The following is a 576,716-nucleotide window of genomic DNA, read 5'->3' as shown; positions in this document are numbered from 1 at the left end:
AGCCATTTATTTAATTCTTGCACTTTTATTTCAATCTGTACTAAAAAGTATTTTTTCTCACTTATCACTATTACGTTTTTTTTGCACTTTTGTTGTTTTGCACTGTTTTATGTATAATTGATTTTCAAGTAGATGGCAACTATGTTGCAACAATTTTTGTCACATTGATTTATGTACTGAATTTATCTTTTGTACATTCCTAATTGTAACACAAGTATTTGTTTTACCTTCCAGCTCCGGACGGCTCGCTCCAAAGCCCGCCCCTTCACAACGGGGCGATGACTGAGCGCCGGGAGGCGGCGCGGCAATGGACGCTGAGCTGCACTGAGACGGTATAAAGGTATGTGGTATGTCACTGTACATTTGTCTTACTGCACCTTGATAAAGAGGCTGCACCAGCCTTGAAACGTTGGGTCACCATCCAGTTGTCTGGTCCTTTTTTTGTATCGAGTGCCGCCGTCACTAAGAATCTATTTATCCCGGACACCTTCCGGGCCAAACCACGGGGGGCACCGCATTATTACTTCACTGCAGCTGCACAGACAAGCGGAGTGCCGCACCACCCAGTCTCTATATATATATATATAGATTTGTAGGGGCGGCACTCCAAGTAGCTGGTGGCTGTAGTCAGGGATAAATCAAATAAAGCTGTGCCCTCCTTTGTGTCAGGGAACTCCCGACACTGTCTACAACGGGTGGGGGGGACGGCGGCACTCGCAAATAAGAAGACTGGAGACAACTTCTTCCACTAACGTTTCGGAGCTCTCTGGCCCCTTTATCAAAGTGTTACACTTTGATAAAGGGGCCAGAGAGCTCCGAAACGTTAGTGGAAGAAGTTGTCTCCAGTCTTCTTATTTGCGAGTGCCGCCGTCCCCCCCACCCATTATATATATATACATACAACAGAAGGTGGATATATAGTGCTAATAAGTACTCAGTCCAGCTCAAAAAGCCTCTGATCACAGTGCTGAACAAGAACCAAGTCCCAATAAATTAAGACTGCCGCTCCCTCCAAAGATGACTCCCCGGATCCTCAGGAGTAGGAAAGATCTGTAGCAAATAGATAAAGAGAGGGGCGCTCCATAGTGCATAAAACAGTTTTATTCAAATGTACAGCAAACAGCAGCAGTAAAAATGGTCACAAGTTGCTCGTACCAAATAATTCAACAGTGTGGGCTGGATACCACATGGTCTAATCATAGATGTTACCAGGCCAAACCAGGTCCAACGGAAGTCTGGGGCACCGTCAGGAACACAGCCCACGCAGCTTTCCCCAAAGAGGATTCACAGCGCGCCGGGAACCTAGGCAGGAACAGACCGCCGGAGGACGGCCTGGAAGCAGGACAGCGAGCGTCACCGTAGCCACGCCTTAACGCGTTTCGTGGAACACTTCATCAGAGGGTGTGGCTAACGGGCGCTCGCTGACCTTTCAAATGGGTACATGTAGCCAATAGGCTCTCACCATTCTCGATAGGCAGAAAACCTGACCTATCACACAATAGCTACCTTGAATACTCCAGCTGTCACCTGAACTCCTGGAAAAACAATATTCCATTCTCGCAGTTTTTACGTTTAAGACGAAACTGTACCAGCCTGGAAGTCTTTGATAACCAGGCTGAGATTTATAAAACCAGGTTTCGGGAGTGGGGTTATCCTTGTAGTATTGTACAAACAGCCCTTACAAGAGCCAGATCTCAAGATCAGGAAGAGACTCTTAGGTATAAGGAGAGAACACCTGTCTCTTTTTTTTTTCCTTTTTTGTTTATTGTAAACACATATAATAATAATAGGAGGTTTGAACTATGACACAGACGTATACCAACGGATATAATCTATAAATATATAAATAATATCATTATATTATGAATTAAATCATTATAAATATATATAATTTTTCGCAAGTGTTGGAATGGATTCAGGCCGATTGCACTGGCTCGAAAGGTCCTGGAGAAGGACATGTTACCACATAGTCGAATTAGAACTAATATAAAGTATAAGAGTGAACATTATATAAAATGGTGACCTGTAATTGTAATTGTATTGTTTTTAAGTGTATTATGTTGTAAAAAGTAATTGTCTTTTGTATGAAATGGAAATTAAAATAAAGATTAATGAATTAAAAAAAAAAAAAGGAGAGAACACCTAAGGAGGATAATGATAAACTTAATTGTTTGTTTATTACTCAATATAACGATAAGCAGAGGGAAATTAAGAATATCATGGAAAAAAATTGGCATGTTCTTAAATTTGACCCTGTTCTAAGAGACTACATTGAAGACAGACCCAGAATTGTTTACAAAAGATCCACCACTGTTAAGTCGATGGTAGCTAAAAGTCAACTGCAGCTACCTGATAATAGTGGAATCCTCAAAAATATGCTATATCAAGGGTTGCTTCCCCTGTGGAAGATGTAAGGTCTTCCAACATATTGAAAAATTAAAGATAACATGCTAATTAAACAGTTCATTAACTGTAACTCTGCTTTTGTTGTATATATGCTTACATGTGGATGTGGTAAAGTATATGTGGGAAAGACAAAACGCAATCTAAAGATTCGGATGCTTGAACACATACGGAACATAAAGAATGGGGTGCTAAATCATAGTGTTCCAAGACATTTTAAAAACTTTCATAGCAGCGACCCTAGCAGATTAAAATGTAAAGGTATAGAAATTGTATATGCTAACAGGAGAGGTGGGGATAGGGATCAGGACCTGATAAAGAGAGAGTCATTCTGGATCCTGAATCTAAATACCCTGACGCCTGAAGGATTGAATGAGGGATATGAAATTACGCCCTTTTTAAGATGAATATACAGTTTATGAATACCTTCCAAATCTTTTAATATGTAATCACTTTGTGTATGAACCATTTTTACATTTTTTATATTTTTCACATGGATTTGTTTTATGGAATTGTCTGGCCTTATTGCACTTTATGACATGTTTATTCAATCAGGCCAATCTGTGTATTATGAATCTATGTTTGCATTATCTGTGTTTTTTTATGAATTGTCTATATATATATATGTATATTTTTTTATATGTAATGACAGTAAATGCAGTACGGCCGGGATATGCGATATGAATTACTGCACATACCCAGTGCCGAGTTTTACGTATTTTTAACTATTTCAAAATTGTTTTTTAAAACTATAATGTCTTTGAAAAAAATTATGTGTTTTTTAAACGTACTGAGTCACTTTAAACTAAAGGTGCTGCTCGTAAAATGTTGTACTGAAAGAGGCATGTGCAATAAGATTTGCTGCTTAACCAGTCAATCTGGGCTAAGTCATAACCCGATTGGTGATAGCGGGTGCAATGTGTGATAGGTCAGGTTTTCTGCCTATCGAAAATGGTGAAAGCCTATTGGTTACATGCACCCTTTTGAGAAGTCAGCGAGCGCCCGTTAGCTACGGTGACGCTCGCTGTCCTGCTTCCAGGCCGTCCTCCGGCGGTCTGTTCCTGCCTAGGTTTCCGGCACGCTGTGAATCCTCTTTGGGGAAAGCTGCATGGGCTGTGTTCCTGACGGTGCCCCGGACTTCCGTTGGACCTGCTTTGGCCTGGTAACATCTATGATTAGACCATGTGGTATCCAGCCCACACTGTTGAATTATTTGGTACGAGCAACTTGTGACCATTTTTACTGCTGCTGTTTGCTGCACATTTGAATAAAACTGTTTTATGCACTATGGAGCGCCCCTCTCTTTATCTATTTGCTACATATATATATATATATACACATATATATATATATATACACACTTTGTAGGTAGACCGCACTCACACTGAAGGAACAGAAGGCAACGGTGGGGTGTATGCGAAGGGGTCCAGATGTTACTCTGTACTCCAATTTATAACTGTTTTCTCATATAGAGATGCAAGCACTCGCCACTTTATCAAAATACAAGATTTTTGATAAAAAACTTCAAAAGTTTATTTTCAACTGTGTCATAGGTTTTACATCAAACGTCACCATGCTCCGACGTTTCGGCCCTTGCAATATTGGACCTTTATCAAGGAGCCTAGATTTGTACAAAACAATGCAAAATGCCCATCAGTACATCACAGGTGGTGTAAAGGAAGTCAAACTTACGTTTTAGGTGAGTCAAAAAAAGTCAGCAAAGGTACTGGTGCACCGCATGCAAACCAGCCAGGTGTGTCTTCATCCGTGCACCAGTACCTTTGCTGACTTTTTTTGACTCACTTAAAACGTAAGTTTGACTTTCTTTACACCACCTGTGATGTACTAGGCTTTGTATATGCACTGATGGGCATTTTGCATTGTTTTGTACACATCTAGGCTTCTTGATAAAGGTCCAATATTGCAAGGACCGAAACGTCAGAGCATGGTGACGTTGGATGTAGAACCTATGACACAGTTGAAAATAAAATTTTGAAGTTTTTTATCAAAAATCTTGTCTTTTGATAAAGTGGCGAGTGCTTGCATCTCTATATAAGAAAACAGTATATATATATATATATATATATATATATATATATATATATATATATATATATATATATACGCAATTCAATTGATTGGCACTCCGGATGATAAAGTCACCTGCCGCGGTGCCTCCATAAAGAGTCTGTATGCTTCCAATTTTCTTATGCCCCAATGGGGTAGAAAGAAGTTCCGCTCAGTGGGCTTACTTGAATGGTCAATTTAATCCATATTAGGATGATATACAATAAAGTGCAATGGTCGTCATGTCAACGTTTCAAAACCGCATGGTCTTTTCAGAAGGACGTGTACAGTAAAGGTGCATAAAGTGTTTTTGCACCTTACAGCACAGCACGTTATGCACCTTAAGTGTACACGTCCTGATGAAAAGACCATGCGGTCTTGAAACGTCGACATTAAGACCATTGCACTTCATTGTATATCATCCTAATATGGATTAAATTGACCATTCAAGTAAGCCCGCTGAGTGCCACTTCTTTCTACCCCATTGGGGGATAAGGAAATTGGATTTCAAATGCAAAAAATGTGCAAACTGTTATTCAATCCAACATGTTTCGGCTATTGCCCGTCCTCAGGGAGAGTGCCGTAGGCACTACTGCACCAGCCACCCTATACTTGTCACCCATCGACCAATTCAGGATCCAGACCAGCCACCACCGGAGTGTTACATCTCTATAAGGAAACCGCTTCCATGGAACATTGGAGTTAATCTCTCTAATACCAACTGTTGGACACTGCTGATATGCAACCTTAAAAAGGAACAATCCACTTTTGGACTACTCTGCGGTAAATATATTTCCACCTTAATTACAAGGAGACTTTCCTTTCCGGACAATAGGCGGCATACTAGGAACGGACCCTGGTGTAGACAGTATTGTTTGAGGTGCTGGTGCAATTATTTTAACAACATTCTTAATCTATGTGTGCATTATATGTAATAAATTTGTTTAATTTTTTAACTGTTCAGCGCTACTATTTTTGTGTGTTTTATTGTGCATAACGTGTGCATAATATCACAGACATACAGTGGGAGCCACTGCCATCTATCTCTATAATAGGATGAAGTGAGTAATTGGATTACTATGCTAATCCCTAACTCTATTGTTCTATGTATTGTATTACAACTGAGAACACTAGGATAGCCATGGTGAGCCATGGGCTAAGGAAGAAGGATGAGATGGGCTCCTACTTTATATATATAATTTGACAATCAAACATCAGATCGTACTCCAATAAAGTGTGTAGGTTAAATTTGTGCAAAATATAGCAAAAACAAAATGGTTGAATTGCAGTGCTAAAAAAGGGAGAATGACTGATGTTTACTAGAAAAGTGCTTAATGTGTACAGGTAAAGTGCTGGGTGCTCTTGGGTGTTAAGTACAATAAAAAGCATTACAAAGCAGGGTTAGGGTGATTATTTCTCTACCATGGAACTTATAATAATCCTTTTTTTTTATTGCATTTTTATTGAAGTGGTGCGGAATACATGTAAAGTAATACGCCTGCGCTCGCCAGGCTTCGGGCTCAAATATATAAACTCAACTCATCGCCGACATGGATAGTGGGGGTATGAAAAGGTTAGAAGACGCATATTGCCGCCCCACGCGGGCTCGCTGCGCTGGCCACGATTCGGGTTGGCGTTGATAGTGGGGGTGGCGTTGGGGTGCATTTAACATTGTAAGCACCCATTAGGGTGCTTATACAATTAAAAATCGTATAGGGGGCCATATAACATTGAAAAAAAAGGTACTCTTTACCTAGAAGGGCGCCAGCGATTGAAATCGCGGGCGTCGGGGGTAAAATCGCGGTCATCGCGGGTACATAAAAATCTGCTGCCCGCGATGACCGCGATTTTCCCATAGGGAACAATGTTAAAAAGGCTGATTGACCGCGATTTTCATGTAAAATGCCTCAATGCCCGCGATTTTGCCATAGGAATCAATGTTAAATGGGCTACAGAGCCCAAATAGGCACAATTAACCCTTAAATGTCCCCCCAAATTTTTAACGCCACCCCACGATCCACGCCAACCCGAAGCGTGGCGAGCGCAGCGGTACGCGTCCTCCGACCTTTTCATGCCCTACTATCCACGTCGGCGTGGAGTTGAGAATAGAATAGTGTGGCGAGCGCAGCGAGCCACCGAGCCCGAAGCGTGGCGAGCGCAGCGAGCCCCGCGAGGGGACGCGGATACCTTCACAGGTAAACGCGTCCCTTCGCGGACTTCACAGGTGTCCGCGTGGCCACGGACACCTGTGAAGCCCGCGAGGGGACGCGTATAACTGTGAAGGTATCCGCGTCCCCTCGCGGGGCTCGCTGCGCTCGCCACGCTTCGGGCTCGGTGGCTCGCTGCGCTCGCCACACTATTCTATTCTCAACTCCACGCCGACGTGGATAGTAGGGCATGAAAAGGTCGGAGGACGCGTACCGCCGCCCCTCGCGGGCTCGCTGCGCTCGCCACGCTTCGGGTTGGCGTGGATTGTGGGGTGGCGTTAAAAATTTGGGGGGACATTTAAGGGTTAATTGTGCCTATTTGGGCTCTGTAGCCCATTTAACATTGATTCCTATGGCCAAATCCGGTCCATTGAGGCATTTAACAGTAAAATCGCGTCGGTCGGGCCATTTAACATTGATTCCTATGGGAAATCGGGTGCATCGCGTCGCGGGCATCGCGGGTACATTTATGGCCGGCCGCGACGCGACCGACGCGATTTCCATGTTTAACATGGGTTTCAATGGGAAATCGCGGGCATCGCGTCGGTCGCGTCGCGGCCAGACATAAATGTACCCGCGATCACCACGACGGGCGCCCTTCTAGGTAAAGAGTACCAAAAAAAACATTAGGGTGCTTATACAATTTAAAATCGCATTGCATCGCATCGCTTGCGGGTATATGGCATGCGATGCGATACAATGCATAAGATGCCATACGACTAAATATCCTGGGCGCCGTGCTAGGAAACAAGTATCACCAATCCTTAGTAAACATATTGAAAGCAGGTAGCAGATGGTCATAATTGTCATCTAGGATATCACAGTCCCTAGCTAAGTTAATACCTAGGCATTTAATTGACTTAGCTTTCCAAGTATATTATTATTCCTCTTTCAAACAGGCTAACGTAGCATCTGACAAGTATAATGGGAGAGCTTCCGTGTTAGTGGTATTCAACTTGTAGTACGAAATTTTAAAATAAGCATCCAGAATCTTATGTAGGTGGAGAAGGGAAGATAACGGATCCTCGAGACACAATAGGACATCATCCGCGAATAGACTAATCTTATGTGATATACCCCCTATGACCGGTCCATGGATGAGTGTCTGAGTAAGGATAGTCTCAGCCAGGGGCTCAATTGCGAGAGCAAAAATCAAAGGGGAAAGCAGGCAACCCTGTCCCATGACGTTTGTGATATCAAAGTGTGAAGAAGAGCAACCATTCATAAACACTCTTGCGCCTGAGGAGGAATACAGAGCCAAAATGGAACTGAGCATCCTTCCGCAGAAACCAAAGCGCTGTAAGGTGGAGCGCAGGTAAACCCAGTATAGTACAGTATGTCAAATGCTTTTTCAGCATCAAGTGACAAGACCAAAAGGGGACGCCTACGTGTCTGGCAGTATTCTATAATGTCAATAATTCTGAGAGTGTTATCAGAAGCTTGTCTACCCAATACGAAACCGACTTGGTCAGGGTTAATTAGTTTAGGTAATAGGGGAGATAGCCTATTGGCTATCATTTTGGCATATAATTTAATATCAACAATAAGAAGGGCAATGGGACGATAGTTTTGTACACTAGTAGGGGGTTTAACGGGTTTAGGGATGGTAATTATGCGGGCCTCGAGCATTTCTTTGGGGAAGGTAGTAGTTGTGGAAGCTTCATTCAAAACCAAAACTAATATAGGGGCCACCTTGGCTTTAAAGTGCTTATAAAAATTGGATGGATAACCATCAGGGCCAGGGGCCTTATCCAAAGGCATGCAATCGATAGCCGACTCATCGTCACCCAGTGACCATGGTCTGTTCAGACGGTTGCAGGCAGCCGGATCAAGAGAGGGAAGGGATTGTGCTTGCAGGAAATCATTAATGTCAGTCAGAGAGGGCTGAGGCATGTTGGAGTCAATTTTTAAGTTATAAAGGTGGAAGTAGTACTCAGCGAAGGCCTCAGCTATTTCTGTGGGATCAGTGACCTTGACTCCTCTAGAGGTATGGATGGCATGAATGCGTTCAGCCGCTCTACACCCTCGAAGTTTACGAGCCAGGAGATGACCCGCCATATTTCCAAGCAGATAGTATCTCTGATTGAGTTGGTGCAAGTTGCGATGTACCTCAGCCAGAGAGAAAGAGTTAACCCTGTCCCTGGCGGCTAACAGTTTGCTAAATAGAGCTTTATTTGAGGGATCAGCCTTATGGGAATATCTAATGTGGTCGCCTCAATTTCTGCATTGGCAAACCGCTGTTTATATTGTTTTTTTTTAGCCTAGCTGCTATTTGTATCGATGAGCCACGCAGGACAGCCTTCAAGGCACACCAGTATGCAAAAACAGACGTATCTTCAGCGCGGTTGGTGTCAACATAAAGATCTAGGGAAGTTTGCCTTTTGTGCCTCTGGCTGAGCCAACAGAAAGGCCCCCATCTTACATGGACCGGGGTGACCCTGCACTTATCTATGTCCCATAGAATCACCAGAGGGGAATGGTCAGACCAGGTAATTGGTAGGATGTCCACTCTATGAACTGTGGATAGAGTCCTTTTGTCAACCAAAGCTAAATCTATACAGAGAGTATGAGCGATGGATGTGCGAGTAAAAGGAATAATTCCTCTCGGAGGGGTGTTTTGTTCACCACAAGTCAAAAAGATCATACTCTGCAAGAACATTACAGAAGCTGGTTCAGCAGTCTTGCTGTCTAACGTAACTAGAAGAGTGTAAAGGTTTTGACTTATCTAAGGTGGGTTCGAGAACCATATTAAAATCTCCTAAGATTGGGAGGGCCCCTTTAGCTTGTTTCTGTAGAGTAAAAAGGAACTTCCTACAGAAGGGCACATGTTTAGTATTAGGGATGTAGCAGGATGCCAAAGTCACTTCAACATTGTCCAATTGGCCCGTCTGAATGAGAAATCTCCCATCGGGGTCTACGTATTGAGAGGACAGAACAAAAGGACAATGCCGAGCAAAGAGATGAGCCACTCCAGCTTTTTTGTTTGGTCCATTGGTGGTAAAACAATGTGGGTATCTATGGTCTGTAAAAAGGGGAGGATTGTTTTTTTGGAGTTGAGTCTCCTGAAGTGCGACTATTTGCGCTTTAAGTTTATGAATATAATTCAGTGCCAATTTCCGCTTCTGGGGGGGAGTTTAACCCCTTAACATTTAAGGAAATAACTTTAACCATATTCTAGCACAGAAGGGCAATTAGTATAGGATAAGTTAATGCGAGAGTAGTAGAGACCTGACATAGGAATGGGGATTAAATACCAGGACATAGAAGAGAAAACAAAATGTATAATTAAAAACAAAACAATATAGTAAAAGGAAAAGTGATCCCACATGGGTACAAGTCCAGCCAGCACTAACAGGCGGCTGGGTACAATATGAGTAAGGGGGGTAGCGGCCAATCTCCTACTTCCCATAAGAGGGTAAAGGTAGATTTCCATCCGTGGTAGGCAAACCGTCCCTGACCAATATACCAGGGGTTTAAATCCAACTACAATAACCTATAGGTGGGCCCAAAGTGGTAAGCGGGATTAGCATATATAACTCTAACATTTATATGGCAGAGGGCAGAAACTAGACCTCATGTTGATAATCATAAAGAATAAACACTATAGGTGAGTTATTAATAACACGTTAGACACACAACATGCGCACTGTATAAAGTATCACAAACTAAATTAAGCAGGTCCATCCAGTATCCAACGCTGTGCCGTGATAACCAAATGCATAAGACAGGAACTATTAGCACTTATAAACAGCAGGGATCTTGGATAGACTGCAGAAGTAATAAAGAATTAAGGACACATTTTGTTACCCAGCCAGGCCTCACCCCATCGTAGACCAGTCCTGCTGAAGTCGATGTGGAGAAGGGGAGCCGGACCCGGGTTTGGGAATGTTCCATGAGGCCATAAGTTTCAGGCCATCCTCTGGCTTTAGGACAACAACAGTTGAACCCTCTAGGGAAACCAGCAACTTTGTGGGAAAGCCCCAACGATATGGGACATTCGCCTTTCTTATTGATTTCTTTTTTTATTGAGAAAGATAAAATGGTACAATAACAACCATATACAGTAAACAAGTAATAGGCAGTTGCATGGTGGAGTAACACAATGGCATATTCAACCAGGAACAAAGAAGTGGCATTTCTTGATACATTAAAGTGTATAACACAACAAATGACCGTACAAAAAGAACACATAAAGAGACAATTGTAATATGACCTCCAAATTGACAAGTGTTGTGTAAGTGTAATCAAAATCCAAATAAAAAAACTAAATCAAAAAGGGGGGGGGGGGGGGTGATGGAGAGTTTAACATATTTTCAGGTTTTCAAGGTCAGTAAGGGAAAGGACATATGGTATCCAGACATTAAAAAACTTTGTGCTCCTTGTTTCCATGTCAACTGAACATGCGATCCAGTCCATTTGAAATAGAAACTGCAGTCGTGGGAGCATGAGCTGTAGTGGCAATATATCAGTATGGATCCATTTGGAAATTGTGTTTTTTTTGGCAACCGCTGCAATTTTAGCCAAATGGCCTCTAGTACCTTGAGGTGGGGTGGTGGAGGTGTCAGAGGGATAAATATTCCAAAATGCCCATGAATCCGTTACAGTGAAAGGAATGTGTAACGTGTGGTTGATGTAGTGCTGTATTTCCAACCAAAAGGATTGTACCACACTATAGGACCACAAACAATGACACATGTCGGCCTCTGGGAGAGAGCATTTGAAGCAATTGGCATTGTCAGATATACCTATTATATAGCGAAGTTTGGGCGTATAGTAGGCTCTGTGCAGTATTTAAAATTGCAGCTCAATGAATGATGCGGAGATTAGTTACTTATTTAGTGAGACTGACACCTTGATAATAGAGTTTGTCGTGAGGTCTGGGAAGGTCTCAGACCAGCGAGTCAACTCTGTAGTAACTCGGGAGAGATCAATTTTTGTATGGCCTCCTTTGCGGTCAATCACCATAGTATGGAATGTTTTATCAGATTCTGCTGTTGAGAGTTTGGGAATGAGTTTTACAATAGGACTTCGGGATTGGAAGTACGCAAAAAGAGGTATGGTAATTTGAGGGTGTTGTTCCCTCAGTCGGGCCAGGTCAAGAACCATAGTGTGGTCCTCTTCCAAAAAGTGGTGAATCGAACAGAATCCCTGAAGGTACAACTAGTAAATATATTGTCAGGTTTCCCTCCCTGGAAGCCATTATTATGGACCAGTGGAAGAAACGGAGATACAGTAGTAGGAAGGTGAAGCCTTTTTCGGGTGAATCGCCATGCTAGATAGGGTGAGTATATTAGGGGATTATCTTTCAAGCGTATTGGGAAAGAGGATATTGGAGTATGTATTAATGCATCTAGTGTGGTATCTTGGAGGAAAGATTGATCAAAAGTACATATAGTTATTTACACCTCCCACCCAGTCCAGAGCATACCGCAAATTTGATGCCAATGCATAATCTTGTATGCACGGCAGATTAATGCCACCAAGTAATGGCGGTTGTAATTTCAGCTGAAATATCCTAGGACGTTTGCCAGCCCATATGAATTTGTCAAGTGCCCTATTAATACATGAGATATAGTTTTTGTTTAGTAGAAAGGGGAGCATCTGTACTGGGTAAAGAAGTCTCGGGAAGGAGACCATCTTGAATAAGTGACAGTGACCAATATAGGAGAGTGGCAGATGTTTCAAAATCAGCAATCATTTTAGAGATAAAATATGAAACATTTGTTGAATATAAATCAGCGATATCTTTAGAGAAGCATAGGCCTAAATACACCAGGTACACCGAAGTCCATTGAAAGGGGAAGGTGGACCCCCAACCTAGCTGGGCTTCCGGGTGTAGTGCCAACGACTCAGTCTTCTGGAAATTGATCAAAAATCCAGAGATGTCTCTGAATGTCCCCAAAATGTTCTGTAAACTAGGTAGGGCTTCTTTGGGATTACTAATGTGCAGCAAAAGATCATAGGCAAAAGCCGATACCTTCACCTCTCAGTCCCCCCTAGGGCCACCCCCTGCCAAGAGACCTCATGAGAGAATGTGCGAATTAAGGGGTCTAAGGTCAAATTAAACAGTTGCGGGGAGAGTGGGAAACCCTGTCTTGTCCCCCTAGACAACTGGAAAAGTAGGGAGTTCAGGCCATTTGCAGTAATACAAGCCTCCGGTAAAGAATAAAGCATACTAAAGATTTTTATGAAGTCTGGGCCAAATTGTTGTATTTGGAATACTCTTTGCAGGTGGGACCAGGAAACGCGGTCAAAGGCCTTATCGGCATCACAACTAACAATAATAGCCTCTCTATTGTCTAGGTGTCGTAGACGTAGCATGGCGGCCACCAGCATGCGGACATTGTGCATGGAGGTGCGGCCTCTCACAAATCCATTTTGAGCCAGATGTATGATTCTATGTAAAATCGGTTGCAACCTCTGGGCTATCAGTTTGGTAAAGATCTTTAGATCTTGGCTTAAGAGGGAGATGGCACGATATGATTGCACCATTCATTCCGTCCACTATATATATATATATATATATATATATATATATATATATATATATATATATCCACAAGTGCTTAATAAAAAGCCAGGGCACTCACCATTGCAGTCACAGTCAGCTCTTGTTTAATTATACATAAGTATTGTCGACGTTTCGACCCTCTAGGGGCCTTTGTCAAGACAGCTCATTTGCATCAACAGGCAAAATACAGGCAGGCAGAGTAATACTGACACATGTATGCTGCAGCCCTTAAATACCTCCCTGATCACCTCACCTTCATACACCTGTAAAGGAATGGCCGCCATTGGCCACAATCAATCTTTCACAGGAAAATGCTGTCAGATACAGTCATATCTCTTTTTATTATCTCTTTTTATTAAATACTAAACTTGCGCTTACCTTAAGGAACATAGCGGCTTTTAGGTGCTAAAGGCACTGTCCTATCTGCCGGGGCAGTGCGCACTTGGAACGCATACTTCCGGGTATGCGTTCCACACGTTGGCCCGGATGCAGGGTGCGCGCTCAGCTTGCGCGTCACACCAGTAGTTTTACAGAGCCTATCATAGACGGCTTTTACCCGTCTATGTCATCCGGCTTTGTGGAAAAGATGGCTGTGCGTTCCAGCCTTCCACACTATTGGAACGCATAACAGCGTTATGTCTGGATGTTAGAAATAAGACAGGTGTTAGGTGATTGATCTGGGGGCATTCACTGACCGCTATTTTGTTAAAAAACATAAAGACAAAAACAACCTTTTTTATACAAGACAAACCTGCATAAAAATGTGTGAATTAAAGGAAACTTACACCAATAAGAAAAGAAAAGAAAAAAGGAAACTTATAAACAACAAAAATAATTCATAATTCATTAATCAATGATTTATAAATGACCAGTGGCTATTGTAAGATGACATACGATGGCATTGCCCATAGTGGCATAGCCATCAGATGTCACCAGACAAAAATATTCTATTCTTCATCTTTGAAGAAATATATTCAAAGGATTGTGTTCATTCAGTCCTTTCGGATCGATAGTGTTTAATCGAGCAATCCATCTTGCCTCAAGTTTCTTAAGCTGTAGTTCCCGGTTCCCACCTCTGGGATTTCTTGGTACATGGTCTATTAACATGCAGCGTAGGGTAGATACCTGATGTCCATGTTGCAAAAAGTGTCTGGCAACCGGTTTGTCCGTGCTGCCCGTAGTCAGTGCAGCCTTGATAGATGTCCTATGGTTTGCCATACGTTCACGGAAGCACCTCGTCGTGAGCCCAGTGTAATAAAGTCCACAAGGGCAAATTAAGATATAGATAACAAAATCCATGGTGCAAACCAACTTTTTCGTAATCCGAATTTTTTGGCCTCCATGTGGGTGTGGAAATGTGGCCCCAGTATTCATTGATCTGCAGGTGATACAGGTTGGGCACTTGAAGCATCCAAGTTTTCCACTGGTTAGCCAGGTGTTGGTTTTTAAGGATGGATTCATAGTTGGCCTCATCAGCATCTGACGAATATTTGGGCCTCGTTTATATGCATTCATTGGCGGTAGCCTCGGGTCCAATGATAGAGCTGGGTCAGTACCTATTATTGGCCACAGTTTTTTGTATGTGGCCTTAGTAGATCCAGATGTATGGTCATACGTAGTGACATGGACCATTCTGTTTTGTTTTGTCCTTACTGACTGTGACTGTGTGGTGCCTTCAAATTTTTTGATTGCCTTTTTTAGACAGCGATCAACATTATGTGGTGAGTGTCCTCGCTCCAGAAATCGTATGCGCATTTCTTCAAGTTGTGCTGTTGCTTTCTCCCTTGACGAATTAATTCGTAACACCTGCAGGAACTGGGATATCGGCAAGTTCTCTTTTAAGGGTGCTGGATGTTGGCTGTGCGCATGTAAAAAAGTGTTACGATCAGTCTCCTTTTTAAAGAGAGTGGAGCCCAGTTTGTGTCCATCCTTGTAGAGTTTAACATCAAGGAACTCTATTGTATCTTTATTAATGTTATGGGTGAACTTCACCGGCTCATCAAGATCATTAAGTTGTAAAACCATTTGGAGAAATAAAGCCTCAGTGCCGGACCATAAAATAAAGATATCATCAATATATCTGTAGTAACGGAGCAGGTACAATGCACATTGGACACAGAGGAGCACACTACTACTGGTGATAACCAGGGATTACTACTACTTTGAAAAATTGAAGTTCAATCCCAAAGAGATTGTTCTATTGTATGCTCATTGGAGAATAAAGCTGGAATTTCTGTTCAGATCTAAAATAGAATGGTTCTATTGATTATATGGTCATCCGGCCAATATTAAGCCCTCAATTTTTGAGATCTTAAACCTTTGAGTCCTGAACCGTTTTGGTAAAGATCTTAAACCTTTAAGTCCTGAACAGTTTGGTATTCCTATAGGCTGCTGCCTAAAAGAAAAGCACCTTAAGATCTCGCTAAAATACTCTTTATAAAAGTAGGAAAAATCCACACATTTGGTACTACAAATAATCGACATAGAGAACTATAAATCTTTGAAATAAAGGGAAAATTCTCATTCAGACCAATTAAGATGTTTGTAAAGCACCCCTGATGAAGTCTCCTAGTGAGACGAAACGCGTCGGGCTATTACTCTCATCCATTGTCTAAAAAAAGAAAATCCTCTGACAAGAATTTACTGCTACTGTTTTATATATAAAAAAATGTATTTTTAATAAATGTTTTATATATTTGCAAAATTTGTTGGTTAATGGGTGATTTAAATTAAGGAAAGACAAAAGAGATATTGGGCGCTGTTTAACACTATTGTGGTGATAGATATATATATATATATATATATATATATATATATATATATATATATATATATATATATATATATATATATATATATAGATACTGTAATCCCAAGGTTACCCTCCGGAAAGATGAGCGGCACTCGCTGGACTTGATAAACGTTTTTAAATAGTGCAGAAAAAGTTGTCACATATAGTCAACGTTTCAAGGCATACAAGCCTTTTTCTCAAGACGGACAAGAATAAAGTGCAAAGTGATTGTGCAAAAAGATTGCACAATCACTTTGCACTTTATTCTTGTCCGTCTTGAGAAAAAGGCTTGTATGCCTTGAAACGTTGACTATATGTGACAACTTTTTCTGCACTATTTAAAAACGTTTATCAAGTCCAGCGAGTGCCGCTCATCTTTCCGGAGGGTAACCTTGGGATTACAGTATCTATATCCATATATAGTGAAGGCACCCTGGCAAGCTGACCTTTTTTCCGAGAGTGCCAAACTACAAGTTCTCTCTCTCTCTATATATATATATATATATATATATATATATATATATATATATATATATACACACAGGTTGAGTATCCAGTATCCGAATTATTCCGAAAACCATACATTCCAGAAAGTGAAAAAAAAAATTTTTTTTTTGCTAAAAACTCACTGGGGACATTTGTAACAGCATCACTGGGGACATGATATGTAACTGGCACTATATATGTGCAAGACAATGATTGCTTGGCATTCAAATTCATAATCTGAGATAGTACACACATTGTGTTTCATGTTTTGAAACCTTGTTTTTTGAACAAATAAAATATATTTGTGTTTATTTTATGTGGTAATAAAATATATTTGTGTGTATATTATGTGTTTATACAGCATAAACGCAAAATACTTCAAAATACATCATTGAAATATTAAAATATTCCGAAATACGGAATAATCCGTTATCCAAAATTCTCCTGGTCCCGAGCATTTTGGATACGGGATACTCAACCTGTATATATATATATATATATATATATATATATATATATATATATATATATATATATAGTAGCTGTCTGTGGGGTGCTGCAGCACCAACGGAGACTGACACACGGTGTAATCAAGCCAGTTTAATGTGCAACATCTCTATGTCCAACGTTTCGGGGTCCCGTGTGCCCCGTTTTCAAGGAAGGAGAATAAATATATATATATATATACTTTATTTACCTCAAGACTCCGAGTGACGCCTGTTGCCTGATTTACCTGTGTTGGACCTGCGTGGTTCTGGGAAGGCACCGGAGCAAGCTGCCTTTTTACTTCTTTAGTGGAGTGCCGGAACATTATATATATATATATATATATATATATATATATATATATATATACAGATCCAGGATCCGGCACTCAGAAGAAAATATGCAAGAAAGCACTTACTGAAATGAAGAAGCACAGTCAAATGCTGCGGTGCCATCCAAATTTGAGAGTCCACGTGGGGCCAACAAACAGACAGGAGGAGGAAGGAGGCGGCACTCGTCAGGCTGAATAATAGGAGTCCTTTTATTCCTACAGTATCGGGGTTACCCCCCGTCGTCAGGGATGGACAACATACACAAAGTGAAATCAAACCAAAATGACCTTATATACACACCTACACACACCCCCCGCCCACCAACCCCATTAAAAACAAATAGCGCTCACCTGCCGGACAAGGGAGCGTCCCACCACGCCAGGTAACACAGGATGTGTGCACCCGGCGGTAGGCGTCCCTCCGGTCCAGCTGACTGCTCCGTGCAACTTTCCCTCATCGCGTATCTGCCAGCTGGATATGCGCACTACAGCGGTGGACAGGGATGGACGAACAAACGGAAGCAGCAGTACACACCACACGCTTCCGCCAACCAGCCCCAAAACACCGCTTTGTGCCAATCACAAGATGGCGCCCGCGATAAAGGACGTTACTGGAGTACAGTCGGAGCACTATTTGTCACCTAGACAACGTAAACAAATAAATGTATACATGGTTAAATTTGATTGTAACACTAACTCTGACATATGTTAGTGCTTAATTAAGACTTCCCTGCAAGCCTCAATGTGATTTAACATATATAGCAATGCGACCATAATAAATACAGGACAATGTTAGAACAGCTTAAAGAACACAGACCCTGCACAAGAGCAAACTACAAAGCTATAAAAAGGATGTATGTAACCCCCATAACATTTTAAATATATGGGAGCTTATCCACTAACAAAACAACACAAATATGAAAGGCCTGTTATTAACACTAAGCATATGAAGCCCAAAAGGGGGACTGAACACTGTTAATGAAATAGTCAAAACTAACCGGGAAAACATATAAATGGGGCATCAATGCAAATAATTTAATGTATTAATGATAACCAGCAAGTGACATGATTTTCACAAAAAGCACTGTAGCCCCAGGGTTTCATTTAAACCTCCAGGGGCCAAAGTGCCCAACATAAAAATCCACCTGCTTTCCCGCTGTAAAAGGATTTTATTTCTATTGCCCCCCCTGATATTTTTGGGGACGTGGTCTATAATAATAGAACGTATCTGATTTACAGTGTGCTGGTAAGACAAACAATGACGGGAAAAAGGTTGGTCACTGTATCCTGCCTGAAATGCCTGATTAATGGCTGTCCTATGTAGGGCCATGCGCTCCTTAAATTGGCGCTGGGTTTTCCCCACATAGGACAGTCCACAGGGACATGTGAGTAAATAAATTACGTAAGTAGAACTACATGTAAGTGGATACCTGATGGTAAGTGACTTGTTGGAATGAGGATGCCCAAATTTATCCCCAGTGTCCATAGTTTTGCAAGTGGTGCATCCCAGACACCTAAAGCACCCATTTTTTCTAGTCAAGAAATGTGTGGGGACCTTTTTGTCCCAGCCCGTGATATCCAATTTCACCAGACTGTCTTTCAAGTTCGACTGTCTGGAGTAGCTGGGCATCAACCGGGTATTGCGCAAAAGAGGGAGATCGGGATCAGAAGACACTATGGGCCACCATTGTTTTGCTTTGGCAGTAGTATGCTGGCTGTCCCATGAAAATTGATTAACCCAGGGGATCTTACATTTAGTAGGGCTACTAAAATTCTTGGATTTAACTTCCAGTGTCTTGTCCCTAGGTGTCTCCAACACTTTTTTCTTAATGGGCAAAAGAGTGGATTTGGGGTATCCACGCTGAACAAATTTGTCCACCATGGAGTCCAATGCTGAGGGTACCTGGGACTCATCAGACGTGATCCGCCGCACACGCAAAAGTTGCGAGTATGGAAGTCCACGCCTCAATGAGACAGGATGAGAACTGTTGTACCTTAAAAGGGTGTTTCTATCGGTACTCTTGGTGTAAAGGGCCGTACTTAACCGCCCTTCAGTCAGTTTTATATCAACGTCCAAATACTGGACACTCGTGGCGTCCACATGAAAAGTAAATTGAATAACACTGCCACTATTATTGTGTTGAGTGAGAAGAGATTTTAACTCAGAGGGATGTCTAGACCAGAAAATAAGGAGATCGTCTATATAACGATAATACAGTGAAACTCCCTCTCTGTGCTCAATTCCATCAAAAAACAAACCCTGTTCCACCCCATACATATATGTGTTGGCGTAGGCCGGGGCCACCGCCGACCCCATGGCCACGCCCAGCTGCTGAATATAGAACTTTCCGTTATATAAAAAATAATTTCTGGTTAATACCAATATCAATAACGAAATAAACAGCTCTATGGGGGGACCCTTGTATAAAGGGTTGTTTGTTAGCAGTAATCTGACCGCCTCCACACCTGTATCATGGGGGATGCAGGTGTAGAGACTGGTCACATCCGCTGTACAGAGACAAGTGATCTTGGTCAAGTCTTGGACCTGATGTAAGTCCCTTAAGATAACCAACAATGAAGTCGTGTCCTTTAAATAGGCCGGGAGTGCTTGAACACAAGGGTTAAGCCAGCTGTCCAGGAATACCGATATAGGGTGGTATAGGGATCCCCTGGCTGACACAATGGGCCGACCAGGGGGATCCGTAAGACCCTTATGGATTTTCGGTATGCAATAAAACAGGGGAGTCACTGGAAAATCCACTGTAAGCGCCTGTCTAAGTTCTGGCAATATCAGACCCTCCCGTACAGCTTTGTTGAGAATAGAGTCAAGTTCCACTTTGAAGCCCCAAGTGGGATCTTTATCGAGGTGTCCATAAGTATTTGAATCACTTAGCAAGCGATTGCATTCCTTGCGATAATTGTCCACATCCATTATTACAACTCCACCGCCTTTGTCTGCTCCGCGTATTATTATATCCTGGCGTGCTGCCAAGGATTCCAATGCTGACTTCTCATCTTTGGTGAGGTTGTAATGTATTTTAGCCACTGGATTCTGGAGATGTTCTATTTGTTGTTCCATCAGGCGCGTGAAAGTTTTAATGGTGGGACTGGTGGAAATGGGGTCAAATTTGGACTTAGGAGCGAGCTTCATAAGTTTGGGAGGAATAGTTGAAGTGGAAGAAGCTGATGTTGAACTAACAGGCTGTCTGCCAAAGTGATCCTTCAACCGTAATGCGCGGTTTAGTCTGAAGGTATCCACCTTCCACTGGAATGGATCACCCCGTCTAGTTGGAATAAATGAGAGTCCTTTGGCAAGCACTTGTATTTCCACTTCAGTTAACGTAGCGGATGACAGGTTAAAAACTAATTCCCTTTGCGCTTCTGTGTGTTGGCGCCTCTCCTGCCTGAGGTTTTGGCCCGCACGTCTAGTCCTCCTTCCAACTCTGCTGTTGGGTCTTTTGAATACATGGCCCGTGTTTGGGTCCCTAAAGGGAACTGTCTCCTGCCGGTTTCAGAAGGACCAGAATCAGTTTCACTCTGGGAGGTACTTGATGCTCCCGATACTGTAGGAATAAAAGGACTCCTATTATTCAGCCTGACGAGTGCCGCCTCCTTCCTCCTCCTATATATATATATATATATATATATATATATATATATATATATATATATATATATAGTCCCAGCGTGTGTGCGGCACTCCAAAATCCAAAATGCATGTCTTGGCCGGTTTAAAAAAACTGTTTTTTAATGAGCAACGTTTCAATTTCTACTTTTTACTGCTTTATATGTGTGGGTATATACAGTTTTGGTGAAAATGCCATCAGCGCACCTCTACACTTCTCTCTCTCTCTCACACTAGTACACTCGTACCATAAAAGTCCTCAGTGGTGTATTACAATTATTCACACTGGCAAATTCAGGAGGCGGTGTAGCAAGGGTCCACTTGCCCCACCTATGATGCTGGTTATAATATCGCTTACAATATGGTTTATAATGTCGCCGTATTAACATCACCTGTGTATGTCCACGCACTCTCTTTACAAAATCGTTTATAATACTGCTCTGCTATGATGAGTGTCTTTTCCATATTATATATAGATTTGCTATAGATGTTCGTGTATATTCCTATATGTCTAATCTCTTATGCTTATATCTAGATGCCCGTCCCCCTATTGATAATTTAGTTGCTAAGTTGTAACATGTAAGATTCTAAATTGTATGGTGTGTGGTGCTCTCGGTGAGCTAAGATATTGTGAAGTACCTCCCATTTTCATTACGCAATGATTGGATAATTAACTATCCCGCACGACAAAGGTTGATACAATAATTTTCAACAGCAGTTTTCTCTTGTGTAATTTGAAACAATTATTGACACAGATTTTTTTTTTTTTTTTATTATTATTTTGTTGATATACTTTATCCATGTTTCTTTCCCAATCCGACAAACTATGTCCGTTTAATAGCATAATGAAATATGAATGGTCAAACAAAATATAAGAACCAACACTCTGATCTCTAAAATTATCAAATGCTGAAACTGCGTATAGATATAGGTGGGAGCTACTATGATAATTCTGACGATGTAATAATATACTTTATGAAAATGTTTGCCCTCCATTGTATGGAGCGGCAGATAAAAATCCGGCCTTGCGCCAGTCAGGCCACCCCACTGACAAAGTCCTTGACGAAATGCGTAGGGGCGTGGCCTGACTGACGCTCTTTCCAAGCAGGAGACGCAAGCTGCTAGCAGCCGCCGAGCAGTCTGCCGGTGATAGAAACTCCAAGTGCCGCAAGCCGGGGATCCCTCAATGTGGTGTCCGTGAGTGATCAGCTATTTATGCAGCAAACGTTCCTGAATTTGCCAGTGTGGATAATTGTAATACACCATGTGGTTTTAAGTCCACCACTGAGGACTTTTATGGTACGAGCAATGTACTAGTGATCATGGTCACTTTTTACTAAATAAACTTTTATGTGTTTTGACAATATTACACTATTGGGCGCCCCTTCTCATTCTTTGTTTGTAGATTGCTTTGGCGGTGTCTCTTGGGACAGAGACAGAAGAAGGGTGCTGCAGTTCCTAACTCTTTTGGAACAAGCGTTATTTTTAAAAGGATTGTGGACTTCCTAAATATATATATATATATATATATATATATATATATATATATATATATATATATATATATATATATATATCAGAAGCTGCAGGCACTCCCGGGAGCCTTCAGCCAGGCTTTGGTGCCCAGGTGCCACGAAAAGACGTGTAGAATGACCAGTATATGGAAGCAAAGAAGCTGGCACTCAGGGTCTTGCACAAATAAAGGAAGCGGAGACACAGCAGTCTATCGACGTTTCGGTTTACTAAACCGTTTTCAAGATAACACATCATGTACAAAAACAGTAACATAAATACCTTCTATGAGAGTCCCACGCTGCCGCCGCTGCCACCGCCGTGCCCCTGGTCCGTCACCAATGTAATGCAGGACCGTCCACTGTCCAGTGCCGGCGATGACGTCACGAGCCCGCGACGAGTGCGCTCCCGCACTCCCACGGAGACGGGGGGGGGGGTGCTTGTCTCATAGCAACCACCTAAACAAAACAAAGCAAACATGTGTAAATGAAATCAGAGGAACAAAACTCAGCGGCAGATTGTCTGCATATAAGATTATCAAGATTATCAAAATATAGAACAATACAGTAACTCAGTTACATTATACATGAGCATGGGTAATATATGATATAACAATACCTAAGTTGAGAGAAATAGCCTGAGACCAGGTGTTAACCTGGTTTTCAGTGGAGGTCGACATGAAGGTATAAACTGAAAGAAGACACACAGTGTAAAGACACTGTGCGTCTGGGGCGCTGGTCTGTGGATCATCTGTGCAAAGACAGACTGAGCCCAGAACATGCTGCAGGGAACTATGTTTATGTTGGTCACAAAAAACACCCCAAGTATACATTTTCATTTAATCCCCTTGGGGCCACAGTTCTAAGTATGTGTATCCATTTTGTTTTACACTGGAGGAGGAGTTTGTCCCTGTCACCACCCCGTTGATTTTTGGGTATACAATCAATTATTTTGTATTTGAGGGTGGCTAAGCCGTGTCTCGACTCCCTAAAGTGTCGAGCAACCGGTTGTTCAGAGGTACTCTCCATCCCTTCAATGGCATGTCATATGGATGACCGGTGCATGGCCATCCTTTCACGGAATTGTCTTGTAGTTTTGCCCACGTACATCAATCCGCAGGGACATCTTATAAAATATATAACATGTGTGCTGGTACAGGACAATACGTGGCGAATGGAGATTTTTTTGCCTGTATGGGGATGATTGAAAAATTGACCAGTCTCCATATAGCTACAGGTGGTGCACCCTGTGCATTTGTAACACCCATATTTCTTGGTTAGAAAGTTAGTCGGTTGGAGTTTAGAAAAAGAGGAAATATCGTTTCGGACTAACCAGTCCTTCAAATTCCGATTCCTCGAAAAACTGTCCATGAGGGTACTGTTATGCAGCGTTTTTACTGCTGTATCAGTAGCTATAATTGGCCATAATTCCCTGCTCTTACATACTAGTTCCTTGCTGGAATTGTGAAATCTTTGTACGAAAGGAATTATTTTCCTCAAAGACTGAGGACTCTGACTTTTAGGAGTCAGAGTTGCTTCCCTAGGGATTTTAAGAGCCTTCTCTTTGGCCTTCAACAGTTCAGCTAGATTGTACCCCTGGACACAAAGTTGGTAATCATGTTGTCTATTTCAATTTCTGTTTGAGCTACATCATCAGTGATCCGATGAGCTCTCAGGAATTGGGAAAAGGGGAGACACTTTATGGTGGCAATGGGGTGCTGGCTGTTGGCATGGAGCATGGCATTCCGATCTGTCGATTTTTTGAATAAACGGGTGCTAATCCTACTTTCAACTATGGAAATAGACACATCTAGATACTGGACTGTGGTATTCGTCAAATTATAAGTAAATTTGATCGTGCCCCCCTGATTGTTGATGTTAAGCATCAGGTTATGAAAAGTAGACTCATCTCCTGTCCAGATTAACAGGAGATCGTCGATGTAGCGTGTGAAGAACAGGATCTTGCTGGCAACCTCTGGATGACTGAAAAAGGCATCAACTTCAAAGCTGTAACATCACATTTCATAGAAGGCCACCAATATGATCTTTTAATGAACTCAAGAGTCTTTTTAATCCCAGAATGACCTGAAAAGTGAGAGGTGTGAGCGTCTCCCTGGAGGTATAGATATCAACTTGATCTTCGCAAACCTGGTAGGAGGGAGTACAGAACTGGCAGATTGATCTTCCACAGAAGAAAAAAAAGACAGAGACAAGGCATCAGCTTTGCCATTTTGAGATCCTGGCCGGAAAGTTAAGGAAAAGTCGAACCTAGTAAAGAATAGAGCCAACCGGGCCAGTCTAGGATTCAGACACTGAGCTTTGCGAAGGTAGAGAAGATTTTTGTGATCCGTGATAATGGATACTGGGAATTTAGCTCCCTCCAGCAGATAACGCCATTCTTCCAAGGTGAGCTTGATGGCGAGCAACTCCTGTACTCCATTAGGATAGTTCCTTTTGGCTGGCAAAAATTTCTTGGAGAAAAACCCACAGGGGTGGATCTTACCATCAACCGCTTTCTGGGAGAGTAACGCCCCCACTCCCACTGAAGAGTATAAATGGTCGAGAGGAGTCAGGCTGACGGTGTATAGGAGCTGAGGTGAAAACTTGTTTGAGCTGATGGAATGCTGAAATTGCTTCTGGAGACCACAAGGAGGGTGAGAGCAGTGATGGGACTAATGATAGAAGAGAAATTCCTGATAAATCTTCTATAATAATTGGAGAATCCAATAAATCATTGAATGGCTCTTAACGTAGTAGGGCGGGACCAGTTGACAACAGCTTGTACCTTGGAAGGGTCCATCTGTAAATCAGAACCAGAGATTATGTATCCAAGGAAGACGACTGAGGGCTTTTCAAATTCGCACATTTCCAACTTACAATATAATTGGTTATCTCGCAAGCGTTAAAGAACCACGTTGACGTGTGATCGATGTTCCTGAAGATTTCGAGAAAAAATTAAGATGTCATCGATATAAACCACGACAGAATAGTATAACAAATCACGGAATATCTCATTCATAAATTCTTGAAAAACAGCGGGGGCATTACTCAAGCCAAATGGCATTACCAGGTATTCATAATGACCGTCCCTAGTATAAAATGCAGTCTTCCACTCGTCACCCGCCCGGATACGAATCAGGTTATAAGCCCCTCTGAGGTCTAGTTTAGTGAAGACCGTGGCCCCCTTAATCCGGTCGAACAGTTCCGTGACCAAAGGAAGGGGGTAGTGGTTTTTAATGGTAATATCATTCAAAGCTCTATAGTCTAAGCAGGGCCTAAGACCGCCATCTTTTTTCTTAACAAAAAAAAAAACTGCCCCTGCTGGAGAAGAAGAGCGCTGAATGAACCCTTTCTCGAGGTTCTCTTTGATATACAGAGCCATGGCTTCTGTTTCAGGAAGAGAAAGGGGATAAGTCCTACCTCTCGGCTGCGTTTTGTCTGGGACCAGATCCAATGGACAATCCCATCGGCGGTGTGGTGGCACTGTAGCAGGAAACTGGAGGTGCACAGGTGTTGGCAACGGAGGGTGCACTGGAGCAGGAAACTGGAGGTGCACAGGTGTTGGCAACGGAGGGTGCACTGTAGCAGGAAACTGGAGGTGCACAGGCGTTGGCAACGGATGATGCACTGTCGCAGGAAACTGGAGGTGCACAGTTGTTGGCAACGGAGGATGCACTGTCGCAGAAGACTGGAGGTGCACAGGTGTTGGCAACGGAGGGTGCACTGGAGCAGGAAACACAGTTACTGTGGTAACCAGGTTGGGTAGCACAGAACGTTGATCCTTCCAACGGAATGACAAACAAAGCTCTGGCACCAGCCTGCTGCAGGCTGAAGCCTTTTATCCCCCTGGGAGAACTGCAATTGGCTGCAGCTCCTGGATTGGTAATTCCATTGGTGGGCTCCGGAAAGATGGCTGCCATTTGAGGACATTGCAGCCCTCTCAGCTCAGCTCCTGACCCGGTGCCTGTTGGTGATCCTCCCACAGGCTGCCGGAGGTGCTGCTGGGTTAACCCACTCTCCCCCACTGCCAAGCATGCAGCAGCGTGACCCGGCTCCTGGCCCAACATTCCCCCGCAAGTCACAGCCCGCCGGAGGAACTGAACGCCGCCGCTTGAGCAGTAAGGCGGCGGCGCCGATCCCCCCCTCAGCTTGACCCGCTGCCAGGACCCCGTGACCCGGACCAGGCCCTGCCGCACCGCACCCACAGGTAGGCGGTGAGAACGGGCAGTGACACTTCCTTTTTAGTCTATTTAATTTGTTATAGACCTCACTGGGAGTTAATTGGGGCAAGGAATCAAATTCCAACTGATCAAACAAAATTGTATCAGCCTCATCTTGTGTCAGCGACAATTGTACATTCTCTGCATCACTTAACAATGTGTCACTGAGAAAACCTTGATTTGTTGACATAATGAATTCATTATTGCCCCATAGATTAGTGCTATGTAGAGGAACCGGCCCACGTCTAGCAACACCATGGCAACGCAGGTGATTGCGTGCCATCATGCATTCCATAGCGGTGACTTCCGCTTCCGGTCAAGATAGACATCCCGGAGGTTAAGTGGCACCGCGACCACTTCAACACACACGTCCCCGCTAGCAGACCCAGACCCTTCTACTTGCGTCACCATACAGGAAGCCACCAACATTCCACATACACGTGGGAATGGCATGCGTTCCATATGTGGGTCACTGACGTCTCAGTGACCCGGGTGACACAGATATCCACCCACTTAAGTAAGTTAAGAAGCCCACTACTGCTTATTTATGCCTGATACATAGTGCACATATACACAGATTATATATGTGCAATTGTACCACCTCAAGTGTTATATATGCATTTATTTTAGGGATTATTGGCTTATTAGCCACTGATTGACAGGTAGCATTTCCGGGTCATGTGTGCCATAAATAGTGAGACACTGATGCTCAGATTTTATCTTGACAAAGGTCCCAGAGGAGGCCCGAAACGTAGATACTTTCCTTTCTATTGCCATGCTGTCTGAATAAACTAATTTGACTGAGACTACAAGACTGGTGAGTGACCCCATCATTTGGATTGTATATTAGCCATATGGTATGGAACAAAACCTATGGCCTTGGATGGTCACCCCAGCAAAATAATTTAGACCAGATGTGAGTGCCAACCTCATGGATCTTATGTGACAAGATTGAGGACCATTACCCCCCAACCTTGAATGCCATGCACCCAGGAAATATTGCCCCAAGAGAGACTTTGGGGGACATTTACCAAAATGGATTCGTAGAAAAAAGGTGTATTCGTAGGGAGAAATACACCTTTTTTTTACGAATTTGTATTTTCGGGATTTACAATCCCGAAAATACAACAATTCATATTCCTAAAGATGGAACATTCGTATTTGTATTTACAAATACGAATGTCTACACCATCGATAGGATACGACAGAAATCACCATTCAAAAGAATGGTGGTTCCTGATGTACTAAGCAGCCGTACTGATAATACGGCTGCTAAGTGGTGTGAAACACCCACGCAAATACGACAGGAAAATACACCTTGCTTTCCCTGTCGTATTTGCTTTAAGCCTGCACGGATCAGTCAGATCCGTGCAGGCTTCAGTGTAAAAAAATAGAATAAAAAAATAAATATTAAAAAAAAAAACAGCGTGGGGTCCTCCCCCACAGCTGTAACCAGCACCAGGCTGAAAGAGCCGGGGGCCGTTAATTAAAAATCAGGGAACCCGACAAATAGGGGTTCCCCGATTTTTAACAACCAGCCCCAGGCTCCAGGTCCGGGGCTGGTTCCCAAAATACGGGGGACAAAATGACTAGGGGTCCCCCGTATTTTAAGAACCAGCCCCAGGCCAAACCAGCCAGCAGGGTAATGCCACAGCCGGGGGTAGACTTTTTATACAAGTCCCCCCGGCCAAAGCATTAACCCCCTGACCAGTCAGCCTGGCCAGGGGCCCTGGGGGAGTGGGAACCCCCCCAATAAAGGGGTCCCCCCCCTTCAGGACTTACCTGACCAGGCTGAAGCCTGGTGCTGTCCTCGATGCCCCTGGGCGGTGGGCATCGAGCTGATAGTGGTGTAAAAAATATAATAATCTAATATGAGTCCCAGCAAGCCTCCCCCGCAAGCTGGGACTTGGAGAACCACAAGTCCCAGCTTGCGGGGCATTAAAGGGCCCGCTGGATCTTGTAGTGCCACAGTATAAAAAATAGTAAAATAAAACACACTGACACACACTTAAAATAAAACTTTAATACATACAAAGCCCTTACATACTGATACTTACCTATCTTCTTCCCGTAGGTAGCCCTGGTCCTGTGTCGTCTTCTGGTCCTGTGTCGTCTTCTGGCTCCATGTCGACGTCGCTGTCCATGTCGTCCTCGCTGTCGGCGGTCCGGAGTCTGACGAAATCCATGTGGGAAGCTGTGGAAGGAAACCATACTTACCTGTCCCGGGGCGACGTAGTCCAGGTAAGGGGTCTTTGCAAAAAAAACAAACCGACACGCGAAACCAGCCGGACAGCAGGGAGCCGCACGGTGTTTGTGTACATCGTGCGGCTCCGCCTCCCGAATGCCACTATTGGCCGCCTTGCGGCCTAGCGGCTCCTGATTGGCCGCTAGGCCGCAAGGCGGCCAATAGCAGCATTTGGGAGGCGGAGCCGCACGATGTACACAAACACCGTGCGGCTCCCTGCTGTCCGGCTGGTTTCACGTTCTCGTTTTTTTTTTTTTTTTGCAAAGACCCTTACCTGGACTACGTCGCCCTGGGACAGGTGAGTATGGTTTCCTTCCACAGCTTCCCACATGGATTTCGTCGGACTCCGGACCACCGACAGCGAGGACGACATGGACACAGAAGACGACACAGGACCAGAAGACGACACAGGACCAGAAGACGACACAGGACCAGGGCTACCTACGGGAAGAAGATAGGTAAGTATCAGTATGTAAGGGCTTTGTATGTATTAAAGTTTTATTTTAAGTGTGTGTCAGTGTGTTTTATTTTACTATTTTTAATACTGTGGCACTACAAGACCCAGCGGGCCCTTTAATGCCCCGCAGGCTGGGACTTGTGGTTCTCCAAGTCCCAGCTTGCGGGGGAGGCTTGCTGGGACTCATAGTGCCCCAGTATTAGACAATAGATTATTCTATTTTTTACACCACTATCAGCTCGATGCCCACCGCCCAGGGGCATCGAGGACAGCACCAGGCTTCAGCCTGGTCAGGTAAGTCCTGGAGGGGGGGGACCCCTTTATTGGGGGGGTCCCCACTCCCCCAGGGCCCCTGGCCAGGCTGACTGGTCAGGGGGTTAATGCTTTGGCCGGGGGGACTTGTATAAAAAGTCTCCCCCCGGCTGTGGCATTACCCTGCTGGCTGGTTTGGCGTGGGGCTGGTTCTTAAAATACGGGGGACCCCTAGTCATTTTGTCCCCCGTATTTTGGGAACCAGCCCCGGACCTGGAGCCTGGGGCTGGTTGTTAAAAATCGGGGAACCCCTATTTTGTCGGGTTCCCTGATTTTTAATTAACGGCCCCGGCTCCTTCAGCCTGGTGCTGGTTACAGCTGTGGGGGGGACCCCACGCCGTTTTTTTATTTATTTAATTTTTCTATTTTTTTTTACACACTGCAGCCTGCACGGATCTAACTGATCCGTGCAGACTGCCAGAAACATTCGTATTAGCGGCCGTATATATGTGCCGCTAATACGAATCATTACACCATCGGAGGGTTACAAAGCAGTCGTATCTGACTGCTTTGTAATTTCCCTTCCGGAACACGACTTTGCATATGACTGAAACAGTCGTATGCAGTTGTAGGGGAAATACCATATTTGTAAATTTTCCCCTTTGTGTCCATTAGTATTTTAATATCCATGAATATAACATCAGGACTTCTTTGTCATAATTCCACATGAGAACAAGGATTGTTTGGACTGATGACAACATTTGTGTGTGTTGTCGTCATATGACTCTTGTTTGAATACCATCGGTTGAGACCCCTCTCCCTTTGGAAACTGTGATCCAAGAGCACTACATTTTAACGAATATACCGCCGTCGGCTGTTAAACTTGTGCAGCATTGTGTCCTTTAATGAATATATGATGTGGTAATTTTTTTGTATATTTTTGTGTTTAGCTGGTAATACATTATCTTGTTGGCCTTTCACCCCCTGTACCCTCCGTTTTTCACCATATTGTCACCATATGGAAAACTTAGTAACCACAGATCTACTATTTAGAGCTGAGCATGATCAGTTGGTGCTTACTGATGAGGACGCTGATCGTGTCCTATTTGATACATTAGAATTCGGAACACTACCAGCTGAAAACCCTATTGACACGTATCATAAATTACTCCAACTAGAAAGAAATAGATCTGATTTTACACGGTCAGTTTCTGTTGGATTATCACCAACAGAAACAGATACCCAGGGGATTTTGCCTTAAAAACACACCAACTATAGGTAGGAACAATCCGGTATTCTGTAGTCGCTGGTGTTCCGTCCTTAATAAATGCTCCCTCAACCTACTATTGTTAGTGGTCGAGGAGGTAGATACAGAACTTAGGAACATGAGAACTGAGATACAAACAATTAAACCTGAGGCTATCAAATTCCTAGCAACAGATACATCTGAGCCCTGGATTGATAAACTCAAAAACCAATTGGATAAGTACCGTAAATAACTTATCTCTTTCAAACGTACCAAGCTTGAAAAGTAAGAAAGGATTATCAAGAACACTGTGTCTATAGGTGGCTCGTAGGAGGTGATACACCCCAATATAGACCAGAGCCACATAGACAATACCGACAAAATAAATACGATAGTGCCACGTCAGCGTCCTCTTCAGATTTTGAACCAGGTGACATAACCACTACTCGCCCCCCTTTGCCACGTTTTACCCGATCTCAACTTAACCCTCCCCCTTTAGGAGGAGGTGGCCCCACCCGAGGCGGGGCCGAAGCCAGAGCAAACAAACGGGGGGTCCAGGTCCAACAATACACGGTAATTAACCTTTCCCAGACACATTTAACTCAGAGACAAATCTCTTAAGTAAGGGCTTAACATTTATACCTACGGTACCGTTTGATCACTTCCAGTGGACAGTGGATAAGTACAAAATGAGTCGCAAACTTCGGCTCACAGAAATGTTCAATATCTCTACTACCACTGTACCCACTGTGAAATTCAAACGCAAGAGTACCTATGACCCCCAATCCACCAATGCCAGCATTAGAACTTTTAATAGATTGTTGGACCGTGATGTCCCTGGCCCCACAGCCCACCCCACGACGGCCAGATCCAATTTTACACCAGCAGAAAAAAATGCCTTAATAGATCTACAAAACAATAATACAATAACTATTAGACCTGCCGACAAGGGGGGAGCTGTGGTGGTCATGGACACCACGGCATACCATAAAGAAGTCTTGCGTCAACTCGAAGATATCAAGACTTACAGATTGCTTGCTGGAGATCCCACATAAATTTTTCAAAGGAAAACCAATACATTATTATCTGAGGCCCTCTTGAACCAGTGGATAGACCAAGATACTAGTCAGTATTTACTAACTGAACATCCAATTTGTCCAATCTTGTATCTAACACCAAAGATACATAAAACACTTGTAGATCCCCCTGGCCGACCTATCATCTCGGCCAGGGGGTCTCTATTCTCTAATATAGCAATCTACTTAGACAGTTTCCTCCAGCCACTGGTTCAGAGGACCACAAGTTACCTTAAGGATACGACAGACTTTATTGATAAATTATCGAAAGTCCAATTCAATGACCAGTATTTGCTGGTCACAATGGTCTTTGTATACTGTCATCTCCCAACCATCTGGGATTACAGACGGTTAGGGAACAACTGTGTCTAAACCATCAGGTTCAACCACCGGTAGAATTCCTGATTGCCCTGTTGGAATTAACCCTGACCTGTAATTATTTCAAATACGATGGCCAGTTCTACCTCCAGACTGCGGGTACAGCAATGGGTAGTAACATCGCACCCTCATACGCTAAATGAAAAAGAATTTCTAACATTTTGCGCTACTGAGTAAATTATATAGTGACCTCCGCTGAATAAAAGAACACTGGACACACTTCATTATATATTCACAATTTTATAAAAAGAAGCATGTTAATAATACACATAGATAAAATAAAATAAAATACAATACAATCAATATTAGCTGGTATGCATTTTGAAAGATATATATTGTATATAAAGATTTTTATAGTAAAATATATTGGTAATTGTGGAGAATGGTGGTATCGTTCTGATTTAACAGAGAGTTAGTATAGGGTTAATTTCGGTACTGCCAGCAATAATAGGGTTAGTCTGTTAGTACAGACAGGGTCCGTTAGACCAGATTAGTTGTGCAAGTTTGTAATTTTTCCGGAACATGTATATGTCACAGTAGTTGTTAGTAAACTGTGATTAAGTCCTTTAGACCATACATGCAGTTTGCAGCTGATAAGTGCACCGTAATAATATGCTCACCCACTTCTATTTTGTAGAAGAATCCGGAGGGGTCGGGGAGCCGGATAATTCGACGGCTCTACCCGGTGTAGATGGTGGTAGGTGACTTGGGGTGAAGTGAGGCGGGGGGGCTATGTGCCGGCCAATGATGATTTGTCCGATAGAGTGGGAGTATACGGCATATGATTGCGCCAAACAGGCTCTCTCCCAGTGTTATTCCTATTATAAAGGAGGGATGAATTAGAATACATATACGCATATTGATAACATTCTATTTGTGTCAACAACTATTGAATTGCAATATAATAACATTGCATGAGAGAGATATAGCATTTTATTTATTTATTTCATAAAATATTTTTATAATAAAAATAGAAATAAAAATAAAAAAATTTAATAGAAAATTTATTTAAAAAAATAAGCATTTTTTAATGTAAATAGAGAGATTAATAGCATCCATACTGTTATATATACTAAAGTTTTTATTTTATTGTTCTATATTCCTTTTGGATAATACATACTGATATATTAGTAATTGCAATCGATATCTATATATCTCAAGCATCTATATTTTAATATGGACAAATAGTTAGAATTCAAAATTCATTCATTCCAAGCGGTCATAGGTATATATTTAATCCTTATTAATAGATTGTATAGCATTAGTATAGATTCTTCTGCCCAAGTCTGTATGGGATAGGGGGAGCGGCAACTGCAAACTCATGACGTTGTGGAATTCCATGCGCCATGAGTAGAAGCCGGTCACCTTAGCCCATACGGAGTAGTATCCGGCTAATTTATAATTATAAATCTAAAAATTTTACTGTTTTTGGGTTTCTAGTCAACATGGTATGTATACGGTTAGATGTCTCTATCGTCCTATTTGCCTCATTTTACACAGTGAAAATAAACAATTGTGATGGTAAACAATACATTAGAAAATATTGTACCTATATACCTCAATATATAAACACATACAAGATGTAACAGCATATCCACATATATCAAATAATGATGTATCATAGGTGAATAAATGTATAGTCACCTAATGACATTATAAATAACTAATTTGGATACATGTTAAGTCTAGGGCTTCGTTGAGTCCTTGCAGACTTAAAGTTTCTAGTTTAAAGATCCAGGATGATTCTGCTATACATAGTTTTCTAAATCGATTGCCACCTCTTTTTGTGTTGTTAATGTGATCAATACCCATAATGGTGAGTCCACTGGGTGTCACCGTCATGGTACTCAGAGAAGTGACGTGGAATACTGTGATTAATGCTTTTTTAAGAATATTGTTGCGATGTTCCTGGAATCTTGTTTTTATGCTTCAAGTTGTTCTTCCTACATATTGTAGCCTGCAGGGGCATTCGAGAACAGACACACAATATTCCGTATCACAGTTCATAAATTGTTTGATGGCAAATATTTTCTTATTAGAAGAGGATGTTATCTTGTTTTCCCTATTTAACATGTGTTTACAAGTTAGACATATATTTTTGTTACATCTATAGTTTCCTAATGGTTTATTTAGGAGCCAAGAGGACTTAGGGTCTTGTATGAGTGGGGTAGAAGGCTGGGTGCTATGTAGTCTCTGATATTCTTATTTCTTCTGAATATTATTTTGGGTTTAGCAGATTGTGCTGGTAACACTTTGTCATATTTTAGGATCTCTGAATTTCTCAATATGATCTTTTTTATATTCTTGGATTGAGTGTTATATTTGGATATAAATATGGGAGAGTCTGAAATAGAATTTGAAGATTCATTATAACTTGTCCTAGATTTAAGTAGGTTTATTGTCTCCGTATTCTCGACAGACTTAGAGGCTTTTTGTAATAATGAATCAGGATAGCCATGCCTCCTGAAGTTACCTAATATTAGATCAGACTGAGATTTGAAGTCACTATCTAGTGTACAATTTCGACGGAGTCTTAATAATTGTTTTTTAGGGATGTTGGAAATCCACTGTTTGTGGTGTCCACTCTCAAAATGAAGATAATTATTTGTGTCAACCGGTTTCATATAATTATTGGAAATTAAAATATTATTCTGGATTGAGAACGCAATATCCAGGAAGTTAACTGGGGTATAACTGAATTCGTGAGCAAAGGTGAGATTGAAGGTGTTATGATTAAGAAAATTGACAAATTCCAGTGCCAATTCATGACCACCTCTCCATATAATGAAGAGGTCGTCAATGAAACGACCATAGAGGACCAGATTCTCTCTATATGGGCCACCCCATATTAGTTTTTCTTCGAGGCGACCCATATAGAGGTTTGCAAAACTGGGTGCAAATCTGTTCCCCATGGCCATTCCAAGCTGTTGTAGAAAGTGCTCGTCTTCAAAAATAAAGTGATTGTGTGTGAGAATGAACAAAATGGATTGAAGAATAAACTGCTTTCTGGCTAAAGCAATATTAACATCAGAATCCAGATAATGCTTAATTGCTTTTATACAGTGTTCATGAGGGATATTTGAGTAGAGTGCCTGAATGTCCAGGGTTAGGAAAGCCCACCCATCCGTCCATGGCATCCCATGAGTTTTATTTAAAATGTGCGTAGTGTCTTTTATGTGAGAAGTGAGTGAAGTGATAACATTTTGAAGATGAAAATCAACAAAGTGTGATAAATTAGACGTGATGGACCCTACACCAGAAATAATTGGTCTCCCTGGGGGTGTAGTTAGGTTTTTGTGTATTTTGGGGAGAAAATAAAAGGTCGGTGTGATGATTCCTCCCTGGATATTGCGTTCTCTAATTCAGCTTTGTCCAGAATTTCTTTGAATTGAGATTGGTATAGGGAGGCGGGGTTAGACGGTAGGCGTATATAGTATTGTGTTTCATTGAACTGTTTGTGTGCTTCAAAAAGATACGCTTCTCTATCCATCACTACTACCCCACCTCCCTTGTCTAACTACGACTGACAAATCTTTTTTCAAGATTTTTAAAGCTTGGTGTTCGGCCTTGCTGAGATTATCTTTTTTTGTAAAATGTATTATGTTTGGATTTGTTATTAGATTTGGCACATAATAATTTAAAATCTAATGTTTTATTGTAAAATATGTTTATGGCTGGACTTTTGTGTTCAAGTGGAAAGAAATTAGATTTCTTTTTAAATAAAGGTTGTCTAAGTTTGGTATTCGATGTGATATTAATATTGAATAACTCTACCTCGGGCCCCGTGTTCTCTCTCAGGAGGGACTCAAGGTCCTGAAGAGAAGATTGATTATCTGTATCTAGGACTATTGGTATGCTATTACTGTCATGATGAGTTTTTTAAGTTGTTTCGCGGCAAAATAGCGTTTCCTACAGAGGTCTCTTGTAAATTTGTTCAGATCTACAAATAGATCAAAGATATTTGGATCTTGTTGAGGAGCATAATTAAGACTTTTACAGAGGAGGGATTTTTGGGCATCTGTTTGGGCACCACAGAAAACCGAGATTAAAATAGATACCTCTGGTCTCTTTAACCTCACTAAACATGAATTTAGTGAGGTTAAAGAGATCAGAGGTATCTATTTTAATCTCGGTTTTCTGTGGTTTCTTTCTACCTCCTCTTCTGCCTCTCCTTCTCTGGACCTTCTCGTATGGGATGTAAGCTTGCCAGGTTCTGGTTTGAAAAACCTGGTCCCTGTTGTTTCTGTAATTAGGCCGATTATAAGACAGGTCTAGTGTCTCTCACAGGTGGATTAGTATATCTAGATCTGCGTTGAAAATTATTCTGATATGGTCTTTCATTATAATTAGTTTGTCTCTCTCTTTGGGTTGAATTGGAAGGTTTTCTATATCTATAGGTAGGGCGTGACACAAAGTCTGTTGGGGTCTCTAATTTGATCGTTAGTGGTTTCTTTATGATAAGTTCTTACTTGACCTTTTTGGTAATCGTTTTGATCTCTGGCCCATTTACGTTTTTTGTTTTATATTAATTCTCTCTCAAATCTTTCTACTCATTTACTTGTTCATCTCTCTCTTTAAATGTTGGATTATCTTTAAAGAGCATTAATTCATCCTTGGTTTTTTCAATCTTAATAATGGTTTTATTCACCATCTCCTCTCTATATTGAATGAGGGTTCTCATAAGAGCGAATGAACAACTGTCCAGTGTTTCGTTCCATTTTTTAAGTAGTTCTGGATGGTCTATAATTGAAAGGTGTTTAAAAACCCTTAAACCCCTGAGGATGATTTTAGCATCTAGATATTTCTGTAGGGAAATACTGTCCCACCAATTACACATTTCATCCATCAGGAGATCCACCAAATTAAAAAATAATTTGTTCATGTCTGGATTTAAACTGGACTGTGGTTCATTGCTTCTTTGGTTCATATGAAATGAGGATAAATAACACTCTCTTCTAGTTTTTCGATTGTTATACCACTTAAAATCAGTCATTGTTTTTATTCAGCAGATGGTTCAAAAGTAATATATAATTAAATAATTAAATTATTATTAAATAAGCTGCACGGGACGAGCAAAAAATGAGGACAAAAAGACCAAAGTAGTGGGTATTTGGAGGGTTTTAAAGCTCCTCCCCTAACCACAAATCCCGGCGCTTTAAAGGATGAATTAGATCCTCAGTGGGAATGAATTTAGATTAAATAATACTCAGCTGCTGCAGGTGCTAAGTGAGTTTGCTAGAATCTCACAAAAGAATAGAGAAATGAAAAAGAATTTATAAAACTTTGCGCTATTGAGTAAATTAATTAGTGACCTCCGCTGAATAAAAGAACACTGGACACACTGTATTATATGTTCACAATTTTATAAAAAGAAGCATATTAATAATACACCTACTGTAGATAAAATAAAATACAATCAATATTAGCTGGTATGCACTTGGAAAGATATATATTGTATATAAAGATTTTTATAGCAAAATATATTGGTAATTGTGGAGAATGGTGTTATCGTTCTGATTTAATGCAGAGTTAGTATAGGGTTAATTCCAGTACTACCAGCAATAATAGGGTTATTTATGGACACGTATGAGAGGACCCATATATGCCCGCAGTTTGGAGGCAAGATGGCCTGTTATCATTGTTTCATCGATGATATTTTCCTAATTTGGAATGACACACATGCATCCCTACTCGAGATGTTCCACCATCTTAATGCAATTGATTCCCCCATTCGATTCACCATTAATGTACAAACCACATCTATAGGATTTCTTGATGTCACTATCTACACAGCTGACGGTGAATATGGTCCCAAGCTGTACCACAAACCTACTGACCGCAATACATTATTGCGGTCAGAAAGCTTTCATCCCATTGGTCTTAAAAGAAACTTGCCCATTTTGCAGTTTCTGCGAGTGTTACGTAATAATTCCGACCCCAACATTGCGGAAATCCAGATACGAGAGATGACAGCCCGCTTTCTATCAAGGGGATATACCAACACTACTATCGCACATTGTTTATCAAAGGCACGCAAGATTGCAACATCTGGTCACAACACCAATAAGAACAAAATCGATAATCCGTTTGTGATTTCCACGGCTTACTCCACTGCAATTCGACAAGTACAGCAGACAATTAGACAGCATTGGCATGTGGTATCCTCTGATCCTGCCCTTAAGGGAAAATTAACCAACAAATCCCTGATAAGCTACAGAAGAGGGAGAAATTTGAAAGATCTTCTAATGCGTCCACAAAAGACACCGATGCCAGCCTGTAACTCCTGGCTAACAACTCCCAAAATAGGATGCTTTAAATGCACCGGATGTGCCACGTGTCGGAGCATGTATACGGGATCATATTTCCATCACCCATATACTGGGAAAAAGATCAACATCCTACACCGCTTGTCATGCACGTCCGATTACGTCGTCTATATCCTAACCTGCCCTTGCTCACTCGTCTATGTGGGTAAAACAATATGCTCATTCAAACAAAGGATGGCACATCACAGATCATTGATATCAATAGCTCTTAAGCTCTTTATAATTATAGTTTAGCTTTATTTATTTTTTATCAGTTTAGTGCACTTTTTTCATATTTTTGTCATTATTTTTTATCACTTTTGTCACGATATGTTTGCATATAAAAATAGCTTAGTACAGATGCTATTATCACGTGTGTTATGGCTACATGACCCCAATGCTATCTGAAATACATTCACCATATTAGGATAGTCTGTGCATTATTCATTATTGCTGCATAGATTAGTGCTATGTAGTGGAACCGGCCCACATCTAGCAACACCATGGTAACGCAGGTGATTGCGTGCCATCATGCGTTCCATAGCGGTGACTTCCTCTTCCGGTCAAGATACCCATCCCGGAGGTTAAACGGCACCGCGATCACTTCAACACACACGTCCCCGCTAGCAGACCCGGCCCCTTCTACTTGTGTCACCATACAGGAAGCCGCCAACATTCCACATACACATGAAAATGGCGTGCATTCCATGTGCGGGTCACTGACGACCCAGTGACCCGGGTGCCACAGATATCCACCCACTTAAGTAAGTTAAGAAGCCCACTACTGCTTATTTATGCCCGATACATAGTGCACATATACACTGATTATATATGTGCAATTGTACCACCTCAAGTGTTGTATATGCATTTATTTTAGGGATTATTGGCTTATTAGCCACTGATTGACAGGAAACATTTCCGGGTCATGTGTGCCATAAACAGTGAGACACTGATGCTCAGATGTTATCTTGACAAAGGTCCCAGAGGAGGACCGAATATATATATATATATATATATATATATATATATAGAGAGAGAGAGAGAGAGAGAGAGAGAGAGAGAGAGAGAGAGAGAGAGAGAGAGAGAACCCTTTCTCTGCACTGAAGACGTGTCTATGGCAGCAACTCTGTTGCTGTTAGTGTGTTAGTGTGGGAAAATGACAAAATGCACAGAAAGAATATAGAGTGCGCCTCTTAGTGTATCACCACCACCTCAGGATTCAATGGTAAGTATTAATCACGCAATCAAATAAAACTATACAGACATTTTATTAAAATTAGAAAATCATTCAGAATTGCAGCATTATTTCATCCAATATTCCATGAAGAGTCATATAGCAGTCATCATAATAACTCAACGCGTTTCGTCAATCAGACTTCATCAGGTGTAAGAATAGACTCGATGGTAGAATGCATCTTATCGATAATTCAAATTAAAAACGGGTCCGGTTCCTCGAGGGTTCCCGAACAGCCTAAATGATAAATTCACTGGTCTCAACGTTTCAAAGCCACTTGGGCTTTTTCATCAGGATACACAATCAAAATACTTTTGATTGTGTATCCTGATGAAAAAGCCCAAGTGGCTTTGAAACATCGATAGCACCATGTCTGCACAATAAATGTTTTGCATCATTTGAAAAGTCCTTGGAGTGCCAGCCTGTGTTCCTGCTAGGAACCCTCTGCCAGCTATTTATCCATTTGGGTAGGCACCCAGGCCGTCGACATTCCCTTAAAGGGAACTGCAGAACGGAGTGCCGGTCTACACGCCGTATATATATATATATATATATATATATATATATATATATATATATATATATATATATATATATATATATATATATATTAGTTTCAAATATTGGAAAAATATTGCTACCATCACATAAAGGGTATTAGAAAATAACTGCAGCCATAGGACAGTGTCAGAAAAGCATGATAATAATGGAAACAAATATCAGGCCACCTAACTACTGCGGTTTGTTTTTTAATTTGTATGCATGGAGTAACATATAGAAAATAGGATTTTAATACCTACCGGTAAATCCTTTTCTCGGAGTTCTTATGGGATACAGGGAAGTCGTTCATAACGATGGGGAAAAGAGGATATCCGAAGGAGACAGGCACATATTAATCTTTATACTGGGTGTACTGGCTCCTCCCCTCTGCTCCCCTCCCTCTAGTCAGTTAATAGAAACTGTGCCGAAGGAGAAGAACAATATGAGAGGAATATGTGTAATATTTAACGTAGTGAGATTCATCCAGCACACCCAACATACTTTCAACATACATAGACCACTGTAGCGACCACAGAACATGGTAAGTCTCAGGGCCTTAGAACATGTCAACCATGACAACCTTTGTAACTGTGTTCCAACTGGAACAACTTGATAAGAAATATCACCTAAGTGATAACATACACTCGTGAACAGCTGAGGTACACGCTGTAAACAGTAAGGTTACCTTCGTAACCTACACCCTTATGGCCGCAAGGAACAAAGGGTAGCAGGAGGACCCAGCATTGGTCCATATCTCACCATAGTGAGTAAGGCAGAACTCTGCACAGAGGCGGGCGCCCTGTATCCCATAAGAACTCCGAGAAAAGGATTTACCGGTAGGTATTAAAATCCTATTTTCTCTTACATTCTTATGGGATACAGGGAAGTCGTTCATAACGATGGGGATATACCAAAGACATCAGAACGGGCGGGATTGTGCGGAGATTGCTGCAGCACCGCTTGCCCAAACTGAGTATCTTCAGAGGCCAAAGCATCGAATTTGTAAAACTTGACAAAAGTGTGTTGGCCTGACCATGTAGCGGCTCTACACAATTGTAAGGCCGACACTCCTCGGGCAGCCGCCCAGGAAGTCCCCACTGAACGAGTAGAGTGGGCTTTCACCCCAGCAGGCATAGGGAGCTTCGCCACCACATAAGCCTGTTTAATGGTTGCACAGATCCAGCATGCAATAGACTGTTTAGAAGCAGGACGCCCAATCTTTTGGGCATTATAAAGGACAAAAAGTCCATCAGTCTTACAAATCCTTGCTGTTCTCCTGATGTATACACGGAGAATCCTTACCACATCCAAAGATGTAGGCACCTCAGAATGAGGTCCACTAGCAGGAACCACAATTGGCTGGTTCACATGGAATGCAGACACTACTTTGGGAAGAAGACGCGGATTTGTGCGTAATTCTGCCCTGTCTTCATAGAAGATCAAATATGGGCTCTTGCATGTTAACGCCCCTAGCTCAGAGACCCGCCTAGCCGAAGCTAGGGCTAGTAAGACCACTGTCTTCCATGTAAGATATTTTAACTCAATTTCCTCCAATGGCTCAAACCAGGAGGATTTTAGGAACGTCAGAACGACATCCAAGTCCCATGGTGGAGTAGGGGCCACAAAAGGAGGCTGTATATGCAATACTCCTTGCAGAAATGTCTGCACTTCAGGTATATTAGCCAGCTTCTTTTGGAAAAAGACAGATAATGAAGATACCTGCACCTTCAAGGAGCCTAAACGTAGGCCCAGATCCAAACCAGATTGAAGAAATCTGAGAAATCTTTCAAGTTTAAACTCTGATGGAGTAAACTTTTCCTGTTCACACCATCCCACATATCTCTTCCAGATATGGTGGTAATGTGCAGCCGTTACTGGTTTCCTTGCACTTGTCATAGTTTTGATGACTGATGTGTGAAATCCCTTTTGTGTCAGGATCTGCCGCTCAACTTCCAGGCCGTCAAACGAAGCTGTTCCAAGGCCTGGAAGACGCACGGGCCTTGCATGAGCAGGTCTCTTTGCAGAGGTAGGCGCCACGAGTCCCTTTGAAGACTTAGTGGATCTGGGTACCACGCTCTTCGTGGCCAGTCTGGAGCCACAAGAATTACCTCGGCTCCGTCTCTTCTTATCTTCCTTAACACCCGAGCCACTAGGGTAATCGGTGGGAAGACATAAATCAGGTTGTTGAACGTCCACGGTATGGAGAGGGCGCCCACTCCTTCTGCCTGAGGGTCTCTCGCCCTGGAGAGGTACCTGGATACTTTCCAATTGTGTCTTGATGCCATCAAGTCTACTAGTGGGGTCCCCCACCGAGCCACTAGAGCACTGAACACCTGGTGGTGTAGACTTCATTCCCCGGAATGGAGCTCGTGGCGACTGAGGGAGTCGGCTTTCCAGTTGTCCACCCCAGGTATGAATATGGCAGATAGAGCCTGACAGTGACTCTCTGCCCAGGACAGGATCTTTGTTGCTTCCCACATGCAGGGCCTGCTCTTGGTCCCGCCCTGCCTGTTCAGAAATGCCACAGTAGTGGCATTGTCTGATTGGATGCGGACCGCCTGTCCGCTGAGGAGAGGGGCCGCCTTCAGAAGTGCATAATACACAGCACGTAACTCCAAATTGTTGATGTGGAGGCGTGTTTCCCATAGGGTCCATTTGCCCTGAAAAGACTGATCCATGGTCACTGCACCCCATCCCGGGAGGCTCGCATCCGTGGTGACTAAGACCCAATCCTGGATGCCAATCCGACGCCCTGCTTGTAGGTTGGGCGTGTGGAGCCACCACTGTAGCGACAGTCTGGTCCGAGATGACAACACAATCCGCCGATGCATTTGGCGATGTGAACCGGACCACTTGCTCAGGAGATCGAGCTGGAAAATCCTGCTGTGAAACCTCCCGAATTGGAGAGCCTCGAATGAGGCCACCATTTTTCCTAACAGGACAATGCACTGGTGCACTGTCACCTGGGGGGGCTTCAACAAGTCTGTGACCAGCTGTTGAATGTCTACAATCTTGTCCTGTGGCAGGGACACTCTCATGAGAGCCATGTCCAACACCATCCCCAGGAACTGGAGTCTCTGTGAAGGGATCAGAGAGGACTTTGCTAGGTTCAGGAGCCAACCATGACCCGACAGGGTCTGACTGGTAATTTGTAAGGCTGCCTGCAATTCCTCTGGTGACCGCGCCTTTACTAGCAGGTCGTCCAAGTATGGTATAACACAAATCCCTTGTTTCCTGAGAACCACCATCATCTCCGCCATCACCTTGGTGAATATGCGCGGGGCTGAGGACAGGCCAAACGGCAGTGCGCGGAACTGATAGTGATCGTTCAACAGCGCAAACCTCAGATATTTTTGATGAGGGGGCCAGATTGGGATGTGAAGGTAGGCGTCCTTCACATCCAAGGACGCCAAGAACTCCCCTTCCTCCAGTGCCGCTATCACGGCCCGCAAGGACTCCATCTTGAACTTGGTTACAGTCAAGAATGGGTTCAGGGATTTTAGGTTCAGTATCGGGCGTACTGACCCGTCCGGTTTTGGGACTACAAATAAATTTGAGTAATAACCCTGCCCCCTCTCCAGGGGAGGGACCGGGGTTATAACCTTGGCCTGTACCAGTTTTTGGATTGCTTGCTGCAAAACCATTTGGTCCCCTGGGGACACTGGAAGGCCTGATTTGAAAAACCTCTGAGGTGGCTGTACTGCAAACTCCAGCTTGTAGCCTTGCGTAATAAGAGCCTGTACCCAAGAATTGAGGCACGAGGCTTCCCAAACATGGCCGAAGAACGCCAGTCTGGCTCCCACCTCGGCGGGAGCTATTGGTGGAGCCCCACTGTCATGCTGCGGGTTTACCTGCAGCTGCCCCGGATGGCCGCTCTGTGGTGGCCGAAGCAGAAGGCTTCCTGAATTTACCTCGGGAGCCTCTAGCAGCATTTGAACCACCCCTGGCTTTTGGGCAGAATTTACTTGTCCGAAAGGACTGCTGAGTGTGAGAAGCAAAAGGACGCTTGGGCGCCTGTGGGGTTGATGGCAGGAATGTGGACTTCCCTGCTGTGGCTTTAGAGATTAACTCATCTAAATCACTCCCAAACAACCTGTCGCCAGTGAAGGGGAGGTTTTCAACACTTTGTTTGGAGTCAGCTATCCACTGCCGGAGCCAGAGGGATCTGCGCCCCGACACCGCCATGGCTGAGTTACGGCCGTTAATGGCTCCTAACTCTTTCTGCGCCTCACACAGAACTTTCGCTGTGTCCTGAATATGGTGTAATTTTTCAGACACCTGCGCCACTGTCATGTCACCCAGAAGGCCCTCCTGGATCTGGGAGGCCCATGTGTATATAGACTTAGCCATATAACAGATGGTTGGGACTAGACGCTGACACGCGCCACTAGCAGTAAAAATGGACTTAAGGGTATTTTCAACCTTCCTGTCCGTGGCGTCTTTCAATGAAGACGACCCTGGTACTGGAAGCACCATCTTTTTTGCTAAGCGAGACACAGAGGAATCTACCTCCAGTGGCTCCTCCCACACCTTGCGTCCCGCAGGATCAAATGGGAATGTGGCTTTAAATTTCTTAGCCACTTTAAACCTCATTTCTGGGTTTTTCCATGCTGACTTGAAAGTATGTTCCAGGTCAGATTGCTCAGGGAAAACAACCTGTTGCTTTTTCTGAGTGGCAAAGAAAGAATCCCCTTCAGAGGACTCAGCTAAGGGAAGGTCAAGCACCTCCCTGATTGCCATAATTAATGGCTCTGTACCCCGAAGCAGTGACTGTGAAGCATCAGGCTCCTCACCCCCCGCGTCTGCATCTCCAATATCATCATCATCATCCCCGTCATCTGCACCAGATTCAGGGGTTTGAGAGGGTGCACTTCTCTTACGAGTAGCCCCAGGGGTAGGAGTCATTATATCAACTCTGGCAGAAAGGGTAGTAAGCTCTCTCTCAGGGGCGTAACTATAGCACTGCAGCCCCCGCGACCGCGGGGGGGGGGAGCTGTGCATGTGCGTGCGCCGGGAGCTGCAGTGCTATAGTTACACCCCGCCGCCATCCCCCGCTGTCTTTACTAACCTGTCAGTGTCTTCAGTACGCTCTGGTCCCGGCTCCCTTCTTCTGCTATGAGGACCACAACAAAATGTCCGCCCCCATTTAGCAGACAGTTCTCTGAAACTGTCTGTTGCATGGGGGCGGACATTTTGTGGCGGTCCTCATAGCAGAAGAAGGGAGCCGGGACCAGCGTGTACTGAGTGTAGGTAAGACTGCGGGGGATGGGGGGGATTGCATGGGCGGCGAGGTGGGGGTTGGTGCGGCGGGGCGGGCGAGGGTTGGTGCGGCGGGGCGGGCGGAGGTTGGTGTGGCGGGGTGCGTGGGCGGGCGCCCAAAAGCTAGTTACGCCACTGCTCCCTCTGCACCCTTTGGGTCTGTGCTGCTGTAGCAGCTAACTGTGTAGTTACAGTTTCTAGCATGGATTTCATCCCTGCTGCCCAGGCAGGCTCCTGTGAGCTGTCCTGTGTGCTACTCTGCTGTCCAGTAAGCTGTGGGGGAACCCCACTACTTTGTGGGGACATACATGGCCCACAAGTAACTTGTGATGAAGATGCTGGCACAAACTTATCACTGCACACCATACATGTAAGTTTCCTCACCATTGTGACAAACAAACAGTCTCCCCTCACACACAGAGCAAACACAGTGGATATGCAGTGTGATTTAGACAGATAATTACTCTGTGTAGTACTATCTGAGTTGTTTATAGCTTAACAAGCTAGTGGGGTGGTGTACAGAGGGTAATGGAGGGGACCAATACACCAAACAACCTTAGCTCTCCAATTTTAAGAGCTGGTAACCAGTACAGTAATCTAACAGTACTTTACAGTGTATGCAGGCAAGTGTACAAGTACACAAGCGCTGAAAACCTGAAGCTGTCTCTGCAAGCAGATTCCCTCTGTTCCACACCACTGAGGAGTGTCTGGTGCAGTACAATGGCGTTTCCAGCAGCCAGGGAAGAAGCAGGAAGCAGGTTTTGGCGCCCTCACAGAGCTATGGTCCCACTCTGTGTAAGCTCCGCCCAGCTTAATGGTGCCGGAGCTTACCTGCGTTTTTATACTGAGACTGACATTGAAGAATGTCCAAACCCTTTGGTAAACTGCCCTGGACAATACAGGAGGCAGTACCCTGTCCCAGTGTAGGCAGGGGGTTGCGCGGTCCCTGTGCAGGGCACTGCCGATACCGCCGCACCGTTACCCGGGGACCCCAGGGCGGGGGACCTCGGGGTAATACTCACCACACGACGTCTTCAGACTGGACTAGGGGTGTGCGGCATGCCAGGGGTGTGCGCGCTGCAGCGCAATGCCTGCGGTAACATCACCCACGCAGGACAGTGGTCCTGTGGCAGGGACAGCTCGGTACCATGAAGTGGCCTGCAGCTGAACCCTTCCCCTAGTCTCCCACGACGCAGGACTGCTGTAAAGTCCAAAACAGCAATCCCAAAATAATAAAGAAATTAAACAGAAGACAAAACTCTCTGGAGCTCTTCCTGATGCGTGCTTCTCCTGAGGCATATTTCTAAAACTGACTAGAGGGAGGGGAGCAGAGGGGAGGAGCCAGTACACCCAGTATAAAGTTTTATATGTGCCTGTCTCCTTTGGATATCCTCTTTTCCCCATCGTTATGAACGACTTCCCTGTATCCCATAAGAATGTAAGAGAAAAGATTATTTGGAAACCTTGTCAGCACAATCATTTGTCACTTAATCACAACACTTTTTATTTGTCCTTCACTTTATAATCAAGAACCCATGGATTTCTTGGACATAAACCTGAGAACTCAGGACTCTGGTATGATTACCTCAAATTGTTGTAAAAGTGCGGACACTCAACAAAGGCATCACTAGGGTTAGTGTCACCCAGTGTAGTAACTCATGGTGTCACCCCCACCACCACCTTCATAGACCTCCTCCAATATTACATCAAAATCACACTAACAAATTATAATTCCAGTATATCATTGAATGTAGAGGCAATTGTAGGGATATAAACATAACAAATTTAATGTTATACCTTAAAATAACAATATCATATACACAGCCTTCTGCAGCCTAACTGATACCGCTTTCAGATTGCAAATGCCAGGCCGCTGATGTCATCTGTGGGGCGGAGCAGATTGGAGGTGCATCAGGCAGGGGAGAAGGCAGCACCAAGGTGACACTTCTGCCTCCTCCATAAAAGTTAACTGGTTACTGCCCAGCAACCTGGATCCGACCTGAGAAAAACCCTTCTTTTACCCCGGGGATTGCTGAGTTGCTGGACCTGGTAATTTTCAAAAGGTAATTTCACACTGCACAGAGACCCGGGCTGGACCCATATTATTAGTGCGGTGTGAAAGGGATGTAAGCCCTCTCGCCTTTTGACATTTTGGTAAAACAAACAGAGTAAGTTTTAGGCAATTGTCTCTCAGTGTGAATAGTTAAATATGCGCCCCCATCCCCATAGACATTTAAAAGTAATAAACTTCAAAAGGGGGAGTGTGGCCTCATTTCAAGGAACATGATCTTGCAGGAAAAAAAGCCTATAGCCCAGTTTTTCAACCTGCATACCCATACATTGGCCACCAAAGGGGAAAGAGAAAGTTCCTGATTCATGCCCCATACATTATTGAACATGTTTACTTTTTTACACATTATGCAGCACACTACATTACCAGAGAAAAAAATCCCAATATCTGCACTAATATTTCATGAGGTGCAATATGACTGAATCACTGCCTTACACAGATTAAATCAATTAATGTCAGCCTGACACACAGGCGCCCCGTAACAGCTGGAGGTGAGACCACCCACTGCTGCATGTGAGAGACGCGGCAGAACCGGACTGACAACATACTGCTGGATATAGGTTGGTCTTTTTCCCAGCATCTCACCTTGCACCATCATTCAAACGAGCAGGGAGTAGTCTACACGGAATAGCCCCTCAGTCTCCCTGCATTCCCCATTCCATCATACACCATACAATTGGAGTCTGTGAGTATTGCTCTAAGTCTAAGTGGAGCACCTTTTCCCCCCACTGAAAGACACTTGGATAACAGTATATTGGCACACTAAGTGGACATCTTTTCCCAGATAAAAAACTGAAAAGTATCATCCCGGGGTCTCCATATATACATATATATTTTTAAAATTAGTTACAAATCAGATATATTATTAAATGCATGCTATAATCAGTATATGAATGAGAAAAATAGGTGGCCACCTAAATTATATACGAGCAATAGCTTATAAATATTTTTATTGATTCAAGTTGTGAATCTCGTTTATTTTACTTTGATATTTTTTATATTTTATTAAAAACATTAATTGATTTAAACTGTGTAAGGCAGTGATTCAGTCATATTGCACCTCATGAAACATTAGTGCAGATATTGGGATTTTTCTCTGGTTGTCTTGTAGAAGGTGCCCTACATTTGTGTAGGTAAAAACCTCCTAATTAGGTGTGATTACACAGTCACACCACCCCACCTGCAGCTGAACGGTTTAATTTTTTATTTTTATATATTTTTTTCACATCTGTACTTTTTATTTTTAATTCTTTGGTTAGAGAATTACATATATATTTATAAATTTATACAGCGCCTAAAATTGGAGGGCAACCTCAAGAAAACACACCACATTAACCCACACAGTAATGCCCCTTACACATTATGACACACACCAAAAGGCCCATTACACATTATGCAACAACATTATGGGCATCACGGATGGAGTGCGGAGTTTGTATATTCTCCCCGTGTTTGCGTTGGTTTCATCCGGGTACTCCTGTTTCCTCCAACAATCCAAAAATATACTGGTAGGTCAGTTGGCTTTCAACAAAAAATTAACCCTAGAATGTCTGTGTGTGTGTACATGTGGTAGGGAATATAGATTTGAACAGGGAAAAGGGTAGGTGGGGGGATACCGATGCAATGAATTATATCATACACTCAAGAGTTAATTGCTCTCTATTGCTCAATCTTGCATGAGAGGTCACCAATCGTTCTGAATATTGGGTGACTTTTGAGCTACTGACAATTAGATACAGTTTTAAAGTTTTGCGAATAATATTATTAGAATTAACGTATTACTCCAATATTATTTAAATACCCTCCTGAGAATTCCTGACTGTGTATATAATAAACAGTCAGGGTTGCATAACAGACATAGATATTAGTATATGCAATATTGGTCAAAGCACAGTAGGAGATAGCGGAATATCTCTCCCTGTGTTCAAAAAACTCTACAACAGATATTGTAAGTGGTATTTAATACAATGTTTCAGGGGTATAGAGTATGGATAATAAATTAACTGTGTTGAAACCTGTCACTATTACAAGAATAACGGTATATTCAAATAGGATTCTGGGTAAATACCAGTATAAATATAGGGAAAATGGCGCTGGTTTAATGGATAGTAATTTCTTTGTAAGGATCCCAATGAGAAAGAACAGTCAAAAGAGTGACAAATGGTGGTAATGCAACCCCCACCGGTTTAGGGACTGCTACTTTTTGTATAGGGTAACCGAGGGTTTTTACAAGTGAGGAAAAGGGACAGAAGTAATACCTTCAATTTCTACCCCAATATTCAGGAAAAGGGTGCTCGCTCACTTGAAAAAACCCTCGGTTACCCTATACAAGAAGTAGCATCTCATCCCGCACGAGCGTCTCATCCCGCATGAGCGTCTCATACTGTAAGCGCGCTCCATACGGTGAATGGCGGGATTCCATTGGCACATTACAGTATATCACGCAGACTCTAGCTTGATGGAGCATTAGCCACCCAGTGGTGGCAGATTGTATTGCATGGCATGCACCCATGCCCCTTGGCGGACACCAGCGCAAGAAGAAAATCGAAGTGCCAGAACCTCCGCCATGGCGACAATATCGAGACCCGCTCCATCTGTAGTTTTAAATCCTCCACTTTTCTTTCCATTTAGTGGTTCTCCCTTTTTCCTTTACTTTTCTATCCAATATCTTCTCATATATCCATCTTCTCCAGGATACAGACTACTTACCTATATTAACCTAGATGCTTGTTTTTGTTTAATGACCATTCCCTATATGCCCTTTATGCTCCAATAATACTTACAACTGTATTTTTATGTATTTTCATGATTATATATATATATATATATATATATATATATATATATATATATATATATATATATATATATATAGGAAAAAGGGGGGGGGCTGCAAGGCGCCACTTGTGTCCTGAACAACTTAGTTCTACTGTATATAGTAAAAACAGGTATACCTTTAAGAAAAAAAGGGTGTCAGCTGACCTCTAAGTAATAAACACCTTGGTAAGGGGTGTAGTGTAAAAAATACAATGGATTGGATAGAGGTCTAAGCGACTACAAAATACCTAATAAGAAACGTATTTCTTTTTTAAAGCATATAAAAATTTTATTTTATACATATAAAAATGCACAATAGCATTGAATATAAGAACAAACAGTACAAGAGATTTAGTATAGAAAAAACAGCAGTGTAAAAAAATGCGAAGCGTGTATAAAAAATGCCTACACGTGTTATCGCTAAAAAATTGGAGATATACTAAGAAGTTTATAAAAAAAAGGGGTTATAAAAAATATAGAACTTATCTATTTGTGGAGGAGTCAGCAGGCAGTACCCAACGCGTTTCGTCGATTAAGACTTCATCAAGGGGTGAGAGGGAGATGTGCCTGGTGCTCTATTTATACTGTGTATGTCTGATACTCATAATTATGGTGTCACATCCTGTGGGTGTGGCTAACGTTTCTAAAAAACGATATGCTTAATTAAATCTTTTGTACACTCATATTGGTGTGAAGATCAGGATTCTATATAGCCTGCGCTGTAATGCATTAGTTAAAAAACATCATAAGGATAACAGAAAATACTTTTTTATATTTGCAGGGATACACGTCCCCATTTCCGGCGGGCGGACGTCATTTCCGCCCCGCTTCCTGTGTCCGTTGCTGTAACATAGTTCTGTGTCTTCCGCCTCTCTCAGGCGGACGTGCGGGTGCGCCCCCCTTCCGGTTGTTGCGGAGCTGTGTCTTACTGGTTGTAGTGGTCGTCAATCATTGCTTAGTGTTGTTTTTTGGAGTCGCTTGCGGTATTTGTCTCCAGTCAGCTGCCATTTTGTTAGGGACTTTTCATATCTTTCATATAGGGAATCTGCCACCTTTTTGGATACTGGTATGTCAGTTTAGAGTTCATATTTTCGTATGTGCCCATCTCTTAGTGGTGATTCCACATAGGACATAGGGATAGAGAATACAGTATGTTAATACTCTGTCTGTACATAGGACATAGGACATAGGGATAGAGAATACAGTATGTTAATATTCTATATGTATATAGATGTTCAGTACATCATAGTTGGGAACATTTGTTATAGCTCATATTAAATATATAAATATATGATACTCAGAGGAATAAATACTAATAAATATATATATATGTAAGAAAAATATATAAATATATAAAATACAAAATATGACAAAAAAGGTAATAAAATGATAATATTCTTAATGCTGGCAGCAGATTAATCATTTTTGGAAGGAATCTTATATTGGTGAGTCATTAGTGAAAAGACCGATATCTAGAAGACGTGATCAAGGACAATTTTTATAATAATTCGGGTGAACCACTGTGATATTGTAGCGGTAAAGTGCAAAGTGCTTGGCTAATAAATATACTATAAATAATTAGAGTGATTTATGTAGTGTTTAATAATTCATTTATTCATATAAATTACAGTGATTATCTCTATAAAAAAGAGAGAGAGGGGGGGGGAAGGGAAAAAAGAAAGGAAAATTGGTACAAAGGTAAGTCAGGTGATTGTTGGTAGGTTACTGAAGGGACAGTGTGGGGAAAATGAGCATTGGTATTTCTATTCTGTCCTTATCACGAGGTATTCTTTATATTTTCTGTACATTACAGAACCTTGCCAACCACATCCCTAATAACCTCCCTGCGACAACCATCCCTGCGACTAGGGTGGCCAATCCCGGGATCGGGATCGGCGGGATCCCGGGATTTGGCCCCTAAAACGCCGGGATTTCAATCCCGGGATTGGAGTTTCCAATCCCGGGATTTTCGGGATTAGACTGTGCATGCGCAGTCTAATGCCGGGCAGCATCTGAGCATGTGCTCAGACGCTGCCCGGCTTCTCCCTTACCCGGCAGTAATGCTCTGCGCAGCGTGACGAGGCCAGAGGTCACGCTGCACAGGCTCAAGCAGCTGCACAGAGCAGAAGCGTCCAGCATTACACGCACGCCCGCCTGACCGTCTCCTGCTGCAGACTGCTCACCCGCCCGCCTCCCGGCTGCTCACCGCCCGCCTCCCGGCTGCTCACCCGCCCGACTCCCGGCATCAATCAGCCGCCCACCCTCCCAGCTTCACCGACCACCCTCCCGGCCGCACCGCACATGTAAGTAAATATGCGGGGCGGCCGGGGCGGGTTTTTTAATCAGGGAAGCCAATCCCGGGATCAGGCATTTTTCAATACCGAATTCCGGGATTGAAAAAATGATCCGGGATTGGCAACCCTACCTGCGACAACCAAAATATGGCTAATGGCTGTGAAGAGATGTTTGCTTTTGCCAAACATAGGATATTTCTGCTGCCAACCACGGAAGTTACTTGGGACACTCTTCTGCCCCCCTCGGTCTGCTAGGTTTCCTGGTGATCACGTGTATACGACGGCCTGTGGAGATTTTTTTCATTTTCTGCACACCTGGGCCTCACTTGAGATGGGTTTAAATTCCAGTCTATGAAAACCCATATTTACACTGCTCCTGAGGAAGGTGTGAGTTGAAAACAATGAAACACTTTGAGCTCTTTCCATCATTGCTCCAATGTCACCGTTGTTGTGAACCCTGCCATCTCTGTTGTCCTGCCTTGTGAGTGTTACTTACCAACTACATGGATTATTCCAAATGGACTTGATCTAACATTCAGGGTAATTATCTCACCCCAAGCTGGGTATTATACCGGAACTTTTCACATATCAGCACTTATGCATATGCACAACATGTAAGGAGCACAATTGCACAATAGACTGAAAATGTCCATGCTCCAAGTGTGGAAGTGTGTTCCATACTTTCACTAAACAACACCCCAGGAACCCAATTTACTGTTCCATGACATATGTCTTCATTTTATGCATTTTATTTGCTAATTTGAGCTTGTATTGTTATTTTTTATTTCATTGTTATTAAACATTGTATATGTGTATATTTCATACTTTTCAGTTACTCCCAGTGCTGCACCTCTATTTTTACTTTACCTGTTTAATTTGCTTAGAGTATTCTCACACTCACCTCCAGAGAAGCAGCTGAGAGAGCTTCTCTTAAAAGACTCTGAGCATCTGCTGTCCTAGTCAGTGGACACGATGCGCTGAATATCTGGAGTCAGTGCAGTATTATCCTTATCCAGATGTCAAGATGAGAGTTTCCAGAAAAGAGGTGATATTAAAAAATAAAAATAGCATTCTAAGAGTGTCAGATCTGTGTGCTACTGTTCCACATGGGCATGTGCATTGGTGGGGAATAAGAGGGAGACACTTTATGATAGTGCAGCCAGCAGAGGTGTGGGCGGCCGTCCGAGAGGTAAGAAAGTTACTGCTGATTACCTAATCCCAGTGGTGTGGTGTGAACGAATCCGCCCTGGTGTCTGAAGTTGTGGGACATTTTGCTGCTGATTGCGTTTAGATGGCCATTGTTACGATCCAGGGTGTGAACCCCACAGCTGTGACCACTGTTTAGAACGGGCCCGACAAAACCCTACTCTATCTCTATTGCGTCTCCCTAGGGGCAGCCAGATCCTGTGGTGCTAGGCTCACCTATAACAGCCACGTTTGATGGGGTGAATTAGGTCCACCCCAACTCCGGTGCTGCCAGGTTTTATGGGTTACAAGGATCTGGAATTCCTAGGGAGAATGCAAGAGGAGATGTAACTAAACGGGTTTCCTATACAAAAGGAAACTAAACATAAAGCAACCTTGTTGCAAAACAGAATATACTGCGACCTCATTGCAAACAGAATAAACTGCGAACTCCTCACAAACAGAATATATCACAACCTCATCTCAAACTGAATATTTTTAGCAAACTCAATATATCGTGACCAGATCCTTGTACCACGTAAGACCTGGCAGCACCGGAGTTGGGGTGGACCGAATTCGCCTCATCAAACATGGTTGTTATGACACCACAGGATCTGGCTGCCCCTAGGGAGACGCAATAGAGATAGAGTAGGGTCTTGCCATGCCTGCTCTAAACAGCGGTCACAGCTACAGGGTTCACACCCTGGATCGTAATAATATATATATGATATATATATATATATATATATATATATATATATATATATATATATTCGGACAAACGACCGGCACATCCACAGCTCCAACTCTTATTCAGATATACTGGGTGCCTTCACTGGAACAATAGGATAGCATAGCAGGGAAGTGCGGCACTCGCAGCAAATAAAGTACACTTGACAAGAGGTAATTTTGCAACGTTTCAACGTCCTTTAATTGACATTTTCATCAGGCTTACCATATCAAAAACATTACATACCTTTATACACCTCCGTGAAAACTGACTGCTGACCACGCCGGCCCATTTCCGGGTCCCACGGGCATGACATCATCAGTACTCGACCAGTGCTCCCATCACCAAGACAACAAGACTAGACAACAATACATACAAAAAGGACAATAGATAATTGCATAATAAAGCCTAATACTTGGCATGCAATAAATATGCTTTCTATTAATCGGCAAACACATAGTTCGCTCCAATAATACGTTTTTTTAAGTATCAGAGTAAGATTTGTATAATTATAGTGTACAAGGATATTTTTTTTAAGAATAATTGAATTGATCTCACATGTGTGAACATCTAAGAGTGTGTTACAATACACCTGGTGTTTGGATAAATCCAATTAATTTGGCTGTTAGCACAACAATATTTTAAACGTGATACTAATGAGGTTATTCTGGTTGGTGCGGTTATGTCCGCGTGCGGTCGGTCCACCAATGTTTTGTGTTTGCGCATGTGCAGAGGCATATCTGCGCATGTGCGAACGGGACGTATGTCCAAATTCCGCATGAATTGTGTACACTACAAACAGGGGGAGGAGAGGGGTGTGAAGGGCTGTTTGGGCTCATTACCATATGTGTACACCCCGCGTTTCATGGGCGTTCCCATGAAAACGCTGGGCGTACGTATGGTAATGCGGTCGTGATGCACGTGTAGGGGGCGGACATATGACATTGCCGGATGTCAGCTGCCCGCCCAGATCCCTGCTTTTGCACTGAGAAATGCCCAAGTGGTCTGAGCACTCGGGTGCTGCCTGACCACTCGGTCCTGCGACCATCGAATGATGGGGGAGGTTCCCAGAGATGGATGAGGTGTATACATGAGAAATCCACTCCGTGCGGTCAGCGGCTTACCGCATTCGGACGCAGTGAGCGATCCATATGGAAGGTGGGGCTCAGGACGCTCGGTCCTGGCCGCATATTCGGATCCGACCGCACCGACCAGATTATTCCCTAAGTCATGTCATGATTATGGCCCTAAGTCATGTCAGACACTAACATGAAGGTGTGTGGCAAAGCATACATAGTATATATAATTTAAAGTACATTATGTACCACATTGTTGGGAAAAGGTCTTGTATAAATAAATATAATCAAACATGTTAAAATTGTTGGTTCCCAGGCCCCAAGGTTCCAAGTACAGCGTGTTAGTATACCAGTCCTTTCTGCTGCCTCCATCTTCAGTGAGCGGATGGGGTTGAGAGAAGGAGAGGGCACGCTGCTGGAGAATTAAACCAACTGCAGTGATATCACCAGTCTGTGGTGTTAGATCCACCCTGATGCTGCAAGTAGCATTGCAGGAGGTGGAAATTCACCATCTAATGATAAAACCTGCACTGGTGGAATGAGTAGGGAAAAGGAGAAGGACATTGGGATAAGAGGAGTGCAGGAGAAGAAAAACGTAAAAAGCATGAGAGGAAAAGGAGGCAGCAGGCGGGTCCCTGTATCTTCTGCTGCTGACTGTATTCTGCAAGAGTGGGGGGCTGGTGAGAGAGAGGCAGGGCACGCTGACATCAGGGACAGGAAAATGTAAGTGTGTAGGAGATTCTAACTATAGAAAGGAAATAAATGGGATAAAGCGCCCAACTGTTAGATACAGGGTAATATAGTCTTACTGTTTGTTGAAAATGTCCAAAGGTCTTACAATCCTAATAAACGGTTCAAAAACATCCAACGGTAATTCTCAGGCTTTTATCTCCGTATAGGACATGAAAAATAAAAATAAACAATGTATAGTATTGTCTGGTACAGTCTAGTAATATTGGTATTCCCCAGGGATGGAAAATCCTGTATATATTTTCTCCTTTTCCCACTAGTGCCTGTTCCAATGGATAACTTGTATAGGTTCACCACGTGTCCCCCAGTCAATAATGTTCTTACATGTATGCTTACATGTAATCTACACTGTCTACACACATCAAGGTTTCTTTCAATATAATTGTGCGTACTTGTATGCTTACTTTCACAGTGCTTGACTCCTCCTATCACGGTTTCTTTAGATGGACATCTTAGACACGATAATGGTCCAAAAATATTTTATTGATAAAAAAGTGTTTTCTTTTTCCTCATATAAAATACAACAGTCCACAAAATAAAATAGAAACCCGGACCACACCCACTGGTACTTTCACTGGGAGGTTCCCTGATGTTATTTGGAGGCCTCGAGAAGCTCACCTGTTCCAGTAGTCAGGGGGTAGAACCAGGGTCTAAATAAAAAGAGGTAGCAACACCGCACCAATGCGTTTCGACTCGAAAGTCTTTGTCAAGGTGGTGTTGTCCATGGTGGTGATTTATATACCTCTTAGTGATCCCTCCCATTGGGGGTGGGAGTAGGGGTGGTGTCAATACATGACATATTTCTGTGCAGCAAATCAATAAAAAACATGGTGCATAATAATACATATCTATACACTTATGTTAAACATCTTATACAGTAGCATTAATAAGTATAGGTAAGCTAAAAAACGATCATAATCCTTAATAGACCGGAAATTGAAACCGGAAGTCCTTATAAGGTAATGGACCCCTGTGCCATGAATATCTTAAGGCTTGCATGCATAAGAAAGTGGGGCTGTATACCTGAAGCTAGTTCAGGGTTATTTCCCCACTACGTCATTTCCCCAACCGGGGAGGATCTCCAGGTGGAAGGGAGGATCTCCAAAGCACTGCTGCGTGTAGTGACACACTAGGTGGAACGCACAGCCATTTTCTTTATTGGCGGGGTCTTGCCTTCAGAAGCGTGTCCTTTATTTCCTGATAGGTGGAAAGCATGGCTCGTGCGGTAGGACCGCTTTTTTTTTGTCTTATGTATTGTCATATCCATTGATAACAGAGCAGCAGGGTTAAAGATGTCAAAGTTGTTTGATTTTAGAGAGAGGAGAGCTAAACAGCACATAAATGCATTTGCAGACAATGAGGTTGACAATGTGCTAGTAATCGACACACCTGTAGATGACGGAGATCCATACTTAGACCTAGAGCATTTACTAATTAAGGAAATGTGCACATGGTGGGATATAGAAACACTTGATAATTTTGTGAAATGTGCACGTATACCTAGAGGTCTCCAGTTGGTTAAGGAACCCACACTTGGGCAAAAAAATGAGAAATTCTTAAAAGAATGGTACAGAATTCTCGATGAGAGTTCCCTGGAGTTAATGAAATTAATTATTATGGAGAAAAAATAAATCTTAAAGAGATGGAGAAAAATACATTATTGTGTTGGAAAAAAACTAGAACATAAAGATTTTGGTGAAATTTTAGAGTTTAAACAATATATGGGTGAAAAATTGCCAAAACTAGAGAATGATGTAAAACAACTTACAGTTAAAAAATGTAAAAGAGATAAAGATGATTATACTTCCAACTAAGTGAGAACATGGCATAAACATCGTAATGAAAATCGGTTTAATGCCAATGTAAGAAATAGATCAAACAGCTCGCAACAGCAAAAGGTATTTTCAAACTGGGAAGAGCGTAAAAACTTGCCAGTCTATCCCAGACAACAGCCAAACAAATATCAGACACCAAATCGGTGGACTGTAGTAAATCGTTCTACAGCTAGAAATAAAAATAAATATGACACCGTACAAGTAAAAACCCCACAAAGATCAAACCATTTTCAGCCCTTACAAAATGATACAAGTAGGGATACAACAACTAACCCCCATTTTTTAGATCAACGTCGTGGCCTGGGAACCCATCAGGTGCCAGAACCACTTACCCCACAGCGATGGGGAAAAAGAAATCGCGGCGACGGGGGAACAGAGGGGGAAAAAACTCCCACGTTCAAAAGGAGAACATTAAATCAATAACCCCAAAAAATGGTATTTTTAATTTATCGAATATAATATTGACATCTGAGCAGAAACAACTGTTAAAGAAAGGCTTGTCCTTTGCCCCTACAGCAAAAGTGAATAAATTTGAGCTATTGGTTGATCTAAATTTGTTCACATGTAGACTGACATTAAAACGACACTTCAAAAAGAATCTTGTAGTAAAATTTAAAATATACCAGCAATAGAGAATGAAACCAAATTGAAAAATAAATGCACATTTTATCCCATAGAGTCAAAGGGACCAAATATCAAACTATTTTCACAGCTGGTAAATAGAGATTTGGAGAAATTGCAGGATAGAATAGAACCTAACCAGTACAATTTGAGCAAAGAAGCAAATATTGCATTAAAATAACTTATTGCTAATGAAAATGTGGTGCTAAAACCTGCGGACAAGGGGGGAGGTCTGGTTTTGTTGAATAAGGAGGATTATACGAAATAAATGTATAGACTACTAGCAGACCCCGTCTCATATTGTATTTTACCAAAAGATCCCACCAAAGAATATCTTGAGGATTTAAGAGAACTTCTTATGGTTGGGCGGAACAATAAAATCTTATCCAGAGATGAATTTAATTATATATATAATGAACAACCAAGGATCGCTACGATCTATTACCTCCCAAAAATTCACAAGAGCCAGACCTCTCCCCCAGGACGCCTGATTGTGTCAGGTGTGGACTCACTGACCTCTAGGATATCTGAATATGTGGATTTACATTTGAACAAATATGTCTCCTTTTTGCCTTCTTTTGTTAAAGATTCTACCTCTGTCTTGCAGTTTGCTAAAGAGATCCAATGGGATTCTGATATGAGTTGGGGTACAGTTGATGTTAATTCGTTATACACTTCAATCCCCCATGATAAAGGATTGGAGTGTATCCGTGAGGTTCTATTGTGTGATACCAGTCTGGCAAAAGAAAAAATTACATTTATTTTACAGTGCCTACGTTTTGTATTGAAATACAACTATTTCACATTTTTAGGGGTGTACTTCATCCAGAGGTGCGGGACGGCGATGGGGACGGTGTGCGCCCCAGGGTTCACCAACCTGTACCTCAGTATATGGGAAAATATATATATATATATATATATATATATATATATATATATATATATATATAGGATAGTGAAGAGACAACAGCGGCACTCTGGGGATTTTTTGAAAAAATATATTTTCAGCAAAAAAAGCTTCCAACGTTTCGGGGGTATGTGACACCCCTTTGTCAAGGTTATACATGCAATGCACGTATAACCTTGACAAAGGGGTGTCACATACCCCGAAAAGTTGGAAGCTTTTTTTGCTGAAAATATATTTTTTCAAAAAATCCCCAGAGTGCCGCTGTTGTCTCTTCACTATCCTGTACTTCTGTTCCTGAAGGCACCTGGGTTACCTGTACTGCTGGAGGAGTGCCAGGCCTACACCTCTACCTCTATATATATATATATATATATATATATATATATATATATATATATATATATAGCGTGGTGGTGAGGGCGGCACTCGTCAGACTTGTTTAATGCAAGTAAAAGCCTTTATTTATCCGACGGCGTTTCGGGTAGAGACCCGTTTTCAAGGACATACAAAGTTACACTGAGCCACAGTTACATTTATACACATTGCAGAACCCGCCCCACAATAATCAGCTCACAGCTGAACTTACCCGGTCCTCCGGCGTGTAGGCGCCATGTCCAGCAGGCGGAAGTGTGCTCCCTTCCACTGCCGTCCCCCCGGCAACTGAGACCATTACTCACGTTCCTCGCCGCCCGGAAGTAGCATGTGTTCACAGTAGAACACCTCCGTCCGTCCGTCCTAAGGGCTGCCTTCACCCAAGTCCCGGGGCTTATGCTGTGTTGCTAAGCAACCACCATATACGTGAAAAGGAAAAATATAACTGTAACGAAACAAATAAATAACAAACAAATATGAGACATCACATTTAAAAATTGTTGCAATGAAAAATAAGCATTGCCTAATAGAAACATGAGTTAAAACATTTTTTATATATATATATATATATATATATATATATATATATATATATATATAGGTGGAGAATGGTGCGGCACTCACAATCTTTCATTCAAATAACTGGATACGACCACCGATGTATCATCAACGTTTCAAAACTTTTACTTTTACTTTTACTTTTATATATATTTTTTTAACCTATATTGTGGTAAAGAGGGGCGTTTAAATGCGGCAATTTGCATCTCTGACAATACAGATGGCATGAACATTATACATAGCTACAGGTCCTCAGACCCTTTTATTATATGCTGTAATTCAAATACATATATATATATATATATATATATATATATATATACAGTAACAACCCATTTGCAATGTAGTTCACATTATTTAAGAGGTACATAGACAATATTGTCCTTGTATGCTCTGGTACTGAGGATTTATTTAATGATTTTGTTAAACATCTGAATGTTAATACTTTCAACTTATCGTTTATGTCAAAATACGATAAATGCACTATTGAATTTTTAGATCTCATTCTAACTGCAAAAACAAATACTGGAGTTAGTGAACATCATATAGAAACGTGCACTTATTTAAAAAAAGTGGATTCTAATAATTACGTGGAGTACAACAGTTGCAATATGCAAAGATGGAAAAATAACCTGCCTTATTCGCAATTGTTAAGGCTGAGACGTAATTGTACCACCTTGGAATTATTCGATAAACAAACCGATATTTACAAAATGCGGTTTCATGAAAAAGGTTATCCCAAGGACTTGGTACAAGCTGCGATAGACAGATGTAGAAATCTGGAACAGAATTAATTAAATACAAACCGAAACCACAAATGAAAAATCGGGGATCATACTTTTGTCCATCCAGTTTAATGTTAAAAATGGGGAAATTCATAAAATATTGAACCAGCACTGGCCCATTATAAAAATGGACCCTTTTCTTAAAGACATAGTGGGTGACCGCCCAGAATTTGTTTTTAAGCGGGCCAGTACTCTGAAAAATCGTTTGGCTCCTAGTTTATTACTTGTAGTCCATCCTACTAAACAATCTACTCTGTATCAGATTCCACCCCCCCAAGGCTTCTTTGAGTGTGGGAAATGTAAGATGTGCACCCATTGCATTAAAGGTATGAAGAAAATAACGGATAAGAATGGTAGAGAGATAGTCATCAAAGGTTTAATTAACTGCCAAACTACCTATGTTGTTTACCTTTTAATGTGTCCTTGTGGGGTTAAATATATAGGAGAGACCAAATGCATGTTAAAAGTGTGAATATTGGAACACTACCGCAATATAAAAAACAAAGTAAAACATCATAGTGTACCACGGCACTTTGAATCATGTCAGGGGAGTGATCCTTCAGGTTTGAGATTTGTTGGTTTGGAGCACATAGTACTTGATATCAGAGGTGGTAATCGTGACATCTTATTAGCAAAAAAAGAGTCATGGTGGATGTACTATTTGAATACAAATATGGGTTAAATGATGGGTTAGAGATTACCCCTTTTTTTAAATAAATATGTTTGCGGGTGGACATTTATAAATAGATCTGTCAATGTGTAGCTATGATGGCAGATTTGTCTTAAGTATAATTGGTTGGTATTTGATCTCTATATAACCGCTTATTATCATCGGCGGTCAAACTATAAAGTTGCATTTCATGTTTATATATGTACATGAATGACAGGATTTGTTTTATATATGGATATGTGTTAAACAGCACTGAATGTATATTTTTTATGCATGTTTTTTTCTTTGAATGTTTTATGCGCACATTTAATGTGCAAAATTCCTTTATATATGCTTTTATGTTATAAGCAGAGTATATGTAATTCGAGGTAATTCAAGACAACGTAGAAAAGCACAATGTTGGCACATTCATTGTAATTAGTGCTAATGGAATTAACCTGTATTATGGCTATGTAAGAGGAGACTGAGCAACGCTAGGCCAGCCCTCTGACAAAGTCCAGGTGACGAAACGCGTAGTTTTTACACCATTTCTTATGTGATCATTTCTGCGGTGTGTTAGACCGCCACTCTTGGTACGTTACCCTGACCAGTTGTGGTGGATTGCTCTTAAAAATAAAAACCCCTTCAACTTGTGATAACTGCACTATGGACCGGGATTTTTTTTTTCTATTTAGAGTGCCATCCTGCAAACCAAAAGTCTATATATTATATATATATATATATATATATATATATATATATATAGAAACTTTGGGGGAGCAAGCACTCATTACAATTGATGATATATTGGGTGCAAATCGGCCTGAGGTATTTGTAGGAAAACAGAATATCCAGAGGATATGGATGGCAGCACTCCTGATGAAACTTGTAAAAAAGATTTTTATTTCATATGTCACCTGACATGAAGTTTAGCATATATTGTTGGGGTACAACTGCAACTGATGGAATAAGCAGGTACAACAAGACATGGGTCTCAATTCAATGAATAGAACATAGTCACCATTATGGCAGTCAACGGAGCCCGTTTCGGCTTATCCAGCCTTCATCCTGGACTGACCCAGTCCAGGATGAAGGCTGGATAAGCCGAAACGGGCTCCGTTGACTGCCATAATGGTGACTATGTTCTATTCATTGAATTGAGACCCATGTCTTGTTGTACCTGCTTATTCCATCAGTTGCAGTTGTACCCCAACAATATATGCTAAACTTCATGTCAGGTGACATATGAAATAAAAATCTTTTTTACAAGTTTCATCAGGAGTGCTGCCATCCATATCCTCTGGATATTCTGTATATATATATATATATATATATATATATATATATATATATATATATATATATATATATATATAGTTATCTCCCTTGGATTCAGGAAAGAAAAGAACCAGCACACGCATTAGCAAAAAAACGAAAGTGTATTTAAAGGTACATTACAGTTAGTTGAACGAGGGTATATAGCGGCTGACCCGACAGCCGTTTCAACTGGCAACCAGACAGTTTTCTTCAGGGGTGGACCCCTGAGGAAAACTGGCTGGTTGCCAGTTGAAACAGCTGTTGGGTCAGCCGCTGTATACCCTTGTTCAACTAACTGTAATGTACCTTTAAATACACTTTAGTTTTTTTGCTAATGCGTGTGCTGGTTCTTTTCTTTCCTGAATCCAAGGGAGATAACTGTTTGTATCAATTGCCTTATGAACCCTGCACCGCAACTTTGATAACCCTTTCAAACTGTGTGCCACCTTGCTCCAACTACTACATATATATATATATATATATATATATATATATATATGTCCAATAGGGAACCGGCACTCACTGCATACAGGTAAGAACAATCCTGGTGCCTTCCGTGCGGCGTCCTTGAAGCAGACCAAGAACACCAATACAGAGTGTGGATGCGGCTGCACTCAGTCAAATAAATCACAAGCAGACGCCTGTAGATGCCAACCTTTCAATACTTTTTATGGTATTTTCGTTGTTGCTGCCCTGACGAAAATACCATAAAGAGTATTGAAACGTTGGCGTCTACAGGCGTCTGCTTGTCATTTATTTCACTGAATGCCGCCGCATCCACACTCTATATATATATATATATATATATATATATATATATAAAACAATACAATATCACTAGGCATTTGCGCTAGGTAAGAGTGGTCGCTAATAAAACTAGATCCCCAACTAGAGGGATCCAAAATCCAATACACAACCCAATAGTGTTAAACAGCGCCCGTACACAATTCAGTCTTTCCCCTTGTTGCAAAATTATCAACCAAGACTTATTTTCAAATATAAAACATTTATTATAAAACATATAAAAAGTAGATACTCTTGGAGTAGAAGTATTCACTTGGATTTAGGATCGTACAAAGTACCTGATGCGTTTCGTCTCTTTATGAGACTTCATCATGGGTTAGATACATATAATAAGAATCTACAAAAGTAGAACGTAACTGTAAGTACATACATTGGGAAAGACATTGATAACATTTTAAGATCATTTTAACAGTTTAACAGATACAGTAATGGATAAGACAGAGATGGAGAACATGAGGTATTCAGAACAGATGGATGGAGGGAAAAAATGGCTAAGAGTCTGTCCCATTTGACTACCATTGGATTAATGGAATCTTCAAGAATATCAATAAAATTTAGCAAGGATGGTACATACGTATAGAATATATTGGCATACAGATGGAGCAAGCCTCGCTCTTACATGGGATGGCAAAAGATCTGCCATCCCCCGCCAGCCACCATCTGATCTGCGAAAGGGGAAGCGCGCGAACGAGATGCACGCGCGTCCCCTTCCTACGGCTCTTTCCCTGGGTCCCCGCCGGCGGTCACCCGGGGTCCCCACCGCCTCCCCGCTCTCCTACCTAACCCCGTTAACCCTGTCCGTCTCCCTGAAGCGGAGACAGACAGGGTTCCCGTCGCCCCGCCGCCCGGAAACTGAGACGCACGCGCGTCTCAGTCAGATGGAGCACCTCGCCGCTGGCGGATCGCCAGTGGAGACAATCTGGCGATTCGCCAGCAAGAGGGAGGATGGCTCGATCTGTACCTTCAAACGATTAAAGATGTTTTTTACTCGTAAGAAAGTTTGAATGGTTTATTTCCACTGGATGTTCAAATGGTACATTTACTGTAAATAAAGTATATGGGTTGTTAAGCCTCGTGTGTAATTATTTGTGGCTATTAATCGTTAATTGATTATTTATTTCTAGGTTTAAAATACCTGTTGTTGTCCTTTAATGAGGGAATTAAATTCTTTATTTCAATAATAGAATTGAACCTGTAGATTAAATGTAAGTGAGTACTTTATCCATTTATTTGGAATGAGTTTAATGGTTGCACTAGCTTATGCATCATAATATATACATACCATTTGTGAGTAAAAATATATATGATCCCATTTGTTAAGGGGCTTTCACAGGGAAGTGACTCCTAGAATGGTTTGGCTCAAGCCTAGCTGGATAAGGGTAGTCAATTGTGGCAAGGTCCCTCAGTCCTTAACCTATGGATAGATACATAATTTAACTTAAGGATTTTTAATTAATTAATTGAATAATCAATTTCAATTTATGATTTTATAGAGAATACATACCTCCAATAGATGGGCCCTTAATTGATTTTTAGGTTAAAGATAAGGGTACAATAGCAAGCAGCAGTGTTTAGCCTATAAGTAAATGTAAACATTATTTATCTATTTGAAACTAGTGGTAATAGTATTTCCAATTGGTATTCTAATGGGTACATACCTTCGGATTGGTGACGTAAGCACTTTTCAAATTTTTAGGGGCAAAATTAGAGATCCCCTAATGGAATAAAAAACGTTTAAAGTATTAAAATAGAAAAATGGTACTAATTAGTGGGAGTATTAGGTAACCTCACCTTCCTCTTACCTTAGTGTAGCCTGAGCATGTGAACTCTCCAATGTCCAAAGGGCAAGTGATGAATGTGAGCCCTGTGGGGGTATTTATTGTGAAAGTGCATGACATCACTTCCTGTGGTGTGCTTATTTTAATAATGGTTAATTTTAATCCCATAAATGTATTAATATGCTACAATGTGAGTCTATCATAGTGAATTATCTTTAAGTATATTTTTAGAATTTTATTTAGAATTTTTTGGAATTTAAAAAATAAAAAGAAATAAATCCTTAATATGGTCTGCTTTCCACCTAGCCGAAGAGGCGATCACACATAGCCGTATGGGATCTCCAAGATGGCCGTGCGTTCCACCGGCGGCTAGGTGGAACGCAGACCATAATAAGGATCTGGGAAACTCCAAAAAAAAATGGCCGTGCGTTCCACCATCTGACAGGTGGAGAGCAGGCCAGAGTGGGCAGACTCCATACAGCCTACCATTTATTATATTTCAGTACGGAGTGCACCGCCTCAGATGAGGAGATTTTACACAGCTGCTATGATTTCCAAAATGGACGTGCGTTCCACCAGCGGCTAGGTGGAACGCAGACCATACTAACGATTCAGGGACCTCCTGTAAAATGGCTGTGCATTCTACCAGTGGACAGGTGGAACACAAGCCATATAATTAAGCATTATTGCACGTTTTTAGGGGTGTCTATACCCCAATACTGGTTTAACACATCCCCACTCACTAGAACCAGCTATTAAGCCTTATACAATTCAAAAAAATTTGATTAAATTGACAAACTCACATCTTAGAACATTCCTATATTATTATCATTTATTTCTTTTTTTTTCAATTCCAAAAATTTCTAAAAAAAAAATCTAAAAATATACTTAAAGATAATTCATCATGATAGACTCACATTGTAGCATATTAATAATATTATGGGATTAATATTAACCATAATTAAAATTAAGCACACCACTTTTTTTTTCCACACAAGGACCTCACTGTTATAGATATAGCACTAGTAGTGGAATTCACTGGCCCTAAACAGAGTTCACAATCACAGCATAGAAAACACATACCCAAATCACATCGCACTGCCCCCCTCCGAAATGTACAACCAAGCCTCCGCAGAAAACGATAATCAGAATAAATTAAGAAAAGCTATGTACTTTACCCAATGGAAAATAGTATATATATATATATATATATATATATATATATATATATATATATATATATATATATATATATATATATATAAAGCCCTCCAGTGGTAGAACTAGCAGCCAAAAGAATATAATTCATCTCTTAATGGTTGTATTGGTAACAGATGTTGGTTACTGAGGGATTACCTGCATCAGGATATCTAAATATGCAAGGAAATGGGTATTCAAGCCTTAGATGTTATGTATGTTAATTGGTTACATGTTAAATCTTGTTTATGTTTTGTGAAATGAAAAACAACAATAAAAATTACTCAATAAAAAAAAAAAAAAAATAAGCACACCACAGGAAGTGATGTCATGCACTTTCACTATAAATACCCCCACGGGGCTCACATCCATCACTTGCCCTTTGGACATTGGAGAGTTCACATGCTCAGGCTACACTAAGGTAAGAAGAAGGTGAAGTTACTTATACTCCCACTAATTAACACCCTTTTTCTATTTGAATACTTTAAACGTTCCATTAGGGGATCTCTAATTTCACCCCTAAAAATTAGAAAAGTGATTACGTCACCAATCCGAAGGTATGTACCCATTACACTACCAATTGGAAATACTATTACCACTAGTTTCAAATAGACAAATATTTTTTACATTTACTTATAGGCTAAAAACTGCTGCTTGCTATTGTACCCTTATCTTGAACCTAAAAATCAATTAAGGGCCCATCTATTGCAGGTATGTATTCTCTATAAAATCATGATTGAAATTCATTATTCAATTAATTAATTAAAAAAACTTATGTTAAATGATGTATCTATCCATAGGTTAAGGACTGAGGGACCTTGCCACAATTGGCTACCCTTATCCAACTAGGCTTGAGCCAAACCATTGTAGGAGTCACTTCCCTGTGAAAGCCCCTTAACAAATGGGATCATATATATTTTTACTCACAAATGGTATGTATATATTATGATGCATAAGCTAGTGCAACCATTAAACTCATTCCAAATAAATGGATAAGTTACTCACTTACATATAATCTACAGGTTCAACTCTATTATTGAAATAAAGAATTTAATTCCCCCATTAAAGGACAACAACAGGTATATTGGGGCAGATGTATTAAGCCTAGCAAAGAGATAAACTAGAGATAAAGTGGAGAAAATGTGGAAGGAGATAATGCACCAGCCAATCAGCTGTGTTTGAAATATGACAGTTGGAAGTTGATTGGCTGGTGCTTTATCTCCTTCCACTTTTTCTCCAGTTTATCTCCAGTTTATCTCTTCGCCAGGCTTAATACATCTGCCCCATTAAACCTAGAAATAAGTAATCAATTAACGATTAATAGCCACAAATAATTACACATGAGGCTTAACAACCCATATACTATATTTACAGTAAATGTACCATTTGAACTTTCTTACGTGTAAAAAACATCTTTAATCCTTTGAAGGTATGCCAATATATTAATCTATACGTATGTACCATCCTTGCTAAATTTTATTGATATTCTTGAAGATTCCAATAATTCAATGACAGTCAAATGTGACAGACTCTTAGCCATTTTTTCCCTCCATTCATCTGTTCTAAATCCCTCCTGTTCGCCATCTCTGTCTTCTCCATTACTGAATTTATTATATAGATAAATTGTGTATGGGCGCTGTTTAACAATATTGGGTTGTATATATATATACACACATATATACACACACACACACACACACACACACACAACCCAATAGTGTTAAACAGCGCCCATATCTACCATCATGCTGTAGACCCAATAATCCCAACCCCAGGAGACTCGCATCCAGTGCCAGATTAATGTCTAAATGGGCCTGGAGCTGAAAATTATCAAGGGTCTATAATGCGCAATAACAGCGGTTGTGGCCAGCAAAAAAAAAAAAAATGCGTGTGTATATATATATATATATATATATATATATATATATATATATATATATATATATATATATATAATATATAGCAAAAGATGTAATAACAAACGGCGGCACTCAGTCAGGAATTTTCAAAGTGTATTAAAAAACACAATACAGTCCAACGTTTCGGGGACTAGCCCCCTTGTCAAGGTGTGGGTGATACAAACGAAACAATGCAGTGCTTACCTTAAATAGGGTGAAACAGGGTTGCCCGGCATTCAGCGTGCGCCTGCCGGCGTCGGAGGATCGTTGCAGGAAGTGCGCCGAACGGAAGTCAGTTTCCGTCCTAACGTATGTATCCGGGCTGTGGAGCGCAGGCTGACGCGCAAGCCGACTGGTTGTCTAGGTAACCGCAGCTGCCTTCCTGGCTTATATATACACACATTTGTGGGTAAATTAGTATGCTTAAACAGTTGCTATTAGAAAAAGGAGCCTTTGATTGTTGGAGCCAATTGTTTTAGCCAATAAGGGTAGAAAAACCACCAAAGAATTTGAAGGTAAAAATTGTAATTTTTGAAAAACTGCCACATACTGAAAACAATATAAATCAGTGTCTGCTGAGACACTATACATTCTATATATTTAAAAGGGATATTAATCATATTAGGTGCTAATATTATACTGGTCTTTTGGCATTTTTAGAATAAAACACTTAGGTTAGTATATGCCTCAGGAGGAATAAGTGAAAATTTACTTTGGAATGAGGTGACTGTTTAAGCACCAATCTGTTGTCTGGGAAAGTCTTATTATTGAGTTGGTAGCTATTTCTTAATAGCGGAGTAGGTAATTATGAACATGCAAGCTTGGATGCCTTCTGCTTGCGGGTTGTTAGAAATAAATGTAGGCATAAATGAGATTTTGCGCTGCATATGTATTGAGAAGTTAACCAAGTATTATTAGAACAAACATGAATATATGTGTTGATTGTAAAATATCCCTGATGAAATGAATACATGAGCAAAAAAAGGGGGTGGGGGGTAGGGGGGGGGGGGGGGAGAGATTGAGAGAAATTATATAGGTGTGGAATGGAGGAGATGTGTGAAAATTCTATAAAAACTTTTTTATTTATTATTATTATTTTGTTATGAGAATGTCATGAACCCCGGTTCTCGCACTGCTCGCATGCGCCCCTTACCGGCACGCTGGGGTAGTGTCCTCCGTAGGTCGGCTGCCGGCACAGTCGGCAATCCCTGGCGTGATGTCTTTTGCTTCCAAGTCACCCCTGCGTCACTGTAAGCTCCAGGTGTATTCCCTGATCAAGCTGCGGGTCACATGATCCAGGTAAGCTCCATCTTACTTCCTGGTCTGTGTGCTGCTGCTGCGGCTAATTCCATCACCTGCGTCTGATTCCCTAATCACCTGGAGGGATAAATACCCAGCTCACAGTCTCCTCCTTGTCTTGAACAACTCGTCAGTTACCTGTGAGTTCTCCAGCGTCAAGCTCCTGTCAAGACTCCCCACGTGCTCCAGAGGTCCGGTTTCCTGAGTCCGCTGTCACCTGTGTTACTCTCAGCGTCCTGGTCATTCCACTCCTGCCAGAAGTCTCCACGTGTTTCCACCTGCCGTGTGATCCTGTCTTCTCGTGCAGCCCAGGTTACTTGCTCAGTGTCCGGTTATCCGTGGGTTCCGTGCCCGTCTCCTCTCGGCTCTCAGGCCGCTCCAGTGGTCCCCAGTATCGGCTCCTTAGCCGCTCCAGTGATCCCCAGTGATCTCAAGTACCGGCTCCTTAGCCGCTCCAGCGATCCCCAGTGATCTCAAGTACCGGCTCCTTAGCCGCTCCAGCGATCCCCAGTGATCTCAAGTACCGGCTCCCTAGCCGCTCCAGCGATTCCCCGTTGATCTCAAGTATCGGCTCCCTAGCCGCTCCAGTATTTCTCATTGTCTCCAGTGTCCCCCTGTGTTACCTTCACGTCATCCCCGGCTTCCAGGCCGCATCCCACTACTTTCAAATACCCTCCGTGTTGCTGTATAGCATTCAGTGCCATCGATCACCATCGATGGTTTTCGTACCCCATTAAAGACTCTTGTTGTCCAAACACTGCCAAAGTCACAGGGGAACCTGGGCAGAGGGCCGCGACCTGGTCGGCAGTTGCAGCTAAGTCCATATCCCCTTGCGGGGGTCCCTGGTGAATACCACTGTCGGCTTAGACCCCGCGCCTCTGCTTTAGGTCTCAGCCAATCCTCTGTGTCCCCGGCAGTTCAGCTCTCTCCTGTCTCCGTGCATGAGCTCCAGCTATCTCAAGCCTCCTCGCTTCCAGTTCCCTGCGCCCTCCACTGGCGCACCCAGGTCAGTGCCGGGAACACAGACAGTCCAGGCCGTGACAGATTGTTCAAGACCGATGGACTCGGCACGCGACCATAGTGTGGGGCCAGCGGCGCTTCAAGATGTCACCTCGCGTATTGAGACGCAAGAAGCGACGCAGCAGCAGGTGATTACATACCTCCAGGATGTGTCCACTCGTCTGGATTCCCTCCAGCAGTCCCTCCGGCCACCTCCGCCACCAGTATCTAATCAGCCTGCCACTCATGCTTCCTCATATTTCCCTCGTCTTCAGCTGCCTACTCCTAATAAATATGATGGCAATCCCAAGGCCTGTAGAGGATTTCTAAACCAATGTGACATTCACTTTGAACTTTTACCACAGAACTTTCCGACTGCCAGAACCAAGATAGCATATATTGTCTCCTTGCTGTCAGGTTCTGCCCTAGATTGGATATCACCCCTCTGGGAAAGATCTGATCCAATTCTCACCGATTATGATAGATTCGTCTCTACCTTCCGACGGATATTCGATGAGCCAGGAAGGCCTGTGTCAGCCTCTACAGAAATTCTCCGTATCAAACAGGGCTCTCGTTCCATGGGTCAATTCGTGGTTCAGTTTCAGACCCTTGCCTCCGAGCTCAAATGGAACAATGAGGCGCTAACAGCCGCCTTCTGGTTGGGCGTCTCAGAACGCATCAAAGACGAACTTGCCACCCGAGATCTCCCCGAACAGCTGGAAGACTTAATCTCCTTGTGTGTCAAAATAGACCTGCGCCTAAGAGAGCGAGGTTTAGAAAAATTAAAGAAAGTAGTTCCCCGAGTCCCGCCTCCGTCTCAGCACCGTCCTGCGACAACCTCCACAGAAGAACCTATGCAAATAGGTAGATCTAGGTTATCTACAGACGAACGGTCCAGGAGACAAAAAGAAAAATTATGTATCTACTGTGCCGCCCCCGGTCACTTCATTGGGTCCTGTCCCGAGCGTCCGGGAAACGCCAAGTCCTAACCTGCAGTGGGGGAGTCAGGTTAGGTTGTCTCAGTAAAGCTCCTCCCACCACTGACTTAATTCTACCTGTTGCCCTTGTGTCCCCTGTGGGTACCCTGAAAGTCTCAGCCCTGGCAGACTCCGGGGCTGCAGGGAACTTTATCTCAGCCGAGCTGGTAAAGAAGTGCAAAATCCCAATTCTGCCTCTTCCCCAGCCTCACTACCTTACAGCGGTGGATGGAAGCAGGATCCGCGGAAGTGATATTGTGCATCGGACAGTCCCTGTCTCATTCCACGTAGGGGTACTTCATCAAGAATGTATGGACTTCCTGGTCATTCCTAAATCTTCTTATGATCTTGTGTTAGGATTACCATGGCTACAACTCCACAACCCCCGTATCGATTGGAGATCTCTCCAAATTGTGGAATGGAGCGAATATTGCCAGAAACATTGCTTGACTGAAGTAACTCCAGTCCGATCTTCCACAGTCAAAAGCCTTCCAGGTCTTCCATCAGCATATCATTCTTTAAGTGATGTCTTCAGTGAACAAGCCGCTGATGTTCTGCCTCCACACCGCCGATGGGATTGTCCCATCGATCTCCTCCCTGGGAAGTCCCCTCCTAAGGGGCGTACCTACCCCCTGTCAATCCCTGAGACCAAAGCGATGTCTGAATACATTCGAGAAAATCTCCAGAAAGGGTTCATCCGACCCTCTACCTCCCCTGCTGGTGCAGGATTCTTTTTTGTGAAAAAGAAAGATGGAGGGTTACGCCCATGCATAGATTATAGAGGCCTCAATGAGATAACCATCAAGAATAGTTATCCTCTTCCCTTGATCACTGAACTATTTGATCGTATCAAAGGGGCAAAAATTTTTACCAAGCTTGACCTCCGAGGGGCGTATAACCTAATCAGAATTCGCCAAGGCGACGAATGGAAGACTGCCTTCAACACTAGAGATGGGCATTACGAGTATCTAGTGATGCCCTTCGGTCTCAGTAATGCACCTGCCGTCTTTCAAGAATTCGTCAATGAAATTTTTAGAGATGTCCTATACAAATACCTTGTTGTATATCTCGATGATATTTTAATTTTTTCTTCAGATCTCCAGTCTCATCGGTCTCAAGTCAAAGAAGTGCTGTCCCGTTTACGTGCTAATAAATTGTACGGTAAACTCTCCAAGTGCACATTCGAAGTTCCCCAGATACCCTTCCTAGGGTATATCGTGTCCGGCTCAGAGTTGCGAATGGATCCCGCAAAACTTGAAGCCATCAACAGTTGGTCCCAACCAACCACTCTCAAAGCAGTCCAGCGTTTTATTGGCTTTGCCAACTACTACAGAAAATTTGTCAAAGGATTCTCCACCCTCATCGCCCCCATCACAGCCCTCACCCAAAAAGGTGCCAATCCAGCTGTCTGGTCCGAAGAAGCCTTGTCCGCATTCCACCTGCTAAAACAAGCCTTCATTTCTGCCCCCATTCTCCGGCAGCCAGATACAGACAAACCTTTCCTCTTGGAAGTCGACGCCTCAAATGTGGGTGTTGGGGCTGTGCTCTCTCAAGTCACAGACGATGGCAAACAGCACCCCTGTGGGTTTTTCTCCCGGAAATTCCTCCCTGCCGAGAAAAACTATTCCATTGGCGATCAGGAGTTGTTGGCAATTAAACTTGCACTGGAAGAATGGCGATATCTGTTAGAAGGGGCCAAGTTTCCCGTGTCCATCTTCACAGATCACAAGAACTTACTGTACGTCCAGACCGCCCAGTGTCTTAATTCCCGCCAAGCTCGCTGGTCCTTATTCTTCTCACGGTTTAGTTTTAAAATTTTCTATCGTCCTGGGTCCCAGAATGTAAAAGCCGATGCACTGTCCCGCTCTATGGAAGATGACACAGTGCTGCAAGAACAACGTCCCATCATCAGTCCTACGGCTTTTGCGGCCACCCATGTGTCACCTGTGCCACCTCGAGGAAAGATGCTAGTTTTACCTGAGCTCCAGCCCAAAATCTTGTCTTGGGCTCACGCCTCGCCCTTCTCCGGTCACCCAGGTGTTCACAAAACCCTGGAAATTCTTCGCTGGTCCTATTGGTGGCCTCACATGAAAAAGGATGTCCAGGATTTCGTGGCCTCATGTCCTATCTGTGCCCAACATAAAGTCCATCGTCAGTCCCCTGCAGGTACTCTCCTTCCATTGCCCATTCCCACGCGTCCCTGGACGCACATTTCCATGGACTTTATTTCTGAACTCCCAAAGTCTCAAGAATGTAATACCATCTGGGTGGTGGTAGACCGGTTCTCCAAAATGACACATTTCATTCCCTTGACTGGCCTGCCCTCTGCTCCCAAGCTCGCCCAGATCTTCATTCAACACATCTTTCGAATTCATGGACTTCCCGCAGATATTGTCTCCGATCGTGGAGTGCAATTTGTAGCCCGCTTTTGGAGAGCTCTCTGTTCTGCCCTGAAAGTAAAATTGAACTTTTCCACAGCGTACCATCCGCAGTCTAATGGGCAAACAGAGAGAGTTAACCAAGACCTGGAAGCATTCCTGCGCCTGTATGTGTCCTCGTCACAAGACAACTGGGTCAACTGGCTGCCTTGGGCTGAATTTGCCCACAACTTCAGATACCACACAGCTACTGGCTACTCTCCTTTCTACGTAGTCTACGGTCACCACCCTCGACCACCGATCTTTGAGCCTTTACCAGTTTTGGAAGTGCCTGCCGCCTCTTCCACCCTCAAGCATTTTTCACAAGTTTGGAAAAATGTACATGTTTCTCTCAAGAAAGCCTCAAAGAGATACAAATTCTTTGCTGACCGTAAAAGAAGAGCAGTTCCTCAGTTAAAGCCTGGCGACAAGGTATGGCTTTCCACTCGAAATCTCCGCCTCCGAGTCCCGTCCATGAAGTTCGCCCCCCGATTCATTGGGCCATTCCCTGTGATCCAAAGGATCAACCCCGTAGCTTATAAGCTGAAGCTACCACCATACCTGAAGATTCCAAATTCCTTCCACATATCCTTACTGCGACCTCTTGTTCTCAACCGGTTCCAAAGTACTACTCCTGAGCTCCCCAGAGTTTATACCCATCAAGGGGTTGAATTCGAGGTCGATAAGGTGGTGGATTCTCGCAAAAGATATGGAAACATCCAATACCTCATCGATTGGAAGGGCTATGGCCCGGAAGAAAGAAGCTGGATCAATGCTGCAGATGTGCATGCTCCCCGTTTGATTGCAGCTTTTCATAAAGACAATCCGAGTAAGCCCAAAGGGTGTTCGGTGCCCACCCTTAAAGGGGGGGGTACTGTCATGAACCCCGGTTCTCGCACTGCTCGCATGCGCCCCTTACCGGCACGCTGGGGTAGTGTCCTCCGTAGGTCGGCTGCCGGCACAGTCGGCAATCCCTGGCGTGATGTCTTTTGCTTCCAAGTCACCCCTGCGTCACTGTAAGCTCCAGGTGTATTCCCTGATCAAGCTGCGGGTCACATGATCCAGGTAAGCTCCATCTTACTTCCTGGTCTGTGTGCTGCTGCTGCGGCTAATTCCATCACCTGCGTCTGATTCCCTAATCACCTGGAGGGATAAATACCCAGCTCACAGTCTCCTCCTTGTCTTGAACAACTCGTCAGTTACCTGTGAGTTCTCCAGCGTCAAGCTCCTGTCAAGACTCCCCACGTGCTCCAGAGGTCCGGTTTCCTGAGTCCGCTGTCACCTGTGTTACTCTCAGCGTCCTGGTCATTCCACTCCTGCCAGAAGTCTCCACGTGTTTCCACCTGCCGTGTGATCCTGTCTTCTCGTGCAGCCCAGGTTACTTGCTCAGTGTCCGGTTATCCGTGGGTTCCGTGCCCGTCTCCTCTCGGCTCTCAGGCCGCTCCAGTGGTCCCCAGTATCGGCTCCTTAGCCGCTCCAGTGATCCCCAGTGATCTCAAGTACCGGCTCCTTAGCCGCTCCAGCGATCCCCAGTGATCTCAAGTACCGGCTCCTTAGCCGCTCCAGCGATCCCCAGTGATCTCAAGTACCGGCTCCCTAGCCGCTCCAGCGATCCCCAGTGATCTCAAGTATCGGCTCCCTAGCCGCTCCAGTATTTCTCATTGTCTCCAGTGTCCCCCTGTGTTACCTTCACGTCATCCCCGGCTTCCAGGCCGCATCCCACTACTTTCAAATACCCTCCGTGTTGCTGTATAGCATTCAGTGCCATCGATCACCATCGATGGTTTTCGTACCCCATTAAAGACTCTTGTTGTCCAAACACTGCCAAAGTCACAGGGGAACCTGGGCAGAGGGCCGCGACCTGGTCGGCAGTTGCAGCTAAGTCCATATCCCCTTGCGGGGGTCCCTGGTGAATACCACTGTCGGCTTAGACCCCGCGCCTCTGCTTTAGGTCTCAGCCAATCCTCTGTGTCCCCGGCAGTTCAGCTCTCTCCTGTCTCCGTGCATGAGCTTCAGCTATCTCAAGCCTCCTCGCTTCCAGTTCCCTGCGCCCTCCACTGGCGCACCCAGGTCAGTGCCGGGAACACAGACAGTCCAGGCCGTGACAGAGAAAAGGTAATGTTTAGGAAAAACTGTGTAAATGTGTGAAGAAATATATGAAAAACTTATATATGAGGAAAACCGCTTTCAGACCGCACTCTAGACCCGGGTTATTGCTGTGTCCTAGCGACCCCAACACAAGTCTAGGTGCGGTCTGAAAGAGCCACCACGGGTCGAGCAACACGGGAGTTCAACACTGGTAATGACCAGGGTTGAACACGGCTCTTACCCGTGTCAAGTGCAGTGTGAACGGGTGCCTGGGTCGAGCGACCCGGGTCCCGTTCACAGTATGGAGGAGGCAGCACTGTCAGCTCCAAGTGCTGCCTCCTCCCAAGCCCCGGGTGACGCGCCACCACTCAGCTCCGCCCCGGGTGATGTCACCGACACGGCAATAAGCCGGGTCGGTGTCGGAGCCGTTCAGACTGCATATGCCGTGTTGCTCTGAGGACGGGACCTGTGTCCTTATCCCGGGTGCGACACGGCATATGCGGTCTGAAAACAGTATAATATTTTATTTGTGTATATGTGTGTGTAGATTACATATGCTCTTTAGTGATGGAATACTATGGAAATTGATTATACTGTATGTGCAATGATGAGCATTATGAAGACAGGATGTGGTCGAAATCCCGACAGTCGAAATACCGACGCCGGAACCTGACCGCCGCAATGCTGGCACTTTGTCCCTCTATGGGTGTCCACGACACCTATAGAGGGAGAATAAATAGTGTGCCGAGAGTAGCAACGCACCGGGCCTGCAAGGGGGGGGGGGGAGCCATCCACTGCCCCCCTTGTCGGCATTTCATCGATCGGAATTCCAGCGTCAGTATTTCGACCGTTGGGATTCCTACCACTGGGATTTCATACTGATCCCATGAAGACAATGCAGATAAGAAAAAGAAGAGAGACAAGTATGGAAATTGATTATATGTCGATTGATGAGCATATAATGAAGACAATGTAGATAGGATGAAAAAAAAAGACAAAGAAGCACAAATAAAGAAAATGGGAACTGGAAGGAGGGTAGTTTGACATCTTAAGAGGTCATACACAGGGACACCAGGGAACAGCTGAACCAGAGGGTTGGCAGAGACCAGGAAATGGGGTGCGGAGTCTAACTTGTCATTGGTATTCACCAGGGAACCCCACAAGGAGCTTTGGACTTTGCTGCGTCTGATGAGCAGGTCACACCCCCTGCCTGGTCCTCTGGAAGCATTTGGCTGGTGCCGAGGATGCTGGACAGGAGACTAAGTGATGTCCTGAGATGACCTGTCGGCCTGGGAGCCGGGGATGACAGTAGGCGGCATGGGAGCTGTTAGGGGTAGTTGACAGCTTGGAAGCCGGAGATGACGGCCTGGGAGCTGGTAGAAGTTGTCAATGGCCCGAGAGCCAGAGATAACCGCGGAAAGCCCTGGAGCAGGTAGGAGTTGTGGATGGCCTGGAACCCGGAGATAATTAATGACAACCTAGGAGTTGTTAGGAGTAGTCACCGGCCTGGGAGTCAATGGCGATGGTCAGCCTGGGAGCCGGAGGAGTGTCGACGGCCTGGGAGCTGATGACGGTTGTCGACCTGGGAGCCGGAGGAGTGTCGATGGCCTGAGAGCCAATGACAGTTGTAGGCCTAGGAGCCAGAGGAGTGTCGATGGCCTGGGAGCCGGAGGTAGCTTGTTTGATGGCCTGGGAGCCGGGGATAGCTTGTTGATGGCCTGGGAGCCAGAGATAGCTTGTTGATGGCCTGGGAGTCGACAAGGACTGTATACAGCCTAGGAGCCGGAGGAGTGTTGATGACCTGTGAGTCAATATGGACTGTAGACAGCCTGAGAGACGGAGGAGTGTTGACGACCTGGGAGTCAACACAGGCTGTTTGATGACCTGGGAGTCGACACGGCAGTTGCCGGTCTGGGAGCTGACACAGGAGTTGACGGACTGGAAATGTCGACAGCCAGGACAGGAATGGTAAAAGTCTCTGGTGAACACAACAGATGGTGGTCGACCCGGGGTGTCGGCAGTCAGGACACAGATAGTAATAGTCTCTGGAGCAACACTGCAGATGATGGTTGACCTGAGGTGTCGACAGACACTGATACAATAACAACAGATTGGACTGGGAGCCAAGATGAGTAACTAGCCTGGGAGCTAGTAGGAATAGCTAGCCAAAACCAGCGGCGACCTCTGCTGGGGATGGCTGGGAACACTCTACCGCAGGGATGAAATATGTAGAAGTGGCTGGCAGGTGGAGAGATAGCCAGATAGCAGCAGCAGGACACTGGAGATGGATTTACTGGAAATGCTGGTTAGCTAGGAACCTGGGAACTCTCTGAGTCAGGAGCAGGAACTGTAGGGATAGATTGTGCAGTTGTTCAAGGAAGGGAGGCAAAGCCAGAACCCTGACTTATATCCCCCTTGCCTGTCTGTGTTTGGCTGCAAGCCGCAGCATCAATCAGAACCAGGAAGGACTTGAGAATACTTTGATTCTGGCACAGGTTTACAGGTCAGAGTTTGCAGATGAGCTATTGGAGCAAGGAAAAAACAAACAGAAAATGTGTGTAGAGCGCCAAGGTGTAATTTTAAAACACTAAATAATTTTTAATGAATAGCATGCTGTGGGTTTATATACCTGTAGCCGTATGGGGTCTGACCCCGTGCGGCTACAGGTATATAAACCCACAGCATGCTAAAAGTGGCATACCTTTGAGAAAGTTGCCAGAGCGCAACGAAACGCGTCAGGTTAACCCTTGTCTGCATCTTTGTGACTACCATTTGGATACCACACCTTCTACCCCTTGAACCAGCTACTAATCCTTACCCACGGACCCAGCATCCCCATGCCGGCACCCCCAACCTGGATGTACAAATTGGGAACTTTTACCTGCTAATCTCTGGAGCCCTTTCATCCCTGCAGTGAGGTATATACATCTTGCCCACCAGTGGAAACAGAGACCAAGGCCTCCAGCAGGACCAACTGGATCCCCACAAGTACAAGTCAATCCGGACTTCCATCCTTCCCCCCACCCCACCTTGCCCCACTTCAATTGGGGACCAAAAAAAACCCAAACAAGCAAGTAGCAGCATCTTGGAACAAGCGGGACTCACTTAAGTATCCAACATCAATTTCTTACCTATTGACAAGTGGTTTACTGTATGCCTCATATTACCTAAGCACAATACCAGTTTTTTAGGTACAAAATTAATGTGCATTATATTGAATGTTTTAATTGTTGTGATAATTAAATGTATTTTTATTTTGTGATACCCAATTAATCAAATCTATTCATTTAAAAATGATTTAGTGTTTTAAAATTACACCTTGGTGCTCTACACACATTTTCTGTTTGTTTTTTCCTGTATCCACCTCAGGGGATTGAACCCCCCCTACGTGTGAGCTGCCCAATAACAAACCACCCCATCTCCTCAGAGCCTTTATCACCTGGTGGTGATTCACTTTTTTTTCCGAGCTATTGGAGCAACCATGTCAGCTGATGGTCTCCAACATGGGGTAGCCTAGAATGCAGATAACCTGAAGTAGCCTGTAATTACTTCAGCAGACAGGAATCCTCACAGGTGATAATCATCTAGGAATGTGATGCTGCTGCAGCAGCAGAATGGACACAGGCAAGCCTAGAAACACTTGGAAATGGAGAAAACCATGTGAAACAAGTCAGGTTCGTGACAACTATAAGTATGTTTTTGGAATGTGGGAGGAAACCGGAGTACCCAGAGGAAACCAACGCAAGTACTGGAAGAATATACAAACTTTGCACAGTTAGGGCCATGGTGGGAATCAAACCTTGGACCTCAGCGCAGTGAGGCAGTAATGCTAACCATTACACCATCCATACGTCCTCATCATAATTGATCTCTGCAGGGGAAAACTTGTGTGAGTAATAGGCACCAGGATGGAGATGACCATCCCGTCTATTGACCTGAGAGTGTACGGTCCCAATGCCCACCTCTGAAGCATCCATCTCTAGGATAAAAAGCAGCTCAGGGTTAGGATGATGTAGCACCTGAGCAGAAACAAATACCTCCATCAGTGACTTAAAGGCATCCAGGGCCTGCGAGGACCACGAGGAGGGATGAACTACCTTCGGTACTTGTTTAGTTTCACGGTGGCAGCTTACGCTACATTTGAAGCTACGCTATTAGCATAGCCCAACGTCTCTCTTTGGAGAGGGGATCATGATGGTGCCGGTGGAGAGGTGCTCCATCTGTGTAACACGCAGGAGCGTCTCAGATGCTCCAGCAATGACATGCTCCTGAGTCTTAATGGCTATTACGGCAGGGTACAGCAACCCTACCTACAGGGATAGGGGTTCTGTAGCACCTTTTCAAACCCCCGCTATCCACGGCAGCCCGTGGGATGAATCTTCTGTAATAATTAGCAAAGCCCAGGAATCTTTGTATGAATTTCAGACTCAAGGGTTGCACCAAATCCAGAATAGCCTGAACCTTCGCTGGGTCTATCTGGAAACCATCAGGAGAAATTATATAACCCAAAAAGGATATAATCCTTACTTCAAACTCACACTTCTCAAGCTTGGTAAACAAATTATTTTCTCTGAGCTTTTGTCTATGTTGCTCAAGAGATGAAGAAACAATAAAAATATCATCAAGGTATACAACCACAAAGACCCCAAGGAAGTCTCTTAACACGTCATTAATTAGGTCTTGAAAAACAGCAGAGACATTTGCCAAGCCAAATGGCATAACAAGGTATTTATAATGCCCCGCGTGAGTATTAAATGCTGTTTTCCACTCATCGCCTTCTCGTATCCTTAAATTATATGCACCACACAGGTCAATCTTAGAAAAAATAGAGGCCTTATGAAGCTATTTATACAATATGGGTCGGGAGTGGCACTGGTGTGTGAAACTGAATTAATAATAACGTACAAAGTCTAAATTAATCAACGTAGTTACCACTAATAAACAAATGTGGAGTGGTGTTTGGTTGGCGGTGCTCCCACAAGTATTCAGCTTAACTTAGGGCCTTATTCTGATCGGTGCGGCCCGATCAGAATATGCGGCCACGACCGTGCAGGCGAATCCCCGCCTTCCATACGGATCGCCACCTCCGTCCGTACGCGGATATGTGGCGATCCGCATGAAATTGGACGGGGATACGCCTCCTCCATGGTGGGAGCAGCCCCTGCATTCGATGGTCGCCGAACATCGAATGCAGGGCCGCACGCTCCACCAGGTCCCGCCACACAAGACCACACGGACACTTGTCCGTGTGAAATCATGTATGGGGGCGGGCAGCTGACATCCGGCGATGTCAGATGCCCGCCCCCTACACACGCGTCACGGCCTCATTACCATGCATACGCCCCGCGTTTGCATGGGAACGCCCATGAAACGCGGGGCGTATGCATAGGGTAATGAGGCTAAGTAGCCCCTCACGCCCCTCTACGCCCCCTGTGCGGCGTGTCAAGAATACGTGCGGCGAAATCGCCTGCACATGCGCAGAGTGACCTCTGCACATGCGCAGACGATCACCATCGGCGGGGCGAACGCATGCGGAGAAATCCGCACCGATCAGAATAAGGCCCTTAGTGACAGAAGAAGGAAGAACAGCAGAGGCTTTTTGGGGCACACTTTAATGAAATTGATAAGGCAAATTAATACGTAACTTTTATTAGGTATTAGACGCTAAAACAAGGGTACGTAAGTGAATTAAATTTTAATAAATGATCACGAGAGATCTAATGTTGGTCATATGGATCATGGCGAAAATGGCAGAAACAAATTAAGTTGATGCTTCATTATTGGTGAGAAATAATCAAGTTACATCACATTATTCACAGTAAAAAAAAATCGCTGATATTGGATCAAAGGAGCAGGAATGAACAAGGACGCTTGACACCCGTCCCCTGCTATTGATGATAATTTTGTTCCCGGTAATAGATGGTGGTAGAAGAATAGAGGACTTCCTCTATCAGACAGAGGAATATCTGCTGTCCAGGTTTAGTTACAGCAACTGGTATTCCCAATTGGTCTCCCAAAAAGGTACTAGCCAGACCATTCACTGCTTAGCTGCTGAGTGCGGGATGGTATTCAGGCGGACCAGTGATGTATGGCCGTATTTAACCATGGATGAGAGTATCATAATGTCCTTAGTAGGAAGCCAAGGTGTGCTTCTGCTTTTTGACCAGAAAAAAACAAATGACCCTGTTACATTACGTATTGCAGGGAGATCTGGCATGCCGGGACAAATGAGAGAGTCACAGAAAATCAGAGTGGCATAAAAAGATGGGAGGTGCTGTCCACCATCAATCTCAGATCTCAAATGGCAAATGAGAGCGATAAGGGTCATGAATTAGGCCAACCACAAAGATGAGAAATTATCAGAGCTAAGTCTCAAAAAATGAGAGTTTGTACCCTGGTCTCCACTCCGGGAGCAGTATAGCTAGTGTCAGTATTGAATTTACTGATCACCACTCTGTACTGTAGGGATGGTTTAATGAGGGGTAGTATTTTATCCGTGCTGGGATAATTAAAGAGTAAGTAGTCAATTAACTGTAAATCCTTGGAAATAACAGTGCACAGCAATTGTTTAAATCACCAAACGTATCTGACTAAAGAGTAGACAGAGTTGTACAATGCATGGCTTACATACTAAGCAGTGTGCAAAAATTTATAATTTGTATAATTTGTGAAAAGAAAACTTATAGAAGATGTTAATCGCACAAGTATATCTTATTGAGAATAGACAATACAACTAGCTCCAGTAAATTGTGTCCTTTATAGACCAAACAATTTCATACCAGCTGTTGCTGGAGAGAAACAAAACACCTATATATACTGTAGGTATAGGCATGTAGTGAGTGCGGCATATATTGCTGCTAATAATTGCAGTGCAGCAATAGTTTTAAACAAAGCTTCCTAGGGTAAGGCACAATGGTGGCAAAATCACTATAGGTCAATATCTAAACAAGCAAAATGCTGCAGATGAATACAGCTGTAAGAAGCTTGATCTCTGTAACACAATCACAAAAAGTCGATATCTGAGGACATGGTATGTTGCAAATGGATGCGGCTGTAGATTACTGCTGGCAACGCCAGCCACCGCGACCGAGTCCACGCTACCTGTACCCGCATTCACTGAGTGAGAAGCGGGGGCAGACTGTGTTCTCCAGGTCGGGCTGGCCGGCGGTGAGTTACCTTACTCAGGCGGAGTCAGTTGTTTGTCAGTGTAACGCTGCGTTCACAGCGAAATCCAGGATGCGATGAGAAGTTGTGCCAGGATTTGGCAGGGGGAGGCGTGGCAGAGGCGTGTACCTTACACAAGTTACGTATTAATTTGCCTTATTAATTTCATTAAAGTGTGCCCCAAAAAGCCTTATGAAGCTAGTCAAACAGGACAGAAATAAGTGGTAAAGGATATGAGTTTTTAACCTTAATTTTGTTTAACTGCCAGTAATCTATACAAGGACATAGGTATCTGTCCAAATTGGCCACAAAAAAGAAACCCACACCCACAGGAGACTTAGAGGGCCTAATAAAATCTCTCTTTAAATTATCTGTTATATATTCCTCCATTGCCTTGACTTCAGGCAGGGATAAGGAATACAAATGACTCTTGGATAATTTGGCATTAGGGAAAAGGGTTATGGCGCAATCATATGGGCGATGGCGTGGTGATGAATCTACCTTTCTTTTAGAGAAGACGTCAGAAAATGCCACATAGTGTATGGGAAGAGTAGCGGCAGTTGACTTTATCATATGTACAGTAATTTTTAAGCAACCGGAAGTACACTCTTTGCCCCAGTGTAAAAATTCCCCTGTAATCCAGTCAAAGCCTGGGTTATGTTTCCTGAGCAACGGTAAGCCAAAAACAATGGGTGCTAAGGAGCTATGGACAACAAAAAAAAACATATTTCCTGAAGGTTGGTTATCCCCACATTCACACTAAGATGGATGGTACAAAGAGTATCTTGGGCAGCAACTTACCATCCAAAACACACACAGTAACCTCTGTGGGTAGAGGAATGAGAGACACTCCATGGTCTCTGGCAAATTGGGCAACCATAAAATTCCCCACAGCTCCGCTATCCACAAATGCCTGCACCTCAACCATAGTGACTCTAATACTTAGGTGTACTAAAAGCAATAGAGAGTTCTTGGGAGTAAGTAAAGATAGGCCTGGCAAGTTCATCTTGGGCTCTTTTACCTGAGCAGTACTGGGAGGTGGGACCTGCAATTTAAGGTCACATAATTGCTGGGTAATTATATATATCTGGTCAGCGTAAAGCTGGGTCGGATCCATGGGATTGGTATCCATTCTAGTTACCTGATATTGCAAGTGATAATGTTAGGCGACTGTGTATGGGAACCCAGTTGTGGTTGCCCAGCAGTCCTGGTTTCCTCCTGTAGGCTAAGGCTTCACCTTTAGCAGCCACATTTGTGGGGTCGAATTAGGTCCGGCCCCACTGTGGTGCCGCCAGGTCTTACAAGGCTGCTGCAGGAGGCTGAGAACCGCAAGGAAAGGGTGAAAAGTGGCCCACACACTAACTGTGGGAGAATGGCCACACAGGTGCAACAATGCACAGGACATATACTAACCTAAGTGTTTAATTCTAACAATGCCAAAAGACCAGCACCTAATATGATTAGTATGATCTCTTTTGATCATATAGAATGTCTCTTTCAGCAGACACTAATTTATCATTTTCAGTATTTGTGTCAATTTTTCAATAATCATAATTTTGAAAAAAGAAAACTTTGGTGGTTTTTCTACCCTAATTGGGTTAATTTCATTTGAGTAAGAATCAAAGTAAACAATTGGCTCCAACAATAAAATGGCTCCTTTTTCTAATATCAACCATTTAAGCACATTAATTTAACCAGAAGTGTGTCCAATAAGTCAATTAAGGTTGCTATTAATACTGGACAAGGCACACACCACGTCAGGCTTACAGGTGATCAAGCCCACTTGGTGAAACTTGTCCTTTAGCAGTATTCAGCTCCCGACACAGAGGGAACTGCTCACTGACCTTGCAGGCTGCAGTGCACGTTGCCTCCCAGGTATCCCATCCCTATTTCAGGTGTGCAGGAGACTTGTTGGTGGTGTATCTCAGCGCTGCAATGTGCGGACATCAGTACTGACCTAACACCGCAGACAGTTAGAATCTCCTGCACACTCATCGTTTTCTGTCCCTGGTACCAGGCTAATGTGGTGTAAAAGATAGAATAATCTAATGGATTTTACTGTGGAACTATGAGTCCCAGCAAACCTGGCCCGCATACTGGGACTTGGAGAACCACAATTCCCAGCATGTGGCCCATTAATGGGCTTGCTGTAACTTAGTTCCACAGCAAAACCAATAGTAATATAAAATCACACTGACACACAAGAAAACTAAAACTTTAATTCACACAGCGCCCATTCATTCATACTTACCTATCTTGATTGACAATCGGTCCACTTGTCTGTCCAGTAGAAATCCTTTAAGGGTACCTGTGGCGGCAAATCATACTTACATCTCATAGGCATGGATTGCGTCCTCTTCTGGCGTCCACCCTACTTGTCAAAAAAAGAAAATGCAGGGACCATCAGGAACAAGGAGGAGACGGAGGATGAGTTTGTTTACATCCTGCGGCTCCTCCCACCGTTTAGCGATATTGGCCGCCTAGCGGCCAATCAGGAGCCGCTTGGCTGCTAGGTGGCCAATAGCGCTATTCGGGTGCTAGTTATGGGTGTCAAATATGTCAAATACGACTGATTAGTAAATTTTCTTCCGGAATACGAATCCATAAATAATATACGACGGCGATGCCAGTCATATGCATTCGTATTAAGAATACGAATATGAATTTTCGTATTCGTATTCTTAGTAAATTTCCACCCAAGTGTATTGTAATACACTCTTATACATTTACAAAAATAACATTACAATCACACATGTGAGATCAATTTAATTATTCTTAAAAAATCTTTAATTATTTCCTTCTATGTCCATGTCTTTGTATTCGTATTTGTGTGATATTTGTTTCCTATTTGTGTCCTCCCCTCCCCCCTCCTTTTCTCTTGGAATGCCATGTATACAAATATTTCTTAGAGATAAAAGCCAGTTGTTATAGGCTCACCAAATATCTGGGGCATACATACACCAGCTAATAGGCGCAAATTGCTAACTTATCTCAATAAGCAAAACATAGATTTGATATGTTTGCAAGAAACGCACCTCTTGCCTGGTGAAGTAAAAAAGTTGCAGATGCTTGGCTGGGTAGTACTGGGATCAGCATCCTTAAACTCAAAGTCTTGTGGGGTAGTCACTTTAGCCAAACGCTCCCAAGGAGCTCAGGTCAAATCAACAAATGCAGAATCTATGGGAAGGTATATAATCACTGATATTGATATAAATGGTAACATCTATAACATATGTAATATTTACGCTCCAACCCTTTATAAGAAATCTTTTTACATAGACCTATTAGCTAAATTACACCCTCTAGACCCCACCACACTAATTATATGCAGTGATTTTAATTTGTTATCATCAAACTTTCTGGATAGGTCCCCTCCCCTAAAACACCGTATTTCATTAGCAAAAATTGGTGTCCCATATGTAGCAAAAATATTGAACCTCATAGATGCATGGCGCTCCCTATACCCAAAGGAAAAAGAGTTCACGTGCCTCTCCTTGACCCATAACACATGGTCAAGAATCAATTACATTTTAATAGCTGAACCTTTATTTCCTACCATTAAATCTGGCAATATGAACCTCATATACCATAACCCTATGAATTTTTGGCAAGCAGCTAAAGCTGTGATCCGAGGTGAGATGATAGCATAAGTATCAAGGCTTAAAAGACAGCAGAAGACTAAATATTTAGATCTCCAACAACAATTGTCAGAAACATTTCAGGCCTTTAAACTACACCCTAACCAGGAAACTAGATTGACCTACCAGACAGCCAAACTTCACTTTGAAGAATACCTTAAAATCCAGGGAGATAAATACCTCTTTAATGTCAACTCAAAATTTTACAGATTCGGTAAGATCTATGCTTACTAATTTGCTACAAGGATCCAGGCAGAAAACAGTAGTACACCCACTGACCAAAGAAGATGGTTCTGTTACAGACACAAGCGAGCAAATAGCAGAAGTCTTGAGAGACTATTATATGCAGTTGTATTCGCCTCCTCTGGCCACTCGGAATGAGTCGATGGATGTTAGTACTTCCAATTTACCGCACTCTCCACAATCCTGTATATCTTTATGGCACTCAGTACCCTTACCGCAAATTACAGATAATTTTGATCATCCCTGATGGCTCTGATTACTGCTGAGGAGGTGTCATGGGCAATTAAAAGGTTGAAGCTAGCTAAGGCTCCAGGCCCAGATGGCTACTCCAATGAGTTCTACAAATTAATGGAACCACATATTGTTAAACCTCTAACGGACTGTTTTAACTATATTATAGAACATGAAATTCTTCCTCAGTATTTTTCAGATGCCATAATAAGAGTCCTCCCTATGGCAGGCAGGAATTTGCCTAGCTGGATTTTATCGTCCAATCTCTCTGCTAAATACGGATTATAAATTAATAACAAAAATTTTGGCAGAGAGATTGAAACCTGTTTTACCGACGATAATCCACAGAGACCAAACAGGCTTTATATCTGGACGCCACTCTGTCACAAATGTTCGCAGGGTATTGGCAGCCATCCAGCATTCAAATGCCTTTTCGGATGCTCCTGATTATCCGCATATGGTTCTCACGGTGGATACTGAAAAGGCATTCGATTTAGTGCTTTGGCCACAAAACCCTAGCACAATTCGGATTCCCTTCCAAATTCATATGTTTCCAACTTGGAAGAGGCACCCTCCAAAGTTGCCCCTTATCGCCATTGCTCTTCGCAATCGCAATTGAACCATTGGCAGTAGCAATTAGAACTTCGCCTATCATACATGGCATAAAAATTACATTCAGAAGAACTTAAAATCCCACTTTTTGCGGATGATACCCTAATTTTCCTTTTGAAAACCATCTCACTCCATCCCTGCACTGTTGCATCTTATCGACTCATTCGGAGGGGTCTCTGGATACAAGGTGACTTATCTAAATCTGAAATATTACTCTTGGGCAGTGCAACTCCATCGTCTCTACAGCACCTAAAAATCCCATTCGCTTTACTAAAACACATTTTAAGTACCTTGGGATCCAGATTAGCACAGACCTGTCTACTGTAAATTATATTATATACTATGCAAATCTTCCAATAGCACGTACCCAACCTGACATCACTCGTCTTGAATAAATGTTCTCAAAATTTGTTTGGCAGGGTAAACGCCCTAGAATTGCTAAGCTTCAGACCCCAAGATCGGAGGGAGGATTTGGACTTCCGGATTTAAAAAGTTATAACTTGGCCATCTTTTTCAGATACATCTCTGACTGGATTCTAAATAAAGCTTCCTATACCGACCCTGTGTTGTTTCGAACTGCCTTTTTTCCTTATGCCCCCAGAGCATTGATTCAAACAAAAATTTCAGAAATCCCACCAAATATCAAAGCCAACATATTGTTCAGGGATACTTATGCCATGTGGATGATAATGAACAAAAGTTGCAATAGGAACCCCTATGTATCACAGTATATTTATATATGGGGTAACCCATCCTTTACACCTTCCATATCCAACCCATTATATAATCTGTGGAGAGACAGGGGACTGGATCTATCTTAACAAGGTCTTCAACATTTTCATATTTCTCTCAAAAACATGATCTACCCCACACACATTCATTTCTATACTTCCAAGTAAGACACTTTCTCACCTCTATAAAAGCACAAGGCTCAGCTAAAATACAACCTATGCTTATTTCACAAGTCACCTCTATAGATCTACTTCTCAATTATTTGGAAAATAAACAGTACAAAATAAAATATCTATACCAGCTCATTATGAAACAAAAATGTGTAGGAACCATACAATGGAAAGCATTGTTAGACAAACGGTCACGTGATATACCTTATATAGCTCAGATGGAAGATATTATAGGATTACACATTACATCAATAAAACTCTAAAGTTGGCATATTTGCAAGAAGTATATCTGCTCACTGTACATAGGGCATATATTACACCTCAATTTTAATTTATGTCTAAATTTTAATAAATTGTACAAATCTTTTTTCACCATACACCTGACCACTCAAAAATATTATTATAGTTTAAATTTACTTGTGTAGCGCAGTCGACCCCTTTCTTCTTTTGCTATTGTATTGGGGTTGACTCCCCCTTTTTTTAGACTGCTGCTCAATTAGCCAAACATACCCATACACCAGCGCCTTTTTGTGGATATTTTTTTTCCCTTTTCTTTTGTTTCACCAGCTGCTGGAAGGCTGATATCTCTGGTTCTTGGAACAGTAGAGACAAGCTTCTGCTGTCCCTCAAAGGACAGAGTCCCAGCTTTTGGAATATACCCTCAGAAAAACTCTGTCAGACAGAACCTGAAATATCTGACTGGGAAGAGCAATTAACAGGCTTGGATGGAGACGACTGCTTTGAAGTCAGATAACTCCGGTTCCCAAGGGCCAATTTTTAAATTTCCTGTACCCATGGAAAGAGGGGACCCTCAGCTTTCAGCCTAGGTCCCTTAGACTCCTGGGGGGGTTTCTGGGTACTCAGAACCCCCCCCCCCCCCACACCTGCATGCGCTACTGCATTCTAGATCAAAATATATATTTATTTTTCATTAAAAATGGAACAGTAGATGTCTTTTGTTCCTTACACACACCTGAAATGGAGTAGTGTTTCAATTTAATTTATTAATTGACGGTGATGCTAGTCCTCAGGGCACAAAGGCAGAGAGAACATTATTGAACCCCAGTTTCCCTTTCTGTTGTGTTATCATAAATCCATTATATTCTATAAAAGATTTTAAGTACACATATTTTATATATTTACAAAGTAAACACTAAATTCTTGCAAAGTTAAAATAACACCTGTTAATGATGTGCCTCATGTACTTTCATATTATGAATGCTATGGAATTTAGGGCCTGATTCAGACCTGTTTGCTAGGTTGCGTATGTTTTCAACCATCGATCTGTTCAAGGCCATCCCTACTTCTCCTGTAGCAACGTTACTAGCATAGCCAGGCACCTATTTCACAAGCGGTTTAAAAAAACAGATATTCAGAAAGGCATTCATGAATAAACTGATGACAATCAGGTGGTTGTTGAATATATATCTCTCCACAGTTACCAATACTGCATTGTATTAATATCAACATTAATCAACTGACAAATCAGCAGAGCCCTGCTTGTATATGTCACACTCCCAAATCATAATATGGGCCTAATCTTAGCCCCTCCTACTGTGTGGGATGCGCTTCCGGTGACCGCTGATGTCACCGTGTTATTGCACACCCACACCACTAAGATCCGGGATCATACTATTAGTAAACGCTGTGTCGTTGCCAAGGATACCCTGAGCGTCAGCACGGCGATGTCACATATCCATGTATGCTAATGTCACCAATTGCTGGGCACACCAGAGTGAGTCCCGGTGTCGCGTCACCATGGAGACCCGCATGTAGTTCAAGCGTCATCATGTGATCTATCTGGTTACACATGTAGAAGCTAGTGGTCAACATGGTTACCTGCCACATTTGATTCGTCTATCACATTTCAGCAGTCAATAAACCATAATTTAACACAGTACAGCAGGGGTTCCCAATCTTTTTCGAATCACGGCACCCTAGAGTATCAGATTTTTTTCACGGCACCCCTAGACCAAATTAACATAATTAGATTGGGTTTATATGCGATTCTTAGGGTCAGTTATGTGGTAAAGGGCAGGATTTGCTTCTGTTTGTACACATTTTATGATTGGCAGCCACCAGCACTGGTTTTGCTCATAAATAATTAACCATTAATAATTTGAGTTGGTCCTGGACCACCAACCAAGGGCACCCCTGCATGTATCCTGAGGCACCCCTGGGAGCCACGGCACACAGTTTGGGAACCACTGCAGTACAGGTTAAATTGGTGGGCCACATACAAAGACATATTATTATAGCAGGAAAAATTGACATAGCTGCTCCACTGATGTCTGAGTAGGATATCCGTTGCATGATATTTGGACTTCGTTTGTAACTAAAAAGCGGAAGCTCCTTGCAATCACCACCAATGGTCGGGTCAGTACTTATGATGTGCCAATGCTTCTGTACTGCATTTTTTATAGCTTTCAACATTGTAGAGTAAGTGCTTGGGAATACGACTTGGTTCAACGTTTATTGCTTTGATTCAGATGTAAGCAGAGTCTCTCGATCAAGCTCCATGCATTTCTCTACAGCTGCTTTTACTTCATTGGCATCATATCCCCAAGCAAGGAATCTTTGCGCCATTGTTTGCAAATCACTCAGCAAATCACTCTTTTCAGAGGTGATACGAACCACTTGAACCATTTGGGAAAGGGTAACCCTCTTTTCAAAGGTTGGGGGGTGAAAACTGGAGTAGGCCAACAATGTATTTTTGTCATTGGGTTTTTTAACCCCTTCATGACAGAGCCAGTTTGTGCCTTCATGACAGAGCCCTTTTTTTCAAATCTGACATGTCTCACTTAAGTGGGGATAACTTTTTTTTGCTTTTACTTATCCCAGTGATTTTGAGATTGTTTTCTCGTGACACATTGTACTTCAAGTTAGTGGTAAATTTTCGTCGATACAGTCTGTGTTTTTTTGTGAAAAATACCAAAATATCGTGAAAAAATGGAAAATTTAGCAATTTGCAAAATGTTAAATTTTCTGCTTGTGAGACAAATAATCATACCACTCAAAATAGTTAATAACTAACATAGACCATATGTCTACTTTATGTTTCCATCATTATTTCAACTTCCTTTTAATTTTTTTGGACACTAGGAGGCTTACAATATGAATAGCAAATTCTCAAATTTTCATGAAAATTTCAAACACTGATTTTTTTAGGGACCAGTTCAGTTCTGATGTGACTTTGAGGGACTTGTATGTGAGACACCCCCATAAATGATGCCATTTCAAAAACTGCACCCCTCACAGTATTCAAAACAGCATTTTGGAAGTTTGTTAACCCTTTAGGTGTTTCACAGGAATTAAAACAAAGTGTAGAGTTTCAATTTTAATACATTTTTCTAACGAATACAGTAGATTTTACTAGAGAAATGTGACTAAAAATTGATTCCCCCAATTCTTTTGTTTTCAAAAATATCCTATATGTGGCCCTAGTGTGCACGTTGACCAAACCACAGGCTTCATAATAGAAGGAGCACCTACTTGATTTTGGAGCCTCCTTTTTATGAGATTTTTTTTTAGGCACCATGTAGGTTTCTAGGCACCATAAGTGCTAAAAGTTAGGAACCTCCCCCACAAGTCACCCCATTTTGCAATCTACACCCCTCAGGGAATTCATCTAGGGGTATAGTGTACATTTCAAACCCCCAGGGGTTTCACCAATTTTGGTACAACTGGGATGTGAAAATGGAAAATTACATTTTTTTACACAAACATGCAGTTCTGGCTCAAAATTTTTCATTTTCACAAGGAATGAAGGAGACAAAGCACCCCAAAATCTGTGCCCCAATTTCTCCCGAGTACGGCAATGCCTCACATGTGACCAAAAAATACCAGTTGGGTGCATGGCAGGACTCAGAAGGGAAGGAGTGATTTTTGGATTTTGCCGCAAAGATTTTGGTGGAATGAATGGTGGGTGCTATGTTGCATTAGCAAGACTCCCAAAGCACCAATACAGTGGAACCCCCCCACAAGTCACCCCATTTTGCAAAGTACACCCCTCAGGGAATTCATCTAGGGGTATAGTGTACATTTCAAACCCCCAGGGGTTTCACCAATTTTGGTACAACTGGGATGTGAAAATGGAAAATTACATTTTTTTACACAAACATGCAGTTCTGGCTCAAAACTTTTCATTTTCACAAGGAATGAAGGAGACAAAGCACCCCAAAATCTGTGCCCCAATTTCTCCCGAGTACGGCAATGCCTCACATGTGACCAAAAAATACCAGTTGGGTGCATGGCAGGACTCAGAAGGGAAGGAGTGATTTTTGGATTTTGCAGCAAAGATTTTGGTGGAATGAATGGTGGGTGCTATGTTGCATTAGCAAGACTCCCAAAGCACCAATACAGTGGAACCCCCCCACAAGTCACCCCATTTTGCAAAGTACACCCCTCAGGGAATTCATCTAGGGGTATAGTGTACATTTCAAACCCCCAGGGGTTTCACCAATTTTGGTATAACTGGGATGTGAAAATGGAAAATTACATTTTTTTACACAAAAATGTACTTCTGGCTCAAAATTTTTCATTTTCACAAGGAATGAAGGAGACAAAGCACCCCAAAATCTGTGCCCCAATTTCTCCCGAGTACGGCAATGCCTCACATGTGACCAAAAAATACCAGTTGGGTGCATGGCAGGACTCAGAAGGGAAGGAGTGATTTTTGGATTTTGCAGCAAAGATTTTGGTGGAATGAATGGTGGGTGCTATGTTGCATTAGCAAGACTCCCAAAGCACCAATACAGTGGAACCCCCCCACAAGTCACCCCATTTTGCAAAGTACACCCCTCAGGGAATTCATCTAGGGGTATAGTGTACATTTCAAACCCCCAGGGGTTTCACCAATTTTGGTACAACTGGGATGTGAAAATGGAAAATTACATTTTTTTACACAAACATGCAGTTCTGGCTCAAAATTTTTCATTTTCACAAGGAATGAAGGAGACAAAGCACCCCAAAATCTGTGCCCCAATTTCTCCCGAGTACGGCAATGCCTCACATGTGACCAAAAAATACCAGTTGGGTGCATGGCAGGACTCAGAAGGGAAGGAGTGATTTTTGGATTTTGCAGCAAAGATTTTGGTGGAATGAATGGTGGGTGCTATGTTGCATTAGCAAGACTCCCAAAGCACCAATACAGTGGAACCCCCCCACAAGTCACCCCATTTTGCAAAGTACACCCCTCAGGGAATTCATCTAGGGGTATAGTGTACATTTCAAACCCCCAGGGGTTTCACCAATTTTGGTACAACTGGGATGTGAAAATGGAAAATTACATTTTTTTACACAAACATGCAGTTCTGGCTCAAAATTTTTCATTTTCACAAGGAATGAAGGAGACAAAGCACCCCAAAATCTGTGCCCCAATTTCTCCCGAGTACGGCAATGCCTCACATGTGACCAAAAAATACCAGTTGGGTGCATGGCAGGACTTAGAAGGGAAGGAGTGATTTTTGGATTTTGCAGCTCAGATTCTGGTGGAATTTTGGTGGGTGCTATGTCGCATTAGCAAGACCCCCCAAGCACCAAGACAGTGGAACCCCCCCACAAGTGACCCCATTTTGCAAACTACACCCCTTTAGGGAATTCATCTAGGGGTATAGTGTACATTTCAAACCCCCAGGGGTTTCACCAATTTTGGTATAACTGGGATGTGAAAATGGAAAATTACATTTTTTTACACAAAAATGTACTTCTGGCTCAAAATTTTTCATTTTCACAAGGAATGAATGAAGGAGACAAAGCACCCCAAAATCTGTGCCCCAATTTCTCCCGAGTACGGCAATGCCTCACATGTGACCAAAAAATACCAGTTGGGTGCATGGCAGGACTCAGAAGGGAAGGAGTGATTTTTGGATTTTGCAGCAAAGATTTTGGTGGAATGAATGGTGGGTGCTATGTTGCATTAGCAAGACTCCCAAAGCACCAATACAGTGGAACCCCCCCACAAGTCACCCCATTTTGCAAAGTACACCCCTCAGGGAATTCATCTAGGGGTATAGTGTACATTTCAAACCCCCAGGGGTTTCACCAATTTTGGTACAACTGGGATGTGAAAATGGAAAATTACATTTTTTTACACAAACATGCAGTTCTGGCTCAAAATTTTTCATTTTCACAAGGAATGAAGGAGACAAAGCACCCCAAAATCTGTGCCCCAATTTCTCCCGAGTACGGCAATGCCTCACGTGTGACCAAAAAATACCAGTTGGGTGCATGGCAGGACTCAGAAGGGAAGGAGTGATTTTTGGATTTTGCAGCACAGATTTTGGTGGAATGAATGGTGGGTGCTATGTTGCATTACCAATACAGTGGAACCCCCCCACAAGTGACCCCATTTTGCAAACTACACCCCTCAGGGAATTCATCTAGGGGTATAGTGTACATTTCAAACCCCCAGGGTTTTCATCAATTTTGGTACAACTGGGCAGTGAAAATGAAAAAAATACATTTTTTTACACAAAAATGTACTTCTGGCTCAAAATTTTTCATTTTCACAAGGAATGAAGGAGACAAAGCACCCCAAAATCTGTGCCCCCATTTCTCCAGAGTACGGCAATGCCTCACATGTGACCAAAAAATACCAGTTGGGTGCATGGCAGGACTCAGAAGGGAAGGAGTGATTTTTGGATTTTGCAGCACAGATTTTGGTGGAATGAATGGTGGGTGCTATGTTGCATTACCAATACAGTGGAACCCCCCCACAAGTGACCCCATTTTGCAAACTACACCCCTCAGGGAATTCATCTAGTGGTATAGTGTACATTTCAAACCCCCAGGGGTTTCATCAATTTTGGTACAACTGGGCAGTGAAAATGAAAAAAATACATTTTTTTACACAAAAATGTACTTCTGGCTCAAAATTTTTCATTTTCACAAGGAATGAAGGAGACAAAGCACCCCAAAATCTGTGCCCCCATTTCTCCAGAGTACGGCAATGCCTCACATGTGACCAAAAAATACCAGTTGGGTGCATGGCAGGACTCAGAAGGGAAGGAGTGATTTTTGGATTTTGCAGCACAGATTTTGGTGGAATGAATGGTGGGTGCTATGTTGCATTACCAATACAGTGGAACCCCCCCACAAGTGACCCCATTTTGCAAACTACACCCCTCAGGGAATTCATCTAGGGGTATAGTGTACATTTCAAACCCCCAGGGGTTTCATCAATTTTGGTACAACTGGGCAGTGAAAATGAAAAAAATACATTTTTTTACACAAAAATGTACTTCTGGCTCAAAATTTTTCATTTTCACAAGGAATGAAGGAGACAAAGCACCCCAAAATCTGTGCCCCCATTTCTCCAGAGTACGGCAATGCCTCACATGTGACCAAAAAATACCAGTTGGGTGCATGGCAGGACTCAGAAGGGAAGGAGTGATTTTTGGTTTTTGCAGCTCAGATTCTGGTGGAATGAATGGTGGGTGCTATGTGGCATTAGCAAGACCCCCGAAGCACGGTGAAATGATGAACCTAATAATCCATAGATGTGTGGTATATTTTGAAACACTCCTTTATACATAGGCCGGGTTTGTCGGGGCAAGTTTCACAGTGGAAAATAGTTTCCTTTCTTATTCCCTTTTTATAGCAAACTTTGCACCTTTTTTGTGTCCTGCCCTTTCTTGCAGTGGAGGGGATTTCGTTGGGAAAATGCTGCCCTGGTACAATACGGGGGCCAGTACTAGAAGTACTGGGGCCCTCTGCCTGCTGATTCCCAAATGTTAGGCTCTTTATGACTTCCTCTTGAAAGTGCATAAATGTCCCCCTCTGGCCGGTAGAACGGAATAGCACGTAAGCGTTATACAGTGCCATCTGGATGATATACACGGCCAGCTTCTTGTACCAGATATTTGTTTTCCGCAGGGCACTGTACGGCTTCAGTACCTGATCTGAAAGATCCACTCCGCCCATGTACTTATTGTAATCTAGGATACAATTTGGTTTTGAGGTGTGGGTACTGGTACCTCGTACAGGGATGGAGGTGGTACTGTCTCCATGAATTGTTGTCAGTATAAGGACATCCCTCTTGTCCTTATATTTGACCAACAACAAATTTTCGGTGCATATTCCCCTGCTTTCACCCCTTCTCATTACTTGGGCAATGTGCGTTTTTGGGAGGCCTCTTTGGTTCTTGCGCACAGTACCGCAAGCTGCTGTACCTCTTGAACCAAGGGCCTTAAACAGGGGGATGCTGGTGTAAAAGTTATCCACATAGAGGTGATAACCCTTATCCAGGAAGGGGTGCATTAAATCCCAGACAATTTTTCCACTAACACCTACGAGGGAGGGGGGGCATTCTGGTGGTTCAATTCTTGAATCCTTCCCTTCATATACCCTAAACTTGTGGGTGTACCCTGTGGTGCTTTCACACAGCTTATACATTTTTATGCCATACCTTGCCCTCTTACTGGGAAGGTACTGGCGGAATTTAACCCTTCCTTTAAAATGTATAAGGGACTCGTCGATACTAATACATTTATCAGGGATGTATAGCTCTGCAAATTTGGCACTGAAATGATCAATGACCGGCCTGACTTTGAATAGCCTGTCAAAGGTGGGATCATCTCTGGGTGGGCACTGTGCATTATCGGTGTAATGTATAAATTTATGGATTGCCTCAAAACGAGCCCGGGGCATGGCCATACGGTGAAATGGGGTGCTGTACAGAACATCTGTACTCCAATATTGCCTAATTTGTGGCTTTTTTACTATACCCATATGTAACACCAGACCCCAAAACGTCATCATCTCTACTGCATCTACAGGGGTCCACCTAGCAAATGATGACGTGGGGTTTTGAGCAATAAACTGCTGGGCATATAAATTAGTTTGGTCCACCATTAAATTTATAAAATCATCAGAGAAAAATAATTTAAAAATGTCAATTTCTCTGAGACCTGTTGAATCAAATTGGATTCCTGGGATGGCCAAAAACTCAGGAACCTGGGGCTCAAAATTGTCTGGTGGTGGGGTCCATACGAGATCAATTATTGGGGGGGGGTCTCAGCTGCTCTACGGGGGCGTCTTTGAGGGGGTCCCTCATCATCAGAGGAGGAAGAGGAGCTTAAGACAAATCCTTCAAATTCCCCGCTTGCCTCACTGGCTGTGTCAGAGTCAGAGGCAAGCATGGCATATGCCTCCTCCACCGAATACATTCTCCTGGATGACTGGGACGACATTTGGGATGACATTTGGGATGCCATTTATATTTTTGTGTTACTGGTAGTGAAATGTTTCAACACGTGTATAGTGTAGGGGGGGGTACAAACTTTATTTCAACCCGGGGGGTATGTAGTGTGTAGTGTGTATGTATGTAGTGCAGAAAAAAAAAATACAAAAATAAAAAAATTGAAGGGTTCAAAAAAAAAAATGGAAGGGGTTAAAAAAAAAAAATGGAAGGGGTTAAAAAAAAAAATGGAAGGGGTTAAAAAAAAAAATGGAAGGGGTTAAAAAAAAAAAAGGTCCTGCGCCAAAAATTGAGCACAGATGTTGGTCAGTAACGTCCGTCACTGAACAGCGCTCAAAGGCAACAGGAATTTGATCCAAAAAAAAAAAAAAATAGATCAACCCTGTGCCGAAAAAGCTGATCAGTGATGTACGTCACTGATCAGCGCACAGTGGCCACAGGACACACACAAAATCACAGTGTGTGTAAAAAAAAAATGTAAAAAAGACCCCACAGCACTCACAAAAAATAAAAAAAGGTGATCAGTGATGCGACACTGATTACCAGTGAGGGGCAGCAGGTGCACAACCTTTGGTGGTACTGACAGGTATATATAAAAAAAAAAACCTCTGCACCCCTAAAAAGTTGCTGATCACCTCAGATATAGTGATCAGCACAAAAGGCGGGGGCAGCAGACACAAAATTTAGCACTCTCTATCACTCTCTGTCACTATCTCTCTCTATCTCTCTATCTCTCACTATCTATCACTCTATGACACTGCAGCAGCAGCACTGACAGGTATATCTATATATAAAAAAAAACCTGCGCCCCCAAAAAGTTGCTGATCAGTTAATTTATACTGATCAGCACAAAAGGGGGGGCAGCAGTCAGTTATATAAAAAATATATAGCACAATCTGTCACTATCTCTCTATCTCTCTCTCTCTATCTCTCTCTATCTCTCTCTATCTATCTATAGCTCTATCACACTGCAGCAGCACAAAATATAGCACTAGGCCTCTCTATCTCTCTCTATCTCTCTCTATCTCTTTCAGTTATATAAAAAATATATAGCACAATCTGTCACTATCTCTCTCTCTATCTCTCTCTCTCTATCTCTCTCTATCTCTCGCTATCTCTCTATCTATAGCTCTATCACACTGCAGCAGCACAAAATATAGCACTAGGCCTCTCTATCTCTCTCTATCTCTCTCTCTATCTCTCTCTCTCTAACTAATAAATCGCAGCAGCACAAGATGTCACAGGATGTCACAAGATGTCACAAGCATAAGCAATATCAATGATCAGGTAAGTATTTTGGATGGGTTCTGGTCAGTATAGGCGGCAGCTGGGCACGGTGACCGCACTGCACGCTATTCCAGACCGGAATGGCGTCTGCAGTGCAGTCACCGTTAGTTTAAACCCCCCTCCATGGCTGTGATTGGTCCGTCGGTCCGACGAACCAATCACGGCCTTTGGGGGCGGGAGGGGTGAGGTGGGGTGACACCAGTGTCACCCTTACACCCCGCGGTGATTGGTGCTGTACTTTACAGCACCAATCACCTCCGATCCCGTGTCACCGGCGAACGTTATTCGCCGGTGACACAGAAAACGCTGTGAATGGCTGTTCACAATGAACAGCCAATCACAGCGATCGCCGACGGGGGGGCGGCATCGCCGCCCCCCCTGGGCATGCACGGACATGTCTGCTGTCAGGGACAGCAGACATCGTCCCTCTGTCACTGCGTCTCTAGACGCAGTGACAGTTTTAAGCCATGACGTATATATACGTCAATGGTCGGGAAGTACTTCCCGGCCATGACGTATATATACGTCAAATGTCGTGAAGGGGTTAAAGACCTTAATTATGCATCATTAATTACCGTGATTATCACATCCAAGAAGTCCAAGGTGACTGGGTGACTGTAGCATGTAAACCTAATAGTAGTTGATGAAACAGTCAAGTTACCTCTGATTCCCAGTCCATACAAGAAATAAGTAATCTATAAATTGCCTATAAACCTGGAAAACTCAGGGTTAGCCATAGTGAATGTTTTCTCATAGCAGTACATAGTTGGCATAAGATAGGCCCATATTTGACCCCATTGCGGTCCAAGACAGTTGCCGGAAAAATGCATTACTGAATAAGAAATAATTCTTATGTAAAATGATATTCATCAGTAATATCAAGTAATCAATAAGGGAACCTGAACATTCACTGCTTGTCGTCAGGATCTCTCTTACTGCAGGTGCACCCTCTTCATTAGATATATTTGTGTACAAACTACTAACATAGAGGGTTACCAGTAGACTGTTTGGGGGAGGTCTGCCAAATTTACGCAATTTGAGCAAAAAGTCAGGGGTGTCACGTGTGAAATACACCACCACTGGTTGTAAGTGAAAATCCACGAACTGTGACAATGGTTGGCCTAGTAGAAATTATTGGTCTGCCTGGGGGGGGGGGCCACTATGTTTTTATGAATGTTGGGGAGATCGTATATCAGCGCGATCTTAAGGTTATCCTGTTTCAGAAATTTGGATTTGTTGGTATCAATCCAACGATTTGACACACCTACATCAATCACTGCATCGATCTCAATCTTGAAGGCAGACGTAGGATCATATGTTGCACGCATATATATATATATATATATATATATATATATATATATATATATATATATACACACACACACACACACACACACATATATATATATATATATATATATATATATATATATATATAGATATATACACAGAATGATAGTACGCACAGCGCTGTTGGAGTCCAAAATGGTGTCCGTGCCTGGTATTTGAGGGGTTATAGAGTTGCCTTCCAAAAGCAGAAAGATGTATTCCTATTTAAGGAAGAACCAGCACAGGACCAGAAGCTTTACTTTAAACTTTTATGTAAGCAAACATTTGTTTAACAACATGTTCTTCTGTCAGCGGAAAGGGACGGAGATGGGGTCGAATATGGCCCAGTCGTACGCAAATATATTTATGTATGACTATGAGAGGTCCAAAATACTTGCCAATAACAAATTTCATGATTGTATATCCATGTATCTGCGATACATTGATGATATTTTTATGGTGTGGACAGGCACTTTGACTTTGTTACAGGAATTTGTTGATTATTTGAATGTACTGCCTGGGTCTATTAGATTCACTTTGAATTCCAGTTCCAGTAAAATTAATTACCTAGATGTGATGATACATATCAGAGAGAATTGCTTTGTCACAGCGCTCTTCAAAAAACCAACGGACAAAAACACTCTCCTGTTGGCGGAGAGTTTTCACCCGCAACCACTTAAAAATGGGTTGCCCTTCTCCCAGCTAATAAGAGCTGTACGAAACACCTCAGACCCGGACAACTTGAAGGGACACTTGATAAGATGTGCCAGGATTTCGTGTCGAGGGGTTATATGAGTAAGGATCTGGCCAATGCCAAGAAATGTGCCATGAACCTGAAGAGACAGGTTCTCCTGTCACCTAGTGCAAACAAAAGTTCAGACTCTAAAATTGTATTTTCCAGCACATACTCTATTGCTTCAAAAGAAAATACGCAGGGCGATTACAAAGCATTGGCACATCATCCAAACAGACCCAGTTTTGGGGGCCAGTTGTAGCTCCATGCCGTTATTCTGTTACAAACGCAGTCGAAACCTTAAACAAAGGATGCTGTACACAGATGTGAGTCCTAGAATAGGACCTAAACAAAATTGGCTGAGCAAGACTGTGGGATCCTTTCGTTGCACGGGATGTGCAAATTGCAATTTTATTAAGGTAACAGACAGCTTTGTACACCCTACAACAGGCAAAACATACAAGTTAAAAACAAGGATGAACTGTGAGACACGTTTTGTGGTTTACATGATTATGTGCCCCTGCAAGCAAATATATGTCGGAAAGACAATACGCATGCTTAAGGAAAGAATTTCCATGCACCGGAGCTCCATTAAAAAAGAGGGGATAAAGATGGAACCTGGTACCCCACCAGTGGCAAAGCACTTCATACAGTGTGGACATCGCATCAGTGATTTTACATTTATGCTACTTGAGCATGTAGCACCCATGAGAAGAGGAGGTGACCGACATGGCAAATTATTGCAGAGAGAGTGTTTCTGGATATATGAGCTGGACTGTATGAGCCCTAAATGACTCAATGAGGAGTTCTCATTTGTACTGTTTCTATAGAGTAGGAGAACCTTTCTACTGGTAATATTGTGATCAAGTAGTGTAACTATTGACCCAAGGCAAAGTACTATTTTTCATGTTTTGTTATTTTGATTTTTTCATGCTATTTTATGTATTTCTATGTATTTTTGTACATTAGGTTTGGTGGGTATTTTTTCTTAGGTAATCTTGTAACCTGTGCCCCACATGCTGCAATATATGTGGCGATTGATTTAGGAAGCTTGGTAGCGCTTTTTCAAAGGGAACGGATTTGTTGCTTTGAATCAATATAGGAACAACACAAGTTTGTGTATGTGCGTTACCATAGTAACGGAAGTGACATATCACTCTTGCACCTAGGAACCCTCGTGCACTCCCCGCTGCAGCATGCAGATGAACGGAGACCAGCGGCTGACGTCATTGGCGGGCGTGGACGCTGGCGTCTGACGTCGGTCATGGAAGCCGGAAACTGTGTACTCGCGGGAGAGGTGATGAGCAGACCAGGTGGAAAACACAGGTGAGTGATTACAATTTTTCCCCATTTAAGCACCGCAGGTTTGGACATCAGTGTCAGATCTTTTTCCCTTTGAGAAAGGTGCACAAGGCACTGAAACGGTCCGTCAGGGGACCTTCAGCTGACTACGGCCACAGATTGGACAGCTGCTCACAGTAAGAATTGTATTGCCTTAAGGGTGTTGGACGTGATTGGTCCTATACTTGCTGTCTACTGTTACCTCACTGTGATTGCCGGACATGTCTATGGAAACTTGATGTTGCTTACATAAAAGTTTAAAGTAAAGCTTCTGGTCCTGTGCTGGTTATTCCTTAAATAGGAATACATGTTTCTGCTTTTGGAAGGCAACTCTTTATATATATATATATATATATATATATATATATATATATATATATATATATATATATATATATGTTCTGTTCGGCACTCACCGAAGGGGTATACGTGAAGGAAAAAAATGCCTTGGTGCCCTGACTTGTGTTGGAAACACAAAATATAGATGCTGGAGTCGGGATCGGCACTCAAAGGATTTGTGAAATAATGCAATGCAGACACAATTGTCTTAAGCAACGCTTCGGTGTATTACGACCGTTTTTAAGCTCAATATGACAATGATAAGATACAAACATTTATAGACACTCACCAACACCATTGTGAACGGCCTCAGATCGCCTCCGTCAGTCTGGATCAAGTGCGCACCAGCCGGTGCGTCCGGACCTCCGATAGGGTTGCTAGGAGACCTGACAACGAAGTGACAGAAGAAATTTACATATAAAAACTGCCATGGTAACACCACAATGCAGAGATTCTAACAGTATGACCTCCTGCAAACATAGAAAATAAATGTATCAGCGTGGTCAGAACAGCTGGAACATAAGGATACAGTAATGATGCTATGAAATCAGCAGGGTCAATGTATATACATGAAGTAATGTGCAGTAATCAATCAGCATACAGCACATCGCATGCTGTGGCCTTAACCGCTAGGTCACAATTAATAGTACACTATAGGCCAGAGAGGGAGCCAGCAATGAAGGCAGCGGGGACCCGGGGGAGCTCCAGTTGAAGGTAATGCGGTTGCATCTCGTGCACGCGTATCCCCTTCCGGCGGCTGGTGAATCCACCACCAGCCCCTGCAAAGATTACAAGCGCTACATCTGTAATGTACTGTACAAATAAATAAAAGCATGAGAGAATGAGTGATATAATCCATGTGAATTTAAAGCAACCTGCCGCCGGGCTTCCATGTGTAAGGCAGAAGGTACGAAACTGTAGGTTTACATTTCTAGTTATGGTGCATGATTTGTATTCAGTGATCCTGTAGCCCAGTGCTATATATTCCATATACTGTATTTCTGCATTTAACATAAAGTAAAGTAGTTATCTGGTGGATGAACATAAGCATTTATGGTACTTGTGTAGTTTCACGGCGCCACCGCGCGCACACTCTGTCTCTGAAACTTGGCAGCCTGCCAGAGGCTCGCGTGCCGCTCTAGCTATAATGTAATGTAACGTAGCGCTGCACGTGCTACTCTAGCTGTAATGTAATGAAATGTAGCGTGTAAACAGGACACAAACGGGGCTTCTAAACTACACACCCCGGCACACCGCTACCAAAGGGTAGACGCTAACATTTTAGGCGCTTTTAGCGTCTGAATTCACACTCCCGGCACTTCGCGCGCACAGTCTGTTGCTTAGCCCCGTGCGGACAGTGTAACGTAGTCAGTCAGAGCGCTACGCAGTAAACATAGTCAGTCAGTAGTAGCACTGTGTGAGAGACGGAGGTGTATGATGGCAGTGGCTAACCTGACTATGGTGATGGAGCGTCTGACTCTGTTTAGTCTGCCGCAGACGGAAGAGGAGGTGGTGGCTTTCCTGCAGGCCCACCAGTTCCTGCCGCAGACCCAGACCTGCCCCAATGGCCACCCCATGAGGCTGAGCGTCAAAGAGCGCATGTGGTGCTGCCACATTCGCAGCTGCCGGAAGAAGGTGAGCGTGAGTTCCGCGCAGTAGTTCCGGGGGTCTCACCTCAGCTTCGTGACCCTGATCCGGTTCCTCTATTGCTGGGCGGAAGAGCTGACCAGCATCAAGTTTTGCGACCGCCAGCTCAACATCTCACAAAAAACTGCGGTCCAGTACAATAACCTCATGAGGGATGCCTGCACGGTGGACCTGCTGGCGCAGTCTCAGCAGCGGATCGGAGGCCCGGGTCACATCATGAAGGTGGACGAGAGCCTCTATGTGAAGAGGAAGAGCAATGTGGGATGGCTCCTGCCCCAGCAGTGGGTGTTCGGGGGCATCTCGAGGGGGCAGTGCTTCATGACTGCGGTGGAGCGGCGGGATGCGGCCAGCCATTGGCTGTCATGTTGAACCGGGCACCACCGTGTACACAGACTGTTGGAGGGCCTACAACACCCAGCAGCTCGAGCAGGCCGGTTAGCTGCATGGGAAGGTCAACCACAGGTATAATTTTGTGGACCCAGACACTGGGGTGCACACCCAAAACATTGAGCGCCTGTGGGGCAGCTGTAAGTGGCGCAATAAGCGCCAAAGGGGGACCGCGCACCATCACCTGGACTCGTACCTCCAGGAATTCATGTGGAGGCAGAGTTTAGGTGCCCAGGACTCCTTCAAATGCATCCTTCATGCTCTGATCCTGCTCCCCCTGATCGAGAAGGATGATGACAGTGCCGAGCCGGCCGACTCCTCTGCAAGTGGTGGCGGTGATGACGCAGCAGCTCCTTCCTGTTCCTCTCACCAATCATGACTTTTTCCCTAATATTGGTCTGTTCTTAACGTTGATTAGCTACTGTTCTTTGAATCGTTTTTATCCTCAGTTCTCACAGTTAAATTTTAAACTAAAAACCAGTTAACAGTTACCAAAAATGTCGCCATTACTGTCTCAGGTGTATGAGTGTGCAGGTGTGAATGTGTTCCTGAAACAGCACCACTATCCATGCCAACCCGAAGCGTGGCGAGCGTAGCAAACCCCCGCGAGGGGCGGCGGTACGCGTCCTACGACCTTTTGATACCCCCACTATCCACGTCGGCGTGGAGTTGATTCTATAAAGTGTGGCGAGCGCAGTGAGCCACCAAGCCCGAAGCGTGGCGAGCGCAGCAAGCCCCGCTAGGGGACGCGGATACCTGTGAAGCCCGCGAGGGGACGAGGATAGCTGTGAAGGTATCCGCATCCCCGCGCGGGGCTCACTGCGCTCGCCACACTTTATAAAATCAACTTCACGCTGTCGTGGATAGTGGGGGTATGAAAAGGTCGTAGGATGCGTACCGCTGTGCTCGCCACCCTTCGGGTTGGCGTGCATAGTGGAATTTACAAGGTCGACAGCTGTTGCGTCGACTAGTGTCATTGTGGACAGGTTTTAATAGTGTACCCCTAGACCCAACTAAATTTAGATGCTTTAGCGTCTAAATTTAGATGTACCCCTAGACCCAACTAAATTTATATGCTTTAGCATCTAAATTTAGATGCCCCACCACCATAGCGGCTTGCAGTTAGTCTGGTTTCAGCCGCTTAAGCATCTAAGTCCAGAAACCCCGGCTTCTTAGCGGCTAGCAGGTAGTCGGGTTTCAGACGCTTTAGCGCCTAAATCCAGAAACCCCAGCTTCTTAGCGGCTAGCAGGTAGTCCGGGTTTCAGACGCTTAAGCGTCTAAATTTTTGCATCTGCATGGGGGACACGACCCCTTCTTAGCGGCTAGCAGGTAGTCTGGTTTCAGACGCTTTATCGTCTAAATCCTGACTCCCCCTTCTTAGCGGCTTGCAGATAGTCCGGGTTTTAGGCGCTTTAGCGTCTAAATTTAGCGTCTGCATGGGGGACTCCCCCTTTGATAGCGGTGTGCCGGGGTGTGTAGTTTAGAAGCCCCGGCACGTGAGCGGTGTGCCTGGGGTGTCCACTTTTACATGCCCCCATTGTCATCGGTGCGCAGGGCTGCCTATTTCAATGTGGAACTACAAGTACCACAGTGACCTGTCAGCGCGCTGCTGCTGCTGCTGCTGCCGCCCGGCACTACGCTGATAACGTAAGCTGACAATACGCTTACAGCTAGAGCGGCACGCGCACAGGTAAACAGAGCCTCTGGCAGGCTGCCAAGTTTCAGAGACAGAGCGTGCGCACGGCGGTGGCGCCGTGAAACTAGACAAGTACCGCATTTATTATTTATTTATTAACAGTTTCTTATATAGTGCATACATATTACGCAGCGCTTTACAGAGCATAGTTATGAGCAAAAACACATAACGAATTACAGCACAAGACAGTTTAGGACAAGTACATGGTTATAAGCATTAAATTAATCTGCAACACAAAATGCTCAATGCTTCGTCATGCTGCAACATGCTGTAGTATGCCTCAATTGGCCTCCGGCCTCGCCGCCGTTTTTCGCCGCTCTGCGGTGCTGAATAGACGCTGTGCGCATGCGCACAGCATCTGTTCTTGTCAGGCTGGGGGGACTCCTAACTCCCCCCCCCCTTCACGCGGGACAATGGGGCCCCGGGCAGGATGTGGGAACGTCCCCGTATACCGGGACGTTCCCGCGGTAAGCATGACAGTTGGGAGGTATGCGCAATAGGTAGCATAGATTAGCATGGCTATATCTGTACCTAAGCACTTTAGGGGGCGATTCAGACCTAGGGGTCAATCAGATATAATTGCATGGCAGCAAATGCACAGCAGCCAGCGATCCTGTATGCCCAGAACCCAATGTGAAATCCCACCAATGTGCATGCCGTGCAAATGGCTGTGTATGCCTTGTGAAGACTTTGCAGCTGAGCGGATATGTCCAAAACCCATCATTATTGGATCACTATCGAATGATTTTTTTACTGGCCACCACTCATCACAAGCTAGTAGTAGCCAGAGAGTAACTCAGCGGCTGTGATTAATACCGGTATATCCGGCCTGTTGCTCATGTCACCTAAAATGCTTGGGGATGCTTGTGTTTTCCAGGACACTAGCAGTCATCTTTCTGTCGCACCCATGAAATGTCCAGTTACTGCTCCCAGCCGCCTTCTTCCTGTCAATTACCTTGTGAACAGCTTGTGATTAGAAAAAGTAGTAGCACTTCATCACTGACTAGCATTGTGTATGCGCAATATATGGAGCCCATATGCAACCTCAGTTCATCGATAATCGTTAGCTGTGCAAATTCACAGCCATGGTTAGGTCTGAATCTGTTCACACGGCTGCAAATTCACACAACGGATGGTGATTGATCAATTTCATAAGTAAACCTTTTCAAGTCGACTTTTTCCTTGTGTTCGACTTTTTGTCAATGTTGTTCTTTTAGTGATGACCTATTGACTTCCAAAACTTGGATTCTGCTAATATGATCTTGTGGTGATTATGATGATATTAACAGCAGCAAGAAGGATGAGGATGATGATTAATCTGAACTGTTCCAAATGTGCAAATGACAGTTATTAGGTTGACACCGTTGGGTCAACAGGGGGAAAGATCGACAGGTGTCTGGGTCGACATAGGACAAGGTCAACATGGGTTTAGGTCGACATAGGACAAGGTCCTATGGGTTTAGGTCGACATGTGTTGTGTTGACGGGTCGGAAGGTCGACATGTTTTTTTTCTATTTTTTTAACCAAATGTTGACACAGTCGACATGGACACAGTTGGAAGGCCACCGCAGCTCCTCGCATCGCTCGCAATGCTTCGGGCACAGTGCCTTGCTGCGTTTGGCACACTATTTTATTCTCCCACCACGCCCTAGTGGATGGTAGGGCATGAAATACCGCCTGTCGGCACATGTCGGCTCAAAAAAAACAGTAAAAGAAAACATGTCTACCTTCTGACCCTTTGACACAATCTATGTCGACCTTGACCTATGTCGACCCAGACACCTGTCAACCTTCCCACCTGTCAACCCAACGGTATCGACCTAATGACTGTCGACCTAAGTGTGGTCCATAATTCGACTGTATTCTGAGACAACAGAGGGGGTTTGTTTATGACCTGCCGTAGGACACATCTGCTGTCAGGCAGGGCATTTACACTGGGCAATATAATGAGCGGTATCGCTCATTACATCACCTAGGGGAAAATTGTATTTCACATGGGAGTTGTATTTCACGTGGGATGTTGCTATGGGCAACCTGTCAGATCATATCAATTATCTTCTAGAAGGTGCTAAATAAATAAGAATTATATTCTGATCCTATTTTAGTAAATTTCCCACCTAGTGTGTGTATGGGAGGCAGGGCTTAAAGTGGTCATGCAGAGGTGGGGGAACTCATTTCTCTATGCCACCTAATTACCCCCCCCCCCCCCCCCCCCCCCATTAGGCAGAGACAGGGCCAGTGGTAGGGTTTTTGGCATCCCCCTGCAAACTAGAATGCTTTTCTATGAGAATTACTGTGCAGGGCCAATGCGGAAGTTAAAATGTTCAACCTCACCATAAGAGGTGGTGGAACTCCGTTCCACCCCGTTCCCCCTCACTTTAACCCCTGGCTATACTAGTCTTCCAAATATTTTAATAATTTAATACAGCCTTAACCTGACATTTCTATTAAATTAAAAAGTCTACTGTATTTAGTTTACTGTAAAATGTTATCACTAGGGTGGCCAATCCCGGGATCGTCGGGATCCCGGGATTTGGCCCCTAAAACGTTGGTATTTCAATCCCAGGATTGGAGTTTCCAATCCTGGGATTTTGGGATTAGACTGCGCATGCGCAGTCTAATGCCAGGCAGCGTCTCCCTTCCCCGGCAGTGTGGCTCTGCGCAGCGTGACAAGGCCAAGTAGCTGCACAGACCCGTCCTGGGTGCGCAGAATGACTGCATCGCCTGCCAGCCCACCCACCCGGCTCCTGGCTTCACTAGTGGGCGCTCACATACCCGCCCGCCTCCCGGCTTCAGTGATCGGCCGCACCGCATATGTAAGCAAATATGCGGGGCGGCCGGGGCAGGTTTTTTTAATTAGGGAAGCCAATCCTGGGATTCCGGAAATCCCGGGATTGGGCATTTTTCAATCCGGAATTTCGGGATTGAAAAAATGCCCCGGGATTGGCAGCCCTAGTTATCACAAATAGTTTTTTTCGGTACTTATGTATTATCTGGACTCCCATGTTAAATGCACCCCATTTTTTCATACCCCTACTATCCAAATACGCATGGAGTTGATTTTATATAGTGTGGCGAGCGCAGAGAGCCACCGTGCCCGAAGCGTGGCGAGCGCAGCGAGGGGACACGGTCTCATAAGAAAAACGGGAGCCCAGATATTACATAAGTACCGTTTTTTTCTTGTATATTCTTTTTTTTTAAACAAATTATACACGATATTTCCTATACTGACACAAGCTAACTAAATACTAATGTCATTTACTTTATGCAGTCTTTAAGAACCATCATTTTGTAAGTTCCTCACACTGCCAGCTGCTTGATGTGTATTAACTACTAAGATTTCTATAGATTCTCATTTAAACATTTACATATATCTTTAAATATGCTGAGGATGCTGTCATACACTATATTTAAACTGCTTACTGTACCAATGTCAGATACTCCTACAGTACTCCTACCACCACCTGTTATTTCTTTTCTTTTTTTTCCATCAGTCTAATATATTTCTACCATGGTGCTGAACCACTTCCCAGGAACTAACATTATTTTGTTTTTGTTATCTGCTTTTTCCCCTGTCATTTAGGATGGCTTGTTCCGTGACCTGTCAAATCTCACCCAGCTTTTTCTGTATGGGAACCTCCTGCAGTCCCTTCCAGCCGGCATCTTTTTTGGCCTCACGAGTCTGGATCGTCTACTGCTCCACAGCAACCGCTTAGTGACAATCTCCCCTGTGGCATTTAGTGGTCTGAACAGTCTTACCATCCTATTCCTATTCAATAACAGTTTGCCTTCCCTCTCGGGGGACTGCTTGCGCTCCCTTCCCTCTTTGCAGTTTTTGCGTCTAAATGGGAACCCATGGCATTGTGACTGCAGCTGCCGATCACTGTGGGGCTGGTTCTATTCCTCCCCGGGAGTCTCCAGCTCTCCAGTGACCTGCTCCACACCCCCAGCTTTACGTGGAAGAGACCTACGATCACTAGAAGAGCGGAACCTGCGGTTCTGCAGCTCACATAAGCCTATTCCTACTGGAAACTTTTCAGGATTGTCTTTCCCACCTAAACCTTCCTCTTTCTATAAAGGTCAGCCGGGCACAAGTGAGAATGAGATCAGTGAATGGGAGGATACCATCGAGGAGGAGGGGGATGACACTGGTGGTAGTATAAACGGTGTTAATGACGGAGGGCATCTTGGCATTGCACTTCTGCTGACCATGCTTATTTGGAATGTAAAATTTCTCCTTTGACCTGTGCAGGGACTGCTTCCTTGACAATTGTTACTTAACCTCTGTAAACACTTTCTGATAAATAAACTCTTTCTAAGAAGCCCAGTGACTTCCTTGTGTTTCCCTCCTATATACCTAATAGATTGTAAGCTTGCAGCAGGGCCCTCTAACCACCAAGTCTGTCTGTTACCCAGTTTGTTTTATCACTGTCTACTATTGTAAAGCGCAACGGAATCTGCTGCGCTATATAAGAAACTGCAAATAAATAAATAACTGGGACTGAAAGCATTATACAATATTGTGCTATCAACATACCACTGTAAGCTGATGCAGGAAGACAACTTGTAACAACATGGGTCATGTTACACAAATAAAACCGCTCAGTTAGCATTAGCGATGTGAAGATAAGTTTCTCTGAACTCATTTTACATTTCAATACATCTACAGTTATACTAACTTTAACTACAGATTAGGGATGGCCATCGACCAACGATATTTCAGAATCATCGATAGTTTATGGCCGAAGTAGAATAATTACCATCGATGGTACAGCATAACCAAAAAAGTTTTTCTTTGCCCAAGGTGCTTGGGACACGGAGAATAGCTCTGCCCCCAATACCCGTGAAGCACCGCTCCCTGGTTTTGAATTGCCATTGACCAGTTAGTCAAAGAAAAGGGATGACAATCGACGGGTAAAACCATCAATGGTCATCCATTAGAATATGCTGCCATGGAGGCCACTTGCAATACCACAATTGATGTCAACCATCTCTTTCCACGCATATCATCCTTAGTTGCATCTAACGTAGGGATTAATAAATAGTGAGATAAATTAGTGAGAGGTAAAGGACCAACCAATCAGTCCCTGTCATTATTTAAAAGCAGCCTATAAAATGACAGGATCTGAAGGATTAGTATGATCTCTGAATAATCTTTTGCTACTTGAACTAGCTATGGTAAATTTTAATTTCTCATTAATTTTTAATTTCTCATTAGCTTATGACTTCATTATTATTTTATTTATTAACAGGTTTTTATATAGCGCATACATATTCCGCAGCGCTTTACAGAGCATAGTTATGAGCAAAAACACATACCGAATTACAGTACAAGACAGTTTAGGACAAGTACATGGTAAATATGGATAGTTGCATCAGGGGACAGGACACTGAAGCAATCATCAGGGTGGCAGAGGTTTATATATTCTAATGGTGCCCATACACGGCGCCGTTCGCCGGCATCCGTTCTGTACTATGCAATGCGCGCTTCCGCACATCACATAGTACGGTACAAAAAGTATGTACTGCACATACTTTTTGTACTAGGTACACATCATATCAGATCGCAGTGCATGCACAATGCATGCGATCCGATACGATGTGTGCTGTTTAAGCACAAAACGGATCCGATGAATGGACCGTGTATGGGGGGCTTAAGAAAGGCACATAAGGAGGGAGGCCCCTGCTCGTGAAAGCTTACCGCTGCCACTGCCGGGAGCTCACCTGTGGTCGGAGCCCGGGACCCGCAGAAGATTTGTCTGTGGTCCCGGATCCTCTGCCCGCTCCATCCTGACTTCAGCGTCTAATGAAAATGGACCATCACAAAATGTCTGCCCCCATATAGCAGACGGTTTTCTACTGTATGGGGGTGGACATTTTGCAATAGTCTGTTTAGATCACAAGCAGAATCCAGGAGGGGACAGGGGAGCGGGGACCACAGAAAAATTTTCTGCGGATCCCGGGCTCCAACCACAGGTCAGCTCCCGGCAGTGGAAGCGGGACTGGCTTTACAATAGCCACTGCAGGGTCTGCGGGGCTATTGTTATGCCACTGATGATCAGGTTTTATGGAGGAGGGTGGGAAGAGGTCAGCTTAGTCTTTGATATTTTAAGTCTAAAAAAGCGCTGGGTCATCCAAGAGTAGATAGCAGAGAGACAGTTGGAGATATGAGTGAGGATAGAGGGAGAGAGATCAGGAAAGGAGCGGTAGATTTCAGTATTATCAGCATAGATGTGATAGTGGAAGTCAAGTGAGCAGATAAGCTCACCCAGAGAGGATGTATAGAGATAGAGAAGAATAGAAGAGGGCCAAGAAAATAATGTTAGGGGACACCTACTATCAATCGAAGAGCAGGAGAGGTGAAGTCATTAGAGGTACAGCTGGGCATTTTCAAAAAAGACAGTGCAAATACAAGCATAAAGAGTGATACTCAAAGTTTTAGCAGTTGTAGAAATGGTGATATTACGGATGAATAGCCAGATTAAGCAGCCAGGAATAGTATGTTGTGAGTATGAAGTGAGCTCACTCAAACCTTTGGATTTCTGAGTTGCTGTTGTTTTCTGTCTTAATGTGTCACTTTGATACCAAGATACCAAGTTGGTTGTCTGTTTCTGCCCAGTTTAAGTCCAGGCTTAAGCTATGTAACTGTTTTCTCCCTACTTAAAAATCTGACAAAATATCAATAGTCAGCTTTCACTGGTCAGCAGACTGTGGTTAGCCTGTTATCCTCAATACATACTAAAAGCTGTTTCTAAGTTAATTGATTGAGAAACAACTAAATCATTAGTTGTAGTGCCTGTGTGTGCAACATGCAATGTGAAAAGCTGCTAGATTTATCTGATAAACCAACATGCATTAAATTCTGCCACACCCCACATATATGTGTTTTAACCTTTTTCTAAAAACAGAATGGTTCACTCAGATAGAAAACATTGATCACAGTATGTACCACAATGAGATCATTGAGTTTACTGTAAAGGGAAAATCTAACTAAATACAGAGCTTCGAAATTGTGGGGTACGCTTGGACTGACAAAATTGGCAGGGCCCCCCATCCCCTTCTCAGACCCAGGGAGTGAGTTACTGTACCTTGCATCAAAGGAAATGTGAACTTTATTTATGACAAATAATACTTAATATGGTGTGTACACATGCTTAGATTCAGGGTCATTTTCAATTTGATTTGGTCCTGCGGCATCGGCATCGAAAGCAGAAATAAACTTGTCTGGCAAGGTCTATTTCTGCTTCAATCTACAACTTGTGTAGTTTCATGGCGCCGCCGCGCTCAAAGTCTGTCTCAGAAACTTGGCAGCTTGTCAGAAGCTCTGTTTAACTGTGCGCGTGCCGCTCTAGCTCTGTTTGACTGTGCACGTGGCGCTCTAGCTGTAAGCTACATATTGTCAGCTACGTTATCAGTGTAGCGCCGGGCAGTAGCAGCAGCGCACTGCCCAGGCGCTGACAGGTCACTGTGGTACTTGTAGTTCCACAGTGAAATAGGCAGCCGTGCGCACCGCTGACAACGGGGGCATGTAAAAGTGGACGTGCCGGGGCTTCTAAACTACACACCCCGGCACACCACTATCAAAGGGGGTGTCCACCATGTAGACGCTAAATTTAGACGCTAAAGCGTCTGAAACCAGACTATCTGCAAGCCGCTAAGAAGGGGGAGTCTGAATTTAGACGATAAAGCATCTGAAACCCGACTACCTGCTAGCCGCTAAGAAGGGGTGGGGTCCCCGATGTAGACGCTAAAATTTAGACGCTTTAGCATCTGAAACCAGACTACCTGCAAGCCGTGAAGAAGCCGGGGTATATGGATTTAGACGCTAAAACGTCTGAAACCTGACTACATGCAAGTCGCTAAGAAGCCGGGGTTTCTAGATTTAGACGCTTAAGCGTATGAATCTAGGCTCCCTGCAAGCCGCTAAGGTGGTGGGGCATCTAAATTTAGACGCTAAAGCGTCTGAATTTAGTTGGGTCTAGGGGTACATCTAAATTTAGACGCTAAAGCATCTAAATTTAGTTGGGTCTAGGGGTACACTATTAAAACCTGTCCACAATGACACTACTCGACGCAACAGCTGTCGACCTTGTAAATTCCACTATACACACATCCCCGAAGCGTGGCGAGCTCAGCGAGCCCCGCGAGGGGCGGCGGTACGCGTCCTATGACCTTTTCATACCCCCACTATCCACGTAGGCGTGGAGTTGATTTTGTAAAGTGTGGCGAGCACAGCGAGCCACCGAGCCTGAAGCGTGGCGAGCCCCGCGAGGGGACGTGGATACCTGTGAAGCCCGCGAGGGGACGTGTATACCTGTGAAGGTATGCGGGGCTCGCCACACTTTATAAAGTCAACTCCACACCGACATTGATAGTGGGGGTATGAAAAGGTCGTAGGACACGTACCACCGCCGCTCGCCACGCTTCGGGTTGGCGTGGATAGTGGAATTAACAAGGTCGACAGCTGTTGCATCGACTAGTGTCATTGTGAACAGGTTTAAGAGTGTTTTGCACAGTGCACCCCTATGTACCCCTACACCCTACTAAATACAGACGCTTTAGTGTCTAAATCCAGATACCCCCCTTCTTAGCGGCTTGCAGGGAGTCTGGATTCAGACGCTAAAGCATCTAAATTGTAGCGTCTACATTTCGGACACCCCTTTGATAGCGGTGTGCCGGGGTGTAGCAGGGAGTCTGAGTTTAGACGGATTTAGACGCTGAGAACAGCTAGAGTGGCACACGCTACGCTGGTAACATAGCGCTGAGAACAGCTAGAGCGGCACGCGCACAGAGTCTGGCAAGCTGCCAAGTTTCAAACAGACCGTGCGCGCGGTGGCGCCGTGAAACTACACAAGTACCGGAACCACTGATCTAGAAGATCAAATGGAGTCCCATGCTGCTTAATGCACCCCCCCCCCTTAAGCTCACTGTGCTTAAGCCCGCCATCCCTTCCCCCCTCTTCAACATTGGCACCCGTTGGCCGCCAATGTCAAACACCTGTGGCAAAATCACAGGTGTTTTGACATCTGAATTGGGAGTCAGACCTGCAGCACAAGGGATAAATCTGAATTGGAGCCATCATCGTCACATCGCAGGTGCTGTTTAACACCTGCAATATAGCACATTCGGATTCCTTAAACTCCCTCTACAGCTCCCCGGGAGTCCTTTTACATGCCATAAATCGCATGCAAAAAATGGCATTTAAAAAATGGCACATAATGTGCCAACTCAGATTTTTCCCAGCAGCTCTGATTTTGTGTAATTCACAATCAAAGCAGCAAGGGAGCAAGCCCTTGCTTGAAGGCCCCTAGAATTGTGGGATTTGCTGGGGGAGTTCATAGGAAATCAGGTCCAACTTGTCCCTCAGACAGGGGTGGATTGGGAATTAAAACCAGCCCGGAAATATCTTGAAGCAGCCCTAATGGGGGGGGGGGGGGGGCTAGCATTATGGGTGTGTGGCCTATTTCAATGAGGCCACGCCCCATTTTCGCCACTGTGGAGGCATGGCTAGTTCCTCTCCGAGCTGCTGGCTATGTCCCCAGCCCCTCAGGCTGCAGAATAGGCTCATGGGAGGGGGGACGCAGGGTGGCGTAGAATGCTGGGAGGGGAAATGCAGGGTGGCTGAGGATGAAGGGAGGGAGGACGTACGCAGGTTGGCATAGGATGCAGATTGTGGGGGGGCATTGTGGCACAGGATGCAGTGTAGGAGGGGGAACGCAGAGTGACAGAGGATGCAGGGAGGGGAGTCGCAAAGTAGTGGAGGATGCAGGGAGGGGAGACGCAGAGTGGCATTGGTTGCATGGTGGCAGAGGATACAGGGAGGGGAGACACACAGTGGCATAGGATGTGGGTGTGCGGAGGATTCAGGTAGGGAGAGGAAAGCAGGGTGGCATATATGTATATATATATATATATATATATATATATCTTATATATTTGGCTACATCTGTCACTCAAAGTGTGTCTAAAGCTGTAACGCTGGGTGGAGCCTCTGACTCACATGACAGAGAACCAGCCCAGTGAGCCCACAGTGCAAGACACCCTCTGCCTCTCCATGTTACACAGCAAAGACACAGCTACTCACCAGACACACCAGGTGAGCGCCCCACACCTCCATACCTCCCAACATAACCCTCTCCAGGAGGGACAGAATGCTCTGTTTGTGGACTTCCATCTTAATATATGATTGTCATCACCTGTTTTAAACAGGGTAATTGATAAGAAAGGTGTTTAAGCACAGGTGATGGTAACCCATAAATTAAGAAGAAAGTCCAGAAACAGAGCAATGTATCCCTCCTGGAGAGGGTCATGTTGGGAGGTATGCACCTCCCCCCCCATTCACGGCAACCCCACGATTAAATGGCACATGTAAAACACTGACATGGCTATGGTCGACAATGAAAAAGGTTGACATGAGTTTTTGAAGATTTATTTTTCACTTTTTCAATGTTTTCATATTCATTCTCATGTGTCGACATGGACACCAATGAAGTGCCACACTTATGTCAACATTTACATGTGTTGACCTTTCTATGTTGATTTTTTTCTTGTGGCGATTCGCGGCACCCCCGGCGACCCCCCCTCCCGCGATTCGCAGCACACCCCCCGCAATTCGCGGCGACTCCCGCGATTTGCGGCTCCACCCCGTGACCCCCCCTCCCACGATTTGCGCCAACCCCCCGGCCCCCCCTCCCGCTGTTCGCGGTACCCCCCACCCCCCGCGCCCCCCCCCTACCACGATTCCCCCCCTGCCCCCCTTCCTGTCATTGCGGCAAACCCCCCGCCCACGCGACTCACCCTCCCACGATTCACTGCAACCCCCCCGCGTCCCCCCTCCCACGATTCGCGGCACCCACACCCCCCGCGATCCCCCCTCCCGCAATTCACGGCATCCACCCACGACCCCTCCTCCCGTGATTCGCGGACACCCCTCACCTCCTCCCTCCCCCCCACCCCCGCTCGCGATTCACGGCAACCCCAGGATTAAATGGCACATGCAAAACACTGACATGGCTATGGTCGACAATGAAAAAGGTTGACATGAGTTTTTGAAGATGTTTTTTTTTTTATGTTTTCATATTCATTCTCATGTGTTGACATGGACACTAATGAAGTGCCACACTTATGTCAACATTTACATGTGTTGACCTTTCTGTGTTGATTTTTTCAACCTACACATCATCAACCAATTCTTTGTATAATATATAACACCTGTTCACAAATTAAGGGGGCGCAGCCCCTTACGACGGTGTGAAGAGCGCCCGTAGGGCGCAATGAATCCCCTAGTACAGGGGTGGCCAAGCCGGTCCTCGAGATCTACCAACGGTCCACATTTTCCAAATCACCTAGCTGGTGCACAGCTGTAGTCATTACCAACTGTCACATTTTCAAACCTGCTGCATTCATTCCTACTCTAGATCCACAGGTTGCCTGAAAAACATGAACTGTTGGTAGATCTTGAGGACAGGTTTGGCCACCCCTGCCCTAGTATATATATATATGTTTGTTTATCCTGAGGAAAAAGCCCGGACGGGTTTTGAAACGTTGATGAGCAAATAAACATCACTGCTCTTTTGTCACAAGCCCGTGGAGTGCCGCCTGGTTCTTTCTGATAGGAACACCTGCACCTGTATTCTTCTGAGGGAAGGCACCCCGGCACTATTTGAACACCCCAACAAGTGGGGGCTGCAGAACGGAGTGCCAGACACACATGGTATATATATATATATATATATATATATATATATATATATATATAAATAAATATATATATGGGAAAATAGGGGGGTATCAGAGTGCGCTAAGATACAATTGATAACAATTTAGACATTTAGTATTTAATAAAATATAAAACGTACAGGTACAAGAATAAAAATGAGCCCCTTTTTTTAGGGTATCACAAATATACAATTGGTGAACATAAATGATTGCTGTTCAATTCAGGAGATCTTGATCACAGTTAGCCCAACGCGTTTCGTCATATCATGACTTCATCAGGGGCGGATATTGCAATCAGCATTGACCGTATGTGTCTTATATGCAGTTTGGTGCCTCAGAATCTATCCGGTGCAATTTCAGCAATCGTAAAGAAACAAGAAGTATCTATGTATGTCCTATATACAATTTGCAGCTTGGTGCCTCAGAAACAATCCAGTGCGATTTCAGCAATCGTAAAGATAAGATGATCCCAAATGCAATGCAAACTGTCAAGATTTTGCCAGATGTATAGAATTGGTAGGGAGATCAAGAACAACAACCTGCAGCAGGGGTTCACCAGTGCAGGTTGTTGTAACTCCCATTCTCTACGCCCTTCACTGGCTACCTGTAAAATGGCGAATCGTTTTCAAGATTGGCTTACTCACTTTCAAGGCCCTACATGACCAGGGCCCAAGGCACCTGCAGCAGCTTCTGATTCCTTACTGTCCTACTCGATTACCACGATCCACTGAAGAAGGACTACTAACAGTACCCAGAATCTCCCAGATATCATCTGGGAGTCCAGCTTTAAACTTTGCTGCTCCAACTCTATGGAACTCTCTTCCTCGCACAGTGCGAGAAGCCCCCACTGTAGAATCCTTTAAAAATAGACTAAAGACGTACTTATTTACTCAAGCATTTCACTGACATCCACTGATAAGATTGTTTTGTATTTTGAGCTGTAAAGACAATGGTAAAGCACTTTGAGTCCTATTGGGAGAAAAGCGCTATATAAATATCATTATTATTATTATTATTATTATTATTATTATTATTATTTCACTTGGACTAATTATATTGGGCCTAGAAATTAAAGTAGGGAGTTAATTATCCCATACAGTATATATAAGTAGCCTATGTCTTAATTAACCCTTTCTTAACCATAAGTAAAAACCTCTTACCTAAAAGTAATTGAGACTGACGCAAATAAATCACACAGACAAAATAAAGACTCAGACACCAGAATTACGTTTAAAAAAGGTTAAAGGAATTATTTATTGAAGACCTTGTTAAGCTAAACTAGAATTTAAATTTGGAATTTTGGGATCTTAAAGATCAGGTCCCTAACCGTTAAACTAAAAGATGGAGGATGGCAAAAAATTATAGTCGCTACCACACGCCAGCCCAGTCAACTTGAAACACGTGACTTAAACTTAAGGAGGGGTTCACCACCGCCTCCTAACTGGCACAACCTGCATCCTGAGGAGCCACCACCACCCCTTAACCTGGCAGAGCAAAAACGGGCAGTCCCGCAGGGGAACGCCCCTTGTCCACCCGCATGGCGAGGACCACCCGCCGTCCTACGAAAGGGGTGGTGTCCCACGATGACCGCTTATGCCCCCCTTTGACCGCTGGCTGGTAGCGACTTTCCGCCAATATGGTTGAAAAGCCACCAACAAAAATTGCTTAAAAAGAGCCACGCGTACCAGCACTCCGAGGGATAACCATCCCACCATTGAGTGCTAAAATAGGGAAGGCGGGAGGGCTTCCAAAAGGTAAGAAGGTGGAGGTCACATGATCCCAAGGCTTAAGTAGTACTGTAATGTACCCTCCCCCTTTACTCCTGAAAGGCTAACTAACTTCTGCCAGCCTTATCACTAGGCAGAAAAAACTGAACAGAGTTTTTCACTGCCTGAACTTTCTATGACCCTAAGCCAGGGCTCTTATAATGCCTCATGCTTAAGCAGCCTTCAGCCCCTCTAAGTTATCTAATGACTTTTTGTTGCCCCAAGCCTGACCTAATACATTTTATATACAATTTATTATAGTAGAGAAATTACTTACCACCTCAAACTGCTCTCTTCTTGTCACTCACTTTGTGGTAATCACTCATTTCAAGGTTCATTGCAACTCACTCACTGCACATGCGAACTGCAACTCAAACACAGTGCCGGTCCTAACAAACTTGGTGTCCTGGGGGAGAATGGTAACATAAACACTGGGACCTGGGGGACATATATACTGGGGGCAGGGGGGTACTGATATACATACTGGGGCCTGGGTGAGGAGGCATGGGCATACATCAGGGTTGCCTACCTGACCCCTCCTTCAGGGAGAAAATGCTCTGTTCCTGGACTTTCCTGGTAATGTATGATTGCCATCACCTGTGGTGAAACGCCTTTCTTATTAATTACCTACTGTAGCTGGAAATCATACATTACCAGGGAAGTCCAGGAACAGAGCATTTTCTCTCTGAAGGAGAGGGAAAGGTAGGAAACCATGGCATACATACTGGGACCTGGGGGAAGTGGCATGGGGACATACACACTGGGGCCGGTAGTATATGAGGATGCACAGATCAGTGGGAAATGGCTAAATTCATACTGGTCTATGAGAGGGGAGGGGATAAAGTGGCATATACACTGAGGCCTGGGTTGAATGACGATAGATATAGTGGGACTAAGGGGGATATGGGCATACATACAGATAACCGGCAGTGGGGATGGCAGCATTCTGAAAACTTACCTTCCCCTCTGCTCCCCCTCCCACATAACCCTATGCCTCATCTCCCACAACCTAACCCTCCCCTCTTGTGCCAAACCCTAACTCCCGAACCTCAGTAGCCTAAAGCTAACCTGGCGCGTGTCTCCTGTCAGTAGTTGGGAACGCATTAGAAAAGCTGTATAAGAGGCATCATAAAAGTGCCTCAGTGCCAGGGATTTACTTTCTGTCCAGTCACAGAGGCCTCAGCCACAGTACTCCACATCCTGCTCCTTTTCTGCCCCTGCTGCAGTTGCCTTCTCTGTCACTACATCGGGCTGGCTCCCTGTCTGCTCTTCACAGGAAGACACAAACAAGGTAGAGTGAGTGTACTGGGGGTGGCATTGGGGAGGCGGCCTGTGTATATTTGTAGGGTGCTCTGTTTACAGAGGGGGCTGCATATACTGTAGTGCAGTGTGCTGTATGTACAGGGGGCTTTGTATGGCGCTATGAGTACTGGGAGGCTGTGTATAGTGCATTTTGATGTACTATATGTAAGGGGGTTGCTGTGTTTAGAGCAGTTTTCTGTATGTACAGGGGGGCTGTGTATAGTGCTGTGTGTACTGGAGGGGCTGTGTTTATTGAAGTATGCTGTTTGTAGAGCAGTTGCTGTGTATAGTGCAGTATGTACAGGGTGGCTGTGTGTGGTGCTCTGTGTACTGGGGGGCTGTGTATAGGGCAGAGTACTGTGTGTGCGGACTGGCCTGCCAAATCGGCCAAGTTGCGCGTGTACACACACTGGGCATGTGTGTGCTTCTGATCCCAGCTTACAGAAGAGAGAGGAATAGCCACATGTGATGCCTCCCACACACTATCCTGGAACCAATCGGCGAGCAGAGAGCCGCCAGACCTGCCGAGAGTCCAGCTCCACCTTGGAGTGACAAATAGGCTCACCTGGCCATCGGCCCCTCTGGCATTTGTGTACAGGGGTTGCTGTGTAAAGTGCAGTGTGCTGTTTGTACAGAGGTTGCTGTGTATACTGGGGGGCTGTGTATATTGCTGTGCGCTGTGTGGACAGGGGGTACTGTGTATAGTGCTGTGTGTATTGGGGGGCTATGGATAGTGCTTTGTGTACTGGAGGAAATCATGTACAGTATAGTGTAGTGTGCTGTGTGGGGGGTAATATAGAACAGAGCCCCACAGCCTGGGCTCACAGTTCCCCTGGTGGTGCCTCACCAATCACTGTCCTCACAGCACACCACTGATAGATGCAGATGTACTGTATATCACTTCTGCTCTTCATAAATTACCTTTACCAAGATAGCAACTGATTATACTTACAATAATTCCTTTTCTTCGGAATACATCATGGCAGCCATATAATGGATTCATCCCTCTCTCCCTCATATAGTAGACAGGTAGTTTTCCCTAGGACACGCCCCTCCCCTCTCACTCTCCTATATCAGCCTGCTCCTCCCCCTTGACACTAGTCTTTGAATGTCTCCACCACCGATCCTAGGGAAAAACACAAATCGTAAGTATAATCCGTTGCTATCTTGGTAAAGATAATTTATGAAGAGCAGAAGTGATATACAGTAAATCTGCATCTATCAGTGGTGTGCTGTGAGGACAGTGGGAAATACCAAAGCAATAGGGAGGGCTACAATACATTAAATCAATGCTTGTCCCTCAGACACATTCAAAGCATAATTCTTGGAAAACGTGTGCACTGACGACCACGTTGCTGCTTGGCATAGGTCTTTAAGCGACACATTAGCGTCTCTCGCCCAGGAAACCGCCATACCTCTAGCGGAGTGTGCCTTTATACCCTCTGGGACTTGGTGACCCACTTTCTTGTAGGTAAAGCTGATTACCTCTTTAAGCCATCTTGAGATAGTTTGCTTGGATGGATTAAATCCCTTCTTTCCCCTTGCGGAATGACTAACAAAGACCTAGCCTTCCTAAAACTGGCGTTCCTGTCCAAATAAATTCTGATGGCCCTAACGTATCCAACGTATGGAGATCCTCCTATCTCCTGTTGGCCGGATTAGGAAAAAAACAAGGCAACATGATATCTTGATTGATGTGGAAAGACTAAACTACTTAAGGTAAAAATTAAGGCCGAGTTCTAAGGAGTACCTTGTCCGGAAATAACTTTAAATATGGTTCCTGCACCAAAAAAGCATGTAGCTCGCCCACTCTCCTGGCCGAAGTGATGACCACAAGAAAATTAATCTTCCATGTAGAAATTTAACTTGGTCCTGTCCAATGGCTCAAACGGAGAAGCCATAGGGTCATTCAAAACTAAATTAAGATCCCATTGGGTGATCACTTACCTAATAATCCTTGGTCGAATTCACTTTACTGCTTGGCAAAATCTTCTTGTATGTGTTCTCCCAGTCTTTTATCTAATAAAGCATCATCACAGAGATCTGTACCTTCAATGTTCCCATTCTCCAGGTAGAATACAATTCCAGCTCAGAAAATCAGCCGATTGTCCTCTCCTGGCACATGGACTGCAGAGATAGACAAAAGATGTTCCTCGGCCCACAGCATATTACCTCAAACTTTTTCTAACAGAGGCTGACTTCTTGTCCCTCCTTGCCTGTTGATATAAGAGACTGTCGTAGTGTTGTCCGAAAACACTCAAAGATTAGACCCCACGACGTCTGTACTGAAGACCTCTATTGCCAGATGGACTGCTTTCATTTCCATGTGATTTAAAGACAACTTCACTTCCAGAGGGTACCAGACACCTTAACTGGTTCTGCCGAGACAATGTGCCCCCCAACCTGCTTGCGGCCATTGTCAACACCACGTGCTGTGGACTTGATAAGAACAGTGTTCTGGATGCCAGACCGTCGTCCCCCCACCAATGTAGAGACTTTCTTACAGTCTAAGGTGATCTGATAGTTCAACGGCACTTGGCTCTTGGTATACCAGAGGAAATTTCACTGTGTATGAGCCACAATGCAGAGCCCTCATGTTCCATCTGGCCCAGGGAATGACATCCACCGTGGATGCCATCATCCCTAGCAGACTTACTGCCAACCTCAGTGGTACTCTTGTATCTTCTTGTGCCCAGCGAACCAGCTGCTGAATTTTCTCGCATCTCTGTTCGGACAGTGAAATCTAGAATTTTACTGTGTCGATGACTATACCTAGGAATTGGAGTCTCTGCATGGGGACCAAATGGATTTTCTCCCAATTCACCAAACAGCCATGGTCTTGGAGAAATTGAATGACGGTTTCTGCAGCCAAGATGGCTTCTGCGCTGATCTTGAAGAAATTAAATCGTCCAGATAGGCCCATATCGAAATTTTCCTTTTCCTGAGACATTCGATTAGAACTACCAGGACTTTTGTAAACACTCTTGGTGAGGACGTGAGGCCAAATGGAAGGCAAGTAAACTGAAAATGTCTTTCTCCCAAGCAAAACCTTAAATATTTCCTGTCTTGTACCCCAATAGGGACATGGAAATAAGTGTCTCTGAGGTATATTGAAATGAGGTAATTGCTTTCCCTTATACCCATCAGTATGGATTTGGCTGTTTTCATACTGTATGAAACTTTATTTTCCACATCCTGTCATTTAAGTTTCTTAAGTCTAGTATAGTTCTGAGACCTCCCAAACTTTTCCTTATAACGAACAGGCATGAGTAGCAGCCTAGGCACTTTTCTGCTTCTGGGACCACTTTGACTGCTCCTGAGTCTATTAGATCCTTTATACTTGACTTTAAAGCTTCCCTCTCTGCCCCTGGACAGGGGAACTTTGAAAGTAAAAATCTTTCCCGTCTGGGTTTTAAAAGAAACTCGGTACTTGTGTATTTTGGCGGCGCCCATCGCATCGCATACCAATAACTTATACGATGGTATGCGATGCGACGCGATATCGTACGATAGTGCACGATGGCATACAATTTTGAAATTGTATGCCATTGTACATGGCATACAATGCCATACGATGCGATGCAGTGCGATTAAACATTGTATAAGCACCCTAATGGGTGCTTATACAATGTTAAGCACCCAAATGGGTGCTTACAATGTTAAATGCACCCCCACGCCACCCCCCCACTATAAACGTGAACCCGAAGCGTGGCGAGCGCAGCGAGCCTGCGAGGGGCGGCGGTACGCGTCCTACGACCTTTTCATACCCCCACTATCCACGTCGGCGTGGAGTTGAGAATAGAATAGTGTGGCGAGCGCAGCGAGCCACCGAGCCCGAAGCGTGGCGAGCGCAGCGAGCACAGCGAGGGGACGCGGATACCTGTGAAGCCCGCGAAGGGACGCGTTTACCTGTGAAGGTATCCGCGTCCCCTCGCTGCGCTCGCCACACTATTCTATTCTCAACTCCACGCCAACGTGGATAGTGGGGGTATGAAAAGGTCGTAGGACGGGTACCGCCGCCCCTCGCGGGCTCGCTGCGCTCGCCACGCTTCGGGTTCACGTTTATAGTGGGGGGGTGGCGTCGGGGTGCATTTAACATTGTAAGCACCCATTTGGGTGCTCAAAAGCACCCTTTAGGGTGCTTATACGATTTTTGGTCGTATAGGGGGTCAAAATCGCGTTGCATCGCATCGTATGCCATCGGGTGCATGGCATGCGATGCGATCTGATCGTCGTACGACGGACATCGGGGGCGCCGCCAAAATACACAAGTACCAGAAACTCTAGCTGATATCCCGTGGAGATCAATTCTAGCACCCATTTGTTCCGAACATTCTCCTTCCACTTCTTAGCAAACTTTAGCAGTCTCACTGCTACTGGGACCTTTTCCACAGGACACGATCTGCCACTGTTTTTGGGTGCCTCTTTTAACTGTTTGGCGAAAAAATGCCCTGGATGTCCCTGATGCAAACCTGTCCTGAAATGGTCTACCAGGCCTATACGACCTAGCTTGTCTGAAGCTTTGTCTCAGGAAATAATTTTCCAACCTTCCTCTCTTATCCTGCGGCAATCTGATGGATTTGCCGCCAGACATACGCTGTATCATCTGGTCCAATTTACTCCCCCCAAAAAGTCACCTGCAAATGGGAGAGTTGCAAGTTTGTTTTTAGAGTGAGAGTCTGCAGCCCAGGACTTGAGCCACATGGCCCTTCTAGCCACCATGCCTGATATGATAGATTTAGCTGAGAAATCAAGCACATCTATCGAGGCCTTGCAGATATAGTCTACTGCTAACTGGATCGGAGCCAAACTCTTGCTAATTTGCCTTCTGGCCACCTTCTCCTGTAGATCTTCTTAAAGAGAGAGGCACACCAGATTCAGGAGGCTATGGCTTCTCCTGATTCCATGAATACGGAACTGGAGATATGCAATCTTTTCAACAAACTCTACATTTTCTTTTCCATGGCCTCCTTTAAGGAGGCATCATCCTCCAAGGGAATGGTTGTCCTTGTGGTGACCTCTGAAACTGCTGCATCAATTTTGGGTTTTTATAGATTACATTGAAAAATAAATTAAAGAATAACTTTTACTAGAGCTCTATAGACAGATTAAATTCAGGGCCTGATTGAATGCTAATACATGGAGATTATTTTGATTAGTCACAGCCTCACTAATATGAAAATGCTAGCTTCAGCCTTCCCCTTGTGAACTTGTATGTACGAGTCTGTGTGAGCCCCACCCCCTAATGCCGCCTTCCTGACAGTCTAGTTGCGAGGCTACTGCAAAAAAGTCATATGTGATTTTGCACTATGATCTGTAAGCATGTGTAGTCTTACAATAATCGATAGGCTTGCAAATTGGCGCAACATCGTTCATGTCTGAATTACTCCCACAGTTAGGAGAATGCATGTGCAGTAATGGTTTTCAAAACTTTTTGCACATGCACAGAAGCAAATGATTGCTCAACTGCGCAAACATCAGCATTGTGGCCATATTTGAATCGGGCACCCAAAATCTAAAGTTAAGTATAATAGAGAATAATAGTAAATAAAGACGGGATATGGTCGATAGTGAACAGTGAAAAACCCTGTTTCCACCTTTTGACTGTCGACCTAACACATGTGTCGACCTAGAAACCTGTCAACCATGTCCACCTAGACACCTGTTGACCTTGAGCAATGTTGACCTAGACACCTGCCGACCTTCCAGTATGTTGACACAACGGTGTCATCCTAATGACTGTCAACAATCATTAGGTTGACCCAATGATCCCATTCCATAAAGACAAAATATTTGAGGTTATGAGAGGACTGTTTAGAGGATATTTACTTGCGTAGAATAGATTATGAAGGATATGTGGGGAAAGTATGATGATAGATGCAGAATTCAGAGTCAAGAGGTCGGGTTGGATGAAATTTTGAGATCAGATAAGATAAGAGATGCAGAATGTTAGATTACCTTGTTTGGCACGGTACCTGAACCAATTAAAATTTTGAAGAGTTTTTTGAGATGTCATCTATGTAGGATGAGAACCAAAAAAGTGTTGTCTCCTGAAGACCTAGGGGTTGCAGTGTTTGTATGAGCAGAGTGTGGTCAACTGTGTCAATGCAGCATAGAGATCTAGAACACAGGTTCTCAAAGTCGGCCCTCAGGACCCCACACAGTGTATGTTTTGCAGGTCTCCGCACAGAACCAAGTGAAATGATTAGCTTCAACTGTGGAATTTTTAAAATGTGCCAGTCAGTAATGATTGCACCTGCGCACCTGCTGGGTGACCTAAAAAACGTGAACTGTCCTGAGGACCGAGTATAAAACCACTGATCTAGAAGAATGAGAATAGAATAGACTTAGTAGTGACCAGATAATTTACTACATACTAGGGCATTTTTCGCGTTTTGTGTTTTGGTTCTGATTGTATTGTCATGTATTGTCATGACAATACAATACATGTATCGTCATGTACTGGATCTGGATTGGTTTTGGCAAAACCAACCTTTCGTGTTTTGGTTATGGATCTGTATTTAAAAAAATCCCAGCTAAAATCACAATATTTAGGTGGTTTTTTATTTGTTCTACGCTATTATTAACCTCAATAACTCTCATTTTCAGTCTATTCTGAACACCTCACAATATTGTTTTTCAGACCAATAGGTTGCACCGAGGTAGCTGAAGGACTATGCAAAGCGATACAAGTGGATAGCACAAACACCTGGCACATCTAGGATTGGCACTGCAGTGGCAGACAGGATGGCATTTTTGAATACTAGGCCCAAAAGAGCACAAACAAAAATATAAGTGCTAAGTATGTCCTCGCACTAACCCTCTCCAGGCCCGGAGTGACAATGGTGCCGATATGCGGGATTTATATAGGATCCGGATCTCGCGAGAATCCGACAGCAGGATGAAGACTTTTTGCCTCATTCGGGGATCACAGTTTGGCAGGTAGACCCGAGACTTAAATCAGAATTATACTCAGATCGCAAAGTCCATTAGCGTTCTGATTACAGAAATCCGAACATGCTCATCCCTAAACACACTCATTCTAAAACAGATTTTACATGCAAGTCCCAATATATATATATATATGTTGTCAAAAGTCAGAATCATTATAAGAATTATCTTTATTTGGCCAGGTATACTTACATATACTAGGAATTAGATTTGGATTGCTGTGCAACAGCCAGATTGGTAACAAGTAAACAATGGCAGTATATATATATATATATATATATTTTTTTTTTTTTTTTTTTTTTTTTTATTTAGAGTCCTGCTGTGGGCATCCAGTCATGACAACATGTTCTATATGCCAAGATAGAAGGTACAGTTTATGATGACATGGACATCAGAGTTCAGATATATATAAGGAAAAAAACAATGTGTTAACATGAACAATGTTGCCATTATGATCATGTCCAAATTGTGTAAGTCAACATGACACGTCAACACAACATTCATGTCGACATTCAGAACATGCCAACAATCTGGCATCGACCTAACATAAAACAGCCCGGCACAGTTTTGCTGTTAAGGCATGCTCGGATGTTTAGTCACAGCATCAACTGAATGGCCACATGTTGAATACACCTGTACTAGAGATTCTGGAGATACATTTTCCACTGAATGAACTTGATTGCTGCTTTGTGACATCATACTAATAGGGGAAATCAATTGAGAGTGGGAATTAATAAAAAATAAATAAGAACCACAGCTGCTGGGTTTTGATATTCAATTAAAAAACAGAAAATGGTACATTTTGGTATGCAGATATATTGAGCTACATTGCAGCAACTGTTAGTAAAAGCAAAAATAGTTTATGTACTTGTTATAATTAAAAAAACAAACTTAATTTGCGATAAAAGACAGAAAATAAGATGTAGTAACCTTGTACTTCTACCCATACAGGAAAACTACATGTGTGTGCTCATATAGGCATGGTGCCTAAATAATGTACTTGAATTGGTCATGGGTGGCAAACAAATAACAATTTTATTTCTATTTAGGTGATCAATCAAAACATGGACACTGGGAGGAAGGGTACAAAAGAGCAGTGGACTCATTATGGCTGTTTTCTTATTGGTTACCCATAAAGACCTTTGTACAATTGCCAATTATTGTATTTTGGCTCAGGTAACACCTTTAGCACATTCTGGATAAACACGGAGTACAAGGGATCCTGTCTGAAGTTAAAATCACATTTAGAGGCAGAACTTGAGTAGGATTTAGAGAAGGATGTAAGAATTTGGCACCAAATCTGCATCAGAGAAATTGCTTTCTCTGCTAACAAGCAGCAGATGGCGTGAAGGATGATATGGCGCGGGGGATGTGGAACAAGTAGGAAAACAAGGCCAGATTCAAAGGGATAGAAAAATAAATGATTAATGGGGAGTAGGGAGAGACAGATAGTGAAAGGGAGAGAACAAGCAGTAATGGCCCAAAAAAGTATACAAATAGTTAACACAGGAATGAAAATAACAGGGACCAGTGGAGACATTTAAAAAAAATGCAAATGAAAGAAGAATAGCTAACATTCTTTGTTTTTAGTTAGCAAATCTCAGTAATTAAAAGTGATATGTTGTAATTAGGGGGAGTGCGTAATAAATCCCTTGCTCTTAAATAGCAATCTGGTTAAATTGACATCTAAGTCGTTTTCACTGAATATACTTAAAGTAGCAGTTATAATATGTTTGAGGTGTTTAAATGCCATTACTTTTGTGGTTTACAAAATGATGGATCAGGATTATCTGGTTTTAGCAGAAAGGGGATCATAAAATATCTGTTGTCAAATGTCAGAATCATTACAAGAATTATCTTTATTGGGCCAGGTATACTTACGTATACTAGGAATTAGATTTGGATTGCTAACAATTGGTAACAAGTAAACAATGGCAGTATATATATATATATATATATATATATATATATATATATATATATATAACAACAATACCAATCTGCGCAACACAGGATAATATTCTGGTCCGTCCAATTAGAATAGTGGTCGGTGCAGCTCACTCCAATAGAGGCTTGCTCGAGCCTCAGGAATTGCAAGACATGTAAAACAAGGAAGAAGGAGCGCACGAATGAGCAAGTATATCAGATTTTACTTAAAAAAGTGTATAAAGCTCACATACATCATAGAAATAAAAGATCAGCATATCCACCCAATCACCAGCACAACGTCTGAAGCCAGATGCATGGAACTCGAACGGGGAAGGATGTTCACAGTCAACCCGGCGGTATGGCGGCGTCAGCGGCACGATCAGGGAGAGAAGATACTGGACGGAGCAGCAAGGTGAACTCAGCACGTCAGGTAACCACGCCCCAACGCGTTTCGTCACTGGGGACTTCGTCACGCCTCCTGACGAAGTCCCCAGTGACGAAACGCGTTGGGGCGTGGTTACCTGACGTGCTGAGTTCACCTTGCTGCTCCGTCCAGTATCTTCTCTCCCTGATCGTGCCGCTGACGCCGCCATACCGCCGGGTTGACTGTGAACATCCTTCCCCGTTCGAGTTCCATGCATCTGGCTTCAGACGTTGTGCTGGTGATTGGGTGGATATGCTGATCTTTTATTTCTATGATGTATGTGAGCTTTATACACTTTTTTAAGTAAAATCTGATATACTTGCTCATTCGTGCGCTCCTTCCTTGTTTTACATATATATATATATATATATATCACGTACAGATACGCACTAGATGTGTCCTGATGAGGGACAAGGACATGGACAAGGACATGGGGAACATATATTTGCTGAGCTGCACAGCATCTAGTCGCCACTTGGTCATTGCAACAGCCAGGTCAGTAAACAAGTAAAAACAGTGCAGATATGGAAGACAACAGGGGAGACACGGGGGTACTTATTTTGGCTGCACAGATCCTAGGCAGCCATCAGCGGCACCATCTTGACATCATTACTCACAGGACAGCAGTGGAAGGGCTTTACAGGCCATATCCCCTTCAGCATTCCACAGCCAACATGGATGGATCCAGATGCTGTCCTGCTGTGTGGCTAGGCCAGCGTTTCAGGGGCCGTGGCTAGAGGGAGAGCTAGCATGTAATGATGTGTTACGGACAATAAACTATTAAATCTAAAACACACTGTAAAGGCCCATTAACACTGGGTGACTTTGAGCTGTAAGCCACCCAGTGTGTACAGGGCAGCGTTGAGCATTGAGCGTTGAGCAGTGAGCGCTGATGCATGCTCCTGCAGTACCAGCAGATGAGTGACGGAGTGAACAGCTTTCCACAGCATCCTGCAATGGAAAGTTGTCCGCCCCAAGGAAGATCGCTAAAACTGGCGAAAAATGTGTGTATGTACAGCCCAGCGATTTTCTCCATCATCGGTCAGCATATACGCTGGGTAAAATAACCCAGTGTTTATGTACCTTAAGTTGCATTACATAAAAGATCTGCTAAAGTCATATAAAACAATGTAAAAGTTCCCATGTTTTGACAGAATGGGGGAAATTGACTAAGATGTGAAATACACTTCACAGGTCATGTTGCGATGGGCAACCAATCAGAAGCTAAAACTTATTTCTTTTTCACCCTCTAGAAGATAGTAGACAGGATCTGATTGGTTGCCCATAGCAACATGACCTGTGAAGTGTATTTCACATCTTAGTAAATTTCCCCCAATATATCATAAAGGGTCAGATTATGAACAAGACACAAGTCCAAATATAAATGGATCTTGCGCAAATCTGCAAAGCTGCACTGTAGAAAATAACTGGTGACTGAATGCGCCATTCTATACAGACAGATACAGGAATGGAGATTTAGGGCTTGTTTCAGTACTGCTCGCTGAGCAGCAGTCGTTCCCGGCTTAACGACACCCACCCGAGCCATGTGAGGGAATGTGCGCGATTACATCTCCTCGCATAGGGCTGAAGGGCAGAGAAATCATTCTAAACTAATGGCAGGTGGCTGAATAAGCCATCCGCCCGAGCAGGGAACACCACACCTGCGTTCCCAGGGGATCACCCAGTGTTTTCATGGGAATGCCCATAAAACGCTGGGCATTCCCCTCCAGCCGCCCCCTACCTCTAGTACTCTTGCAAACGCCTCAGCGAGTGCGATACTGGGCGAAGGAGTTCACACAGGGGGTCTGAGCAAACCCAGACCCCCCCCACCATCGGAATGGGGACGAATTCTGGCCTGAGTCATACTGAATCATCACCTTAATGTGCAGAAAAAAAGGGATTTTTGTAAGAACTTACCGTTCGAATTCCTTTTTCTGATATGGTCCTGGTGACACAGCTCAACATTGGGATGTAGGAGGGTCCGTAGGAGCCAGGCACCTATCCTAAAGCTTTTGGAGGGTAGGCTCCTCCCTTCTGCATCCCAGACTCCTCAGTTCAATCTTTCAAAGCCACTGGAATACATTAACTCAGTACAAACGCCTGCACATATTATATGCACAATTTCAAAATAACTTTTAACCATATATAACATGAAACATCATGAACTTGGCATACTTACTGAGCGTAAGGGAGGGATCGCTGTGTCACCAGGACCATATCAGAGAAAGGGATTCGAACTGTAAGTTCTTACAAAAATCCCTTTTTCTCTTTCAATGGTCCTGGTGACACAGCTCAACATTGGGACGTTCCAGAGCCGGTCCTTTGGGTGGGTACGCTCAGGTCTGCAGCTCTCATCACTGCTCGCCCGAATGATGCGTCCTCCGACGCGAACTCATGGAACCTATAGAATTTGGCAAAAGTGTGAACAGATGACCAAGTGGCAGCCCTGCAAACCTGCTCAGCTGTTGCCCCATGTCGAACCGCCCAAGAGGTGGTGACTGACCTGGTGGTATGCGCATTAATCCTGGCCGGCACAGGCCTACCAACTTTAGTATATGCAAAAGCAATTACAGAACGCAACCACCTAGCAATGGTCTGCTTAGAAGCAGGCCAACCAATTTTGTGTACATCATACAAAACTAGCAAAGTATCAGTCTTCCTGACACTTTTTACTCTGTCCACATAAATGCGCAAACCGCGCACAACATTCAAATTCCTCAATTTGTCCCTTTTCCTTGAGCCCCCTGGGGGTTGAAACACAGGCAGAACTATCCTTTTCCTTGAACCCCCTGGGGGTTGAAACACAGGCAGAACTATCTCCTGATTTAGATGAAAAGCAGAGACTACTTTTGGTAAAAATTTGGGTACTGTCCGAAGAACAGCCCTATCATCATGAAATATAAGGAAAGGAGACTTGCAGGACAATGCTCCCAACTCCGATACTCTTTTTGCTGACGCCACCGCCAACAAAAATACCAGTTTCCATGTAAGGAATTTAAGGTCAGCCGACCTTAACGGCTCAAAAGGCGCCTTTTGAAGACACTCCAGAACCAGAGATAAATCCCATGGCGCTACTGGTTGCTTGTAGGGAGGTTTCAATCGAGAAACCCCCTGCAGGAAGGTCTGTACTTCCGGTAACAATGCTATCCTTCTTTGGAAATAAATTGACAAGGCTGAGATGTGCACTTTGAGTGACTGAAGGCTTAACCCAGATGAAAAGCCATCCTGCAAAAACTCCAGCAATTTAGCCAATCTAAATCGCGATGTGTGTGACTTCTGCCTTTCACACCACCTAATATAGGTCTTCCAGACCCTATAATAATTTGCAGAAGATACTGACTTTCTAGCTTTAATCATGGTGTTAACCACAGCCTCGGAGAACCCTTTGTTCTTCAAGATGGCGGTTTCAACAGCTTGCCACGGCTTGTCAAATTTAGCCGAGCTGAATCCAGATGGTTGAACGGTCCTTGGTTTAGAAGGTCTGACCTCAGAGGTAGACGCCACAAGTCCACAGACAATCTCTGAAGCCTCGAGTACCAGGACCTCCTTGGCCAATCTGGGGCCACTAAAATCACCGGAATTGCCTGGGCCTGGATCTTTTTCAAAACTCTTGCCAGCATTGGAACTGGCGGGAAGACATAAAGTAGATTCCCCTCCCAGGGGATGGTCATAGCATCCACTGCTTCTGCCAGTGGATCTCTCGTCCTGGCATAGAACCTGGGCACCTGATGGTTGAACCTTGATGCCATCAGGTCCACATCCGGAGTTCCCCATTTCAGTGTAATCTGAAGAAATATTTGTGGGTTCAGACTCCATTCTCCTTCCAGCAGCTCCTCCCTGCTCAGGAAGTCGGCCTCTATATTCTCCACGCCTGGGATGAATATCGCTGACTACGCTGGAACCTTCTGTTCCACCCACAAGAAGATCCGGGATACCTCCCACATAGCCAGCTTGCTGCGTGTGCCTCCCTGGTGATTCAGATACGCCACAGCTGTGGCGTTGTCGGTCTGAATCCTTAAAGGGAGCCCCTGTAATCTTTCTCCTGCCAGGAAAATCACCTTCCACACAGCCCTCAGTTCCAGGATGTTGATCGGCAAGGCAGACTCCTCCGAGGTATATAAGCCCTGCAGATGCAGGTCCAAGACTACTGCCCCCCAGCCCCTGAGACTGGCGTCGGTAGTGACTACCAGCCAGCTCCAGGACTGCAGAGACCGACCCCACTGAAGGGAATCCACCTCCATCCACCATTTCAGGGAAGACCGAGTTTCTGGAGACAACACTATGTGTCCTGACTTCATGGTCTGAGTATTCCCCGACCAGGCTGTCAGAATGTTACACTGGAACACTTGAGAGTGGAACCTGGCGAACTGTAACGTCTTGAAAGATGCCACCATCTTCCCCAGCAGCTTGAGACACCTCCAAACTGATGTGCTCTGAGACCCGAGGATCTCCTGAACCAAAGCAGCCAGGTCCCTGGCCTTTGCCTCTGGCAGGAATACCCGATGTAGATGGGTATCCAGAACAACTCCCAGGAACTGGAGTCTCTGTGACGGTACCAACTGAGACTTTTGTAAATTCAAAAGCCAACCGTGAGCCTGCAAAAACCCGATGGCTTCTGCCAAGTGACTCTTTAACTTTTCCGCTGTTTCTGCTTTGAACAGCAGGTCGCCCAAATATGGAATCACAGTGATTCCCCTCTGTCGAAGCACTGCCGCCATTACTGACATTATCTTGGTGAATACCCTTGGCGCTGTAGCCAGACCGAAGGTTAACGTCTGGAATTGCAAATGCAGGTCTCCTATCGCGAACCTCAACAGAGTCTGATGTTCCGGATGGATAGGAACAAGAATGTATGCGTCCTGGACATCCATGGACGCCAAAAATTCTCCCTGGTCCAGGCTTAGCAGCACTGACCGTAGAGACTCCATTTTGAAATGGTCTACCCACAAATGGATATTCAATGACTTTAAATTGAGAACCGGTCTGAAAGACCCGTCTGGTTTGGGCACCAGAAACAGAGTGGAATAAAAGCCTTTTTTCCACTCCGCTCTGGGGACCGGGATCACCACACCCTTCTCTAAAAGAGAGTGAGCCGCTCCCAAGAGAGCTGTACGGAGCCGAGCCTCCTTTGGTAGTGGTGTGGGAATGAATCTTCTCGGAGGAAGACCTTTGAAGGGAATTCTGTAACCCTGGGATATAATGTCTAATACCCAGGAATCCTGGTCTAACAATGCCCATGCGTCCCTGAACTGTGACAGACGCCTCCCCACCTTGACCACCGCCGGGCAAATCCCCTGGTAGTCATGCAGGGGGTTTGTCCTCTCCTTTGGTGTTTGGTTTCTTATGAAAGGAACCGAATTTAGACTTTGGGGCCTTGCCCCTGGAGGACTGAAACTTTCCCCTAAAGGACTGTCCTCGAAAGGACGCACCTCCTCTAGGGCCGAAAGGACGGCCTAAAAGCAGAAAACCTTGAGGTCTGCTTGGCTGCAGGGGCCGGCAGGAAGGTACTTTTGCCACCCGTGGCCTGCTTAATAATTTCTTCCAGTTCTGAACCAAACAACAGCTTTCCTTTAAAAGCTAATGCCTCTAAGGCCTTCTTAGACTCGTTATCCACCTCCCAAGCTTTAAGCACTCTCCTGGCATTGACGGACACTGTGGAAACTCTGGCAGCCATTTTGAGAGCTTCCTCCTCAGCCTCAAGCACATACTCTGCAGCTGCTTTAAGCTTCTCCGCAAGTAACAACACACAAGGATCAGCATGTAAAACAGTGCACAGGTCATTGGCCCACACAATCATGGCCTTAGAGACCCAGGCTGAAGCCATCAGAGGGCGGAGTGTGTAGCCCACCCCTTCAAAAATTGCCTTGAGATTACCCTCCAGATTTTTATCTACGGGGTCCTTAAAGGCTGCTCCCCCTTGCACTGGCAGCACAGTGGCTTTTGACAAACGTGCCACAGAAGCATCTACCACTGGAACTTTCTCCCAGAGGTCTGCATGAGCCTCAGGCATGGGATATAAACTTAAAAATCTCTTTGGCATCTGCAGCCTTTTATCGGGCGTTTTCCAAGCCCCTTCCAATAAATCCTGTAAACCTTCATCTGCAGGGAAGGTAACAGCTTCCTTACGCTGCCGTTTAAACACACCTTTTGCAGGAGTTTTATCTTCCACAGACAAATTTAAAGCCTGTTTTACAGCAGTAATCAAATCCTGCACCCCTGCGGCAGAGGAATCCTCAGAATCATCACCCTGCTCCCAGGGAATGTCTGCATATTCTCCTTCCTCTTCAGCAACAAGTAAAGGCACTGAATAAGACCTTTTAGGGGTTCCCCCAGCATCAACATCTATTTTGTCTAGTAATCCACTAAACCTGCTAATCCCTTTTGCAGTATCCTGCATGACCTGAAGGAAGCCAGGGTCTGCCTGGGTCAGAGGCAAGGAGCCAGAGGACTGCTGAGATGATGACATAGGTCTCTGTGAATCTACCAAGACATCACTCTGTCTGTCCAGCAATTGCACTAAAGCATTCACAGACCTGCCCAGGGCACTGGCCCACGCAGGTTCCAATTGCTCTACCCTCTGGGGTTCACTCCCCATGGGTCTCACAGCAGCGCAAGTAATACACAAGCCCCCCTTGGCCATCTGCTCAGGGACAAAATTCAGTGTACAAACACTGCAAGTGCTCAATGTATTAAGGGCTCCCTCCCCCAAAACCACAGACTGATGCTCAGACATGATGTAAAATAACACAGTCACAGCGCATTCACACCGAGCCAATGCACCCAGTCACTTATCTGTCTGATGGTTTCAGATGTGGGGCAAGCGATGCCCAGGAAATCCAAACTCTCTGCCAGGATCTGTCAGCCAGCTCAGCTCCGCTGCAAGCGTTCCGAATGGCGCCAAAACAGAGTGAGGGAAGGGACCAAGTCCCTGCTGCTGCGGGGTCCGTGACTTTTGGCGCCAACCACCCCCAGACAGACGCTCCCATTGCAGGATCTCCTAGTTCCAGTATCTCCCCCTCAGCTGGGGACCACTTGGAACATGCCTGTAACACACTGCTGTCCTCTCATACAGGGGCTCAGTGTGTAAGCTTCGCAGAAAATGGCCGCCGCCATCACGGAGCGCCTGTCCCCCATGATCCCCACCTAGCGTGGAGCCGGTTTCAGAGCGCTCCGGAGCCCAGGCAGCTTCTTAAAAGAAGCTGTAAGCGCTGCACAGGGAGGCCAGACAGCGTCTCCCCTGTGCACAGCGAGCTGACAGGACGCGCTTCTGTCAGCTCCTGCTGCGCTGTCAGTGTGAGGATTCAGTGAGAATCCTCACACTGTGCCTACCTAGCTAGTTGTAAAACTTAATAAAATAATAAAAACCCTAACTAACTCTAATCCTTCGGCTGCTCCGGCAGCCCTTTAGAATAGCACCCACTCCAGTGGGCACCTAACATGAACTGAGGAGTCTGGGATGCAGAAGGGAGGAGCCTACCCTCCAAAAGCTTTAGGATAGGTGCCTGGCTCCTACGGACCCTCCTACATCCCAATGTTGAGCTGTGTCACCAGGACCATTGAAAGAGAAATTACTAATTTCTTGGCAATGTTTCTAGGTGATGATCAATGGAATGACATAGAACTGTTCTGTTCCAGAGTGTCATTCCTTTTATACATAGCCCATTTTATCCATTGAGTACAGTTTCAGACACCACTGTTGAAAATGGCATGCTTTGGAATCAGGGGTATAAACCTCAAACAGAAGTACAGTGTCATAGAACCAATGAACTGAATAAAAAAAAAAAAAAAAAAAAGGTGTCTGTGGCCTGAGTTGGATGCAGGAGAGCACACATGTCTACACATGTTTGAGTTGCACGATGCATGCAGCTTCCTAAAACAAATTTGGCCACACGGTAGTAGAAATATAGGGGGAAATTTACTAAAGGAAATTTGTAAAAATATAGGTGTATTTGTATCCAGAAATACACTTATTTTTGACATTTACTATCCCGAAAATACGGCAATTCGTATTCGTATTGATGTGCTATCAATACGAATATGAATTGTGTATTTTCGGGATAGTAAATGTCAAAAATAAGTGTATTTCTAAATACAAATACACCTATTTTTTACAAATTTCCTTTAGTAAATTTCCCCCGTAATGTTCCTGGATGATGACTGGGAGGGTTACATGGCGGGGGCTAAAAAGCTGCAGAGAGGTTGGGCCAAATTTAAAAGCCTCCAAATTTGGCAACTGCGTGGGATGCCAGCCAAATGCAGACATTTTTAAAGGGGCAATAACTTACAGGGCAAAACCATGTATTGTAAGTACCTCCGAGGGTATATTTTAAAGGGGCTGTGAATTCTGTCCATTATACAGTATATATCAACATATTGTTGCTATGTGGAAATTAAATGCCATCATCCAGATAGAGTTAGTGTGGGGATGGATAAATGTGAACCATTGGGGCAGGCCCATATGGCCTATATACAAAGGCTTGTGGGTATAGTTGGTTTGCCCTACAGTGGGTTTAATTGCATTGTATTATAACTACTTATTGTGTCATTCAATGATTGCTTTGTTAATAGAACATTTTCACAGTGATTGAGTCACAGCTACATATGTTGTGCCCCTTGTCCTTGCTCGGCACCCGCCAGAATGCCCCCTCTGGCGAGCCCCGGCGGACAGGGATGCCATTAAACTGGGAAGTGAGTCTCTCGGCGGCTGGGCGCCGGGACCCTGCCCATCTCCGCTTCAGGGAGACTGGCAGGGTTGGAGGTAGCAGGGAACCCTAAGAACGGGGTGGCAAGGCGTCGGGGACCCGGGGGGAGCTCCGTCACCACGGGGCGCGCAAGCATCTCGTGCGCCCGCACCCCCTGGCGAGAGCTGGCGATAATTTCGCCAGCCCCTGCCTAAATGAGCCCAACTCCATCTGTATAACATCACAGATCAGCATTTTTCAACCCCTGTGCCATGGCACACTAGTGTGCCGTCAGCAATTCCCACGTGTGCTGCTAGAGATGCCCGAGCACAATCACAAGCAGATGAGCCTGGCACAGACCATGTACTGTTGTGTTCATTTTAGGGCAAAGTTGTGTGCCTTGGCAATTTTATAATCTTGCTTGGTTTGGCAGTGATTCCGAACATCTAGCGGCATGATGTTTATAGCTCCAAAGTTTGCAAGATCATCTATATAGATGTCTAGTGTCTGATTATGGGTCTCCAAAACACTGCCAGAAAGATTAGGAGTACTGTATATGTAGAGAAAGATTAGGAGTACTGTATATGTTTTTTTTTATATGTGATTTTATATGGTAGTTTTTTTTTTTTTATATGTGATTTTATATGGTAGTTTTAATGAATTCACCATTCTTGTACTGTATGTTAATTTTATAAATTTTAGATATCAGACATCGCATTATGTATCCTAAGTACTGTAGAACTCTTTGTATCACTTTATAATTTTTGCCTAGACTGTTTGGTAATGCTTGCGGTTAGTGAAAGTTGTGACACCAATGTATTATACAAGCCGGGCGATTCAGGTTCCGATTGGAGAATTGGCAATCATGTGATCCAGAGGCTACCTGTTAAAAGGATCAAAGAACCATCGATGGCTTATCTTGAAAAAGGAACTCCGGTTCCGAAACGCGTTGACGCCATCTTACCTGCTTCACACAGCAGTATCTATACAGAAGGGAACCAGGATCGTTCAGGAGCGCCAATCGCGGCTGCGTCTGCAGCGCTATTCCGCCGGACTATCTGCGCTTCCTGCCTTGGACCTGTGTCCCGCTATCTTTGTGTGTTTTATCGTGTGGAATAAAAGTGTGTTACCCCTTACCGAGTGACTACCTGGTCCCTTCAAGCACCTGCTACGTGCATGCGAGTTTGAACCAAAAAGTAAGTGTTGTTTCCACTTGTCACACAGACGCATATTTGAAGACTATTTCCCTGAGCAAGTACCTGCTATGTGAACACGAGACAGAACTTTAAAGTAAGTTCTTTGTCTGTTACATATACCCAGGGAGGTGATCAGGTTAACCGGTCAGACTCTTCAATTGAGTGAGGATCATATTGCAACGCTTATCTCCTGAGTCATACACACTAGGAGATCAGTGTTTGTTCTTACACCCAGCGCTAGTGACGGTCCAATCTTGGATTTTTTGTGTTGCTATATTGGGAGATTGTTGGTCTCCTGGACCCATTTAAGCGGCTCATCATTCATTTGATTCTGTGTACTTTTTTCACGCCAGGTTTCATATTTGTCCTATTACTGCCATCTATTGGCAGCCAGTGAAACTAAATCTTTCTTTCTCACACATGCACAAACAAAGAGGCAATCACAAGGTAGCAGACTAGCTTTCAAAGCATTTGCTTCGAGCAGGCTTACTAGTACAATAATATAGTGTCTATGTTTACTCAGTTGCAAAATTACATAGGTTTACATATGTATTATTATATATAAGAGACAGAAGGTTCATTTAAATGCTCATCTTGGCTCATTTACTTTACCTTGACTAGTGGACATCGAAAAAGGCCACTTGAGGTAAAATAATTTAGCAGAAATGAGCATATAAAATGGATCGGTTTCAAGTTTGTGTAGCCTTGAATTGAGAAAGATTGGGATACTTTCATATCTTTACCACATTATTACCAGATAAAAGTGAAATTGCTTTTCAATTATTTACACAAAAAAAAGATCTCAAATATGTGCCTGTCAAAAAAAGTGAGACGGACTAAAGATGCTAAACAATTTACAGTTCTACTGTATTCCTTTTACAGCCAATCTAGATCAAATCAGAAATTGTAAAAGCCTCAACAAATGTAATTTGATAATTTTAATGTAAAAAAAAAAAAAAAAAAAAAAAGACAACCATAATTTAGCAGAACATATATTTACATATAAAAATTTGAATTTGAGTGTTGCACAAGAGAAATTATTCTTATATTTATATCAGTATTAACATATTTCTGATAATTGTATTTGCATTATAACATAGAATAATTCATGCATCAATTGGTTAGCAAATATATATTTTTTTTTAATCTAAATTGTATTCAAACATATCTTAAATACAAAGGTCTCAAACAACTCTTATGGGTACAAAACATTATATCTGATTTAAAAAAAAAATAAAGTACCTAAAGTTACCAACAATAATAAAATAAGGACTAATAATTCTGTGGAAATATATATGAAATAGAACTTGTTTCATTTTGGTCGGTGAAATGAGAATTTTTTTTTCTAAGAGCCAGTCGTCAGCTAGTACAAAGCATGTGACATTATATCACAAGTGTAATTTAACAGATGCTTGCAACAGGAAGCAGTTGAAAGGCCTACCATGTCCAAATAGACAGTAAATGGGTTGACACAAAAAGTTCGACATACAAAACTTCAAGTTTTTCACAATGTTTAACTTTTTTTGTGGACTTTTACATACTTCACTAAACACGTGAACTACAATTAGGAAAGGTAAAGTGTGCTAAGTGAAGCGAGGCACCAGGTCTAAAGTGCTAGCCATGCAAGGGTACGTGTTACACTAATTGGAAGTCCATGTCAACGTTTTAGTGATAGCTATGCTTCAGCACAGGTGACTTAATTAGTACTTCAGCTATTTAAACATCTGTGCTGAAGCTGGATATTACTAAAATCTGCACTGTTAGTGTGCCTTCGGGGCCGAGGTTGGGAATGCCTGCTGTAGACATTTCAATCCACACCCTTTGCAACCCAAGAGATATATGTCCACTTTGCATACATTAGGTTGAAAATGTGTTATTTCCACAAACTAGGTCCCTCCAGCTGTTGGACCTGACAGTATCATGTAAACATTTCGGTACTTGTTTAGTTTCACTGCGGCAGATATTGCATGCGATATCGCATCCGATTTGATGGGATTTTGGACCTGTTCATAACCCAACTATCCACTACGCATGGAGTAGATTCTATATAGTGTGGCGAGCGCAGCGAGCCCGAAGCGCGGCGAGCGGAGTGAGCCCCGCGTGGGGACGCGGATTACTTTACATGTATTCCGTGGCGAGCGCAGCAATCCCCGCAAGGGGACGTGGAATACATGTAAAGTAATCCGCGTCTGCTCGCCACGCTTTGGGCTCGGTGTCTCGCTGCGCTCACCACACTATATAAAATCAACTCCATGCGTAGTGGATAGTGGGGTTATGAACAGGTCCAAAATCGCATCAAATCGGATGCGATATCGCATCGCTTGCGATATCGCATCAGCCACTGTGAAACTAAACAAGTACCCATTTCTGCTATTGTTCTATTAATCAGCAGGTTTGCCTCACTGCGTCTATAACCCTGACTGTATCTAGTTTTTTTCCTTTAAACAGTAAACTGGATCATATCAAGCTTGCTCCCTTATGTTCTCCAGCTGGTGAAATCTACCAGCAAGACGTCGGGTGGTCTTGCGTAGTGTAAACCATGACACAGGAATCTGAAAGAGCAAGATCGCAGTCAGTATCCCATGTGATGCCCATTCCAACGGTAAAGATTCCACACCAGGGTCGAATAAAAGGAAAAGTAGAAGTGGAAGCTGCAATAGGACGCTGAGCAGCCAAAACCCTGCCAGCTCTGGAACCTAACAAAGAGATACAAGATCACTGTATTAAAATATCCACTGTAGAATAAAGCAGGAGAATAAATTTTGGTTAAAAATAAACATGCATTAGTATGGACAATTCTGCACAAATGATAGATAATAAGGCAAAGTTTCTCTAACAAAGAAACTTTGAACAACAGTGTAGGACTAATAGTCCTGGATTTTACATCTTTGTTTGAGCCGTCAATACCACACATAATTTTCATTTCAAATAGAGTCATATGGTTGACCGGGTCCAAAGGTCGACATGGATTTTTCATGTTTTGTGTCTATGACGACATAGGCACTGTCGCATGGCTCACTACGCTTGCCATGCTTTGGGCTAGCTGCGCTCGGCACACTGTTATATTCCCCTCCACGCCGCAGTGGATGGTAGGGTTGGAAATAATGCCTTTCGGCACATGTCAGCTCAAACTTTTGTTAAAAAATGCACAGCGACCTTTTTCATGTCAACCTTTTGACCATGTCGACCTTTTGACTTTCGACCTTTGGATCCTGTCGATCATTGGACCCTGTCTTTGACCTTTTGACTGTCGACCAATAGTGGTTGACCTTATGACTATCAACCTAGAGTCAATCTACGATGAGTACCATTCAATATTGTCCAGTTGGCCTGCAGTATTGCTGACAGTGGTATGGATCAGAGTCGGCAGCATTAAAATTGGCATGCATTGGGTCGACCAATGAAGGTTGATATCTGAAAATGTTTACACAAGCATTAGGTCAACATGGACTAGGTCAGCAGTCAAAAGGTCTATATGGGGTTTTTCACTTTTTCCCCCCAAATGTCGACACAGTCAACATGGACCCCGTATCAGTGCACCGCATCCCCTTGCATGGCTTCCTAGGGCATGCAATACCGCCTGTAGGCTCAAGAAAAGGTGCAAAACCCCATGTCGACCTTTATGACTGTTGACCTAACCCGTGTCAATTTAATGACCCTGTCAACCTAAGCCCATGTCAACCTTCTCAGTTGTTGACCTTGACCCCTGTCGACCTTCAGTGATCGACCCAATGCACGCTGACTTAGTGCTGTCGACCTAACGACCGTATATCGTCGACAGGACAATATCATAGGCGACAGGGGTAGGGAGCAGATTGGAAGTACACACACACACACACACACACACAATGATATTGTCTTTTTGTCATTACAATTTGCCTGGAAACAACATTGTTGTAGTGTGTACCAAGCCTGTTTAAAAACATTTAATACAGGGAGACAAGAAGAATCAATGGGACAAGTTATTAACCATAAACTTTCCAAACAGCAGCATAATGAGCACCTTTTCTTGTAGATTTCCACTGTATCCGAGATATAGTCGAATCATTTCAATCACAGACATCAAGATAAGTATAGTCACAAGAATAAATTTGTAATGATCAGGAAGCAGAACATACTGTAGAACACACAAAATGAGACCATTAAAAACAGTTACAAAAATACAGGTTGAGTATCCCTTATCCAAATAATTCCGAAAACCATACGTTGCAGAAGGTGAAATGAAATGTTTTTGTTTTTTTTTCTAAAAACCTACTGGGGACATCTATAACAGCACTACTGGGGACATCTATAACAGCACTACTGGGGATATGCTATATAACTGGCACTATATATGTGCAAGAAAATGATTGCTTGACATTCAAATTCAGTACCTGAGATAGTACACAAACTTTGTTTCGTGTTTTGAAACCTTGTATGCACAAATAAAATATATTTGTGAGTATTTCATGCTTTTGATGTGTTTGTACAACACAAATGCAAGATATCAAAAGATACATCACTGAAATATAAAAATATCCTTAAATACGGAATAATCCATTATCCAAAATTCTTCTGGTCCCAAGCATTTTGGATAAGGGATACTCCACCTGTAGTAAAGTGTAATGGTGTGTACACACGTTAGATGTGCCTTAAGATCCTATCCACGATCTGATCAGATAGGATCGTGGATAGGATCTTAAGGCACATCCGATTTGCATCCTATCTTGACTATATAGTGCAGATCTGCACTATATAGACAAGGCAGCCAAGACTTTCTGGCTTCCGATACGTGAACGCACATCGGGATCGGATGGGGATCGCAAGGGTTAAAACCCTTGCGATCTGCATCCGATGTTGATCCGATGCCGATCCGATGTTGACTATATCGTCAACATCGGAAAGGAATTCGGACCGTGTGTACACAGCATTAGTTAGATGAGTTGATCCAAAACATGCCTCAATGACTGTGCAAAATATATCTTCAATTACCAATTGATAGATTAACAATCATGTTTTAATATTTCAAGTATCCAATGTGTTATATTTTTCAGCAATACTAATATAAGGAAAGGAGAGTAATTATGCCACTTACAAACACCCTATAAGCAAAAGCAAAAAGATCAATGTCTAATGTGGAAATAAACCTAACATCCATATTGGAAAATAACCACTATGGTTGAGGAAATCATGAGCAATACATTGTTTCCTCACACATGAAGACCATTAGAGGACAATCTGCTATTGTCATTTCCAATATGGCAAATACTGTAATGGATTTGAATGGCTTTTAGAATATTTCTTATTGCAATCATTTATTTTTATCCTTTTCCATTTAATATTTCTATTATTGCATACTGTAGTACCTTTAATTGAAGAGCTATAACAGCACAGATCCACCAGAAGGGAAAGTAAAATGTGTTGAAGAAGAGTGACATCTGCAGTGGCAAACTAGAGACAATATGAACCTCTACAAGAAAAAAAAAATGTTATAAAAATATACAGACACACACGCAAGTCCAATATGTCTGGCACTCCTAAATTGCAAAAAGTAGCTGGCTGGAGTGCCTTCTTAGGACTTTGCACAGTACAGCTATTGCAGAAAGCGGCATTCCTCAGTCTTCTAGTTTTAAAAGCCCAACAGCGTTTTGGGGATCAACCCCCATCTTCAGGGACAAGCATATACAAATAAAAGCAAACTGAGACACACGGTGGTGCTCACTCCAAGGATAACATATCCAAATAACAAAGAACAAAAAAGAGGGCACTCACCAATCGCTGAGTAAATGTGAAAAAAAAACGATTTATTGTTGCTTACGTGACAGGGCTAACGTTTCGGTCTTATCAAAGACCTTTGTCAAAGCCAAGCAGTATCCAGAACAGGTCCTTCCACCATGAACACCCATGGTGTATGTGTATATATGTGTATAATATATATATATATATATATATATATATATATATATATATATATATATATATATATATATATATATATACACGATATCCAAGACAATAAATGGCACTCCGGAGACACGTTTCAAATGAATAAACAAGATTGTATTGGAAAGGCTAAGCTTTCGGGGTTTGACCCCCTTCTTCAGAGCACACAATCCTACAGCGATTTATTGTCTTGGATATCGTATATGGTTTTCTCATTTGGGCACCGGGGCCAGCTGCAATTTATACACAAGAGTGCCGGCTGCATTGGAATATATATATATATATATATATATATATATATATATATATATATATATATATATAGTCAATTAGCAACCTAGGATGCATAAGTAATTTTGTTTAATAAACCAGAACGGAAAGTATGTCCACCAGAGGACATACCAACCCTAACAATAGCTGTCACATAGGCCCTTATTCTGATTGAGTCGGATGGCTCCGAATGCGGACGGACGGCCGATGGTTGTGCAAATGCCTCACACGTACGAACACAGCGTGAGTTCCATGCAGAAAATGATCGTACGGAACCATCCGAGCAGGGGGTGGAGAGGGGCGTGAAGGGCTGTTTGGGCTAATTAACATATACGTACGCCCAGCGTTTCATGGGCGTTTCGCCCACAAATCGCATGCAAAAATCGGATGCGATTTTGCGGCTTTTTCACTTTTTCCGGCCGATTTGCATGCTGTTCCATCATTGCACACCCCCGATTTCCATCGTAGTGCATCGCATGCAATATAGTGGCATGTGATGCATGTGAAGCGATTCGATTTGTAATTGTACGATCACCTTGATGGGTGCTTACAATGTTAAATGCACCCCCATTGTCAACACCACCCCCACTATCAACGTTAACCCGAAGCGTGGCGAGCGTAGCGAGCCCGCGAGGGGTGGCGGTACGCGTCCTTTCGACCTTTTCATACCCCCACTATCCACGTCGGCGTGGAGTTGATTTTAGATAGTGTGGCAAACGCAGCGAGCCCGAAGCGTGGCGAGCGGACGCGGAATACATGTAAAGTAATCCGCGTCCGCTCGCCACACTATCTAGAATCAACTCCACGCCAACGTGGATAGTGGGGGTATGAAAAGGTCGGAGGACGCTTACCGCCGACCCTCGCGGGCTCGCTGCGCTCGCCACGCTTCGGGTTGGCGTTGATAGTGGGGGTGGCATTAACAATGGGGGTGCATTTAACATTGCGAATCACATTGCATCGCATGCCAATTGCTGGCATGCGTTGCTATGCGATATTTAATTGTACAATATGGGGCATTTTCCCGAAAATCACATCGCATACCATCGCATAGTACCTGGGGGTGTGCAAGGATGGAATAACATGCAAATGGCCGAAAATCTGCAAAAAAATCGGCCGAAAATCTGACGCAAAATCGCATCGCAAATGAAATCGGCCAAAAAAAAAAAAAAAAAAAATCGGCCGATAAATCGGATGCGATCTAGATAAAATCGGGCGCCGTGATAATACACAAGTACCGAAAATGTAAACATTTTTTAAACTAAAAGGTTAGGATTTCTCACTGAATGGGATGTGTGACATGTAATTCTCTTAGCCCAGGCAAACGTTCAATCATCCAAATACCGGAGTAAAATGTAAAATCCATTATCGTGTACGAATATATATTGACCTAATCCTTCCCGCGACCAGGCTTGCTGACCCTTTCCTATTCGCTTCAGTACACCTTGAAAAAGTCCTCTGAGGAGGAAGAAACGCGTTGGTGACACTGTATATGGATTGATGAAAAGGACTAAAGTCCGGGAAAACAGCAGGACAACAAGCCCAGCGGATGTACCAGTGTGGGACTGCTCTAAAACCTTTGTGGAACTGTTCGCATATCAGTTCCTTCATATCCGGTAATTCTCAGTCTCTATTTCACCCAGGATATTCTTATGCACTTTAAATAGTGCTGTGTGTATTGTATTGTGGATATTTTTATGTCATTTTATCTGAAGTTTATTAAATGAAATTGTGTAAAAACATACTTCACTATTTTATGAATTAATCTCTCACTTTTATGTGAATACCACGGGAGGGATCCTGGTGGATTCAAGACTCCGAGCGGCTGATAAGTTGTATTCCTATTTTTGTTTTCTAACCTATAGGATTGCTTTTTGTGAGAAAGTTTGGAATGTACATTATTGTTTTTGTTAAATAGAGAAATGCACAATTAAGATGCTTTGTAATTATATGTATTTTTCAGGTTAACTAATTTACATCTTTGATGGCCGGGCTGCTTGATTGAATTGATTTTATTTTGTATACAAACTTACCATATATACTCGAGTATAAGTCGACCCGAATATAAGCCGAGGCACTTCATTTTACAACAAAAAAACCTGGGAAAACTTATTGACTCAAGTGGGACCCTCACTCGAGTATAAGCCGAGGGGGGCTTTTTCAGCATAAAAAATGTTCTGAAAAAGTAGGCTTATACTCGAGTATATATGGTAAGTGCCACAGCTATTGTTAGGGCTACACCCTCTGGTGGACACACTTTCCTGTTCTGGTTTCAGTTAACAAAATCACATATGCGTCCTAGGTAGCTAAGCAACCACATGCAGCTCTGTGACAATGTTATGATACTCACATGCTGATTCTTTTGGAGGCCAGTGTTTGAGCAGGGAATATGTATGTCTCTGTTTGCTTTCATTTGTATATGCTTGTCCCTGAATTGGGGGGGGGGGGGGTGTGATTCCCGAAATGCTGTTGGGCTTAATAACGACTATATTTTAAACTTTACAAGACTGAGGAGTGCTGCTTTCTGCAATCGCTTCAATACAAAAAGAACACAGAAAATAAAGTCAGACAATGAATGCAGGATACCCAACACACAGGTGTATTAGAATTATGGGCTAAAAGAATATATAGGTCTACCCCAAAATGGTGGAACAATAAAAAGGTCAACACTGGGAAGGTTGACATGAGTTTTCATGTTTTTGTGTCAATGTCGACACCGTAGAATGTGGACCCCCTAATCAGTGTACCACTTCCCTCTCTATGCTGATTTCCACTTTACCATCAGCATGAGGAAAACCATCAGCAGCAAAGGGGTTAATCTGTAATGGATTTAACAAATTTAATTAACTAACGATAAAAACATCTTGTGTATGGTATCAATTACAATTTGTGGAGCATTTACAGAACAAGATCATAACAACTATTTAATGAGGAATTAATCAAAATACTGTATTTTAATGAATGACTGTCATAATGCATGAGAATTGAAGTAAGGCTTGTGACAGCACAGCTGGAGTGTGCACAAAGCTTTATGGATAAGCAAGCTGGGATAGGTCAATCCGGCTCTCATGAAACAGTTCACAGATGACAGTGATCTAGTTCCTATTTCCAGCTACAGTACCCATTTACACTAGGCAAGCCGGGTCGCACCCGGGAGTTTGTACCCCAGTGCGACCAGGCTTGCTGACCCTTTCCTATTCGCTGCCCAACCCGGCATAAAGCTGGGTTGGTGACGTCATTGGGAGGCGGGGCCGGCATGGCGCTGGGGGATAAGCGCGTCTCCCAATGGTGCCTTTAGATTGCAGTGAATGGGACCTGGGTGCCATCGACCCGGGTTACCCATTTCCACTGCCCCTGACCAGGGAGCTCCCGGGACCAACCCAGCTATCAGGCTTGGCAATATTGCACGCTATAGCACACATACAGTATCACCTGTAATGAAAGATAGTGTACTTCACCATCAGGAAACAGATATTGTAAGATTAATAACTCTTTCACATCGCAAATGCCAGTCTCCAGGCTTTGGACCCGATTCCAGCCCAAGGGCAACCCGGCATTTGTGATAAAGCATGCCCTGTCAGCACTCGGCATATTGCCGGGCACTGATATCAGGTGGGGGGCGGGGCAGAGCAGTGGTACGTCGTGTCGGGCGGGGAGGACGCTGCTGCCTCCTCCATAGTAGTGAACGGGATCCAGGTCGCTTGACCCAAGGTTCCCGTTCAGGCTGCCAAGCAACCCGGTTTCGACCCCCGTAATACTGCTTTTACCCCTTGTCGGATTGCAGGGTTGCTGGACCCAGGGTATTAAAATGGCCTTTTTACACCGCATGCTCACCCGGGTGGACTCTGAAAAAACCCAGGGTCCACCCTGGATATTTGTGCGGTGTGAAAACGGTAGCAGGGGCAGGCTAGATGAGCTAAGTGGTTCTAAAGCAGAGGTTCTCAAACTTGGTCCTCAGGACCCCACGCAGTGCATGTTTTGCAGGTCTCCTCATTGAATCACAAGTGAAATAATTAGCGCCACCTGTGGATCATTTAAAATGTGTCAAGGAGTAATGAATGCACCGCGGTGCACTTGCCGGGCGACATGGAAAATGTGAACTGTGTGGGGTCCGAGGACCGAGTTTGAGAACCCCTGGCCTAAAGGATCAACCTCAAATGCTGGAAAGTAGTTTATTTTCAAAATTATTACATCATAAAGCACTTTTCATTTAAAGCTTCAGTGAAACTTAATGGTGGAGAATGTTGAACTACCTGTGAAGGCACACAGAGGGCGATATTCAGTCCCCACTGCCATGCCCTTTTATCGCCGATCGGCGGGCGGGGCATGAATCCTGCCTGCCGATATGCAGTTGAGGAAAACAAAAACAGGTCACGGCTGTCAGGACGGACCGACAGTCGAATACCCCCCATAGTAAGCGGGTGTTTATGAAAGATTACCTTTAGAATTGTTTAGCCCAGGGGTTCCATAATGCAGCCCCCAATGCACCCCAATGGTCCAGATTTAAGTAGATACATTTCTCAGGATAGATGGTTAAATAAAATTGACTGAAGTACTAATAAAATCACCTGTGGTTATGCATGGATATCCTCAAAATCCGAATGTTAGGGTGACTTGAGGACAATGGGCCTGATTCAGAGTTGAATGCTAATTAGAGAATTTTATCGAACTGCTCATTCACATCACATATATGCAATGGTAAAAAGCGACAGAATATGTGTATGGATTGCTAACTGAATCCCCTTGCAATATAACTGACAGGAACACTCTGTCTCAGTCACAGAATAGTGGAAGTCTCAGACCTATCAATTGCTCTCTTTGATGGTTCGGGAATTGGGTATGGATTTCAGAGTGGATAGCAATTAATTGCAATTCTCTCACAGTATACTGTAGCATGGGGCATTTTCTCTCTCTCTGTCTCAGTGGCAGCTTTCTCCTCCAAGTCCACTGAATTCTAAAATTAGCAGCCAGGTCTGAATCAGAACCAATGTTTGGGAACCTCTGTCTTAGTCAATAATGCTTAATGCCAATAAACAGTGTTTTGACAAGTGGGTACACACTTGATCGATATATTGTTGGAGCAATGAACAATACATCACTATTGATAACAGAAATGTAAGGCCGGCCATGCAGCACAGGCTATGCAAAAACAGAACAGAACATCTTGTTGTTTGTATGGCCGACCCTCTGACTGTCCCACATGTGGGCCACAGGAACCGCCGCCAATGACGCAGTTGGCCAGTTATGATGCCTGACCAGACATATCAAGTGGTCAATTAAGTGTGTACGCTTAGCAACTTGACCTATAGCATCTCTTGGATCTTGCCTCTATTAAAATGATGCTTCTCCCTAAAATCCTTTATTTATTCTGAGCAATTCCCTACCTAGTTCCCCATATTATACTCAATAAATTCTACTCTGTTACATTCACTTTCATTTGAAAAAAATAAAAGACCACGGATAGCCAGAGCACAGCTACACCGATCAAAATATTATGGTGGCCTTGCCTTCTCAAAACTTGAATTAAACCAATCTGCTTCTCTACTAGACCAATTAAAGGATTGGTTACTATTAGATCCTGTGAAACCTTGGGTTGACATAGAACGATATTTATGTAAGGGCTTCCCCTTATTTGGCTTAATCTTTCTAATAGACCACCCTCCGCCATATCTGCAAACCCTATTTCCCACACGCTCAGTGTATGGGACGAATTAATTGTTGCACTGGGTGAATTCTCCCTTCCCTCCTCTAAATAATCGCTTCTGGCGATCTGGAAATGACTACCTGATCTATCTATACAAGGCTGGATAGAGAGATTCTAACTATTGGTGAACTTTATGATCATTCAGGTCTCCTCGCTTTCCAACAACTCCAGTCGAAACATGATATCCTGACAATTGGACCATAGGGATTGATTGTAAAGACCATTTATCAGTAAGGAAAAGATCTATTCTCGAATAGGATTTATGCACTACAGAGAAATAGGTATAATCTTTAGAGCCAGGGTTTCTAATTCTCCAGGTGTCATAGGGGTCAAACTCAGCTAGTAATTGGGAGAAACAAGTGGCCAAGGAGTGAATGGTACTGTTATTGATTTAACCCGGGGTTGTAGATTTATCTAGGAGGGGGTCAGGTGCTAAATTAAAGTCTCCCATAATAAAAACCGCTCCCATCTTGACATCATGTAATTTTTGAAGAAATGTTTTCAGAAAACAGGGTTGTCTGGAGTTGGGGGCATATAGGGACACTAAGGTGCCCATACACTAGTAAGATTTATCTTCAGATCTGTCTGGTTGGAACAAAAACATGGTGAGTGACAGTTTGTCAGTTTTCCAGCATTTCCAATCAAATGGTCAACTGTCATTTGCTCTCATCCATAACCATGTTTTTGTTCCAACCAGCCAGATCTGAAGATAAATCTGCGTGTGTATGGCCACCTTAGTGACTGAGCGAGATCCTATCTACCATTATTGTCCACCCATTTATTTACCAGTTTAAAGGAGCAGGATTTATAGAATAAATCCTGCTCCTTTAAACTGGAACTCTATTTTTTTTAAAGGGGCCAGAGGAGGTATACAGACACGTTAGTTATGATTAGAGAACTGTGGAGGAGAATGTAATGGGAAGTTTGTTTCTTGGATTACTAGGACTGTGATCCGCAAAGTACTTTAAAGCTAAATGCCTCTTAGACCAATATCTACAAATAAGAACATGGGTTAGGTCAGGCATGTCCAAACTATGGCCCTCCAGCTGTTGTGAAACTACAAGTCCCATCATGCCTTGCCACAGGTTTGCTATTAGGGAATGCTAAAATTGTGGCAAGGCATGCTGGGATGTGTAGTTTCCCAACAGCTGGAGGGCCACAGTTTGGATGTGTCTGGGTTAGGTCAACAGGGTCATTAGGTCAACATGGGGTTTTCACGGTTTTGTGAGCCGACATGTGGTATTTCATGCCCTACTATCCACTTGAGCGTGATGGTAGAATAAAATACAGTTCTGAGCGTAGAAAGGCACCGAGCCTGAAGAATGGCGAGCGCAACAAAATTATTAAAACACAATAAAAATGTTACAGAAATACAGTGCACTTTAACCTGTGTCCATGTCGACTGTGTCGACATTCGGGTAAAAAACATGTCAACCTAGACACAAGTCGACCTAATGACGGTCTAACAACTTGATGGTAACCAGTGATAGAAACATGGCAAACCTGATAAACTGTAAATGCAATGGTGGCAATAAACATAGCCATCCTATGGGGGTCTATGGATTCTGAAGATCACTAGATATGCCGACGTGGCGTCCGGTAGCAGTTTCTGGTAGATATCAGTGCCAAATTGGTAGAGCTCAGAGTTTGTAACAGAATCAGAGATGCCTCTTATCTTTATGTTGTTTCTCATGGAGCGGTCCTCCAGATCCGTGAGCTTGTCACGGATGGAGATTACTTCTTCTTGAATAAAGTCATGGGCAGATATTTCTATAGATAGGCTGTTAGAATACAATGGATAGACCTCAGTGTGACTGGGCCATCTAGGGAATTGACTGGTTCCTAAAGGTTTTGGCCAATTGTAGTGGAGACCGGGGAATATGAAGGGATGTTGACATCAGACCAGGTGTAAAGAGGGAAGGACAAATCTTTTTTCGAGATGATGAAGCCCCAAAGAAATGTTCCTGTGTGGCAGACTTAGGCTCCTTGTTTTTTCCCCTGGTGCCACAGTGTTGTAAATCCTTATTTACCAGCGTGAGTTGAGTGAGGCACGGTGGCTACATCCAAAAAGCCTAAAGGGCCCCTTACACTTGTGAGATATTGTGAGATTTGACCCAATCCAGGTGGATTGAGCCAATTTATCTGACAAAATCTGATGTGCCTGACATGTAGGACACAATCCACAATCCTGTGCCATTGGGTATAACCAAGAGATTGTAAGAGATTGATCCTCCTGCACATAGGATAAATCTTGAGTCAATCAGGTTCAATTTGTTGAACAATAAGTTGAACAAGTGTAAGGGGGCCTTTAGACTGGAAGTGGCAGGACAGGGGACCTATAAGAGCATGGATTATTATTGTTATAATTTTAATTATAAGGCGCCACAAGTGTTTCGCAGTGCCGTACAAAGGAACAGTACAGGGAGACAAAACTTGGCATTACATTGAATAAATAACAAAAATAGAGTAAAAATAAAGAGCGCCACAGTTCAACACACATTACAGCTTAAATATAAAGTAGTGAGTACTCAATTAGAGGACTCAATACAACTAGAGGCCTGAGGCCAATGATGGAGATGAATATGCGGACAAAGATGGCCACTGAGTGTTTGAGTATGGGAAAGCTGTAAGTGAAATGTGAAGAGAAGGTGTTGACAACAGGAGGGAAGAGGACCCTGCTTTGAGGAGCTTACAATCTAGTAGGAAGGGGAAACAGACCGATTACAAGAGGTGCAAGAAAGTGGGTGGTGGCTAGATAGCAGGATGTAAACAGGCAGGGGGCCAGAGAACCAGCCTCAGGACTAGTTTATGCAGTGGAAGGGTACGCTTTGTTGAATAGTTGAGTTTCCAGTGCCCGTTTGAAGCTTTGCAAGGTCGGGGAGAGACTAATGGAGCGAGGGAGTGCGTTTCACTGAAGGGGTGCAGTACAGGCAAAGTCCAGTATTCTACCATGGGAAGCAGTGATCAGGGTGGAGATGAGACGACCGTCGTCTGCTGACCTTAGAGGGCAGGAGGGTGTATGAATGGAGATGAGGTTAGAGATATATGGAGCAATGGAATTAGAGATGGCCCTGTATGTGAGTGTATGTGAGTGTGATGTGTTTGAATAGGATTCTATAGGGGAATGGGAGCCAGTGCAGATTTTGTTGAAGGGGAGTGGCAGAAGTAGAGCGGCAGGAGAGGAAGATAAGCCTGGCTGCAGAGTTGAGGACAGATTGGAGAGGAGCCAGTTGGGATTGAGCAGAATGGAGGAGATGATGGTGTTGTTAACAGTGATAGATATTAGTAGGGGGCATAGCTCTGGGTGGGGGAAAGATAATAATTCAGTTTTGTCCATATTGAGCTTTAGAAATCGCTCAGACATCCAGGAGGAGAGTTGGAAACCTGAGAGAGAACAGTGGGGGACAGATCAGGAGAGGAGAAGTAGAGGTGATATTCGAAGCCATGAACGATTTAAAAAAAAAGATTGTTTGGCAAAGGACAGAGCCGCGCTGTAGGAGGTGAGAATAAACTTGAAATGGAGGAAGTCTGCCAGGTGTTCAGCAGAGCATGCACATTTTTGCAAGAATCGTGGTAGGTTTTGGTGCCAGGGTTGGGGTTTAGAGCGTCGGAGAGGGACAGTGTGGAGGGGGGCCACAGAGTCGAAAGCAGAGGTAAGAGAAGAGTAGTGTCAAGAGACCCGAGGTTGCGTCTGGTGAATCTGGGTCTGGGCAATGAGGGGAGGATGAGATGGTGAAAGAGAGCAGATTGTCAGAGTTGGAAGGAAGAATTAGAGAAATCAGAGAGATTACAATAGTGCGAGAAGACGAGGGCAAGGGAGTGTCCGAGATTATGAGTGGGGGTGGAGGTCCATTGAGGAAGTCCAAAGGAGGTGGAAAGGTCAAGAAGATTAGAGGAGGCAGCATTATTGATGTCAATACTAATCTTAAAGTCACCGAGGATGAGAGAGGGAGATTGGAGGCAAGAAAGTGTGGAAGCCACGCAGCAAAGTTGTCAAGGAAAGGGTAGAAGAGGCTGATAGTGTATCTCAAAGGTGGAGAATGTGAGGGAGGGCTCAGGTGGAATGACACGGAAGGTTCAGTTGGAAGGAGAGGATACCCACTCCTCCTCTCCCCCAACTCCTGAGGATCTGTGAGGCATAGAGGTGGAAAATACAGAGGAAAATAGCTTTGTTGAGGTCTGAATTGTAGATAATACTAGGGTGTTGCAGGGGGATGCAGTTAAAATCCCGGCGGTCGGGATCCCGGCATTCAGAATCCCGACCGCCAAAATCCCGACACTTTCTCCCTCCGTGGGTGTCCACGACACCCCTGGAGGGAGAATAAATTAGCGTGCCGAGCGTAGCGAGGCACCGGGCCCGCTGCGTGGCGAGCGCAGGGGGCCCGCTGCGTGGCGAGCGCAGCGAGCCCGCAAGGGGGGGGGGGGACGACGATCCACGTCCCCCCCTTGTCGGGATTTCGGCGGTCGGGATTCCGGCGACGGGATTTTGAACGCAGAGATCCCGACCGCCGGGATTTCATACTGAATCCGTTGCAGGGAACCACCAATGAGAGTCCTATCTGCGTCACATATCTTGGTGAGAATAACAGGGTGCGCATACAAATTTTATACAGGCTCACAACAGTATTTGTACATTATTCGTACTCTACACACAGCAGTGTCCCATTGATAAGCTATATAATTATATATATATATATATATATATATATATATTTATATATTACACACACACACACACACACACACACACACACACATATACATACATACATACACCTTCTCATCAGCGGACCCTGACCCCATTGACCAATACTAACCGGGCCCCTAGGTCAAACACTTCTACACTTTAAATTACTGACCAGCCAATGGATACAGTTTACAACTGGCATGTCACCCATTTTACCCCACTCCAAGATGGAATTCAAGACGCATCCTCCTCATTACGAGACACACATCTGAAGTGATAGATAAAATGTTGGATCCGGATGGACACTCTGCTCCAACATTCTCGTCTTCACCAGGCCCAGACTCTCCCGTATCGTTTCCACAGCCCAGTCCCTATACCTACCCACAACATGCTGGAACTCTTAGGACGTCTTCTTCCTGCACCTCCCCCCTCCCCCCGTGCATTCCATGCCTCTCAACGTAAACAATTATTTCTGTCTTATTCAACCCCCTCTGCAGCCCTGATGTGACATACCTGAACCCCCTGCATGTACTGGACACGAATATTGGTCACAGCCTTTATCCAGATGTCAACTCGACTGCAGAGACATTTTGGTATCCCTCCTATAGGCTCCCATAAAACTGCACGAGAGCAGGTTTGCAACAACTTTGCTTGGATTATAGGGTCAACCCTACACCCTTTCCCTCTGGTTTATCTTTGACCTGTTAAAAGGCGATACGTATTTTATTGTTTAAAAATATGCGTGAAAAAAAAAAAAGTTATTTGAAGGCTGGGACGAGCCTTGTGTTGCCGCGCTTATGCTGCTTTCCCCAGGGACCACAGTACCCAGAGGCCAATTCTGCCAATGGGAGACCGGAGGTCCTCTTGTATGTTTGTTTTTGTGTTGTTTGATTGGGGCGTCAGGGACCCCGGGTGCAATGCTCACTGCAATTATCCACACTTGTACAGCAATGCTACTGAATACTAAGATGGCCGATCCGGGCCCCTGGTTCCCCCATATGTACTAACCCTTCCCTCCTTTTCCTCCATGTTTTTATCTCCTATGTATTGTTTTGTCTCTGATGTCGAGGATAGCAAGCAGGATGTATTCTATAGATATACGATATATGGTCTCACATACAAAACTAGACTTGATGCTAACATTACTGTTCACTCGCCTTTCTTTATATTGTTAAATGTCTGATTTGAAAATAGTGACGCTGAATGTTGGTGGTTTCCACATCCCCTCCAAACAAAAGAAGACTCTGCTCTACCTGCATAAGTTGGGGGTGGAGATTGTTTTCTTACAGGAGACCCACCTGACCCTCCCGGAAACGCTTAAATTAAATTCTATGGGATGGACGGTGCTGGCATCGTCCCCCTATAACTCTAAATCTAGGGGAGTGGTGATTTTAGCCAGGAAGCAAACTCCTGTTACTATACACTCTCCCACTTGCGATCCGGAGGGCAGATTCGTACTTGTGGAGGCCACCATACACTCACTCCGGTACACGCTCTGTAATGTATATGCTCCTAATGTTTTTTACAAATTGTTTTTTCGCAGTTTAGTCACCCTCCTCACCCCCTACCTAGATTCCACAATCATTTTGGCAGGAGATTTTAATGTGGTCTCATCCAATGTGTTAGACAGGGAAACCTCATCAGTACGTAGGAGGGCCCCACCTAGACATGGTATACAATATTTAATGGCCAGTTTACACCTCACTGACATATGGCGGGCTTGCCACCCCACAGAGAGGGAATTCTCATGCCTGTCTGCTGCCCACAATATGCTCTCCCGCATAGATTACATTCTTGTTTCAACTAGAGCCTTCCCATCGGTGCATGACTCTGGAATAGAAACAATATCGGTCTCTGACCACGCTGCATGTTGGATATCATTGCTTCCCTCTCAAGATGGAGGCTCATATATTCACTGGTGCTTCCCCAGCCACCTGGCAAACTCTAACAAGTTTAAATCTCTACTGGAGACAACTTGGATGGATTACAAGTATAACAATGCATCCACAGAAAGTGATTCACCTATCCTCTTTTGGCAGGCATCTAAGCCGGTACTCCGTGGCACTATAATTTCATATAACTCCCACATACGCAGAGAAAAAGCAAAACTTTGGCCCTTATTCAGATTGAAGCGGTACGGCCCGCATGCGGCCGTACCGCCGATGTTTTCTCTCTGCACATGCGCAGAGGTCACTCTGCGCATGTGCAGGGGAAATCTCCGTTTAAAAAAATTAGACGCCGCAAAGGGGGCGTATAGGGGCGTGAGGGGCTTCAGTCCCTCATTTCCCTATGTATACGCCCCGCGTTTCATGGGCGTTCCCATGCAAACGCGGGGCGTACGCATGGTAATGAGGGCATGACGCCACTCATGGGGGCGGAAAGCTGACGTCGGCGGATGTCAGCTTTCAGCCCCCATACAAGCTACCACACGGACGATTGTCCGTGTGGTCTCAGCTTGCGGGAGCTGCCGCGGCGTGCGGCCCTGCCTTCGATGGTCGTCGACCATCGAATGCAGGGGGCAGCTCCCACCATGGTGGAGGCGTACGCCTCCACCATTTTCGTGCGGATCGCCAGCCGTCCGTGTACGGACGGCCGTGGCGATCCGTAGCGTGGGCGGGGATTCGTCTGGTGCGGTCGGAGCCGCATATGCGGCTCGACCGCACCAACCAGAATAAGGGCCTTTATCTAGAAGCCCAAACGACCCTAACCAATGCTTACCAAACCTTTAAAACCACACCCACCACAACCAACAAGACAGCATTTAATCAGGCCAAAACAGTGTTTGATGCCCTACTGTCAAAAATGGAAACACATATGACATTCCAGACACAAAGCAAGTACCACAAATTTGGAGGTAAATCTAATCAGTTAATGACCAATTTACTCAAAGGACAACACCCTCCCACCATTATCACAGCACTATCAGACGATAAAGGTACAGTGGTACATAAGGGCCAGGACATTTCTAATATACTGCATACGTTTTATTCACGATTATACACTCCTCCCCCTGTCGATGAATCTAGAAAGGCATCCTTCTGGGCATCGGTCTCCTTGCCAACCCTGACGTCGGATCAGACCAGCTCCTTAATGTCAGACTTTACTGAGGAGGACATATGGCGAGCTATAGGTCAACTTAAAACTGGAAAAGTCCCAGGCCCAGACGGTCTGACCAGTGAGTACTACAAATTGCTGGCGCCTAAACTGACAGCTCCACTAACAGCCTTCTTTAATGCCCTCCTAAAGGGTGCCCCGCAACCTGCCTATTTTAATTCTGCCCTGCTCAAAGTCATATTGAAACCGGGACGCGACCCCACACTGCCCTCCTCCTATCGACCGATATCTCTTCTCAAAACAGACTATAAACTTTATACCAAATTACTAGCAGACAGACTCAAATTTCTTTTACCCTCAGTAATCAACAAAGACCAAACTGGGTTTATCTGGGGTAGGCACTCTGGGGGAAATTTACTAAAGGAAATTTGTAAAAAAATAGGTGTATTTGTATCCAGAAATACACTTATTTTTGACATTTACTATCCCGAAAATACGGCAATTCGTATTCGTATTGATGTGCTAGCAATACAAATACGAATTGCCATATTTTCGGGATAGTAAATGTCAAAAATAAGTGTATTTCTGGATACAAATACACCTATTTTTTACAAATTTCCTTTAGTAAATTCCCCCCTCTGTATTAAACATTGAAATATGAAAACTCATTTCGGCTCTGCAGTGGTTACAGGCCTCGGGGACCAAGCAACCCCATGCTGTGCTGTCTCTGGATGCCGAAAAGGCCTTTGACATGATATCTTGGGATCACCTTTTCCCCACCTTACGAGAATTTGGAATCCCGGAGGCCTTTTCCGATGCAGTCAGATATTTGTATGCAGATGCCAGATCACAGGTTCTGGACAATAATTATTTATCCCCCCCTTCCGAATAGTTAGAGGCACCCGACAGGGCTGCCCCCTTTCCCCGCTGCTATTTGCCCTTGAACCCCTAGCGGTTAGACTACGCAACACACCCTCCTTTACAGGTATCAAAATAGAGACAGCAGAAGTCAAACTCAGCATGTTTGCTGACGACATGCTCTTATTCTTTTCAAACCCACATCTTGCTATCCCAGCAGCCATGTCCACTATAGACTCCTTTGGCACTTTTTCAGGCTTCAAGATTAATTACTCCAAGTCTCAACTGTTCCCCATAGCCTTGCCCTCTTCAGTAGTGGAGACATGTCCGTCCTTACAACAATTTAGCATATGTACACGACACCTCAAATATCTGGGGGTCCTGATACCACTACAGATAGATACGTTGTATGTGACTAATTTTAAACCGGCACTACAGGCAATGTCCAAACTGATAGACAGATGGATGAAACTCTCTCCCTATACGGCCGCGTTACAGTGGTAAAAAGTGTCTTATTCCCGAAATTATCTTACTTGCTACAAATGCTTCCTCTCTCTTTATCTAAAAAAGATATATCTCAATATAATTCCATGATATCAAAATTTATATGGGCATCTAAAAAAACCAGAATGTCAATGGCTAGGCTGCTGCTCCCAAAATCAGAAGGAGGTTTTGGTCTTCCCCAGGCTCAGGCGTTTTCACATGCAGCACTCTTAAGATACGCAACTGACTGGTTCTTTCAAAAATCGAACTACACTAATAATAACCTAGAAATAGCCCTCTTTCATCCCTACTCTCCGGCAGCTCTCCTACATTCACCATGGGGAAAAATCCCTGACCAGATAAAAGATAATGTCCTTTTTAAAGACACATATAGAATGTGGATAGCAATCAATAGGCAGTTTGGCAGAAATTTTGTGAGTTCACCTTTTCCCACCTTCTGGGGCAACCCTTGTTTCCCCCCGGGATTAGACAACAACATATACCTGGAGTGGAGACAGAAAGGCATCTCCTCTATACGTAACATATTTGATCCAGGTGGCTCCACCATCCACCCCTTCTCCCACTTGGCCTCGGAAAACAATATACCCCATTCCCAGTTCATGTACTTGCAGGCTCGACACTATGCGCAATCCCAGCCAAAACCGTTCACCACTCCCACAACCTCAGACCCGATCCTCTCCCTGTTAGCCCCACATAACATATTAGGGTATAGGATTAGAAATCTCTATCAACATCTGGTAATAACTCCACAAGAAAAAATAATGCACCAGCTAACCCTTAGATGGAAAATAGATATCCCTTCACTTCCAGCCTATAAAGCTCTTCTCAAAAAACTTCCATATTCATTGAAATACCTCCAGTCTGCTTCCCTTCAGGAAACCCACTTAAAATTCATCAACAGAGCCTATATCTCCCAACAGCAGAGAAGCCACTTCATACCTGGCGACCTAGGCCTATGCCCTAAGTGTAAGATGAGAGGCGCCATTTTTTTCCACAATTTTTGGTAATGTGGCCTGGTAAAAATATTCTGGAGAAGGCTACTGGGTTTCCTGAATGCACTGTTTAAATTGAAGCTGACATATAACCCGCTCCCCTTTCTGTTCTTTTATTACGCGGAATGGGATTTGGGTTCAAACAAGAAAGCTATTACTCCACTACTCACACTAATATTGGGTTTGGCGTAGAAGCTGATATTGACTCACTGGATACATAGAAACCCTCCCACTCTCACCGAACTGAAAAACTCTATCCTTAAAATCCTCTTCTTTGAACGGCAGTCTACATTGTCCGACATAGAAAAAGGGGTGGCTCGTTTTTACGCATATTTTTTGAGAATACGACCTGGTTCATGACACATCAACTGGCCCTTTCGTTAGCCACCACTTAATCTGGGGAAGTTCTGGATACTCAAGCAGTCTATGCAATGCATCATAGGCACAGTCACTTTTTTTTTAGGTTGTCTAGGTGAGGCCTTTTCTTTCTATCTGTAAAACTGTCCACGACAAAGTTTATTCGTCGTGTCTCCCCCACTTTTCCTCCCCTTCCTCCCCTCTCCTTTTCTTCTTCTTGTTTGAGTGATATATTGCCCAGATATTTTTCAACTCCTTGTCATATAATAATGCTAGTGTATTTTAGCCACTTTACTGTGATGGAGACAGACGGACAAAACAAGATCTGGGTGGTGTATTTACTTGTTGTATTGTATGATTTTTTTTCTTTTTCTGAGAAAAATACAATAAAAATGTATTTAAAAAACAAAAACCCATGTCGACCTTTTGACTGTCAACCTAGACCCATGTTGACCTAATGACTGTCGACCATCATGCTGTAGACCAAATGACCGCATCCCCACAGTGCTCAGGAGCATGAGCCAACAGTAATGGCTGCCACTGCAGCACAGAGGTCAGGGCAGTGTCTCTTACCTCCCGATCAGCAGGGCAGAGGAAGTAATGAGCCCCTGCTATGTTGGCCAGGGCACTTTCCCTGCAGGCAGCAGGTAGTGGTGAAGCGGGGGGGCCGGAGTGGCGGCACCGCTGTATTCTTACCGGTGTCAGCTAGAGCGCGGTCCAGAGGGCTGGGTCTTGTGGATGCGCTCCAGCCGGGTGAGCGATGCAGCCAAGTTTATGGTGAGGCGAGGAGTCCTTGGTCTCCTGCAGGGTCCCAGAGACATCCAGGGAAGTATCCCAGGGACCGAGGACCGGTCCAGTCCCGGCTGTGTGAGCACTGTAGGCCACAACCCGTGGCAGTCATTGAAGTGACCACTCGGCTCTTTGACACACACAGTCTCTCAGCCTGTGATGTGGTAGCTGCACACTTAAAAGTGGGGTTGCTGAGAGCCACAAAAATGGGTAAATATGGAGGTAAAAGGCTGGCTTCGTAAGGAGCTTCTCAGCCACACTTCCGGTCAGCTTTCTAGCCAAACCACGCCTCCATACCCTGTTTTTTTTTTTTTTTAAGTAATTGGGGAAGGTCAGTTTCGGCAGCGCCATCCCGTGCCCCCACCCCTGGCAATGTTCACCAATAAAGAAGGCGGTCCCACTGATCCTGCCTCCTTTCCCCACTTACCTGTCTGATGCTGTCACTGTGTGGGAGACCGAGCTGCGTGCAAAAGGCAATCTCTGGGAGACAGGCTGCAGCGACTGAGAGGATCAGTCGAGGTGAAGCCAGTCTCACCGCAGATTGTTGTTTTTTTTGCATGCAGCACCACCTGAGAGGAGTAGTCGAAGACCAGACACTGACAAGGATGCCCTCCCCATATGCTGGAGGGACATAATTATACTGGAGAAGGGGGACAGGGCAGCCTGTAATGTAGGTGGGAGGGCTGAGGGGACGTGTTCAGGAGGCATAAAGTGATGCAGGTGTCCACCCACAACCTCCCCTCTCCTTTTTCTTCCCTGTGCTCTCTCTCTTGCTCCACAGACCCGCTTTCAATCTTACCTCCATCTCATTCTCCCCCCCCCATGTCTCTTCTCTTTGTGGGTGGGATGCACTAACTAAAAAATGTGGTAAAAACCCTGTTAGAGGAGTTTTTACCGCAATTTGGAATACACTAAAACCCGAGCACCTATGGGCTTTTTATTGTGACCCACGCTGCCCCTGACTGACACCTTCAAAGATGTGAGCCACCCCTCACCAGAGTCCGGGCAACCTCCTACTGCTGCCCGGACCAGTGGCCTCCTAGCATCGCAAAGAGCAGTTCTCAACACAAGAGCTGTCCTTTGCGATAAAAATTGCATATGCAATTATTATTGGCGATGTGCAGTGGAGAGGGGCTGTGGATAATCGTGCATGTGTGTGTCTCTCTCTCCTGCTCCCTTCCCAACTGCCTTTCACCATCTGTCTAACCTCTCTCTCACCTCTTTTTCTATCTCCGATTTCTTTCCCTATTCCTCTTTCTCTCCTGCCCCCCCCCCCCCCCCCCACTTTCACCTCCTTCCCCTCCATCTAATTTTACTGTCTCTTCTCTGAGTGGCATTGTATTGATGATTGGGGGGGGGGAACTGTTAAGATTTTGCTATGGGACACAGAAGGTGCTAGTTACGCCCCTTCCTTTATCCCTAATCCTAAAGCCTAACCATTGGCTTACTTAGATAATTGAACTGTTATAGTACATGGTGAAGGTTCGAATGTCGAAATTGTGAACCTGTAGACATTATTACCATTACTGTAAAGTGAAGAGCTAAGATGCTGAGCCATGCATAAGAGCAATGATAACCGAAAATTAAATTTCTTCTTAAAGATCCCATGGCAGCCATAACACCAGGATAACCCACTCCTCTAGTATAGATAGAATGTTTTTCTAGGGACTGCCCACCGGGTGGCATATAACCTCACTCCTCCCTTTCCTCTTTGTCATTCAAGTGTCTCCATATTTAGGAACCTGGAAAAATGTCTACAATGGAAGGGCATTCTGATGGCTGCCATGGGATCTCTAAGAAGAAATTAAATTATCGGGGAGTATAATTAGCTGGTTCATCTTCAATCCCTATGGCAGCCATAACACTGGAACATACCAAAGCAGAATAAAGGATGGGAAACCACATAATAAATGCAGTATGATTTACTTGGCAAGTGTACCTTGCGAGACTTGATCCCCAAGTGGTTGGTAGCAACATTTAAAGCATAGTGTTTAGAGAATGTATGAATAGACAACCAAGTTGTTGCTTCACAAATATCTTTTATAGAAGTCAGATTTTTCTTAGCCCATGAAGTCACTACAGCTCTGGTTGAGTGTGCCTTGATTAAGACCTGAACCTCTCCACTCTCATTTTTTAATATGTATAGTAAAATAATATTAAATTGTTAGGCATCTAATCCATGTAGATATGGTCACTTGTCTTATTTCCATCTATGTTCACAAATAAATGTGTGTAATTTAGACAGTTTCAGTAAATGCCAATACTTCCACCCCTAAATGATAATAGCAATAATATTTTTATTATTATTTTGTCAGAGCACTCATAAGGGGAAGGGAGGGTATCGGTGTCTCCACTGGTGTACTCTACTTCTCTGCTGTCTCATCATCGTGGGTGCACCCAGCGGATGAGAGAGCAGGTGGTAGTGGGGTGAGAATGAATGGGGAGGAGAGGATAATGGATAAGGAATGGTGGGGAGGGGGGTCCTTCTGCTGCTAACATTAGGACATTGTATGCTCCCTGGTGTCAACATTGATGTGATCCACCAGTGAGAGAGGACACAAGGGGTGCCAGTACTTGTTTCCTGGCAGGGCGCCCAGTACACATTAAGCATACTGGGCTATTCTCCGTAGTGAACTCGCATCGCATCAGATCGCACAGCGTGTATAATGCTGTGCGATGTCCATATTGAGTGCACAGGAGTGCTTATACAATGAAATATTGCATGGGATCGGAATGCACCATAGACAGGGTGCGATGCGATGTGAAATGTCATTGTAGAAGCACCAATGCGATGAGATGTGATGGGTGCTTAGTATGACATGTGATGGGTGCTTACAATTGAAAGCACCTATGCCATTGTTTTGCGTCACCTCCAGTATTGACGCCACCCTGAAGCGTGGCGAGCGCAGCGATCCCCGCGAGGGGCGGAGGAATGTGTCCTCCAAACTTTTCATACCCCCACTATCCACGTCGGCGTGGAGTTGACTATATAAAGTGTGGCGAGTGCAGCGAGCCACCGAGCCCCGCGAGGGGATGCGGATTACTTTACATGTATTCTGCGGGACTCGCCACACTTTATAAGATCAACTCCACGCCGACGTGGGTAGTGGGGGTATGAAAAGGTCGGAGGACGCGTTCCGCAGCCACTCGCCACGCTTGGATAGTGGTGGTGTTTTTTTAGGAACACATTCACACTGGCGATCTACTGTGGGTTTTAGAGATTGCTTGCTGGGAGCTGGCTCCTCCCCCCTAATACCCCACAATCCCCAGTTAGGAAAATTGGTAACGAGAGGAGAAGACACCAGGTTACAATAACATACACACATAAATCATGTACACCAAACAATAACTGGCAGGCAAGGGAGTAGGGAGGGTGTCCAGTGTCCCCTGCGGATTCAGAGAAACGGAATTACCGGTAGGTACCAAATTCCTATTTTCTCATTCATCCGGCAGGGGACACTGGCGATCTACTGTGGGGAGGTTCCAAAGATATCCCCCTGGGCGGGAGAACTCATGGGAACCTGCAAAACCAAACGACCAAAGTCCGCCGAGGACGAGGCGAATGTGTCAAACTTATAGAACTTGATGAAAGTGTGGGCGGAAGACCAAGTAGCCGCCCTATACAACTGTGAAATGGAGGGCCCTCGCCTGGCCGCCCAAGAAGTTCCAACCGACCGGGTGGAATGGGCCGTAATGGAAACAGGAGGGATCCTTCCCTCTGCTAAATATGCCTGCTTAATGGTTAGCTTAATCCAGTGGGCGATAGTCTGCTTGGAAGCCGGCCATCCGCGTTTCAATGCGTCACAGAGAACAAAAAGATTGTCCGACTTCCTTAAAGATGAAGTTCTAGAGACATTAATACGCAAGGCCTGTACCACGTCCAGAGAGACTGAACCCTGGTCCGTCTCAGGGAATGACGGAATGACGATGGGTTGGTTAACATGGAAAGATGTAACCACCTTCGGCAAAAAGGAAGCTCGTGTACAAAGCTCGGCTCTGTCCGAATGAAAGACGAGAAAAGAAGACTTACACGAGAGGGCCCCAATTTCAGAGACCCGCCTAGAAGGGGCTAGGGCCAAAAGAATGACCGTCTTCCATGTTAGGAATTTCAATTACGCCGACTCTACAGGCTCAAACGTCTCAGACTGGAGAAAATGTAGTACAAGATTCAAGTCCCACGGAGGAGTAGGAGGTATAAAGGGAGGCTGAACCCTGGCCACCCTTTGAAAAAATGTTTTAATCTCAGACAGAAGGGCTAATTTTCTTTGAAATAGAACTGATAGGGCTGAAACTTGGACCCTTAGTGAACTCAAATGAAGACCTCCGTCTAAGCCTGACTGTAAAAAACTGAGCAGGCGAGGAAACCGAAAAGACCTGAAGGGATAACACCAGCGGCAGTATGACCGCCAAATGCGGTGATAGTGGGCGGCCGACACCGGATTGCGAGCCTTGAGCATGGTCGGAATGACTGAGGAAGGGATCCCCTTCTTCCTCAGGATATCAGTCTCAATAGCCACGCCGTCAAACGAAGAGGCCGGAGAGTGGGGTGTAAGAAGGGACCCTGCTGCAATAGATCCGGCCTGTCTGGAAGAGTCCAGGAATCGTCCCCCAGAAGGCAGTGGATGTCTGAGAACCACGTCCGTCTGGGCCAAAATGGACCTATCAATATTGCCTGAGTCTGTTCTCGCCTTAATTTCGTGAGAACCCTTCCGAGAAGTGGAATTGGAGGGAACAGGTAAACCAATTGGAATGTCCAAGGGATTTCTAACGCATCTACCGCCCAAGCCCCTGCTTCTCTTGTCCGAGAGACGTAGAGTGGGAGCTGATGGTTGTGGCGAGAAGCCATGAGGTCTACCTGGGGAAGGCCCCACCGGCTAACAATCTGTTGGAAGACCTCGGGATAAAGCGACCACTCTCCGGGATGCAACTCCGTTCTGCTGAGAAAGTCGGCTTCCCAAATGTCGACTCCTGGCAGGTAGACGGCTGTTAGAATCACGTTCTTTCTGCCCAACGAAGAATCCTGGAAACCTCCTTCATGGCGTTTCAGCTTTTTGTTCCCCCTGTCGCTTTACGTAAGCGACTGCCGTCGCGTCTGTATCTTCACTGGGTGACCTCTCAGAGTGTCCTGAACAGCCAGAAGGGCATTGAAAATTGCCCTTAGCTTCAAAACATTGACAGACGAGACTCCGCCTGAGTCCACAGCCCTTGCAGCCGATGCGTTAAGATGACCGCCCCCCCAACCTGTGAGGCTGTGTCGGAGGTGAGGACTATCCAATCCCAAACTGCGAAGCGACGCCCCTGAGTCAAAGTCGGTTTGTGTAGCCACCACATGAGTGACAACTTTGTGAGTCTGGAAAGCTGCACCCTTAGTGAATGTAGAGGTGCGAACCTGACCACTGACTTAACAGATCAAGCTGCAGGGTCCGCGAATGGAACCTGCCGAACTGGAGGGCTGGAAAGCCACAACCATCTTGCCTAGGAGACGAATGCAAAGAAGGATCTGAACTCGTCTGTGTTGAAGCACCAGTAGCTGGATAGCTTCTACCTTGTCCTCTGGAAGGATCACTCTCCGATTCTTTGTGTCCAGAATCAGACCCAAGAATTGAAGACACTGCGTTGGAGAGAGTGCGGACTTCTGATAATTGATTATCCAGCCATGCTGGATCAAGAACTGAATCGTCAAGCGCAAATGTTCCTGCAGGAGATGGGGCTTTTATCAGCAGGTCGTCTAGGTAGGGTACTATATTGAGACCCTGGAGCCTCAAGTGAGCTATGAGTACCGACAACAGTTTTGTGAACACTCGAGGGGCTGATAAGAAAAACGGGAAAGCCCGAAAGGGTTCGTGACCCACTGCAAATCTGAGAAATGACTGATGATGAATCCAAATGGGAACATGAAGGTAAGCATCCTTTATGTTGAGGGATACTAAAAACTCTTGCGACTCCAGGGAGGCTATCACAGAGTGAATAGACTCCATCTTGAACCGCTGATACTGTACGAACAAGTTGAGGGACTTGAGATTGAGGATAGGCCTGACCGAACAGTCTAGCTTGGGCACTACAAAAAGATTTGAATAGAATCCTAGTCCTCTTTCCTCGTATGGTACTGGAGTAATCACCTGAGACCGCAAGAGCTTCTGGATCGCCTGCTGAAGATGCATCCTTTTCTCTGGAGCATGCGGAAGTCCGGTCCTGAAGAACCTGGAAGGATGTCGGCCCGAAAACTGGAGCTTGTAACTGTCCGAAATGAGAAGTCGAGTCCAGGGATTCGAAGTCGTGGACAGCCACGGTTCTCGGAAATCCAGTAAACGGGCCCTGACCTGAGAACTTCCCAGCATCGTTGGTGGATAGTCATGCTGCTGGTTTATCCTGAGGCTTAGGCTGCTGGGGTCTTGCGGCGGCCTGACCTCTTGCTCTGCCTCTGCCACCTCAAAAGGAGAAGTCCGAGCCTCTACCACGGCCACGAAAGGACTGCTGTGGATGAAAGGATTGACATCTGGCTGGAGGGGGTGCTGACACCAAAAAGGTCGACATCGAAAGCGATGTCAGAGTGCAGAGACGCGCTCACAGACTCGCTCAAAATGCCGCGCTGGATGGAGACAAGGTACTCACCAGCGGTGACACAGGCAGGCTGAAAGTGTATAACGAGCCCTTTGGTGGGGGTCCGCAGGCACACTGAAGGTCTGGGCAGGCGCCTTTGACGGAGGCCCTGACATACAAGCTGGATAGGAACCAGCGGCGCCCAGCTCCACAGACTATAGGAAATAGCTATGAGGAGCTGACAACACTAGTAAAATCTTTAGCTAGATTTTTTTTTTATTGTTTTAACACAATTTTTCTAACTGGGGATTGTGGGGTATTAGAGGGGAGGAGCCAGCTTCTTAAAGTTATAGTGTGCCAGCTCCCAGCAAGCCAGCTCTAAAACCCACAGTAGATCGCCAGTGTCCCCTGCCAGATGAATGAGAAATGTCCAGCTGTTGCTGACAGTAGTCAATGAATGTCAGCTCCTGGGCCCATGAATAGATAAAGCGCAAGCCATGCGAGGGGACACGGTACTACGTTTCAGTGTCCATGTCGACATTCGGGTAAAAAAAAAGGTGAAAACCCCCATGTCAACCTTTTGACTGTTGACATTGCCCATGTTGACCTAATGCTTGTGTCAACCTAATGACCTGTCGACCTAGACCCACGTTGACCTTCTGCATGTCGACCAACTTCTTGTAGACCTAATGATTAATTCCCATTTGTACAAGTTTAGCATGTCTCCCCTTAAACTCTTTTCTGGTGTAAATAATCCCAATTTGTTCAATAGGTCTTCATAGCTCAAATTCTCCAACCCCTTTATTAACATTGTTGCTCTTCTTTGGACTTTTTCTAGTTCTAGCATTTCCTTATAGTGCAGGGCCCAGAATTGTACTCCGTATTCTAGATGCGGTTTAACCAATGCTTTGTAGAGTGGCATAATTACATTTGTTGGTCTTATTTGTTGCTACAGTACATGACACTGAGCACTACACCCCAGTTTGCTATCAATTTTCTCCTAGATCCTTTTCCAGTTATTAAAATACCCAAAGCAACCCCGCTTAGGTTATAATTAGCGCACTGGTTAGGTCAAATATGGTGTAATGACTACCATTACTGCCTCACAGCACGGAGGTCATGGGTTTGATTCCCACCATGGCCCTAACAGTGCGGAGTTTGTACATTCTCCCCATGCTTGCGTGGGTTTACATCGGGTACTCTCCAATTTCCTCCCACCTCCAATCCAAAAATATACTGGTAGGTCAATTGGCTTCCAACAAAATTAACACTAGAATGTCTGTGTGTGCATGTACATGTGGTAGGGAATATAGATTGTAAGCTCCACTGGGGCAGGGACTGATGTGAATCTTCAACTGTACTCTGTAATGCGCTGCAGAATATGTGTGCGCTTTATATGAAACTGTTAATAAATAATAATAATAATAATATTGCATTTATCCACATTGAATCTCATTCTCCAATTTTTTGCCCACTCTTCTAGGGAATGGGATCATTCGTCAGACTGCATTTAAGTCTACAAGCATTAGGTCTACACCATTAGGTCGACTTGCATTTAGGTCAACCTGACTGAAGGTCGACAGGGTAGTTAGGTCAACAGTGAAAAATGTCGACATGGGTTTTTTTTAATTTATTTTTATTTGGTACTTGTGTACTAGCACGGCGCCCATCGCATCGCAGACCATATCGCATGCGATGCGACGCGATATCGGCCGATGCTCTACAATGGCATACAATTTTAAAATTGTATGCCATTGTATATGGCATACAATGCCATACAATGCGATTAAAAATTGTATAAGCACCCTAATGGGTGCTTACAATGCTTAAATGCACCCCCACGCCACCCCCCAAATATAAACGTGAACCCGAAGCGTGGCGAGCGCAGGGGCCTGTTTAAAAGGAGCACTGGGGCCTGTTTAAAAGGAGCACAGGGAAATGTTTAAAAGGAAGACATTTGCTGTCAATGTCTACCGTATTAAAATAAGACCTCCTCTGAAAATAAGGCCTATGGCAGTGGTTCCCAAACTGTGTGCCGTGGCTCCCTGGGGTGCCTCAGGACACTTGCAGGGGTGCCCTGGGTTGGGGGTCCAGGACCAACAAAAAATATTAATGGTGCATTATTTATTAGAAAAAACGGTGCTGGTGGCTGCCAATCATAAAATGTGTACAAACAGAAGCAAACCCTGCCATTTACCACATAATGCTGCTTTCCCACTGCAGACCCGTTTTAAGTTACAGGTAATCTTAAACGGTATTTAGCATTCCCACTGCAGCAGATTACAGTTTTAAATGCCATTTAAGTACCATTCCCATTGCAGGTAAAAGGTTTTAGCTCTTCAAAACGTTTTTACAGCACAAATGAGTGCCTGTGACTTTAATGGGCTTTTCAGGGTTAAAAAGGTGCACACCCACAGTTGTTTTCACATAATAAAAGGAGGGGGAGGGGCCAGTGGTGCGTACAAATCCCGCAGCCGTCAACATTTGTGCTATGTGTCGGCTCAATTTAACCCATGGTGGACAGTAATATATACATTGCTGGCCAGTGCCAGCTATGTATATATTACTGCCTAATAACTAAATCATTGGTGCCCAGTGGTGCCTGTAATAAATAGATTGCTGGCATGTGCCAGCAATCTATATATTACTGGCTTATGACTGTCATTGGTGCCTGCAATATATAGATTGCTGGCATGTGCCAGCAATCTATATATTACTGGCTTAGGATTGTCATTGGTGCCCAGTGGTTCCAGAAATATATAGATTGCTGCCATGTGCCAGCAATCTATATATTACTGGCTTAGGATTGTCATTGGTGCCCAGTGGTTCCAGAAATATATAGATTGCTGGCATGTGCCAGCAATCTATATATTACTGGCTTACAAAATAAAACATTGGTGGCCAGTGCTGCTCCGTGTGGAGCAGGACGGAGGGAGGCGGGGCATGTGGCCGGACCCAGGAGGACAAGAAAAAGAGGACCTGCGGGGCGGACCGGACCAGCGTCGCTAACGGCATCCAGCCGCAGCAGCAGCCAGCCGGACACAGCGGGGCAGCTTGGACAAGTGAGTATAACAGGAGGGGGAGGGGGGGGGGGGCAGCGGGGCGTACCGCCGGGCTGAAAGTGGTTAATCTTTCAGCCCGGCAGTGTACACACACAGAGATGATGGCTGAAAAAATCAGCAATCATCTCTACCGTTTGAGATGCATTCCCATTGTCTCTTAAACGGTAGATTACCGTGTAAAACTCTGCTTTGGAAACAGGTTGAAATACCGTTTAACTTTAAACGGTATTTCAACTCTGGCGCTTCCCCACTGCAGCCTTAAACGGTATTTTGCCCTCAAAAATCGGCAATATACCGTTTTAAGGCTGCAGTGGGAAAGGGGCAAAACTGACATGAAGAATCGCATATAAACACAATCTAATAAAATAAATTTTGGCCTAGGGGTGCCGTGAAAAAATTCTGATACTCTAGGGGTGCCTTGATTAAAAAAAGATTGGGAACCCCTGGCCTATGGTGTTTTTTGTTGGTTGAAAAAAAATAAGACAGTCTTATTATCAGGGAAACACGGTAGCAAGTTTGTCCAAGATGGATAGTCACTAAAGGCATAGATACCTTATTAGACTATCACGCAACAAAATTATTAAAACACAACCAAAAATGTTACAGAAATACAGTGCACTTTAACCTGTGTCCATGTCGACTGAGTCGACATTCGGGTCAAAGAACAGTGAAAAACCCCATGTGGACCTTCTGACTGTCAACCTAACCCATGCTGACCTTATGACTGTAACAACTTGCACCTGTAATCTATAATTTTTTTAGTCACCTTTTAAAAAACTATTATAGTCTTTAAATTATATCAAGGAATGATTAATGTATACATATATATGTATTTATATCATAAAAAGGATATGGTCAACATGCATTTAGGTTGACAGGGTCATTAGGTCGACCTGGAGTTTTTCACAGTTTTTTAGCCGACACGCGGTATTTCATGCCCTACCATCCACTAGGGCGTTGTGGGAGAAAAAAATAGTGCCACCGAGCCCGAAGCATGGCAAGCCATGCAAGGGGGCGCAGTGCACTTTAACCTGTGTCCATGTTGACTGTGTCAACATTCGGGTAAAAAAAAAAACAGTAAAAAAAAAACCATGTTGACCTAGACACATGTCCACCTAATGACTGTAACAACTTGCTCTGTGACCAGCTGATCCACACCCAGTAAAAAACACTCCCTATACAAAGGGCGTCAGGTATCCCCTAAGTATAAAAGTAATGGTAAGTTACATAAACAATAAAATTGTGCTTTTTTTTTATTTTTTTTATACACTTCTGATTGTTGAACCCTATCCTTTTTAATTTTCCCAGGGTTGCCTACATGACCCTCTCCTTCAGGGAGAAAATGCTCTGTACCTGGACTTCCCTGGTAATGTATGATTACTGTCACCTGTGGGGAGCTAGGTAATTGATAAGAAAGGAGTTTAACCACAGGTGATGGCTGTCTCATACATTACCAGGGAAGTCCAGGAACAGAGCATTTTCTCCCTGAAGGCGAGGCTCGGGTGGGCAACCCTGGTTTCATACCTCCCAACAGTCCCGATTATGGCGAGATTGTCCCGGTTTTCGGGGACATTCCCGCATCCCTCCTGTGGCCGGCAGTGTCCCGCGGCGAAGGGGGGGGGGGTGGGCTGTTGGGAGTCCCCCCTGTCGGCTGCTGAGCAGCAGTGAATAAACGCTGTGCACACGCAGGGGGCATCGCTAGAGGCTCATGGAGCCTCTGGGTCATACCCCCATAGTGTCAAAATGGGGGGTTGCCTCATTGGAGGTATAGGCCACGCCCCCAAAATTTCTGCTATCCCTCCGCCATCTCCCTAGAAGTTGGAAGGTATGTGGTTTTTCCCTTATATTTTATATAGAGATTGTGGTTTTCTGCACATGCATGAATTTACAGCAGTTTTCTCTCTTGTAAATTTCTATATTTGTATAGGTTAATATAATATCCACAGTGAGGGGGTGACAAAATGTCCGGACCCGGACAAGACCCTGGTATTCCAGACCAGACTTCAAACGCTGCATTCCGAGGCTTGTAGTTGTGGTCCGGGGGTGTCGTGTCCAGGGGTGGGGGAGAATAAAGTAGGGTCCGGGCATGAAGCAAAAACCAGACCACACGGGAAGGCTTCAATCTCCCCTTCCCCATATCACTGGAGAAAGCAATTACAGTAATCCCCCCTGACAAGACACCCCCTGGATGGGACACTACAAGCTCCGGAATGCATTTTGAGGTGCGGTCCGGTGTTCTGGGGTCTTGTCCGGGTCCGGTTTTTACTTAGTCCCAGTGAATACATGCACAGGTTGGGACAGCTCCAGAATGACACAGTTTGATGAATAGAACCTGTCTGGATCGGCGTCCGGGGTGTGGTCCAATTCCACTTTTCACCTAGTCCCTAAAACAGGGAGGTAGGCAAAGGAAGGTACTCCAGCTGCTGTGGAATCAGATAGTCACCTCTCAGCACCCAATGCCACAGGTTTAAAATGCACTAACATACATGAATCAGGGATATTGTTTTTATCACATCAATATTAAATGTGTAAGATCCTGGATTTAATATCATACTTTATAAAGCATTCCTGCTGCTATGGAACTACATCTCCCAGCATGTCCGGTGGTTTTCATGTTGGGAGGTGTACTTGCAAGCAATAAGAGTCCCACAAGGTGGCCTATCCCTGCTCTGAAAAATCTCCATTAACAGCACAATCCTTACTGAACGCTCACTCACCCTCCGCTTCAATCTTTTTGGACGCTGTCCGCCGCACATCGCTAAATATGCTGCGTGTTATAGAGTCCAGTTGCAGTCGGACAGTCGCGGGCGGCGCCATTTTGCCCCCCCCCCCCCCCCCCCCCAAGCGTCAACGTGCGTCTCCATGGTTCCCGAAACTTCCGGGTGCAGGAGGAGCTCTAATGGTCATGCGCGACCTCTACAGAGTAAATGACAAACGTGCAGCCCTGTCTGTATACTCTGTACTGCACTGTGTGAGACATTGGACGAGTGCTAGCTAACGTGTCTCCAGAGTCCCAACTTTAGTGAGCAACATACTATAGGTGAAACTTTATGAGAAGAATGAACAGTAAGTAAATAGGTAGTTTCAGTCAAAAATGAATGCCAATTACGTTGCTGATGCAATTTTGTACACAAGCAGTTTTGCAAAAAAAATATGTAACTGTCGCAACTGCAGGATTTGGATTGAGCATACCTCCCAACATGACCCTCTCCAGAAGGGACACAATACCTTATTAGGGTTGCCACCTCACACATCATAGATTCCTGGAGATCCCCACCCCCATCTTCCCACCCTCATGTGTGCACTCCCAGAAAAGTGGGTGTGGTATCACAAATAGTGGGCTTGTCCTCATCTGGAAAAGGGGGCGTGAACATGTATTCATGTGTCTATTATTTCATTTATAATGCATATTATATTCATGACATGCATGAATATAATAAATGTAATAATAGGCACATAAATACAATTAATAGTTTTACTTGTGGACAAGACAGGTGGTGGTTGCCTTAAGGTGCCCATACACGTTACAATTATTGTATACAATATCACATCTCATCACATCTCGGTTTTGCGATGAGATCTAGTACAAAAAGTATGTGCAACAGATACTTTTTGTACTAGATCTCATCGCAAAACCAAGATGCGATGAGATTCGATATTGTATACAATATTGTATACAATAATTGTAACGTGTATGGGCACCTTTAGACTTAGGCAGGTATTCAATGCTGTGGGAGAGTGGGGACAGCGAGCAGAGCTTCCTGCTCACTGTCACCACTCACCATGTCAGTATTCAAAGCAGACCCCTCATACGCCAATTTCCCCTCGCTCCATTTTTTGAGCGAGGGGGAATTGGCGTATGAGGCTCCAGAAGCAGCGAGACTCGCGGCTAAATACAGCGAGTTTTCTGCATTAGCCGCGGGTCTCACTGTTTTGGGTAATTCTCGCCGTCCTGTGACAGCGAGAATCTCCCCAGAACATTGAATAGAGCGAGTGGCCGGCGCGGGGGTTAAACAGCGAGGTTTGCTGGTTTTCTGCAATCCTCACTGTTTAACCCCCTCGCCGGCCGCATTGAATACCTGCCTTAGAGTGTGAGCGGCCATGCAGGCAAGCTGCCTCCTGCTTGCTCCTATGTTTCACCCACGTGGCCACCCCGTCCCACCCATCACGCTCATGCTGCCGACTCCTGGACATGATGAGTTGACACTGTGCTGCACATTGATGATGTGGCTGGTGCGCACAGCATGTAGGCGGAGTGTGCAAGGCAGAATCATGATGCACGCACACAATGTCATGCACCCAATCCAGACCCAGACCTGGCCGGACCCCGACAGCACCAGCTCAGGCCGCAATCAGCACGCAGCCACAGCAGTCAGCGAGAAAGGGAGCGAGGCTGTCCAGGCTTTTCTCCTAGAGGGTTGACACGAAAAACGGGAGAATCCGGGAAATACGGCGGTGGAATTTGTGTGGAAACACCTTTCTTATCCATTAACCTGTTTAAAACAGGTGATGGCAGACATAAATTAAGTCCATAAACAGAACATTGTGTCCCTCCTGGAGAGGGTCATGTTGGGAGGTATGGATTGAGATACATTATGATATAATCATGCGCAGAACTCTAAAAAATGTTGCCATTTTTGGGGTGTTTCCGGCAGTGCTGCTGCCCTGCACTCTAGATTGGTAAGTATTAATCAATTGGTGCAGTGTGGGCCCTCCTGGGACTAAGGGGCCCATGTGCATGGCGCACATTTCCCCCATTATAAATATGCTACTGGGAGACTGTGAAATGCATCCTGAAGTAAGATGAGACTAACGTCCTGATTCAGAGGTAGACGCAGATACAGCAGTATCTATTGGTGGTAGCCTGTCTCCAAATGAATGTACATCTCTGCATATGATTGCAAGGAATAAGTCACCCACTCTGTAGATGCTGTTATACCTCTGTTATATGCTGCGATCAATGATGGTTCACTCTATGGCAGGTGCAGATTTAGTGTCTGATTGTGGCCTTCAAAGTAAATGATGGAGCATCTCCGTATAAAAACACTTCACCAAAACTCTTCCATAACATGGCCGGAAAATAAGCCATCCCAACATGTCTGTTTAGGCACTGCCCAGGAACACCAATGACTTTTCCAACACATCTGTGATACTAAGACAATTGACAGGTGACACTGTGCCGTAGGCAGCAACTATGGTGGAGATACAGGATATGTCGCCAATCACATCCAAAAGATAGAGATTGCAATAAAGTAAAACCACCTGTGGTTGCTCCAACTACGTGCATTCGATACTGGTAGACTTTTCAGATGGGGGAAAGCTTATTCCTCGTACATGAAATAAAACAGATATAGACAAAGGACCCTTATTGTAGTATTGGTTTGATAAGAGGATTTTGGGTACTTACCGATAAATCCATTTCTCTGAATCAGCAGGTGACACTGGAACTCACATTGGGGTTTAGAGCTGGGACAGCTGGGAGCTAGGCACTACTAATTTGATTAGGGAAGGCTACTCCTCCCCTCTAAGCCCCATCAGCCCCCAGTTAGGAAATTGTCCTACTAGAGGAGATGGTAATAGTAAATCGTTCATTGAGACCACAACATTCATCAAATCATACTATAAAAGTAACCGAACTTGCACGAAAGAACACAAAAGGCAGGAAAAACTCCAGAGCTGGGAGGGCGTCCAGTGTCACCTGCTGATTCAGAGAAATGGATTTATCGGTAAGTACCCCAAATCCTCTTTTCTCTATCATGCAGCAGGTGACACTGGAACTCACATTGGGGAGGTTCCAAAGACCATGCCCCGGGTGGGAGAGCTCTGTGGATCCTGCAACACCAGACTGGATCTCAGGAATGAGTGCTACCTTTCTCTGAAAAAGAATGGATAGCGCTGAGATCTGCACCTTCAGAGATCCCAAACGCAGACCAGCGTCCAAGCCCCTCTGGAGGAACAACAACATCCTGGACAACTTAAAAGTTCTGAAAGGCCAACCCTGAGATCTGCACCAGTCCGCATAGGCACGCCAGATGCGATGATAGTGAGCCGCCGAGGATGGCTTACGAGCCCTCAACATAGTCGGAATGACTGAACTTGGAATTCCCTTCACCCTTAACACTTCGGTCTCAAGAGCCACGCCGTCAAATGGAGGGACAACAACTTCTGATGGTGGAACGGACCCTGTTGAAGAAGGTCGTGCCGCTGGGGAAGAGGAAATGGTTCGTCCGCCAGAAGCTGCTGAATGTCGGAGAACCAACTTCTGCGCAGCCAACATGGGGCAATGAGAATTGCCTGGACGGATTCTCTTTTCAACCTCTTTAGAACCTGACCCAGAAGTGGAAGAGGAGGAAACAGGTACACGAACCTGAATGTCCACGGCATTGCTAGGGCGTCGGTCCCTATGGCGTAAGGATCTCTTGTCCTTGCCACATATCTTGGAAGCTGATGGATTTTTCGGGATGCCATCAGATCCACCTCGGGAGTCCCCCAACGATCCGTGAGCTCCCGAAACACCTCGGGATGTAGAGTCTACTCTCCTGGATGGAGATCCTCTCTGCCGAGAAAGTCTGCCTCCACGTTCTCTACTCCCGGAATGAACACGGCAGTAAGAATCACCTGCCTGCTTTCTGCCCATTGCAGAATCCTGGATACCTCTGCCATGGCCATCCTGCTTCTCGTGCCCCCCTGTCGGTTCACATAGGCAACCGCTGTGGCGTTGTCTGCTTGAATCTTTATTGGTCTTCCCTGAAGATAATCCTATGCTGCTAGCAAGGCATTGTAAATTGCCCTTAGCTCCAACACGTTGATGGATAACTGACTCTCTCTGAAGTCCCATCTCCCCTGCAGACGAAGACCGAGCACCACTGCTCCCCAACCCCTCAGACTTGCGTCTGAGGTTAGGAGAATCCAGTCCCAGATGGCAAATCTTCGCCCCTGTCTGAGGTGCTCTGAGTGAAGCCACCAGAGTAAGGCCTGACGAGCCCGGGCTGAAAGCCGAACCAGTCTGTGTAGAGACAGATGCAACCCCGCTCCCTTCCTTAGGAGATCCAGCTGGAAAGGTCTGGAATGGAACCTTACCCACGTTACCGCTGGGAAGGAAGCCACCATCTTTTCCAAGAGCTGAACACACAAGTGAAGCTGAACTCGACGCGGTTGCAGAACCCTGCGGGTCATCGCTGTTATGGAACTGATCTTGCCCTCCGGTAGGAACACTCTCTGAACCGAAGTGTCCAACCAGAGTCCCAAAAAAAGAATCCTCTTGGAAGAAGTCAGAGTGGACTTCTTGAAATTTAAGAACCAACCCAGGCTGACGAGGGTCCGAACCGTCAGATGCGCGTGTTCCTCCAGTAATTCCACCGACGACGCCTTGATGAGCAGATCGTCCAGATATGGAATTATGGTCACCCCCTGATGTCGTAGAGAGGCGATAATGACTGACAAAGACTTTGTGAAAACTCTGGGAGCCGATGATAACATAAAAGGCAGGGCCCTGAATTGAAAGTGATCCTTCCCTAAGGCAAACCTTAGGTAAGCCTGGTGAGGCTTCCAAATGGGAACATGAAGGTAGGCATCCTTGATGTCCAATGATAGCATGAACTCGTTCGGTTCCAAGGATGCAATGACAGAGTGAATCGACTCCATCTTGAAAGGTTGGTATGATACCAATAGATTCAGGGACTTGAGATTTAGGATGGGTCTGACTGACCCGTCTGGCTTGGGCACTGCAAAAAGATTTGAGTAGTACCCCTTGCCTCTCTGTGTCGACGGAACCGGGATGATAACCTGAGACTTCAGCAAGATATCTATCGCCCCCCTGAAGAGCCGACCTCTTGTCCTGAGACACGGGAAGAGCCGTGGTGAAGAAACGTGTGGGGGGAGGAAGGTCGAACTGGATTCGATAACCATCCGAAATGAGCCTGCGAACCCAAGGGTCCTCCGAAAGGGAGAACCACTGGGTTCTGAAGTCCAACAGGCGAGCTCCCACCACCGGATCCCCCACAAAAGCTGGCAAACCGTCATGCCACCGGCTTCTGAGGTGGCTTAGACTCCTGTAGTCGAGCGTTGGATTGAGGGCGGGCTCTAGCCCGAGAGCCTCTGGAGGCCTGAAATCCACGTCCTCTACCACGAAAGGACTGCTGCGGACGAAAGGACTGAAAAGACGGTCCCGTATAGTGACGCCGTGCAGGTGGAGCTGCTGAGGGAAGGAATGCTGACTTCCCCCCAGTGGCCTGCGAAATCCACTTATCAAGCTCCGGTCCAAACAGGATGTCTCCTGTGAACGGAAGCCCTTCTACTGCTCTCTTGGACTCGGCATCTGCCTGCCAAGAACGCAGCCACAATGCTCTCCTTGCGGAAATGGCGTTGGCCGAAATACGAGCAGATATAAGCGAAATATCCTTCGCCGCGTCACCCAAAAAGGCTGCAGACTCCTTTATGTGCTCTGCTAATTGACCAATCTCATCCCGAGACATCCCTGAATCCAAACCCTCTAGGATAATTTCTGCCCATCTAGCATTTGCCTTGTTTACCCAGGCCGATACTATGGCAGGTCTAAGCTGGTCACCCGCCGCCGTGTAAATGGTCTTTAGGGTGGCCTCTAGCTTGCGGTCCGATGGATCCTTCAAAGAAGAAGCTCCCGGAACCGGCAATGTCGTCTTCTTGGATAACCTGGACACAGACGCGTCCACTGGAGGCGGAGTCTTCCACTTGCCTAAAGCAGCTGGATCAAAGGGATATAACGATGGAAAACGTCTAGGCACCTGAAAACGCTTATCCGGGTTCCTCCAGGCTGCTAAAAGTTGATCCTGGTTTGGACAAGGAAAAACAATAGCAGACCTCTTCGTCAGACCAAACAGGTCCAATTCCTGCGGTTGAGGAGCAGGGTCCTCAGGTAAATTAAGAACCTGCTTCACTGCAATAATAAGGGCCTCAACGCCCCCAGGGGTAGGCTCCGGTTCAACAGGATCATCCTGCACCTCCTCCCACTCTCCTTCCTCCATTACTTTAAACGGAGGCTCCTCGTCAGAATCATCCGACTGAAACGCAGCCTGTAAAGGCCGCTTCTGGCTAACAGAAGCCTGTTTCTGGGTCCTATTCATTGAAGAAGCTAAGAACTCCACAGACTTAGCCAGGGTTGAGGCCCACGCTGGTTCAGCCCTGCGTGACTCTGCCAATTCCGCCGATAATTTGGACATATTCCCTGCTAGCAGGGAAGCCCAGTTAGGAGCAGTGGGCTCGTCTATCAAAGACCCCGTAGGGGAGGCAGAACAGACCTGACAAAGCGTTGGTTTGCCATCTGCAGAGTATTGAGCAAATTTGATGTTACAAGAATTGCAAATGAATGCCTTCTTGGAAGCCTTGGTGCCTGACCTGCCCGTCATGCTCCCCGCGCAAGTCCGGTCCACACAACCTCTTGCGTCCTCCACACACACACACACACCACACTAAAGACACCAGGGGCTGCGGGACCTGGAGGGAAACAAGCTTCGCCCACAAGGGGTTAACAGGAGTCGCTGGCTGCAGTAGTCCTATGGAATAGGAAAAGAGCAGCCTTTTACACATAGCAACAATTGTCTGTGTGTGTGTGTGTAGCGCATAGCAAAGGGCCGCGCCGTGCCCGCCTCAGGCTTAAAGCCTAAACATTACATCACCCCCTCCCCAGCAGCGTCTGTAACAGCGCCGCAGCGCGCACCTCTCACTCGCGCCCAGCGCTCCGCTGACCGCCCGCTCCACTCCCGCACACCCCTGCCCCTACAAACACTAGGACAGGGGAACCAGAGCAGGAGAGCCGGCAGAGAACAGCGCTGCAGCGGCGGCGCGAATTCCAAGATGGCGGCGCCGCGATGCTGCACGTGAAAACGGCAGCAGTTAGGAGGCTGACAAAAAAGCATAGTACTTACCCTGAGGCTGCTACCACTTGAGTGGCTGGCAGACCCTTTGTAGCATAGGGCTGGCAGGAGCACAAAACGTCTGGGCAGGCGCCTTTAGAGAGGCCCTGACCGACAACCTGGTTCAGAACCAGGGGCGCAGGAGACCCGGACCCAAGCTTTTAAAATAAGCAGGGAAGGGCTCTGTATTCACAGTGTAGATAGTAGAAAAACGAACAACCTGCAGGAGCAGGTAGAATGGTGACCAGCTCCCTGAGCACAATTTTCTAACTGGGGGCTGATGGGGCTTAGAGGGGAGGAGTAGCCTTCCCTAATCAAATTAGTAGTGCCTAGCTCCCAGCTGTCCCAGCTCTAAACCCCAATGTGAGTTCCAGTGTCACCTGCTGCATGATAGAGAAATCATATTATCACATCACCCTCTTTGGTAAATGTGAAGTATTTATAAGTGATGAAATAAAGGTTATGTTTTGAACGCAAAAACCTACTTTGTTCATCCTCTGTCTTCCTCTTTAGACATCTCTTGAGTATACGTACTTGTTGAACCTTTGGGAGCACCACCAACCTAGCACCACAATAGCTTATCTTAAAACTATTGGTCTCATGTTGGTTTCTACTAAATTAAATCAAATTCTATTACCACTTAACCTGTGACAACCCAACTCTACTCCCTAGCAGAGTAGTAGGTCAAACCAAATAAAAGTTCAATAAAAGTTCATAAAGGGTGGAGTGGGGTCCCCTAAGAAATATGGGTCTGTGTTGTTTCTCTTCTATGGTACGACCTTCAGTGTTCTATTCATACAATGGAAGCTTACTTAGAAAGGATGTTAGTAACACATATAAAAGGTATCTTGCATGCAGAGGAATATGTTCGGATGCTTACATAAAAGCTTACTTTCACATGCAGGGGATCCTCAAATCAGGGTATCTTTTTCATTGTCCTTGATCCGTAATATTAAAATATATATAGGCTCGAGTGGTAAAAAAATTATTTATTGGTAAAAATATGTAAAGATATAAAATGTACAAAACAATACATATGGCTATGGAGTAAGTTAATGGAAAAATTCACCGGGAGTGATGGAATACACAAAAAAAAGCCCGGGTGATGTGCTCAACAGTGAGATCCAATGCAGTAGTGGTGGCAGCTCCAATATTGGCCAATAAAATGCACCAACACGTTTCAACACAGAGGGTGAGATTTAATAGGATGAGAGAATCAGAAAGTGAGAGATTTGGTAAGAAATCTCCAGTTTTTTTTAAAGCGGCAATCATTTACACTGCAAAACCTGTTTGATTTTGAAGTGTAAATTATTGCCGCTTTAAAAAAACTGGAGATTTCTTACCAAATCTCTCACTTTCTGAATCTCTCATCCCATTAAATCTCACCCAGAGGGCGAAATGTAATGGGAGGCGTTTTGTTTTTTTTTGCGATTTTTCCCGCAAAATATGCCGTTTTCGGGCATTTTTAAAAGGTGCGATTTTTAGTTAGACTAAAAATCGCATCCAGATGTTTTCCCATTAAAAAGGATAGAACTCGCATAGTTAACGGGTTGCGATTTTTAGTAAAGGTTACTAAAAATCCCAAAAAAAATAGACCAGGTTCTGCCTGGCGATTTTATCAGAAACATGCACAGATCATTGAGATCTGTGCATGGTTCTGTTGTAAAAAAAATAGTTAAAACCAAAAAAAAGAAAAAAAAACGGCGTGCGGTCCCCCTCCTAAGCATAACCAGCCCCGGGCTCAAAAAGCCGGTGCTGGTATCATAAAATCACAGGAACAAACAAGTTGGGGTTCCCTTGATTTAATGAAACCAGCACCAGGCTCAAGGTCCAGCGCTGGTTCCCAAAATACGGGGGACAAAATGACTAGGGGTCCCCCGTATTTTAAGAACCAGCACCAGACCCAACCAGCCAGCAGGGTAATGCCACAGCCGGGGGACACTTATTATATAAGGTCCCGCGGCCAAAGCATTATCCCCGTGGCTGGTCAGCATGGGCAGGGGTCCTGGGGAAGTGGGGACCCCCTCAATGAAGGGGTCCCCCCCCTCCAGGACTTACCAGCCCATGCTAAAAGTCCGGGGCTGTCCCTGATGCCCCTGGGCGGTGGGCATCGGGCTGATGAAAAGTATAAAAAAAAGAATCAAAACTATTGTCTTCTACTGAAGAACTATGAGTCCCAGCAAGCCTACCCTGCTTGCTGGGACTTGGAGAACCTCAAGTCCCAGCATGCGGGGCATTAAAGGGCCCGCTGGCACTTGTAGTTCCACAGTACAAAAAATAGTTAAACACACACATACTGATACTTACCTACCTTGAGCCCGTAGGTCGGTCCCTGGGTCCGGGGCTCCAGGGCAGAAGAGTCCGGTTCCGGGGCATTGGTCCTGGTTCCGGGGCTGGTCCGGGGCTCCAGGGCTGATGTCTCCGGGGTCCAGGATCCGAAGAAGTCCAAAAGGGGTTCCTAAGGAAGGAAATCCTACTCACCTGGTCCCCGGCGACGACCTCGGCATCTTCTCCGGTAGACGCGCTGCTCCCGGCTGGTACCCGCTCACGGACTGGAGAGGCGCAGAGATGTTTCATCTTCCGCGCCTCTCCTCAGAATGATTCCATTGGCCGCCTAGCGGCCAATCAGGAGCCGAGAAAGTCGGCTTCTGATTGGCCGCTAGGCGGCCAATAGAAACATCCGGAGGAAAGGCGCGGAAGATGAAAATCTCTGCGCCTCTCCAGTCCGTGAGCGGGTACCAGCCGGGAGCAGCGCGTCTGCCGGAGAAGATGCCGAGGTCGTCGCCGGGGACCAGGTGAGTAGGATTTCCTCCCGGAACCGGACTTTTCTGCCCTGGAGCCCCGGACCCAGGACCAGCCCCGGAACCAGGACCAAGGCCCCTGAACCGGACTCTTCTGCCCTGGAGCCCCGGACCCAGGATCCAGGGACCGACCTACGGGCTCAAGGTAGGTAAGTATCAGTATGTGTGTGTTATGTATGAATTAAACTTTTATTTTTCTGGGTGTCAGTGTATTTTATTTAACTATTTTTTGTACTGTGGAACTACAAGTGCCAGCGGGCCCATTAATGCCCTGCATGCTGGGACTTGTGGTTCTCCAAGTCCCAGCATGCGGGGTAGGCTTGCTGGGACTCATAGTTCTTCAGTAGAAGACAATAGTTTTGATTCTTTTTTTTACACTTTTCATCAGCCCGATGCCCACCGCCCAGGGGCATCGGGGATAGCCCCGGACTTTCAGCATGGGCTGGTAAGTCCTGGAGGGGGGGGGGGACACCTTCATTGGGGGGATCCCCACTTCCCCAGGACCCCTGCCCATGCTGACCAGCCACGGGGATAATGCTTTGGCCGCGGGACCTTATATAATAAGTGTCCCCCGGCTGTGGCATTACCCTGCTGGCTGGTTGGGTCTGGTGCTGGTTCTTAAAATACGGGGAACCCCTAGTCATTTTGTCCCCCGTATTTTGGGAACCAGCGCTGGACCTTGAGCCTGGTGCTGGTTTCATTAAATCAAGGGAACCCCAACTTGTTTGTTCCTGTGATTTTATGATACCAGCACTGGCTTTTTGAGCCCGGGGCTGGTTATGCTTAGGAGGGGGACCGCACGCCGCTTTATTTATTTTTTTTCCACACACCGCACAGTACTGAAAATGTGCCGATTTTCATGACTGAAAATCGCACATTTTCAGGACTTAAAAAGCGCCCGTTATCGCACCATATCGCACTTTTTTGCCGCAAATTCGCAACACATTACATATGCGAATTCGCGGCAAAAAACGCGATTTTAAAAGGTGCGATTTGGTGCGTTTTTTTTCTTACGAAAAAAATCGCACCCTATTACATTTCGCCCAGAGTGTCTTTTTCAAGGTGATATATAAACATGACATGGTGTAGGAAATTTACCAATATGAAAAACCTAGTTTTTCGTATTGGTATTTCCCCTCTGACTGCATACGACTGTTTCAGTCGTATGCAAAATCGTGTTCCGGAGGGGAAATTACAAAGCAGTCAGATACGACTGCTTTGTAACCCTCCGATGGTGTAATGATTCGTATTAGCGGCACATATATACGGCCGCTAATACGAATTTGTGCAGGCAGTCTGCACGGATCAGTCAGATCCGTGCAGGCTGCAGAGTGTAAAAAAAAATAGAAAATTAAATAAATAATAAAAAAAACGGCGTGGGGTCCCCCCCACAGCTGTAACCAGCACAAGGCTGAAGGAGCCGGGGCCGGTAATTAAAAATCAGGGAACCCGACAAATAGGGGTTCCCCGATTTTTAACAACCAGGCTCCAGGTCCGGGGCTGGTTCCCAAAATACGGGGGACAAAATGACTAGGGGTCCCCCGTATTTTAAGAACCAGCCCCAGGCACAACCAGCCAGCAGGGTAATGTCACAGCCGGGGGACACTTATGATATAAGGTTCCGCGGCCAAAACATTAACCCCCTGACCGGTCAGCCTGGCCAGGGGCCCTGGGGGAGTGGGGACCCCCCCAATGAAGGGGTCCCCCCCTCCAGGACTTACCTGACCAGGCTGAAGCCTGGTACTGTCCCCGATGCCCCTGGGCGGTGGGCATCGGGCTGATAGTGGTGTAAAAAATAGATTCAACTATTGTCTTTTACTGTGGCACTACAAGTGCCAGCAAGCCTCCCCAGCAAGCTGGGACTTGGAGAACCACAAGTCCTAGCCTGCTGGGCATTAATGGGCCCACTGGCTCTTGTAGTTCCACAGTTAAAAAAATAGTACACAAAACAATTCAATGAGTCTGATTCGCCATGTTTTTATGGCGAATTTGTGCTGTTTGGCGAATTTTTGACAAAAACGGTGAATCACCCTATTCAATGACCACATGGCGAATACATTTGAAGGTTTTTTTCGCCATGATTCACCGAGTAGCAATCGCTATCTTTTTATGGAGAAGTGGAATGTGAACTTTTAAAATAAAGTGTTTTTTTTTTTTACACAGCAGCCAACAGGGGGCGCCGGTGCCGAGCCGCTCATTACATATTCATATATTCACTGCACCCGATCGTTACGATCGGGTGTAGTGAATATACGGTCCCCTGCTGGCACCCCCGGGGGGCAGCCTGTGCTGCCTGGCACCCGGGGAGCCCACCTCCCCCCCACAAACGTTCTGGGGCAGGCAGAGAGACTTCAGTGTTCTATTCATACAATGGAAGCTTACTTAGAAAGGATGTTGGTAACACATATAAAAGGTATCTTGCATGCAGAGGAATATGTTCGGATGCTCACATAAAAGCTTACTTTCACATGCAGGGGATCCTCATATTAGGTTATCTTTTTCATTGTCCTTGATCCATAATATTATAATATATATAGGCTCGAGTGGTAAAAAAATGATTTATTGGTAAAAATATGTAAAGATATAAAATGTACAAAACAATACATATGGCTATGGAGTAAAAATTCACTGGGAGTGATGGAATACACAAAAAAAAAGCCCGGGTGATGTGCTCAACAGTGAGATCCAATGCAGTAGTGGTGGCAGCTCCAATATTGGCCAATAAAATGCACCAACACGTTTCAACACAGAGGGTGAGATTTAATAGGATGAGAGAATCAGAAAGTAAGAGATTTGGTAAGAAATCTCCAGTTTTTTTTAAAGCGGCAATCATTTACACTGCAAAACCAGTTTGATTTTGAAGTGTAAATTATTGCCGCTTTAAAAAAACTGGAGATTTCTTACCAAATCTCTCACTTTCTGAATCTCTCATCCCATTAAATCTCACCCAGAGGGCGAAATGTAATGGGAGGCGTTTTTTCCCCGACAATCGCATATTTTATAGGGTGCGATTTGCGGGAAAAATTGCATTTTTTAAAGGTGCGATTTTTAGTTAGACTAAAAATCGCATCCAGATGTTTTCCCATTAAAAAGGATAGAACTCGCATAGTTAACGGGTTGCGATTTTTAGTAAAGGTTACTAAAAATCGCAAAAAAAATAGACCAGGTTCTGCCTGGCGATTTTATCAGAAACATGCACAGATCATTGAGATCTGTGCATGGTTCTGTTGTAAAAAAAATAGTTAAAACCAAAAAAAAGAAAAAAAACGGCGTGCGGTCTCCCTCCTAAGCATAACCAGCCTCGGGCTCAAAAAGCCGGTGCTGGTATCATAAAATCACAGGAACAAACAAGTTGGGGTTCCCTTGATTTAATGAAACCAGCACCAGGCTCAAGGTCCAGCGCTGGTTCCCAAAATACGGGGGACAAAATGACTAGGGGTCCCCCGTATTTTAATAACCAGCACCAGATCCAACCAGCCAGCAGGGTAATGCCACAGCCGGGGGACACTTATTATATAAGGTCCCGCGGCCAAAGCATTATCCCCGTGGCTGGTCAGCATGGGCAGGGGTCCTGGGGAAGTGGGGACCCCCCCAATGAAGGGGTCCCCCCCCTCCAGGACTTACCAGCCCATGCTAAAAGTCCGGGGCTGTCCCTGATGCCCCTGGGCGGTGGGCATCGGGCTGATGAAAAGTATAAAAAAAAGAATCAAAACTATTGTCTTCTACTGAAGAACTATGAGTCCCAGCAAGCCTACCCCGCATGCTGGGACTTGGAGAACCACAAGTCCCAGCATGCGGGGCATTAAAGGGCCCGCTGGCACTTGTAGTTCCACAGTACAAAAAATAGTTAAATAAAACACACTGACACCCAGAAAAATAAAAGTTTAATTCATACATAACACACACATACTGATACTTACCTACCTTGAGCCCGTAGGTCGGTCCCTGGATCCGGGGCTCCAGGGCAGTAGAGTCTGGTTCCGGGGCTTTGGTCCTGGTTCCGGGGCAGGTCCGGGGCTCCAGGGCAGAAGAGTCCGGTTCCAGGGCCTTGGTCCTGGTTCCGGGGCTGGTCCGGGGCTCCAGGGCTGATGTCTCCGGGGTCCAGGATCCGAAGAAGTCCAAAAGGGGTTCCTAAGGAAGGAAATCCTACTCACCTGGTCCCCGGCGACGACCTCGGCATCTTCTCCGGTAGACGCGCAGCTCCCGGCTGGTACCCGCTCACGGACTGGAGAGGCGCAGAGATGTTTCATCTTCCACGCCTCTCCTCAGAATGATTCCATTGGCCGCCTAGCGGCCAATCAGGAGCCGAGAAAGTCGGCTCCTGATTGGCCGCTAGGCGGACAATAGAATCATCCGGAGGAAAGGCGCGGAAGATGAAAATCTCTGCGCCTCTCCAGTCCGTGAGCGGGTACCAGCCGGGAGCAGCGCGTCTGCCGGAGAAGATGCCGAGGTCGTCGCCGGGGACCAGGTGAGTAGGATTTCCTCCCGGAACCGGACTTTTCTGCCCTGGAGCCCCGGACCCAGGACCAGCCCCGGAACCAGGACCAAGGCCCCGGAACCGGACTCTTCTGCCCTGGAGCCCCGGACCCAGGATCCAGGGACCGACCTACGGGCTCAAGGTAGGTAAGTATCAGTACGTGTGTGTTATGTATGAATGAAACTTTTATTTTTCAGGGTGTCAGTGTGTGTTTTATTTAACTATTTTTGTACTGTGGAACTACAAGTGCCAGCGGGCCCATTAATGCCCTGCATGCTGGGACTTGTGGTTCTCCAAGTCCCAGCATGCGGGGTAGGCTTGCTGGGACTCATAGTTCTTCAGTAGAAGACAATAGTTTTGATTCTTTTTTTTACACTTTTCATCAGCCCGATGCCCACCGCCCAGGGGCATCGGGGACAGCCCTGGACTTTCAGCATGGGCTGGTAAGTCCTGGAGGGGGGGGGACACCTTCATTGGGGGGATCCCCACTTCCCCAGGACCCCTGCCCATGCTGACCAGCCACGGGGATAATGCTTTGGCCGCGGGACCTTATATAATAAGTGTCCCCCGGCTGTGGCATTACCCTGCTGGCTGGTTGGGTCTGGTGCTGGTTCTTAAAATACGGGGGACCCCTAGTCATTTTGTCCCCCCGTATTTTGGGAACCAGCACTGGACCTTGAGCCTGGTGCTGGTTTTATTAAATCAAGGGAACCCCAACTTGTTTGTTCCTGTGATTTTATGATACCAGCACCGGCTTTTTGAGCCCGGGGCTGGTTATGCTAAGGAGGGGGACCGCACGCCGTTTTTTATTTTATTTTTTATTTTTTTCACACACCGCACAGTACTGAAAATGTGCCGATTTTCATGACTGAAAATCGCACATTTTCAGGACTTAAAAAGCGCCCGAAATCGCACCATATCGCACTTTTTTGCCGCAAATTCGCATCTCATTACATATGCGAATTTGCGGCAAAAAACTCGATTTTAAAAGGTGCGATTTGGAGCGTTTTTTTTCTTACGAAAAAAATCGCACCCTATTACATTTCGCCCAGAGTGTCTTTTTCAAGGTGATATATAAACATGACATGGTGGGGGAAATTTACCAATATGAAAAACCTAGTTTTTCGTATTGGTATTTCCCCTCTGACTGCATACGACTGTTTCAGTCGTATGCAAAGTCGTGTTCCGGAGGGGAAATTACAAAGCAGTCAGATACGACTGCTTTGTAACCCTCCGATGGTGTAATGATTCGTATTAGCGGCACATATATACGGCCGCTAATACGAATTTGTGCTTTGTAACCCTCCGATGGTGTAATGATTCGTATTAGCGGCACATATATACGGCCGCTAATACGAATTGGGGCCGGTAATTTAAAATCAAGGAACCCGACAAATAGGGGTTCCCCGATTTTTAACAACCAGCCCCAGGCTCCAGGTCCGGGGCTGGTTCCCAAAATACGGGGGGACAAAATGACTAGGGGTCCCCCGTATTTTAAGAACCAGCCCCAGGCACAACCAGCCAGCAGGGTAATGTCACAGACGGGGGACACTTATGATATAAGGTCCCGCGGCCAAAACATTAACCCCCTGACCGGTCAGCCTGGCCAGGGGCCCTGGGGGAGTGGGGACCCCCCCAATGAAGGGGTCCCCCCCTCCAGGACTTACCTGACCAGGCTGAAGCCTGGTACTGTCCCCGATGCCCCTGGGCGGTGGGCATCGGGCTGATAGTGGTGTAAAAAATAGATTAAACTATTGTCTTTTACTGTGGCACTACAAGTGCCAGCAAGCCTCCCCAGCAAGCTGGAACTTGGAGAACCACAAGTCCCAGCCTGCTGGGCATTAAAAGGCCCGCTGGCACTTGTAGTTCCACAGTTAAAAAAATAGTACACAAAACACACTGACACACGTTTAAAATAAAACTTTAATACATACAAAGCCCACACATACTAATACTTACCTATCTTCTTTCCGTAGGTAGCCCTGGTCCTGTGTCGTCTTCTGGTCCTGTGTCGTCTTCTGCCTCCATGTCGACGTCGCTGTCCATGTCGGCGATGGCGTCCCCGTCCGGATCCGACGAAATCCATGGAGGAAGCTGTGGAAGGAAACCATACTCACCTGTCCCAGCGCGACATAGTCCAGGTAAGGGTCTTGGCAAAAAAACAAACCGACACCCGAAATCAGACCGGACAGCAGGAGCCGCACGGTGTTTGTGTACATCGTGCGGCTCCGCCTCCCGAATGCCGCTATTGGCCGCCTTGCTCCCTTCTGCATAGCCGGTCAGCCCGCACTGACAGCGGCCTGACCGGCTTCCTCCGATGCAGCTAACAGCTTCTGTCGCGCTGTCCCAGCGCGACACAGGCTGAGAGCGTGTTTGTTCCTGTGATTTTATGATACCAGCACTGGCTTTTTGAGCCCGGGGCTGGTTATGCTTAGGAGGGGGACCGCACGCCGCTTTATTTATTTTTTTCCACACACCGCACAGTACTGAAAATGTGCCGATTTTCATGACTGAAAATCGCACATTTTCAGGACTTAAAAAGCGCCCGTTATCGTACCATATCGCACTTTTTTGCCGCAAATTCGCAACACATTACATATGCGAATTCGCGGCAAAAAACGCGATTTTAAAAGGTGCGATTTGGTGCGTTTTTTTTCTTACGAAAAAAATCGCACCCTATTACATTTCGCCCAGAGTGTCTTTTTCAAGGTGATATATAAACATGACATGGTGTAGGAAATTTACCAATATGAAAAACCTAGTTTTTCGTATTGGTATTTCCCCTCTGACTGCATACGACTGTTTCAGTCGTATGCAAAATCGTGTTCCGGAGGGGAAATTACAAAGCAGTCAGATACGACTGCTTTGTAACCCTCCGATGGTGTAATGATTCGTATTAGCGGCACATATATACGGCCGCTAATACGAATTTGTGCAGGCAGTCTGCACGGATCAGTCAGATCCGTGCAGGCTGCAGAGTGTAAAAAAAAATAGAAAAATTAAATAAATTAAAAAAATAAACGGCGTGGGGTCCCCCCCACAGCTGTAACAAGCACAAGGCTGAAGGAGCCGGGGCCGGTAATTTAAAATCAAGGAACCCGACAAATAGGGGTTTCCCGATTTTTAACAACCAGCCCCAGGCTCCAGGTCCGGGGCTGGTTCCCAAAATACGGGGGGACAAAATGACTAGGGGTCCCCCGTATTTTAAGAACCAGCCCCAGGCACAACCAGCCAGCAGGGTAATGTCACAGACGGGGGACACTTATGATATAAGGTCCCGCGGCCAAAACATTAACCCCCTGACCGGTCAGCCTGGCCAGGGGCCCTGGGGGAGTGGGGACCCCCCCAATGAAGGGGTCCCCCCCTCCAGGACTTACCTGACCAGGCTGAAGCCTGGTACTGTCCCCGATGCCCCTGGGCGGTGGGCATCGGGCTGATAGTGGTGTAAAAAATAGATTAAACTATTGTCTTTTACTGTGGCACTACAAGTGCCAGCAAGCCTCCCCAGCAAGCTGGAACTTGGAGAACCACAAGTCCCAGCCTGCTGGGCATTAAAAGGCCCGCTGGCACTTGTAGTTCCACAGTTAAAAAAATAGTACACAAAACACACTGACACACGTTTAAAATAAAACTTTAATACATACAAAGCCCACACATACTAATACTTACCTATCTTCTTTCCGTAGGTAGCCCTGGTCCTGTGTCGTCTTCTGGTCCTGTGTCGTCTTCTGCCTCCATGTCGACGTCGCTGTCCATGTCGGCGATGGCGTCCCCGTCCGGATCCGACGAAATCCATGGAGGAAGCTGTGAAAGGAAACCATACTCACCTGTCCCAGCGCGACATAGTCCAGGTAAGGGTCTTGGCAAAAAAACAAACCGACACCCGAAATCAGACCGGACAGCAGGTGCCGCACGGTGTTTGTGTACATCGTGCGGCTCCGCCTCCCGAATGCCGCTATTGGCCGCCTTGCTCCCTTCTGCATAGCCGGTCAGCCCGCACTGACAGCGGCCTGACCGGCTTCCTCCGATGCAGCTAACAGCTTCTGTCGCGCTGTCCCAGCGCGACACAGGCTGAGAGCGTGATTGGCCGATGCGTCTCCATGGAGATGCATAGCTCAGTCCTGATTGGCTGAGCTATGCGTCTCCATGGAGACACATAAGCCGGAGACGCTGGGACAACGCAACAGAAGCTGTTAGCTGCATCGGAGGAAGCTGGTCAGGCCGCTGTCAGTGCGGGCTGTCCGGCTCTGCTGCAGAGAGACGAGCGCTGGATCCTGGATCGGTATGTATAGCGGTGTAAAAGTGAGGTGTGTGTGGATGTGTATTAAAGTTATACTTTCCTGTGTGTGTGCTTTATTTTAACATTCTTTTTACAGGTGGACTACAGGTCCCAGCAGGCCCATTAATGCCCCGCATGCTGGGACTTGTGGTTCCCCAAGTCCCAGCCTGCGGGGGAGGTCTGCTGGCACTTGTAGTTCTCCTGTATTAAGTAATGTTAGGAATGTGATTTTAACACTATCAGGCCGGCGTCCAATGGCCAGGGACGCCGGTGACAGCCCCGAGCTTCAGCCCTGGACGGGTGAAGCCTGGGGGGGGGGGACCCCTTTATTGGGGGGGACCCCACTCCTCCAGGTACCCCGTCCAAGGCTGACCAGCCACGGTGCTCATGGTACGGCCGGGGGACCTTGTGTAAAAAGTGTCCCCCGGCTGTGGCATGACACTGCGGGCTGTTGGAGCCCGGTGCTGGTTTCAAAATACGGGGGACCCCCAGATTTTTTGTCCCCCATATTTTTGGAACCAGGACCAGTCCAAGAGTCCGGGGCTGGTTTCAGAAATACGGGGGACACCTATGCTTTTTGTCCCCCGTATTTTTGGAACCAGCCCCGGCTCAATGAGCCCGGGGCTGGTTATGTACAGGAGGGGGGACCTCACGCCAATTTTTTTTTTTTAACAATCACAAAATAGCACTTTTCATGCCGGAATACACACCTCATTAAATATTAGATTTCTGGAAAAAAAATGCGATTTTACAAAATGGCGATACAGGGCGATTTGTGAAAAAATCTGATTTTTCGGAAAAACGGTAAACACAATAAATCTCGCCCGAGATATTTTGTGTAAATGGCTTAATATCTGATAATATAGAACAGCAGTGCCACCTGCTGGCCAGTTTTATTAATGGTGCTGGTTCAATTGAGTTTTAATGCACCAGACTAATATGTACGTCTCATAGATCTGGGAACATAGCACAGCGGTGCCATCTGCTGGACAGTTTTATTAATGGTGCTATTTCAATTGGATTTTAATGCACCACACTGGTACCCTTATACTGCGTGGTATAGGGTAGATTTTTAGCAGTGCCTGCTTAGTTGAGGACCCTCTATTTAGAGGGGTAATCCCACCAGCAATCTTTCTATTTTAAAGAGACCTACACACCTGGTCCAACAATAATACATGTGGACAATAAATTTCCTGCACTAACACCAAACAGTCATTATTCCCTAGCGCTACATGAGACAGGACACGTGTTTCGCTAGATTTGGCTTCTTCAAGCTGACCACCAGAGTGTTTCCAGGCCAGGATATTTATTAGGAGCGCCCAGCCAATGGCTTGATCCGCTCCTGTCATGTGCTGCATTTCCGCCTATCACAGGGCGCATACACTTCCGCCCTGAGCTGGTCCTCTAGTCCTATTACGTTATTCCTGACTTCATTCCGTCAGTCACGTGATGCGGACGTCGCACCACGTGACGGGTCATGTGGTTTACACTAACCACTCATGCGGCTCTGATTGCCGGACCCGGAAGTAAGTTGGAGATAGATGCTGCCCCGGAATCTGCGTTTGGTATAGCTTAAAGTTACAGAGTTGATTTTCTGTAATAACAGATATGTTTAGATGCATGCCATTCAATGTGCTTGTGATTCGGTATAGAGAGTTTTATATTATTTATTCTATACGCGCCAATATGTTTATCTTATGCTGATTAGCTTGGCATTATTATAGAGGTATGCACATTACCTGTCAGAGCCCCGTACTCTGTATATGCAGTGAGTGTTATTATGGCAAATCAATGAGGTGTGTATTCTCAATGCTACTTCTCTTTGCCTCATAGATGATGGTAGGTTCCTATAGTTATAGATAGATGATGTTACGCTCTATCTTATCTAGGTTTATGATGCTTATCAATCCATCCATTTTTATGTATTAATAAGTATATCTTTGATTCATATTTTATATTATATTCATAAAATAGACAATATGTATATAAGATGAAGAATTCATGGAATAAAGACAATCCATATTTTATATTTTATATTGAATTCGTGAAATAAAGGATGAAAAAAAAAAAAAAAAGAAGTGAAGGAGAGTTGTGCTTCATTAATTTCATATTTATATTCTTTGAGAGGTTCATATTTTATATTCAATTCATGCAATAAACATTGATAAAGAAGAAAAATTGTACTCCAGTGATTTCATATTTATATTCTATGGAAGGTAGAGTGAAAGAATAAAAAAATTTTTTACAGTTGTTATTATGTAGATTTGATTGAGTGGTGATGTGTGAGGTGTGACCAACTAGTGCTAAAGTCATAAGAAAAAAACCGGGTGAGAAACTGGTGCCAAAAATAATGCAGTGAAGGAGGGGTAATAAATTGAAACATTAGTGGATAGGTCGCTTATGCAGTCTTGTGAGTATAGAATAGGTTGTGTGGTATCGGTAGTGATCTCATGTGTTGTATGATAAATAGTGGGAGATTCATAAATTAGAGTGAAGTTGAATGAATTAGAGAAGGAGTGAGAGTGGTGTCCATATCTCTCATGAGGTACGAAAGGATATAGTGTCAGGTCCATTACTGGGTGTATGGTACCTGAATGGGAGATTTATCCGATCAATTGGAGTTCTGTGTTCATCTATATTTTACTCTAGATTTTTAATAGGTCAGGGCTAGATTTATTGAGCCAGAGGATTTCTTCTTTTATCGTCCTCTCAATTTAAGATATGTACCAATTTAATGGTACATATTGATTAAATCAAGAGAGATATACTATATTTTTGAGTACTTGTATTTTTTATGTATATATACAGAGATGGACGGTTTATTCTCCTCATGTTTGAGTTGGGATAGGTGGTTTATTTTGATCCCTCGGGGTGAGGTAAGTATGCATATAGAATTATAATAATGCGTTTTTGTACAACTGAAAATTGGAGAGGGGTTTTTTGTATCTATACATTTTTTACTTTTACAGGAAAGGTAAGTAACTGTTATATTCATTTAGACCTTTGGGTTGTAGGCAGTCCATTAAGAATATCATTTTTGTTTAAATTTTTAACAGTTCTCTGTCCACATCTCCTCTGATTCCGAGTTGGATGTGTCTCATTCCGAATACGTTGAGGCCTGTCGGGTCATTATTGTGAATCCTCATAAAATGTCTGGCCACTGGGGTGAGTTTTTTAAAATTGGCTGCGTCTTTCCTTGCGTTTCTTATGGACCCTATGTGTTCAAGAACCCGTACTTTAAGGGGTCTTTTTGTTTTGCCCACATAGATCATGCCGCAGGGGCACTGTAGTTGATATATCACCCCAATTGTTGTGCAGGTGATGAAATTCTGGATTTTCCATATTTTGTCAAATTTGTCTACAAAGGTTTTCGTAGGTATCATGTAGACACAGTTGGAGTTTCTACCATTTGTGTAATAAACTGGTCTTTAAGTAAGCTTAAGAACCCATTGCTTCTTGCTGATTTACCTGCTTTGTTTTCCCAATCAATGTCGGGTAAATTAAAATCCCCCATAATTAATACCTGACCCTGATTTGATGCTTGTTTGATTTGGTTTAAAAGAAGAGACTCTTCCCTTTCGTTTATATTTGGTGGTCTATAGCATACCCCTATTATAATTTTGATTTTAATTTTTTTATTATTGTCGGTTATCTCTGCCCACACTGTCTCCGAGTTGTCTTCTTCCAGGTCTGCGCTCATATTTTTCTCACATGATGTTAAGTTATTATTTACATATAGGCACACACCCCCGCCCCTTCTATTTTCCCTGTCTTTCCTGTAGAGTGTATATCCCTCCATGTTTAATGCCCAGTCATGCGACTCATTACACCATGTTTCAGTAATACCAATGATGTCGTAGTCGTCCCTACTGATCACCGTTTCTAGCTCCCCGATTTTACTCACTAAGCTTCTTGCATTAGCCAGTAAGCATTTTAATTTATGTTTATTTTTAGATATGGCTCTAATATTGTGATTAGTTTCACCCCAGGACCCAATTGAATTCTTTACTAGCTTCCTGAAGCCATGCCCCTTTTATTTGATGCCACACACACCCTTTTTGGGCCGTGTTGGAATCATGACGGTACTTGTGTAGTTTCACGGCGGGACTGCCTGCGGATCACATTGTATGCAAATCACATGCGATTTGCATACAATTTGCATGCAATGCGATTTAGCACTCGCGCACTATCCACGCCAGCCTGAAGCGTGCCTAGCACACACGGTACTCATCCTGCCAACCTGTTCACTATCCACGTCGGCGTGGAGTTGATTTTATAAAGTGTGGCGAGCGCAGTGAAGCATGGCGAGCACAGCGATCCCTGCAGAAAACGAGCCCAAAGCATGACGAGCGAAGCGAGCCCCGCGAGGGGACACGGATTACTTGATGTGTATTACTTGACGTGTATTCCACGTCGCCTCACGGGGCTCGCTGCGCTTGCCACGCTTCGTGCTTCTTTTCCGCTGAGCTTGCCACTCAACTCCTACTCTAAAATCAACTCCACGCCGACATGGATAGTGGGGGTATGAACAGGTCGGGAGGATGCATACCGCTGCGCTCACCATGCGTCAGGCTGATGTGGATAGTGGGGGTGTGCTAAATCGCATCGCATGCAAATCGTATGCAAGTCGCATGCAATGCGATTTGCATACGATACGATACGCGGGCAATGCCGCCGTGAAACTACACAAGTACCGTCATGACCAGTGACCTAAGAATGTTGGTATATACTGGTCACCAATTAACCCAGAGTATGGGCCTAATTCAGCATAGATCGTTGCTGAATATATATTCAGCATCGATCGTTAATGTGAGAAGTTGCAAATGACTGTGAGCAGTAAGCACCCACCCAGACAGAAAGCGAAAATGCTCTGTGCAAAATTGAGGAACTTTGAAGAGTCTTTGCTATCTAAGCAAATGTGAGTAGATGTGAGGCTGCCACTAATCTGCGACTAACGGTGGAGAGGGGTCAGCACTCACCAAAGCCTGCAGCCTTTCCTAGGGATGGCCATCGTTGCCATTGCAATCGATGGTTGCCATCAATGGCAATTCTGCAACTGGCCATCAAAAGTGCTAAACTATGCAATGGATGACCATCGATTATTTTAACATATCGATGGTCATCCATTGTGTTTGATTGATTGGCCTGTGGGCCAATCAAAACACGGGGGCGGGGCTTCGCGGGTGTCAGGGGCGGAGCTATGCTCCGTGTCCCGGCAATTTGGGGGAAAAAAAAGCAAAACATCGTTTTGCTGTTCCATCGATGGAGGGAAACCATCTGGTTCTCCCCCATCGATAGCAAAAGTATTCTACATCGGCCATGAACCATCGATGATTTCGAATCATCGATGGTCGATGGCCATCCCTAGCCTTTCCACATGGGTAGGTGGAAAAGCTGCTGGTCTCTGTATAGGGTGGCTAGCCCCTAAGGATACAATTTATAGAAGAAAGAAACCTGCGCTGATGCAAAAGGAGAGCCGTAATGTGGATAGTAAATAGAGTAGGCCAGGGGTTCCCAAACTTTTTTTAATCACGGCACCCTGAAGCATCAGAATTATTTTGCGGCACCCCCTAGGCTAAAGGTTTCTCATTGAGAAAGTTAGAAACAAATATTAAGTTAAATAAATTGTGTTTATCTCATCCTTAGGGTTAGTTATATGATAATGGACAGGATTCCCTTCTGTTTGTCCACAATTTGACTACTATATTGGACATAAATAACTTGAATTGGTTCTGGACCACCAACCCAGGGCACCCCTGCAACTCCTCCGAGGCACCCCAGGGTGCCACGGCACACAGATTGGGAACCACTGGAGTAGGCAAATAGTGTAGTATAGAAAGCAGCTTTATTGGTCACAGTGCCAATGTGCAGACTATACACTTATGCTGAAGTAAATAGTAATGCAGGATAAAAGCCCAGTCCACTTTCAGAGTGGTAATGGTATGGATAGTGGCTGGACGGTGGGGAGATGGGGCAAAGGGTAAAGCCAACGATAGGGTGAAGTAAACGTGGTGAACAGGGTTGTGGTGCAGGGGGTTGGTTGCAAGTCTTTATTCAGCCTTAACTACTATGTAACTATAGCAAAAAGAGGTGCGCAATTAGAACAATGTGCAGCTAGTGTGATTCACCAAGGGGTATAACATCCAAAATATACCCACAATAGAGATATAACAAATACAAAAGGAGGTGTTTCACACACAGCGCTCAATGTGTAGCCTTAAGAATAAAAGATCAAATATCACCATATAATTCCAACTGATTTCTTAGGTGAAGAACTCAATCAAGGTGACTTGATACCTAGAAAGACATCTACCAGGCCTCACAGTTTATGTGGGCAGGTAGTAAGATAAAGAGCAAATATAGTGCAGGTTATCCTTTAATATGCAGAGTAATTTTATTTTCAGTCTGCACTTACTCAGTGAAGACTTTTTAGACAGCGTAGAATATCAATACCCAGGCAAAGGCAGCTCACAATCAGATGGATACAGCCTATCAAGGCTAACAGCCAGATGGTGGGATTCAATCAGGTAAATTTAAGTACCTAAAAAGATATCCACCAAATCTCACAATCCATGTGAGTAGGTGGAATAAGACACAATATAGTGCAGATTACCCTTTTTTTTAAAAAGACATTTAATACAAGTCCACACTTACACAATGTAGACTGATAAAAGGCATAAGGAATATAACCAAGGCAAAGCTGCTACAGATCAGATGGTATTAGACAACACAATCGCAGGTCCATATACCCGTCCGGAGCTTGGGGGATGGAGACCACAGTTTGTTAGTCAGATCGTGGGTAGGCAGCTTCTTCCTGGCGGGGTCCTTGTCCAGACACTCAACGCGTTTCGAAGTACCTTCTTCAGGAGTGTATGGTTCCCTGAGTTCAAGGATGTGTATTTATAGTTGTAAATCGTTTATTGCATATCCAGTACAGGTGCGTTACGCAAAACAGCGTACCGGATGTCCGGGATCAAGTCCCGGATACACGTCATATTCTGCGTGTCACAGGCAATAAGAAAAAAAAAAAAAAAAAAGATGGTGGTGCATGTCATCGTTCCGTAGCTTGGAACGCAACGCTGCTGACTGGCTATTTGAGAGCGTGCATCCTAAATTGGATGTCAGCGAGATGGTAAATTCCTGCTTATTAAAGCAAGGAACGGTAAAACATCACGACAGCTGAAAATCCGCCTCGCAGAACACACATATAATATTAAAAAAGGTTTATTGAATCACACGGTGTCTGCCCACTTTAAGACCCATCATAATTGTAATCCATGTAAATTAATCAATTTCTGGGGGATTGAACAAGTTTCAGCCAACTGGCGATCCAGTGAAATAGATATAAAACTGTCCCAAACAGAAATGAGGTGGATTCACCGTTTGAGGACCCTGGTTCCACAGGGCCTCAACGGTGAATTCGAACTGAAACCATTCCTCATTTGAATCCCGTCTGTTCAATTTTCGTTTTCTTGCTCTCTCCTTGTATATTTTCCCTATTCGGGCACTATGGGTCGATGTATTCTAAATAATGTGTGCAATATTTGTATATTGATCATTTTCTCTCTTATAGATCATTCCAAGAAGAGTATTACCCCAATTGCATTGTTATCCAATTGTAATATTGTCAAATTGTTGTAAGTGTGTAGGAATGTGGCTGTTTTTTATGATATTTTTTATGATATATTTTTTATGGTATCTATCAGCCATATTCTTAGATACACAATTATTAAACTGTATTGTACTGTTTATATAAAAAGATGGCTGTCTTGATAAACTCGTTTTTAATCTTAAGTTTAGAATACCATATTTTGATTATTCTCAAACTTTATGTGCGTTCCATGATTTTAAACCCGTGACACGCAACATTTATTTCCGTTCCTTGCTTTAATAAGCAGGAATTTACCAACTCGCTGACATCCAATTTAGGATGCACGCTCTCAAATAGCCAGTCAGCAGCGTTGCGTTCCAAGCTACGGAACGATGACACGCACCGCCATCTTTTTTTTATTTTTTTTATTTTTCTTATTGCCTGTGACACGCAGAATATGACGTGTATCCGGGACTTGATCCCGGACATCCGGTACGCTGTTTTGCGTAACGCACCTGTACTGGATATGCAATAAAGGATTTACAACTATAAATACACATCCTTGAACTCAGGGAACCATACACTCCTGAAGAAGGTACTTCGAAACGCGTTGAGTGTCTGGACAAGGACCCCGCCAGGAAGAAGCTGCCTACCCACGATCTGACTAACAAACTGTGGTCTCCATCCCCCAAGCTCCGGACGGGTATATGGACCTGCGATTGTGTTGTCTAATACCATCTGATCTGTAGCAGCTTTGCCTTGGTTATATTCCTTATGCCTTTTATCAGTCTACATTGTGTAAGTGTGGACTTGTATTAAATGTCTTTTATAAAAAAAGGGTAATCTGCACTATATTGTGTCTTATTCCACCTACTCACATGGATTGTGAGATTTGGTGGATATCTTTTTAGGTACTTAAATTTACCTGATTGAATCCCACCATCTGGCTGTTAGCCTTGATAGGCTGTATCCATCTGATTGTGAGCTGCCTTTGCCTGGGTATTGATATTCTACGCTGTCTAAAAAGTCTTCACTGAGTAAGTGCGGACTGAAAATAAAATTACTCTGCATATTAAAGGATAACCTGCACTATATTTGCTCTTTATCTTTCTACCTGCCCACATAAACTGTGAGGCCTGGTAGATGTCTTTCTAGGTATCAAGTCACCTTGATTGAGTTCTTCACCTAAGAAATCAGTTGTGTGAAACACCTCCTTTTGTACTATGTAACTATGTCCCATCCCATAACCTGTGTTTCCTTGGCGTGTCTTCCTTCTGTTCTTCCTTGATGTCCTGTAGTTGGCTGCGACTCGTGAGCACAGCGAGCGTCTTCCACAATAGCAGGACGCAACTTCCATGACAGCAGTCTTGCGAGATCATGCTACCCGGTGTCACTGACCCGCTGCCTCCGTGTGCTTGACTCCTCAGATGGGAGGAGACTTAGATCTGGATGATTTTTTCAGACACACCCAGAAAACAGCATGTTTCCAGCCCCCAAATGCCAAATTCCTGTCACAGTCACACTGCCAGTCACACTGAGATTTAATTGAGTTTACAATCCACTAGCATTCCCCCCGTGCATGTGCAATGCGAACATTAACCATGGGCAATGATTTGATAATCACTCCATTTGCAAATTCTCTAATTAGCGATCCTTGCTGAATTAGACCCTCTGCATGGAGATCATCATGTTGTTATCAGTGGCGTAGCTACGTTTTGGGTGCCCCCCCGCCGTTAGGGGGGCGCCCATACCCACCCCCCACCGCCGCCCCGTCGAGCACCCCCACCCCGTCGCCTATGCTAACCCCCTCCCCCGCAGTCTTACCTATCGCGCTGGTCCCGGCGGCTCCGTCCGTTCATCTGCTGAGGACCACCACAAAATGGCCGCCCCCGTACAGCAGACAGTTTGCTATATGGGGGCGGCCATTTTGTTGTGGTCCTCATCAGAAGAACGGAGCCGCCAGGACCAGCAAGATAGTAAGTCTGCGGGGGATTGGGGGGGGGGTAACTATAGCACCGCAGCCCCCGGCGCCCCCACATGCACAGCGCCCCCCCCCCCCGCGGTGGCGGGGGCTGCGGTGCTATAGTTACGCCCCTGGTTGTTATATTTGTAATAATGTGCTTCTTCAATCCTGACATGGTTTTAGCTGAGTGGTGTCATTGCCACTTTTGTCACATTTTTTTTTTCTTTTTTACAATAATAATGCACAAAAAGCAATACCATTGTTTAAAAATGTTAGAAGTTGACATCTTTATACTCTTACTCCTTGCTACTACAACCACTTGTTGATATTGTGCCATGAAAGGTTTTCCTTTGCATATAACATGCAGAAAAAAAGTCAAGAAAAAATAGCTCTCTGGTGAGTCCTGTGTGCACAATGCACCAAAACATGTCAGTATATTTATACATCCACTGGATTTATCAGACTATAAGTTCTCCAGGGAATGGTAGCATGTGACGTAGTCTGATATTTTACAATAAATACATAGAGATTTCAATGGTCATTTTTTTCATAAAAACATTTTTTTTACAGCAGCGCAGCTCTCCTTATTTAACCCTCTCTCAGGTATGCAGTATTTTCATCCTCTATGTCACTAAGCAATAGTCTCGCCCTCTGGCACCCCGTTGGCATGGTTGATGTCTTGCAATTGTATGGTGGCTGGGTCTTTTTCACTTGTGGCTCGTCTCAGCAGGCGACGACGGTACACTATTAAATAGCCCGGAAGGATGAAACCAGCAAAGGAGAATATTAACAGACCCATGTTTACCTGAAAGAAAAATACAATTATGACCTTCATGTAAAGATGGTGACTAAATGAAGATATTATATTATTATCAGTAGTCTAAAAGTTTCTCACAGTGGAAGCACTGGAAATGATCACTGTGCATTGTATTAGATTATTTTCTGTTTATACTTTATCATACAAATTAAATTTCTAGGATTACGCTGGAAGCCACTTATACCTACAAATACTCACCTTTCCAGAGTCGCGCGTCTGCAGCAGAAATTGCAGCCAAAATGGTGAAATTAGTCTACTGGAACATGGTGGGCACTATGATTCCAGAGACCTGCGCGTGTGTAGTGGCCCACTGGTCCCCTCCTCTGTTAAAATGCCCCTGTACTGTATCATTATCTTTTCTGGTGCTTCTTTTACCCTCTGAAATACTGTATTATCTGCCAATTATGCAATTTTCCATCCTCTCAGCCTTTAAATGTGTGCTTAAAATAAATCTCTTTCTTCGTTCTTACCCCTCCTCCAGCTCCTGTGACCACTTGCCTCCTCTCTATAATACCCTAATTTTTGAAATATAGAAACTATTTAATTAATTAAATAATTAATAGTTTTAAGAGTGCTCCAACAAAAAGAGAGTCTTTTTTCATCGTCTCTTCAAATCCTCTCTATAATGTAAGCTCTTACAAGCAGAGTACTCTCTCCTAGGGATAAATTTACTAAAATGGATGATATCTTTTATCTTCTAGAGAAGGTGCTAAATAATCTGTAGAATCTGACTGTTTTACCTACATACTGTAATTATGTGCCTGATTCAGACCTGTTCACTCTGCTGTGTATTTTCGTAACCTAGCGAGGTCAGCGCAGCCCCACCCTTCCTTAGAATGCCCTGTTGCCAAGAACACATCCCCCCGAATGCTGCCAATGTCTGCCCTATAACTGGGTGCTGCCACTGTCTTCCCTATTACTGGGGAAGACAGTCTGCCCCATAACGAGGTGCTGCCACTCTCTGCCTTATAATAAGGTGCTGCCACTGTCTGTCCTATAATTTTTGTGCTGCCAATGTCTGCAATATAACTGGGCGCTGCCACTGTCTGTCCTGTATTTTTTTGTGCTGCCACTGTTTCCCCTACAATTGGGTGCAGGCACTGTCTGCCCTATAATTAGGTGCTGCCACTGTCTGGCCTATAAATTTTTATGCAGCCTGTTCACCCTATAATTTTTGTGCTGCCACTGTCTGCCCTATAAGTGGGTGCTGCCACTGTCTGCCCTATAATAGGATGCTGCTACTTTGTCCCTATAATTGGGAGCTGCCACTGTATGCCCTATAATTTTTGTGCTACCAATGTCTGCCCTATAACTGAGTGCTGCCACTGTTTGTCCTACAATTGGGTGCTGCCACTGTCTGTCCTACAATTGGGTGCTGCCACTGTCTCCCTAGAACTGGGTGCTGCCACTGTCTGCCCTATAATTGGGTGCTGCCACTGTCTGCCCTATAACTGGGTGCTGCCACTGTCTGCCCTATAACTGGGTGCTGCCACTGTCTGCCCTACAATTGGGTGCTGCCACTGTCTGACCTATAACTGGGTGCTGCCATTGTCTGCCCTATAACTGGGTGCTGCCACTGTCTGCCCTATAATAAGGTGCTGCCACTGTCTGCCCTATACTTTTTGTGGCACCACTTTCTGTCCTTTTACTGTCTGCCCTATAACTGGGTGCTGCCACTGTCTGCCCTACAATTGGGTGCTGCCATTGCCTGCCCTATAACTGGGTGCTGCCACTGTCTGTCCTACAATTGGGTGCTGCCACTGTCTGCCCTAGAACTGGGTGCTGCCACTGTCTGTCCTATAATTGGGTGCTGCCACTGTCTGCCCTATAACTGGGTGCTGCCACTGTCTGCCCTATAACTGGGTGCTGACACTGTCTGACCTATAACTGGGTGCTGCCATTGTCTGCCCTATAACTGGGTGCTGCCACTGTCTGCCCTATAATAAGGTGCTGCCACTGTCTGCCCTATACTTTTTGTGGCACCACTTTCTGTCCTTTAATTGTCTGCCCTAAAATTGGGTGCAGCCACTGTCTGCCCTTATAAAAAATATTTCTAACTAGAACTGACCAGGGGCGCTCACTATGAGTGGAATTTCCTGCAGCTGCTCAAAAGACAGGATAGTTAACCCCGTTATTAATGGTAACAGAGAGAAAGAAAGTAGAGCAGTGCACACAGTATTGAAAATTCAATGAATATGAAAAAAATAAATTAATAGATTGGATGATCTTTAACATAAATTTAATGAAGCATAATAAAATAGGATACTTGTGTAGTTTCATGGCAACAGTTATGCAGTCAGCCTAGTGTCCCTGTCAAAATCAGCGTAGTGTTCCCATTATTATTATAATTTTATTTATAAGGCGCCACAAGTGTTTCGCAGCGCCATACAAAGGAACAATACAGTGAGACAAAGCTTGGCATAACATTGAATAAATAACAAGAATACAGTACAAATAAAGAGCGCCACAGTTCAATACACATTACAGCTTGGATATAAGTAGTGAGGACTCAATCAACATACAACTAGAGGCTAGATGCCAATGATGGAGATGAGTATGCGGATAAAGATGGTCACTGAGTGTTGGAGTATAGGAGAGCTGTGAGTGACTTGTGAAGAGAAGAGGGCTTTGACAACAGGAGGGAAGAGGGCCCTACTCGGAGGAGCTTACAATCTAGTAGGAAGGGGAGACAGACAGATTACAAGAGGTGCAAGCAAGTGGGTGGTGGTTAGATAGCAGGATGTAAACAGGCAAGGGGTCAGAGAACCATCTGATTTATACAGTGGAAGGGTATGCTTTGATGAATAGGTGAGTTTTCAGTGCCCGTTTGAAGCTTTGCAAGGTCGGGGAGAGTCTAATGGAGCGAGGGAGTGCGTTCCACTGAAGTGGTGCAGCACGGGCAAAGTCCTGTACTCTAGCATGGGAAGCAGTGATCAGGGTGGAGGAGAGACGACAGTCGTCAGCCGACCGTAGAGGGCGGGAGGGTGTATGAATGGAGATGAGGTTAGAGATATATGGAGCAATGGAATTAGAGATGGCCCTGTATGTGAGTGTAAGGTGTTTAAAGAGGATTCTGTAGGGGAATGGAAGCCAGTGCAGATTTTGTTGAAGGGGGGTGGCAGAATTAGAGCGGCGGGAGAGGAAGATAAGCCTGGCTGCAGCATTGAGGACAGATTGGAGAGGAGCCAGTTGGGATTGAGCGAGGCCGGTGAGGAGAACATTGCAGTAGTCGAGCCGTGAGATGACCAATGATCAGCTTAGTAGCACTCTGTGAGAGAAAGTACCTGATGCGAGCAATGTTGCGTAACTGGAACCGGCAAGAATGGGCCAGGGCTTGGATGTGGGGTGCAAAGGAGAGGGAGGAGTCAAGAGTGACACCCAGGCAGCGGAGTTGGGGAACGGGGGAGATGATGGTGTTGTTAACAGTGATAGAGATATTAGTAGGGGGCATAGCTCTGGGTGGGGGAAAGATAATGAGTTCGGTTTTGTCCATATTCAGCTTCAGAAATCGCTCAGACATCCAGGTGGAGATGGCAGAGAGGCAGTTGGAAACCTGAGAGAAAACAGTGGGGGACAGATCAGGAGAGGAGAGGTAGATTTGGGTGTCATCCGCATAGAGGTGATATTGGAGGCCAAAGGAGTTAATGAGTGCACCCAGAGAGGAGGTGTACAGAGAGAACAGAAGGGGGCCAAGGACGGAACCCTGAGGGACCCTGACAGGAAGGATAGAAGGTGGTGAGGTAGAGCCAGAGGCAGAGACTGAGAAGGAACGGTTGGAGAGGTAAGAGGAAAACCAGTTGAAGACTGTGCCAGAGAGGCCAATGTTTTGGAGTGTGTGGAGGAGGAGAAGGTGATCCACAGTGTCAAAGGCAGCAGATAGGTCCAAAAGGATAAGCAGGGAGAAGTGACCCTTGGATTTGGCTGACAGCAGGTCATTGGTGACTTTTACTAGGGCAGTCTCAGTGGAATGAAGTGGGCGAAAGCCAGATTGAAGGGGATCAAGGATGGAGTGGTCAGACAAGTAGCTGGTGAGACGCCTGTAAACCAGCCGTTCTAGTATTTTAGAGGCAAATGGGAGAAGAGAGATAGGGCAGTAGCTTGTGGGAGATAAAGGGTCCAGGTTTGGTGTTTTAAGAATAGGTGAGATCAGAGCATGTTTGAAGGGTGAGGGAAAGATGCCAGTAGAAAGAGATAGGTTAAAGAGGTGAGCAAGGTAGTGTTCCCATGGCCAGCGTAGTCAGTGTAGTCAGCTTGTGTCTGCGACTAACCGGAGCTTACGCAGTCAGTCAACGTTGTGTCAGCGCTTATTACATTGTGTGGGAACCATTGACCATTTTTAACCTGCCTGACATGACAGGTGTGAATGTGTTCCTGAAACACCCCCTCTATCCACGTCAGCCCGAAGCATGGCGAGCGATGCGAGCCCCACAAGGGTACGCGATACGTGTCCTCCCAACCTGTTCATACCCCCCACTATCCATGTCAACGTGGAGTTGATTTCTTAAAGTATGGCGAGCGCAGCGAGCCACCGTGCCCAAAGCGCAGCGAGCCTTGCAAGGGGAAGCATAAAACGAGCCCGAAGCATGGCGAGCGTATCGAGCCCCGTGAGGGGACGCAGATTACTTGACGTGTATTCCTCGTTTTATGCGTCTGGTGATTACCAGAGCTGTGTGAGAGGCGCTCTCTAAGCTTGCCAGGGACGCTGACAAAGCTGGGCTGCTGCTGGGACACTACCCTAACTATGCTAGGCTGCCATTGGGCTACGCTGACAGTGTAGCGTGCTACTGTGAAACAACACAAGTACTTAAAATAGAGTTAAAAAGCACTGTACAATAAAATATATTTGGCACCCCAAAAAAGATTAGGACAAGCCGGAGAGTCCGTTCCTTTAAGACCCCTGTAGAATGTATGGAAAATAAACAAGGAATAGTGAAATGTGAAAAATGGCACGACGATGCAGTGTATCACACCATTTTTTTCGACCATCATCAAAGTGATCCTTCTAGCCTTACTGTAATAGGTGTGGAACATACAGTATTGCAATTACTAAAAGAGGAGGAGACCGGTTCAGAAGATTGTGCAAACAGAAGGTCTTCTGGATGCATTTAATAAATTCCATCTATCCAGATGGCGTAAGTAAAATGGTTGAATTGAATATGATTATCTAAGAAAATCGGTCTTGTTATTACACCTTTACTTGCATTCTGTATTAATAACCACAGAGGGTGCAAGAGCCCTACACTTTAGATATAAAGGTTGAAATGTAATAAGAATCTTTTGTTTTTCCAATTACAAACTTGATCTAGTACAACTATTTATGGTTAAAGTTTTATGTTTAAAAGTATTTATTTACAAAGTAATTATGCATCCTGTTCATTCTCTATTTTTAATTATAATATACATTTGATTGGATGATCTCAGCTGGGGCAGATTGGTCATGTGACCTGTTTGGGTGTATATATAGTCAGCCTCTGCATAGACAGCTACCCACCTTTGATAAAGCTGCCTAGAGTAGTGAAATGCATCAGGGAGCTGCTTGGACCCCCCCCCCCCCCCCCCCCCCCAATTTGCATGCCAACCCCAGATTTCAGTCCGAACCAACCCCTTGGGAACTACAACAAACGATACCAATTACCACCTGTCAGCATACATTCAACTTGGAAATGAGCACAAGTGCAAGTCCATCTGCAGTCCAGAGTGCCAATCAATTCTGGTGGACTTTTGATTATTTGTGCCAACTTTGGACCGACCACACGGACATCTGGAGGAAGATACAAATACCCTACCAAGGGTGGTAACTATTCCTTGGTTATGTTCCATACATTCTGCAGGGGTACTGTATTATAGAATTAGAATTTCTGGCTTTTCCTAATATTTTCTAGTTTGCAATATATATTTTATTGTACGGTGCATTTTAACTCTATTTTATTATGTTTCATAAAATTTATGTTAAAGATCATCCAATCTATTCATTTATTTTGTCATATTCATTGATTTATCAATACTGTGTGTGCTGCTCTACTTTCTTTCTCTCTACTGTGTGCCCTATAACTGGGTGCTGCCACTGCCTGCCCTATAATAAGGTGCTGCCACTGTCTGCCCTATTAATTTTTTTTGCTGCCACTGTCTGCCCTTACAATTGGGTTCTGCCCTATAACTGGGAGTTGCCACTGTCTGCCCTATACGTTTGTGCTAACAGTGTCTGCCCTATAATTGGGTGCTACACAGTTTGCCCTATAATTGCATGCTGTCACTCAGAGGCGTAACTAGAACGATGTGGGCCCCATAGCAAAATCTTGGACGGGCCCCCCCCCATTGTCACTACAATGCCCATGGGGGGAGGGGCTCCATAAGAAAGAGCGAGAGAGGGTGTCGGGAGAGAAACAGTGTCAGGTAAAGTTGGGGAGAAAGACTGACATAGAGGGTGTCGGGATGAGACAGGGCTAGAGAGAGAGAGAGAGAGCAAAGGTAAGGGAGAGGGGTTGGAGACTACCAGAGAGAGAGAGAGAGAGAGAGAGGAGATGGAGGAAAGAGGGAGGAAAGAGAGAGGGAAGAAGAGAGGACTAAGACTAGGGGCAGAGAGACAGGTCGAGTGAGAGTTTGGGCTCTGCTACTTTACCCCCATTACTTACAGGTGCCGCTGTGTACCTTTAATTCCCCCCACCCATACCCAGTAAATGTGCCGCTGTGTACACCCCCCCCAGGACAGCTGATGCTACCTCTGGCAGCATGGTGTGTGTCCTCTGCACCGAGTACTCACCCTGCCGGGTCTCCGCACCGTCGGGGCTCCGCAGCACACCACCACACCGCACATCAGTGCCGTAAACATCAGTGGCCGGGGGCAGGGCTAACAGCAGAGCAAGCAGCAACATAGCGTACACGGACTCTCTCTCACAAGCTAGACAAGCGGCTGGGCCTGGGTCTCGCTAATACCAGCAGCAGGAGCTGCTGACCAGTGAGAATGATGATGATGCTACTGTACATCTCGCGGGTCAAAGTGCACGTCGGCGGCGTCCTCCCCCACCAGGCTTCTCCTCCGACCAGCCCAGCACACTGCAGTGACTGACTCACTGCACAGACAGCCAGCCCAAGCCCTTCTTATTGGCGGTCATGGTGCAGGGGGTGCTTGCTTGCTGTCCATGGGGCCCGGGCCCAGCCGCAGGGCCCCATAGCAGCTGCACCCCCTGCACCCACGGTAGTTCCGCCACTGCTGTCTGCCATATAATTGAGTGCTGCCACTGTCTACCCTATAATTGGATTCTGCTACTGTCTTTCCTATAATTGGGTGCTGCCTTTCTGAACTATAATTGTTGTGCTGCCTTTCTGAACTATAATTTTGTGCTACCACTGTCTGCCCTACACATTTTTCATGCTGCCTGTATGCCCTAAAATTTCTGTGCTGCCACTGTCTGCCATATAAATGGGTGCTGCCACTGCCTGCTGTTAGGACTCGGGGGTCCGTGGGCACACGGACCGGTGAAAGTCCTGCTGCCGCACGGACTCCCCGGGTTCCTGTGTCCGCCAGGATCCATGGGACGGGAGCAGGTGGGCTTCAGCCGCGTCCCCTGCATCTTCTGTGCGCCCGGGGTTGCTAAGCAACCCCCGGCGCGCAACTTCCGGCGGCAGAAAGAGAGCTCCCGGCGGGTTGCCCGGCAATGGCAGATGCTGGGTGGCTCGGAGCTGAATCCTGGCTGTTTCTAAGCAGCCAGGACGCAGGGGGAATTGGCGCCCTTTCTCAGCCCCAATCATCAGAGAGGGCTTGGCTGCTCTGCATCATCTGATTGGCTGAGGATACCTTTATCAGGTGTCTGGGAGTGTTCCCAGATGCCAGTGATAGATTCCTGTTCCATTGCTGATCAGCTGCAGCAGGTTGCAGACATCCGTCTCTGCAGATATTCGGCAGACCATTCACGCCCTGAGACTAGACTACCATCTCTCTCACCTTCCTGGTGCCGTGAGTTGCCCTGGGCTACCGCCGTGTAGCAGTATTACTTATTTGTGCCCTGTTGGAGGCGGGCCTTTTTCCTCCATATCATTTGTTGGGGTCATTCCCTATACAAGTTGTGACGTTCACAACTTCATTTCGCTGTGTGTTGGTCACACAGGATTATTGCGACTAAGAGTCACTGTTTGGTTGCGACGGGGTCGCAGTATTTGCTTTATGGTTATCTGTTCCTATTAGTATTTGTTATATATACCTTTAGTATACCCATTGTCTCATCACCTCTGGAAGCGTTCCTTATATCCTTGTGTAGTCACCCCCTCAGGGGTCCAGGGGTCCCTTGCCTCGTTTGGGCATTAGATAGCTGGTCCCCTTGCTCTCTCCTAGCGTTGGTGGGCGCATTGTCACTCTTAAGACCCGGTGGCATCGGGGTTGGAGCTTGACTAACGGGCTCCTTCGGACGCGGCTATTATTGGGCTTAGTCATCCAGCTAGCTCAGTGCAACCTTTTGGCCTACAAACAATATTGTGAGGTCTTCAGAACAGAATGGAAATGAGTGGAAATAAATGTTATTGAGGCCAATAATACTTTAGGAGCAAAATAAATACCAACATTTATTCATTTTAGCTGTTTAAGATCCAAAACAAAAACCTGAACGGGTGGTTTTGGCAAAACCAATCCAGATCCAAAACATGAAAGGAGATACATATCTAAAATGAAAACACAAAACCCGAAAAATCACCGGTGCACATCCCTATTATAAACTGATTATACTATTAAATGATATTGTATTTGAATTTTCAGATAAAGACAAATTCTTAAAATTGTGTAGTGTGTGTACACACTACATTGCTAGTGTGTTCTTACACATTGCCATATGTGTTCAAAGCATAAAGGGTTCAAAAATCTTACCCAGAATCCATTTCCATAGAGAGGACCAAGCATGGCCCTGTACAGAGGCTCTTGCAGTAAAGCGAATACTGCACTGAGGAGTGACTGAAGCCCAGTGAGGGTTCCAAAATGATTGGATGGAAATCTAAAATACAAATCAGTAGAAAATGATCAGGCGAAAAATTATAACATAGTGGAAGTGTTCAAAGTTACTATTATCACTTTCAATTCAACATCAGATATATTTGCCGATTATAAACAGCATCAAATAACCTTAATTACTAAAATAATAGTTTAACTGGATTGGAGGTAGAGGGCTTTAGTGTGGCACTCTATTACATTCTAACACTCAGGGGGAAATTTACTAAGCTAAATTTGTAAAAAAAAATAATCGAATTTTCATAGTAAAATACAATTTTTTTGGGTGTAAAAATATGATTATTCGTATTGATGGGACATACGTATTTGTATTTACAAATACGAATGAATACACCATCAATAGAATACAACTGGTAATCACCATTCAAAATAATGGTGATTCCTAATTTGATGTATTTTCAATATGGCCGGTAATTAGCATGATATGCTCGCTAATTGCTGGCCAAACATGCCAGGAAAATACACTTCATTTTCCTGGCGTATTTGGCTTCAGCCTGCACGGATCAGTCAGATCCGTGCAGGCTTCAGTGTGTAAAAAATAAATAAATTACACTGAATAATTACTAATGATTACTACAATGAACACTATCTGAGTTGGCAAGAAGTTGAGCAGGAGGAGTTAGTAACTTGAGTGAAAATATTGTTAAGGTCGTAGGAAAAGGTACTAGCATAAAGAAAAGCATTTACACCATAGACTTCTGTAAGTCACACATGAAACAATATTTAGATAAATATATAACTTACAATCACAAGAGATTCACTAAAGATAATTTTATTTTTCAAATAAGTAAATTAAGCAAAATTTGTCACACATAATAAATAGGAAACACAAAACATGTATAAATAAATGCATGGCTTATAGCCTAATAATGCACGATTACTATCAATTAATTAATTAATGGTTTATTATATATAAAAACACAAACACTATTTGAGAGGAAAGGGGAAGAGGAAAGGATAAAAAAAAAAAAACAATAAAATTAAAAAAAAATTAAATAATAATAATAAATAAAAAGAAATACACAAATAAAAAGACATAACAACTTGCACAAACTATATTGGAAAGATCAGATGACCTAAAAGGACGGGATTGTTTTTTGAGTATTTGTCTGCGTTTATTTATTTATTTATTTTTTCAGTAGGGGGGAGTTATTGTTATTGTTAGATGTATTGTAAAGTAAGATGTCAAGTGCTGTATGTGTTAAATGTCAAGTTAATGTGCTAAATGTCAATGCAATGTATGGTTATTTATATGCAAAATTGAAAATAAAGAAAAGTGAATTGAAAAAAAAAAAAAATTAATTAAAAAACGGCATGGGGTCCCCCCCCCATGGCCGTAACCAGCACCAGGCTGAAAGAGCCGGGGCTGGTATTAAAAAATTATGAAACCAACCAGATAGGGGCTTCGCTGATTTTTTTATAACCAACCCCAGGCTCCAGGGCCGGTTAACAAAATACGGAGGACATAATTACTAGGGGTCCCCCGTATTTTAAGAACCAGCCCCAGGCCCCACCAGCCAGCAGGGTAATGCCACAGCCGGGGAGAGACTTTTTATACAAGGTAGGGCCAGAGCATTAACCCTACCAACCTGTCAGCCTGGCCAGGGGTCCTGGGGAAGTGGGGACTTCCCCAATAAAGGGGTCCCCCCCCCCTCCAGGACTTACCTGGCCAGGCTGAAGCCTGGTGCTGTCCTCGATGCCCCTGGGCAGTGGGCATCGAGCTGATTGGAGTGTTAAAAATAGAATAATAAACTATTGTCTTATACTGTGGAACGATGAGTCCCAGCAAGCCTCCCCCGCATGCTGGGACTTGGAGAACCACAAGTCCCAGCATGCGGGGCATTAAAAGGCCCGCTGGCACTTGTAGTTCCACAGTACAAGAAATAGTTAAATAAACACACACTGACACACATGAAAAATAAAATTGTAATACATACATTGCACATACATACTGATACTTATCTATCTTGAGCCCGTAGGTAGGTCCCTGGGTCTGGGGTCCGGTGCTCCAGGGTCGTATGCAGTCGTACTCATTCTTATTAAGAATACGAATATGAACAATTGTATTCTTATTCTTAGTAAATTTCCCCCTTAGCATTTATTAATTTCTTCACTAACACTATTTCTTTATTATTTTAATTACATTTCATTATGTTTGTTTCACTTTCTATATATAAAGCTTCGGTGTCCTAACACTAATATTTATTAACACTATAGTTTTTTCACTGGTGTGCTACCCCGGACTATCTGGCTTACTGTATGCTGTTTTTTTGGTGTGCCGCACCCTGCACCTAGATATAGTGCTACAGACTCCCAATACACAGAGGAGCCTTGACATCTTGGAGACTAACATATAAATATGCGCAAATATATTTAACCAAGATCTCTGAATTATGTTACCATATACAGTAGGATTTATATCTTGTTACTGGTATTATTCAGGGTGCTGGGGGAAATATATACGTGTTTTTTTCTTTTTTTTTTCCTTTTTCAATATCACATTTTTATTATTTTAAATACATACATAATCATTAATAAATATCAAAGATAAACATAAAAAAATTTATATTATATTATATTATTTATATTGTTTCGATGGTGTATGCATTTGTATTCCTGAATAGGAGTAGGAATACGCCTATCATAAGAATAAGAATGGACTTATATCAGCCATAGTAAATTCTGAAAACACAAATTTACGGCCGTATATGGACAGAAATGGCTACGTATAGGTATATTTGTAGCTATTTCTCCTTAGTAAATTTCCCTCACTGGGCAGTATTCAATGACCAAGTTCTCCGTGCATGGAGAGCGTTTTATTTCGCTCTCCATGCACTCTCCGTGTTCCGGAGGGCTCGCTGCCACTCCTGCTCCCTCTATTCAATGTGGTTAAGACTCGCCGCCACTCGCGGCGAGTCTTAACCCCTGCAGGGAGCAGGGAGCTTTCAGGGAGCCGGAAGCAGCCAGAGAGATTAAAGTCTCCCTGGCTGCTCCAGAGGAATGTGGAGAGGAGGGGGGCTCTCCGGGACCCAGGCAGCACAGCCTGCCCCCCCCCCCCTATAGCCAGCGGGGGACCCAGTATTCACTGCACCCGTTCGTGCATACTAACGATCGGGTGCAGTGAATATATGAATATGTAATGAGCGGCTCGAACGCTCCGGCCCCCTGCTGGCTGCACTGTGTAAAAAAAAAAAAAAATTAAAAAAAATATTTTTTTAAAAATTAAATATATATTCATGTGCTATAAGCACATGAATAAAAATAACATGCCCCTTCACAGAAAAAAAAAACTGATTTTTTTACACCAAAATTTCTTAAAAAAACCTTTTAGTTTAAAAGTTCACATTCCAGCTCCCCATCAAAAGATGGAGAATTGCTACACGGAGAGACACGGAGAAAATCACTTAGAAAGACGGAGAACATTTCACATTGAATAGGGTTGCTCGCTTTTGGAGAGCAAAATGCTCCGTCCAAGGCGAACAAAGCACAAGTTCTCCACAAAACACGGAGAACTTTTCTCATTGAATACTGCCCACTGTGTATATGCTACTTGTTCTTTGACACTTTTTAGCAGTATATTAGATAACGGGTGGAGAGAGGTTTGGTCTTTGGTATCCATTATTATTGGTAATGACAGTGGTAATTGTAATCTCATAAAATGCCTTATTGGGAAATTTATGCTCCGTTGTAGGATTCCATGACAATGCATACTTACACAGCAGCGTACAGTCCCCCACAGGCTGAATGGATAAAACCTCTGACCATTGTATGGAGAATAAATGATAGAAACTGTAAAATAAGGAGATACAGTTAGGGTGGTAAACTTTATAACCAATATGAGAAAGATGTAAAACTCAATTATGTAATATTATTTAGTAACTGTTTCTTTATTGATTTTTACATTAAAATAAGTTACATAGGTTAAATTTACTATTGATTATTCAATAATGTACAACAGCACAAGTTCTCCTATGTAAAAACCTTCACTGAATCTTGTGTGTATGGCTCCCAGTGAAGCCAGCATCGCCATCGCCTGGCTAGAAATTTCATGCAGTCAAAATTTAGTCACATCCCCAGTGTTCTCACAAGAGAACACTGGTCTGCATAGATCGCTCAGCACATAATGCTGGTGCATTACTTGTGTGCCAGCGATGTGTGCTGAGTGAACTGTGATCTGGCAATTAATGGTAATTAATTCTGTTGAGGTTTCAACTAGGGATGTTCACCGGCCACTTTTCGGGTTTTGGGTTTTGGGTTCTGATTACCTTGAGGTTTTGGGTTCTAATGGGTTTTGGCAAAACACCTCCTAAGTGTTTTGTGTTTGGATTTATTTGGGTTTTGGGTTCTGATTTTTTTGTTAAAAAAAGCCTAAAAACAGCTAAAATGGCAGAATTTGGTGGTTTTTTTGCTCCTACGCTATATTGACCTCAATAACATTCATTTACACTCATTTCCAGTGTATTCTGAACACCTCACACCTCACAATATTGTTTTTATTGCCAAAGTTTGCACTGAGGTAGCTGGATAACTATGCTAAGCCACACAAGTGTGCGGCACAAACACGTGGCTCATGTAAGAGTGGCACTGCAGCGGCAGACATGATGGCAGTTTAAAAAAATAGGCCCATAAAAGATACCTATCTGGCTTGATCATGCACTGTTTACCATGTGCAGCCAAGGAGCGGTGGGCATTTTGTGCAGCACAGAGTTTGTCTGCAAGTGTGTAACTGTTTCGATCACTTTAACATCCAACAAGACCCCTATCTGGCTTGATTGTGATTATGATTATTTATAATTAATTTCATCTGATTTTTAATTTGGTGATTAGTAATATTATTCATTTATTATTTATTATTACCATTCGTCTCGTCAATCATTGCCTAATGGGTGGAGGGGAGGGGGCTAATCAATGACTAGGTGGCAGCTGGAAGAGTTCTATCTGGCTGCGACTTCTGTAACTCTATTGATCGCTAGGGTGGATTCAGGTGATCTGGCTCGCTAGGCGGGTGTTCCCTTTGCTCACTGCTTCACATGCGTCCCTCGTGAAGCTGTGCGCTCTGTCGAGGAGGATGTCCTTTGCCGGTAGAGAAGTACTGATCTTCTCTCAAGGTGTTACGACTCGTAGCTGCACTCCCCTGCTACAACCTCAAAACAAGCACCAAGACCCCTATCTGGCTTGATTGTGCACTGTTTACACAGTGCAGCCGAGGAGCAGTGGGCGATTGGTGCAGCAATCAATTACTCTCATTAGTGGAATGCAATCAGTTGTATGCATTTAAAAGACAAGTCCCTCATACGAATGACTCTCAGCAGTGGGCACCAGACCAGACAGGTAGATGAAGCAGTACTAGACACCACACGGTAGATAAGTCAGTACTAGGCACAAGACCGGTAGATAAGGCAGTACTAGGAAGTACTAGGCACCAGACGGTAGATACGGTAGTACTAGGCAGTGGGCACTAGACCAGACAGGTAGATGAGGCAGTATTAGTTGTGTGTGTATCTGTTTTGGTCAGTTTAATATTTAACAAGACCCCTATCTGGCTTGATTGTGATTATGATTGATTGATTATTAATTAATTTTTTGATGTGATTGATTCATGGTCGAAACCCCGTTTAACAACCTGGTTGATCCTGACCCTGATGTGCAGTTTGTCTCTGTGCTGAAAGATCCCAATCTCAAATGGCAGACTGAACAACCTGTGGATAGCCATATTTCAAAAAATGTGAATGGGCTTGTGTGGCAGCCCACTACAGGATACCCCCTGTGCCCCTGGAGTGCCCCCAAAGAAGTTTAATTGCAGCCAATGCTGCTCAGAGGAAAACTGCAGGGATGTGAGGGGTTAAACAGCCCCAGCTCAGTCCACGTGCAGGGAGCCTGACACCCCCGATTGGCTGCCCAGGGATTGTGGCAGTCCACCCCTGGTGTACTCTTGTGCCCCCAAAGAGATTTTAATTGCAGCCAATGCTGCTCAGAGGAAAACCTCCTTTGCTTGTGGAAGCTGCAGGTCTGTGAGGGGTTAACAGACTCAGCTAGTGTCCTAGTGTCCCAGCTCCCCTGCACATGAGACAGGAAGCTGGGAGGTCAGAGGTGATCCCAGCAGCAGTGTGTGAGAGAGAGAGAAAGTGTGCAGAGGGGTGAAGAGCTTGTATCCTGAGCCAGGAAGCATGCAGACAGAGATGCTGTGCAGAGAGAAGCACACATCTGAGACCAGGCACTGGGAGCAAGGACCCAGCAGTTAATGACAGCCAGCACTGCTGACCAGAAGAAGGGGTGAGCAGCATGTGAAGGGAGATAGAGCCCAGTAGGAGTGACTGCAGAGACCTACAGCACGGAACTAGGCAGAGAGGGACATTGCCGCCCATCTGGGAGTCACCCAGAGGACCACACAGCACCCAAGACAGGCAGTGGCCAGCCAGGAGTCGTGACCAGCAGGAGCTGGCAACTGCAGCTGATTGTTCAGGTACTGGGGTGTTGGATACCCCCACTAACAGGACTGCCTGTTTGCCTCTGATACAGGAGATTGCCCTAAGGGATGGGAATCTGCCTGCCCCTCTTAGAGAGGATTTTTGATCACTTTTGTTATACATAAAAGTAGTGTGCACACTAAGTTATGGCCTAATCACCTTGTGAGGATTTCCTTCGCGGGACCGTTATTCAAATTCAGGAACTGTGTTGTTTTGCACCAGGGACTACCGCGCAGTGTATATAGGGTGCATAGCGCCACTTGGCGGACATGTTGTGACGTAATATTATTCTGTCATATTGTTATTGTTGTGATGTAATTTTTTGCGTAATCGTTCTCTCTTTAATCTGGTCATTGATTAGTTATAGCTTTAATTACTGAATGATATAAAGTGACTGTTTTGCATAAGTACGTGAGTGTATTGCAGCAACCCATTTACATATCTCCTTTAAATAAATATTTGTTGCTGCTAGCCGTAGTAGCCTTGTCTTTTGTGGGTTCTCCTTGGGTTGTGCCATTCCCTGCCACAGGTTCTCCGGAAGAAGCCGTGAGGAATCCAGAAGCTGCCGCCGTAATCAGCTCCAGATTCAGGTACTATTTTGCACCACACTGTTACAGGGGCACTGGCACAGGAGCGCAAAAGGAGAGGTCAGAGGTGAAATGAAACTGTGCCGGAGGAGGGTTTGCAGCAGCGTGAGAGAGGATGACACGTGCTTAGAGAGAGAAGACAGGCTGGGCACCCTAAAGATCCACAGAGAGGAGAGCAGCAGAGTGCGCAGCCTGGAAGCGTGCAGAAGTGAGACCCGCTAGAGAGGAGAGAGCCGGGCAGCGTTTCCGTGCAGGAGACCCGGCGGTGATGGACAGCAGCGCACACAGAGAGAGCCAGCAGCCAGCATCATGAGGGAGGCAAGAGGGAAGCCGTGAGGAATCCAGAAGCTGCCGCCGTAATCAGCTCCAGATTCAGGTACTATTTTGCACCACACCGTTACAGGGGCACTGGCACAGGAGCGCAAAAGGAGAGGTCAGAGGTGAAATGAAACTGTGCCGGAGGAGGGTTTGCAGCAGCGTGAGAGAGGATGACACGTGCTTAGAGAGAGAAGACAGGCTGGGCACCCTAAAGATCCACAGAGAGGAGAGCAGCAGAGTGCGCAGCCTGGAAGCGTGCAGAAGTGAGACCCGCTAGAGAGGAGAGAGCCGGGCAGCGTTTCCGTGCAGGAGACCCGGCGGTGATGGACAGCAGCGCACACAGAGAGAGCCAGCAGCCAGCATCATGAGGGAGGCAAGAGGGAAGCCGTGAGGAATCCAGAAGCTGCCGCCGTAATCAGCTCCAGATTCAGGTACTATTTTGCACCACACCGTTACAGGGGCACTGGCACAGGAGCGCAAAAGGAGAGGTCAGAGGTGAAATGAAACTGTGCCGGAGGAGACACCAGGGACACCAGGGAGACACCAGGGAGACGCTACCGGCCGGAGCCGGCAAAAGCAGCAGAGTACAAGGGTGCCCTACCCCCACTCAGCCTGTACCCTTCCTGCCCCAGCCCTGACTCCCCCAAGTCAGGGAGATCACATTCTCACCCATAAAGATGGTGACACAATTTTAAAAGAGGACAGAGAACAATCTCATGCACATGAGACCACTGTGCTTGATACAAGACAGACCAGAGTCCACCTAAAGGTGTCGGCTAGTACAGCATCCCTAAAAGTCTCAAGGCTCCAAAAAAAATTAGGCAGTGAGCCCCTGACCAGACAGGTACAGCAGTATTAGGCAGTGAGCCCCAGATCAGACAGGTAGATACGGCAGTATTAGGCAGTGAGCCCCAGACCAGACGGTAGATATGGCAGTACTAGGCACCAGACAGGTAGATAAGACAGTAGTACTAGGCACAAGACAGGTAGATACGTCAGCAATACTAGTATTGTGCACCAGCAGAATTTATAATAATTAATTTTCTTATTAGGTACTGTTCGGCCGTGGCACTCAGTGGCAGACGTCAGTGCACAAGCAGCATGGAATTCTTTTTTACAGTCCCACACAGCACAAGTATTATTTTTATTTTTATCAAATTAGATATAGCAGCTGTGTGGTTGGAGGAATATGGCCGACGTGTCGCTGGATGAACTGATCAGGAAACGGGGAATGTCCGTGGGCACCGGGATGTACCGCAGGGTCAGTAACAGGGGAGGTATAGGAAACGTGAGATCCAGACTCCAACCATCTGTGAACAATCGTCCACTTGCCACCAGTTTTCAGAGAACATTTGATGCTCGTCAGAAAATTGGTGTGACTGATGCACGCCAAAAACTAGGGATAAAAGATGCCCGTGAAAAGTTGGTGGCCAAAGATGCTCGCTTCCGCATAAGGGGTAAAGTGCAGGACGCCCGTGAAATGCTGAATTCGAATAAGCAACAGATCATGGCAGGAGACAAGCCTATCAAAGTGATGGACGCTCGTGAAAAGATTACTTTAAGAGGAGTGCTCCAACAGTGGTCGAAACCCCGTTTAACAACCTGGCTGATCCTGACCCTGATGTGCAGTTTGTCTCTGTGCTGAAAGATCCATATTTAAAAAAATGTGTGGCAGCCCACTACAGGATACCCCCTGTGCCCCTGTGCCCCAAAGAAGTTTAATTGCAGCCGCCCCCAAAGAAGTTTAAATGCAGCCTCCCCCAAAAAAGTTTAGCCGCCCAAAAAGATGTGTAACTAATTGTACCCAACTGGTCATCAAAAATAAATCAATCTTTATTGTGAAAACAAGGTATCAAGTGGCAAAGAAAAGGAAGCCAGTGATGAGAATTTTGTGAGCTGTGAAAGTATTATCAAGGAAACATAACTTTACTTAAGTTTTGAGGAAAGGCTTTATCGGACCATTTCATGAATAAAGAACAGTTGATGAAGAAATTAAAGAAGTATTCATCGTTCTTGTCATTAAATAAAAAGGAGAGAGATGCGAAGGTCAAATCATTACAAAGGTTATCTGATGAGGAAAAAGCAGTTCTCTCTAAAAGGCTATGCACATATGACAAATACTACAAAATGTTTGCAAATCAATTAAAAATTGAAAAGGGGGGCCAGAAGGTTTGTACAGCTTTATCTCCTAAAAAATTTCCAACAACTTGTTCCGAAGCAACTGTGTCTGTTAGTAGGTCAGCCTGTACAACTAACGGCAAAGAAAGTGACTATCTTCAAAACAAAAGGATTTTTGCCGCTTCAGAAACTGATCATGCTCAAGGTGAAGGCAGTCAGTGTACACCTCAGAATGCTAACCAAATACACAAAGTCCATGCAAAGATAAAGGATATTGTAAAAGAAAATTGCACTGACAAGTCTTCAACTTACAAAAACCAAGCTATGTATAAAACTGCAGTAACTGGAAAACTAAAAAAAACTTTAGCCGCCCACAAAGAACTTTAATTGCAGCCGCCCAGGCTTGATTCTGATTATGATTGATTGATTATGATAGATTGATTGATTATGATTGATTGATTATGATTGATTGATTATTAATTATGATGTGCCTGATCCTGACCCTGATGTGCATTAAAAATGACTCTCAGCAGTGGGCACCAGACCAGACAGGTAAAAAAAGGTTAGCCGCCCAAAAAAAGAAGTGTAATTGAGCCTTCCTGCCCCAGCCCTGAGTCCCCCAGGTCAGGGAGATCACATTCTCACCCATGAAGGTGCAGCAATGAGGTGGAATGCAAACAGCTATATGCATTTGAAAGACAATACCCTCATTAAAAATGACTGTCAGCAGTGGGCACCAGACCAGACAGGTAAAAAAAAGTGTAGCCGGCCAAAAATAAGTGTAATTGAGCCTTCCGGCAACAGTCCTGACTCCTCCAGGTCAAGGAGATCACATTCTCACCCATGAAGGTGCAGCAATGAGGTGGAATGCAAACAGCTATATGCATTTGAAAGACAATACCCTCATTAAAAATGACTGTCAGCAGTGGGCACCAGACCAGACAGGTAAAAAAAAGTGTAGCCGGCCAAAAATAAGTGTAATTGAGCCTTCCGGCAACAGTCCTGACTCCTCCAGGTCAAGGAGATCACATTCTCACCCATGAAGGTGCAGCAATGAGGTGGAATGCAAACAGCTATATGCATTTGAAAGACAATACCCTCATTAAAAATGACTGTCAGCAGTGGGCACCAGACCAGACAGGTAAAAAAAAGTGTAGCCGGCCAAAAATAAGTGTAATTGAGCCTTCCGGCAACAGTCCTGACTCCTCCAGGTCAAGGAGATCACATTCTCACCCATGAAGGTGCAGCAATGAGGTGGAATGCAAACAGCTATATGCATTTGAAAGACAATACCCTCATTAAAAATGACTCTCAGCAGTGGGCACCAGACCAGACAGGTAAAAAAAAGTGTAGCCGGCCAAAAATAAGTGTAATTGAGCCTTCCGGCAACAGTCCTGACTCCTCCAGGTCAAGGAGATCACATTCTCACCCATGAAGGTGCAGCAATGAGGTGGAATGCAAACAGCTATATGCATTTGAAAGACAATACCCTCATTAAAAATGACTCTCAGCAGTGGGCACCAGACCAGACAGGTAAAAAAAAGTGTAGCCGGCCAAAAATAAGTGTAATTGAGCCTTCCGGCAACAGTCCTGACTCCTCCAGGTCAAGGAGATCACATTCTCACCCATGAAGGTGCAGCAATGAGGTGGAATGCAAACAGCTATATGCATTTGAAAGACAATACCCTCATTAAAAATGACTCTCAGCAGTGGGCACCAGACCAGACAGGTAAAAAAAGGTTAGCCGCCCAAAAAAAGAAGTGTAATTGAGCCTTCCTGCCCCAGCCCTGAGTCCCCCAGGTCAGGGAGATCACATTCTCACCCATGAAGGTGCAGCAATCAAGTGGAATGCAAACAGTTGTATGCATTGAAAAGACAAGTCCCACATATGAATGACTCTCAGCAGTAGGAATAATGAATGGTGATGCAAGATGGAATTGTCCTTGGGCCCTCCCACCCACCCTTATGTTGCGAAAATAGGACATGCACACTTTAACAAACCAAACATTTCAGCGACAGGGCCTACAAAACTGTGGCTGAAATGATTGGTTTGTTTGGGCCCCCACAAAAAAATAAAACAATTCATAATATCTCCCTGTATAAACTGGCTCTACAGTAACAAGATGTCATCGTCACTCATCATCATCATCATCATCCTCCTCCTCCTCCTCCTCTGATTCCTCGCCCCCTTCAGTGTGTACTTCCTCATTCTCAGAGATTATCAATTCGTCCCCACTGGACTCCACAATCACAGGTCCCGTTATAATCTCTGGAGGCAATTCCTGCTCTTCATTGAATAAGTGATAATTCATTTTTATAAACATCATTTTCTCAACATTTTTCGGGAGCAACCTCCTTCGCCGCTCACTGACCAGGTTCCCCGCTGCACTGAATACTCTTTCGGAGTACACACTGGAGGGGGGACAACTCAGGTAAAATAGAGCCAGTTTGTACAGGGGTTTCCAAACTGCCTTTTTTTCCTGCCAGTACAGGTAAGGACTGTCTGACATGTCTACTTGGATGCTGTCACCAAAGTAATCATCCACCATTTTTTCAATGTTGACAGCATCCAATGCACCGACAGTAGACATGTCAGCAATCGTTGGCAGGTCCTTGAGTCCAGACCAGATGTCCAAACTCCCTCCTGCCTGCCCTGCATCCCCGCCAGCGGGTTGTGTGGGAAATCGCAGCTGTTTCCTCACAGGCACAGGTGGGGGAGAAAATGAAGGAGGAGCTGGGGCCATGTCACGGTCCCCTTCAGATGACAATCTCCTGACCAGCAGGTCTTTGCACCTTTGTAGACTTGTGTCCGCCGGAAACAGAGACACAACATACGCTTTAAACCGAGGATCGAGCACTGTGGCCAAAATGTATTCCTCTGACTTTAACAGACTGACCACCCTCGTATCCTGGCAAAGCGTATGGAGGGCTTCATCCACAATAGCGACATGCTTTGCGGAATCGCTCCGCTTTAGCTCCTCCTTCACTTTCTCCAGCTGCTTTTGTAACAGCCTGATCAGGGGAATCACCTGACTAATGCAGGCAGTGTCGGAACTGACTTCACGTGTGGCTACTTCAAACGGCTGTAGAACCTTGCACAACACGGAAATCAGCCTCCACTGCGCTTGAGTCAGGTGCAGCCCCGCTCCTCTGCCTATGTCGTAGGTGGCTGTGTAGGCTTGAATGGCCTTTTGCTGCTCCTCCATCCTCTGCAGCATATAGAGGGTGGAGTTCCAGCGCGTCACCACCTCTTGTTTCAGCTGATGGCAGGGCAGGTTGCGGAGTTTTTGCTCCCGCTCCAGCCTTCGGCAGGCTGTGGCAGAATGCCGAAAGTGTCCGCAAATTTTGCGTGCCACCGCAAGCATCTCCTGCACACTCCTGTCATTTTTTATGAAATGCTGCACCACCAAATTTATTGTGTGGGCAAAACATGGCACGTGCTGGAAATTGCCCATGTTTAATGCCCGCACAATGTTACTGGCGTTGTCCGACACCACAAATCCCCAGGAGAGTCTAAGGGGGGTAAGCCACAGGGAGATGATTTCCCTCAGTTTCTCTAAGAGGTTGTCGGCGTTGTGCCTCTTCTTGAAACCGGTGATACACAGCGTAGCCTGCCTAAGAAGGAGCTGACATGCAGGAGATGCTGCTGCTGCGGAAGGCGATGCATCTACCCAGTGGGCTGTCACAGTCATATAGTCCTTAGTTTGCCCTGATCCACTTGTCCACATGTCTGTAGTTAAGTGTACAGTGGGTACAGCCGCATTTTTCAGGGCACTGAGGACACTTTTTCTGACCTCCCTGTACATCGCGGGTATCGCCTGCCTAGTGAAGTGGAATCTAGACGGGATTTGGTACCGGGGACACAATACCTGCATCAACCGTTTAAATCCCACTCCATTGATGGCGGACACCGGACGTACGTCTAACACCAACATAGCTGTCAAGGCCGCAGTTATCCGCTTTGCCATAGGATGACTGCTGTCGTATTTCATCCTCATGGAAAATGACTGTTGGACGGTCAATTGCTTAGTGAAAGACGTAGCGGTCTTACGACTTCCCCTCTGGGATGATGACTGACTTCCCCTCTGACTTCCAGGAGCAGCAGCAGCAGCGGCAGTAGTAGTAGTAGTAGGCGTAGTGCTGCAGGATCCTCCGGAGGAATCTATGGAGTCATTCATGCAGGTGAGATGGACTGCAGGACTCCCCCCTATCCGGATCGAGGAGGAATTTGTCGAGGAGGGAGTTGGTGGTGTGCTTTTCAGGCATTTGGCTCCAAAAGGAGGACCAAGTGATTTAGGTGTCGCTGGACTGCTAGCCGCACTTTCTGGACTAAACACTGAACCATGACGCTTCTTTAGGTGACGTTGAAGGGAGGTTGTCCCTAGGTGGGCAAGATCCTTACCCCTGCTTATTGGAGTTTTACATAAGCTACAAATGGCAATACTTTTGTTGTCCGGATGCGGATAAAAAAAATTCCAGACCGCAGAGGTGGATTTATTGGTCCTTTGTCCAGGCATGACGATGGGCTTTTTCATCCCATGGACAACAACTTTTTCCACCACAGGTGCCTCATTCCCCCCTGGTGCGTCATTTAAGCAAACCAAGTCTCCATCCTCCTCGACAACTTCCTCCTCAGTGACAGCTACATCAATATCCTCCTCCTGGTGTACAACATCATCTTCACTAATAAAATCTGGAACTAGACTGTGGGTCATCCTTCCAGCATATGCAGAGGGCATACTGCAAATGGTGGAAGGAGCCACCTCTTCACGTACAGTGATAGGAAGGTCCGGCATCACAACCACCGCCACCCTCGGACTCTCTGTGGGGATTTGGGATATGTCTTTAGAAGGATGAGTTATTTCCAGATTTATTTTCTGAATTTTTTTCTGTTTCTTTTTCAGAAATTTTGTCAGACTTTTTTGAGTCGGTGTCAGCCTAACTCTCTTTGATTTCCTATTGGGCGGGGAGAGAGGAGGAGGAGGACTTTCCTCGTCATCTGAAGCTGCACCACTAGTCATGAAGTTAGGCCATGGCCTTAGACGTTCCTTGCCACTCCGTGTCGTAAATGGCATATTGCCAAGTTTAAGTTTCTCTTCCAACGATTTACATTTCATAGTTTTATTCCTTTTACGGAAGTTTGGTTTCAATTGTACATGCCCTCTGCCTTCACACTGGGCATCGGCCGTGGCAGACGACGTTGTTGGCATTTCATCGCCTATGTCATGACTAGTGGCAGCAGCTTCAGAACTATGAGGAAGTGCATCTTCATCTTTCCTTTGTTTGTTAACCTCCATATTTTGGATCTCCATTATTATTGTGGAGTTATGTCACAGAACAGCGCCACTGGTGTGCAATTATATATGTCAGTGAGTATGCACCAGCAGGCAGTTATACAGATACAGCAGTATTAGGCAGTGAGCCACACACCAGACAGGTACGTCAGTATTAGGCAGAGAGCCCCAGACCAGACAGGTAGATAATGATATACGGCAGTATTTAGGCAGTGAGCCCCAGACCACAAAGGTAGAGATATACGGCAGTATTTAATTATTTATTAGGCAGGCAGTATTTAATTATTTATTAGCCGGTGAGCCCCAGACCAGACGGTACATACGGCAGTATAGCCAGTGAGCCCCAGACCACAAAGGTAGAGATATATGGCAGTATTTAATTATTTATTAGCCAGTGAGCCCCAGACCAGACGGTACATACGGCAGTATAGCCAGTCAGCCCCAGACCACAAAGGTAGAGATATATGGCAGTATTTAATTATTTATTAGGCAGGCAGTATTTAATTATTTTTTAGCCGGTGAGCCCCAGACCAGACGGTACATACGGCAGTATAGCCAGTGAGCCCCAGACCACAAAGGTAGAGATATATGGCAGTATTTAATTATTTATTAGCCAGTGAGCCCCAGACCAGACGGTACATACGGCAGTATAGCCAGTGAGCCCCAGACCACAAAGGTAGAGATATACGGCAGTATTTAATTATTTATTAGGCAGGCAGTATTTAATTATTTATTAGCCGGTGAGCCCCAGACCAGACGGTACATACGGCAGTATAGCCAGTGAGCCCCAGACCACAAAGGTAGAGATATACGGCAGTATTTAATTATTTATTAGCCAGTGAGCCCCAGACCAGACGGTACATACGGCAGTATAGCCAGTCAGCCCCAGACCACAAAGGTAGAGATATATGGCAGTATTTAATTATTTATTAGGCAGGCAGTATTTAATTATTTTTTAGCCGGTGAGCCCCAGACCAGACGGTACATACGGCAGTATAGCCAGTGAGCCCCAGACCACAAAGGTAGAGATATATGGCAGTATTTAATTATTTATTAGCCAGTGAGCCCCAGACCAGACGGTACATACGGCAGTATAGCCAGTGAGCCCCAGACCACAAAGGTAGAGATATACGGCAGTATTTAATTATTTATTAGGCAGGCAGTATTTAATTATTTATTAGCCGGTGAGCCACAGACCAGACGGTACATACGGCAGTATAGCCAGTGAGCCCCAGACCACAAAGGTAGAGATATACGGTAGTATTTAATTATTTATTAGCCAGTGAGCCCCAGACCAGACGGTACATACGGCAGTATAGCCAGTGAGCCCCAGACCACAAAGGTAGAGATATACGGCAGTATTTAATTATTTATTAGCCAGTGAGCCCCAGACCAGACGGTACATACGGCAGTATAGGCAGTGAGCCCCAGACCACAAAGGTAGAGATATACGGCAGTATTTAATTATTTATTAGGCAGGCAGTATTTAATTATTTATTAACCAGTGAGCCCCAGACCAGACGGTACATACGGCAGTATAGCCAGTGACCCCCAGACCACAAAGGTAGAGATATACGGCAGTATTTAATTATTTATTAGGCAGGCAGTATTTAATTATTTATTAGCCAGTGAGCCCCAGACCAGACGGTACATACGGCAGTATAGCCAGTGAGCCCCAGACCACAAAGGTAGAGATATACGGCAGTATTTAATTATTTATTAGCCAGTGAGCCCCAGACCAGACGGTACATACGGCAGTATAGGCAGTGAGCCCCAGACCACAAAGGTAGAGATATACGGCAGTATTTAATTATTTATTAGGCAGGCAGTATTTAATTATTTATTAACCAGTGAGCCCCAGACCAGACGGTACATACGGCAGTATAGCCAGTGACCCCCAGACCACAAAGGTAGAGATATACGGCAGTATTTAATTATTTATTAGGCAGGCAGTATTTAATTATTTATTAGCCAGTGAGCCCCAGACCAGACGGTACATACGGCAGTATAGCCAGTGAGCCCCAGACCACAAAGGTAGAGATATACAGCAGTATTTAATTATTTATTAGCCAGTGAGCCCCAGACCAGACGGTACATACGGCAGTATAGGCAGTGAGCCCCAGACCACAAAGGTAGAGATATACGGCAGTATTTAATTATTTATTAGGCAGGCAGTATTTAATTATTTATTAGCCAGTGAGCCCCAGACCACAGACCGCCAGACTGGCAGATTCAGTGCAGGCAGCAGTGCAGCACCAGTGGACTATATATATATTTATATTTAATATAATTAATTAATAATTATATATATAATAAATGGCACAGCACAGCACCAGAGGTATGCCCCAGCACAGAGGAGACAGTACTACAGGCAGGTACACAGTTAGACTGTTCTCCTAAGCAGAGGAGAACATAGTACACAGCAGCACTGAGGGAGACAGCCCTAGCAAATAAAATAATTAATTACAGCACAGTTCACCAGAGGTAGACCGCACAGAGGAGACAGTAGTACTACAAGTACACAGTTAGACTGTTGTCCTAAGCTGAGAACAGAGTACACAGCAGCACTGAGGGAGACAGCCCCAGCAAATAAAATAATCAATTACAGGCAGCACAGCACACCAGAGGTAGACCGCACAGAGGAGACAGTAGTACTACAAGTACACAGTTAGACTACTACACAGCAGCACTGAGAGACAGCACCAGCGATTGCAAAAGCTCAAGGACAAGCTCAAGTTTAAGCCCCAGCAGCAGCACCAACACACCCTCTCCCAACCCACTACTTAACTGGAGTGAAGATGGCGGGGGCGCGGCAGCTGCTTATAAAGCCTCGCGAAATCCGACGCCGGGAGATGACGTTCTAATCACGCGGACGGACCGAGTCAGGCGGGAATCTCCGAGCGCTGCTCGGAATCGGGCTCGGAATGATGACGTCCGTGGGGGCTCGGATCTCTGATATCCGAGCCCGCACATCTCTAGTTTCAACAGAGATTGACCATCCTCCAATACTAGGTGGCTTTTCCCCCACATTGAGGAAAATTTACTAAGCTGTTGTGTTTGCAGGATTCGTGTTCTTTCCGATGTTAACTCTTTCGTATTTGTTTGCCAGCAGCCAAACACTGCTAAACATGTAGCATGCATGAATCCGTCAGATCCATGCAGTGCTTCTTTGTGTAAAAGTAAAAGTTTAAAATTACATTAAAAATGTAAAAAAACAAATAGTGTGGGATCACCCACACAGTGAGCCAGCCCCAATCTCTTTATTTATAAAAATACGCATAACCAGCCATGAGCTCTTTGGTTATAAAAATACTGGCAAACGCTGCTGTGTTTTGTAAATTACCGAGATGTATTTGACGGCCGAGAATGCTAACTCGAATGAACACAAGTGTGTGGTTGGCTATGGCATGTAAGGGGCAATCTGCTTAAAAGTACTGCAAAATATTAGGAGCCAGCGGGACAATTACCCTCCATATACTGTACTTGAATAACTACATTAGCTGAAAGGAACTCTCAGCTCAAACTACCATTAATTTACTAGATGCCAAATTCTGTCAAATAGGCCACATTCCAGGTTCTAGGAATATTGTTGGTCAAACAAAAATGTATTAAAGCATGTATGCCAAATTCACTGTTAAATTATTACTCAGAATATGAAGTATGCAATGAAACCAATCTCAATGTGCAAAGTAATACTGTATATACTGTATGGAGGTATTGGTTAGTTATTTCCACAGCCACTTACCTGTAATTGGAGGTTGCTAATCAGACAAGTAACTCCAAAGCCAATGAGTAAGATATTTGTGAAAACAAATGCCCTGGTAGCATTGGACAGTTTCTGCACAGTCTTAGACCTTGAGAGAAGAGAAACTTAGTTTTGAGGAGATACAGTATATATATTTCTTATTACCAGTTTCTTATATAGTGCACACATATTCCGCAGCCCTTTACAGTGTATAGATGAACATTCACATCAGTCCCTACCCCAGTGGATCTTATAATCTATATTCCCTACCACATGTACATGCTCACAGACATTCTAGGGTTAATTTTTGTTGGGAGCCAATTAACCTACCAAAAAAGAACATTTTGAAATAGCGCTGTGAAAAATATATGATTATATTTATCAAAATTACATCAATTAAAACTATATTACAGCAACAGCAAACTATTCATCTACATGCATAAAGCCATATAATAAAGATAATTTTCCCCTTTGGCTATTATTCAAATAGTTAGTGCATGCATGCCATTCAAGCGTTTTTATTTGCTTCAACCGGTTTTTGCTGGGTTAGTTAAAAGAAAGCATTCTTTCAAGCTCAGTACCACCTATGTGCACATGGAGTAATAACTTTTATACTTAAGTAGGTCTCAGTGATCGGTGGGTGTCCCGGCTTCCAGTTCCTGGTGACGCACTCCGGCCACTGGTGCAGTCCGTATTGTGTGCGGCCTTGTCTGAGGGTCACCAACCAGTCCTGGGTATAAGTGCTGCCGATGCTTATACCCAGGACTGGTTGGTGACCCTCAGACAAGGTTGCACACAATACGGACTGCACCAGTGGCCGGAGTGCACCAACAGGGACTGGAAGCCAGGATGCCCACCGATCACTGAGACCTACTTAAGTATAAAAGTTATTAAACCATGTGCACATAGGTGGTACTGAGCTTGAAATAATGCTTTATTTTTACTAACCCAGCAAAAACCGGTTGAAGCAAAAAAAAAAACGCTTGAATTGCATGCATGCACTAACTATTTGAATAATATCCAAAGGGGAAAATTATCTTTATTATATGGCTCTAAGCATGTAGATTGAATAGTTTGCTGTTGCTGTAATATTGTTTTAATAGATGTAATTTTAATAAATATAATCATATACTGTATTTTTCACAGCGCTGTAGTCCAGTCCAGTGGCACTGACAGTCTTTGACTGTGCCTCATAGATTATATACCTGTCCTTGTTCGGTAGTCCAGTCCAGTGGCACGGACAGTCTGTGCCTGCACCTAATAGATATATAGTATACCTGTCCTGTAGTAGTTAACTACTAGGTACAGTTCTGTAGTCCAGTTCAGTGGCACTGACAGTCCATTTGGGTAGTACATACAGTACACTGATATATTGCTGATTGATTCCAGTCCAGTGGCACCAACCGTAAAGTCCACTGCTGCTGCATACTGCCATTAAGTACATTGATATTGATATATATTGCTGATTAAGTCCAGTGGCACTGACGTTAAAGTCCAGTGGTACAGCCGGCAGCTGTACACTGTAAAAAAAAAAGAAAAAAAAAGAATAAAGATGTATTTTTCTGATTTTTTTCTGTCGTGTATGTGTGTAAGGGGTGTGTGTGTGTAAGGGTTCACTACTCTCCTGTGAAAGGCGCATAACATTTTTCCAATAAAGGGGTTATTGATCTAATATAATCCCTTTCAGTCTCTGCCGTGTGTGTGTGGTTAGGGGTACACTACACTCCTGTGCCACCGAAAAAAGGGGCGTTTGCTGCGCTTAAACAATGAAGACTGTATATGGTAAATTTAAAATATATTAATTTTTAATAAACATACAAGTAGAATTGCATGTTAAGCATGCTGGTTAACATGCAATTCTACTTGTATGTTTATTAAAAATGTATATATTTTAAATTTACCATATACTGTCTTCATTGTTTAAGCGCAGCAAACCCCCCTTTTTTCTGTTCTACTACAGTATATTGTTTATATAAAGGGTTTGACACCCTTTTCAATTGCTGCTGCTTGAGTATAACCACTCCTTTCCACCTAGCGAACTACCGATATCTTGATATCAAACCTTTTGCTACTCCTGTGCCACCAGCAAAATATTTGTCAAATAAAGGGGTTAACTCATTATTAATCCTTTTAATTTTATCTGTCTCTGCCGTGTGTGTAAGGGACAGGGTACATTACGCTCCTGTGAAGGCCGCATAATATTATTCCAATAAAGAGGTTATTAATAATCCCTGTAATTTTTTCTGTCTCTGCCATGTGTGCGTGTAATTTAGGGGTACACTACTCTCCTTTGCTGCATATTTTATAACTCCAGAAAGATAATGGAGAACAAAAATTATAGAGGCTCCAATAGTGAAAGAACAAGAACCACTTCTTCCAAGTGCTGAAGCTGCTGCGACTAGTCAAGACATAGAACATGAAATTCCATCATCGTTGTCTGCCAAGGCCAATGCCCAATGTCATCATAGAGGACATGTCAAATCCAAAATGGCAATGTAAGTTTTCCAATATGCCATTTACCACACGGAGTGGCAAGGACTAAGGCCTTGGCCTATGTTCTTGACTAGTGGTTCAGGTTCACATGACAATCACACCCCTCCTCATCATCCTTCTCTTCCCCCCTAGAAATGTAAAGAGAGTTAAGCTGTCCTCAAAAACACAGCAAACAACTCTGTCTTCTAAAGACATGGTATCACAAATCCCCAAGGAGAGTCCAAGGGTGTTGGTGGTTGCGATTCCTGACCTTCCCATCACTGTACGGGAAGAGGTGGCTCCTTCCACCATTTGCAGCACTCCTTCTGCATATGCTGGAAGGATCACCCACAGTCCAGCAACAGGGTTTGTACAGAGACAAAAAAAGAAATGTCACTGTGTGGTGCACCTAAGAATTGACACAATAATACGTAACTTTTAATTGGATAACTCTAAAATTGGTAGCGAAATAATGGACACACAATACACAAAAACATATATGACACAGACAGGTGTTTTAAAAAGGGTACTGATACCCTCACGACGCTGGGCCCCCAATCCCAATGAAATTTATGAGAATGCTTTTATTTGTGTACACATAAAATGCTTTGATGTTTTAGCAGTAACTTAGTACCTAGGACGTTCTCCTTAATTAGTGGAGAATTGACAGGTATGATACCCGGTCTGATAGGTACTCACGGCTGTTGTGCGAGTGATAGTATATGGATCAACTCACACAATTTTTACAGTTTGAGTGCTGGTTAATCTCGAATGCACTCTGAATTACCACAATTATAACAACAGTCCTGCCCCCTGTAATAAGTGTGGGTCTAGGAAAGGTAGTGGTGCTCTGCAGCAACGCTAGTCTGACCCGCTGTGTGGGATGCGGGTATGAGCCAGGCGATGGCGTCGGGTAGCGGTGTAGGTAACTGCGCCCGGTGGGAAGTACCGAATGCGGCTATGTTTGATGCCGCAGACGTTCCCACTTGCCAGTTCTGATACAACACGGTGTTAGTGCGCAACACACCGTGTCTTGCCCTGGTGAGATATGCCAGGTATCAGATCGCCAGAGCGTGCTGCAGAGGAAAAATACTTTAAGCTAAAACAGATCAAAATGCATTTATATCAGGGAAGGGAAGGGGGACACAGACGAAGTGTAACGGTCGGCGTACGCTTCGCCAAGGAGCTTTTTCAAGACCAACCTGAGGGGCAGCAGGAAGTTCATTAAATACCTGCCTCTAATGAATATTCATCAGATGCTAATTTCCAGGGTGTGACCAGGTAACAAGTTGGCTAGTGACTGCGTAGGGCATGTGAATTCAATTAGTCATGTGGAGTTGTAAATAATTAGTATACATGCCCGGTTGATAAAGTAGTACAAATAAAGTATTGATGTTTAGAGAAAGAAGGAAGAAATAAAAGTTTAAGTGTAGCACTTAACTGATAATATGGAGTGTAAAACTCTGCATAATGATTCAGTCCAGGTATAATGTGTGTGTCGATTATCCATTAATTATAGTGGATGCGTCGACATAAAGGAAGTGTCGACAATAGGATGGCAACGGTCTGATGTCCACAAAATAAGGTCTCCTAGTGTAGGGTATAACAATGCATATGCATCAGGGATCTCATTACTGGGCATATAGTGTCAATCTTAATTAAAGTGGATGCGTCGACATAAAGGAGGTGTCGACAATAGGATGGCAACGGTATGATGTCCACAAAATAAGGGGGGGCTTAACTGAGAAAGCAAGCCAATTTGTGGACCATCACCTCAGGAAATACGTTCTGACTCTTCCCTCTTATGTAAGAGACACAATGGACGTCCTGAACAAAATACAGGACATCATATTGAACCCAGGTACCTGGTTAATCACATGCGATGTGGAAAGCCTGTATACTAGTATCATTCACAAATACGGTATACAGGCTTCCGAATACTTCTTAAGTATGGACAAGGACATACCACTCCACAACTTCATCATTGAACTACTGAAATTTGTCCTATCGAGGAACTATTTTGTCTGTGAGGACCAATTCTACCTCCAGGTGCAGGGGACAGCGATGGGGAGCACTTGTGCCCCCACGTATGCCAACCTGTACCTGGGGTGGTGGGAACGTGAGGTGGTCTTCACAGAAGACCATGAGATCTATACTCAGCACATCCTGATCTGGCTAAGGTATATAGATGACCTGTTCCTGATATGGGAAGGTGAAATTGATTTGTTTTTCAAGTTCATGAACATACTGAACAAGAATGACCTCAACCTCAAACTTACTTACCATGTCAGCCAGGAGGAGGTGGAATACCTGGACCTCCTCATAAGGGTTGAAGAGAATGGCTCCATCATTACTGACATGTTTAGAAAGAAAACCTCAACCAACTCTATACTTCACCATGAGAGTGCCCATTTTCCCCCTGTAATCCAGGGGCTCCCAAAGGGAGAATACCTGAGAACAAAGCGTAACTGTTCACGTGAAGAAACCTATGCTAAAAGGGCAGATGAACTTGATATCAGACTAAGAAACAGGGGGTATAGTAAGAGGTCTATCCAGAAAGCGAGAAAAGCAGTAAGCAAGCATGAAAGAGAACAACTTCTTCATCCCAAAAAGCAAATCCCTGACACCACTGAGAAAATAAGATTCATTGGCACGTTCTGTAAAGAATGGCGAGAGATACAACAAGTATTGAACAAACACCTGGGTATCCTCAAAACAGACAAAGACCTGGAGGAGGTTCTCGGAGACAGGGTGGATATAAGCTGGCGACGGAGCAGCAATTTGAGAGACATCTTAGTGCATAGCCACCTTGAAAAAGAATCCAAGATCAAAATCAGAAAACAAGGATCCTACAAGTGTGGGACCTGCAGGGTCTGCCTTTACATGACTCCGTGCCATTCATTCACAGATAAATTTAACAAGGAATGGAAAATTCAGGACTATATCACTTGCGATACTGCAGGGGTCATTTATAATTTAGAATGCCCCTGTGGGAAACATTACATTGGGAAGACACGCAGACCATTGAAGAAAAGGCTGTCTGAACATCTTCTGAGCATCAAAAACTCCTCCAAAGACCAACAGAAATTCAAAACACTCACTCCTGTGGCTAAACATTTCTTCAAACACCATCAAGGTAGTCCCAGGGGCCTTAAAGCCTTTGGGATGACCAAAGTCACCATGTCCATCAGGAGAGGAGACTGGGACAAGGAGCTTTTGAAACAAGAGACCCGTCTGATATTTTTGATGGACTCCATGTCCCCCAGAGGCCTCAACGAAGAAAATAATTATACAGTCTTTCTATAGTTTTAATATCTGTTGTCAGTGGACTACACTCCAAAAATTCCTCTTTGTCTTAACCTGTTGGGAATCCAACCCTATACCCCATATTTTTTATTATTTCTACCATTTCCATCAACAATTCCTTTCTCACCTTTCTCACCACAATTGTTATTTTCATTTTACAGTACAGTGGTTCTATGCCACTTACACTCGCATGTCACAGACTATATCCTCACCAATCTAGAGGGATTCTCTCCCTCCCTGCTTCTATATCATCACACCATTTCTTCATTCATGGCACCATATTCACATTTGAATGCAATATCCATCTATGAATGGAGCCTGTCACCACATATCCCACGGTGCAACCGGAATAATTTCACTTATTTTCATATGCAATTCTGCATAATTTTTATGTTTTATATCATATTACCCCACCATTACACTGGAAAACAGACTCCAATATGTTTTATTTCTGTGCATCATTCCCCCCGACACACACTTCACTCTCCCCATTTAGATGCAACCCCTGTCTCCTGCTCCGACAGGACTGGGACTGCGTGTGTCTAAATATATCACATGCATCTCCCGGAACGCCGGAATATAGAGACAGGGGGTCACATCCATTCCCCACATATTATTTATCGAGCATCTTTCTCTAAATACACAACTCACATTATCATACTGTCATTCTTGTTTTCATCCCATTATTGGAAAATAGGTACCCCTCAGGAAGGAATAATATGTCATCCCACTGTTTAGTACCTAATACATCATCAGACACAGATTTACACTACATGCCCACTAAATAGAGATCCCTGACGCATATGCATTGTTATACCCTACACTAGGAGACCTTATTTTGTGGACATCAGACCGTTGCCATCCTATTGTCGACACCTCCTTTATGTCGACGCATCCACTTTAATTAAGATTGACACTATATGCCCAGTAATGAGATCCCTGATGCATATGCATTGTTATACCCTACACTAGGAGACCTTATTTTGTGGACATCAGACCGTTGCCATCCTATTGTCGACACCTCCTTTATGTCGACGCATCCACTTTAATAAAGATTTACACTATATGCCCACTAATGAGATCCCTGATGCATATGCATTGTTATACCCTACACTAGGAGACCATATTTTGTGGACATCATACCGTTGCCATCCTATTGTCGACACCTCCTTTATGTCGACGCATCCACTTTAATTAAGATTGACACTATATGCCCAGTAATGAGATCCCTGATGCATATGCATTGTTATACCCTACACTAGGAGACCTTATTTTGTGGACATCAGACCGTTGCCATCCTATTGTCGACACTTCCTTTATGTCGACGCATCCACTATAATTAATGGATAATCGACACACACATTATACCTGGACTGCATCATTATGCAGAGTTTTACACTCCATATTATCAGTTAAGTGCTACACTTAAACTTTTATTTCTTCCTTCTTTCTCTAAACATCAATACTTTATTTGTACTACTTTATCAACCGGGCATGTATACTAATTATTTACAACTCCACATGACTAATTGAATTCACATGCCCTACGCAGTCACTAGCCAACTTGTTACCTGGTCACACCCTGGAAATTAGCATCTGATGAATATTCATTAGAGGCAGGTATTTAATGAACTTCCTGCTGCCCCTCAGGTTGGTCTTGAAAAAGCTCCTTGGCGAAGCGTACGCCGACCGTTACACTTCGTCTGTGTCCCCCTTCCCTTCCCTGATATAAATGCATTTTGATCTGTTTTAGCTTAAAGTATTTTTCCTCTGCAGCACGCTCTGGCGATCTGATACCTGGCATATCTCACCAGGGCAAGACACGGTGTGTTGCGCACTAACACCGTGTTGTATCAGAACTGGCAAGTGGGAACGTCTGCGGCATCAAACATAGCCGCATTCGGTACTTCCCACCGGGCGCAGTTACCTACACCGCTACCCGACGCCATCGCCTGGCTCATACCCGCATCCCACACAGCGGGTCAGACTAGCGTTGCTGCAGAGCACCACTACCTTTCCTAGACCCACACTTATTACAGGGGGCAGGACTGTTGTTATAATTGTGGTAATTCAGAGTGCATTCGAGATTAACCAGCACTCAAACTGTAAAAATTGTGTGAGTTGATCCATATACTATCACTCGCACAACAGCCGTGAGTACCTATCAGACCGGGTATCATACCTGTCAATTCTCCACTAATTAAGGAGAACGTCCTAGGTACTAAGTTACTGCTAAAACATCAAAGCATTTTATGTGTACACAAATAAAAGCATTCTCATAAATTTCATTGGGATTGGGGGCCCAGCGTCGTGAGGGTATCAGTACCCTTTTTAAAACACCTGTCTGTGTCATATATGTTTTTGTGTATTGTGTGTCCATTATTTCGCTACCAATTTTAGAGTTATCCAATTAAAAGTTACGTATTATTGTGTCAATTCTTAGGTGCACCACACAGTGACATTTCTTTTTTTGTCTCTGTACAAACCCTGTTGCTTGATATATATAGATGTCCAGTGGTAGCACACCCCCGTCAACCTAGGTTTCATTTAAACCTGTAACTAAAAATCAGGGGTCCACCTTTTCTAGTATCTTATTCATCACTCTCCTGTGCGATAAGTTTTCCTTTGTGTACATCACCCACAGTCCAGTTCCTGATTTTGAAGTTGTCAATGTTGTACACCAGGAGAAGGAAATTGATGTAGCTGGCACTGAGGAGAAAGTTGATGAGGAGGAGGATTCTGCTGATGGTGATGTGGTTTGCTTAAATGAGGCACCGGGCGAGATAGTTGTTGTCCGTGGGATGCAAAAGGCCACCACCGTGCCAGGGCAGAAGACTAAATAATCCACCTCTTTGGTCTGGAATTATTTTTATCCAGATTCAGACACTAATTGTCTCGCCATATGTAGCTTATGTAAAGCTGCAATAAGCATGAGTAAGGCCATTGGCCACCTAGGGACATCCTCTCTTATGCGTCACCTGAAGTCACTGTTTAGTTCAGAAACTGTGGCTAGGACCGTAAGCAGTCCAGGAACACCTAAATCACCAGCAAGTCACTCCTTGTCAATTTCCTCCTCCATCCGGATCGGAGGGAGTCCTGCAGGACATGTCACTGGCATGACTGACTCCTCTTCTATCTGGGATTTCTCCGGAGGATCCTGCAGCAGTGCGCCTACTACTGCTGCTGCTGTTGCTGCTGGGAGTCAGTCATCATCCCAGAGGGAAATCGTAAGACCGCTAAGTCTTTCTCTAAGCAATTGACCGTCCAACAGTCGTTCACCATGAGGACGAAGTACGACAGCAGTCATCTGATGGCAAAGCGGAAAATTGCGGCTTTGACAGCTATGTTGGTGTTAGATGTGCGTCCAGTGTGTCCGCTATCAGTGAAGTGGGATTTAGACAGTTGATGGAGGTATTGTGTCCCTGGTACCAAATCCTGTCTAGATTTCACATCACTAGGTAGGCGATACCAAGGATGTACAGAGACATCCAAAAAAGTGTCCTCGGTGCCTTGAAAAATACGGTTGTACCTACTGTCCGCTTAACCACGGACAAGTGGTTCAGGGCAAACTAATGACTATACTGTATGACTGTGACAGCCTTCTGGGTAGGCTGTCATCTCTGAAACATTAGCTCCTTCCGAGGCAGGCTATGCTGTGTTTCACCGGTTTGAGTAAGAGGCACAATGCCAACAACCTCTTAGAGAAACTGAGGGAATTCATCTTGCAGTGGATTACCCCACTCTCCTGGGGATTTGTGGTGTCGGACAATGTAAGTAACATTATGCGGGCATTACATAAGGGCAATTTCCAGCATGTGCAATAAATTTGGTGGTGAAGCATTTCCTAAAAACTGACAGGAGCATGCAGGAGATGCTTGCGGTGGCCCACATAATTGCTGGACACTTTCGCCATTCTGCCACTGCCTGCCGAAGGCTGGAGCGGCAGCAAAAACTCCTCAACCTGCCCTGCCATCACCTCAAACAAGAGATGGTGACACCCTGGAACTTCATACTCTATATGCTGCAGAGGATGGAGGAGCAAAAAAGGGCCATTCAAGCCTACAAGGCCACCTACGACATAGGCCGAGGAGTGAGGATGCACCTGACTCAAGCACAGTGGAGGCTGATTTCCTTGTTGTGCAAGGTTCTCCAGCTGTTTGAACTTGCCACATGTGAAGTCAGCTCTGACACTGCCAGCTTGAGGTTATTCCCCTGATCAGGCTGTTGCAGAAGCAGCTAGAGAAAGTGAAGGAGGAGCTAAAGCGTTGCGATTCCGCAAAGCATGTAGCTCTTGTGGATGAAGCCCTCCACACACTTTGCCAGGATATGAGGGTGGTCAGTCTGTTAAAGTCAGAGAAATACATTCTGGCCACTGTGCTCGATCCTCGGTTTAAAGCGTATGTTTTGTCTCTGTTTCTGGCAGACACAAGTCTACAAAGGTGCAAAGACCTGCTGGTCAGGAGATTGTCATCTGAAGTGGACCGTGACAGCTTCTCCCTAATTTTCTTCCACATCTGTGGCTGCAAGGAAACAACTGAAATTTCCGACACAACCTGCTGGTGGGACATCTGGTCCGGACTAAAGGACCTGCCATTGATTGCTGACATGTCTACTGTCGCTGCATTGGATGCTGTCACCATTGAAAAAATGGTGGAGGATTACTTTGGTGACAGCATCCAAGTAGACATGTCAGACAGTCCATACCTCTACTGGCAGGAAATAAAAGGCAGTTTGGAGGCCCCTGTACAATCTGGCTCTATTTTTCTTGAGTTGTCCCCCCTCCAGTTTGTACTCCGAAATAGTTTTTAGTGCAGCGGGGAACCTGGTCAGTGAGCTGCGTAGAAGGTTGTTTCCGCAAAATATGGAGAAGATAATGTTCATCAAAATTAATTATCAATTCTTGAACGAAGACCAACAATTGCCTCCAGACACACCAGAGGGACCTGTGATTGAGTCCAACAGGGATGAATTGATAATCTGTGAGGATGAGGAAGTACACACTGAAGGGGGTGAGGAATCGGAGGATGAGGATGACATCTTGCCTCTATAGAGCCAGTTTGTACAGGGAGAGGTGACTTGCTTCTTTTTTTGTGGGGGCCAAAATAAACCAATCATTTTAGCCACAGTCATGTGGCAGACCCTGTTGCTGAAATGATTGTTTTTTTAAAGTGTGCATGCCCTATTTACGCAACATAAGGGTGGGTGGGAGGTCCCAACAATTCAGTTTGCACCTCTTTTTTGCCATTATGTGATTTTTGGGGCCTAGTTTTGAAACTGCCATCCTGTCTGCCGCTGCAGTGCCACTCCTAGATGAGCCACGTGTTTGTGCTGCACACTTGTTTGGCTCAGTATATTTATCCAGCCACCTTGTGCAACCTTTTGCCCTAAAAACAATATTGTGAGGTGTTCAGAATAGACTGAATATGAGTGGAAATGAATGATATTGAGATTATTAATAGCGTAGGAGGATTTTTATGTTTTTGGGGCAAATAAATACAGATCCAAAACATGAAACATGAAAATTGTGGTGTTTTGGAACAGATTCAGATCCAAAACATTGCCCGAGATACAGAACCAAAACGCATCAAGGATTCTGATTTTAACAGATAGTTAACTTCATCAGGGTCATTTACAGCAGTGCACCGCAGGAGATCAAATATAGGTTAAACTTGATAGACTAATATCTCTTTTCATCCTCAACAACTATGCTACAGTACTATGGAGTATCAGGAACACAAATTTAGGCCCTAGATAATTGATTTTTTAAATCTAAATATCTCTCTCTCTCTTTTACATACCCTTGGTTATAAACTTTGTACCAATAGCATTCATAGGTAATACTGACTGAATGAAAGGAGATGGACATTTTTTCAGGTAACCTGATAATCTATTATAATGAGTCAAAGAGAAAACCAAATAATTTCAAGATGATGTTTCTATGACTAATCTACATTCATCCTAGGATCCTGCCAATAGCCGTTCTCATAAACAATACTTTTCTGTGTGACAGTTGGTTTAGCAAGCTGTGAATATTTTCTGGCTGATCTATCTGTTCAGCATATGCTGCTTGTGAAACTTCAAGGTACATTACTTAGGCACTAAACATTTTCAGACCCACCAATTATAGAATTTTCACACTAATGATCATTGCTTTAAGCATTCTAACTTAGGGGGGATGCATCAAAACCTCTAGAGCAGAGGCAGGACTACCATTGGTGCAGCAGGTGCAGTGCACAGTGGCATAACAAAGGCCCTGCAGACCCCGCAGTTGTGGGGAGGTACTGAGTGAGTGTGGGCGCCAGATGTCTGTGGGACTATAGATGCGCTGCACTGGCCTGCCTTACCCCGCTGCTTGCCGCAGCTGAGTCTGTGGCTGGGACCCTCAGATCTACTGGTCTACAGTCCCGGCTCTCCTCCTGGCTGGCTCCTGCTAATAAGAAATAGCTCACACAAAATGTCCGCCCCCTTACAGCAGACACTTTTTGAGGATGCTAGAGGAGGCGGCAGCTTTATTTTAAGGGGGAGAAGGCAGGCTTTATTTTACGGGGGGAAGCAGGCAGGCAGGCTTTATTTTACGGGATATCGCTGCTGAAATTTTCGATGGGGGGGGTGCTTGTTTTATTGTTACGACACTGACAGTGCACTAGGGCCCCTGATGACTAAGGAGCCCACTGCTGCTCCTGTCACCCTCTGTTGGCCCCTGAGGACTAGGGGGCCCACTGCTGCCTCTGTCATCTTCTTCCCGTTACCCAGTTTTTCCCTGTCACACTCTGCCTCTCCCTGTCACCAATTGCCTTCTCCCTGTCATCCACTGTTTTTTCCCTGTCACTCTCTGCCTCCTTCCGGTCACCCACAGTTTTTCCCTGTCACACTCTGCCTCTTCCTGTCACCCATTGCTATGTTGCATATTGTGAACTTAGGTTGGGGCGGAGGAGGGGGGCCCAAATTATATTTTTGTGCCTGAGCACATCACCCACAAGTTCCACCACTGCTATAGAATGCTAACATGGTAGAAGTTGCCTATAGCAATCAATAAGCTTCTAGTACAGTTTATAAAAGGAGGTGCTTACTGGCTGCTTTGGGCAGCGCCTACAATTTATCTCCACTTTGCTATATTTACCATCTACAGTATTGTACTTTTGGATTTCAGTGGTGATCATGACCTCTTAACTCCAGAAGAGTTATATTTATCAAAAATAATGTTTACATGTTTTTGAAACTTTCCGGCTGAATGAACACTAGAAAAAGTTTAAGAGTGAATTGCTATGACTATTTATTACAAATATGTTTTCTTACATTTAGTGTCCATATGCCATGCAACGTCACGGCTCTTTCTCATGGAAAGAGCCATGAGAACCTGATTCCTGGAACATCTCAAGAACATCCTTAACAAGAATCCACTTCATAGTGTCTCATGACACTTTTCAGAGCTTCACCCTAAGGGTCTACAATTACATTAGGACTTGAACATATAAATGCCACTAAACATGGAGGTAACAGATACAAATCCTTGTGTAGTCAGGAAATTTATTGGATTTTTAGATTTGATTCGTTATTCCCCAAAGGACTAAACAACTCATTGGAACTTAATGTGGTTTTATGATTTATTTGATTTGAACTAAGGGTTCTTTATGATAAATGTAAACCATTGAAACCCCTCTTCCTATATTTGTCTTTTTGTACTGTATATATATCCCATGCCCGTTCCCTGGTTATAGAGAAAGTACTCCTATGTATGTAATATATATGATATATAATTGTCTTAAATATATGAGGGTACTTGTGTAGTTTCATGGCGGCACTGCCCGCGGGTCGCATCGTATGTGATTTGCATGCGATGCGATTTAGCACACCCCCACTATCCACGTTAGCCTGAAGCGTGGCAAGCGGACGTGTTACATGTCCTCCCGATCTGTTCATACCCCCACTATCCAAATCGGCATGGAGCTGTATTTATAAAGTGTGGCGAGCCCGAAGCATGGCAAGCGGCCACGGAAAATGAGCCCGAAGTGTGGTGAGCGGACGCAGATTACTTGATGTGTACCACACTTTATAAAATGAACTCCACACTGACGTGGATAGTGGGGATATGAACAGGTCGGGAGGACGCGTACTGCGTCCGCTCGCCACGCTTCGAGCTGACGTGGACAGTGGGGGTGTGCTTAATTGCATTGTATGCAAATCGTATGCAAATCGCGAGGATAACATATTTGTGGAGTTCATCCACACTTTTTGGGCGCTATTACGTCCTTTATGGTCTATTATAAACAGCATTTACTCGCCTCTCTGGACCGTTACACATCCGCGTTCCAGCAGCCGAAAGTGGTGTTCGCGCACCCAGATTGTTTCGGAACACAGAACGTCACTTCCGGCCACTGCATGCTGGTCCATAGTGTACTTCTAGTTGGATCGTAGATTAATGACAATCTATTTTTGCAGATCATCTGCAGCACCTCCTTATAATGGAGCTATTTATGTCGACATCTATGGTTAAACCCGATTTCTCCTAGAACAATAGTGATATCTGAGAGATCTAGGAGTCACTTGACCCAGAAGTGATCTGCGGAGGTCAAATGTATGTTGATGCAATTAAGTTGAATTATCTTTTTGGCATATGTATGTATGTATTATGATATAATTATGTGTATATCTTTCTGTCTCCAAGTTAGTCTTTTTATTGTTATTAAAATTGAACAAGTGACTCTATTAATTATGCATATGGCCCAGTAAGGGTTTTGGGTATAAATGTCAGTACCTTAACAGCAGTGAGACACCTTGATAAACCTGTTAGTCTTATCAGTGAAACGCGTTGGTACCCTGGACCTGTTCTAATAATTTGATTGTCTACCCAGTAACTGCATACTGTACCTTTTTTTAATGTATGAGATAAAATATATTTAGAATCTGATGGGTTGCTATTGGCAACTACTCCACAAGTCCTCCTAGAAGATTTAATAATTCTCCCCCTAAATGCCTACAGAAATCTTTTTATACTACATTACCATCTGCTCTTTATTAGACAATTTAATTAATTGTTTTATTCTACCTTACCGTTCATCACTCTCTTTCATCCTCCAGTCCATAACAAATCCAATGAAGGGGCAGGTGAACAGGCAGAGCAATTGTAATGCCCCAAACACTGATGAATATAAACCCACTGAAAAAAAAAAAAAAAAAACAGTTTTGTTTTGAACAAAAAGACTTTATACATCCTTGTGCTCTGTGTAAAACAGATGAGAGTACAGGAACACCAATTTGTTAATGTTGTCACTACAAAGAATATGATAGCTCATGTCACTGTTATTTTGGTAGAAAAGCAATTCTCTGTTGTACTGCTGAATGGTTCATAAACTGAATCTAAAAGTATAAAAAAGTATATAATATTTTTTTTATGTCATAGCAGCATACTTCCCAACTTTTGAAGACTGTGAGATGGGACCCTTAGCGCGGCGAAGGCTTGTATCAGAAATCTTGGGGGCATGACCTACTGGCAAGGGTGTGTGGCCTATTATTTTGGTTCTCCCGCGAGGCCACACCCCAATTTAGCCTCTGTGAGGGCATTGCCAGTGGCTGTGTGAGCTGTTGGCCATGCCTCCCACCCCCTATTCTCACTGTATATTGTCCCTGCTGCTTTGCTGAGCAGAGCAGCACCGGGCAGGGGGGACTACCAACTGCCCCCTTCAACACAAGACACTGCCGGCCCGGGCAGGACAAAGGACTGTGTAAAAAAAAAGCATGATGGTCAGCTAAAATCGGGACAGTTGGGAGGTATGTAGCAGTCTATGGGACAGATTTATTAAGCCTGGTGAAGTGATAAAGTGCCTGTTGTTAATGCAGCAGCTCCTAATTGTGAAGTTACATGCTGGGTTTGAAAAATGAAGGTTAGGAGCAGATTGGCTGGTGCAATATTACGAGCCACTAAATCATTTCACCAGGCTTAAAAAATCTGCCCATCTATACTAAGAGCCAGTGGCATCCCTTACCTATTTGACACTTGGTGCATGCATGCACCATAGATGCGTGCCTCAAAAAGCAGGTGGGCTTGGTTTAGTGTTCCAATACTGTTTCTGTCACTTTGGGTCCAGGAAATGCGGCTGCCCCTCGAGACTGCTATTAAAAGATACCTATGGCAGATTTCTGTGATCCACTGCTGCACTATCGATTCAACTGCATGGCCATCAGACATCTGTGTAGTCCTTAGGTGACCCTCCGGATGAAATCACTGGCTTAAGCAAACTCTTTCCAGCCCCACATTTCAATCATGCTACAAATTTTGTGCAACATAACAGACACAGATTTTCACATGCACAGATCTATAAATTAGAGGCACATAAATATCATGTATACCCCCCACCCCTTTTTTAGAATGTACACTCTCAATTTGCTTTTCCAACTCTTACCTAATCTATCTTCTACTCCATACAGAGGGGTAGATGTATGAAGTAGTGATAAAGGAGGAGAAGTGATAAAGTGCCTGGTACTTTATCACCGGCCAATCAGCTCCTAACCAGAGGCTAAAGGCCCCCATACACTAGGGCGACTTGTCCTTAGGACAAGTCGCCCCCGACTTCCCCCTGAGCTTCCCCGGCTGCTCCCCGGGGGAGCTTGATTAGATTGGCACTTGATGTGCCATTTTTTACATGTGATAAATCGTCTCGATTTATCACATGTAAAAAAACCCGGGGGGCTAAGAGGTGGGAGCTGGTGGGAGCAGGGGGGCTGGGGACGCTGCGGGGGACACGTCTGTGTCCCCCGCTGCGGGGGACAGCGTCTGTGCGGCGAGAAGGTAGAGGGAGCAGGGGGGGCTGGAGACGCTGCGGGGGACACGTCTGTGTCCCCCGCTGCTGGGGACGCTGCGGGGGACAGCGTCTGTGCGGCGAGAAGGTAGAGGGAGCAGGGGGGGCTTGAGACGCTGCGGGGGACACAGGCTGCATAGAGCCGAGCAGGGGGAGCCGGGAGCTGTCAGTAATGAATAAAAAAAAAAGCCCATACAATGAATGGGCAGCCTGTGATTGGCTGCTGAGCGCTCTCTCAGCCAATTGCTTACTGGCTGAGAGAGCGCACAGCCAATCACAGGCCGACCATTCATTGTATGGGCTTTTTTTTTTATTCATTACTGACAGCTCCCGGCCGGCTCCCCCTGCCCGGCTCTATGCAGCCTGTGTCCCCCGCAGCGTCTCCAGCCCCCCCTGCTCCCTCTACCTTCTCGCCGCACAGACGCTGTCCCCCGCAGCGGGGGACACAGACGTGTCCCCCGCAGCGTCCCCAGCCCCCCCTGCTCCCTCCACCGCCGCGCCGCCCCACTAGGTCCCAAGTCGGGTGGTCGGACGTGCAGCAGGTCCGACCACCCGACGCAGATCCGATGCGCACGGGACCGCGCATCGGATCTGAAGGGGACATCAAAACTAGCCGATTTTGGTCCGATTTCGGCCAGATCCGACTGATCTGGCTGAAATCTGACCAAAATCGGCTAGTGTATGGGGGCCTTAAAGTGTCAAAATAAAAATAGTAAGGAGTGCTATCCAGTATACCAAAAGTCAAGGAAGAACCCTAACAAAGGGGTTCCACAGATGTGGGTTATGTAAAGCATGTAAACAAGTGAAAAGCAATGGGACTAGTAAATTAACTGAGATCAATATTAATGGAACTAAATTTTGCTCTGGATGATTTTATTACTTGTAACACTAAGAATATAGTGTATGGGATTGAGTGTTCTTGTAATTTATTTTATATTGGTGGCACATCTCAACCTTTTAAGGTACGACTCAGTGAACACCTGAATAATATTAAGAAAGGACTAGAGTCCCATTCACTTTCTCAACATTTTAAAAATACACATAAATACACATAAATCTTCAGTTTCTCACATTTTAAGGTTAAATTCGCACAAACCGACCAGTGGCGGAAGCAGGGGGGGCACCTGGGCACGTGCCCCCTGTCATTTATTTTGTAGCTGAGGACCAGGGCTTTCCAACGAGCCCAGCCCCGTGTTTCTAGCGATAATATGGGACCCGTCAATTCCGACCCCCACACGGTTCCGACGGCTGCCAGTTCCCCATGGGATCACAGAAGCTTGTGGTTGATCTCATTCAACTCCAAATCGCTGGGCCTTCAATATGATACCAGATTGGTCCGTATCGTTCAATGGGTTTCAGAGATATTGCATGTAAACCGATTTTTTTATATTTGAAATGTAATTTCATGGCTGTTCATGTTCTTTGAGGGCAGGTTACTCTGGAACCAAACGTTCCAGTTTCACTGGACCTAAATCATTCAAAGCCCACTCAAAAGTTCTTCAATATGCTACTTGTCATGTAAATGGGTCAGTTGGCTCCGAAGATATAGCCGGTTAAATTAGATAACTGGTTAAAGGGGGGGAGGGGTGGTTTTCTCTCCCCCTCACACCAGAAAATGCAGGGACTAGGCTGGTGTAAAAGGGGCCAACCAGGGAATGCATTTTCTGGTGTGAAAGGGATATTATTTCAAATAGCCGGGACCTGCAGTGCTCTGAATACAGCCAGGCTTTGCCACTGTCAGTGGCTATCACTTCTGCCTGGCAGCGGCTGTTACCCATTTACCACGAGCATGTATTCCCCCTTGGCAATGACATGTAATCCTACATGGCAATGAGCATGGAACCTCTGGCAATGAGCATGGAACCCTTGGCAATGAGCATGTAGATAATCAGCACTTATGTAGCATAATTATTAATAGGCATTATGGTGTTTGGCATAATACATAATGGACATAATGGCGTGTAACTTAACGTGTAATGGACATTATGGTGTAAATGTTTAATGCGCGCCTTTGGTGGACAATGTCCCTGTTTATGAAGTGTATTGTGAATTTCGGCTTAATCTGTGTGGCATTATGTGAATTCTGGTTTAATCCGTGTGGCATTATGTGAATTTTGGCTCAATCCATGTGGCATTATGTGAATTTTGTCTCAATCCGTGTGGCATTATGTGAATTTAGTCTCAATCCGTGTGGCATTATGTGAATTTTGGCTCAATCCGTGTGGCATTATGTGAATTTTGGCTCAATCCATGTGGCATTTTATGAATTTGGCTCAATCCATTTGGCATTATGTAAATTTTGGCTCAATCCATGTAGCATTATTTGAATTTTGGCTCAATCCATGTGGCATTATTTGAATTTTGGCTCATTCCACTTGGCATCATGTGTAAGGGGCAAGTATAATGGGGTCTAGTATTTTGTTGCATAATGTGTAGAAGTTGTATATGGTGTTGTACACTACACTCAAGGACATGCCCCCTGTTGAGTGACCACACCCCCTTTTCACTAGATGAAGTTTTCCGGAGTGCGCCTTCGGCGCGTGCACAACTACATCCTTCACTTTTGTCACCATGGTGGGCCTGCGTACTTTAAATTCCAGGGCCTATTTTTAATCCCATCCCCACCCTCTCTCTGCCGCTCTCTTAGCATGTACACTGGCACCACTAACACCGCCCCTCCCCCACCGAAATCCTCTTTTATCATGGTGCCCCCCCTGTCATTTTATCCTGGATCCGCCCCTGGAACCGACTATAGGAACAAAAATACAAATAATCGTCTAGCGAAGGAGGAAATTAAAATTATATACAAATTCAATACCCTTAAACCCAAGGGGTTAAATGCCAATATCAAAGTGAAATGGTTCTTGTAATTCTTTTTAATTTATGTTTTTTTCTAAAAATAAGTTGTATCTGTATTTTTTATATTTTTTATACATTTTGTGCATTTTTCATATGTATTTATTTAGATCTGTTATATGTTGAAAGATCTTAAATGGAATACTTTTTATTGTCATTATATAAATTTTTGTAATTGTATGCATTTATTTACGATTTATAGTGATCATTTGCCCCGCCTGTATACAAAGAATATATGCGATATAGAGTCTCTATCCATTTAAGAACAAATATGGCTGCAGACAGGAAAGGTGGCACTGTCAAACAGGAAGTGTGGCAGAATGATCTGTGCAAGGTCCGTGAACGGAAGCGGAATGACGGCTACCGGAAGTGGGGCACCTCGTGCTTCACATCACTGATGATACGAATCAGATCGCGACCGGAAGTACACGGCCATGACCGGAAGTCACCACCCAAGTCACCAGGGATTGGAACATTAACTACAGATTACCCTATATAAAGCAGGAGGAGACTATATGCAGCCATTCTCCTTGAAAAAGGACACAAGAAGATGTCTAAAACGCGTTGGTGGGCTGCACTGAACCGCGGACCAAAGGGTGGACTCTCATCCAGCATTAAGAGTGGATACATCCGGGTACTTTAACATCTATCTCCACTTCATGCCTGTTTAAGAACTATTTACCTGCAGTGCCAGATTAACGTCTAAATGGGCCTGGAGCTGAAAATTATCAAGGGCCTATTATGCCCAATAATAGGGGTTGTGGCCAGCACCTAGTAATGTGGGGGGCGTGACCAGTGTTCTGGTTGGGTGGTCTGCTCATGGCTTTGGCTCTATTTGTGTAAATACTCTCAACTAATTATATATACAGTATATGGTCATCTTAGCCCGTCCTCAGGGATCCATATATATGTGTATATATATATATATATATATATATATATATATATATATATATATTAATAGTTCCAATGCACTCACGGTTTAAGGTCCTCCTAATGTGGTGCTCCATCAGGCACATATGTAATATATGGTCCAAGTCCACAATTATATAGAATCAGGGCACTCACCAAACAGCAGTAAATAAATGCTTTACTTTTTATTTCCTCATGTGCGGTGGTACATCTGTATCTCTATATATGTGGGTTATTTTTTAATTGACTTCTGTTACTGTGATCATAGCTTTCTCATGCACCCTAGATAAGCTCATTCATCTGAAAACTGTGACAGCTTCCCCTTTAATACTAATTCAGGTTTGTTAGGTGACTGCCTCATCGTTAAAAGCCATAAGGTAGTTGGCAGGTGAGCTTTAAACCAAGAAAAAACACATGTTCATTTTAACTATGATGTGCCAGCAGTGGCCAGGTTCTTAGTGTAGGACCAGTTGTTAGTATAGGACTTGTAGTGAAATGGGGTCCCTTGGCGATGGGCTGCAAGCTTAAATGCATCGATCAATTCATGAACTAAAACCCCATTATTTATTGAATTGATTATTTGTATGTTAAGGTGAGTTAGTTTATTATGGTGAGTGCTGGGCCCCCTGTATTTGTCCCAGGTTAAGCTACTGCACCCTAACCTGGGAAGTGTGGGTGCTGTTTGAACCCAATTCTTAGGAATGGTGAGTGCTGTGGTACATCTGTATCTCTCTCTCTCTCTCTCACTCTCTCTCTCTTTCTATATATATATATATATATATATATATATATATATATATATACACACGCACAATATCTTCCCCGTTACTCCGGTGTCCAATGAGCCCATTCTATGTATTGGCCAGGGGAACTTATGTAAAAAGTCCCCCCCCCCCAGCTGTAGCATTAACCTGTTGGCTGTTTGGGTCCAGTGCTGGTTGCCAAAATACGGGGGACCCATAGTCATTTTGGCCCCATATTTTGTGAACCAGGAACGGCCCTTGAGCCCGGTACTGATTTTTCAAATGCTGGGGATCCCCTATGTTTTTGGTCCCCTGTATTTCTGATACCAGGACTGGTTCTTTGAGCCAGGAATGGACCCCGAGCCATTATTCTTTTTTTCATTTTTTACATTAAAAGCACATTACCATTTCTACAAAATGGCACATGTCCACTAATTCACATGTTCTCATGACTAAAAATCGCACCATATCGCACGTTCCACCCGCAAATTCGCATCCCATAAAATGATCGATTTTTTTTTTTTTAAATTCCAATTTCAGAAAATGTCATAATATGCGATTTCAGATGTATGTCTGAAACATTTCCTACTTACTGTATGACCAAACTCTAACCAGATTCCCCTCACCCCATACATCAGAATGTGTCCTTCTTTGAGAAATTAAGGACAATGCTGTTCTTTGTCTTCATCTGCTGCTTGTTATGAGTCATGTGAAATATGTTTATTTCTGAGAAACTTACAAATACTGTTCACAGACTGAATTTGTTCTTTTCTTTTTTTTTTTTTTAACATTAGATTTTTATTAATAGGACAAACTGGAACATACATGAACATGCCATAATGCAAGCATATGCAATAAACGTTACAAAAAAGGTGATAAGAAAATTGAAAAAAGAAAAAAAATACTTTCTCCACATACAGAAAGGTGCATAAGGCTGACAGAGTCGTAGCTTGCCCAGTATTGGATTAGGTACTTGTGAGTTATCCGGGCTGCCGATTTTTTAATCGCGCCCGAAATCGTGGGCATCGCGTCGGTCGTGGCCGTTATAAGGAGCCGCGACGCGATGCCCGCGATTTCCCATAGACAGTAATGTTAAAAGACACGATGGACCCGATTTCCGACCCGATTTCCCATAGACAGTAATGTTAAAAGACGCGATGGACCCGATTTCCCATAGAAAGCAATGTTAAAATAAAATGACAATGTGAAATTGGCCAATATGGCCATTTCACATTGGATATGTTTTAAAAAAAAATGTTTCATGGCCCCCCACCACCGTTAACGCCACCTCGCTATTGAAGCCAACCCGAAGCGTGGCGGCGGTACGCGTCCTCCGACCTTTTCATACCCCTACTATCCACGTCGGCGTGGAGTTGAGAATAGAATAGTGTGGCGAGCGCAGCGAGCCACCGAGCCCGAAGCGTGGCGAGCGCAGCGAGCCCCGCGAGGGGACGCGGACACCTGTGAAGCCCGCAAGGGGACGCGGATACCTGTGAAGGTATCCGCGTCCCCTCGCGGGGCTCGGTGGCTCGCTGCGCTCGCCACACTATTCTATTCTTAACTCCACGCCGACGTGGATAGTAGGGGTATGAAAAGGTCGGAGGACGCGTACCGCCGCCCCTCGCGGGCTCGCTGCGCTCGCCATGCTTCGGATTGGCGTCAATAGCGGGGTGGCGTTAATGGTGGTGGGGGGCCATGAAACATTTTTTTTTAAAACATATCCAATGTGAAATGGCCATATTGGCCAATTTCACATTGTCATTTTATTTTAACATTGCTGTCTATGGGAAATCGGGTCCATCGCGTCTTTTAACATTACTGTCAATGGGAAATCGGGTCCATCGTGTCTTTTAACATTACTGTCTATGGGAAATCGCGGGCATCGCGTCGCGGCCCCTTATAACGGCCACGACCGACGCGATGCCCCCGATTTGGGCTAAATTGCGGGCATCACGTCGGTCGGGTGTCCTTAAGTTAACTAAACTTAAGGACAAAATCGGCAGCCCGGATAACTCACAAGTACCTTGGATTAATATCCCAAAAATTTGTCCCATATTTAATAAAACTGTGAGTAAACAGTAAGCAGTAGGAAAAGACAGACACAAGAGGGAGGCAGACACAACAGGGGGAAACACAAAAAAAAGATGCTTAGAAGTAACTCCCGAATTAAGACCCCCCCCCCAAAAAAAAACTAGGGGGAACAATCATTCATCTCGTGCAGGACTAATAAATCAACAGGTTCAATGTGGTCGAGGGGCTGACCTTCCCTTTCCCGAAACTCTCCCCACTTAAACCATTTGATCTGTATTGAGGAGGGCGAAGAGGAGTATTTACTGCCAGCAGTCTCAAAAATAAAGTGTTTATGTACGTTATTGATAATAAGTTGAATGTTAGGCACGGAGGGGGATTTCCATAGTCGGCCAATGGCCGCCTTAGTGGCAATTAGAATGTGGCCCAGTATATATTTATCACAACTAAGCAACGGGAATGGGATGCTATGGAGCAGTACCACCATAGGTTCCAGTGGCACCGACAATCCCAGGACTTCTTTAATTAGGGAGAATACCTCACTCCACAGCGGCCGCAGGAGAGGACACTCCCAAAAAATATGTAGTAGAGAGCCAACACATCCACAGTTCCTCCAACAGAGGTTAGATGTCGAGGGCCAAATGGATTGAAGCCGCCGCGGAGTGAAATAGGCCCTATGACATAGCTTGTAAAACATTTCGCAGTGATACAGACATCTAGAGATCCCAAAGCAGGAAAAATTGATTCCCACTCGGAATCCGGAATGACCCGAGACAGATCGTGCTCCCATCTCGTTTGAGCAACAAATTTCTCCTTTTTACCCAATAAGACAATATATGGTACTTGTTTCCTAGCACGGCCACAACGATTTAGATCGTTGTGGTCGTAAGATAAAAAATCGGATCGATCGCATCGCATGCGATTTGGTCGCATACGATGCGACCGATCCGACCGACCGATTGTTCACCCGATTTTTTTTTTTTTCACCAGATTTGTTTCAATTGCCCCCCCAAATGTTACTAAGTGGGCTAGACCCCACGATAGACGTCAACCCGAAGCGTGGCGAGCGCAGCGAGCCCGCGAGGGGCGGCGGTGCGCGTCCTCCGACCTTTTCATTCCCCTACTATCCACTAGGGCGTGGAGTGAGAATAGAATAGTGTGGCGAGCGCAGCGAGCCACCGAGCCCGAAGCGTGGCGAGCGCAGCGAGCCCCGCGAGGGGACGCGTCTAACTTCACAGGTATACGCGTCCCCTCGCGGGGCTCGCTGCGCTCGCCTCGCTGCGCTCGCCTCGCTGCGCTCGCCACACTATTCTATTCTCACTCCACGCCCTAGTGGATAGTAGGGGAATGAAAAGGTCGGAGGACGCGCACCGCCGCCCCTCGCGGGCTCGCTGCGCTCGCCACGCTTCGGGTTGACGTCTATCGTGGGGTCATGGCGGGCACATAAAAAATGTGAAATGGGTCATATTGGGCCATTTCACCTTTTTTATCATTTTACCCTATGTGAGATGGACTTAATCAAGTCCATCTCATCTTGTGCCATTATAATGGCACAAGACCGACGCGATCCTCCCGATTTCAATGTTAAAAGATTTTTTAACATTGAAGTCTATGGAAAAATCGGGTCAATCGGTCGGTCGCATCGCGGCCGATTTTAATTGGTCGCGACCGACCGATTGACCCGATTTCTGTCATTCAAAGTGAAAAAATTGTAAAAAATCGGCCACATCGTGAGGATCGTGTCCCTTAATTAAGAGCCACGATCACTCACGATTGTGGCCGTTCTAGGAAACAAGTACCCAATATATTGGTACCAGCGCGAAATACCCCCTCTGTGATTGGTAGAGGACAGCCTGGGAGTCAGTACAGCTGGCCAACGTGGCATTTGTTTTCCCATATGAACAGATAACCAGTGGCGAATCTGTAGATATTTAAAGAAATCTTGTTTAGGTATATGGAATTGTGTCTGAAGCTGGTGGAAAGAGAGGAGGGAGCCCGCGCCCAAGATGTCTTTCAAGCACGCAATCCCTCCCTCCACCCAAGCGCCCAGACGGAGATCGGGGATGAGGCTAGCCAAAGTTTTAATAGGGAGGCCAGGGGCCGGTAGGGAAACATCTGGATCCTTCGCCATCACCACATGCCAAACGTCCATAGTGGTCCTGATCACGGCTCCTGGGCCCGTCCAGGTGGGAACTGCCTTCCTAGGAAGGAAAAATAACTCGGAGAGATCGTATCTCTCCAGGAAATGTCTTTCTATAAGAACCCAAGGCTTGGGGCTTGTAACGGCGAACCAGTCGCGGGCCTGACTAAGGATGCAGGCGGAATGGTAGCTATCAAGGTCGGGGTACGCGACCCCGCCTGAATCTTTTGGTAGCACTAGGGTGCGTCTGGCAATACGTGGTCTGGCTCCTTTCCATATGTACCGAGAGAACAATCTATTGATCCTGAGGGAGAGGTGTCTGGGGATAGATCTAGGGATAGCGCGAAACAGGTACATTAGTTTGGGTAATAACATCATCTTGGCCGCTGCTATACGACCCAACCAGGATATTTTGTGGAGTAGCCAATCCTGCGTAAGCTTCTCGAGTGAGCCTACCAGAGGGGCAAAGTTACAATCAATGAGGTCAGCATCTCTAGACAGATGGACTCCTAGGTATTTAATAGCCCGCGACTGCCAAGCGTATTTGTGAGAATCTTTAAGAAGGGACAATGTCGCCGGGGGAATGTTGAGCGGAAGGGCTTCTGTTTTAGTTGTATTAAGTTTATAATATGATATTTTAGCATATATGTCGAGAATATTGTGTAGTTTAGGGAGAGAGGAAGTAGGGTTTAATATACATAGCAAGATATCGTCGGCGAATAGACTAATTTTGTGAGATGTATTCCCAATTTCGGGTCCCTCCACCTCTTGGTCATTTCTGATGGTCTCAGCCAGATGTTCTATAGCCAGTGCGAAAATGAGTGTCGAAAGAGGGCAGCCCTGCTGAGTTCATTTGTGATGTTGAAACTGGAGGAGAGGGTTCCATTTACAAATATTTTTGAAGACGGGGTAGAGTATAGGGCCATTATAGAATCTAAAAATCTACCTTGGAAGCTAAAGGAGAGCAGCACGGATTTGAGATAGCCCCAATCCAGCCTGTCAAAGGCTTTTTCTGCGTCTAATGACAGCACTAATAAAGGAGTTTTGTGAAAATCACAGTATTCCATAATATTAAAGACTCTGCGGGTATTGTCTGGGGCTTGTCTACCTGGCACAAAACCCACTTGATCTGGATTTATAAGGGAGGGGAGAAGGGCGCAGAGACGATTTGCTACCAATTTGGCGTACATTTTAACATCAATGTTTAAAAGGGCAATTGGGCGGTAGTTTAATACCAATGCAGGCGATTTGCCTGGTTTAGGGATTGCTACAATTTGCGCTTCTAACATTTCTTTGGGGAATGATCGGGAGGTAGATGCTTCATTAAAGACTTTTAGTAGAACTGGGGCTAATTCTGATTTATAACTTTTATAAAAGTTAGACGGGTAACCATCAAGTCCCGGGGCCTTATCTCGGGGTAAGTCATCAATGACCTTTTCTATCTCCACGAGGGCCCAAGGGGAATCCAAAGCTAGGCAGGTCTCATGATCTAGTTTAGGCAGATTTAATTTATTTAAGAAGGCTTGAATGTTGGCCTCAAGTGGTTGGGGGGTGTCTATGTCCGAGTATAGGTTATATAGCTGCGCATAGTAAAATGCGTTAGCTATCTCACCTGGGTCCAATACCCTGGTCCCCCCGGAAACAGATATATGATGGATTCCGGCTTTTGCCCGACGTCCTCTCAATTTGCGGGCCAAGAGCCTCCCTGCCTTGTTGCCAAAGACATACAATCTCTGGTTAAGTCGAGACAGGTTTCGTTGCACCTCTTGAAGATAGAACAAGTTCACTTTTTCCCTCCCTAACAGCAACTGACTATAAAGGGTTTTTTTTATTAAGGGGGTCTGCTTTGTGTGCTTCCTCCAATCTAGTCATTTCTTGTTCTGCTAACTCTAAATTATTTTTGTTCGCTCTCTTGATCCTGGCAGCAGCTTGAATGATAGACCCTCGTATACAAGCTTTAAGTGAACACCAGTGATTAAATATATTTGTGTCTTCAGGGGAATTAGTGTCAAGGTAAGATTTAATGTCTTGTTGAATGGATTTAAGAACCCCTGGCTGAGATAGTATATAGTTTCCCATCCTCCATGGACCTGGTGTAGTGTTCCGGGTGCTGACATCCCAGACAACTAGGAATGGGGAATGATCGGACCAGGACATAGGCAAAATTTCAATTTTGGAGATAGACGATAGCATCCATTTATCTGTCAAAACCAAATCAATTCTAGAATAGGAGGAATGTACATGAGAGTAGAATGTGAAATCTCTGTCTCTCGGGTGTTTGGTACGCCATGCGCCATAGAGATCGAATTCACCTAATATATGACGAAGACCAGTGGGGTTCTTAGATGCGCGTATCGGGGGGCAGTGTAGGGGTGATTTAGTCGGGCCTGAATTTGTTTTAATGCATGTATCCTCATGGTGTTGCATATTGGACAGTAGTGCAATACATACTTGCCTACTTTTGAAAACCAGTTTCAGGGATATTATAGTTGGTAAAATAAATTTGCACAGCACCCCATTGAGGGGGCGTGTCATGCTCCACCCAAAGGGCATGGCTAGTTCCATAAATGAAGAGATTGTGTAATACCCTGGTACTGCAAGAATTAATACCATTTAGTTTTATCATGCATACATAGTTACATAGTAGGTAAGGCTGAAAAAAGACTTGCGTCCATCTAGTTCAACCTGGTATAGATTATCCATTGCTGATTTGGTAGGTTCTGATATTTAACAGACAGAATATATTTCTTATTTGTACCCATGGATGTTTTTATCCAGTTAATGTTTGTCCAACTTTGCCTTGAACGCATTTAATGAGCCAGCCGTTACCACCTCTCTGGGAAGAGAGTTCCAGAGTTTGACTGTTCTGACCGTAAAGAAATTCTTTCTACTAGCTGAATGAAATCTTTTTTCTTCTAATCTATACTCATGCCCTCGCGTCCTAGATTCCTTTCTAGTAGAAAAGAGGGTGTGTGACAGTTCCTTATATTGGCCCTTGATATACTTGTACATGTTGAGCATGACCCCCCTTAAATGTCTCTTTTCTAATGTAAATAGTCCCAAATTGCTTAATCTCTCCCCGTAGCTTAAATTCTCCATTCCCCTAATAAGCTAGGTCTATTTCCTGTGCACTGTTTGGGAGAAGTTTGGAGATCAGGCAGTGATCACATGCAAGCCCCCTGCAGAGGGGGAAGACAGGAAGTGTAGTTAGAAATAGGGATGGCCATCGTTGCCATTGCCATCGATGTTTGCCCTCGATGGCAATTCGGCAACTGTCCATCGATAGTGCTTAACTATGCAATGGATGACCATCGATATTTTTACATATCGATGGTCATCCATTGTGTTTGATTGATTGGCCTGTGGGCCAATCAAAACACGGGGGCGGTGCTTCGCGGGTGTCGGGGGGCGGAGTTATGCTCCCTGTCCCAGTACTTTGTGAGAAAAAAAAAAGAAGCAAAACATCGTTTTGCTATTCCATCGATGGAGGGAAACCATCTGGTACTCCCCCATCGATGGCAAAAATATTCGACATCGGCCATTAACCATCGATGATTTCGAATCAGCGATGGTCGATGGCCATCCCTAGTTAGAAAGTAGCAGATGCAGCACACATTTGGAGTGAAGGAGAAGGTGCATGGATGGTTGCTGGGGCTATGGAATGGCTAACTGTCATTTCCATGGTCCCCAGCTTTGGAAACAGCAATCATGAGTTGCACCCCTTCTATGAAGAGAGCAGCAGCAGCACCTGTGGGTGCTTTTCTGCAGAGCAACATGAGGAGAATGCAGCCCCTCACAGCACATGTGGCGAGTGCTGCCAGTTCCAGCAAGGCACCTAACAGAGAGAGAGAGAGATCGCAGTGTAAGAGCAGCAGTACACAGAGTCCAGTGAGAGGATGATGCCCACCTGTAGAGGTGCCCTAGAAGAGTGCCAGGTGTAAGTCTCAGGAGAGGACGTATCTGGGTGAGTGGTCGAAGCCACGTGGCATGCTGAGTAGCCCCCCATTGACAAGAGTCCTTGTTATGTATGAGAGAGACAGTAACCTGTGATGTGTAGCACTACTAGTCCCAGGATGCCCTGGTATGAACTGCTGTTCGCCATATTTATGCTGTTGCAATTAAGTGATGTGCTGGAGGAGGTGCCTTGATGGAACTGATGTAACAGATATGATTAATGTGCTGGAGGAGATGGAATGATAAGTGACCTGATGTAACCATTATGCTTTGTGCTGGAGGAGAGTGTTCAGAAGTTTTCCCTGCTTCGTCCCTGCTATATGTTAAATAAACTGTTTATTGCTGTTTTATGAGATGGCCTGGCGCCCAATTCTTTCTGCGCTGCACTGACACCTGTAGTCCACTCCCACAATGCAACCGTAATTAAACTCCTGATTATTCAGGGGACCTCATGGTACCTGTGCCTTACCCATGACCAGCCGGAGGAAAGTAAGTGTGATGCACTATACACAGTGACTGCAGGTATTCATACCTAGTGCCAGTGGGGTTTTACAATTGTAATCATTCATACATAACATTGCTTTATACAGGTGAACTACAGGCTTCACCCGTCCAGGGCTGAAGCCTGGGGCTGTCACCGGCGTCCGTGGGCTTTGGTCGCCGGCCTGATAGGGTTAAATCATTCATACATAACATTGCTTTATACAGGTGAACTACAAGTGCCAGCAGGCCTCTCCAGCATGCTGGGACTTGGCGAACCACAAGTCCCAGCATGCGGGGCATTAATGGACCCGCTGGGACTTGTATTCCACCTGTAAAAAGAATGTTAAAATAAAACACAAACACAGAAAAGTACAACTTTATTATACACACACACACACCTCATTTTTACACCATAATACTTACGGAACCAGGGTCCAGCGCTGCCTTCCTCCACAGCCAGCTCACCCCGCACTAACCGCGGGGTGAGCAGGCTTCCTGCGGCGATGCTAACAGCTTCTATAGCGCCGTCCCAGTGCTATAGAGGATGTTAGCGTGGTTGGCTCGATGCGTCTCCATGGAGACGCATAGCTCAGCCCTGATTGTCTGAAAGCGCCTCCATGGAGACGCATCGAGTCAACCACGCTAACAGCCTCTATAGCGCTGAGACAACGCTATAGAAGCTGTTAGCAGCGCCGCAGAAAGCCGGCTCACCACGCTGTCAGTGCGGGGTGAGCTGGCTATGGAGGAGGAGGCAGCGTTGGACCCTTGTTCGGTAAGTATGTTGGTGCAAAAGTCAGGTGTGTGTGTGTAATAAAGTTGTACTTTTCTGTGTGTATGTTTTATTTTAACATTCTTTTTACGGGTGGACTACAAGTCCCAGCAGGCCTATTAATGCCCGCATGCTGGGACTTGTGGTTCGCCAAGTCCCAGCATGCGGGGGAGGCCTGCTGGCACTTGTAGTTCACCTGTATAAAGCAATGTTATGTATAAATGATTTAACCCTATCAGGCCGGCGACCAAAGCCGACGGACGCCGGTGACAGCCTGGGCTTCAGCCCTGGACGGGTGAAGCCTGGGGGGGGGGACCCACTCCCCCAGGTACCCTGTCTAAGGCTGACCAGCCACGGTGCTCATGGTATGGCCGGGGGACCTTATGTAAAAAGTGTCCCCTGGCTGTGGCAGGAAACCGCGGGCTGTTGGAGCCCAGTGCTGGTTTCAAAATACAGGGGACCCCAAGATTTTTTGTCCCCTGTATTTTTGGAACCAGAAACGGTCCAAGAGTCTGGGGCTGGTTTCAGAAATATGGGGAACCCCTACGCTTTTTGTCCCCTGTATTTTTGGAACCAGGTCCGGCTCAATGAGCCCGGGGCTGGTTATGCTCAGGAGGGGGGACCCCATGCCATTTAACTTTTACACATTTTATAAAACATAACCATGCACATATCTCACTGATCTGGTTCTGTCAAATTCATCATGGTTCTGTCAAATTCGAATGTCAGAACCTGGTCTTTTTTTGGCAATTTTTGGTAACGTTTACCAAAAATCGCATCCTATTAAATTTGCGAATTGTATACTTTATAATGGGAAAACATCTGGATGCGAATTGAAGTGTGAGAAAAAATTGACAAGTGAAAATGTGCGATTTTCGCTGCAAAAAGTGCGATTTTTCCAGCAAATTGCATCCTATTAAATGTGCGCTTTTTTGAAAACGTGGGATTTTGGCCCCCCCAAAAAATCGCCCCCTATTAAATCTCACCCATTCTCTCAAATAAGAGTCAGTTATGACCCCAAGATCAATATAAATTTCTCCAAAAATAAATAATTTCTCGATCATCTGGTGCAGATACCATAAAGACCCTCTCTCTTCGTAATCTGAAGTGACTGGAACAGGGGATTATCCAGCATCGGGAGTCATTTGTGGGGCCTAAATTGCTCTCTCCCTTGAGAGTAACAGCCCCTCAACTAGAATAAATTCTGTGTAAACTCCTGAAGCAAAAATCTTTTATACACAATAAATATGAGTTTCAACTTGAGTCAGGAATTTACAGCAGTTCGGAAAACCTGGAAGACATATTCCCAAGTGAATTCCAAGATAATGACCCCCATACAAATTGGAAAAATGATTGCTTGTATCCTCACATATGCCAATATTTTCTTGGGAAGATGGGAAAAGGAAGTTGTCTTCAATGAAGAAAATGAGGTCTGCATACTACATGTCGCGATGTGGTTAAGATACATCGAGGACATTTTTTTCATTTGGGAAGGAGACCAAACATTTCTTCTTCAGTTCATAGACAAATTAAATACCAATAACTTGAACCTTCATCTTACTCATACTATAAGCCAAAAAGAGCTGACATTTTTAGATTTAGAAATATACAAAGATGAGTACAATAAACAAGCAACTCAACTCTATAGAAAAGATACTGCAACAAATACTTAGAAAAAAATGCCCTATGGGCAAATCAGGCGCAAAAAATTGATAATATATATGTTTTTTTATTTAAGATACACAGCTCAAAAGTATGCTGCTCCCAAAGAAAAGACAAAGTCTTTTATACCAAGAACAAGAAATATATACTAAAAAAGAGAGCGCACTGTGTTGATCAATTTTAGATTTTTACTATACAAATAATGACACATTTAATACATTATGAAAAATAATAATATAAATATACAGACAGTAAAATTAAAATATGCATGAAGCACTAGAAATACATTAAAACTTTCCGACCGTGAACCAGATTAATAATTTGTGCCTTCAATTGAGACAGTTCCTGAGGGATCAATAATAAAGTTCCTTTTTATGAATTGTGCTAATGTACAGCTGATAGCTATTAGTGGGACGGTGCTCCTTATAGTAAAAAACGGGTTATATTACCAAGTGTCTCCTGCAGATACGTGGGGTGGTGATGTTGTATCCAGACGGACCGCCCGCTTCTACCGGTGTTGCTCCGATGGTGAGGGAGCCGGTACCGGGAGCAGGTGATGTTGTATCCAGACGGACCCCCGCTTCTACCGGTGTTGCTCCGATGGTGAGGGAGCCGGTACCGGGAGCAGGTGTCTTGAGACAGAACTCAGCTGGTCTGCTGACAACCAGCGCGGCCCCGATGGAGAGAGAGCCAGCGCTGGGAGCTGACAAGGCTTGAAGAGTAAGTCACGCCGGACGGTCAGATGTAATGAACGTCTCTGCACACCTGTGCAGGGGACACTGGAGAGATGCACCTTAGGCTGTTGGTGGGAGCAGTCCGGCAATGTGGGGCACAAATGAATCGATACAGGCAATCTGGAAAGCGGTCACAATCGGAGTGAAGTAAGTCTTGACGCGTTTCTCCGTCCTTCTATTGCTGACGGTTTCATCAGAAGATGGTCTGTGGGTGATCAGCCCAGGTATAAAAAGGTGGCCCGTCCAATCATTGGAGGGTAGCAGTCTAGTACACCTGTTGATTATTTTGACGATTCACAGGTCGGAAAACATATTGCTTCAGATCGAGCTATGAGTGTTTGATAATATACATAATAAATCCTCAAACTAAAAAGTTCTTCATACATAGTAAAAAAACATATAATATACATAAATTATTAGATAGTTAGTTGTTTTTTATATGGCATCATCAAACGTTTTCTATTTTTTCATTTATATATAGAAAGAAATGGAGGGTATAAATTTATCTAAGTTTACATGGTTAGAGTCCAGAGCCGTCATAGCACTATGCATAGCGCACTCGACTATGAACGGCGCAACGCAATGTAGGAAGGTTCAAATCCCACTCTAGGACCAGGATCAAGAGATAATTTTAATTTTAGTTTTAGTGTAATTCATAACATTTTCTTATTATAACTTTCAAGAGAAAAGACCTTAGATGAGATGAATAAGCAACAGAATATATTTTATATACACGCATATGATATCTTGTTTACACAATACACTGGTTTGAAAACCTTAGTTTACATGGGGATTATGGAGGTCAATTGATATCCACGGTGACTTAGAGACCTATCTGAATGACCACATATAATACAGGTCGATTTTTAAGGGAATAGGGGAGGGGGATAGACCAGTGCACAGGTATAGTTTAGAACAGTAAAGAAAATATATATAGATCCACAATGAATTAAGTATAAGTACAAGTAAGAAAGACTTGTTTGAAATTACAGGTGTGGAGGTGCTCCCTAGAGAGTAATTATAAGTAATTTGGAAAATGGAGGAAAAGACTCTCTTTTTGTCGGGGCACTCTTTGTCAAATGGTTTATTTCAAAACGTATATCTAGTTTTAGATCAGATTTGTTAAAGGGGGACTTGATGGGTTTCTCAAGTATGCATCATATAAGACAGTTTTAGTAGAACATATTTTAAAAGGTCAGGGAGTGACCCCTGGTATGAGTAATGTAATCACTAAAATTAACCTTTATTGTAATATCTTAAAATTAGTACTAGACATGGACACACAAAACAGATAACATACAAAAAAAGATACGTATACCCTTCAAAACTGATAGGGTAGTACACTTATGATAAGTGTAAGGGGAGTGCGTTCCTCCTGATGCCTGTATTATTGAGAAAAAGGGTTGTGATAACAACAATGGCTACAGGCTGTACTAGTTTGTGCCTAGGGGCTACAGTGTTTACCATACACATGAAACAAACTGTTATTGTATTTTGATCCTTGTAACATAGTTGCGATCTGCCTCTCTATGAAGAGTTTTGTTAGGTTACACTATATAGTATCCCTTATGATAGTAGTGCATAGCCTATGGGTCTAAGTTGAACAGGCTTATAGTAGTCATAAATAGAAATACACCACCAGAGAGAATGTACGCACTGACAGTATCTTAAAGTTAATAAATTTTCACAGTGAATATCTTATATGCAGCTTAAGCGAAAATATAAGTAGTAGGTACAAAAATAAATATTTAGGCAACAAGGAATTTTTTTGTTTAATAAGGGGTCTCCTCCCTCGGTTTAAAGGAGTGAAAAAAAGGAACAAGAGAGGAAGAGAATAGGCCCCACAGGTTTCCTTGGTGTTAGTGCGCCAACTTTATATACCTATAGTGTGGCAGTGAGTACAGCTGTTCGCAGCCAGGTCTCCCTAGTTGTTACTAGTCGTACTCCGCCACACCGGCTTCCACTGAATGTGGTCAGTGGGCTTTTAGAGGTATTGTGGGACGTCGACCTTGATCCCTGTTACCCTTGAGGTGGCTGCTGCCCAGCTTTGTATACCTATGACAAGGTTAGGGGTTCAAAGGTTTCCTTCAGTGGGGTCACCCCCTCTGTGTACTAACAAGGCCCTGGTTTTGTCAGGGTATGCTGAGGGGCTTTTTTAGGTATTGCGGGTGAGCGGACCTCAAATCACCTAGGGTTTGGATAGGGATGGAAAGGGGGGGTTTGGCTGTCCAATTAATTTATACCTGTGACAGGGTTGTGGGTGCCATGGGTTTCCTGCCAGAGGGGTCACCCCCACTGTGTACTAAAATGGCCCAAATTTCTGTCGGCTTCTGTCAGTGTCTTCTAACACTGAGGGGCTTTAAAGGTATAATGGGCAAACACAACCCCTAACTAGTGGGTATAAAGTTGGAGATAGCAAGGTGATGAAGTTTAAATGCAATATCACAGTTCTTGGCTGGAGAAAAATACTGGAATCTAATTGGAGCAAAGAGTTAAGCCAGTGTACCAGTCTAAAGCTCCGCTGTTATGAAACAGTGAGGGAAAAAAGGGGAAAAGGGGAGAGAGAGGAAAGGAAAGAAAAAATGAGAGGAAAAAAGGGAGAGGTAAAGAAAAAGAAAGGAGAGAAGAGAAAGGAGAAGGTAACAGACGGGAGGAGACCGTGGATACCTCCTTGTTCACCCCGGGGGTCAGATCCAGGACCTCTTTTCTATCTGTGGAACACCCCAAAACTGCAACCTTTTACATGTTACCCAAAGTGCACAAGAATTTATCAAATCCACCTGGAAGGCCAATAGTCTCTGGGATAGATGGTTTATCGGAACAAGCTAGTATATTTCTTGATAAACATCTCAGACACCATGTCTTAACCTTACCATCGTATGTACAAGACACAAGGGACATTCTGGCCAGAATTCATGACATCTACCTTGAGGAGGACCAACTGCTGGTGACCCTGGACGTTGAGTCCCTGTATACCAGCATAGCTCACAACCTAGGACTCACAGCAATCAGATTCTTCCTCACCATGGAAGGTATTGATGACTTTGGAGAATTTCTACTAATACTACTGCAATTTGTCCTCGAAAGGAATTGTTTCACCTTTAATGACAAATATTATCTGCAAATCCGAGGGACAGCAATGGGCGCGGCATGTGCGCCCACTTACGCCAATCTGTTCCTCGGATGGTGGGAAAGGGAACACGTCTTTTCAGAAGACAATGAGCCATACACCAGCAAAATTGTCACTTGGGTAAGATATATCGACGACATTATGTTGATATGGCAAGGAGACCAGACAAGCCTTCTCCAATTCATTGACAGACTCAACAACAATACCCTCAACCTCAAACTCACCCATTGCATCAGTAGAAATCAGATTACTTACTTGGATCTCACCATCTACCGTTCAGATAACCATCAACTCCTGACAAAACTGTATAGAAAGGAAACAGCTACCAATAGCGTTCTTTTCAAGGACAGTGCCCACTTCCCCCCTACAATTAAGAACATACCTAAGGGAGAATTTCTACGGTTAAGGAGAAACTGTTCAACTAAGGAGATCTTTTTGGACCAAAGCATTGAACTGTCCAACAGATTGGTCGAACGAGGATATAGCAAGAGATCGGTTAAATGGGCAAAACATCTGGCCTCCAAACAAGAAAGGGAAGGCCTTATTTTCCCAACAAACAAAAAAGAGAACAAGGAATCAGCAACCAGATTCATCACAAATTTTTGTGATGAATGGAAGGAGCTTCAAAACATTATCAAACAACATTGGCCAATCCTACAAATGGACCCAGACCTGGACACCATTACCACCAAAGGCCCTCAATTCAGTTGGAGGAGGGCAAAAAACTTGAGGGACAGACTTGTGCAAAGCCATTTTCAGAGAATCCCAAAATTCAAACCTAAAATAACTGGAACTTTCCCATGCGGCAAGTGCAAGGGATGCAGCTATATTACCAAGAAAAATACAGTTACTAATCGTTTTGGAAAAACTTTGAGAATTGAGAGCTTCATGAGCTGTGAAACACTGGGGGTAGTGTACTGCCTGATATGTCCATGCGGAATGAAATATGTCGGCATGACAAGCAGGAAACTGAAACTGAGACTCCTAGAACATGTGGGCAACATCCGTAATGCCGAATCAGATACACACAAAATGAAGAAACTGACATCGGTGGCCAGACACTTCCTGACCAATCATGGAGGGTCCCCCCAAGGTTTGAAAATATTTGGCTTGGAGAGTGTAAGACTCGGTATCAGAGGAGGGGACATCACAAAAGAACTCCTCAGGAAAGAATGTAGATGGATCTTTGAACTTAACACTACCAATCCTTGGGGACTAAACGAAAACAATACATTCGGATCCTTCCTCTGAATACATACCATATACAAACTCTCATTCCAGGATGGCACAACACCCAAGGACATCTGGGATGGTATCTCCATCTGTTACATCAAATTTTTAATTTTAATTAATTTTGATCTTTCCTCTTTTCAACAAAGATATATATGCATTTTCATATGCATACTTTTTTTCCACACCGAATTTCCAGCACAGTTCGCTCTGTCAATTAGCGAAGAATATTTTTTCAGCAATCTGAAGTTTTCTTGCCCCCATACAACCTGTCATACAATCTCAAAACCTAAAATAATAATAATAAAAAATTCTCATATGAACTCCCCCTAGTGAGAAGTCATCTACTGTCCCTTTTTTCTGTTTCAATAACAATAAATACTTACTGCATATATTCTTTCATTAACCGGTATTCCCACTCTCTAATTGGCTTTATTTCCTTAAACATCCTCAATATTATGAGCACTTTTTCAGTCCATTGAAAATTTGATCGTGGCAATGTAACAAAAATCCTTTCCAATTTTTCATTTATTAGCTTGTCAATGTAAGCCTCTATTAAATGGAGTCTCTATGTACAAACCATTTGTGCATATACTCTATATTTCTCACAATATAACACTATTTTGTTGTATATATAATAAAATATATTTTTTCTTCCCCCTAACATACTTGGGGATTTTTGTCTATTATCCTGCGAATATTCGCAGCGCATTAATTTGCCCATGTACATACATTCGTCTGTATATACAACACAAGAAATGTATATATATATATATATATATATATATATATATATAAATATTTTTCACTCAATGATATATCGCATCTTATGCTTTACCTTTATTCCCAATTTACTCTACCTGTCCGCTACAAGCTGATTTTTAGAGATAATAATAATGATCTTCCCTTGAGAGCGTACACACCTGGGATTTTGGTCCCAATCTCTTTCTCCCAATAATCAGGTGGAGGTGAGAGTATTACACTCCCCCCCCACCCACTAACCAATCAGTACTAGATGATTCCATTTACATGCTATTTAAGAGCACCAGATAGAACCACCCCCTACACACATTGAAAAAGCCTAACGGCGAAACGATCGTTTGTGGTCCCCTGACACGCTGATAGCAGCGCTCTGGGACACTTGGACTGCCAAGGACGTCCCCACTGACATCCCCCGGTCAGACCCCATACCGCTGACATTTCCTCACGTCAGACGGCTGGAAGCAGGCAGTGAGACACGCTGCCGACCGCAGGACGCAGGTTCACACGCTACCTAGTAGCGCCGCTACGCTAGGACACCCTAGATCCCGGGCACACACTCCCCTCCCAGCATCTGACAGCGGGCGGGAGGACGCGCTCGTGGGAACCCACTTACAGCATTGGGAACGCACGCGGCAAAGGAGCAGCGATACGCTGCGACACTACAGGTCCCAGCTAATGCACTTCTCCCTGAGCAGCCGGCGCAGCACACACTAACCTTCCAGTCTGACAGCGGCGCATACTCGGGCGAGGTCCTGGATCTGACCCCCGGGGTGAACAAGGAGGTATCCACGGTCTCCTCCCGTCTGTTACCTTCTCCTTTCTCTTCTCTCCTTTCTTTTTCTTTACCTCTCCCTTTTTTCCTCTCATTTTTTCTTTCCTTTCCTCTCTCTCCCCTTTTCCCCTTTTTTCCCTCACTGTTTCATAACAGCGGAGCTTTAGACTGGTACACTGGCTTAACTCTTTGCTCCAATTAGATTCCAGTATTTTTCTCCAGCCAAGAACTGTGATATTGCATTTAAACTTCATCACCTTGCTATCTCCAACTTTATACCCACTAGTTAGGGGTTGTGTTTGCCCATTATACCTTTAAAGCCCCTCAGTGTTAGAAGACACTGACGGAAGCCGACAGAAATTTGGGCCATTTTAGTACACAGTGGGGGTGACCCCTCTGGCAGGAAACCCATGGCACCCACAACCCTGTCACAGGTATAAATTAATTGGACAGCCAAACCTCCCCTTTCCATCCCTATCCAAACCCTAGGTGATTTGAGGTCCGCTCACCCGCAATACCTAAAAAAGCCCCTCAGCATACCCTTATGCTGACGGAAGCTGACAAAACCAGGGCCTTGTTAGTACACAGAGGGGGTGACCCCACTGAAGGAAACCTTTGAACCCCTAACCTTGTCATAGGTATACAAAGCTGGGCAGCAGCCACCTCAAGGGTAACAGGGATCAAGGTCGACGTCCCACAATACCTCTAAAAGCCCACTGACCACATTCAGTGGAAGCCGGTGTGGCGGAGTACGACTAGTAACAACTAGGGAGACCTGGCTGCGAACAGCTGTACTCACTGCCACACTATAGGTGTATAAAGTTGGCGCACTAACACCAAGGAAACCTGTGGGGCCTATTCTCTTCCTCTCTTGTTCCTTTTTTTCACTCCTTTAAACCGAGGGAGGAGACCCCTTATTAAACAAAAAAATTCCTTGTTGCCTAAATATTTATTTTTGTACCTACTACTTATATTTTCGCTTAAGCTGCATATAAGATATTCACTGTGAAAATTTATTAACTTTAAGATACTGTCAGTGCGTACATTCTCTCTGGTGGTGTATTTCTATTTATGACTACTATAAGCCTGTTCAACTTAGACCCATAGGCTATGCACTACTATCATAAGGGATACTATATAGTGTAACCTAACAAAACTCTTCATAGAGAGGCAGATCGCAACTATGTTACAAGGATCAAAATACAATAACAGTTTGTTTCATGTGTATGGTAAACACTGTAGCCCCTAGGCACAAACTAGTACAGCCTGTAGCCATTGTTGTTATCACAACCCTTTTTCTCAATAATACAGGCATCAGGAGGAACGCACTCCCCTTACACTTATCATAAGTGTACTACCCTATCAGTTTTGAAGGGTATACGTATCTTTTTTTGTATGTTATCTGTTTTGTGTGTCCATGTCTAGTACTAATTTTAAGATATTACAATAAAGGTTAATTTTAGTGATTACATTACTCATACCAGGGGTCACTCCCTGACCTTTTAAAATATGTTCTACTAAAACTGTCTTATATGATGCATACTTGAGAAACCCATCAAGTCCCCCTTTAACAAATCTGATCTAAAACTAGATATACGTTTTGAAATAAACCATTTGACAAAGAGTGCCCCGACAAAAAGAGAGTCTTTTCCTCCATTTTCCAAATTACTTATAATTACTCTCTAGGGAGCACCTCCACACCTGTAATTTCAAACAAGTCTTTCTTACTTGTACTTATACTTAATTCATTGTGGATCTATATATATTTTCTTTACTGTTCTAAACTATACCTGTGCACTGGTCTATCCCCCTCCCCTATTCCCTTAAAAATCGACCTTCATGTTACTGGGTTTCCCAGTTTATTCATACTAGTAGCACGGTAACCTAAAACATTTAGTTCACATTCTTGGTGACATAACCTTCCTTAAACAATTATTGGAGACATCTTGGGGATCTTAAATCTGCAACCAAATACAAAAAAATGGCCTTCAACCTAAGGAAAGAGTTGGCATCCAAATGGAATATCAATGATAACATGGATGACATCTTCCCTACAAAAATCTCTGGATCCACCGAAGGCAACCTATGGGAGGATGACCTACGCTTATTAAAAAATTCTATGCAAAAACAAATACGTCTCAACTGGGAAGTTACTACCCTTAACAACTACATCAAGCAGAAAATAGTACCAAGGGGACTGAGACCACGTATCTTTCCCACCTTCGACCTAGCCACGGAAGCTCTCAAGACAGAATGGGAAACATGTCTCCTAAAATGCTCGATGGAACTAATGGGAATACTAACCAAACATAATATGCTCACATTAAGTGACTGTGACAAAGCTATACAAGACCTTGGAACCAAACTTGAGACTTTTGAAAAAGACCTCAATTTTCAGAGGAAATTTGAACAACAAAAGGAAGATCTCAAAAAATATGAAGACACTATTATTGAAAGGAAAAAAGGCAAGTTCTTGAGAGACAAAAAGGACTTCTCCAACGGGAATATCTTTAAATGGACAAACACCAATAGCAACCAAAACCGAAAATTTACCTATAATTACAACTACAGCTCATCTGAAACAGAATTCTCAGAGAATGATGAACCACCATCTACATCTCAAAGACCAAATGCTCCTTTTTTAGAGGTAGGCCCATCGGGCAGAGGACATCAACGGAACCAAGGAAGAGGAAGATCCGGAGAGGGCAGAAGAAAAAGAAGGGACTGGAGAACTTGGGACTTTCAACAACCCGAGCGACAGTCCCAGAGGATCAGGAAAGTACAGTAAACCAGGAAGGCAAACTAACAGTAATTAACTTGACAGATCGGTGCCTCACATCAGAACACACCAAAATTCTCAGCAAGGGACTATCCTTCTCCCCCAACACATCACTGAACCGCTTCACGTGGGAAAAAGACCTACGTCTGTATGGCCGCAAACTACTGCTTAAAAAATACTTTGCAAGTAAGGAACAAGCCAGTCCAAACAGCAATGGACCCCCAAACACACCTTCAGAACAAGATCTTACACAACAAGATCTAGAAATGATCGAAATTCTGGAGGATTTACAAGATCCACCCACAAATGCAGAAGGGAGAACAAGTCGAACCATATACAAAAAGAAAAGTACATTCATGCCCCAGGAGAACCTCAGTCCTGAGATCAAAATCTTCCTTGACCTTGTCTCTAGAGATATGAACCAACTGACAACACAAAAAAGGCCGCACAAAAACTCCAATGTAACTCCGGAAGAACAACATATTCTGAAGGAAATATCATCCTGGGAGGACGTTATTGTCAAGCCTTCGGACAAAGGAGGCAATATTGTCTTATGGCCCAAAGACCTCTATATACAAGAAGCCCATCGGCAACTTCTGGATACCAACTGTTACAAACAGATGATGTTTAACCCTACCAACAATTACAAGATCCTGTATGAACGCATGATTAATGAGGCTTACAAAAAAGGTACAATTCTCAAAAGCGAACACTCTTTTCTATCTGTGGAACACCCCAAAACTGCAACCTTTTACATGTTACCCAAAGTGCACAAGAATTTATCAAATCCACCTGGAAGGCCAATAGTCTCTGGGATAGATGGTTTATCGGAACAAGCTAGTATATTTCTTGATAAACATCTCAGACACCATGTCTTAACCTTACCATCGTATGTACAAGACACAAGGGACATTCTGGCCAGAATTCATGACATCTACCTTGAGGAGGACCAACTGCTGGTGACCCTGGACGTTGAGTCCCTGTATACCAGCATAGCTCACAACCTAGGACTCACAGCAATCAGATTCTTCCTCACCATGGAAGGTATTGATGACTTTGGAGAATTTCTACTAATACTACTGCAATTTGTCCTCGAAAGGAATTGTTTCACCTTTAATGACAAATATTATCTGCAAATCCGAGGGACAGCAATGGGCGCGGCATGTGCGCCCACTTACGCCAATCTGTTCCTCGGATGGTGGGAAAGGGAACACGTCTTTGCAGAAGACAATGAGCCATACACCAGCAAAATTGTCACTTGGGTAAGATATATCGACGACATTATGTTGATATGGCAAGGAGACCAGACAAGCCTTCTCCAATTCATTGACAGACTCAACAACAATACCCTCAACCTCAAACTCACCCATTGCATCAGTAGAAATCAGATTACTTACTTGGATCTCACCATCTACCGTTCAGATAACCATCAACTCCTGACAAAACTGTATAGAAAGGAAACAGCTACCAATAGCGTTCTTTTCAAGGACAGTGCCCACTTCCCCCCTACAATTAAGAACATACCTAAGGGAGAATTTCTACGGTTAAGGAGAAACTGTTCAACTAAGGAGATCTTTTTGGACCAAAGCATTGAACTGTCCAACAGATTGGTCGAACGAGGATATAGCAAGAGATCGGTTAAATGGGCAAAACATCTGGCCTCCAAACAAGAAAGGGAAGGCCTTATTTTCCCAACAAACAAAAAAGAGAACAAGGAATCAGCAACCAGATTCATCACAAATTTTTGTGATGAATGGAAGGAGCTTCAAAACATTATCAAACAACATTGGCCAATCCTACAAATGGACCCAGACCTGGACACCATTACCACCAAAGGCCCTCAATTCAGTTGGAGGAGGGCAAAAAACTTGAGGGACAGACTTGTGCAAAGCCATTTTCAGAGAATCCCAAAATTCAAACCTAAAATAACTGGAACTTTCCCATGCGGCAAGTGCAAGGGATGCAGCTATATTACCAAGAAAAATACAGTTACTAATCGTTTTGGAAAAACTTTGAGAATTGAGAGCTTCATGAGCTGTGAAACACTGGGGGTAGTGTACTGCCTGATATGTCCATGCGGAATGAAATATGTCGGCATGACAAGCAGGAAACTGAAACTGAGACTCCTAGAACATGTGGGCAACATCCGTAATGCCGAATCAGATACACACAAAATGAAGAAACTGACATCGGTGGCCAGACACTTCCTGACCAATCATGGAGGGTCCCCCCAAGGTTTGAAAATATTTGGCTTGGAGAGTGTAAGACTCGGTATCAGAGGAGGGGACATCACAAAAGAACTCCTCAGGAAAGAATGTAGATGGATCTTTGAACTTAACACTACCAATCCTTGGGGACTAAACGAAAACAATACATTCGGATCCTTCCTCTGAATACATACCATATACAAACTCTCATTCCAGGATGGCACAACACCCAAGGACATCTGGGATGGTATCTCCATCTGTTACATCAAATTTTTAATTTTAATTAATTTTGATCTTTCCTCTTTTCAACAAAGATATATATGCATTTTCATATGCATACTTTTTTTCCACACCGAATTTCCAGCACAGTTCGCTCTGTCCATTAGCGAAGAATATTTTTTCAGCAATCTGAAGTTTTCTTGCCCCCATACAACCTGTCATACAATCTCAAAACCTAAAATAATAATAATAAAAAATTCTCATATGAACTCCCCCTAGTGAGAAGTCATCTACTGTCCCTTTTTTCTGTTTCAATAACAATAAATACTTACTGCATATATTCTTTCATTAACCGGTATTCCCACTCTCTAATTGGCTTTATTTCCTTAAACATCCTCAATATTATGAGCACTTTTTCAGTCCATTGAAAATTTGATCGTGGCAATGTAACAAAAATCCTTTCCAATTTTTCATTTATTAGCTTGTCAATGTAAGCCTCTATTAAATGGAGTCTCTATGTACAAACCATTTGTGCATATACTCTATATTTCTCACAATATAACACTATTTTGTTGTATATATAATAAAATATATTTTTTCTTCCCCCTAACATACTTGGGGATTTTTGTCTATTATCCTGCGAATATTCGCAGCGCATTAATTTGCCCATGTACATACATTCGTCTGTATATACAACACAAGAAATGTATATATATATATATATATAAATATTTTTCACTCAATGATATATCGCATCTTATGCTTTACCTTTATTCCCAATTTACTCTACCTGTCCGCTACAAGCTGATTTTTAGAGATAATAATAATGATCTTCCCTTGAGAGCGTACACACCTGGGATTTTGGTCCCAATCTCTTTCTCCCAATAATCAGGTGGAGGTGAGAGTATTACACTCCCCCCCCCCACCCACTAACCAATCAGTACTAGATGATTCCATTTACATGCTATTTAAGAGCACCAGATAGAACCACCCCCTACACACATTGAAAAAGCCTAACGGCGAAACGATCGTTTGTGGTCCCCTGACACGCTGATAGCAGCGCTCTGGGACACTTGGACTGCCAAGGACGTCCCCACTGACATCCCCCGGTCAGACCCCATACCGCTGACATTTCCTCACGTCAGACGGCTGGAAGCAGGCATTGAGACACGCTGCCGACCGCAGGACGCAGGTTCACACGCTACCTAGTAGCGCCGCTACGCTAGGACACCCTAGATCCCGGGCACACACTCCCCTCCCAGCATCTGACAGCGGGCGGGAGGACGCGCTCGTGGGAACCCACTTACAGCATTGGGAACGCACGCGGCAAAGGAGCAGCGATACGCTGCGACACTACAGGTCCCAGCTAATGCACTTCTCCCTGAGCAGCCGGCGCAGCACACACTAACCTTCCAGTCTGACAGCGGCGCATACTCGGGCGAGGTCCTGGATCTGACCCCCGGGGTGAACAAGGAGGTATCCACGGTCTCCTCCCGTCTGTTACCTTCTCCTTTCTCTTCTCTCCTTTCTTTTTCTTTACCTCTCCCTTTTTTCCTCTCATTTTTTCTTTCCTTTCCTCTCTCTCCCCTTTTCCCCTTTTTTCCCTCACTGTTTCATAACAGCGGAGCTTTAGACTGGTACACTGGCTTAACTCTTTGCTCCAATTAGATTCCAGTATTTTTCTCCAGCCAAGAACTGTGATATTGCATTTAAACTTCATCACCTTGCTATCTCCAACTTTATACCCACTAGTTAGGGGTTGTGTTTGCCCATTATACCTTTAAAGCCCCTCAGTGTTAGAAGACACTGACGGAAGCCGACAGAAATTTGGGCCATTTTAGTACACAGTGGGGGTGACCCCTCTGGCAGGAAACCCATGGCACCCACAACCCTGTCACAGGTATAAATTAATTGGACAGCCAAACCCCCCCTTTCCATCCCTATCCAAACCCTAGGTGATTTGAGGTCCGCTCACCCGCAATACCTAAAAAAGCCCCTCAGCATACCCTGACAAAACCAGGGCCTTGTTAGTACACAGAGGGGGTGACCCCACTGAAGGAAACCTTTGAACCCCTAACCTTGTCATAGGTATACAAAGCTGGGCAGCAGCCACCTCAAGGGTAACAGGGATCAAGGTCGACGTCCCACAATACCTCTAAAAGCCCACTGACCACATTCAGTGGAAGCCGGTGTGGCGGAGTACGACTAGTAACAACTAGGGAGACCTGGCTGCGAACAGCTGTACTCACTGCCACACTATAGGTATATAAAGTTGGCGCACTAACACCAAGGAAACCTGTGGGGCCTATTCTCTTCCTCTCTTGTTCCTTTTTTTCACTCCTTTAAACCGAGGGAGGAGACCCCTTATTAAACAAAAAAATTCCTTGTTGCCTAAATATTTATTTTTGTACCTACTACTTATATTTTCGCTTAAGCTGCATATAAGATATTCACTGTGAAAATTTATTAACTTTAAGATACTGTCAGTGCGTACATTCTCTCTGGTGGTGTATTTCTATTTATGACTACTATAAGCCTGTTCAACTTAGACCCATAGGCTATGCACTACTATCATAAGGGATACTATATAGTGTAACCTAACAAAACTCTTCATAGAGAGGCAGATCGCAACTATGTTACAAGGATCAAAATACAATAACAGTTTGTTTCATGTGTATGGTAAACACTGTAGCCCCTAGGCACAAACTAGTACAGCCTGTAGCCATTGTTGTTATCACAACCCTTTTTCTCAATAATACAGGCATCAGGAGGAACGCACTCCCCTTACACTTATCATAAGTGTACTACCCTATCAGTTTTGAAGGGTATACGTATCTTTTTTTGTATGTTATCTGTTTTGTGTGTCCATGTCTAGTACTAATTTTAAGATATTACAATAAAGGTTAATTTTAGTGATTACATTACTCATACCAGGGGTCACTCCCTGACCTTTTAAAATATGTTCTACTAAAACTGTCTTATATGATGCATACTTGAGAAACCCATCAAGTCCCCCTTTAACAAATCTGATCTAAAACTAGATATACGTTTTGAAATAAACCATTTGACAAAGAGTGCCCCGACAAAAAGAGAGTCTTTTCCTCCATTTTCCAAATCACATATAATACAGGTCATCAAAGAAAACAATAAAAAAATATATAATATTAACTACATCATACTAGCACCCACTTTCCACCCACAATAGAAAACATTCCTAAAGGAGAGTTCTTGCAACTTAGAAGAAATTCCTCTGATGAGTGCCAGGTCAAACTCCAGAGTAAGGTACTCACATTGCGTTTACAAGAAAGAGGATATACACACATCCACGAAAAAGGCAATGCAAAATGCCCTCATATTAGATCGAGAGGCCCTGATCTTCAAGCCAAAAAATACAAAATATGAGGATAATACAATATGTTTTATAGGAGATTTCTGTCAGGAATGGAAAACCATTAAGGATATCATACAGAAATATTGGCCAATTCTTCATTTGGACTCAACCTTGTCACCTAAATTAGGCCCCAAAGTATCAATGAGTTGGTGTAGGGCCAAAAACCTAAATGATCAGTTGGTCAAAAGTCCCTTCATAAGAACCCAACCACTGAAAAATCAAGTAAGGAGCACTTATCAATGTGGCCAATGTAAAGCATGCCAATTTATGACAATAACAGCTCACATTGTGGACAGATTTGGTAAAACCATTCAAGTTCAAGATTACATTAATTGTAAGATAGAGGGTGTTATATATTGCTTTCATGTGGGTGTGACCAAAGATACGTCGGTATGACAAAATAACCCCTCAAACAACGTATCTTAGAACATACAGGGCCAGATTCTCTAAGTTTCAAAAGTGATAAAATGGAGAGTGATAAACAGCCAGCCAATCAGCTCCTGCCTGACATTTTTCAAACTCAGCCTGTGACATGGCAGGTAAGAGCTGATTGGCTGTCTGTTTATCACTCTCCACTTTATCACTTTTGAAGCTTAGAGAATCTGGCCCATAGGCTCTATTCGCAACGCTGAAAATTACTTGAGGAACTTGAAGAAGATAACATCAGTTGCGAGACACTTTTCTGCACAACATGGAATCTCAATGAAAAAATTCAAAGCATGTGGACTAGAAAAAATCAGTTTATGGATCAAAGGGGGTGACCTCACTGATGCTCTACTCAGAAAAGAAAGCCAATGGACATTTCATTTTGGAGCCCTGTGTCACGCTCTTAGAAGCACCAGCTGGAGAGTGACGGAGGCTGGGTGCTTAATGTATGGTGGTTGCATCCACGACAGAAGGGAGTGAAACAAGGAGGATAAAATATAATGAATTTAATGAAGATATTGCAGACAGTGATAATGATGATAAAGGTATATGGCAAGTATGCAAATATAAAGTCAATTGTCCAGAACGTATTATAATAGATGATGAAGCTTGGTCCTTGAAGAATATTACAATATAATTGAAGAGTGGAATAGAATATAAACCGGTGTAGTAATTAAGAGTTGCAGAAGGAATTGAGGATTGGATGACTGAAGAACGAATGAAGATTGTATTGCAGATTGGAAGATTGGATGATTGGATGAAGGTTGGAAGATTGGATGATTGGATGATGGTTAGAAGATTGGATGATTGGGTGATGTGGATGATGATTTGAAGATTGGATGATTTGATTGCTTGCGGATTGGAGGATTGGATGAGGATTTGATGATTGGATGATTGGATGAGGATTTGACGATTGGATGAGGGTTTGAAGATTGGATGATAATAATTGAAGATAACTGAAGAAGAGGAATCCTTGCAGTATATGGTCGTTGCTGCTGCCAGAGGTAACCTTTGGAAATGACCGTCGGGAGTATGGCAAGGTGAGACCCCTTTGAGGATCTGACCTCGCTGTCCACATAGGCGGTAAGCAGAGTCCGGTGGTACTTAATGCAGTAAACGGCCAGCAAGATCTTCTCCAGGGGAAGCTCAGGATTGTAGTGGGAACTACAGAGCCAGGTGAGAGCGGAAGCTCAGGATTGTAGTGAGTACTACAGAGCCAGGTAGGAGCAATGATGCTACGGGATCTACATCATTGTACTGACTGCTGGACTAGCCTGAGCAGCCAGTACTTACCAGGTGAGCTGTGCTGGAATTGGTCAGGCAATCAGAGAGGGAGGCGGAGCCATGCAGGAGAGGCTGGGAAGCCCTGATTGTATGCAGCTACACAAGCACCGGCCTTTACACAGACACAGACCAGGCACAAACACACATGGCGATATGCTACTCATGTCCTGCATGGAGCCGGAGCACAATACACCAGTGTCACCACGCGATGACAACACGGCCACATGTACCCCAGTGGAGCCAGAGACATAGCAGAGGTGAGCGCCATGGTTTCTAGTGCACCTAGAGGGTCCAGGACTGGGCACAGTACAGGGATCTTGGGCAAACGCCATGGTGGATGTGACAGTACCCCCCTTTTTAGGAGTGGCCCCAGGACAGTCTCTAGGCTTACTTGGGAGTTTCCTGTGAACGTTTTTCACTACATTAGGAGCATGTACCTCAGAGGCATATTTCCAGGAATTCTTTTCTGGCCCATAGCTTTTCCAGTAGACGAAATACCGTAACTTTTTGAACCGGATGCGAGAGTCCAGAATGTAACCCACTTCGTACTTGAAGCCCCTATGGGTAGAAACTTCAGGAGATTCAGGTATGGCATAATAGAATTTGTTTCGTATGCATGATTTAAATAATGACACATGAAAAGAAAAATTTTGTAGATAACTTGGTGTTTTCCTTTTGCAGGTACTTGGGTTGAGACTTTGAGTTCTCAGGAATGACCCCATGGAACAAAATGTAACCTTCATTAAAGGAATACGTAGACGAGCATTTCTGGTGGACATCCATACCTTGTAACCCACTTTCAGAGTAGGAGTAGATCTTCTTCTCTGATTTTTAACCCTTTTGTACCTTTGTGAGGCTTTCGCTAGCGACTTCCTGACTTTCTCCCCATGTTGTTGAAGCTGTTGGAGAGACAAAGTTACTGCTGGTACTGACGTAACCGGCACTCGCTGGGATTCAGGAACACTAGGATGGAAGCCACAGTTAATAAAAGGAAGAAGAAGAAGAAGACAAATGGTATTGATCATGCCCAATCTTGGCCCATGGCAATACTTCCACCCAATTCTCTTGAGAGGAGGAGACATGTAAAGGAAGAAAAGTCTCTATGTCTTGATTGACCTTCTCCCTTTCATTATGGAACTGTGAGTGGTATGCCGTACTGAAATTGAGCTGGATGTTGAGAATTTTACCCAGGGCTCGCCAAAATTTTGTCATAAATTGTATGCCCTGATCGGACACAATTTCCTCAGGTGACCCATGGATCCTAAGAATTTTTTTAATGAAGAGATCAGCCAGTTTGGGTGCTGAAGGTAACCCTTGTAAAGGTATGAAATGAGCCATCTTAGAGAATCTGTCTATGATGACCCAAATGGTGGTGTAACCATCTGATGGTGGGAGGTTGGTGATAAAGTTCATTGACAGGTGGGACCAAGGTCTCTTGGGAATGGATAATGGTCTCAATGGACCTACTGGAGCAAGTTTGGAGGATTTATTTTGGGCGCAGTGAGAACAGGAAGTAACATAGTCTTGAATATCCCTCTTCAGTCCTGGCCACCAATACTGGCGTGACAGGAATTCATAGGTTGCCTGAACCCCTGGATGACCAGAAAACTCAGAGTCATGGGCCCAACGAAGAAGTTGTTGTCTCGAATTAGACTTGACAAAAGTTTTACCTGGTGGTGGTGGAACTTGCATTGTGGACATGGTACAAGTGCGTGGAACGACCATAGGATTTTCTTTATGGGATTTTGCTTCCTGCTTCGACTCCCATGACCTAGACAAGGCATCCGCCTTTCGGTTCTTTGCTCCAGGAGAAGACAATCTAAAATTGAATTTTGAGAAGAGCAATGCCCATCTGGTTTGACGGGGGTTAAGACATTGAGTTTTTTTCAAAGACAGCAAATTCTTATGAACAATGACAATGTTAACTTCTGTCCCTTCTAAAAGACACTGCCACTCCTCTAAAGCCATTTTCATCGCTAATATTTCTTGATCCTTTATAACATAGTTCTGCTCTGCTGGGGAGAACTTTTGGGAGAAAAAGCCACATGGGTGCAATCAGCTCTCACCTGGGAAAGTACTGCACCCACGCCGGAGGCAGAGGCATCAACCTCGAGAGTAAAAGGCAACGAGACATCAGGTTGAATCAACACTGGTGTAGAGATGATTTTCTTTTTGAGTAACACAAAGGCATTAATGGCCTTGGTATTCCACTTGGAAGGGTTGGCATGTTTGCGAGTGAGAGCAGTTATTGGGGCAACGATGGTAGAGAAGTTGTTAATGAATTTGCTGTAATGATTTTCGAATCCAAGGAATCTCCGGATGCCCTGGAGGGTCTGAGGATGAGACCATGACTGAATGGCTTGTGTTTTAGGCACAGACGAAGAGTAAGTACGACTTCGGGGAGATTTTGTCCCTGGTACTAACTTGATTGAACTGTCCCACAACCGGTGAGAAGGTACTTTATCACTGATTTGTTTAGAGAACACATCCGAGCGTTCTTGGGACTGAATGGATGATTCTTCTGGTACTTGGAGAGAGACTTGACGGATTGGTACCAAAGAGTTAAAACATGAAGTTGTACAGTGAGTGCTCCATGTTTGGATTTGAGACGTTACCCAATTGATACTGGGATTATGGATGCGTAACCAGGGTAGTCCCAGGATGATTGGGTAGGAGGATTTGGGAATAACAAAGAATTGTATTCTTTCTATGTGTTGCCCAATTTGCAGCGTTAAAGGTTGAGTTTTTTGTGTAACAGTCTCTCCCAGTATACGATTCCCATCCACTGCGGTGAGACACACAGGGTGGTGAAGCGGTGTAGTGGGTAGATGCCAACGCTTAACAACGTCAGCAGTGATGAACCTTTCTGCTGCTCCTGAATCGAGAAGAGCCGGCAACTGTCTGAGCTGATTTTTAACCTGCAAGGCAACTTGGAGAATGCAATCTTGGTTGTTTAGAGAGGTGTTCACTACCCCTAACCTGCCCTCTCTTTTACAGATTAGGTTCTGGCGTTTTCCCGGCTTTTTAGGGCAGGAATCGACGGAATGCTGGGAATCAGCACAGTATAGACAAAGGCGTTCAACTTGGCGTCGATTACGCTCAGCTGGTGTAAGTTCTGAACGGTTAACCTGCATGGGTTCTGCCGCTGGTAAAGAAGATGGGTTAGAAGCAAGAAAATTGGGCTTGGAATCAGATCGAGTTTTCTGTAGATTTCTCTCTCTGAGCCTTAAATCGATTCTTGTGCACAATGAAATGAGATCTTCTAGTTTGATCGGCAGATCCCTAGCAGCAAGGTCATCTTTGATTTTGTCAGAGAGTCCATTCATAAATGCTGCTAGAAAGGCCTCCTCATTCCACGCCAACTCAGCTGCTAGGATTTTGAACTGAATTAGGTATTGACCCACCGTTCTGGATCCTTGGCGCAGCCTTAGGATTTCAGTGGCGGCTGAACTGATACACCCTGGTTCATCAAAGGTGATTTTGAAGGTAGCGATAAACCGGGTATAGTCTGTCAATAGAGGATCAGAATTTTCCAATAAGGGAGAAGCCCAATTGAGGGCTGAGCCAGTAAGGAGCAATATCACATAGGCCACTTTAGACCTTTCGTGGGAAAATATGAGGATTGCAGTTCAAAATGAATTTCACATTGGTTGATGAAACCCCTACAGTTTTTGGGGTTCCCATCAAATTTATCTGGAGTAGGGAGTTGAAGGTGAGCAGTAACTCCTGTCGCAGAAGACATAGGTCCAGGTGTTGGTGCAGACGTAACTGCAGATCCTTGACCTTTTTGCAACGTGGCTTGCATAGTGTCCAGACTTTGTGTCAGGCCCTGGAGGAATTGATAAACCTGTTCCAAGGCGGTCTCCTGTTGATCCAGGCGAGCCGCCAGTTGTTGTGCAGGAACAGTGCCCTTCTTTCGACCTGATGCTGGATCCATGAGTCAGTACAAACTGTCATGCTCTTAGAAGCACCAGCTGGAGAGTGACGGTGGCTGGGTGCTTAACGTATGGTGGTTGCATCCACGACAGAAGGGAGTGAAACAAGGAGGATAAAATATAATGAATTTAATGAAGATATTGTAGACAGTGATAATGATGATAAAAACGGTATATGGCAAGTATGCAAATATAAAGTCAATTGTCCAGAACCTATTATAATAGATGATGAAGCTTGGTCCTTGAAGAATATTGCAATATAATTGAAGAGTGGATTAGAATATAAACCTGTGTAGTAATTAAGGGTTGCAGAAGGAATTGAGGATTGGAGGACTTGAAGAATGAATGAAGATTCTATTGCAGATTGGAAGATTGGATGATGTGGATGATTGGATGAAGGTTGGAAGATTGGATGATTGGATGATTGGGTGATTGGATGATGATTTGAAGATTGGATGATTGGTTGCGGATTGGAGGATTGGATGAGGATTTCAAGATTGGATGATTGGATGAGGATTTGACGATTGGATGAGGGTTTGAAGATTGGATGATAATAACTGAAGAAGAGGAATCCTTGCAGTATATGGTCGTGGCTGCTGCCAGAGGTAACCTTTGGAAATGACCGTCGGGAGTATGGCAAGGTGAGACCCCTTTGAGGATCTGACCTCGCTGTCCACATAGGCGGTAAGCAGAGTCCGGTGGTACTTGATGCAGTAAACAGTCAGCAGGATCTTCTCCAGGGGAAGCTCAGGATTGTAGTGGGAACTACAGAGCCAGGTGAGAGCAGAAGCTCAGGATTGTAGTGAGTACTACAGAGCCAGGTAGGAGCAATGATGCTACGGGATCAACATCATTGTACTGACTGCTGGACTAGCCTGAGCAGCCAGTACTTACCAGGTGAGCTGTTCTGGGATTGGTCAGGCAATCAGAGAGGGAGGCGGGGCCGTGCAGGAGAGGCTGGGAAGCCCTGATTGTATGCAGCTGCACAAGCACCGGCCTTTACACAGACACAGACCAGGCACAAACACACATGGCGATATGCTACTCATGTCCTGCATGGAGCTGGAGCACAATACACCAGTGTCACCACGCGATGACAACACGGCCACATATACCCCAGTGGAGCCAGAGACATAGCAGAGGTGAGCGCCATGGTTTCTAGTGCACCTAGAGGGTCCAGGACTGGGCACAGTACAGGGATCTTGGGCAAACGCCATGGTGGATGTGACACCCTGAACCCACAGGGCATGAATGAGTATATCAATTATGGGGTCTTCCTAACATAGAAGAACTGCTAACTTCCTAATGAAGTAATATTTCTGGACAAATCTTTAAAATATGATCCAGTATAAGACAACTTTGCTAATTTTCCAAGATGTCATCCAGTACATAAGTAAAATATAGTTTATGGCAATTTATTAGTACTCTAACTGAGGTAAATAAATGTGTTTCCTTTTACTATTCAACTGGTCACTGATGGTCAACCAAACAATAATTCCCTTTGCCTTCCCTTCCCTTTTGTTTGCTTCTTCTCTTCTTTACTGGTGACCATTAATAGAGGTTTATTTACACTTAAGATATTTTTGAGTAATTATTTTATTAAAGTTTTTACATGTTATACATGAAATAAGTATCTATATTGTTCCAGGGGGGGGGAGCAAATAAACAGAAATACAAATAAGGAAAGAGGGGTAAGGGAAAGGGTATATTGCAGAAAACATAAATTGTTACTCACATTACAGAATGTATACATTATTTCAAATGATGTACGTTCTCCCTGCACTTGCAAAGGTTTCCTCCAAGTACTCCGGTTTCCTTCCACAACCCAAAAATATGCTGGTAGGTTAATTGGCTCCCAACAAAATTAACCCTGGCGTGGTGTGTGTGTTTTTGCATGTGTGTGGATATAGGTGATAGGGAAAATAGATTGTAAATTGCACTGGGGCAGACACATTATGAATGGTTAATTATTCTCTGTGACGCACTTTTTAAATATTTGGTAGTAGTAGTAATAATAATAATAATATTAATAAGTTTTACAGTTACCTGTATTCTCTGCTTGCAGTTTCAGATCTGCATGTACTAAAAGAGATAAAAGAAACCATTAACCCCTCATGATCAGTGGTGACTGTCTTTAAAAAAAAAAAACAACAACAAAAATTTGTAAATTTAAATAGTACACACTTGTGATGTCTCATTACAGAAAGCTTGCAATAATGTTTTGTTTTAACTGCTATTTGTAATTTTATGGGTACTTGATTCCTAGCACGGCGCCCGTCGTGGGTCATCGCATACCTTAAGTTAAGGTATGCGATGGACCCGATTTTCTGTCTATTTTGAGCCTTTAACGAAAATTGGGGTCTAGGGTGTATTTTACATTGGTCCCAATGTAAAATTGGGTCTCAGGGACCATTTTACATTGATTCCAATGTAAAAATCGCGTCGATCGCATCGCATGCGATTTGGTTGCATGCAATGCGATCGATGCGATTTTTTGGGTCCCGATGCCTGCAATTAAAATCGCTGACGCCGTGCTAGGAAACAAGTACCATTTTATGTTTTTTATATTGCTCTTTGAGGCTTAAGGACAAGAATTCAACTTATACTTCTTTCACACTGCAGCTACATGGTATATTGGCAATTTTTATGTGTGTCAACACTGTTCTAGGTGTAGTGTAAAAGCTTCATACAGTATTCAAAATACCGGGTCAAAAACACTTTAAAAAGAAGGATACTACACTGTTCAAAGGCAATTTATTTTGCAGTGTGTAAGCCTCAGCAGGGCCGCCGAGAGGGGGACAGCGGGTACTAATTACCCAGGCCCGGGCTTGCTGGAGGGGCCTGGCGGGGGCCCTGGCCTGACCCCCCCTCCCCCTGACGTACAATATGTGGTGTGCTGTCAGCAGGCTCAACATGAGAGTCTCACTGACAGCGTGAGAGCTCATGCTGAACCTACTGTAAGCACAGCACATGTTGTAGGTGAGTGCTGAAGGGTTGGGGGATAATAACACCCCCCCCTTGGGTTTTTTCACTCTTCCCGTAATAATTTTGGGGACGTGACCTAATTGCTACACCTCCCATGATTAGGCCACGCCTCCAACTTTACCGGGGCCCGGCATTCCTCTCGGCTGCCCTGAGCCTCAGACTCAGTATTTTGAACACATGACTGTGCCACAGAAGGCGATACGCTGTCTCCCTGCCTGATGACACTATCCTTAATTAGGAGACAAGAGAAATGGCATTGGAAGTAGTGGAGACGCATTGCTGGCATATTTGTAGGTCAGGGAGGTCATTCTGGTCCATACGCTCCCCTTCATGTCCGCACAGGGAAGCGATGTTGTTTTGTGCACATGTGCAGGCTCTTTGGGTGAACGGATGTGACAAATTGATTATTCGCCGCCCCATTCGCATGGAGCAGTGAGGGCGGGGGTTGTGGGGTGACGGCACGGGTCACTCTCATGGGAGCGTCCAGCGTTTCATAGGCATCCCCATGAAAAGGCTTGGAGGAAAATGTACTAAGAATATGAAAATTTGTATTCTTAAAACAAATGAATACGACTGGCATCGCCATTGTATTTCATTTACAAATTCGGATTCCGGAGGGAAATTTACAAAGCAGTCGTATTTGACTGCTTCGTATTTTCTACCTACCTACGGGGTCAAGATAGGTAAGTATCTGTATGATTGGGCTCTGAATTGAATAACGTTTTATTTTTCTGGTGTCAGTGTGTTTTTATTTAACTATTGATTCTGCTGTGGAACTAAGAGTCCCAGCAAGCCCATTAATGGGCCGCATGCTGGGACTTGTGGTTCTCCAAGTCCCGGTATGCAGTTCAGGCTTGCTGGGACTCCTAGTTCCACAGCAGAACCCAATGGTTTTATTCTAATTTTACACATTTATCAGGCCAGTGGCCACAGCCCAGGGCCACTGGGGATAGCTCCAGTCTTCAGTCTGGGCTGGTAAATTCTGGAGGGGGGTGGCCGCTTCATTGGGGGGGTTCCCACTTCCCCAGGACCCCAGCCCAGACTAACAGGTCAGCGGGTTAATGCTTTGGCCGGGGGACTTGTATAAAAAGTCTCCCCCCAGCTGTGGCATTACCCTGCTGTGGCATTACCCATCCAGGTGCTGGTTCTTGAAATACCGGGGACCCCTATTCGTTTTGTCCTCCGTATTTTGGGAACCAGGACGGCCATTGGGCCTGGTGCTGGTTTTAAAAAAATAAGGGGAACCCTATTTCAATTGTTCCCTGATTTTTGAAAATCAAAGGCTGGTTACGGCTGTGGGGGTGAACCCATGACATTTTTTTTAATTATTTATCTAGCTTTTTTTACACTGCAGCCTGCACGGATCTGACTGATCCGTGCAGGCTAAAGCCAAATACGCCTGGAAAATTAAGTGTATTTTCCCGCCATATCTGGCTGGCAATTAGCGGCCGTTTACCGCTAATTAGCGGCTGTATTTTCAATACGTCCGCTTAGTATATTAGGAATTACCATTCTTTTGAATGATGATTACTATTCGTATTCTTTCGATGGCCTATACATTCGTATTTGTAAATACAGATAAAAATGTGCCATGAATACGAATTGACATATTTTCGGGATAGTAAATCCCGAAAATACGAATACGTATAAAATAGGCGTATTTTTGGATATGAATACACCGATTTTATATGTATTTTTGTTAGTAAATTTCCCGCCCGGATGTTCCCATCGTAATTCGGCCATGACGCAGGTGCTGGGGGCAGACTTAGATTTACGAAGGCTTAGAAAGCATTTGATGGTCAGCGACCATCAAATGATTTTGGCTCCGCACGCAAGGCGGCAAATGAATGTTTATGCAAAACATCCATTTGCATGTGTGTGCATGCGAGTCCCAGATTCCATATTGTGGATATGAATATGAATGATACATTATACATATGTTTATGGTGAATTATTACAGTACATTGCTGTGTAACCTGGTACATTATCATGCAGACACTAGCAGTATTTCCTATATAGATCTATCGGGGGGTCCAGTCCATGCACTCTATAATGGTTAAGCAAACCAACAATTGGCTTCCCACACCCCATTTAGAAACTGGCCCCACCACTAAACATTGGCCCCTTAACAGTGCATTGTCCCTTCATGACCCAACCCAACAATGAAGGTGCCCATACACTAAGCGACTTCTCCCCTCGGAGAAATCACATCCAATCTCACTTCAGCTGCCCGGAACTTGCATTTGATGTATCGCATGCTATCCCCTTTTCCTGATGTAGAGAGGGGGGTCTGACCCGAAGATTTTACGTGCGGCATGTATGATCTCTAGCTCCGATCCGATGCACACGGGACCGCTCATCGGATCGGATGTGTGGGGGCCTTGACTACAATAAAGTTTTGCTTAATTTCTCATTGCATTGTATATTTGGAATTATTATGGCTTGTAAATTACATTTATACTCTACCCAATAACATAAAGTTTAATTTTCATTGTGCATGAAAAAACAAAAGGAGAAGAAATGTCCTCTACCGATTTTGGAATAAATCTTCTCCTTTGCGAGAGCGGACACTTTTATGGATAGCATTAGCAAACTTTAGATCCATACATACATCCTCTGGGTACAGTATATTGGGTTATGGTATTTATGTCAAGGAACTATGTCAAATCTATACTCACCATTTTCTTGAGTCCCAAGCACCAAGTATTCCACCATCTTGTTCATTGAAGCCATGAAGAAAATGATTCGGAGTTGAGTCATCATCATAGTAATAAGAGAGAAGAGGAAAATAGGAGAGCAGGCACTCTGACGGAACGTGGGGGAAGGTCCTGGGAAAGTAATAGACTTATTAAATATATCGTCAAGTCACCTGTGGGCTCCACAGCATTAGACAGTGTGGCCCACAACACAGACACAACTGAAACATAGAGAAGAGGTTTTTGTTACTACACTGTATTTGTATTTCTATCTCATTTGGGAAATATGCGATGACCAACACAGGGCCGGCGCCACCACTAGGCAGCTCTAGGCATTTGCCACATTGGCCACTGGAGGGCGGCAGTTCGCCCCTCGCCCCCCGCATGGAGGTGAGCGTAGGTGCTGGAGCGGGCAGGGGTGTCTGTGCCGCGGGGGTACCTGTGGCGCTGTGTATGAAGCTGGCGGCAGCGGGATCCCTGCAGTGAATAGGAAATAACTATCACTATGCGGCGGCGTGGGAAGCACTGCTGGGTTTGAAAACACTTGCCGCACGTGATTGGCTGAGATTTAGCCAATCAGTGTGTGGCCAGTGTTTTCAAAATCAGAAGTGCTTCCCGCGCCGCCGCATAGCCCGGCGGATAGCGCTAGTTATTTCTTATTCACTGCAGGGCCGCCGCCGGCTTTATACACAATGCCGAAGGTACCCACGCGGCACGGACGGACACCCCTGCGCGCTCCTTTAGACGCCGGCACGGACCCCCCTGCCCGCTCCCCAGATGGTGCAGCAGGTACCCCCCGCACCAGGGCGCCCCCACCCCGACTCGCCTGGGGCACTCCGGTGCCTTGCACCGGCCCTGGACCAACATATAGCAGTACTACAAGGATGGCAAGTAACATGATTGGTGGTGCTCCCAAGAGTCAAGGTACTTCAAGCAAAGCCATGGAGAGAAAATATACTCTGGTGCTGGGGCACTCTTAGGGGGTCATTCTAATTGACTCAGCTTACCGTGTCCCTGTAGTACCACCCTGCGAATCCCTGCCACTACCGTATCCCCTCGCAACAATGCGAGGGGATGTGTAGGAAGACACATCCCATTGCATGTACCCGCAACAGGAGAAATCATTCGCTGATCAGCAACCATTGAAAGATTTCCCCTGCCTTCGCAAATGTAAGACAGTTGAGACTCACTTATATTTGCAGCCACCGGGACAAAGAGAGGGTAGGCAGCTGACATCATGTGACATCAGCCACATGCCCCCAGCAGGCATTTGCCCACCCATGTATCCATGGGAAAGTCCAGCGTTTTCATGGGGATACCCATGGGTGTTGCCATGGTCCAGCGCCATCACCTCCCCCATTTGCCCCATTCCTCCATCCCCTCTGTGAACTGTCCAGCAAGTGAGCAACTGGCCACGGCCTTCCGCAGTCAGAGTTTGCAATGTGCATAAATTCACATTCGCAATCCCCGACCAACGGGGCAGAGGCCGAATACCATTCACTATGAGTGAACCAGACTCTCCCTTAGTTAAAATTTAAATGATATTAATACATGTGACATCAGTCACACACACATGAGGTTTCTGAAAATAGCACACACACAAATATGTCTGTATATGTAAATTAGTTAATAGATTAGCAATGTATACTGTACAGTATATATATATATATATATATATATATATATATATATATATAATATTTGTACAAAGTTTTGTCATTTAGAGTTTGTAAGGTCACAATGAGATGGATGTTAAATTCTGTGAGTCATTGGTCAAGTAACTGTGTTTCTTGAATTCCAGGTTGTGAGCAAATATGCCGGTATCAAATAAATCAATATGATTCTGGGGAATGGTAACAATGAGTAAAGCACAAGGCAAATATTTTAAATGTAATGGAGACCCACAATATTTAAAGTAGTTTTGCGGACCTCTGTCCTATTGCTGTGGGTCCCAATCAGATGTGCAGAAACTTCCCTGGTGTAGTTACATAGTAGGTGAGGCTGAATAAAGACTTTTGTCCATCTAGTTCAACCTATGTTTATAATGGCTAATCCCTTGTTATGTAGTATGTTCTGATAATTTAAAGACAGATTATGTTACTTAGTCATACCCATGGATGTTTTTAACCATTAAATGTTTATCCAACCTTATTTTAAACATATTTATTTTGTCTGCCGACACCACTTCTCCAGGAAGAGAGTTCCAAAGTTTGACTGCCCTGACCGTAAAGAATTTTTTTCTACTAGATGAATAAAATATTTTTTCTTCTAATCTAAACTCATGCCCTCGCGTCCTAGATTCCTTTCTAGCAGAAAATAGGGTGTTTGATAGTTCCTTATATTGACCCCTGACATATTTATACATGTTGAGCATGTCCCCCTTAAACGTCTCTTCTCTAGTGTAAATAGTCCCAAATCACTTAATCTCTTCTCGTAGGTTACATTCTCCATTTCCCTAATAAACTTTGTTGCTCTTCTTTGGATTTTTTCTATTTCTATGATGTCCTTTTTATAGTGTGGGGCCCAGAATTTAACTCCATATTCGAGGTGAGGTCTAACTAATGATTTGTATAGTGGCATAATAACTTTTGAGTCCCTAGTTTCCATGCCCCTTTTGATACATGCTAGAATTTTGTTGGCCTTTTTTGTTGCTATATTACATTGTGCACTACACCCCAGTTTGTTGTCTATTTGGACTCCCAGGTCCTTTTCCAGTACTGAATTACCCAATTCCGACCCCGCTTAAGGTGCCCATACACGTTACAATTATTGTATACAATATTGTATACAATATCGAATCTCATCCGATCTCGGTTTTGCGATGAGATCAGATGAGAGGAGATCTAGTACAAAAAGTATGTGCTGCACATACTTTTTGTACTAGATCTCATCTCATCTGATTTCATTGCAAAACCGAGATCGCTGTGCAAAAAAAACTTGAAAAAGTACTGCTATTGTGTGTGAGCAAGGTGATGTGTGTTAATTTGAATCCATGTTCTTTATGTGTTTGCCGAAAGACGGCTATGGGAATAAAAGTTTAAAAATGAACAAGCACGGCATATATATATGGTATAAGCCGGTATGGATAATAAAATGTATGTGATCTATCCAATTCAGGATTTTGATCAGTTTTGCGCAGAATTATCTGGACCCTATTACATATATATATATATAGAGGCATATAACAATCACTGGTATCAAGTTTTTTTTGCACAGCGATGTTTTTTTCACGCATCCAACTATATTGATTTTGTTGGTCTTAACAGTTATAGCGCAAACACACCGCCGGCTCCAGAGGGAGAAGCGTCCAGAGGTTGCTAGGAGACGGAGACACACAAGCGGGATGACGTCACCTGCACTTCCGGAATACGCGACCGCAGGAAGCCGCCGGCTGTTGGAGCGCGCTGCACCACACTAGATCTCTGCTATATAAGGTAAGACTGCATTGCAGTTCTTTTTGGTCACCTCTGCACAGCACTATCTGCACCCTAATGTACCAGTCTTGAAGAAAAGACCTATTAGGTCTTGAAACGTCGACTTGATGTACACTACTCACCTCATGGATTAAAAGCCTTTTCTACTTTAAGCCCGTGGAGTTCCGCTTTTCCTTTCTGGACTTTAAAACCCAGAGGGTACTCGAGATTTATTAATAATTAGGAAGGCACCCCGGCAAGTTGCTATCTCATCCAGAGTGCCGAACATCCGGATATATATATATATATATATATATATATATATATATATATATATATATATATATATATATATATATATATATATATATATATATATATATATATATATATATATAATTTTCCCGGGGGGTGGCACTCCAAGCAGTACTGACATGCAGTGATATTCAATGAACCGGTGCCCTCCACTGACAGTTTGTACCTGTCAATCAGCAATAGTCTTTGTGGTAACGGTGGCACTCGGAGATAAGACACATACACCAGGCTTGTGATGCCAACATTTTGAGGCTCGGCGTTCCTCTTTATCAAGGTGCTCAAACCTTAAGGCAATGTAAAAAAACAAATGCAGAGTTGCACACAATTCTAGCATATCTCCACCTACAGCTAAAGGGGCGCGTTGATGGAAATGCAGACTACAGAGTACATTGTAGAGTTGGTTACAAAATCCCTACAGTCGGGATCCCAACAGGCAGAATCCTATATCTACACACACTATATAAAGTATACACACACTACATTAACAATTAGACCTCAGATCTTCCAGTCTCCCTTCCCTCCATTATAATCCTGCCATAAGCAGACACATCCACCTACCTAAACTGCAAATATCATTTCACAGAACTTCCCCAGCCCTCACACCTCCATCTCACACTGCAATGACAATAATGGGCCAGATAGCTGTGCGGGACACCGACCAAAGGTTTTTTAAGGGGGCAGTCACTTCCAAATTATGGTTTTGCCTTTTGCTGGCGTCCCGCAGGGCCATCGCATCATAATACACCAGGCCCCATGTCTGGTAACCGATGCCGCTGGCATGAAAACTCTCCATCTCATCTCTCATTGAAAACCACTTCTAGATCCAACCCCTATGATAAGATTTCCCAGGATACATTAGGGAAGACTGGCGGTCAGGATGCTGGTGGTCATAATACCCAGACCAGCATCCCAATGGAGGAAATTCCAACAGGTATATTTATACTTACCCTCCTTCCTGCAGCCTAACCTGCAGCCTAGTTCTAACCCTACCCCCACCTGCAACTGACCCTAACCCTCCCGCTAGTGCCTAAACCTAACACCCCCCCCCCCCCCCCCCACACACACACACATTCCCGAGAATGACCCTAATCCGCGCCTCACATACTCGCTAATTGGGATGCTGGCTGTCCGTAATCCAGCATTGGCATCCTGACCTCCGGAGTATATCACCCCCACACACACACACACATCAATTATATACATACATGCCTATCATCACCCACAACCATTATACATACATGACTATCACCCCCCACATCCATTATACAGACATGACTATCACCCCCCCCCCCACATCATACATTTTACATACATACATGCCTATCACCCCCCACATCCATTATACATACATGACTATTACCCCCTACATTCATTATACATATATGACTATCACCCCCCCAAATCCATTATACATACATGACTATCACCCCCCACATCCATTATACAGACATGACTATCACCCCCCACATCCATTATACAGACATGACTATAACCCCCCCCCCCCACATCATACATTTTACATACATACATGCCTATCACCCCCCACATCCATTATACATACATGACTATTACCCCCTACATTCATTATACATATATGACTATCACCCCCCCCAAATCCATTATACATACATGACTATCACCCTCCACAATCATTATACATACATAGCTATTACCCCCCACATCCATTATACATACATGACTATCACCCCTCCACATCCACTATACAGACATGACTATCACCCCCCACATCATCCATTTAACATAAATATATGCCTATCATCTCCCACACACATCCATTATACACACACATGACTATCACCGCCCATCCATTATATATATATCAGTCGCCCCCACATTCATTACACATACATACATATACTGCATGACTATCACCCCCACATCCATTATACCTACATGACTATCATCCCCCACAACCATTATACATACATGACAATTACTACCCACATCCATTATACATACATGCCTATCACCCCCCCCCACATCCATTATACATACATGACTATCACCCCCACATCCATTATATATACATTACTATCACCCTCCACAACCATTATACATACATGACTACAGGTCGAGTATCCCGTATCCGAATATCCGTTATCCGAATTATTCCGAAATACGGACATTCCAGAAAGTGAAAAAAAAATTTTTTTTTGCTAAAAACTCACTGGGGACATTTGTAACAGCATCACTGGGGACATGATATGTAACTGGCACTATATATGTGCAAGACAATGATTGCTTGGCATTCAAATTCAGTGCTGAGATAGTACACACATTTTGTTTCACGTTTTGAAACCTTGTTTTTTGAACAATTAAAATATATTTGTGTGTATTTTATGTGGTAATAAAATATATTTGTGTGTATATTATGTGTTTATACAGCAGAAATGCAAGATACTTCAAAATACATCATTGAAATATTAAAATATTCCGAAATACGGAATAATCCGTTATCCAAAATTCTCCTGGTCCCGAGCATTTTGGATACGGGATACTCAACCTGTATTACCCTCCACATCCATTATACATACATGACTATCACCCCCCCCACATCCATTAAACAGACATGACTATCACCCCCCCCATCATACATTTTACATACATACATGCCTATCACCCCCCACATCCATTATACATACATGATTATTACCCCCTACATCCATTATACATATATGACTATCAGCCCCCACACACATCCATTATACACACACACACATGACTATCACCCCCCATCCATTAAATATATATATCAGTCGCCCCCACATTTATTACACATACATACATACATGCATATACTGCATGACTATCACCCCCACATCCATTATACATACATGACTATCATCCCCCACAACCATTATACATACATGACTATTACCCCCCTCATCCATTATACATACATGCCTATCACCCCCCCACATCCATTATACATACATGACTATCACCCCCCACATCCCTTATATATACATGACTATTACCCCCACATCATTATACAGACATGCCTATCACACCCCAACATCCATTATACATACATGACTATTACCCCCCATCCATTATACATACATGCAGGGCCGGATTTCCCACTAGGCCTGTGAGGCACGGGCCTATGGGCGGCACCTGCTGGGGGCGGCAACGGCTAGCATTGGTGTGATTTTTTTTTTATTTTAAAAATACTGTTGCGCCGCAGCTAAGCCTGCAGCATCTGTGAACCAGATATTGGGTGCTCAACACCCAGAGAGAGGCCGCCCGGTAATGTCAGTGACAGGATTTTGCACTTCCAACTCTGGATCTTCAGCAGCACTAGATCTCCGGCGCCGGAAGCAGAAACTCCTTTCACTGACATTACAGGGGATGCCTCTCTCTGGGTTCAGCACCTGATCTCCGGTGCCGGAGAGGAAGCCCTGTGATGCTGGTGACAGAGGCAGCCCTGTGCCTGCGTGTTTGCTGCTAAAGACCCAGCACTGGAGAGATGATGGCGCCCTTCGATGCTGGGGAGAGGGAGCTGAAGACCTGCAGCCCCATGCAGTTAAAGTTACCTGCACTGCTGCCTGATGAAGGTACATGCGCTGGTTTGGACAGGGATCCCACTTTCAGTCTCTACCCCCCCCCCCCCCCCCCCATCATTTTATCTCACTCCCTATAATAGGTGTGTGGGAGGGACGCAAATAATGTGGTGCCTAGGGGCGGCCTGAGACTTAAATCCGTCCCTGCATACATGACTATCACCCTCCACAACCATTATACATACATGGCTATTACCCCCCACATCCATTATACACACATGACTATCACCCACCCAAATCCATTATACAGACATGACATCCATTTTACATACATATATGCCTATCCCCACCCCCCACACACACATCCATACCTCCCAACAGTCCCGATTTTATCAGGACAGTCCCGATTGTCAGGGCCTGTCCCGCTGTCCCACCCGCGGGCGGCAGTGTCCCGCGGTGTGGGGGGGCTGTTGGGAGTCCCCCCTGTCAGCTGCTAAGCAGCGGGGAATAAACGCTGTGCGCATGCGCACAGCGTCTATTCCCGCAGCCAGGGGGCTGGGGGCATGGCTAGAGGCTCACAGAGCCTCTGGGTCATGCCCCCATAGCGGCAAAATGTCATTCTAACCGGTGTATGTTATTATAATGGACTAACAAGATAAATGCCGATTAATATCTTACTAACAAACTTTTAAACAGAGCATTGTTACGTGTGTTTGTCTTGATTGTCATAGTGGCCACATAATGAGAATTGTATAAAATTTCCTATATTTTATATTTTAATAAATTGTATACTATTTTACAAAGCGCAGCTCCATTGTTTCTCTTTTTTTGGCACTGCATATTTGAAAGGGGTCTGGTAATCCCCCTTAATTGGGAGCTGCTGCAGTGCAGAATAAGACAATCAGCGCTCAAACTCTTTTCTCTTTTTCTGTAGCCCTGGTTTTATGTCAGTGCGCCGGACGGGTGCCGGCGCCCAATCAGACCCGCTGGCGCTTGCTCCACCAAGCAGCAGTGGGGTCTGCCTTACAGAAGCTACGCCACTGCTTCTGTCCTTCTGTGTGCCATAACATTTAACGGTAAGATGAGTGTGCCTACAGGTGGCCATAGTCATACATCATTGATTATAGAAACAATCAGGTTTGCTGTTGGCGGTGACTACCCATTGGTCACTGTGGGACGTATGCAGAGTAAGGGGCAATTAAGGAGTATCCGCCAATGGGCCAGATGCAGGGGCGATATTCATAGACCCATAGCAAAAGTTTCTAAGAGCCCCTATTTAGCAACTGATGGTGATAAATGTATAAACATATTACTTAGACAGTAAAGAAGTGCCCCCTTCAGCTCTGGGCCCCCCTTGCACCTATGGCAGGGGCGGGCTGGGCCGGGGGGGGGGGGAATATGCCATGTGCCCCCTAGGCCGCTTCGTCAGGAGTGCTGCGGGCCGCGGCTGCTTCCGGAAGTAGCAGCAAGCAGGCTGGAAGGGGAGTCGGGACCGTGGCCAGCAGTGTCGAAAGCTGGGAGCCGCAGCAGCAGGACAGCGACATACAGTAAGTGAGGAATGGATCAAACTCACAAATTAAAAATTATATATTTCTGCTGTTTTCTGAGGTGTCCCCCTTTATAATAATGCAATGACACCACAGGCTGCTCCCCCTGTATAATAATTTATGTGTCATGGCATTACTTTTATTATATTATACAGGAGGAGCAGTCTGTGGTGTCATGGCATTATTATTATACAGGGGGAGCAGCCTGTGGTGTCATGGCATTACTTTTATATTGGGGAAGCAGCTTGTGGTGTTATGGCTTTATTATTATTATTATTATACAGGGGGAGCAGCCAGTGGTGTCATGGCATTATGCCATGACACCACAGGCTGCTCCCCCAGTATAATAATAATGCCATGACACCACATGCTGCTTCCCCTGTATAATATAAAAGTAATGCCATGACACCACAGGCTACTCCCCCTGTATAATAATAATGCCATGACACCACAGGCTGCTCTCCCTGTATAATATAATAAAAGTAATGCCATGACACACAAATTATTATACAGGGGGAGCAGCCTGTGGTGTCATGGCATTATTATTATTATACAGGGTGAGCAGAATGTGGTGTCATGGCATTACTTTTATTATACAGGGAGAGCGGCCTGGGGTGTCATGGCATTATTATTATGCAGGGGGAGCAGCCTGTAATGTCATGGCATGATTATTATACAGGGGGCGCAGTCTGTGGTGTCCTGTCTTTTGCGCAATGGAGCAGCCTGCGGTGTCCTGTTTTTTTTTACGCAAGGGTGCAGCCTGTGGTGCCATTTTCTTTATGCAGGAGCAGCCTGTGGTGTACTGTTCTTTATTTATGCAGGATAGCAGCCTGTTGTATCCTGTTCTTTATTTATGCAGGAGAGCAGCCTGTGCTGTCCTGTTTTTTTACGCAAGGGTGCAGCCTGTGGTGCCGTGTTCTTTATGCAGGAGAGCAGCCTGTGGTGTCCTGTTCTTTATTTATGCAGGAGAGCAGCCTGTGGTGTCCTGTTCTTTATTTATGCAGGAGAGCAGCCTGTGGTGTCCTGTTCTTTATTTATACAGGAGAGCAGCCTGTGGTATCCTGTTCTTTATTTATGCAGGAGAGCAGCCTGTGGTGTCCAGTTCTTTATTTATGCAAGGGAGCAGCCTGTGCTGTCCTGTTTATTTATGCAGGGGATTTATTTATCACTCTCCATTTTATCACTTTTTAAAGATTGATACATAGGGCCCAATGAGAGCCTGATGAGAGGAGATAGTGAGAGTAGAGCTGGTTAGTGACAATGTGGTGTTCGAGTCTTGCTGTCTGGCTCAGAATGTAGAGCTTATTGCTCTACAATCCGGTATAGACAGCAATGGGCACAGTTGCAGAAAGGGAGGCAAAATGCTGCTGCTGACAGGCAACAACCATGTAACATATGGGTTTGTATTTGTCAATTGCACAGGTAAACATCACATATTGCACACCCCTCTATTAGTGTATTTAGGTAATGGTTGTTAACACTTTGGGGCATTCTTCCAGTGGACACTGGATAATACGAGGTACTAAGAAAGAGAAGAGTGTCCACTTCTGTGAACACAGACAGAAGGGTGAAATAGACTGAATAGTGTTTATAAATTTGCAGCGAGATTCCAGCGTGTGTTGCGTACGAATATAATACTGTATAAAAAAATATTATGTTGAAATACTCTAGGGGAAATTTACTGAAATATGCCTAAAAAAGACGTATTCTTAAAAGCAAAATATGGCTATTTTAGGCATATTTGTATTTTCGGCATTTACTATGCTGAAAATATGAATAATCCTATTCGTATTCATGGCGTATTCGTATTTACAAATACGAATGCATACGCCATCGACAGAGTACAACTAGGAATCACCATTCATTAGAATGGTGATTCATAATTTACAAAGCATCCGTATTTAAAATATGGTCACTAATTAGTGGGAAACGGCCGCTAATTGCTGCCAATATACACCTGGAAAATACACTTCATTTTCCAGGCATATTTGGCAGAAACCTGCATGATCAGTAAGTTCTGTGCAGGCTTCAGTGTTATGGCCATAACCAGCCCCAGGTTCAAAGAGCTGGTCTGGTTTTAAAAAGTCAGAGAACAAAACGTTTTTTTAAACCAGCACCAAGCCCAAGGGCCAGTCCCGGTTCCTAAAATACAGGGGACAAAAATGAGTAGGGGTCCCCCCGTATTTTGTGAACCAGCACCAGGCCCAACCAGCCAAAAGGGTAATGCCACAGCTGGGGAGATACTTTTTATACAAGTCCCCCGGCCAAAGCATTTACACCCTGACCGGTCAGCCTGGGCAGGAATCCTGGGGAAGTGGGGACCCCCCCCAATGACGGGGTCCCCCCTCCAGAACTTACCTGCCCAGGCTGAAGCCTGGGGCTGTGTAATAAAATAGATGAAACTATTGTGTATTGCTGTGAGTCCAAGCAAGCCGGCACCGCACGCAGGGACTTGGTGAACCACAAGTCCCAGCATGTAAGGCATTAAAGGGCATACTTGCCCACCTGACCCTCTCCATGCGGGAGAAAATGCTCTGTTCCTGGACTTCCCTGGTAATGTATGATTGCCATCACCTGTGGTGAAACGCCTTTACCTAGCTCCCCACAGGTGCTGGCAATCATACATTACCAGGGAAGTCCAGGAACAGAGCATTTTCTCCCGTATGGAAAGGGTCAGATAGGCTAAAGTATGTTAAAGGGCCCACTGGAACTTATGAATCCATATGCATGCCCAGCTGTGTCTTGGCAGGAGGATAGTCTATTACCCCCAGGAATTTATTTTAAATGCATATAGAATCTAAATATAGATTCTATATGCATGCCCGGCTGTGTCACAGTACTGTAGTGTACTAGGACCTGATGCAGTGCAGTGTGTCAGGTTGGAATTTGCCCATGTGTAATGCCCACACAATGTTTGTCAGATACCACAAATCACCAGGAGAGTCTAAGTGGGGTAATCCATTGAAAGATGATTTCCTACAGTTTCTCTAAGAAGTTGTCAGCATTGTGCCTCACAGTGAAACCAGTGATACACAGCATAGCCTGCCTTGGAGCGAGCTGGCATTTCTGAGATGCTGCTACTGGTGCTGCGGAAGGCAACCCAGTAGACTGTCACAGTCATATAGTCCTAAGTTTGCCCTGTACCACTTGTCCACATATCCATGGGTACAACTGCATTTTTCAGGGCATGGAGAACACTTTTTTGAACATCTTGTACATCCTGGGTATAGCCTGTCTAGTGAAGTGGACAGTAGATGGGATTTGGTACCAGGGACACACTACCTCCATCAATCATCTAAATTTCACTCATGGCGGTTATCAGACGCACGTCTAACACCAGCATAGCTGTCAAGGCCTCAGTTATCTGCTTTGCCATAGGATGACTGCTGCCGTACTTCGTCCTCATTGCAAAGGACTATTTGATGTCAATTGCTTAGTGATAGAAGTAGTGGTATTCAGACTTCTCCTCTGGGATGATGAACGACTCCCAGCAGCAACAACAGCAGTAGGCATAGAACTGTAGAATTCTGGGGAATTCAGATTGGGAGAGGAGTCAGGCTGAGCAATGACAGTGAAATTGCCTGAAGGAGTACTACCCATCCTGAGGAGGAAATTGCAGAGGAGGGAGTTGGTGGTGTGGTTTGCTGGCGCTTGGATACAATAGGACCAAGGGATTTAGTTGTTAATGTACTCTTTACGGTCAAAGCCACACTGAACTGTACAGTGACTTACGAATGAGCTTCAGGTGATGTACTATATATATATGTATAAGGGAGGATGTCCCTAGATGGCCAACGTCATTACCCCTGCTTATTGCAGCTTTACATAAGCTACATATGGCAAGACACTTGTTGTCCAGATCTAGATAAAATTAATTCCAAACCATTCTTTGGTCTTCTGCCCAGGCATGGTGATGGGCTTTTCATCCCACAGACAACAACTGTCTTGCTCCGTTCCTTATTTAATCAAACCACATAACCATCAGCATCCTCGTTGTCAACATGCTCCTCAGCAGCGGCTACATCAATATCCTCCTACTGTTATACTTTAACAGTGACAGATTAAATATCAGGAACTGGACTGTAGGTGCTACTTTTAGCACATGCAAAGGGTGTGCAATTCGTGGAAGGAGCCACCTCTTCCCGTATAGTGATGGGAAGGTCAGGCATCGCAACCACCAACACCATTGGACTCTTCTTGAGGAGTTGTAATACCATCTTAGAATGCACAGTTGTTTGCTGTGCATTTGACAGCTTAACTCTCTTTCATTTTCTAGCGGGGGGAGGAGGAGGGCTTAGATCATCATGTGAAGCTGAACCACTAGTTATTAACATAGGCCAGGGCCTTATCCGTTCTTCGCCACTCTGTTGTAAATGGAATATTGGCAAATTTATGTTTCTCCTCAAACGATTTACATTTTTTAAAATGTTTTTGATCTTTGCCATTTTGGATTTTACATGCCCTCTACGGTGACATTGGGCATCGGCCATGGCAGATGATGTTGATGGCATTCTATCATCTATGCCATGACTAGTGGCAGCAACTTCAACACTAGGAGGAAGTGGTTCATGTTCTTTCACTATTTTATCCTCCATATGTTTTGTTCTCCATTATTTTTCTGGAGTATCACTGGACTGGACTTATACAGCAGTATCACTAGACTTGATTTATGCAGCAACATAAATGAATGGTTCCTGCCATTCCTGCAGCCGTATCACTCAACTGGACTTATGCAGCAGTATCACTGGACTGGACTTATGCAGCAGTATCACTGGACTGGACTTATGCTGGAGTACCAATGGACTTTAACGGCAGTACCACTGGACTGGTCTTATGCAGCAGTATCACTGGACTGGATTTATGCAGCAATATCACTGTATTGAACTTATGCAGCAATATCACTAGACTGGACTTAGCTATACCAATGGACTTTAACGGCCGTCCAACTGGACTGGACTTATGCAGCAATATCACTGAACTGGACTTATGCAGCAGTATCATGGCTCAAGGGCCAGTCCTGGTTCCCAAAATATGGGAACAAAATGAGTATGGGTCCTCTGTATTTTGAGAACCAGCACCAAGCTCAAACAGCCAGCAGGGTAATACCACAGCCAGGGCAAACTATTCATATTAGTTCCCCCCGACCATAGCATCTGGAAGAATGTTCAATCTGCACTACAGTGATCCCCAAACAGATATAAAGCATCTGCGGATCGGAGAAGAGTTGCTGCTCGAGTATACAAAGTGGGAGATTGAGTTTGGCTTTCAACTCATCATATTCATCTGAAGGTTCCCACCATGAAGTTAGCACCCCAGTTTATTGGCCCATTTCTAGCTAGGGAAATTATTTTTCTGGTAGTCCTTCGTCTAAAACTTTCATGTTCATTAAAAATTTCGAAAGCCTTTCATATTATCCTTCTGAAACCCCTTATTCTTAGTCGGTTCCAAAGCCTTCCACCAAAGCCTTTCTAAAGTACAAGCTAACCAAGGTGTAGAATTTGAAATTTAAAAAATTCTGGATGCCAGATGTCTTCATGGTAGCCTTCAGTACTTGGTGGACTGGAGGGGGTATGGTCTTGAGGAGAGTACTTGGGTGGTTGCTGCAGATGGGCACGCTCCTGTTCTTGTATGCAAGTTCCACCTCAGGAATCCTGATAGGTGTTCGGAGTCCATTCCTAAAGGGGGGGTACTGTTGTGGTCCGACACAGAAAGGTCCAATCATACTAACCTGTCTGCCATCTTCAGTCCCTCCACTCGTGTGGCCGAAGGTCTTCGGCGCAGGTGTCGGGCAGTGGCAGTGACTCTGCCGCAGGTCCAGTGAGCATTTGCCGCTGGTCAAGGTATGGGTGCCGCCATCTTGCTTCCGGAAGGGGGAACCTTCACTTCTGGGGTATTTCTGACCTCTGCTGGGGGTCCGGTCCAATGACAATTCCTGAGGGGGTTAAATTCCAAGGCTTGGGATTTCCTGTTGCAGGTGCAACTCCTTGAAATCCTGCTAGTGGGTGTTGCTGCAGTTTTGCTTCCAGTCCTTACTGCTTAGGTTCCTGCAATTCCTCCAACTGCCGGTGCTGTTTCCTCCACGTGGTCATCCACCTATGGTCTCAACTCGTCAGCATTGGACCTTCAGAGCTTCTGTTATTTCCCCAAGTGGGCCATCCTCAGTTGCTGGTGGAGCATTCCTTAGTTTTCTTCAGTTAATTCGCCATGTGGACTATCTTTAGTTGCCGGTTAGGCATTCCTTAGTTTTCTTTTGGAATTTCAAGTTTACGTTCAATTACTTTGCCAAGAGTCAGCGATCTTCAGTTGCCGATTGGGCATTCCTTAGTTTACCCGATTCTTCGTAGTCCTGCCTGGGCTTCAGACAGAAGAATTCCATATTTGTCCGGGCGAGTATCCGTCCCTCAGATCAGCCAGTAAGCAGTAATCCACTTCTACGGATCCTCCATTCACTGCAACAGTATCCAGGGGCCACATAGGTACTTCCTTTGGAGGGCCGCGACCTGCTGAGTAGACACCGCAAAGCCCAAATCTCTTTGTGGGAGTCCCTGGTGAAAGCCGCTACTCAGTTAAACTTCGAGTTAACATCTTTGTGGTTCCATCTATAAGAAGGCCGTATATTTGCCCTAAATTCACACCCACTGACCAATCCATCTCAGAACAACCATCCAGAGTGTATCCACAAAACCAGATCATGACAGAATGTTGCTATGGGCAACCAATCGGATACTATCAATTATAATTTAGAAGGTGCTAAATAAATTAAAATAGATTATGATCGGTTGCCCATAGCAACATCTCAAGTGAAATAGATCGTAGTAAATTTCCCCAAACACTTCATTGTAAGGTTTTTCCATTGGTGTTTTGGCATGTGGTGATTATTACAGTCACCCGATTGAAGCAGAGAGAATTACTGTATACCATATATTGCATTGTATATTGTCTACCTGCAAAACCACCCAATTCATCATTTGATGAATTGAGTGGTCCACTGTGCAGTCACACTGTGCAGTGGGAATTCTTACATTATATCACCATGTCATTGGAAGGTGTGTTCCAAACTTTAGACATACTGTACTAGAGGTGCCCATATACGGAGCACATCACATTGCAAGCACAAAAGTGGGTGCAGCCCATAATTTTTGTTCTAGATCGCATCGCATCTTGTACAAAAAAGCAGGCTGCTGATGCGATCTAGCACAAAAAGTACAGAGCACATCACTGCGTGTATGGGCTCCTTAAGGACTATGATGTCCATCATAATATAATACTGTATGTACATAAGTATAATATATGTACATAACTATTTTTAAAAAATACAGGATTGTCAACATACAAACATTAATTATAACAAATTTGTAAATTTATAAGCCCTTACCACTTTTTTTGGCAGGCTTTGACAAGTCTTCATTGGACAAATGTTCCCCCTGAGAATCACCTTTACGACTTAATCGTTGCCCAACAGTGGTCACGTGGGTGTAGAACTGATCTCCAGTGACTTTGTGGTCTAATGCAAGAGTGCGCAGTGTAACCTTTTTCCTGTGAGATTGTTAAAGAGTGTGTAAGAAGCAATAAGAAGGTAATACATTTCAGTGTCATTCATGGCAATGGGTGTCTATTAATTTGCACAGATGCCAAACATTGGTCGGGGACTGAACGGGCCTGAATAAGATCCTATATATAAACCTTTCCAAACTGTGCACTACATCAGAGTATCACATCACTAGTTGTGCAATTAACTCTCTTCAAGTGTGCAATTAACCCACTAGATGTTCATATGGACCATTCTTTCTTTTCCCAATGTTTATTGGTCAATACACACTCACGTAAAGGTGGTTTCTTCTGGCGATGGTATGGATTCCTTGGGCCAGTTGATGAGACAGTTGAGAAAAATAAGACAGGCTAAAGCAGACCAGCCCAACATGATCCCCACGAAGGATACACCTGCCTCATAGATAAGCTGCAAAAAGATTGGGGGTCAAAGGTTTACGGGTTAAATGGGAGAAATTTTACCATAGAATTTCAAATGAAAAGCAATGGATCCATGCAAATAAGATCATGATACTTTAAGGCCCATACACACTTTTCGGCTGAAAATCGCCCAGTGTGTATGCCCCAGAGATTGCCGACTAGCGATGATGCGCGTTCCCGCATCATCGCTAGTAAAGTGGTTCATCTGCTGGTTTTACCTGCCGGGCTGAAAGATTAACCACGCCTGTCGGGCTGAAAGATTAACCACGCTGCCTCCCCCCGCCCCCACGCCTGTCATACTCACCAGGCTGGTCCGCAGCGCGCCGCTCCTATCATCTTCTCTCCGGCCGGCTGCTGCTGGTGCTGTCCCTGCTCCCCGGCGACTCGCCCCGCCCCCCCCCCCCCCCTGCTAAACACAGGAGCAGACAGCACTGCTCCCCGGCAACATAGTGCACCCTGCTGCCCCGCCCCCCTGGCCACCAATGTGTATAATTTTCTGCCCACTGCCACCAATATATTAATTTAAATGCATCAGCAATATATATATATATATATATATATATATATATATATATATATATATATATATATATATATATATAGTTCGAGGGTATCCTCCACAGTTTTTGCAGGGGATGTCGGGCACTCGCCTTTATAATTCAGAAATGAAACTGATTATAAAATCCAATTTGGGTTTTTTATTGCATCCAATGTTTTCAATCAGAAAATAGTCATAATATTTGTATTTCCATACATGCCCCGACGTTTCGGTCCATGTGGCGGACCTTTATCAAGGAGCCTATGAACATATGGAAAAGGCATTTTAAAAACCTACAAACAAGGTCCAAATGCAACACAAAACATTACTTGTACAAAAAAGACAAAAAGATATATATAATACATTACTTGGTTAGATGAATATTTCAATAATCAGCGGTGTAACAAATGGAGACCCATGGTGAGAGGAGCAGCAGCTACCTCACACTGCCCGGGCCCGGCATTTATACCCAACACATTACGTTTGTAAATGAGGACGCCGCCTCCTGAACAGCTGTGCCGAACTTCCGGAAATACCGGAAGTTCGGGAAACCGGAAGTGTCCGCTAATGACACGCATGGATGGAACGCACAGACTTCCGGGTTTCCCGGCCGCTGTGACGTAGCCATCCTAGGTAGCATTACTAGGTAGCAGAGACTCTGTGGCTGAGCCGCGGGGAACACCAATGATAGCGTTACAATATAGGGGGTGTGCGCGCTGCGATCTCGCTCTGAGCCGCAGCGGCATGATCACTAAGCCAGCTGATTGTTTATGTAGAGTGTGTGGGGCTTATTAACAATGTGTGGGTGAGCCGGGATCGTAAACCTGGCATTGGGAGGCACAGTTCATGTCTGTAGAATACTGCAGACGAGATAATAAACATTATGGGAATTAACATAATAAATATACTGAATACATTATCGCTGTGCCTAAATTTGGCCAGAGTTTAAAATGGAATAATCGGACATGTTACTTATTAAAGGTATAAGGTACTGAGATATATTTTGATTGAACCCCATCGGAGTTACAATAATTTACAAAAATATTTTAATAACATATATTTCTCAAAACCTGCTTATCATTATTTCTATTTACAATGTTTTACATATTTATTATTTATTTTTTATATTTTATATTTATTGTTTACCAATAAACATCCTTTTATTTTTCTTATTTTTCTTATTTTTATTTTATTTTTATTTTTATTTTATTTTCTATTCTGGAAGAATTGAATGTGCTTTTTAGTGTAACAAAAACGGCCTATTCTGATGAAAACTTCTGAGAACACTAGGTATTACTCAGAAGGCAAACGGACTATGTGCGCACATGTGTAAGTGTGTATACAAAGAAGAACACACATGTATGTATATGTGCCCATCTAAAAAGAGGTATATACATTATTGGATATGATACTTTACACATACAGACCAAACCTTCTTCTTATCGCACCTGATATACCAATGTACAAAAAATATACAAAAAATATAATATTTTTCTCTGTGAAAGAACACTGTTCAACAGCGAACGGATCTCTCTCAACAAAATAAATGTAGAAAAATTGAAAAAAGTGAAATGGAAAAAATGAGAAAAATATGAGAAAAAATGAGAAAAATGGGGGCACTTTAGAAAATGATGATAAAAAAATGATAAAAAGATAATAAAAAAATAGAAATGACAAAAAAGGGCAAAAAAGTGGACTGAGGACTCCATTCTGAGGAAGCCATACAAAAAAATGTGTATATATATTTTTATTTTGCCACTGATCAATTATTTGAGAAAAATTATTTGAGAAAAATGTTCAGGGGATTGTTTTCATTCAAGCCTCTAGGGGCCAGTGTCCCGAGCTGGTAAATCCATCGGCTTTCTTTTTTCTTTAGCAGTAGACTCCGGTCGCCTCCTCGGGGAGGTGGTGGAACCCAATCTATCAGGCGACAACGCAGAGTGGATATCTGGTGATTTGCTTGCAGGAAATGCCTTGGTATTGGCAATTCGGCTTTCCCCGTCTCCAGTGCAGAATTACGGTGATTAGCCATGCGTTCCCTGAACTTACGGGTAGTCATCCCCACGTAAGCGAGACCGCAAGGACAGTTTAATAGATATATCACATGGTCCATTTGGCAATGTAACCGATGCTTAATCCTTATGGCTTTACCCGAGTGCGGGTGTGGAAATGTAGCACCTTGGGTCATACTGTTGCATGTTATGCAACCAGTGCAACGAAAACACCCTGGTCTTTTTGTATACAACCAGGTGGTATTTTCTTTGATGGTTGGTGTGGCCATTGGTCTCATCAATATTTCTTTAAGATTTGGGCCCTTCCTGACCACACCAACCATCAAAGAAAATACCACCTGGTTGCATACAAAAAGACCAGGGTGTTTTCGTTGCACTGGTTGCATAACATGCAACAGTATGACCCAAGGTGCTACATTTCCACACCCGCACTCGGGTAAAGCCATAAAGATTAAGGGATCGCATGGCTAATCACCGTAATTCTGTGTGTGCGGCACTGGAGATGGGGAAAGCCGAATTGCCAATACCAAGGCATTTCCTGCAAGCAAATCACCATATATCCACTCTGCGTTGTTGCCTGATAGATTGGGTTCCACCACCTCCCCGAGGAGGCGACCGGAGTCTACTGCTAAAGAAAAAAGAAAGCCGATGGATTTACCAGCTCGGGACACTGGCCCCTAGAGGCTTGAATGAAAACAATCCCCTGAACATTTTTCTCAAATAATTGATCAGTGGCAAAATAAAAATATATATACACATTTTTTGTATGGCTTCCTCAGAATGGAGTCCTCAGTCCACTTTTTTGCCCTTTTTTCTCATTTCTATTTTTTTATTATCTTTTTATCATTTTTTTATCATCATTTTCTAAAGTGCCCCCATTTTTCTCATTTTTTCTCATATTTTTCTCATTTTTTCCATTTCACTTTTTTCAATTTTTCTACATTAATTTTTTTGAGAGAGATCCGTTCGCTGTTGAACAGTGTTCTTTCACAGAGAAAAATATTATATTTTTTGTATATTTTTTGTACATTGGTATATCAGGTGCGATAAGAAGGAGGTTTGGTCTGTATGTGTAAAGTATCATATCCAATAATGTATATACCTCTTTTTAGATGGGCACATATACATACATGTGTGTTCTTCTTTGTATACACACTTACACATGTGCGCACATAGTCCGTTTGCCTTCTGAGTAATACCTAGTGTTCTCAGAAGTTTTCATCAGAATAGGCCGTTTTTGTTCCACTAAAAAGCACATTCAATTCTTCCAGAATAGAAAATAAAATAAAAATAAAAATAAAATAAAAATAATAAAAATAATAAAAATAAAAGGATGATTATTGGTAAACAATAAATATAAAATATAAAAAATAAAAATAAATAATAAATATGTAAAACATTGTAAATAGAAATAATGATAAGCAGGTTTTGAGAAATATATGCCTTTAAAATTTTTTTGTCAATTATTGTAACTCCGATGGGGTTCAATCAAAATGCGTGTCATTAAGAGATCAGGTACTTCCAGGTTTTTTCACATAGGAACCTATGATAGGCAGGCGCCTCCCATGTGACTCGACCAGGTGATCGGTCATGTGATCGGATCACATGACGCAAGGCAGCAATAAGGCGCAGAATAATGACATAACGATATGCATCACAAAAGCGACGATCACGTGACCTGCTGCAAAGCCCTCTGGGATGACGGCGCCGATCATGTGACGTACCAGTGACCAATGAATGCTGGTCTCGGTGGTCACGTGACGTCACATGACGTGCTGCCGGGCACCAGTGGGGAAAGGGGACGGGCTGTGATTGACATATGATCCTGAGCAATCACAGAGGATCTATAAGATAAACCCACCCCTCATACACACCATCTAGGATCTGGATAGGTTAAATGGGAATGTCAATCTTGAGGTACATTTTGATGATATTAACTTAATACCATGTGACCACAAACGACACTGCTGATTGGCAGGCAGATATCAATAAATATCTTCTGGATTGGGCACCCTGGTTGGCCTTGAAAAAGCTGCGTTTGGTGCAGTGAAACATGTGTTGGTCGATACCTTAAAATTGAATGTCTATTAGCACAATAGAAATTTTATCTCAATTTATTTAGATTGTTAGCTCCTTAAATTATATTGTACTGAATAGGAAAGCTGTGAATGAAGTTCTGCTTTCCGGACAGCAGAGGGCAATGAAATACTGCCTAACACAATTTTTGTGTAGAATCAGTAGATAATGCCTACCTGAAGTAAGGCAAAATCTACACTGCTGTTCTCCCCCAAATTTACTGTCAAAACACAGCTGTGAGGTGGTAACAATAGAGGCAATAAAGCCAGAAACGTGAGGACCACCTAATACAGGACAAATAGAACACACCTGTGTGGAAGTAATATCCAAAGGGGATATTCATGTACCAACTTTGGGCTCTTAAAAATAAAAGTGCCCAGAAAATTCACTTTGGGCAGTAGAGGGCAGTAAAGTTACAGCAAACACCCCATAATTCTGAGTACACACCATAGAGTGATTTTCTCTGGAAAATATCTATGTAAAAAAGGAGCTAAAGTTATATCTCAATGGCCCATAGCAGTCATTGAGACCTCTCTGGATATATATTTTTTTGTCCTACCTACATTGAGACAGTGCTAGATCAAAATATTGACATTTTCAATTATAAAGGTTATTTTTAAGGATCACTTTTCCTTCTATTGTGTTCACTTAAAACACCATCTGTGTGTTTATGTGTATGTGTTTGTTATGTATGATTTTAACCCCTATAAATTCACTGCGGCCTCTCACCATATCCTATAAAGGGATTTTTTAGAGAATAATAAATAAAAGTTAATTTTTATGTGTATTGATTAAAGTGCGGTCCCTGAACAACAGTCCTTTTCCTTTTCTTATGCTAAGGAAGGACAGAACAAATGCCAGAATGAATGATTTTGGGGGGGATCATAAATGATCTGCTCCCTCATCTGTGCATGCACAGATGACAAAAGGGGGAAAAACGCACATCGGTGTTGGGCATTGGGCAAGGCATACGTACTGGGTGATATAATGAGTGATGTCGCTCATTATACCGCCGAGTGTGTAGGGGGCTTTACAGTTTAAAACTGGAGACCCGTGAATGGTTTAAAGAAAATCCTTTAGAGGTTGTGACAAAATGTATAGCTTCTGTTTATAGCAAGTCATTCATTTATAGGCAGAAAGTAAATATATAAGAGTTCCAAGAAAGTAAGTAACTGCTTGTAAGTGTTTGGGGGAAATTTACTAAGATAAATTCATAGAAAAAAATCGCATTTCTCCTTCATCCACTAGGTGTCACTGGAATTACACTGGGGAATAGAAGGCGACCACAGGGAGCATGGGCAGTTTAAATAAAAGATTAGAGTGGCTATCTCCTCCCCTTCTACTTCCCCTCCAGGTCAGTCTTAGTTTGTGCCCAAAAGGGAGCGGACACACACTTTTGCTCTCTGAGCACATAAGAAATATTTTTAACAAAGCTGTTTTTTTCTCTGCGCAGAGGACAGGCAGATAGTGCTGCACTATCTGCCTGCTACGTGGGAGCCTGCCGGAGGGAGCCGGACGCTACCAAGGTATTGCGCCCGGCTCCCTGGCTGCAGAGACCATCGTCTTGGAGGCAAAGGGGCTGCCCACCAAAGCACGCCGCGGTCCTCCCCCAGCCTCACCGCCGACGGCAGGCGACAGTTGTGAGTATTCCCTGCCACCGCTGTTAGCGGCGGTGGTCAGGGTTGCTTAGAAAAATGGCGGCTAGCAGAGGGTTTTTAAACCTGGCGCCGGAGAAGCGAGAGCTGCCAGGCGGAGCTACCGCGTGGTACTCCCAGCAGCCCCGGCTATCCCCAGCGCTCTCAGAGACACACACGGCGGCCATCTTTTTTACAGTGGCATCACTGCTTACTGCTGGAGGCTCTCCTGTACCACTGTAGCCCCACCAAAGGCTACAAGTGCATTGCTTATCCTGGTGACCGTCCTGCTACAAGCTCTCCCGGTACTGTGAGTTACAGTGGGGGGTTGAGAGCTTAGGGAGAGATAATTGGGCTGTGTTTAAAACTAAGGGCTATAGCGCTCCCTGATAACATACCATAGCGCTGTTTAGACTCTGTGGCAGCTCCTTTCCATCACTGTCTCTCCTATCCAGTGGGTGTGTGGTAGTGTAAATCCCTCTGTGTCACAAACCCCAGTGGACCCACCTTTCTGGGCCACACAGCTAACAGAGGTCATGTCTCGTCTGTCCTCTGAGTTATCACAATCTCAGAGAGATAGAGAGACCTCTAGAAGCCAGCAGAGTGATTAAGCCTCTGCCGTCCAGAGCCTCACTAAAGCCTTAGCTCCAGGGCAGGCTGAGCCTCTCCCTTCCTCCTCAAGACAGCCCCCACCTTTGCAGAGGAGGAGGGCCTCTCCATTACATCACTCCCCTGACTCTGACGATATGCCAGACCTGGAGGAGGGAGAATTTGCGCCTCCTGGGGACGACATGCAAGATGTGCAGGATATGTTTGCTTATGACACACTGCTCAATCCCCTGCTCAACCCTCTCAGGGGATTGAAGACCTTATACAGATGGTCAAGGTTGCTTGTAATGTGATGGATAGGGTTGACGCCCCTTCCCGTCCATCCCTTTTTGGGAAAAAGCAAAAACTGTCCCCAAATTTCCCAGTGGCTGAGGAATTAGATGAACATGTTACCGAGGCCTGTAAGAATCCAGACAAGCGGTTTCAGACCCCAAAGTGTTTTTTTCAGAATTATCCACTACTGCCGGAGGGCTGTAAGAGAGTGGAAATTCCACCTGCGGTGGATTCATCTGTGTTGTGACTGTCTAAAAAGACTGTCCTTCCGGTCCCTGGGTCTTCCACCCTCAAGGACGTCTCTGACCGTAGGTTGGAGATGACTTTGAAAAGCATCTTTTCAGCAGCCGGCGTGTTGCAGCGTCCGGCACAGATTGGTTTTTGGTGAACAAGGCTCTAGGTGTATGGGCATCACAAATCTCGGCTGAGGTGCGTGATGGTTCAGACCCTGCTACTATTATGCAATTGTCTGAACAGATCCAGGATGCCTCCACATTTCTAATGGATGCATGTGTGTGTAGTGGCGGCTAGAATTTCTGCTTTGTCCATTTCAGCCCGTAGAGGCCTCTGGCTTCGCCAGTGGCAGGCGAATGCGGAATCAAAGAGGGCGGTGGAATCCATGGCCTTTAATGGCAAGCTCCTGTTCGGACCAGAACTGAATAGATGGATATCCCAGGCCACAGGCGGGAAGTCACACTTCCTCCCTTCGGCAGCTCCACCCCGTCTCGCAGAACCACTCACATGCCTTCCTTTCGTGGCTTTCGTCCCTCAAGCAGGTTCAGAGGTCGATCCAGAGGAGGTGCTCCATCCCACAGGGGGACCAGAGGTCGTGGCAGAGGCGCTTCCACAACCACACTGGACCCCAAGGCAGCCAAGCCTACTGCATGACAGTCCACCGTCCCACTTGGGGGATCCCAGGGTGGGAGCTCATCTACGGAACTTCGGTATTGCTCCAGTCCTGTCAGGACACCTGGGTAAGAGATCTTGTGACCCTAGGGTACAAGATTCGCTTCAGTCTGTCTCCCCCAAACAGGTTTTTCAAAACCGGACTTCCTCTTCCTCCAGAGAAAAGACATCAGCTACTGGCAGCCATCGCCAACTACAGGACATGGGAGTAGTGGTTCCGGTTCCTGTAGATCAGCGTACCCGGGGCTACTGCTCCAGTCTGTTCCTCGTACCAAAGCCGGATGGCTCGGTATGTCCTATTCTCAATCTAAAGGATCTGAACCCATACTTGCACGTGGTCAGATTCAAGATGGAGTCCCTGCAGTCCGTGATCCAGGGTTTGGAAGAAGGAGAGTTCTTGGTATCCATCGATATCAAGGTCGCTTACTTGCACATTCCCATTTGGCCCCCCGCAGCAAGCATATCTTCGGTTCGCAGTGCAGGAACGACATTGGCAATTTCAGGCCCTTCCGTTTGGCCTCTCGCCCGCACCTCGGAATTTCACCAAGGTGATGGCGGTCATGATGGAGGTTCTCCGCACGCAGGGTTCTCCGTCCCCTACTTGGACGAACTTGTATTGAAGAGTCGTTCCCGGGACACCCTGCTGGAGCACATTCTTCTCACACAGAAGATCCTCGCATCCCACGGGTGGATTCTCAACTTCGTCAAGTCACAGCTTCACCCCACTCAGCGTCTCTTGTTTCTAGGGATGATTCTGGACACCAGTCAGATGCGGGTGTTTCTGCCGGCGGAGAAGATCCAGTCCTTACAGGCCTTGGTCAGGCTTGTCCTGCGTCACAGACAGGTGTCCATGCAAATGTGCACCAGACTGCTGGGGAAGATGGTATCTACCTTCGAGGCGATACAATATGCCCGGTTTCACTCACGCCCCTTCCAGCTATCGCTCCTCCATCAATGGTCGGGCTCTTACCTAAATCTGCAGCAGAGGGTGACCCTGTCCCCTCGGGCTCGCCTGTCCTTCCTCTGGTGGCTCAACACCGCCAACCTACAACAGGGAAGGAGGATTGCGATTTGGGATTGGACCCTCATCACCACGGACGCCAGCCTCTGCGGTTGGGGAGCTGTCACCCTGGACCGTCAGTTCCCGTGGTTATGGACATGACAGGAGAGTCTCCTCTCGATCAATGTTCTGGAGCTCCGAGCGGTCTATTACGCTCTTCTCCAGGCCAGACCTCTCCTCCAAGGCAAGGCCGTTCGTGTCCAGTCCGACAACTCCACGACGGTGGCATATATGAACAAGCACCCGCAGTTGCGCAGCCATGAAGGAGGTCAGCAGGATCCTGATTTGGGCTCAGGCCCATGCGCTGGCCCTGTCGGCCGTGTTCATTCCTGGAGTGGAGAACTGGGAGGCTGACTTTCTCAGTCAACGGGACGTACATCAGGGAGAGTGGTGCTTACACCCTCAAGTCTTTCAGAAGCTGGTCCATTGCTGGGGTTGTCCCCAAGTGGACCTGATGGCGTCCCGCCACAACTTTCAACTCCCCCGGTTCTTCGCAAGAACGCGAGATCCTCAAGCAGAAGGGGTAGACGCGCTGGTAGCTCCTTGGCCCTTCTAGTATGTGTACCTCTTTCCACCATTCCCGTTGATACTTTGAGTGCTTCAACGGATCCGGAGAGAGGGGGTCACGGCTCAGTTGGTGGCACCGGACTGGCCACGTCGGTTTTGGTACACCAATCTGACAGCTCTGCTAATAGACGAGCTGTGGCCCCTGCCTCTGCAGGACGACCTTCTTAGCCAAGGACCCTTCATCTACCCAAATTTAGGTCGTCTTCATTTGACAGCGTGGCTGCTGAAAGGTCCATCCTGAGGAGGGCCGGTATAACTCGTGCAGTTATACCCACCATGCTACGTGCCAGGAAAGAGGTCACCTCAGCACACTACCACAGTATATGGTGTTCATATGTGGTTTGGTGCGAGAGGCGTGCTGTTTCCACGTGCCTGTTCAAGAAGGCGAGACTCCTCCTTTTTCTGCAGGAAGGTTTGACTGCGGGGTTGAGGCTGAATACCTTAAAGGTACAGGTCTCAGCTCTCTCCATCTTTTTTCCGAAGAAGTTAGCTTTTCTTCCAGAGGTGCAAACCTTTTTCCAGGGGGTGCTTCGTTTGCAGCCACCCATTCGCCCTCCAACGGCTCCCTGGGACCTGGACTTTGTGCTGCAATACCTTCAGACCTCTGCATTTGAGCCCTTGGAGGAGGTGGACCTTCGCTACCTCACGTGAAAGGTCGTACTGTTGCTGGCTCTGGCATCTGCCAGACGGGTATCGGAACTGGGGGCTCTTTCTTGTCGCTCCCCTTTTCTTCAATTCCATACTGACAGAGCGGAGCTCCGTACTAGCCTGGCCTTCCTTCCTAAGGTAGTATCGGCCTTTCACTTGAACCAGCCCATTGTGGTTCCCGCTTTTCCAGAGGACACTCCTGAAGCGAGATCCTTGGATGTGGTTAGTGCTCTGTGAATTTATGTAGCCCGGACAGCCCCCATCAGGAAGTCTGATTCGCTTTTTGTTACCTACGACCCTTTACATCGTGGATGGCCAGCTTCACCGCAGACGCTGTCCAGGTGGATTCGGTTGACTATCTGTCAGGCCTATGTCACTTCTTCTCGGACTCCTCCTGCTTGCATAACGGCGCATTCAGCCAGGTCGGTGGGGTCCTCTTGGGCGGCTGCCAGAGGGGTTTCTCTCCAGCAGCTCTGCCGAGCGGCTACCTGGTCCGGCTGTAGAACCTTTGTTAAGTTCTACAGGTTTGATACCTTTGCGGCTCCTGCTTCAGTGTTTGGCCGCAGGGTGTTAAGGGGTTCTCAGCGCTCACCCACCCGGGTTGAAGGCTCTGAGACGTCCCCAGTGTAACTCCAGTGACACCTAGTGGATGAAGGAGAAAGAGGGATTTTGTACTTACCGTAAATCCCTTTCTCCGAGTCCACAGGTGTCACTGGACGCCCACCACAACGCTGTTCTCTTTTGTTGCCTTCGGGCTTATATCCTACAAGGACCATTACCTTGGAGTTTCCCTGCTAGGGTTACGTTGGTTATGTTATTGTGTTTCGTTGTCTGTTGACTATGTACGTTTGAACTTTCAGTGTTTTCGCACTGTTTTACTTCTTTACTTCTTGTATTGAATGATGTATGTGGTATTAACCTCCTCTTCGGAAGTGTGTTTTATCTTCCTGCTCCCTTCCGGGTACAAACCTTTATGACTGACCTGGAGGGGAAGTAGAAGGGGAGGAGTTAGCCATTCTAATCTTTTATTTAAAGTGCCCATGCTCACTGTGGTCGCCTTCTATTCCCCAGTGTAACTCCAGTGACACCTGTGGACTCGGAGAAAAGGATTTACGGTAAGAACAAAATCCCTCTTTTCATAGGAAAATACGATTTTTGGGGGCATTTTCGTATTTTTGCCATTTACTATGCCAAAAATACGAATTTTCGTATTCGTATTGATGGGACATTCGTATTTGTATTCGAAAGAATATGACAGAAATCACCATTCAAAAGAATGGTGGTTCCTGATTTACTAAGCGGCCGTAAAACAGACGCGAATGGCCGGGCATATAAGACAGGAAAATACACTTTATTTTCATGTCATATTTGCAGGCTTCAGTGTAAAAAAAAAAGAAAGAAAAATAAATGAAAAAAAAAAAAAACGGAGTGGGGTCCCCCCCACAGCCGGAACTAGCACCAGGCTGAAAGAGCCGGGGCTGATATTAAAAAATCAGGAAACCAACCAAATAGGTTAAAACCATCCCCAGGCTCCAGGTCCGGGGCTGGTTCCCAAAATACAGGGGACAAAATGAGTAGGAGTCCCCCGTATTTAAGAACCAGCCCCAGGCCAAACCAGCCAGCAGGGTAATGTCACAGCTGGGGGACACTTATTATATAAGGTCCCGTGGCCAAAACATCACCCTACCGACCATTCAGCCTGGCCAGGGGCCCTGGGGGAGTGGGGACCCCCCCAATAAAGCCCCCCCCCCTTCCAGGACTTACCTGACAAGGCTGAAGCCTGGTGCTGTCCCCGGTGACCCTGGAGCGGTGGTCACCAGGCTGATTCAGTGTATAAAAATAGAAGATACTTTTGTTTAATACTGTGGAACTATGCAAGCCTCCCCCGCATGATGGGACTTGGAGAACCACAAGTCCCAGCATGCGGGGCATAAAAGGGCCCGCTGGCACTTTTAGTTCCACAGTAGTAAAAATAGTCAAATAAACACACACTGACACACAAGAAAAATAAAGCTTTATTACATCCAAAGCCCATACATACTGATACTTACCTATCTTGAGCCCGTAGGTAGCCCTCGGTCTTGGTGCGGTGTCCTGGTCCGAGTCCGTATAGACCAGCCATTTTACCTCCACTATCCACGTCATACCCCCACTATCCACGTCATACCCCCATACCTCATACCCCCACTATCCACGTCGGCGTGGAGCTGATGTAATAAAGTGTGGCGAGCGCAGCGAGCCACCAAGCCCTCGCAGGGCTCGTTGCGCTGCCATTCTTTGGGCTTGGTTGCTCGCTGCTCTCGCTACACTTTATAAAATTAACTCTGCGCCAACGTGGATACTGGGGGTATGACGTGGATAGTGGGGATATTAAGCATTATGTAATTTTAGAGCTCTAGAGCCACTTACGTAGTTTACGTAGCCAGCAAAGTGCTTTATTCGTATTCTCAATACACTACTACGTATTGTGCACCCTGATAATACACAAGCATCAGAGTTTCTAAACATTACATACATTAAGCAGGTCAACTTACTTTGAGAAGAGGAAATGTGATGGCAGATGATGCATAAGATCCGATCATTAACGACATCATTGTAGAGCGCAGGCTTCCAAACATATTGGGTAACTGAAACAGGAAAATGTATGAAATTACTGTATACAAAGCAGATAATATTTTGCACACTATACTTATGAATGGAATTGATTTTGTATACATGAGTAACTGACAGCAATTGCAAATTATATACATAAAAAGTACTTTAATTGTGAACAAGTTGAAGCATTTTTTGTTATGTGTACCAGATTTCTTACAAAATAAATATATAAATATATATATGTATATATATAGTTCCAGGGGGCTGATCCAGGTAAATCAACCAAGTGTGCACAATCCAAAAGTACCAGCAAAAAGTTTATTTTAATACATCACCACAGTGAGACCAGTCAATTAGTAGACGTTTCGGACATAAGTCAGTCCTTTGTCAAGACGACATCTGGGACAGCAATACAGCTCCACAGCCATACAGGAGGTAATGTGGCATAGTGTGCCTGGTGCGCCCCTTATAAAGGTCTGTACTCACTCAAATTGTAAACACCTGGACCAATCAACATAATTAACATAAGGGTGCCTACAAGGCTCAACCCTCTGTATCTATATAGCCGTCCGCACTAACCTTAATCACCTGTATAAGAGCATGTCAGCAGCGCCGGGTGTTCAGCAGAAGAAACCAGGAAGTGCCCGCCAGGAAGTGACATCAGTGCGTTCCACTGACTCTCAACTTCCCATATTTGCGTTTCACAGCGTCTCTGCAGCGCTGTCAGCCTAAAACAGCTCGTGGTCAGGCTGCTGCTATATAGAATACATCTAGTGGGCATATATAACTCAAGCCCATATCATGACCAGCTTTACACTGCTGAAAGGAACAGGGTTATGACCCGAGTGAGGAGGCAGGGTCACAAAGATTTGTACCCACACCCAAACCAATACAGAGGCGCAATCAGGCTACACCTATAACAATAAAGTGCTATACCATAAAGTGCATTATAATACAGTGCAATACTTGGCCACTAAACATGTAACATAACATATATAGACAATATTTACATAACGTACAACGAATACAGATAGACATAAAAATAATAATAACAATAACAATATTGATCAATGGTCAGAATATCACACTTCATGTGATAACCATCAGTGAGCTGGTAACTCTGCGTCAATCGATAACTACTACCCACAGCCAACAATGCATCACTATTCATGATGACAGAAAGCAATTGAGCGGATTATGCTCATTAAGTCCCCGGGGGGCGACTGTGTTAAGTTGGTGAATCCACCGTGCCTCGAGTTGGCGTAACCAAAGATGTCGATCACCTCCTCTTGTGGGTTTAGGTACGTGATCCACAAGCATGCATCGCAATGTGGCAATCTGGTGTCCAGCAGCCAGACAGTGTTTGGCTACTGATTTATCCGACGTCCCAGATGAGATGGCCGTCCTGATGGAATAGCGATGATTCGCCATGCGCTCGCGGAAGGTTCGGCTTGTCATGCCGACATAATACAATGTGCACGGGCAGATCAGAACATAGATGACAAAACTGCTCATACAGGATAATCTGTGTCGAATTTTTATCCTGTTGCCATTGTGCGGATGTCGTATCGTGGGTCCGCTGATCATCGCATGGCAGGTCGTGCACCCAGTGCACCGGAAGCAACCTCCCCTTAATGTCCTTGCGGACTGACTATTCTCCAACGGAGGGTATAGTGTGGGGCGCATCAACATTTGTTGTAAATTCCGCCCTCGTCTGTATGAATTCAGAGGCGGTTTTGATTTGTATACTTCCAGGACAAAGAATACTTCCAGGACAAAGATACTGCTCCCTCCAGAGAGATACACCATCAGTTCATTAAAACCAAAACCAAATCACACTTTGACCCACAATCTACCAACCCATTGATTGCCACATACACCAGATTATTGGACGCCTCGATGACTAAATTCTCTGCAGCCCCACATCCTCTACATAGTAATCTAAGCCGCAGTGAACACAGTGCACTATTGCGGATGAGTAAATACCGAGATGTGGTCTTCCAAGCCGCCGATAAAGGCGGTGGGCTGGTAATCCAAGATCTGACCGCAGATACAGCCGAATGCGACAGACAATTGTCTGATGCTAATACATATACGCTATTGCCTGCCGACCCCACCATCGTGTACAAAAAGGAGCTGGACCTAGTACTTGCAACAGCACTACTGCAAGATCTGATCACTGAAAAACTGCGACAAGCACTAACACAAAGTAATCCATCTGTACCCATCTTTTTCGTGCTACCCAAAATCCACAAAAATCTCACCCACCCCCCCGGACGGCCCATAATATCTGCACAGAACTCCATCTTCCAACCCATCTCCCAGTTTTTAGACCATATATTACAGCCTCTCATCAAGAAACAGCCCACTTATATCATGGATACCTCTGACTTTCTCAATGCCCTCAAACAAGTCCAGACCCTGCCATCTAATGCACTATTATGCGTCATGGACGTTTGTTCGTTGTACACATGCATCCCACATGAAGACGGTTTGAGTGAATTCCAAAGATTCCTGACCCAGAACAAAATGGACCTACTTGACCATGATTTGTTCATGGACCTACTAAGGTTAACCCTTACCCATAACTATTTCTTATTCAATGGAAGGTTCTATAAGCAACTGTCAGGCTGCTCGATGGGGAGCAATGTCTCCCCATCGTTTGCGAACATTTTTATGTTCAATGAAGAGAATTACATGTTTTATAACAATGATGAGATAAAGGACAGAATCATCATGATGACACGCTACATTGATGACCTGTTCTTAATATGGAGGGGAACAGTAGAGGAGTTCAACAGCACCATGGAGAACATCAATTCCAGAAATTCTCCAATTAAGTTCACGTACCAATCCTCAAGACAAACTATCAGCTATTTGGACGTCAGAATTGATCTGAAAGACGGGGAGATCAGTACAAACTTGTTTGTGAAACCGACCGACAAGAATAACGTTTTAAGGGCAAACAGCTTCCATCCACCGGCCCTAAAGAAAGCCTTACCAAAATCACAGATGGTAAGAGCAGCAAGGATTGTCAGTGACAGTTCTACCTTACCAGAAGTACTGAATCATATGGTGGAGAAATTTGTGGAGAGGGGGTACAAGAAAGACTTACTATACACACAGAAAGAGGAAGTACTCAACATTCCCAGTGACTCCCTTCTATCTACAACCAAAAATGATCAAAAGAGGAACAGCAAAGTGGAGAACACCATTCCATTTGTGACCAGATACAACACCTCCAGTCATGTATTGCCCAGAGCTACAAGGGCCCTGTGGCCCATAATAAAAACAGATGCACGCCTACCAGCTCTCAGTGACAAATGACCACTGATCTGCTACACCAGAGGCAAAAACATACAGAATCTACTGGTGCACAATGACATTACAGGTTTTTCATCTAACAGCCCTTCTGAAGATGGCAACTTCATGAAAAAACAAAATGGCTGTATCAAGTGCATCAAATGCACGACGTGTCAACACATGCTTACTGGCAACTCTTTCATCCATCCGACAGATGGGAGAATATTTCCCATCAAACATGTAGTATCTTGTACCACCACACACGTTATTTATGTCATTGTGTGCCCATGCAAAATTCTGTATGTAGGAAAGACTGTGAGGACATTACGCACCCGAATGGCTCTACACTGATCCGCAATCAGTAAAGCGATTGCTGGCAAAGAAAATGAACAGCCAGTAGCTAAACATTTTGCTGCAGCCCACCACAAATTATCTGACTTAAAACACATCATTATAGATCATATCCCGGAATCCATTCGAAGAGGAGATCGTGACGGAAAGCTGTTAAGAAGGGAAACCATGTGGATACATAAATTGAATAGCACAAGACCCCATGGTTTAAATGAGAAACTGTCTTTTGGCATATTCCTATGAATTGGCTCCCAGTTTTGAGCCCATACAGAGATGGACTTATAGTCCCCCTTCTTGTGTGCTTGAGCTTCCTCTCCGACTTCTCTTACTATCCCTTTTGCATTTTCTTCCAATAGTGTAATGATAAACTATGTTGTTTCCAGGAGATTATGACATTTGGGGGGACATTTACCAAAATGGATTCGTAGAAAAAAGGTGTATTCATAGGGAGAAATACACCTTTTTTTTTACGAATTTGTATTTTCGGGATTTACAATCCCAAAAATACAACAATTTGTATTCCTAAAGATGGAACATTCGTATTTGTATTTACAAATACGAATGTCCTACACCATCGATAGGATACGACAGAAATCACCATTCAAAAGAATGGTGGTTTCTGATTTACTAAGCAGCCGTACTGATAATACGGCTGCTTAGTGGTGTAAAACACCCACATAAATACGACAGGAAAATAGAACACCATTTTCCTGACGTATTTGCTTTAAGCCTGCACGGATCAGTCAGATCCGTGCAGGCTTCAGTGTAAAAAAATTGAAAAATAAATAAATTTAAAAAAAAAAACGGCGTGCTGTCCCCCCCACAGCCATAACCAGCACCAGGCTGACGGAGCCTGGAGCCGGTAATTAAAAATCAGGGAACCCGACAAATAGGGGTTCCCCGATTTTTAACAACCAGCCCCAGGCTCCAGGTCCGGGGCTGGTTCCCAAAATATGGGGGACAAAATGACTAGGGGTCCCCCGTATTTTAAGAACCAGCCCCAGGCCAAACCAGCCAGCAGGGTAATGCCACAGCCGGGGGGAGACTTATTATACAAGTCCCCCCGGCCAAAGCATTCAGCCCTCTGAACGGTCAGCCTGGCCAGGGGTCCTGGGGAAGTGATGACCCCCCCATAAAGGGGTCCCCCCCCTTCAGGACTTAGCTAGCCAGGCTGAAGCCTGGTGCTGTCCCCGGTGGCCCTGGAGTGGTGGCCACCGGGCTGATAAAGTGTAAAAAATAGATAAAAAACGATTGTCTTTTACTGTGGAACTATGAGTCCCAGCAAGCATCCCCCGCATTCTGGGACTTGGAGAACCACAAGTCCCAGCATGCGGGGCATTAAAGGGCCCGCTGGTACTTGTAGTTCTACAGTAAAAGAAATAGTTAAATAAACACACACTGACACACGTGAAAAATAAAAGTTTAATACATACATTACACACACATACTGATAGTTACCTATCTTGAGCCCGTAGGTAGCCTTCGGTCTTGGTCCGGGTTCAGTGTCGGCGTCCGGTGTTGGCGTCCTGGTCTGGTGTTGGGGTCCAGCGTCCTGGTCCGGTGTCGGCGCCCGGGTCCAGGTTCCGACGCAATCGATAGGTGTAGCTGTGGAAGGAAACTATACTTACAGGTGTCCTCCGGCAAAGATCACATCTTCTTTACACGTAGCACGGGACTTGGCAAAAAAACAAACCGGAGTACGCGAAACCCACGGACTGAGCAGGAGCACGTGTCTTTGTTTACATTGTGCGGCTCCGCCCCCGAATACCGCTATTACCCGGCTTGCGGCCTAGCAGCCAATAGCGCTTTATGATACACTTTATGAACAAATTTATAGGCAAATCAAAAGTTTCAGGCGATCCATTGAGGTATGGCTGGTTACGTGTATAAGCTCCTGAGCTCAACTCGTTAAACACCTGCGGTAATGGTATACAACGAGGAGAGCCACAGGCGGGCTTGGTCTGGTGCCTGTGAACAAGGTCATAGCGAAACACGTGTCAGGATGCATCGGACACCCCCCCCCCCCCAGCCTCCCCTGATGGCCGGAGATGGAGCAACTCACCCGTTCGCTCCCACGCTGATCCACGGCACCTCACACACTCAAGCCAGTGGTGACCCGCACAGGTAATGGGTGAACTCCACCAGACCGAGCCCACCAGTGGATCTCCTCTCTGTATACCATTGCTGCAGGTGTTTAACAAGTTGAGCTCAGGAGCTACAAAAGTAGTAACGTTACTCAAAATTTTTTCTCACTTGATTATGACTGGAGGTATAACACTGCTGGGGCATCTTACTTCATTGGGTCACTTACCATATGCTGCCGGGACCAGCTCTGTGTGTACTGCTTATATAAGGCAGATCAAACAGAACACTGAATTACAGGTGATAAAAAATCTATCAGCTACCTTTAATAGTTCTACATTTCACCACCCATTGATTATTATTCCCAACACTGCTGGGGCATCTGTGACAAATTAGTATATTCGTTACTTACTTTATATGCAAAATCTGTAATGTATGCTATGTAACATTGTTGGGCAATATGCAGTGATCATATCATGGAAACACTTCGTACTTCTCATTTGTCTGCCCTGTTTCTGCACTCAGAACACAGACGTTGCAGAGACATTGTTTGATATCCACATTGACCTCTCTGAAAGTATGGAAGCACCCATGTACAATGGAATCGGTACATCTGTCAGAATGAACTTAGGTCTACAGTCATTAGGTCGACCCCACTAGGTCGACTGGCAGGAAGGTCGACCTGACTTAAGGTCGACATGGGCCAAGGTCGACATGACTTAAGGTCGAATTTGCATAAAGGTCGACATGAGGAAGGACTACTGGTCATAAGGTCGACATGGGTTTTTCACTGTTTTTTTATCTGAATGTCGACACAGTCGACATGGACACCGTTGGCAATGAGAATCGGACCCTCGCATCGCTCGCTTCAGGCACGGTGCCTCGCTGCGCTCGGCACCCTATTTTATTCTCGCAACAAGCCCTAGTGGATGGTAGGGCATGAAATACCGCCTGTCGGCACATGTCGGCTCAAAAAACAGTGAAAAACCCATGTCGACCTTATGACCAGTCGACCTTCCTCATGTCGACCTTTATGCAAATTCGACCTTAAGTCATGTCGACCTTGGCCCATGTTGACCTTAAGTCAGGTCGACCTTCCTGCCAGTCGACCTAGTGGGGTCGACCTAATGACTGTAGACCTAAGTTCATTCTAATAGATGATCGCTTCCCTGTACAATATACTTTAAACTGAAGTCCCTCCTACATTTATATTTACTGTTGTACTTCACTGCCCCTCAAGTAGTGCTGCCTTGACAAAAGGACTATAAACTCTACTGTCCCTTGTATAATTCAAATTCAGTATACTAACCCCGGCATGTACCTGGTGTTCAGCTCACATATATACCGACACCCTGAGCGTATTTCCTCATTTTGGACCGTGGGTATATTCTCTCACCATATTTTCATTCTTTAATTTATTATTCTGGGGAGCTATCGCACAATCCCTTGGCTCTCATCAACCATCCTATACAGGTATGATGGCTGACAGCAGAGATGGGGATGGTGCTTGTTAGTACCCCACCTTTTCCACTCCAGTTCTGATTTCACGGCTCTCTCATTCGCCTATTGATGCCACCATCCCTGCAATGCTGATAAAGTAACAGGGATTGGGCACATCGATTTGGATGAACAGCAGAAGCACGCCTTGGCGCACCCCCCTAACCAGTACCATCACATACAGGAGGAAAGATACAGCCACAGCTCACTGGATCACCTGAAACCACCAGAACACAGAAGCTAAGCAGTGAAAGGCTGGGCCAGTACCTATATGGGAGACCAATAGGGAATATCCGGTGCTGTAACCTACCAGGATAGCAGGATCACTGCGTTGCTGAGGGTGACGCTCAACTATCCCTATATCTTTCTAATCTTTTGCCCTCTCCACTCACTACAGACTATGGCCCTTATTCTGATCGGTGCGGCCGGAGCCGATTATGCGGCCAGGACCGTGCGTGCGAAACCCCGCCTTCCATACGGATCGCCAACTCCGTCCGTATGCGGTAAGAAGCTGGCCGAACGGACCGCACGTGTATTTTTCACGGAATACGCCTCCTCCATCTAAGGGAACCTCCCCCATCATTCGATGGTCGCAGACCATCGAATGCAGGACCGAGTGCTCCACCAGCACCCGCAACCTCAGACCACACGGACATTTTTCCGTGCAAAAGCAGGGATCTGGGCGGGCAGCTGACATCCGGCGATGTCATATGTCCGCCCCCTACACGTGCGTCACGGCCGCATTACCATACGTACGCCCAGCGTTTTCATGGGAACCCCCATGAAACGCGGGGCGTATGCATATGGTAATGAGCCCAAATAGCCCTTCACGCCCCTCTCCACCCCCTGTTCGGAGTGTTCACATATCATGCGGGATTTCGCCGTACGCCCCGCTCGCACATGCGCAGAGACGCCTCTGCACATGCGCAGACACAAAACATCGGCGGGCCGAACGCACGCGGATATATCCGCACCGATCAGAATAAGGGCCTATATGACATTACGTACTGTGACTGAATATACCCATCTCAGGGGAGGGCAGTGGTACGGTGTGTCCTGTGCTGTAACGGATTTGCCTATAAATTGGTTCATAAAGTGTATAAAATGAATTTGCAACAAACCATAGTTGATGTGATACTAGGCAAACCATTTTAACAATCATTTTTGCTTAAGACATTGATATAATTGTTAGAAATATTATCTGACATTTTAAAGATATTGTCTTTATTGTTCATATATATGTTTTGTCTATACGCGTCTAATTTTAAGCTTACTATTAAAAGTAATTTTTTTATAATTTTCATCACTTCATCACTTCATCACTTTACTTTTCTGATTCAATAAGCGTGCCTCAAAAACATTAGTGGTTCCATATAGATAGAAGTGTTAAGATAGAAGCGATTTATTGGCTTGTACTTTGTGGTTAACGTAAATATGGAAACAGATTTAAAGATCATGGCAAGCATGAAATATGATTGAAATCATTATGGACATACAGTAACTCCCAGAGGCAATGGAATCGTCTTTCTCAGAGCTCCAAGCATTAAAGGGGCATCTTCATGTAGAGCAGCACCTGTGTGGGATACAAGTGTGACCACTGTTTTTCCAGTGGAGCTCTGCAATGCCCCTGCTGCATAAATAATTGCTCTATCCCAGAAGCCCCTGCTAACATTCGCAGTAGGGGATATGTTGGATCCTGTCTAACACCAATCAGCCTGTGCTGCAGCAAGCAAAATGGGACCCACGGTGAATGCTGATTCTGACCTATATAAGTCTGGATGTTGGGGGGGGGGGGGGGGGAGGGACGACTACAAATTACGCCCCTGGAACGAATAGTACGGAGAATGTTTTTTGATCATCAGTAACCCATACCTACCAACCTTGTGGAGGCCTATACTTGTGATGCTCCCATGAGGCTACGTCCCAATTTTTGCCGCTATGGGGCATGAATAGATGCAGTGCGCAACTGCCAACTGCCCCCACCACCGTGGGACACTGCGGCCCCGGGCAGGACGCAGGAACGTCACCAAAAACCGGGACATTCCCGTGGAAAGCGGGATAGTTGTGAGGTATGGTAACTGCCACTGATGTGCTGTTTCAGTTGTTCTATTCATCTCGGCATACCTCAAGGAAGTTATTTCCTGTTCATTTCAAAGCCAAATGCAGTACAAATATTTCTTGGCTGTGGAAGTCAACTGTAACTGTAATTTTTCTAGGAATGTTTGCAAATGAACGCAAACATATGATTCATTGCTACGGGCAATATTGGTTTTTTTTTATTTACACCAGTTAGAATAAAGTTCACCATACACTGGGTAAATGCATGAAGCGGTGATAAGAGTGAAAATTTGAGCCAGTGAAGAAGTTGCCCATGAAATCCAATCAGCTGCTCTGTATAATTTTATAGTATGCAAATTGTAAATATTACTACAGTGCTGAGTGTCTGCGATGGACAACTTCTCCACTGGCACACTTCTCCATTATTATTACTGCTTCATACACAGGGCCTCGACAATGTGTGTGCCAACTGTGCCTTGCCCACAGTGCATCTGCTCTATATGGGAAACCGCCCACAGATGGCTCTCTCAGACAATCAGCGCCACTTCTTTCTGCCAAAGTTACTTCCACCCTGACCTTTCCGGAACTCCATCTTAGCAGCCTTCTACACATTCTCTGTTGCCCCCAGCCCCTGACACTCGACCTAACCACCAGCCACGTCACTGTGATCGTGGTGGGTGCATGCTCTGAAATGCCCATTATTCCTCTGGGCTACATGTCCCTCTGCACAGTGAGAATTTTGCTATGGGGCTCCAATAGGTTTAGTTACGCCCCTGCATTAATGCCTATGCGCAGACACACACCATTGGAGATGGGCTAAATATCCAGCACTGTATCTGACTGACACTGTATCCAACCTGCATTGTATCCAACCTGCACTGTATCCAAATCACACTATGCCCCGCATTGTATCTGCTCAAAATATAAATTTTATTAGTGAGATGTCATGAATACAGAGAATAGGCACCACAAGAAAACCTATGCAGAGGTTTCATAATAAAAAGAAAAAGTTCCAATCGGTACACTTAACATATTATATAGACAACTCTTTTTTGTTTTCAAGATGATATTATGTTAAAGAGTAATAAAAAGTAGGGTACTTGTGTATTTTGGCGGCGCCCATCGCATCGCATACCATAACGTATACGATGGTATGCGATGCGACGCGATATCGTACGATAGTGCACGATGGCATACAATTTTGAAATTGAATGCCATTGTACATGGCATACGATGCCATACGATGCGATGCGATTAAACATTGTATAAGCACCCTAATGGGTGCTTATACAATGTTAAGCACCCAAATGGGTGCTTACAATGTTAAATGCACCCCCACGCCACCCCCCCATTATAAACGTGAACCCGAAGCGTGGCGAGCGCAGCGGTACGCGTCCTACGACCTTTTCATACCCCCACTATCCACGTCGGCGTGGAGTTGAGAATAGAATAGTGTGGCGAGCGCAGCGAGCCACCGAGTCCGAAGCGTGGCGAGCGGACGCGGATACCTGTGAAGCCCGCGAATCCCTAATCAAACCCTCTCGGAGTTGGGTCTATCCCAAAGCACACATTGTGCCACTCTCACAGCTAGGTAATATGATTTAAAGTTTTGCACCCCAAGGCCGCCCTCCGATGAACATCTCTGAATTATCAAACGGTTCGCTCTAGGCTTTTTCTTGGACCAAATAAAGTTCATAATATTACGTTGAAGGAGCTTAAAGACACTTGGAGGAACCCGGACCCAGAGCCGGATTAACAATGGGCCTGATGGAGCTATAGCTCCAGGCCCACTCTCCTAATTTTGTAGCTGAGGGTCAGGGCTTTCTAACGAGACCAGCCCCGCGTCGCTAGCCCCCCGGGAACCAGAGATACCGCCAGGCAAACCTGGAACGTTTTCCCCATAAGATAACATGGGACCCGCTAAGTCCGACCTCCACCCGGTTCCAACGGCTGCCAGTTCCCCCTACAGCATCACAGAAACTCGAGGTTGATCTCAGTCAAACCCAAATCGCTGGGCCTTCAATCAGGCTGGTCCATATGGGTTCATTGGTTCTAGAGATATTGCAGGTAAAACTATTTTTTTTTTTTTCATTTCTGAAATGTAATTTCATGGCTGTTCATGTTGTTTGAGGACAGATTTCTTTGGAACCAAATGGCCCAGTTTCACAGGACCAAAATCATTCGAAGGCTACATGTAAATGGGTCAGTTGGTTTCGAAGATATAGCTGGTTGTTTAAAGGGGGGCGGGGTGGTTTTCTCTCTCCCCCTCACACCAGAAAATGCAGGGACTAGGCTGGTGTAAAAGGGGCCAGTCCGAGAATGTCCCTGCATGATCCTGGGACCATATTCCCTGCATTTTCTGGTATGAAAGGGGTATTATTTCAAATAGCCGGGACATGCAGTGCTCTGAATACAGCCGGGCAGCCCCCTGCTCTCTGCCCGGCTGTTAATGGCTGTCATTTCTGCCCGGTGGCGACTGTCCCCCAGTTACCGCGAGCATGTATTCCCCCTTGGCAATGAGCATGTAATCCCACATGGCAATGAGCATGGAACCCCTGGCAATGAGCATGGAACCCCTGGCAATGAACATGGAACCCCTGGCAATGAACATGTAGGTAAGCAACACTTATGTAGCATCATTTTTAATAGGCATTATGGTGTTTGGCATAATACGTAATGGAGATTATGGTGTGAGGCTTAACATGGTGTCAATTTTTAATGTGTGCCTTTGGCGCGCAATGCCCCTATTTATTAAGCATATTGTGCATTATTGTTCAATCTGTTTGGTATAGTGCAGGCATGTCCAAACTATGGCCCTCCAGCTGTGAAACTACAAGTCCCATCATGCATTGCCACAGTTTTGCAATTAGGGAATGCTAAAACTATGTCAAGGCATGCTGGGACGTGTAGTTTAACAACAGCTGGAGGGCCACTGTTTGGACATGCCTGGTATAGTGTGTATTTTGGCTCAATCCATGTGGCAAAATGTGAATTTTGCCTTAATCTGTGTGGCATAACGTAAATTTTGACTCAATCTGTGTGCCATAGTGTGAATTTTTGCTCAATCTGTGTGAATTTTGTCTCATTCCATGTGGCATAATGTGTAAGAAGCAAGTACAGTATAAGGGGTTACTATTGTGTTGCATGATTTGTATAAGGGGTATATGGTGTGGTAAACTTAGGTTACCACATAAAAGGTGCTGACATATTGTCTACCAAGTTTCAGTTTTCAGTATTTTTTTATGACTGGAGTGCCGCCTCACCCCGCAAGTATCTTAGGACATCGGCATCCTGTAGGTGCACCTTTGGAGGGCACCCGCCAATATATCTCCCTGCATTTTTCCTATGCCAGCCCCCTTCCTTTTCCAGGCATATATAATTAGTTGAAAGTATTTACACAAATAGAGACACACCCATGAGCAGATCACCCAACCAGAACACTGGTCACGCCACCCACATTATTAGGTGCTGGCCGCGACCCCTATTATTGCGCATAATAGGCCCTTGATCATTTTCAGCTCCAGGCCCATTTAGACCTTAATCTGGCTCTGCAAGGACCGGTAGGGTTTGAAAATAATAAAGTAGTTGCGGTAGTTAATAATAATAAAGTAGTTTGATAGTATTAACCTAACCTATCCAAGAAATATGTTAAGCACTCCAATCAGTCATTTTTTTGTAGTTGAGCAATTAGTTTGGAGTACTTAGCCTGATATTGTTGCCAGTAATTTTTGGTAAGAGATGCCCAAATAAGAGAGATGTCGCCTATGCCAGCAAAAATCAAAGGATAGTGCTAACATATCTTTGACATTTTGTGGGATATAAAAGTCCAGTACTTCTGTTTTTTTGTGGGTTAATTTTGCAGCCCGATACCGCTCCAAATTCTTCAACTTCAGGTAACAAATGGGGGAGGGAGTGGGTTGGGTCAGAGATCGTGAGCAAAACATCATCCTTCTAAAGCGATTTGTGCCCTGCGCCACCTGTCCTAATCCCTTTTATATTAGGTTTGGCTCTTATGCATGCCACAAGTGGCTCAATATATAGTGCAAAAATAAGCAGGGAAAGGGGGCAGCCCTGACGAGTCCCGTTGGAGATAGAAATTGAGAAGAAGCAACCCTATTGGCCAACACAGCAGCTTTTGGTTTGTCATAAAAGGCCGAAAGTCCTTGGAAAAAGCGACCAGACAAACCTATTGATTAAAGGGTATAAAACATAAAAAGCCATTGAATCTGTTAAGCAAGGATATGGGTATATAGTTGGAGACCAAGACAGGGAACTTATCTGGTTTGGGAATCGCTACTACAGTATGCTGGCCAAGGAGGTCAAAGTGTCAAAAGAAGCACCGTCTAAAAGATCATTAAAGAAGGTTTTTAGGAAAGGGCTAAGAACATAAGCACTTTTTTTTAATATTGAGGGGTAAATCCATCTGAGCCTGGATCGGAGGAAGATTTAAGGCCTTTAATGATAGATAGAATTACTTCCTCTGAGATATCTGCATTCAACTAAGATTTTTTGTTCATTAAGAGAAGGGAGCAATCCACTAGAGAGGAAGGTGGAAAGAGACGGAGTCACTGAAAGACCAGAATGGGAAGAGGGGCCATTTAGGTTATATAGCTTCTCATAATAAGTATAAAATTCTGTTAATATCTGCTGTGGATCATAGGTAAAATTACCCAAGCTATGTCCCTTGATATTGGCAATCAGGTTAGACAGTTTCTTCTGTCTAAGTTTGCTTGCCAATATTGAGTCTGTTTTGTTCACTTCATCATAGTATTTCTGCTGAAGTTTTATAAGGAGGTTAGCAGATCTATGGGATAAGATTGTGTAACAGTAAGTCTACCTTTGAGATAAATAATCTGTACAAGTAACGCAGGTGTGGGGTGTTTGTGTTGGTCAAGGACCGAAGAGATTTCCTGTTCCAGATGTGAGATTTCTCTCTGAGCCTGTTTCCGACAGGAAGGCTGCTTTACTGATTAGTTTACACCTCACTGTGGCTTTATGAGTTTCCCAGATAACTCCCTTAGGAATTTCGTTAATAGTAGGTTATCATCCAGACGCCATGATCTAGACTTATGTTGGGACGAAAGTGAGTCTATAAAAATGTAAGGGCCTGCATGGTATGTCCATGAAAATGGAAAAATACCGGCTGCCGTAAATGAGGAGGCAATTGATCTCGAGACCAGAATCATATCTATTCTCGAGTACAATTGGTGAGGGCCAGAATAATGTGTGTAGTCTCTGGCCATCTAATTTTTAAGACGCCATGAGTTCAAAACGGACAGTTTGGCCAGACCAGTGGTGAGGTTGTGTGAGGTGCGTATTATTTTAGAAGAATGTTTTAGTGGTTGTGCTGTGGTTTTGTCAATGTTATGATCTAAGATGTAATTAAAATCTCTGCCTATCAGCAGGTGTCCTTGGGAAAGTTTTTCTATTAGTTTAAAAAGTTTTGAAAAGAAAGGGCTTTGGTTAACATTAGGGGCATGAAGATTAACTAAAGTGATTTTCTATGAATCTATGGAGCCCACTAAAACAAGAAATCTGCCCTCTGAGTCAACTCCTTTTTTTCCAAAATAAAAGGGACATTTTTTTAAAAACAAGATAGCCACTCCCCGTTTCTTACAGAAGGCCGATGCAAAGGAGGTTTGAGGGAAATACCTGCCTTTTAAATGTGAGTGATCACCAGTCAGGTGCGTCTCCTGAACCAGGGCTATGTTCACCATTTCACGTCTACAAGCGCTGAGGACCAAAGTGCGACACCTGGGGGAATTAAGTCCATTAATGTTTATAGATATTACCTTTAGTCCCATGATATATCTTGTAAGCAAACTATGTAAAAGGCTCAGAGGAAAACTCTTGGATCCGGAGATGAGGACCAGCCATGTTGGAGGGGAGGAGAAGATTTAAGAAAGGGATAAAGGAAAGAGAACAGAACAGAAAACCAAGAAATAATATACATATATATATATATATATTATTTATTTATTTATTAACAGTTTCTTATATAGCGCAGCATATTCCGTTGCGCTTTACATAGGGGACAGTGATACAACAAAACAGGGTATTTACAGACAGTCAAAATGTAGGAGGGCCCTGCTCGCAAGCTTACAATCTATATATATATATATATATATATATATATATATATATATATATATATATATATATAGAGATGCATAGAGGAGGCACTCCTAGGGCAATGTCAAAAAGTCATGAGTAGGTATATGAACAGCGCTGGTGCCTTCCAAAGGTAGGAATCTCCTACAAATGTAGCAATCCTGGCGGCGGCACTCAACTAAATAAATGACCACACCGTAGTAGGCAGTGGCTTAAGCCGACGTTTCAAACCCTTTCGGGTTTTTTATCAAGGTGCAAAGAGATAACCAAATACAGACAGGTGCCCATACACGTTACAATTATTGTATACAATATTGTATACAATATCGCATCTCATCCGATCTCGGTTTTGCGATGACATCAGATGAGATGAGATCTAGTACAAAAAGTATGTGCAGCACGTACTTTTTGTACTAGATCTCATCTCATTTGATGTCATCGCAAAACCCAGATCGGATGAGATGCGATATTGTATACAATATTGTATACAATAATTGTAACGTGTATGGGCACCTTGAGACAAAACTTAAATACCTTACAGATCCCGTTCACAACTCCTGCTGCGTCCCGGCCAGGCGCCGAATGGTGACGTCACTGGATGAGAGCGTCGCTGGAGATGCGAAGAGAGCCTGTATCACGTGAATACACAGAAAAAGGGGATAAAACAAACCGTAACCATGGGGACAAAACAGTGCAGGTAAATTAGTTTAACCCCTTCCTGACAGAGCCAGTTTTTGCGTTCCTGACAGAGCCCTTTTTTTCAAATCTGACATGTCTCACTTAAGTGGGGATAACTTTTTTTTGCTTTTACTTATCCCAGTGATTTTGAGATTGTTTTTTCGTGACACATTGTACTTCAAATTAGTGGTAAATTTGGGTCGATACAGTCTGTGTTTTTTTGTGAAAAATACCAAAATGTCGTAAAAAAATGGAAAATTTAGCAATTTGCAAAATGTTAAATTTTCTGCTTGTGAGACAAATAATCATACCACTCAAAATAGTTAATAACTAACATAGACCATATGTCTACTTTATGTTGACATCATTATTTCAACTTCCTTTTAATTTTTTTGGACACTAGGAGGCTTACAATATGAATAGCAAATTCTCAAATTTTCAAGAAAATTTCAAACACTGATTTTTTTAGGGACCAGTTCAGTTCTGATGTGACTTTGAGGGACTTGTATGTGAGACACCCCCATAAATGATACCATTTCAAAAACTGCACCCCTCACAGTATTCAAAACAGCATTTTGGAAGTTTGTTAACCCTTTAGGTGTTTCACAGGAATTAAAACAAAGTGTAGGTGAAATTTCAAAATTTCATTTTTTTTGCAGATTTGCAATTTTAATACATTTTTCTAAGGAACACAGTACATTTTACTAGAGAAATGTGACTAAAAATTGATTCCCCCAATTCTTTTGTTTTCATAAATATCCTATATGTGGCCCTAGTGTGCACGTTGACCAAACCACAGGCTTCATAATAGAAGGAGCACCTACTTGATTTTGGAGCCTCCTTTTTATGAGATTATTTTTTAGGCACCATGTAGGTTTCTAGGCACCATAAGATGCTAAAAGTTAGGAACTCCCCCACAAGTGACCCCATTTTGCAAACTACACCCCTCAGGGAATTCATCTAGGGGTATAGTGTACATTTCAAACCCCCAGGGGTTTCACCAATTTTGATACAAGTGGGCAGTGAAAATGAAAAATTACATTTTTTTACACAAAAATGCAGTTCTGGCTCAAAATTTTTCATTTTCAGAAGGTATGAAGGAGAAAAAGCACCCCAAAATATGTGCCCCAATTTCTCCCGAGTACGGCAATGCCTCACATGTGACCAAAAAATACCAGTTGGGTGCATGGCAGGACTCAGAAGGGAAGGAGTGATTTTTGGATTTTGCAGCTCAGATTCTGGTGGAATTTTGGTGGGTGCTATGTCGCATTAGCAAGACCCCCCAAGCACCAATACAGTGGAACCCCCCCACAAGTGACCCCATTTTGCAAACTACACCCCTCAGGGAATTCATCTAGGGGTATAGTGTACATTTCAAACCCCCAGGGGTTTCACCAATTTTGATACAACTGGGCAGTGAAAATGAAAAATTACATTTTTTTACACAAAAATGCAGTTCTGGCTCAAAATTTTTCATTTTCAGAAGGTATGAAGGAGAATAAGCACCCCAAAATCTGTGCCCCAATTTCTCCCGAGTACGGCAATGCCTCACATGTGACCAAAAAATACCAGTTGGGTGCATGGCAGGACTCAGAAGGGAAGGAGTGATTTTTGGATTTTGCAGCTCAGATTCTGGTGGAATTTTGGTGGGTGCTATGTCGCATTAGCAAGACCCCCCAAGCACCAATACAGTGGAACCCCCCCACAAGTGACCCCATTTTGCAAACTACACCCCTCAGGGAATTCATCTAGGGGTATAGTGTACATTTCAAACCCCCAGGGGTTTCACCAATTTTGATACAACTGGGCAGTGAAAATGAAAAATTACATTTTTTTACACAAAAATGCAGTTCTGGCTCAAAGTTTTTCATTTTCAGAAGGTATGAAGGAGAAAAAGCACCCCAAAATCTGTGCCCCAATTTCTCCCGAGTACGGCAATGCCTCACATGTGACCAAAAAATACCAGTTGGGTGCATGGCAGGACTCAGAAGGGAAGGAGTGATTTTTGGATTTTGCAGCTCAGATTCTGGTGAAATTTTGGTGGGTGCTATGTCGCATTAGCAAGACCCCCCAAGCACCAATACAGTGGAACCCCCCCACAAGTGACCCCATTTTGCAAACTACACCCCTCAGGGAATTCATCTAGGGGTATAGTGTACATTTCAAACCCCCAGGGGTTTCACCAATTTTGATACAAGTGGGCAGTGAAAATGAAAAATTACATTTTTTTACACAAAAATGCAGATCTGGCTCAAAATTTTTCATTTTCAGAAGGTATGAAGGAGAAAAAGCACCCCAAAATCTGTGCCCCAATTTCTCCCGAGTACGGCAATGCCTCACATGTGACCAAAAAATACCAGTTGGGTGCATGGCAGGACTCAGAAGGGAAGGAGTGATTTTTGGATTTTGCAGCACAGATTTTGGTGGAATGAATGGTGGGTGCTATGTTGCACCAATACAGTGGAACCCCCCCACAAGTCACCCCATTTTGCAAACTACACCCCTCAGGGAATTGATCTAGGGGTATAGTGTACATTTCAAACCCCCAGGGGTTTCACCAATTTTGATACAAGTGGGCAGTGAAAATGAAAAATTACATTTTTTTACACAAAAATGCAGTTCTGGCTCAAAATTTTTCATTTTCAGAAGGTATAAAGGAGAAAAAGCACCCCAAAATATGTGCCCCAATTTCTCCCGAGTACGGCAATGCCTCACATGTGACCAAAAAATACCAGTTGGGTGCATGGCAGGACTCAGAAGGGAAGGAGTGATTTTTGGATTTTGCAGCTCAGATTCTGGTGGAATTTTGGTGGGTGCTATGTCGCATTAGCAAGACCCCCCAAGCACCAATACAGTGGAATCCCCCACAAGTGACCCCATTTTGCAAACTACACCCCTCAGGGAATTCATCTAGGGGTATAGTGTACATTTCAAACCCCCAGGGGTTTCACCAATTTTGATACAACTGGGCAGTGAAAATGAAAAATTACATTTTTTTACACAAAAATGCAGTTCTGGCTCAAAATTTTTCATTTTCAGAAGGTATGAAGGAGAAAAAGCACCCCAAAATCTGTGCCCCAATTTCTCCCGAGTACGGCAATGCCTCACATGTGACCAAAAAATACCAGTTGGGTGCATGGCAGGACTCAGAAGGGAAGGAGTGATTTTTGGATTTTGCAGCTCAGATTCTGGTGGAATGAATGGTGGGTGCTATGTTGCACCAATACAGTGGAACCCCCCCACAAGTCACCCCATTTTGCAAACTACACCCCTCAGGAAATTGATCTAGGGGTATAGTGTACATTTCAAACCCCCAGGGGTTTCACCAATTTTGATACAAGTGGGCAGTGAAAATGAAAAATTACATTTTTTTACACAAAAATGCAGTTCTGGCTCAAAATTTTTCATTTTCAGAAGGTATGAAGGAGAAAAAGCACCCCAAAATCTGTGCCCCAATTTCTCCCGAGTACGGCAATGCCTCACATGTGACCAAAAAATACCAGTTGGGTGCATGGCAGGACTCAGAAGGGAAGGAGTGATTTTTGGATTTTGCAGCACAGATTTTGGTGGAATGAATGGTGGGTGCTTTGTTGCACCAATACAGTGGAACCCCCCCACAAGTCACCCCATTTTGCAAACTACACCCCTCAGGGAATTGATCTAGGGGTATAGTGTACATTTCAAACCCCCAGGGGTTTCACCAATTTTGATACAAGTGGGCAGTGAAAATGAAAAATTACATTTTTTTACACAAAAATGCAGTTCTGGCTCAAAATTTTTCATTTTCAGAAGGTATGAAGGAGAAAAAGCACCCCAAAATCTGTGCCCCAATTTCTCCCGAGTACGGCAATGCCTCACATGTGACCAAAAAATACCAGTTGGGTGCATGGCAGGACTCAGAAGGGAAGGAGTGATTTTTGGATTTTGCAGCACAGATTTTGGTGGAATGAATGGTGGGTGCTATGTTGCACCAATACAGTGGAACCCCCCCACAAGTCACCCCATTTTGCAAACTACACCCCTCAGGGAATTGATCTAGGGGTATAGTGTACATTTCAAACCCCCAGGGGTTTCACCAATTTTGATACAAGTGGGCAGTGAAAATGAAAAATTACATTTTTTTACACAAAAATGCAGTTCTGGCTCAAAATTTTTCATTTTCAGAAGGAATGAAGGAGACAAAGCACCCCAAAATGTGCCCCAATTTCTCCCGAGTACAGCAATGCCTCATGTGTGACCAAAAAGTGGCAGGACTCAGAAGGGAAGGAGTGATATTTGGATTTTGCAGCACAAATTCTGGTGGAATGATGGTGGGTGCTATGTCGCATTAGCAAGACCCCCAAAGCACCAATACAGTGGAACCCCCCCACAAGTGACCCCATTTTGCAAACTACACCCCTCAGGGAATTCATCTAGGGGTATAGTGTACATTTCAAACCCCCAGGGGTTTCACCAATTTTGATACAACTGGGCAGTGAAAATGAAAAATTACATTTTTTTACACAAAAATGCAGTTCTGGCTCAAAATTTTTCATTTTCATAAGGTATGAAGGAGAAAAAGCACCCCAAAATCTGTGCCCCAATTTCTCCCGAGTATGGCAATGCCTCATATGTGACCAAAAAATACCAGTTGGGTGCATGGCAGGACTCAGAAGGGAAGGAGTGATTTTTGGATTTTGCAGCTCAGATTCTGGTGGAATGTTGGTGGGTGCTATGTGGCATTAGCAAGACCCCCGAAGCACGGTGAAATGATGAACCTAATAATCCATAGATGTGTGGTATATTTTAAAACACTCCTTTATACATAGGCCGGGTTTGTCGGGGCAAGTTTCACAGTGGAAAATAGTTTCCTTTCTTATTCCCTTTTTATAGCAAACTTTGCACCTTTTTTGTGTCCTGCCCTTTCTTGCAGTGGAGGGGATTTCGTTCGGAAAATGCTGCCCTGGTACAATACGGGGGCCAGTACTAGAAGTACTGGGGCCCTCTGCCTGCTGGTTCCCAAATACTAGGCCCTTTATGACTTCCTCTTGAAAGTGCATAAATGTCCCCCTCTGGCCGGTAGAACGGAATAGCACGTAAGCGTTATACAGTGCCATCTGGATGATATACACGGCCAGCTTCTTGTACCAGATTTTTGTTTTCCGCAGGGCACTGTACGGCTTCAGTACCTGATCTGAAAGATCCACTCCGCCCATGTACCTATTGTAATCCAGGATACAATTAGGTTTTGAGGTGTGGGTACTGGTACCTCGTACAGGGACGGAGGTGGTACTGTCTCCGTGAATTGTTGTCAGTATAAGGACATCCCTCTTGTCCTTATATTTGACCAACAACATATTTTCGGTGCATATTCCCCTGCTTTCACCCCTTCTCATTACTTGGGCAATGTGCGTTTTTGGGAGGCCTCTTTGGTTCTTGCGCACAGTACCGCAAGCTGCTGTACCTCTTGAACCAAGGGCCTTAAACAGGGGGATGCTAGTGTAAAAGTTATCCACATAGAGGTGATAACCTTTATCCAGGAAGGGGTGCACTAAATCCCAGACAATTTTTCCACTAACACCTACGAGGGAGGGGGGGCATTCTGGCGGTTCAATTCTTGAATCCTTCCCTTCATATACCCTAAACCTGTGAGTGTACCCTGAGGTGCTTTCACACAGCTTATACATTTTTATGCCATACCTTGCCCTCTTACTGGGAAGGTACTGGCGGAATTTAACCCTTCCTTTAAAATGTATAAGGGACTCGTCTATGCAAATGAATTTATCTGGGATGTACATCTCTTCAAATTTGGCACTGAAATGATCAATGACCGCCCTGACTTTGAATAGCCGGTCAAAGGTGGGATCATCTCTGGGTGGGCACTGTGCATTATCGTTGTAATGCAAAAATTTAAGGATCGTCTCAAATCGAGCCCGGGGCATGGCCATACGGTAAAATGGGGTGCTGTACAGAACATCTGTACTCCAATATTGCCTAATTTCTGGCTTTTTTACTATGCCCATATGAAACACCAGACCCCAAAACGTCATCATCTCTACTGCATCTACAGGGGTCCACCTAGCAAATGATGACGTGGGGTTTTGAGCAATAAACTGCTGGGCATATAAATTAGTTTGGTCCACCATTAAATTTATAAAATCATCAGAGAAAAATAATTTGAAAAAGTCAATTTCTCTGAGACCTGTGGAATCAAATTGGATTCCTGGCATGGCCAAAAACTCAGGAACCTGGGGCTCAAAATTGTCTGGTGGTGGGGTCCATACGAGATCAATTATTGGGGGGGGGGTCTCAGCTGCTCTACGGGGGCGTCTTTGAGGGGGTCCCTCATCACCAGAGGAGGAAGAGGAGCTTAAGGCGAATCCTTCAAATTCCCCGCTTGCATCACTGGCTGTGTCAGAGTCAGAAGCAAGCATGGCATATGCCTCCTCCACTGAATACATTCTTCTGGATGACTGGGATGACATTTGGGATGACATTTGGGATGACATTTGGGATGCCATTTTTATTTTTGTGTTACTGGTAGTGAAATGTTTCAACACGTGTATAGTGTAGGGGGGGGGTACAAACTTTATTTCAACCAGGGGGGTATGTAGTGTGTAGTGTGTATGTAGTGCAGAAAAAAAAAAATACTTTATACAAAAAAAAAAAATGAAGGGGTTAAAAAAAAAAAAAATTTAAGGGGTTAAAAAAAAAAATTGAAGGGGTTAAAAAAAAAAAAAAAAAGGTCCTGCGCCAAAAATTGAGCACAGATGTTGGTCAGTAACGTCCGTCACTGAACAGCGCTCAAAGGCAACAGGAATTTGATCCAAAAAAAAAAAAAATAGATCAACCCTGTGCCGAAAAAGATGATCAGTGATGTACGTCACTGATCAGCGCACAGCGGCCACAGGACACCCCCAAAATCACAGTGTGTGTAAAAAAAAAATTAAAAAAAGACCCCACAGCACACACAAAAAAAAAAAAAAGGTGATCAGTGATGCGACACTGATTACCAGTGAGGGGCAGCAGGTGCACAACCTTTGGTGCAACTGACAGTGCAACTGGCAGGTATATATAAAAAAAAAAAACCTCTGCACCCCTAAAAAGTTGCTGATCACCTCAGATATAGTGATCAGCACAAAAGGCGGGGGCAGCAGACACAAAATTTAGCACTCTCTATCACTCTCTGTCACTATCTCTATCTCTCTATCTCTCACTATCTATCACTCTATGACACTGCAGCAGCAGCACTGACAGTTATATATATGAAAAATAACCCCTGCACCCCCAAAAAGTTGCTGGGGGTGCACAAAAGGGGGGCAGCAGACACAAAATATAGCAGTCTCTATCACTCTCTGTCACTATCTCTCTCTATCTCTCTATCTCTCACTATCTATCACTCTATGACACTGCAGCAGCAGCACTGACAGGTATATATATATATAAAAAATACCCTGCGCCCCCAAAAAGTTGCTGATCAGTTAATTTATACTGATCAGCACAAAAGGGGGGGCAGCAGTCAGTTATATAAAAAATATATAGCACGATCTGTCACTATCTCTCTATCTCTCTCTATCTCTCTCTCTCTATCTCTCTCTATCTCTCTATCTATAACTCTATTACACTGCAGCAGCACAAAATATAGCACTCTCTGTCACTAGGCCTCTCTATCTCTCTATCTCTCTCTCTCTCTAACTCGATGACACTGCAGCAGCACAACACAGCACAACACAGCACAGGATGTCACAAGATGAAGCAAGATCCCAAGCAGTGATCAGGTAAGTATTGAGCAAGGTTCTGGTCAGTAAATGGCGACAGCTGGGCACGGTGACCGCACTGCACGCTATTCCAGACCGGAATGGCGTCTGCAGTGTAGTCCCCGTTAGTTTAAACCCCCCTCCATGGCTGTGATTGGTCCGTCGGTCCGACGGACCAATCACGGCCTTTGGGGGCGGGCGGGGTGAGGTGGGGTGACACCAGTGTCACCCTTACACCCCGCGGTGATTTGGTGCTGTACTTTACAGCACCAATCACCTCCGATCCCGTGTCACCGGCGAACGTTATTCGCCGGTGACACAGAAAACGCTGTAATTGGCTGTTCACACTGAACAGCCAATCACAGCGATCGCCGACGGGGGGGCTGCATCGCAGCCCCCCCTGGGCATGCAGGGACATGTCTGCTGTCAGGGACAGCAGACATCGTCCCTCTGTCACTGCGTCTCTAGACGCAGTGACAGTTAGAAGTCATGACGTATATATACGTCATGTGTCGGGAAGTACTTCCCGGCCATGACGTATATATACGTCAAATGTCGGGAAGGGGTTAAAAGCACACATCAAACCCGCCTCACGGCTTTTTTAACGTGGGTCCCGCAGTAGCTTGATCCCGTTTGATGTGTGCTTTTAAACTAATTTACCTGCACTGTTTTGTCCCCATGGTTACGGTTTGTTTGTTTTATCCCCTTTTTCTGTGTATTCACGTGTGTATTCACGTGCTGAAATCCTTAAATGTGATATATGCAGAATTCCTTGATGCCGCCATTAATTTTTCTTTGGTGCAATAGTAGTGCAATCTTGTAACTATGTCCTTAGGTGGTTGCCCTGGCAAGGGTTTAGCTCTCAGAGCGTGGTGCACTTGGTCCAGAAGCAGATCGCATCTTGAAGGTCTGGAAGGATGTGTTTAAAGAAATCTTGGAGATAGGACAGTAATTCAGCTGGAAGAATAGATTCCACAACATTCCTAACCCTTAAATTATTCCTTTTCAATCTATTTTCTTAATCCTCTTTCTCTTTTAGCTCATTGATTTCTGAACGCAAAAGAGAAAGTTCTCAAGTTCCCGCATTGTATCTGATCTGCACTGAATATGACCCATACTATATCCCGCACTGTATCCAGTGGACATTGTATCCAACCTGCACTGTATCTGCCCCACACAATACCCCACGTCCTGTGTGCAGCTGCAGTGAAATGTGGACAAGTGGCACTCTGTGGAGTAATGTGAATAACGCCTAATGTGAATAACTGCTGTGAGCCGGCAGTTCCCATGCAACTGTATTTCTATAAGACTATATAGACCTGCATAAAGGAAGGGACATAGGAAAACCGACTGGGGCACAGAGGGAGGAATATAGGAATACAGACTGGATCATGCAAGGAGGGATACAGGGATGCAGAATACGCGGAGGGGGGCATACTATAGCTGTGCCCCTATAGATACTGGGGCACATAGGAACACAGACTGGGACAAGCAGGAGGGACAATAGGCAGGAGGGACATAGAAACCAAGACTGAGCCACACAGGCAGGGACATAGGAATGCAGACTCTGGCAGTCAGAAGGTACATAGGAACACAGAATGGGGCACACAGTGAGGGACATAGGAACACAGACTGGGGCAGGCACGGAGGGACATAGGATTACACACTGTGGCAGGAAGTAAGGGACATAGGAACTCAGACTGGGACTGGCAGGAGGGACAATAGGCAGGAGGGCCATAGAAACCAAGACTGGGCCATAGAAACCAAGACTGGGCCACACAGGCAGGAACATAGGAATGCAGACTCTGGCAGTCAGAAGGTACATAGGAACACAGAATGGGGCACACAGTGAGGGACATAGGAACACAGACTGGGGCAGGCAGGGAGGGACATAGTAACACAGACTGGGAAAGGTTGGGTGGGATTTAGGAACACAGACTTGGGCATGTGGGGGGGGACATAGGAACAGAGACTGGGGCACATGGGGGCATAGGATTACAGACTGGGGCAGGGAGGGACATAGGAATGCATACTGGGGTACTTTTATAAGAGGCATGTGCCAATACGAAGACGCAGGTAAAGTGGGACACAGTCTCAAAATTGCAAGATTGAACATCTGTCCCACATGCTGCACAGAGCAAGCCACTACCCTGATGTATAGCTGCTTCACTTCTTGTCCTTGTCTTTGTCCTGATAAAAAAGGAATTAAAGCTCCTCAGAAACATTGACCACACTTCAGTGTCATTTCCAATACTTTTACTAACAAGTCTCTGTGAGTGCCGGCCGCAGCTCAGTTTGAGCCTCCACGATCTGCATTACCCAGACAAGGACACCGGGAGCAGTTATTATTCAGTGTTGTCTGAATTTGTACTTTGACGAAAAAATATACAATAAAAAATAATTTTAATAAAAAGAATGACACTTTAAAATTTTAAAATACACTTATAAAATATATGTAAACAATGGCTCTTCAAAATAAATGAGAAGAAAACCTTAAAAGGACATTGTAAAAAATATGTAAAGTATTATAATAGCGGAGACCTGTGCAGAGTGTTGCCAAAGCTGATGTGACACAACTGCGAGGTCGCAGAGGTGGAAAGTGGGTTAGAAGATGGTGAGCTGAAAGAAGCATCTATCTGCAGAAGAACTAGAGGCCTTGTCTTTAAAAATTGAAAAGCCAAAGAGATGCCTGACCCTTTGAGGGGAGCAGTGCGCTTCCCCACTCATGGAGAACCAAGGTGGAGGGGGGATCTGTGGTGAAACAGGGTAAGTTTCACCAGAGAGGGATTGTTTTCCCTGATCACAACTGCCCTGTAAAGTGTTAAGGAGCCATCTAACATCAGAGAGAGTGCTTTGCATTCATGTAACAACCTGGTTCACTGCAAAGCCAGAGAACAAAAGAGAGTTTTTTTTTTAAATCTGCACACACTGCACAATTGATGCCCTTTATTGAACGGGCAATAAACCACTGTGTATATGTTTATACAAGTGGGGGTGCCATCCTGACCAACTAATCATAACGATTCAAAAAGCGCAAGAAAAAAAGAGATTGTTGGATGCACTCCTAAGAGACCATGAATATAATTTTGGTACTCTTTACCTAGAAGGGCGCCCGCGATTAGAATCGCGGGCGTCGGGAGTAAAAAATCGCGGTCATCGCGGGCATCGCGGGTTAATCGCGGGTACATAAAAACGGGTGCCCGCGATGACCGCGATTTTCCCATAGGGAACAATGTTAAAAAGGATGATTGACCGCGATTTTACATTCAATGCTTCAATGGCCGCGATTTGGCCATAGGAATCAATGTTAAATGGGCTACAGAGCCCAAATAGGCACAATTAACACTTAAATGTCCCCCCAAATTTTTAACGCCACCCCACGATCCACGCCAACCCGAAGCGTGGCGAGCGCAGCTAGCCCGCGAGGGGCGGCGGTACGCGTCATCCGACCTTTTCATGCCCTACTATCCACGTCGGCGTGGAGTTGAGAATAGAATAGTGTGGCGAGCGCAGCGAGCCACCGAGGCCCGAAGCGTGGCGAGCGCAGCGTGCCCCGCGAGGGGACGCGGATACCTTCACAGGTAAACGCGTCCCTTCGCGGGCTTCACAGGTGTCCGCGTCGCCAAGGACACCTGTGAAGCCCGCGAGGGGACGCGTATAACTGTGAAGGTATCCGCGTCCCCTCGCGGGGCTCGCTGCGCTCGCCACGCTTCGGGCCTCGGTGGCTCGCTGCGCCCGCCACACTATTCTATTCTCAACTCCACGCCGACGTGGATAGTAGGGCATGAAAAGGTCGGATGACGCGTACCGCCGCCCCTCGCGGGCTAGCTGCGCTCGCCACGCTTCGGGTTGGCGTGGATCGTGGGGTGGCGTTAAAAATTTGGGGGGACATTTAAGTGTTAATTGTGCCTATTTGGGCTCTGTAGCCCATTTAACATTGATTCCTATGGCCAAATCGCGGCCATTGAAGCATTGAATGTAAAATCGCGGCCAGCACTAAATTTAACATTAAACCCTATGGGAAATCGCGGTGATCGCGGGCATCGCGTCGCGGCCGTTAATGTACTGCCCGCGATGCCCGCGATCACCGCGATGGGCGCCCTTCTAGGTAAAGAGTACCATAATTTTTATTTTTTTGATAATTCTTTTACTTATAAAATTGTGGGAACTCCATTAATCTTTATTGTATGATTTGGATACGGAGATAACCACAACAATGTATCGGAATAAGGGGTTAAAATTACATTAACATACATAGTGAAAAAAAGAGAAGAAATGATGTGATTTAAGATTTAAAAGTAGGTAGTAGTGGTTGGCAGTTGTGGCGCTTGGTGTACTGGGAAACGAAATTCCCACCAGGATATACGGGACCAGTGATTGATTAATTAAATTTTACTGGTGGTGTGGTACAAATTCCCTGGTCACAATTTTATTTATTGCCTTTATTGGCTAATTATTGTGTGTTAGGGGAAGTTGATCTCCACATAGAACTAGTAGGACTGTAATGGAAACATATGATTTCAATAAATAGTAACTGTTTCCTAATTTTGGCTCCATGCCCAGACAGGCTGAGAAGAATGCTGGGTACTTGTGTATTATCTGGGCGCCCCATTTTTTCATTGCATACCACTACTTAAGGCATGCAATGCAATGTGATTTTTCATTGTAAAGACCCGATTTTTAATTGTATAGTCAGCCATGGGTGATTTCATACCCCCACTATCCAACTACGCATGGAGTTGATTTTATATACTGTAGTGCGGCGAGCGCAGCGAGCCACCGAGCCCGAAGCGTGGCGAGCGGACGCGGATTACTTTACATGTATTCTGCGTCCGCTCGCCACGCTGTATAAAATCAACTCCATGCATAGTTGGATAGTGGGGGTATGAAATCACCCATGGGTGACTATACAATTAAAAATCGGGTCTTTACAATGAAAAATCACATTGCATTGCATTGCATGCCTTAAGTAGTGCGATGCGATGCGATACAATGAAAAAAATCGGACGACCAGATATTACACAAGTACCGAATGTTGCTATCTCAGGTATATACAGTAAATCAGCCGAGGAGCAGAAATGACATCTGCTGGATGGATTTATTATTGCAATACCAGGACCAGGATGGGTTTTGCCTGGATTTAAATATGTAAATAATTGTAAATCATGCTCCGCTGATTATTACTAATTTAGCCCTCTATTGTGAGGTAAAGTGGGATACAGTGTCAAAATTGCAAGATTGAACATCTGTCCCACATGCTTTGTCCTGATAAAAAAGGAATTAAAGCTCCTCAGAAACATTGACCACACTTCAGTGTCATTTCCAATACTTTTACTAACAAGTCTCTGTGAGTGCCGGCCACAGCTCAGATTGAGCGTCCACGATCTGCATTACCCAGACAAGGACACCGGGAGCAGTTATTATTCAGTGTTGTCTGAATTTGTACTTTGACGAAAAAATATACAATAAAAAATAATTTTAATAAAAAGAATGACACTTTAAATTTTTAAAATACAATTATAAAATATATGTAAACAATGGCTCTTCAAAATAAATGAGAAGAAAACATTAAAAGGACATTGTAAAAAAAAACAAGAAGTTAAAACGAGACCCACATAGCCTCTGAAAAAAAACAAGAAGTTAAAACAAGACCCACATAGCCCATATGCCTCTGTCTGGGGAAATTCCGCCTTTCCCCCTTCCCTATCTAATCCCCTATTCTACTCATGGAAGAGTAAAGGTCTATCAAATATATCCAAAGTCTTCGATCCTGGGGGGGTGTTATATCCATTCTCTGAAATCCAATCTCTATATGATATCCCTTCTAGACAGTTTTACATATATCTACAACTTCGCCACTATGCCTCAACCTTAAATAAATTGGGAAACATTCACAATTCCTCTGATATAATACTTTCTTTGGTACTTGTTTCCTAGCACGGCCACAACGATCATGATCGTGGGCATCGTGAGGAAAAATCGGGGGCATCGCGGCATCGCAAGCACTAAAAAAATCGGGTGCGATGGTCGCGACGCGATGCCCGCGATTTCCCCATAGGGAACAATGTTAAATGCCTCAATTTAGCCGCGATGCCCCCGATTTCCCATAGGAAACAATGTTAAATGGGTCAATTTACCCAAATCATCATAGGGAACAATGTTAAATGGGCCATAAACCCCCCAAAACACCCCTGAACAGTGAAATGTTCCCCCAAAAGTATTTTACGCCACCCCACGATCAACGCGAACCCGAAGCGTGGCGAGCGCAGCGAGCCCGCGAGGGGCGTCGGTACGCGTCCTCCGACCTTTTCATACCCCCACTATCCACTAGGGCGTGGAGTTGAGAACAGAATAGTGTGGCGAGCGCAGCGAGCCACCGAGCCCGAAGCGTGGCGAGCGCACGCGGATACCTGTGAAGCCCGCGAAGGGACGCGTTTACCTGTGAAGGTATCCGCGTCCCCTCGCGGGGCTCGCTGCGCTCGCCACGCTTCGGGCTCGCCACACTATTCTATTCTCAACTTCACGCCCTAGTGGATAGTGGGGGTATGAAAAGGTCGGAGGACGCGTACTGCCGCCCCTCGCGGGCACGCTGCGCTCGCCACGCTTCGGGTTCGCGTTGATCGTGCGGTGGCGTAAAGTACTTTTGGGGGGACATTTCACTGTTCTGGGGTGTTTTTGGGGCTTTCTGGCCCATTTACTATTGTTTCCTATGATGATTTGGTGAAATTGAGGTATTTAACATTGTTCCCTATGAGAAATCGGGGGCATCGCGGGTACATTGAGCCATTTAACATTGTTCCCTATGGGGAAATCGTGGGCATCGCGTCTGGACCATTTAAGGCTTTTTTAGCCGCATACGACGCGACCGACGCGATTTTTACTATTTTCACTGCATTTCAATGGGAAAATCGGGGGCATCGCGTCGGTCGCGTCGTATACCACTAAAAATGACACACGATGCCCGCGATTGTGGCCGTGCTAGGAAACAAGTACCCTTTCTTTATTGAGGAAAATTTCTATCACACCGTATCATACCAGAGATATTTATACTCACTTATCTGAAATTGGTTCTGACTCAGTATGGTTCAGTATTGTTACTAATTGGAATGCATGCATTACTTCTAGTATAGATGACTTAGCTTTCTCTAAATCATACGACTCAGCATTTAAATATATTAAATCAGCCTATCCTCAGGAGGTCCACGTCAGATTTGCACACCGAGCATACATCTCACCCTCTCAAAGAAAGCACTGGGTTAAAGATGAATCGGGAGCATGTAAAAAATGCCATCATTCTACAGCCTCCTTCAACCTTTGTGTCTGGGAGTGTGGAAAAATTAAGAGGTTCTGGTATAACATTTCTTCTTATCTCAACTCTCTTTTTAACTTCCACAAGAACCTGGACATAACTGTATACAACATTGTGTTCTTTAACTTTGATTCATGGAACATACGGGGGAACTCCACATATCCCCTACCTTTTCTCATAAAAACTATCACCATCTCTAAAAAACTCATTTTGATACACTGGACTGACAAGTCACCTCCTAACCTTAATGAAGTATTGCAAAAACTTCTACAGCTTCTCTATTTGGAAAAAAGATCTATTCAATCTCAAGATATTGAAAAAAACGCTCAGAAATTTCTCCATGTATGGGAACCATTCATTAAATCATTGCCTCCTTCCACCCAACTGGACATATTGAAATCATTTCACAACTTCCCATGGTTTAATACACACACACATTAACTACTCCATCTTCAAATACCTCTTCCATAAGACACCTCCAACTTTATTGACTTCACTTCTTGAACTCGGGCATCATTTCTAGATAATATTACCTTTACCTATATTGTCAATGCAATATATAGATGACAACCTATGGTACTTATGTATTATCTGGGCTGCCGATTTTTTTATTGTATGCCTTAACTTAAGGCATACAATCAAATGCGATGCGATGAGATATCGCATTACATCGCATACGACCATATCGCATGCAATGCGATGCCCCGATTTTTCTGTAGGATTCAATGTTAAAATGGACTGAGTCCATTTTAACATGGAATTCAACGGGAAAAAGGGGTCCTTTTCATACCCCTACTATCCAAGTGGGCATGGAGTTGGATATAAACCTGTGGCGAGCGTAGCGAGCCACCGAGCCCAAAGCGTGGCGAGCGAACGGTATTCTGTGTCCCCTCGCGGGGCTCGCTACGCTTGCCACGCTTCGGGCTCGATGGCTCGCTACGCTCGCCACAGGTTTATGTCCAACTCCATGCCCACTTGGATAGTAGGGGTATGAAAAGGACCCCTTTTCCCATTGAATTCCATGTTAAAATGGACTCAGTCCATTTTAACATTGAATCCTATGGAAAAATCGGGTCCATCGCATCGCATCGCATGCGATATGGTCGGATGCGATGCGATGCGATGGACCCGATTTCAAAATCGGCAGCCCAGTTAGTACATAAGTACCCAACCTATATACATGGTATGTATTATTCATCAAAATCTTTAGCTAACATATCCATGCACTATAATACCCCTGCTCACCTTTCCCCCCACCCTTATTACCTCTCCCTTTGTCTCAACCCTCCCCTATCCCCTCCCCTTCTTATTATTAGGTATAACTTTTTCAATTTATAAGCATGTTGGTTGTTTTACTTAGACATAAGGTCTCTTTTATACTAGTTATCTATATCTATAGTAATGTCGGTTACTTGGGTGTCTTAGACACTTATCTAAATACCAACGGCTACCTGTACATGATTACGAATATGTCTTCTTGTTATGCCTTTGAAAAATCTAATAAAAATGATTTAAAAAAAAAGGACATTGTAAAAAATATGTAAAGTATTAAAATAGTGGAGACCTGTGCAGAGCGTTGCCAAAGTTGATGTGACACAAACGCGAGGTCGCAGAGGTGGAAAGCGGGGTTAGAAGATGGTGAGCTTTAAGAAAGTATCTATCTGCAGAAGAACTAGAGGCCTTCTCTTTAAAAATTGAAAAGCCAAAGAGACGCCTGACCCTTTGAGGGGAGCAGTGCGCTTACCCACTCATGGAGAATCCAGGTGGAGGGGGGATATGTGGTGAAACAGGGTTAGTTTCACCAGAGAGTGGTGGTTTTCTCTGGTCACAACTGCCCTGTAAAGTGTTAAGGAGCCATCTAGCATCAGAGAGAGTGCTTTGCATTCAGGTAACAGAACCTGGTTCACTGCAAAGCCAGTAATGGAGCTCTGATGTGTGTTTGGGTGGGCTCCTAAACATACGGCTCCAGTCCCGGTTTTCAGATCTGCACAGCCACAGGTGGGAACAGGGCTGATTGCAGGAGAAAGGAAAAAGGATTTAAACCTTGTTCAGTTTGGTGCACATGGCACTGATGCTCGATAGGAATAGGAGCCAGTGAGCAGGGACAAGTGTTATAGCACCACGGACTTGGACTGCCAGTGTCCGGAGGCACTGAGGCATCGTGTGGAAGGAGTGTTGATTGGGCAAATACTGTTGTTTGCATAAACCTTCCTCCCTGGCTCCTTTTTTTCATACTTACCTTGTTCCCCAATGTCCACAGCAGCCTTCAGGATCCTCTTCAGTGGCATCTCCGGTCCCAGGGATGTATTGCGCGACCTGGGACCAGAGATACCAATAAAGAGGATCATGAAGGCAGTCGTGGACACTGGGGGACACCGTGGATGGGGGACCTTGGGGCACCACCAGGGGACCAGGTAAGTATGGAGAAAAAAAATATCTAAAATGCTTGTAGTCCCAAGCATTTCGGATAAGGAATACTCAACCTGTATATACATACATAAAGACTCATTTTGATTAAACACATTTAAAATCACTACATTTGCAAAATGGCCCCCAACTTTAATAAAACAGCTTTGTGAGTTAGTTAGTTTGCCGAATGTAACAACATTTTTGTTATTGCCAGCCAGCTAATGCTGCAGTCTCAGCTCGGCTGTATGAGCTGTCCTGCCGGCTGCTGCCTGATCTCAACTCAGATGGCACAAATGTTGATCTGTGTATGGGTTCCCAACCACCAACCACTGCCACCAGAAGGGAAGGGAGCAGAGCTGGACTCTAGGTATTACAAATGCCCTAGGCAAATGCCTAGATTGCCAATGCCTAGGGCTGGCTCTGGTTTCTTGGTTTCTTGGTTGTTGAGTTTGGTGTGGAAGACCATGTCATTAACCCCTCACATCAACACCATCAAGTACTTTGCGAGCCAGGCCTTCTCTTGTCTGACCTCATAAATACTTTGCAAAATGAATGGATACAAATTCCATCAGAAACACACCAAAATCTTGTTGAAAGCCTTATAAGAAGAGTGTAAGCTGGTATAGTTGCACTTCACTTTCTCAGGGGTCATTTTATTAAAGCTTCTAAAAATAAAATTAAAATATGTTGCACATAGCATTCTGTCTATAATTTTCGAAGATGCTATATATAAATGATAGGAAGAATCTGATTGGGTGTTATAGATCATCTCTTTTAATTTTTAGAAGCTCTAGTACAGGGGTAGCCAACTCCAGTCCTCGAGAGCTAACAACAGTTAACGTTTTCCGGGTCTCCACACAGAATCACAAGTAAGTGAAGTATTTAGCTCCACCTGTGGATCTTGTAAATGTGTCAGTCAGTATCGAGTGCACCTGTGGACCTTTGAGGTAAGCAAGAAAACGAGAACTGTTGGTAGCTCTCGAGGTCTGGAGTTGGCTACCACTGCTCTAGTAAATGCACCCTTCAATCTCAAGCCAGCCAAGCACTGCTGCATGTTAAAGTAAGATGCCAGATGATGGACAAGTAATGGCACGGCAGACCACAAAACAGTGCATAACCAGCACAGTCCTAGTGACAACCTTCCCTATCTATCAGAAAGGTTTACATACCTCCCAACTTTTGACATGAAGAAATAGGGGGCGGGGCGTATGCAAATGAGGGCGTGGCTTATGCTAATTAGCCGCAACCTCATTTTCATACGAGAATAGACGCTGTGCGCATGCGCACATTGTCTATTCTACTAGTTTGGGGGGTCTCCCAACTGCCACCCCCCGCAGCGGGACAATGCCTGCCGCGGATGGGACAGCGGGACAGGACCCGAAAATCGGGACTGTCCCTCTAAAATCGTGACAGTTGGGAGGTATGGGTTCATTCACAAGCCGGATGCATGCTCACCGCCTGCTACCCAGAACACGAAACCCGCTCGGGGCAGGGGGTTTCTTGCTAGATACACCAGAGCATCTGACCATCTGCCACTCCTCTGCTCCAAGTTTATCGGTGTCACTCTCACATTTGGGAGGGGGAAGCTCCCTTTTGCCCCCTATACCAATGCCCCTGATCCCAGCTAGTATGGGGTAAAAGCAAAAGAGCCTGTTTATCATAGCAGAAAAAGACTATCATTGCCTTCCTGTACATGTATAAGTGTAATCAATATATCACGTTTGTCAGTAAACTTGTTTACTAGCATGTAAGAATCACTTTTAATGTTGTTTTAATTCTACATTTAAATTGTTACTTTTCATTCATTTTTCATGCACCCAAGACTGCTCACAAAGCAGCACTGCGTACCCACCAGAATAACCCCCAACAGAGTAAGGAAAGAGTGTGTGAAACACCTGCCATGAAAACTGGAAAGACTAGTTGTTAATCTTCTAGCACACAATGTGTCACATTGCTGCAGGCACTACAGAATTTTAATTATTGAAAGTGAGTTCACATCTTTGCCAAGCCTCTTAAAACTAGTACTGTATTGGGTCTTTTTAGTTACAAAGGGACATATTTTGTAATATTGCTGCAGTCGTAGCTACTTTCAAAACTTACTAACACCCCTTTCACATTGCAAATCCCATGTCGCACCCAGAATTTGTACACAAGTCTGTCCTGGGAGTGACCCAGCATTTGCGATGTCATCGGAAGGGGGGGGGGGCGCAGCGTGTCATTGGGGGCGGGTGAGGAGGCAGCGCTTGGAGCTGACATTGCCTCCTCCCTAAAATGTGAACGGGACCTGGGCCACTTGACCAGGATTACCCGTTCACACTGCCCAGTAACCTGGGTCTGACCCGCCTAAAGCCCTTTGTTTAACCCGGGTTTGATTGCCGGGTTGCTGGACCTGGTATTTTTCAAAAGGCTGTTTCACACTGCATAGTGACCCGGGTCTAACTTGTCAACAACCCAGGTTTGGACCCAGGTTTTTTGTGGGGTGTGAAAAGGGTGAAAGTGACAAATAGCTAAGGATAGCTTTACGCTTGCTAACACACCTTTTTGGTTGTGTCATTGTTAAATGCACGTGTAGCCTTGTTTCAGTGGAAAACATGTTTCAGTAGAAAACAAATTGTCAGAGTGGTCATTCACCATTGGACCTCTCTGCTCACTGAACACTGCAGCACTATTACAGTCTGTACTGCTGCAAAAAGCTACAGTCTGAGAAAAGTTAAATGTTGATAAATATAAGGTGTGTGTCCAAATGCAAAATAGACTTTTGCTGTAGAGGCAGTGGCAGTGGCAGCATACTTCTAAATTAAGGAAATGTGGAGGATGTGATACAGGTTTTAGAGCAGCAGCAGCAGAAAAACTGATGTGATAAAGGTGGTCTGATTAGCCGCACATGTGCTTTCCTGATATAAGTGTTTGTAGGGCAGAAGTTCAGGGCTACTGATGGTGGGACAGCTGCCCAGGTGATAGGCCGAGGGTGTGGGCTACGATAGGGACATCTGGAACATACTGAGGAGTTTGTACTATGCTGTGACATCTGTATACTGCAATGCTTTAACCATCCTCACCTATGCTGTTTACCTGGAATGCTGTTTACCTGTTACAAAATAAAGACCAGGCTTCATCTTCTCCTGTGTATGTGATTCCTTATGAAATTTGGTGCTAGAACAGCATTGCATGATTTTTGTTTTTATCTATTTATATATGTGATATTGCACTTTTTTCTCCCTTTATATTCTGCAAAAAAATGCAGACATTACATCAAAAATGGCCGTACGTTCCAGCTAGAAGGAAGTATTGATTGTGCTGGAACGCAAACACCAAATCACATAAGGGACACAAATTCAAGCCGGACTCTTATGACGACTTCTGCTTAGAGGACAGTTTCAAGAAAACGGACCTCGCGATTCGTCACTTCCGGTCCGGATAACCGGAAGATTCACCTGTTTCACATGTTTTTTTATTTGAACGGGGGGATTTAAGGTCCGCCCCGTTCGATGATGACACAACGCTTCTGAAGAAGGGCTTTTGGAGCCCGAAAGCGCGCTTAAGCTTTCTGTCATCACCGACCGGTCCGGACGTGGGACACTTGTGTTTTGGACATTTGGAATACCTGTACCTACCTTGTGACGCACTTGCTGGACCCTGCTATCCCGGAATGGGTGATATGCTATTTTAAATCTTTTATTATGTGAGTGCACCAATAAAATTGTTAAAGTTTTTAACTCGACAATATTGCACTATTTGAGTTTTCTTGCCAGTCATATAGGACCAAGATAATTCAGGAGGAACATTCCCTCAAAAGACCCGGGGCCTTATTTTGGTTCATTCTTTCTGACAAAATCCTTCTTAGATGGACAAAACCATGTGCACTGCAGGGGGGGGCAGATGTAACATGTGCAGAGAGAATTAGATTTGGGTGAGTAATTTTGTTTCTGTGCAGGGAAAATACTGACTGCTTTATTTTTACACTGCAATATAGATCTCACTTTGAAGTAAAACCCCTCCCAAATCTAATTATCTCTGCACATGTTACATCTGCCCACCTGCAGTGCACATGGTTTTGCCCATCTAAGAAGGATTTTGTCAGAAAGAATGAACCAAAATAAGGCCCCCTGTGACATGCGCATATATTGTGGATCAATGTGAGTGGATTGATTAAAATAAACCAAATCACAGTACTTGACGGTATTGTACCATGGTCTTTTCTCTCTCCTTTTTGTTTGAGCTATTTTAGATCAAATCGTTGTACAACAGGATAAAATAAAACCAAATTCTCCTGTGTAAGTTAACCACTTTCGCCAGTGGGTGCACCTATATTTTTTTTGTCTATTATATCTAATGTAATGCATACAAAAAAAGTAACTATTGTGCTACTGCAGAAATAAATATATATCTATATACTGTATCTATAGATATATCTATATGTATACAAAAGGGAGAGCTATAGAAGTGCGCTTTTGAACTTTCACCAAAATGAATACACAATGGTAATATCAAATGTATTTATTCTGTACACAATTTTTTTCAGATTGGCAATTCACATAAAATTATAATATTTGATCCAATGCCTGATTTAAATCCGCAGAAAAACACTATACTGTATATGTGTGTGTCATGTTTACAGCAATCAGTGAGTTAACTAAGTAACCCAGCGTGATAAGAATAGGGCAGGTAACTAGGAGCCAATCAGGATTGGCTGCTGTCTCACACCCCTTCCAAAATCTGGTTTCAGCCTGCATCAAGGACATAAGGAGTCACTGTGAAGGAAATAGTGTGTGTGAGAAGCAGGTATGTCAGGGTTGTTTGTGCGTGTGGTGATGATGCTAGTTTTATCTCAGGGTGGCATTACTCATGTTTTATAAGCAAATGAAAAATGAGCTGTTATGATGGAAACAAATCATAACATTTAAGAAAAGATCCTCCATGACACAGTTGTTTACGATCATTTTGTACCTTTCAGAATCATGGTAGGCATGTGCATAGGCGAATCTAGAATTATGGTAATGGGTGGTCCCAGATCCAACTACAGAAGCAGGGGGCACCTTTGCGCAGCAAAGTCGCGCAGTAAAAAGGGGGCATGGCCTCATGGAAAGGAGGCGTGGCATCACAAAAAGGGGCATGTTATTACACTTTAGACCATACACCGTAATGCCCATTACAAATTTAGCAAACTCCATAATACCCATTACACATAAAGCCACATGCCGTAATGTCAATTACACATAAGACCACACACCATAATGCCCATTACACATTGTGCCTCACATCATGATGCCCATTACATACTATATAAGTGCTGCTTACCTATGTGCTCATTGCTAGGGGGGTTCTTGCTTGATGCCAGGGGCTTCAAGCTCATGCCAAGGGGCTTCATGCTTGTTGCCCGGGGTGAATACATGCTTGTTGCCAAGAGGGAGTTAAGATATTTCAGCTGGGGGTCCACTTAACACTTCCAGTAAATATTCAAGGGCCACACTCCGGAAAAGGGGGTGTGGCTACTCAAAAGGGGTTTTGAACACTCAAAAGGGTCCTTGAGTGTAATGTACCACACCATAAACCCCTTATACACATTATGAAACATAGTAATGGATCCCTTTACACTTGCCCCTTACACATGATGCCGCACACCATAGTACCCATTACATATGATGCCGCACACCATAGTACCCATTACACATGATGCCGCACACCATAGTACCCATTACACATGATGCTGCACACAATAGTACCCATTACACATGATGCCGCGCACCATAGTACACATTACACATGATGCCGCGCACCATAGTACACATTACACATGATGCCACACACCATAGTACTCATTACACATGATGCCGCACACCATAGTACACATTACACATGATGCCGCACACCATAGTACACATTACACATGATGCCTCGCACCATAGTACACATTACACATGATGCCTCGCACCATAGTACACATTACACATGATGCCGCGCACCATAGTACACATGATGCCGCGCACCATAGTACCCATTACACATGATGCCACACACCATAGTACCCATTACACATGATGCCACGCACCATAGTACCCATTACACATGATGACACGCACCATAGTACCCATTACACATGATGACACGCACCATAGTACCCATTACACATGATGCCGCACACCATAGTACACATTACACATGATGCCGCACACCATAGTACCCATTACACATGATGCCGCACACCATAGTACCCATTACACATGATGCCGCGCACCATAGTACCCATTACACATGATGCCACGCACCATAGTACACATTACACATGATGCCGCGCACCATAGTACACATTACACATGATGCCGCGCACCATAGTACACATTACACATGATGCCACGCACCATAGTACACATTACACATGATGCCGCGCACCATAGTACACATTACACATGATGCCGTGCACAATAGTACACATTACACATGATGCCACGCACCATAGTACACATTACACATGATGCCGCGCACCATAGTACACATTACACATGATGCCGTGCACAATAGTACACATTACACATGATGCCACGCACCATAGTACACATTACACATGATGCCGCGCACCATAGTACACATTACACATGATGCCGTGCACAATAGTACACATTACACATAATGCTGCACACTGAATTGCCCATTACACATAAAGCTGCACATCGTAATGCCCCTTACACATGATGCTGCACACCGTAATACCCCTTACATATGATGCTGCATCCCCGTAATGCCCCTTGCACGTGATGCTGCACACCATAATGCCCCTTACACATGAAGCCACACATTATGCAATACAAAATGCCCCCACATACTGCCACTAGTAGTGTCCCTTAAGCAATGCCCCAGGGCCGTCTTTTCGTATGGTCTTAATGGGCACTTGCCCAGGTGTATAAGGGCCTTATTCTGATAGCTGATGATCTTCTTTTTCCAGGGATACCAGAATTTTGAAAATCGGCCCTGGGGAACTGGATATATCCAACTTCAACACAGCAGTCCACATCCGACCTGTTAATTGGAATTCCCAGTAATATTTATCAGGTTCTCTCTGACTTAGTTTTTCTGATAGTATATTCCAAAAGCTGGGACTCTCCCCTTTCTGGTGACACTAGCGGCTTGTCTCTATCATGCCCAGAACCAGAGATATCAGCCTTCCAGCAGCCGGTCCCTGCTCCAGCTCCAAACATCTGGTGTACAGGTTTATATTTTTGTCAATGGATTGCTCTGGCTCCTGATCTCTGATCGCCAGGTCCCCAGCACCTCCTGAAAGTTGGGACTCTAAGTTTTTATACTATTGAAGGCTAAGAAATTTATTTCCAGATAATGGTGATATCTGCAGTCAAACAAGCTGCCCTTCCACCGGAAAATGACGAATATTAAGCCCACTCCATTATCCAACCCTCCCCTGCGTATAAAACACCCCCTACCTCCCTGGAAGTCATTTAAAAGGGACCCTTCATTCAGCTCAGTGCCCCCATCCACACATTAGTTCTCCCTCCCACCACCTGTGCAGTAAAGGAGTAATTAGCAGAAGTTACTGCTCCAGGTCCCACATGTTGAATGGAAGATAGAGCACCCCCTGCCACCCGTGGGACATCAAAGCTGCTGCTGATAGCACCCCCAACCCCTAGGAGGGGAGAATGGGTAAGGGCCCCAGTGCATTGCTTTGCCCAGGGGTCCACACTGCTGTTAAGACGGCCCTGCAATGCCCCCAAAAGTGCCACTTACTGTGAGTTTTTATATGAGGCCCAGCCCAGCCTTCACTGCTGCTGCTGCAGGGAGAGACAGACAACGGGGCAGCTGCTTCTATGGGGAGAGCAGTGCTGTAACTATCTACCTGTCTGGTGCCCACTGCTTAGTACTGCTGTAACTACCTGTCTTGTGCCTAGTACTGCCATATCTACCTGTCTTGTGCCTAGTACTTCCGTATCTACCTGTCTGGTGCCCACTGCCTAGTACTGCCGTACCTACCAGTTTTGTGCCCACTGCCTAGTACTGCCATATCTACCTGTCTTGTGCCCACTGCGTAGTACTGCCGTATCTACCTGTCTGGTGCCCACTGCCTAGTACTGCATTATCTACCTGTCTTGTGCCCACTGCCTAGTACTGCCGTATCTACCTGTCTGGTGCCCACTGCCTAGTACTGCAGTATCTACCTGTCTGGTGCCCACTGCCTAGTACTGCAGTATCTACCTGTCTTGTGCCCACTGCCTAGTACTGCCGGAGCTACCTGTCTGGTGCCCACTGCTTAGTACTGCCGTATCTACCTGTCTTGTGCCCACTGCCTAGTACTGCCATATTTACCTGTCTGGTGCCCACTGCCTATTACTGCCATATCTACCTGTCTGGTGCCCACTGCCTAGTATTGCAGTATCTATCTGTCTTGTGCCTAGTACTTCCGTATCTATCTGTCTTGTGCCTAGTACTGCCGTATCTAACTGTCTTGTGCCTAGTACTGCCATACTACCTGTCTGGTGCCCACTCCCTAGTATGGCCATATCTACCTGTCTTGTGCAAACTGCCTAGTACTGCAGTATCTACCTGTCTTGTGCCCACTGCCTAGTACTGCCGTATCTACCTGTCTGGTGCCCACTGCCTAGTACTGCAGTATCTACCTGTCTTGTGCCCACTGCCTAGTACTGCCGTATCTACCTGTCTGGTGCCCACTGCTTAGTACGGCCGTATCTACCTGTCTTGTGCCCACTGCCTAGTACTGCCATATCTACCTGTCTGGTGCCCACTGCCTAGTACTGCCATATCTACCTGTCTGGTGCCCACTGCTTAGTACTGTCGTATCTACCTGTCTTGTGCCTAGTACTGCCGTATCTATCTGTCTTGTGCCTAGTACTGCCGTATCTAACTGTCTTGTGCCTAGTACTGCCATATCTACCTGTCTGGTGCCCACTGCCTAGTACGGCCATATCTACCTGTCTTGTGCACACTGCCTAGTACTGCAGTATCTACCTGTCTTGTGCCCACTGCCTAATACTGCCGTATCTACCTGTCTGGTGCCCACTGCCTAGTACTGCAGTATCTACCTGTCTGGTGCCCACTGCCTAGTACTGCCGTATCTACCTGTCTGGTGCCCACTGCTTAGTACTGCAGTATCTACCTGTCTTGTGCCCACTGCCTAGTACTGCCATATCAACCGTCTGGTGCCCACTGCCTAGTACTGCCATATCTACCTGTCTGGTGCCCACTGCTTAGTACTGCCGTATCTACCTGTCTTGTGCCTAGTACTGCCGTATCTATCTGTCTTGTGCCTAGTACTGCCGTATCTAACTGTCTTGTGCTTAGTACTGCCGTATCTACCTGTCTGGTACCCACTGCTTAGTACTGCCTTATCTACCTGTCTTGTGCCTAGTACTGCCATATCTACCTGTCTGGTGCCCACTGCTTAGTACTGCCATATCTACCTGTCTGGTGCCCACTGCCTTGTACTGCCATACTATCTGTCTTGTGCCTAGTAATGCGGTATCTACCTGTCTTGTGCCTAGTACTGCCGTATTGACCTGTCTGGTGCCCACTGCCTAGTACTGCCGTATATCTACCTGTCTTGTGCCCACTGCCTAGTACTGCCATATCTACCTGTCTTGTGCCCACTGCTTAGTACTGCCGTATCTACCTGTCTTGTGCCCACTGCATAGTACTGCCGTATGTACCTGTCTGGTGCCCACTGCTTAGTACTGCCGTATCTCACGGTCTTGTGCCTAGTACTGCCGTATCTACCTGTCTGGTGCCCACTGCCTAGTACTGCCATATCTACCTGTCTTGTGCCCACTGCCTAGTACTGCCGTATCTACCTGTCTGGTGCCCACTGCTTAGTACTGCCTTATCTACCTGTCTTGTGCCTAGTACTGCCGTATCTACCTGTCTGGTGCCCACTGCTTAGTACTGCCATATCTACCTGTCTGGTGCCCACTGCCTAGTACTGCCATACTACCTGTCTTGGTGCCCACTGCCTAGTACTGCCGTACTACCTGTCTTGTGCCTAGTACTGCCGTATCTACCTGTCTTGTGCCTAGTACTGCCGTATCCACCTGTCTGGTGCCCACTGCCTAGTACTGCCGTATCTACCTGTCTGGTGCCCATTGCCATATCTACCTGTCTGGTGCCCACTGCCGTATCTACCGTCTGGTGCCTAGTACTGCCATATCTGTAATACCTGCCTGCTGGTGCATACATACTGTAGTATTAATTGCACTCCAGTGGTGCTGTCCTGTGACATAACTCTCCAAAAATAATGGAGATCCAAAATATGGAGGATAAAAAATAGGGAAAGATAAAGATCCACTTCCTCATAGTTCTGAAGCTGCTGCCACTAGTCATGGCATAGACGATGAAATGCCAACAACATAGTCTGCCACGGCCGATGCCCAGTGTGAAAGCAGAGGGCAAGTACAATTGAAACCAAAGTTCCATAGAAGGATTGGAAAAAGTAAATCGTTGGAAGAGAAACGTAAACTTGCCAATATGCCACTTACGACATTGAGTGGCAAGGAACTGCTAAGGCCATGGCCTAAGTTCATGACTAGTGGTTCAGCTTCACATGACGATCAAAGTCCTCCTCTCCCCCTGCCGTACAGTAAATTTAAGAGAGTTAGGCTGACACCGACTAAAAAACCTCAGAAAACAACTCTGCCTTCTAAAGACATATCCCAAATCCCCAAGGAGAGTCCTAGGGTGTCGGTGGTTGTGATGCCGGATTTTGCCATCACTGTACATGAAGAGGTGGCTCCTTCCACCTTTTGCAGTACACCCTCTGCATATGCTGGAAGGATCACCCACAGTCTAGTTCCAGATCTTAATAATGAAGGTGATGTTGTACACCAGGAGGAGGATATTGATGTAGCTGGCACTGAGGAGGAAGTTGACGAGGAGGATGCAGAGGTGGTTTGCTTAAATGAAGCACCAGGGGGGAATGAGGCACCTGAGGTTGAAAAAGTTGTTGTCCATGGGATGAAAAAGGCTATCATCATGCCTGGGCAGAGAACCAATAAATCCACCTCTACGGTCGGGAATTTTTTTTTATATGAATCCGGACAACAAATGTATTGCCATTTGTAGCTTATGTAAAACTCCAATTAGCAGGGGTAAGGATCTTTCCCACCTAGGGACAGCCTCAATTATACGTCACCTAAAAAACCTTCATAAATCAGTGTTTAGTTCAGGAACTGCGGCAGGGACACCTAAATCCCTTGGTCCTCCTTTTTGGAGCCAAGCACCAGAAAAGCACACCACCAACTCCCTCCTCGTCAAATTCCTCCTCGATCCAGATCGGGGGGAGTCCTGCAGGCCATGTCTACACACAAGTCTACAAAGGTGCAAAGACCTGCTGGTCAGGAGACTGTCATCTGAAGGGGACTGTGTCATGGCCCCAGCTCCTCCTTCATTTTCTCCCACACCTGTGCCTGTGAGGAACAGCTGAGATTTCCCACACAACCCACTGGCGGGGATGCAGGGAAGGCAGGAGGAAGTTTTGACATCTGGTCTGGACTCAAGGACCTGGCAACTATTGCTGACATGTCAACTGTCAGTGCATTGGATGCTGTCACCATTGAAAAAATGGTGGAGGATTACTTTGGTGACAGCATCCAAGTAGACATGTCAGACAGTCCTTACCTATACTGTCAGACACCGTCGCCCGGGTGCCAGGGATTCCGGGCGAACGGTGGTGCGGGGGCAGCGCAGCAGCGCCAGGAACACTGCCCAGCTATGTCCCAGCAGCTGCCATCCGGATACTGGGGATTCCGGACGGTCGGCGGGGGGCGTGCACAACGGCAGGCCGGGAGACGTCACTAGGCAATGTCCCAGGCCGCAATCTGATGCCGGGCGTTGCTAGGCAACGCACCCGGACTTCTGCCCAGCGCCTGGCAATGTCAGACGCCAGCCTCAGTGAAGGGGCGCCTTATTCTTATAAAAAGCCGGGGTCTGCTACACACAGACGCCGGTTATAGCTTTTACTAGCTGTTGTTGGTCCCGGTGTCTTCAGCTCCTGGAAGCTTTTGGCAAAAGCTCTCCCACGTGCCTGCTGCCCATCCGAGGGTTCTGTGTCAGACTCAGCTCCTAGTCTATGCATCAGGCTTCAGCATGTTCCAGCAGTCTTCTTCTTATCCCTTCTTCCTACCCAGGTCACGTAAGTGCTCCGGTGGAGCCTGTATGTTTTTCCCTTTATTTTCCAGCAATTAGCTGGCCTGGGTAACCCTTTGTTTGGCTACCTGCCTGTTAATGTTATTTTGAGGGCATAGGTTCACCCCGCCGTGGGTCCTGCCTGTCACCCTTCCTGGTGGTTACCAGGTTCTGATTTCAGTTTCATTAAAACCTTTGTTAGTCTTTCAGTTAGGAAGGATCAGTCTGTATTCACCTGTTTTGGGGATTCGCTTCCTGTCCGGGTGGCCATTTCCGTGGAGACTCCCCCGCTTTCTCTCTTGTGCGTGCGACTGGGTCGCAATCCCGTCCTTGGCCAGGTGCCGGCAGATAGGGGTTATTACCAGCTTAGGCCCTTTAGCCAGTTATTTCCTTTTGAGTCAACCTCTGACGATTGCAAGCTCTTTGTCCCCTCATAGACCTAGCTGCATCGGGGTTGGAGCGGGCATAACTTGCTCCTTCGGACGCGGCGGCGACAGGTGAAAACTAGCATCTGCAGGGGCTTGCCATCTGTCCGAGGGGCTCAACAGAGAGAGCGTAGGGTTCGCCATGGCCGTCCTAAACAGCGGTCACGGCCACGGGCTCACGCCTGACCTGCCACTCCTGTTTCCTTGGTACAATTGCATACAAATCCCAGTTAACCATAACATATACTGGCAGGAAAAAAGGCAGTTTGGATGCCCCTGTACAAACTGGCTCTATTTTACCTGAGTTGTCCCCCTCCTGTGTGTACTCCGAAAGAGTTTTTAGTGCAGCGGGGAACCTGGTCAGTGATCGGCGAAGGAGGATGCTTCAGCAAAATGTGGAGAAGATGATGTTTATAAAAATGAATGATCAATTATTCAATGAAGACCAGGAATTGCCTCCAGAGATTATAACGGGACCTGTGATTGTGGAGTCCAGCGGGGACGAATTAATAATCTGTGAGGATGAGGAAGTATACACGGAAGGGGGCGAGGAATCGGAGGAGGATGACGAGTGACGATGACATCTTGGGCCTTTTTTTGGTAACTCTTTCTGACAAAATACTTCTTAGATGGACAAAACCATGTGCACTGCAGGGGGGCAGATGTAACATGTGCAGAGAGAATTAGATTTGGGTGAGTAATTTTGTTTCTGTGCAGGGAAAATACTGTCTGCTTTATTTTTACACTTCAATATAGATCTCACTTTGAAATAAAACCCCACCCAAATCTAACTCTCTCTGCACATTTTGCATATGCTCCCCTGCAGTGCACATGGTTTTGTCCATCTAAGAAGGATTTTGTCAGAAAGAGTGAACCAAAATAAGGCCCATGGTCACTGAAGAGCCAGTTTATACAGGGATATGAATTGGTTTTTTTTGTGTGGGGGCCCAAACAAACTAATCATTTCAGACACAGTTTTGTAGGCCCTGTCGCTGAAATGTTTGGTTTGTTAAAGTGTGCATGTCCTATTTTCGCAACATAAGGGTGGGTGGGAGGGCCCAAGGACAATTCCATTTTGCATCACCATTCATTAATCCCACTGCCTACAGGCATTTATGGGGTAACTGGACTTTTCTTTCAATGCATACAACTGTTTGCATTCTTCTTGACAGTGGTAATAAATTTAATAAATTATAATCAATCACAGAGCTGACCAATCCCACTGCTGAGATTAATTGATTGCTGCACAAATTGCCCACTGCCCCTCGGCTGCACATCGTAAACACGATCAAGCCATATACGATTAAGAAGGAAGCCACCCGTAAGAACTGGTATACAGCTCCAACCCAGGGGTAAAAGTGGTCCTAGAGAGGTGGGGGACCTCTTTTCCATCTGCCACCTAATTAATTACCCCCTTCCCCTCCACCCATTAGGCAATGTTTTGGGAGACAAAATAATAATAATCCCAAAGTTGAGCAATCAGATTAAATTTATTGTGAAATATTTTTATTATATTTTCAAAGCAAAACAAGTATAAAATCTAAAAAAAAAAAACATGAACATTAATTACAGTTACTTTTTTTAACAGTTATCGGGATACAGAAAGGTTTTTGTCTTAAAACATTGCAGAAAAATAAGTGCTTAAAAAGTCAGTTACATGCTCTTTAAGCTAAAATCTATACTTACAAATCTCCTAAATTCTAAAACTCTTCAAAATGTACAACACAAAAAAAAGGAAAATAACTAAAGTGTTTTTTTTTATTATGATGTTAGAATGTAGGAGTCCAAAAACTGGATTGACCATACATGGCTGATGGATGAGAGGATATGGAGAGGGCCCTCCGCGGTGAGCTGGTAGACCAAATAGTTTCTATTACAAAATACTGGGGGTAGTAGCTCCCCCAGTCAAAAACATACAAAAGAAAAGAAAAATGTAACCGCTTTTCACCGGATATTATAGATTAATACAGTTTATTATTAATAATGCAATTGCATGAATGAAATTGGATAAAAATGTATATTCAATATATATGGTAAAAATAAATAGCAAATCACTTTTGTTTAAGTATATTCACCCACTGGTTCCATTTAGTGGCTGCAAATGTCTGATCCTATTGGGCCCAATGGATTAATGGATGTAGTCCATGTCCGGGTACCTCTGTTCCTGTTTGTGCCTCTGGGGATAGCATGCCCCTTTTGTTCTGTGTGGAGCCTCAGGGGGATAGTCTCAACCCTTTCCTCTAGATACGTCTGCACTGAGGATTTCTGGCTGTGGAAGCGGCTGGTTCAAAGGATGAAAAACCTGGGAGGGTAGATGGTATTCCCTCCTTTGTGATGGACTAGCAGGATGGATGCAAAGTTGGACCTTGGTGAAAAGGTTTAGCAGCAATGGTGGATCTCTGGTGTGCCTTGACGTGTTTGGCTGCTTTGGCTGCAGCTTTTTCAAAAAGTAGCTGATGGATCAGACATGGCTACTGAATTTGTGTCATAAGGGAGAGGAGGCTGCACACTGGGGGTCATATTTAAGAGATGACTGGTAATATTAATAATAATCACTAAATTGAGCAATCAGATTAAATTAATTAATAATAATAATCACAAAATTAAACAATCAGATTTCATTCATTAATAATAATCATAATCACACAATCAAGCCAGATAGGTGTCTTGATGGATGTTAAACTGATCAAAACCGTTACACACTTGCAGACAAACTCAGTGCTGCACGAAACACCCACTGCTCCTTCACTGCACATGGTAAACACGATCAAGCCAGATAGGGGTCTTGTTGGCTGCTTAACTGTACATGTACGGTTAGGTTGCTGAAAAGCGATACATCTCCAACCCAGGAGTCCTAGAGAGGTGGAGGAACTCTTCCATTTGCCACCTAGTAATTGATTAGCCCCCTCCACCCATTAGGCAATGATTTAAGGGACGACTGGTAATAAATTAATAATAATCACAAAATTAAACAACCAGATTACATTACTTAATAATAATAATGATCACACAATCAAGCCAGATAGGGGTCTTGTTGGATGTTAAACTGATTGAAACAGTTACACACTTGTAGACAAACTCAGTGCTGCACGAAACGCCCACTGCTGCTTGGCTGCATATGGTAAACACAAACAAGCCAGATGTTGGCTTGTTGGCTGCTTAACTGTACATGTACGGTTAGGTAGGAAGCCCCCGGTTGCTTATTTTTTAAACTGCCATCCTGCCTGCCGCTGCAGTGGTTTTGGCAAAACCCATTAGAACCCAAAACCTGAAGGTAATCAGAACCCAAAACGCGAAAATGGCCCGTGCACATCCCTACTTTATTTCAGGTTTAGTTTGTAAGTTTACAAATGTGAATGTATTACATGCTAGAGGTCACACATCAGAGCCTAGGATGTTTAATAAAATGTCAGAGTTAGGCCTGCATTCTGCATGGCTGCCAAACTCTGTCAGCATTGCATCTGACCGATAGTCAGGGCTATTTTTCAGCCGGAACGGTCCGGAACGCCGTTCCTGAAGCTCAAATTAAAAATGACGTCATCAGGAACGGCGTTCCGGAACCTGTTCCAGGCCGCCCAGCACTCGCATCGCCTGCCCGCTCCCCTGCCCGCTAATTATGGAGTGACAGTCCAGTCCACTAATGTCCAGGTCCAGCAGAGAGACGTGCAGCAGTAACATTCACGTCTCATGCTGGACCGCTAGCCAATGGGTGCTTGCGGTCCAGCAGCCAATCAACTGGTGGCTGCTGGACCGCGAGCGCCTATTGGCTAGCGGTCCAGCGGGAGAAATGAATTTCAGCAGCAGCACGTCTCGCTCCTGGAGTCCGGGGAGCAGCTCGCGGGGCCGGGGCAGCCATGTCTCAACGCCACAAGGCTGAAGTTAGAACTGCTTTCCGGGCGGCTGCCCGCCCACCCACATGCGGTAGCCAGAGGGGCTGCGGCGCTGTAGAGTACAAATGCCGGCGCCGTCTATACACGGCGGGACGGAGCGTGCGGACTGATCGGATGCAGGAACTCACTGGCTGCTAGCGTGACGCCCAGACAGCATTACTTGGGGTGAGTGAAGATGCTCCCAAGGCTGAGGGCTTGGGGATGTGGGGTGCCTGCTGCTACAGAGGGCTCGGGAGAAGGGCTGCTGCTGAGGGCTGGCAGCAACCCACCTCCATAGCCTCCCCCCCCCCCCCACTAAAATTAAAGTTTACAGCCGCACAGTGGATGGATGGAGTGGGGGTGGAGGATGATCTATAGTAAATGTAGGTCTCTGTGTTTGTGAGGATGCATAATTTTTTAAGTGATTGAGGGGAAAGGTGTGTGTGTGTGTACTCATATAGGGCCTAATTCAACATTAATCGGCCACCATATGTAATATGTAAATGTGTGCTGGGGGGTCATGTACATATGGGCTGGGGAGGTGTCATTGAGCATGTAGGTAAGTGGCACTTATGTGTCAAATGTGTAATGGACATCTCTGTGTGTGGCATATGTTTATGTGGCATATGTATAACGGGCATCTCTGTGTGTGGCATATGTCTAACGGGCATCTCTGTGTGTGGCATATGTATAATGGAGCATCACGGTGTGTGGCATATGTATAATGGCCATCACGGTGTGTGGCATATGTATAACGGGCATCTCTGTGTGTGGCATATGTATAATGGCCATCACGGTGTGTGGCATATGTATAACGGGCATCTCTGTGTGTGGCATATGTATAATGGCCATCACGGTGTGTGGCATATGTATAACGGGCATCTCTGTGTGTGGCATATGTATAACGGGCATCTCTGTGTGTGGCATATGTATAACGGGCATCTCTGTGTGTGGCATATGTATAACGGGCATCTCTGTGTGTGGCATATGTATAACGGGCATCTCTGTGTGTGGCATATGTATAATGGGCATCTCTGTGTGTGGCATATGTATAATGGCCATCACGGTGTGTGGCATATGTATAATGGCCATCACGGTGTGTGGCATATGTATAATGGAGCATCACGGTGTGTGGCATATGTATAATGGCCATCACGGTGTGTGGCATATGTATAATGGAGCATCACGGTGTGTGGCATATGTATAATGGCCATCACGGTGTGTGGCATATGTATAATGGGCATCACGGTGTGTGGCATATGTATAATGGAGCATCACGGTGTGTGGCATATGTATAATGGAGCATCACGGTGTGTGGCATATGTTAAACGGGCCATCACGGTGTGTGGCATATGTATAACGGGCATCTCTGTGTGTGGCATATGTATAACGGGCATCTCTGTGTGTGGCATATGTATAATGGCCATCACGGTGTGTTGCATATGTATAATGGCCATCACGGTGTGTGGCATATGTATAATGGCCATCACGGTGTGTGGCATATGTATAATGGAGCATCACGGTGTGTGGCATATGTATAATGGAGCATCACGGTGTGTGGCATATGTATAATGGAGCATCACGGTGTGTGGCATATGTATAATGGCCATCACGGTGTGTGGCATATGTATAATGGCCATCACGGTGTGTGGCATATGTATAATGGCCATCACGGTGTGTGGCATATGTATAATGGCCATCACGGTGTGTGGCATATGTATAATGGCCATCACGGTGTGTGGCATATGTATAATGGAGCATCACGGTGTGTGGCATATGTATAATGGAGCATCACGGTGTGTGGCATATGTATAATGGAGCATCACGGTGTGTGGCATATGTATAATGGGCATCACGGTGTGTGGCATATGTATAATGGAGCATCACGGTGTGTGGCATATGTATAATGGAGCATCACGGTGTGTGGCATATGTATAATGGAGCATCACGGTGTGTGGCATATGTATAATGGAGCATCACGGTGTGTGGCATATGTATAATGGAGCATCACGGTGTGTGGCATATGTATAATGGAGCATCACGGTGTGTGGCATATGTATAATGGAGCATCACGGTGTGTGGCATAGGTATAATGGAGCACCACGGTGTGTGGCATATGTATAATGGGAATCTCTGTGTGTGGCATATGTATAATGGCCATCACGGTGTGTGGCATATGTATAATGGCCATCACGGTGTGTGGCATATGTATAATGGAGCATCACGGTGTGTGGCATATGTATAATGGAGCATCACGGTGTGTGGCATATGTATAATGGAGCATCACGGTGTGTGGCATATGTATAATGGGCATCACGGTGTGTGGCATATGTATAATGGGCATCACGGTGTGTGGCATATGTATAATGGGGCATCACGGTGTGTGGCATATGTATAATGGAGCATCACGGTGTGTGGCATATGTATAATGGAGCATCACGGTGTGTGGCATATGTATAATGGAGCATCACGGTGTGTGGCATATGTATAATGGAGCATCACGGTGTGTGGCATATGTATAATGGAGCATCACGGTGTGTGGCATATGTATAATGGAGCATCACGGTGTGGCATAGGTATAATGGAGCACCACGGTGTGTGGCATATGTATAATGGGAATCTCTGTGTGTGGCATATGTATAATAAGCGTGACGGCGTGAGGAATTATATTTTTCTTGTTTCTTTTTTTTATGTAATGCCCCGCCCCTTTGTAGCTCCTCCCACATCACCGCCCACTTTCTGCCCCCGCCCACAGTTCCTGAACCTATTTTCCTACAAAAATAGCACTGCCGATAGTGTTACTTTCAGCCCTAAAGGTCATGCTCCTTGGCAGTTGAAAATACAGATGTGTTCCCTGTTCTCATACTCTACATCTAGCCGCAATACGCCATGCAAAATGAGATGTCTGGCGTGAGTGAGGAGTCAGTTACAGTGCAACTCTGCTAAAATGAGTCTTTTTTTTTTACAGTGTTTATTACACATATAATAGATTAGAGATGAGCGTGTTCGGATTGGGGGAATCCATAGATGCCTACCCTCCTCCAGGAGACTCCCTGAAATAGAAGCAAGCTCCCTCTCTCCCTCATTAGTCTAGCAATCTCCATGATTTCACCTAGCCCACAGTACACTGTTAAATTTTGGGGGATAAAAGGAATGAGAGATAGATACATTTACATTGAATCAGCACCATTTCCAAGCACTTTAACGAGTATAGTAGCACTTACTAATTGTTTTGGGGCTCATCTACATTTGTATAAAAGTAATTTTAAAAGATTCCTCTCATATGTAGCAGTACACACCCATGATTCTAGGTACAACGTGCAAAATCTCTTTTCACAATCTCTCCTTATATGGAACTAGACACACCCTTTGGGTAGAGCATGACACTCTTTGGGGCGCTTTGCAGAATTCTATTACCAACTATAATCTCCCTGAAACTAGTTTTCAAAAGTAGGTAAGTATGGGGGAATCAGAGCACCCCCGAACACCCCCAATCCGAACGCGCTTCCAAGTTCGGGGTTTCCCGCCCAGGCTCTGAGCACGCCTTTCCAGAGCTCACAAGATCCCGCTCCCGGATCTCGCGAGAACCGAACCCTATATAGGGGCAGGTGGGCGCCATCTTCACTCCAGCCTTGGAAATTGAAGAGGGAGCTCATCTGGCCATCTGCTGCCCGCATGCTCACTTTGCTTACTGTGTGCCCACATCTTTGTCCTCATAGATAGCTGCTTATTATTAGCTGTAGTAGTTTTCATAGTGGGGATGAAGGGCAGGCAGGAGAGAGTTTGGACATCTGGTCTGGACCTAAGGACCTACCAACGATTGCTGACATGACTAGTGTCGCTGCATTGGATGCTGTCACCTTTAAAAAGATGGTGGAGGATTACTTTGGTGACAGCATCCAAGTAGACATGTCAGACAGTCCATACCTCTACTGGCAGGAAAAAAAGGCAGTTTGGAGGCCCCTGTACAATCTCGCTCTATTTTACCTGAGTTGTCCCCCCTCAAGTGTGTACTCCGAAAAAGTTTTTAGTGCAGCGGGAAACCTGGTCAGTGACTGGCGTAGAAGGTTGCTTCCGCAAAATGTGGAAAAGATGATGTTCATCAAAATTAATTATCAGTTCTTGAACGAAGACTAGCAATTGCCTCCAGAGACTACAGAGGGACCTGTGATTGTGGTGTCCAGCGTGTATGAATTGATAATCTGTGAGGATGAGGAAGTACACACTAAAGGGGGTGAGGAATTGGAGGATGAGGACGACATCTTGCCTCTATAGAGCCACTTTGTACAGGGAGAGGTGACTTGCTTCTTTTTTTGTTGGGGCCCAAACAAACCAATCATTTCAGCCATGGTCGTGCGGCAAACCCTGTCACTGAAATGATTGGTTTGTTAAAGTGTGCATGTCCTATTTAAGCAACATAAGGGTGGGAGGGAGGTCCCAAGGACAATTCCATCTTGCACCTCTTTTTTTGCCATTATGTGCTTTTTGGGGCCTAGTTTTTAGAGCTGCCATCCTGTCTGCTGCTGCAGTGCCACTCCTAGATGAGCCATGTGTTTGTGCCACACACTTGTGTGGCTTAGCATAGTTATCCAGCTACCTTCGGTTCATATCCCAATAGTAAATACAAGGTAACATAAAATATAAAGTAGACTTACTTTATATGCATATTGGTGTATAGTTAAAATAGCAAGAGGAACAATTCTGATAGCTTGCTGTGATCAGCCACATACTTTTCTGGTTGAATTTGTTAAATTTAATTTATTACATGACTGATGGTGTCTTTGTCTGACTACTGGTTGTTATTTTTTATTTTATGTACACATTGTGTAATTTGATTATTTTGGTACAGTTTGGATGAATTATTCCTTTAATTCGGGAACTCTACTGACAAAGGAATGTGAGAGAGACTAACCTACAAAAAATGTATGTAATGAGAAAAGTAATTTATTTTTATATTTTTACCAATAGCATGTCTACTCATAGTTAAAGCTTAGGTGGGGCTACAGACACACCTACTGTATCTACAGCAGCCAGGGTAGTGGGCACTTCTCCAAGACAAACTTTAGGTGTGCCATACAGCTAAAGATAAAGAGCCTTCAGCAATGAGGTACACTGACGTGAAAATTTACATAAATCAGAGACTAAGAAAGCATTCTAGATACTAAATCTGGGTACACAGTCCAGGGGAGGCTCTAGAGGGGGGAGGGGGTGGGGGCCTGAAGCACAGATTAAAATTCAAAAAGGGGAGCCACACCACTGTCGGCCCCTTAGTTTGTTATAAATTGCACCACCCAATCAACTCTTCATTACCACAAGTGCCTGAACCAGCCTGGGCATTTGGACCCTTCAAGCCATATTGACTACAGAGATCTACAGTATCTAATCCAGTTTCACCAGCCAGCTGCAATTGCTAGATACTACTAGGAGATTGTTCTTGAGCCGGAGACTCTAACCCATAAAGCAGTGATTTTCAACCTTTTTACCTTGCGGCGCACTAAATAAGACTTTAAAATTGCCAAGGCACACCATGAGATCCCCACTGGGCAAAACACATTGGCCACTACAGGAAAAAACAAACCTATTGGCCCCCACATAAAAAACAATCACTGGTCCCCACAGGTAACACAAATAAAATACATTGGCCCTTTACATGAAAAGAAGAGACCAGTAAATAACATTTGAACTGGTGGTGGCTGTAAACGGGTTTGGGCTTCTCTAGATGTGGGGGCACACTTGAGAACAGCTCAAGGCACACTAGTGTGCCACGGCACACTGGTTGAAAAACACTGCCATAAAGCAAGGCCCCCTTCCCGGTAACATAGCTCTCAGAGGATTGACGCAATGCACGCAGGGCCGGATTAACAATGGGCCTGATGGAGCTACAGCTCAAGGCCCACTCTCAAAAAAAAACATTTTTTAGTTGAGGGCTGGGGCTTTCCAACGAGCCCAACCCCGCATCTCTAGCCCCCCGGGAACCGGAGATACCCCCGGGAATGTTTTCCTCATAGGATAACATGGGACCCGCTAATTCTGACTCCCACCCGATTCCAACGGCTGCCAGTTCCCCCTCCTGCATCACAGAAGTTTGAAGTTGATCTCAGTCGACCCCAAATCGCTGGGCCTTCAATCTGATACCAGGCTGGTCCATATGGGTTAATTGGTTTCAGAGATATTGCGGGTAAACCGATTTTTTTTTCATTTCTGAAATGTGATTTTATGGCTGTTCATGTTGTTTGAGGGCAGATTTTTCTGTAACCAAATGGCCCAGTTTCACGGGACCAAAATCATTCGAAGCCCACTCAAAAGTTCTTCAATATGATACTGGTAAATGTAAATGGGTCAATTGGTTCCAAAGCTATAGCCGGTTGGTTAAAGGGGAGGAGTGGTTTTCTCTCCCCCTCACACCAGAAAATGCAGGGACTAGGCTGGTGTAAAAGGGGCCAGTCCAGGAATGTCCCTGCATGATCCTGGGACCATATTCCTGGGTAAATCCCTACATTTTCATTTTCTATTTTCAAATAGCCAGGACCTGCAGTGCTCTGAATACAGCTGGGCAGCCCCCTGCTACCTGCCCGGCTGTCAATGGCTGTCACTTCTGCCCAGCGACAGCTGTCCCCCAGTTACCACAAGCATGTATTCTCCCTTGGCAATGAGCATGTAATCCCACATGACAAAAAGTATGGAACCACGGGCAATGAGCATGGAACCCCTGGCAATGAGCATGTAAGTAAGCAGCACTTATGTATCATAATTTTTAATAGGCATTATGGTGTTTGGCATAATACGTAATGGACATTATGGTGTGGGGCCTTCGGTGCGCAATATCTCTAATTATGAAGCATATTGTGAATTTTTGCTCAAATCATTTGCTATAATGTGTATTTTGGCTCAATCCATGTGGCAAAATGTGAATTTTGGCTTAGTTGGTGTGAATTTTGGCTCATTCCATTTGGCATAATGTGTAAGAGGCAAGTGCAGTGCCTCTTACACACTGGGTTACTATTGTGTTGCATGATTAGTATGAAGGGTATATGGTGTTGTAAACTAAGGGGACCACATAACAGTGCTGAAATGTGGTCTACCAAGTTTTGGTGAAAATATTGTGTGTGTGTGTATATGTGTATGTGTGTGTGTGTAAATATATATATATATATATATATATATATATATATATATATATATATGTGTGTGTGTGACTTGAACGTCCTCAGATGGAGTAGTCATCCACTTTATTCGACCTGTTTTGTTAGTGCGAGTGCCATATATATTTATGACTTTTGAGTCCAGCAAATAAATAGGGAATGACAGTTCACCAAAGTCCAATAAGATTGACTGCAGCTCCTTCTGATATAGCACAGCATCCAGGGTTGGGATGAAACAAGTCTAGAAAAGGGTCTAGAAAATACAAGGAACAGAGGGGCGCTCCATGGTGCATGTAAATGATGTTTAATAGACGGAGTGCACACTCGTAAAGCCAGATAAAAGCAAATGCTCGTACCAATAATGAAAACACTGTGGGCTGGTTACCACAAGATGTGTGCTTCTCCCGGCTCGTGGTTCAGGAGTCACTGCAGCGCAAGCCAGCAATTGTGGTTCCCTTCTTCCTGGAGTCTGTGGACAGTGCATCGGAGCGGTGTGCCCCTGGTATTCACATTTAAATCTTGTGGTAACTAGCCCACAGTGTTTTCATCATTGGTACGAGCATTTGCTTTTATCTGGTTTTACGAGTGTGTACTCCGTCTATTAAACATAATTTACATGTACCATGGAGCGCCCCTCTGTTTCTTGTATTATATATATATATATATATATATATATATATAGAAGCAGTGTTGCGGCTTGGTACTCCAACTTGATGGGACAGCTACCCAGGTGCCTTCAGGAAACAAATAGATACCATCGGGCTATATATATATATATATATATATATATATATATATATATATACACAACCCAATAGTGTTATACAGCGCCCAAATGAAAAAACTTGCAATGTGATATTATCTGTCTTTCCTACCTCTTAAACAACTATAATAACAATTATCATCAACAAAGACTTCTTCTTAAATATAAAACATTTATTGTAAAACATATAAAAACTGGTTTGCTTGAAATAGAAGAATTTTCTTGGGATTGGGGATCATTCCAAGTACCCGACGCATTTCATCTCTTTATGAGACTTCATCAGGGGTTTGATACTGTACTTTTAGTATGAATCTTTAAGGATTCAAAGCAGTTTTAACTCTTAATGGAGATCATGGATGTTGGAAGTATTAGAAATGTTTTACTGTATTTGTTTATCCTAAGTTTAGACATCTACCAATTCTCGGTCTTCCTTTATTTCAATTCTAAAAATGAGCCATTTGTAGGCGAATTATGATCTCATCACCCAATAGGTTTCATAAAAGAGTAGTACTCCAGAAGGAAAACTATGTTCATATAAATATAGGTGCCCAAACGTAATGAGGGCCCGTAGCCTCCACAAAAGGGAGAGGAAGCAATCACTTCATACTTTTGGGGCTTAGATCAAGAGTGCCAAATGATGGTATAAAACTTAATTTTGTAACCTCAAAAATAGATGAAACAATCACCTTTAAATATTTAAGGTTTGTATCAGGGTTTACAATCCCCTCTATGTCACCTGTGCATGTGTACTCTCCAGTGTCCAAAAAGTACACATACAAGTACACAGTTCATGTTTTTGCACCTTGATAAAGAGGCCTCCAGGCCTTGAAACGTTGGTGGTTATCCACTTGGCTTGGTCTGAGTTTGTTCTGCGAGTGCTGCCGACCCATCCCCCTCTACATACCGACAGCCCAGCAGCTGTCTTTGGACGGGCACGGCTTCATTCACCTTGTTTCCATTTGGCTTAGCTTCGCTTGGAGTGCCGCCCCCACACACACACACACCAGATCTATATATATATATTTTAAGGCATTAATCATAAACGATATATAGACCTAGTATGTAGTAAAAAAGAAAAATATTTTTTTTTTTCAGTATAAAAATGGCAAAAGATTATATATATATATATATATATATATATACCCATTTTTATGTATTCTTTCCCCTGTGTAGTATAAATTGTGAACTTATTATTTACAACTACATTTCCATGTTTACATATACTGTGCAGGGTAAATACTTCCTCTTTTTGCATGTAGAGGGCTTTACTTTTAAACTGCCATTTAGATTTTAGCTTGGGCACATTCCACCCAAATCTAAATCTGTCTGTAGGCTGCATATTTGCCACCTGCGGTAAAATGTGGTTTTATCCATTTGCATGCTTTTGTTGCTTTACTTACAGCCATGAATCAGCCATTCTCTCTGTTCCTCTAGTAAGGGCACATGAGACGGGGCTTATAGCAAAACAGGGTTCAGACAGATCACTAGGCGGTGACTGTATCTGGTAATAACAGTAATAACAGCAGGTCTCCGGAGCTAAGGGAGAGACATCCGATCTCTCTCTGTGGGTGAGATGTTCTAACACGAAAATGTGGTAAAAACCCTGTTATCTGGGTTTTTACCACATTTTCGTTTGCACTAAAACCCGCATGCCGAGTTACCACTGCATGGGGTTCCTCCGCCGCCCTGCACCGCACAAACACACACCCCACCCCCGTTGCCCAGCACTTCCTGCACTGCTCCCGCCCAACCTGATGTCCGGGCAGCTTTCAGATGTGCTGCCGGAACCAGTGACCTCATCCTCCTCCTTAATCTTGTACTTCCCCTTCCTTGTTCAGGGAGGAGACGCAAGCACTGGGGTCCCGCTGACACGTCGCTGGCTGCTTCGCAAAGGGCAGGTCTTAATAAAAGTGCTGTCCTTTTCATTAATAATCGCATATCTTAGTGTATTTGTGATTATTATTGATGGCAATGTGCGGCGAAATGGGGTGGTGGATGTAAGTGCATCTCTCCATAGGTCCCTCATATATAGGAGGTTCCACAGTGGCGCTCTGCATTTCTGACATAAAGATATGTTCCTGAAAACTCTTATGATGAACAAGTCTAATAATTATTTAAGCAAAGCTACACAATATTTGGGTAGCAAAAAATGTTTGTGAATTGAAAGAGGTACTTTTATATTGGCAAGAGTTTAAACTTTGATGGGGCATTTACACTAAGTACTCTTCAGGATTTTTATCCTTGAGGCAAACCTAGACAAACAGTACAGTAAGGTGTTTCATGCCAGCGTATAACAGGTGTGAACCATCAAGGCGTACTGCTGCAAACCACATACTGAACAGTACTTTTCTTAAATACGGTCCATAGTATTTATTAGAGTCACCGAACACTTACTGTTAGAGATGTGAACGTCAGACAGATACCTCCAAAACCATTCAGAGACAGAGCAAGAAATATCACTGGGGCTAACACTGGAAAAATAATATAAATTGGATAGTTACATATATATAGTACAGATCAAAATATATATATAGTTGTGATTTATATATAAAGGTTCCAAAAAAATATTAATTATAGAAGTAAATTCTAAAACATAGAAAAATTAAAACAAAAGCTAATTAATAGGAAGCAGATGAACTTCAGTAACAACTAAACAAGTACAAAATTAATATGTATGATTACAGTAAATTACATTTACCTGGATCATATCCAGAGAGAGCCACCAGAGCACATGACAGTGCAAAGCAGAAGCTGTGAAAAAAGAGAAAAAATTTGTCTCAACAATCACAGCATATCCTTCACCAATTATTCAGAACGTCATGCGTTAAATCATGTGATTAAATCAGTTTGTAAAAGCTAATATTACCTATATAGCTATATATAGGTATATACTGTATAGATATATATAGGCGTTTTGTAGATGAAACCCTTTCAGGCTAGTACATTGCACGGCACTCCAGGATTTGTGAAGTAGATGTAACATTAAATGTAACATTAAATGTAACAATAAATGTAACATTTATTGTGCAACAGTTTTGAGGCTCAGGGCCCCTTCGTCAGGCATACAGCAGGAACCTCAAGCAGATCCCCCACATACGTGCGCTGTAACTTGGTTCACTTCCACAATGCCGTGTGTACTTCTGGTACCGGGCGGCAATGTGTGCTGAGTCAGGGCCGAAACTAGGTGTTTCGGCGCCCGGGGCGGCAGTCATTTGGTCGTCGTCGTCCCCCACCCCAAAAAAAATCACTGCCTTGGGGACAGGCAGCGGGGGTCCGGGGACTAGAGAAGGCTAACTGAATTCAGCCAATCAGCGTCCGGCAAGTCTTTTCAAAATCTTCCCGCCGCAAGGCAAATAGCGAGCGGCTGTGTATGTGAAAGCTGCCGCTACACCAGTCCCTGGATCCCCGCTGCCAACATACCTGTGTGCAGCCAGCGGGGTAGGGAGCGTCCAGGGACTGGTGTAGCGGCAGCCTTCACTCACTCCGTCTCCTAGCGCTATCTGCCTGGCGGCGGGAAGCGCTGATGACTTTGAAAAGACTTGCTGGAATTCAGCCAATCAGCGTCCGGCAAGTCTTTTCAAAACCTGCTTCCCGCCCTCCGCCCGGCAGCCCTAGGAGCCGGAGTTAACCTTCTCCAGTCCCCGGACCCCCGCTAGGACCTGGCGTTAACCCACCAGTCCCCGGACCCCCACTGCTCATCCCAGGGACCACGCTGCCCGGACACCACACTAGCGCCCCCACCCTCCAGCGCCCGGTGCGCGTGACCCCCTAGCCCCCCCCCCTAGTTACGGCCCTGGCTGAGTACAGAGATGAGCGGGGTGGTCTATGTTTGTAGTGACGCAGTGACCGTGATTTGTTTGAGTGTGCACAGGTGAGAATGCCACCTACACCCTTTATATTCTAGATCCTGCCACCAATGTATTGTTGACCCCTCTTGATGAAGGTGCTAAGTGCACCGAATGGCCGTCGAGGAGACGAGTAATGTATATACTATGTATCTGCCTGTTGGGTGTCTAATATGCTCCTATATGCTCTCATAATGACTTGAGCTTGGACTAGTACAAATAAATGTGCATTCATAAGCTCTAAAAATCTTGGATTCTTTGTGACTGGTGCTGGTCTTCCTGGGGTCCGTGTGGATTGCAAGCAGGAATATACACACATATATATATATAAATATATATCTCAGTGGTGTAGCTAGGTGCCATGGTGCCCGGAGCAAGGGCATATTTCCCCCCCCCCCCCCCCGGTAATGAATTGGGGGCATGGCTAACATGTGTTGGCATGTTACATTTGAAATATATAAGACACTGCTGCACTATATAAGACATTTTAACGGAATCTGCTGCGCTATATAAGACACTGTAACGGAATCTGCTGCGCTATATAAGACACTGTAACGGAATCTGCTGCGCTATATAAGACACTGTAACGGAATCTGCTGTGCTATATAAGACACTGTAACGGAATCTGCTGTGCTATATAAGACACTGTAACAGAATCTGCTGCGCTATATAAGACACTGTAACGGAATCTGCTGCGCTATATAAGATGCTGTAACGGAATCTGCTGCACTATATAAGACACTGTAACAGAATCTGCTGCGCTATATAAGACGCTGTAACGGAATATGCTGCACTATATAACAACCTGTAACAAAATCTGCTGCGCTATATAACAACCTGTAATGGAATCTGCTGCGCTATATAACAACCTGTAACGGAATCTGCTGCACTATATAACAACCTGTAACAGAATCTGCTGCGCTATATAACAACCTGTAACGGAATCTGCTGCGCTATATAAGACACTAACAGAATCTGCTGCGCTATATAAGACGCTGTTACGGAATCTGCTGCGCTATATAACAACCTGTAACGGAATCTGCTGCGCTATATAAGACAATGAGGGAATCTGTTGTGCTATATAAGACGCTGTAACGGAATCTGCTGCGCTTTATAAGACACTGTAACTTAATCTGCTGTGCTATATAACCACCTGTAAAGGAATCTGCTGCGCTATATAACAACCTGTAACGGAATCTGCTGCGCTATATAAGACAATGACGGAATCTGTTGTGCTATATAAGACGCTGTAAGGGAATCTGCTGCGCTTTATAAGACACTGTAACGGAATCTGCTGCACTATATAACAACCTGCAACGGAATCTGCTGCTCTATATAAGACACTGACGGAATCTGTTGTGCTATATAAGACGCTGTAACGGAATCTGCTGCGCTTTATAAGACACTGTAACGGAATCTGCTGCGCTATATAACAACCTGTAAAGGAATCTGCTGCGCTATATAACAACCTGTAACGGAATCTGCTGCTCTATATAAGACAATGACGGAATCTGTTGTGCTATATAAGACGCTGTAACGGAATCTGCTGCGCTTTATAAGACACTGTAACGGAATCTGCTGCGCTATATAAGACACTGTAACGGAATCTGCTGCGCTATATAAGACACTGTAACGGAATCTGCTGCGCTATATAAGACGCTGTAACGGAATATGCTGCACTATATAAGACGCTGTAACGGAATATGCTGCACTATATATGACACTGACGGAATCTGCTGCGCTATATAAGACACTGTAACGGAATCTGCTGCGCTATATAAGACACTGTAACGGAATCTGCTGCGCTATATAAGACACTGTAACGGAATCTGCTGCGCTATATAAGACGCTGTAACGGAATCTGCTGCGCTATATAAGACGCTGTAACGGAATCTGCTGCGCTATATAAGACACTGTAACGGAATCTGCTGCGCTATATAAGACACTGTAACGGAATCTGCTGCGCTATATAAGACGCTGTAACGGAATCTGCTGCGCTATATAAGACGCTGTAACGGAATATGCTGCACTATATAACAACCTGTAACGGAATCTGCTGTGCTATATAAGACACTGACGGAATCTGCTGCGCTATATAAGACGCTGTAACGGAATCTGCTGCGCTATATAACAACCTGTAATGGAATCTGCTGCGCTATATAACAACCTGTAACCGAATCTGCTGCACTATATAAGACACTGACGGAATCTTCTGCGCTATATAAGATGCTGTAACGGAATCTGCTGCGCTATATAAGACGCTGTAACGGAATATGCTGCGCTATATAACAACCTGTAACGGAATCTGCTGTGCTATATAACAACCTGTAACGGAATCTGCTGCACTATATAAGACACTGACGGAATCTTCTGCGCTATATAAGACGCTGTAACGGAATCTGCTGCGCTATATAACAACCTATATATAGATCGATAGATAGATATACAATATCCGGCACTCAATCAATGGTAGATTACTTGAACGGGTGCCCCCAAATATATATATACCAAAAAAAAGAGTTACACAAAGCACCATCCCGGCTTATGGTACAAAGCGGTCCGTTGATGCCCTCATTCCCATAGGGGATAACAGCAAATAAACGTATACAGGCTCACCTGTGGAACACAACTCCAGGTTTTGACTCTGTACTTTATTATTAGCTTAATAAACGCCAATTACTTTACAACACCATTTTCCCACTCTTTCTTATAACACCACACCACCACAGAGGCAGTGCTTCAGCCCATCCCATTGGTTCTCATCCTACCTATCTAATCGCTCTTTCAGTGTTTGCTTCTCTGATTCTACCTCCTTTTCACTACCTCTATCAGTTGGAGTACCACAAGGCTAAGTCTTAGGCCCTCTATTTCTCTTGATCGTTTTACACTCTTCCGAGACTCCGGCTTGTTTGACCGATGCTGAGCCACAACCCTACGCGTTTCATCACGAGGACTTTGGGGGTTATTCTAGTCCATTCTTTCTGACAAAATCCTTCTTAGATGGACAAAACCATGTGCACTGCGGGTGGGGCAGATGTAACTTGTGCAGAGAGAATTAGATTTGGGTGGGGTTTTTCTTCAAAGTGAGATCTATATTGAAGTGTAAAATCATGCAGTCAGTATTTTCCCTGCACAGAAACAAAATAACTCACCCAAATCTAATTCTCTCTGCACATGTTACATCTGCCCCCCTGCAGTGCACATGGTTTTGTCCATCTAAGAAGGATTTTGTCAGAAAGAATGAACTAGAATAAACCCCTTTGTGACAAAACTATTGTGTATGTTTGTGGAACTACAAGTCCCAGCAAGCCTGCACCCCATGCAGGGACTTGGAGAACCACAAGTCACAGCATGATGGGCATTAAAGGGTCTGCTGGGACTTTAAGTCCCACAACAGTACAAATAGTTAACTAAAAACACATACACACCAGTAAAATAAAACTTTATTACACCCAGAGCCCATTCATACTAATACTTACCTACTTTGACATGTAGGTAGGTCTCCTCCATCCACTGGTCCTGAAGAAAATCCATCTGGGTACTTGTGGAAGGAAACCATGCTCACAGGGGTCCTTCAGTGTAGATCACATCCTCTTCTTTCCAAGTAGGCATACATGGACTTGGCAAAAACCATGTATGCGAACTCACTGCATACGACCGGTCATCTCACAATCAATTGTATACACCTAACCTGTCTAAAAACTGCCTGTCCCAACTGATCAAATGATGAAGTACGTCTGATCAGAGGACAAATCTTCCAACCATTGGGACCACGATGTGCACACAATCTGCATATAATCCATCATACAATGCCTTTGAGATTGCATGATTGGGTACAATGTTACATAGTTGCATAGTAGTTAAGGCTGAAAAAAGACTTGCGGCTATCTAGTTCAACCTTGGTTTGTTAGCTTAACCCTTGTTTTATGTAGTGAATACTGATATTTTATTTTAAAGACAGATTATTATTCTTATTTGTCTTTCTGGTGTATGGGGCCCTTTAAGGCTTGTCCGACATATTCTTGTTCCACCTTCCCTTCCCAACCACAGCAGGGCAGAAGTTGCTGCAGCAGCCAGACCAAGTCCTAAACTATCCACTGTCCCTTCCCAACCACAGCAGGGCAAAAGTTGGTACAGAAGATCCCAAAAACCCTCTCACCATCTCACATGGATTTCACAACAATATCTCCAGCATTCGATTCACAGACCACTCTGCTGATGAGTCGCTTAGTAATTTCAGTTTGTCAAAAGTTTTGGTAAAGTGAAAATGTTTTTCATTTATTGGACCCTTATAGGCCTGTTTATTGTGTTGTATACAGAAAGTGATAAGCTTTCCAATGACATACAGTATCACAATGATTGAAAACAACAGAAACAACATGGACCCTTATGACAGTACCCTTAAGAGCGTCTTCGAACTTAGATCATCCCTTAAGATGATATGGTAGTGTGCAAAGTTTGAAGACAAATAGTTAAAAGATTCGACAGTTATCATGGAACATCCACACATATACACACACAGACAGACAGACAAAACATCATTCTATTATACTTATGTAGATGTGCCACAAGAATTAATATGTGAATAACAGAAAGAAGTAATAATATACTGAAGCTAAGATGTTTCTTGGTCTGCTACTGATCATTCAAATTTTAGATTATACAGTGTCACCAAAATGTATTAGGAGACACTGGGGGGGAAATTTACTAAAGCAAATTTGTAAAAAATAGGTGTATTTTTATACAGAAATACACTTATTTTTGACATTTAATACCGAAAATACGGCAATTCGTATTCGTATTGATAGCACATCAATACGAATACGAATTGCCTTATTTTCAGGATAGTAAATGTCAAAAATAAGTGTATTTCTGGATACAAATACACCTATTTTTTTACAAATTTCCTTTAGTAAATTTCACCCTGGGTGACATTTAATAAGATGTGAAAATGTGACTTTTGCGATATTTTCGCCAAAAACGGCCGAAATCGCACTTTTTCCCAAAATCGCACATTTAATGAGTTGCGAAAAACGGCAAAAACAGCCGATTTTGCCACGAAATCGCACTTTCTGAAAGTGTGATCTTTACTCGCTCCGGAACCCGCATCCAGATATTTTCCCATTGAAAAGTATACAATTCGCATATTTAATGAGATGCGAATTCGGGAAAATGTGTCTAAAAATCGCCAAAAATTTAGACCAGGTTCTGATATGCAGATTGGCCAGAACCCTGCACAGATCATTGAGATTTCTGCATGGCCCTGTGTTAAAAAATGTGTTAAAGTGTTTTTTGGGAAAAAAATGGCGTGGGTCCCCCCTCCTGAGCATAACCAGCCCCGGGCTCATTAAGCCGGACCTGGTTCCAAAAATACGGGGAACAAAAAGCAAAGGGGTCCCCCGTATTTCTGAAACCAGCCCCGGACTCTTGGACCGGTCCAGGTTCCAAAAATACGGGGGACAAACAATCTGGGGGTCCCCCGTATTTTGAAACCAGCACCGGGCTCCAACAGCCCGTGGTGTCATGCCACAGCCGGGGGACACTTTTTACATAAGGTCCCCCGGCCGAAACATGAGCACCGTGGCTGGTCAGCCTTGGACGGGGTACCTGGAGGAGTGGGGACCCCCCCCAATAAAGGGGTCCTCCAGGCTTCACCCGTCCAGTGTGTCTTTTCTTTTAACATTCTTTTTACAGGTGGACTACAAGTCACAGCAGGCCCATTAATACCCCACATGCTGGGACTTGTGGTTCTCCAAGACCCAGCATGTGGGGAGGTCTGCTGGCACTTGTAGTTCTCCTGCATAAAGCAATGTTACGTATGTGAGATTTAACCCTATCAGGCCGGCATCCACTGGCCATGGACGCCGGTGACAGCCCCGGGCTTCAGCCCTTTACGGGTGAAGCCTGGGGGGAGGGGACCCCTTTATTGGGTCCAGGTATCCCGTCCAAGGCTGACCAGCCACGGTGCTCATGCTTCGGCAGGGGGACCTTATGTAAAAAGTGCCCCCTGGCTGTGGCATTACACCACGGGCTGTTGGAGCCCGGTGCTGGTTTCAAAATACGGGGGACCCCCAGATTTTTTGTCCCCTGTATTTTTGGAACCAGGACCGGCTCAATGAGCCCGGGGCTGGTTATGCTCAGGACCTCACGCCGTTTTTAAAATAAACATTTCTAAATACAAAATCGCACATTACCTCTAATTCACACATTTTCATGCCTAAAATTTGCACATTTTCATGCCGAAAAATCGCCCATTATCACACTTAATCGCACTTTTCTTTCCAGAATACGCACCTCATTAAATATGTAAATTCGCGATTTTAAAAAGTGCAATAATGGGCGATTTTGCAAGTGCGAAAAAATAGCATTCTATTAAATGTCACCCAAGAACAATGGTTAATGTGTCACAAAATACAATATTTGTGAAGCAGTAAAGTAGTGTATCTTATACACTCACCTTCCCACTAATCTGAGCGGACGAGGTCCATATCGATCCATCAGAATCCCCAAAGGAAGCGTTGTTGCACTCAATAAAAAGGAGCCAATTGTGAAACCTAAATTCAGAACCTCTTCCTGGGCCGTACAAGTCAGCCATGGCTTCGGTAATGAGGCATTAGATGCGTCTTCATATAAAAATGATTCATTCTCTGATGAATTTGTCTCTAGAAACAAAGAGAGAGTGTACAGTATGTTGAAAGCTGTTATCGTGATTATCGTCAATAATTATGTGAATCGAAACTGCATCAATATTCAGGATACAGTGCAGCATAATATTTAATAAAGTTATTAAAATGCTTTAATTCCATAGTTGTTTCACTGGGTATACAGTCTCTGGGTTGACAATGCGTGAACAGAAAGTGTGAAACGGCGCTATATCTAAAAACAGGAGTAAAGATATTAAGCAATTTTAATAAAAATAAATATAATTATAGTGAACATTAAAAAGCAATCTAGTGGATTTGCTGAATCATTCCATTAAAAAGTACTGGTACCAAGAATATTGTATTTGAGCATGGATAGTCACCCAAAGTTCAGATGGATTGGTGTCCTGTGTCCATTCCTATGATGCTTCCTTTATATGTGTCCCAATTGTTGGAGGCCGATTTTTTGTAACAAGGACTTAGTGGGAGACACTGTGTTCTCCTGCCCAGGGAAAGCCTGTTGGTATAGGGTTCTACCTGGTAAGCTGGCAATTAGTTTGTCCTGATGATTCATGGCTGCTGGGATGGTTCTGGAAGCTGGTCCGGTCACATTGGATGTTGACAGATTGAGGGTCCAGGTTATGGGTGTCCGTGCTGTATTCCACCTGGGTCGACAATATCTAGGTTGACAGTCACTTAGTTAACCATTAATGGTCGACTGTGACAGCGACAGTGACCAGGACGACACCTGAAAATGGTCACATGGTCGACACTCAAAAGTATTTTACTTGGCTCATACTTTACTATCCAAGTGGGTGAGAATATAATAGTGTTCCGAGTGCAGCGAGGCACCTTGCCCAAAGCATGGCAAGTGCATCAAGCCATGCGAGGGGATGCTGTACACTTATACGGTGTCCATGCTAACATATGTCAACATATACACAAAGAACGTGAAAAACTCTTCACGACTTTTTGAATGTTGGCCATGTCCATGTTGACATTAAGCTTGTTTGTTTGGTAAGGTGACGAACTGGCACTGGATGAATTTTGCCATCATCTCAATTGTAATAATCATAATATTAAATTAACATTCAACAAAAGCCTTGAAACAGTAGACTTTCTTGATGTTGTGTTTTACATTGAAGATGGACAATTGTAGACCAAAAACTACATTAAAGCCACTGACTGTAACTCTTTTATAGGGGCAGACACCATCTAAACTGGCTAAATAGTGTCCCCAACAGCCAATTTCAGTGGATTAGTCGAAATTGTACTAACCTAGAGATATACGAAAAACAAGCTGCTAACTTGGAAAGTCAATTTTACAGTAAATAATGAAAACAGTATTGAGAAAGCTGATATGTATGTTATGGTTTTATGGCATTTTTTACCCGGACACTGGATTGGATTCCAGGTAATGTTTTTGTATATACCTTTTAATTGTTTAATCAGACAGGTTATATATACCCTGCCAGTAAGGCTATCCTTCATACCTTGAAAAAGGGCCATTTAACGGCCCAAAACGCATTGGTGAGGAGGAACTACCATTCATCTGTCCAGGGACCTTCTGCCACCATTCCATTCTATAAGTGGCAAACCCACCTCATTCTCTTTAACCTGTGTGAGTTGAGGTGGTGTTTGGGTTGGCCCAGTGACTCATTTTGGTTTCCTAAATTGACTTTTATCTATATTGAATGCTGCTATTTTTTTTATTCTGGACTTTTTATATTATGTGTGGTTAATATCTTTGTATACCCAAGTGGGAGGATCCACAGCCGATGGTAAAATACACCTATGCTGTATGTGCATATAGGGCATAGTTGAAAGGCAAGCCCTCCTTACTTGTGAGCATGTGACCAGCTGGGAACTTAAAGACATCTTTACATGCAAATAGGGCAAGGTGGACAGGTCAGTAACACAGATTGGGTTACCACATATGGACATTCTGTGATTATCCATCTCTGACTTGTCTATCCCGGTCTTATTTTGTTCTAAATTCTCGAGTGACCGGCGATTTTGTGGAATACAAATATTGATTGAGAAGAGGACAAAAAAAACCCTCTTGTTATTAGAGACAGTGCAACAGTTTACACCATCTTGTGCAATACTTATGGTATGTTGACTATTTTCAGTTGTGAACCATTAGTGGTCAACTTAGTGACTGTCGAAACATTGTCGACCCCCTATACCAGTGATGGCTAACCTTGACACTGCAGCTACACATTCCAGCATGCCCTGCATCAGTTTTAGCATGGCCAAATAGCAAAACTGTAGCAGAGCATACTGGGATGTGTAGTTCAAAAACAGCTGGAGTGTCAAGGTTATCCATCAAGGCCCTATACCAGGGATAGGGAACCTTTGGCTCTCCAGCTGTTGTTAAACTACACATCCCAGCATGCCCTGCAACTGTTTAGCATGGCCAAATAGCAAAACTATAGCAGGGCATGCTGGGATGTATAGTTCAACAGCTGGAGGGCCGAAGGTTCCCCATCCCTCTCCTATACCATAACTGGTTCACTGCACATACAGATGTAGCCCCTGTCATCTTGGCAGGGGCTGGCGATTCTATCGCCAGCCCCCCCCCCCCCCCCCCCCCCAGCGCCAGCTCCCGCCAGGAGATGCACTCGCGCCCTGTTGCAACGGAGCTCCCCGCCAATGTTAGCCACCTCCCCCGCCGCCAATGACGATCCCCCACGCCGCCCTGGGCTTGATGATGTCAGGCACTGGCCCCCGCCCCCAGAAGCACTGCTGAAAGTCTCCATTTTTGGGTACTTATGTATTAGCAGGGCGCCCAACAGTGGCGTAACTATAAAATTTGCTCCCCCCTGCCAAAATAGTACCTGGCGCCCCCTCCCACCCATAATGCTGCTTACACCATAATTTCACGTACACTGTATGCCACACACCGTAATGACACTTACACTATACTCCACACACATTATGCCACTTACACTGTACGACACACACTGTAATGCCACTTACACTGTACGCCACACACTGTAATGCCATTTCCACTGTACGCCACACACATAATGCCACTTACACTGTACGCCACACACCGTAATGCCACTTACACTGTACAACACACACATAATGCCACTTACAATGTACACCACACACAATGCCACTTACACTGTACACCACACACAATGCCACTTACACTGTACACCACACACCATAATGCCACTTCACTGTATGCCACACACCATAATGCCACTTACACTGTACACCACACACATAATGTCACTTACACTACACACCACACACAATGCCACTTACACTGTACGCCACACACATAATGCCACTTACACTACACACCACACACAATGCCACTTACACTGTACGCCACACATCATAATGCCACTTACACTGTACGCCACACACCATAATGCCACTTACACTGTACGCCACACACATAATGCCACTTACACTGTATGCCACACATCATAATGCCACTGACACTGTATGCCACACACCATATTGCCACTTACACTGTACACCACACACATAATACCACTTACACTACACACCACACACAATACCACTTACATTGTACACCACACACAATGCCACTTACACTATACGCCACACACCGTAATGCCACTTACACTGTACGCCACACACCATAATGCCACTTACACTGTATGCCACAGACCATAATGCCACTTACACTGTACACCACACACATAATGCCACTTACACTGTATGCCACACACCATAATGCCACTTACACTGTATGCCACACACCATAATGCCACTTACACTGTACACCACACACATAATGCCACTTACACAACACACCACACACAATGCCACTTACACTGTACGCCACACACCATAATGCCACTTTCACTGTATGCCACACATCATAATGCCACTTACACTGTATGCCACACACCATAATGCCACTTACACTGTACACCACACACATAATGCCACTTACACTACACACCACACACAATGCCACTTACACTATACGCCACACACTGTAATGCCACTTACACTGTACGCCACACACCATAATGCCACTTACACTGTATGCCACAGACCATAATGCCACTTACACTGTACACCACACACATAATGCCACTTACACTGTACGCCACACACCATAATGCCACTTACACTAAACACCTTACACTGTACGCTAGACATAAGGTAACATTCAATAGATGTCAGGCAGTAATTACCATGGAGAGAAGGAGCAAGGGCACACATATGATGGACAGGGACACACATGAGGTGGGTAGGGGCACACATGGGCTGGGCAGGAGCAAGGGCACACATATGCAGTGGTGCAAGTAGAATTTTTTTCTTGGTGGTACTGATAGCCTCCACCAAAAATGGGCGTGGCCATGTGTCATGAGGGGGGCGTAGTCACACAAAGCTAGAGGAGTGACTAAATGACAATAGTGGCGTTGCATCAGGAGACAGGGAATGAGAAACAGGGAATGGCTGGGGGTGGGTTGGCTCTTGCTTGGGGGAGAGCCGGGCAGCTTGTGCTTACAATAGTGGAGCCTGCTCTTCATGCTGCCGGCGCCGCTGATGCCTGTCAGTGTGAAAGGCTAAATCAGCAGTAGCCGGTAGCTGCAAACAGCACCAATCATAACGCTGGGTGGGCGGGCTGCGGTTGCATTATATTTAGACTTAAAATAAAAATAGAATTGACAGTGGGTCAGGGGGTAAGTGGTACTGCGTACCTGCAACATATTTCTTACAGGTACTCCGTACCACACAGTACCCCCTTACTTGCAACACTGCACATATGATGGACAGGGACACACATGGGATGGGTAGGGGCACACATGGGGTGGGCAGGAGCAAGCAGTGGCGGATTCCAGGGACGTGCAGTCAGGGGAGGCAGGGGAGGCAGTGCCTCCCCTGTCATTAATGATCAAAATGATACAAAGAAGATTCTTATGACACATATTCTGTTTCATAAGTATCTTCTTTGTACTAAACTAAAGATTTTCAGTGCCATGTAATGTTTAATATGATTTTGGAGGCACCAAAAGCGGTGCCTCCAGCTGTCTATTGCAAAATGCTGGGAGCAGAGGGCGGGCAGGGGGCGAGGACAAGCAGATGGCTGTCAAAGCCCATTAAAAATCCTATTGTAAGCGGCACCGTTACAGGTGCCGCAGTGACAGGGAAGTGCTTTCATCCACTATAACAGCACGTCCCTGTCACTGAAACCAATGTGATTGGTCAAGGGCAGGACAGTACATCCGGCTGTCCAGTGGCATAACCGCCGCTCCCGTCGGACCTCCCGCGATCACTGACAGCAGCACTCTTCTCCGTCCCCATCCTACTGTCATTTTTTTTTTCCCCTGCACCCTTCTAAAGTTTTTATTTCCCATTTTTTTTTCTATCTATTGTATTGCCGCCCGCCCTCAGCTGCAGCGATATGTCTAAAGCTCTTCCGGCCAGCGCTGCTGCTGGCATCCTATGCTCCCCGTCAGTTGCGCTTAATTGTCCCTTCATGTTCCGGCTAGCGGGTCCCCACCAGCAGCGCTGCAAACATCCTATGGTTCCCCGTCAGACTCAGCGGTGCTGCTGATGTCCCATCATCCCATGGTCTCCTGGTCAGTGGCACCACGGCATTGCAGTCTTATTTTACTGCTCCCGCCGCCGGCGCTTGGGAGCGGAAGACACACAAGCTCTACACAGAGACCACCTGCCGCCACTGATTCAGGGTAAGCTGCCAGCGCTGGTGTGATTTATGACCTCACCCAATTTTTTTAGGTGGGTGGGGCCTGGCAAAAACTTTCAATGTCCCTGGGTAATCAGTAGTGGATGACTGACATGGACACTGTAAGATGCTTGTTATCACTGTCAGCTCCAAAGCCTCTTGCTGCTGCTGTGCCCGAAATCTGCTACTGACTGCCTGGCGGCGGATGCAGTCTGCTAGAAAGAAAATGAGCAACTGGTGGGCCACTGATATCATGTTTGTTGCAGGTTGAAGGAGCAGTGTTGGGTGGGGGTTGAACAGAGGAGCCTTACTGGTGGGTGTAACTTGCAAGGGGCATTTTTGGTGTTTTGGACATAGAATGGTATCAGCAGCATAACTGGGTGTGGCACAATGTGCAATGGGCATTACGATGTGTGTGAGGTCATGTGTAATGGGCATTATGGTCTGTGGCGTCATTTGTAATGGGCATTATGGTGTGTGGCGTCATGTAATGGGCATTATGGTGTGTGGTGTCATATGTAATGGGCACTGCATTGTTTGGCGAAATGTGTAATGGGCATTACGGTGTGGGGCATCAAGTGTAATGGGCATTACGGTGCCTGGCATCATATGTAATGGACACTACAGTGTGTGGTGTCAAATGTAATGAGCATTACTGTACGTAGCTTCATGTGTAATGGACATTATGGTGTGTGGTGTTGGCTGGGTGCCTCACCAGCCACTAAGCTCACCGCACGTCCCTGGCGGATTCAGGGGGGGGGCACCCGGGCACGTGCCCCCCCTGTCATTAATTTTGTAGCTGAGGACCAGGGCTTTCTAACGAGCCCAGCCCTTTGTCTCTAGCCTCCCGGGAACCGGAGATATCGCCTGACAAAGCTGTAACGTTTTTTTCCCCATAGGATAATATGGGACCCGTCAATTCCGACCCCCGCACCCGGTTCCGGCGGCTGCCAGTTCCCCTCCTGGCATCGCAGAAGCTTGTGGTTGATCTCATTCCATTCCAAATCGCTGGGCCTTCAATATGATACCAGGCTGGTCCATATCGGTCAATCAGTTCCAGAGATATTTCATGTAAACCAATTTTTTTATTTTTTAAATGTCATTTCATGGCTGTTCATGTTCTTTGAGGGCAGATTACTCTGGAACCAAACGTTCCAGTTTCACTGGACCAAAATTATTCAAAGCCCACTCAAAAGTTCTTCAATATGATATTTGTCTCATGTAAATGGGTCAGTTGGTTCCAAAGATATAGCCGGTTAAATTAGAGGTACTCTTTACTTAGAAGGGCGCCCACGATTTTGATCGTGGGCATCGTTAGTAAAAAATCTCGGGCATCTCGGGCATTGAATGCACTAAAAAATCGGGTGCGATCAACCGACGAGATGCCCGAGATTTCCCATAGGGAACAATGTTAAATGTCTCAATTGACCCAATTTTCCTGTTCAATGCCTCAATTGACCCGATTTTTCCATAGGAAACAATGTTAAATGGGCCACAGAGGCGAAATAGGCACCCTGAAGTGTATAATGGCCACCCGAATTGTTAACGCCACCCCACGATCAACGTCAACCCGATGCGTGGCGAGCGCAGCGAGCCCGCGAGGGGCGGCGGTACGCGTCCTACGACCTTTTCATACCCCCACTATCCACGTCGGCGTGGAGTTGAGAATAGAAAGTGTGGCGAGCGCAGCGAGCCACCGAGCCCGAAGCGTGGCGAGCGCAGCGAGCCCCGCGAGGGTACGCGGACAGCTGTGAAGCCCGCGAGGGGACGCGGATACCTGTGAAGGTATCCGCGTCCCCTCGCGGGGCTCGCTGCGCTCGCCACGCTTCAGGCTCGGTGGCTCGCTGCGCTCGCCACACTTTCTATTCTCAACTCCACGCCGACGTGGATAGTGGGGGTATGAAAAGGTCGTAGGACGCGTACCGCCGCCCCTCGCGGGCTCGCTGCGCTCGCCACGCTTCGGGTTGACGTTGATCGTGGGGTGGCGTTAAAAATTCGGGTGCCCATTATTCACTTCAGGGTGCCTATTTGGCCTCTGTGGCCCATTTAACATTGTTTCCTATGGAAAAATTGGGTCAATTGAGGCATTGAACAGGAAAATCGGGTCAATTGAGACATTTAACATTGTTCCCTATGGGAAATCTCGGGCATCTCGTCTGTCGCATCGCACCTGATTTTTTAGTGCATTCAATGCCCGAGATGGCCGAGATGGGCGCCCTTCTAAGTAAAGAGTGCCAAATTAGATAACTGGTTAAAGGGGGGAAGGGGTGGTTTTCTCTCCCCCTCACACCGAAAATGCAGGGACTAGGCTGGTGTAAAAGGGGCCAACCTGGGAATGTATTTTCTGGTGTGAAAGGGATATTTTTTCAAATAGCCGGGACCTGCAGTGCTCTGAATACAGCCAGGCTCTGCCTCTGTCAGTGGCTATCACTTCTGCCTGGCGGCAGCTGTCCCCATTTACCGCGAGCATGTATTCCCCCTTGGCAATGAGCATGTAATCCCACATGGCAACGAGCATGGAACCTCTGGCAATGAGCATGGAACCCTTGGCAATGAGCATGTAGATAAGCAGCACTTATGTAGCATAATTTTTAATAGGCATTATGGTGTTTGGCATAATACATAATGGACATAATAGCGTGTAACTTAACGTGTAATGGACATTATGGTGTAAATGTTTAATGGGCGCCTTTGGTGGACAATGTCCCTGTTTATGAAGCGTATTGTGAATTTTGGCTTAATCTGTGTGGCATTATGTGAATTCTGGCTCAATCCGTGTGGCATTATGTGAATTCTGGCTCAATCCATGTGGCATTATGTGAATTTTGGCTCAATCCATTTGGCATTATGTGAATTTTGTCTCAATCCGTGTGGCATTATGTGTAAGTATAATGGGGTCTAGTATTTTGTTGCATAATGTGTAGAAGTTGTATATGGTGTTGTACACTACACTCAAGGACACGCCCCCTGTTGAGTGGCCACACACCCTTTTCTGGAGCGCGCCTTCGGCGCGTGCACAATTACATCCTTCACTTTTGTCGCCATGGTGGGCCTGCGTACTTTAACTGCCAGGACCTATTTTTAATCCCATTCCCACCCTCTCTCTGCCGCTCTCTTAGCATGTACACTGGCACCACTAACACTGCCCCTCCCCCACCTAAACCCTCTTTTATCATGGTGCCCCCCCTGTCATTTTATCCTGGATCCGCCCCTGGGAGCAAGGGCACACATATGATGGACAAGGACACACATGGGGTGGGTAGGGGCACACATGGGCTGGGATAGACACACATGGGGTGGGCAGGAGCAAGGGCACACATATGATAGGCAGGGGCACACATGGGGTGGGCAGGAGCAAGGGCACACATACTGTATGATGGACAGGGACACACATGGGGTGGGTAGGGGCACACATATGGTGGACAGGGGCACACATGGGGTGGGCAGGGGCACACATATGATGGACAGGGACACACATGGGGTGGGTAAGGGCACACATGGGGTGGGCAGCAGCAAGGGCACACATATGATGGACAGGGGCACACATGGGGTGGGCAGGGGCACACATGGGGTGGGCAGGGGCACATATGGGGTGGGTAGGAGCAAGGGCACACATATGATAGGCAAGGGCACACGTGGGGTGGGCAGGAGCAAGGGCACACATATGATTGACAGGGACACACATGGGGTGGGTAGGGGCACACATATGGAGGGCAGGGGCACACATGGGGTGGGCAGGGGCACACATGGGGTGGGCAGGGACACACATGGGGTAGGTAGAGGCAGTTGCACAGCTGGGGATAGGAATCTAGACTCACAGTAAGCAGGGGAGGACAGCAGAACAGAGAAGCTGTAGCAGGAGATCCGGGGGTGGAGCTACACGTCGTACAGGAGGAAATGCAATGCATAGAGGAAGCTTCTCAGTTGCTGCTGGGACTGGAGGTTTAAGTGCTGACTGTGTATCCTGAGACTCCATACTGGTGGGGGAGGGAGGGTATACAACCTGCCAGAGAGGGGACCGTGGGAACTGATTATAACAGCCTCGAGTTTCCTCCTCACAGGCAGACATCTGCCTGTGAGAAGCAGGTTACACAGCAGCAGTGGGGAGCCAGTGTGTTCTACCTGAGGAGAGAAAAGACTGGCCAAGGGGATCGGGCTGCAGAGCTTTCTTCTCCACTACTGTAGCTTGCTGCTGCCTGTCTGCTGTTTGACAGGAGCAGCAGGGAGAGCGCTTGTCCAGGTCGGTGCCTTCCTGTACTGCAGAGCGAGCTGAGCAGCCAGCTCCAGCTCTGTGTGCAGACGGTGACCTTCTTTCTTCAGCTCTCAGTGCGCCCAGCAGGCGCTGGCTCCTCCAAGCCATGGCGGGGGCTGCCACAGCATAGCTACGCCACTGGTGCCCAATTAGCATACATAAGGCACTGTAGGAAAATCGCATCGCATTGCATGCGATTTTTTTGCATACGATGCGATCGCATGCGATTTTCTGATGTAATTTAAGCACTGCTCTCTGTCCTTGTGCGGTGTGCTGAGATCGCATCGCACCGCACTTAAAATCGTATGTGATCACATGCGATTTATAGGGTGTGATGCCATTTAATGTACTATACACTTGAGTGACATACAATGTGATTTAGGCACCCCCCGACTATCCACGCCACCGCGAAGCAGGGCGAGCGCAGCGGAACACGTCCTCCCAACCTTTTCATACCCCAACAACCCACGTCGGCGTGGAGTTGATTTTATATAGTGTGGCGAGCGGACGCGGAATACATGTAACGTAATCCGCATCCGCTCGCCACACTTTGGGCTCGGTGGCTCGTCACACTATTTAACATCAGCTCCACGCCAACGTGGATAGTGGTGGTATGAAAAGGTCGGGAGGACGCGTTCTGCCGCCGCTCGCCCCGCTTATATAAAATAAATATAAAATATAATATAAAATAAAATAAAATGAGAAATGATATATCAAATAAGGATGAATATAATTTGCACTTTAAAAGACCTCTTAACATTGATATAGACCTAAATGCATTCCTCTGAGATCAGACAAATCATGGACTTGTTATTCTGCCCAACCTTGATTATTTCCTCCACTCTTATTTATTTTTCACTCTTTTAGAGTGCAAATTATATTCATCCTTTCTCATTTTATTTTATTTTATATTTTATTTATTTTTACATTTTTATTTTTATTTATCTATTTTTATTTACATTTATTATTTATATCTATATTTATTTTGATTTATTTATTTTTATTTTTGTTCATATATGTTTATATTTATTTTTATTTTTAACTTTATTTATTTTTATGATTTAACGTTATCTCCATATTTATTTATTTATTTTTATCTTTATTATTCTGTATTTTTATCTTTATAATTTTTTTTCTTAGTAGCATTCATTCTCCTTTCTTCTCTTCAATATTTCTTACTTCTTATCTACTTTCACTAATACCTTTTTTATCTCTACAATCTTCGAATCAAAGTGTGACCTGCTTTTGAAGGAAAAGGGAACATGTGATTCCCACCTTTTTAACCAAAATGGCCACCGGACATCCTGTGGCACAATAAAGTTTTTACAAATAAAAACACAGTTTTTTAAACATGGCTGCATCCTTGAAAAAGTACCAGCAAGGTATGAAACGCGTTGGAGCAACTAGGAGACATATTGCCATCTACCGCCATCGATATCCTGTGCATTTGGGACGCTGTCCAACCATCCCCCACGCCGCATCCACCCGGCGGTGGGAGCCGCGGCAGAATCCGAACAGCCGCATATACAGTATCACAGCACTAAAGCCCGACGGTCCCCCGCTGTCAATCTCCAGGCTTGGAGACTGCAACTCGCGGCAAAGGTAACATCAGCCGCGTAGTAAGGGAGAGATTAGGGGTGACATTCTATGGATTGAGATAAATCCGCATTTTTTTTATCGCACCACTTCGCACTTTTGAAAATCGCAAGATTGGGCCGTTTTTCGCATATTTAATGAGATGCGAAAAACAGGCCAAATAGTGCGAATAGGTGCGAGTTGGTGCGATGTCTTTAGTCCTGAAAATGTGCGATTTTCATGTCTGAAAATCGCACGTTTGCAGGAAATCGCAAATTAAAATAAAAAAAAAACCAGCGCGGGGTCCCCCCCCCCCGACTTTCTCGGCTCCTGATTGGCCGCTAGGCGGCCAATGGAATCATTCTGAGAAGAGGCGCGGAAGATGAAACATCTCTGCGCCTCTCCAGTCCGTGAGCGGGTACCAGCCGGGAGCAGCGCGTCTGCCGGAGAGGATGCCGAGGTCGTCGCCGGGGACCAGGTGAGTAGGATTTCCTTCCTTAGGAACCCCTTTTGGACTACTTCGGATCCTGGACAACGAAGACATCAGCCCTGGAGCCCAGGACCCCGGACCAGCCCCGGAACCAGGACCAAGGTCCCGGAACCGGACTCTTCTGTCCAGGAGCCCCGGACCCAGGATCCAGGGACCGACCTACGGGCTCAAGGTAGGTAAGTATCAGTATGTGTGTGTTATGTGTGTATTAAACTTTTATTTTTCAGGGTCTCAGTGTGTTTTATTTTACTATTTCTTGTACTGTAGAACTACAAGTGCCAGCGGGCCCTTTAATGCCCCGCATGCTGGGACTTGTGGTTCTCCAAGTCCCAGCATGCAGGGTAGGCTTGCTGGGACTCATAGTTCTACAGTAGAAAACAATAGTTTTTCTTCTATTTTTTACACTATCCATCAGCCCGATGCCCACCGCCCAGGGGCATCGGGGACAGCCCCGGACTTTCAGCATGGGCTGGTAAGTCCTGGAGGGAGGGGGACCCCTTCATTGGGGGGTCCCCACTTCCCCAGGACCCCTGCCCATGCTGACCAGCCACGGGGATAATGCTTTGGCCGCGGGACCTTATATAATAAGTGTCCCCCGGCTGTGGCATTACCCTGCTGGCTGGTTGGGTCTGGTGCTGGTTCTTAAAATACGGGGGACCCCTAGTCATTTTGTCCCCCGTATTTCGGGAACCAGCGCCGGACCTTGAGCCTGGTGCTGGTTTCATTAAATCAAGGGGACCCCTATTTGTCGGGGACCCTGATTTTATGTCACCAGCACCGGCTCAATGAGCCCGGGGCTGGTTATGCTCTGGCGGGGGACCCCGCGCTGTTTTTTTTTTTATTTTAACTGATTAAACTTTTTTTTACACCAGAACCCTGCACAGATCATTGCGATCTGTGCAGGGTTCTGGCTAATTCGCCCATCAGAACCTGGTCTGATTTTTGGGCGAATTAAGACACACTTTATACAAATCGCATATCATTAAATATGCGATTTGTATACTTTTTCATGTGAAAACATCTGGATGCGATGTGCTGCGAAAAGCAGCCATCGCATTTCCAGTGTGTCCAACTTGTTGGCCAAAATCGCACTTTTTTCACATTTTCGCAGCTCATTAAATATGCGAAAATGGAAAAAAATGCGATTTCGGCCGTTTTTTTCGAAAAAACTTGCAAAAGTCAGATTATCTCATCCCATAGAATGTCACCCAGGGAATCTGGACTCCACAATACTCCAAAGGAGTGCAAACATTACCTAATGTCTTTTTCTTACAGGTCACGCTTGATCATTTAAATCTTACTTACTGCCTTTACCAAATCCTTTATCCTTACCTAATTATTATTTATATTTATTTATATTTATTTTCTAGTTTTATTTATTTTTATTTATATATATTTTTCTATTTTTTTCAAATTTTTTCACTCTTTTTCATTTTTACGCATCTAATTCCTAACCCTTAGCGCTCCTTGCATCAAATCTACCACGTATCCCCCTATTGGAGCAGCTTACCAGTCAGAGCGCGGTCAAAAACAAAATTCTATTAATATTTTTTGCAAAGACCTGTTGACAGCAGCAGTTTGGAAGTGATTAAAGCGCCTGCTACAATAGTACTGTATGTTTTCTTTCCTATTTTTGATGCCCACTCAGGGGGCCAGATGTACTAAGTTTGACAAGTGATAAAATTTAGAGTGATAAACCACCAGCCAATCAGCTCCTACTTGCCATGTCACAGACTGAGTTTGAAAAATGACAGTAGGAGCTGATTGTTGGTGGCTTATCACATTCTCTATTTTATCACCTTTAGGGCGGGATGCTATATAGCAGAAATGCGGTAAAAACCCCGTTTTCGGGGTTTCTACCGTATTTCTATATGCTATATGCCCCCTCCGCAGTGTCAGCGCTGCGGAGGGAATCGCCAGCTAAAGCTGGCGAATCCCTGCAGAAGCCTATGGGCTTCTTACCGCAGCGCTGTTTGAGGGATCCGTCACGGATCCCTCCCAGCGTGCCCTGCGGCCGGCGCCGGGGTCTGCGCATGCGCAGATGGACTCCCGGGTCACAGACCCGGAAGTCCAGCGCCGGCACCGCATCGCAAGGGACAGCGCTTACCGCAAGAGCTGTCCCTTGCATGAATAACGGCATATGTTATAGCATATGCCGTTATTAATAATGCGGTAGCCGGCGAAGGGGGCCGCGGATGTTACAACATCCCGCCCCTAGGGCGGGATGCTATATAGCAGAAATGCGGTAAAAACCCCGTTTTCGGGGTTTCTACCGCATTTCTATATGCTATATGGCGCCTCCGCAGTGTCAGCGCTGCGGAGGGAATCGCCAGCTAAAGCTGGCGAATCCCTGCAGAAGCCTATGGGCTTCTTACCGCAGCGCTGTTTGAGGGATCCGTCACGGATCCCTCCCAGCGTGCCCTGCGGCCGGCGCCGGGGTCTGCGCATGCGCAGATGGACTCCCGGGTCACAGACCCGGAAGTCCAGTGCCGGCACCGCATCGCAAGGGACAGCTCTTACCGCAAGAGCTGTCCCTTGCATGAATAACGGCATATGTTATAGCATATGCCGTTATTAAAAATGCGGTAGCCAGCGATAATGGGCGCGGATGTTACAACATCCCGCCCTTAAAGCCTTAGTACATCTCACCCATGGTGAGATGTGTGCTAGGTACGATTTAAGCTATACAATGTGTGCTATGCAATTTAAACTTCAATGCTATGCAATTTAAACTTTCTATACTGTGCTATTTGAACTACAAATAATTTGAACGGCATAAGATTTAGACTAGACTACAATATATAATTGAAATATGTAAAGTAAATATTGCATGCAATCAGGGAATAAAGTGGTCATGCAGAGGTGGGGGAACTAATTTCTCTATGCAACCTAATTATAACCCCTCCCCACCCAGGGCTGCCATCAGAATTTTGGGGCCCGTACTGATTAGCTCAAAAGCCAGTGCACTATTTTAATTGGCTGCCAACGTCCTCGGTTCAATAAGCCTGCGCTCCAGGATCTGCTTTGTTCAGCACACTGAGCACAGTGCAGTGGAGGCAGTTGGGGGGGGGGTTGTGGTGGGCAAAATGAGCTGCCCTTAAAAAGGCTGGGGCCATAGACAGCTGTACCCACAACACCCCCCTTATTGGCGGCCCTGTCCCCACCCCCCATTAGGCAGAGACAGGGCCAGTGGTAGGGTTTTTGGGATCCCCCTGCAAACTAGAATGATTTTCTGTGAGAGTTACTATGCAGGGCCAATGTGGAGGTTTAAATGTTCCACCTCACCATTAGAGGTGGTGGAACTCAGTTCCACCTCGTTCCCCCTCACTTTAACCCCTGCATGCATTTCCCTACACGCCGTGCGATTTGATTTAGACACGATTCAATGTACTTTAAAAATACCTGCCTGCTCATACTACTTTGCAATAAGGACTTGCTATATGGACTACATGTAAGCAAGCATTGCATGGCAAGGCAAAATGAACATTGCACGATTTTAACGAAGCGTGATATGATTTGTGCTAAAAAGTTCAGATCGCATGCGGTAATCACACCATGAGGAGAGAATATACTAAATAAGTATTGTACTTCATACAAAAGGCAGCATATATACTTAATATATATATAATATAGGCGAGTTCAGTGTGGACAGAAACCTTCCGGGTGTGGTACGGGATCCCAACAGTTATTATCCCGACGTCGGGATCCCGACTGCCCGGAGTCGGCGAGCGCAAAAAGGCCCCTTGCGGTCTTGCTGCGCTCGCCACACTGCGGGCACGGTGGCTCGCTATTCTATTCTCCCTCTATGGGGGTCGTGGACCCCCACGAGGGAAAATAGTGGGTGGCCGTCGGGCACCCGGCTGACGGCGTTTTGACAGTCGGGATCCCGACGTCGGGTAAACGACTGTCGGGAACCCGTCCGGCACCCAAACCTTCAGTGGAGCAGAAGTCAACCTGTTTTTTATTGCATTGTAAATTTTGTAGATTGCCGCTTTAAAAAAAATGGGAAAACTCTCCCAAATCTCTCACTTTCTTATTCTCACACCCTATTACGTTTGGCCCATAGTGTCTAAAGTGATAGCATATCTTTCTCCCATGGATTGGTTGAACCAACTGGATTTGCCTTTTCAGTCCGCCATGAATACTAGGGGAGCTATGTCTATGTTCTATAGACTATTACGCACTCCATACTATGAGGGTTATTCTGAAACTTGTATAACAAGATGGCAGAGACACTTGCCTACTCTTAGTGAATCTATTATCCTTAAAACACTTTTATATTCTAATAGTATCTTATCCTCAATTACATATCAAGAAATGTTTTCATTTTTTTTTTACAGAGTATACTTAAGGCCCATACACACTAGACGATTTTCAGCTGAAAATCGGTCAAAACTGCCATTTTGAGCGTTTTTCAGCTGAAAATCGTCCAGTGTGTATGGCTCAGAGATCCCTGACTAGCAATGATGCGCACTTCCGCATCATCACTAGTTTGGTGATTCATCTGCTGGTTTTACCAGCATGTCTAGCGATTATGGCTCATTTTTCAACTACACATCTGCTCCCTCTCGCGGCTTCCCCACACGCTGCACACTGCACGCCGCAGCAGCAGTCGCTACACTGCCCACCAATGTAGTATTTATATTTATGATAAGCCAGTAATATATACATTGCTGGCACAGGCCAGCAATGTATATGTCACTGGCCCCACTGCCCTCCTATGCACATTTCTTTATATGCCGGTAACAGGGCATGCCGTCCGCTGCAGAGGTGCAGAGTCTCTGACAGAATTACAGAGACCCTGCACCCCGGCCACCACCACAGAGAAGTCATACTAGAGGTACTCACTGACAGACTCTAGAGGTACAGGGGCACCTCTAGAGTCTGTCTCCTTTGCATCGGTGGCCATCTTTGGAGGGGTGCAGGGTCTCTGTGATGCTGTCAGAGACTCTGATCCTCCGTGTTGCTGACGGGTGGGCAATAATAACATTTAAATCCCCCTGAGCAATGCGCATTTAGCTCCCCTTGGCAACAAGCATGTAATCCCCCCTGGCTACGAGCATTGAACCCTTGGCAACAAGGATGTGTTCCCCCTGGCAACCAGCATGTAGTTATGCAGCACTTCAGGGGGCATTATGTGTTTAAGCAGCACTAGTGGGGGCATTATGTAATGGGCATTACAGATTGTGCAGTATATTCTGTAATGCACATTGCACTTTGTGTGGCATAATGTGTAAGGAGCATTACTATATAAAGGAAAAATAACTAGGGGGACCACGTGGTGCCGAAACATACCGTTGCTCCCGGCACCATGTCACCTAGTTACTCCTCTGGCCGGTAATGTATACATTGTTGGCACAGGCCAGAAATGTTTATGATCCCAGCGCCACTGCCCCCCAATGTACATTTTTTTATGGTGGTAACTTATGCATGGCTGGCACAGGTGAATGGATTTCTCGCTATGTGCACATTGGTGGGATTTTGCCCAGGCGGGGCAGTGTTAACTTCTTCGTTAGGCTCTGAATATACGCAACCCAGAGATCAGTTCTAAATCAGGCCCCAAGAACAGAAATGCACTGAAATAAAAAGGGCCGCTGCTCCCACCCTTGGAATTCAAACCCTGCCCATTATGTAAATAACCTTTTCTAATGAAAGATTTTCAGCAAAGTCTTTCGCCTCCTAAAAATCTCTTGCTCTTTGGGGAAAATAGCTCAGTGTGTACGCACTACTTTGGTGACAGATATATCTATAGCCGTGTACACACTGCAGCGATATGGGCTATAATCGCTGGAAACATGGTCACTGGAGACCATATTGCCAGTGATGGGAGTGTGCCCCGGCGATAAATCGCCGGGTGCGCGCTCCCGTTTTCAGCCCCATTCTAATCACTTGCTCCTGCGACCAGCTGATTACCTCTGCGGCTCCCCCGGCAGAGGTTCCTTTTCATCAGCGACCATCTCTGGTCGCTGATGAAAAGGAGACACTGAGCAATATATTGCTGAGCAATATATCTCCCCCCGTGTGTACACAGCTTAACAGAGATTTGTTTAAAATGTGCTAGTCCTCACGTTACTCTTTGGCCCTTATTCAGATCTGATAGCAGTACAAATTTGTTCTCAAGATGGGCAAAACCATGTGCACTGCAGGTGGGACCGATGTAACATGTATGAAAAGAGAGTTAGATTTGTGTGAGTTATTTTGTTTATGTGCAGGGTAAATACTGGCAGCATTATTTTTACACTGCAATTTAGATTTCAGTTTCAACTCACCCCACCCAAATTTAACTCTCTCTATATATGTTACATCTGCCCCACCTGCAGTGCACATGGGTTTTGCCCATTTTGAGAACAAATTTGTACTGCAATCAGATATGAATTAGGGCTTTTATCATTTTTTGTGGGATTGTATTCATACAAAAAAAAAGTAAAACACTTTGCAATTTCTGATTTATTTAATTTATTACCACTATTACCAGAATGGGGCATTTTTGGTTTATTGACAACAACCTAAAAAATCTCATCTGGTTGTCCTAAATTATTGCTGATGCTTTCGGCAGTGGTGAAGAAATGCATTCTTCAGCAATGGATACATCCCTCACCTCCTTCATTGGTATACCTAGAAACATAGAAACATAGAATTTGACGGCAGATAAGAACCACTTGGCCCATCTAGTCTGCCCCTTTTTTTAAACATGTTACCTCAAACCATATTTGATCCTTATTTTTTTTGTAAGGATATCAATATGCCTATCCCAAGCATGTTTAAATTGTACGACTGTATTTGCGTCTACCACCTCTGATGGGAGGCTATTCCACTTATCTACTACTCTTTCTGTGAAGTAATTCTTCCTCAAATTTCCCCTGAATCTTCCTCCCTCTGTTTGACTTTGGTAATTTTAGACACCCCAGGCACTGGTTATTATACAGGAGTGTGCCAACCCTGTTAACTGGAATATATATTATATGTTGCATAACTATTTTGCTTCACAAATATACTGTATCTATTTGATGTTGTCATTGTGATTATTATACTTCTAATGTTCAAACTCAAATAAAAACATATTGCAAAAAAAAAAAAAACAATCTTAAATAAAAGAAAAAAAGTTTAATTTTTCTTCTGTCTAAACCCCCACTGTTAATAATACGGGGCTGTCTGTATCCCATCTGTTAAAATGGTGCTGGGACTGCTGTCCATACCCCATATGTTAATACAGGTTGAGTATCCCGTATCCGTGCATCCCGTATCCGAATTATTCCAAAAACCGCGGTTTTTGGAATAATTCGGATTTTTTTTTTTTTTTTTTTACCCCCCCTAACCCTCTTTTCATACTTACCAAGTCCCCGAGCATCCACAGCAGGCCTCCGGCATCTTCTCCAGGCTCTCCAGCGGTCCCAGGAATGCATTGCGCGAGTGTGTGCGCGCGCCGGTGACGTCACCGGTGCGCGCGCACACTCGCGCACACTCGCGCAATGCATTCCTGGGACCGCTGGAGAGCCTGAAGAAGATGCCGGAGGCCTGCTGTGGACGCCCGGGGACTGCGTGGAGGCCGAAGGACCACCGGACACCATCAGGGGACAGGTAAGTATGCTAAAAAAAAAATTTATTCCAAAAACCGTAAAATTCCCCTATCCGAAATACTCGTGGTCCCGAGCATTTCGGATAGGGGATACTCAACCTGTACAGTACTGGGAATGCTTTGTACCCCATCTGTTAATACTTAACTGTGACTGCTGTCTACTCTGTACCCCACCATATATTATTACAAAGAAAAATACTAACAGTAAAAAAAGTTTTCTTTATTTTCTGTCTGCACCCACCCTGTATTAATGTGTACTATGACTGTTGTCCATATCCCATCTGTTAATCTGGTACTGGGACTGCTGCCCATACCCCATGTGTTAATAAGGTACTGGGACTGCTGTCTATAACCCTACTGTGTATAAGGTATTGTGACTGTCGAACGGTATGTGCTGTAATAGATATTGAGGACGAACAACTGAGAGGAGATACAGAAGCACATGCCAGTGCTGCAGCTGCTGCCAGCAGTCAGGATATTGATACAAGTCCGTCATCGTCTATTGCTAAGACTACTGCCCAAGGGCATAGAGGTCTGAAGTCAAGGCATGAGAAAGAAAAAAAAAAATTCAAATACATTTAGGTACAGAGAAAAAAAAACTTGACAATATGCCATTCACCACTCGAAGTAGCAAGAAAAGATTAACACCTTGGCCACTGTATATAACTGATGGTTTTACCTCTCAAGTAAGCCCTCTACATGTGTTTTTTTAAGTTCAATTTAAATGTAATTCATGAAGGCCCCTGAACCAACTATGTCCTCAGAAACATCACAAATACCTAAGGAGAGTCCAAGTGTGTCCACAGGTGCCATGTACAAGCCTGATCTTTCCAATACTGTGCTGGAAGAGGGGGGCTCTTTGTGGGGATTAGCGCATAAGCCTAGATGCCAATGTAGAAATTGAGGATGATTCTGTGGAAGTGCACCAAGAAGAGAAGTCTATTTGTGTAGCTGGTGCTGATGAGGATGTTGGTGATGAGGATGATGGTGATGAGGATGTTAGTGAAGAGAATGTTAGTGATACAGATTTTAATGAAGATGTTGTTTGTATCACTCAGATACCAGTGGAAACAAATAATGAACAAATCAGGTGCAAAATAGATAACTTAATCTTAATGATATTTCTATAATTGAGATGCCATAACACTAGATTAATATCAAATTTCTCCAGAGTGCTTTTAACTGGTATAATGCAGCTCCCAGAGTAACCCCGGGCTTACCACTATGTAGTAGGTACCTTTAGGGGTCCCCCCCTCCGTCACCCCCACCCCTCCTGTTGGTCCCCCCGGGTCCCTCCACTCCAGCGTACACCAGCGATCATACGCCAGAGCTCCCCTGCCGCCAGCCGCCAATTACCATACTGTAGTGACGTAGTCGACAGGCTCTGGGATGTTCGGGGGGGACTCGGAAGAGTTCAGGCCCCCGAGTTCTCCCAAGCCACCGCGAAACATCCCTGAGCCTGCCAGGCGGCTGGGGAAGTGGCGGCAGGGGATCTCCGGCGTACTAACACAGGAGCGAAGGTAGGTTTGTCCTGCCCCGGCTAAACCCACCACTCAAGGGGTTAATGCACCAAAAATAGAACAATTAAAGAGAGCGCCTTTAAACCAGTTGAAATGTAAAATTTATTATAAAATGTCAAATAACACTTATAAATTATTAATAATATCTTTAGCAACATACATTTATTACATATGTAATCAATTTTGAGCATAGTCCTTTTTATAACTAGTTCCAATATAGAAGTCCAAGCGCATTGTATCCATTTATTGGTGGGTTAATTTGTAGCACCAATGCATGAATCTGTGTATCCTTGGTCCCAGAATGTGCACTTGTTACTTGGCAATTCAGTCCCACTGATTGATCACAATAAAAGTTATTTTGTAGCAGGCGTTAATGTATCAGTAGTTCCACAGGAGATATTCACCATCTGCCTCTGTCCCAATGAAATCAGCTTACCAGATTCAGCCGTGTTGGTCTGATTCAGCTGACAGGGTCTGCTCAACATGCCATCTCGCGGACCTCGGCGCCGCACGTCAGTTGCCTGACTGGCACCGGATCGAGATGTAAGTCTAGAATAGTCGCACGCTTATCACGGCCCTCTGCGTCACATGTCACCTGACGGGCATCGTGGGATGGTAGATAACCAGTCCCACAATAGGATGGTACGTGGCGGAGATGCCGCAATACGAAAAATGTCCTCTTGTGATCTTGGCAGTATGGAAGTGGCAATATAGGGTCCTGGACAATGCTCAAATTGCTCACAAACTTGACGTGTTTCTCCATCCCAAAACAGTGACGGTTTCCTCAGAAGATATCTTTAATTGTTCTATTCTACCAGTGTAGACAGTTGTTGGCCTTTGGAGGAAAAAGCCCATTATCATGCCTGGGCAACAGACAAAAAAATGAATCTCTTGTGTGTGGAATTATTTCTACCAAAATCCAGACAACAACTTTCCAGCCATATGCACCTTTTGTAAATCCATAGTAAATAGAGGTAGGGACCTTCACCATCTAGGAATCTCCATCCTGTTATGCAGCAGAATCATCAAAAGTTTTTGACAAATTCTGAAACTTCGGCTACAAACGTAACATCTTAACAATGACTACACTACAAACTCAAAATTCACCTCTGTTCAATAAAGTTGTTTTATCCAACAACAGGAAGGCACACATGTTGTCTCATTAGTATGGCACTGGTATTGTTTGAGGAACTCAGTCACATTTCATGCATATTTCTGTGTGTAACTTTTTCATCATTCTGGGGGGTAAATTTACTAAAGTGGGTGTTTTTAGAAATGAGACATTTTGCCGATAGCAACCAATCATATTTTACTTGTCATTTATCTATCACCTTCTAGAGGATAATAAATATAATCTGATTGGTTGCTATGGGCACCCATGGGAGTTCAGGGAAGAGCGGTTCATTACATGGAATAGAAATCTCTATGCGCACCTGTACATAGATGTGAGTAAAATCCTTCCTGTTGTAACATGATAAGCAGAGAGCCCCAACCGAACAGAACAGCTGAAAAGAAGAGATTCTCCAGCACTGCAGTACAAGCGATCCACCAGCGGCGAGCAAACGCAGTCTGCAGAGAAGGCGCCATATCTGCGGTGTAAGAAGCTCCAAAGGAACAACAAATAGAGAAGCAGATAGGAAGACGGGTTTCTTCAGTCCCTGTGAATAAAAGACAGTGTTAATGTCAAAATGTATTTATGCAACATAGAAAAAAAATATTATTTGTTTGGACTGATACTGAGGTTCACTCAGATGAAACAAAGGTTGCAGAGTAAAATATTACACATACACAGCACTATACAGCAGGTAGTGACCCACGTAGTGACCCATATTTATATTACACAGTGCTTAGTGACCCATATTCACATTACACAGCGTATAGTGACCCACATTTACATTATAAAGAGCGCGGTGACACATATTCACATATTAAACAGCATGTACAGTAGTTACCCATAATCACATTACACAGCGCATAGTGACCCAAAGTTATATTACACAGCGCATAGTGACCTATAGTCATATTACACAGCGTGTACTATCCCATAGTCATATTACACATATTATCAGGATGTATAAATGTGCATGTCATGCAGTGAAAAATAAATGGCAGGGGTATGTTTTTCAATTTATTTTGCACATTTATACATCCTGATGACAGGGCCTGCCATCCCCAAAACATTGATGGTCTGATGGAATAAAAATTCCCCACTGTTTACACCAGCTGCAAGTCTACGAGTTCCACTTTTCTACAATTATATATATATATATATCTCCTATATATTTGGCTACATCTGTCACTCAAAGTGGGTGTCTGTGTCTATAACGCTCTGTTCCTGGACTTTCCTCTTAATGTGTGATTGCCTTCATCTGTGCTGAACACCTTTCTGAGAAATTAACCTGTTTAAAACAGGTGATGGCAATCATACATTAAGGGGAAGTCTAGAAACAGAGCATTGTGTCCCTCCTGGAGAGGGTCATGTTGGGAGGTATGTGACAGAGAACCAGCCCAGTGAGCCCACAGACAGTGCCAGACACCCACTGCCTTCCCATGTTGCCCAGCACTGCTACTCCACAGCCACCAGGTGAGCGCCCCCCTCCCGCGATTTGCGGCAAAACCTCCCCCCCGCGCGCCCCCCCCCCCCCTCCCGCGATTCGCGGCAAAAACACCCGCTCCCCCGCGACCCCCCCTACCGCGATTCGCAGCAAAACCACCCCCGCGACCCCCCCTCCCGCGATTCGCTGCAAAAAGAACCCCCCCACGACCCCTCCCGCAATTTGCGGCATAACCACCACCCCGCGACCCCCCCCTCCCGCGAATCGCGGCAAACCCTCCCCAGTGACCCCCCCCGATTCGCGGAAAAAACACCCCCCCTGCGACCTCCCTCCCGCGATTCGCGGCAAAAAGAACCCCCCCGCGACCCCCCCTTGCACGATTGGCGGCACCCCCCCTGCGACCCCCCTCCCGCGATTCGCGGCACCCCCCCCCCCGCAATTCGCAGCAGCCCCAGGATTAAATGGCACATGCAAAACACTGACATGGCTATGGTCAACAATGAAAAAGGTTGACATGAGTTTTTGAAGATTTTTGTAATTTTTTTAATTTTTTCATATTCATTGTCATGTGTCGACATGGACACCAATGAAGTGGCACACTTATGTCAACATTTACATGTGTTGACCTTTCTGTGTTGATTTTTTTCTTATGGCGATTCGCGTCACACCCCCCGCAACCCCCCTCCGGCGATTCGCGGCACCCCCCGCGACCCCCCCCCCTCCCGCAATTCGCGGCAACCCCCCACCGGAACCCCCATGAACCCCGCTCTCCCGCGATTCGCGGCACCCACCCCCCGCAACCCCCCCCCCCTCCCGCAAATCGCGGCACCCCCTGCGATTCGCGGCAGCCCCAGGATTAAATGGCACATGCAAAACACTGGCACGGCTATGGTCGACAATGAAAAAGGTTGACATGAGTTTTTGAAGATTTATTTCATTTTTTGAATGTTTTCATATTCATTGTCATGTGTCAACATGGACACCAATGAAGTGGCACACTTATGTCAACATTTACATGTGTTGACCTTTCTGTGTTGACTTTTTCTTGTGGTGATTCGCGTCACACCCCCCCGCAACCCCCCCTCCCGCGATTCGCGGCACCCCCCGTGACCCCCACCTCCCGCAATTCGCGGCAACCCCCCACCGGAACCCCTGTGAACCCCGCCCTCCCGCGATTCGTGGCACCCAACCCCGCGACCCCCCCCTCCCGCAATTCGCGGCACCCCCCGTGATTCGCGGCAGCTCCAGAATTAAATTGCACATGGAAAACACTGACATGGCTATGGTCGACAATGAAAAAGGTTGACATGAGTTTTTGAAGTTTTTTTTTTTCATATTCATTCTCATGTGTCGACATGGACACCAATGAAGTGCCACACTTATGTCAACATTTACATGTGTTGACCTTTCTGTGTTGATTTTTTCTTGTGGCGATTCGCGTCACCCCCCCCCCCCCCCCGCAACCCCCACCCAATTCACGGCACACACACACACCCCCGCGATTCTCGGCACCCCACCCCGTGACCCCCCCTCCCGTGATTCACGGCACACCCCCCGCGACCCCCCCTACCATGATTCGCCGCAACCCCCGCCCCCGTAACCCCCCTCCCGCGATTTGCGGCAACCCACCCCGCGACCCCCCTCCCACGATTCTCTGCAATCCCTCCCCTCCCGCGATTCGCAGCATCCACCCCCCCACAACCCCCCCTCCTGCAATTCGCGACACCCCCCGCGACCCCCCCTCCTGCAATTCGCGGCACCCTCCGCGACCCCCGTTCACAAATTAAGGGGGCGTAGCCCCTTACGACGGTGTGAAGAGCGCCCGTAGGGCGCGATGAATCACCTAGTATATATATATACACACACAAAGTATATAATGTTTTTTTTTTTTTAATTCAATAATTTTTTATTAGATTTTTGCATAGCAAACACAAAAAACACCCCAGTATTATAACATAGGTGGAAAGTATATTGGACAGTCTCGAAATGAAACATGTACAATATGGTGATGTTTAAGAAAGGAGATCCTGATTGCAATCTCTCATTCTGAACCACTACCCTGACTTTTTGCTTAAGCAATATTGCTTAGCAAAATTGCTTAGCAAAACCGCTTAGAACAAATCTCTGCATGTGTATGTGCTCCCCATGGGAGATCTTGACACCAGCATATTGCCTACCCTAAATAGCTTAGCAAAATGTGTATGCCCCTTAACAGTGTAATATGCAGAGATATAGGTAAGCATAGATAAAAGTAACTTTTGCACTAAAAGGAGCATGCAAGTGCACATAGATGATGAGGACTGGTAGTAGATCAAGCCTACATACCTGTACCTAAGGACTGGGAATTGCGGAAGTTGTGTTGATATTTAAAAAAGGAAAAAGAAAACCCAGTAAGTTTCAGATCTGTGCGCTTAACATCAATCGTGGGGAAATTATTTGAGGGAATTTTAAGAGATGGTGTCCAGAAATACCCTAGAGACACATAAAATAATTAATGACAACCAACCTAAACCTTGACATTATCAATGCTGTGGTGTTCCTGGATTTTGCAAAGGCATTTGACACTTATGTGGATAAGACACTGATTAATAAAATGGAGGAATTTGGACTGGGGGTAAAAATTTGTAACTGGGTAATAAACTGGCTGCAGGACAAAGAACAGAGACTAGTAAATGGTGCATTCTCCAGCTGGATACCAGTACTAAGTGGGGTAACACAGGGTTCAGTGCTATAGCCTCTTCTGTTTAACATATTTAATGACATAGAGGGCAAGATTTAGTGGGTTTGCCGTTTTTGAGAAAATGCAAATTTTTTCTCTCAAATCGCCCTGGGACAGCGCGACAGAAGCTGTTAGCTCCATCGGAGAAAGCCGGTTGTCCCCGCTGTCAGTGCCGGGGGAGCCGGCTATGCAGGAGGGAGACCAGCGATGGACCCTGGTGCGGTAAGTATGTTGGTGTAAAAGTGAGCTGTGTGTATGTGTATGTAATAAAGTTTTACTTTTCTGTGTGTGTGTTTTCTTTTAACATTCTTTTTACAGGTGGACTACAAGTCCCAGCAGGCCCATTTATGCCCCGCATGCTGGGACTTGTGGTTCTCCAAGTCCCAGCATGCGGGGGAGGTCTGCTGGCACTTGTAGTTCTCCTGTATTAAGCAATGTTAGGAATGTCAGTTTAACCTGGGCCGGCGTCCACTGGCCATGGACGCCGGTGACAGCCCCGGGCTTCAGCCCCGGATGGGTGAAGCCTTGGGGGGGGGAGACCCCTTTACTGGGGGGGTCCCCACTCCCCCAGGTACCCCATCCAAGGCTGACCAGCCACGGTGCTCATGTTTTGGCCGGAGGACCTTTTCTAAAAAGTGTCCCCCGGCTGTGGCATGACACCGAGGGCTGTTGGAGCCCGGTGCTGATTTCAGAAATACGGGGAACCCCTACACTTTTTGTCCCCCGTATTTTTGGAACCAGGTCCGGCTCAATGAGCCTGGGGCTGGTTATGTACAGGAGGGGGGACCCCACGCCGTTTTTTTTTATATATATAACTTTTACACATATTTTACCAAAGAACCATACACAGATCTCAATGATCTGTGCATGGTTCTGTCAAATTCGCCAGTCAGGATCAGGTCTATTTTTTTTGCGATGTTTGGACCATTTTTTTGGGCGATTTCCAAATTTGCATCTCATTAAATATGCAAACTGTATATTTTTCAATGGGAAAACATCTGGATGCGAGTTCCGGAGATGAAAAAAATCGCACTTTCAGAAAGTGCGATTTCACCGCAAATACCGCATTTTTTGCAGATTTTTGCATCTCATTAATTATGCAAATTCGGGAAAAAGTGCGAAAACTGACGTTTTTAATCGCCAAAAAACGGAAATTGATCCCTTTAACATGTCAACCAGAGGATGGAATACTAAGCAGAATATCTATCTTTGTGTATGACTCCAAAACTCAATAGGGTGATTGGAACAATTGAGAATGTCTAAATGCTACAGAGGGATTTAAATAAATTAGATATTTGGGCAGACAAATAGAAAATGAGGTTCAGTGTATATAAAATGAAGGTTATCTCAGGAGGCATAACGTGTAAAAAAATATATAAAAAGTGTGAATAGTTGCCGACTTTTAGGCTGCCTTCTCCAGGAGAGGGCAGCCAGCTCTGTAAAGTAGGGGACGGGGCCATCTATGGGAGACAGAAGGGGGCGGGGTGTTGGAGCCACAGAAGCAATGCTCTATTTGGGGGCGTGTCTAGAGCGATCACGTCATTTTAGCTCTGCCCCCGGTCATGCAATGGCGGTATTTCCGAGGGGCGGTTTGTGGGAGGTGGACAGCAATGCGGAAGGGTTGCCCCCCTTTCCAGGGGCCAGGAGGGGGACCTTGGAGTCCTAATTGACAACAAACTGAGGGGCAGTGCTCAATGCCATGGAGCAGTCAGAAAGGCTAACGGTGCCCATACACATTGCGATAAGGAGCGTGCAATGCAACGCGATGCACGCTCCCACGCGCATCGCATCACTTCTCCCGGAGAGGAGTATTAAAAATTCGGCATGTATGCAAAGCGGACGTGCGCGATCCGATGCGATCTGCGTCGCTTTGCACGCTGCTTATCGCAACATGTATGGGCACCTTAACAGTTTTCATGCACCTGTTTATACAGGCTAGTATTCTATGAAAATGTAATCATGCCACTATACAAGGCACTGGTTAGACTGCATCTGCAATTCGGAGTGCAATTCTGGGCCACACACTACAATAGGGACATTGCAGAACTGGAAAAAATTAAGAAAAGGGCAACCAAGTTAATAAAAGGGATGGAGTATTTAAGATACAAGGATAGATTAGCCAAATTAGTGATGTTTACGCTGGAGAAGAGACATTTAAAAGGATATATCTATATATATTTTTCACTGTTTTTTGACCAGAATGTCGACACAGTCGACACAGTTTGAAGTGCAGCGCATCGCTCACTTCGCTTGCAAATGCTTTGGGCACGGTGCCTTGCTACGCTCGGCACACTATTTTATTCTCGTACCATGCCCTAGTGGATGGTAGGGCATGAAATACCGCCTGTCGGCACATGTCGGCTCAAAAAACAGTGAAAAACCCCATGTCGACCTTTTGACTGTCGACCTAGCCCATGTCGACCTTGACCCATGACACAAGGTAGCTGGATAACTATGCTAAGCCACATAAGTGTGCGGCACAAACACGTGGCTCATGTGGCACTGCAGCGGCAGACAGGATGGCAGTTTAAAAAACTAGGCCCCAAAAAGACCCCTATCTGGCTTGATCAAGCACTGTTTACCATGTGCAGCCAAGGAGCAGTGGGCATTTCGTGCAGCACAGAGTTTGTCTGCAAGCAGGGCCGTTTTTAGAGGCGGACAAGCCGTGCAGCAGCCCGGGGCGCCGCACGGCTTGTCAGCCTCTGTTAAACAGCCGGGGCGCCTGGCAGTTACCCCCAGCGCCGCCTTTGCCCCCTCTCCCCGTCCGCGGCGCCACAGCTTTTTAATTTCCCAGGGGAGGGGAGGGGAGCGCATCGCGTCTCTCCTTCCCCTCGCTCCCTTGGCTGTCAGCCAATCAGAGCTCGCGGGCGGCAGCCAATCAGGAGCCAGCCCGCGAGCTATGAATGGCTGACGGCTCAGGAAAACACTGTGAAGGCGAGGTGCGTGATCATGTGCGCTCCGCTCCCCTCCCCTCCCCTCCGAGTCCCCAGGAAAGCAGCAGCAACGCAGCAGCAGCGCAGCAGCGCAGCAGCAGCAGCCAAGACACAGACAGTGAGTTGTGGGGGCATATATGTGTGGCACTGTGGGGGCATGCCACTGTGGGGGCATATATGTATGGCATTGTGGGGGCATATCTGTGGCACTGTGGGGGCATATTTGGCACTGTGGGTGCATATATGTATAATGTATGGCACTGTGGGGGCATATTTGGCACTGTGGGGGCATAGCTGTCACTGTGGGGGCATATGTGTGGCACTGTGAGGGCAAATCTGCCACTGTGGGGTCATATATGTTTGGCACTGTGGGGGCATATCTGTGGCACTGGGGGAATATTTGTCACTGTGGGGGCATATATGTGTGGTACTGTGGGGGCATATATGTGTGGTACTGTGGGGGCATATATGTATGGCACTGTGGGGGCATATATGTATGGCACTGTGGGGGGCGTATCTGTGGCTCTGTGGGGGCATATTTGGCACTGTGGGGGCATATGTGTGGCACTGTGGGTGCATAGCTGTCACTGTGGGGGCATATGTGTGGCAATGTGGGTGTGTATCTGCCACTGTGGGGGCATATATATATGGCACTGTGGGGGCATATCTGGCACTGTGGGGGCATATTAGTAAACGGCGGCAGCGGTGCGTGGGGCAGAATGTGTGGTACTTATGTATTATCTGGGCGGCCAATTTTCTTCATCGCATGCGATGCGATTTTTCATTGTAAAGACCCGATTTTTCATTGTATAGCCACCCATGGGTGATTTCATACCCCCACTATCCAACTAAGCATGGAGTTGATTTTATATACTGTAGTGTGGCGAGCGGACGCAGATTACTTTACATGTATTCTGCGTCCCCTCGCGGGGCTCGCTGCACTCGCCACGCTTCCGGCTCGGTGGTTTGCTGCGCTCGCCACACTATATAAGATCAACTCCATGCATAGTTGGATAGTGGGGGTATGAAATCACCCATGGGTGACTATACAATTAAAAATCGGGTCTTTACAATGAAAAATCGCATCGCATGAATTGTATGCCACTATATTGCATGCGATGCGATGCAATACAATGAAAAAATCGGGCGCCCAGATATTACACAAGTACCGAATGTGTAATAGGCATTACGGTGTGGGGAGTATTGCGTAATTGCCATCACAGTGTGGAGTGTAATGGGCATCACGATGTGCGACATAATGTGTAATTGTCATCACGGTGTGCGACATAATGTGTAATTGTCATCATGGTGTGCGACATAAGGTGTAATTGTCATCACAGTGTGCTACGTAATGTTTTATTGGAATCACGGATAAATAGTGTATAATGATTTAAGTAGGCTGTCATTGGCCTTGATCTGTGAGGCGTACTAGGTCACTGTGTGGCCTTCAGCTGGCCAACTTAAGTGCGGGAGGACAATGACAATTCCTGCGGTAACCAATGTCTGGTCATGCAGGTCGCAAAAGTGAGATGTAAGGTAATTTGTTGTCCTGCTAGACCAAACCCCTTATATTAAGCCACGCCCCTTTCGACAAATAAACCACACACCCTATTTTGGCGCGCGCAATTTCTTCTGTACCATGTTATATATTGGGGGGGGGGGGGCGCATTTTTATTTCTTTGCCCTGGGAGCTAAACTGTCTAGAAACGGCCCTGTCTGCAAGTGTGTAACTGTTTCGATCAGTTTAACATCCAACAAGACCCCTATCTGGCTTGATCGTGCACTGTTTACCATGTGCAGCCAAGGAGCAGTGGGCATTTCGTGCAGCACAGAGTTTGTCTGAAAGTGTGTAACTGTTTCGATCAGTTTAACATCCAACAAGATCAATATCTGGTTTGATTGTGTGATTATGATTATTATTAATTAATGTAATCTGATTGTTTAATTTTGAGATTATTATTCATTTATTAGCAGTCGTCTCTTAAATCATTGCCTAATGGGTGTAGGGGAGGGGGCTAATCAATTACTAGGTGGCAGATGGAAGAGTTCCTCCACCTCTCTAGGACCCCTGGGTTGGAGATGTATCGCTTTCAGCAACCGGTGTCTTACTACCTACTGTAACGTACATGTACGGGTAAGCAGCCAACAAGACCCCTATCTGGGATATGAGGGCTATCTGGCTGCTACTTCTGTCACTTAATTGATCGCTAGGGTGGATTCAGCTTTCTGGCTCGCTAGGCAGGTGTTCCCTTTCCTCACTCAGGTGCAGCCCCGCTCCTCTGCCTATGTCATAGGTGGCCGTGTAGGCTTGAATGGTCTTTTGCTGCTCCTTCATTTTCTGCAGCATATAGGGGGTGGAGTTCTAGTGTGTCACCACCTCTTGTTTAAGCTGATGGCAGGGCAGGTTGCGGAGGTTTTGCTCCCGCTAGAGGCTTCGGCAGGCTGTGGTAGAATGCCAAAAGTGTCCGCAAATTTTGCGGGCAGCCGCAAGCATCTCCTGCACGCACCTGTCATTTTTGATGAAATGCTGCACCACCAAATTTATTGTGTGAGCAAAACATGGCACATGCTGGAAATTGGAAATTACCCATGTTTAATGCCCGCACAATGCTACTGGCATTGTCCGACACCACAAATCCCCAGGAGAGTCTAAGGGGGGTAAGCCACTGGGAGATGATTTCCCTCAGTTTCTCTAAGAGGTTGCTGGCGTTGTGCCTCTTCCTGAAACCGGTGATACACAGCGTAGCCTGCCTTGGAAGGAGCTGGCGTGCAAGAGATGCTGCTGCTGCGGAAGGTGATGCATCTACCCAGTGGGCTGTCACAGTCATATAGTCCTTAGTTTGCCCTGATCCACTTGTCCACATGTCTGTAGTTAAGTGTACAGTGGGTACAGCCGCATTTTTCAGGGCACTGAGGACACTTTTTCTGACGTCTTTTTCTGTACATCCCGGGTATCGCCTGCCTAGTGAAGTGGAATCTAGACGGGATTGGTACAGGGGACACAATACCTCCATCAACCGTTTAAATCCCACTCCCTTTATGGCGGACACCGGACGCACGTCTAACACCGACATAGCTGTCAAGGCCGCAGTTATCCGCTTTGCATGACTGCTGTTGTATTTCATCCTCATGGAAAACGACTGTTGGATGGGCAATTGCTTAGGGAAAGACGTAGCGGTCTTACGACTTCCCCTCTGGGACGATGACTGACCTCCAGGAGCAGCAACAGCAGCAGTGGCAGTATTAGTAGGCGTAGCACTGCAGGATCCTCTAGAGGAATCTATGGAGTCAGTCATGCAAGTCACATTGTGGGGTTCATTCAATGCAGCAGGGAGAGGATGGCTTATTTTCGTTGAGGAGAAGCTATCCTCGCCAGCCAACCGCAGTATTTAATGTTTGGGAGAAATCCTCACCTTCTGATCCCCTTAAACCAGGGGCGTAACTAGAACTTGGTGGGCCCCATAGCAAAATTTAGGTACTTTTAGGTACTTAGGTACTTGCCATAAGATTTCCATCTTATGGCATCTTATGCCATCGCATCGCATGGCATGCCATATAGCCGCATACAATGCATGCAATGCGATACGATGAGATTTTTCATTGTATAAGCACCCTAATGGGTGCTTACAATGTTAAATGCACCCCCACGCCACCCCCACTATCAATGCGAACCCGAAGAGTGGCGAGTGCAGCGAGCCCGCGAGGTGCGGTGGTACGCGTCCTCTGACCTTTTCATACCGCCACTATTCACGTTGGTGTGGAGTTGATGTTAGATAGTGTGGTGAGTGCAGCGAGCCCGCGAGGTGCGGTGGTACGCGTCCTCTGACCTTTTCATACCGCCACTATTCACGTTGGTGTGGAGTTGATCTTAGATAGTGTGGCGAGCGCAGCGAGCCACCAAGCCCGAAGCTGGGCGAGCGCAGTGCGCCCCACGAGGGGAATGTATTACTTTACATGTATTCCGTGTTCCCTCGCAGGGCTCGCTGTGCTCACCACGCTTTGGGCTTGGTGGCTCGCTGCGCTCGCCACACTATCTATAATCAACTCCATGTCGACGTGGATAGTGGGGGTATGAAAAGGTCGGAGGATGCTTACCGCCTCCGCTCGCCACGCTTCGGGTTCGCGTTGATAGTGGGGGGGCATTTAACATTGTAAGGACACATCAGGGTGGTTGTACAATAAAAAAAATCGTATACCATCGCATTGTATGCCATTGTATGGCATACGATATGATTTTTTATTGTACAATATCGCGTCGCATCGCATCGCATCGTATACCATATTTAGTCTTATGATGTATATGATGCGATGGGCGCCGTGCTAGGAAACAAGTACCAAAATTTATAATGGGCCCCCCCCTAACTCAAGTCTCTACCTTACTCTGCTTTGCTCTCCCCTCCGGCGAGCAGCTGAACATACAGGCGGCCGCAGCTCCCTAAAAAAACAAAACCTAAGCATGGTGCAGGGGAATGCTTGCTGTCTATCGGGCCCCCCCAGCCACCGGGCTCCATAGCAGCTGCACCCCCTGCACCCACAGTAGTTCCGCCACTGCCTTAAACGCAGAGGTTCAACGCAAATGAAGCGAGCCTGCTGCATTTTGTGGCAAGCCCCGCCGTTTTGATGGCCACACTTGCTGTTTCCACCTCGCCTCAGGGAATAGGCGAGATGGAACGGGGAGTGAAGGGGAGGCCATTGAATACTCTGACAGCAAGCTATCGGCACTGCTCGCTGTATAACTCGCCGTCAGGTTCTCGCCAAAGGCATTTACTATACCTCTATACAGTACATCATGTATATCTGCATAAGAAAGAACTTGACAGTGTTTTCTGGGGAAAGCATTTCACAGACAGTAAGTGACAGATAGTCACTTACTGAATATATCATACCTCCCAACTGTCACGATTACAGCAGGACAGTCACGATTTTCGGGTCCTGTCCCGCTGTCCTACCCGCGGCAGGCATTGTCCCGCTGCGGGGGGTGGCAGTTGGGAGACCCCACAATCTAATAGAATAGACGCTGTGCGCATGCGCACAGCGTCTATTCTCGTATGAAAATGAGGTTGTGGCTAATTAGCATAAGCCGCGCCCTCATTTGCATACGCCCCGCTCATGCTCAAAATTGCAAAAAGACGCTGTGTAGATTCAAATGGCTGTTTAATGTTAAAGGAGGCAGATGTTTCCATGTACCCCCTAGTACATGGAAACATCTGTGTGTGTTCCTTCTCAAAACTTTCTCCCTTTGGTATACCACATTCAAACTATGTTTATCTCTTTTTACATCTTAGGGGCAGATTTATTAAGCTTGGAGAAGAGATAAACTGGAGATAAAGTGGAGAAAAGGTAAAAGGAGATAAAGCACCAGCCAATCAACTCCCAACTGTCTTTTTTAAACACAGCTAATTGGCTGTGCTTTATCTCCTTTTACCTTTTCTCCGCTTTATCTCCAGTTTATCTCTCCTCCAAGCTTAATAAATCCGCCCCTTAGCCTTTAAGAGTTTCTCAGGGCCATTCACTATTAATGTATAGAAAAGGAAAAGGGGAATGGGATAGAGACCGCACCAGTCTTGTTGAGCACTATGTTATGATAATTGTAAATTATGGTCTAATCTGTATAATTTGGGACTACTGACTTTATGAGTGTAATCTCACAATCGGTCACCACACCCTTTGGAAAAAAGAATTTCTTTGGGTTAGGCGTGACAGTCAGTGGTGCACCCCGAGTTTTGAAAATAGGTCAAAATGTGACTATTAGTTCAAGAGAGAACAAAAAAAGAAAAAAGAAAACTCTGTTTGGGGGCACCCTTACGTCCCAAAATATTCTATGTACTGTGACTATTCTTTAATATTTAACTTTTATTTCATTTGTTAAAATTATGGACCACCTCTCATCAGTTATCACACACCGCGAAAATTATGAATATTTTTAAAAACTATCCATGTTTAAATTGCAAATCAATACCTTCATCAATATGAAAATTTGAAAAATATCCCAAAAAATGTAAAAAATGACCATCATATATCCAGCCACTTTTTACCCATTAACTTGGGTTGGTTGCGTGGTTAAATCATTGGTCATCAATCTCATACCATCTTGTTTACGCAAGAACCCTATTCCACTGCGTGTTATTTTCTCAGAAATTATGACCAAAAGGAGAAAAAATATGTAATCCGCCCTCTCAGACTTGTATCACTTCTGCTATTCACCCTTCATGCCACCGGCGGCAGAGGAAAGGGAATGAGAGAGTTTATTGTCTCGGGGTTTAGGATTGAAATAGATAAGATAGCCAACCGTTATACCGATGTGGTTACCCTTGGCAACCCTGTTGCCATGTAAGGCATTGCAGGGTACTACCTATGGATCCCAGTCGGCTTTTGGTTCGCTATGAAAAAAAGGGGGGAGTATTTTGCAGGTAATAGTGGTCACCTCTGCCAGCAAGACTCCACCTCTGCTTTTCTCCCTCTTGTAGCCCACAGAGGAGGGAAAATGAGAGAGTGGGGTCCACCCGGGTTTTGACCTAAATAGTCAGATGACCAATTACAGTGCCGGCAGATCCTGCAAGCTGCTCCTGATACTATATGAGCATTGCAGGATGCTATTCTTGCTGGAGGTCGGCTCTCATATTGGTCATGAAACAAAGAAAAAGGTGCAGTATAATTTTAGAACATACAAATAATTATAGGTCTCATCTCCTTAATGCCTCTTTTATATATTGTACTCTCTTACATATTCAGTGATTAATTACCTCTCTGTACCACCTTAATTCTTTTATTCTTATCTAGTAGTTAAATAACCTCTTACTCTCCAATTATTGTCTAAATTTCTATTAAAGATGAAGGCGGAATTAAATAAGGTATGCGTTTGTTTTTATCAATATTTAAAACATGTACTGTCACATAATAATCATATAATAATTTATGAGGAATTGTAACCAGTATTTTTTGCTTCTGGATAGTATCAATTAATTTCTGAATACTAAGTTGCCAATATTCATTCAGTACCAGACAACATCAATTAATTCCTAAAGGGGCAGTCACCAGCGTTGATCCTGTCTCCACAGGATACAAATACATTGGACTCCCAAATGGATCAATTGTTCTTACCCTAGACAGCCAGCCACGTATCTATATATAGTTTAGGCGCAGTTCCTGAGACAATAAACAGTGAAATACTTCATCTCTAATGTCAGAGAATTACATAGCACTGTTGCAGCACATCAGATACGATATATTCTAAGATATGCTGACAATTGCAATTGTGCTGTTCTCACATCAAATATACAGCACGGTTGCAATGTCTGTTTGTCAATTCTCCTGTAACAATCAACTTGGTGCAAAAAATTCAAAGGATATAATTCCTAACACCATATATCAGTGCTATCTCCTTAGGTAGTAATTATGTATCCCACCTATTGTCTGGCAGCCTGTCTCTGTATGAGCGTATCAACATTGGTAAATCCCCAGCGTCCGCACACTCCAATAGTGCATGACAGCTGGGTATCCCAAATGCCACCCGTTAGTTGTACCGCTCCCCCCTAAGGGTAAACTTTATATCACTCCGGCTTCTATTAGCGGGTCGCCAGTTTGTACTCGCACTGACGCGAGATACTCCTGGCGTCCCCCCGTTACCTCTCCCGCCGGCAGGAACAATTGACCCGGCTGCGTCTCTCTGCTGCGTCTCGATGCTGCGTCTGGCTCTGTGGGAGGCTTCCCTGGACTGATTAGGATTTCAATTCCTGCGGTCACATGCGTGCACCATGTGACCTCTCAACCTTCTGACGTACGTTTCGCCTAAGCTTTGTCAAAGTAGATTTATTTAGGTCAAAACCCGGGTGGACCCCACTCTCTCATTTTCCCTCCTCTGTGGGCTACAAGAGGGAGAAAAGCAGAGGTGGAGTCTTGCTGGCAGGGGTGACCACTATTACCTGCAAAATACTCCCCCCTTTTTTTCATAGCGAACCAAAAGCCGACTGGGATCCATAGGTAGTACCCTGCAATGCCTTACATGGCAACAGGGTTGCCAAGGGTAACCACATCGGTATAACGGTTGGCTATCTTATCTATTTCAATCCTAAACCCCGAGACAATAAACTCTCTCATTCCCTTTCCTCTGCCGCCGGTGGCATGAAGGGTGAATAGCAGAAGTGATACAAGTCTGAGAGGGCGGATTACATATTTTTTCTCCTTTTGGTCATAATTTCTGAGAAAATAACACGCAGTGGAATAGGGTTCTTGCGTAAACAAGATGGTATGAGATTGATGACCAATGATTTAACCACGCAACCAACCCAAGTTAATGGGTAAAAAGTGGCTGGATATATGATGGTCATTTTTTACATTTTTTTAGATATTTTTCAAATTTTCATATTGATGAAGGTATTGATTTGCAATTTAAACATGGATAGTTTTTAAAAATATTCATAATTTTCGCGGTGTGTGATAACTGATGAGAGGTGGTCCATAATTTTAACAAATGAAATAAAAGTTAAATATTAAAGAATAGTCACAGTACATAGAATATTTTGGGACGTAAGGGTGCCCCCAAACAGAGTTTTCTTTTTTCTTTTTTTGTTCTCTCCATTCACTATTAAAGCAGAACCACAGTCTAAGTTTGAGAAAAGCCATGCCAACAAAAAAAAATGACACAATTTGGGTCGCAGCACCTCAGCTCCTACAAGTAAAAGTGTGGTAAGACATGAAAATACAGAGGAAGTACTGTGATATATGTATGTATACATTAAATTTCTTATTTGAATGAGACTGGACTCAGTTAAAAGGTAAATACCCCTCCAGGATGGAGGGAATGGACTATCCCAGCCAAACTGAGGTAAATACCCCTCCGGGATGGAGGGAATGGACTATCCCAGCCAAACTGTGCTTTTTGCATTTTGTTAAATAAAGTTGCAGGACAGAGAAAAAAACTAGGAAGTAGCTGGGCTCTTGTGAGGAGAGGAGCACATGAGGAGAGCAGAGAGAGATGGTGCACAGCTCTGATAGAGACTGAGCACACAAAAGGAAGGACTTGGTGAGTCAAACCTGGGGAGACCTCTTGCTTAATAGACAGAGTACTGTTCACTGCAGTTATCCAGCAACAGCCTGAGCCCCTCAGAGAGTAGTGGGAAGCTATTGGAACAGCAGTTTATACTGGGATCTCATGTACGTTTGCATACCTCCCAACTTCTTTGCTTCATAAATAGGGACACTCGCGCGGCCGAAAATGGGGCGGGGCGTATACAAATGAGGGCGCGGCTTATGCTAATTAGCAGCAACCTCATTTTCATACGAGAATAGACGCTGTGCGCATGCGCACAGCGTCTATTCTATTAGATTGGGGCTCTCCCAACTGCCACCCCCCGCAGCGGGACAATGCCTGCCGCGGGTGGGACAGCGGGACAGGACCCGAAAATCGTGACTGTCCCTCTGTAATCATGACAGTTGGGAGGTATGCGTTTGTGTAAATGGACACTTAAAGAAGCTGGGCAAACAGAATTCATCTTTAAGTGACCCTCTCCCAAATCTAACCAGCCACACCAAGAAAGACTTGCATGTTAATAGACTGTATTGAATAACTACAGAATTGCTCAGTGGCAGGGGATGGAAGTATCATTGGCCCATGTTGTTACAGCTTTTATAGAAGAGGCAGCTGAGTTAACCAATGTCCTACTGCATTGGTTTGTGTTTAACCTCTTAGGGGGATATTCAATCGCCGTCGAGCATCTCCCGTGGGGGAGATGCTCGACGGGCCCTATTCAATGCTGTCTTCCCCGACAGCATTGAACAGGGTTTCCTGGCAAAACGAGCCCGACATCTCTAGCTGTCGGGCTCGTTCTGCCGAGAACAGCCGGGAAGTGACGAGCTGCCGGCTGCATCTCGTCACTTCCCGGCCGCAACTCGCGGCCACGCCCCCTTCTCGTCCCGCTGCAGGCGGGACATTGAATCCCGCCTGCATGTTCTCGGTCGAGCTGACCGAGAACGGGACTGGGTCACGGCAGGCGAGCAAGCTCATCTGCCGTGACCCGAAGATTGAATACCCCCCTTAAAGTTGGATCCTCTTGAACAAAAGACTGCTGCAGGAAAGACATTTAATATCTCACTAATTATGTCCAAATCCAAGTGGGTTACAAATATTTAGCACAAGTTTATAGTAAAAACCAGGAACTGACCCTTTGGGATCTCTGTGATAGACTCTAGACTTTTAAGGGGTGATTGAACTTTCCCAAGGATTCTAAAAGGACAATAACAACGGTGACTACAGTATATTGCTCTTTCTAGGGTCAGCCAGGTACCAAGTGCACTATAAATCATTCATTACTGCGCAATAATAATACTTATCTGTCTATTCTAAATCTATGCATCAATATTAATTATCTGTTGGCCTATGCAATATATACGTGTTGTTCTGTTTCATGCAAATGTGATACTCAGGTTATGTTCCATTGAATGTGAAGTTTAGACAGTCTTATAATATAACAGTTAAAAGTGAATTATACGGAGCAGTGGTGTGAAGTTGTCGGTTAGAACTGCAGAATATAGCGACTCCCTGCAGTTGTAGTCAGTCAGGCACGCCGTGCATTATTTACTGTTATTGAGAATATGAGTTGTTCAGTAATATGCAAATAAAGTGTTAACCTCTTTTGAACCACACTGAGTCTCCTGCCTCCAATCCGCTGACATAGAAGAAACAGCACCATCCAAGCGGCAAGACCGGTAAGACAGCACACCAAGGTACACCGGTGGTTATCACAGTACAAACAGGCTTGGCAGTTAAGCAAGAGAGACAAACAGCCACTTGAGAGAAACTTTCAAAGCAAGGCTTGCTCCCCAATCTGCTGATGATGCTAGATATACAGCATCCACAAGTCCCTATATACAAGAACATATCAGTCAGCTGATGCTACTAGGCATGCAGCCTCAAGGGACATAGAGTTGGCAAACACAACAGGACAAACACATCAGTGAATCAACAAAGTGGTATATCCAGCGCCATGGTGTACCCAGGTGGAGGACAAACCTGTCAAGTCAGCCAATGTTGTACAAACTGCAGCCTCGAAAGCAAAGGAGTCTTCAGCAGCAGCACAAATTCAACAATCTGCTAATGCTGCAAGAACTGCAGTTCACAGATTAAAACCATGACAAGACTTTAAACATGTAGCATTTCATTATAAAAATATCCAGTATGAGAGTACCCTAAGGTAAATATTGGAAACATGCCCAGGCAATGCATAGGCTGCAGAGTGAAGACATGACAATGACCATCACTTAGGCCCAAGGTCAATCTTTAAAAGGAAGCAGGTAACTCCATGGGAAGTTGTTTGTAGCTTGTTTAGGAGATCTCATAGCTTTTTCATTCTGGCTCTTAATGGAAAAACAAACAACATTGTTTATACAGTACCTCAGTGCTAACATACTGGTACAGTGTCTAGATATGGTCCCTGTCACAGCTAAAACCACAGGCCAGATGCTTTAAGCCTGGTGAAGTGGCCAATAATAACGCACCAGCCAAGCAGCGCCTGTATTTTTTCAAACTCTGGGGCAGATATATTAAGCTTGGTGAAGTGATAAAAGTGTCTGTTTTTTTATCACCGGCCAATCAGCTCCTAACTGTAAAGTTGCAGGCTTGGTTTAAATGACAGTTAGGAGCTGATTGGCTGGTGCTAAAACCAGACACTTTATCATTTCACAGAGCTTAATAAATCTACCCCCAGTCTGTAACTTAACAGATAGGAGCTGATTGGCTGCTGCTTTATCACTGACCACTTTATCACATCACCCGGCTTAATTAATTTGCCCATCATGTAAGCAAACAGTGAGATCTTTGTCATGATCAACGGAATAGGGTTATAGCAGAGGACAATGTAAAAAACTGAAGGCTGCAGATTTACGTCAAGGTCCATTCTTCAACTCGGGTAAGACCAGGTATCCCAGGTAGTGTCTGTATGTCTATATATTGTACTTTGATAGGATACCATTTCATTCCTCCTGGATAATCCACAGTCCATTGTAAGTGAAATTATGAGAAAGTAGAAACAACAGCAACACAAAATGGAAACCATATAAACTCACAGAACAGAGTTAATGACTGCTAAGGCCCATGGGGGCAGATGTATGGAGAGTCTAAATGATAGCAGGCTAATATTCTGGGGGGGAGATTGTGTCTGCAGCAAGTGGTGAAGCCCTATCTCAACAGCAGGGACAGCGCTGTCCCTGCTGCTGGCTCTGATCTGCGCTGGAGATCTCATGTGAGTAGCGATATCCGCACATGCCCAGTCCAGCTGGCTGGGATGAAGGAAACAGCACGTCAGTGTAAACTGACACACTCCAGGAGGGGGGACATCGCCGGAGGCAGACAAGATGTTAATACATCTTGTCAATGTCCCTCATGCGCCGATATAATACATCTGCCCCATGATGTGTAAAAGTCGCCAATGCTCTGCTGATTCCATAGCTTGAGAGTTCTGAAATTCCACTGGCATTAATGAAAGTACAAATATTGTGTGGCAGGAACTTAATGTAGTGGGTTTCCATGGGCGAGCAGCTGCATGCAAGCCTCACACCACCAAGTCCAGTGCCAAGAATCGGATGAAGTGGTGTAAAGCACACTGACACTGGATGGTGGAATAGAGGAAACAAGTTCAGTCGAGTAACTAATAATGTCCTTATCTGTTCCAACATGGCTTAGTGCACAAGGCAAGGAACATAAAAAATATGGTTTGATGAGAAGAACATGACTGGCCCGCAAATAGACTCAACCCCATCAATCACCTTTGGGATGAAATCCTTCAAAGAAAAGTGGAAGCTGTTATACTACAAAAGTGGGACGAACTCCATATTAAAGTATGTATTTGTAAACAATGTCATTACAGTCCCTGTTGGTGTAATGGTCAGGGCCGGATTCAGAAAATGCTAATGCATTGGAGCTGCTGTCCTATACGCAGACGATATATATAAAACTAATTATGGAAAAGATAAATAATTAGTTAAACTGTATATGTTCTCTCTGGCAGCACCCCTGCATGAATAATTGTAATGGTCTTCTCCCTACTACTTAGGGATATTTAAGTAAGGGAAGCGGTCATCTATTAGAATGAACTTAGGTCTACAGTCATTAGGTCGACCCCACTAGGTCGACTGGCAGGAAGGTCGACCTGACTTAAGGTCGACATGGGCCAAGGTCGACATGACTTAAGGTCGAATTTGCATAAAGGTCGGCATGAGGAAGGTCGACTGGTCATAAGGTCGACATGGGGTTTTTCACAGTTTTTTGAGCCGACATGTGCCGACAGGCGGTATTTCATGCCCTACCATCCACTAGGGCGTGGAGGAGGTTATTAAAGCTGTGGCGAGCGAAGCGAGCCACCGTGCCTGAAGCATAGCGAGCGATGCGAGGGTCCGATTCTCATTGCCAACTGTGTCCATGTCGACTGTGTCGACATTCGGATAAAAAAACAGTGAAAAACCCATGTCGACCTTATGACCAGTCGACCTTCCTCATGTCGACCTTTATGCAAATTCGACCTTAAGTCATGTCGACCTTGGCCCATGTCGACCTTAAATCAGGTCGACCTTCCTGCCAGACGACCTAGTGGGGTCGACCTAATGACTGTAGACCTAAGTTCATTCTGATAGATGTACCGATTCCTTAAGTAATGATGTTATGTCCCTTTGCCTTAACTCTATTTGGAAGGTCCTATATGTAGATATGGTGCCAAAATATGAGCTATTAAACATGATATTGCTGCTGCCACCAGGAAATGAATTGAGACACCTGACAGCAGCCTAGCAAATACCAGCATTTGATTGCATCTGACTGCTTTGATAAACAAAAATCTGAGTAGCCCTATGGTTGCCCATATTAGCCTCATGTATACAGAGGCAGGAACCATATTTTCTGCCTACGGGATCCTCGGTAAAGGCTGAGGCACCCCCCGAAAACAGTTATGATTTACCTTTATTTTTGCTCCTCTCCACATTATCTCTTCTATATTGTCCCTGTACTGTATGTCAATCTCCTTGCAATTAAATCCAGCCAGCAACATTGCTAAAGTACATTGATGCAAACATGGTGCATGCACAGATGCTTGCGCTTAAATGCTCAACTGCAAAAACATCGGCATTGTGTACGTTTCTGAAATCAAGTACACATTTTAATTTGAAAAAATGAATCAAAATAAAGGCACCCATACATTAGTTTGAGGTATCACATGCAGCCTTGCATGCAATACCTTGGCAACTACCCACCAGGGATACATTATATGCGGCCCTTTGCATATTGGTATTGTATATGCAATCCCATTTTACTGCCCTAGGATACGATGTATCTTTGGTGTAGCAGGGACAATCTCCAGATCCGATCTGATGGGCACGGGACATCGGATCGGAAGTAAATGAGATACAATATAAAAACACCTTTCACATGATTTATCAGGTCAAAATCGTGTGGAAAAGGGTCATATCGTACTAGAGTATTTGGGCCTTCACATTGATACATTTAGTGGGCACATAAAGTTGACAAGAACATGTGCTGAGAAACCACGTGCACCTTACAAGCACAACCAGAGCTAGAAAACATGTTTAGGAGTGCCTTAATGTAAGGCCAGTATGGCAGTGTAACAGATGGAAAGGGTTGCACTATCCTCACGTGGCTGTAACTATATACTTAACTACCGCACATTCCAATATGAGTATATCACGCAACCATTGCTTTCACCCATGAAACAGATTCTGCTAAGACATGTACTACAACACAAAGGGTTAACACAGGTACATAAATATATAGCAACACAACTTTGCACACACATAGACATACTCTATTTATCTTTTACAAATTGAACACAATGTACTTTTTAAATATCTGAATTAGGTCGAATAAGTAAAAACAACCACGATTCTACACACATCTGTAATTGAAGCATTGCGACAGAGCATAACCTATAACATGACCACTGTAAGTAAACAAACCTATCACTTATTAACATTGTATACAAACACATGCACGCCAAGTGACACGTGTAACAGTTCAAATCAATACATTAGCTACACACATACAAAAACAAAAACTTTATACGATAAACTTACATTTCTTACGCTGCTCTCAATAGCCTGTGTCTTACTTCTGTATGTAGAGAACAAGGCTACATCCTAAGAACTGTAAAGCTGTCAGATACATGCCACGTATAAAATCACATATGAGAAGGAAAAAAAAGAGTGTAACTTAAAAAACTAATAGCTTCTGGTTAAATATAAATAATGAACCAGCAGAGAATAGCATGTGTGTACTTACCTCGGGTAGAAAGCTTGGTATTACTGTGCCAGATGTCTCCTTCAGACTGACTGAAAGAAAGTAGTGGGTACAGACACAGGAAACAACTACACTACTTTATAAGGTATGGGACAGGGGAGGGGGGGGGGGGGAGAGAGTTAGGAAGGGAGGAGAGAAAATTGCTGGTCAGAACACAGGCTACTATAACACGTGGAAAGGAGGAAGAGAACTGAATGGGTAAAAGACACCTCAGGCATGTGAGAGAAACTTTTAGCGCTCAAAATGTGAGAGGAAGGAAGGGAATAATAACAAGCTAATAGCATAGAAAGCATATGCAGTAAGTATTATTACAGGGCAGTCAAAACATTAAGAATTTAGAAAAAAAGAAGGCAAGAGGGTACTTCTGTAGTTTCACGGCGCCAGCATGGCGCCGTGCTACTTCCGGGTTCTACGCTCGCCACGAAATATGTCAAAAAAAGTAACTTAACTCCATGCCAACATGGATAGTTCATACCCCCACTATCCATGTTGGCATGGAATTGATTTTAAATAGCGTGGCGAGCGTAGCGAGCCACCGAGCTCGCAGCATGGGCGAGCGAAGCGAGCCCCGCAAGGGGACTCAGACGCCGTGAAACTACAGAAGTACCGGCAAGAGTAATCTGACATTTAACAATATTCTAGAAAATGCCTGTTTGCAGAGGACAATAGATTACAAGATCGTAGAGTAGATACTTGTTATGAAAAATGTATTTTTATGCATTTAAGATTTCAGTCACTGTAAAGCTGAGTCTACATGTGGCTCGCCATCTTTTGTGAAAAACTTGCACAATGAGACTTTTAGGGCGAGATTTATTGTGTTTACCGTTTTTGTCAAAATGCGATTTAAACTCAAATCGCCGTGTATCGCCATTTTTTTATATCGCATTTTTCCCCAGAAATCGCGTATTGAATGGCTGGCGCAAAGCCGCCTGAAAAGTGCGATACATGGCGATAGACGGCGATAAGGTGCGAATTGAGTCGATGTAATACGCCATAAAAGTGCGATTTCCGGGTTAGGTCATGTGCGTATTTGCGGCCAACCGGAATGCGATTTACACCAATACACCTGAACAGCCCATACAACATGCTAACCTATTGGCCCACCTTAGTCCCTTGCAATACGCATCACACCCCCTATATAAAGGGACGCAGACGCCATTTTACCCTTTGAAAGGGAGTAAGGCGTTTGAGATGGAGAGGAGAGGAGGTTTTGTAAGGTGCAGAGGAGGCAGAGGGACAGGCAGCTTGGGCCCAAACACCCCAACCACTGGGAGAGGTAGGGGAGTGAGAGCCAGCACTGGCAGAGGCAGGACAGGGGGAGCCAGCATGCTCCCAGCAAGAGCTGCGCCAGGGAGAGGCTACATGGTGGAAGCTGAGCAGGTGGCTATGGAGGATGAGGAGGAAGCAGGCACAAGCCAGGTGTCCTCACAGGAGGAACAGAGTGCCAGGCACACAGAGGAGGAGCTGCAAGAGGGGGATTTCTCGGAGGTGGACTGGCCTGTGCAGGAGGCAGAGGAAGCTGAATTGGAGGTGCTGGGTGAAGAACCAGGACAGGAGGAGGAGGAGGAGGAAGAGGGTGAGGCTGAAAATGTGGAGGAGGAGGATGCAGCTCGTACAGCTAGTGGGAGGAAAGTCAGGTTCTCATATGAGGAGAATATGGCCCTGGTGCGTGCACTCCTGCCCCTGTATGACCGCCTACTTGGTCCTCACCATCATCGCACAAGTGTGGCAAGGAAGAAGGGGATGTGGGACAGTATCACCTCCGCGGTAAATGCAGTTAGCACACACAAGAGGAGTGTGCGCAACGTCAAAAAGCGTTACAATGACATCAAGCGCCTCCTCAAAGCCAAGCTTGCCCTGGAGAAGAAAGAGGCCTGTCGCACAGGAGGTGGCCCTAGGCAGGAGGTCCGCTTTAAGGCCTATGAGAGGCTGCTACGCCGAATCATCCCACCGGAGGTGCTTCCCGGCATCCACATTGCCGACACAGACAGGCCCCCCACTCCACCGCCAACTGGTAAGTGTCCACACATGTCAACTACACATTTTGCTATGTCATGTGCACATGCTATTATGCTGCTATGCTTTATGTCTCCAAAAGATTGCTGTGTGTGGAACTACATATCCCAGCAAAATCACATTTTGCTACCTTGCATTGCTAAATAATGGACTCTGCATTTTGCTGGTTATGTAGTTCCACAGATCCAATTAATGTGTGCTGTCCTAAACACTGTAGGCCTGCAGTGTACTTGATTGTTAATCCATATCAATCCTCTGGGTAGTTGGAAAAGCACTTTACAGTCACTTTTACATGTCTAATCTGCTGGTCTTTCCTCTTATTTGCAAGTGGATTCAAAATATCGGTCACAGTCATAATACTCAAATAACCACTTTAGGTCAAAGTCTTCAAATTCCTTATGTAATCATATCAGGGTCAAAAAGTTTGATTGAGGAAAAGTTTTTATCTGCATAATGCGAAAAGTGCCGGTTAGGTGCAGATGATAATAATAGAAAATGTCTTCTTCTTTCAAACAGCTCCAGCTCTGGAGTCCCAGCCTGCTGTTGACCAACATCAGCCACATCCGATTGGTGACACTGTCCAGTCTGCAGGTGAGATGGCAAAACGAAGGCTGCATAAGCCAGAGTGTAGTTAAGAGCCCGGGGATTTAGGGGTTAAACGCAGATACACAAGCAGCATCAGAGCAGTGTGTAATTCTTAGACAGGTTAGCATGTGGTGCTTATGGGCCAATCAGCACCCAGAGGGGAGGAAGCTTAAGTGGGGTATATAGGGTCCAGCTTAGGGGGAGGAACTTCCTCTTGGAATCCGGATTCACACAGTGCAGCACGCGAAGCTAAGTACTTTTTACCTTGTTTTTAGGCCTGTTTCATTCGCGCAGCTGCAATTATGTCCGGCCGCCCCAAGAGATCTGCTCCACCACCAAGGTGGTTGGCAGACGCAGCCCGCCCGCTGGTGACTGTACCAGCGCGCGGGGGAGGCAGGGGAGGCAGCAGGACGGCCGCGGCCGCGTCATCGCGGGTGAGCGCGCCGTCTCCTGCACATTCTTCCTCTGGGGGACATGTGTCCCCAGTGCAGGGGAGCGTTTCCCTGGCTCAGCAGGGCTCTGCTGTGAGCGGGGAGCGCGCTGTGCCAGCAGCACATGGTGGGCACCCAGCAGCAAGTAGCGCTGCTGGGGACAGTGCTTTGGCGCCATCTGCTGGCGTTTTAACGCCAGCGCAGGTGATTCATACCCCTATGGGCACCCCGCGCGCTTCAGGCAGCGGGGTGAGCGGTGGGGGGGGTGTCACTTAGCGGGGGAGATGGGGGGGTGCCCCCCAGGACTAGTACCCCATTAGCGCAGGGTCCAGGGAGTCCTCTGCAGGTCATAACAGGGGGCCCCACGTGGAGCCCTCTGCGGATGACTGCAGGCGGGCAGCGCGGTGCGGGTCAGGGACCTTTAGCCTCCCTGACAAACATCTTGGCCCCGGGGAGGGTGTCGCTCATCCCCCTGGGCTGGGACGGTGGCCGTGGGGACGCTTTCGTCGGCGGCCAGATGGATGGCGGTGCCCCCCCCCCCCTTACAGGGTTGGCAGGCACCGCAGCAGCAATGGCATCAGGGCCAGCAGCCATTCCCTGCGGCCCCTCAGGGCTTCGCCGGGGCCCCGGCAGGGCAGGGGGGGCACCAGGGGCTTGGCCACACGGGTTTCGGCGCGGGTCAGCAGGCATTCATGCAACCCCCCGTGCAACAGCAGCAACAGTGGGTTTTTCCTGGTCAGAATGCGGGGGGGTACCCGGGGTACCCCATGCCCCACTCACAATACGGGCCCTACCCAGGGACACATCAGCCCCCGTTCCCGTATTTCCCCCAAACAGTGGGGGCAGGGGGAGGTTTTCCCGGGGGGTATTCTGGGGGAGCATGGCAGGGTGCTGGTGCACCACAGCAGCAGGGCCCGGGGGGGCCACAGCAGGCTTATCAGGGGGCGGCTTACACTCACCCCAACATGTATGCCCAGGCTCAACAGGTCAACCAGGTTTATGCGACTGGGGGCCTGGGGAGCTCTGGGACAGCAGCGGGAGGGTCAGTGAGGGTGACGGGCTCAGGATATGGTCCTAACACTGCACCTTTATCTCCCGAGGTATCCTCTGTCGGTGGCAGGAGCGGCATTTTCGGGGGTTCGTCCCAGGAAGAGGACGCAGAAAGGCCCAGGAGGGTTCCGGAATCCAGGCCAGCAACACCGGTGGCGACTCCAGCCATACCCAGGGTCCCGGCACCAGCTCCCAGGACGACTGAGACCCCGGCGTCCACGTCACGGGCAGAAGCATCCACTTCAGCGGGGACGGGGGCCACAGCACGGGTGGATCCCGCGGTCCAAGGTGAAGCTTCTGGAGATGGTGAGAATGATAATACATCAGAGTGTGCATCCTCTTCCTCCCACTCCTCTGCGAGTAGTGACGAGTCTGGGTCCCCCAAGCGCCCGCGCAAGTTTGCTAAAATGGTTGCGCGAGCAGTGGCGAAGAAAGTGGGTGGCACTAAGCGAACTAGAAAGGAGGAGGAGCCAGAGGTAGCTGCCACGGCAGGCGACATGGTCCATTGCACCAACACAGCAATGGCCAGGGGCCTGCGTAAGGGCATAAAGGATAAAATAAAAAGGGGAAAGTTTGTCGACTTCTTTACACTGACAGTCGACATGAAAAAAGATTTTGAGGCAGCCAAGAAGGCGGGAAGTGGTAGTGAGGCGGCCTTTAAAGGCTTTCACAATTGGCTGAAGGGCTTTTTAATATTCTCCTCTTGTTACCTGAGCACAAGGCCTGGGGAGCACGTGAACGTCTTACGCTACCTGTTCCTTGTGAACGAGACGTACACGGACTATAAGGGGCTGGCGTGGCGGAACTACGACGAGAAGTTCCGCCTCGCCCACGCCGGGTCAAGGGTCATGCCCATGGGCTGCAAGCACGTGGAGATATGGCTCGAGGTCATAGGCAAGGGGCAACATAGCTCAGACACAGCGGGCAGGAAGCCTTTTCCTGCGGCCAAACCCGGTTCCAAAACCGGCAGCAAAGGACAGTGCTTTGCATACAACGAAGGCAAATGTGACAGGGGCGCCAAGTGTCGCTTCCGTCACGACTGCAGTAACTGCGGGGGGGCAGGGCACCCCTCTAAATCCTGCAGGTCAGCGGCCAAGGGCGGGGATCACGGGGACGCCGGCACTGGCGGAAAGTAAGGCCCCTTCCCCAATTGTAGTAGACGCCCTGGCACGCAGGTTGATGGCGTACCCTAACAGGGCGGACGCACGGTTTTTGTTAGACGGGTTTAGTGTTGGTTTCCCCCTCCCCATCCCTGACAGAATAAGGGTTTCCTGCATTAGGAACCTCAAGTCAGCCAGGGATTTTCCGGAGGTGGTCCGCCAGAAAGTCCAGGCTGAAGTGGCCCTGGGCAGGATGGCGGGCCCCTTCCAAGGGAACCCCCTCCCTGACATGTGTTTTTCCCCTCTCGGGGTGGTCCCTAAGAAGACCCCGGGTAAATACAGGTTGATACAGCACCTGTCACACCCCCATGGCGCGTCCATAAACGACGCTATCCCGGATGAGTTCTGTAGTGTGCAGTACCAGCTATTTGACGAGGTACTGTGCATAGTCCGGGGTTTCGGCCAGGGAGCACTTATGGCCAAACTGGATATTGAATCCGCATTCAGGCTCCTCCCATTACACCCTAAGTCCTTCAGGTTCATGGGCTTTAGGCTAGATGGGGGCTGTTACATAGACAAGTGCTTACCGATGGGCTGTTCCGTCTCCTGCTCATACTTTGAGAAATTCAGCACGTTCTTGCACTGGTGCATACAGAGCAGTACAGGCTGTGCGGGCGTAGCCCACTACCTGGATGACTTTCTCTTTGTGGGACCAGGAGACGACGGCACGTGCGCCCATATATTGTCCCGGGCGGTCTCCCTGCTAGAGGAGCTGGGGGTCCCTATAGCTGCGGATAAGACGGAGGGACCCACCAGGGTCCTGTCTTACCTTGGCATAGAAATAGACTCGGCTGCGGGGTGCTGCCGCTTGCCCGAGGATAAGGTGACAAAGCTTCAAGGGCTAATAGTTGAGTGCTTGCAGAAGAAGAGGATACAGCTGAGACTATTGCAGTCCCTGCTGGGGTCCTTTAATTTTGCTTGCCGCATCATTCCCATGGGGCGGGTATTCTGCCGCAAGCTCGAGAGGGCCACGGCGGGGGTTCGGGACCCCCACCACACAGTCAGGCTGTCACGGGAAATGCGAGACGACATGGAAGTGTGGTCCACATTCCTGGGGCAATTTAATAGGGAGCTTATATGGCCCACGGAGCCAGAATCCAGCAAGGAACTGCAGCTCTTCACTGATGCGGCTGGCTCCACGGGATTTGGGGCTTATTTCCAAGGGGAATGGTGCGTCGCACGGTGGCCACAGTCTTGGATTGACAGGGGTTTCACGGTCAATCTTTTGCTGCTGGAACTGTTCCCCATCATAGTATCGGTGCAGCTGTGGGCAACGGAATTGGCAAATCGGAACATTGTGTTCTGGTGTGACAACCTGGGGGTGGTACACGCAATTAACAATCAGAGGGCGGCTTCCCCAGAGGCCCTCAGGTTGCTGCGTTACCTGGTGCTTCATTGTCTGAAGTACAATATACATTTTAGGGCTAGACATGTCCCAGGCATAGAAAACACTATCGCTGACGCCCTGTCTAGGTTTCAGTTTACTAAGTTTCGGGAGCTCGCTCCTGAAGCGTCACCCCTGGGGCTTAGGTGTCCAAATCTTGTATGGCAGATCATAGAATCGGCATGAAGGGTTTGGCACTGCTGTCACTGACGCCCTCAACCCGCAGGGCTTACGAGGCGGCCTGGAGGGATTGGGAAGAGTTTCAGTCTGCGCCTGACACTAGCGGTAAGTCGGTCGAGGACCGGTTACTCGCATTCGTATGGGGCCATTATGTAAGGGGCAGATCAAAGTCGGCTATGACGGCGGCTTTGGCTGGTATAGCTTTCCACAGTAGGCTGAGAGGGGAGCAAGATCCCACAGCCTCTTTTGTATTAAGTAAGGCTTTGAGGGGCTGGGCTAAGCAGCGGCCAGTGCCTCCTGACACTCGGCGGCCTATAGACGAGCGCATGCTAGGGGAGCTAGTAGCAAATCTGGATAAGGTGGCTGATAACCCCTTTGAGGCTGCGCTCCTGAAGGTGGCCTTTGCATTCGCCTTTTTCGGGGCATTCAGGATTGGGGAACTGGTAGCTGCGAGCAAGAAGGCCCAGTCTGGTCTTAGGTCGGAGGACGTGGTTCTCCATGAGGACCACGTCCTGTGCAGGATACAGAGATCCAAAACAGACCAGTTGGGAAAGGGTAGTTGGGCCACCCTGCGATCCAGTGTGAACCAAGCCATTTGTCCTGTAGCATTGTGCAGGGACTACATGTCTCTTAGGCCGGTTGGAGCCATGCAGTTTTTGGTGCACACAGATGGTGTGCCCCTCACCCGGTTTCAGTTCGGGGCTGTGTTTAGACGGTGCTTGACCGGCATAGGCCTGAGGGCTCAGGATTATGGGACGCACTCCTTTCGCATAGGGGCCGCAACATGCGCAGCGGCGGCGGGGCTTCCACCCTCTGCCATACAGAAGGTAGGGAGGTGGAAGTCATCGGCTTATAGGAAATATATAAGATTAGATAAGTTAGATAAAGTAGATAAGTTGTAGAATGCGCCTGTTGCGCCAGCCCAAAAACGTAAGTTTACAATCGGTTCTGGAACGGCTAGCGTTCGGGAATCGACGGTGTGGAGTGAATTTTTTACTTTTTCCTCCGAGATAGAACTAATTCAATTCGGCTGTCACCAAAGTTCACCGGAGGTTTTTTAAGTTTTTCACCTTCACTTGGGCTGTTTACTGTATTCTGGTTGTGTTACAGTGTATAATATATTGATGTTAACGTTAGGTTTTTTCTCTTTCAGCCTTTTCCCTTTCCTCATCACATCAGGGGAGAGTTTGGGTAGTGGGCCACTCATATATTTTTTGGGCGGCCAGGCATCCCATGGCCTCCAGAGCTTTAGGCTTGCTACGAGCTGACTCAGTGCAGTGGTTTGGGGTTAGGGGACTTCAGTGGGGTGGGCTTTATAGCCTGCTGGTTTCCAAGGCCCGCAGTTCAGGTCCCCCCAACACATTGATTATACATCTAGGGGGCAACGACCTGGTTAAAAATACAGGGCTCTCACTCATGTGTAGCATAACGGCTGACCTGGAGCGCATTGCGGCCCTTTGGCCAGGTGTGCGGTTAGTGTGGTCTGATATCGTCCCCCGGCTTCAGTGGCGGGGCTGCAGGAATGCAGTTGCCATAGATAGGGCAAGGCGAAAGGTGAACCACGCGGTTTCCAGGAGGGTGAGCGCCATGGGGGGTAGGGCAGTGCGGCACCCCACGATAGTTAGGGAGTCGGCCCACCTTTATAGGTCAGACGGGGTCCACCTGTCTGACGCGGGCATGGAAATTTTCCTGGGTGACATCTTTTCTGGCGTGACTCGGCAATAGGAAGGCATTAGGTCTAGTTTAGGGGTGGCGGGCCTGGTCCCGGGCGACCTTGTTAGGTCTGGGGAGCCTTGGCAGTGGCGAGAAGGCACTCTCGACCAGCAGTCGGGTGAGGTGTCAGGTGGTCACCGTGCGGTATTACCCCCCCCTTGCCAGGACGGTGGGCGAGTCCCGAAATGAGCGGGGACGGTGGGCACTTCCTTGAGGTGTCCGCGCCTTACCTTAGAGGGGGCAGGGAGCCGTCACGGTGCAGGCTGTACCTTACGTAAGGGGTGTGTTTGTTAGATTGGAGCGAGGCAGTCGCTGCCATTGACATACACCTCTGACTGGTGCTGGTCTCAAGTGCTGTCTTGGCCATCCCTTTGATAGACTAACAAGGGTCATACCACCTAAATAAATAACTTGACCATTTTAAACTTATGCCATGGTTGTCTGAGTCTTATTTTTAGATAAGGTGTCCGCGTGAATTATTTCTAGGAAGTTATTGTAAAGGTAACAACAAAGGGTAACCAATATAATCCCTTGGGCGCCTTAATCATAGTGTTACACACACACATTGCACAAATCACACATTGTCCCCACCACAGTAGCCTGTGCCAATGCATAATGCATGAGCAACACCTAACCATTCCAACTAAGGTAACATGACCCACCATACACCAATCTGCATAGCATACTTACCACTCTTTTCTCATGTGTAGGTCCTTCACAACCGAACCAACAGATCCCATGCAAAATATCGACGACATGAGTGAAATCATACTGGAGATGGTGACATCGTTGGAGCCTGCACAAAACCAAGCACACCCAGTCAATGAAGCCCCCTATACGCAGTCACATAGGCAGCAGCCCACAGTCATTGCACCCACCAACACCCCCACTAGTGCGGAGGAGTTGGCGCAATCCATCCATATTTTTAAGGGGAAACAACTCGCTTTTATGGAGGTGCAGACCACCCAACTAGAAACGGTGAAGGGGTATGTGCGGAACATAGCTCTGCAAATGAGAAGAATTTCGCAAAGTGTGCGGGCTAATGTAGGGACACAAATTAGTCTTGTGTCTACATTAGACACACGCTTAGCAGAAATTGGCCAAGCCATTCAGGGTCAAACTACTAATTTTAGAGGTCTAAATACCAATATGGTTGAACAGACCCAAGCAATTAATGGGCAAACAACTGCGTTGATGTCCCTACTAACGCAAATCAGCCTCAGTGCAACTACTTTGTTAGGTCAGCACCAAACCACATCTACCCAAAGCAGTAGTGTATCCTCCACACCCATGAGTGGGTCCCCCACTACTCCCCCACGGCGTAGTGTCCGTACTAGGGGTGGTGGTGCCACTACTGGTAAGGGTGCTAATACCCGGGGCAGTATTTAAACATGAATAATCTTCTTTGCATTTACATGTGTATCATGTTCATTCTTTTTTCATTCACTGTTGCAGTGATTCTTCCTGCAAATGTTTCATATGCTATGGCCTATGGCTAAATGTTTCTGCAAGTAAAAATTATTTGCATCCAGCAAACTTGTTGTCATTCTCTACAAATGATTACCCACACTCTTCTATTATGTATTGTCAACTAGTCACATTTTAGCAGACACGGGACTTTGGGTTGGGTGTGCTTATTAGTAATGGGATTTTAAGGAAATAGTCACATTTGAAGGGGCTAAGCATTGGGAATTGCATACTGTATGTAGGCACCACTTGTTTTGCACCATTTCAAGCACCTGAGATCAATGATCCATGTCACCTCCATCCATGAAGCCTATGTTAATTTGTAGTTGCCAACATTTGCACACACTGAAAACTACAGTACTTACTTGACATTGTTATAGGTGTTATCATGTTGCCAGGCATAAAGTATGCTGTGGTGGGGTAGCTTTCAGGTGTTGGCCATTAGTGTTGGTCTGCTTCTGGGCAATTAACATGGACAGGGAAAAATGTAATGTTACCAATGTATGTGTGTTACAGGTTCCCCATTACTATTCATTGTACACACACAAATTACCTCTGAAATGCTGCAGGATCATCCGTGTACAAACCACATCCCCCCTCCGTGTACTTTGCACTACAACATCAGTAGTTTGAGCTTCCTGCGCGACTGCTGCAGGGGCCACATCAACATAATTTGGTTGACCCAAAGCTATGTTATGCAGCATGCAGCAAGCCTGGGCAACCAAAACCACTTTGGCAGGGTGGTATAGCAGTGTACCTGCTGACCTGTCCAAACACCGAAATCGGCTTTTCAGCACCCCAAAGGTGTGTTCCACTACATTGCGGGTAGCAATATGTGCAGCATTGTAGCGGTGCTGTGCAGGGCTTTGTGGGTTCTGCAGAGGTGTCATGACCCACAAATGACACCCATATCCTGAGTCACCTAACATGTAAGGGGATTTGTGTGGTCACATATATGTGGGTAATTGGTACATAATAGTAGCAGCCTATACTACATTGTTTGGCCTGGTATAAACAATTACAACAGAAATGACTCTTGATTAAAAGGTTCCACACATGGATGTTAAAGGTAAAGACATAGGTAAGCAAACAGCATGTAAACAGTGGTAAGTGACTTACCAAGTAGCCTGCCCTCTGGCATGGTGTGGTTGTGGAAACGGTCCCAGAGAGCTGAGTGCCGCAGGATGTAGGCATCATGGCAGTTCCCGGGGTAGCCTACAACCACATTGAGAATTCTGAGGTTGGCATCGCAGACCACCTGCACATTGAGGGAATGTCTGCCCCTGCGATTGACATAGACATGCTCCCTCACGTGCGGGGCCCGAATCCCAATGTGGGTGCAGTCTATGGCTCCCAGCACATTTGGAAATGCTGAGAGCCGATAGAATGCCACCTTCAGGTCCTGCCACTCGGACTCACAACGTGGGAATGTGATATATGTGCGTGGCTTCTTTAATGCATTTAACACTTGATAAAAATGTTTAGAGAAAGTGGCTTGTGACACCCCCAAGGCCCATGAGCTCACAGACTGAGTGGAGCCTGTGGCAAACAAGTGGAGGGCGCACATTAATTTCTGCAGCCCAGACACTGCATAGTTGGCGCCCCCACAAGGGTCCAAATCATCTCTCACCTGCTCATATAAGTTCAACAGGTTCTGTCGGTTCAACCTAAACATGTCCACCACCTGTTGATCAGAGAGGGAGTCCAGGTACACCCTAGCACGGTACCGACGAGAAGCACGGAGTGGTCGGGGTACCTGGATCTGGTGGGCAGCAGCAGCATCCCTCCTGCGTAGCTCCTCCAAACGCCCCAGCTCACACACTAGCACCTCCAGTCCACTCTGCAAAATGTCCATCTCAAACAGCCTCACAGGTGTCCATAATCATATGGGAGTATATGTAGGGGAGTTAGTAAGTGCTATGTGGGTCACCTGTGAGATATTTAACCGTTTCTACCCTCAAACGGTGGCGATTTTTTGCAAACCGCCACCCTGGACTTGGTCTGTTTTTTTTGGGGGGCAAAAATCGCATTTTGCTGTCGATTTCCAAATGCGGCAGACATTAAATTAGCGATTTGTATCTTTTTCAATGGGAAAACATCTGGATGCGATGTTGTAAATCGGCACTTCAGAAAGTGCAAATTAGAAGCAAAAAGTGCGATTTATGCCGCAAATCGCCACCCATTAAGTAGTCGATTTGGGAAAAAAAAAACGGCCATTTTTGCGATATAAATCGCCAAAAACCCAACAACGATCTCTAATAAATGTCACCCTTAGTTTCTCAAACAGTGAAGGGCACCACTAAGGGCATGCTAGATACATAATGATTATGAAATAAAAGATGGCATAGTGCATTAACCTCTCCTAGGATCCTCATTGGAAACTCCATTCTGTTGCACCCATGCCAGCTTGCAGATACTGCCAGTGCAGCGAAATGTGAACTCCCAGGTACCAATGTATGGACTGCGGGCTAAATGTAAAAGTCTTCGAGTTGTGAATGTTTGGGACTTTTTAGATTTGTTTTTCCTTGTACATGATTCCAGACAAAGGTCCCATACCAATGGAGCGCAGAGACTTTTACATTTAGCTATGCACATTACAAAATGCAGGGCAGACACTCGAGTAACATATTTACAGTAGCTGCCAGTGGCGTAACTATATAATTTGCGCCCCCCCGCCAAACTTTTTCGGCGCCCCTGCCCCCATACCTGACAGAGCCGCATCTGCGGTCACTGTCCCGTCCAGTCTCCCTCAGCTCCGCTGCGCTGCTCCAGTCTCCGCTGCGCTGCTGCCCGGCCGCATCTGTGGTCACTGTCCCGTCACTCGCTCCTGGCGCCGGCTCCTGCTGATAATGAAAAGTGACTCTTAGAAAATGGCTGCCAAAACTGTCTGCAATACGGGGGCAGCCATTTTCTAAGTGTCACTTTTCATTATCAGCAGGAGCCGGCGCCGGGAGCGAGTGACGGGACAGTGACCGAAGATGCGGCCGGGCAGCAGCGCAGCGGGTAACTATAGCACCGCAGCCCCCCCGGCGCCCATAGTTACTCTGCGCCTCCCCGCCACGGCGGGGGCTGCGGAGGCTTAGTTACGCCACTGGTAGCTGCCACATACAATTTACTCAGCATCCCAGCTGCTTTCACAGCTATAATTGGTTCAGATCACCATCTTCTCTGCTTATGCTGTGGACTGAAATACAAGTGACAGTGGATAGTTCTTGGGAGGAGAAAATAAAATGTTTATTGAGACAGAATTTGCTTTTTTTGCTTTTAATGTTTATACATTAATGTTAAAAATGTGCCTGAAACACAGAGTTAACCACTTATGCGTGGGGTGAAAATCATTAATCATTAATTAACCCTATCTGTATAGAATAGAATAATTGGAGATCCACAAACCCTCACCACCCCTGTATGCAGGGACAGTCAAGAGGACATGGGGTCACTGGAAACAATAGGTTCTATCCCCATATAAATTGACATGCTTTCTCTAGCTATAAAAACAACAGAATCCTAGTAAAAACATGTTGTTTTTTTTTGCCAATTGGCAATGGGTCTTACATTCAAGGCCTTCCATCTATTCCCAATGCTCAATAAAGGATACCTAGTACAGTAGTAAACAACGTACGTGCAATAAAAGAGAAGTTATGAAGAGCAAAATATCAAACATAAAAACAAACTGGGACATGAAATATGTGGAATGTAAATGTAATTGTTTTCACACAGAATCTATATAGTTTATTCAAGAATTTACTAACCACCAATTCAATAAACAGAATTTTACTTTAATAGTAGAGAAAAGCAAATAACACAATATCATATGCAGTATTCCTAATACAGAAAAATAGATACTAATAGATACTAAAAGGTAATAACTGAAACAGAAAACTTCTGCCAAACTACCCAGTGATTAAAAAAAAAATATATATATATATATATATATATATATATATATATCAGTCCAAGAAATAACAGCGTAGGTGTTTGACCTGACGAAGGGGCTAATACCCCGAAAGCTTGTCCTGATGATCTGAATACACCTGTTTTGTGCTTTCACCATACTGCCTCCTGAGTGCCGTTATTTCTTGGACTGATATTGGTTATATACCTTCGGGCACCGGGGCCAGCTGCACTGTTGGGAAATTGAGTGCCGGCAGATTTGTATCGCTATATATATATATATATATATATATATATATATATAGACAGTTGGGTTCTCAGGTTGGCACTCTGGTTAAAGATAAAACTGTTCCGGTGCCAGGCACATAATGTGGTTAATAGAAAGCACTTACCCCCTCGCAGAAAGGATTGGAGCTGGCACACGGTAGTAGGTGAAGAAAAAAAGGGTTTATTGCAATTACATCATTGCACAAAGAGACAGCTGCCGACCTGACAGCCGTTTCAACTGCATGTGAGCAGTTTTCATCAGAGGTGATGAAAACTGCTCACATGCAGTTGAAACGGCTGTCAGGTCGGCAGCTGTCTCTTTGTGCAATGATGTAATTGCAATAAACCCTTTTTTTCTTCACCTACTACCGTGTGCCGGCTCCAATCCTTTCTGCGAGGGGGTAAGTGCTTTCTATATATATATATATATATATATATATATATATATATATATATATATATATATATATATATATATATATATATATTAGTGGTGGGCAACGATTAAAATTTTTAATCGCGATTAAGCGCATGAAATTTTTGCGATTAACTGCGATTAATCGCACTGATAGGCACATAAGTGCCGCTTACCTAAAATCTCGTTGCCAGGGGTTATTATTATTATTATAATTTTATTTATAAGGCGCCACAAGTGTTTCGCAGCGCCGTACAAAGGAACAATACAGGGAAACAACTTGGCATAACATTGAATAAATAACAAAAATACAGTACAAATAAAGAGCGCCACAGATCAATACACATTACAGCTTGGATGTAATGGGGTTCCATGCTCGTTGCCAGGTGGGATTACATGCTTGTTGCCAAGGGAAATTGCATGCTTGTTGCTATAGTAGGTTTCATGCTTGTTGCCAGGAGTTTACTTGCTTGTTGCCAGTGGGGGTTTTGTGCTCCATTAAAGGGGGGTGGTGGGTTACTTGCTCCATGCCAGGGGGAAGGTGGGTTCCTTGCTCATTGCCAGGGGGGGTGGTGGGTTACTTGCTCCATGCCAGGGGGGTGGTGGGTTACTTGCTTCCTTCCAGGGGGTGGTGGGTTCCTTGCTCATTGCCGGAGGGGTCCTTGCTCATTGCCAGGGGAGTGGTGGGTTACTTGCTCAATGCCAGGGGGGTCGTGGGTTACTTGCTTCCTTCCAGGGGGGTGGTGGGTTCCTTGCTCGTTGCCAGGGGGGGGGTTTCCTTGCTCGTTGCCAGGGGGGTGGTGGGTTACTTGCTCCATGCCAGGGGGGTGGTGGGTTACTTGCTTCCTTCCAGGGGGTGGTGGGTTCCTTGCTCATTGCCAGGGGGGGTTTTCCTTGCTCGTTACCAGGGGAGTGGTGGGTTACTTGCTCAATGCCAGGGGGGTGGTGGGTTACTTGCTTCCTTCCAGGGGGGTGGTGGGTTCCTTGCTTGTTGCCAGGGGGGTGGTGGGTTACTTGCTTCCTTCCAGGGGGGTGGTGGGTTCCTTGCTCGTTGCCAGGGGTTGCAGGGTCCACAGCGCTCCTGGAATCCGCACTTCCGGGTAGCGCTGGTCACTCTGCACATCCGTGACAGACGCTAGAGGTAAAGGAGCACCTTCTTCTTCACAGCGGCGGCCATATTTGGAGGGGCGCAGGGTCTCCGTCAGCATGTGGACAGAGACTCTGCACCCCTGCGCTGCAGAACCGTTCGTTTCCCCATGCCCGGCAGCCCCCATCTCCCGATCCCTGACACTGCAGCATCCCCAACCCGCCGCGCCCCCCCCTCGCATTAACGGCGATAATAAATGTAATCGCCGTTAATGTGCTGGCGCGTTAACGCGATATTAACGCGTTAACGTGCCCAGCACTAATATATATATATATATATTTTTTTTTAAAATATATATATATATATATATATATATACAAACAGCAGAACAGGCGGCACTAAGTGACGATATTTAGTGAAACCAAACTGGTTTAATAAGTGCTATGGCAACATTTTGGGGCTGTGCTAAGCAAAACAACAAGTGTGCATACATGTAAAAACTGTGTATAAATACCTTAACCTAAGCAGCCGCCGCCTCCTTCTCTTAAATTTCAGTTTCAACACAACCCACCAAATCTAACTCTCTGCACATGTTACATCTACCCCACCTGCAGTGCACATGGTTTTGCCCAGTTTAGAACAAATTTGTACTGCGATCAGATCTGAATCATGAAGTTGTCTGTTAAATACATTTAGTTACAGGCTAAGTTTCGACATACTTGCCTACTTTTGAAAACGAGTTTCAGGGAGATTATAGTTGGTAATAGAATTTTGCAAAGCAGCCCATTGAGGGGGCGTGTCATGTCTAGTTCCATATATGGAGATATTGTGAAAAAGAGATCATCAATGAGGCATCTAGAATTGTGGGTGTGTACTGCTACATCTGAGTCGAATCTTTTAAAATGACTTATATCCAAATGTAGATGAGCCCCAAAGCAGTTAGTAAGAGCTACTATACTTGGTAAAATGCTAGGAAATAGCTCTGATGATTCAATGTAAATGTGTCTATTGCTCATTCCTTTTTTACCAAATAATGTAACAGTGTAATGTGGGTTAGGTGAAATGAGGGATATTGATAGTCTAATGAGGGAGAGGGGGAGATTGCTAGTATTCAGGGAGTCTCCTGCAGAATGCAGAAGGGTAGGTAACTATGGGTTGAGATGACATAAGGAGCAATGGTAAAATGTATTGGTTATATAAAACAACCTATACACAAATACTAAGGACCAACTAAACAGTTTTAGAAAATAATTCAAAGTATGTACTGTATTGTTTTATGTTGAAATAAAGGGATTTTTGTAAGAACTTACCGTTCGAATCCCTTTCTCTGATATTGTGCTGGTGACACAGCTCAACATTGGGATGTAGGTGGGTCCGCAGGAGCCAGGCAACTATCCTAAAGCTTTTGGAGGGTAGGCTCCTCCCTTCCGCATCCCAGACTCCTCAGTTCAATCTTTCAAAGCCACTGGAATACATTACCTCAGTACAAACGCCTGCACATATTATATGCACAATTTCAAAAAATAACTTTCCAACCATATATAACATGAAACATCATGAACTTGGCATACTTACTGAGCGTAATTGAGGGATCGCTGTGTCACCAGGACCATATCAGAGAAAGGGATTCGAACGGTAAGTTCTTACAAAAATCCCTTTTTCTCTTTCAATGGTCCTGGTGACACAGCTCAACATTGGGAGTGACGTTCCAGAGCCGGTCCTTTGGGTGGGTACGCTCAGGTCTGCAGCTCTCATCACTGCTCGCCCGAATGATGCGTCCTCCGACGCGAACTCATGGAACCTATAGAATTTGGCAAAAGTGTGAACAGATGACCAAGTGGCAGCCCTGCAAACCTGTTCAGCTGTGGCCCCATGTCGAACCACCCAAGAGGTGGCGACCGACCTGGTGGTATGCGCATTAATCCTGTCCGGTACAGGCCTACCAACCTTAGTATATGCAAAGGCAATGACAGAACGCAACCACCTAGCAATGGTCTGCTTAGAAGCAGGCCAACCAATCTTGTGCACATCATACAAGACTAGCAAAGTGTCAGTCTTCCTGACACCCTTTACACTGTCCACATAAATGTGCAAGGCGTGCACAACATCCAAATTCCTCAATTTGTCCCTTTTTCTTGAACCCTCTGGGGGTTGAAACACAGGTAGAACTATCTCCTGATTTAAATGAAAAGCAGAGACTACTTTTGGCAAAAATTGGGGAACTGTTCGAAGAACAGCCCTGTCATCATGAAATATAAGGAAGGGAGACTTGCAGGACAATGCTCCCAACTCTGATACTCTCTTTGCTGACGCAACCGCCAACAAAAATACAAGCTTCCGTGTAAGGAACTTAAGGTCAGCCGACCTCAACGGCTCAAAAGGCGCCTTTTGAAGACACTCCAGAACCAGAGATAGATCCCATGGAGCCACTGGTTGTTTGTAGGGAGGTTTCAATCGAGAAACCCCCTGCAGGAAGGTCTGCACCTCCGGTAACAACGCAATCCTTTTCTGGAAATAAATTGACAAGGCCGAGATCTGTACCTTGAGTGACTGAAGGCTTAACCCAGATGAGAAGCCATCCTGCAAAAACTCCAGCAGTTTAGACAATCGAAATCGCGATGTGTGCGACTTCTGCCTTTCACACCACCTAATATAGGTCTTCCAGACCCTATAATAGTTTGCAGAAGAAAAAAGAAGTGGCAGAGCGCTAATCTATATATAATTGAATCTGCTGCTGTCTCTGATAAGGGGACACCCCAGCCCCTTAGACACAGGTACAAAGAAGAAAAAGTTTCAGAGGCAGCGCTGATTCAAATAATTATTTAAAATTTATTATGGAACAATAAATACAATTTTGTATTCAGATACCGGCCGGTACTTCAAATATATAAAATACACATTTAAATCACAAATAAAAAAGAAATTATAGCAGTAATACGCAATACAATTAAGTTAGTGGCTTGCTGCAATGAATGGTAATCCACTCTCTTTCACTCCAGTTTTAGTATAGATGTAATTTTTTAGTAAATAGTGAACAGTTAGCTCTCTCACAGCTCAGTCCAAGTTAGTAAGTTATGGCATGCATGCTTTTATGGTTTAGAATGGGTTAATTGGTAAAAAACATGGAGGGAATGAATGGTGCTCAATTGAGCTATAACCTGCTCTCCTCCGGTTCGTTCACTCAGTCGACCTGTGGGGGATTTTTGTATCCGGCTGTTAATTCCTTGCTGTAGAGGCAAAACAGCTCCCAATGTTAGGTCCACAGGCGGGGGTGCGATCACGGAGGTAGGGGAATATGCAGGAAGGCACAATGAAGTAGCGGTCAGCGTCTGAACTCTGGAGGAACTCTGATCGCACCCCCGCCTGTGGACCTAACATTGGGAGCTGTTTTGCCTCTACAGCAAGGAATTAACAGCCGGATACAAAAATCCCCCACAGGTCGACTGAGTGAACGAACCGGAGGAGAGCAGGTTATAGCTCAATTGAGCACCATTCATTCCCTCCATGTTTTTTACCAATTAACCCATTCTAAACCATAAAAGCATGCATGCCATAACTTACTAACTTGGACTGAGCTGTGAGAGAGCTAACTGTTCACTATTTACTAAAAAATTACATCTATACTAAAACTGGAGTGAAAGAGAGTGGATTACCATTCATTGCAGCAAGCCACTAACTAATTGTATTGCGTATTACTGCTATAATTTCTTTTTTATTTGTGATTTAAATGTGTATTTTATATATTTGAAGTACCGGCCGGTATCTGAATACAAAATTGGGTACTTATGTAATATCTGGGCTTCCGTTTTTCTTATGACACCGTGTCCCCTCGCAGGGCTCGCTGCGCTCGCCACGCTTCGGGCACGGTGGCTCGCTGCGCTCGCCACACTATATAAAATCAACTCCATGCGTAGTTGGATAGTAAGGGTATGAAAAAATGTGGTGCATTTAACATGGGAGCCCAGATAATACATAAGTACCCAAAATTGTATTTATTGTTCCATAATAAATTTTAAATAATTATTTGAATCAGCGCTGCCTCTGAAACTTTTTCTAGTTTGCAGAAGAGACTGACTTCCTAGCCTTTATCATGGTGTTAACCACAGCCTCCGAGAACCCCATGTTCTTCAGGATGGCGGTCTCAACAACCAAGCCGTCAAATTTAGCCAAGCTGAATCCAGGTGATTGAACGGCCCTTGGTTTAACAGGTCTGACCTCAGAGGTAGACGCCACGAGTCCACAGACAATCTCTGAAGCCTCGAGTACCAGGACCTCCTTGGTCAATCTGGGGCCACTAGAATCACCGGAATTGCCTGGGCCTGGACCTTTTCCAATACTCTCGCCAGCATTGGAAACGGTGGGAAGACATAAAGCAGATTCCCCTCCCAGGGGATGGTCATAGCATCCACTGCTTCGGCTCGTGGATCTCTCGTCCTGGCATAGAACCTGGGCACCTGATGATTGAACCTTGATGCCATCAGGTCCACATCCGGAGTTCCCCACTTCAATGTAATCTGAAGAAATACTTGTGGGTTCAGGCTCCATTCCCCTTCCAGCAGCTCCCTGCTCAGGAAATAGGCCTCTATATTCTCCACCCCTGGGATGAATATCGCTGACAACGCTGGAACATTCTGTTCCGCCCACAAGAAGATCCGGGAAACCTCTCACATGGCCAGCTTGCTGCGTGTACCTCCCTGATGATTCAGGTACGCCACAGCTGTGGCGTTGTCGGTCTGAATCCTTAAAGGAAGACCCTGCAATCTTTCTCCTGCCAGAGATATCACCTTCCACACAGCCCGCAGCTCCAGGATATTGATCGGCAAGGCAGACTCCTCCGAGGTCCATAAGCCCTGCAGGCGCAGGTCCAAAACCACTGCCCCCCAGCCCCTGAGACTGGCGTCGGTAGTGACTACCAGCCAGTCCCAGGACTGCAGAGACCGACCCCACTGAAGGGAATCCACCTCCATCCACGATTGCAGGGAAGACCGTGTTTCTGGGGACAACATTATGTGCTCTAACTTCATGGTCTGAGTATTCCCCGACCAAGACGTCAGGATGTTCCACTGGAGCACTCGAGAGTGGAACCTGGCGAACTGTAACGTCTCGAAAGACACCACCATCTTCCCCAACAGTTTGAGGCACCTCCAAACCGATGGGCTCTGAGACCCGAGGATCTCCCGGACCAAGGAGGCCAGGTCACTGGCCTTTGTCTCCGGTAGGAATACCCGATGGAGATGGGTATCCAGGACAACTCCCAGAAACTGGAGTCTCTGTGACGGCACCAACTGAGACTTTTGTAAATTTAAAAGCCAACCGTGAGCCTGTAAAAACTTGATGGCTTCTGCCAAGTGACTCTGTAACCTTTCCTCCGAATCTGCTTTGAACAGCAGGTCATCCAAATATGGAATCACAGTGATTCCCCTCAGTCGGAGCACCGCCGCCATAACTGACATTATTTTGGTGAATACCCTTGGCGCTGTAGCCAGACCGAAGGGCAACGCCTGGAATTGCAAATGCAGGTCTCCTATCGCAAACCTCAATAGAGCCTGATGTTCTGGATGGATAGGCACATGCAGATATGCGTCCTGGACATCCATGGACGCCAAAAATTCTCCCTGGTCCAGGCTTAGCAGCATTGACCGTAGAGATTCCATTTTGAAATGGTCTACCCACAGATGGAGATTCAAAGACTTTAGATTTAGGATTGGTCTGAAAGACCTGTCCGGTTTGGGCACTAAAAACAGAGTGGAATAAAAACCTTTCTTCCACTCCACTCGTGGGACCGGGATAACCACACCTTTCTCTAAGAGAGATTGAGCCGCCCCCAAAAGAGCAGCACGGAGCCAAGACTCCTTTGGCAGTGGTGTAGGAATGAATCTTCTCGGAGGAAGACCTTTGAAGGGAATCTTGTAACCCTGGGATACAATGTCTAGCACCCAGGAATCTTGGTCCAACAATGCCCACGTGTCCCTGAACCATCTCAGACGCCCCCCCACCTTGACCACCGACGGGAGATTCCCCAGGTAGTCATGCGGAAGGCTTGTCCTCTCCTTTGGTGCTTGGTTTCTTATGAAAGGAACCGAATTTAGACTTTTGGGCCTTGCCCCTGGAGGACTGAAACTTTGCCCTAAAAGACTGTCCTCGAAAGGACGCACCCCCTCTAGGGGAGGGCCGAAAGGATAGCCTAAAAGCAGAAAACCTTGAAGTCTGCTTAGCAGCAGGAGCCGGCAGGAAGGTACTTTTGCCCCCCGTGGCCTGCTTAATAATCTCTTCCAGTTCTGAACCGAACAACAGCTTCCCTTTAAAAGCTAATGCCTCTAAGTCCTTCTTTGATTCATTATCCGCCTCCCAGGCTTTAAGCCAAAGCACTCTCCTGGCATTGACGGACACTGTGGAAACTCTGGAAGCCATTTTGAGAGCTTCCTCTTCAGCCTCAAGTACATACTCCGCAGCTGCTTTAAGTTTCTCAGCAAGCAACAACACACATGGATCAGTATGTAAAATAGTACACAGGTCATTGGCCCACACAATCATGGCCTTAGAGACCCAGGCTGATGCTATAAGAGGGCGTAAAGTGTAGCCCACCCCTTCAAAAATTGCCTTGAGGTTACCCTCCAGCTTCTTGTCTACGGGGTCCTTAAAGGCTGCCCCCCCCCCCCCCCCCCCCTGGACGTGTAGCACAGTGGCTTTTGATAACCGTGCCACAGAAGCATCTACCACTGGAATTTTTTCCCAGAGGTCTGCATGAGCCTCAGGCATGGGGTATAGACTTAAAAATCTCTTTGGCATCTGCAGCCTTTTATCGGGCGTTTTCCAAGCCCCTTCCAATAAATCCTGTAAACCTTCATCCACAGGGAAGGTAACAGCTTCTTTACGCTGCCTTTTAAAAACACCTTTTGCAGGAGTTTTATCCTCCACAGACAAATTCAAAGCCTGTTTTACAGCAGTAATCAAATCCTCCACCCCTGAGGCAGAGGAATCCTCAGAATCATCACCCTGATCCCAGGGAATGTCTGTATACTCTCCCTCCTCTTCAGCAACAAGCAATGGCACTGAATAAGACCTTTTAGGGGTCCCCACAGTGTCACCATCAAATTTGTCTAACAAATCATTAAACCTGCTGATCCCCTTTGCAGTATCCTGCATAATCTGCAAGAACCCAGGATCTGCCTGGGTCAGAGGCAAGGAGCCAGAGGACTGCTGAGATGATGACATAGGTCTCGGGGAAGCTACCAACTCATCACTCTGCCTGTACAGCAATTGCACTAAGGCATTAACAGACCTGCCCAGGGCACTGGCCCACGCAGGCTCCGATTGCTCTACCCTCTGGGGTTCACTTCCCATGGGTCTCACAGCAGCGCAAGTAATACACAAGCCCCCCTTGGCCATCTGCTCAGGGACAAATTTCAGTGTACAAACACTGCAAGCGCTCAATGTATTAAGGGCTCCCTCCCCCAAAGCCACAGACTGTTGCTCAGACATGATGTAAAAATAACACAGTCACAGCGCACACTGTACAGGCGTTTATACAGAGCCAATGCACCCAGTCACTTATCTGTCTGATGGCTTCAGATGTGGGGAAACGATGCCCAGGAAATCCAATCACTCTGCCAGGATCTGTCAGCCAGCTCAGCTACGCTGCAAGCGTTCCGAATGGCGCCAAAACAGAGTGAGGGAAGAGACCAAGTCCCTGCTGCTGCGGGGTCCGTGACTTTTGGCGCCAACCACCCCCAGACAGCCGCTCCCATTGCAGGATCTCCTAGTTCCAGTGTCTCCCCCTCCGCTGGGGACCACTTGGAACATGCCTGTAACACACTGCTGTCCTCTCATATAGGAGCTCAGTGTATAAGCTCCGCAGAAAATGGCCGCCGCCATCACGGAGCGCCTGTCCCCCATGATCCCCAACTAGCCAAAGCATGTATCACAGCCGCATCCTAAACCTAGCAATCAGAAGCCTCTGGTGCATCTGCCCACCCCCAGGTATCAACTAACCAATGGGAACTAGTGGATAGAGGATTTTGGGGGGTGGGGGAAGGACAAATACACCAGGTCCCAAGCATTACAAATAGGAGAGTGTCAACCTGTACTTTTAACACTGGGGGTTATTCTGATTCACTCGGAAAGGCACAATCACTCTCTAATGGACAAAACCATATGCACTGCAGGTGGGGCTGATGTAACATGTGCAGAGAGAGTAATGTGGGGTACACATCAGGACGATATGGCCCAAAACAAGCCAATTTAGATACAATCTCGACTGATTGTGTGTAAATCGGCTGTGTTTTGGGCCATTTCGCTGCCCTTTTGATGCGATCCCGATCCGATGCGTGGCCCCGCGGGTTGTTAGGTCTCTGCTGCAGGTAGGATCTCAGAATCAACCATTGTAGTGGGTGCAGGTCCTGATCAGATCGCACTCACATCAGGGGCTTTTTCTGTGCCGGTCGGCGGCTCCATCAGCTTGTGAGCGGGTCGTACATTCCTGTGACGACCCACTTCCGAGCAGGATCGTCCTGGTGTGTACCCAGCATTAAGGTGGCCATACAGATGGAGCCGGGCACCCTCTTGCTGGCGAATCGCCAGACTGTCCGCTGGCCATCTGACTGAGACGCACGTGCGTCTCACACGCACGTGCCTCTCACACGCACGCGCGTCTCAGTTTCCGGGCGGCGGGGCGACGGGAACCCCTCTCTGTCTCTGCTTCAGGGTTCCCAGCGGGGACCCGGGGGAAGCGCCGTCGGAAGGGGACGTCAGATGGCGGCTGATGGCGATTCTGCCACCATCCCCTGCAAAGACCAGGCCGGCTCCATCTGTACATCAGAAAGATATTTCACCTAATCATACAATCTCAATGGATTGTATGCAGATTGTGTGCACATCGTGTGTACAGAATCATCCAAACTCCTGACCCCGGGAGATTGGAGGATTGATCCTCTGATCTGACATGCTGCACGTCCGAACAGTTGGGATGGGGAGCAGATTGCATGTGCTTTTAAGCACATGCAATCTTTCTTTAGATGTCTCATACAACCAGAGTCATGTGACACTCCCTCCCTGACTAGCAGAAAAGAGAGGTACAGCTTTCAGGCAGCCCGTGGCAGTGAAGATGCTGGGAGCTGCAGATGTATCCAATCGGCAAGCGGGCGGCTGGAGAGAGCGGAGGACATCCTTTTGCACAATTCTGTCACTACTCTGAAAACAGTTTTCAGAGGATTGCTTCATTTGGGCTATTTAATAATGGCATAACAGCAGATGTGAGCAGATTGGTAGTTGTGGCAACCTGTAAATAAAAAAAATGATTTTTGGTAGTCCTTTCCTTGTGATCCTAGTAGGCCAGCCCCCTATATAAATGAAGCTGCAATCATACAATCATGCAGTAGATGGATTGTATGACAGATTGTATGAAAGATTGTGAGTACATTGTGTGTCCAAAAACCACCAAGGACTGTCGAGGAATTGCCCATACACCTGTGAGATATTGCATGCAATCATTCGATTTCGACCACATCTGGCCGATTAATCCAATGATTGTATGCACAAAATGTGTACCATTCGACGCAATGCGCAGGCACGCCGGTTGAATGTTGGGTCTCAAGATCTTATGTGCTGCAAATAATATTTATCGAATTGCAGGAGCAATCACATGTGGTTTTTAACCACATGCGATGCTCGAATGCAATCCGCTGGTAGCGTGGGGATGGGGAGAGGGGGCCGGAGGGGCCGCAGGCATCGTGGGAGATGGAGGCGTTGTAGTGCTAGCGGGCAGCGGGGGTCAGTCAGCGGTGGCAGCAAAAGTATTTAAAACACTGGGCAGCTCTCTAATTGGCTGAGATAGCTCAGCCAATCAGAGGGCTGCCCATTGTTTAAACACTTCTGCCGCCACCGCTGACTGAACCCCGCTGCCCGCTAGCACTACTTCTTGTGCTAAATAATGCCACTCTCTGCCCACCCTCTTCCAGCACCCGATGTGCCATCTCAAGATGGCATGCGACATCAGGTGCCGTAAAGGGGGCACTTCAGCACCACAAGATGCGATCGGGTTCTATGGACATCGCACTTTGATGTTACATCGAATCCGCACAAGTGTATGGGCAGCATAAGACCAGTCTTTCTGATGTATGGCCACCTTTAGATTTGGGTGTTTTATTGTTTCTGTGCAGGGTAAATACTGGCTGCTTGAAATTTACACTGCAATATAGCTATTATTTTGAAGTACACCCCCACCCAAATCTAACTCTCTCTGCACATGTTACATCTGCCCCACCCCTGCAATGCATACGGTTTTGTCCATTAATGTGATCGTGCCTTTCCGAGTGAATCAGGATAATCTCCACAATGCTGACTATTCACAAGTAATGAAGGATATTACAGTGATTACTGTAGTTACTACTGTATTTATTAGATGTACTTCAGTAATGTCCCTTTGTTATTAACGATTCACAGGCCAAATTCTTACAAATTTTCATTCAGCACACAAAATGGCTACCAACTCCTAATGTGCAATGGTCATCTTTTCAGAATGAAGAATGCCCTTTTGTGTGCAAAAGAATTGTGGCACGTGAATGACTAATAACCTGGGGATATGATGTAGGCATGTCAAATCAGTAATAACTAGGGGGAGACATTTTGTGCCTCCACAAGTTCCTAGTGGATAGACTGCATTGTAACAAGTCTGATCCAGACTACAAATATTAAGTGAAAGTGACCACAATTTATGGGGCACATGTACTAAGCCTAGGAGATAAAGTACAGAAATCCAGTCAAAATATTGACAGTCAGGAATGTGACAACATGATCCTAACATGTAACATGTAAGGCAAAAGAGTTTTTCTCAAGAATAAAAAGATGAAAGGGTTGTCACTGGTGTGGTGCACCTGGAAGGATTTGTTACAATAAAATTTAACCTTTATTAATCATTTTTAAAAATGCGAAATATAAGAACACACATAAGACAAAAATAGACGTGACTGGCAAAGATAGAATAGGTGTGTTTAAAATTAGTAGGCTTCCTGGCAACGCATTTATAGTTGAAATTGGTATCAGTATATTTTTATTATTCTCTACACAGGTATAGTGTTGACACTATGATGAAGAAGAGTTTTGTACTGGTATTGTACTCAAAATAGTGTCACAAATTATTCAAGCTGCTGCCTCTCTATTATTGTACTGCTATAGCACCAATCAATGAAATATAACTGTTTGTACTCAGACTATTTTACTGAGATTGCAACAATATATCTGCTGCAATTATGTCTCTCAGAAGTAGTTACACTTGTAGCGGCCCCCAATATAGTGGGGAATGTTACAGTTGCAAAGGGTGATGTAAAGACTTGTTATAAAAATGCCATGATACTCAAAGTACTGCCCTTATGCGTTATATACGTTATATGTTCTATAGGCAGTCTGGAGGGATAATAAGACGGCTTATAATGATAAAGCCGTATTATCCAAGATTATGCTATACAAATCCTGTGTTAATACACACGGATTGTCATGCAGTGTTTCATATACATAGACACTCAATAATGTATCTCATTGTCACAACCCCTGATTCAGGATTTAATTCAAAACAGCTTAAAGATATTAATATCATGTAGGTCGAGTTAATGCTCAGAGATACACAGAAAAATCCCTATTGTGATCACAGCTCTGTGGCTGTATAGGGACAATTCTATAGAACGCAGGGTCACAAACTTTCAGAGGCATAGACACTTAATTGGTGAGCACATACGGTAGGTGCTGCCTTAGGCAGACACTTATTCACTCGTGGTATACATTGTCTCTACCAGGTGCTTATAGACACATAGAGTCAGTGGTGGTACGAGTGATGCAGCTAATACCCTATGTAGGAATTTTTAGCGACCTGTGGAAAGATACAGTTCAAAATGCATTCCTATCAATTTGCGTTGCCGCTAGCGGTGCGCTGACAGGCAACGCATATTGATAGGAATGCATTTTGAACTGTATCTTTCCACAGGTCGCTAAAAATCCCTACATAGGGTATTAGCTGCACCACTCGTAGCACCACTGACTCTATGGCATATATTCAATGCCGTGGGCGAGCGGTGACTGCGAGCAGGACTTTTTGCTCGCAGTCACCGCTCAACCTGTCAGTATTCAACTGACCCCCCCTCATACGCCAATTCCCCCTCGCTCCGTTTTTTGAGCGAGGGAGAATTGGCGTATGTGCCTCCAAAAACTGTGAGACTCGCGGCTAATTACAGCGAGTTTGCTGCACTAGCCGCGGCTCTCGCAGTTTAGGGGAATCCTCGCCGTTCTGTGACGGCGAGGATTCCCCCAGAACATTGCATAGTGCGAGCGGCCGGCGCAGGAGTTAAATGCGAGGATCACTGGTTTTCTGTGATCCTCGCAGTTTAACCCCCTCGCCGGCCGCTCGCACCGGCATTGAATACCTGCCTATGTGTCTATAAGCACCTGGTAGAGACAATGTATACCACGAGTGAATAAGTGTCTGCCTAAGGCAGCACCTACCGTATGTGCTCACCAATTAAGTGTCTATGCCTCTGAAAGTTTGTGACCCTGCGTTCTATAGAATTGTCCCTATACAGCCACAGAGCTGTGATCACAATAGGGATTTTTCTGTGTATCTCTGAGCATTAACTCGATCTACATGATATTAATAACTTTAAGCCGTTTTGAATTGAATCCTGAATCAGGGGTTGTGACAATGGGCCTTATTCTAGTTCACTCTTCGAGGCAAAGTCCTTCTCAGATGGACAAAACCATTTGCACTGCAGGGGGGCAGATGTAACAGGTGCAGATAGAATTAGATTTGGGTGAGTTATTTTGTTTCTGTGCAGGGAAAATACTGACTGCTTTATTTTTACACTGCAATATAGATCTCACTTTGAAGTAAAACCCCACCCAAATCTAATTCTCTCTGCACATGTTACATCTGCCCCACCTGCAGTGCACATTTTTTGTCCATTTAAGAAGGAATTTGCCTCAATGAGATACATCATTGAGTGTCTATGTATATGAAACACTGCATGACAATCCGTGTGTATTAACACAGGATTTGTATAGCACTCTATAACACAATCTTGGATAATACGGCTTTATCATTATAAGCCGTCTTATTATCCCTCCAGACTGCCTATAGAACATATAACGTATATAACGCATAAGGGCAGTACTTTGAGTATCATGGCATTTTTATAACAAGTCTTTACATCACCCTTTGCAACTGTTACATTCCCCACTATATTGAGGGCCGCTACAAGTGTAACTACTTCTAAGAGACATAATTGCAGCAGATGTATTGTTGCAATCTCAGTAAAATAGTCTGAGGACAAACAGTTATATTTCATTGATTGGTGCTAAAGCAGTACAATAATAGAGAGGCAGCAGCTTGAATAATTTGTGACACTATTTTGAGTACAATACCAGTACAAAATTCTTCTTCATCATAGTGTCAACACTATACCTGTGTAGAGAATAATAAAAATATACTGATACCAATTTCAACTATAAATGCGTTGCCAGGAAGCCACCGAATTTTAAACACACCTATTCTATCTTTGTCAGTCACGTCTATTTTGGTCTTATGTGTGTTCTTATATTTCGCATTTTTAAAAATGATTAATAAAGGTTACATTTTATTGTAACAAATCCTTCCAGGTGCACCACACCAGTGATAACCCTTTCCTCTTTTTCTTCTTGAGAAAAACTCTTTTGCTGTATTGTATTTGTTGTCCAGTGGTAGCACACCTCCCCTATCCCATTGTAGCCACATATTGTAGCATTTTTTGGGGGGGTCCAGCTGTTTTCCTTTTTATAGGAATATAGTCCTGTGCGAGTGACAAACAAACCCCTTTTTCATGTAACATGTAATCCTGATGGATTACAAAAGAAAATACAGTGGTTAAGGTAAGGCCATACATTTGACAGATTTTACCTGATCTAGATGGATCGGGCCGAGAAATCGCCCCAAACAGGATGTGTTTGACATCCCATCCGACCATATGTGCAGTCTCATGTCTATCGGATCTGACCCATCAGTGGCACATCAAGGATGCTTTTTAGCACCTACGATGTGTACGTCTGATCTGTAGGTGTGTGACAGTGGTGAAGCACTGCTGGCACACACCTATGTGCAGCAGCAGCGGTGGGCAGACAGGGGCATCCAGACAGCGGCGGCTGCGAGCTTGTAGCAGTATTTGCCAAGTGGTGGGGCATTAAGTGCTGCTGAATTTGAAAAAATGGTACTTGTTTCCTAGCACGGCGCCCGTCTCGTTGATTGTATGCCTTAACTTTGAGGTACTTAAGGCATACAATCAACGCGAAGGACCCGATTTTCTGTCAATCACCTGCTAATTTGCCGGTGAAAGAGAAAATCGCATTGATCGCGTCCATCGCGGCTATTACCATTATAATGGGCCGCGATGCGACTGACACTATCAATGCGATTTTCACATAGACAATAATGTTAAATTATTCTTAAAAGGCAAAATCGGGTTGATCGCGGGCCATTATAATGACCTGCGATTCGATCAACGTGATTTTACATAGGTGACAATGTGAAATGGGCCAATATGGCCCATTTCATATTGCATATTGGTCAAAAGTATGTTTAATGCCCCCACATTGTTAACGTCAACCCGAAGCGTAGCGAGCGCAGAGAACCCGCGAGGGGCGGCGGTACGCGTCCTACGACCTTTTCATACCCCCACTATCCACGTCGGCGTGGAGTTGATTTTATAAAGTGTGGGGAGCGCAGCGAGCCACCGAGCCCAAAGCGTGGCGAGGGGACGCGTATACCTGTGAAGTTATGCGCATCCGCTCGCCACGCTTTATAAAATCAACTCCACGCCGATGTGGATAGTGGGGGTATGAAAAGGTCGGAGGACACGTACCGCTGCGCTCGCCATTCTTTGGGTTGGCGTCAATAGTGGGGTGGCGTTAACAATGGGGGGCATTTCAAACATATGGGGGGTTTGATATGAAAATGGGGGGTTTTGGGGCTTTTTACATTGAAATCAATGTAAAATCGGGTCTCAGGGACCATTTTACATTGATTCCAGTGTAAAAATCGGGTAGATCGCATCACATGCGATTCGGTTGGCATGCGATCGACGTGATTTTTCCGACCCGATCAATACAATCAAAATCGCGGGCGCCGTGCTAGGAAACCAGTACCGAATTTTTTTTTTTAAAAGACTGTCTGGAAGCTGACTGGCCATGGTGCACGTGATGGCTGGGGGACCTTGTGGAAATTGTGTCCCCCAGCTGAGGCATGACACCGCTGGCTGTTGGAGCCTGGTGCTGGTTCCAGGTTTTTTTGGCCCCTGTATTTTTGAAGCCAGGACTAGTCTAAGAGACTGGGGATGGTTTCAGGAATACGGGAGATCCTTACGCTTTTTTGTCTCTCTCTATTTTTGGAAACAGGTCAGGCTCAATGAGCCCGGGGCTGGCTATGCTCATGGGGTGTCCCCACGTCATTTAGAGAAAAAAAAGACGAAATTCCGCATACTTCCATGTCTATAAAAAATTTGCACTTTATCATTACTTTTTTAGTAACACATCTAAAAATTGCACTAAATCGCATGCGAATTCTGACTTTTTATAAAAATTCACACCCTATATTTGCGATTTTGTCCAAAAAATGCAAATGTTACGTGTGATTTGGTGCAATTTTTTCAGACAACTAAAAAACCCTCTTCATCTTCATACATTCAGGAACCCGACTGTATTTCATAGCATACCTGCACACTGAGTAACTGATTAGGGTTAGCTGCTGCACACATTTGACATAATTGCATACAATAAATGGTATTACAATTTCTAATAGAAACAAACTGACAAATAGTATCCTAAATCCAGAAAATGTTAGCAATAAAAATTGTCCTGCTTAATAAGTCCAAGATATAAAAAAAAAAAAAGTGTTTCAGTCTATAATTGTCTGAGGGCAGCCTTCCGCTATTCAGATGGTTTATGTAGTGTCAATCTTCAGGTACCCCTTTTGCCAGGTAATGGTAAATGGGTTTTCGAAAGAGGGGGTGTATGGTGCAGGAGGGAAATGTCCACATCCCACGGCCTGTCTCCTGGGGACCGGACGCCTCACACATGTGCTGCACCCCAATGCAGATTAGCAGATTAGACAGCTGCAGTGACTCTGGATGGAGGGCAGGGCCACTTAAGCTAATCTCTTAGCTGGCTTTACTGTGTCCTCCGTTCTTCCCAGCATCTCTCTTGCCCCCCTCTCCACTCCAACCTCCTACTTACTCTTCTGTATTTCATAACCAACCCAAAATACCAGCCAATCAGCTCCTAACTTCCAAGTTACAGGATGTTTGAAAAATGAGTTACGAGGTGATTACGAGCCATTTTAATCTCTTTCCAAAGCTTAGTACTAAGCATAATGAGAAATTAACTAAAGTCCAGACTACTTCTCATTACTTATTCTTCTAGATCTCTCTGCTGCCTTTGACACTGTTGACCACTCTCTGCTCACACAAACACTACAGTCCCTAGGTCCTCAGCCCTTTCTTGGTTCTCATCCTACCCATCTAATCGCTCTTTCAGTATTCACTTCTTGGGTCCTCTCCTTTTCTCAATCTATACCACCTCTCTTGACAAACTAATCCACTCAGTATCCATTTCAGTATCATCTGTAGGCTAATGATACTCAAATATATCTATCCACCCCTGAATGGTCACCATCAGTATTGCTCCGTGTCTCTGAATGTCTGCCATTTCATCTTGGATGTCATCTCGCCTTTTCAAACTCAACATTTTCAAACAGAATTAATTAAATTCCCACCAACCAAGTGTAATTACCAACCAGATATCTCTTATCACTGTTGAGAACACAATCATCAATCCTACCCCACAAGCTGTCTGTCATCCTTGACTCTAAACTGTCATTTGTATCTCACATTAAATCGGTCTCTTATCATGTTATATGCATCTATACCAGTAGTTCCCAACCCTGGTCCTCAAGTACCCCCAACAGTGCACGTTTTCCAGGTCTCCACACAGAATCACAGGTGACATAATTAGCTCCACCTATGGATCTTTTAAAATGTGTCTGAATAATGAGTGCACCTGCTGGGAGACCTGGAAAACATGCACTGTTGGGGGTACTTGAGGACCAGGGTTGGGAACCACTGATCTATACAACGTATACAAAATTAGTCCGTATCTATACACAAGACACTTCAAAACTCTAATCCATGCAATAATTCTCTCACGGATTGATAATTGCAATAGCCTCCTTAATGGTCTTCTTAAGAAAAGACTCTCTCTACTACAATCCACTTCCACTCACATACAAAACCATTAACCTGACTACACCAACCTATATCTCTGCGCTTATCTCAAAATATATCCCCACCTGGCCTCTCTGCTCTGCGACTCTCAGCCAAACTCATTACTAGATCCCATTCACAAGTGCAGGACTGTCTTCAGGCAGCACCCACCTTATGGAATGCCCATCCACGCACATTTAAGAATCTCCTCTAGCCAACACACTTTCAAGCATTCCCTGAAAACTCACCTCTTCAGGCAACCTGATGATATTCTGGAACCCCAACATAACCTCCAGTAGCAGTCATATCTAGTTGTATCCCATCAGGACTGTCTTTTGCAAGCAGGTGGGGTTGCCACTCTATAGAATCCAATCATTATCTTTACCTCGTATTATCCCTATAGATTGTAAACTTGTGAGCATGGCCCTCATACGTCTAAATCAGTTTGTTACTACCCAGTTTGTTTTTTCACTGTTTCCAATCATAAAGCGCGATGGAATATGCTGCGCTATAAGAATCTTTGAATAATATCCCTTTTCCACTAGCAGAAATAACCCAGTAATCTCCACGGGGACGCGCATCTACCCGGGTTTTTCTGCTAGTGGAAATGCTCCCTGTCAAATAACCCGGTTTGGATTCCCCTGCAATCCTACCCAGTTAATGATCAGGGTAGCACCCGGTTTGCACCTGGGTTCAGGGTTAGTGGAAACGCTCCCAACCCGGTATATTTGAAAAACAGAGCTGATTGGAGCTTCTGGGGCATTGTTATGTGAATTTTGTATATGTTTATGTGCACTTTTTACATGTCTAGGTACACAAATGGCTCAGGTATACTGTAAACAACAGTTTTCACAAAAGTTTTACGTATCGTGTGTGAAGACACTTAGGTTTCATATTGAATATTTGGGACTAAAATAAAGGCAAATTTTTTTCAAATAAGTATTTCTGCTCTATTCTTTAATCAGAAAATGTTGTGTTTAATGGTGGCCCTTTTGGGTAATGGTGGCCCTGTTTTATGACCTCCACTTTGGTAAAGCCCTTTAAAAAGGCCTTTTCTTATGTAATCTGTAGGAAAAAACAGGCTTTACCTGGGTTAAGTGTAAAAGGGGCTGATCCAGCAATTTACCGGGTAGCACTGTAGTGGAAATGTGTCTTAAACCTAGGTCCAACCCGGTATCTATCCGGGTACAAATTACCGGGTCCGACCCAGGTTGCTAGTGGAAAAGGGGTATAAATAATAAATAAACAAACTAGAAGTAACTTGTTTAAGATAAAGATTAGTGGGGTGATAATCAATGGTCTCACCAAGGACAGATTGAGACCCATACATAGAGAACCAATGACTGATGGCTTCACCCGCAATCACTTCACAATATGAAAAGACAGTTTTATTCATCAATGTGTCTGTATTACATCAAGAAATGGAACAAAAATGAAATGCATCGTACAATGTGTACAACATGGAAAAACATAAATGACACAAGACCTCAATACAACACAGGCCAATATACAAGTAGACACAATCCTCTGGATTCTGGAGTTAGCTATAATATCAAGAACGTTATTATATGGTCCCCACACCCTGCTGCGTCTTCCTCATTAGCTCCTCATCTTGCATAGAAAGTTCTGTGAGCTTCTTTCCCATCCGCTCATGGATATCAAGATATTTAGACACACAGCGGTCAAGACAGACACTCTCCCCTTTGGATAGCTCTGGCTCCTTGTAGTGAGGAGGAACACACTTTTTGTGACATGCACCAGTCATTCTAGGAAAAATAAAGGGCAAATATTACATCATTGAAAATAGAAGTTCAGTTGTAGTGATGAAAACATTTTCACAGTTTACCCTTAAAAAAAAAATGACATTGTTGCTGTAAGAAAATGCAGATGTTTTTCTTCCTTATAAATAAGAATTTCTGAAAAGTTTATCTTTATAGAAACATGTATTTTTCCAAGTTACTATCGATCACCCCAGTCACTGTATGATGTGGTGTGACTGGCATGTATGACAGATATGGAGCTCAGTAACAGAGGAAATCAGGATACTGTTAAATGTAACATGACAAATGGATTAGGACAGTGGTAGCCAACCCTAGCCCTCGAGAGCTACCAACAGTTCACATTTTCCAGACAACCTAGCTGCTGCACAGCTGCACTCATTAATCACATACACATTTTAAAAGATACACAGATGGAGCTAATTAGCTCACTTGTGATTCTGTGAGGAGACCTGCAAAACATGCACTGTTGGTAGCTCTCGAGGACTAGGGTTGGCTACCCCAGGATTAGGACTACAATACCCCTTTCAGACATACGCGAAAATCCCGGGTTTTTTCACATGAACGCGCTCAAACCCGGGACTAGTGTATGTCTGAAAGGGTATACCCGGGTTTTCACTCCCGGATACTGAGCACCTGCAATTGACCAGGGTTTTTCCCGGTATTTAACTCCCGGGTATAATACCCGGCTTATGTCTGAATGGGTTTACCCGGGTTTTTCCGTTTTAAACCTGTGATGTTGCTTTTTTTTGCTGCCGGGGCGTGTCCCATTTTAATGATGAAACACTGAAATGCTTGAAAAGCCTGGCTTATGTGTGAAAGGGGTCTACCCGGGTATTTCCCGGATTTGAGGTGTAGTGTGAAAGGGGGTCTGTTACTAAAATCCTGGGAGTGACCTGGGTTGAAAATCCCGGGTAAACCTGGCCAAAATCCCGGGTAGTATGTCTAAAAGAGGTATAATTAATATCCAACAATAGGAGACATTGAACAAGAAAAAGATTACACAGGCAGCAATTAGTCATAGGGATACTAGGAAGATTAAGCAAGAAATGGAGACAAGCACAAAAGTGAAAAAAAAAAATATGGAAAATGAAATAAATTGAGACAGAAAACAGAAGAAGTGTACATGCCATAGGGGTAGGGAAGAGTGAGAAAGCTAGACCACAGAGATAAAACAGTGCAAGAGGTGCATGCTGGACTTACATAACCAGGACCTGCGGTACCGCACATTGCACTGAAATACCTCATCATGTCCACACAAGATATGCACACAATAGATTGCATGATCCGTCAAAATAGTGCAATCATTCTAATATATGGCCAATTTAAGAATGGAATTCACGGATACATTTTAATGTAAAGATACAATAAAATATTCAGGATTAAGAATCTGCTGACTATATTGCACATTATAATGACTACACTCTTGACTTTTTGTTTTCTCTGGAGGCATGTTTATCTAGCTAGCGATTGGGATACCTACCAGTGGTCACAACCATGGTACTGGAATCCGAATATCACTTACGATGCAGACGCTAGAATTCTGACAGCTGGCTAAATCACATCTACAGATTGATTGTCAGATCTGGCTGGTTGGAAAAAAATCCTGGTAAAATCTGAATGACAGTTTGGCAGTATTTCCAAGCAAAAAAATACTGGTAAAATCTGAATGACAGTTTGGCAGTTTTCCAGCATTTCCAAGCAAATAGTCAACTGTCATATGCTCTCATCAATTACCAGGATTTTGTTCCAACCAGCCAGATCTGACAATTGATCTGTAGATGTATGGCCAGCTTTATTCCAACAAGTGGATCACGGCCATAAGGTCAATACTATAAAGGTCAATATACATCAGGGCTTGACAAATTTAAAAAAAATCTAGGAGCCAGAGAAAATAAAAATAGGGGCAGTGTGCGCCGAATGCGCAGAATTTTATTTACAATGCAATGCCTATTGCACATGTCACACACCCATTACATGTTATTCCACATGCCATAATGCCCATTACACGTTATGCCACACACCGTACCACACGATGTAACGCTTAGTACATATTATGTCACATAACTGCCGCTTACCTACATGCTCATTGCTACGGGTTACATGCTTGATTCTAGGGGTAACTTGCCCTTTTGCCCGGGGGTAACTTGCCTAACTTGCCCTTTTCCCCGGGGCTAACTTGCCCTTTTGCCCTGGGCCAACTTGCCCTTTTGCCCAGGGCTTGCTTGTTGTTGTTGCCAGTGGAGGTGCGGCTGTGGGGCCAGGGGAATGACCCCTGTTTTAGAACTGGGTAGTAATCGCTGTCTCCCTTGCTGATCCACACAGCAGGAGAGTCAGGAGGCACAGCGGCTTTGCGGGGACTCGGTGCCTGGCGTCTGTCAGGATGACGCAGAGAAGGAAGGTCAGAGGTCTCAGGCTGTCCTGCAGTGATTGGATGGGGCAGCAGCGGCGCTGGGGACTTTTATTGGCTGCTGCAAGAGTCAGGACCAAGTGTATTTTAAAAATCTTTTATGCTACCTCCGCTGCGAACACGGGGAGGGAAGGGGGGGGGGTGGCTGGGGGGCGGTGACCGCGCTGCCGCTGGCCTGAGAGGAGGAAAGAGACGGGTTGTCGGGTTGCTGGCAAAAAATCTGGTCGCCAGGAAGCATAATCTAGTCGCCTTAGCGACCAGGCTCCCTGCATTTGTCGAGCCCTGATTTACATTATGTTGACAGGGCTTAGGTCAACACCTGAAAGAGTTTGATATGGCTTAGGTCGATAAGCATTAGGTCGACATGAGTTTCACTTTTTTTGAGCCGACTTGTGCCGACAGGCGGTATTTCATAACCCACCATCCACTAGGGCAGGGGTGGGGAACCTTTTTTTGTGCCAAGGGCCCTTTGTTAGGGGAAAAAATCCTTCGGGGGCCATATGTAAAAAAAATTCTTACAAATTGTCCTGCTGCAGCCGTCCCACGCTCCGACGGCTGCCGCTGGATAGGACTGACAGTCTCCGGCTGCTATTGAGTAAGAGGAATCTCACGAGAACTACCGACCTCTCGCGAGAATTCCCCAGTACTTGGGAGGGCCACTCAGGCAGGCTACAGAGGCCGCATACGGCTCCCTGGCCTGAGGTTCCCCACCCCTGCACTAGGGCGTGGGGGGAGAACATAATAGGGTGCCAAAAGCATGGAGAGCGCCAACATTCGGGACAAAAAAAAAAATGTGGAAAAACTCAAGTTGACCTTCCCATTGTCAACCTAAAGCTTGTGTCAACCTTCCGACCTTCATACAATCGACCCTTTGACCCATTGGAATGGAGGGGAGGTTTACAGAACTAGTGGGATCCATCACAAGAAAACGACAGTATTATTGTTTATGCAGGGATCCGTAATTCCTGTGACATGGTACATCAGCGAGATGAAAACCTGAAGGCAACATTAGATACAGATGTCCCCAAATAAATCTAGCCTCCTTGTGCTAAATATAGCCCTTCTAGTCACGTCATGCCATTTTTGTTCAACTTCCATTAAAATTCTGTTATCTGCATACAAAATGCTACACCAGTGTTTTCCTAGAAAACATTGTAACATACCATTTCAGATACAGCCGTAGTCACACGAACACTACATGCTCGCATAATTTTAATCTTCAGGGTCTGCTTGTGCGTCTTATTCACATAGCTATTAAAATCCTGCTGCGTGGCTGAAGCAAGATGTAAAATCCTGCTGCGTGGCTGAAGCAAGATGTATGGGAAAACATCTATATATCATAGGGGTGGCTTTAAGAGCACTATTTAAATACAAAAGGTACAGTATTTTGCCCTTTGGTGAGAGCAAAGTACAGATTTCCTCTCCAAGGCCCTTATTCTGGTCGGTGCGGTTATATCCGCGTGCGTTCGGCCCGCAAATGTTTTGGGTCTGCGCATGTGCAGAGGCGTCTCTGCGCATGTGCGAGCGGGGCGTACGGCCAAATCCCGCATGATATGTGAACACTCCGAACAGGGGGTGGAGAGGGGCGTGAAGGGCTATTTGGGCTCATTACCATATGCATACGCCCCGCGTTTCATGGGCGTTCCCATGCAAACGCTGGGCGTACGTATGGTAATGCGGCCGTGACACACGTGTAGGGGGCGGACATATGACATCGCCGGATGTCAGCTGCCCGCCCAGATCTCTGCTTTTGCACGGAAAAATGTCTGTGTGTTCTGAGGTTGCGGGAGCTGGTGGAGCACTCGGTCCTGCATTCGATGGTCTGCGACCATCGAATGATGGGGGAGGTTCCCTTAGATGGAGGAGGCGTATTCCGTGAAAAATACACGTGCGGTCCGTTCAGCCAGCTTCTTACCGCGTACGGACGAGTTGGCGATCCGTATGGAAGGCGGGGTTTCGCACGCACGGTCCTGGCCGCATATTCGGATCCGGCCGCACCGATCAGAATAAGGGCCCAAGTATTCCCAGGGGTTGATATTACCAGGGCTGCAACTAGGATAATGCTCATGGTGCCTTTCACACTGTGCATTCTTGGAGCAGGTGCACTCCCAGCATCAACCCTAAGTGGCATCATTGTTCACTGTCATCACTGGGTAGAAACAGATGACTCCCTGTAGCGCCGAGCATATATCCATGCTACTTTTTCTATTAAAATGCATCTTGGAAAACCATACAAATAGAATTTACAAACAGCTTCTTCTGATTTAAATGATATGTGGCTTGCTTTTATTGATATCTGCATTCAAAAAGCTACATTTACAGGGTCAGAGGATTTTTTTCCAGTAAAACACTAATCTAGCATTTCATATGCAGATACAGCAACAGTGGCAAACTAAACATAGTCATGCTGCCTATCATTTTCACTAGAAGAAACTGCTTGTGCGTCCTACTGCAAATAAGATGCACTTTAAAAGGAAAAGGTTGCATGCAAAGATACTTACCGAGTCACACGGACATATGTAATGCCAATTGTAGCACACACAGAATAAATAACGTGGAAACATTTGTCTTCTAAATGGATGCTTATGGCATTTTTCAAATGAGGAGCCATCTGCCACTTTGACCCTTTTATCTCCAACTTATAAAAGTATAGGTATGCGGCTTCACTAATTGCTTAAAACAAATCTTTATAAGTGATATGTGATTTTGGACCAGATGTATCAAGCTTCAAAAAGTGATACAATGGAGAGTGTACATCCAGCTCCTACCTGTCATTTTTCAAACCCAGCCTGTAACATGACAGTTAGGAGTTGATTGTCTGGCTGTTTATCCCTCTCCACTTAAAACACTTTCTGAAGCTTGATACATCTGGCCCTTTGTCTGTAAAGAGGGTCCTCTGAACCAATGGGGGAAAAAAAAAAACCTCAAGACACTGAAAATTGTCCAGAACAATAGATAAGTAATCACACTGAGTACAGCATTACTGAACAGTAAGGCAGACGCCACCTGCCTGACCCAGAGGAGACATACCGGAGTTGTGACGGATTGAGACCTGTGAGTTGCGCCGGGACTAATTCACTTGTGCCTATATTGAACTGGCGACCAGTTCAAATTAATCCGGCAATTGTTTTACCTTTGAGTTAGACAGGAAGACCCTGCATGTACTCATAATACTGCATTTCCATTTTTCTGTTTTGTATGTGCTTGAAGGATCTGAATGTGACATATCAGGCACTATTTGTTTTTACTGGTGTGAATTAAAGTATTGCTGTACATAACTGTACTTCACTATATTCACCCTTTATTCTCCGCATATACCACATCCAAACGAAGGGGAATGGATACTTGTTGTTGAACCATTCAGCGCCTGATCATAAGATATGTATAAAATCTTTGTGAATATTGTTGTATGTTAAGGGTTAAGGGAAACACCCTTTATATATATATTTGATCGGCAGCTGAGCGCACTGTTGGTGGACACTCCACACTTCCCTAGTAAGGCAGAGGTTCCCAATCTTTTTCGGATCACGGCACCCCTAGGCCCCCAAAAAATATATAAAATTAAGTAGCTTGTGTTTATATGTGTTTCTTAGGTTCAGTTATGTGGTAAAGGGCAGGATTTGCTTCTGATTATACACATATTTTATGATTGGCAGCCACCAGCACTGGTTTTGTCCATAAATAATTGACCATAAATAATTTGAATTGGTCCTGGGCGACCAACCCGAGGCACCCCTGCAAGTGTCCCGAGGCACCCCAGGGAGCCACGGCACACAGTTTGGGAACCACTGCAGTAAGGTATAAATATGCTGGATTTTGCTTACCGATTATACATATCTGCCATCATTTCCACCTCCAGTTCTGCCGCCAACTGCTGCGCTTTTAAAGGGTCCATTTTATCCCAGTTGTGCTTTTTATGTCATGTGTATAAGCACTCCTGTAGAAAGCAAATCAGTATAGTCAAACTTGTCAGTAACTTATCATTTAAAAAATATTTGTATTAGCATATAGTTTAATACGATATTGACATCACAAAATTTTATTGTCCTAAGCGGCACAAAAAGTTATAGTGAAAATGCAGGAGGCACAGGGCCTTTTATTTTGACCAAATGTCCTTGTCCGCTACAAACAAATATAGGCGTTTGCCACCAAACAATGATAAGAGGTGAGTACATTTAACTGCAATGTACTTGTTTACTAGTGTAGGGACGTGCAGAGATTTGGGGTCCCTTGAAGAAAGGCTGCAAGCTTAAATGTTTTGAACAAAATAGGAACAAAATCCCCATGCTTTTATTTACTAGATAAAGATAAGCAGTATATTATTGTTATAGCTGATAGCAATGGTCTTTTAACATTTGCCAATATTTTGTCCTATACTGATATATACACTATTTCAAAGTAATGCCTGACATCCCTTGCTTCCTCCCTTTCATTAAGTTCACATTTGCATTATTTTCACCTATAAAACCTTGTGATGACTCAATTAGGTTCTGACTGCGAAGGGATATTAAAGTTGTCTATATTTTGAAATTACTCCATGATGTCTCCTTAGAAACGGGCATATGTCCCGCAGCAGGAATGAACAGCTTTCAAAGTACTGTATTCATATACTGCTTCATATAGCATGTAAGCTGATATACCAAAACAAGAGGGTAGTTATATTGAAGATAGGCTGTCCAAACGTTCACCTAAAATAATCTTGCTTTATACTAACAGAGTATACATACATTAATGAAACTCCCATCTTGGTGATCAAAACATATCATCTATAGTCTAGTGTCCATGAGTCTCCAAAACACTGCCATCTGCTGGCAGAGAGTGAAACTTCATCTCTTTCTCACACATGCACAACACTGAAGGTAGCAGACTAGCTTTTGAAGCTTTTGCTTCGAGCGGGCTTACTAGTACTGTACATGCTTACTATTGTTACATACAATACAGCTTCAAGTGGAGATTTTGCTCAATGCGGCAAGATGTGTGACGCAAACTAGATGTTTGTTTCAGATATTTACATCTTTCGCGCCACAGTTTGCCCATTGACAGACTTATGGTGTAGTGAGGACTAAGGTTGCCAATACACTAGTGTGATTTGCCCACTTTTCATCCGATTCCGACGGAACAGTCCAATAAATCGCATGTACTTCAGCTCCAATTCTGATCAAATGCATGGTCCCGAACACAATGGAATGAGCCAGAGAGCGCAAAGCCTGCACTATAGATTTATTGGATCCTGCAGGCCTTGCTAGGAGCACATACATCGTATGCAGAAGGACTGCATACAGGAAGCTGCCATAGCTGTTCAAGGGGGATCCTATGCAACTTCTCCCCTCAGAGAAGTAGCATAGTATACGGGGGGCGTTAGTGTTTGCACTTTTCCTTTAATTATTGCAGTGTAAATCTGGGTACACACATAAAGATATATGTCCAATCTGTCTGTTGGGAACAAGGCTCTGGTAATGGGAGAAAAATGACAATTAGAGTTCATCTTAGCACCGAGCTCTCCACTGTGGTGCTTCTAGCACAGGTTTGCATATCAGTGCTGAAATACAGAAGCACCACAGTAGAGAATGACGGGTGTGGTACATGGGTCCGACAGTCGGGATCCCGACAGTCATTAGCCTGACTGGCCGGACCCAGACAGCATGGTGCTGCGCTCGCCACGCTGCGGGCACGGTGGCTCGGTACGCTACGCGAGCCACCTATTCTATTCTCCCTCTATGGGGGTCGTGGACCCCCACGAGGGAAAACAGCTGGTGGCCGTCGGGAACCCGGCTGTTGGTGTTTTGAGTCGGGATCCCGACGACGGGTAAATGTCGGGACCCCGTCCGGCACCCGAGAATGACACCCCATTGATTTTAGAAGATGCAGGGTGCTAGAGTGAACACTATGGACAATGGTCACTCAGAGAAAATTGGTTAAATCTGCTTAATTTAATAAAGTTATACAAATAATTATTTTTGTTCATTTTCCTATATTTGGGAGCAAATGGTTGACTGAAATTTGTTCCAATACATTACCATATTTTGTTTCCACACATATGGGACAGATAAACTACAGTATTAGTTGTATACTCAGATTTACTCCTCTGTGGCAAGATGCATGGTGTGACTCAGTCAAATTGGTCCCTTGCCTTACATGTCCAAACTATGGCCCTCCAGCCATAGTCCCATCATGCCTTGCCACAGTTTTGCTATTACGGAATGATTAACTTTGGCAAGGCCTGCTGGGATGTGTCGTTTCACAACAGCTGGGCCACAGTTTGGACATTCCTGCTTTACATGGTATTGCTTCTTTTGCATTAGCGCCAACATCCCATCTACCGTCAGAAGACCAGAACGGATCAGTAAGAGGACACAAGAATTTGGACAACTAGCATCCCAATCAGTGCATATGTGGGGAGCAAATATACTTTCCTGACCCCTGTCGAGAGTCCTTAATTTGGGATACCAGTATACTGACTACCGGCATCGTGGCCGCTGGCCATCCATGTTTTCCGTAACAACTACCCACACACTTTGCCAGTTATTTCACCAAACCAGATTGGATTTTAAACATATATTTATGTTGCAATTTTCCAAACCAAAACACATACAATCATTCAAATGTGAAAGATCTTGTGGCCTAGTCAGTATTCTTACTGACCCTTGAAATTTAAGGAGCTGACACAATGAGTGTTGTCAGCAGATCCAAATATATAGGAGCAAATTTGCATTGCTCCAGTGAGGCAACAGCTGTTCTGAAAAACAGCTGTCCCCTCAAGCCCACTACTACTTAGCACCTAATTATTAGCAGGGAAAGTTTATGCAGCTAGATTTCTGTATATGCATGAACTCACGCATGCACATGGAACAGTCGGGGAATCTGTACAAATTGTTCTTTGCAAATTGGACCATCTTAAAGTTAAGCTAGGCTCAGCAGCCATCTGAAGACTGAGTTCATAAAACTGAAGCTTGAAGAACTTAATACAGTAGTTCTGCTTCAGAGCGGCAAGGCTCACAAGTCAAAACAAAAGTAGAAAATAAGATTTCTGCATGAATAAATGAATGATGAATAAGCCACTAAAACAGAAAAAAACTATGTAGTCCAATTTTCTACACAATACTATCAATCTCATTGAATAATGTGATATACTATAATAAACAGATGTGTCCTCACCGAGCTACCCTTTTTCGTGCAATACGGAATAAGGCACTTGCCACAATATAAATGCTCTGCTGTTTACAGGTAGGGATTTCCATACTTTATTCTTCCTGAAATTTAAGTCACTCACTCACATTAAACTTTATTTAGAGTCTCCTAGATACTGCATATTAGCATTCTAGTAGCAAAGGAGTTGGTATAAAGTCACAAATTAAGAATAAAAATGCACGGCGCAGGACACTCGTATTGGTCTGTCTTGCTGTCCTTTTTGCCCAGATTAGTGACTGAAATGCACATAGAAGCTTAATTTTTAGTGCTCCTTGATTTAGAGCCTTAAGTTATGCAAATAAGACACAAGGGGGGTGAAGGTTAGGCTGCAGGAAGTTGAGGGTTAAGTATAGGTGGTGGTGGGGGTTCAAGGATTAGGCACTAGCATTGAATCTTGTTTATATGTGATCACAATACTTTAATAGTAATTGCTGTAAAAACGGGACTATGTAAAAACCGGACCGGACTACACTCCGGACCGCCGGATAGGACTTCACAATCTGCAGTCCGGAGCTTGTAGGGTTCGGTCCGGGGGGTGTCCTGTCCGGGGGGTGTCCTTCCCCATGTCCCCTGTGATAGCTATCACCAGGGACATGGGGAAGGGGTGATTACAGCCTCCCTGTGTGGTCCGGACCGTACGGTTTTTGCTACATGCCCGGACCATACAGGGAGGCTTTATTCTCCCCCTGCTCCTTTCCCTGGTGACAGGCAGCCCCCCCAGACAGGACACCCCCCGGACCGGAGGCTACAAGCTCCAAAATGCAGAGTTTGATGTCTGGTCCGGCAGTCCGGGGCTTTTGTCCTGGTCCGGGTTTCACCCATACCCTGTACACACTACTGTAAAATTGTGTAATTTCAGCTAGCAACTACATTGCATAGCATACCTCCCAACATGACCATCTCCAGGAGGGACAGAATGCTCTGTTGCTGGACTTCCATCACCTGTTATAAACAGGGTAATTGATAAGAAATGTGTTTCAGCACAGGTGATTGTAATCCATAAATTAAGAGGAAAGTTCAGAAACAGAGCATTCTGTCCCTCCTGGAGATATGCATAGTGCTCTTCCAACATCACATTGTGAAAGCCATTGCCGATGATACATGAGCCCTGGCAAGATGCAGGATGCCCAACGCTGAGACAGAGACACATGCATACGCACTGAACTCACCAACATGGGACAGTCACAAAAACTACTACAGACACTCAGACCCACGCGTGCATTACACTCACCCAGAAACCTATGCCGGCGGCACGTGTGTATTACAGGGTTTAAATTCTTCCTGCTTACTGTAGTACCATAGAGTCCAAGGGCATGGCTGGGGAAGATCATAGAGAGTACATTATGGTTGAGTCACGTGTCACCGACACACAGAACTCAAGCGCCACCTACAGTATGGCTTTCGCTGTGATTCAGCCGGTAGTTTTAGTAGTGCACACAGATTAACCTTGATGTCTCTGTGATGATAGATTAGAGTAGAAAGATAGATGTCACGCAGACAACTGTAGCATGCGTTAGTGGTAAATTATGCCTTTCTGCTTCAGGGATTAGGACAGGGTTAGTTGCCGATTTTTGAGCTGCTCTCTCCGGGAGAGGACAGCGATCGCCAGGGGGTAGGGGGCGGGGCCGACCGATGTGATGAGGAAGGGGGCGGAGCGAGAGGTGGATCTCAGCAGAAACATGTCAGTAGGGATGGTCATCAGTGCCTTTGCCAAAAGTGCAACTGGCCATCAATAGTGTAAAACTATACAATGGGTGACAATCGATAGTTTTATATATCGATGGTCCGACTTTTTTAATCTCCTCTCCGGGAGAAGCAGAAGGAAGGCTGGGGGCGGGGCTTGAGGAGTGTGATGTCATTAAACTCTGCCCCAACTATATTTTTAATCATCGATGGTGGATGGCCATCCCTACATGTCAGCAGTTACAGCAGCAATAGCAATACTATACTCAACTCTGCTCGTGCCACTTCTCCCACTGCCGCTGCTCCTGTTCCCTACTGTGTAACAGGGTTGCTTCCCCCCCCCCCCCCCCCCCCCGGAATGGCCGGGAGGGTCCCGGAAATCGGGTCCCCCTCCCGGCCCCCCGGAAAAAGGGGCAACCCTTCTGCAAAACCGCCTGGCTCTCGCGACCCCCCCGACCCTTTGGTGGGGGGGGGGGTCCGCGGGTCAAATGACGCGAATAGCGCCATTTTAGCCCCACCCACCACAGTGCAATGACATAAAAAACGGCATTGCACATTGGGGGCGTGGCAAAAAGTAGCCGTCTGTGTGGCTCTGCCCCCTCCCCACCCCTTTTCACTCCCGGCGGCCCCGACCCCCCTGAGCTGGCTGCCCTCTCCCGGAAAGGGCAGCCAGAAAGTCAGTAAGTATACTGTGTAATGAGTAGCTGCTGTATGCAGCGCTACCCACAGAGCCCCGCAGTGGCTGACATTTACATAATAGATCAGCTACGTCATGACGTCGCGCTTGTAGGATCCAGCACTTCATGACTTGCACATGCGCAGTCCGACTTTTCAGCTTGCAGGCTGAAAATCCGTGAGGATCCTAGGTAATTCTGTGACACCGGGAGAATGAGGCAAAATCCGGGAGGATAGGCAACCTTGGATTAGGTGAAATCCGGAACCAGACCGCAGCCAGACTCTGTCTGGCTCCCAGCAGTGACATCAGGCTCTGCTCAGGGGCGTAACAAGAACTTTGTGGGCCCCATAGCAAAATCTTACAAGGGCCCCCCCTCCAAGAGTCAAGAGAGTGTGAGTATATCCGAGGGTAAAGAGAGAAAGGGATGAGAGGGGGAAGAGAGAGATAGAGGGTGTCAGAGAGTAGGAGAGTCAAGAGAGAGTGAGGAGACAGAGATAATCAGGGTAGAGAGAGAGAGACGGAGTGAGAGAGACCATGTTTAGGGGTAATATAGAAACTTTGTTCGGGAGTGTGATAGAGACTGTGGGCCTTATTCTAGTTCACTCTTTCTGACAAAATCCTTCTTAGATGGACAAAACCATGTGCACTGCAGGGGGGCAGATGTAAAATGTGCAGAGAGAATTAGATTTTGGTGAGTTATTTTGTTTCTGTGCAGGGAAAATACTGACTGCTTTATTTTTACACTGCAATATAGATCTCACTTTGAAGTAAAACCCCACCCAAATCTAATTCTCTCTGCACATGTTACATCTGCCCCACCTGCAGTGCACATGGTTTTGTCCATCTAAGAAGGATTTTGTCAGAAAGAGTGAACTAGAATAACCCCCTGTGTCCCTTGGGGCAAAATATAGGTGTTCTATACTTAAGGTGAAAGAGAGGAGGGAGAGGGATGGGGGTAATAGAGGGGGAGGCTCTCACATGCTAGGAGGAGGGCAGAGGTGTGACAGAAGGTGAAAAATTAAAATGGAAGCATGTTTGTTGGCAGAAGTAAAGGGAAGGGAAGGGGCAGATAAAAGAGTAAAGGGAAGGGACAGATAGAAGCACATAGAAGTAGTGTGGAAACAGCTTTATAACATAGGAAGCTGACAGAATCCAGGGGAGACAGAGGAGGTGAAAGAACCTGTCACTTACAGGGTCGGCAGGAACACAAAGGTGAGGAGGGTGAGGGCAAAACATGTGACATGCAGGAGGGGGAAAAGGACCTTTCAATCCAGTGTCCACGACCCCCCACCCCCAGCTGGTTACAGAGGCGTAACTAGAACGTTATGGGCCCCATAGCAAAAATTTTGAATGGGCCCCCCCCCCCCCTTACACACAAAAAATTGTCACTAGAGAGAGACAGTGTGAGGGTGCAAAGGAGAGACAGAGAGTGAGAGACAAAGTAAGGGAGAGGCAGGGAGTCAGAGAGGGTGTGAGGGAGAGACAGGGCGTGAGAGCGGGCGTGATAGAGAGGCAGTGAGGGAGAGGCAGGGTGTGAGGGAGAGGCAGGAGGGAGTGAGGAGTGAGGAAAAAACAGTGAAAGTATGTGAGGAAGAGGCAGAGTGTGAGAGAGGATGTGAGGGAGAGACAGGTGGCGAGAGAGGGTGTGAGTAAGAGACAGGGAGTGAGAGAGGGTGTGAGAGTGAGGATGGAGGGGAGATGAAAGGGACGGGATGAGATAAAAAGATAAAAAACATGGTGGGGGAGAAATAGATGAAAGAGACAAGAGGGGGGGATGAGAAATGGGGTTGGGAGGCAATGAGGGGGTTAGTCTGGGGAGGTGGGGTGGAGAACAGAAGCTTAAAAAGGATCACTTTTCTCATCATAAAATTCCTCCTCCACCCCCCCAGTACAAGCAGCCTGGGTACATCTGGCAGGGGCAGATCTCCCACTCACCAGCAGTCACTGCTGCGATTCTGTCTCCAGGGCAGAGGTTGCGCCGGGCTTTACATTGTAGTGGCAGCGGCGCTGGGGTCTCCAGGGAAGAGACCACGCCGGGCTCTTCATGGCAGTGGCGCCAGGGTCTCCAGGGCAGAGGCCACGCCGGTCTCTTCATGGCAGCGGCAGCGGCGCCGGGATCTCCAGGGCAGCGGCAGCAGTGGGCTCTCCAGGACAGCGGCTGACTCTGCAGAGCAGCGGCAGAGACGGCGCTGGGGCTCTCCAGGGCAGAGGCTGCACAGGGTATTTTACCATATGCTAGATCTCCTAGGCGGTGCTGAATCTTGTATGCACCGGCTCTCCAATGCGCATTGGAGAGCCGGTGCATACAAGATTCAGCACCGCCTAGGAGATCTAGCATATGGTAAAATACCCTGTGCAGCCTCTGCCCTGGAGAGCCCCAGCGCCGTCTCTGCCGCTGCTCTGCAGAGTCCGCCGCTGTCCTGGAGAGCCCACTGCTGCCCTGGAGATCCCGGCGCCGCTGCCGCTGCCAGTTGTATTGGGGACACAAGACACAAGACACCGGTGCAGCCACTGCTGGCAGCCTGCGCTGTACTATTTAAAAAATAAAATGGAAAAAAACTAAGAAGGTGCAGGGGATAGCCTGCTGATCCTTCGGGCCCCCCAAGCCCCCGGGCCCCATAGCGGTTGCATCCCCTGCACCTACTGTAGTTACGCCACTGGCTGGTTACATGCTAAGCATGTTTTGGGAGATAACCTGCTTTGCCTGTCATCCTCAGGACAAGAAAATGTACATACACACAGATATATATCCGGTGTTTGGGGGTCAGACCTCATCTCCTCCATTCCACTTTCACCGGAAGGGGGCATTCAAATCCACACTACTGTCAGGCAATGGCAGTGCAGAGTGCCTGTGAGCAGTGACCCGCTGAACCCGAGCTGCTGTGCATCCTTCTCTTCCCCTGCATGCTTTAAATTATGCTACCGCGCACCACCGTGCAAATCCCCCTGCCCGTGGCTGCAGCGGCGTAGCTTGGTTTGGGGCGCCCCCCCCCGCCGTTAATGGGGGGGGGGACCCCCCGGCCGCCCGTGCCCGCGCCCCCCCTCCCCCTCCTCATCGACGCAGGCTTACCTGTCTGCGCGTCCCGGCTCCCTATGCAGACAGACCACAATAAAATGGCTGCCCCCATACTGCAGACAGTTTCAGAGAACTGTATGCTTTATGGGGCGGCCATTTAATCGTGGTCCGTCTCCATAGAATTGTTTGAAGCCAGGAGGGAGCCGGGACGCACGGACAGGTAAGCCTGCGGGGGATGGGGGTAGGAGCATTACTATAGCACCGCAGCCCACGGCACCCCCACATGCACAGCGCCCCCCCGCGACCGCGGGGGCTGCGGTGCTATAGTTACGCCACTGCGTGGCTGTGCATTACCTGGTGGCGCCTGGTATCACGAGTGGCTGGCAACGGAGGATGAGCAGCGGGGGCCCGACACCCGATGGCAGGCTTCTCCTGGCGCCGGCCAGCCAGGGTAAATCGAAGGCTCCGCCTCCTGCCTGGGAAACAGAAGGCAGCTGCAGCGCCCTCAACAGTGTGGCAGTATACACGGCTGGCCATAGATTAGATTCTGTCACTGCCTCCGGCTCCCTCCATTCTGTAAGGAAGGAGAACTCGGCGCTGCAGGGTCTGGCGTGGAAAACTACTTATAAAGTAATAATAATAATGCAGAAGGGTGCAGGGGAATGCCTGCTGGACCCCCCCCCCCCCAGGGGCCGGGCTCCATAGCAGCTACATCCCCTGCACCCTCTATAGTTACGCCACTGGCTCTGCTGCCGCTAATGGTGTGTACACAAGGAGGGCGATTCTCTAACACAGAAATGCGGTAAAAACCCCATTATCTGGGTTTTTACTGCATTTCTGTATGTTCTGTCCCCCCTCCGCATGTTGGCGATTCCCTGCAGAAGTCTATGGGCTTCTTACCACAGCACTGTGGGAGGGATCCGTCACGGATCCCTCCCAGCATGCCCTGTGGCAGGCTTCCGGCGCTCTGCGCATGCGCAGATGGACTCCCGGGTCACAGACCCGGAAGTCCAGCACCGCATCGCAAGGGACAGCTCTTATCGCAAGAGCTGTCCCTTGCATTAATAACCGCATATGTTAGAGCATATGTGGTTATTAATAATGCTATGCCCGGCGATAATGGGCAGCGGATGTTACAACATCCCGCCCAAGGTGAGATTTGGCATGAGATTTTGTCTATGTAGTCAAAATTACATCGGGATCGCATGCAGATTGCACAGGTTTTTTAACCTTGCAATCCTGATGCGCGCTCCAGCACAGCACAAATCAAAGCCAGATAGGCAGGGCTGCATTGACTATATACTGTAGATCTGTACTATATAGTCAAAATTGCATGCATGTCTCATGGCTTGCCATACGATTCCGGATCGAATAGAACGGCCGTTGAACGTGTGTACACACCATAACTGTGGAGCTTTGTGTGTGCGCTTCCATCTGTCCAGGGGCATGTCTGCCGAGGGTGATTACTTGGGAAAGCGGCATTCCCAGATTAGGCAAGACAGGAGGCGGGGAGGGAGAGATCACACACTCAAAGCAGTGACAGTGACATTGTGATGCTTACTTAAATCAGGAGGTTGCACAAAATGTGTTACAATCAGGGGTGCCGAAAGAGGGGGGAGCAGGTACAATTTACCCGGGCCTGGGCCTGTCATGGGGGCCCTGGTCTGGACACACAGTTTTTTTTTTAATTTGGTGGCAATTGCACCGGTTCTGAGTGCGCCAGAGTCAGCTGTTCAGTGGTGGCATTGGGAGTGCAGATGTGGTCTGGCGGGGGGGGGGGGGGGGGCAGCAGCATCACAGAGGTCCTTCTGAGCATTGTTCCGCTCTCCGACTCCAGGGCCTGCTGAGAGCTAGCCACGTGATTTAGAGTTTACCGTGGCTCGACGACACAGGGATACTTAGGGTAGGTAGTCCCTGGGTGCCGGGAGGAGCTGGGTTAGAGAAAGGCCATCTCCCACGGGAGAACCACTAACTCCGCAGAATCCAGCCTAACCCTCTCCCCATCCCAGCAGCCATCAGCAGCAGCAGGTGCCATGTCTCCAGCCTAGCAGTCCCAGACCTGGTTCCCCACCCATGTCCAGGTCACTGTGTTCCAAGGTGGAAGGTGGTTGGCTGGTTGCTCTGTGTCTGCTGCCTCCCTGCCTGCTGCTGGGGCTGAGAGCCAACTCTGGAAGTCAGCATGTAACCCCTGGCAGAGCATGTACTGTACCTCAATGGCAACGAGCGTGTTAACCCCTGGCAATGCATTTAAACATACCCCCAACATGACCCATTCCATTAGGTACAAAATGCTCTGTTCCTGGACTTCCCTGTCAGTGGTAGTTACAGAGGTTGAACTCCAGCGCAGTCCAAAATTCAAAGAGGGGGAGTCACATCAACTGCCAGTGAGTCCAGGACAGTGATGCTTGGGCTGGCAATATATGTGACCCCAGCTGTCCCCGAGTTTGGCGGAAATACAAAACTGCTACTATATTCTGTGGACTGCTTGGCCCCTCCTGAGGGAGACGAGGAGACTGTGAGTACAGGCACTTTGTACCTGGTGCCTGAGAGGTGCGAGAGCAAAGCGTTATAAGTGCCGTGAGCACATGCCGTGGATACTCCCAATTTGCGGGGGAAGCCCAGAGATACAGTCTGTGTGTCCCGACTCAAGTGGGCCTTCATACAGCAATACAAGCCGATCGCACTTACTACTAGGTGACGGGAGCGTGCGCTGAGATACAGCAGGCTCTGCTATACATTCTTCAGAGCCGGAGCTCTGGGACTATCAATACGGTCACCTGTGGACAATAGCTTCCCACCTTCAGATCCTGCGCAGCCTTCTCCCCCACTCATCTTCTTTTCTCCGTTGTCCCCCTCACCTTCCAAGGAAACTGGAAATCAAATTATTGACGGCAGCTACATCAGTACTGGGGACCTTTAAAATTGGAAAATCGCCTGGTGTGTACACCACATACTCTGGAGGCTATATCATTTCAATTGGAATACCTGTGCTACTCCACAACAAAATCAAAGGGGACATTAAGTATCCTGAACTTTGATCAGCACTGGTGAGAATTGGCTGCATTAGAGACATCAGGTCTCCAAGTATTATATGTATAATATTGTGGTATACTTTTCAAATTAATGTGCCCGGCAGTAGTCAGTGTCTATTAATATGCTATATTTTATATAGGCCATTTTTATGTGCTATTAATAAATTTTATACTTTAGTGACAACTGCGCTCTCTCTTCTTTATAGTTATTTGTAGTTTTCCCTTTGAGTGACTCAGAATCACTCCTGAGAGCGGCAATTGCCACAAATCTTTTTATAATTAATCTGTAATTGATTGTATTGGTTTAATTATATGCGCCCGATATCCCTATTCTCTGCTGTTGCGCTGTGTGTCTAAATATATCACACCCCAGCGATGGCAGACTCAAGACGGGATGTATTAATATATATCGCCGCCCTTCGACGCGATGCTGCCGCATAAGTACTAACATATGCGGCTGGCATCGCGATGCGGTGACGGAGCCCCCCCGCGATACCTGGAATGTGATGTGCGGGGGGGCTCCGTCACCTCCCTGCCCCCTCCTGCATCCCTCACGCCAGGGACAGCTAAGCATGCTGTCCCCGGCGCCTCCTCCTCCCCCCTGCAGCCGGAAGGACGTCCGGCTGCCTCACTAGGGAGAGGAAGGTGTTACCTTCCGGGTCCAGGAGGACCTGGACCAGGTAAGAGAGGGAGGGGGTCGGCGGGTTTTTCGGCGGAGGCGTCGGGCGGCGAAAAAAAGCCCATAGGCTTCTATAGGGTATCGCCACCCAAAGGTGGCGATACCCTACACTGCGGTGACGTGGCGGCCGGGTAATAGTACATAGGAAAATGCGGCAAAACGGGGGTTTTACCGCATTTTCCCGTTAGTACATCCCGCCCTCAGGATGCTTGTTTAATATATGTGACCCCCCCCCCCCTTTTTGAATATTGGACTGTGCTGCAGGCTCACATCTGTAACTGCCACTGGCAGGGAAGTCCAGGAACAGAGCATTTTGTACCTAATGGAATGGGCCATGTATGTGTAAATCCTTTGCAAAGAGCATGTAACCCCTGGCAGAGCATGTTAACCCCTGGCAGAGCATGTAACTCAGGGCAGAGCAGGTTAATCCTATGGCAAAGAGCATGTTAATCCCTGGCAGAGAATGTTAACCCCTGGCAGAGCATGTTAAACCCTGGCTGGAGCATGTTAACCCCTTAATATGCAATGAGCATTACGGTGTGTGGCATAACGTGTAATGAGCATTATGGCATCTGGTATAATATGTAATGGGTGTGTGACATGTGTAATAGGCATTACAGTGTAAATTTTTGTACGTGTATCCACCTTGGAAGCAGTGGCGTAACAACAGGTCCGCAGAGTGTGTGGGGAGCTCCGTCCGTGGGGGCCACAGGAAGTTGTTGTACCGGGGCCCAGGATTTCTCTTGGCGGCCCTGGTTTCGATAGTAGTATACATTTACTATACACAGAGCCGGGCCTAGGCATAGGCAACCTAGGCAATTGGCATAGACAGAACAGAGGTTAATGCCAGTCGCACAGGAAAATATAGTATTGGTTCAATTTAATGGACCCTTATGTTTGGGTTATTGTGAACTTCACATTTGAGCCAAGGGTGTGCTACCACGAGACATTGGATATTGAGAACAAAAAAGAGAAAAGGAAAAGAATGTCTTTGGTTGGTGCACCTGAGTAGTGAAGTACAATAAAATTTAACTTTTATTAAAGGTTTCTAAAATGTTGCGAAATAAAAGACACACAAACATACATATAAACACGAGACTGGTGAATATTAAAAAGGATAAGAATCCTTATTCAGTGTCCCCCCGATATGCACATTTTTTAAGTCTTAGATTGAGTGTGACGTACAGTATTAATCCCCTGGTGTGTATGTATGTATGAGGGAACCCAAATGGCGGTTCTTATATCCCACCGTATGAAATTAATTGATTAGTTGTGGTTTGCCCGGCAAATATAATTACCCTTGTGAGTAATCTACTATGAGGTGGGGTTTATATTGTCGGTTCTTTCTAAATATAATAATCAGGGAGGCTGAAAGTGGTTCCTATAATGCAGTGTTTAACCTGTGGCGCTGGGTGCGGATAGTACTTCCACCCGCCCAAGGTTGAGTTACTGCCGCTGTGGACTAAAGCCGTCATTTCCCTTGTGGCTAGGAAACGTCTGCGGTACATATGTCCACACCAGTTGCCGACTAGTAGCACTGCCTGTACATATGTCCACACCTGTTGCCGACACTAGTAGCGCTGCCTGTACATATGCCCACACCAGTTGCCGACACTAGTAGCGCTGATTATACATATGCCCACACCAGTTGCCGACACTAGTAGGGCTGCCTGTACATATGCCCACACCAGTTTCCGACACTAGTAGCGCTGATTATACATATGCCCACACCAGTTGCCGACACTAGTAGCGCTGCCTGTACATATGTCCACACCAGTTGCCGACACTAGTAGCGCTAATTGTACATATGTCCACACCAGTTGCCGACACTAGTAGCGCTGCCTGTACATATGCCCAGACCAGTTGCTGACACTAGTAGCGCTGATTATACATATGCCCACACCAGTTGCAGTACACTCACATATTACTCAACCATATCCTCCAACATTTGAAGGGCAGAAATCGACACACATCCGGGAAGGGGGTGTGGCCACGGGTTAAAGTGGGTGTGGTCACATTTAAAGTGCGTGTGGTCACAGCCCCTTTCTGAATGTGTTCTGTGCCTTTTTTTTTTTTTTAAGAGGACCCCCACCAGTTGCCAGCCAGTCCCTGTTATATGTAAGGACCCTCCTAGCCTCCTGGTTGGCAGTACAACTTTGAGCAGAGCCTTATTGGGACCCCATGGGGCCCTAGGCACGTTTCTGACATGGGGCCCCTTCTGCTACATACCAGATATGGGCTGTCTTTGGCTATAATCAGCATTTCACATAGTACATAGGGGCTCTGCGCAGGTTACTGTACACCGGGAGTCCCACTGTACAGCGTCTCAGGACGGTCCTCTCCTGCACGCACTGTACGGCGGACTGACGCTTTGCACAAAGGGGCGAGTAACATACCGCGCAGAGAGGCTCCGCTCAGTCACGGCCATAGACTGCCACCATCCTTTGTTGTGCTCCATGCCTGGCTCCTGGCGTCAACGGAAGCGTCGGCGGAGTTGGCGTGGTTCCGGCTGTCCATCATCTCCCTCTGCTGCCGGAAGAGCAGCCTGCGACTACAATTAGAAACTACAACTACCAGAGTCAGGAGCCAGCTATCAAAAATCGGTACATCGGTACACTTTGATTTTGCCTGTACAGACCGTTAAAAATCGGGGTACTTGTTTCCTAGCACGGCCACCATCGGGGGTAATCGTGTACCTTAACTTAAGGTACACGATTACCCCCGATGGACCCGATTTCCTTTGAAATCAGGTCCATTTTGCCGGTAAAGGCAAAATCGGGTCCATTGCGTCGGTCGGGTGCATTAACATGGCACGCGACGCACCCGATTTTCCCATAGGGTTCAATGTTAAAATATTTTTAACACTGTAATCGCTTTATCGCGTCGGTCTTGTGCCATTATAATGGCTCAAGATGCGATGGACGCGATTAAGCACATTTTACATAGCTAACAATGGGAAATGGGCCAATATGGCCCATTTCTCATTGTATATGCCCCCCCCCCCCCCATTGTGAACGTCACCCCACGATGGGGTGGGGTGCCGTTGAGGCGGTTAAAATTGGGGTCTGGGGAGACTTTTACATTGAATCCAATGTAAAATAGGGTCCCAGGGACCCTATTCACATTTCAATCAATGTAAAAATCGGGACCATCACGATGCGATCGATGCGATGCGACCAACCCGATCAACATCGGTGTGGCCGTGCTAGGAAACAAGTACCAAAATCGGTACTGTACCGGCAGAATCGGTACAGTTGGAGGGTATGCTCAACTAGTTCAGGGCACTTCAGGCTGGCAGCTCATCCTTTCTTGTAGCTCCCTCCATTCATGTAGCTCCGCCCCCTCCAGCCGTTAGCCCCACCCCTTTTCGGTCCCTGCAGTGGCGCTGACCAGGGTGCTTAGGAAAACAGGGTAGTGTCTAGATCCCCTTCAGTTTTGACAATATTCCCATCATGCCCTAGTCTCTACCTTAGGAACAGGGAGGGAGCTTCTGTGCTGTCAGCGCTGCTGCCTGTAATACAGTGTAACACAGGCGCAGCAGCTGCGGAGGGGAGTGTCATCAATAGGAAATAGGCTGGCCGGGCCACAGGCGGGTGTTGCAGATGCCGGTCACTGCAGGTGCTGCAATCGTGCGGGGTCATTAGGAAGTGCCTGTGCACCCCCAGTACCCCCCTGCGCACGCCTCTGAGTCAGATGATTGTCAGTGCGCCAGACCCCGCTGCCGCTCGCTCCCCAAAGCGGCAGCGCGGGCTGCCTTAAACAAGCTACACCACTAACATACATGCCATTACTAGAAGCCCAGCCCACAGGGGCTGCAGACAACAAGCCTCTGTGCCCTGCCCACAGGGGCTGCAGACAGCAAGCCCTGTGCCCAACATTACCTGCTGTGCACTGATCAGCATCATACCTGCTAGGAAATGGAAATTACCATCTTATCTATTCACAAAAGCTGGTGGTACTTGTGTAATATCTGGGCGCCCGATTTTTTTATAGCATGCATTAACTTAAGGCATGCGATGAGATGCGATGGGACCCGATTTTCAGGCATGCGATGCGACGCGACCGACCCAATTTTGCCATTGGACTCAATGTTAAATTGTACCTGAGACCCGATTTTACATTGGATCCAATGTTAAATGCCCCCCAGACCCACCCTGATGGTTAATTATTAGGTCAAATGCCCCCCCATTGTTAACGCCACCCTACAATCAACGCCAACCCGAAGCGTGGCGAGCGGCGGCGGTACGCGTCCTCCGACCTTTTCATACCCCCACTATCCACGTCGACGTGGAGTTGAATTGATATAGTGTGGCGAGCGCAGCGAGCCACCGATCCTGAAGCGTGGCGAGGGGACGCGGAATACGAGCCCGAAGCGTGGCGAGCGGATGCAGATTACTTAACATGTATTCCGCTTGTGCTCGTCACGCTTCAGGCTCGGTGGCTCGCTACGCTCGCCACACTATATGAGGTGCCATGTGCCCCCCGGGCCGCTTTATCAATTAGTGCGGTGGGCTGGCTTAAATATTGAAAAGAACCCTGGTGGTCCAGTGTATTTAGGGTGGCAGCCGCAGCTTCTGCCCGCCCGCAGCCCGGCTGGTATTGTAATGTTCACCGATACTCTTCTATATGTACCGGCGCTCCGCCGCAGCGCGCACTGGGAGGAAGAGGAGAGACAGAGTACGTCTGTCTTGTGTGCCCCAGTGTCGCTTACCCACATCGGTCATGTGCCTCGGGACCGGGAGCTTGGACTGTCAGTGACTGGGTGCATGAAATTGAAAGGCTGTCGGGTGCCGGTGTTCAGCATGCGCATAGGAGCCATCACAGCTGCGTGTCCCCGCACAGCAGCCCACGGCGCCTCTCTGCACCCAGTTAGCAGCGGCTCCCAAAGCTGCCTGCCATCGCTGCTCTGCCTTCATCCCTTAAGAGGACACATGCAGGGCATTACAGGGCAGGAGCACATAGTTGGGATGCCGCCTGGTGAGAATTGGGGGGGGGGTGTGGTGGTTGCCACTGGGTGAGAAGGGGGGTCCTGGGTGTGGGTTGCCACCAGGTGAAAACGAGGGGGCACCAGATTACAGCCTGCGCTGGGCGCTGTAAAGCCTAGGCCCTTATTCTGATCGGTGCGGATATTCCCGCATTCTTACGGTGCGGTCCGCACGCCACGGTGTTTTGCCGCGTGCGGCCATCGTCCGTAGAAACGCCCACGTGTCCTCCGCATTCGGACGGACTCACTCTTTAAGAACAGGGCGTGTTTACGGACGACATACAAAGCATGCGTGTGCGGGAGAAACACTCCGATTCGGCACGGTATTACAGAGTATTACAGAGTATGCTCGGGAATACCGCATCCGAACGGGAGCCAAGCGGTGCTACCGCCCGTAAGCGGAGTATTTACGCCAAACAACCCACTATGAAGTATCTTCTGCTATACATCACATGACCCACTTATTCAATTACCTATCCTCATAAAAAACTGCTTATTTGGAACATGTCGAATACACATGTGTATTGCTAGTATTAATATTCTGTCATGTCCATTGTTAGCAGTTTTAAAGTGTCTGACAAGTACAGCATATGTGGGGGACTAGTAAGGTTTCCTTGAAGCAGCAATGGTTTCAATTAAAGCACTGACAAGCGTCCTATTAGTGAGTAATGAGTAAAGGAGTAGATTCTATTGGGTTCAGGTGTTAATGGTTGTAGTCATTAGGCGTACGTTCGCCTACCGCATGAACGAGTGGTGTCCGCAAAGCAATAGTACACTTGTGGACACCGCACATTTCTGCCCTTTTTGATCGCGTGCATTCGGAGTGGTTTCCGAATGTACGCCCCCCAACATAAGTGTACTCCCCCGTGTCCGCCCATGTTTCCGCCCCGTTTTGCCCACTTTGAAACTACGCCCATGTGTCATTCCGCATGACGCCCATAATACGCCCCTATTTCCCGAATGATAGCGGTGAACAGTTCTGGACGGGATCTGGCCGAACTGGTACCGAGTCAAAGCGTGGCACATGCGCGTTGCGTTCTCCACGCATGCGCAGACGCCGTAAACACGCGATCCGAAAGTATGCGGTAAAGTCCGCGTCAATCAGAATAAGGGCCCTAGTTTTGACACCGCACAAGTGCAGTTAAGTCCCAGGAGCAGGCAGCTCAGCAAGTGGGAGTGGAGACTTGGTGGCGTTCCATGATGTAACTCCTGGCATCGAGCATGCAACCCTAGGTGTTCTAGCATGCAAACCCTGGCAGAAACCTTTTGCAACGAGCATGTAGGTAAGCGGCACTTATGTGGCATAAAATGTAATAGGCATTATGGTGTATGTTATCATATGTAGTGTTCATTCCAGCACCCGCTATCTTTGAAAAACCATGCAGTTCCTCTTGCCTGCCTGGGGTGTCGTTGTTTGCTGTGGTGTTTCTAGCACAGTGCTGCTATACAGACCACACTGTGCTAGGAGCACTCCAGCAGACAGCGACACCCCAGGCAGGGAAGAGGAACTGCATGGTTTTTCAAAGATAGCGGGTGCTAGAATGAACACTAATATGTAATGGGCAATACAGTGTGGCATAATGTGTAATGGGCCTTACGGTGTTTGGTATAATGTGTAATGGGCATTACGAGGTTTGGTATAATGTGTATTGGGCATTATGGCACGTGGTGTAATATGTAATGGGTGTGTGATGTGTAATAGGCATTACGTTGTAAATTTTTGGCATGCACTCTTCCTGTTTTTTGTTTGCCTGGCTCCTACACTTTTATCCAGGCTCTTACATTAACCTAAAATTTGTTGGTACTTGTGTAGTTTCACGGCGCCACTAGATAGGATAGATAGGATACTAGATAGGATACGATTTAGTATGCGATTTGACATAAGATATCGTATAAGATTTACTATCAATTTCATTACCCCACTATCCACTAGGGCGTGGAGTTGATTTTATGTAGCGTGGCGAGCGCCGCGAGGGGACATGGATGTTGTTTCAAAGCAAGTCACCAATCTCGCATGCCATTTGCATGCAATTCCATAAAATACATTACGTGTAGCTGCGCTCGCCTCGCTGAGCTCGCCACGCTATATAAAATCAACTCCACGCCCTAGTGCAGGGATCGCCAACCCGTCACTCGCGAGCGACAGGTAGCTCGTCTGGTGATTTGTAGTAGCTCGCCTGACCTTTGACATGATTGCGGTTGTCGCTTGGCAGCAAGTATACCTGCGTGCTGCGTCCCCTGAAATGCGCTCCGCCCGGACCGGCATGTGTCTCCCCACATCGTCAGACTCCCGGAGTGGCTATATGCAGGACCCCCGCTGCTGCCAATGAAAGAGACCGGGATCCGGGGTCCCAATGAGAGGGAGACTTGCCGCCAGAGAGGGAGGAGATGGGATGCGCTGCTGCTGCCTATGTAGTGTCCGCGTAGGAGCCGCCACCAGTTGGACCTCTACTGCAATCAGATCAGGAACTGGAGGGAGGATGCTGGTTGGTGAGTCATATTTCACTGCCGAGGGCTGAGGAGTAGTGTAACTGGAGGCAGGGGTCTGGGCTGAACAGTGTTCCGGGGATATGTGTCTTGCTGGGAGAGTGGCAGCATCAAGTACAGTACACCCAGGATGAGCAAGCCCACCACCATTGTTACATGTTACATACAGTGGTGCATCCTAACTGATCCCTTCATCCACACAATATGCATCCTCCCATCCCTGTGTACCACCTACCCACCACGGGGCATCCTCCTCATCCCTGTGTGCCACCTACCCACCACGGGGCATCCTCCTCAACCCTGTGTGCCTCCTACCCACCAGAAGGCAGTGTGTGTGTGTGTGTGTGTGTGTGTGGTATCCCCAGCGGGCATGTACCCTTCCAGGTCTGCTAATTAAAAATCTGTTGGGTCCCATTTTTTTAAATCTGGTAAAATCTGCTGGCTATTATTTTAAATGTTAGAGGGCACAGTATGTGTGTGTTTGTATCTGACACTGTGGGGGCATACCTGGCCCCGTGGGAACATATGTGTATCTGGCACTATTGGGGGCATATGTGTATTTGGCACTATTGGGGGCATATGTGTATTTGGCACTATTGGGGGCATATGTGTATTTGGCACTATTGGGGGCATATGTGTATCACACCCCCATTTACATTGGCCGCACCCCATGTGGCTACAGGTCTTAGAGCGCTGGCCATGCCCCCACAGCAGAAAAAATGGGGGATGTAGCCTCACAGGAGTACCACGGAAGTAGGTGAACCCCCTAATTTTGGACGCGCAGATGTCCCTTCTCTACCTCCAGTGTTGGGAGGTATGTATGCAGCATATTGGACATTGCAGTGTGTGGCATTTTGTGTCTGGGGCATTGCGGTGTGTGGCATAATGTGTCAGGGGCATTACAGTGTGTGGCATAATGTGTAAAGGGCATTTTTTTATTATTATGTAGATTTTTAAATTTTTAAATTTATTTTAGTAGCTCTTCGGGCGGTTTATTTTGTCGCGAGTAGCTCCTGCCCCCAAAAAGGATGGAGACCACTGCCCTAGTGGATAGTGGGGTAATGAAATGGATAGTAAATCTTATACTATATCTTATGCGATATCTTACGTCAAATCGCATACTAAATCGTATCCTATCTAGTATCCTATCTATCCTATCTAGTGGCGCAGTGAAACTACACAAGTACCAATTTGTTGAGCCCTGGCATAACGTGTAATGAGCATCACAGTGTCAGGCTTAACCTGTAATGCGCATCACAGTATGTACCGTAAAATGTATTTTGCATCACAGTGTGTGGCATAACATGTAATGGGCATCACGGTGTGTGGGTAGCATGTAATGGGCATCACGGTGTGTGGCATAATGTGTAATGGGCATCGCGGTGTGTGGCGTAACGTGTAATGGGAATCCCGTTGTGTAATGGACATTACAATGTACTGTCAGAGTAAAAAGTTTTCAATAAGCCTGTGAAAATTTCACAGGCCTGCGATTATCGGCAAATCAATTTGCAATTATTTACCATCAAATTATTTTCCTAGTGTGTGCAGTCTGTGCGTAGCCCAGGACTTACTCTGGTGCTGCAATAGAGACAGGAACGGGGCCAGAGCTCACGTCACAGTCTGTGACTGTTACTTATGGGCCAGTGCTCTGGACTTGCCCCCCAGGCTAAAAGTTGCCAGCCAGCCCCTGAGTTGGGGTGAGCTGAAGATCACTGCAAGCGCATTGCATCTCTTCAATACAGGGAAGGAGGGCACAGAGGGAGCCAGGAGCTGCCCAGTCGCTAGGGGAGCACTGGGCATGGCCCCCAAAATGCTAAAACAACGAGGGTCATAGTACTAGGCAGAGGCGTAACTAGGGTGGAGCCGGCGGAGCACCTGCTCCGGGCGCAGACATGACACCTGGCGCCGGAGCTCTGCCGCCGGCTCCCTCGCCCTGCTCGCCCGTTCCCCGCTGTCCCCGGCATCAGTCAGTGAGAGAGACTTCCTGTTTGCGTCTCTCTGCTGACCTCCGTAGCCTGGGAGACCAAAGAGCAGGCAGCGTGTACGGAAGGCTGCACAGACTGGGGAGAGTGAGACCAACATGATTTACTGTATGACAACTACCACGGAGCTTAAGTATTATCTTTGACTAAATCTCTATATATTAACATAGCGCTGTTTTAAAATGTCATGTATGGATGGTCAGTTACTGACTGAATCAAATTTACTAACCAATATATGCTATCAGAATGGATTTCTAATTCAGCATACTGTATTTCTTTTCTTAGTTTGCTTTCATAACCATGCTACTGTACATGCCTGAGACTAATAGAGTTTGCAGTCCAGCAACCAATCAGAAGCAGCATTGGCTGCTGGACTGCGAGCGCCTATTGGTTAGCAGTCCAGCGGGAGACTTGAGCTCTGGCTCAGGCGGGCACAGCGGGGAGCTGGGCAGGCTTGGCAACGAGCAAGGTCAGTCCCCCTTGGCGACGAGCATGAAGCCCCTGGCATAGAGCATGAAGTTCCTAGCAATGAGCATTTAGGGAAGTGGCACTTATGAGACAAATGTGTAATGGGCATTACAGTTTGTTATATAGCATGTAATGGGCTTACGGTTTGTTATATAGTATGTAATGGGCATCATGTGTGGCCTTATGTGTAATTGGCATTACGGCATGTGGCTTTATGTGTAATGGGTATTACAAAGTTTGCTAAAAAGTGCAATGGGCATTACGGTGTGCAGTATAATGTCAGGCCGCGCCCCCTTTTCGCCGCGCAAGGGTCTCATCTACTACAAATGCACCGTGGAACCTAGCTACACCACTGGTACTAGGTTACATAGTTACATAGTAGGTGAGGCTGAATAAAGACTTGCGTCCATCTAGTTCAACCTATGTCAGGGCTGGGCAATTGCGGCCCTCCAGATGTTGAGGAACTACACATCCCAGGATGCTTTGCATTAGTTTTGCTATGTGGCCATGCTGAAACTGATGCAAGGCATGCTGGGATGTGTAGTTCCTTAACATCTGGAGGGCCGCAATTGCCCAGCCCTGACCTATGTTGTATAGTATGTTCTGATATTTTAAAGACAGATTATGTTACTTATTCATACCCGTGGATCTTTTTAACCAATAAATGTTTATTCAACCTTATTTTACACGTATTTATAGTGTCTGCCGACACCACTTCTTCAGGAAGAGAGTTCCAAAGTTTGACTGTTCTGACTGTAAAGATATTTTTTCTTCTAGATGAACAAAATCTTTTTTCTTCTAATCTAAACTCGTGCCCTCTCGTCCTAGATTCCTGTCTAGCAGAAAAAAGGGTGTTTGACAGTTCCTTAAATTGGCCCCTGATATATTTGTACTTGTTGAGCATGTCCCCCCTTAAACGTCTCTTCTCTAGTGTAAATAGCCCCAGCTTGCTTAATCTCTCCTCGTAGCTTAAATTCTCCATTCCAGGTTGTGCCTCCTGTACATGATCTTCGCCAACCTGTGCCTTAACCATGCACCCTTTTTGGGCCGGCTGCCTCTTCAGTATGGCAGGTCCCGATTTGGGGAATGAGAAAGCTGGGAGGTATGCACAACCATGTTCCATGTGTCCCAAATCCATACTCTGCACTGCTTTAACCATAACATATTTTATTGAAAAATAAAGCTATTTTCTCAGACAAAACATAAACAATTTTCTACTGCACATGTGCTTGTTTCTTTGTAAGCTTCTCTATGAATGGAGAGGAGTCCACCTTGGTAAACTGCTTCTGTACCTTTGAAAAGACGGTTTGTACGAAGCTCCCTTTTTATGAAACCTGTACAAAAAAGAAAGGATTATATCACTATGGCCCTTATTCTGGTTGGTGCGTATATTTCCTCTCTCTTTCGGAGTGCGGACATCGTCCGTAAAAACGCCCACCGGTCCTCCGCATTCGGACGGACTCACTCTTTAAGAAGAGGGCGTGTTTACGGACGACATCCAAACCATGCGTGTGCGGTGGACACACACAGATTCTGCACGGTCTTACAGCGTATGCACGGTCTTACCGCGTCAGAACGGACGGGAACCTGCCCGTACGCACCGATGCGGTGTATTTACGCACAAATCCCCACCACTCTTATCTGAATCCCGAAATCGATCACATGACACACTTAGGCAATTAGCCAACCTCATTGAAAAGGGATTGTTTTTCCGGGTCATCTATTATTTATCTAATTGATAATTAAACACTTAAAAACCACTTTACATTAACCCTCACATAATGCTAAGTTCACCACATTCTTTCTCGCCCCTTGAAGCCCATGTGCTATGTATGCATATTACATAATCTATTCTTCTTCACATTCAAACTCACACATACACATCAACACACTTATGTACATGTTTACATTACCCTTCACTTTCAATCACTGCTATGCAATAAAAACATCTATCTACTGTATATACCTTTTGCACCTTACATAAATAATGAATCAATACGTACAATAGACGGGCGCCCAGTGAAGTCCCGAATATCCATAATACTCTATAATGATGTAACAATAATATTACCTCACCACACACCTTCTTAAACACAAATATCTTGAAAACATGTAACAACTAAACACTAATGAAGTATTGGTGTGATCAACTTATCAATAAATCAAATGACACATTTCAAGTATTGCTGGGACATGTAGTTCACCAATATATGGTGACACACAGGTTTAACACCTGTGAGTAAAATGGTGGCCAGGTAACATGTTTCAATAATGCTAACAAGCCTTTGCTGTCCCAACAATCTGTACTCAGTGAACCAATGGTGCATACATTAAAACCCTTACATTGTTAATGTATATCATCTCTACAATGACCATGGGAGAGCTTACCTTAGACCCTGGCCCAATACAGATCTGGAGACAAATGAATCTAGCAGCAAACCACTATTTATAGGCCTAGTGTTGTGCATGACATCAGTGATGACTATTGCATGACTTGTGGCCTGGATTTCCAAATGGATTGGGTTACTTAAATTTTTTGGACAATCTCAACAATAGCACAGTACTAATGAACATTCACAGATAGCATTTATCATTTCATAACGTTGGAGGTGTCCATTATAGCAAATCTTACAACAGTTCACCTAAATTAGACTTTGAAGGTACGCCAGGTTTTGCATCGAATTGCCGCTACTATGGGCGTGGCCTATGCGCCGCACAAACAGCACGGCGTACGCTGCCATACGTGACGCTGCCGCACGGAACGCTGCCGCACGGAACGCAGGGTGTCGCTGATGTAAGCCAATTACAGAAATAGTATTTAAAGTTCTGCTAGAAAGGCAAAAAGTTGTTGCAAACATGGCTGGATCTCTATCTTAGGAAGAGCAGGAGTGCCAGGACCTGTTTGCCCGCATGGACTCCAGCACCTCCTATGTCCCCCTCAACACAGACCAGCCAGTGGGAGAAGAGCAGCCAGATGGGCCATCCACATCAGGCCAATCGGCAGCTGGCCCATCTTCAGCCTCAGCAGAATCATTGGGAACACAACAGGTGGCTTCCCAACAGAGTAGCCTGGTCAGCACTTCAAGTACAGCGACAGGCGGCCATGGCCGTGGCCGTAGGTGTGGCCGAAAGAGGCCAACAGAGGAACCAAGCAGCAGAAACATGGCATTCGAAGCGCGGGAGCTTGCCATCCTGGTACCCCGCGCACGGGATTGGATTGAGTGTCCACAGGACAGGTTGACACACACAAGGAGATGGAAGATTTGGGAGGACATAACTGCGGAAATTAATGCGGTAGCTCCACAAGTTCGTGAGGCAGAGCACGTTAAGAAGAGGCAAGTTCATGTGTGTTACATTTGAGCAGTACAAGACCAGTAATGTTTACATTACATGTTAGATGGAGTTGGTCAATGGCCGGTCACGTTGCCTGGAGCCACGGACATGATTGCCATGTCATTTAATCGGTAGTTATTGTAGGGTGAGTGTGAGTGTATCTTCTAAGGGTTGGTTTTCGATTTCAATATTATGTAAGTTTGGTGTAATGAAGCACATGTTGTAATCAGATGCAGATTGCAATGGGTGCTACAGCAAACATGAGGAGTGACATGTAGTAATATGTAAACTTTGATTGCAGGTGGCACGACTTCAAAACCAACCTCAAGAAGAAATTGACCAAGCGGTGGGAACACAGCCACACCTCTGGGGCTGGCCCCATGCCAGGCCGGCTGAAGCTCACCCCCCTGGAGAAGATGGCAGAGTGCTGCATTGCAGTAGAGGAGGTCCGGGGGGTGAGCACCATGGATAGCGAGGCCCCAGCGGAAGTCTTTGCTGCTTTTGTTGAAGGTAATTATTTGGCATGGCATAAGTAGTTGGTACTAATTTTCTTGGAATGTGTTGTAATTGAAATTTTCTCTTTCACCAGCATCCCCACCGCTTGGTGAAGAATCTCTTGAGGAGGTGGCGGAGTCTGTGCCACCTGCCACCAGTGCCAGGCACGTGCAGCAGCAGCAGCCACCGGCCGACCCCAAATACGACAGGTGGGTGCAGGTGCTTGGGCAGATTCACCAGCAGGGAGACTTAGCATCAGAGCGGATGCGTAGGACCGAGGAGGTCATGCAGGGTTTGGTCAGCACCCAGCAGATTATAGCTGGGAGCCTGCAGGCTATGGCTGAGGCCCAGCAGGGCATGGCTGCCACCCAGCAATCAATTGCTGCAAGCCTGCAGGTGCTGGCAGATCAAGCCCTGCGCCAAAATGACCTCCTCCTCCACCATAATGAGCTTATGGTGGAGCTCATAATGAGCTTATGGTGGAGCTAGTTTCCAGCAATAGGGTCCTATTGTCATCCGTTTCTGGTGCATTACCACCAGCAGCACTCCCTGCTGGCAGAGGGGGAACACCATCCCCCCCCTCACCAGCATCTGCTCCACCTGGGCCACCATCAGAACGTGGCCGTGGCCGAAGAGCTGCTGCACGTGGCAAGGAGCCTACCAGGGCCAAACGTGCCCGCAAATGAACTTGTGTCCACATTAATCTCCACCCTTATGTCTTCCCAAATCTTTCATTGAGCTGTGTGTGTCAGCTTCCTGTGTCCAATCCCGTGCAGAGGGTACCCACATTTGCCCGCGTTTCGAATGTCTTGTTTGGTTCCCCTGTTGGCCTCTTTCGGCTACCATTACTGTCTGCTGTACTTGAAGTGTTGGTGCTATACTTTTGTTGTGAAGCCACCTGATGTTTTCCTAATGATTATGCTGTGGTTATGTATGTCGCAAATTCATTTATTTATTATATATTATTTTTGTACATTCCTGGCATGGTACCTTTTAATTTGTTACGGTTTCCATTTTATTTTTGAAGTTCTTGTAATAAATTTATATTTTTATCCCGAAATGTGTGGTTTAATTGATACATGTAGAAGTGACATGTCTATTTATATTATTGATAGTAAGTTCTGTCCATTGGTTGCAGTGTAAAAGTGTGTGAAAACTGCAGCATATATGTGTGTGTTTAGTAATGGTCCATTTAAGCTGCAATGGTTCCAATTGAAGCACTGACAAGCGTGTAATTAATGAGTAATGAGTAAAGGAGTGGATTGTATTGTGTTCAGCTGACATTGGTTGTACTGATTGGGCGTTCCGATTGCCTAGCGCATGAACGAGTGGTTTCCGCAAAGCAATACTTGCTTATGAACACCGCATATTTCTAGCTTTTTTGTTCGCGTGCATTCGGTGTGCTGTCCGAATGCACGCCTACCAGAATTAGTGCACTCCCTCGTGTCCGCCCATGTTTACGCCCAGTTTAACCCACTTTGAAACTACGCCCCTGTGTACTTCCGAATGACGCCCATAATACGCCCATATTTCCCGAGTGATTGCAGTGCACATTTCTGTACGGGATTATTGAGAACAAGTACAGAGACCATGCGTGGCACATGCGCATAGCGTTCCCCACGCATACGCAGACGGCTAAAAAACGCCATCCGTAAGAATTCGTGAAAGTACGCACAGACCAGAATTAGGCCCTATGTGCTATACATATGAATCATTACGGAATGTAAAGGATCCAGGTACAAACATGAATGCTGGAGATATATCTTATACGAGTATACATGCAAGCTGCTGTGCATATTGGGGGTGATTCTAGTTCATTCGGATGATGTTTGGGGATCTGCGCATGCGCAAGCGCGTATTTGCGCATGTGCAGACACCAACAAACGGCCTCGGCGAGTTGCACACGTGCCGGGCCATTTTTTGTGGGGAGGGAGGCACGGGGCAGACGGCGGCAGGGACGGGGATCACCAATGGGAACGTCCAGCATTTTATGGGCACCCCCAAGAAAGTGCTGGGTATTCCCATGGGTATGCGGGAAGGCCGATCCCTCGTTGTACAGATGACATCATAGGACGTCATCCGCCTGCCCGGTCTTCATCCATGCGCATGCAAATAAAAGTAATTTTTAGCTGACTTCTATTTGCGAAGGCAGGAGAAATCATTTAATGGTCGGCGCCCATCGAATGATTTCTCCTGTAGCAGAGGCATTCAAGGGGATGTGTTTTCGTTACACAAGACTCTTCGGTTATTGTGTAGTTTCACGGCGCCGCCACGCGCACAGTCTGTCTCAGAAACTTGGCAGCTTGCCAGAAGCTCTGTTTAACTGTGCGCGTGCCGCTCTAGCTGTTCTCAGCGTAGCGCGTGGCTGCTTTCCATATGTAAGCTACTTGTAGTTCCACAGTGAAATAGGCAGCCCTGCGCACCGCTGACAACGGGGGCATGTAAAAGTGGACACCCCGGGCACACCGCTGATGCTTCTAAAGTACACACTCCAGCACACCGCTATCAAAGGGGGTTTCCCCCATGTAGACGCTAAAATTTAGGAGCTAAAGTGTCTGAATCCAGACTCCCTGCAAGCCGCTAAGAAGGGGGAGTCTGGATTTAGACGCTAAAGCGTGGAGTTGATTTTATAAAGTGTGGCGAGCGCAGCGAGCCACCGAGCCCGAAGCGTGGCGAGGCCCTCGAGGGGACGTGGATACCTTCACAGGTATCCGCGTCCCCTTGCAGGCTTCACAGGTATCCGCGTCCCCTCGCGAGGCTCGGTGGCGCGCTGCGCTCGCCACACTTTACAAAATCAACTCCACGCCGACGTGGATAGTGGGGGTATGAAAAGGTCGTAGGATGCGTACCACTGCCCCTCGCGGGCTAGCTGCGGTCGCCACGCTTCAGGTTGGCGTGGATAGTGGAATTAACACGGTCGACTGCTGTTACGTCGACTAGTGTCATTGTGAACAGGTTTAAGAGTGTTTTGCACAGTGCACCCTACTAAATCTAGACGCTTTAGCGTCTAAATCCAGATACCCCCCCTTCTTAGCGGCTTGCAGGGAGTCTGGATTTAGACGCTTTAGCGTCTAAATTCACCCCCTTTGATAGCGGTGTGCCAGGGTGTCGCAGGGAATCTGGATTTAGACGGATTTAGACGCTATGCTAACATAGCGCTGCGCTGAGAACAGCTAGAGCGGCACACGCTACGCTGATAACGTAGCGCTGAGAACAGCTAGAGCGGCACGCGCACAGAGTATGGCAAGCTGCCAAGTTTCAAACAGACTGTGCGCGCGGTGGCGCCGTGAAACTACACAAGTACTCTCTCTTTTCTCTGCCTGACTCTGGCCACTTCAACAAGCCTGGGTCCATATGGAGAGTACTCTCTACCCCAAGCTTCCCTGGTTTAGTCATGAATAATGGATAATAATCTTACTTTTCCTTCATTGCCAATCTTTGGTCAGTTCATGCCTTCTTGGTTTTCACAAGTCCCTTAGCAACCAGACTGCGGTACAGTTCTTGCACATAGGTGTAAACACATTTTGAGTCTGGAACCTTCATACGCACCATGTCATCTACATCCAGGAGAGGAGGGCAGTCAGCATGCTTCCTGCAAAGGATGAACAGTAAGTATTACAGATGAGGCTATTAGTAAGATCATGAGAGCATCCGTAGTGTGTGATCAATAATATAAGCAAACCATTTACCGAACAATAGAAATGCTATAAAATAAGGAAAAAGTATACATATAACACAGTGGACCCTATATGAAATACACTTTCAAGACCTCAGAGTTGTATGTGTTGGACTGAAGCTGGGTCTTTATCTACATGTTAAAACTGTTCATTTTATATATGGTAGGGCCCATGCATATGGCTGTGGACAATCTCTATGCGGTATGGAGGTGTGCGCTGCAGCATTGTGACTGTGGGCAGAATTCAGACCTTAATGCTGGGCTGCAAATGTTTGGAATGCATCAGGTGAACGCTGCCCCGCCATAGTCTCCCCCTGTCCCTGTTCATGGCTGTGAATAAGTTCACAGCCATGCACACAGCCGCTGAGTAAGCCTGGACCATCTCCCCAGAAGCCGCGATAACCACGGTGAGATGGAGGCCAATGCTGACTTCAGTGACCCTCCCCATGGCTGGGCCTGTCTGCATTTTTAGTTTACAAAATGTGTTTTTTTGGGGAAGGTCAATCATCTTGGGAACAGCCAGCGATGACTATCCATTGCTGGCTTAGTTTACATGTGCATACACAGTAGTTCAATAATAGTGGTATGGTATAGGGTTCCGACAGTTGGGATCCCGACAGTCATTAGCCCGACGTCAGCCGGACTCAGACAGCATGGCGAGCGCAACAAAGCCCCTTGCAGGCTCGGTGGCTCGCCACCTATTCTATTCGACCTCTATGGGTGGCCATCGGGAACCCGTCTGTCTGTGTTTTAACAGTCAGAATCCCGACTGTCGGGACCCCGTCCGGCACCCCGATAATAGCTTAGGCTGCAATAATGTTTGAGGTTATAACATTAAAGTTGAATCTAATCTAATCTAGTTAAATTGCAATGAGAGCCGATGGATGAGAAGTGCAGCACGTCTCATCTAAGGGCCAACCTCAAGACCCATGGGCGTGTGCATCGTGCAATCGTGTGCACACAATGTGCACACTCGCTTTCACACTACCAGTCGAGATTGGACGGTTGGGTCCAAACTCATTTGGGTGTATGGAGGCCTTCAGGCTAAGGAACAAACTTCACAAATCCCTAAAGCAGGGTTGGGGAACCTCAGGCCCTGGGGCCGTATGCGGCCCCCGTAGGTGGTTTGAGTGGCTTGCCCAGCGGCTTTGTCAGGAGTCAAGTACAGGAGAGTTCTCATGAGAGGTTGTAGTTCTCACGAGATTCCTCTTAATTAACAGCAGCCGGAGACTGTCAGTCCTATTTAGCGACAGCCGCCAAAGCGTGTGACGGCTGCAGCAGGATAATTTGTAAGAGAAATTTTTACATATGGCCCCCAAAGGATTTTTTCTCCATACAAACGGCCCTTGGCACAAAAAAGGTTCCCCACAGCTGCCCTAAAGAGAGTATTGGGATGTCTGGCTGACATGTTCCAAATGTGACCATGAATAACAACACTGTTAGTCGCCTTAGGCCCATTGGTAGCTTGGTTTATGGGGCCCAATAAACCAAGTATTTTAGCCCCAAAAGTGCAGTTCCTGTTGCTGAAGTACATGACTTGTTAAATTGTGCATGTCTTTTTTTAATATGTAGTGTATGGTGGGTCCAAGGATAATTCCATCTTGCACCACATTTCTTTTCCTTACAGGCTTTTTTATTTTCCAATGGGGAACATTGGTGGCAATCTTTTTTGCATTAACAAGCATTTTTATTGGTTATTTCTCTAATCTAATACATATTTAATATGCAATTTAATTATGGACAAATGTTATTACGCTTCATAATACAATACTGTAGGAACAGAAACAGGCCCAAATTACTCTACATGATTTTAGCAATTTAAAAAACAAAATTAATCCAAAAAAAATATATATATATATATTAGAGATGTGCAGACTCGGATTCCAGAGATCCGAGCCCCCACGGACATCATCATTCCGAGCCTGGTTCCGAGCAGCGCTCAGAGATTCCCACCTGACTCGGGTCCGTCCGCGTGGTCAGAACGTCATCTCCCGGCGCCGGATTTCGCAAGGCTTTAAATAGCGGCTGCTGCGCCTGCCATCTTCACTCCAGTCTAGTAGTGGGTTGGGAGAGGGTGTGTTGGTGCTGCCGCTGGGGCTTAAACTTGAGCATGACCTTGAACGCAAAAAATTTTATTCGCTGGGGCTGTCTCTCAGTGCTGCTGTGTAGTCTAACTGTGTACTTGTAGTACTACTGTCTCCTCTGTGCGGTCTACCTCTGGTGTGCTGTGCTGTAATTATTTTATTCGCTGGGGCTGTCTCACTCAGTGCTGCTGTGTACTCTGTTCTCCTCTCTGCTTAGGGTGGGCTCTCCCTAGCAACGAGGACAGTCTAACTGTGTACTTGTAGTACTACTGTCTCCTCTGTGCTGGGGCAGGTACATAAATGCCTCCACAGTGCAGGTACATAAAGGCCTCCACAGTGCAGGTACATAAATGCCCCCACAGTGCAGGAACTCCGCGGACAGAATACACTCTTCCCGGCATACTGTTTCCCAGGTGGCGGGTCCGGCGATGTGGGTGCTGCAGCTGCAAATTAGCAAGTTAATATGGTGGCCCAGCAGCAGGACTCGGGCCCGTGGGTGCTCATCAATTTCCGTGGGTGCTCGGGCCCTTGTACACCCACAGAATCGGCACCTATGCCCAGCAGTGAGCTGGACCTGGAAAGCGGCCCAAAATTTGAGAGCTGTGGTGCAGGGGAGCCGGCTGCGTGACCTCTGACCACATCATGCTGTGCACTGCCGTGAGTTCAGATGCTGCCCGGCATTCTACTGCGCATTTTAAGGCCAAATCCTGGGATTCCACCGATCTCAATCACAGGATTGGCAACATACATAGGGATCATTGTGCTTTATAACCAATGCAGGGAAATTGCACTGATGATTCAGATTAATGTATACATCTCTGATTTTTTTTTTTCCTAAAAAATCAGGGAGATTGCTAGACTCTTCCGGGAGATAGGAGATTACACTATTTCAGGGAGTCTCCTGCAGTGGAGGGTAGGCAACTATGTAGATATTAGAGATGTGCAGACTCGGATTCCAGAGATCCGAGCCCCCACGGACATCATAATTCCGAGCCTGGTTCCGAGCAGCGCTCGGAGATTCCCGCCTGTCTCGGGTCCGTCCGCGTGGTCAGAACGTCATCTCCCGGAGCCGGATTTCGCGAGGCTTTAAAAGCGGCTGCCGCGCCTGCCATCTTCACTCCAGTCTAGTAGTGGGTTGGGAGAGGGTGTGTTGGTGCTGCTGCTGGGGCTTAGACTTGACCTTGACCTTGACCTTGAACGCAAACTTGCTGCTGTGTAGTCTAACTGTGTACTTGTAGTACTACTGTCTCCTCTCTACCTACCTAGTAGTTTATTTTCTCTACCTACTAGGCTGCTATATTATTAATACTTAATTAATTGAATTATATATAGTCCACTGGTGCTGCCTGCACTGAATACTGTGAATAGAGGTTGCCAGTATTATTTACTCAGTCCACTGTTGCCACTGGCAGTGTTACTGCATAAGTGTACCTACCTAGTAGTACAACTACATACTAGGCTGCTATATCTAATTTAAATAAAAAATAATACTTGTGCTGTGTGGGACTGTAAAAAATAATTCCAAGCTGCTGGTGCACTGACGTGCCACTGAGGGCCACTGCCAAGCAGTACCTAATAATAAAATTAGTTATTATAAATTCTGCCTGTGCACATACTAGTATTGCTGACGTATCTACCTGTCTTGTGCCTAGTACTGTCTTAGCTACCTGTCTGGTGCCTAGTACTGACGTATCTACCTGTCTGGTCTGGGGCCCACTGCCTAATACTGCCGTATCTACCGTCTGTTTTGGGGCTCACTGCCTAATACTGCCGTATCTACCGTCTGTTTTGGGGCTCACTGCCTAATACTGCCGTATCTACTGTCTGTTTTGGGGCTCACTGCCTAATACTGCCGTATCTACCGTCTGTTTTGGGGCTCACTGCCTAATACTGCCGTATCTACCGTCTGGTCTGGGGCTCACTGCCTAATACTGCTGTATCTACCGTCTGTTTTGGGGCTCACTGCCTAATATTGCCGTATCTACCGTCTGGTCTGGGGCTCACTGCCTAATACTGCCGTAACTACCGTCTGGTCTGGGGCTCACTGTCTAATACTGTCGTATCTACTGTCTGGTGCCAACACAAAATGTTTACCGCTCCTTAGCTGCACATGGTAAACGGTGCACGATCAAGCCAGATAGGGGTCTTTTTGGGGCCTAGTTTTTTAAACTGCCATCCTGTCTGCCGCTCCAGTGCCACTCTTACATGAGCAACGTGTTTGTGCCGCACACTTGTGTGGCTTAGCATAGTTATCCAGCTACCTCGGTGCAACCTTTTGCCCTAAAAACAATATTGTGAGATGTGAGGTGTTCAGAATAGACTGGAAATGATTGGAAATTAATGTTATTGAGGTTAATATAGCGTAGGAGCAAAAAAAAAAATCAGCGATTTTAGCCATTTTTATGCTTTTTTAACAACAAAATCAGAACCCAAAACCCAAAATCCAAACACAAAACACTTAGGAGGTGTTTTGCCAAAACCCATTAGAACCCAAAACCTCAAGGTAATCAGAACCCAAAACCCGAAAAGTGGCCAGTGCACATCCCTAGTTGATATCTATCTATCTATATATCTATATATCTATTATATTTATAGATAGATAGATTTGAAATATCTGGAATGCACTATTGAACTTTTTATGGTCTGGAATAAGAGACTTTTTAATAAATGTGTATAAACTTTGGACTTTACTTTTATTTTACTTTGAAGTTTGTCAAAGGCCTATAGAGACCCAATAACTAAAGGACTGAACAAGGGCGCCAACTTACGACTGCTATCAACATTCTCCTTTTCCCCATCCAACAGGGGTACTTGTAAGTCCGGCAGCCTAGATTTAAGAACCAATAAATTGGTTGCGCGAAACAAGAGTCTGCTCCTCATCATATATATATATATATATATATATATATATATATATATATATATATATCTCCTATATATTTGGCTACATCTGTCACTCAAAGTGGGTGTCTGTGTCTATAACGCTCTGTTCCTGGACTTTCCTCTTAATGTGTGATTGCCTTCATCTGTGCTGAACACCTTTCTGAGAAATTAACCTGTTTAAAACAGGTGATGGCAATCATACATTAAGGGGAAGTCTAGAAACAGAGCATTGTGTCCCTCCTGGAGAGGGTCATGTTGGGAGGTATGTGATAGAGAACCAGCCCAGTGAGCCCACAGACAGTGCCATACACCCACTGCCTTCCCATGTTGCCCAGCACTGCTACTCCACAGCCATTAGGTGAGCGCCCCCCTCCCGCGATTTGCGGCAAAACCTCCCCCCCCCCGCGCGCCCCCCCCCCTCCTGCGATTCCCGGCAAAAACACCCGCGACCCCCCCTACCGCGATTCGCTGCAAAAAGAACCCCCCCCACGACCCCTCCTGCAATTTGCGGCATAACCACCACCCCGCGACCCCCCCCTCCCGCGAATCGCGGCAAACCCTCCCCCGTGACACCCCCCCCCCCCCGATTCGCGGAAAAAACACCCCCCCCGCGACCTCCCTCCCGCGATTCGCGGCAAAAAGAACCCCCCCGCGACCCCCCCTTGCACGATTGGTGGCACCCCCCCTGCGACCCCCCTCCCGCGATTCGCGGCACCCCCCGCAATTCGCAGCAGCCCCAGGATTAAATGGCACATGCAAAACACTGACATGGCTATGGTCGACAATGAAAAAGGTTGACATGAGTTTTTGAAGATTTATTTTTAATTTTTTTTATTTTTTCATATTCATTGTCATGTGTCGACATGGACACCAATGAAGTGGCACACTTATGTCAACATTTACATGTGTTGACCTTTCTGTGTTGATTTTTTCTTGTGGCGATTCGCGTCACACCCCCCCGCAACCCCCCCTCCCGCGATTCGCGGCACCCCCCGTGACCCCCCACCTCCCGCAATTCGCGGCAACCCCCCACCGGAACCCCTGTGAACCCCGCGATTCGCGGCACCCACCCCCGCGACCCCCCCTCCCGCAATTCGCTGCACCCCCCCGTGATTCGCGGCAGCTCCAGAATTAAATTGCACATGGAAAACACTGACATGGCTATGGTCGACAATGAAAAAGGTTGACATGAGTTTTTGAAGTTTTTTTGTCATTTTTTTAATATTTTCATATTCATTCTCATGTGTCGACATGGACACCAATGAAGTGCCACACTTATGTCAACATTTACATGTGTTGACCTTTCTGTGTTGATTTTTTTCTTGTGGCGATTCGCGTCACACCCCCCGCAACCCCCCCTCCGGCGATTCGCGGCACCCCGGCACCCCCCCGCGACCACCCCCCTCCCGCAATTCGCGGCAACCCCCCACCGGAACCCCCATGAACCCCGCTCTTCCGCGATTCGCGGCACCCACCCCCCGCAACCCCCCCCCTCCCGCAAATTGCGGCACCCCCCGCAATTCGCGGCAGCCCCAGGATTAAATGGCACATGCAAAACACTGGCACGGCTATGGTCGACAATGAAAAAGGTTGACATGAGTTTTTGAAGATTTATTTCATTTTTTGAATTTCTTCATATTCATTGTCATGTGTCAACATGGACACCGATGAAGTGGCACAATTATGTCAACATTTACATGTGTTGACCTTTCTGTGTTGATTTTTTCTTGTGGCGATTCGCGTCACACCCCCCTGCAACCCCCCCTCCCGCGATTCGCTGCACCCCCCGTGACCCCCCACCTCCCGCAATTCGCGGCAACCCCCCACCGGAACCCCTGTGAACCCCGCCCTCCCGCGATTCGCGGCACCCAACCCCGCGACCCCCCCCTCCCGCAATTCGCGGCACCCCCCGTGATTCGCGGCAGCTCCAGAATTAAATTGCACATGGAAAACACTGACATGGCTATGGTCGACAATGAAAAAGGTTGACATGAGTTTTTGAAGTTTTTTTTTTCATTTTTTGAATATTTTCATATTCATTCTCATGTGTCGACATGGACACCAATGAAGTGCCACACTTATGTCAACATTTACATGTGTTGACCTTTCTGTGTTGATTTTTTCTTGTGGCGATTTGCGTCACACCCCCCCACAACCCCCACTCCCGCGATTCACGGCACACACACACACACCTCCCCCGCGATTCTCGGCACCCCACCCCGTGACCCCCCCTCCCGTGATTCACGGCACACCCCCGCGACCCCCCCCTCCCATGATTCGCCGCAACCCCCGCCCCGTAACCCCCCCTCCCGCGATTCGCGGCACCCACCCCCGCGACCCCCCCTCTCGCAATTCGCGGCACCCCCCCGCGATTCGCGGCAGCTCCAGAATTAAATTGCACATGAAAAACACTGACATGGCTATGGTCGACAATGAAAAAGGTTGACATGAGTTTTTGAAGTTTTTTTTTTCATTTTTTGAATGTTTTCATATTCATTCTCATGTGTCGACATAGACACCAATGAAGTGCCACACTTATGTCAACATTTACATGTGTTGACCTTTCTGTGTTGATTTTTTCTTGTGGCGATTCGCGTCACCCCCCCCACCCCCCCCCCCCGCAACCCCCACTCCCGCGATTCACGGCACACACACACACCCCCCCCGCGATTCTCGGCACCCCACCCCGTGACCCCCCCTCCCGTGATTCACGGCACACCCCCCGCGACCCCCCCTACCATGATTCGCCGCAACCCCCGCCCCCGTAACCCCCCTCCCGCGATTTGCGGCAACCCACCCCGCGACCCCCCTCCCGCGATTCTCTGCAATCCCTCCCCTCCCGCGATTCGCAGCATCCACCCCCCCACAACCCCCCCTCCTGCAATTCGCGGCGACCCCCCCTCCTGCAATTCGCGGCACCCTCCGCGACCCCCCCTCCCGCGATTCGCGGACACCTAAGTTGCAATACAGGGCATCTTTCATACAATTCTAACCATATTTCTCATATACAAACGTTCACAAATTAAGGGGGCGCAGCCCCTTACGACGGTGTGAAGAGCGCCCGTAGGGCGCGATGAATCACCTAGTATATATATATATATATATATATATATACAGATAGATTTTCCGGGGGAGGTACGGCACTCTAAGTCAGAAAAAAACGCTTTAAAACAGGGTATCAGCGTAAAGCGTTTTTTTTCTGACTGAGAGTGCCGTACCTCCCCTGGATATCTGCATGATTATTAGTAAGGGCACCCAGCAAAGGATTGCGGCGTTGAAGCTTGTGGTAGGATGCCGGTCTCTGTTGCTGTTTTATGTATATATATATATATATATATTTATTTATTTATTCTTCAAAGGGGGTCATCAGTACCATTGATTATAATGCACAATGATCCCTATGGCTACATGCATTTTCAAATCAGGTTTCTCATGGCCACTTTTGTTGAACTGCTTGTAAAACATGAATAAGCCCTGATAAATATCAATATCTTTTTGGTCAACATCTTAAAGTGATTGTGTGTACACATGGTGCAATTTGGATGCTCAGAGAAGTTTTGACTTAATATCTCTCAGCAATATATTGCTAAGCAACCATATTGCTCAGTGTACAGTTTTTATCAGCAACTAATTGCCTGAAAATTGCACCAATTCTGTCTTTAATGTTTTTATTTTTTTTAACCTCATTCAAATTTATTTATGATTCAAATGGGTTGTGGACAGCCCTGGAGGGGAATAAAAGGACAGGGTGCCATTTTAACAACTTCGGGGGGTACGGCCAGAAATTTCCTGGGCTGAGCTGTGCTGCATAATCGGGCTCTCCTGGAAAATTTCCAGGCATGACACTGATGCAGGTGTGTGTGACAGTGGTGCCTCCAGGGGTGTAACACTGGCTTACCACCATCTGTCAGCACCAACATTCAACCCCCCCCCCCCCCCTTGTCGCACACTCCCCCCTACCCAATGCTCCACCCGACAATAGTACGCCGGGTTGAGGCGGGGCACCTGCACCGCTGATCCCTGCCGTGATCTTCCCCATCGCCGATCGGGGAAATTTGGTGCCTCTCCCCGGCTGCATCACCTGCCCCGCTACCCTGACCACACCACCTGCCAGACCAGTAAGGTAATTGTAATTGTACATGGTGGTCGGTTGGGGGGACGACAACATTCTTTTTTTAAATTAGGGATGCTAATTCTGGGATTGAGCATTTTTCAATTCCGAATTCCAGAATTTAAAAAAATGCCCTGGAATTGGCAACCCCAGTCTGGAGGTACAGGGAGACTGAAGCATTTGAGCCATTTTGTGTGTTTGGGACTACTACTCCAGGCAGGCTGGAATACTGAGACTTGTAGTCCACCTGGGTGTGAGCTGTGTGTGTACAGTATACTTCTGTTCGGTGAGTGACAGACAGCACACACACACACACAGAGGAGGAGGAGGCGGCCCTGAGGGACACAGATCAGGCAGAACCCCCCTAACAGGCGGCCCCAGAACTACAAATCGCACCATGCTGTGTGGCAGCCACGGAGTAGTTGAGCTGAACTCTTACCATTCAACCAGAGGCGGATTAGCCCCCCGGGAGACCGGGCCATTTCCCGGTGGGCCGGTCCAGATTTCCCTCTGGCTATGCCGCCGACCGTGCTTCCAGGGCTGCCGCTGGCGTCACCCTTTATATGCAAGCCTTGTCACAAACGGCAGCATAGCCCAAAACAAATAGTAGTTTCAGCACCCCCCCCCCCCCCCCATGGGCTGTAGCATCAGATGTTACACACAAAATATCCTTATATGTGTGTACATGTTATTTAATCATCATACTGTATTTATGGCTTTCCATTAATCACTACAGCTTTCAGCTAGTTACTGTTATACCTATGGTCACTGGAAAAATGAGATTCTGTCTGACCTCTGAATGGACAGCACTATCCAACTTGGCCCCATATTTGGGACAAGATCCTTTGGGTATGTTACCAAACAACTGGATTACATCCCATTTGACACACTTAAGTATCAATCTTCTCTTCCCAATCATCCTGTCTTTGCTCCTTTAAAGCCTCCACCATGCTACCTCTACCACTCTTTTCCAAACTGTCTTCCTCACTCTGCTGTACTGAATGCCAGCTGAAAGTTCTGTCTTCTGTTCTTGGGGTCAAGAGAGTCATAGTCAAAAGCATCTGGGAAGAAGGCCAGAATGAGAGCACAGAACGCAAGTCCACTACTCCAGCTGCTTGAGAAATTCTGGATGTCTACCCCCTAAAAGTAAAAGATAGAAAATAAAGTAAAGTCAGAATATAACTATGATAAGTTCCACGGTAGTTACTTGCTGTTTTCAGAATAAGGGGTACTTGTGTATTATCACGGCACCCCCGATTTCCATCGCAGGGCATTGTACAACCAAAAAATCGTGTCGCATCGCATGCGATATGATTAGAGATGAGAGGGTTCGGATCCTAGAGATCCGAACACCCACGGACTTACCTGATCCGAGGCCGGATCCAGGGAGTTCGGTGGTCGCCGCCATCTTCCCGGGTCCAAAACGAGGGTCAAACGTCATCACCCTGCGCCGGATTCGGATCTATATAAGATCCTGTTCCGGCGCCATCTTCATTCGGCATGTAGGAGTCAGACAGCACGGATGTGTCCGTGCTGTCTGTGCGCACAGGGAAAGGGGACAATAATAACATTGTGGAGGACATTCTAAGGGGGGAACTAATAGAAGCTATACATTTATGGGGGCTGCTTAACAAAAGATACATTTACTAAGGGGGAACTACATGTGCAGGAACTGTTGTACATCTACTAAGGGGGAACTACTGAGGGGGAAACATATTCAGGTAACAGCTACTAAGGGGGCATTACTAAGGCTACTACTAAAGGGGGCTTTGTTATATGGGACCACTGTGGGGGACATCTAAAGGGATCTCTGAATTTATTTATTTTTTTACTACAGGGCTGCCCCGAATTAGTCCAGCTGTGCTGCCCAGTGTCCCGTATCAGTCCAGGGGAGCTGCCCCCATTTTTTAATTGAAATAAAAAAAGGTGTTTGTTTTTTTTAATCTGCAAGGGGTGTTAAGTGTGCCATATCAGTCCAGCTGCTCTGCCCAGTGTCACGTATCAGTCCAGGCGTGCCCGCATGTGTGCTGTATCCATCCAGGGGTGCCCACATGTGTGCTGTATTTGTCCAGGGGTGCCCACATGTGTGCTGTATCAGTCCAGGGGTGCCCGCATGTGTGCCATATAATTCCATGGGTGCCCCCATGTGTCCTGTATCAGTCCTGGGGTGCCCGCATGTGTGCCGTATAATTCCAGGGGTGCCCCATGTGTCCCATATCAGACCAGGGGAGCTGCCCTTTTTTTTAATGAAAATAAAATTAAGGTTTTTTTTTTTTTTACTGCAAGGGCTGTTAAATGCGCTGTAGTCCAGGGGTGAGCCAAGAGTGCTGTATAATTCATGGGGTGTTGCTAAGTAAGGTGTGCTGCTCTTTTTTATAATTAAGAATACAAATTTTTATTTTTACTGCAGGAATTTGTCTGCCGTATAAATCCATGCCTGCCGCCATGTGTGCCGTAACAGTCCAGGGGTGCCGCCATCTGTGCCGTATAATTCATGGGGTGCTGCCAAGTGTGCTGTATTAGTCCAGGGGTGATGCTAAGTGTGCCGTATCAGTCCAGGGGTGATGCTAAGTGTGCCATATCAGTCCAGGGGTGATGCTAAGTGTGCCATATCAGTCCAGGGGTGAGCCAAGTCTGCCAAATAATTCCTGGGGTGAGCCAAGTCTGCCGTATAATTCATGGGGTGCTGCCAAGTGTGCTGTATTAGTCCAGGGGTGATGCTAAGTGTGCCATATCAGTCCAGGGGTGAGCCAAGTCTGCCAAATAATTCCTGGGGTGAGCCAAGTCTGCCGTATAATTCATGGGGTGCTGCCAAGTGTGCTGTATTAGTCATGGGGTGATGCTAAGTGTGCCGTATCAGTCCAGGGGTGATGCTAAGTGTGCCATATCAGTCCAGGGGTGATGCTAAGTGTGCCATATCAGTCCAGGGGTGAGCCAAGTCTGCCAAATAATTCCTGGGGTGAGCCAAGTCTGCCGTATAATTCATGGACTGCTGCCAAGTGTGCTGTATTAGTCCAGGGGTGATGCTAAGTGTGCCGTATCAGTCCAGGGGTGATGCTAAGTGTGCCATATCAGTCCAGGGGTGATGCTAAGTGTGCCATATCAGTCCAGGGGTGAGCCAAGTCTGCCAAATAATTCCTGGGGTGAGCCAAGTCTGCCGTATAATTCATGGACTGCTGCCAAGTGTGCTGTATTAGTCCAGGGGTGATGCTAAGTGTGCCATATCAGTCCAGGGGTGAGTTAAGTCTGCCAAATAATTCCTGGGGTGAGCCAAGTCTGCCGTATAATTCATGGGGTGCTGCCAAGTGTGCTGTATTAGTCATGGGGTGATGCTAAGTGTGCCGTATCAGTCCAGGGGTGATGCTAAGTGTGCCATATCAGTCCAGGGGTGAGCCAAGTCTGCCAAATAATTCCTGGGGTGAGCCAAGTCTGCCGTATAATTCATGGGGTGCTGCCAAGTGTGCTGTATTAGTCCAGGGGTGATGCTAAGTGTGCCGTATCAGTCCAGGGGTGATGCTAAGTGTGCCATATCAGTCCAGGGGTGATGCTAGGTGTGCCATATCAGACTAGGGGGGATGCTAAGTGTGCCATATCAGTCCAGGGGTGATGCTAAATGTGCCGTATCAGTCCAGGGGTGATGCTACCTGTGCCATATCAGTCCAGGGGTGATGCTAGGTGTGCCGTATCAGACTAGGGGGAATGCTAAGTGTGCCATATCAGTCCAGGGGTGATGCTAAATGTGCCGTATCAGTCTAGGGGTGATGCTACCTGTGCCATATCAGTCCAGGGGTGATGCTAGGTGTGCCGTATCAGTCTAGGGGTGATGCTACCTGTGCCATATCAGTCCAGGGGTAATTCTAGGTGTGCAGTATCAGCCTAGAGGGTATGCTAAGTGTGCCATATCAGTCTAGTGTTTGTGCCGCACACTTGTGTGGCCTATCATAGTTATCCAGCTACCTCGGTGCAACCTTTTGCCCTAAAAACAATATTGTAAGGTGTGAGGTGTTCAGAATAAACTGTAAATGAGTGGAAATTAATGTCATTGAGGTTAATATAGCGTAGGAGCAAAAAACTCACCCAAATTCTGCGATTTTAGCAGTTTTTATGCTTTTTTAACAAAAAAATCATAACCCAAAACCCAAAAAATCCACACACAAAACACTTAGGAGGTGTTTTGCCAAAACCCATTAGAACCCAAAACCTCAAGGTAATCAGAACCCAAAACCCAAAAAGTGGCCGGTGCACATATATGATTGCATGCGATGCAACGCGATTGTACCCGATTTTTAATTGTACAGGCACCCAGATGCCTGATTCCAATGTTAAATGCCCCCCCAGATCCGATTTTAGATTGTACACCCACCCTGATGGGTAATGACTATGTTAAATGCCCCCCCCCCCATTGTTAACGCCACCCCACATTGGGGGTATGAAAAGGTCGGAGGACGCGTCTCCAGCCCCTTGTTCAACAATATCTAGGTCAACAGTCATTAGGTCGACCACTATTGGTCAACAGTGACTAGGGCGACATCTATGAATGGTCGATATACCTTGTGTCAACAATGACAAAAAGGTTGACAGACACAAGCTTAAGGTTGACATAGACATGGCCGACACTCAAAGGTTCTATTTTTTGTTTAGACTGACCATGGGTCATTGGGTTGACCAAATTAAGGTTCACATACATTGGGTCAACCTAAAGGTCGACAGGGCTTAGGTCTACGCATGAAAAAGGTCAACAGTGTCAAAAGGTTGACACAAGCATTAGGTCGATAATGGGAAGGTCAAAAGGTCCACATGAGATTTTCACTTTTTTCTCCCGAATGTCAATATAGTTGACATGGACATTGAAAAAGTGCACCGTGTCCCCTTCGGGCACACTATTATATTCTCCCTTAGTGCCTTATTGGATGGTAGGGCAGGAAATACCACCTGTCGGCACATGTCAGCAAAAAAATGTGAAAAACTCATGTCAACCTTTTGACCCTGTCCACCTTAGCCATATCGGCCGTCCCCTCGCGGGGCTAGCTTTGCTCGCCACGCTTCGGGCTCGCCACACTTTATAAAATCAACTCCACGCCGACGTGGATAGTGGGGGTATGAAAAGGTCGGAGGACACGTACCGCCGCCCCACGCTTCGGGTTGGCGTCAATATTGGGGTGGCGTTAACAATGGGAGAACATTTACCATACTTAATACCCATAAGGGGGCATATACAATCAAAAATCTGGCACATTGGCCCTTTTTACATTGTTCCCTATGTAAAATCGCGTCGATCGCATCGCATGCCATTATAATAGCATGCGATCAATGCGATTTTGCCTTTGACAGCTAATTTAACATTGATCTCTATGGGAAAATCGCGTTGATCACGTTGCTGGCATCGCATGCCATTATAACGGCATGCGATGGACGCGACCAACGCGATTTTCTCATTGCCGGCAATAAAGGCTGGTAATTGACAGAAAATCGCGTCCATCGCGTCGATCGCATACCTTAAGTACCTTAACTTAAGGTATGCGATCAAACCCGACGGGCGCCGTGCTAGGAAACAAGTACCGAAAAAGGTCAACATGAGTTATTCATGGATTTTTTACCAACCTTTTTATACTTTACCATCCCAGTGGGCATAGAGGGAGAATATGATAGTGTGACGAGCACAGCAAGGCATCGTGCCCAAAGCATGGCGAGCTGAGCCACCCATGTGAGCGGACATGGCCCCTTATTCAGATCTGATGGCAGCACAAATTTGTTCTCAAAATGGGCAAAACCATGTGCACTGCAGGTGGCAGTGGCGGATTCAGGGGGGGGACACCTGGGCACGTGCCCCCCCTGTCATTCATTTTGTAGATGAGGACCAGAGCTTTCCAACGAGCCCAGCCCCATGTCTCTAGCCCCCCGGGAACCGGAGATATCGCCTGGCAAAGCTGTAACATTTTTTCCCCATAGGATAATATGGGAACCGTCAATTCCGACCCCCACCCGGTTCCGACGGCTGCCAGTTCCCCCCCTGACATCACAGGAGCTTGTTGTTGAAGTCATTCAATTCCAAATCGCTGGGCCTTCAATATGATACCAGGATGGTCCATATCAGTCAATGGGTTCCAGAGATATAGCATGTAAATCGATTTTTTTTATTTTTGAAATGTAATTTCATGGCTGTTCATGTTCTTTGAGGGCAGATTACTCTGGAACCAAACGTTCCAGTTTCACTGGACCAAAATCATTCAAAGCCCACTCAAAAGTTCTTCAATATGATACTTGTCTTATGTAAATGGGTCAGTTAATTCCGAAGATATAGCCAGTTAAATGAGATAACTGGTTAAAGGGGGGGAGGGGTGGTTTTCTCTCCCCCTCACACCAGAAAATGCAGGGACTAGGCTGGTGTAAAAGGGGCCAACCTGGGAACGCATTTTCTGGTGTGAAATGGGTATTATTTCAAATAGCTGGGACCTGCAGTGCTCGGAATACAGCCAGGCTCTGCCACTTTCAGTGGCTATCAATTCTGCCTGGCGGCGGCTGTCCCCCATTTACCACGAGCATGTATTCCCTGTTGGCAATGAGCATGTAATCCCACATGGCAACGAGCATGGAACCTCTGGCAATGAGCATGGAACCCTTGGCAATGAGCATGTAGATAAGCAGCACTTACTGTATGTAGCATAATTTTTAATAGGCATTATGGTGTTTGGCATAATACATAATGGACATCATGCCGTGTAACTTAACGTGTAATGGACATTATGGTGTAAATGTTTAATGCGCGCCTTTGGTGGACAATGTCCCTGTTTATGAAGCGTATTGTGAATTTGGTCTTATTCTGTGTGGCATTATGTGAATTCTGGCTCAATCCATGTGGCATTATGTGAATTTTGTCTCAATCCGTGTGGCATTATGTGAATTTGGGCTCAATCCGTGTGGCATTGTTTGAATTTTGGCTCATTCCATTTGGCATCATGTGTAAGGGGCAAGGATAATGGGGTCTAGTATTTTGTTGCATAATGTGTAGAAGTTGTATATGGTGTGGTACACTACACACAAGGACATTCCCCCTGTTGAGTGGCCACACCCCTTTTCCAGAGCGCGCCTTCGGCGTGCGCACAACTACATCCTTCACTTTTGTTGCCATGGTGGGCCTGTGCACTTTAAATGCCAGGGCCTATCTTTAATCCCATTGCCACCCTCTCTCTGCCGCTCTCTTAGCATGTACACTGGCACCACTAACACTGGCCCTCCCCCACCTAAACCCTCTTTTATCATGGTGCCCCCCCTGTCATTTTATCCTGGATCCGCCCCTGGCAGGTGGGGCAGATGTAACATGTGCAGAGAGAGTGACATTTGGGTGGGGTGTGTTGAATCTGAAATCTAAATTGCAGTGTCAAAATAATGCAGCCAGTATTTACCCTGCACAGAAACAAAATAACTCACACAAATCTAACTCTCTCTATACATGTTACATCTGCCCCACCTGCAGTGCACATGGTTTTGACCATTTTGAGAACAAATTTGTACTGCAATCAGATCTAAATAAGGGCCATGGTACACTATTTCGACAGAGACAACAAAAAACAGTCAAAAGCTCATGTCAACCGTTTTCCATGTTGACCTTTTGTATGTGTCGACAATTTGACAATGTCAACCTTTTTGATGTGCCGACCATTTAACTGTCTACCAATAGTGGTCTACCTTTTGACTGTCGACCTAATCACCTATACTTGTAATAAGCTGGCCATACTTCCACTGCTGATACAAAAGACAGTTAAAATGTACTCTAATCTATGAGTTTCTGCTTAAATCTCTCAATTATGATTCTATACAGGAGAGACTTTTTGTCAGAAAACTGTGAGCAACTTTATAGTATCTTATAGATTCATTGGTTTCCTTCAACCATACAAAATTGTACTTTCTCAGTACATCCTCACTAAGGGCTAGATTCTCTAAGCTTCAAAAATGATCAAATGGAGAGTGATAAAAAGCCATCCAATCAGCTCCTACCTGCGAAGTCACAGACTGTGTTTGAAAAATATCAGACAGGAGCTGATTGGCTGACTGTTTATCACTCTCTATTTTATCATTTTTGAAGCTTAGAGAATCTGGCCCCAAGAGAGTGTCATATTTTGGATCCATTAACTCTGATCAAGGGTTATTACCAGTTAGCTCACAGATATTCCAAGATGATACTAAAGGTGAGTACACACTGGCCGATATATTGGCCAATATATACATGTACCGTCGGCCAGTGTGTACCATCTCTCTCTCTCTATATATATATATATATATATATATATATATATATAGAGAGAGATTCACAGATATATCACGTCGGCTGTGCCATTGTTCTGTATGTATGAACGAACTGCCACCCGCCCGTGCAACTGCTGCAGGAGCAGCCAGTGATTGACAGCTCATTGTATACGTCAGCCCAGTGTTGATGTCAATCATGATGAATCGGGAAGTGTGCATGGAGAATATGCAGACGATCCATCTATCTATCCATCTATTGATCTACAGATACAGATGGAACCCCTCTCATTCATTGCCGACGCGTGTCCCAATCAGTAAGCGGCAGGGAGGTGGAACCCTGCCCATCTCCGCTTCAGGGAGACAGGCAGGTTCAGGGGGGGTTCGGGGAGGCGGTGGGGTCTGGGGAGGTGGTGGACGGCAGCGGGGAGCTCGGTTGGAATGGGGTGCGCGAGCGTCTCGTGCACACGCCCCCTTCCAACAGCTGGCGGAGTCTGGCAGTTGGCGGGGGCTGGCGATTCTATCGCCAGCCCCTGCAAGCATGATAGGGGTTACATCTGTATATCTAGTAGTGTATACCCAGCTTAATGAAAGCAATTGCCTTCCAGTCATTAGATATGTAAGGTAAAATGCCTTCCAATCATATGTAAGGTAAATGAGCAACAATCCCGCACAGGCAATTCAAATACTAACTTTTGTTTTTAATTTAACATTATTCTTTCTATGGTAGGCTTTGGAGCTGATTCCATTGGAAGCAGAAATACTTTACAAATTCTCACCTCACGCCCCCGAGTCTTTGCTCGGCACCACTCTAGCAGCATATTCTTTACAGCACCCGCACCACAGCTTGTTGACCTTTGCACACGAATCCCAGAAGTGGCCACCCTGCAAGAAACCCCACAATCATGACCTGATATGTAACCTGGGGGCTTCATTTTTCTGCTGTATAGGTGTCATTTGAAATACTGTATAGGGTGAAATGTAGTAAGGTGCGAGTTTCTGACGTGCAATTTTTAGACCAAAAACGTTTTCAGGAATATGGTGTGATATGCTGTAAAAATCACGTCTCGTGGTAAAAATCACACGTTTTGGCCTGTCGAAAAAAAGACATCACAAATCGCATCCAGATGTTTTCTCATTGAAAACATCAAAATGGCAAATGTAATGGGGTGAGATTTTTGATAAACATTGCCAACAATCTCAAACAAAATAGACCAGGTCCAGGCTGGCGAGTTTGAAAGAACCATGCACAGATCGGTGAGATATGTGCATGGTTTTGTCCAAAAGAGTGAGTATACCATACCTCCCAACAGTCCCGATTGTCAGGGCCTGTCCCGATGTCCCACCCGCGGTGTGTGTCCCGCGGTGTGGGGGGGCTGTTGGGAGTCCCCCCTGTCAGCTGCTAAGCAGCGGGGAATAAACGCTGTGCGCATTCGCACAGCGTCTATTCCCGCAGCCAGGGGGCTGGGGGCATGGCTAGAGGCTCACAGAGCCTCTGGGTCATGCCCCCATAGCGGCAAAATGGGGGCGTGGCCTCGCCGCGAGTATAGGCCACGCCCCCGAAAATTTCGGCGCGCCTCCGGCGCACAACAGCAACGTCCCGCCTGCACAGCTACCAAAGTTGGAAGGTATGGTATCCCCTGTATTTAAGATACAAGCAGCGGGCTCTTGGACCGGTCCTGGTTCCATAAATATGGGGGACAAAAAGACTGGGGGTCCCCTGTATTTTGGAACCAGCAAGGGGCTCCAACAGGCAGCGGTGTCATGCCACAGCTGGGGGACAATTTTTATGCAAGGTCCCCAGGCCGAACCATGACTACTGTGGCTGAAGCCTGGGGTCGTCCACGGTATCCCTGGGGGGAGGACGCCGGGCTGATTGTTTTGTATAAAAATAGGATATAACACCTAACCTTGGGTTGTGCTGTGGAACTACAAGTCCCAGCAAGCCTCTCCAGTAGCTACAGCTGACATGGAATCACTTGTGATGTTAGACAATGGCGACATCCAATCAGGTGGGGAAATCCCCTGGAGCTCAGCATTTTATTTGGTATCCCAGTGACTAACATCACAAGGGATTCCGTGTCAGCGGGAGAGGTAGCTATGGTGTTATTTTAAACCCTTTTATACACTTTACTGGAGAAGGGGACAGACCTGCGGGGGATCGTGTTGCAAGGTGAGTTTGTATTTGTGGGGAGCGTGAATATGTGTACAGGATGTATGTAATAAAGCTTTACAGTAGGTCCTATAATGCCCCACATGCTGGGACTTGTGGTTCTAAAAGTGCGGGGAAGGCTTGCTGGGACTTATAGTTCCACAGTACAACCCAAGGTTAGGTGTTATATCTTATTTTTACCTTTAAAAAAAATCAGCATGGCATCCACCGCCCAGGGACGCTGGGTACAGCGTCGGGCTTCAGCCCTGGATGCATGAAGCCTGGGGGGGATACCCACTCCCCCAGGAACCCCATTGAAGTACGTAAGTCAGGTCACATGTTCTAAAAATATGCATGAGATGCCATGTTACACCATCGCTTGACTGAAATGATTGAAACAATATAAAAGGAGTACCTCAGACAGTCATGGTAGTCATGATTCGGCTGGGAGACCTTGTAAAAAAAAGTGTCCCCAACTGTCGCATGACCCCATTGGTTCCAAAATATGGGGGACCCCCAATCTTTTTGTCCACCATATTATTTAAACCAGGACCAGTCCAAGAGCCCGGTGCTGTTTTTTTTTTTTACAGAAATCCGCATACTGTCATTACTAAAAAAAAATCAAATGGTACTTGTGAATTAACAGGGTGCACATTACGTAGTTTGCGTAGTGGTGTATTGAGAATACCAATACACCACTATGCTGGCTACGTAACTTGCGTAAACTATGTAAGTTACGTAACTTGTTCAGGAGCTGTGCTAATATACTGGTGATCTGCGCTTAAGCCAGTAAACAGAAAACCCCTGAGATACGGAAGTAAGGCACACAAATATTGATTAGAGGCCAATTTATTACAATTATTGTCACTAAAATATTGTGAAAAGGGTTTTTTTCACACCCTTTTCACATGAATGCATTAAGGGCTTTTGGAACAGTTTTTGTGATAAACTTCTTCAAGCTCAATAATTCAATTTTTTTATGTAAGCAGATCGCATTTCCAATACATACAGTATAGGTATATACTCAATTATTGTCAGATACATTCCAAAATTCATTTGTCGGAAATTAATCTGACAATACCTATTCAAATCAGCGGCAAAATCCAAATTTTGGATATAGCCACTGATTGCTGCTCACCCAGCTGGCACCGGGAACAGGTGAGCGATGGCGTGAGGCAGGCAGGAGGCCGCGGGAGCTGGGACAGGACCAGGTGAGCTACTCTCCCCTGGTTTGATAGGTGGGCATGGCAGGGGGGTGTGGGAGGATAACAGACAGAAGGACCTCGCAGGTCAAGCTGCTCACACTGGGTGAGCAGCTTGACCTGCGACGTCCTTTCGCCTCAGATTTAGATTTAGAAACGGGGAAAAAACTGTTAGCTTTGACCGCGTTTCTGACAAAAGCAGGTGGACCCGTTTCTATTCCACCAATCCACCTGGTTTACGACAGGTCAGAGCCTTCCGACCTGTCAGAAAAAAGCAGCCATCATTGAATAGGTTAGAACCCCTTCCAACCTAAATCAGTTGTAAACTGCCGTCTTTCTAACAAAAATTAAATATACCCAATAATGGGAACTGCAATCTGGCCAAATTTCCCCCCAAAAATGTTTTAAATAAATAAAAAAGAAGAATATGAAAAAAAAAAGGATATTAAGAAGCTGGGTAAGTTACAGGGAATGGCAACTAAATTGATTAAGGGCTTAGAATTGTTCGACTATGAAGAAAGGTTAAGCAGGTTACCAATTACAGGTTACATCACAAAACGTACCCAAAAAGACTAAAACAATGTCGATTTGTATCAAAAATATCAAGGAGGGAAACATTCTTCAAATGAAGTAAAGTATTAGAACACAAGGACACTGAGAGTGGAGACTGGAGGGGAGGGAGGTTTGGGGAAAATCTGAGGAGAAATTACAAGTGGAATAGCCTCCCATCAGAGGTGGTAGAGGCCAAGACAGTAGAGCAATTTAAACATGCATGGGATAGGCATAAGGACATCCTTATAAAGAAAAAAGGTTTAAGGGTAACAATATTGTTAAAAAGGGGCCAAATGGTTCTGATCTGCCGTCAAATTCTATGTTTCTATATTATAACTATATAACTGCAATAGACCTTTTCATTTTTGTAATCTACAGCAAACCCACGAGTGCACCCAGAATATCTTTAGCCTTTTCTTCCCCCCTTTTCTTGTTACGTGTATATATCTAGAGAAGGGTAGCACCATAGCTAGTTTTTTTCGTGAGAGTAAAATTTAATTTTAAATTTTAACCTTGTGTGCATCCCTGTGCATTAGCCGCACTGCTGCTTTTGTTTCGATTTCTGTGTTTTGATTGAGGGCAAATTGTGCACACCCATACCTCTCAACTGTCCCAATTTTCACAAGGTCGTACTGATTTTTGGAGATGTTTCCACTCCCCACCCGGGACCAGCAGTGTCCCATGGTAGTGGTGACTAGCATGGGTGGGTCATGCAATTGCCGCACCCCTCTAGACTGCTTCCCCACAATGATCGCTTGCTGCTCTTGCAACAGTAAACGTGTAGATTTCTGTTCCTTACTGAATTGTGCCCATAATTTGCCCCCCCCCCCCCCCCAGTCTCCTCCCTTCACAGTGTCCATTTCCTGAAGTTGAATTTTAAAACATTTTCACATATGGACTGATTATTGCCAATTAGACTCACCCTCCAAATTTTTCCGCAATGTCTTTCCTTGTGGCTCTCCCATAGGATTTCGGCATTGTCCTAGAACGAGGAATCTCAGCTTTGCGTTCTTGATGCTCTTTCTCATGAGCCCCTTTACCAGAAGCAGGTGCAATGTCTTCTTCTACAGCACTAACAACAATGAAGAAACTCTTGTAAAACCATTGTCTTCATTGAATGTGTTATATTGCAGGGGGCGTATCATGGTCCACCGAAAGAGCGTGTCTTGTGGGGTGTGTGTGTGGTTAGGGTTATAGGCTGCGGGGTGTGTGTATGGTTAGGGTTATAGGTTGCGGGGTGCGTGCTTGTATGGTTAGGGTTATAGGCTGCGGGGTGTGTGTACTTTTAGGGTTATAGGCTGCGGGTGTGTGTGGTTAGGGTTATAGGCTGCGGGGTGGGTGTATGGTTAGGGTTATAGGCTGCAGTGTGTGTGTGTGTGTGTGTGTATGGTTAGGGTTATAGGCTGCAGTGTGTGTGTGTGTGTCTGGTTAGGGTTATAGGCTGTGGGGTGTGTGTAGGTTAGGGTTATAGGCTGCGGAGTGTGTGTATGGTTAGGGTTATAGGCTGCGGGGTGCGTGCTTGTATGGTTAGGGTTATAGGCTGCTGGATGAGTGTGTGGTTAAGGTTATAGGCTGCGGTGTGTGTAGGGTTAGGGTTATAGGCTGTGGGGTGCGTGTGTATGGTTAGGGTTATAGGTTGTGGGGTGCGTGCTTGTAGGTTAGGGTTATAGGCTGCGGGGTGTGTGTATGGTTAGAGTTATAGGCTGCGGGTGTGTGTATGGTTATGGTTATACTCAAAAACAGGGACAGGGGGACGGGGAGAGGTCAGTCACACAGGATTTGTCCAATAGATCAGCTAGAAGGACCCTCAGTACAGTTAATATGGATGCTTCCAATTATAATTTCAGGAGGGTGTGCTACCACTGGACATAGAGGAAGGATTTAATCAGGAAAAAAGAGAAGAATGTGGTGCACCTCAGAGTATAGAGCTGTTAGCATAAAATGTAACCTTTATTAGACTTTTTTTAAAGAAAAAGAGGCAAAATATTGACATACAGTGAAATCATATAACACAGACAGCGTGATAAAAAGGATAAAGAATTTATCCTCGCTCAGTGTGGCCCAATTCCTATGTGGTCCCCTATCTTCGTTGAATATCGTGTGACTTTGCCAATAAGCAGTGCTGACAGGCAATCGAAACTTTAAAATGTATGAGTGCTTAACACTTCACTCAACAGCCTGTCAGGAAATTGATAGGTGTACATATAGCTGGAATTGCCTGCTACCTAGATACGGATTGCTTAGCTGAATGGCTGGTAAATTGAATGCGCCCTTTTTCAACAGTGCCGCTTGCTTCCCGCAGGAGGTTACAAAGAAAAAAAGGAGAAAGAATGTCTCGGTGTGGTGCACCTTATAGCTAACAGATAAAATGTAACTTTTAATTATAGATTATTAAAAGGCTGCGAAATATAAAAACAAAAAGTACATAAATGACACGGACAGTGCAATTAAAAAGGAAATAATCCTCACACCGTGAGGCTCCCAGAGTCTATGTCCCTTTTTTTTTTTTTTTTTTTTTTTTTTATTCAGAATTCAATGTAGTGCTTTGATACATATATTGCAGTGTTGTATGTTTAGAACCACAAGTAACAAAAAGTGTTTATATATTGCAACAGTATCCAGATGTCCCACAATTGGAGGAGAATTCTCCTATCAATTCAGTGAGGCCAATAAATATACTGGACAGTCTGGTATTACTGTCTCGGTGCCCGACAGCTCCTATATGTGTAGGCAGTAAGGTAGCCGTCTACACAGGGCGCATAACCGGCATATGTATGCCCCGTCCTCCCTATGGCTGTAGGAACAGCGCGTGGGGTAGGGTCGGCGGTTAGCAGCAGCCGCGGCTAACTGTGGTGGAGTGACAGCGGTATTGTATAGCCGCTTCACTCCCAGTAAGCCGTCTGCCTGCAAGTGATCACCACGTCCTCCCTATGGCTGTGGGAACAGCGCGTGGGGTAGGGTCGGCGGTTAGCAGCAGCCACGGCTACCTGTGATAGAGTGACAGCGGTATCGTGTAGCCGCTTCACTCCTTAGTAAGCCGTCTGCCTGCAGGTGTTCACCGCGCGGTGTTCAGTATCAGACACCGCGTCTCAGGCTAACAGGGAGAGCCGGCACCGGGAACGCAACACTAAGCTAATACAGATCAAAATTCACATATAACATTTCAAAGGGAGAGGGAAGGCTGGGAGCACACACGAGGTGTGACAGGTCCCGCAGGAGGTTGTCTATCCGCTCTTGTGGATTACATGCTAAATATTCTTTTTACCATGTGAGTTTATACAATAAATATTCTGTTTTAAATATACAAACAGTGTTGCACTAGATATATGTTTTTCAAGTTTCCAGATCAAAGTGGATTTTGGATGAGGCTTCATGAAAAGACTCTTTGATATATGCTTTTGAAAACGATTTCCATGTAAGTGCATCGTGGAGAATAAAATACCGTTTATGTGCTCAAACAATATTTGCACTATGGCTTTTTCTTTCCCCAAGGTTCATTTGGGGGGGATTGTGTGCATCTACTATTAAGTAGTGTGTAAGTTATTTTTATGTGATTAATCGCTAAGGCTGCACAATATCTTTGTCTATGATTTCCGTGTTGAGCAAAGTTCTCCAACCCTTTGAACTTGCCACGCGTTAAGTTAGTTCAGACATTGCCAACTTGAGTCGGGTCCTTCCCCTCATCAGGGTGTTGCAAAAGCAGCTGGAGAAAGTGGAGGAGGAGCTAAAAAGGAGCAATTCCGCTAAGTATGTGGGACTTGTGGATGAAGCCCATCATTCGCATTGCCAGAATTCCAGAATGGTCAATCTGTTAAAATCAGACCACTACATTTTGGCCACCATGCTCGATCCTTAGTTTAAAGCCTATGTTGTTGTTGTTGTGTTGTATCTCTGTTTCCCACAGACACAAGTCTGCAGTGGTGCAAAGACCTGCTGGTCAGAAGATTGTCACCTGAAGCGGAATGGAAGACAGCAACAGCTCCTCCTTCATTTTCACCCGCAATTGGGTCTGCGAGGAAACAACTCAGATTTCCTAACCGACCCACTGGTGGTGATTAGAGATGTGCGGGTCCGGACCTCCGGGATCCGACAGATCCGAACATCGTGATCCGAGTCAGGATCCGAGCCGGCTTGGGAGTTCCTGCCTGAATTCCGGACCGAAAACGAGGCAAAATGTCATCATCGCTCTGTCGGATTCTCGCGGGAGCGGGATGTTATATAAGACACACACGCGCCCCGCCATCTTCACTCCATTATAGGAGAGGGAAGAGGGTGGGTGGGAGATCTGTGCTCCGTCCTCTCTGATCTTTGCGCCATGCTCCGTGCCATGTGCCCTGTGCTGTGATTTATTTTGTGTGATTTTTTATTTTGTTGTAAACTAGGTGCTGCAGTGCTCACACGCAGGGGCTGCAGTGCTGCTGACTGTACACTCAGTGTACAGGGGCTGCAGTGTCCATAATACAAGGGGATGTGTCCAGTGTGTCAGGGGCTGTGTCCAGTGTACAGGGGCAGTGTCCAGTGTACAGGGGCTGTGTCCACTGTCCAGGGGCTGTGTCCACTGTCCAGGGGCTGTGTCCACTGTCCAGGGGCTGTGTCCACTGTCCAGGGGCTGTGTCTAGGGTGGCGGGCGATGTCCAGTGTCCAGGGGCAGTGTCCAGTGTGATGGCTGTGTCCAGAGTACAGGAGCTGTGTCCAGAGGCTGTGTCCATTGTCCAGGGGCTGTGTCCAGGGTGACGGGCTGTGTCCAGTGTCCAGGGGCAGTGTCCAGTGTGAAGGCTGTGTCCAGTGTACAGGAGCTGTGTTCAGGGGTGGTGTCCAGAGGCTGTGTCCATTGTCCAGAGGCTGTGTCCAGGGTGACGGGCTGTGTCCAGTGTCCAGGGGCAGTGTCCAGTGTGATGGCTGTGTCCAGTGTACAGGAGCTGTGTCCAGGGGTGGTGTCCAGGGGTGGTGTCCGGGAGGAGCCCGGAGCCTGAGGACACTGACAGGTAGAAGTTAGCCACGGGGTGGATGATGAAGGAACAGGTGGCAGACAGGAAACAGGAACCAGTTGTAGCCAAACCGGAGTACACAGGTGACTGCAGTAGGTAGCACCCAGGCAGGGGTGCACAGGAGACTGTGGCAGGCTGCAGCCAAGCAGAAGGCACACTGGAGACTGGTATAGGTTGTACCCAAACGGAAGGTGCACAGGAGGTTGCTTGCAGAATGCACCCAGACTGAAGGCACACAGGTGATAGCAGGAGTTGTACCCAAACGGAAGGTGCACGGGAGGTTGCTTGCAGAATGCACCCAGACTGAAGGTACACAGGTGATAGAAGGAGTTGTACCCAAACGGAAGGTGCACAGGATGTGGTTTGCAGATTGCACCCAGACTGAAGGTACACAGGTGAGCAGGACTGATTGCACCTTGGAGCAGAGTGCTGGAGGTGCACAGATGATCAGGGCTGATTGCACTTGGAGCCAGACGCTGGAAGTGCACAAGTGATCCGGACTGGGTAGTGATAGGGGTGTGTGGGTATGAGGGGGACCAAAGAGGAGGGTGGGGGACACTGTGCAGTTTCTGCCAGTGGGTGAGGGTCCAGCGTGGCAGCACAGGAGTACAGGATGGTGGCCCTGAGTCAGTGTCTCCTCCTACTGGGTGGAGCAGGAGGCTGGGCTATGAGGCATGATAGGGATATGTGGGCAACACAGCCTCAGCGACTCCCCAGTGGTGGAAGTTTACGGTTCAGGAGAGCAGGAAGCTGGGTAGTGATAGGGGTGTGTGGGTATGAGGGGGACGAAAGCTTTTGCACTGGTGCAGAGGAGGGTGGGGACACTGTGCAGCTCCAGCCAGTGGGTGCTGGTCAGCCTTGGACGGGGTACCTGGAAAAGTGGGGACCCCCCCCAATAAAGCCCCCCCCCCCCAGGTTTCACCCGTCCAGGGCTGAAGCCCGGGGCTGTCACCGGCGTCCGTGGCCAGTGGACACCAGCCTGATAGGGTTAAATGTGACATACCTAACACTGCTTTATACAGGAGAACTACAAGTGCCAGCAGACCTCTCCCGCATGCTGGGACTTGGAGAACCACAGCATGCGGGGGAGGTCTGCTGGCACTTGTAGACCTCTCCAGCATTCTGTGGTTCTCCAAGTCCCACAGCATTAATGGGCCCGCTGCGGGCATTAATGGGCCCGCTGGGACTTGTAGTCCACCTGTAAAAAGAATGTTAAAAGAAAACACACACACAGAGAAGTATAACTTTATTACATACACATACACACACCTCACTTTTACACCAACATACGTAAGATCCAGGATCCAGCGCTGGTCTCCCTTCTGCATAGCCGGTCAGCCCGCACTGACAGCGGGCTGAACCGGCTTTCTCCGGTGCAGATAACAGCCTGTGTAGTGAAGTCCCACCGCTACACAGGCTGCGAGCGTCTTGGGCGCATGAGAGCAGGAGACTGGGCGGTAAAGCATGATAGGGGAATGTGGACAACACAGGGTGAGCGGGTCCCCACTGGCGGAAGTTTACGGGGCATGAGAACAGGAGGCAGGGCAGTGATAGGGGTGTGTGGGCATGAGGGGTAGTAACAGTTTTTGGCTGTTGCAGAGTAGGGATGGCCAGTGGTGCAGACGCCATCGATGGTTGGCATTGATGGTGATTTTGCACCCTGCCATCGATAGTAGTAAAATATTACTTGGATAACCATCAATTGTTGCAGCTATCAATGGTCATCCATTATATCTGACTGAATAGGCCGTGGGTCAATCAGATCTCGGTGGCGGGACTTCCGGGTGTGGGAGGGGGGGCGGAGCTATGCTCCATGTCCCGGCTCCTTAAAAAAATTTGAAACTTGATCGGTTCTCCTTTGCCATCGATGTAGGGAAACCATCTGGTCCTCCCACATCGATGCCAAAAGTATTCAACATCGGCCATAAACCATCGATGATTTGAAATGTGTGTGGCCCCACACATTGGGCATCCCTAGAACTGGAGGAGGGTGGGGGACAGTATGCAGCTCTCGGCAGTGGGTGAGCGTCTCCTCCCACTGGGAGGGAGTGAGGGTGCATGAGAGCAGGATGCTGTAGAATAGTGGTATGTGGGAAAGACATTGATAAAAGTTGTGGTGCTGGTGCAGAGGACCGTGGGGACACTTCTGGCAGTGGGGGAACCTGCAGCGCAGCAGCCAGGGCCGGATTTCCCACCTAGGGGCGGCACCTGCTTGTGGCGGTACAGGATCCCCCATTCTCACGGGGGTCCGTGAAATGCGGGAGTGGGGTCGTGGGGGTCCACAGGGGGGGGGGAATTGCAGGAAGTGGGTCCGCAAATTGCGGGAGGGGGGGCGTGGGGGTCCACGAATCGCTGGAGGGGGGTGGCTATCCGAAAATCGCGGGGGGCGTGAATTGAAGGAAGGGGGGTCCGCAAAATGCGGGAGGGGGGTTGTGGGGTCCTTGAATCACGGGAGGGGGGGTTTCGGGGGTCCGTGAATCGCAGGAGGGGGCACGGAGATACCGCGAATCGTGGGAGGGGGGGCATGAATCAAGGGAGGGGGGGCGTGAATCGTGGGAAGGGGGGGTCGCGGGAGTCCGCGAATGGTGGGAGGGGGGTTTGTGGGGGCCCGTGAATCGCGAGAGGGGGGGCGTGGGGGGTGCCGTGAATTGCGGGAGGGGGTGTGTGCAGTGAATCGCGGGAGGGGGGCTGTGAATCGCGGGAGGGGGGCTGTGAATCGCGGAAGGGGGGGCGCGAATCGCGGGAGGGGGGGTCGCGGGGGGGGGGCGCTACACGTTACATTGATGACATGATCTTGTTGTGGAGCGGCTCAGTATCCGCACTCAACAAGTTCATTGATCATCAGAATAATAGTGATAGTCCCATCAAGTTAACGTGTACACAATCCCATAGTCAAATCGACTTTCTGGATGTACTCATTAGTCTCATTAGTTTAGCTAATGGCCAGTTAAATATGTCTCTTTTTGTGAAATCTACAGATAGAAACATGTTACTATCCCCCACTAGTTTCCATCCTCCATCAGTCGCAAAAGGACTGCCGTATTCTCAGATGCTGCGGGTTCGTCTAATCTGCAACAAAGAGGAAGATCTACATGTCCAACTGGATCAAATGGTCCAAAAATTCTTAGAACGGGGTTACAACTACGAACAACTTTTACTGACTAAGAAAAGAGTCTTAGCAGTTCCCAGGTCCAAAGCCTTGAAAAGAAAATAGCGCAAGACCTCTGATAACGAGATCTTTTGGCCCAATAGGTTCAATACAGCTAGTGCTAGAGCTAGCACAGCTCTCGAGACATATTGGCCGCTAATAACTACAGACAAGGATTTACCTAGTCTTAAGCTTAAAAAACTCATCACTAGTTATTCTAGGGGTAGCAATTTGCGCGATCTATTGGTACATAGTGACATTACAAACTTTGAAAAGTCCAGTAATACTACATTCCTTGGTACTCCAAAATTGGGCTGTGTCAAGTGCACAGGCTGCGTTACATGCAGCTATATGTGAACAGGGGAAACCATCAAACATCCTTTTAAAAATATCACATTCCCCATTAAATTCAGGGTTACCTGTTCCACTACACATGTGGTGTATGTAGTTGTTTGCCCTTGTGGCAAGTACTATATTGGCAAGACAGATTGTCAATTTAAGGTACATATGACCCAGCACAGGATGGCTATACGTACCACAGTTCTTAAAGGTTCAAGCGAGCAACCTGTAGCGAGGCATTATGCAGTGATGGGGCATTCCCACACTGCATTCAAACATAAAATTATCGATCATGTTCCCTCGACTGTCAGAGGGGGGAACAGATCTAAGCTTCTCTTACAGCGTGAAGCAGAGTGGATTTTCAGACTCAGTCCCCAGGGGTTAAATGAAACACTCTGGCTGCATTGCTTTTTATAAAAACATACTTTTCTGGTGTGGTTATCCCTAATGCGCTTTCCCTTTTTGATATATCCACCGGCTATTTTTTTATATGTCCTCAGTGTTGCGTGATACCTTGCTTACTTACATTGTGTTCTGTTACAGTTTTAATAAAGTTTGTTGTATTGGTGTGGGAGCACTGTGATGACGTCATGGCCTGGCTGTGCCTGCCGCGCCGCTCTGTCAGATTCACTTGGTGAAGGGAAAGCACATAAATGGTGAGTAGTACTCTTGTTCTGTATGTCCTGATGAAAATAAGTAAATCTTATTGAAATGTTGGCAGATAATTGCCTGTGGCTGTATCTGTTTTCTATTGATTCCTGAGTGCCGCCGAGCATTGTTCTATGTGAGGACAGTTTGGTTCCTTGTCACGGATGGCAACAGGCGAAGTATGGATGTTTAGAGAGTGCCAGAGCCCACCGACATATCTCTCTTTTCTCTCTATATATATATGTTTAGTGTATATATTGTTTATTAGATTAATTTTTTTAATTAGTCTTATTGTGGTCACATTCTCTCATGCACCCTGTTTTAACCTATAGTGCATAGCTTATGTAACTGCTCACCTATAAAAGCACAGTCTGCTGTGAGCTTTAGACCAGATAGCATGCCTGGAATCAAAAATTGATGTGATAGCTACATAGCCATTGTAGCCATTTCGTGCGATAGTGTTAGGACCTGCAGAAAAGTGGGGTCCCGTGAAGGGGGCTGCAGGCTTAAATGCATTGATCAATTCATGAACCAAATCTCCACTATTTATTATCAGTTAATTTAGTGTGTGCAGAGCCCCTACAATGTCTATATATATACTGTACATATGTATACATACAGGGGCGTCAACAGCAGTGTAGACCCCTGGGCATAGCAATGTTTTGGGGCCCCTACTGATCCTCCAGCGGTAGGGGTGGGGGAAGCTTTGATGTCCCGCGGGTGGTAGGGGGTATTATATCAACTGCTCAGCATCCAGGGATCTGTAATTTCCACTAATTACCCCTTTACTGCACAGATGGTGGGAGATGGGGTGAGAGAAGGGGGCATTGGGCTGAATGAAGGGCCCTGATACATAACTTCCAGGGTGGTAGAGGATGTTTAATATGCAGAGGAGGGGTGTATAGTGGAGTGGGCTTATTATTCATAATTTTCTGGTGGAAGGCCAGCTTGCTTGACTGCAGATATCTCCATTTCACGGAAATAGATTTCTTAGATTTTAATGGAATTAAAAACTAGAGAATCCCACCTACCAAATGGTATTGGGGACTAGGGGATCAGAGTTCAGGAGGCAGAGCAATCTGCCAATGAGTATATAAAACTACATACACTGGGCAGTGCCCAGTGTCCAGGTGTGTGCAGCTGGAGCAGTAACCAGCTGCTGGAAGGCTGATATCTCTGGTTCTGGGAACAGTAGAGACAAGCGACTAGTGTCCATCTATCAAAGGGGGAGAGTCCCAGCTTTTGGAATATACCCTCAGAAAAACTCTAAGTCAGACAGAACCTGAAATATCTGACTGGGAAGAGCAATTAACAGGCTTGGATGGGGACCACTGTTTTGAAGTCAGATATCTCCAGTTCCTAAGGGCCGATTTTTAAAATGAGTGTTCTCTTGGAAAGAGGGGACCTTCAGCTTTCAGCATAGGACCCTTAGGGTGACATTTAATGAGATGCGAACACGTGACTTTTGCAATATTTTCGAGAAAACCGTCCGAAATCCAGTTTTCGCATATTTAATGAGATGCGAAAAACTGCAAAAATCGCAGATTTTCCCGCGAAATCGCACTTCTGAAAGTGCGATTTTTACTCGCGCCGGAACTCGCATCCAGATGTTTTCCCATTGAAAAGTATACAATTCGCATACTTAATGAGATGCGAATTTGGGAAATGTGTCTTAAATTCGCCAAAATTTCAGACCAGGTTCTGATATGCGAATTGGCCAGAATCCTGCACAGATCATTGAGATCTGTGTATGGTCCTGTGGTAAAAAATGTGTTAAAGTGTTTTTTGGAAAATAAATGGCGTGGGGTCCCCCTCCTGAGCATAACCAGCCCCGGGTTCATTGAGCCGGACCTGGTTCCAAAAATACGGGGGACAAAAAATCTGGGGGTCCCCCGTATTTTGAAACCAGCACCGGGCTCCAACAGCTCGCAGTGTCATGCCACAGCCGGGGGACACTTTTTACATAAGGTCCCCCGGCTCCCCCTCCCCCCCCCCCCAGGCTTCACCTGTCCAGGGCTGAAGCCCGGGGCTGTCACCGGCATCCGTGGCCAGTGGACGCCGGCCTGATAGGGTTAAATGTGACATACCTGTACCTAACATTGCTTTATACAGGATAACTACAAGTGCCAGCATACCTCCCCCACATGCTGGGACTTGGAGAACCACAAGTCCCAGCATGCGGGGCATTAATGGGCCCACTGGGACTTGTAGTCCACCTGTAAAAAGAATGTTAAAAGAAAACATACACACAGAGAAATATAACTTTATTACATACACATACACACACCTCACTTTTACACCAACATACTTACCGATCCAGGATCCAGCGCTGGTCTCCCTTCTGCATAGCCGGTCAGCCCGCACTGACAGCGGGCTGAACCGGCTTTCTCCGGTGCAGATAACAGCCTGTGTAGCGCAGTCCCACCGCTACACAGGCTGAGAGCGTGATTGGCTGATGCGTCTCCATGGACACCCAAGACGCTCGCAGCCTGTGTAGTGCTGGGACTGCGCGACACAGGCTGTTATCTGCACCGGAGAATGCCGGTTCAGCCCGCTGTCAGTGCGTGCTGAACGGCTATGCAGAAGGGAGACCAGCGCTGGATCCTGGATCGGTAAGTATGTTGGTGTAAAAGTGAGGTGTGTGAATGTGTATGTAATAAAGTTATACTTATCTGTGTGTGTGTTTTCTTTTAACATTTTTTTTAAAGGTCGACTACAAGTCCCAGCGGGCCCATTAATGCCCGCAGCGGGCCCATTAATGCTGTGGGACTTGGAGAACCACAGAATGCTGGGGAGGTCTACAAGTGCCAGCAGACCTCCCCCGCATGCTGTGGTTCTCCAAGTCCCAGCATGCGGGGGAGGTCTGCTGGCACTTGTAGTTCTCCTGTATAAAGCAATGTTAGGTATGTCACATTTAACCCGGATGACAGCCCCGGGCTTCAGCCCTGGACGGGTGAAACTGGGGGGGGGGGCCTTTATTGGGGGGGGGGTCCCCACTCCTCCAGGTACCCCGTCCAAGGCTGACCAGCCACGGTGCTCATGTTTCAGCAGGGGGACCTTATGCAAAAAGTGTCCCCCGACTGTGGAATGACACTGCGTGCTGTTGGAGCCCGGTGCTGGTTTCAAAATATGGGGGACCCCCAGATTTTTTGTCCCCCGTATTTTTGGAACCAGGACCGGTCCAAGAGTCCGGGGCTGGTTTCAGAAATACGGGGGAACCCTACGCTTTTTTTCCCCCGTATTTTTGGAACCAGGTCCGGCTCAATGAGCCCGGGGCTGGTTATGCTCAAGAGGGGGGACCTCAAATTTGCACATTTTCATGCCGGAAATTTCATTTCCGGAACACACACCTCATTAAATATGCGAATCCACTGCAAAAATGCAATTTTAAAAAAGTGCGATAATGGGCGATTTTGAAAGTGCGAAAAACTCTCATTCTATTAAATGTCACCCTTAGACTCCTGGGGGTTTCTGGGAAAACCCCCCCTGCGTGCGCCACTGGGTGGGAGGGCACAATGACAATTCCATCTTGCACCTCTTTTTTTGTATTATGTGCTCTTTGAGGCCTAGTCTTTAAAACTGCCAGCAATATATACCAAAGGTATATCAGGCGCAATATAATAAGTTTAAAATCGCTATAATAGAATTTATCTTTCAATAAACCACAGTATCAATTTACTACTATGCTGCTCCCAATCAATTAGAACCAAGGTGAACAAAAATACAATGCAAAAGAGAGCGCACTAAGTTAATCTTTGCATATTTTAATTCATTTAAAGTAGTAAAAAACAAGATTTGAAACAATTCATTTGAAAAAAGCACAATTCAAAATAATATCAATAAAATATCTGATTTTATATCACACCTATCTGTAGTTTGCTAATATCAAAGCCAGATATTATTAAATGTACTGTCCCCAGTGCTCTTACCCACTGTATATTGTTGAAAAGGGTGGGGAGTTTCTGGTAAGGTGATGTTGGGTCAGGTTATTAATTGATGGATATGTTCCAGAACAAGTTGTATTAAATAAACTTTTTTGTAAAATAATTTTGTATTTTTTTAAAATAAAAGATCAATTATGACCGGATTCTAAATGATCCCCGATGACAAAGGGATTCACACCACGGGCAGGAGGAAGATGGTAAGTAGCAGGTGTAGAATCGCTTAAGCCAGGCAGGAGGATGGTATATGACAGGTATCAAATGCAGGTCGCTACAACCAGCATGGCTCTGTTGTAGTGAGAGCCGGCGCTATAAGCAACCTCTGCCGTGATGTCACTAACAACCGGCGTGGCTCAGTTGTAATGAGAGCTGGCGTCGGAAGCAACCTCTGCAGCGGTATTGTAACTCCTGTCCTCTGGGTAGTGTCGGAGGGCAGCTGTCCGGCTCTGTAGTTGGTGGGCAGGTAGCTAGGATTACCGCAGGTCTCCCACTGCCAAGATGTTAAACGCCTCCTGTCCTCCCTCGTGTATGGGAGGCAGACGCCGGACACACAAGTCTCCCACTGTTGCTACCGCTCCAGGTGCAATCTTGGGGTTTGAAATGTCACAGGTCCAGACAATAAATCTGGGGCAGGTGGATATAAAATTGGAATGTCCTTCCCTTTCTCGACGTGTTTCTCCATTCTGGTATAGTGACGGTTTCATCAGATATCCTGTCATATACCATCCTTATTATTTTGAATTGTTCTTTTTTCAAATGAATTAAAATATGCATAGATTAACTTAGTGCGCTCTCTTTTGCATTGTGCTTAAAACTGCCATCCTGTCTGTCACTGCAGTGTTGACCTAAATGCATGTCGACCTAATGACTATTCACTATTATACAGCCACACAAAAAAAGGCCTTTTCCAATCGCACAGGTGAGGATATCTGTGTATGTGATATAACCCTTTTATATAATGATGAGACTTTAAATAAGTCTTTATTTTAGGGTGTGCTGCCACTAGAACAGAAGATCAGATACAATTTTTGAGAAAGAGAAGGCTGTCATTAGTGTGGCGCACTGGTAAAGAGAGGTGGTTTTAATAAAAATTAACTTTTAATTATTACATCTTAGAATGGCGACATATAAAACACATAACATACATGGGTAAATTTTTGACAAGGTAAAGATAAAAAAGGAATGAATCCTTGCTTAGTGTGTTTCGATATCCCTTAATGAAAGTTATGGACAGTGGTTGTATCAGTGCCACACTCGATGGGTGCACTGATCACTGCCTTCAATAATATCACAAGTATCCCCACTGTTCGGGCCCCCTCACATTTATTTTATGATGATTTGGTGTGTCTTGTTCAAAATCGCCTGGTGTGTATCCACATGCAATTTCGTATGCAATAAATTGGTTGGATATGGAGTATTATACTTCCTCAATTAAATTGCATTACAACAGAAAGATATGCCACTGTAGGTGTATGAAAGAGGCCACAGTGAGGTTGGTGAGGCAGATTCGGGTATTTTGCCTATAGCATATGCCGCTCATACACTACCAAACTCGGGCTTTTATAAATACAGTTGGTTGGTTGACTGTGGATATGGTGTAAGACACTGTTTATGATGCGTTTGGTTCACCAATCATCATTCAATTGGAGAAACAGGTGTGGGGATAATGTACCCCTACTGGGTGAGTCCCCTTAAAATTATTATCATGTGATTAAATGCGTCTTATCACAATCGCCCAGTGTGTACCCACAGTGGAGATTGGTACAAGAAATTGGTTGGTTCATACATTCGAATTTTTACTGAATATTACAGTTTATTTATTTGTATTAGGTAGCACTTCGGCTGTAAATACGTGGAGGAGCTCCTAACGGCGAATGAGGTCGGCAGGAGTATTGCTAATAGCATGCCGCTCATACGCCCAGGTTCTATCTGTACACCTGTCTGTTCTCCGGGTATACACACGGGCAGTGTTATTGTATTTTGTATGCTGGGGTTACACTGGGAGACACCGCAGTGTGATGGTCACAGTGCGGCTCACCCTATCAGTGCAACTTTGTATTCCGGTTACACGCTAATGTTACAGGTAGGCAGTATGGACGCCGGACTCCTTTAGCAGCACAAACGGCAGGCTGCTGTGCAGCAGGACTGGAGGAGATCGTGGTCAGGGTCTGACCCCACGACTCCTGTCTGATAGTCTCTCTAGTACTGCCTGAGGTGCGCAACAATCACAAATCAAAATACATTGTATATTGGGGAAGGGATATGGGAGTTTAACACACGATGGGTGACATTCTATGGAGTGAGATTTGTGTTTTTTGGCGAATATTAGTAAAAAAAATGGCGACATCGCATTTTTCCTTGAAATCGCATATTTAATAGGATGCGTTAAGGGACGGATATCGCATATTATGTGCGATAACTCATGCGGACCAAAAGTGTGTGAAAAATTCGCATTTTTATTGCATCCAGGTGTTTTCGTACAGAAAAGTATACAAATCGCTTATTTAATGGGATGCGTTTTCGCAAATCGCACTTTTAAGGTGTCTAATAATCGCACATTTTTCAGACCTGGTTCTGTTGGGCGATTTTGGCCCAGAACTCACTTTGGTCAAGTGCACAAATGGTTAATTTCAGCACAGGTGCCCTCAATTTCACTCAGAAACACCCTTACATATACCCCAACATCATTAAGGACACCTGTGAGGGTTTGAGACATGGAGATTTTGCAGAGTGGTTTGGAGTTGCTCATTTGTGATGTGGCCCATTTGGAGGAGCTGCGCAGGAGGGAGGAAGCTGCACACCAGATCCAGGTAGCCCCCCGACTACTGCGTACATCTGTATCGTGCTCGGCTGTACCTGGACTCCCTCTCGGATCAACAGGTTGTGGGGATGTTTAGGCTGAACCGCAATAACCTGTTGGACTTATATGAGCAGGTGAGAGATGATTTGGACCCTTTCGGGGGAGGCAACTATGCAGTGTCTGGGCTGCAGAAATTAATGTGTACCCTCTACTATTTGGCCACAGGCTCCACTCAGTCTGTGACCTCATGGTCCTTGAGGGTATCACAGCCCACTTTCTCTAAGCATTTTACTCAAGTGTTACTTGCTTTAAAGAAGTTGTGGCGGACATACATCAGATTCCCACGTTCTGAGTTGGAGTGGCAGGACCACAAGGTGGCTTTCTATAGACTCTCAGCATTCCCTCACGTGCTGGGAGCTATAGACTGCACACACATTGGGATTAGGGCACCGCACGTGCGGGGCCACGTCTATGTCAATAGGCGTGGGCGGCACCTCCTTGAACGTGCAGGTTGTATGTGATGCTCATCTGAAAATCCTAAGTGTTGTCGCAGGCTTTCCTGGGAACTGCCATGACGCCTATATTCTGAGACACTCAGCCCTCTGGAACCGATTTACCCAACAACAAATGCCAGAGGGCTGGCTACTTGGTAAGTACATTTTTACATATTACCCTCTCTGTCCTTATTTGTACCTGCTCAAATGTGTATGTTTCCAGTTTCACAAGCATATTGCTGTTGTCCCAGTGTCTCCTGTTTGCACAATGCACATACCTTACCATATAAGGCAATAACTTCCTATCTGTGTTTTAGGTGACTCGGGATATGGGTGTGTTAACTGGCTCATGACACCTTTGAGCTCCCCAGAGGGCCCTGCACAGCACCGGTATAATGAAGCCCATATTGCAACCCGCAATGTGGTGGAGCGTACATTTGGCGTATTGAAAAGTAGATTCCGGTGTTTGGACCGGTCATCGGGTACGCTGCTTTACCACCCTGCAAAAGTAGTGATGATCGTCCAGGCTTGCTGCATGTTACACAACATAGCCCTGTCCAAACCTGCCTATATGGAGGAGGAACATGCAGCAGTCGTGCAGGAAGTCCAACCTACCACACCTCGGGTAGTGAGGGGTACGCAGAGGGGGAATCTGGTGCGTTCACAAATCATCAGGCGTTACTTTTCTGGTAAGCACATGTGCCCTGTATTCCAACATTTACCTTTGCTGTAAGTGTACTCATAAACAAATTATTTAGCAATACCATCTGTTTCCACCCACATTTAGCCTAATACATGTAACATGTATGAATTAAGTTTGCTCTTAAACATGGCTCACCTGGTGTTGTGGAACTACACGTGCCAGCATGCCCTGACACACAATAACCATTACAGTCCAAACAATGAGTGCCAGAGCTTGCTGGAATATGTAGTTCCACAACCTTTGATGGGCTAGAAGTTACCCAACACTACTTTTCAGCAATCCCATTGTCATATACCATTACACTATGTCATATTTCACACAACAATTAAAAATAATACACAGACAAAATGGTATGCGTTTAGACATTTTTACTGCAGTATAGTATGTCATAAACAACCTGCATTTTTGTTACTCAAACATTCAAACTGTCGGGGGATGTAACAAGATGTATTGCATATTCGATGCAAATTAAAAATGAATAAAAAATATGACCTATTTTCTCCCACCATCAGGCCACCCTAAACCACTTCTTGAAGCTGCACCCAGGCCACCCCGGGTCCTAATACTCCGACGGGGTGGGGAAGTGGGGGAGCCACTCAGGGTAGATGCTGCTTCACCTATGACATTGCCTTCCATCTGCTGAAGTTGTGCCTGCATATCTATTAAGGCATTGGTCTGCGCTGTGCATGATTGGCTAAGTGCAGCTATACTTTGCGCAAGGCTGCCAATATGGCTATTCTGTTCCCTTACAGCAGACTAAAGATCTGCATAACGGGTGTCAATGCTATTAGCAATGCGCACATGAGTACCTACACCAACCCGTACACTCCTTGAAATTTTTCTTAATTGAAGAAAAGTGTGACGCATGTACCCCTGGATGCTCCCTATTTGTAGGCTTTGGGAGGCCATAAATTCAATTTGTTTCTCCTTGAAATTTACCAAGGAGTTAGCTACTTGTGCAGCAGAAGCTGCTGTATGGGGTGTGTTTGTGGGTGGGGGTGGGTTGGGAGTCACCCCACTTGGGGGAAGATCACTCTGTGATGACGTCTGTATTTCCTCCTCAGCCGCAAAGGTCTCCACGGATTCGAGAATGATGTCCATTTCGTCCAACATCATCATAGAGGAATCTGTTGGTTGTGTTCCTAGTTGTACAGTACCTGTGGATACAGATGAAGAGGTAAGTACTGATGCATATATAGGCCAGTCTCTCTTCAGTACTGTTTTTGAAAGGGCTTGAGATGCTGAACGCACATACCTAGGGGTATTATGTCCTTACACATGTACCCCGATACTGCATGTAACATTGACATTAATAATAAGTGAGATGGCTAGGTCAGATTACATTCATTTCTGTTGCTATGTAGCAGCAGGAGATGAATGTAGTGTGAGATATTGTTGATGTGACATGGGTGTGTGTACTGTATGTGTAATGGCCTGTTTTTTGTTCATTTACCTGCTTCCACAGATTCTGCACCAACGGGCCTTCTTTTCTTTGATGCGTGAGCACTTCGGGACGGACAATCTGTGAAAGGAAAGATGGGCAGCCATTATGTACCTTGCAATGGATAAGCATTTATGGCAAAAATGCATTGAAATTACATTACTGGACAATACTTCCTTTGGTTAAGGACTACATTATTTAGTCCCCACATTATTTGACATATTTTTTACACCTGAATTTTTTGTTGGATTATTATTAAACTATTGGACACATTACAACTAGTGGATAATCTGTGGTATGTAGGCATGGCAGCTAAACCACCAGTACACCAATGTTTTTTGGCCCACATACATGTTAAGCTGCTAGAAAGAATGTTAAAGTGTTGATCAATATCAGCAGTTGTGGAACTACAAGGCCCAGCATTATGACCAATTTGAAAGTAGGAACAGGCAATTTTTTGTGCTTGACCTTGCTGGGCTATGTAGTTCCACAGCAGCACTTTACTTAGCATAACAATACAAGTGAACATTACAGTTTGAAAACATTGCCATGTATGTTTAAGATTGCATGTGGTCACACTTACCAGCTCTGGATGGCTTTGGCGGCCTATCTGTATCCGCGACGTGCATGCCAGGCAGGACCTCAGGGGGTATGATTCTTTTGAGCTTGACCTCATAGGACGTGTAGCAGACAGTGGTGGGGCTTCCTCCGCCAGTCTTGGTGGCCTCCTCCAACTCCATGGCCATTTTACTTTTGAGCTGTCTCTTGATGTCGTTGAACCTCTTCTTGACATTTCTGACCAGGCGCTTGTGCTGACTTACAGCGTTCACCGCCTGGGTGATGTCCTTCCACATAGCCCTTTTCCGCTGTGCAGTGGTCTTGTGGTGACTTTTCCCCAGTAACCGGTCAAACACGGGTATGATAGCCCGGACAAGCGCAGCATTTTCCTCATAGGAGAATCTGACCATTTGGCCACTTTTTGTGCGGCCAACTTCTACCTCCTCCTCCTCATTTTCTACTCCAGCCATGTACCCCTCCTCCTCCATGCCAGTGTCTTCCTCCTCCTCACCTCCATCTTCCTCCACCTCTGACATGTGGCCCTCCTGCAGCTGCTCTGGGGTATGGAATAGGTCCTTGGTATAGGATGGGGATGCCAGCGGATCCTCCACCTCCTCCTGCTGGGGCTGGTCCGCCAGGGCCTGGTCTGGGGCTGGCCTTGCTGTGGCCATGCTGCCTGCCACACTGCTGCCACTCCCTGTAATGGAGGACGACCTCAGCAGTCCTCTGCTGCCTCTCCCACTTGGCTGGCTGCTGCCACTGCTCCCGCTGCCACTTCTCCCTCTGCCACTGCTCCCTCTGCCACTCCTCACTCTGCCACTCCTCACTCTGCCACCAACTCCTCTTCCTCTGCTCACACTGGGGCAGATGTATTAAGCCGGGCGAAGAGATAAACTGGAGATAAAGTGGAAGGAGATAATGCACCAGCCAATCAGCTGTGTTTGAAATATGACAGTTGGGAGTTGATTGGCTGGTGCGTTAACTACTTCCACTTTATCTCCAGTTTATCTCTTCGCACGGCTTAATACATCTGCTCCACTGCCACTGCTCCTCTCCATGCTCCTTAAAGAGTGAAAGAGTGAAATGGCGCCAGTGCCTCTTTATATAGGGGGTGTGATGCATAATGGAGGGGACAGAGGTGGGCCAATAGGTTAGGGGGTTCTTAGTCATGCAGAGACAGTTTTGTAAATCGCACTCCGATTGGTCCAAAACTTGCACATGACCGGTGGAAGAAATCGCACTTTTTTGTGTCATAAATTCGCACCACTTCGCCGCAAATCGCACTACATCGCACTTTTCAGCCTCCAAATCGCATCCCATTAAATATGCGATTTATTACCAAAAAATGCAAATTTAAAAAAGGGCGAATAGCGGCGATGTAGTGCGAGATAAAAAAATGCGCATTTATCTCATCCCATAGAATGTCACCCTAAGTGTGTTTGTGGTCCACACGCGTATCACCATTAGCTTCATCAGGACCAACCAGGTATGAGCCCGGAAGTCCTTTATGTACCTGCCCCTCATGAATATTCATGAGTTCAGGTACGGGTGTGGTCTTTCTACAGCAGGCCTTTTTGTTTGCATTTGAATGCTAATGTGGTGATATTCACATTGTATCAATTCGGCATGCTATTCAAATGCTGAGCCATGATCTTAAACATAATGTATTATTGAATAAATGAAATAAATATTATAATGTTCCTTTATTAGTCCATAAAAGAGAGAGTGTCTTTTGTATAGTGACAATGTATTTGAACATCCATTTTGTTGTTCTTTCTGCTAGAAATATATGTGCATCACAATTCATATATTTTATCATAAATAAAGAGTAAAAGAAGAGATGTAGTAGTAGTAGTAGTACGTTTATTTATAAGGCGCCGCAAAGTGTCCGCAGCGCCGTACATAGCAAACAAAAAAAACAAATTACAAGGTAACGTACAGGGTGTGTTGAAAGATACAGTATAAATAGGGGTATAGCTGGTAGAACTAAAATCAGCATCAGTTCAGAAGTAGGTGTCAAAATTGTCAAGGAGACTGAAGATGAAGTAGAGGAAGGGAAGAACAGGACAGGAGCACAGGTGAGGTAATGAGGTAGGGTGAGTACGTGAGGAAGGAGGGCCCTGCTCATAAGAGTTAACATACTAAAAATAGGTGGGTGGACGAACGAAAAACAATAGGATAAGTAGGAACGGAGGGGAACGGAGGCAGGATAAGAGGATCAAAAGAGGTTAGGAGGAGGGATAGGCTAGTCGAAAAAAGTGGGTTTTGAGGGAGCGCTTGAAGGAGGTAAGGGAATCAGATAGCCTGATGGGTGGCGGGAGGTTGTTCCAGTGCAGGGGGGCAGCGCGAGAGAAATCTTGGACACGGGAGTGGGAGGAGGTGATTAGGTGAGAGGTCAGTCGGCGGTCAGCGATGGAGCGAAGAGGACGGGAGGGAGTGTGGATAGAGATCAGTGAAGAGAGGTAGGGAGCTGTGGAGGAGGAGAGAGCCTTGTAGGTGGTGGTGAGGAGTTTAAAGAGAACTCGGAAAGGAATGTAAATAAATATAATAAAGATGGAGTACATGTTGTTGTACAAGAGGTTCCATATGGAGATGTCTTCATGTGTATGGGGGCAATTTGATGATGCAATCAATTGTTTAATATCACAATCTCAGGTCCTATGGTGGACCATGGATGAATATAGTGAAACGTGATGATGGTTCTAGGTTGGGGTTCCATGTATTGGTGCCTAAGTGATGTTTGTGCGTGCATATAGAATTTTCAAAGTGGTTGGTGTTTATTGATTTCATGATAGCGCATAATACAGTAATATGAGTGCCATGTTCGTAAGTGACAAAATGAATTGTGAAACAAAACAATAAAAAGTCAAACGAAAAATGTGCAAAAAAAGGGGGGTGGAATGAAGATGGTATAAGGATGCTAGGCAGAGTGAGTTGTGGAAATTTCAAAATTTTGGTGGTAATATGTGAGAATAATTGAGACTCCTATGAGTTCATCCTATATAATATCTCAGATCTTCTCCATATATTGCTCATGTTTTTGCAGGTGTTCAAATTGATGTCACATAGGTTCTTTTGTGACTGATTTGAATTTTGGAAATGGGGGGGGGGGGGTTATAGCTGACACATTGGGGGGACATTTCCCTGAGTTTGTTGTGTTCACAAAGCTTTTATGATATATCTCTTTCTCACAGGAAAACTGAATAGTTGTTCTCTTCACTCTGCACAGTGTCCCCCTACCCTCCTCTTTAGTCCCCCATATGCCCACACACCCCTATCACTACCCAGCTTCCTGCTCTCCTGAACCGTAGCTTCCACCACTGGGGAGTCGCTGACGCTGTGTTGCCCACATACCCCTATCATGCCTCATAGCCCAGCCTCCTGCTCTCATGCACCCTAACTCCCACCCAGTAGGAGGAGATGCTGACTCAGGGCCACCGTCCTGTACTCCTGTGCTGCCACGCTGGACCCTCACCCACTGGCAGAAGCTGCACAGTGTCCCCACCCTTCTCTTTAGTCCCCCTTATGCCCACACACCCCTATCACTACCCAACCTCCTGTTTTCCTGTGTCGTGACCTCCGCCAGTGGGGAGCCGCTGACTCAAAAACACCCTACTATACTATTGCACACACACACACACCTCAACAACACGTACCCCCCACACACACCCACAAATGTCACTGTACCCTCCACACTATCAATGTACATCTTACTCTGTAACCGCTTTTTAATTAAACAAAAGAATACACACCCCCTTCCACATCATATGCTCTCTATTTAACACATTTCATCTATAACTCAAGTTGCAATACAGGGCATCTTTCATACAATTCTAACCATATTTCTCACAATACAAACGTTCACAAATTAAGGGGGCGCAGCCCCTTACGCCAGTGTGAAGAGCGCCCGTAGGGCGTGATGAATCACCTAGTCTTAGATAAACCCTAATTATATCCTCTTCTCTAACTATTTAAATCTGAATAATATTTTGCACATTTGAAGAATAAGAAACTTTTTTTATGTCAATTATGCATTAAGAAATCCCAATCTTTGTTGGTATATACCATCTCTAATAATTATATGTATGTAGTAATAAGGGAATAAGAACACTTATTTATTAAGCCGATTTTGATTAACCTTAAATAGCCATGATTGCTAATCCATTCTGAGAATATCTCAACATCACATGATCACATTAGCTGGGAACACAAGCCCGAATTAGCTGTATGATATTTTCCAATATGGCTGCCAAATGGAACACACTTCTGGCTGCAGTGGAATGCAAGCCGGAAGTAGCGATGCACCGCACATTCCTCAGTAGGTCTAACAATTGTCAGCATCTCCGGCTAATCCAGTGCTGATTTATGTTTAGCTCATCTAAGTTTGGTATTATTTGTCCTTATCCTCTGGCCCCCATTTGCAATATGGCCATCAAATGGAACACATTTCCGGCTACAGTGGAACACAAGCCGAAAGTTGCAATGACCCGCACATTCCTCAGTAGGACTAATGATCGGCGGCATCTCTGGCTAATCCATTGCCGATTTGTAGTATGTTTATCTCTGCGTTTAAGTTTGTTATTGTTTGCCCTTACCGTCTGGCCCCTATTTCTATTAAAAAGATGTGCACACACTATAGCATACAGCGCAAAGCTTCATGGGTACCATAATGGTACCCACTACACACACAGACACTAGACATATATAGATGATATTTATATTTAATGGGGGGGACACAAAACTCCAACTCATTCAACGGGATGAACTAACAGAGTTACACATGTTCTTCTGCCTCCCCCTCCATAAAACGATATTAAAAAACTCTGTGCATAATAAGCAAACCATTTTACACTTATTTGGCTGTCCCAATCAATGCTGTTTTTTTTGTGGGCCCATACAAAATCTAGAATGCTGCCCCCATCCACATTGGCACTTAGTTGTGAAAAAAATATACACACATTGCCACTCATATGAATGAAAAGGACAGATGTAACAGGATTAGGAAAGGGATAACAAGGAAAGGGCCAAAACAGAGGTGGCAAAAGCAGCACAGAGGTGACAAGGACAACACAGAACAAGTGAGATGGATGACAAGGACAGAACAGAGCACAGGGACATGACAGTGGGAACACGATAGAGGGGAGTACAGGAAAGAGGTGACAGGACAGATGTGAAAGGGTCAGGCTAGAGCTGACAGAGGTGACAAGACCAGGACAGAACGAACAAGAGAAAGTGGTGGCAGGTATACAAAAGGCAAAGCAGGGTTAGTATTAGGCTGTAGAGGGAAGGGAAGGTTAGGGTTAGGCTAACGCAAGGTGGGGTTAGTGTTAAGCTGGGGGCTGAGGGGGTTAGGTTAAGGGGTACTTGTGTAGTTTCATGGCGGCAGCCTAAGCTATGTTTGAATATACGTTGTCAGTGTAGAACAGCGTAGCCCAACGGCTGCCTTACTTGTGTAGTTTCAAGGCGGCAGCCTAAGCTACGTTGTCAGCGTAGCGCAACAGCTGCCTAGCATAGTAAGCATACTGTCTCCGCGGCAACCCTGCATAGTTAGCATAGTCACCGTACCGTTCCCAGGAGCTGCAGCTCTGTCCCTGGTAAGCATAGTGAGCGCCTCTTACACAGCGCGGTAACCGACAGATCCCCTGCGATAGTGGACGCCGGCGGAGAGGGGATCATGCGGGCACCGGCGAAGAGGCGCTCCACCTGTATGAGACGCTTGTGCGCCTCAGAAGCTTATGCGTCTCAGTTCTTGTGCGTCTCAGTTTTGAGGCAGGGTCCGGCAACCCTGCCGACAGGCTTAGGGGTTCGGTAGCGCGTACGTCTCCTGCACAATGGAGGGGTGCGTCTCATGCACAATAAAGGACACATTTGCCAGTGCTCCATGTTACATACTGGGAAATGCCTCCTTTTCAAACCCCCACTATCCACGACAGCCCGAAGCGTGGCAATTGCAGTTACGCATCCTCCCGACCTTTTCATACCCCCACTATTCACGTCAGAGTTGATTTTATAAAGTGTGGCAAAAGCACAGCAAGCCCCGTGAGGGGACGCTGGATGTGTCCTCCCGAACTTTTCATACCCCCACTATCCACGTCTGCATGGAGTTGATTTTATAAAGTGAGGCAAACGCAGTGAGCCACCGAGCCCGAAGAGTGGTGAGCGCAACGATCCCTGCGAGAGAACACGGATTACTTTACATGTAATCCACGTCCGCTCGCCACGCTTCGGGCTTGGTGGCTCGCTGCGCTCAACACACTTTATAAAATCAACTCCACGCCGACGTGGATAGTGGGGGTATGAAAAGGTCGGGAGGACGCGTAACGCGCCCCCTCGCGGGGCTCACTGCACTCGCCACGCTTCGGGCTGGCATGGATAGTGGAGGTGTTTCAGGAACACATTCACACCTGCCATATCATACATCTGAGACTGTAATGACCGCTGACTGACTACGCTGACCGCGGAAACAGTACGCTGGCTCTGGCAGAGACGCTGGCTACGCTAAGCGGCCGCGGAAACACTACGTTGATTATGACAGGGACGCTCGCGGGAACACTACGCTACTTCTGACAGTGACGCTACGCTGACGACGTAACTGCTGCCGTGAAACTACACAAGTACCGGTTAAGGTACGAGAGGCTTAAGGGGAGAAAATTAAAGAACTTACGGAGCCCTGTTAGGACTCTCCATATTGGGATGCCACCCAGCGCCAGGCTATTGTTTGTATCCCATAATATTGACAGGGCAAGAACAGAGGTTTCAAGACCAGGACAGATAGAGCAGAGGACAGAGGTCAGAGGAGAGAGAAGTGACAGACTGACTTTTATTTCCGAATTGTTCACTAGGCTGCAAATATTCTCATACAGACCAAGGGCCTGATTCAGACCAATTTACCTGCCGAGTGTCCGCCCCTCCCCACCGCCGCCAAAATCTGCTCACTAGCATGCGAGCGGATGCAATCCCATACACATCCGTTTGCATGCATCCGCACAGGAGATAAACCATTCAATGATTGCTTAATTTTTTAAAAAAATTGCATGATTTTAGATTATTTTTTTTATCAACGAATAGCAATTTTTTAATCGGTTTTTAAACCAAGCTGAAATCCAAAACACAGGGGCCCATGCACATCTCTACTATCAGTGGCCTTTTCTGTGCATATGTGTGAAACATACTTACCTACTTTTATTTCATTCTCTTCGGGAGATGTCTGGAGAGGAGAAGCAGATGAGAAGGCTGGTCTTAACTATTAATTCTGCGCCCCCTGCCGAAAATGCAGGCCCCACGCCCCCCCCCCCCTAGAGTGAACAAACGCCTTACCGCCACCGTGGGGGCTGCGGGACTATAGTTACGCCACTGGGGGCAGGTATAATTCCAGGGGTGCCCCATGTATGCTGTATAATTCCAGGAATGCTGCCATGTGCAATGTATAATTCCAGGGATGCCCCATATGTGCCATATCAATCCAGGGGTGATGTCATGTGTGCTATATAATTCCAGGGGTGAGCCAAGTGTGTCATATTATTTATGGGGTGCTGCTAAATCAACTCTATAATTCCAGAGGTGCTGCCCTTTTTTTAATTAAATAATTCAACTAAAAATTTTTGTTTATTTTCGTACTGCATTGGTGCCACCATGTGTGCCATATAATTCCAAAGATTCCACCATCTGTACCGTACAATTCAAGGGGTGCCGCCATCTATGCCATATAATTGAAAGATGCTGCCATCTGTGCCATACAATTTCAGGGGTGCCACCATCTGTGCCGTATAATTTTAGGGGTTCCGCCATCTGTGGCAGATAATTCCAGGGGTGCCACCATGTGTGCTGTATCAGGTCAAGGGCGCAAATGTATGCTGGTCAGGGGTGCCACCATCTGTACCGTATAATTCCAGATGTGCCCCATATGTGCTGTATCATTCCAAGGGTGTTGCCTTGTGTGTATAATTCCAGGGGTGCAGCCATGTGTGGCATATAATTTCTGGGGTGCTGCCATGTGTTATGTACAATTCCAGGGATGATGCCATTTTTTTATATAAAATGTATTTATTTATTTACAGTTTCTTATATAGCGCAGCAGATTCCGTTGCGCTTTACAATAGTAGACAGTGATAAAACAAACTGGGTAACAACAGACAGACTTGAAGGGCATTCCATAGGATGGGAGCAGCCAGATGAAAGTCCTGTAATAGTGAATGGGAGCTAGTGATCCGTGCAGAAGAGAGACGCAGTTCTTGTGCAGAGCGGAGTGGTCGAGATGGGAGATATTTTGTGATAAGTAAAGAGATATAAGCTCGTGCAGTATGGTTACTAGCTTTATATGTGAGTAGAAGTGTTTTATATTGAATACGGTAAGATACAGGCGCCTTCCTGTATCCCTCCATTGGTTAATGGAGGGACTGGCAGAGCAGATCAGCAGATGATGAGCGTCTTGCAAGGAAGATCAGCCTAGCAGCAGCATTTAAAATGGATTGAAGTGGTGAGAGTCTGTTCTTGGGAAGACCAGTTAGGAGACTATTGCAATAATCAATGCGGGATATAATGAGTGCATGGATAAGAGATTTAGTAGTGTCTTGTGTGAGATACGGTCGTATTTTGGATATGTTTTTTAGATGCATGTAACATGATTTGGAGACAGATTGAATGTGTGGAAGAAAGGACAGTTCAGAGTCGAGGATGAACCCTAAGCAACGAGCTTGTGGGGTAGGGTAGATTGTTGAGTTGTCAACAGCGATGGAGATATCAGGATGGTAACTGTTCTTAATTGTTTAATTAGATTTTGACTATATAGTCAAAATCGCATGCAGATCGTATGCAGTTCGCACAGGTTTTTTAGCTTGCGATCCCGATATGTGCTCCCGTGACAACACACATCGAAACCCAGATAGACAGGGCAGCAATGACTATATAGTGCAAATCTAATGCTGATTGTATGAATTGTAGGTAAAAAGTACAGAGATAGCAAAGATTGCATAGCATTCGAATCTTAAGTCGAATAGCAAGGGAATCTCACCGTGTGTACACACCATAAAGCTGTGTACAGGGCCGCCAATAGAAATCCTGGGCCCCGGTACAACAACTTCCTGGGGCCCCCACGGACGGAGCTCCCCGCACACTCTGTTGACCCTTGTTACGCCACTGCTTCCAAGGTGGATACAGGGACAAAAATTTACACCTTAATGCCTATTACACATCACACACCCATTACATATTATACCACATGCCATAATGCTCATTACACATTATGCCACACCGTAGTGGCCAGTACACATTATACCATACACTGTAATACCTATTACATAGTTTACCACACGCCATAATGCCTATTACACATTATTCCACACACCGTGATGCTCATTGCATACTATGCCACATACTGTAATGTCTATTACATATAATACCACACCTATTATGCCACGTACTGTAAGTTCCACTTACCTAAATGCTCATTGCTATGGGCTTCATGCTTGATGCCAGGGGTTAACATGCTCTACCAGGGGTTAACATGCTCATTGCCATAGGTTTACATGCTCTGCCTGGAGTTATATGCTCTGCCCGGAGTTACATGCTCTGCCATGGGTTACATGCTCTGCCAGGGGTTAACATGCTCTTTGCCATGGGATTAACCTGCTCTGCACGGGGTTACATGCTTTGCCCAGAGTTACATGCTCTGCCAGGGGTTAACATGCTCTTCCAGGAGTAAACTCCCAAATCACGTGGTGGGCTCTCAGCAGGCCCTGGAGTCAGAGAGCGGAAGGACCTCTGTGATCCTGCTGCCCCCATGCTGGTCCACGTCCGCCCACATCCGCACTCCCAATGCCGCCGCTGAAAAGTTGACTACGGTGCAATCAGACCCAGCGTACTCGCCACCAAATAAAAAAAACTGAAGTAGGAGTCAAAATTGTCGAGGAGACTGAAGATGAAGTAGTGGAAGGGCAGGAGTGCTGGTGAGGTAAAGCGGAAAGATGAGTACGTAAGGAAGGAGGGCCCTACCCATAAGAGTTAACAGACTAAAAGGAGGTGGGTGGACAAACGAAAAACAATAGGATAAATAGGAATGGATGGGAATGGATGGAGGGGTAGGGTAGGCAGGATAGGAGGAGCGAAAGAGGGTAGGAGGAGGAGGGATATGCTAGTCGGAAGAAGTGGTTTTGTCCCTCAATGCATGAATGAGGTAAGGGGAACAGAAAGCCTGATGGGTGGCGGGAGGTTGTTCCAGTGCAGAGGGGCAGCGCGAGAGAAGTCTTGGACACGGGAGTGGGAGGAGGTGATTAGGTGAGAGGTCAGGCAGTGGTCGGCGGCGGAGCGAAGAAGACGGGAGGGAGTGTGGATAGAGATCAGTGAAGAGAGGTCAGGAGCGGTGGAGGAGGAGAGAGCCTTGTAGGTGGTGGTGAGGAGTTTAAAGAGAACTCAGAAAGGAATGGGGAGCCAGTGAAGAGATAGACAGAGGGGGAGGTGAAGGTAGAGCGGCGGGAGAGGAAGATGAGCCTAGCAGTGGCGTTAAGAATGGATTGGAGAGGGGCGAGGCGGGCGAGAGGTAGCCTGGAGAGAAGAACATTGCAGTAGTTAAGGCGGGAAATGACAAGAGAGTGAATGAGAATTTTGGTTGCGTCAGTGGAAAAGAATGGTCTGATGCGCGAGATGTTGTGGAGGTGAAAACGGCAAGACTGTGAGAGTGCATGAATATGGGGTGTCTTTCACATTGAGGGAGGAGTCAACGATGACACCGAGGCAGTGCGTTTTGGTCGGTGGAGGTGATCTCGGTTTCACCAATGCTGATGGAGATAGTGGGAGAAGAGGGGATGTTCGGGGGATGGAAGATTAGAAGTTCAGTTTTAGCCATGTTTAGTTTCAGGAAGCATTGGGTCATCCAGGCTTAAATGGCTGTAAGGCATTCGGCGACCTTGGACAGGAGTGATGGGGATAGGTCGGGGGAGGAGAGATAGATTAGGGTGTCATTAGCATAAAGGTGGTAATGGAAGCCGTAGGAGCTGATGAGGGTGCCCAGAGAGGTGTTGTAGAGGGAGAAGAGGGCCAAGGACTGACCTTTGGGGAACACCGACTGGCTGCGGGGTAGTAGGAGAGGAGGAGCTCGGAGTGGAGACGGAGAAGGAGCGATCGGAGAAGTATGAGGTGAACCAGGAAAAGACCATGCCAATGATGCCAAAGGAGCGGAGGGTGTTGAGGGTGGTCAACAGTGTCAAAGGCAGCCGACAGATCAAGCTGGATGAGGATAGAGCAGGATTGAACACGGACATAACCGGGCCTTGCGATGCAGTGTAAACGGGTAAACTGGATCGGTGCATCCCAGGACCTGTCCACAGCAATGAAATAGCCGGAGCTGGGAGATCTTCAAGTTCTGGCTCAGGACCTGCCCCTGGTACAGATGGAGCGCCCCTTGTCCTTGCCCGGCGCCCGCCAGAACGTCCCCTTTGGCAAGCGTTGGCGGACAGGGACTCCATTAAAAATAAAGCAGTCAGTATTTTCCCTACACAGAAACAAAATAACTCACCCAAATATAATTTTACATCTGCCCCCCTGCAGTGCACATGATTTTGTCCATCTAAGAAGGAATTTGCCAGAAGGAGTGACCCAGAACTAACCCCTTAGTGTCGGGCTGCCCCTAGGTACAACATTTTTGGTTGCCCCCCAGGGAGAGAAAGGGATGGAGAGAGAGAGGGAGAAAGATAAGGGAAAGAGAGAGAGAGAGAGAGAGAGAGAGAGAGAGAGAGAGAGAGAGAGAGAGAGAAAAGGGGGAGAGAAAGGGAGAGAAAGGAGAGAGAGAGAACTGGAGGAAGAGAGATGGAGAACAGATAGCTAGAGAGAAGGGGAGCGGAACCACATCGGAATTACGCCCACTGAGTTTGCTCTTCTCAGGATCATGTACTACCAACTTAAAAATTCTAGAGAATGCTAGTGTTGAAAAACGTCATACAGTACTTCTCTTTCTCCCTCAAGTTTACCATATCAAGTATAAGCAGCTGCATAGTTCTGCAAACTATCTTCCCATACAATTGTTATTGTCTACTGGCTATTAAAGGAAACATAATTGAGGTAACATTAAAGGAATGTCCTTAGCATCTTCCCACTCTCCGTTTATGAGTGTTAGAAAACTGGTATGCGTTATGACATTCCCTAGATAGACATTGACTGAAAGTCGACACAAGCTTAATATCGACATAGACCTGGTCGACATAATTATGGTTGACATGAGGTTTTTTTTTAAGTGGTTTTTCATACTTTACTATCCAAGTGGGCCAAGTGCCTGAAGCATGGCACATGCAGCAAACCGTGCGAGGGGACGCGGAAAACTCAATGTCCATGGTCAAGGTCAACATGGGATTAGGTGGACAGAGTCATTAGGTCGAACAGAGTCATTAGGTCGACATGGTCAACAGTCAAAAGGTCAACATGGGGTTTTTGACTTTTTGGTCCCGAATGTTGACACAGTCAACATGGACACTTAAAAAGTGCAACGCATCCCCTCGAATGGCTCACTGCGCACTCCATGCTTGGGGCACACTATTCTATTTTCCCACCATGCCCTAGTGGTTGGTAGGGCATGAAATACCGCCTGTCGGCTCAAAAAAAGTGAAAAACTACCCTGTCGACCTAATGACCCCGGTGACCCCATGTCGATTTTCATGCATGTCAACCTAGTGGTGTAGATCTAATGCTTGTCGACCTACTGTAGTTGCTGTAGACCTGGGTTTGGATTGCAGAGGAGTCCAAACTAGGGGCCTTATTTTGGTTCATTCTTTCTGACAAAATCCTTCTTAGATGGACAAAACCATGTGCACTGCAGGGGGGCAGATGTAACATGTGCAGAGAGAATTAGATTTGGGTGAGTAATTTTGTTTCTGTGCAGGGAAAATACTGACTGCTTTATTTTTACACTGCTGTAAAAGTCGAAGTGGAAATTTTGAAGTGGGGGTATGGAAAAGTAAAGAGTGAATATAGTGCGCACCTTCGGACACCCCCCTGTCCATCAACGTCCCCTGCCAGACTGCCCCGTTGTACAGGGGTATTACAAAAGCACAATATGCGCTGCTGAGTGATCAGAGAGCATCCTGAGGGGGAAAAAAAAGGTTTTTTTTTTTATCTTCAGATTAAAGTGGCGGTATGGCATACCCCCGTATACCGCCCCACTTCGACCACTGCTGCAATATAGATCTCACTTTGAAGTAAACCCCACCCAAATCTAATTCTCTCTGCACAAGTAACACCTGCCCCACCTGCATTGCACATGGTTTTGTCCATCTAAGAAGGAATTTGTCAGAAAGAGTGAACCAAAATAACCCCCTAGGTTATTTGACAAGAGAGCATTTCCACTAACAGAAAACCCGGGTTGATGCTCGTCCCTGCGGAAATTACTGGGTTATTTCTGCTAGTGGAAAAGGGATATGAGATGAACTAATGTTATTGTGTCCACCATTGATATCGGTACAGTAAGTGACAATGGGGCAGATGTATTAAGCTTTAACAAGAGATAAATCCAAGGGTGATAAGGAGAGATAAACGTCCAGCCAATCACCTGCCAACTGCCATGTTACAGCCTGTGTTTGAAAAATATCAGTAAGGAGCTGATTGGCTGGATGTTTATCTCTCCTTATCACCCTTGGATTTATCTCTTACATCTGCCCCTGTGTGTGATATTGACTGATTGTCATTTGAAAATTTGCAGTATTTGTTTTAAGTTCAAACATGCCACAGAACCATGAAAATTTAAAACAGGAGTGTTTTACTTGCAGTCCATGGTGGTGGATGCAGTAAGAGTTCTTATGGCAAATGTGTCTTTATGCATACTTATGGCATACTGAAAACAAACACTGGGCTTAATTAATGTTTTTAAGCAGGACCAGATTACTATGGGCCTGATGGAGCTACAGCTCCAGGCCCACTGTCTAAATAGGCCCATCTGTAGCTGGCTTTCCAACGAGCCCGGCCCCGTGTCGCTAGCCTTCCGGGAACTGGAGATACCGCCAGACAAAGCTGGAACTTTTTCCCCATAGTATAACATGGGACCCGCTAATTCCTTCCCCACCCGGTTCCAATGGCTGCCAGTCCCCCCCACCCCCAGGCATCATTCTCAGTCGAACCCAAATCGCTGGGCCTTCAATCTGATACCAAGCTGATTCATATGGGTTCATTGTTCTAGAGATATTGCGGGTAAACCTATTTTTTTATTTCTGAAATGTAATTTCATGGCTGTTGACGTTGTTTGAGGATAGATTTATCTGGAACCAAACTGTCCAGTTTCACGGGACCAAAATTATTCGAAGCCTACAAAAAAGTTCTTCAATATGATACTGCATACCCTCCAACATTTGAGGGGCAGAAATCAGTACACATTTAGGGAGGGTGTGTGGCCATAGATAAAGTGGGCGTGGCCATGGGTAAAGTGGGCGCAGTCATGTCCCCTTTCCGAATGTGTACTGGGCAGTTTTTTCCCCACATTAATAGGTTACCCCTGTGTATAATATCCCCAGTACACCATACCTCCCAACATGACCCTCTCCAGGAGGGACACAATGCTCTATTTCTGGACTTCCCTCTTAATGTATGATTGCCATCACCTGTTTTAAACAGATTTATTGATAAGAAAGGCGCTTCAACACAGGTGATACTAATCATAAATTAAGAGATAAGTCCAGAAACAGAGCAATGTGTTCATCCTGGAGAGGGTCATGTTGGGAGGTATGGTACACCAGTATATAATACCCCCAGTACAAGGAACCTCTTTATATAATACCCCCAGTATATTGTGCCCCTGTGTATGTAAAGAGTGTCCCTGTGAGACATATGGCACCCTGCCCCACCGCCCAGCACCTGATGCAGCTCATGTGACAGGGTGGCTTGGTGGGCTGCTGGCATATTAAAATAAATAAGTATATTTAATATACCAGCAGCCCACCAAGCCACCCTGTCACATGAGCTGCAGCCAGAGCAGGTCCGTCACACAGATTATATTTTAAGAAGAGTCAAGTCACTGTGGATTTAGTACAGCCTAAGCCACTGCACTTACAGTCTGTGTGTGCTGAAGTGGCAGGCTGTGCCAGGCTCCTCCGATGCAAAGATGATCCCCAGTCACGCTGAGGCATACTTGCCTACTTTTGAAAAGCAGTTTGAGGGAGATTTTAGATGCTTGCAAAATGCACCGAGCGCAGCGTCGCGCACCAATGAAGGAGTGTGTCATATTTCAACCAAAGGACGTGTCTAGTGACACATATGGGCGTATCTATTTCCACCCAGGGGTGTGTCCTGCAGTGGCTGGTGAAAAAAAAATATGAAGAACCGCATACCACCAGAACAAGTATGTATATGGTCAACCTACGAACAGAAGCTGTATAATTGAAACCAGCGCTTATGTATGGTTGCAATGTGTTCAATGGTCATGAATTATTGTCATATAAATAAGTTCATGTTTTCAGTCAGGCTGAAAATTTATAATAGAAAAGCACATGGGCACAGAAAGACAGAGCAGCATGCCTCCCTAGTTTGGCGTTACAGAAGTTGCAATCTGCCGCGCCGAAGGCGCGGCCAACTTGAAAATGGGTGTATCTCCGATGAAAGGGGCATGGTCTATGGACAGGTCTGGGGCCTAGCACCACAACCCTGTTTAGTCACTTTAGGGGCTTGCCCAACACTCCCTAAGCAGCCCCTGGCTTTCTCCCTACACTGGAGATGCCATGAACATGTGAATGGTATCTCTTCAGTGATCACTGGCTGCTTGGTAGGTCAGCTGAGATCTCCAGCTCCCCGCTCTGCCCCAGCACGCTGGACACTGCCACCCAAAGGAGGAACAGCAGGACAGTCTCCAATTAGTGGGACTGCACTGCAGTAATTAGAACAGTTGGGAGGTATGTAGCATTATTACTACATACTTATTAGCCCAGGACACAGAGGGGGTGAAGCTCTTGACACAACCTGACCCACCATACACTGAGAAGTTGTGTAAATATGGCCGCCAAGGCTTAGAAGGGCGGGACTGTCACCGCAGCTAGGGAGACTGCAGGCAGGGCTGCCATCAGAAATTGTGGGGCCCAGGACAGAGACATTAGGTAGGGCCCCCGGCTCCCCACCATAATACTCATTACATATAATACCACACACTTTAATGCCTATGACACAGTAGCTACATGCCGTAAAATGCCAATTACACATTATACCGCACACCGTAATGCCCACAAAACATTATGCCACACACTGTTTCAAAACACCATATCAATGCCAGGATTGTAGCATTGTTTAAAATATCGCCCAGCATGTACACTACAAACAATACACGCTCCCGCTGGTTTTACCGACCACCCGTTGTCATCTGTACACACAGCTCAATTGACATGTCATCAATGACTACATGCACATAGCGGAGAACCGATGACATTCGTCAACGATATAGTTCAGTGCATATGCACTACATGGTTGGCCCAGCAGATTAGAGGGAAAAGATGAAAAACAAGAAAAAGCAGCGCTCACATTTATTAATGAGTGATTCAAGTTTTTTTCTAAAATGTAAGCAATTTATTATATCATAATTGGTTTGCACATATATTATATCAGACACATATAACACATATAAAAGTGTACACTGTGGTGAAAAATGTATAAAAAGGGAAAAGATGACATCGCACAGAAGCAAATCGTAAAGTGTATGCACCTTTATAGGTGACTGAAATCTTGCAAAGTCTGCACTACTATAACCAGCCAGTCTGTGCACAGAAAAGTGTGTACACTACACACAGCACTGACTTAGCAATAAATGTACTAGTTGTAGGAAAATGCTGATCTACTCCGATGCAATGATCTCAGGAGAGGTACAGTATATCCTACACCTGATCCAATAGAAGTGCCCTCCGTTTACCACTGCACCAAGTGTGCTGCTCATGTACCAAGCCTTGTAAAGATGAAAGGTTGTCCACAGCTTCTAGCTGACATTTATAAACTTCATTCTATAAAAATCAAAATACAAAAGCCAACTGTTGTATACGGGTAAGCTTGGCAGCTCCCCTCCAGGGGCTGGCTGGCAACTTTTAGCCTAGGGGGCAAGTCCAGAGCACTGGCCCATAATCAGCCAAGTCACCGTCGGAAGGAATGCTTTTGCGCGCCGTAGGCGCGTCGAAAAATTAGGGGCGTGGCCTATCATAAGGGGTACCTTGCCTGTACCATGATTGTATTGTGTACCTGCAGATTGCACATTTTAGCGAACCTTGTAATACCCATTACACATAAAGCCACATGCCGTAATGCCAATTACACATTATGCTGAACACCATGATGCCAGTTACACATTACGCCCAACACTGCGATGCTAATTACTCAATACACCGCACACTGTGATGCTAATTACACATTATGCTGCACACCTTGATGCCCATTACACCCCATACTGTGATGGCAATTACCCAATGCTCCCCACACCGTAATGTCCATTACGCCCCATACCATGATGCCCATTACACCGCACAATGTGATGTCCACAGTGCCAGATATGCCCCCACAGTGCAAGATATTCCGCCACAGTATCAAATACACATATGCCCCCACAGTGCCAGACACAAATGCCGCCACAGTGCCAGATATTCTGCCACAGTGCCAAATACGCATATTCCTCCACAGTGCCAGATATGCCCCCACAGTGCCAGAGACACATATGCCCCCACAGTGCCAGAGACACATATGCCCCCACAGTGCCAGAGACACATATGCCCCCACAGTGCCAGAGACACATATGCCCCCACAGTGCCAGAGACACATATGCCCCCACAGTGCCAGATATGCCCCCACAGTGCCAGAGACACATATGCCCCCACAGTGCCAGAGACACATATGCCCCCTCAGTGCCAGAGACACATATTCCCCCACAGTGCCAAAGACACATATGCCCCCACAGTGCCAGATATGCCCCCACAGTGCCAGAGACACATATGCCCCCACAGTGCCAGAGACACATATGCCCCCACAGTGCCAGAGACACATATGCCCCCACAGTGCCAGAGACACATATTCCCCCACAGTGCCAAATACACATATGCCCCCACAGTGCCAGACACATATGCCCCCACAGTGCCAGACACATATGCCCCCACAGTGCCAGACACATATGCCCCCACAGTGCCAGATACACATATGCCCCCACAGTGCCAGATACACATATGCCCCCACAGTGCCAGATATGCCCCCACAGTGCCAAATACACATATGCCCCACAGTGCCAGATACACATATGCCCCCACAGTGCCAAATACACATATGCCCCCACAGTGCCAGATACACATATGCCCCCACAGTGCCAAATACACATATGCCCCACTGTGCCAGATACACATATGCCCCCACAGTGCCAAATACACATATGCCCCACTGTGCCAGATACACATATGCCCCCACAGTGCCAGATATGCCCCCACACAGTGCCAGATACACATATGCCCCCACACAGTGCCAGATATGCCCCCACACAGTGCCAGATATGCCCCCACACAGTGCCAGATATGCCCCCACACAGTGCCAGATATGCCCCCACACAGTGCCAGATATGCCCCCACACAGTGCCAGATATGCCCCCACAGTGACAGAAACACATATGCTGGGGTGAGGGAGGGGGGGGGGGGGGGAGCGCTTACCCACTCGCTAGCTGCGGGCCGTGCTGCGGCTGGATCAGCTTCTCCAGCCCTCCTGCGCTGGCCGCGGCTTCCAGAACACGGCCGCGGCTACAGGAAAATGGCCGCCGGCCTCCTGCACTGAGAACATGTCCTCAGTGCAGGGGGCCGGCGGCCATTTTCCTGTAGCCGCGGCCGTGTTCTGTAAGCCGCGGACAGTGCAGGAGGGCTGGAGAAGCTGATCCAGCCGCAGCACGGCCCGCAGCCAGTGGGTGGGTAAGCGGCCCGGGGGGCATATGGCACTCTGCCCCCCGGCCCAGCCCGCCCCTGCTCCCCTCCAACATGAATTGTAAACACAGCCACATAAGTGCTGCTTATCCGCACATACAATAAGCTGTGGGCACATCTGTACATGCTCGCAGCAAGCCTAGCCGTGCCATGTGCACGTCACCGGTATACACACATATGCTGCTACCCGCTGCACATATGCTGCACCCCCAGCTACAGCCACCCCAGGACAATGCACATACCAGGAGCAACAGCCCAAAAACGCACCACCCTATCAGCAACCCTGCATCCGCCATCTTCGCGCTTCCTGCTTCTACTGACAGCTGACAGACCCCGTGACGGGTGCGGGTAACTGTCAATAGAGGATATGAGGGGGAGGTGGTGAGGTGATTGGGGACGAGAGGGGTTAAGGTGACATGGGGCGAGGTGAAGGGGCAACGGGTTGAGGTGACAGGGGCGAGAGGAGGCAGGTCTAGTTCTTACCAGTATTGTCGGGCCTTCCTGTTCACTGGCGCTGCGGCAGTGTATATATAACAAACATGTGAATGGTGCAGGGGGTAGCTTTCTGGGCCCGCAGGCCCCCAAGCAGCCGGGCAGCGGGGTCTGGGCAGCGTGGGTGGGCAGTGGGGTCCAGGCAGCACGGGCGGGCAGGAGGTCCCTGCGGCGCATGGACAATCAGTGGCGGATTTGTCAGAGGCTGCTATTTACTGCAGGGCAGCAAAAAACAGGCAGGGCGGAATTTGTCGGCTTTTAAAGGGGCACGGCGCAGCGCCCTGTGAAATAAGCCTAGCGGGAACACAAAACATATATATATATATATATTCTAGAAGATTAAGCGGCACTCCAGGACTTAAACAATAAAGAAATCACTCTTTATTCTTATATCTCTACGTTATCAGGAATACAAAATTGTGAAACAGTGCTTTCTTTTATAGGAACCATCAGGAAGTGAATAAACACGTGAACACCCCCCTCTGTGTGTGTGTGACGTCATAGATTATGGACATCTCATCTCTATGACAAGAATATACTCTGAGGGTTAATACATTAAAAAAGTGATCATAATATATAGAAAACATTACAAAACATGAACAAAAGTATAAACATAATATTGATATAACATTCAAAAAGGAAGAATAAATATAGCACTGGTATCCACAACTTTAATAATCCCCATTGAGAATGTCAGTGTTCATTGTTGTGGTAATGCAAAGAATGTTATCTGTTTTATGGCTGGCTGTGTTCTCCGGTAATTGAATGTTGTGCAATAAAGATAACCAGTAAATCGTTACAAACTTTCAATAGTGTCACCTAATTTCTTAAAATGTATACAAAGGATTTGGATACTAATTGTGCAGACCTAGTCTATACACGGCCGTAATGCACTAAAACCAAAATGGCCGATTAACCCTTGTTATGCTGTACAGAAAAACTTTTATTGGAAAGCAGGAAATGTATTATACAGACCTGGTCTATCCATGACCATTCTATACTTAATTGGTGTACTAATTAAAGATGGCCGATTAACCCTTGTTGTGCTGTAAAGAATTTTACTGTGTAACAGGGCAGATATTAAACGAAACATCAAAAGGAAGGTGTTCAAGCTTAATAAATGACAATATTTATAGAATTAATTAGGTACAGCTCCTGGTGGCTGGAGTAGTCAATTTAATCTAGATTATACAGGACAATCGAGGTTTTATTTATTTAAGAAGAGAAACAATAACGACCTGACTATGCTGTGACCTTACTACACATAACAAAAAGGTGTAGTGCTTAGGATGGACATATCAATTTTACTTTTGTGGCTAGAACAATTATTTATTTTAAATAGAAACTGTACGGTGTAAGGTGCAGTGTACGTAGGCTGGGTACATTGACATAGGAGCAGCTCATTGTACGTATGTGTGAGACAGTAGAGTAAGACACAGCAGGGAGGAGAAGGAGGAGGGACGGAGAGAACAGCCCAGCAACTTGCGGAGCTTGGCAGCAATGAGGCTCAGGAGCCAGAGAGGAGATGCGGGCACCGGTCTGATCACCACAGGTTTCCCCAGGTGAGTGAGGCTGCTGTATAACAGAGTTATACTTACTGCAGCTTCCGCTCCTGATACTCGTGCTCCCCGCTCACATTCCACAGTCCGCTGCCGCTTCCAAGCTCCCGCCCATGCTCCTGCTGCAGCACCACGGCCAGCGCTACCCACACAGCCCCGCGGTGGCCGTCATAATGACGTCATAACCTCACGCATTCAGGACCCGCCTCCGCAACATCGCGTTCGCGCATGCGCACTCAGGGTTTTTTGCAAAGGGGACAAAAAACCGGGAGGAACCAAGGGATTTGCGGGGGGCGGGAGAAGGATTGAAAAAGCGGGAGACTCCCGCTAATTGCGGGAGGGTAGGCAAGTATGCGCTGAGGGCTGAGACGTTGTCCTTTCCAGAGTGCACATTTATGCACGGTGCCGGCGCATGACGTCATTACGCACGGCACCGGCCCGTGCAATGCACTCTTGGGAACGGGTGGGGGAGAGGGGAGAACCAGCGTACCACAGGCAGCATGCGGAGCCGGGGCCTGGGAGCCAGGAGGAGGAACATTTAATGCGGCGCACATGAGTGAGTGACTGACCGCTGAAATGTAAAAAATGCGGTACATTCGGTACAATTTATATTTGCTGGTACAGACTGTTGAAAAATGGTACTGTACCGGCAAACTCGATACAGTTGGAGGGTATGATACTGGTCTCATGTAAATGGGTCAGTGGGTTCCGAAGATATAGCTGGTTGTTTAAAGGGGGGGGGGGGGGTTTCTCTCCCCCTCACACCTGAAAATGCAGGGACTAGGCTGGTGTAAAATGGGCCAGCCCGGGAATGTCCCTGCATGATCATGGGACCATATTCCTGGGTAAGTCCCTGCATTTTCTGGTGTGAAAGGGGTATTATTTCAAATATCTGGGACCTGCAGTGCTCTGAATACAGCTGGGCCCTGCTCTCTGCCCGGCTGTCAATGGCTGTTATTTCTGCCTGGCGGCGGCTGTCCCCCAGTTATCACAAACATGTATTCCCCCTTGGTAACGAGCATGTAATCCCACATGGCAAGAACCCCTGGCAATGCCAGGGATGGTGTAACACTCATTGCCAGGGATAGTGTAATGGTTAGCATGACTGCCTCACAGCACTGAGGTCATGGGTTCAATGCCCACCATGGCTCTAACTGTGCGGAGATTGCATATTCTCCCCGTGCTTGCATGGGTTTACTCCGGGCACTCCGGTTTCCTCCCACAATCCAAAAATATACAGGTAGGTTAATTGGTTTCCAACAAAATTAACCCTAGAATGTCTGTGTGTGTGCGTGTACATATGGTAGGGAATATAGATTGTAAGCTCCACTGGGGCAGGGACTGATGTGAATGTTCAACTATTCTCTGTAAAGCGCCGCGGATTATGTATGCGCTATATAAGAAACTGTTAATAAATAAGTAAACCCATGGCAATGAGCATGTAGGTAAGCAGCACTTATGTAGCATAATTTTAAATAGGCATTATGGTGTTTGGCATAATACGCAATGTACATTATGGTGAGTGACTTCACATGTAATGGGCATTATGGTGTAAATTTTTAAAGTGTACCTTTGGTGAGCAATGCCCCTGTTTATGAAGCATATTGTGTATTATTGCTCAATCTGTTTGATACAGTGTGTATTTTGGCTCAATCCATATGGCAAAATGTGAATTTTGCCTTAATCTGTGTGGCATAACGTGAATTTTGAGTCAATCTGTGTGAATTTGCATGGCATGTTGCCACATCTCTCATCTACCCGTGCACTGGACCGTAGCAGTGCACGGGTAGGAGAGATGTGGCGACATGCCATGAGGGTACTCTATGATGACACCAGAAGGTGTCAGTACGCCGCCCGCCCCCTATACACGGCCGGAGAAGTATTACCTCCGAGCCGCGCTCAGATGTGCGCACTGCGCATGCGCACTACATACAATGGGAGATAGATCTCCCGAGATCTATGGCCTAATCTCGCGCATGCTCAGTGCGCTTATGGGAACGCTGATGAACCCGGAAATTGATTAGAACAGGGCTATATATACCCTGTAGGTGCAGAGTCTCCCCTATATGACCCTTGATGAAGTCCCAAACAGAATAAAAGGGACGAAACGCGTTGGTCACCTCTGGACACTAACCTCCACTCTCCATTGTGCATGCAGCACACTCCAGATAAGCTTTCTTATATTGATAAAATTGTACGAGTCCATTACCTATGTTTTTTGTTCATTAAAACCCCCTTTTTTTAAACTTTATTACACTATCCATTTTTTCTTACCCCCCTTGGTGGGAGGGTCTCTCCATTTAAGGTACCCTTAAAACCTTGAGGAATTACAGGGGTCCCTGTCGATACTGGACCCCTGTCAAATGTGAGTCATTTCTTCATTTAAGCGCTTTACACTGGGTGTGATACAAGTTTTGACCACACGGTGGCAGCACACCACCACTTATTATCAGTCACTATAAAAATAAAAAAATAAAAAAATTATTTTTGCTTTAAACTAAAAATTATTCCCTCCTCTTGGGTCTATATACCCCATCCGAGTTCCATACCTGTGGACGAGGAGGACCAATTAGGAGACGGATGCAAGAAAGACATTGCCACACGTGATCTTTCCCCGTATCTCTGGTACGCATATCACCACTTTATTTAAGGATTTCACTTTAATGTTTTACACTGAAGGCGCAGCTGTCTACTACTGACTGTATCCGTAAACCGGTCACGTCGGAAAAACGTGACCACCTGAGACTTTTTGCAGCCCCTTGTATTTTCTCGGATTGTATTTATTGTTCATTATTTATTGTTCACTGTCACTTCACATCGTCTGTATTACTAAATAGGTTGTTAGCGCTTAGTGCACCATACATACATACATATCTATATATAGTTTATGGAGAATAGCCACGAGTGCCCCACCGCAAATCTACTACAATATATATATATATATATATATATATATATATATATATATATATATAGTGAAGTAATTAGAGGTCGGCACAACAAAGTTGCAAAAGAACGTCTTTATAAGTTTGTGTGATTTATTTTAACATTGTTTTAACATTGTTTGGACTACTTGTGGTTCGCTAAGTCCCAGTATGCGGGGGAGGCCTGCTGGCACTTGTAGTTCACCTGTATAAAGCAATGTTATTTATGAATGATTTAACCCTATCAGGCCGGCGTCCACAGCCCATGGATGCCAGTGACAGCCCCGGGCTTCAGCCCTGGACGGGTGAAGCCTGGGGGGGACCCCTTTATTGGGGGGTCCCCACTCCCCTAGGTACCCCATCCAAGGCTGACTAGCCACGGTGCTCATGGTATGGCCGGGGGACCTTATGCAAATAGTGTCCCCCGGTTGTGGCATGACACCGCGGGCTGTTGGAACCCAGGGCCGGTTTCAGAAATATGGGGGACTCCTACATTTTTGTTTTTTTTTGTGCCCCGTATTTTTGGAACCAGGTCTGGCTCAATGCTCAGGAGGAGGTACCTCACACCATGTTTTTTTTTTTTATTATTAACTTTTAGACATTTTTAAAGACAGAACCATGCACAGATCTCAATGATCTGTGCATGGTTCTGTCAAAATCACCTGACAGAAACTGGTCTGCATGTGTGGCGATTTTTAGACACATTTTCCCGAATTTGCATCTCATTAAATATGCAATTTGTATACTTTATAATAGTAAAACATCTGGATGTTCTGGCTTTACTAAAAATCTCCACTTCAAAATGTGCGATTTTTGCCGCAATTCGCATCTCATTATCTATGCGACTTGGGAAAAAAGTGGGAAAATGGCAGTTTTGGGTGAAAATATTGCCAGAAATCAAAAATTGCATTCCCATTAAATGTCACCCTGTATATTTAAAAAATCTCACTGCGCATTTTCATAGTATTCTATTGTCTTTGTGTATTGATCTACTTACTCTATACAGATGTATTAAAGAGAAAATCTTTGTTCTAGTCCACAGCAAAACCCTGTCCACAGAAAAAAACCCAGAAAAAAAGTAAAGGAGTGTATTTTTTAAGGTTAGTAGGTGGCTATGTATAAGTAAATGTAAAAGGTATTAACAGGTGGAAGGACCCTTTCCGAGTTTGATCATTTTATTTTCTGTACATAAATGTTTGCTTGTTCTGTGTAAATTACAGGGTGTTACCTTGCTGTCTGAGCATCACTACCTCCGTTTGCACTATCAGCTTTTTCTGCGGCACTTGGATGAAGTTCACGTGTACCTCCTTCATCACCATCAACACCTGCCTGCTCTTCCTCCTGCGTTTCTGTTTTATGATTGAACAAATCATCTGAAGCATTCTCTTGATTTGATGTGTTTGGTTCATTTTTCTCTTGAACTGTATTTCTTTCTGTTTCATTTGTCTCCTCCTGTGATATCGCCGTGTCCCCTGTTTCCTTTATATCTCCGGTGGATTTAAAAGAATCTTTCTCCAATTCAGAGACATCACCGTCATCTTTTGCTGTGTCCTTTCCTGTTTCAACTGTCTCTTCTCCTGCTTCACTATCTTTTCCAACATCTTTTGTGACATCTCCATCATGCTTGCAATCTAACACAGGAGTTTCCTCTGTTGTATGATGTTCTTTTATCCCAACTTCCATTTCCTTAACTGTGCTCTCCCAAGTGTCCTCTGAGTCTTTAGGACTGCTGTTAAATTCTTGTAGGTGTTTGTCTAAGAGATGGTGTTGTTCTTCTACCATATTTGAACAGAATGTTCTTTTAGTAAAACTGCTGTCTGCTCTTAGAAGTGTTTGTCCTGTCCTGCAGCCTTTATTCCCTCCTACTTATCACCAAGCATGGTGGGTGTCTATTTTTATTCGGGATTAACCGGCTTTATGCATCCTCCTTAGCCACCCCCACACTCTGCCAGCTGTCACCTTGATTCTCTGTCCCTGGAAAGCTAAAAACAGTTCTGTATTATGTCACTTTTCACTGTTCCCTTGGTATCCCCATAAATACTGGCATAAACAGCTCTCTGTGTTTGTGCATGCTGTCAAAAGAAAAATGCATTAAAACTAACGTGAGCAACATCTGGTTATTGTGTGCAGTATGTATGTCACAAGTGGCAGGATCCCAATAAGCATCGTTCAGCTGGAGAACGATTGGGTTACATAAAAAGACAGGTATAAGAGGAGTATTATAGTGGAACACAATTATAAACCAGAACTTTTATGTTAAGTCTTTATACAGTGCTGTTAATAAGAGAGTCTATTTTTTGTGAATACTTCAATGAGAACATTGTGTTTTGTATATACATTAGTTTATATTAGGGATGAGCGAGTTTGGATTAGGGGAATCCAGATACCCCTAAACCGAACCGGCTCTCCGACTCAGTTTGGGATTTCCCGCCCAGGCTTGGAGCGCGGGTCTCGGGACCTCGCGAGATCCCGCTGTCAGATCTTGAGAGATCCAGACATTTCCTCACTCCAGCTTAGGAGAGGAAGTGTCCTGTGCACTCTGCTGTGCTGCCATCAATGTCCAGTCCAGTGATTCTTTAAAATCCAGTGATACTGCTGCAGTTCCAGTACAGTCCAATGATACTGCTGCCATTAATGTCCAGTCAAGGCCAGTGATCCTGCTGTATAAGTCCACTCCAGATATATGGCCTTTAAAGTCCAGTAATACTGCTGCAGTTCCAGTCCAGCGATTGTGCTGGACTGGAATTGGCTGGACAGTGATACTGCTGCAGTTACAGTAGCGCACGCAGGGGGGGTTTCGGAGTACCCAGAAACCCCCCCAGGAATGTAAGTGTCCTAGTCTGAAAGCTAAGGCCCCTTCTTTCCATGGGTACAAGAATTGTAAAAATCGGCCATGGGGAAGCAGAGATATCTGACTTCAAAGCAGTGGTCCCCATCCAAGCCTGTTAATTGCTCTCCCCAGTCAGATATTTCAGTTTCTTTGTAACTTAGAGTTTTTCTGAGGGTATATTCCAAAAGCTGGGACTCTCCCACTTTGATGGACACTAGTAGCTTGTCTCTACTTTGCCCAGAACCAGAGATATCTGCCTTCCAGCAGCTGGTTACTGCTCCAGCTCCATACACCTGGTATGTAGTTTTATATACTTGTTGGCAGATTGCTCTGCCTCCTGAACTCTGATCCCCTAGTCCCCAGTAGAATTTGGTAGGTGGGATTCTCTAGTTTTTAATTCCATTAAAAGCTAAGAAATCTAGTTCCAGGAACTGGAGATATCTGCAGTCAAGCAAGCTCTCCTCCCACCAGACAATTATGAATAATAAGCCCACTCCACTATACACCCCTCCTCTGCATATTAAACATCCTCTACCACCCTGGAAGTTATGTATCAGGGCCCCTTCATTGAGCCCAATGCCCCCTTCTCCCACCTCAATTCCCACCATCTGTGCAGTAAAGGGGTAATTAGTGGAAACTACTGATCCAGGCCCGACATGCTGAGCAGTTGATATAATACCCCCTACCACCTGCGGGACATCAAAGCTTCTGCTCATAGCACCCCCCACCCCTACCACTGGAGGATATGTAGGGGCCCCAATACATTGCTATTCCCAGGGGTCGACACTGCTGTTATGTATATATATATATATATATATTTTTTTTTTTATTATTACTTATATACATTTGGTCTATATATAATACTTTAACTGACCCGGCATATACTGGGTCACCTAAATGTCCATCTCAGTGCTTTGCTCCGCCCCTCTCTGGAAACCCCCTTCTGAAAATCCTGTGTTTGTCCCTGAGTTACAGTCCAGTGATAGTGCTATGTCAAATCTAGTGATACTGCTGCAGTTCCATACACACACATCCCGCATCCTATAACCCTAACCATACACACACACACACACACACACACACACACACACTGCAGCCTATAACCCTAACCATACACACACACACACCGCAGCCTATAACCCTAACCATACACACACACACACACACACACACACACACACACACACACACACACTGCAGCCTATAACCCTAACCACACACACACTGTAGCCTATAACCCTAACCATACACACACACACACATCCCGCAGCCTATAACCGTAATCATACACACACTCACTGCAGCCTATAACCCTAACCACACACACACACACCGCAGCCTATAACCCTGACCACACACACACACACACACACACACACACACACACACACACTGCAGCCTATTAACCCTAACCACACACACACACACTGCAGCCTATAACCCTAACCACACATACACACACTGCAGCCTATAACCCTAACCACACACACACACACACACACACACACTGCAACCTATAACCCTAACCACACACACACACACACTGCAGAATATAACCCTAACCACACACACACACACACACACACACTGCAGCCTATAATCCTAACCACACACACACACCCAGCAGCCTATAACCCTAACCACACACACACACACACACACACACACACACACACTGCAGCCTATAAAACTAACCACACACACTGCAACCTATAATCCTAACCACACACACACACACACCCCGCAGCCTATAACCCTAATCATACACACACACACACACACCCTTCAGCCCTCCTTTGGTGCACACTGTTCTCATTTTCAGTATGGGGAGGAAGCATATTTTTGTACCTGGGCCAACAACTCTCTAGTTCCACCTCTGTCTCTAGCTATCTATCTAGGGGGGGCACCAACTTTTTTCTTGCCTCCGGGCGACTTGGACAAACTTACGCCACTGACAACAGTTATTATCACGTTGCATCTGAACCCAAATTCCAATTACTAAACATCAATTATAACCTCAATTACAGATGCAAATGCAGATGGTCATTATTCCATCTTGTGTGTTATTCACATTCTATGTTTTTTAAAAATTTAATTTATATCAAAATAGTAATGTAGTCTCTTTGGTTATCAGCGCTACTTTTTTCTTTGTGTATTCTGTGTGAGATTGACTAACCCATCCTAAGTGGCTGCTTGGCAACACAACCGCTGTTCCTGCCTTATTTCATACCTCAGTATATTGGTCCAACTGTTACAGTATGTTGTTCAAGCAGATAGAACTGTATATGAGCATAATCGTCCCCTCTTGTTGAGTCTACCTGAGGAGACTATAATTGTGCCCAGTTTAACAGTAGATGTTACAGAGTAGACCCTCCTCACACTACATCACACTCTGGGTTGTCAGCTATGTCTTTCTCAGTCAATAGTGAAACACCTTCTGACTCAATGGCACCTCCAGCAATTACCCAAATGAGCAGCCACCCATGGCGCACCTGTATACAGTACCTCCAAGTCAGGACGTATATGCAGGCCTAATTCCCATTTTCAAGATTATGTTACACAAACTCCCCTCACATTCTCTTCCTCTTCATTATTCAGTTCAGTTCTTGATGTAACACTAGGTAGGGGGGTTTTTCTGCACTCCAGCGTCCATGAGTCTTACCTGATTTACAGCTCATCTACAAGAGCTGTCTACGCAGTAGTGATGGGGCAACAACAGCTGCAGGTGTCAGCAGGGTATGTTTATAAATTGCTGTCGATCCGTGTTTTATTGCCATTTTAATACTCTTCTGGTACCTGTGGTGCCTGCCCACCCTTATGTATTATATCAACATGTTTCTGCTGGAAAGGGGGAGTTCTGTGATGCCTCTTCCCCAAATGTGGCAGTCCACCCCAGAGGTGTCCCTATGCCCTCAAAGAAGGTCAATTGCAGCTAATGCTGCTCAGTGAAAGAACTGCATTTTTATAGAAACAGCAGGGCTGTGAGGGGTGAACAGACTCAGCTAGTGTCCCAGCTCCCCTGCACGTGTGACAGGAAGCTGAGCGGTCAGAGGTGATCCCAGCGGCAGGGTGAGAGGGAGGAAGTGTGCAGAGAGTGAGAGATGGGCAAAACGGATCATTAAGCGGAGCCGGGAGCCGGCGGATCGTTCAGTGAAAAGATACGTATCTTTTAGACGGATCCTCGCCTCGCTTAAAAAAAGGGGGAATATACATGACCGAGTGAAAACACTGATCGATGGCTGGGTGCAGAATCACCATCGATGGCAACCATTGATGGCGTCTGCACCGATGGCCATCCCTGGCAGCAGCAGCTAATCTTTCTATCACTTGTAGTCACAGCACTGTACTCAGTCTGCAGAGGTAGTACATCTCAGCTGCCACAGGTGGCAGCACTGAGATCAGGAAAATGCATTGTAAACTGAAACGGATCACCTTTTTGGGATCGGCGGCTCATTCGTTCTTGGTTGGGATCCGTTCAAAAGATCCGGTTCGTTCGCGGACGACCCATCTCTAGTGCTGGGAGCAGGGTGAGACTCAGGCAGAGAGAGAAGGAGAAAGCCCAGCAGCGTGTGTGCAGTGAACGGAGAAGATGTTCCCCTGTCCTGCACTGAAGAGGAGATCAGGTGCTGCTGAGAGGTCCCAGGCAGCGTGACTGGCCAGCAGAGAGAGAGAGAGACTCAGAGAGGAGTGAGACCCAGAGAGGAGTGAGAGACCCGGAAGAGTCATGACCAGCAGGAGCTGGCATCTGCAGCTGAGAGTTAAGGTACAGGAGCA

General features: G+C 45.4%; 5 protein-coding genes and 1 long non-coding RNA gene across 7 annotated transcripts in view; 2 read left to right on the top strand and 4 right to left on the bottom strand.

Annotated features, from left to right (window-relative positions):
* Nucleotides 1–112,130, top strand: part of RTN4RL2 (reticulon 4 receptor like 2) — a 208,346-nt gene extending 96,216 nt beyond the window's left edge. Inside the window, exon 3 of the mRNA XM_083146128.1 lies at nucleotides 111,390–112,130. Coding sequence (XP_083002254.1) covers nucleotides 111,390–112,049 — 660 coding nt within the window. The 3' untranslated portion in view covers nucleotides 112,050–112,130. The remainder of the gene's footprint in view (nucleotides 1–111,389) is intronic.
* A 30,692-nt stretch (nucleotides 112,131–142,822) lies between these two features.
* TMEM17 (transmembrane protein 17) lies at nucleotides 142,823–177,337 on the bottom strand. The gene is made up of 4 exons (XM_083146127.1): nucleotides 177,227–177,337; nucleotides 147,119–147,222; nucleotides 145,777–145,890; nucleotides 142,823–144,469 (listed from the first exon to the last, which is right to left on the bottom strand). The coding sequence occupies exons 1-4, from the start codon at nucleotides 177,324–177,326 to the stop codon at nucleotides 144,236–144,238; spliced, it is 552 nt and encodes a 183-aa protein (XP_083002253.1). The 5' UTR covers nucleotides 177,327–177,337; the 3' UTR covers nucleotides 142,823–144,235.
* Nucleotides 177,338–177,423: 86 nt separating this feature from the next.
* Nucleotides 177,424–195,635, top strand: LOC146006943 (uncharacterized). The gene is made up of 3 exons (XR_014444134.1): nucleotides 177,424–177,575; nucleotides 193,654–193,818; nucleotides 195,364–195,635. It is a non-coding gene; the product is annotated as an uncharacterized LOC146006943 (long non-coding RNA).
* Nucleotides 195,636–205,767: 10,132 nt separating this feature from the next.
* Nucleotides 205,768–435,265, bottom strand: SLC43A1 (solute carrier family 43 member 1). 2 transcript variants are annotated; one of them, XM_083146125.1, is made up of 15 exons: nucleotides 435,145–435,265; nucleotides 413,094–413,318; nucleotides 390,375–390,579; nucleotides 382,771–382,823; nucleotides 382,467–382,543; nucleotides 322,144–322,236; nucleotides 309,142–309,275; nucleotides 308,694–308,854; nucleotides 292,502–292,651; nucleotides 288,885–288,920; nucleotides 248,678–248,783; nucleotides 233,849–233,957; nucleotides 219,035–219,108; nucleotides 215,182–215,305; nucleotides 205,768–206,315 (listed from the first exon to the last, which is right to left on the bottom strand). In XM_083146125.1, exons 2-15 carry the CDS (start codon nucleotides 413,245–413,247, stop codon nucleotides 206,142–206,144), a joined length of 1,650 nt encoding a protein of 549 aa, XP_083002251.1. In that variant the 5' UTR covers nucleotides 413,248–413,318; nucleotides 435,145–435,265; the 3' UTR covers nucleotides 205,768–206,141. The 2 variants fall into 2 exon arrangements, with proteins under 2 accessions (XP_083002251.1, XP_083002252.1); XM_083146126.1 differs by lacking the exon at nucleotides 435,145–435,265 and adding an exon at nucleotides 434,940–434,959.
* Nucleotides 435,266–469,440: 34,175 nt separating this feature from the next.
* On the bottom strand, nucleotides 469,441–481,010 carry TIMM10 (translocase of inner mitochondrial membrane 10). The gene is made up of 3 exons (XM_083146124.1): nucleotides 480,686–481,010; nucleotides 476,091–476,203; nucleotides 469,441–469,844 (listed from the first exon to the last, which is right to left on the bottom strand). Exons 2-3 carry the CDS (start codon nucleotides 476,159–476,161, stop codon nucleotides 469,643–469,645), a joined length of 273 nt encoding a protein of 90 aa, XP_083002250.1. The 5' UTR covers nucleotides 476,162–476,203; nucleotides 480,686–481,010; the 3' UTR covers nucleotides 469,441–469,642.
* An 18,601-nt stretch (nucleotides 481,011–499,611) lies between these two features.
* Nucleotides 499,612–571,978, bottom strand: SMTNL1 (smoothelin like 1). The gene is made up of 6 exons (XM_083146123.1): nucleotides 571,341–571,978; nucleotides 528,113–528,262; nucleotides 524,064–524,169; nucleotides 516,032–516,183; nucleotides 505,708–505,881; nucleotides 499,612–499,795 (listed from the first exon to the last, which is right to left on the bottom strand). Exons 1-5 carry the CDS (start codon nucleotides 571,892–571,894, stop codon nucleotides 505,737–505,739), a joined length of 1,107 nt encoding a protein of 368 aa, XP_083002249.1. The 5' UTR covers nucleotides 571,895–571,978; the 3' UTR covers nucleotides 499,612–499,795; nucleotides 505,708–505,736.
* Between the last annotated feature and the right edge of the window lie 4,738 nt (nucleotides 571,979–576,716).

Source organism: Crinia signifera, chromosome 6 (assembly GCF_055691185.1).
Source record: "Crinia signifera chromosome 6, ASM5569118v1, whole genome shotgun sequence".
In the NCBI taxonomy this organism is placed as follows: domain Eukaryota; kingdom Metazoa; phylum Chordata; class Amphibia; order Anura; family Myobatrachidae; genus Crinia; species Crinia signifera.
The sequence above is the reverse complement of the archived record's forward strand: the minus strand, read 5'-3'. Positions and strand labels throughout refer to the sequence as shown.

Bases quoted from the DNA above. Each gene is read 5' to 3' on its own strand.
- TMEM17 (XM_083146127.1), bottom strand. From the start codon at position 177,326: ATGGCGCCGCCCGCGACTGTCCGACTGCAACTGGACTCTATAACACGC. The intron at 147,223-177,226 runs GTGAGTGAGCGT...TTTTTCTTGTAG, and splicing joins CAAAAAGATTGAAGCGGAGG to AGGTTCATATTGTCTCTAGT. The intron at 145,891-147,118 runs GTACTACAGTAT...TGTGTTCTACAG, and splicing joins TTATAGCTCTTCAATTAAAG to TATGTTCTGCTTCCTGATCA.
- SLC43A1 (XM_083146125.1), bottom strand. From the start codon at position 413,247: ATGGCGCCTTCTCTGCAGACTGCGTTTGCTCGCCGCTGGTGGATCGCT. The intron at 382,824-390,374 runs GTGAGTGTATAA...CTTTTTTCACAG, and splicing joins CCGCTCAGATTAGTGGGAAG to CTTCTGCTTTGCACTGTCAT. The intron at 322,237-382,466 runs GTAAGTGTTCGG...TTCCTGTTTCAG, and splicing joins TGACGTTCACATCTCTAACA to TTACCCAATATGTTTGGAAG.
- SMTNL1 (XM_083146123.1), bottom strand. From the start codon at position 571,894: ATGGTAGAAGAACAACACCATCTCTTAGACAAACACCTACAAGAATTT. The intron at 524,170-528,112 runs GTGAGTCTAATT...GGTTTCTTGCAG, and splicing joins ATTGCGGAAAAATTTGGAGG to GGTGGCCACTTCTGGGATTC. The intron at 516,184-524,063 runs GTGAGAATTTGT...TTTTACTTTTAG, and splicing joins CAAAGACTCGGGGGCGTGAG to GGGGTAGACATCCAGAATTT.
- TIMM10 (XM_083146124.1), bottom strand. From the start codon at position 476,161: ATGGACCCTTTAAAAGCGCAGCAGTTGGCGGCAGAACTGGAGGTGGAA. The intron at 469,845-476,090 runs GTAAGCAAAATC...TATTTTTCCTAG, and splicing joins ATGGCAGATATGTATAATCG to AATGACTGGTGCATGTCACA.